Consider the following 569,811-nt stretch of genomic DNA (forward strand, 5'->3'; position numbering starts at 1 on the left):
TTGCTTATCACGGAAGGAGAAGGGGTGACAATGTTTGGTGATGGAAATTTCCACCCTCTACATCTCTCTGAGCTTTTTCTCTGTTTTCTTCTCCCACCCTCCCCCATCAGCCTCTCCTGCTCTCTGCCCTTCCGCACACCCCACCCACCCCCGCCCCCACTCTCAGGTCACAGTTACAGGGGGACTCTGGGGAGCAGGCCCGGATTCAGACCTACAGGGAGCACCTGTGCCCTCTGTCACCACCTCCCCCTCCCCTCCCAGCCCCTCCCCCGCCACCCCCTGGGCTGGAAGAGATTCCAGAGAAGAGAGCTTCACAGTTACACTTGGTATTCAAAGATTATTTTCCTTTTGTTTCCTTTCCCCCCTTATTATTGTTATTCTTGTTTATTTTTATTTTTTACAAAACAGGAGAAAAGAGTGAACTGGGTTGGGGGGAGGCGACACATTTCTCCACAAAGGTACAAAATTGCCTCTAGAAAGTCCACCTCAGAGCGCCAACCCAGGCTTGCCAAGACGAGGCATCCCTGGGCATCCCTTCTCTCGCCAGACGTCCTTCGGATGCGGTCGGGAACCCACTGTGGGAGTGGTCCCCCAACGTGGGGAGGGGAGGCCTCCCTCAGCCCTTGCCCAGGAGGGTTAAGAGCAAGCAATTAAGACTATACAAAGAGCAGGGGGCACATCCTGTGGGACACAGGCAGGGAGCGCGTCCTGTGGGACACAGGCAGGGGACATCCAAGCAGAGGCCCCTGGGCCTCTGGGCACACTGACAATGAAGGAGATGGGAGGCTCTGGCCAGAGTCCTTCCTGTTCCTTGGAGATGCCCTGCAGAATGTCAGCAGACAGGCCCCACAAGGGAAGGGCAGCTCTTTGGAGCCCACAGGAGCAGCCCCTGGAGCTGAGAACCCCATCTGTCTTGGTCCAGCTGCCAGGCCTCAAGCATGCGGTCCATGTCACTTTCCTGGCAGGGCATCTGGCCCAGATTGCTTCCCTTTGGGTAAAAAGTAGTCCTAGTTATTCCTCTACTGCTGCGAGCGGCTGAGCTTCAGGAATTTTGCAGCAATGGTGGTGACAGCATTTCCCCTTCTGAAGACCTGGACAGCTTCCTTCCTGGGTTCCAGGGCAGGACAAGGGGCGCAGACACCACGCGGACGGAGGGGGTGCTCCAGCCCCAGAAAGCCCAGGCTGGAAGGAGAGCCCGCCCACCCACTCCCTGCCTGGGCTGACCAGTGCCAAGGTGGGCTGCTAGTCCGGCTGCCAACAGGAGGACAGCAAGAGCCAGGATGGCTATGAGCCCAGGTCGGTCCCCTAAGGCTCTGTGGCAAGGAGTGGCCTCTTTAGTCCTGGTCCATACACATGCCAACTGGGTGTGGGCATCAGCAAAGGCCACTTGCAGGCAGGCCCAGTACTCTGTGGCCTGAAGGAGGCGGGTGATGTTGTAGCTGTGGGTGCCCCTCGGCAGGCGGGCCAGAGTAGGAGCCCCCTGACCCCGGGAGGAGGCGCTGGACCAGGTGAGGTTGGTAGAGACTGTGTTGGGTGGGGGGACCCAAGACAGTAGGATGTGATAAGGGTGGGTCTCCTGTACCCGGAGCTCCAGCCCCCATCCCTTGTCCTGGCCCGGCTGCAGGGGAGCCTGGCCCACAGCCACACTAACCGTCTTACTGTCAGCCCCCACCAGGTTCTGAGCCACACAGGTGTACAGCCCGGCCTCTTTTGCCGTCACCCTCCGCAGCTCTAGGGTCCCCTCGGGGTACACCCGGTACTTCCTGCCCGCTCGGGCAGCTGTGAGTCGAACCCCGGCCGGGGTGACCCAGTAGATCTCGGGTTCTGGTTCGGCCAGTGCCCGGCAGTGGAGCGCCAGGCTGTCTCCACTGGCCACCTGCAGGCTGGGAGGGAAGCTGCGGGGGGAGATGAGGGGCAGGCAGTGGTCCGTCATCTCCCGGAAGGGTACCTCACGGACGGGGCGGCGCTGGAGGTCTGGCGGCTCAGCGCACAGGGTGGACTGCGGCTCAATGAAGCGAACGCGGGTGCCCGTGGCATTGGCCCAGCGGATGACACAATCACAGCGGATCGGGTTGCCATGGAGACCCACCTCCTGCAGGTTGGGCAGGGACTCCACCGTCTGCTGGTGCAAGGCACTGAGAGCATTGTTGTTGAGCATGAGGGTCTCCATCTGTGGCAGGTGGTGGAAGGCGCGGGGGTGGATGAAGGACAGCCGGGGGTTGTTGGTGATGTCCAGTTTGGTCAGCTCGGGGAGGTTGACCAGGGCGAACTTGTCAATGGAAACCAGCTCTTCCATGTTGTTCAGCCCCAGCTCCTTGAGGTGCAGCATGTTGGCAAAGTCCCCGGGCCCCACCCGCTGGAGCGGGTTCTTGTTCAGGTCGAGGAACTTGAGCCCGGGCACCTGCTCCAGGGCCCGCCGGGGCACCCGGGCCAGCTGGTTGTCATAGAAGGAGAGGCTCTCCAGGCTCTGCAAGCCCTCCAGGGCATAGTCGGAGATCTCCCGAAGGTTCATGCCTGCTAGCACCAGGCTACGCAAATTGGCCAGGGGCCGGAAGTTCATGTCCAGGATGGCGTCTACCTTGTTGCCACCGATCATGAGGATCTCGAGGTTGGGCAGCATCTCAAACCAGCGGCTGTCAATGGCCCTCAGCAGGTTGGAGTTGAGGTGCAGCCGCAGCAGGTTGCCGAGGCCGGCGAAGGCCCGGGGGGCGATGCGGTAGAGCTGGTTGTGGTTGAGATAGAGTTCCTGCAGGCTGGCCAGCCCCGCGAAGCTGTGGTCCTCCAGCCGGGTCAGCTGGTTCTCCTCCAGGTGCAGGCTCAGCAGCTGGGGCAGGGCACGGAAATCACAGTCTCGAGCGTCCGAAAAGCTGTTCTGGGACAGGTCCAGCTCCGTGAGATTGGCCAGGTAGTTGAGCTCACTCTGGTCCACACGGATGATGCTGTTGCTCTGCAGCAGCAAAGTCTGTGTGCCCGCGGGCAGCCCAGGGGGCACGGCTGTCAGGAACAGATCGTTGCAGTCCACGGTGGTGGCCTCACGGTAGGACGATCGGGGCGTATACCAGGGCCGGATCTGGCAGGCACACTGAGGAGGGCAGGGCACTCGCCAGGGGACCACGGGCACGGCGGCGGTGGCACTGGCCACCCAAGCTAGCAAGAGGGGGGCCACGAGGAGCCTCATGATGGAGCCGCAGGAGGAGTCTGGAGTCCTTCCACTCTTAGCAGTTCACAGGCTGAGGGTCAGCAGCCCTGCCAGGGCCTGGGGAACCACCCTCCCAGGATAGTCATTCTACGTGGGGATGGGTGGGCACCGCTTCTTACCCTCCTGGGCATGGCTTTCCATCCTTGTCCGCTGGGGCTGGGCCAGCTCATTCATTGCCACGCCCCATCAGGGCAGCCCTGGAAGAAGAGGATGCAGAGTCAGGAGGTGGCAGAGAATGAGAAACTACTCCCTCTGCCCGTGTCACCCCTGTTTGACTTCAGAGGGCAAAGGGGCTGAGAGAGTTGGACCAGGCCACAGCCAGGGCTCCCGGGTTCTGTCCTCCAGCCTTGAGGCCTTAGTGTCCTTTTCTACCGTCTTTTGGGGCAGTGAGAAACTGTGAGTCTTTGGGGAAGGAGGGAGAGACCGAACCAAGAAGCTTCCAGGATAACTCAGGAAGGGAGGGGTGTGCGTGCGTGCGTGCATGTCTGTGGAGAAGAGGGCATGCAGGAGTCCTGTCATCTCCACAGTCCTTCTGAGCCGAGATGTGTGGAACAGATTCTCCTACCTTTCTCACATCTCCCCCCTCCCTCCTTGGCTCCCTGGGTAAATGGAAAATGAAGTGAGAGTTTCCAGGCATCCCTCTGAGCAGTGTGGGTATTACCAGGGCTGGTGGAAATGGTACACATTCTGGATTCCAGGGTGGGCTCTCGGGACTCTGGAAGTAGGAAGGCAGTGGTCCCTGAGCCCACACCCAGACCAGCCAGGGAAGTGGCTGGTCCTCCTGGGGTCTGCTTGGGCTCTCCTCATGGATGGCTTCCCCCCTGGAGGTGGGGCTTTCCCCTTCCCAACAGCCTGACTGAGCTCCCCAGAAAGAGGTGGGGGTGTAAGATGCCTGGGTGTGAGCTCCTCAGCCCTGCAGGTGAGGTACATGACTCGGTTTTTCTTGCTATTCTCCAGCTTACCCACCATGCACCACACTTTCCAGTGGAAGGTAACCTGACACGCCCACCCCCTTCCCATAGCTCCTTCTCACTGTCTCCTAGACAAGCCCGACTTTTTCTTTGAGCCTCAACTTAAGGTCACCTCTTACAGAAGCTTCTCCCAAAGCTTCTCCCCTGGCTGGCCAAGGAGCCCACCTTATGTTCCTATAGCGCCGCATGCTCCTAACCTGGATCACATCTCCTGGAAATGGCTCCCCAGCTGGGAGACTGTCCTGGTCATCGCTGCAGTTGGAGCATACAGCAGGTGCCCAGTGAATATTTACTGTATGAATCAATTGCTGTAGCTCCAGGATCCCATCCCCCAGGATGTCTCACCCTCACCCCCAGTCCAGAATCTAAGCCACTGCTCTTTCCCACTCCCTAAGTATGGGTAATCCAGGCTCTCCCACAGAGCCTAAGGCCAGGTAGCATCACCCTGGAGGCAAGTCCAGCCTTGGCCTACCACCAACATGGAGGAAGAGCCAGGAGGCCTTGCTGGGCCCAGTCCCCCCTGGACCAGAGGTCCCATTCGGGTAGTCTTCCAAATGCAGGTATCAGGGAAGCAAACCGGCACTTACTGAGCACCTGAAATTTGCCAGGACCCTTCAAAGACTCTTATTTTATGTAACCATCATATTGGGTCAACAGGATAAGCATTAATACCCCCAGTTTGCAGATGAAGAAATTGAGGTTTAATGAGCCTCTTTAAATGAGGTTAAAGAATTTGGTGCAAGACACATAGGTGGTCAGCGGCAGAAGATGGGAACCCATCCAAGTCCAGGGGTTGTGGGTTGACACCAGCCCCTTTGTACCTAGGCCGGGCTGTGGCTGCGGCAGGCTGCCTGCCCGTCCTTGTCCCCTGGGGCAACGTCTGCTACCACCTTCTAGACAGGTGTCTCTCTGCTGGCCAGAGGGGCTCTGTGCCCACCTTGCCCTGCTTCCAGGATGCTGGGGCCAGGGAGGGGAGCAGCTGGAGGCGGGGTACCCTCTGTGAGCAGGAGAGTGCTACGCCTATTTACATTTGACGACTTCCCACCTTCCTCTGCAGCTATTTCTGAAGGTGGGAAAACAATCGTGGCTGAAAATGCACAGAGGTTTTGCGTGGGGTGTGTGTGTGTGTGTGTGTGTGTGTGTGTGCTGACACATAAAACTCAGAGCAAACAAACACACGTGTACACATGCATGCATGCCTGCAGACGTGCATGGAGGGGAGCCCAGGGAACTTGGCTACCTGAGCCAGGCACTGGTAGGCGGGAAGAGGCTAGGGGACTCTGTAGTGTACTGTGAGGGTGGAGAAGCAGCAGGAACCAGGGATAGCCCTGTCATGGGGCTGGACCTAGGCAAGTGGTCCTGCCCCACATCCGTACCAGAGGTCCCTGCCTCCTGCCTGCACCTGGCATGGGGGAGCAGAAGCCACCAGCAAAGTGATCTTACTTCTCAGAGCATCTGCTCCTTCTGTCTAAAAATGAGGTTGTCATTAGGATGACGGGAGCTGAGGGTGGCACACACACACACAGAGCTCGGTAAGTGTCAGTTCTCTTCCAGCTCCGGTCATCCCCCAGGGCTGGGAGACTCGCCAGCTACACGACTTCTCAGGAGGAACAGAAATTGGATCCTGTGGCTCAACAAGTCCCTACTGAGCTTGCCCACTGTGGCCCAGCCTTGCCTCAGGGTGGCACGGGGAGCAATGGGCAGAGCTAGATCACACCTTTGCAGAGTGACACACTGTGGCAAGACTAAATAAATGCAAAATGATCAGAAGTGCCCAGGATAGTTCCAAAGGGCAGAGAAGCCTGCAAGGGGTGGAGGGGGCTCTTCGGCTGGGCCTGAGCATCCATTCTCCTGGCTTCAGACACTGACTGAGCCACAGGCATCTCTCCTCCAACATCACCTTTGTCCTAACACCTTTGTCCTACAGATGCTCAGCTGTGTGCAAGGGAGGAAGGAACCACTTAAAACATAACCGAAAGCCTCCTGAGACACCTTTCCCTCCACCCTGGGCAGCACCCTCCTCCTCAGCCAGGAGCCCAGGGCTGGTGTTCAGTGCCCAGAGAGAGGCAATGGCTTGATGACTCACATTTGGCCGCACCCCTGATCCCAAGGCTTGGCAAAGGCCCAGACAAGTCCTTCCTCTTGCTGCTGAGCATGCAGCCCCTTCCAGGGAGGAGCACTGAGCTGCCCACTACCTGCCATCACTGGTTCTGGCCGTCTTGCACATGCCCACTCATGCCCACTCACGCCAGCTGATTAGCAATTTCTGCTGGGAGCTGCAGAGAAAGCTAATTGTCTTTTATCTATAATCTCTGGGGTGAGCAGGAGTTCAGATGATAGTGTGGACATTCTCCCCAACTGGATTTCAAGCTCCTTGCGGCAGAGGCCATGTCGTACATGATTTTGTGCCCCCGCAAACAGTGCAGGGCTGAGCGCACAGAGGGTATTTGTAAATGACACCAGGGGGGAAACGGATGATCCTCCCATCAACCCAAGCGTAGGCAGAGAAGGGATTATTTAGTCTGGTCCTGCAGGGGAAGCAACTGAGGCATGATGTGACTTGTTAGAGGTTGTACAGTTTCCACGTGGCCAGGTCAGGGTTCAAACCTAGGTCTCGGATTCTAGAACCTGAGCCACCAGCCCAGCCAACGCTTGCTGCCTGGTGGATCCCAGCCCGTCTCATAGGAGCAGAGCGCAGGGCTGGCCCGGAATGTTTGCCTCAGATGTAAATTCCTTCAGAGTTGACCTGGGTCCTCACCACCTCCTCCCCCACGGCCACTTGGTGGGCCCTGTGGATACCACTCCTTAATTTTGGGCTAGAGTGACACCCCTCCCTCCCCCACTTACGGGATAGCACAGGGAAGGCACCGTCTCTGAGTGTGGCTGGCCCTGGCACCACAGGGACAAACAGAGCCAGCAGGCCGCACACAGACCTCAGCCTGCCTTCTGATTGGGGGCTGGAGGCTGCTGGCCAGCCTTGGCCTTCAGTGATGGAAGACTGAAAGCCCTGGGGCTGCAGTCAGGGAAGCAGGGCTGTCCACTCCAGGGGCAAAATTTCCAGGGCAAGAGCTGGCACTGCAAGCTACGTGGGACCCGCCTCCTCCAGGCAGCTGCTCTGGATCTAGCATAAAGTGTGGAATGGTCCGTTACACTCAGATCCTTGGCAAAGAGCTGAATGAAGAGTGTGGGAGAAGCTGTTGTCAAAGGCTGCTCCTTCTCCCACCCTGCCCCGCCCCGGCTCAGTCCCTGGCACTCCGGGGGCGGGGCGGGTGGTGACAGTCCCACTCCTCCAGGTGGTTGGTGGCTGGTATGTGGAGGCTCTCTCTCTCTCCTCCCTTCTCTCCCCTTCTGGGGGCAGCCCCCACCCAGCCTCCCAGAGTCAGAGCCAAGGGTCCAGAGGGAGGAGCGGTGGTGCTGATCGATGGCCTGGCCTTCGCTGCGTCAGTGCCAGGTGCCCCCTGAGCTGCAGAGACAGATGGGCAGCAGAATTGAGTGTAGCGTTGATAAACTCCGGCCTCCTCACCAGCAGATAAGCGCTGGGTGGGAGGGCTGCTGGGGGAGGGGGACAGCCCTCCCTCTGTGCACCTGGCCTTCTGCTTCTCCAGGGAGGTGAGCCGGGCTCCTCACTCCCACCTCTCATTGAATCCCAGACAAGCAGGTCCTCAGAGGGAGGCGAGCCAAGCGTTTATCTAGCCTTGCAGAGTCTGAATTCCATAAATAACTTATGTAAAGGAGGAGCGGTGGAGCGGAAGGAGCCTGGGCTTTGCCATCAGAGTCTGAGCCTGGCTCCACCACTTGCTGTGTGACCTTGGGCCAAGCAGGCAGCCTTCTGAGCCTCAGATGCCTGAGCTGGGACGTGGGGGTAGCACCCTCCTGCCAGAACCTGGGGAGGCGCACTGGAGGTCAGGGGTATGAAGTGCTGCTCCTTCCCTTTCATGCCCACCCCATCCCCAGCTGCCTCTCATCCCTTCTTACCACCTACTTCTCAGCTCTCACTTTTTGTGATAAATTAAAAAAAAAATAGGGCAGCCCTGGTGGCGCAGCAGTTTAGCGCCGCCTGCAGCCCAGGGCGTGATCCTGGAGACCCTGGATCGAGTCCCACGTCAGGCTCTCTGCATGGAGCCTGCTTCTCCCTCTGCCTATGTCTCTGCCTCTCTCTCTGTGTCTCTCATGAATAAATAAAATCTTTAAATATATATGTTGAAGTGTAACACATGTACAGGAACGTGTATACATGGCACTCATCCCAGGTGCACAGCTCCATGAATTTTCCCACCAGTAGGTACCTGGGCAGCCACCAACCAGAACAAGATGTAAAGACTTGCAGCACTCCAGCAAGCTCCCAGGTGGCCCTCCCGGGCGACACCCACCGCACGTAACCATTGTCCTGGCTTCCATCACCATCAGTCAGTTTCATCTTTAAGCCCAGAATTCCCCTTCCTTCTCCATCACGACTGGGGACTGGGGTCTTTGGAAATGGTTGACTCTGACTTTAGGGAACTCCAGAACTTCAGACTTGAAATTCTCTTATGTCATCTTCCTGCTTCCAAGTGGGCTACACTTCTCATGGTCTCACCCCCCTCCTATTTTTTTTAGATTGAGAAAGAGAGTGAGCATGTATGAGCGAGTAGTGGGAGGGACACAGGGAGAGGGAGAGGGAGGGGGAGAGGGAGAGGGAGAGGGAGAGAGAGAATCCCAGGCAGGCTCCACATCCAGTGCAGAGCCTGATATGGGGCCAGGGTCTCACACTTAATCAGGCAGGGATGCTGGTTCCTCTTATTCTCCTTTCTTGTTCTACAACTTCCAAATCTGGAAATTGCTCTATACCTGAACAACACCCCCCACCCCAGCCCGCTCCAGTTGAGTCCTCACGGCTGGGCCTGTGAGTGCCATGTGCCCGAGACAAGAAGATGCCAGGAGGATGTCTTGCCCCCCACACCACTGGTCTCTCCTCCAGCCTCCCTTCCCCAAGGCCCTGTAGGGGCACCTCCTGGGGCAGTGCTGTTGCCTCTTTTCCGCCCCACCCCTAGGTCTTCTCGTTATAGAGTGTAGGGCACAGGCATGTGGACAAATATGGGGGTGGCCAGGAAGCAGAGGCCCAGACTCACGGCTCAGTGTCCCCGGCTCTCTCCACCCAGCTGTGTCAGAGGCTCTTACACTCCACTTGCCCCACATGCAACATCTCCCACCAAGCCTGTTCTTGCTTCTGCCATCCAACAGTCTCCAAGACCCAACATCTCCGCCACCTTGACCTGTCCCTTTCTCATCTCCCGCCCCTGCCACAGTTGCTTGCACTTAGCACCCCATCTATGATAGGCTCCTCTGGGGCCTCCTGCTCAGCTCTCAGCGGCCCTCTTGTTCCCAGACACCCCTGCTCCTGCGAAACTAGACTTGCTATTTCCTTTCACACCTGGGGGCCCTTCACTCTGCAAAGCCCCTTCCAACTTCAACTGTCGGGTCCTCTTCAGCCAGACAAGCCCGTCCCAAATGCCACCGCCTCTGTGACACTTTCCTAGGGTTCCATTCCCTCCAAAAAGGGTGGTCTCTCCCACCACATCACAGTCCCCAAGACTCTTGGGACAGACCTCCTCCCTAGTAGCACCCTCCTTATTGTCAGACCTTGGGTCTGTCTTCCCAACCAGGCTGTGAGCTCATGGAGGAAAAGGTGCTTTGTTACTGATTCATGTGTCCTCAGAGCCCAGTGCCGGGCACACTTTCCCTGTGGGGGTCGGAGGTATTCTACTGTATGAACTGCGGATCTCAACACACGTAGGGGGGCATGAAAACAATTTAAAGTGAGTCACAATCTGCATTTTAAAAAAACGAAATACTACTCTCCATTCCCTGTCTCCTGGCTGGCCAGGACAGAGGGTGCTGGAGTTCTGGTGTCTGGAAGGGAGGCTGCCTCTCTCTTTCTTAATTAGCAGCGGAGGGTGCCAGGAGCGAGCACGCCAGGCCATTGCTGCTGGTTGCACTGCAGGGCAGGAGGCTGTAGGGAGTGGGGAGTAGGCTGGACCTGCCGCCACCCGGGGCTGCCAGGTGCTGCTGATCATCTGTCCACCCTCGGGACGCCTTCCCTGACCCTTGGCCCTTCTCCTGGCTCCCCCAGTGCCCCAGCAGCCCTCCACCATGAACTGCTGGTTCCTTGTTGGTCTGCCTCCCCCACTGGACTGTGAGCCCCTCGGGAGAAGGGGCTGTGCCTGGACTTGCCAGCTCCTTCCATAGTCTGGCACCTCGTAGGAACCCAGGCAGCATCTGCAGGAGAACAGTAGGATGGAGGGCAGGAGGGACAGAAAGGCAAGGAAGGGCAGGTGAGGAGGAGCAGGTGTAGGGGGTGATGCTTGTGTCGGTGCCCTGGAGACCAGGCTCGTCTGGTCTGTGCTCAGGCTCTTTTGCCTCCTTTCCTGCCACCTGGAAGGAGACCACACGGCTCCTGGGGTCTGCACTCCTTAGTATGCACCCTGGCTCCCCTCCCCTGGCTTGAGCCTTTTCTCTGCCTCAGGCTTCTGCCTCTTGATTCCACATAATCCTACGATGATCCTCGCCCTGCTGGAACTCTTCTAGGCTCTCCCTTGGGAAATCCTGTGGACTCCACCAACCCCTCTGAGAGCTTAGCCTGGTGATTCAGGGGTGGGTTTTCCAGGCAGCTCTGCACTTGAATCCTGGTGCTGGCTGTGTGACCTTGAGCATCCTCACTGGAGTTCTTGCTCTGGGCATGGGGAGAGAGCTTACCTCATAGGGAGCCTGAGAACAACGATGTCTGTAAAGTGCCTGGTGCTCAATAGAGCCCCCTTCCTGTTCTACCCACCTCTGTGTGTATGAAGCCCAGTCTCTGGCTTCTAGACCATCTTTGCGCCCAAGCAGCACCAGGCTGGCCCTGTGGCTTCTAAGGCAGGCACCCTCTCCTAGGCACCCTAGGTTGCTACTCCTTCCCTGTGCAGCTAGCTGCCCTCCCAGGGGCCTCCAACTGGGGTCCTGTTTCTAGTCTCCAGGACTGCTCTGGGACTCAGTTCATTGATAGGTCCCTGAGGTCTGACACAAGTCTCACCCAATAAACTGCGTGGCTCCTCCTGGCTTAGGTGAGCCACGCATCCATCTGTTTCCCCCAGATGCTCCCTGGACGCTGGGAGAGGGCACCTCCTAGCAGCAGAGTTCTAGATGTCCCAGCCTGATGGCAGCCCATAATCATTCCACACTGGCTGTGGATTCTCACAAGTCAGAGGGGCGGCCAAGCCTGGCTGCTGACCCATGAGCTGCTCCAGCCTCCCTCCCTGTAGCTCCTCGTGACCCTCCTACAATCAAGTGGGAGTGCTGGGCAGATCCTGCATTATTCTGGAAGGGCTCTCTCCCCCTCCACCACCCTCCACAGCCAGGGCCCCAGGACATCTCTCCACATGCAGCAGACCCCTAGGAGCTAGGTGCAAGGGCAGCAGGCAGTGAGAGAAAATTTTGGAGAGATTCAAGCCATATGCTTTCCTGCCCCTGGAGCCTTTGCCCAAGCAGGGGCCTTGCCCAGAATGCCTCACTTGTGCATATTGGGACTTCCTTCCCACCCTTGAAGTTATCCCTGACTGTGGCCTCTCCTACAGATTAATCAATACCTTGCTCCTTCTCCCATCCCCTGAGAACCCCAACCTGATAAGATATTGGCCTCCTGTCTCAGACTGTGAACTGTCCCAGCTCTGAGGCTCCATGGCCCCGGAAAGAACAGAGAGCATCAGCATTGTCCAAGGTGAATGGGGAGCTAGATGAGGGAGTTCCTCTCTCCATAGTATTGGGGTACAGAGGGAGGGATCCCAGGGCACACAGGGGTGAGGAGGTCAGGGGGGAGGAGCTTGGAACCCAAAGAAAAGGAGGCAGAGTGAATAGGGAGCAGACCAGTCAAACAAGGAGAAAGGCCAAACCTCTTCTAACGGAAAAGGAAAACGAAATCAAAATGAAAATTGATGAGGCGGAGAGAAAAGGAGACTCATTTCATCAGCAGGTTTGCCAGATGAAGCTCGGAGATAAATCATGCGGCAGAAGGAGTCTTGGTGCCTGCGTGGGGCTCTGGCCTGCTCCTCACACCTGTCTGGGCAGCCTTGGGATAAGTGGCTGTGGCCGAGGCCCTGCTGGGGGGCTATTTGCTCCCCTAACTGCTGTGGGAATGGCCTGTCGCTCCTCAGCACCTCCTTCAGGCCTGCCCTTCCATTCCTTCACTGGGTTCCCCGGGTCCCCTCACCAGGACCCCCGGCCTCTGCCTCAGCAGTGTGGGTCAGGCCTGTAATGAGCGCTTCTCAGAAGCTCCATCCAGTCTTCTCTGCCCCTCGCCCAGGTTCCCTGAGGCCAGGAGTGGGGGAAGCAGAGAACATAGGGTGGGATCGGGCTGGGTTCGAGTCTCGGCTTGGGGACACACATTGGGACATGGCCTCTCACTTCTCTAGGTCCTTGGCTCCTCATCTATGCAGTGAGGTGGTTGGGCTCCTGGAGCATGGCTCTCAAACTTCGGTCGCCAGACCAGCCATGGCAGCATCACTTGGGAACTTGTTAGGAATGCAGGTCCCAGGGACGCCTGGGTGGCTCAGTGGTTGAGCATCTGCCTTTGGCTCAGGTCGTGAACCCGGGGTTCTGGGATCGTGTCCCGTATCAGGCTCCTCCTACAGGGAGCCTGCTTCTCCCTCTATGTTTCTACCTTTCTCTATCTCTCATGAATACATAAATAAAATCTTAAGAAAAAAAAAAAAAAGGAATGTGAGTCCTGTACCCTACCCCAAGGACAGCTACAGCATCAGGCGCTCAGAGGGTGGGACCTGGCAACAAGGGCGGAACCAGCCCTCTGCCAGGTGGTTCCACCGGATGCTCCTGTTCAAGAGGCACTGGACCAGATCATCTCAGAGGCCCCTCCAGCTGAGATCAGAGCTCTGCAAACAGGACCAGCGCCAGCCAGGAACGCTCAGCTACAGCCACGTGGATGACGAGCTGCTTACCACTCTGCTGGCTGTAAAGACTTGGGTGTTGCAGACCCTCTTGCCCTTTCTTCCTGGCTGCAAGGAAACTCTTTACCCATCGAGCATTACTAGGCCCCCGACTGTGTGCTGGCACGGCGAGGGGGCAGAGACGCAAGGTGGTGGGAAGAGCAGGCAGGGAGTCACAGATTTAAAAAATCCCATCTACTAACATTTGATAAAAGTGATCATAAAAGTATATTCTGAGGGCAGCAGGCGCACAGCCTGGAGGAGGTAACAGGATTCTGCTGCATGTGGCAAGGTGGGCAGATTTACTAAAAGTCACGGAATTGTACACTAAAAATGGGTGGATTTGATGGTACGTGAGTTGTATTTGACAGAGCTGGTTAAAGAAGATTCACAGAAGACGTGTTACCTGCATCCACAGGTCAGTAGGCGCACAGAAGGTGGGAGGCATTCTATGCATATTGGGGGCACCAGGAGCAAAGGTCCTGGGATAATAACATGGAGGTAATTCCAAGAACTGAGTGGTACCCCCTTAGGGCCTGAGAATGTGGGTGATGTGGCGAAGAGGCTGGAGCAGCCGGCTGGGGCCAGAATGGCCCAGACATGATAGAGCAGAGAGTGTGGCCAGAGGGGCATCCAGGCAGAGGCTGCTACAGCCACCAGTAATGGCCTGCAAGGGCCACGTGCACCTTGCGATGTAAATTCTTCAATATCTGTGATCCTATGTGATTCTCATGATAGTCCTGGAAGATCATAGGTGTCCTTACCTCATTTTTTGAAAAGATCTTATTTATTTATTTTAGAGAGAAAGAGGGGAGGGGCACACAGAGAGGGAGAGAATCCCAGGCAGACTCCCTGCTAAGCATGAAGCCCAAAATGGGGCTCAATCCCACGACCCTGAGATCATGACCTGAGCTGAAATCGAGTTGGAAGCTTCACCGACTGAGCCCCTGGGGGGCCCAGAGTCATTACTCCATTTTAAGGGAAAGGATACTAAATGAGTAGCCCAACGAACGAGTATGGGAGCCCGGGTTAGAATACAGCGTGCTTCCAAGGCGGGTCCTTATTTTCTCAGTGGGACAGCAGTGCTGCTACTGGCAGCTACTGATTGAAGAGTAATGGTGAGCCCAGCCTCAGGCCAGCGGCCTGACATGAATGTGCACTGAATGCTCAGAGGCACACTATGAGGAGGTAATAGCCCCATTTCACAGATGTGAGAAGCAAGGTACCATGATCGAGAACATCCAGCTGGTAGAGACAGGACTCAGACAAGGTTCTGGCTGGTGCCAAAGCCTAAACACTGCCCTAAAACCTATGCTCTAGACCCCGACCCCACATCCTCCTCCTCCACCCCTTCCCCCAGTCAGTTCTCTTAGGACCCAGGATGCAATGAGGGAGATTTCCAGTGACCTCTTACTCAACTTCCTTTGGCCTCAGCCAACACAAGAAAAAGAAACTGCCCCAGGCCTCTGCTGAGCAGCCCTCCTTCCTTGGAAAGGGAAGGCCCTGTCCAGTCTGCCAGAGGCACCCTCTCTCCTCCGAGCCTGTCCATGCCTTCTGAGCCCAGTGCATCTGCTGGGGGACCGAGGGCTCCCAGAGGCCACAGAGCCCAGTGGATGGAAATGCTTCCATCCGTGATCAATAACAGGCATAATTCAGTGACTGCGGCAAGTACAAAGGAGTGTAGGTTAAATCAATATTTAGAAGCCTCAAAATTAAACTAATTAAGAACAAGTCTTAATGATTTTTACTGTCTGGGAATAAAAAAGATAAAAAGCCCACCTATATTTCACGATTCTACCTTAGTAGCTTGTAATACTTTGGGAAGAGCAGAAGATGAAGCGTGCCCCCAGCCAGCGCTGCTTCTGCACTGCAGGAGAAGCAGCACCTGGTCCTTCGTGGCACGTGGGGAAGAGAGAGGGGGAGGGGCGAGCACAGGTTGCCAACAGCATGTTGTAGAAGGCCACTGGCTTGGGGTGAGGACTGTTATGGGGGGAACTATGACCTCCCACCCCCAAAAGGCATATTTAAGTCCTAATTCCCGGTACCTGTGAATGTGACCTTAATCTCGAAATTGGGTCCTTGCAGGTGTCATCACGTGAAGATAAGGGTGGTCCCTCCTCCAGTGACTGGTGTACTTATTATAAGAGGGAAGTTTGGATGCAAAGAGGCGCAGGGAGGATCCCAAGAGATGACACAGACAGAGACCGAAGTCCTGCTGCTGTGCGCAGAGGACCACCGACAGCAGCCGGACAGCATCCGAGCTGGGAGGAGGCGAGCCAGGAGCCTGCCGGGGGTGTTTCAGAGGAAGCCTGGCTTTGCCTGCCGCACCTCGACTCCAGACTTCTGGCCTCCAGAACTGAGACAGTACAGTTCTGTTGTTTTGAAGCACCCCCCCCCCCCCCCCGCCCCAGTTTGTGGGACTGTGAGATGGCAGCCTCAGCAAAGTGATACAGGGTTTGGATCCTAGTGCTCGCTCTGCCATTTGCTAGCTGTGGGAGCCTGGCAAGACGCTTCACCTCTACGAGCCTCTGTTTTCTCCCCTGAAAAACAGGGATAAGACTAGTACCTCCTGTTTTTGCACAGAGACGCGGTACTCAGGAGACGGGGAACATGAATGTGAAATGTGCACTTGGAGCGTCTGTGCTACACAAATGTCACGTAGGCTCAGCGCTGGCCTAAAGAATCTGGGAAGGGGCCCAAGCGCCGTCAGATGGGCAGGAAGCTCCTGCCAGCACTGGCCTGGCCTAAACACCCGGGCAGCCCCCAGGTGTGAGATGTCTGCATTGTTAGAGATATATCCATGAATGGTATTTTTATCGTCTTTCTCAACAGTATTTTATTTGCTGCCCACTTGGCCCTGGTTTTCTCATCTGTAAAATGAAAGTGTTGGACAACATTATTTTATAGGTATTTTTCAGCATTATTTTCTGGGCTTATTTAAGTATATATTTTAAAAGGATAGTATGCCTTAGTAGCCCGACCTCGTTCTCGTCCTTAAACACTTCTCTGAAACCCAGCAGCCCAGGACAGTCCCGATGGGCGCCAGCTATGGGCCGTAGCCAGAGATCAGGAGTGTTCTGGGGCTTTATGCCCCGCTGCCCCTACTGCCTGGGCTAATGGAGGGGGACCCAAAGCACTTTTCCTCTGTCCTCCTTTGAGGGTTCCAGGCATGAAAGAACAGGAAACCACGTAGGCAGCAAATAAAATCTGTATTGATCATGAGATGGCTGGCATCCCAATCTGGCTGGCTCCCAGGACTGTTCGTCTTAAATAAACGTTCCTAATGATCCACTCGTACTCAATACAGGAGCCGTGTCTTGTTAAAGTGCGGTGGAACAGGGCGGCTGAGCATGGAGTTGCTGCCACTCTGTCGGGACCTCTTCCAGGTCTCTGGGGGCAGATAAGGTTCTCAGGTAGCTTCTCTGGGTCCTGGAAGGAGCTGTACCTTGCTGCAGGTTCTCAAACAGGGAGGCCAACCTTCCGGCCACGTGACAACCAACACTCTTCCCAGCCGGTATGAGTGTGGAGAATGAGCATCTGTTTGCACACTGCCCTCATAAGACAGGTGACGCCAGCAGCATCACCATGGTAACGGTCACCACGGTGCCATCGTGGTGGCTGCCCCACCTGCAGCCTACCATCTCCATCAGTAGCACCAGCCCCATTGTGCCACCCTGGCTGTCATCACCATACCTGATCACCCCCACCATCTATCTCCACGTCGTAAGTGTCCTACTCATCATACGAAAATTTGTATGGTTTCATCACTGTGACTTGTACAGAATCTGAAACAGATACAGATTTTGCCCCTGGAAATACACATTAGATGGCAAGACCCCTATAATGCTAACATGAGAATGACTGAACACACATGTCCACAGAGGTCCCCCAAAAGAAGCATGAACATGGTTGTATGATGTACACATGGAGAGCACCGGGGGAAGGGAAGTAGACAGGGGACCTCCACATTCTGCGTGGGGGAAATACAAACGACAATCTGTTGCTTCTTATTATTTCTGCATTTTTCAACTCTGACTACACCATCAAATCATATAAGGATCTTTTATTTATTTATATATATATTTAAAGTAGCTCGATGCTGGGGAGTTCCCAAATGTGGGGGACTCACAACCCTGAGATTGAGGCCTGAGCTGAGACCAAGTGTCAGATGCTTAACCAGCTAAGCCGCCCAGGCGCCCCCATATATAGGGATCTTTTAAAATATTCTGATGCCTGCATTCCACTCCAGTCCAATGAAATCAGTCTCTGGGGATATGATGAAGGCATGGTATTAAAAGAAAAAAAAAAATCTCTCTAGGATTTCTTTGTATTTAAATCTTACATCAAAAGAAAATTAAAAACCCTGTAAAACAAAATTGAACTCCATTGTCATTGATGCTGAAATATTTAGGGAGAAGTGTACTGATGTCTGCAATTTACTTTGCAATGCACCAAAAATAAGATGGATTGATGGATAGATGGCAGAGGGAGCTGAGAGCAAGTCTAGGAATAGGTTAAAGGTAGAACCTAGATGGTGGGCTGTTCACTGTAAAATTCCAACTTTGCAGTATATTTCAAATTTTTCATAATAAAAAATTCCCAAGTGGTTTAAATATGAAGCCAGGATGGAGAACCACTGCATCTGATGGAAAAATCCATAAGCATGTGTGTTTTTCTTTCCTTCACCCTCCTTGTGTGAAAGAACATTACCCCCCCACAACCCTGCCCATCCCTCCGGTTCTCATCAAACCAATCAGAATCTCCCCCAGGACCTTCCAGCCCTTCCTAGGTCGGGGCACACACAGGAAGTATATTTGTGCGGTGCAGCTGGGGCAGCAGAGGTGGCTGCCTGCAGCAGGGGTGAGCAGCCCAGGACAGGCCTCACGGGGCCACCCTGAGGGCCCAGGGCTGTGCCTGGGACCCACCATGGGCCTGCCAGTCGGCTGGCTCTGCTCTGCTCATATCCCCCCCGAGTGTCCCCTTCCTAAAGCCCTGGCTCAGCATTCTTAGCAAGGATTCAATGTTTTCCCAAAAAAAAAAAAAACAGAGTAGAGGCTATTGCAGCATGTGTGTGTGTGCGTGTGTGTGTGCGCGCGCGCGCGCGCTCGCACCCGCAGTGGGGAGGACACTGCAGGCAGGAGCTGACCCACCTCATCTGCATGCTCCTCCACAGCCCACCGCCCTGTGGCCTGTCCCCTGTCGGGGGAGTGCCATGGCAACACCGTGCCCTTTAAACACCGGAGTCTGGGCTGCCATAGCACAGCAGCATCAGGCAATTTAATTAAGGGGCTGGCAGCAGACAAACTTTGTGAGTTAAAGGCATTTTATTAAATCCCATTGTATTATGCAGCTCAGATCCCCCAGGAGCTGCAGAGCTGGGGGAGGACAGAGAATTTGCTGGGGTTTTCTTTTCTCTTCTTTGCTTTTTCTGGCCTCCCTTCTGCTTGGTGAAAGCACTCACCCAGTGTAGGGGCCCAGCCGTGACCGCCACTCCTGCCTGGCGTGGGCCTTGGCCTAGGTCTGCAGGCAGCAGTCGGGGCCCATGATCAGCAGCACTGACCCCACGTGTCGCCATTCACAGAGCACCTTCACCAGCAGTACCTTGGGGCCAGGCCCCTGATCCTGTTCAGCATCCATCACACACACCTCATGCTGCCTGCACCAAGGTCTGTGCTTCCCAGGCATTATCTCCCTGAATCCTCCCCACACCCCTGGAGTAGGACTGCTGGCATTCCCCTTTTGTAGCAAGAGAAACTGAGGCTTACAGATGCTAAGTAGATTGCCCATGATCTTGTAAGTATAATATGTGGCAGAGAAGCCAGCCCAGACAGGCTAACCAGAGGCCATGGCTCAAAATGTGATCCCCTGCTACCTCCCAAGTCAGGGGATCTTTTCCTCTGTCACCCTGCAGAATGGGTTCCACCAGCCACCCAGCCAGGGGAACCATTCCAGGGTGAAGCTGGTGGGAGTGGGGGTTCCAGGACCCTGACCCCCTCACCCATCAGGCCTAGATTGTGTGAAGGTATCTCATGAAAGGTTACACCCAGGCCCTGGGAACTTGCTGACATGCTCAGAGGGTCCAACCACTCTTCCTGGCCACTCATGTCCATCTAGGACCCAAGATGAAGAACCCGAGGACACAGGTAAGAAACAGGGGGGAACGGAGAAGGTGTGACTTGCCCAGAAACCACAGGATACCCAATCTGCCCAAAGTGGAGCATGGCTTTGGGCCTGTCTATGGGGGCCTGACACCAAGCTCCTGCTCCTGGGATAGGGAAGGGTCCTCTGGGGTTCTGTGAGCCCCCTGAAAGACCCCATCCTGACAAAACTCTTCTCTGGTGGGCCTCCTCAGCCCCTCACCTTTGGGAGCCCCTCCTGTGTGAGCAAGCATGGGGAGTCCAACATGACCGCCAGGCAGCTCAGGAGAGGCCCATTGTCCACTAGGGCTCCAGTAGGCCTCTGGCCACCAATACCTCCTTACCCTCCCGAGTTGGTCAACCAGGTCTGAGGGAAGAGCCCAGGCTTAGGAGCTGTGCCAGCAAGGAGGAAAAAAACACCTCTCCCTGTGCAGACATTCCCTGCTCCCCACCCTGGGCATGGCACCAATGATGAGTGAGACAGGATGTCTGCCCTCCAGATCTGTCCTGGGGGGACAGTCTTCTTGAGCTGTGTCCTCAATTCTAAAATGGGTTCAGTGACATACACCCTGTACAGCTAAAGCAGATGCCAAAAACCTAGCTAATTTCACTAAGGCCCCAAAGGCCTGGCCCCTCATCTCTTACTCCTCATAATAACTCTATTATCCCCATTCTGCAGATGGCAAGGCTGAGACTAAAAGAAGTTAAGCCTCTTTCTCAAGGTCATAGAGTTAGTAAAGGGCAAGACCCAGTGCTCTTAACAACATACATGTATATCAACCATGCACAGTGTATGTATGTGTACATCTACATACACGTATTACATGATGTATTTTAATCACAGCTTTGAGATATAATTCATACACTATAAACCCACAATCACATTTTATCTGGAAAGTAAATTTGGATTTGCCACCAGACTTAAAGATATGTTCTTGTCTGAAAGGAAGGCACAGGTTTTGCGAATGTGGGCCGTGTCGTCCTGGAAGGGGCTCCCGGGAGCTGTAGCGAGGCCTGGGCCCTCTGCCCCTCCCCGACTCTTGCTCTTCCTCCAGCACTGTCCTCTCCCTGCCCCTGCCAGACCTTAGGTTTCAACTCAGCTCCGGGGCCTCCTCTGTCTGTCCCCACTGTCTCACTCCACCTTAGCAGAGACGGAGCCAAGGCTGTGGGTGCTGGTCCTGGTGACCGCTTTGAGAAGTCCCTGGAGGGGTGGCTGTGTGTGTGTGCAGGGCCTGCCTGGGAGGACGGAACTGGCTGCAGGGGAGGACCAAAGGGTTAGTTCAATGGGTGCCACAGTCCCAGGAGGGCTGTCTCCCAGGAAAAAATCAGCCTCCAAAGAGTTTGGCAGTAAGAGATCTGGTCTGGGTGGCAATTCAGAGGTTCTCATCCCAGCTCTAACACTTACTGACTTTGGGACAGTCTCACTGAACCCTGTTTCTTCTCATCTATAAAATGGGGACAAGAATGTCTGTCTTGAATTTCAATAGGTACCATTTATTGAATGCTTACCATGTGCTGGGCCTTTTTTCTTATTTAGTCGACACAGAACCCCACCCCACCCCCCACCCCCCTGTAAGAGTGAAAGGGAAGTGGTGGCTCAGAGAAGTTAAGCAACCTGCCAAGGATCACACAGCTGGTACATGTAGAAGCTGTGATTCAAATCCGGCACCGTGTGATGCTGAAGCCCTCAACTGGGAGGGAGCCTATGGAATGATGTGCGGGAAAGTGCTTGTGAACAGAAATCTCCAGAACAATGAAAGCAGGGGATCTTCCTGCAGACCTTCACATAGCTCTGCTACATAGAGCTTTACCAGCTTTCATCCAGTGAGTGAGAACGAGTATTCTAGGGGCTCCTCACCCTTCCCTCTGCCGGAGCAGCGTGGGCTGTATACACGTGTATGTGTGTATGTGTGAACATGAGTGTATCTTGCACAAGTGCACGTGAATGTTGGGGAAGGCAGTGAGCAGAGAGGCACATGCCCAGCTCGGTGAACCAGCTTGCAGGGGGTGAGTTTGAGGCTGTACTTTGCCAGTGCTTGCTCTCCTGGGCACGAGGCCTGGGGAGTGACAACTTGTTTTCATAGCCATTTTCCCAGGGAATTAACAGGGGAACATTCTCCTCTGTAATATGGATAAAAATAATAATAATTAACACAGCTATAGCTTGAATTTCTCCAGTGCCTCTCTCCCCAGACCTTGAAACTCTGGGCAGACAGCAAATCTGCTGGCTTTATAGCCACACCCCAGGACCCAGGAAGCCTCAGCATTGCCTCCACTGACTCCTCCAGCTGGGAGGCCAGCTCCCGTGCACATGAGACTGACCTGTCCCAGGAGGAGCCCTTTGAGTGCCATGGCAGAGCTGGGAAATGCCCTGGGCCTCCCGCTGCATCCCCAGGTTCTGGGATGCCCTCTGTGCCCAGAAGTAGGAGAGAGGGTAAGGGAGGGAGGGAGGTGTCCGCGATCTTTGCCCAACCTCCGAAAGCACCCCCATCAATCCCCGACTCCCCCACACAACCTGTTCTGCCTCGCGGAAGGCTGCCTTCCTGCTCCTACAGCCAGTGGGGACACGTCCAGCAGGTCTGGTCCCTGCAGAGGACAGCTGCTGGCTTCTCTGGTCGAAGCCAGGAGTCATTACACACCACATGTCTAGTTTAAACAGGTGATAAGGCAGCTTTATTAAGAGCACACATGCTTCCAGCCAGGGAGGGATGGGAGCTTCCAGGGGTGGCTGGGGTGGGGGGTGGGGGGGCCTTGCCTCCATGGGCTCTTCTCCATAGCATTTTCCAGTGAATTCAATGCAGGGTGGCGCTCCAGGGCTCCGAGTGGCGTGGCGGGAGCCTGACAGAGTTCCAGGGGCCGCTGCCTGAGTTCCAGCCACCCCCTTCCTGACTGACTCAAGCAATTTAAATATGCAGAGACCCCAAAGCTCTCACTAGGCCAGTGGCTTCAACCTCCCCTTACACACTCTTTCAAGCAATTACTGGACCTGAGTACCATTTCCTTTGCTTTCTTCAAATACTGCAGGACAAAGGAGGGGCCAGAAGGGGAGACACGGTTAGAAACTACGTTTATCATGAATGTGTTCCCTCAGCATCTCCAGAGAGAAAGGAACTGGATCTCTTGAGTCCACAGATGGGCTGAAGAAGTACTTACAACTGTGTGCAAACACATGTGTGTGCGTATGCACATGCACGCAGGGGTGATTTTTCCTGGAGAGAAGGGCCAACACTTGCATCAGATTCTCGGGGGGTGGTGGTGTCTAAGACCCCCATATATTAAGAAGCGCTGCTCTCTTCCTCCGTCAGTTCTGACAGTGATGGGCTGGCCAACTTTTCCATAAAGGTGACTTCCTCTTTCGGAATCCAGCACTGGATTTTGAGGGCTGGATTCCACCTGCTTGAAAGGGGGGCCTACGATGAGTTTGAGGATGCAACGGAAGCAGAAAGATGACAGCGTCTTTTGCCAGGCAGAGCGGTGGCAGCCTCTAAGCCAGAGGCAGTGATGAAGTGCCTTCCCCCTCACCTCGTTTTTCTCATTGTGACAGCTCCGTATCTACTGTTCCCTGTCACCCCTGTGACAGCCTTCTAATGATGAAGGCAGCATCAATGTCATATAAATTCCTCCAGAACCCCGGGGCTAAAAGCAGATCAGGTTCAGGAAGCCGGGAACCAAACGCTCTGCACGGCAGAGTGGAAAGAACAAAGGCTTTAGAATATGAAAGACCTGAGTTCGTATCCTACTTCTGTCTCTTATGAGTTGTGTGACTGCGAACAAATTATTTAACCTCCCTGTCCGTTTCTGTATCTGTAAAATGGGAATAATACCTCATGAGGTTATCTTGAAGATTCAAGGAGGCAATGCTGCCGATCTGGCATAGTGCAGGCATGCAGAAGGAGCTCAACAAATGAGTTCCCTTCCCCAGCAGGCACAGGTGGGCACCCACACACCTCCATCCGTCTGCTGCATCACTGTAATATCAGAGGAAGGGGGCCCTGGGGGCCTGGCTGCTTGGTACCATGTGGATGGCAATTAGAGGCCACTTTCCCCATATTGACCCAAATCTTCTGATCCTTCATGGCTCCCTGGGGCCCCTCCTTCTCCACGAAGTGTCCCTCACAGTACTCTGTCTTGACATCCCACAACTGCCATCTGTGTGTTCTGTCTGTATCGCACTCTCCTTTCCATCTCTTTCCCTGTCATGAGAGAGGTCACTGCTCCCCTTGATCAAAGGGCAGACCCCTTGGCTACTCCAGCAGTAGCTGTACCCCCAGGCCCTCCCCTCCTCTTCTCTTTCCCCAGACTCTAGAGGGACTGGCTGTTCTCTTTCTGCTTTCAGGTCTTTGAACTTGTTGTTCTGGAATGTCCCTCCATTCTCTGCTTAATTATCCTCCAAGTTCCAGTTCAATTGTCATCTCCTTTGTGAAACATTCTCTCCCACCTCTTGTTCCCACAGCACCTACCCCAGTTTAGCAGGAGCCATGGAGTGGACATCGACCTCCATAGTCTGGGCTTCTTCAGAGCATGGGCTGGGCCTGTTCCATCCTGGCTCCCCTTCACCTTGCATAGAGTCTGGCAAGCGGTCTGTAGTCAATAAATGTGGGCAGCGGTAAAATAACAAATGGTGTGCTTGTCTATGGGTGGCAGTGGGGCCCCCTTAACCAGAGGCTTCCTGTGAAGGTGGCAGTCCCCACTCAAGGGTGGCTAGCTTGGGTCCTGCTGAACTAGGGCCTAACCCCATGTCCAGATTAGATACCTAGTCAGGTGACAATTAGAGGCTGACATGTGCATCCCATTTGGATTCCACACTTGGCTACTCTAAGCCATGAGGCAAGGGCAGAGGAACCCTGGAACCTTCTCTACCTCACACCTGCACAGGAGAGGGAGAGGATGGCAAGGGGATGAGGAAGGGGGTTGACAATCGTGAACACTGGCAGTGTTTCAAGTCTAGTTCTGAGACTGGCCTCCTTGACTCATCTCACAGATAAAGACACTGAGTGAGGCTTAGAGGTGGCTTCCTTGCCTAGAGCCATGCATGACATGGCACAGAGCTAAAATCAGAGCCAGGTTGGTTAAGCTCCAGAGTGAATGTTCTTTTCTTTACAAGACGCTGTCTTCTGCAGAAATCATCACATAGCACCCAGGCGAAACAGGACTGGGGGGAAAGGCTCACACTGAAAAACTGTGTGTGCATGTGTGTGTGTGCACATATACCCATGTCGTGTTTCTTCTTCACCGATGACAAAGACAAAGAGAATGGCTGGGGGATGGTTTGAATCAGTTGCCAAAGTGGTTTTGGACAGATCAACACGTCTGGAAGTGGGTCAGAGGATTTCACACTGTCTACAAGGTAAAGCTCTAAACAAGTATCCCTGTCTCCATGAGGTACAGCTATTTTAGCTTAGTGTCTTTTTTAATTTTTATTATTTTAAAGACTTATTTACTTATTTTAGAGAGAGAGAGAGCACCATGGGGGGTTGGGGCAGAGAGAGAGACTCTCCAGCAGACTCCCTACTAAGCACAGAATCCCATGCAGGGCTTGATCTCATGACTCTAAGATTATGACCCGAGCCAAAACCAACGCTTAACTGACTGAGCCACCCAGGCGCCCAGCATAGCGATTTCTTCCTCTAACTCCCTGACAGCCCTGAAACCTTTATCCTGCCCATTTCTAACCTACCATGTTTGTTTACTTGCACTACTTGGCCAAAGCCTCAACGCCCAAAACGTGAAGAGGAAGTGCAGGGATGGGGGCGGGGGGAGTAAGCCCTCCAGAGTGAGAAAAGTGGGAGAACTCCAGACACAAGGGTGAAACGGGGGAAAGAGCCAGAGGAGGCTGCTTGGACTGAACCAGCCCATCTCATTAGGAACTTGAGTTGCCTTTATTTTTTATTAGAAATATGTGATTGGAAAAAATATGTGACTTACTTTATGCTTTTTGAGGTTTTCTCCTCCTATGTGTATTATTATATTTTTCTCTTTTTTTAAGATTTTATTTATTTATTCATGAGAGAGAGAGAGAGAGAGAGAGAGAGAGAGAGAGAGAGGCAGAGACACAGGCCAAGGGAGAAACAGGCTCCATGCAGGGAGCCTGACGTGGGACTGGATCCTGGGTCTCCAGGATCACACCCTGGACTGAAGGCGGCACTAGACCACTGAGCCACCCAGGCTGCCCCATATTTTTAGTTTTTAGTGAGCGTTCCTTTCCAAAAACCTAAACTAGTTTCCATTGAAACTGAGAGAATGTAGGGACCATAGGTGCCTGGATTAGTGCACGGCTGGGGAGCAGTAGAGCCCCTTGGGGAGAGGGTGCAGGCAAGCTCCAGAGGGCTGGAGGAGTGGGGCAGGGTAGAAGGGAGAGGGGGAAGGGACAAAGGACCAGCTGCCTAAAGAGGCTGGATGTCCTCCCGGCTTCAGGATCCAGGTGAGATTCCTGGGCAACCCCCAGCACCTGGATTCAGAGCCAGGGCCCTGCAGCGGGTGCAGATTTGACAACTTCCTGTAGGAGTGCCAACGAGGGTGGCTGGCTTGACTCCTGCCGATGTGGGAAAGGAGGTGCCTGAGAGGGTGGCCTACAGTAGCTGGAAGATTCTGCCTCCAGGTGGGACAGGAGGCTGGAAAGGAAAGGCGAAAGAAGCCCTCAAGGAGCCAGGGGTGGCGAGGTTAACAGATTCCTTCCTTCTGGAGAGATTTCGTGCCATGTTGAATAAATAGAATACGACGCAATTGCAAAAGACACATTCTACAGTGTATTAGATGCCACCACACCGTTACCGTCTGTCAGCCGCCATCAGGGTGACTGATGACTTATCAAAGGCCACTCTGACATTTCCAAATGAGATGTTGTGATAGAGGTGCCATTCAACAGAGCCCAAAATGCCAGAGAGAACCTGAATGTAAATGAGGAACATTTGTCACCTTTGTCTCACCTATTTAAAGGTTTCTTGTCTGACAACAAGGCCTTCTCCAGGGGAGAGCTCAGGAGGGAGAGGGGAAGAGAGCAGGCGAGAGGGAAGGAGGGAAGGGAAGAGCAGATCCCCATAGAGCCCACAGGAAGGGAGGGGCTGCTCCCTGAGGAAAGGTAGCGGAAGCCAGGGGAGATGGCTCCCAACTTTGTGCTGAGTCACCCTGTCCCATATGGTGGCCCCCATGTGGTCACCTGGCACTGGGGAATTGGCCAAACTGACACACGCCGTACCTGCAAATGCGCACCAGTTTGAGATTTAGTCTCTCAGCAAAGAATGCAAAATGCCTCATTAGTAAGTTATGCTGATTAAATTTTGAAATGATAATTTTGGGCGATATATTGGGTTAAATAATGGGATTAATTTTACTTGTTACTTTTTCATGTGGCTGTGAGAATATTAAAATCACACACGTGGTTTGCATTAGAGTTCTACTGAACAGCGCTAGCCTTTGACCTCTCCAAGTCCCAACTTCCTCATGTTGTCACACGTGAAATTGTGGTAGCGTGTTCTTGTGAGGACTGAATCATGTGGCATGTGGAAACCACCCGGCCTGACACCAGCTACACAGGCACAGGTGCCCCCCACCCCGTTCCTGGGGGCCAGGACTGGATGCCCTTCTAGCCTCATCACCCATTAGCAGCACACTTAGTTAGCTCTTCCCCTCTCTGTGAGAATCTGGAAAACTACGACCCTTTGTAGACCTCAGTTTTTCTCTCAGCTGTAAAAGGAAAGGATTGGGGCATGTCACTTGGGTCCTCCCCAAAGTTAGACCCTTCATATGAACTACCTGACCTCTGTAGGCCTCTTTCCTCACCTGGATCATTCTGAGGGGCAAGCAGCTGTAGTGGCTGGGTGGGAGGGGGTGCAGCATTGGTGCTCCTATGTAAATGGAGCACCCTATGTGTCCTAGGGTGACATGATGTGCTTGTGCCTTACGGCAAAGACACCACTACCCTCTGGGTTGGGGTCTGAAACCAGCCAGGGGCTGTGCTAAAGCTTCCATAGCATCTGTATGTGATGCCTGGGGCTGTGACCAGCTGAGTGAGCCCAGGTGAGGAATTCAAAGTGCTCTGATCACAGGGTATGTCTACAGAAGATGAGAGAGGCCTTAAAACCTTTAGTCAGGGACACGACAGCATTGCCTTATCCCTGGGGAAAGAAATATCCTTCCTATGGAGATCTCTCTGCTCCCAGCTGCCACCCCCAGGCAGCTCCTCCCCCGTCCTGTGGTTCTGACTCCTCAACCAGTGCACTGGGGATGCAGGTCAGGATCACCAGGGGCGATGAGGCAGGATGCAAGTGCTGACAACAATCTGAAAATCCAGGGTCAGCCAGTCCTTGAGGCCTCTGACAAGGCCAGAGCTGGGAGCTGATGGATTCTCTCTCTGATCCTAAATGCTAAAGCCTTAAATAGCAAGAGACAAGACCTCTGCTTGGTGGACCCAGACCAAGTTGCAGAGGGTGGTCCATGGTGCCCCTGAGCCACAGCCATCCAGCCAGAGTGCCCGTTAATCATGAAGATTCCTGGAATCTACCCAGACTCCCAGCATTGGACTCTCTGAGGTCAGACCCAGAAACCTCTGTGCCTAACACACTCTGTAGGTGGTCTCTGATAGCCACAGAGGGAGAGGCCAGGTCTACTGACTCTGAGGAGGACAGGACCCTTGCCTCCCATCCCCAGTGGGACACCCACTTCTCCATGAGGCCAGCTTCCTCACCATTGACCCCCTCAGCAGCTGGGCTTGAGATGTTTGAGCAGAAGTGAAAGACCAGGTATGTATTATGAGGGGAGGGAAAGCTGAGGGTGGTGACTGCAATGCTTGGATGCTTGGGGGTAACAGCTCACGCTGCAGCAACAGGCGTTACCATAACCATAACGTCCCACCAGGAGGAGGTAACTGCACTGGAGTGGCTGGTTTCTCTTCCTTAGAGACAAGGGACAGGTAAATGATGATGGGTTCTAAGCTCCCTCTGAGGGGACCAGGTGGACCCAACCTCCCAGCACTCTTCCCTCGGGCCAGGCCAAGGAGGGGTGGGAGGGAGGGAGGTGCTGCCACTGTGGCAGGTGTAGAGGCAGCGCAGGGAGGGGAGGAATTCGAGGCAGGTAGCCCAGCTAAAAGCACTAGAGGCTTGACAAGCAGTGGGGGAGAAAAGGGAGCCCGAACTGGATGGGTGGGGAACTAGGGTTGTAAGAGAGGAGGGGAAAGGGGATGCAGAGAATGCAAAGCGGAGGAGAATGTTGGAGAAGAACAGCTTTCCCCCTGGAGACAACAAGAGGGGCCTGGGCTGGACACAAAGCCGCAAGCTCTCCTAGGCCACCCTCCCTGTTGGAGGAGTCTGCACTGTGGGGTTGGACATGTCAGGGCTGGTGGAGTGAGACACAGCCCCATCCAGTGGCCCTAGGAAGCTGAGGATGAGAGAGGGGAAAGCCCTTCCTCTCCCAATTCCCAGTTGTGTGTGCTTTCTACCTCCCCACCTGCCTCCACTGGGTTGAAGGGTGGTACCCAAGAGGCAGGAGGGACCACCAGACACACCACCACCACCTTCCCATGTGCGATGGCAGGGTTCAGTCACGGGGTCACGTGGGCACTCAGGACTTGTCTGCTGTTTTGCAAACACTTTGACCTGCATGGAGTTGTCATGGCACAACACAGTTTTGTCACCACCTCCCCCACTTTGCAGATGAGGAACAGGAGGCCCAGGGACTCCAGGCTACCTGGTGGTGGCGGCAGACTGGACTGGACCTCCACTAGCATGTGAGACCGGGAGGAGGTTTTGCCAGAGTCACAGAATCCAGAGGTGGAAGCTACACAGCCCAAGGCCCTGGCTTTGGGATGGGGAAGGCCAGGGAAGGAACGTATGTGAGGCCATGAAGCAAAGTAACGAGAAAGCAGGGACAAGACCTCAGCATTCTCAATTCCAAACTTATAAGCCTCAGCCACTCAGAGATGTGGGGGAGCTGAGGGTTGCCCCCCAGCCTGGGGCAGAAGTCAGGAGCTAGGGCTGATTCCCTTACCTGCTGCTGCTCAGGACCTGGGGTCAGTTCTCCCTGAAGAGCGATCTACTGAGGGTGTGGGGCCCAGGGCTGAACCCCCAGACTGTGAAGTCCTTGAGGGCAGGCCGGGTCTTACTTGTCTCTGTATCCCCGCACCTGGTATGGCTCCTGTCACACCGCTACAGGCGTGAACAAGGGATGATGGGCAAATGAATGAATCAAAGCAGCCTAACCAGAGTGGAAGCTCCGTAGAGAGAGAAGTGTGATATAAGGACACAGACTAGGACTTGGGACTTTTTATTCTTCTTTCTTGCACCTGCACTAAGCCAGGCATTGTGCTGAGTGCCAAGCCTGGGGCATTAGAGGAAAGATGTATCTGGGGAGGGAGGACAGAATTCAGTAAGAATAGCAAAGCATGACAGATCTCTGTGTGACCTAAAGCAAGTCCCTTCCGTCTCTAGGCCTTAGCCTGCTTAGTGGGAGTCGGCGTTAGACCACCCACCAGACCCCCATGACTAGCAGATGGCAGGCCCTCAAGCCCCCTCCAGCTGCAGAGAATCACTGCCTCACTACACCAGAGCAGTGGGGTGCGTGGGGAAGAGCATGGCAGAGGTGCCCTGGCCCAGGGGAGGCAGCCGGACGCTCTCGGAAGCGGGTCCCCAGAGACTGCGCAGCCAGAGTTAACTGGCTGTGACAGAGGAGCAAGCCAGTAGTCAATTCTGTTCAATAAAACTTTGATTGCCTAGGAGCCTTGTAAACAGGCAGCTCCCCTGTGGGCCGGAGGCACTCTCCCTCCCTCCCTCCCTCCTGCCAGCACTTGCTTTCCCCTGCTCAGTGCAGCCACAGCCCAGTGCCAGCCTGAAAACGTCCCTCAGCCACTGGTGTAAGGTGGGCAGCTGAGGGTTAAATGCCCCCTGGCAGGTGAAGAAGGCCCAGGGCCACAGGGCAGTGGTGGGGAGGAGGAAGCCGGAATCACTTAGCCCTCATTAGTCCAAATTAAAATCAGGAGTGAGATGACAATTACAATTTGCAGTGGGCTAATTGTTTTCCCTCTGAAGCTGATCGTTTTGCAGATTGGGGAAATTAATTGTTTGAAGTCCCAGGTGGATTGGCTTTGAACCCAGCTGAGGCCTGGCAATCTCTGCCTCCTCTTGGACCGGTCCTCCATCCCTTCACCATCCTCAGGGCAGCCACCCAGCGTCAAGCTTCTGCCTTTTGGGATCCTCAGGCAGGGAGAGACTGAAGGGTCTGGGGGTCCGGGATGGAAGGAGGGGAGAACACGTGGGAAAGGCAAAGGCAGGACGGGGGAAGCAGCTGGTCAGAAGGTCCAGTTTCTCCGAAGCCAGCAGAGCTCAGGGCTTCCAGCCCAGATGCCAGGAGAGGGTGCTCTAGCCTTCAGGTGTCTCTCTGCCTAACTGCACGCAATCTGACCAGCTGAGGGATGGGCTCCGGGAAGCCTCCTGAGACTTGCCAGAAGTTCTCACTTCTGAGCATTCAACAAACACCAATGGCCCACTATGTGCCAGGTGCTGTTTAAGGAGGATTAGGGACATTGTAGTGAACAGCAGAGACACGGTCCCTTGTCTCATGAAGCTTATGATAGTGGAGGAGGATGGACAATGAATGGAGACTCAACATGTAAGTGAACATGACATCGGGTCCCAAGGGCTCTGAGGGAACACGGGCAGCAGACTGGCTCTGCAAAGACATCTAGACCCCCATCCCTGGAACCTGTTCAATTTGTTAGCTCTACACAGCAAAGGGAATAGTGCAGATATAATTAAGGTTGAAGACCTCAAGATTAGGGAGAGTATCCTGGAGTATCTGCATGGGAGAAACCCAATCACATGAGTCCTGAAAAGTAGAGACCTTTCTCCAGGGGGGAGCGGAAGAGGGGTTCCAAACATTCAAGCATTTCATGTCCTATTTGCTGGTTCTGAGATGTCCACCCAGGGACCAAAGAAAGGCATCTAGGAGTTGACAGGTGGCAAGGACAGAGGGACCTCAGTCCTACAACCTCAGAGGACAGGATTCCACCAGCCACTTGAGTGAACTCGGAAGGAGACTCCAGAGCTGACATCTGATTTTGGCCTTTTGAAACCTGGAGCAGAGAAACTAGCCAAGCTAACCCAGATGGACTTCTAACCTACAGAACCATGAGACACCACATCAGTGTTGTTTTTAAGCTGCTAAATTTACGGTAAATTTGTGGCAGCAACAGAAAATGAGTTTGGGAACCAAACCCGGACTGAGGGTAGAGTGGCTCCTCTGAGGAGCCAGGGAAGGCCTCCTGGAAGAGGGGACATGTGGGCTGAGACCTGAATGGGGAGGGGGCAGGGTAGGGTGACTGATTCATCCCCATTTCCTGGCATTAGCATTTAAATCCTGAATCCCCCACAGGCCCCATCCATCCTGGGGAAGCCAAATGGTCAGTCACTATAAGGCAGAGGGAACAGCAGAAAAGGCTCTGAGGTGGGGGCCTCTCAGCTGGGCCACCCCAGAGAAAGCCTCCTTCCTGACAGAGGTGTGAGGGTGCAGTCGAATCCAGGAGCAGGTGACTGGTCTGATGGGGAATCCCACTCAGAACACTCTTTAGAAGGGGGGCCAGGCAGCTCTGGCTAAGGTGTAGGGGGTGGGGGGCAGGCAAGGACTCCTGGCACCTCCCTCCTCCCAAATTCTGGGCTGCTGAACGCCCACACCTCTGGGTCCCAGCTCAGGGCTGCTTCCTCTCCCCACCTGCCTTCCGCAGCTGGCCTCCGCAGCTCCCAGGTGTCCCCGGGGCCAGGGAACCAGGTGCCTTCCCGCCTTCCCGACAGGAGCGCTGCCAGCCGCTCACAGCAGGGGGAAGGATTCCAGGCATCTTCAATTAGGCCGACAATGGGAGGCCGGGAAGGAGGGAAGATGAAGGTTGTGGCCGCCTCCTGCCCTGTCAAAACAGCACCTAGAAGCCTGAGAAATGCCCAAGAGATGGAGGGACAGGGAAGAGATGGGCAGTGGGCCTCCAGCGCCGCCTGCTCCTGCTCCCCCGAAGCACAATGGCTCTGCCTTCCCACATACCCACCCCCTCCCACCTGTTCAGCTGGTCACCTCCAAACCCTGGAGGCAGGCGAGAAGCAGCTGTTGAGGTGCTCAACAAGGAGCCAAGGTTGGTTAGTGGAAGAGCAAAGGAGGACTGGAGTTAAAAAATTTTTGGCTCTCTGTCTGGTTAGCTGCGTGGCGTCTGGGCAAGTTAATTGCTCTGGGTCTCAGTTTTCTCTTCTGCACAATTACAGTAATAATACCTACTTTACAGGGTGGTTGTTGTAAAGATTAGAGATGTCAAAAAGTGCCCCTCATGGAGCAGGTACTGGATAAATGATAGTTATTTAGATTATGAGCACTGAAACTCCTCTCCCAAATCCCAACCCCCCTTAATCCAACATTTCTCAAATCAACATACCCCAGGATCACCTGGAGTGTTTGTGAACATGCAAATAACCACCCCACTCCTCTGCTCCCTGACCCCAGAAACCTGCAGACTGAACCAATTCTCAAGCAGGTGAATCTGATGCAGGCAGCTAGGTGCACACTTAGGGTCCCGGGCCAGTGTCTGCCTCCCGGGGGAGAAACTGGCCTAGGCTGTTCTGCGCATTTCAGAAGCGGCTGGCGCAGATGGAAAGAGCTAGCTGGGAGGTGGAGCCTTCCCCCCGATCCTCTACCCTCACCTGGAGGTCTGTGCCGTGAGCGGCTTCCACACCTAAGCAAAGTGAGGTGGTCCTCTACCTCCCGGGATGTTTTAGCACCTCAGAAGGTCAGAGCTGGAAGGCACCTGCACATCTACCTCATCTAGCTTCCTTGTTTTGCAATAGGAGAAACTGAGGCCCAGAGCAGGAAAGTGACTTGTACAAGGTCACACACTGGAACTCTGGGCTTCTGGTTCTGATATGCAAGATGAAAGTGCCACATGAAAGCTAGTCCCTCTCAACTCTGAAGTTCCATGTTGGAGGTATTATCTATTCTAGGAGTTGGCTCCTCTGGCTCCAGGTTGGGGAACCCTGAGGGAACCCCAAGGCTGGTCACTTTCCTTGATCACTAGCTGACCTGATTTCTCAGCCAGAAGTTCTATAGAAATTTTATGGCATCCCAACCCCAGGTCTCATTCAGTTTATGGTCTACTTTGATGGGGGTTTTCTCTTTCCTATTTTTCTTTCTTCCTCCTCCCTCCCTCTCTCTCTACATCCACCGAAGCACAGATTCTGTACCTGTTCTCTGCCAGGCGCTGGGGATAAACAAGATGAACAATATCCAGCTCTGTTCTGGGGAGCTCTCAGCCCCTAGCAGCACAGATAGACACTCACAGATCTGACACAGCCCAGGAGCTGTGAGATGTGTTAGGGGAGCCAGTGGTGCAGGGTAATGGCAGTTAGAGCAGCCTGCTGGCCCCCAGACCACCACCTTTCTCCTGTACTGCTCCTGCCTTGGGCTCTCTGTATGTTACAGGCCAACAAATATACAGTAATTTAGGTACAATACAGCACTACTATTAAAAATTAGGAAATATGGAAAAACATATGGAGAAAATGTAAAGTCTCTTGTTTTTGAGAGAGCAAAGGTGAGGGGAGGCAAGAAGGCAGAAAGAGTATCTTAAGTGGGCTCCATGCCCAGTGCAGAGCCTGATGCAGGACTCGATTTCATGACCCTGAGATCATGACCTGAGCTGAAATCAAGAGTCAGCTTCTCAATGGACTGAGCCACCCAGGCGCCCACACAACCACCACAATCTCCTTTTCCACCTCCTCATGCTAACCACTGCTATGATGGTGTATATCCGTCCATGTTTCCTCCTATGGTGGTAAATATTCTGTCTCTCTTCCTGGGTTTCAGGTCATCTTTCTTATTTTGGTGCAGCACATCTTTTAGCTACTTTTGAAAAAGAAGTAAGTTACTTGAAAATTTGCATGTTTGAAAGTACCTTTAATTGTTCTCCATAATTAATTGACAGGTTGACTAGAAATACAATTTTAGATTAAAAATAACTTGCCCTCGCAGGTTTGAAAGCATTTTTCGATTATCTCCTTGCTTCCAGGGTACTGGGGAGAAGTCTGCTATCCTAAGGCCTCTTTCTTTCTAGATAGTTGTAGAATCTTCTCTTTATCCTCGATGTTTTGAAATTTCGAAACGTATCTCTGTGTGGGTCTTTTTTCATTACTTATGCTGGGCACCTAGTGGGTCCTTGCAATTTGGAAAGTAATCATTTTCACTTAAGGAAGAGGAATATATATGTTCAATTTATGAGAGCTCATTCTTGTTCTCTGCATTTTCCTTAAAAAACAAAAATTACCCCAAAGTCCATCAAGTGATAAATGGATGATTAAATGTTTAATACCCATACAATGCAGTATTATTCAGCCACGAAAAGGGAATGAAGTCTGATCCATGCCACAACATGAATGAAACTTGAAACATTATGCCAAGTGAAAGCAGCTAGTCACAAAGGTCACATGTTGTACCCTGCCACTTATGAAACGTCTAGGCAAAGGTAGGTTTGTGGTTGCCAGGGGATGGGAGAGGAAAGAATGGGGAGTGACTGTTTACAGGTATGAGGTTTCTTTGGGGGATAATTAAAATGTTCTGGAATTACGTAGTGGTGATAGGTGTACAGCCTTGTATATAGACAGAAAACCACTAAATTGTATATTTTAAAAGGGCAAATTTTATGGTACGTAAGTTCTCACATTTTTTAAAAAGGCCCCTTGAATGTACTGTGGGGCACAAAATCCTCTCCTCTGAGGATGTCCAAGGTGGTGGTGGCAGTGGTGGTGGTGATGAAGGTGATGATGATGGTGATAATAGTGATGGTAGTGATGGTAATGGCAGTGGTGGTGGTGGTGGTGTTTATGTTTTCTCTGGCTCCACATAGTACCTGCTTTTTCAAGTTGTTTTCTGTTTACTTTGGTTTATGGTTTTTAAATATTTGATGCTTTCCTCAAAAATCTAATAATCCTTGGTTGCTGGTTCATATTTACTAGTGAGGCATTTTGAAGCTGTCTGGAAGCTCTACTTGCGTGGCCAGAGCTTGTTAACTGCTGGTCTCCCCCCAGGGGCAGGGGAGTATCAGTGGAGCCCCCAGATGTGGCCATCTGCCCAGCCACCAGCATTTCTAAAGCCAGCAGGAGGAAATGCAAGGGGCTCTGCCACTGGCTTGCAAACTTGCAGCAAACCCCCATTTTTCAAAATATTGTCCCATCTCTGCCCATGTCCCCATATCCCCAAGCCAACACTTGCTGGGGTCAGTCTCCCTGATGAATAAAGTTCTCTCCAAGATGCCGTCAGGGTAAAGCAGGGATAGCTCTGTCGTGAAATGGGGGTGAGGAATCACTCTGGAGGATTACTCCCCTGGTTTTGACCCTACTCTATACCCTATCTTCAGATGTTACCAATTTCTAAGCCTTTCTGTGGTTCTAGGGCAAAAATCTGCCCCTTTCTCATTGGTTCCTCCATTTGGGTCTCCAGGTTTCTCCCTATCTACACAGGTCAGTTAGCTTCTCAACTCCCAAAATGGCATAGCCGTTGCTGATTGGCTGTGTTCTCCTTCCCTTGACCTTGTGGCCTTGCATCTTTTTGACTCCTTTGCTCTTACTTGGGTGTGGCAGCAGACAGGAACACGAAGGTGCTCTGTCTACCATGTTTAATCAAAGTCCTTCTTTGCTTTGTTGTTTGAAAAACAGCAGACAGTTGGCGCTATCAGGTTTCTGATGAGACGATTTCTCCTGTACCAGGCAAATCCTACCTGACCTGAAATAGTGCAGTGCTGAGCTGCATGGGCCGAGAGCCTGATCCGGCTCGGGAAAGTGTCCGGGAAAGTGTCCAGGTACAGGGCTGAGTTCGATGACTTTGCCTGGGCTCGCCATCCTCTCTGCAGCTCTGTCCTACTCAGCTGCATTATATGGGGAGAATTACATGGCAGTCTCTACTCCATGGATCCATGAAGGGCTATGATGGATCCCTCGAGATGTCAAGGGTCTAGTATACCTCAATTGCTATGGAAACTAGTTCCCTGGTGACAGTCGGGCTTAGTGATATCCACAATGGTGTGATGTAAATGGATTCTGGCTCTGGCAATGGGCAGAGAGCAGTCCTTACAGAGAGGGTCATGCTTACCCTAAGGGGCCAGCCATCACCTTCAGGACATCTCTGGGTCTCTCCCTGAGCACCTAACGTGGGGTCTGGCTTGGAGCACCTCAGCTCAGAAGATAAGGACAAGAACCAGGAAGGAGACAGTGAGCCTGTTTGGCCCAAGATCTGGAATCACTCAGTGCCTCTGGAGCTGCTTCCCAATTAGCCCCCCAGGACTTCGGTTTCATGTTCACCCAAGCGAGGGAGAGTGGGTCCAGAGCTCTTTCGGTGGCCAGCCTTCGCAGCGTGTGCTGGGGTGGGCAGGAGATAGTTCAAAAGTCGCTTGTGTTTGGCTTTGAAATTTACCAGTATCCCCCTTCTCCTACATATTTACTATGCAAATGAGATAATACAAATTAAGTGCTTAAAACAGCCTGGCTCATGGTAAGTGCCTTATAAGTGTTTGCTATTATTATTATTATTATTACCAAGATTGTATTTAGCTTGGATCAGTATGAAAACAAATTTGCACGCCCTCCCTCTCTGCAACTCCCTGGACTTAGAAAATGCATGAGATAGAGACCCAGAGATTGAGAACTCCTGGGTTTTTGACTCCTCTTTACACGACAGGGAATACACTCCCGTACAAATATTTTGCTTATTGATTCTCCCCATTCACTAGATCCTGGAGCTCCTTGTCACTTCACCAAGAACCAATCAGCTGCTTGTGAGGTCTCCCCCTCCAGGCTGCCCTCAGGATAGTCCCTCCCCGGTGGAGGGGTGAGATGCCCAGCTGCTCCTCCTTCCTGCTCTTCCTCCCTGCTTTGTCCCTACTGCTCCAGAACATCCCTGGTCTTGAAATGGCCTTGGCTTGCTTGGGTTGGGGGTGGGGGTGGAGGTGGGGGCGGGGGCGGGGGCGGGGGGGGGGCAGGGTGCACTCTCCTTTCCAGCTGTGGGCACCCACCGGCTCTCCTGACACCCTCCAGCTGCTCCTCCTCACTTTCTCTCATGGCTCCCTCTCTCCAGCCTTCTCTGTCCTCCTCATGCCTCCTTTTCTCTCTTTCCCCTGAGCGGGGAGCCCCTTAAGGGCAAACTGTCAGTCTTTGTAGCCTGAACATCCAGCACAGGGCCTGGTACATGGTAGATGCTCAAAATATCTGTTTCCCTTCTTTTTGGAATGACAGAGCCCTCCTGTGTTGTCTCATCTCTGTATTTGCTTCGTGTCCTCTTCCTGTCCCCCCTCCACCCCCCACACGCTTGGGCTGCTGCCCCACCTGGCGGGTGTGAAGGGGACGGGGTTTCCCAGGTGCTGGGAAGCCTGTCTGACCTTGGCTGCAGGGATGACCTGAGGGGGTGCTCCGCTCAGCGTGTCAGGACTGCTACCTCCTGATGAGGAGTAGGCTTGTTCTATGCAATTTCCATCTCATTTGTCTTTTCATTTGTACCTTAAATTGGCCACTTTCATCTGGAATGTGCTTAACTCTCTGGCAGTCCACGCACAACAAATGAGTGGCCCCAGCAACTGACAGACCGGCAGGGGAATGGGTGCCGGTCCCCCGCGGCAGCAGGATAATGGGTACTGAACCCCCAGAAGCACTAATGCTTGAAGGCCAGTGACCAAAAGTGATCCCCACAAGGCTCGAGGAAGGGAGGACAGAGGGGAAGCTGCAACCAGAGGGGTTTATGGTTAGGACCTGGAAAAATCTATTTTCTTTCTTTTTTAATTTATTCCTATCTATCTGCCTGCCTACGCACCTATCAGGGGAAGTGCAGGGAATGGGAGAGAAGTTGTTTGGGTTTTTAGAAGTAGGCAGTATGAGATAACACTGAGTGAAAGAAGCCAAGAACTCCAATCTTACGAAATTCAGAAACAGTAAAACTAATCTATGTCGCTGGAATGCTGATTAGTGGCCACCCCTTCAGGTGTTACCTGAGCATAAGGGTGTGCGAGGGAGCCTTGGTGGGGGCTACAAGTGTTCTGTGACCTCATCTGGGCTGTGGTCACATGGTGGGTATTATAAAGACTGTGTACAAATGCATCTAGTTGCACACTTAATGATTTGTGTGTGTATGAGTTCCACCTCAATAGAAATGAGGCAAAAAAAGACAACAATGGTTTCCAGACTTTACAGTGCATAAGAATCACATGGGAACTTACTTACAATGCAGTGTTTAGTTGGTCTGGAGTGCTGTCTGGGAATGCGCACTGTTAACATCCTCCCCTCCCCAAGGGTGATTTCTGAGATAGGTGGTCCACAGACAAGACTACACAGTGGCCTGGCCATCTGCCCAGTCAAATGGCCTAAGTGCCATCCTGCTGGGAGCCCTGAGGGCTGGCTGGTTAAGGATTCCCAGACGCCATTGGCAGGGAGGGTAAGAGGTTGGCCACACTGCAGCATAAAGGAAACAGTAGTGGGAAATGGGTGCAGTTCTCTGGGCTAAGAAGGATTGGGACAGGGGCACCTAGGTGGCTCAGTCAAGCATCTGCCTTTGGTTCAGGTCATCATGCTAGAGTCCTGGGATGGAGCCCCACATGGGCTCCCTGCTCAATACGGAGTCTGCTTCTCCCTTTCTCCCTGCTTGTTTTCTCTTGCTTGCTTGCTTTCTCTTGCTTGCTTGCTTGTTCACTTGCTCTCTCTATAATAAAATCTTTAAAAAAAAAAAAAAAAAGGATCAGAACAGGGATGTGTCTCCTCATCAGGGAAAAGCATTATTTTGAGCAAGGGGCCCTCTCCAGTACTCCTGCCCCCTGGGCACCATGGCCCAGGACGGCTGGGCATTCATCATGGAGAACCTGCTGCTCAGAAGCTGCAGTGGCTAGGGAAGCAGAGGTAGAGCGCCATGGAATGGCCCACTGACTCTACGGGGACTGGGGACTCGGTATGAACAGTCGTGCATTTCTCAGCAAGCACCTGCTGCCGGACAGGAAGGAGGGATCCAAGCCTGAAGACTCATGGCTAAAGAGGAGACCCTGGGGAGAGTGCAGACAGGGTGGTATTGCCACAGCCGAATGCCAGGACAGGCCGAATGTCTGTAAATGTATGCAAAGGATGTCTGCTGAGCTGACCTTGACTTGAAGGCCTGGGAGGGCTGAGATACAGGGATGGGAGCAATGTCTGAGGAGCATTTACCATATGCCTGACCATTTACAAACACCATGGCATCTGGCTTTCATGATAATTTCCTGGCCTGGCTTACTTATGTCCACCTTACAGAAGATGAAATCAAGACAAAGACACATTCACCAACTCTTCCAAGCCACAGATTCCCAGACAGCTGGACTGTGAACTCACTCAGGTCCATAGGACTCAAGCCCCTCGGTCTTTCCCTGCCCCCTGCTACCTCTCCCTCTCAACCTCTAAGGGTGACAGCACATTTAGGAATTTGCAAAAATGCTTTCTCACACATTATCTTATTTGATTCTTGCAAACATCTTGTGTTAGACAGGTATGGATGAAAAATTGACCATCAGGTAAGGAATAATCTGTTCAAGGTCAAACAACTGATAACTTGCTGGGAACAAGGCCTTAGGCACGGGTCAGATGGCTAGAAATGTGCCTCGTCTGGACACTGAGAAACAGAGCCCAGCCCTGTCATAAGTCATCTGGGAGGATCTGGGGATGCTACTGCCTAGGGCACAGCTTGGTTTCATGATGACTGGAAATTGGTTTTACTAACCTCCCCCATCTAGGGACTGAGATGGGAAGCTGGCCTCAGCAGGGACAGAGGCCGGGAAAGCTCTGGTGAGCTGCTTAAGATTATACAGGACACTGAGGTAGGAGCTGAGATCAGAACCTATGTTTGGTCAACTGGATCATTTCCAGAGGCCTTTTGGGATATTCTTTCGATCTCAGGTGCTTTGCCTCAAAGGCCCTCCCCTTCATCCTTCATTTGGAAAATGAACTAGCTGATGCCAAAGGTGCAAAGGAAGCATCAGCCAATGTTGGGGGTTGGGGGGAGAGGGCACGACAGTAGCCCCTGGGAGTCTTCACAGTTCCTCTGGCAAAGAGCATCCAGGGGCATCAGCTCATGGACCTGGGGGCATGTCAGCAAGGTGCAAGTAGGGACTGGGATGTCACACTGGATCGCTGCCCTGACCCCACCCCTAAGGGATTTCCCTAGGCATTTTCACAGGTGAACACGGCCATTAAAGGGATCGACATACAACAGGTGAGGAACACATTGATTAGAAAGCTGTGTTCTGGGGTGACCTGCCAGCATCTGGACTGCTCTGGCTTGTCAAGTGGCAGCCACCATGGACCTTCCATTCTGCTCACATGTGCGCTGGAGGATTATTCCCTTGGTGGCTTCCTTCCAGCAAACATTCTTTGCCCATCCTGGTTTCTTCTCACTGTCTACTTTGGGAAATGAAACCAGTGTTCTCCAAGTCAGATCTAATTAGACCAGCAAGTCGGTGGCACAAGGCTCATCAAAGCACACACCAAGCACGAGTGGAAACACTGTTTGGATTATCCTGCAAACCACTCCTTTGCCTATTTGTCTCCTTGGATTATCCATTCTCTGTTTCCCGCCTTCCATCACCTCCCTAATGGAGAAGCAGGACGCAGTCCCCACAGGCTGGCATTCATCTTCCCAGCCTGACCCTCTTGCAGGCTATTAAGCTGCAGCTGCAAGATCGTGGAGGGGAGAAATATGAGAGCAGTGCAGAGAGAGCAGTGGAGGGCAAATGGGACTCTTTTAGAACCGGGTCCATTGGTAAGTCAGGCCAGGAAGAAACGGTCTCAAGCTCTGGGAAGTGGAACGCTCCCCAGATGGCAAGGCCAAGAGAACGGACCTCCTCGCTGGGTTGTTCACAGGAGGCCAGGCCAGGAGGGTCTCTCTGCAGAAGGCTGGGCAGCGTGGGAAACAGGCCAGGGCTGTCCCTGCCTCCATGAGAAATTTAGCAGTTCTCCCCGCCCCTGGTCCTCTCCTCCCAGAGCACTGCAGGAGGAAGTACGGAAGCCGGCAGCCCAGCCCTATTATAGATTCAGGATTCCAGCTTCGCCCGCCCTCTCTGCTGCAATCCTTCCATTCCTCTCCCACTGCCGCCCTGGCACACTCTGCAGAGCCCTCTTCTACATCTGCTGCTCTCCGTGCTCCCATCGGCACCCTGTCCTCCGCGAAGCCGAGCTGGTGGGCTCATGGGGCCTGCGCGCGGGGCAGGCCTGACCTCCTTTGCCCACCCCCTCGCTGCCCACTCCCTCTTGCTTCCCTCGGACTTGGGAGACAGGTTTCCTCCCTGAAACACCACCCACTTCCCCTCCTCTCCTTGGGCAAACCTAGTCCTTCACCCCCCCTCTCCCAACGTGTTCCTCACCTGTTGTACGCCCTCTCCCAGACCTTTGAAAACCACCATCAAAATGCTCCTTCTGCCCGTTACTCCCTCTAAACACAGCGCTTCACGCAGATGCTCCGTGAGCCGCTTCTCAATCTCCCAGCTCTGCTCCATTCAGCAGCATTTCTCAGCGGTGGCTCCGGAGCTCTGGCCAGAATCACCCCGCAAGGCTAAAACCCTTCCTTCTGGGGGTGCTCTCCCCGGCACCTGTGCTTCCAGTGCTCACCCTCCCTCTGGGACCAGCCCCTCCTTACAGGCCTCAGCCTCATAGAGCCTCCGATCCCCCTGGCCCCACTTTCTGACCTGCCCTTCCTCCCAGCACACCCTCTACTTCCCCTGCTGCCCCTGCCCATCACTGTGGTTTACTTTTCTTTGGCTCCTCCTCTGAAGTGCCTCTGACAACACACAGTGGTGTGCACCCCCAGGGGTCTGAGGACATCGTCCCAGATGACCTGCCCAAAGGTCAAAATTCCTCTGAAGTCCTGTTTTATGCCACTTTGTGAGCTTCCCCTTGGCTATTTGCTTCTGTCTCCAGTCCCTCCCCAAGTCTGAGTCACTGGGGGGGCGGGGGGCACGGCTGGGAAGCATGTTCCCAGGCTTATTCTTCAGCTGGGGCCTGTGTCTCCCATCCTCCAGGACACCTTCTCCAATTAACATGGTCTCTTGTTTTCCCCAACTACCACTGGCTTTAGGGCCTGTACAATGTAGTTTGGCATTTAATTATTTCTTAATTGCCCTCAAGGAAGTGCTAATGGGTCGACCTAAGGACCTACCCCTTTTTATCTGTCCTCTGAGGTGTGACCCTGGGTAAAGCCTTGACTGGAATAAAACCACAGGTTCCCTTGGAGGCCCTGGGACACGTTTCCCCAATATCTTCTGTGAGTCCCACCCTGGAGACCGCACTTATCTCCAATGTGTTGCTGGAGGCTGGGGCAGGCTCCCTGTCACCTTGCCCCTCCCAACAGGGGGAAGGCAGAGATGTGTACACAAACCCATCTCCTGGGCGCCATGCCCAGGAGAGACTGGTCTGACTTGTGGTTCCTTTCCAATCACTTAATCGCATTTGGCTCTCCACACCTGAGGTTGAGGACTTCCAGCAGCTCCACAAATCCTCCTTAATTAAACCTCCGGAGGCCCCTGCGGAGTGGCAATAACTCGGCTCTTCTACAGGCACAAACAGCCTGGCGGACTTTTCAGCTTCGGGTGGGCACGTTCGGGACCCAACCGGTTGTTTCTGTGGGCTGAACCAGCGCAACACGACCCAGAAGCAGCATAGCCTGACCTGGGAACAGCTGAGAGGGCAGTGGCGACAAGAAGCAGGAGCCCGAGGATTTCTCTGCATCATGCTAAAATGAGCAACCTGCAAATTAGATGCAAAATACCATGCGAATATGGCATATATTAATTTGGAACCAATAGCTCTGGGCATTTTAGGCAATTAAGTGCCAGCCCTGTGTGTGATCATATTTACTGCCCCAATTTTCCTTTTCTGATATTCCAAGAAAACCCTAAAGTACAGTTATGTAAGATATTGAGAGGGACCTATATTCTCTCACAAATGTCCAGGCACAGGGATAAGTTAGATGTGGCTGCTACCTAAGTGGATGTAAGATACCATCTCATCCACATCCTTACTGGCAAGCCTCTACTGAGCACCTACTCAGTGCAAAACACCAGAGAGGAACGTGAAGTGTCCTCAAAGAGTTGAGCTTGGTACAATAGACAACTATTGGGTGCCTACTACCAAACATAAATTAAGTGCCACTTACTCACTGTGTAACCCTGGACAAATTTGTTGTCTCCCTTGAAATGGGGTAACGCCAATGTGTTGTGTGCATGAATAGTTAAACTGCAGGACATCCCTATCACAGGATACCACTCAGCAACACAGAGGAGCAAACTACCAATATAGGCAACAACCTGGATGAACCTCAAGGAAATTATGCTGATAGAAAAAGAAAAGCCAATAACAAAAGATTATAGACTGTATGCTTCCATTTATGTAACATTTGTGAGCTAACATAATCCTAGACATGGAGGGCAGAGGAGTGGCTGTCAGAGTTCAGGGATGGGGTGTGTGTGGCTCTAAAGGTTGGCACAGGGAGCCCGGTGATGGTACAGGTAAATAACCTTGATTGTGGTGGTGGTTACACAAAGCTACACACACACACACAAATGCATATATGACTGGTGAAATTTGGATGAGCTCTATGACTTACATCAATGTCAGCTTCCTGGTTTTGGTATTGCACTAACCTGTGTATGCCGTTAATATGGGAAGGGCTGGATGAAGGGTACTCAGGACTCCCTTATACATTTCTTTGCAGTTCTAGTGAACCTGTGCATATTTACAAAGTTTTTTTTAAAATAGGATATAGTACCTACAGCATAAGGCTATTTTTGAGATCTGATGAGTTAATACCAAGCACGTAACATAGCATGTAGCACATCATAAGCCTTCGTTATATATTGTTGTTGTTACTACAACACACCAGGCACTGGAGTGCTAACGTGAATAAGGCTCAGTCAGTGTCCTTGAGGAGCTTCCTATCCAGCAGAAGAGGGAGACACAGCAAAGAGAGATTTTTAATAGGATATGCTGAGTGTGCCCACTATATGGGAGGAGTTCTGTAGGTTTGGGGGAAGGTTTCCTGGAAGAGATGTCATTAGAGCCAAGTATTGAAGCATGGCAAGAGTCACCCAGGCAGAAGGAACAGTTCGAGCAAAACTTAGAAGTATGAGCAGCATGGGATGGCTGAGGAACCAGGGACAGTTGGTCTTACTTGGCCATTTGGGAGGCGAAGAGCGGCAGGGGAAGAGGTTGGCTCAGTAGGCATAAGTCAAGCCAGGAAGGCTGTGTATGTTTCAAGAGTCCAGATTTATTTATTTATTTTAAAGATTTTATGTATTTATTCATAGACACAGAGAGAGAGGCAGAGACACAGGCAGAGGGAGAGAAGCAGGCTCCATGCAGGGAGCCCGATGTGGGACTCGATGCAAACTGCATGTCACATTCCAGACCCACCTTCTTCCCACCTGACATGGGTTTCTGGATTTTTGTGGACTGTTCTGGTACCACTCCTCCTCCCTCTACTGTGGATAATCCAGTCCCTCTTTTCTACAAGCCTGTGTATGGAGCAGCACAGAGAGTGCATAGAAGCAGGGCCACAAGCACCAACCCCAACCTATGGGAAAGCCACTAAGCCTTCCCGAGCTGTAGGTTCCCCTACTGTGAAACAAGGGTTCATAAGACACCAGAAGCTGGGGTGTGGCTCAAGGGACACAGCAAAATCCAACACCATAATGTACGTGAAAGAGCTCTGTAGGTTGTAAGGAAGTGTTCAGATATCAGAGATTATTATTATTGCTCCTGAAAGAGCTATTGGTTCATTCAACCTGCACCTCTGGTTGGAAAATCAGAGTAAACCCCCTTTGAATCTAGGCAAAGTCTTTAGTTAGGAACAGACAGAGAAAGGAAAGGAAAAGAGAGAGGAACAGGGGCCAGGCAGTGGTTATCTGGTCTACCAATGCCATACTCAGGGGCAGCTTTTCCCATGAGATCCTTTTGGTATCTAAAGGTCTTTCACTAGGAGAGAAAATGAGTATGAAAAATCAGAGAAGGTGACAGAACATGAGAGACTCCTAACTCTGGGAAACAAACGAGGAGTAGTGGAAGGGGAGGTGGGCGGGGGAATGGGGTGACTGGGTGACGGGCACTGAGTGGGGCACTTGACGGGATGAGCACTGGATGTTTTTTTTTTTAAAGATTTTATTTATTTATTCATAGATACAGGGAGAGAGAGAGGCAGAGACACAGGCAGAGGGAGAAGTAGGCATCATACCGAGAGCCTGGCACGGACATGATCCAGGGCCTCCAGGATCACGCTCTGGACTGCAGGCGACGCCAAACCGCTGCGCCACTGGGGCTGCCCGAACACTGGATGTTATACTATATGTTGGCAGATCAAAGTCCAATAAAAAGAAAATATACAAAAAAAAAAAAAAAAAGGTCTTTCACTAATGAATTCACTCCCTAAATGTTTTTTGAACGCCTAATAGGTGCCAGGCACCAGTGCCATAATGGTGAACTAAACAGATAGGGCCCTTGCTCTCATGGGGTCACAGTCTACTGGCAAAGACAGACATTTATCTAATAAACACCCAATTATATAATTAGATATCATGATGCATCTTATGGGAAGGAAGCGTAACGGGACATTGTAAGAGTGTCTACCATGGACCTGATAAGACTCTGGAGGTACCCTCCAGAAAGAAAGGGCTATTTGGACAAGAAAAGGAGGCTTTTCAAAGGAAGGGTTATTTGGACTGAGATCTGAAAGATCAAGGGAATCTAGGGAGGACACGTATGGGCGGAAAGAGTGACTAAGGGTCAGGAAACAGCGTGCGTCAAGGCCATGAGGCCAAAAAGAGCCTAGCAGTCAAAGAACTGGAAGAAGCCAATGTGCGGAGTGCAGCATAGGGGAGGGCACAGGGAACCACGTGTTTTAAGAGTACAAGAAATGGTGACCGCATCAGACTTGTGTCTTTAAAGGTCATTCTGGCGGCTATTTGGAGACGGGGCTTGAAGTGCAAGGGTAGATGCATGTATACCAGTCACATGGTGACCCCAGCACAGAAGGCTGGGGTAAAGTGGAGGCTGTGGAGACGGGGAGGGATGGCTGGTTCTTGGTGCTATCCAGGGATCAGACAGGCACCAGTGAGGGACCAGATGCAGGGGGGTGAGGAGAAGTGTGGACAGTCACTCCCAGCATACACAACTGGCCAGAGGAGGTGCCATTCACAAACACAGGCAACACTGGAGGGGGATGTGGCAAGGGGTAGGAAGGCAGCGAGGGATTTAGGAGGAGAATCATGGCTGTCTTTAGATACACCAAGTCCGAGGTTTCCTGAGACTTCCAACTGAGTCAACTGGGCAGGTGGATGTAAGGATATGGATGGAGATGAAAAGACGCAGGCTAGAAGTGTATTTTTGAATGTCAACTGCACGTGGCTGATAACAGAAACCTTTCATGAGATGGCCTAGGGACAAGTGTCTAGTTGAGAAGAGAATGTCTTGAACCAGACCAGATAGAACGCCAACGCTTAGAGACAGAGAAGGGAAGGATGAGTCAGCAAGATGACTTGGGAGTGAGCAGAAAAGCCAGGAATATGGGGCCAGAGAAGCCAAGGGAAAGGAAAGTGTCAGAAAGGAGTGAAAAATGCTTCTGAGAACTAAAATAGGCTTATGGAGAGCTGTTTCGGGAAAGTGATGGGGGAGGAAGCCAGGCCCGTGTGGGGCATAGGAAGAAGTGGGGGGGGGGCAGACGTGAGGAGCGCTTGGTCAACTCTTCCAAGAGACGTGGCTCAGAAGGAGAAAGGACACAAGGTACGAGCAGGGAGTGGAGCTAGGCTTGAGGAAGGCTTTTGCTTTTGTTGAAAAAAATCTTTTGTTGAAGATGGGAGAAGCTTGAGCACAGCAGGAAGGATGTTCTTGAGGAGCCCAGAGGAGGGGATCAAGAGCACAGATTGGCGGAGAAGTGGACTGGGATGGAAACGTGGCGTCCTCTGCTGAAGCAGGACGGGGGAGGGAGGACTGGCACACAGGCAGGTGTGTGTGTGTGGGCAGGGGGTTGGCGTGATGAGTTGAGGGGTCCCACCTGATGACTTGTATTTCTCTGGCAAGTGGGAGGTGAGGTCCTCTGCTGAGAGTGACGTGTAGGTCGAGGTCTGGGGAAGAAGGTGGGAATCAGGAGAGAGACAGCCAGGGGGGTAATGTGGTGGGAACACCAGGTATTTCTGAAGAATAAGGTGGGTTAGTGACGGTGAATTTCTGGAAATACCGATCTGCCTCATTTTGTGTCTTTTCTAAGCGAGTGGAGTTATCCAGATGCAGGCGGAAAGCAGCAGATAGTGATTAATCCAGAACTGGGGATCTGGCAGACTGGGGCAATAAAATGACAGTGGGTCAAGAGAACTTGGGAATTTTGGAGGGGGTGGTTCTTAAAACGATGGGACATGGGATGTATCTGGACTCAGAGAAGGGAAGGCAGAAGGAGGCAATTGGTGGCAAGAGACAAGAGGAGCCAAGGGTGCCAGGGGACCAAAGATCCCAAAGAGCCCACAGAATGGTTGGGTGGGAGCCACTGGACAAGCAAGCTTGGTGGCCAGGGGGAGGTGGTGACCAGAAAGCAGAATGCTCTACCAGGTGATCTTTGGGTGATGGCAGATTTTCAGATGACTGGCTGAGGTGGGAAGGTGCTAATGGGTCTGGGGGTAGTAACAGTGACCCATGGAGTCACTAGTCTCACCCAGGACAGTGCGTGGACTGGGAAAGGGAAGAATGTCTATGGGCAGATGACAAAGGCTTCACTGCAGCACGAGAAGAGTGGCTGGTGATGATGGGGAGGATGCAGCCTGATTTTATGAGATTTGGAGAACAACAGTGTTCTAGAGAAGAAATTATATTCCCTTGCATCTGAAGTACATTCTCCACAGTGAAAGTTCAGGAAAGAAAATGGAAGGAGTCTTAAGAGGTAATAGACACAGCACAGGGTCAGAAGTTAGGATACTCATACGTAGTCCTGATGAGACTTTCATACTGCGTGACCTTGGGCAAGTCTTTTCCCCTGCTTGAGTCTCAGATTGCTCATCAATAAAAACAGTTAGGGGGTTGGCTAAGCTAAACCTTTCCAACTGATGTTAGGGAGTCATGAATAGGTTCAGGTGTGCTGAGATATTAACACCCAGCCCCCCCACAGCCCTTGGATCAGAGTCCCTGAGTCGTCATCACTGTTTACATGTGCTATAACGCAAGAAGGTGGGGGAAGCGTGGGCCAGACACTCTCCAGGGCCCCAGCCATGTCTGACGTTCCGTTTTGCGCATCTCTGCTGCTCAGTCTTGGAGGGGGCAATGGGGAGGCTGTAGAAGAACAGACAGTCTCCTGCTGCAGGCACAGGACCATGTGCTGGCAGAGATGGAAGCCAGGTCTCCTAGCTGCCCCCTGCTGCTCTCGCCTCTCTCCCAGCACCAGCCGAGGGAGCCGTGACGTGCTCAGGTGCCCAGGTGAGGGTAGGTGCATCTGCCTCTCTTCTGTCTGGTGGCTGGCTGGTCCCTGATGGCCCCCTCAAGCTTCAGCAGTGGCTTACAAAAGTGGAGGAGCAGCCTCCCACTGGCTCCTTCACCCACTTTCCAGTTGCAAAAAGACTCACTGTTTCTGAGGAGTCAGGCAGCAGGTCTCTGCACAGGCCCAGACAGAGCCTTCACAATGTATACCTTTCTCCTGGGGCCAGCCACTTCTCAGAAATCCATGGATGGTCCACTTCTGTGGTTGACTTTGGACTACCCTCTCTCTCCTTCCATCTCCTGCCAGGTGCGCTATGCTTAGAGAAGGTATACACAGCCTAATTCCACCCTAATCATAAAATATCAGGAAAGACCCAGTGCTTGACCTAGCACTTTGTACACAGTAGATAATAAATATTTACTGAATAAATGAAGACTATTCTCAAATATTTAAAAAAAAGAAAACCCTACCAAGCCCAATGGAATTTTCTAAAATTATTGATCACATTGCTCCTACTTATTTGTGTAGATAAAAGATCACTTTTAAAATTCTTCAGTATTTACTGGTGCTTACTAGATGCCATGCATTTTACAAGTCGGAGCTGATTTCCTTTCCACAATCTGTGAGATGGGTGTGTTAACCCCACTTTACAGATAAGCACTCCAAGGCTCACAATGAGGTTAAGAAACCTGTCCGAGGTCATAGAGCTGGCAAGCAGTGGCCACGGGATCCTAACCCAACTTTAAAAACCGTGAGCTTTGCGGCGCACCGGGCTGCCTCTAAGGATACACAGAACAGAGTGGAGAGAGACAGAACTAAAGGGGGAGGCAGAGAAGTGTGCAGGACGGCGGTAGCAGCGCAGTCGGGGCTCCCTACCGCCTTAGCCCCGGGAACTGCTTTTGAGGTTGGGATAAGTTTTGCTGAAGAAAAGTGAAAAGTGTCAGGCCCTCGCTCATCTCGCCCCCTTTGATTGCTGGGCCGGTCTACCTGTGCAATCTGGCGTTTCATTCGGCGCTGCCGGGCTTGCGTCTCTGTCCTGGCAACCAACCTTCCCTGCTTCCCTCCCCGAAGGCAGTGACTAGGGGCCCAGGGAGCAGGCAGGGGAGCGTCAGGAAACCCGAGCGCTCTCACCTGCCAGGGATGAACTCGGCTGTTGCCTGCCCCCCACGCCTGTCCGCCACTGCCTGACAGGTGAGCAGCTGTGCTCTACATCTGTCTGTACATCTGTCTCCCTCTCAGGGGCCCGGAGAGAGCTGATGCTCCCGAGACAGGAGGCCCTGGATCTCCCTTACTCCAGAGATTAATCGGCAGGAACTAGAAAGGGTGGGGCGGGACGAAGTGTGCCTCTTTCTCCACCCAAACCCCACCTCCCGCCACCCCCCACCTCACCAGCTCCCCCAGCTCTGCCTGCCAAGCTCTGCAAATTACCACACATGCCAATAAGTCATTAGAAACCAGAACGGCAAATGCAGGGTTGCCATGGCGACCGATACCAGGCGCCGGCAGCCCTGGCCGACCCGTGGCTCAGGTGTGCTGTGGGGAGAGCCGGGAGGGCCCACAGGCCTGATGGAGGCAAGGGAAGGTGCTCTGCTCTCAGGGTGCGGATTCTGGGCCCTTCCCTCCCGGGGCCAGCCCTGCTGCCTGCCGAGAGCTGGGGTGAAAGCGTGGCAGGGCTGCGGGAGGGCACAGGGAGGGCAGGTGCGCCGGGCCAGGGGCCCAGCCGGCGCTCCGGGGGAGGAGGGCGGGTGACAAGGCCCAGCTGGGGTGGGCCTGGGGCCCGGGGACAGCCTGGGTTTGGAGGAAGCAGCTCAGGGGCAGGCTGAGGGCAGGACCAGCACTCACACGACACTCTCCCATTTTCCTGGGCTCAGAACTCACTCTTGCTTCCGCCCCGCGCTTAGCGCAGCACCAGGCCTTTGTAGGTAAAGACACACATGTAACGTTTGTTGAAAATGGATGAGCGGATGAGTGAAGGCTTGTAAGCACCCGAGATTTCAGACAAGACGGGAGCAGCCCCCGCTCTTTCACTAGCTCAATGTGGTCTCCGACACAGCCCCTTCTCTTGGGCCTCAGTTCCATTATCTGGAAAATAACTGGATCACGCTTCACACATAGCGTATTTCCAAGCACACTCCCCAGAGCTGGCGAGTCGCGGAGGGGTGCCTCTGAAGTTATGGGCCAGGAGGAGGCCGAAGCCGTGGGGTTCCGGTCCACTGGCTCGGCTCTACCTGCAGCAGCTTTATTATCAATCCCCTGCTGCTGCTGCAACGTCTTACCACAAAATTAGTGGCTTCGGACAACCAATTTGTTATCTCACGGTTCAGAAGCCAGAAGTCCAAAATGGGTCTCACTGGGCTAAAACCAGAGTGTCCGTAGATCTGTGCTCCTCCTGGAGGCTCTAAGGGGAGAATCCGCTTCCTTGTCTTTCCCAGCACTCTAGAGCTGCCCACATTCCTTGGCTCACAGCCCCTTCCAAGTCTTTCTCACGTCTCATTGCTCTAACAATGCCTTCTGCCTCCCTCTTCCACATTGAAAGGACCCTTGTGATTGATTGCATTGGACCTACCTGGATAATTCAGGATAATCCACTTGAAGGGCAGCTGACTAGCAACCTTAATTCCTCTCATCTGCAACCTTAATACCCTTTGTCATGTAACAATCATAAGTTCTGGGGATTCACAGGCAAACATCTTTGGGAGGCCATTAATCTGCCGACCACACGTTATACAGTTGACCTTTAGACAACACAGAGTGCAATGCACTGACCCTCCCCCCCCATCCTCAGTTAAAAGTCCGTGTATAATTTTTGACTTCCCAAAATCTTAAACACTGAGCTACTAATAGCCTATCGCTGACCTTCCAGAAGCCTTTCTGATACCATAAAGTGTTGATTAACACATACTTTGCACATTATATGCATTATATACCGTATTCTTAAAGTAAGCTAGAGAAAAGATGTTAAGAAAGTCAAAAGGGAGGGATGCCTGGGTGGCTTAGTCAGTTAAGCATCTGATTCTTGATTTCAGGATCATGAGTTCAAGCCCTGTGTTGGGCTCCATGCTGGGTGTGAAGCCTACTTTAAAAAAGTCAAAAGGAAGAAAGAATACATTTACAGCACTGTGCTGTATTTATTGATATCATAATTTAAGTCCTCTGTTTAGAAGATAAATCATCTGTCAGAACCTATATTGATACTGTCTTACATGATACAGAGAGTTGTAGGTGTTATATGTGTTACTAACGCTGGACATGAAAAAATGAAAATGATGTGACAAAGAAATTCATACTTATTTACAAAAGGGTTTTTCCAATATATTTATTGACAAACATCCATGTACAAGCAGACCTGCACAGCTCAAATCTATGCTGCGCAAGGGTCAGCTGTATACTTATTTTGAAAAAATGGATCAATTTCTCTAAATGTTTGAAAGCCACATGACCAGAAGACTCTCAGTTGCCATCAGTTTTAGAGTGTTATGACCTGGATGCCTTCTTTTCTCCCTAGGGGGATCCTGGAGAGGAAATTCAGAGGAACCTTGCAGACTGCCCCTTGAGTGTGAATGTTGGCAGGCTTGGGCTCTCCTGATGGGGGCTGCAGAGAGATGGGTCTCTACGTCCACCAGAAAAGGGGGACCCAGGGAGGAAAGCATGAGGGACATTTTGGGGAATTTGGGGAACCCACCTCTTTCAGCTCTCTCCTCACCATTCCACATGCACCCCTGTATTCAGACTCCTCTGCTGTCATTTGTTCTTATTTTTATTTCTAGGTAACATCAGATGGAACTGTGTGTGCATGTGTGTCCACACATGCATGTGCATAGTGGCTCCCATCACACTGAAATGTGTGTGATTCTCTGTGGCCACGACCTTGTTCGTTGTTGCTTGTTACCCACCCCCACCTCTTGGCACTGCAGCTGGTACAAAAGGGATACTGATTTCATAGTTATAAATTTGAGATGGCACCCTTCCTTCCCACACCCTGACCTTCAATATGGTCTGTCCTCCTCCTAGGTGTATCCAGAGGAGTCCCCAGATTATTTCTAGCCAACTCCGGAAACAGTACCGGGTTCAGAAGGCATAGGTCTTAGAATCTTCCTGTGAGCACCTTCCAAAGCCCATACTGATTACCTCTAGCGTTTGCAGGTGGGACACGCCCTGACTTGCCCCTGGGGGACCCAGTGGCCTCCCATTCTCGTCCCATACAACATTGCCTCTGTTCTTACCTCTGCAAGATACCCTGTGTTGACCGCCTGGGGCCCGGTACGGCTTGACAGCAAAACTCAAAACTGGGCATCAATCACAGGCCTGGTGTTTAAAGATTTTATGCAAATTCCTCACCCTCTCTCAGCCTTATTTTTACCCTTGGTATAAGCCGACAGCTCATTCTCGTGGCTCCTCTGTCATATGTCCCAGGGGATGCTGGAAAAGAAATGTGATGTGGTAGGGAAAGCTATTCTTTGGAGGAGCGGCCCTGGGGACATGGAGGAGAAAAGGAACTCACATTTATTGAGCCTCTACTTTGTAGCAGGCACTTTACACAGATTAGCGGTGGTTGAGAACCAGGGCTCTGGAGTCAGGAAGGTTTGGGGCTGCATCTGTCACTTGCTGGCCGTGTGTGGCCTCCGGCAAGTTACCTACTGTTTCCCAGCTTGGTTTCCTCAGTTGCAAAGTGGGGGAAAATCGTATCTACTTCACAGCATTCTGTGGATTAAATGAGATAAATGAGGTAAAGCTTTCAGCACCTCCTGGGCACCCACAGATGTTAGCTCTTGGCATTAACGACCCCATGAAGTGGGCACCATTAATCTGGATTCACCGGTGAGGAAACGGAGGCTCAGGGAGGTTAGGTCAAACGCCCAAGGGCCTATGCTTAGAGAAGGGGCTCTAGCCCAACCCTGATTCTGGCCCCTCTGGGCTGTGAGCCACAAGGAAGAGAGGAGCCTCAGCCTGCGTCTTCCTGGTGGTTATGCCAGGAGCCTCCGTGGTAGAGCTGGTGGGCTCTCCTTTCTCAGGCTGCCCAAGGCCCAGAGGAGCAGGAGAAGGCTGTGCTGCAAAGCCTCCGGCTTTGCCCTCGTGACCCTTGGTTCCTGCTCTTTGGCCCTCAGCCGGGGAGGGGAGGGTCCGCCTGTGTGGGCAAGGGCACTACCAACGGATCCTGTTCCACTCCAGAGCAATCTCTCTCCACGTAATGGGAGTGAGCCCAACCGCCAAGACCCAGGCAGCCTCTCTCCAGGGTGAGGACAGACTCACCCTCCATGGGGGAACGCTTGCTCCTTTCAGCACAACTTTACTTCTAGTCCACCCTAAGTGAATGTAACTGGAATAACCTACCCAATTGGGAGTAACCTACCCAATAGGAGCCCAGGCAGTGAGGGGAAGGGAGAAAGGAACCTGGCTGCAGACCGGGTGAAAACTGGAGCTCATGGGAATTCCAGACAAAGCAGTCCAGACACCAGGCAGGGGTGGAGGGGTTGGGGAGGGGTTGGGGGTGTTGCTGGTGGCTGGCAGTAGACCAGGAGGGTACAGAGTATGAAAACACCTGGAGAGCTGTCAGCAGGACCTGCTTAAAGCAACATGGCTCCACGGGACAGAGATGGCTGGCTCTCCAAAGGGAGGAGCACCAGGCTCATTCTCATTCTCTAAAGGGCTGCTCTTCTGTCCCAGGATGTTGAGGAAAGGACTGCACCAGGGACTGATCCTTGGATGCTTGTATACTGGCTGCCTTACCCCCACGGGTGCCCTCTCAACCCCCGCGTTGGTCACACGTCTCCACCTCCTGCTCCCTGGGCTGGAAGCTTCCCTGAGGGAGAGCCATCCGCTCTGCAGAGCCACACCACACCCCCTTCCCAGGTCCAAGTCAGCGGCACCTCCCTGAGGAAGCGTTCCTATATACTCCCACACAGAGCTCGTAGTTCTGATAACATTTATAGTCTAAATCACACAGTTTAGCACTTGGTTTTAAATAACTGTCTGGTATTATTCACTTGTTATTTCTTGTGAATATAAGTTTTGCCTTCCCAGCTGACTGGTAGGTAGGTTTCCTTACCAGTAAAGACTGTGTCTCATGCTTCTTTACCTTCTCCCCTACCCCAGAGCCCACACTGCCTGGGAGACAGTACCCAGGGAAAGGGCACTTAGTGGGTAAATACTGATGGACTACACTGGCTTTGATGGCTGAAGAACCGCCTGACCAGCCACCCAGTGAAATACTGAAATGGATGGGCTGGAACCTCAGGTTTTAAAAGGTTGGGTCATGTCACCACTGCCCTAACCCCTGCAAAGGCTCCCCATCTGGCTCTGAGGAAAACTCTTCACTCCAACTCCAGCATTCTCCAAGATCTAGCCTCCTAATATCCCTCAAATCCAGCAGGCACAGCCCTGCCCCTGAGCCCCTGCACCAGCTGTTCCCTCTGCCTGAGGCCCCTTTCCCATCTTGCCTCCTGCTTAATTCTTTTTTCTTTTTTTTTTTTTTAAAGATTTTATTTATTTATTCATGAGAGACACATGGCAGAGGGAGAAGCAGGCTCCATGCAGGGAGCCCAACATGGGACTTGATCCCAGGACTCCAGGATCATGCCCTGGGCTGAAGGCAGGAGCTCAACCGCTGAGCCACCCAGGGATCCCCCAACCTCCTGCTTAATTCTTACCCACACGTCATCTTCTCAGCAAGGTCTCCCCAGGCCACCCTGTACAGAATTACAAACTCTCCTCTTCCTTGTTAGGACTCTCCCATCACCACCCCCTCCTTGCTTTATTATTCTTTTTCTAGCACTTGCCACTCTCAAGCACACCATTCATTTTACTGTATTTCCCAAACCATAAAGTATAAGCTCCACAAGGGCAGAGATGTCTGGTTGCTTACTCCCATCGTCTGTACCCCCAATGCCTGGCACAGATGCTTAGTAAATACTTGCTGGATGAAGAGACCCCAGTCCCACGCTGTGTCTGAGATGGCTCAGGTACAGTTGTGCTCAGAGATGGGCAATGGGCAAGAAAATTGTGGAAGTCCCCTCTAGAAGTGAGATTCCAGCATTCCACTCCTGGGCCAACTCTGGGGAAGCACCTCCCCAGAGGTGCTGGGGAAGAGACTGGGGAAGTCTGGAGCTGTGTGAGCCCCAGTTACCTTCATCCCACTAGGAGGTCCATCCAGAAGTAGAAGTGGGGGTACTGCCAGGGAAGGTCAAGTGTCAAGTTCCCCCTCCGCCTACTTACAGCTGCCCAGAAGCTGCCCCTCTGTGGTCACTCCCTCTGCTGGACATCATACCTATGTACTCCCAGGCCAGAGACAGACCCTTTCATCACCTGCCTTTGAATGTTCATTTTGAGAACACTTTATAGAGGAACATAACCTTTTCCACCTTTCTTCTTTCCTCCTCCTTCATCTTTAAAAAGAAAGGTTCAGGTAAGATAGATCCACTTTTCCTGGGAGACCCATACTGGCTGTCTAACACTGCTGCCCCTTCTTACATATGTTTTTTTCCTGAATGATCCACCCTGTGACATGTTTGTAAATATGAATGATTGTACTTGTACCTCCCAAGACACATGAGCCTCCCTTGTTAGAGACACTCCACTGACAGCACTAATTCCAAACCAACCCCACCTAATCTGCCTAATCTGGGGTCTGTGCCCCATCCTCATGTCTCCCAGAAGTCACCTTCATATTGGTTCTTGGCACTGTGGCTGTGGGGACTGGATCTTAGGGTCCCCCTTCACTGAGGCCACTGGCTCCCTGTGGCCCCAGAGAGGCTTAGCTGAAACAGAAGGAAACAACGCTGGCTCTCGAAGAACTGTGACCTACAGGAGCAAGAAGAGGGGAGACCCTCTCTGAAGGTCCCCCAAAGGGGACAGGTAGTTCCCAGCTTGCTCAAGACTTGGGAACTTTTCAACCTAGGGAGGAAGGGGAATGGGCAGGATGCCCCCAGAGAATGCTGCAGGTCCAAGGGGCACTGGATTCTGGGAGTGGTTAAGGAGCAGGAGCCCTGGGGTCAGAGAGATTGTTTACTCTGTTTTTTTTTCTAGTTGTGCTCCTTGAGCAAGTTACTGAACCTGAGTCTTGGTTTCCTTGCATTTAAATTGGAGATAATAAAAGTACCTACCTGATAGAGGTGTTCTGGAAGATTTAATGGGATAACATAGGTAAAGCACTTGGCACAGCACTGGGCACCTACTAAGTGCTCAATAAACGCCAGCTGCTATAGTGAGTGCTGTGTTGGGGTGAGAGGCAGAGGCTGTGACATGGATGTTGCCCCAGAAACCCTCTGCCTGTTCTTCAACTCAGGACTCACTTCAAGTCCATCAAATGCTGATCCGCAGGGAAAGAGTGGGTGGAAGAAATATACAGAGAGAAGCCGAGCTCTAAACCAAACCTGGTTGAGCTCACCTCCTAAAAGGCAGCTCCTTTAGCCCATCTGAACATCTGAGAGGCCGTGGTCGTGAGACCAATCCCAGCAGGGATGCACCAGATCCTTCGGCCAAAGGCCAATGATTTTAGGCTGAAAAATGTGGGGATGTCCCGGGCAACCTGCCAGCCCCACTGGAAGCTCAGCTCTGAGCATGGAAACAGAGGCCAACGTGGGACATGGTCAAGGTGTTCCTGACAGCCCTAGAAGTCAACGCACATACAGCATGGCACCTCTTCATCCATGACTCCAGGGCCCCAGACACCCTCGGCACCATGGTCCCCAGACCCACCATCTGTGCCTGGCTGACTCCTTTTCAAGCCTTGCCTCAGGTCCTTTGAGAGCCACTTCCTCACCTGTGGACAGGGCCAGTCACCTCTCTATCTGCCCATCCCTATATTATAGCACTTGCTTCATTATTGTAAGACTGATCCCCATTTAATAATAATGGTAGTCACATAGCACTTACTATGCCAGGCACTGTTCTGAGCTTGCTACATGTAGTAACTCATTTAATCATCATAGCGAGTCTCTGAAGTAGATACTATAATTATCCCATTTAGATATAAGGAAACCGAAGTACAGAGAAGTTAGGTGACATGTCCAACGCCACCCAGCTAGAAGTGGAGCTCCACCCAGATGGAGCCTGGATCTGAACCCTAGCTGTGTGGCTCCAGACTCTACACTCTTACGGTGTTCCTGGAAAGCAGGGGCAACATCTGATGGGTCACTGTCCCTAGCATCCAGCATGGGGCTATGCACACAGTAGGTGCTTAGAAAACATGGGCTGACTGCATAAGCAAATGCCTGTCTAAGGCTACCTTGGTGAATATTTCAGCCTCTGAGCTGCAGGATGGAGAAACCAAGCCTCTCAGGGAAGTATAAGATAAAGGCGCCCTTGTTATCCACTCTCTTAGCCATCCCACCGCACACGGTTGCCTGCCCTGTCTGCTTCTGCCTCGTCTCTTGCCTTCTACTTTTGTTGTTTCTCAGTTTATCTTTGGCCTTTGTGCTCCTCCCCTTTTGTTTCTTGGTCACTTTCCCACTTTCCTGCTCCATCCAGCCCCTACCCTACCCATTGTCCTTCCCAGTAGGTCTTGCACACTTCAAAGCCTCCCCCCACCACCACCCCGACCCTCCCCCACCGACCCCCCCCCTCCCCCCCCCCCCCCCCCCCCCCCCCCCCGTTCTTGGCCTTGGAGTTTTGAGAGTCCAGGCTTGCCCAAGGAGGCTGAGAACAGCAATGATATTGACTCATTACACTGGCCATGGACCAAGCTTCTACACCCTGATCCTGAAGGAAAACAGCAATATCCCATCAATTCTACCTGGATGCAGAGTGGGGGTGTGGGCAGGGGGTGGTACCTGCCTATAGCTTGTCCCTAATCTGTGTGGGATGAGGAAGATCCACTGCCCTCCCTGCCTCCTCTCTCAGGCTCCCAGCTCCTCCAAAAAGCCCTCCCATAGCACTTGAGAAAGCTTATTCATACAACCACGCAGCAAATCCTTTTATTTTCTAATACTCTGAGTAGAAGAGGTACCCTTCTGAAAAATTCAGTCACAATGTAACTTCGGGCCGCAGTGCAAGTGGCCACCTGTCACAGGCATCGGGAGGCCAAAAGAACTGCAGATAATCAGTTACTGCAAAACAGAAACCAATGTGACCTGGGGCAAGTAGTTTATTCTCTCTGGTACTCAATATCCTAGCTATCAAGAAGGGGATGAAGATCTAGACTTTAGGTTGTCAGGAGCATTGAATGAGATAATTTTTGTAAAGCTCAGGACAGACTGGTGCTTAGTAGGTGCTAAAAAACCCATCTGTTTCTCCGTTCTCTGTCTAAAACACTGGCTGTCTACTCCACCTCTCAGACAAATAGTGTGATACAAAAGGTCCAGCTTTTCAGATCAGAAATACCTAAAGGACAGGATGACCCTCGGTCTCCAAGCTCTGTGGTAAGTGTAATAAGGAACTGGGCCCATCATGCTAGAGGTCACTCACTGCAGTGATGATGTCAATTCACTAGGATTGTCCACATTACCCTCCCCTACCCCCAAGCAGTGGGTCTTTGAAAGAGTCTGGAGGGCACAGAACTAATCAGCTAGGGAAGTCCAAATGCAACTTCATTTCTCCCTTGGGACATGGAGGTTTGTTTAATTGCTATATCTTCGGCTCTTAAAATAGTACATAGTAGGTGCTCAATAAATTGCTAAATGATTTTTTTTTTTTTTAAGCAATGGACTTTCTTTTTCTTTCAAATAAAAAGATGGGTGGGGATGGGTTAGGACGTAAATGGCAGGGTACCGGGGGCATGGCAGGGAAATGCAGCTGCCAGGCCCGCCAGCCCAGGCTCCTCCCCTGCAAAGGGGATACAGCAAAGCCAACAGTGCTTGTGTCCCCACCTTCAGGATGTTCGGGAACCAAGCTCACATGCCTGGCTTGAGGTTTATGCTGCAGTTTTCAGAAGAGAATGGGGGGGGGGCAAAGGTGGAGACAGAGATAGGAAGGGAAGGAGGGAGAGATCTTGGAGAGCGGTGTGAGAGGGAGATAAGGAGATGCCGTGGAAGAAAGAGAGTGAGGGGAGGACAGAAAGAGGAAGGAGGAAGGAGGCACAGGGAGAAAAGAACGGAAGTGGGGAGCAATCCTGGACAGTTACACAGGAAGCCTGCTGTCTCAGCCTGCTGGGGCATTCATCTCAGCAGACCCCTGAGTTCCCACTGCCTTGGCTGTCTCTTAGGGGTTAGGCTGTGCCAGGGGGAAGGTGTGATCTGGGGGTGCTCCTAGATACCAGGTGTCTGCCAGACCCTGGGCAGGTCTCAGTCCCTGAAGCACCGTGGCCCTAGTTGTATCCCATCTAGGTCCAGGGGACCCCCTAGGCAGGAGACTAGGAGGAGACTCAGTGAACCAGCCTGAAAAGGCCCTGGAAGGCCCAGACCCCTAGCTGTGCCATTCTTTTTCCACCCTCTCCATACAAGGACACCTGGCCAGCCGGGAAAGTGGGTCAGGCCACCTACATCTGACTTTTTTTCTGAAAACACGCAAGGGAGCCTCAAGGCCCTATACGCAGCCTTTGCCCACCCCATGCCCAGTGATCTTTGTTGGTGGGACCTTTTAAGAAGCAGTGGGCAGTGGGAACGGATCCTGGCCTTCTCACTCAGGAAGAAGACACCCGCCAGAGCCCATCCCAGGCTGGTGGGGAAGAGGGAGTCTGCAGCTGGACACGGAAAGACCCAAATCTCAACGACGGTGACGGCGCTGCTGGGGAGCCGCCTCTACTCCCCTGACCCCGGGAGCCTGTTCTCTCTACCACCCCAGCCCCTGGGGTCTTCGGCCTGCGCACTGACCCGTCCATCTCTGGCAACTGCGCGCGGTGCCCGGCCCACCCCATCCCGACCCTGCCGGTCGCCCAATTAGAAGCTGCGTTGGCTCCAACAGATGGGAGCTGCGGCAGCCTGAGGAACAGAGCACAAAGCCCAGCTGACATTTTCCTTCCTGTTCTTTCGGCGGGGGAGGAAGAACAGGGACGGGCGGGGGGTGCCCAGCAACACCCCTAGTGCCCACCCCCAGCGCCCAGGTCTCCTGCCAGGCTTTAGCTGCTCAGCGCAGCCCTAAGTGGGGGGCAGTCCCCCCTCACCCAGCGGTTCCTCGCTGGCTGGGCAGCCACAGCCTGCGCCGCCCTTCGCCTGCAGGACAGACAGACCACCTGTGGCTGGCCAAGCCCTCCCGTCTCCCGGGCTCTGCGGGGGCCCAGAGCTGTCCTTCCACGAGCCCCGGGGCTGGGCCCAAGGCCGGCCCCTCCCCCACCCCAATGTCCCAGCCCGGGCTGCGGACAGACCCCAGCCGGCCCGGCAGAGATCCGGCTCCTGGTTCCAGATACTTCGGGCGCACACCAAGGCCACCTTGTCCCTCCGCACGGACGCCCGAGCTCCAAGCAACGGGCGGTCCCCGCGGCCCCGGGAGCGTCCACTCCGCCAGTCCGCCTCCGGCCCGCCCTCCCCATCGCCTGGGCCCCCTCTCGGCTCCCCGACATCTCTGGGCGCCGCTGTACCCAGCAACAGTTTGGGGCGCCTCGGTCCTCCCCGGGGAGGGGGCCGGGGGTCACGGCCCAGCCGCCCCCTCCCCCGCGGCCTCGGGCGCAGTCCGCGCGGTCGGCCGCGCTCTCCCTTCTCCAGCCCCGCCTCCGTCCGCCCCGGCGGCCGCCTCCCTCCCCGGCCCCCCCGGCCCCCCCGGCCCCCCGGCTCCTCCCCCGGCCCCCCGGCCCCCGCGGCCGCCCCTCCCCCAGCCCCCGGCCCGGCGGCCGAAACCGCGCGGGGGGGACCTGGGCCAGCCGCTCCCCCCGCGTCCCCCCCTCCTCCCCCGGGCCCGCGCCGCCCAGGGCTCGGCCCGGGGCCGCACACTCACCCGCGGGCGCCGTCCGGGCTCCCGGGGCCGCCGTCCGCCGCCCGCGCCGCCGCGCCCCTCTCGGCTCCGGCTCCGGCTCCGGCTCCGGCCCGGGCTGGGGGAGGCCGGGCGCGCCCTCCCTCCGCGCCGCGGGCGCAGGCCGGGAGGGTCTCGGGCGCCTCCGCCGCCGCCGCCGCCAGTCGTCCGGGGAGCGCTCCGGGGCCCCAGCCGGCGAGCGCGGCCGCAGCACCGCGGTTCTCGCCGCCCCCGCCCCCGCCCGCGCCCGCGCCCGCGCCCGCGTCCGCGCCCCGGTGCCGCGCAGCCCTGCGCGTCGTGGCCGGAGGCTGGCGGGCGGCAGGCGGGCGCTCCCTCCGCGCACCCGGCGGCAAGCGCCCCCGGCAGGCCCGCGCCCCCCGCGCCCCGCGCCCCGCGCCCCGCGCCCCTCCCGGCGCGCGCCCAGCCTGCCCGCCGCTCGCCGCCTCTCCCAACCTCCGCGGCCCGCTCCGGTCGCCGCCTCCGCGTCTGCACGCCCCGCCACCCCCCTCCGGTCCCGCTGCCGGTTTAACTCCTGAGTGGCCGGAGGCCCCCCCTCCCCATCGCGCACACGCACCCGGGAGGGAGGGGAGCCGGGTGGGGCCGGCGCCAAGGCCGGAGCTGCTGGGGCCGAGGGGGCCCAGGGGTGGTCCCGCGGCTTCGAGCGCAGGTCTCGGAGGAGAGGGGAAAGGGGATGGCGCTCCTGATACTGCCTCGGCCTCTTGCAGAGGCCAGGAGGACAGAGGGGGAATTCGGCAGCTTTTAGCGGACAGGTGCATCTCGCAGGCGGAGCACGCTCCGAAGACCACATCTGTGCTACCCTCCCGAAGTTAACAGCGGACTGAGTGGGTTTAGAACTTGTTCCTGGGCACAGACACCCCTCATCCTAAAGAATGAAGTGGCCAACCCCCCCACCCCCACCCCCACCCCCACCCCCACCCCCACCGGTCCTCATGCCCTTCCAGCATTGCTCTCTGACCCGGCAGCTCTGGCATCCTGGAAGACCCAATCATGACCCTAAGTGAAGGACGTCAAGCTACAGAGGTGTTAGGCAGGAACTGGCCAGTCCGCCCAGGGGCTTGGCTTTGGGGGATGTCCGTTCAGCGGGCTATGCTGTAAACGCCGAGATAGGAGAACAGGAGTGATCCATGCAGAGGGAGGGGGCTGGGCTGCTGCCGGGTGCCTTAGAAAAGCTGGGCCACTACCACTGATTGGGGCTTAGGAGAGTGGGTCTCCTGCTGGAAGCAACCGCTTAAGGCCCGCGCCTTGGTGGGGCCCTCAGCCTGGATGGATCGCTCCCAGTGCACTAATGCACGCAAGCTCAGCTCCATGAAAGGCCACACCCCGATGATGGGTTTTGAACAGAGGCAGCAGAATCAATCATAGGGGAGTGGGCCAGGGGGAGCCCAAGGTCTTGTCGGGAGTGGCACCTATCCAGTCTGTCTTCCTTCTTTCATGGCTTGAGCTCAATGCGTCCTGTGAGCTGAGCTCCAGACAGAACCCTGACAGGGCTTTCTGGTTCTGTCTTTTCCAAGGGCACAGCCAGTGGTAACTCCATGCCTGGAGGCTTTTATAAAGTCGGCTTGAAAGTCTGTGTGTTCTGTATGCACAGAGGGGGTTCTCACCTTCATATATCCAGTAAGCACGTATTAATTTCCCATTGTACCTCCTAAACCACCACCACCACCACCCCCTGTTCCCTCCACCCTCCACCCCTGCTGTGGGGCATAATGGTCTCAAGGAGCTTAGAAGGATGAGTTGGAGGTATATGAAACAAATTTTAACATTTCAAGGCAATGGAAGTGCCATAGAAATGCAGAATGAAAAAGCCATTATTGGCTAGGGTTTATTCATGGAAAGTTTTACGGAGGAGTTGAGATTCAAGCTGAGTCCAGATGGTAGGATAGGATTTGAAGTGACGGAGGAAACAGGGACCGGCAAAGGCAGGATAGTGGAGACAAGCAGAGTAGAATGGGTGGTTGTGTGGAGAGTAGGGGGCAAGAGGCAATGTATAGAACTACTATTAGATACCAGTCCTTTTCACATATTTCTCCCATTTTCTTCTCTGAGTTGGTGCTTACCCCATTTAATAGGAGAATGGAGGCTCGAAGAGTTTAAAATCTACAGGCAAAATCTGAACCCTCTTCTTGAAACACACGATGCCCCTGCTGTAACACCATATTGGAGCTATGCATGCAAAGTGGGGGCAGCCAATGAGCCTGAATTGCCAGGCTGAGCGGTTTGGCAGTGACCCAGAGTACAAGCAATTTGGGGTGAAAGAGGCAGGAACATGGGAGACCAGAGAGGAGGCTGTGGTCAGAGCAATGAGGAGAGAGCCGTGAGCATAGAGAGTACATGCGGTGGGCCATTGTCAGAAAGTCCCAACAGAACTCTAACCCTGACTATTCTAGAGAGGGAGGTCAAAACTTGGCTCCAGGCTTTTAAGCATGAGTGTTTAGGTCCTGTGTTAATTCAGTGGTGCCACCTCGCCCTCTTGAGGGCCAAGTCCAGCGTATTCACAGACTGATCCTGAAAATAGGGAGATATTATCAGTCCTTTACCCTCCCAATGACCTGAGCACTCAATCCAGTGTTTGTCCCCCACCCCCACAATATCTGTGCAGGCTGCCATGTGTGTCTCAGCTCCGGAGCAGACTGTGCACTTCTGGGGGGCTGAGACTGTCCCATACAGCATCAGGTCAAGACTAGTACCTTACAGCAGATGCTCCGTAACCAACCGCTGAAGGACAGATGGGGCAAAGACAAGTAATGTTTGCCAAGTGGCTGGGTCCCAATTGACAGACCCTATAAGACACACAATGGGTAAAGGATAAGGAAATCACATTCCCCGTGGGGAGAGAATGAGGCAACGTTCTCTTGAGCCGACTCTTAATTTCACATAACCCAATGGACAGAGGAAAGACCATAGGTTTTCGAGCCAGAGATTTGAAACTATCACTTACTTTGTGTTGCTCCAGAAAAAGTCTTAACTTCTCTAAGCTCTAATTCTTGCCTATGTAAAAATATTAATTTGAGTAATCTCAATTAATTCTTGTTGAATACCAACATGTAAGGCACAATGCTAAACTCATTTATGCATCAGCTTTTTGAAAAGTCCATCAACGCTAGGACCCTGGAGGTAGGGGGGAGGAATGTTTCACATTTGTGTAACCTGTGATAACAGAGCTGAAATCTAAACCCAGGGCTCTCTGATGGCCAAGGCCAAGCACTGAACTGCTACCTGGCAACACTTCTTCAAGATGAGGGTAGCAATAAGGGTATTCATTCATCCTCACAGGACTGTTGTGAGATGTAACAGAGGTTGCACATGTCTGGCAGTGAGCACTGTGTCTGACACGTAGTGCACCTCAGTAAATGGGTGTCTCTCTCTCTCTCTCCCACTCTCCCTCTCCCTCTCCCTCTCTCTCTCCCTCTCCCTCTCCCCTCTTTCTCTCCTTCTCCCACTCTCTCTTTCTCAATCTGGCTCCCATGGCAGCCACTCCAAGCCAGATACTTTGCTGGGAAAAGATGAAGGCTCAGTTCAGTCTTTTGGAAGCTCTTAGGTAATTACCAGAGGACTTAATGGCCCTGTTAATGACCTTTCACCCTGTCCGTTTAAGCTCTAGGCTTAGCCATGCATAACTCCCTGCCAGGAAGGTGGGGACTCTGTGACACCAGAGTGTCTTTGGAGAGAGATGCTGGGTACACTGTGCCCCTATGAGTATTCCTCAGGTCAGCTCACTGGGCTCTTAATGTAGGGGTCAGATACTGAGCTAGTAGGCATGCTGTTTGTGTGGTGGGGCAGTGAGGAGAGGAGGGTTCCTCCTGGAGCCTGGCAGAGAAGCCAAGTCAAGGAAGGAAGGCTGGGGACATGGGACCACCTCCTCCTCTGGGCACTCCACTGCTATAGACAGCCTCTGCCCAGCCCTCACCTCAGGAGGCCCTGGTGGGGTCTTTGGAATCACCAAGGGCTGTTGCCTGACCAGTGCCCCTAGTAGGTAGGGAATATGGCTCAGAGCAGTGGTCCTTAGGCATAAGCCTCACCAGAGCATGTGTAAAAATGCAGACCCACTGGTCTTCCTGAGAGTCAGATTCTGCAGTTCTCTGAATCTGTGTTTTGGCAAATTCTCTAGGTGATTCTGATTCAGGTCAGTGAATTAACCCTGTTTTGAGACACACTGGCCTGAGGTACCCATTGCTCTCTGACTTCTCCCTTCTTGGGCTCAGCTCCCAACTGGCTGTTGGAAAACAGTGAAAGGTGAACTCAGGGTCCCTACCAGAAGCGGGTTTGTGGGAAAGCTGATGAAGCTTAAACTTTAGGGTTGCTCACCTGTGGGATGAGGGGAGAAATCTGGGAGTTGTAGAGTGTTCTAGGTGGGGAGAGGAGGCCATTTTGCAAATAGGGAGCATTTTTATGTAAGTATTTCTGGTCAACTTAACAAAGAGACGTCAGAAGAAAGGGATCGGGGTTTCCAAAGCTTGTGTACATTGCTGTGATCTCTCTAGTTCTAAAGAAATAGTGAGGGAGTGGTAGTGACCATCGGACTGAATTTTGTATTTGTTCTTTTTCTTGAGAGACTCCCACAAAACCTGGCTCTTTCCTGGCCTGACCTCAGGAAGCTCCAAGGATCCACAGATATCCTTGGAACACAGAGAACCAGAAGGGCAGGAGGACATTGCAGATGGCAGAGCTGTGTGGAGCAGCAGGGAGTCTTCAGATTCCTGGAAAAGGCACTGCAGGTAAAAATGATGGAGGTTGAATCTGTTTTTGCCCAGAAACAATGTGATAATGGAAATTACACTCCTCACCAAGGTCCTGGTGCCCAGCTTCTTATAGGAAGAAGCATATATACCGTAAACACCATATTTAATCAACTGTAAATGATCTACCTGTGCTCTGTTAAATTGAATCTGAGGATACAAAACAGCTAAACTGGGCAATATGGTAACCAAATTCCATTCTGTTTAATTTAATGTATTCAAAAGATTCCCAGGAGAACTGCTTTTTGGGAGGGTGGGCAAGAGGGAGACCCTCAGAGGCCCAGAGCACAACTGAAAAGAGACCATCAGGCAGCATCATTTGTGGGTGCACCTGGCTGATTGTGAAGTGCACCTCTGTAAGTCAAGCACTGCCTACACACACACACACCAGGAATGGGGGATATTTTAGAGGGCTTGGGGTACTTGAAATTGGATACGGCTGGTCTAGAATGATCTTTCTGGAGGAGTACATTTTTGAGAAGATACTTGAAGGCAGAACCAGAAAATAGTTAGGTTTTCTGAGAGATGAGCACCAGGGTTGCACAGGTCATATTCATTTGACTTTTGCCCCACCTCACTGAAACCAACAGGCTGTCAAGAAGACTTGGTCCCTAAGTGTTCAATTGCCACCTTGCACCTACTTCAGTGTTTTTCAAACTGCAGGTGGAGACCCATTAGCAGGTTACAATAAGAACTTGTTTTTAAGAATAAAATGGAGGGCGCCTGGATGGTTCAGTCGGTTAAACATCTACCTTTGGCTCAGGTCATGACCCAGAGTTCTGGGATAAGGTTCTGCATTGGGCTCCCTGCTCAGTGGGGAATCTGCTTCTCCCCCTGCTCTTCTCCTCCGGCTTGTGATCTCTCTCTCTCTCTCAAATAAATAAATAAAATCTTTAAAAATAAATAAATAGACTAGGAAAAAAATACTTCATTAATACTTTTGTTCAGTTTCATGGAAACGTGTGTACTGAGTCATGGTGTTAGGTGTGTTTCTTTACATGGGTCTTTATCAAACCTTGATTATGTATTCCCAAAGCCTGCAAATAAGATACACGTGGGGTATCTCACGTGTTAAGAATAAAGAATTTATTCAAATCCAGCCTTTTTCCTTGGCATTACTTTTGTTGGTTGTCTTCTTTTCCAATCAGACTCTATTCATCACTGAACATTTCATTTCAGAAATGGTTCACAGGGCAAAGAAACTGGGACTCCATGTATCCAGATCCTGTACTTTCCTCTTTGTACTATCTCTGACTTCTCTTATTTTCCTTCTTATTTTCCCTCAGAGAAGGAAGTCTTTATGATCTTACTTCCAATATTTGGATTAATTCCAACATAGATCTTAGAGCTCACAGGGTTCTCCAAAAAATCATTCCTGAGGTCTGTCCCAGCAGCCACCACCTGGGTCTATTTTTGCTTTCTACACTCATGCTTCTGAAGCTGTGCGTGCAAAAGAACCACCCGAGGAATTGATTAAAACATGATTTCTTGGATCCCACCTAATGCTGAGGTGAGGCTCCTGAACTGCAATTTTGACTAGCTTCCCCGAGTGGTTCTGAGGACCACACTTTGAAGAACACTATTAATAAACCATGGCGAAACCTCCACTCTTTCCAGGAAGCTCTCCCCCGTTCACTCCTGATTCTGATCACTCCACTCTGCAGGAATAGTCTCAGTTTATGCCACTTTATGTTTATGTGCAATCATTTGCACTTTGTCCGAGAAGTTACCTTATCTGGGTATCCTGCTTACTACTTAAATTATAAACTCCCCCAAGGAACTGTATTGTTCATTACTATTTCCCCAGAGTACCCAGCAGAAGACCTTGCTCCTGGCAGACTTCCCATAAGCTCTCTGTGCACAGGACAGAATCCTCCCATATATTCCTCCTGCCCTTCCTGGCCCCTAACCTCTGGGTCCGGGTTCTCATCCAGGAGTTTTTAGGGCAGGGATAAGCATCTGAGTTGTTCCCTGTATCAAACAGTACTATTTATTGGGTGATTTTGGCTCTGTCTGACTTTGTCCTTTTCATCTCACCTCCATGGGTTTAGAGAGAAGTGAATTGGTTAAAAACTAATGAGTCCAGATAACCCTCCTGGGATTGTAGCTTCATCAAGGGCTGTTATATTCTTCAGTTCTAGAAACACATCGAACAGCAAAGACGGAGAGCTGAACAGCAAGGCAAAAACAAGAATGAGGCAAGCTAGTGTCTAGGGCACAAAATTTTTGGAAGCAGTCACTCTCAGGAGCTGGTCCTGTACTTGCAGGACCCTGAGAGTGCGGGCCTTTTCACATTTTGGGCTCTAGGTGTTTCCCTGCCTCACCTTAGTCCCAGACCAGTCCCAGCCTAATTGCAGCCTAAAGCCAGGACCCAGGCCCTAAGTTCTGACTGTCAGGCCTCACAATGGACCAATGGAGAGAGGGCTGAGGATGAATGGTTCTTCAGGCAGAGGTCAGCTTGGTCCATTTTCCTGCTCTGAGGAGCTGTCCTGCATGATAAGCAGCTTGGGTAAAATTGACACTGAGCCCCTGATTCTGTGCCAGGAATGTTCCCGGCATTGTCTCACTTAGTCTCTATGAGGCTCGTGGAGGCTGGGCTCCCAGCTAGGAGGAGGCTTCAAGTCCTCTGGTGGAAGTCCACTGGATTTGTTTGTTGATTTGTTTGTTTTTTTCCCTTTCTTCTCCCTCCATAGCTCCCCTGCCTCTTATGAAAAAAAGATCCCACAATCCTTAAGAGCCACCTGTCAAAGGGATTAAAACTTTCACTTTTAGAAGCCTCATCTTTATGTTTTATCCCTATTGTACCTTCTGCCACAAATCACATTTCTGCCCATTTTACCCCCAGAGGAGATGATGAACAGCCTGTCACTGGGACCAGGCTCTCTCTGAGAGGACCCCGGGATCTTTTGGTTTATGAAGTCTTTTTTGTGTTTTTTTTCTTCAGGCACTACAAACTCATCTCCTCTGTTGGGGGTTTTCTTTTCTTCTTCTGGAAGAGGAAAAATTATAAGGAGAGGAAAAAGCAACACCCTTTTTGAACTCGGCCACAGTAAGTTCTTGCAAGATACATCTAGGAAGGCAAAAGAAACAAAAGCAAAAATGAACTATTGGGACTTCATCAAGATAAGAAGCTTTTGCACAGCAAAGGATACAGTCAACAAAACTAAAAGACAACCTACAGAATGGGAGAAGATATTTGCAAATGACGTATCAGATAAAGGGCTAGTTTCCAAGATCTATAAAGAACTTATTAAACTCAACACCAAAGAAACAAACAATCCAATCATGAAATGGGCAAAAGACATGAACAGAAATCTCACAGAGGAAGACATGGACATGGCCAACATGCACATGAGAAAATGCTCTGCATCACTTGCCATCAGGGAAACACAAATCAAAACCACAATGAGATCCCACCTCACACCAGTGAGAATGGGGAAAATTAACAAGGCAGGAAACCACAAATGTTGGAGAGGATGCGGAGAAAAGGGAACCCTCTTACACTGTTGGTGGGAATGTGAACTGGTGCAGCCACTCTGGAAAACTGTGTGAAGGTTCCTCAAAGAGTTAAAAATAGACCTGCCCTACGACCCAGCAATTGCACTGTTGGGGATTTACCCCAAAGATTCAGATGCAATGAAATGTCGGGACACCTGCACCCCGATGTTTATGGCAGCAATGTCCACAATAGCCAAACTGTGGAAGGAGCCTTGGTGTCCATCGAAAGATGAATGGATAAAGAAGCTGTGGTTTATGTATACAATGGAATATTCCTCAGCCATTAGAAACGACAAATACCCACCATTTGCTTCAACGTGGATGGAACTGGAGGGTATTATGCTGAGTGAAATGAGTCAATTGGAGAAGGACAAACATTATATATGTTCTCATTCATTTGGGGAATATAAATAATAGTGAAAGGGAATAGAAGGGAAGGGAGAAGAAATGTGTGGGAAATATCAGAAAGGGAGACAGAACATGAAGACTCCTAACTCTGGGAAACGAACTAGGGGTGGTGGAAGGGGAGGAGGGCGGGGGATGGGGGTGACTGGGTGACGGGCACTGAGGGGGGCACTTGACGGGATGAGCCCTGGGTGTTATTCTGTATGTTGGCAAATTGAACACCAATAAAAAATAAATTTATTATTAAAAAAATAAATAAACTGAAATTAAAAAAAAAATAAGGAGAGGAAAAAGAAAAGCGGAGGAAGAAGAGAGTTGAGGACACAAATTCTTGCCCTGTCTCCCTGAGCTGAGGGCAACCAATCTGCTGAAGGCAGGACATGGGGGGGTGGCCCCTGTAAATATTTCGCTCCTTACAGGCCAGGACCTACAGCAGGGAATCCAGGATCTTGGACCACTTCAGTGTACTTATGCACAAGTAGCTCATGGTCCAAATCCCTTCACGGACCCCAGGCCCCTGCCCCTATTGGGTGGGTCTCACCCTGGATGCCTGGGTCACAGAGAAGTGGAACTTTCAGCCTCCACATGGGAAAACAGAAAAGCTGAGGACCGGGGCCAGGCACCCAGCCCCTCTCCTTCCCTGCATCCCCTGCAATCTCAGGGATGGTCTCCCCACACACTCGGTGACTTGAGTGGCTAGAGTAGATGACTAATGCATGTCATTTTCAAGATGCTCTCTCTGCACAGAAAAGCATATTCAGATCCAGGTTTTAATTGTGTGTGGTTTTAGCTGAGATGGCGTTAATTTATTTCCTTTGCTACTTCAGCGGTTCTTCATCACGGTGAAATTATCTGGAATGTATCTTTTCTCTCTCTCTCTCTCTCTCTCTCTCTCTCTTAAGGACAAAGAGAAGAAGCTGATCTTGTTCCTTTTCCACTGATTGAGGTCTAGAACATTCTACGGGCTGCCAGATGCTGTTTAGGGAGTGCTTCAGGTTGGAGACCCTCTCATCTCTCATCTTTCACTACCTAGTCTCCCCACCTTCCCACTGCCCTATTTCCCAAACGGAATGCTTCATGTGGCAGGACCTTAACCTCCCAGACAGACTCTGACAAATTCACCAAGAGAGCGGATTTTTCAGGTAGGGCCAGCTCCAGTCAGTTTCCAGAATGAGAGAAATGCTTTCTTGCTTGGACAACCTTTAGAGAAAAGGGGAAAAAACTTGACATCTACAAAGGGCTTCTTGGAGGAAAGGGACGATGTTAATCAAAGAAAGATGGGGCAGGAGGCACTGAAGACCCCCGACTGGTATTCCAAAGCTCTTGCTTTGTGACTTTGGTTGAGAGACAGTCTATCATGTAAGAAAGTGTTTAGGGCCAGTGTGAATATGATAACTCCCTCGAGCAACATTGTGGGGTGGTTTTTTTTTTCACCCAAAGTCTCTTTGTGATGAGCATAAAAATAGCACACACACTTTCAGAGATGCTGCTGCGTCTTGCCCCGGAACTTTGCCCTCCTTGAGAATGATCATTTCCTGTGGATCTGCACTAGCTAAGACCCTTTTATCAAGCCTGACTTACTCTAGTTTTTTACTCTAAAAGTAAAAGAATATTTATTTTCCAAATGTAGAAGCTTAGTTTCATTTTGAATATGCTTTTCAATCTCTGTTTAAGTTCTAAATTGGAGGTTAAACAGCCCCACCCCTCCCAGTAGGAGAATCACTGAATCATCGCCCAAATATCCAGCACCGGAAATTGGAAAAGCATTGACTCTGCCAGACTGGGACTATTCTAGGACACTTTCATCTCTTGTCATTCTCCCTAGCCCTTGAAATCAGTGTCTTCTTTGGTATTTCTGGCACATAGTGGGAAATTTGGTAAGTACCTGCTGCACAACTCTCATAGTATTACATTATTATCAAGTACTTGCCACAGTCGTGGTGCCAGACAAGGTGTTCCGTGAGTGTCAGCCATGGTTCCTAAGATCCCTCATCCATAAGTCCTAGAGTCTGCCTTTCTTAAGAAGCTCCAGCTAGTGGAGATGCTTATATTCTTTTTTTTAAGAGAAAGATGCTTTTTTTTTTTTAAAGATTTTATTTATTCATTCATGAGAGACAGACAGAGAGAGAGAGAAAGAGGCAGAGACACAGGCAGAGGGAGAAGCAGGCTCCATGCAGGGAGTCCGATGTGGGACTCGATCCCGGGACTCCAGGATCACACCCTAGGCCGAAGGCAGGTGCTAAACCACTGAGCCACCCAGGGATCCCCTATTTTTTAATTTTTAAAAAATTTTTAGAGAAAGAGAGAACGAGTGGTGGGGGCAGAAGGAGAGGGAGAGAGAGAATCTTAAGCAGGCTCCACACACAGTACAAAGCCCAATGCAGGGCTCGATTCCAAGACCTTGAGATCACTATCTGAGCTACAGTCAAGAAGTCAGATGCCTAACTGACTAAGCCAACCACACCCATCTCCAAAGAGATGCTTATACTCTTAAGGTGCCCTGGGACAGCTAACATGCGTTGAGGGAGAGAGTGAAGGGTCCGGGGCTCTGCCCTGGCCACCCCTCTGGTCAGGAGAGGCTGGAGCTGGACCACACAGCTCCTTGGTGAACAATTAAGGCTCCCTGATTGTGCATTTTATGCACAGGGCCCTGACTTACCAGCCCATGATCGTGGCTTCAAAATCATTCTGGTCAGCCCATCGTTCCAGCATGGTTAGGGGTTTATTGGAAGCCAGTATCACCCTGCTGTTCACCATTTGTCCCTGATTTCTCCCTATCCCTTTGAATAGCTTTGGAGCTCAGATAGCTCTTCCCTCCAGTTGCCTTTGGTCATTTCCTGGCCATGTCCCCTTGCAGTCTTAGTCTTTATAAGGCAATACGTGTACGTTTCCTTCCCAGCCTGTTGTTCCCAGACGTGTCTATCTGTTCATTTGCCTCCCCCCTCACCCCCAACTGCTATTTCTTAAAAACTAAGCATATACTTACTATATGTGATTCTGCACTCCCCTTCCTAGGCATGTGTCTCAGCAAAATGAAAACTTATGTCCAGATAAATTCTGTACATAAATGCTCATAGTAGTTTCATTTGTAATAGCTCCAAATTGGAAATAGCCGAAATGTCCTTCAGTGGATGAAAGGTTAGACAAACTGTGGTACATCCATGCCACAGATTATGAGCCAGCAACAGAAAAAGGGATGAACTACTGATACATGCAACAGTCTGGATGGATCTCCAGGGCATTATGTTGAGTGAAAAAAGCCAATTTCAAAAGGTCACATACTGCATGATTCCATTTATATGACATTCTCAAAGTGACAAAATTATATAGATGGAGAACAGATTAGCGGTTGCCAGAGTTTGGGGTGGTTAAAAAGGAGAAGTGGGGTATGACGTGACTATAAAGGGATAGCATGAGGGATCTTTGTTCTGTATCTTGAGTATAGTCATGGTTACATGAATTGACACGTGCTAAAATTGCAAGGAGCCACACGCATGTGTGTGCATACAAGTACATGTGAAACCTGTGTGATCTACATAAGGTCCATAGGTTGTACCAATGTCCATTTCCTGGTTTTGTTTTTGTTTTACAAAAAAAAGAAACTTAGCTTTTGTTACTATTGTCTGTCAGCCCCTGGTCTCCCTTTGATCTTGGGCGTGATGCTCAGAATAGATTTGGAAGGTCCAGATTCTCCTGGCATTCTCAAATATTAAAAGTATAGCTAAAATATTTTAGTTCTTCTAACCTACAATGAATCCATTTTCCCAGAATCATTATAATCTCATCTGGGAGTTCTGTGTGTCTCTAGCCTCCTCTTGGGGTATTGTATTCTAAGTGGATTATCTACCTGTGAAGTAGGACTATAAACTTATTTTTGTTTATTTGATTATCCTAAGCTTAATCAGCTTCACCTTCAAGTTTAAGGAAGATCCTGAATTCAGTTACAATGGGACTTGGTTGTGTTTCTGTTTTATTTGGGGACCAAGTCTCTGAACCCATGGTAGGCTCCTAGTGATCTGGGACCTTATCCTGTGGTTGTCGTGGGGTACATATTGCTGCCTGCCCAAGGGGACATCCAGGGTAGGGGATCTGAAAGAACCATTCTAAGACTTGATTCATTTAACCACCCTCCCCAAATGAACAATCACAGGAGCTCTGCTCTCTCTCCCCTCCTAAACCTCTGGAAGGGAAATCTAGTGCTTTGCCTTGCTCTGATTATACTTCATCTCCCTACCTTTGGCATCCTGATCTTCTGGGGGGTCCCAGGATGGTGGACAATCAGCTGGGAGAGCTTCTTACCTCCTTTCCTCTATCCTTAGAAACACACTAGACTTGCCTAGTCTCTTGCCTAGACAGAGCCCCTCATTTTGGGGGTGAAGACCCTGAGACCCTGCAGTGGTTAATGGCAGAGCTGATCTACAGCCCAACATGGTACTTCACATAGCCTCTCTGGGAGAACGAGTTCCATACATTTATTTCTGGTTGGCAGTCCTGGTTTGTTAATTGCGGTGGGGGGGGGGGGGGAATGTTTGGTGACAATAGATGTAGGACTTCAGGACTTCATCTGAGCGGCTCTGGCAGTAACTTAGAGCCAGCTCTGCTCTGTGCCCCTACCCACTATTTCCCCAGATCCTCAAAAGGGGCCGATGGGGTGGGGAAAGATCAGGAAGAGAAGATGCTTCTGCCTCTTCTGGGGGCTCCTTTGCTTTTTTGGTGCTCTGGCTTTTTGGAGCACCAGGCTTACACTCTGAAGGAGCAGCCCCTTCCAAGGAGGAAGGTTGAGCATCTGAGGGTGTGGGTAGGTGGAGGGATGCTGGAGTACTGTGGGCAGACTGGACAGCCTCCATCAATTTTTAAACACCATCCTCAACACACACTAACCATGCACGCATGGACACACACACATAACAGGGGACTTGAGCATACCTCTGTCTGACTTCCAGTATGGTGAATGAGTGAGGATGCAAAGGTGAAGACCCAGATGACCTGGTGTGAATCTCGAGTCAGTCACTTCCTGGCCATGTGACTCAGGCGAGTTTTGTAAATAGCCTTAGACTCCATTGCTTCATCTTTAAATAGGAGTAATTAAATAGCTACAAGTATTAGAGGAGAACATATGTAAAGTATCCAATCTAGTCCCTGGTACTTAGTGAGGATTCAATAAATGTAAGTAATTTTGACAATGGTGATCATGATGATAGTGAATATGAATGTTTTAAAATTATTCCTTATTTGTGCCTCTCATGTATCAGCTTAGATACCACTTTCTATAGAAAACTTTGCCTGGGGACACCTGAGTGGCTCAGCAGTTGAGCGTCTGCCTTTGGCTCAGGGTGTGATCCCAGGATCCGGGATTGAGTCCCACATCAGGCATCTTGCGAAGAGCCTGCTTCTCCTTCTGCCTGTGTCTCTGCCTCTCTCTCTCTCTGAGTCTGTGTGTGTGTGTGTGTGTGTGTCTCATGAAGAAATAAATAAAATCTTAAAAAAAAGAAAAGAAAAGAAAAAGAAAACCTTGCCTGGCCCCACAAGAATGGATGAGGGGCTACTCCTCTGGCTCCTCTAGCACCCTATACTTGTCTACCTTAATACTTTTACCTTGCCTAGTCCGTCTTGCCAACCAGACTGAGTGATGTGAGCATGGTGTCCACACCTTGCTCATCTCTCTGCCTCCAGGGTTTAGCACAATGCCTGGCAAATAGCAGGTGCTCAAGAAAGATACTTTGAGTGAATGGATGAATAAAGAGATGAATGGGGGATCCCTGGGTGGTGCAGCGGTTTAGCGCCTGCCTTTGGCCCAGGGCGTGATCCTGGAGACCCGGGATCGAATCCCACGTTGGGCTCCCAGTGCATGGAGCCTGCTTCTCCCTCTGCCTATATCTCTGCCTCTCTCTCTCTCTCTCTCTCTGTGACTATCATAAATAAATAAAAATTAAAAAAAAAGATGAATGGGTGAATGCAAAGATGATACAAAAAGGTGGAACTCAGGTGTCTTCTCCATAGTGAGACTAGTCTTACCTCTGGGGCTTTCTACCTTCTGGAAAGTCTCTCCCTATCTTTTCGGGTTTTTTCTAACATTCTCATCCTTCACAGCCCATCTGGACTCCCTGCCACCTCTGAGAAGTCTTCCCTGATCATTTCAACCTGCTGTGACCCCTCCTGGGTTGGAAGTCACATGCCATTACTTGGCATTGATTTGACTGTCAGTTACCTTTTTATGTTTATGTCCCTCTACCCAAACTCTAAGTTTCTAGAGGGCAAGAATTTCACCTTATTCTCTCTGTCTTCAGTGTACTTTGTAAACCTCAGAAGTTCAATAAATGTGTGTGGCTGGGAATCAGAGGAACTGGATATGAGGCAGAGGGGCCAGGAGAGCTACAGGCAGGACCGCAGGATGGGTCACCCAGTGGTGCTTCTCCCACCCATTCCCCAGGCAACCTGGGACAAGTAACTAATTTTCTTGGAATGTCATTTTCTTCAACTGTACTGAAAAGCCAAAGTGCTTACTCAGAGGGCGGATGGGAGAAAGCACATGTGGTGTCCTTGCCACAGTCATGTTACGATGTCATTACTGAAGAAGATGCCTTCTTCTTCGGGACATGCCCCTCCCCACCCCCACACACTGCCATCTAATAAATTCATTCCATTGGCCTGCACTTTACATCATCTTACTCTGACCTTTATGACCTGGGAAGCAACGCATTGGTCCCCTTGTTTGAAACATGAATAAACTAAGATTCAGACATATTTGGTAACTTTTCAAAGGTCACATGGCTAGGAAATGGCAGAACCAGGACTGAAGCCCTGGTCTGTCTGATACCAAATCTGGACATATTATAATTCTGGGGAACAAAGCATGAAAGTCTAGCCCTTGCTCTGCCACTGGCTTGCTCTGTGGCCTTTCCCAGCTTCCTTACTATGATGTGATTGGGCTATGCGACTTTTGACATTACTCCTGACTCTAATGCCAGGATTTTCTATTTGACTTGTGCTCCTTAAGGGCTGAGTCGAGAAATCAGTAAAGGCTCCCTCCCCATCAACTACCCCTCTGCCCACATGGAGGAGGCCCCCACTGCCTGTGGAATGACCGAGTAGCCGACTAGCCGTGGGGGTGGATGGGAAGGTGGGGCTGGTTAAGAGTAAGTGGTATGACGGAGGGACATGGCAACCACGTGCAGTTGCCCCAGTGGAGGGCAGCCTGACCTGGGCAAGAGGGACACGGAGGAGGGTTTCTGTGGTCTGTCTGTGTCTAGATTAAAGAATGTGGACCAGGATGTCGCTTAGGCTGGCAGTTCTACAGGGGGGACTTCTGACTGGATCTAGGTGAGCTTGTGGTTTGAGTAGCTGTGGAGAGAGGGTGGTCCTGACTCAGAGCTGTGGCTGGAGCTGGTTATCTGTGCTGAACCAGAGCAAACAGGATTCAACAACTGAGTTACCATGATCCACCCAGCTTTCCACAGCTGTCTCTTCTCCTGCTGCCAGAAAACTCGGCCTTCAACATTCAGCTCTGTTGACATGCTCCTGGATGCCCGGGGAGAGGCAATCCCTCTTCTCTGTGCTCCTGTGTGTGATTAATGAGAGGCCGTGCCTTGACATTTCTCACTGCAGAAGAGGCCATTTGAGGACCTCAACATCTAACCAAACACTTGATGTGTTTGAGGCCCAGCAGAGAGGAGTGGCTGTCAGAAATAGAGTCCAGTGGGAGGGTCCAGAATGGCTACCAACTCTGCCCTGGGGATCCCTTACATTGGCCACTCAGCCACCTCCTTCATATGTTCTTGCCTCCTTTCTCTCCCAGAATGATGCTGTCTCATCCCTCATATATGTATCCATCCATCCCCTGCTTGCCACGGGCCGTGGCCAGAAGTGACAAGAGGTGGGCCACAAAGCTGTCTAGGGTATCATTTTATAGAAGACGCTATTCCCCATGAGGGAACAGCACCGTATAATCAAGTGCTAGTCTGGAGGCCATCTGTTATGGCCATGAGGGCTGTGGGCAGGCAGAGAGATGGCTGGGCTGTGTCCTGGGGATAGCATGGAGCCTTGGGGTAATGACATTACCACCGCCTTTTTTCTGCCAAACATCACCCTTGGCCCTGGTCCTCTTGGCACCATGGAGAAGCTGGCCAGGTAGCCACATAAAGGGCTGGAGAGCAGGTTCCAAGTATGCTCAGCCAGGAGGCAGGAAGACTAGGGCATGTCCTTGTTTCTCCGAGAGGGTGGGTGGGGGGCTGGGGAGCTAGCTCTCCACTGAGGTGTTCCCATGGGGGGGGAGACCCAGCTTTGGTTTTCCCACCAACCTCCTCCAGTGCATCTCCCGCCCTATTCTGGCCCCAAGGGAGTCACTTTGGAGGGTCTGTCACAGAAGACATTGGCTCTTCAGCCTGTTAGACAGGGGCCCTGACACAGCAGATAGTCTGGGAAGGGACAGGCACAGGGGAGACATTGTTCCTCTGGCTACTTTATTTCTTTGGTTTGTGGCTGTTTGACAACAGCAGTAAAAACAGCTTATAAATTAGGTGCCGGGCTGTAAACTGCAGAAACAGCGGTGGTGCAGGCAGCAGAAGAGCCCTCCTCCGCATCTCCCCGCACTCCCCCAGCCTGCAGCACCCCATCTGCTGCCAGCACCCCCGGGCCCGGGGGCAAGCAGGGCCAGCAGGGATGGCATCTTGACCTCCAGCGCTTTCCCTGAGCTCAGAGTGGCCAGGATGCCACTGTTGGTTCCTCAGGGGGCTCTTCAAACAGAGAGATGTTTATATCTTTTCCGTGCGGTCCAAATTACAAGCAGGAAACTGGAGCCTGGGGAACATAAACCAGGGGATACAAGGTAGGGAGTTTTTTTTATAAAGCTTGATTTAAATCAAACACCAGAAGATCTCAAATGAGGCCAGTGGGGAGGAAGAGCTGTAAGCAGGCAAGAAGGCCAGGCAGTCCGTTGAGTGTGACCTGATGATCATGTCCTATATGTCTCTTCCTTTGTGCAGTGGCTTCTCCCTCCCAGCTTGTTCAGAAGGCCAGTTATTGTCATGGAGCACCCCCCAGAATGGAGGAGGGGTGCTGGTGCAGCTCTGGTTGGGCCAGGACAGGTCTGGCTTTCTGGCTGCCTTCTCTGGCCCCAGGAAGTGGCAGGCCAGCCCTCTGCAGAAGCACCTTCTGTCTATCCCTTGCAGGGGACAGTGTCTGGCTTCTTGCCACTTCACCTTCCTCCTCCAGACTCAAAAGGAGCCTCAGGACCTGGATCAGAGCCTGTGGGGGTCTCAGCCCAGAGAGTGCTTACCCCCCTCCAGGCAGTGCTCACTGCAGGCACCCAGGCAGTGCTCACTGCAGACCATTTGTGGAGGGGCCTCAGGACTTACATATCAACCAGAGCTCAGCCTGAGAGTCAGTTCCTGAACACAGAACACAGCTGTTTGGACCCAGCACTCCCTGGGGGATGCTTCTCTCCTCATTCCATCCACCCCCTGGGTGGCTGTGTGAGGCTCCTGCAGCTGGCTGAGTCTTCTGCATTTGTTTGTTTGCTTTACCCATGTCAAGTCATTGTGTATGTGTATCCTGCCCACATGAGCAGAGCTTGGAGAGCAGGAAGGAAGGCTTCTCCTCCCTTCCAGATTGAAGATTCTGCTCTGGGAGCAGGTCTGGCCACAAGGATGCCAATAGGCAGGGAGAGGACATCCAGGACACCCAGGGAGAGGACACCTAGGTGATGTGAGTGTGTGCAAATAAATTGACATTGAGGTGCAGGTCACAGGTCTTGTGGGGGCTGCCTTTTTTCAGGCATTTTAGTCTTTCATTTATTGTCTCATCTTGTAGGGCGGCTGCCCATGCATCCCACCCTGGCCCAAGCCCAGAAGGTCTTACAGGGCAAGTTCTCTGGGCTGTATTAGACCAATGTTAGACCTGGTGTATGTTAGACCAATGAGCCACAAAGCAATGTGCCATCTCTTTTTGAAGAGGAAGACATTTCCGACCCACTGGAAACATCAAATGTCAGTTTTTATTTTTATTTTGTAGGTTTTATTTATTTACTTGACAGAGAGAGAGAGAGAGAGAGAGAGAGCACAAGTAGGCAGAGTGGCAGAGGGAGAGGGAGAAACAGGCTCCCCGCCGAGCAGGGAGCCCCATGCAGGGCTCCATCCCAGAGCCCTGGGATCATGACTAATGCTGCAGGCAGCCCGTTAACCGACTGAGCCACCCAGGTGCCCCCAAATGTCAAATCTAATAAGCTGTGTGATCTTAGGCAAGTCACTTAGCCTCTCTGCGTTCAGAGCTTGGGAGTTAGGAAAGTGATCCTTGTGAAACTGCTATGAGGATCAAGGGAGATAATAGACGAGAAAGAGCTCTGAAAAGTCAAAGTGCTCTAAAATGTCACAACAACTGCTGTGATCAGTAGGTATAAACTGGTGAGTACCAGGAGAAGCAGAGGACTCCATAGGCCTTACTGAGTCTGTGTGCACACAGCACCTGTGCTTGCTGGCTGGGTCCTGTCTCTTCTCTCTTTGCATGGTGTGTGTGATCCTGTCATTTCACAAACAGACATACACATACGCATACACACACACGTGCAGTTCTACTTGCTGCTGATTGATCATTGACAGTCCAATCCCAGGCACTTGGGGGATCCAGAATCCATATTTCCCCAAGCATGGGGCCCTGGACTAGGGGTAAAGGCTCTTGGGGCAACAGTCCCACTCCTCCCCATCCACAGCCCACATTCTAGGATCCAGGAGACAGGAGCTTTATATCCAGGAGCCTGAATGATGCTGGATATAAATCTGGATCCATTTGGGGGATCTCAGGGGACAAAAGTTCTTTGGATAGGGGTTCGGGGGATATCCTGGGACACTCTGGCTACCCTGTGCCTAATGTGGCTATCCCTAGGTGGGGAGGAGCTCCTCGGTCGGGAGTTGCATTCTGAAGACAAGTAAGGGTCTGTGAGTCTCAGGAAATGTGCTTATGGGCCGTTAGTAACAGCTCCGATCTCACTCGGTGGGTTTACAACTAAAGAGCATTTCTAGTTTAGCAAGATGGGAATCTTTCTTCTTATTATTATTACTGAACTTCAGTTTCGGTTCTGGAGAAAGTCTTCCCGACCGACGTGTCTATACCAGCCATTCAGGCCAACCCACGTCCTGCCTCCCAGCCCTAAGTCTTGGACCATCCAGCACACAGGCCTGGCACAGGTATTCCAGCATCACTAGGAGCCCCAGAGCAGGGACCCAGGCCTCCTCCCTGCTTCCTTGGCACATCAGTATATGACTCTGCTCATGGGGGCTTTGGGGTGGTTTCAACAAATACAGAACACAGAGGATTTCTGTGGGGCTGGGCCCAAGGTGAACCACGCATAGGAAAGCTCCAGTGTCCCCATGGATCTAGAGTCACAATGAGCAGGACACACAAGTGGGGGCTGGGCTGGGGCCCCTCTCCTTCCCTGTCCTGCCATCAGGGAAGGACAAGGCTGGGTTGGGGTGCAGGCTGTGAGAGCCAGGGGTGCGTGACCTTCATCCCTGTGATAATGCCTCTCAGGATCTCTGCTCTGGTTCTACTGTGGCAGGAAGCAAAGAGCCTACCGCTAAAGCCTTCCTCCCTGCTGTCCCCAGTGCGGTATTTTTCCACCTACTCCTCTGGCTTCCCTATCGATTTAAATAGAGAAGGCAGGTGGGGGTGGGGTGGGGGGAGAGGACCCGGGGAACCAGAGGCAGACAGAAGCAGAGAAAGGAAGAGGAAGAGGGGAGAAAAGCTCGGTGGGCGGGCAGAGGGGCAGGGCAGGCAGGAAAGAAGGGAAGAGCTGCAAAGGAAGTCGCAGAGGATAGAGAATCCAGGGAATAGGAAGGGAGGGAGCCAAGGTTGTGTGTGTGGGGGGGTGGAAACACAGCTTCCCTGGTGGTTGGTGGGAAGGGAAGGCCTGGATGCCCAGGCCTCCCCTCCCCCAGCCACCTGGAGGGATCCACCCTCCTGGGATCCTGGGATTCATCACCTGGAGCCCAGCACCCCATCCCAGGGAGAATGCGGCAGGGCCGGCCTCACCGGGGACCCGGGCCTGGCAGTGAGCCCCTGTGGCTTTGTAGGGTATACTCGAGCAGATTTGGGCCACCCTCTGTGCTCTCCTGCCCCGAAACCTCTCCCCTGCCCCACCCCGCCCCACCCGCACCCCCACGTCGGTCCGGTGTGTAAACCGTGTGCATAATCATTAGGTCCATTTCTATTCGATGAAGGCGCTTTGCACTGGGGCTTTCCTGTGTCTGCTCCAAGGGGAGCGGTAACCTCTGAGAGGAGCCCCGCATTCCTGCCCGTGGGTGTGGGGGGAGCCCTGGGTCCCTGTGCAGGGCCTAGCCACGCTGGATGCAGGCTCTTTGGGGGTGATCCCCATACCCTGGGCTCTGTTGTCCCCCTTCCTTTCTGTCCTGGGGCTTTGGCTTAGAAAAAGACTCATACACAGTGGTGTTTACGGGCATAGTTGGATTTGTCTGTGTCACCATGACAACAGTGAGGGCTGCCCCTGCTCTCTCTCCACCCCATACTCTGGTCCTTTCACAGGCTAAAAACTCTTTCTGTCTCTGTCTCTCCATCTTTCTCAATTTCCCTTCCCCCCACCATTATTCCTAATTTCCAGGGGACTTAAATCTCTGTCCCCTGTCTCTGTCTCTGGAAGGACTAAGGCCGTGCCCCTTTCTTCCTCAGTCGTTCTAAGATTGTAGGTTCCTGAGAGCTGGTCCCAACCACTGATGGGGGTGATGTCCTGTTGTGACAGGGAGGAGAGGGGCAGAGGACCTGGGCCAGGTCTGTGGGAATGATACAGAGCCTTAGGTCTCCGGGTACTCCTGCAATGTACCCCATCCCTACCCCCCAGGCATCTGAAAGGAGCCCTCAGGCTCCTCTGTGCCCCCAAGACCTCTGATTTCCAACTCCCAGGCAAGATTCACCACCCTTATATGTGTTCCCTGTTTAACTCCACCTGACCTCAAGTGTCAGGATCCTTCCCAGCATTTAAGTGCTCTCTGGGGTATTGATCTGCACTTGCTTCTGACTTATGTGTCCACAGCTACGTTCTAGGCTGGATGGGTCCAGCCTCCTTGGCAGCCTGGGGCAGTATCTTTGTGCGTCCAGCACAACTTGCCCCCCTTCCCGCACCCCCCTACCAGAACTCTTTCCTATGGCAAACCCATTCTGTATAGACCCGTCCAGCCAGCCAGCCTGCCCCTCCTTCACTCTGCTTGATCGGCCCAAGATGGGGGGCACCTGGCGAGGCCCTTCTCTGAGATCTGATATCAGGATATGGACTCTTCCTCTGGACTGTGAAGTGTGGGGCACTTTAGCTTTGGGCTTCCAGGGGCACCTCTCCCATCACATGCAAAGGGATCAGTAAATGGCTAGAAGCAGTCATGACTAAAATATTTACCCATCATTCTGGGAACTTCTTGAGGGCAAGGGATGTGTCACCTCTACCAGATTAGAGTTCCCTGGGGGCAGGAGCTGGGCTTCCCCCATCAAATTGGGAGCTCCTCAGAGCAGGCATGTTTCTTAAGCAGATGAGCACCCCGGCCATTTAATTGGTAAAATATCAAGCATTTAGGGCTTGTCCTCCAGGGCTACATTCCTTATTCAGATAACTACAAAAAGTGCATCTGAGTGTAACCACCACCTGGGTAGCACCTCTCTTGTTCACCAAAGTGCTGAGTCTAAAGAGAGAGAAAGGCAGGGTGATCTTTGTCCTTGGGGATTTTGAAGAACTTGTATGGTCTCTGACATGTGCACAGGGGGTCCATCAGGGGACACCAGGAGAAACAGCCATGCCACGTGAGGACAGGTCTGGCATGGGCGTTGGTCATCTGGGCTGGTAAAGAATGGTGTCGCAGACTGAGGTAGCAGCCTTGGCAGAGACAGGAGGGGGGAACCAGCCTTCGGGCTCCGGAGCTGCAGGTGGGTGCAAGGTGTGGCCAAGAGAGTGAGACCGGACTTGCCCTGGTACTCAGGGCGTCGTCCCTATCGCACCTCTCCTCGCCCCTCCCCAGCAGCAGGCCTTTGGGGAAGCCTCTTCAGCTGCTGGCATCTGCCAGCCTTCAGGACAGGGCAGGGTGGACACTGGGTCACATGCCACGCGGCCAGTGACCACCTTCCTTCACCCTTGTCCTCAAGTTACCATTAGGCAGAACTCATCGTCACAAGTCCCAGGAACCAACCCTCTCTATCAGAAGCATATATAAAATATGAAATTATCGAAAGATAACCCGTGTGATGTGCTTTACCAGTTCAGGATACAAATCAGGCCACAGATGTTTTTGATACCTGAGTTCATCCTTTCAGCACCCACCTGCCAGATTTAGTGAGGAGCCTGGGATCCCTTTTTCGGACGTTCCTGTCTTCGTCCCCAACTCTTGTCCCTTGTACTTGTTAGAAAAGTGCTTGTGGGGCAGCCCCGGTGGCTCAGTGATTTAGTGCCGCCTTCAGCCCAAGGCCTGATCCTGAAGTCCTGGGATCGAGTCCCACATCAGGCTCCCTGCATGGAGCCTGCTTCTCCCTCTGCCTGTGTCTCTGCCTCTCTCTCTGTCTCTCATGAATTAAATAAATAAAATCAAAAAGAAGGAAAGAAAGAAAGAAAGAAAGAAAGAAAGAAAGAAAGAAAGAAGAAAGAAAGAAGAAAAAGAAAGAAAGAAAGAAAGAAAGAAAGAAAGAAAGAAAGAAGAAGAAGAAGAAGAAAGAAAGAAAGAAAAGAAAGAAAGAGAAAGAAAGAAAGAAAGAAAGAAAGAAAGAAAAGTGCTTGTGCAGTAGGAAGAGACCTGGGAGTAGATCATTGGAGGGCCCAACCATCCCATGCTTCTGTCCCTGCTAACGAAACTATAGTGAACATTGGGTTCACACAGTCCCCTGGGCTTTCTGTTGCTGATCAGATCCCTGCACAGACCCACCCAGTCTCAGAACCCTGACGCACTGCAGGTGAATGTCTACTCACCGGCTCAGCCATTGTCCCCAAAGATCGCCAGCTAAGTAGCCAGGTCCAGGAGAGTTCCCAGCCATAGCCATGCTCTGTCAGAACCAGCCACTGGCACCAAGATACTCTAGACTCTAGTATGAAGGCCAGCTAGTCTAGATCAGTGTGTCCCAAATTTTACTGTGTGTTACAATCACTTGGAGAGCTTGTTCGAGCATAGATTTGAGGGTCACACCTTTAGAGATTCTGATGGAGCAGGTTTGGGGTGGGGCCTAACAACGTGCACTTTTAACCAGTCCCTACACAATGCTGATGCAGCCAGTCCCGGGACCACAATGCAGAGCCCGGTCTAATTTCTCCTTTCCCTCGGGGATCCTTGGTGTCCATTCCCACCCACCATGGATGTTCAAGGTCACCATCTTAGTCTGTCAGGATTTACTGGTTCTGAGTAAATAAGAGATCAATGTCATGGCCCTCCTCCTTTCAAGAGGCATCTCAGGCCCTACGAAAATGTGTTCCTTCCTTCTCTGGCTACTTTGAAGCCACCTTTACCAGTGGTCCTCAAAGTGGGGCTCCCACTTACGCTGCCGGATTAGCAGCATAAGCATCACCTGGATTCAGATTCTCATGGGGCACCTGGCTGGCTCAGTAGGTTAAGTGGTTGCCTTTGGCTCAGGTCATGATCCCAGGGTCCTGGGATCGAGCCCTATATCTTCAGGCTCCCTGCTCAGTGAGGAACTTGCTTCTCTGCCACCCTCTCTGTGACTTCCCCTTCTTGTGCTCTCTCACTCTCATTCTCTCTCAAATAAATTTAAAAAATAAAAATAAAAAAAAAAAGAAATTCAAATCTTGGGCCTTACCCCACAGCTATACTAGCTATACTATACCATGTTCTTTTACATGGTGGTAGGATGCAGCCACAAGAAGAGATACAAGAGAGGCTAAGGAAAAAAAAGTTTATTATACTTACAGATTCCAGAAACAGGAAGCACACCATACATGGCCATGTGGGGCCATACCAGTGCTGTCTGGAGGTGGGAGGAGCAGGAACAAAGAGGGAGGAGCCTGGTCCACAGCCTTTATTGGGGTTTCTGAGGGGAAGGCAAGGCAAGGCAGAGCAAACAGGTTATGATTGCCTAGTTCAAATAATTTTGGTGGGCTTTAAGTGGTAGGAGTGATCCCCAATTGCCAAGTACCTAGTCCTGGGATGGTTAAGGCAGAGGAGTATTGCCTCCCAGGGTATATGGGGCCAGGTACAGGAGGTGTGGCTCAGGGTTAGTTTGCATATCAAAGGCATGCTCCTCCTGAAGGCTTCCCTATCTCTAAGAATTGGTTAGTTCTAGAAGGGGCAGTCTCTCTCCCCAACCAGAAAGGTTTTTTGTTTGTTTTTAAAGACTTTATTTAGTTGAGAGAGAGTGTGCACACATAAGCCGGGGGGAGGAGCAGAGGGAGAGCGACAAGCAGACTCCATGCTCAGCACATAGGACAGACGTGGGGCTCAATCTCACGACCCTGAGATCATCATGACCTGAGCCAAAATCAAGAGTTGGTCGCTTAACCAACTAAGCCAACCAGGTGTCCCCAGAAAGATTTTAAAGATGTCAAAACATCATATACAGAAAGTAAAAATATAAACACAGGGCAGCCCGGGTAGCTCAGTGGTTTAGCGCCTGCCTTAGGCCCAGGGCCTGATCCTGGAGTCCCAGGATTGAGTCCCACGTCGGGCTACCTGCATGGAGCCTGCTTCTCCCTCTGCCTGTGTCTCTGCCTCTCTCTCTGTCTCTCATGAATAAACAAATAAAAATCTTTAAAATATATTTATATAAACACAATACCTACTGATTCAGAAACTCCAGGGAGGGGCTCAGTGTTCTATTTGAACACCCCCTGCATGCGATTCTGTGCTCATGGAAGTGCGAGAACCATTGCTCTATACCAAGAGATATTAGGAAGGCAGTCATTGTGGAGGCATAGAACAGTCCCATCAGATGTTTCCACCAAGGAGCCCCCTCCCCAAGCGTCACCTAAGCAGGGGCCATTCACCTGCCTTCCCTCAGGTGACCTGCCCTGTCAGCCTGCAGCTGTCAGCCACACAGCCTGAGGGAAAGAGCACCAGGCTGCTGGGTGCGGCCTGCTGTGTGTCTTTGGGCTCGTCACCCACTTCTTTATGTCTCCCCAGTAGAGTGCGGAGACGGAACCTGATGCTCCAGAAAGTTCCTTCCGGGCCTGCCTAGGCTTGCTTCTCCTTATCACCCCTCCGAGTCCTTATCTGAAACAGAGATAATGCCCACCCCTGGGATTGCAGAGACGAGGGAATGGGGTGATGTGTGGGCAAGCACCCAACATGTGGTCGAGGCCTGATAAACGTTTGCGGATTCTTAAATCACTCTCTCGTCCTCCTGGTTTTGACAAAACCTCTTCTGCCTGCTGTCCCTCTGCTTTTGTCAGGCCTCGGGGGACCTCTCTTCTCTTTACAGAATTAGCATCTTTATACCTCATAAATAGTGGGGTGGGGAGGAGAGGAGCCCCCTGTATACTGCCTCAAGAATTGAGTGATAAAGGGAAGAATGGGGTCACCCCGTAGATGGAAGGCCTCGGGCGCATGACTGAGCGGGCCTGCTCCAGCCCTCCGCTCTGTGGCTGTCTGCAAGACCCAAATTCCTCTTCTTCTTTTGGGCCTCGCCAAGCACCCCTGAGCAGCAGCTCAGAGTATCTGAGCCCCAAGCCCTGAGCCTGGAGGATACCCCTGAGTTTCTTCCCTGCCCGTCACCACCCCGCTGTCTCCTCCTCCGCCTCCGCCCCTCTCTGCCAGGGTGCCTCTGCCAACGGCTGGTTATATATATCCCTGAGCAGCTGCTGACAGACAGCTGGGAGCTAGGAGATGGCTGACAAGGATGAGCTGGGCAGAGATGACAGGGTGGTGGGCGGTGCTGTCACTCTCTGCAGGACGCCTGGGCAGAGCCTCCTCCCCTTCACCTAGGAGGTGAGCCTGAGGGAGGGCTGGCAGGGGCATCTGGGGTGGGGGGCACCTGCAAGGCAGCAATGACTATGAACCTTGGGAGAGGGGAGGGAAGAACTTTATCCCAGTTGACCTCTTTTAGAGGAGAGGATTGGCTCTGGCTTCCTTATCTGGGACCTTGCCCTGGCACCTGTGCTCACAAGCTGGATGACCTTGGGCAAGTCACTTCCCTACTCGGGGTGAAGGGAGGCAGTTGAAGAAGATGCTCTCTAAGTTCTCTCGAGCCATGTTAGGGTGGAGGTTACAGACATAAACCCTTGAGTTCAAATCTTGGCTCTGCCACTTGCTTGCTGAGTGGCCTTGGACAATTTCCTTAACCATTTTGTGCCTCTATTTCCCTTTCTGTAAAATGGGGGCTTTTAATAGCATCTACATCAAAGGCTTTCTTTTTTTAAAATTTTATTTGAATTTAATTTGCCAGCATATAGTATAACACCCAGTGCTCACCTCATCATATGCCCTCCTCAGTGCCTGTCACCTAGTCACCCCAACCCCCTGCCCACCTCCCCTTCTGCAACCCTTTGTTCGTTTCCCAGAGTTAGGAGTCTGTCATGGTTTGTCTTCCTCTCTAATTTTCCTACTCAGTTTCCCTTCCTTCCCTATGGCCCTTTTCACTATTTCTTATATTTTACATATGAGTGAAACCATATGATAATTGTCTTTCTCCGATTGACTTTCACTCAGCATAATACTCTCCAGTTCCATCCACGTCAATGTAAATGGTGGGTATTTGTCCTTTCTGATGGCTAATATTCCATTGCATATATAGACCAAATCTTTTTCCCTTCATCTGTCAAAGCACATCGTCATCAAAGGCTTTCTGTAGGGGTGAAATGTGTTAATTAATACAGGTGATATCATGAGAGCAGTGTCTGGAACACAGTCATCTAATCTAAACAGAACCTCAAGTCTATGGTTCTTTGGATCTGTCTCCTTGCTCTAAGAAGGTAACTATATTGGAAAATATTAAGAGAAGAGGGGGGCCCTTTATATATATAGTGTGGGGGATGGGGCAGGGGTGTGAAGGGTGGTTTGGGTTCCTACACCTTGTGCCATCAAGGGGTAACCTACACACTGGCAAATGTTTGGGTTAAGGCTACATTGGTTCTGAGCCTGACCTGTCTTCTGTTACTCCACCTGTGTGACCTCTGGGGACTGTCATTTGCTCAAAATAGAATAAGGGGCAAAAGTCTATTGTGCTCTTTTTCCAGCTCTGTCATTCTTCCTAGAGGTCTTTGCCTCTCCCCAGCTCCTGTCTTCCTTCCAATCCCTTGCCATCCCTTCTATTTTATTTTATTTTATTTTATTTTATTTTATTTTATTTTATTTTATTTTATTATTTTCTACCCCTTCTATTTTAAAAACTAATACCTGGTCTTGGAGCGAACAGAATCCCAAGTGTGTAATTAAGTCCCTGGGCACAGCTGTGCCTACAGCACCACCTGGCTGTCAGGGTGGGGCGGGGGCTGAACAGGGATGGTGGGGTGGGGGGGTGACCTTGGAGCAGGGAGCCCATCCATCCATCTAGCAGCCTGAGTCTGGCTGCAGGCAGACAGGCCCACAGGCGTTCACAGCAACACCTCGTTGGCTGTGGTGTCTGGGAGCAGTGGAGGCTGGTGTATGACAATGGTCTCGTCTCTCTGTCTCTCTGTTTGTCTGTCTCTCTCCCTCCCTCTCAATAATCCTGGCCCTCTTGGTGAGAAAAGGAGTCTCTCCATAACAGAGGAGGGGGAGAGAGCAAAGCGAAGGAAGCCGATCGGTTACCATGGCAACCAGCTGAACACAAACTCTTAGCTTCAGCTAATACTTGACTTGCAGAACTCCTTCCATAACCACAACTTAAAAGAAAACACACACACACATGGCCCTGTGAAAGAGGAGCAATTGTTGACGCATTCTTCTCTAATCACAGCAATTAGTTGCTAATGTTGGGGTCCAGATGAGACGTGAGACGAGATGAATGTGTTCCTTTCAGACAAGCCCTGCGTCCTTCACCCTCTTCTTGGAAACGGGAGGCTTCGGTTCCAACCCTCCTCACGTTGCCCAGGAGTCACGTATGGAGGATTACGTCCCCCAAATCCCTTAATCCTTTGCTGAGTCATGCGGGTTGTAGACCGTAGTTAAGATTCCTGGTTTCAAAAAGTCTCTTGCCTTTGGCCCATGCCACAGCACCAGGGAGGAAGGGATGGTCAGAAATGGTTGGTTATTCAAGAAACCTTTCCTGATCTCCCACCATGTGCCAAATGCCAGGAATTAGAAGCGATAATAGACATAATAAAAATCTGGTCCTTGTCATCAAGGAGCTCCTAACCCAGGCAGTCAGAGGTCTATAACCCAAATTACCTGTTACTACTGATAAGGGATTCACATTTGCAAATGGGTTTTATACGTGCACAAATGTGCTTTCAAGGTGACCCCATGATGCATGCTCTCTTCAGGGGAGAAAGTGGGAATTGGGAGGGAAAGGGTGAGAGCTGGATCTAAGACCGTGGTCCCTAACACCCCGTAGGTCTTTACCTCCTCCAGCTTTGCTCCCACAGCCCCTGCAGCATTCAGGCCAGCTGCCTGTGGCTGCCAAGTCCCTCCCTCTCAGAGCAAACATCTTCTCAACTACAACAAAGCTACCTCCTTTTGCAGGGAGTCAACCTGTGTCCTACTGGTAGCAATATAGTGGCTGGAAGGGCCACACTGGAAGAATCTTTCAATTGAGCATACTACCCTCATGTTTGCTTGTTTGTTTGTTTATTCATGAGAGACACGGAGGGTGGGGGGCAGAGGCACAGGCAGAGGAAGAGGCAGACTCCCTGCAGGGAACCCAATGTGAGACTTGGTCCCAGGACCCCAGGATCACGCCCTGAGCCGCAGGCAGATGCTCAACCGCTGAGTCACCCCAGCGCCCCACGGCCGGACATTTAACCTCCATGTGCTTGTACGTGGTGTCTCATGTAATCACCAACCAGCCCTCCAGATCTCATCTCACAGGTGTGTTGCTGGGCTTCTGAGAGGTCAGTTGTGCACAGGGTTTAGGGGAGATCCCAAGACTCCCGTTTAAACACTTTCAGCCCTTTGGACAAACGGGAGAAGAGCCAGGTGGCCGGGTGGAGTCAGGCCTGGACAGCCAGCTCATGTTTGGCAGAGCTGTGCCCAAATGTCCCTGTACCAGAACCCTTCCCTGGCTACATTCTCCAAACTGCATCTTCCCTACCGCTCTGTAGTCCCTTCATCCTGGGTTTTCTTCTCAATGCTCCTCACCACCTGATCTGATATATCCGTCTGTGTCCTGTCTATGTCCTCATTAGATCAAAAGCACATGTCTAATTTGTTTACTGTTCTAATCACTGTACCTAGAATATTGCCTGGCACACAGCAGGCACTCAACTTGTTTGTTGAATGAGTCAATGAATGAGAAAATGGAAGCTCAAACAGAACCTCTCTGCCTCCTGCTCTGCCCACTTTGGGGAAGACACTGAGGGCCAACAGGACATGGCATTTGAAGATCCTGGATCATCCCCAGTGCAGTGAGCTGGCCCCCTCCTATGGACCCTGGAAGCACAGACGCCTTGGCCAAGGCTGCCTGTAACAGTGACAGGAGTTTCCCAACAACCCCTGCTCAGAGATAAGATAACAAATGCGACTGTTTGGGGTTTAGGGTTTGGAGTTTGGCACAGCTTCCCACTCCCCCCACCCCTGCCGCCACGCATCATCACACCTGCACACCCCCTCAGGCTGCAGAGGGGCCTGTTCTCCTGCTGTTTCTGCTCCCATTCCCAGAACCAACTTCCTCCCGCCCCACACTGACGCTCCCAGAGCTCATCTGGAACCTTCTGATTTGCATCTCCAAAGAAATAAAATAAATTCCACTAAATGCTGTTTATTTTCCTTCTGTTTGCCCCGAGGCCGGCCTATTGTGGCTCGTAGGATCTGGAGTGGGTAATCAAGGTGACTTCCGTGGTTCGGGGAGCCGGGGACCTCAAGGGCTTTCATAGAAAAAAAAATGGGAACTGCAAACTTCAGTCTGAAGTGAGAGGGGACCGCAGAGAGACTCGGTGGTGGGGGGGCGGGGAGGAGGAAAGATAAAAGGTCAACAAAACCTGCCTGACACAATTACAGCCACATTTGCATAACAGAGACTGAGAGCTCTCTTAGAAGGAGTGGTAATTAGATTCTCCGGTGATTAGGGACACTTTCCAAAAGTGGGGAGAGGAGATGGAAATGCAACCTTGAAGTGGAAAAAGAATGAGCAGAATACAGGATGGCTAGCAGGTGGCGGCCCAGGAGGGACTACAGACCAGGAAACTAAGGGACTCCAGGCCTCCCCCTGCCCGCAGGTAAAGATTTCCGACACAGATCTTCCATCTGTCCGGACCCAGGGTGGGGGAGGTGTTCAATATGGGGGAGATGTTCAAGACCCAAAAACCTGTTCTCTGGGGAAAAATTTCCCAGGTGAAGAGAAGGGTTTCCGGCACAGGCTCTGCTGGAACATGTCTGGGCCTTCAGGAACAGCGAGGAGCCCTGTGGCTAGAGAGCGGGGAGCAAGAGGAGGGTGAGGGGAGAGATCAGAGCTCACGGAGGCCTTTGGCATCCTCTACGGGTCTTGAGTTTTACTCTGAGTGAGAGGGAGGCCATTGAAGGGCTTGGGAAGAGCAGTGACATGGCTCAATTTTTCATAAGGACAATTTCACTGCTGTTTGGCAGATTGGCCAGCGCAAAGCCAGAAGCAGGAAACCCAGCTCAGAAGGCAGACGCGATAGTCAGAGGGTCTCGGTGGTAGCAACGTACGTGGTAGGAAGTGTCTCAGAGCCAACAGAGCGGTTGCTGGATTAGATGTAGAATATGAGACAAAGACGGATTCAGGGATGGTGGCCCTGGTTTTAGCCTGGGCCGTTGGAACTTACCTTGGACGAGATGGGAAAGAATGCAGATGAAAGTCAAGATAAGGAGAAAAGTTCTGTTTTGGAGATGTTAGGTTTGAGATGCCTGTTAGGTATCCAGGTGGAGATGTCAAGAATAGAGTTGTAAACTGGGAGCTGGAGTTCAGAAGAGGTCTGGGCTGGAGCTACACGGACACCCCATTTACAATCAGGAGAACAGAGGAGATCCTCGGGAGTGCGCGTGTGGGTGGTTAAGGAGAGGTCTGAGAATGAGCCCTGAGGCAGAGCGGTGTAGAGGGGCTTTCCTGCAGCTGAGTGCAATCAGAGAGGTAAACTGGGTAAGCTGAGGCCCACGTTTCAAGCATCCTACCCTCTCCACCCCCAGTCTTGCAAAACTTTCAAGGCCTCAGGTCCTGGAGATGTGAGCGGATGCCTCAGCAGTGACCCAGTGTCACTGCAGGGGAAATAGAGACAGGACAGAGCTAATTGTTACCTGGAGGAGTCCCTTCCCCTCCCCCGGCCTCAGTTTGCTCCCCTGTAAGAGGAGGGGTTGGCGCTTGGGCTCCAAAGGCCTTTCCAGCCACCTCCAGGAAGTCTAGGGCACTCAGGAAACAGCACTGACCTCAGGAACTGTTGGTCTGATACCTTGTTTCTCTTATCTGGCTTTTATTATCTACATAGAATTGATCCTTGTTGTCTGGGGATTCTGTATTTGCAAATTTGTTTATTCACTAAAACTTACTCCTAATACTAAAATCAACATAGTATTTGGTATCAAATTTAGTATTTGGTATTGAGTATCAAATACTAAATTCAGGGACGCCCGGATGGCTCAGCGGTTGGGCGTCTGCCTTTGGCTCAGGACATGATCTCGCGGTGCCGGATTGAGTCCCCCATTGGGCTCCCTGCAGGGAGCCTTCTTCTCCCTCTGCCTCTGTCTCTGCCTCTGCCTTTCTCTGTGCGTCTCTCATGGATGAATAAATAAAATCTTTTTTTTTTTAATTTTTATTTATTTATTATAGTCACAGAGAGATAGAGAGAGGCAGAGACACAACATAGGCAGAGGGAGAAGCAGGCTCCATGCACCGGGAGCCCGACGTGGGATTCGATCTTGGGTCTCCAGGATCGCGCCCTGGGCCAAAGGCAGGCGCCAAACCGCTGCGCCACCCAGGGATCCCAATAAATAAAATCTTAAAAAAAAAAAAAAAAAAAACTAAATTCTGGGTGCTTGGGCGGTCATTCACAGAAATATGCAGAATGGTGAAAAATCTGAGTTGCCCAAGGCGGGGCTGTTCCCGGATGGGGCCAAAGGAGGATCCCCTGCCTTATTGTCTCTGCTCTCAGGCTGTCAATAAGTGCCTGTTTCAGGGTCTATTTAGTGCCACATTTTCCATACCTTTGTGTTTTTTGGTGGTTATTTCACTGTATAAAATGGCCCCAAGTGTAGTGCTGAAGTCCTGTCTGGTGTTTCTAACCTCGAGAAAGCTGTGATGTGTCTTATGGAGAAAATAGGTATTTAGATAAGCCTCATTCAGGCATGAGTTCTCGTTGGCTGTGAGTTCAACGTTAACGAATCAATAATATGTACGAAATTAGGTGTCTACCCAGAAACACATGTAAACGTGGTTCTGGGTTGATTGATTGAGGAAAACATTGTGACAGGGGCTCACAGGAATTTCACTCTGTATTTCTCTTAGGAGCAATGGTTCAGTATTTGCTAATTCAGTGTTTGCAGAGATTCATAGACCGTAAATACTTTGAATAAGGAGAATCGACTATATTTAGTTGTCTGTTAAGCCCTAGTATGCACACATATGACATAGTTTCAGAACTGCTAACCCATACCCCTGTGAGAAGCAAATTTACTAACTAGACTCCAGAAACTGCAGACAGTTCTTTTTGTCTTTAGCCTTAGAGAGTCCAGACAAAACTGTTTTCGAAAATTTCTTGGTTCTCTTCTTTCCTTCCCCTTCAGGGTGGGTAACATGATTCATTTATAATGTAGTTTGGTATATCTCTTGGTTTCTATTCCTTTGTAGGCTCCCCCAACATTCTGGTTATTTTAAAATAGTTGCATGCAGTGAAATTCACTCTTGGGGGTATATGAGGTAACAGGTCTTGACAAATGCAGAGTCATAGATCCATCACTACGGACATAGAACAATTCCGTTACTCCAAACATTCCCTTCTCCCGCTCCTTTGTAAATAGCTTCTCTCCTCATCTCTAACCCTGGCAACCAGGAGTCTCATGAGCCTTTTCCAGAATGTCTTATAAGTGGAATCATACAGTTCTAGCCATCTAGATCCATCTAGATCTGACTTCCTTCACTTAGGAAGATGTACTGAAGACTCGTCCACCTTGTGTGTCAATCAGTAGTGTGTTCCTGCCTACTGCTGAGGAGTATTCCACTCTGAGGAGGCATCACACGTGGCTTATCCATTAGCTTGTTAAAGAACATGTGGGCTGTTCCAGCTTTTGGTGGTTTTGGATAAAGTTGCTAGAAACACTCATGAAAAGGTTTTGTGTGATCATGAGGTTCTGTTTTTCTTAAGCAAAGAAAAGTGGGAATATTGGGTCGTGTGGTAGACGTATGTTTAACTTTACATGGAGCCACCAAACTGTTTTCCAAAGTAGCCATTCCATCAGTAGTCTCACTGGAAGAGTGGAGGAGCTTCTCTTGTTCTACAGTCTTCCCAAGACTTGGTTTTGTCTGAGTTTTTTTTTTTTTTAATGTTAGTCATTCTAATAGGTTCATAGTGGTATTCACTGTGGCTTTAATATGACAATTCTCTAACGACTACTGATGTTGACCTCTTTTCACATGCTCTTTACCATTCTCTGTATCTTCTTTGGAGAACTGCCTATTCTAATTTTTTTGCCAATTTTCTTACTGAAAGTTTGCTTTCTTATTATTGAGTTTTGAGGCTTTTTTTATATAGCGTGGATACAAGTCCTTTGTCAAAAATGTAATTTGCAAATATTTTCTCCCCATCTGTGGCTTGTATTTCTATTCTCTTAATGGTGATTCAAAAGTTTTGAATTTTAGGGGATCCCTGGGTGGCTCAGCGGTTTAGCGCCTGCCTTTGGCCCAGGGCGCGATCCTGGAGTCCTGGGATCAAGTCCCGCATCGGGCTCCCTGCATGGAGCCTGCTTCTCCCTCTGCCTGTGTCTCCTGCCTCTCTCTCTCTATCATAAATAAATAAATAAATAAATAAAATCTAAAAAAAAAGTTTTGAATTTTAATATATCTAATTCATCATTTTTCCTTTTAAGAATCATGCTTTTGGTGTTATATCTAAAAACTCCTTACTTAATCAAGGTCACAAAGATTTTCTTCCACGCTTTCTTCTCGAAGTTTTACAGTTCTGTTTTATGTACCACCCATATGAAAAATGATCCTATGATTCATTTTAAACTAATTTTGAGTTAATTTTTGTATGAGTTGTGAAGTATAGGTTGCAATTCATTTTTTGGTTATGTTTGTCCCATTGTTCTAGCATCACTGTTGAAAAGACTAACTTTTGAGTAGTCTTTCTTATTTTTTAATTTATTTTTTATTTTCTTAATTTAAATTCAACTAATTAACATATAATGTATTATTAGTTTCAGAGGTAGAGTTCAGTGATTCATCAGTCTTATATAAGACCCAGTGCTCATTATATCACATACGCTCCCCAATTCCATCACCTAGTTACCCCACCCATCCCCTACCTACCTCCCTTCCAGCAAATCCTAATTTATTTCCTATGATTGAGTCCCTTACTGTTTGTCTCCCCCTCTGATTTCATCTTGTTTTTTTCCCTCTCTTCCCCTATGATTGTCTGTTTTGTTTCTTGAAGTCCACATATGAGTGAAATCATATGATAATTGTCTTTTTGTGATTGACTTACTTCATTTAGCATAATACCTCTAGGTTCATCCACTAGTTTCATCCACTTAAGTAGTCTTTTTTAGTCAATTGAGGAAAAAACTGAGTTTCCCACTGGGTTGAAATTGTCCAATTTTGACACCAGTCCCTAAGGTTTTTTTTCAACACCATCAAGTAATTAACCTGATAATGACCCTGTCCACCTGGAAATAGCATCAGATCCCACACATTAAGGGTCAGTCCCACAAGGCTGCCCTACATTCTGCCTTCAGGTGCCAATCGTAAGTCCAGACTGTTACCTGTGCATCTGACTGACTGGTTATAAATCAGAGGTTCCCATGACCCCCTCCTTCGGTTCCATTCATTTGCTGGGGCAGTTCATAAAACTGGAAGTTATAAAACATCACCCAGGAAATTATAGAAAGGCTTTGGACTTTGCACAAGTCATTATGGTGGGGAAGCAACCTCAGGCGGCCCTTCTAGGGAAGGGTGAGAGAGAGCCTAGCTGATGTCCAAGCACCCTCAGCAGTGACATGCATTTCTCTCCCACGTTATGGCTCAGACAGCATGGACGGGTGAGGTAGATGCTGCAGCCTGGGCTGGAAGCCAGGTTGACTCATTAGCCCAGGGTGAGTGTCTAGGGGAAAGCGTGTTTTGTTTGCTCTCGCGGAGAGTCCCATTGCAATAACAGCACCAAGGTGTTCCTGTGCTTTGCTCCCTCCCTGGACTCCTAATGGAGATTGACAGAATCTAGCATCCCGGGTAATACTATTGTCAGCTTCAGCAGCCTCCTGTACCTCATTAGACAAAGGCAGAGAGAGATGGGCAAAGAAGGAATGTCAGCTCCAGAGCAGAGGGGGCCTGTTTGAGCTTTCAAGAGATGACAAGGTAGTAAGGAAAATATCTGGGCCTTCCAACCAGCCCCTATAGGCTCTGGGTGGGAATCTGGGACATTTGTGAAGAAGATCTGGAAGGGAGAACCAGTGTAGACTGTTCAGTTTCAGCCATAGGCTCTGCTCACTGAGGGACAGATGAGAGGAGTCTACGAAAGACTGCCTTCTGGATTGTCCAGCCCTTAGATCAGTGGCTCCTCCTGGTAGTGGGACCCATTAGGGAGGTGTCCCTGGGTGGCTTGGGTATGAGTGGATGAAGTTGGGTGTCAAAGCCTTATGTGATATACTTGGACCTCTAGGCTTTCACTCAGGATGGATAAATGGTAACAGACCATGGGAGAGAGAATCCTCAGCCTATAGGAAAATAAGAATCCCGAGATTGTCCCCAGCCCTGGACAGAAGCACAACCAGACTTACGCAGATGCACACATAACATGCCAGCACTCACACATAGAACCTCATGCACAGGTATGTACAACACTCACCCATGTACTCAGACACATCTTTAAGCACATAGAACATTAGACCAGATATGTACGCCAATGGCAAGTATAGACAACACACACAGATTCCTGCTGAAAGCATTTATCTGCAAAGTTTTTGTCTGTGGCTTATGGCATCAGCCTCTCTGCCATCTATTTACATCTTGGATGTGTGCAGCTCACACACACATTCACACCACCCACCATTCTCACAACACACAGCACGCACTCAAACGCCAATGCCACAAACACAGTCACATGCACACAAACATACGTGCCTCTTCCATTTTCCCCTTGCATGAAAGCTCCTGCCCAGACCTGGCCATTCTGATGCCAGGCTCATACTCCATGTATGTACACCTAGGTACTCACACTCCTGCAGGCTCTCACCAGGCTGGACCCGTGTACACGTGGACCAGCAGAGCAGGGAGCATTTTCCACCTCCCTGCTCTCATTGACATGCAGTACCTGTCCTGTCTGTAGTTCTTTGCACTCGGCTTCAACTGGGTTGAATGCCAGAGTCTGCTGGCACAGAGCCCAGAGCCGCAGCCCAGCAGCAATTGTCCTGAGGGAATGAGCCTCCATGAGCCCAGGATGCGTGCATGCCAACTTTGGGAGAGCCATCAAGGGAAGAGGCCCCAGTAGGCCACCCCCACTCCTCACCAGTGCTGTGGAGAGCCACAGGGTGAGTCAGCACATGGTAGCCTCTTCATCCCTCCATTCTCCTCCTCAAAATCTGAGACATTTTGGGTATTCCAGGCCTTTTGCAGAAGAAGGAATGAGACCTGAAAGAGATACCAGCCTAGACAATCCAGAGTCAGATTCTGGGCAATTGCATTTTCCATAAGTTTTTGCTTGTGCATCCCAATAGCCCCTAATCTAGAACATGCCTGGAACTACGAATCTTAACTGGAAAAATAGGAATGTCTCTTAGCCTGTGATATAGGAACAACACTGCTTTGTCTCTCAGGCTCTCTGTATATTATGGGGAGAAAGGCAAATATGAGGAATTTTTGCTATTATTGTGACTGACACCAGAGAGTAAATCATTTTCTTCCCCAGTTCTCATGTTTCTGGCTCTAACCACTCAGGGCACCTTGTACTATCTATAACACCCTAAGTATACTAGTCACCATTATTTGAACATCTGGTATGCTCCAGGTATTATACTAAGTACTTTATAAACACCTCATTTAATCTTCACATCCTTGTTAAATGTTACTGTCCCATTTTACAGTCAGGGAATCCAAGGTTTTAAGAGGCTGAGTAACTTGCCCAAGATCACAGAGCTAATGAACAGTTAAGATAGGACTTAAGTCTGTTTCTCAAGCCCATGACTTCCCTCAGCAAGTGGACATGTAAGATCGCCAGTCAGAGAGTACAAATTCTCTTCATATGCCACAGCCCAAATTCTCTTCATAAGCCCAAACCCCTTTCTATGTCCATCTCTCAGTCTTTTTTTTTTTTTTAAGATTTATTTATGTATTTGAGAGAGAGAAGAAGAATGTACATGAGCAGGTTGAGGGACAGAAGGAGACAGAGAATCTCAAGCAGACTCCCCACTGAGCCTGGAGCCTGATGTGGGGCTCTATCTCACAACCCTGAGATTATGACCTGAGCCTAAATGAAGAATCAGACACCTAATCAACTGAGCCACCCAGGCGCCTATCTCTGTCTTTTTTTTTTTTAATATTTTGTTTATTCACAAGAGACACACACACACAGAGGCACAGAAATAGGTAGAGTGAGAAGCAGGTTCCCTGCAGGACTCGATCCCAGGACCCCAGGATCATGCATGACCTGAGCCAAAGGCGGACACTCAACCACTGAGCCACCCAGGTGTCCCTATCTCTCAGTCTTGAAGTGTAAGCCAGACTACACACTTCAGGAACCACATTAATTGAATTTATTTAATAGTGTCCAACATACTTCCAGGAAAATATAGTAATAGATAGTAGTATAGTAAATATATTATTTTTCTTTTTTTTTTAATTTTTATTTATTTATGATAGTTACACAGAGAGAGAGAGAGAGAGAGAGAGAGGCAGAGACACAGGCAGAGGGAGAAGCAGGCTCCATGCACCGGGAGCCCGACGTGGGATTCGATCCCGGTTCTCCAGGATCGTGCCCTGGGCCAAAGGCAGGCGCCAAAGCGCTGTGCCACCCAGGGATCCCAGATTATTTTTCTTAATAAAGATTTCATTTATTTACTTGACAGAGAGAGAGTGTATGTGTGCATAAGTAGGGAGAGTGGCAGGCAGAGGGAGAGAGAGAGGAAGAAGCAGGGTCCCTGCAGAGCAGGGAACCTGATGTGGGGCTTGATTCCAGGACCCTAGGATCATGACCTGACCCCAAGACAGACACTTAACTGACTGAGCCACGCAGGCGCCCCTAAAAGATTACTTTCATTAAAAAAAAAAAAAAAAAAGCAACGGCTTCTGTAAAATTTAAATTGTGTCTGGAGTCAAGAGACCAAGTTCTAGCTTGTTCTTAGAAAAGAACCAACTTCAGAGTCATCTGGGTTTAAATCCAACACTGCCACTTACTAGCAACATACCTTTGCTCTTATTTCCTCATCTGTGAAATGAAGTCCCAAATGCAATGATCTCTTGAGTTCCTTCCTAATGTGACTTTCTAGGAGCCTACTGTGTCATATGCTACACAATGGAAGTGATGACTAACATTTTGTGTACTTACCAACCAGACTGCTTCAGGAATGCATCCCGCCCCTTCTATGCATCTTCTCTGTTGGTCTGCCCCTGAAGGAATACAAGAAGTCATGATGGGAAAAAATTATGACTTTGTAAGGTGACAGGTGTTAAGTAGCCTTGTTGTGCTGATCATTTTGCAATGCATACAAATATTGAATTGTTATGTTGTTGTACACTCAGCACTAATGTCATGTCAGTTACACCTCAATGAAAAAGTTACAATCTAGAAAATAAACAAACAAATAAATGGGAAAATAAGAAGCAAGTGAAGATGTAAAGCCCTTTTGTTGGAAAACAGACACCCCTTGACAGCTTGCCTGACAAGACAGCTACCAGGAGCTTCTTAAAGCCACAGTCAAGTCACCCCACCTGTGTGTCAAACATTCATGTGCTGAACATCCCCATGCTCTTAATGAGCCTGTGTTGGGGGGGTGGGCAGCGGGAATAGTTCCAGGAGATGACTGAGGGGTCAGGAGGAGAGGAAGAGGGCTTTGGGGTGAGTTGAGGATGCAGTTGGTCAGGCTATCCAGGACTGGCAATGAAGCTTCCAGACACCTGCTGACAGAAGGGGAGGAAGCCGATTCTCACTGATGTGAAGATAGTAGTTTGCAGGTCCACCCCACGCACCCATTTCCTGCCGTCAGCAGGTGGTCAGAAAAGTGACATCACTGCCCTGCAAAGAGCTAGTCTGAGAGAAGGAGTCAGGGTTCTGCAGCAATGGCTGACTCCTGGCAAGCATTCACCTCTTTGAGCATCAGTGTCCCCCATGCAGCCAGGTTCTTTCTGGCCTCACCATTCTGGGGTATAACAAAAAAAATTATGGATCACAATAATGGCTGCCAACACTAAGGCTCTAGGGTGCTTTAGGAAAAGCACTGGAGCCTTAGTCCCCAAATAATCTGGTTCAAAGTCTTCCTGGAACAAGAAAAAAGTGGCTATGACACTCCTTTTCTTCTATACTCAGAATGTCTGCCCTCTATCCTCTGTCAATCTTCACTCACTTGCTCAATCTCTTCCTTGCGAGTCTCCTGTGACTGGAAGCTCTGGTCCCTGCACTGTGTAGGCAAGTGTTTAACCACCAACTTTGAAGTGAGGCCAATGCCTGATTTGTAGGGCTTGCCAATTGCCAAGGTGTAAACTCCCATTCTAGCCAAGTTCAAGATTCCAAATGTGATGTGACTGAATGTGAAGCAGCCAGGAGAGTCACAGAGGAACATGTTATGTTGTATTTTCAACACACAGATAAAACAGACATATAAAACCCTCAAGAGCAGAGGTGATAAAACTTAGTGAAATAATTAGGAAGTGATGTATTTTGAGTATTTGTTACCCTTGCTTTTATAATTTATTTAATTGTAACTTCATGTAATTTCCTTTTTAATAATAGCTGTGTTTAGATAAAAACAGAGAGAGAGGCAAACCGTAGGAGACTCTTAATTGTAGCGAACAAACAGGGTCGCTGGAGGGGAAGTAGATGGGGGGACGGAGTCACTGTGTGATGGGCATTAAGGAGGGCACTTCATGTAATGAGCACTGGATGTTATATGCAACTGATGAATCACTAAATTCTACCCCTGAAACTAATAAAGAACTCTATGTTAACTAAATTGAACTTAAATAAAAAGTAAAAAAGATAATGACTGTGTTTTAACAGCTGTCTCAGAATTCCTGAAAAATACATGGTCTTCCCCATTCAGTTCTTCTCAGGCAGGACTGTATATGACAAAATTTGCAGAGCTACGTAGTTGAGGCTCCTGCTGTGGGAGCCTTGTGGGTAAAGTGGAGGCATTGATTTCTGCATGCCCATACGTCTCATTTATTTATTTATTTTTAATTTTAATTTTTAAAAATAGGTCCCACTCTGGGCTTGAACTCACAACCCTGAGATCAAGACCTGAGCCATCCAGGTGCCCCTTGTCTCCCTTTTTATTTTATTTTTATTTATTTATTTATTTATTTATTTAGTCTCCCTTTTTAAACCTCAGTTTTGCCATCTATCATATAAGACATTCCATCCAGATTCTCCCTCCTTTACAGGGATGATATTGAGAAATAAGATCAGGGCAGTAGTAATAACAAGTAATAACCTTGCATCTTATGGAAACTTACAATTTACTAAGCCCAGATTCTCATATTAATTCTTATAGCAACTCTGTGAAGTAAGGTTGATGAAGCAGTGAAGTTAGTGGATGGGCCATTTCACACTGGGTCAGCACACTTTTTCTGTAAAGATCTAGAAAGTAGAGAGTTTGGGCTTTCTAGGCCATGTAGTCTCATTGCAACTATCCAACTCTGTGTCTACAGGTTGAAAGCAGCTTTAGACAATGCATAAGAGTGGCTTTGTCAGTAAACTTGACTCATGGACAATGAAATTTGAATTTTATATAATTTTCACGTGTCACAAAATGTTATTCTTCTTGTGATTTTTTTAAACATTTGAAAATGTAAAAATCATTCTCAACTTGTACAACATATTTTGAAAAGCTGCAGACAGATTCTGACTACAGGTAATAGTATAGGGATCTTTTTTTTAGAGAGAGAGAGAGCACGTGCATGTGTGCATGAGATTGGCAAGGAATGGCAGAGGGAGAGAGAAAGAGAATCTTAAGCAGGTTCCATGCCCAGAGTAGAGTCCTTTGAGGGACTCAATCAATGACCCTGAGATCATGACCTGAGCCAAAATCAAGAGACAGTCACTTAACCAACTGAACCACCCAGGCACCCTGATAGTTTAACAATCTTGACAGAAGAGAAGAGCAATATGACTTGTTAAGGTTGATATAAATGGATGGAGTTGGGATTGGCTTGGTTCCTGGTCCATAGAACCTTCCACTAAATCGATATGTTACTGAAAGGAGCCCCTCCTGCTCTTGAATACACTTCAAGGGGCTCAAAGGTAAATTCTCCACTGTGAGATCCTCTGTACCCCCTTGAGCCTTGTGTGTCCCCCTCCCCTCTGGCCATTTCTCACTCTTTAACTGTAGTGAGCCTTCCAGTGCAGTCAACTCAAACAGAAGAGTTTTTTTGACAATGTATAGTCACAAGCAATTTGTAATCCTGTTCCCCTTCAACTAAGGCAGAAAATAAAGAGCCCACTGTCATTACAACTTGATTTTATGACTCTTATTTTTTCCCAGGTAGCCTAAATTTTCACAAAGCAGGGACTGCCTCTCTCTTTATTATTCTGTATTCCCAAGTGTCTAGTCCAGAACTCTACCTTAGAAAGAATGCAGTTAGTAATGTCTAAGCTCCCTTGAACCATGGTGATGTGCAGCAGGAAGTGAGGGTGACTCACCTATGCTATTTATTTTCCCTCTATGAAAATAAATAAATAGTATGAAAAACTTAAATACCCAGAAAAGTTTAAAGAATTGCATGGTGGACACCTATATGCTCACCACTTGGATTTCCATAACTAATATTTTGCTATATTTGCTTTATCACATGTCTGTCCATCTATCCATCCATTAGTCCATATTAAGTGTTTGACACATTTTAGCATAAGTTGCAGACAGTGGTGCAATTAACCTCTCAACCCTTGTCATTCGTTAGAGCCCAGTATTTGTTCATGCCTCTTATTTATTTATTTTTTGACCTGGTATAAATTTGAGAGGCTCTGGAAGTTGCCTCCAGAAAATAGCTCCCCATGACCCTGACCCCAAAAGACTTTACTTGGGCATTTCTTTCTTTGGCCTTTCCACAGCTTTGATAATGCAAATTCCTTTGGTGGAGAGAACTCAGCTCCACTCAGTGGTGGCTGGTGCAGTAGACAAAGCCTCTGGTCAGGCCTAGGTTTGAGTCCTGGTTCCATCACTTCATAGCTGTGTGTCTTTAGACAAAATTTTTTTTGAAGATTTTATTTTTAGTCATTTTGTTTTAAGAGAGAGAGAGAGCGTGTGCACATGAGTGGAGGGGCAGAGAGAGAGAGGGAGAGAGAGAGAATCTCAAGCAGACTCTGCCCTCAACGTGGAGCCCTACATGGGGCTCGATGGACCTGAGCTGAAATCAAGAGTCACATACCTAATACCTAACCAGCTGAGGCACCCAGGCACCCTAACAAATTTTTGTTTTTAATTTCTTTGAGCCTCTTCATATATCAAATGTGGTTAATAATAACTGTCTTGAGATATTCGTAGTGAGGATCCCAGATTGTGCAGGTGAACTACCTGGTGAATGGCAGTGTGGCAGCATAATCAGACTGAGACATTAGCTCCACTCTGGGAAGGGCATCCAAGCACTGAGCACTGAGATTTAGGCTCTCATCACTCCTGGAAGGGGGTTAATAGCATCTTTGTGTTTCCACTTTAATTTTAAGAAAAACAACAACAAAACAAAAACCAACTTTCCCAAAGCCTTCTCTGAGGCAGAGTTGGGTCCATGGGGAGGCTGCTGCTCGGGCAGGAACCAGGGCTGGTTTAAACCCAGGGGACAATGAGGAACGAGGGAAAGGGCAGGTTCTCTGAGTTGTAGGCACTAGCCTGCCACACCTGTACAGCTTCCTAGGACCAGAGGGGACGTCTTATGGAGTCTCAGGGCTCCTGGCCAAGTCATTATGGAAGGATTGGACTCTTCAAGCAGCCTCCACCTCCTTGAAGGGATCCTACAGGTTCTAACAAAGGGTGGAAGTCCTTCCCCAACCAAGCTTTCCGAATCAACTAACTATCCCAAACACTCAAACCACCTCAGAGAGGGGAAAAGGTTATTCCAAGCATAGTGGGATGTCCCACCAGCCAAGTAGGTGGCATTTCAGTCACAATTACTTTAGAAAATTAACAATCCATCCTTGGAGTGTTCCCTCCTTTCTTGCCCCTCCAAAAGTCAGTGTCTTAAGAGATGTGCCAATCGGAGCTGGCCACAGCGTAGAGAGCTAGTGAGGGGCTCTAGCGAGGTTTTTCCCTTTCTGGCAGGTTTCTGGTCAGAGACATACCTGAGAGCTACCGAGGAGGGATATGTGGCTCAAGAGTTTCCACCTCCCATGTGTGGGGAAAGAGAGCCTGGGGAAGGAGCCATGGGGAGCTGAGGGGGAGCAAGACAGAAACCTGGCACCTGGAACCTTCTCTTCCAGACCCGAGGACAGATTCTTCTGCTCCCATTTACCTCCCAGCCTGCCTTTTCCTGTAGTGTGTCTACTGGAGAGTAAAAAACAAATGGAGCATGAAAAAAATTCAGCAAAAATAAATACAGGTTACAACAAATCAATTGGAGCTGTGTAAATAGCTTCGGGCAGGTCGCCGAGTCAGGGTTCTTCAGCTTAACACCCACGTGGCAGCTCCAGTGTGAGTCCAGGCATCAGGGACTGGGAAGGCCCCCCGGTTGTGATGTCTGGGGACTGGATGCGAGTCACTGAAAGGAGCCCCTCCTGCTGTTGAACACACCTGTCCTGCCTGGCTGTGCACATTCAGGTGATGGACTCCACCCTCCCTACTGTCGTTCCCCTCTCTATACTGAGATAATAATAATTCTATTTATTCAGTATCTGTCATGGTTGTTGAGAGAGACAAATCTCAAAGGACACAGTAGATGCAAACTGCTTTTGAAACTGTATGGTGCTAGCCCAACGGATCATCCTATTTCCTGCTGTCTCTTACATTGATCCCCTTCTCTCTATCAGCTCCCACCATCCCTTGTCTGATCTGCTGCAATAACTACTGGCCTGCATCTGCTCTGGACCCAGTTCTGATCTCTTCAGTGGGCTTGCTACCAGCATGATCTTCCAAAATCCGAAGTCTGATCCTATACCCTACCCTGGGTTGTCTAATCCCTGAGAACTGGAGGGGAAAGCGGGATTGAGGGCTGGAGGTAGAGAGAAAGAAAGCTGTAAAGAAGGGTGGAGACAGGTTTATACAATTCAGCAACTACTCACTGAATGTGCTTGCTTGGCATTGTGAGGAGATATAAGGGGGTCTGTTGTACTGTCCTGCCCTCGTGTTGTTTAACAAACTACAGGGGAAGACAGAGTTTGCAAGCATGAAACAAACAGAGTGCAATTAAACGCAAAGTTGTCTTCTTCTTCTTCTTCTTTTTTTTTTTAAAAGATTTTATTTATTTATTCATGAGAGACACACAGAGAAGAGAGAGAGGCAGAGACACAGGCAGAGGGAGAAGCAGGCTCCATGCAGAGAGCCTGATGTGGGACACGATCCCGGGTCTCCAGGATCAGGCCCTGGGCTGAAGGCAGCGCTAAACCGCTGAGCCACCGGGGCTGCCCGTCCTCATCATCGTCTTCTTCCTCTTCCTCTTCTTCTTCTTCTTCTTCTTCTTCTTCTTCTTCTTCTTCTTCTTCTTCCTTCTTCTTCTTTCTTCTTTCTTCTCCAAGATTTTATTTATTTACCCTCGAGAGACACAGAGAGAGGCAGAGATATAGGCAGAGGGAGAAGCAGGCTCTCTGCAGGAAGCCTGTTGAGGGACTCGATCCCAGGACCTGGAATCACAACCTGAGCCAAAGACAGACAGACACTCAACCACTGAGCCACCCAGGCACTCCAAGTCATGTGCTTCTAATTGTAAAATATTTCTGTCTGTTGTAGAAGCCCAGGGAAGCTCATGACAAAGACTGAGTTTAAGACGGGACCATGAAGAGCAGTCTAGATTACAATGAAGAGGAAAGGATGGGCTTCTGGACAGGGAATTAGACAAAGCTAAGACTTCAGAGCCAGGGGATAGCGGTGTGGGGAATATGTGGTGGGGAGAAGGGGTCCGGCATAAGAATGTGCTGGCTGGACTCCACCGGGCAGCTGACTGGGTAATGGAGTCAGGTGAAGCAGGACTTCAAAGTCTAGCCCGGGGCAATGAGATCTAATTTAGACTAAATGTGGATAATCTGATGAATTATTGATTTGCTCAATGGATAATTTCATAGCTCAGAAGTGGAGGAAGCAAGGAAGAAATGCACTGCACTGGACTTAACTCTGACCAGTCTCAGGGAACACTTGTTGGCAGTGAAGTGGCTGGGGACCCTTGGAGAAAGTGACTGTGTTGACCTAGGGTGGCCACAGCAGGTGAGCCACCTGGCATGGCAGGCATTAGTGCTAAGCTCGAGGAAAGGGCATTTGAAAAGCTCTGCTTGGGAGAACAGAGAGGCTTGTCCCCTGGACTGAGACTCAGGAACGGGGGTGGTGGTGCAAAGAGGGGTGGCCGCGGTGCTGGAGGTGGGGGCTTGGGAAGTGGAAATCTGCAGTACTGTAACAATGCTAAGGAGAGAAGGCACTGCTGCTCCCCACCATCTCTCTCTCTCTCTCTCTCTCTCTCTCTCACACACACACACACACACACACTTGCACACATGCACACACTCTCTGCACCCCATGTCTGTCGTTAAGCATTCAGGCAGTTAATTCTCCCAGACATGCTGCTGAGAGCACCAGGAGCTTTGTGGAGTTGACAATGGGATAGGTTGCAAGGCTCATTACAGAACCCCGGAGGGAGTCTATAAAGACAGGGTTTCCCCTCCCTGGGCGTCTGCAGGGGGTTCCATGCCTTTCTATGTCAACTCTAGCCCACCCTGGTAGGCCCAGTGCCTCTGCTGGCCCCTCACCCTGAGCTCCCAGCCCTCCTCTGACCCTATCCCAGATCTCTGGCCATGTCCACCCTCTCGCCATCCCACTTCAGGTTCCTGATCTGAGGAAGGTCCCATGCCATGGTCCCGGAGAGCATGAGCGCTGGCGGGGGGAGGTGAGGCAGTGGGGGAGCCTAGTGAGAGGCAACCATTTGACCCTTCACCAGCCTTAAATAGACACAGCCCCCAGGATGTACTGCACACCATTATAAAGGGTCTTGCTGCCCATAACAGGCAGCACCTGGCACAAGGTAGGCATTCCAGCATTGAATGAATGGGTGGATGTTTGAAGGACTTACTGCGCAGTTGCCTTGTGCCACCCGGTATTCCAGGCACTCGGGATACGTCAGCAAACCAAAACAACAGGAGTTCCTGCCCACTGCAGCTTACACTCAAGGGAGGGCAGAAGGGCAATAAGCAACCAACATTACAAGCAAGTAAGTTATGTCTGCTAGGAGGACTAGGTGTTGCAGAGAAACACTCCTTAACGATCACTCCACTCAACACTCTGTCCCGTACCCCCTAACACTATCCAGCACATTATGTATTTGTATCATCTGATCCCTAAGAAAGGACATAAGCTTCCTGAAGGCAGGATATTTCACTATGTGTTCACCACTCAAGCACATTAATAAAGACACCCAGGGCCTGGTGCATAGTAGATGTCCCATCATGGGTAAGTGCCAAATGTCAGAACTGTTAGCAAATGTGAAAAGGATATGTTGCCTCCTTCACCAGAGACTCCTGAGTGTTGCAAAGCAGTTCTTCATCCCCTAGATTGATGGAAACATTTCTGACTTAGGTTGATTATTGTCATCATGGGAGAAGTCCATCGTGGTGTCTGTCACAGGGCTCTTTCTTTGGCTTTGATTGGCTGAGGGCAGGGGTGAACAGTGCAGAGTTCCCCTAATAGGGTTGTCCTTAGATCTTCCTCAGAGACAGCAGATATTTTACATTCATTTGTTGAACAAATATTTGCTGAGTGGGGAGGCTGGAATGATGCCACCTAGCCCTACGCAGGACCCCCAGGGCCGGCCTTTATTGTGCAAATGGGTGGAGTATGCCAAGTGCATGCTGGGCCCTTGGCATACAAGGATCGATCAAGCCACTGACAATATAGTAGATGTGAGATACATGTAAACAAACATCTGCAAAATGTACTGTGACGAGTATAATGGCGACGTATGTGGGGGACTCACACAGGAGCGGTGCCTGCGTTGAACTAGAAGTTGAGTGATGTGTCCCCTGTGGTCAGGTTTGAAGTGCTCCCAGATTCTGGAATGAGGAATTCAGTCATATGGGTCAAGCAGTGTCTTCTCCCTATGTTCCTTGGACATAACTGCTATTCCCAAGAGAGTAGCTAACACATTACACAACTCATAAGGTGACCTTCCTACATGGAAGAGACCAGGCACCACATGAGAGGGGCTCACAGAACATGTAAGGGCGCCTCTCCCACTTCTCCACCCCCCTCCACTTTTAGTAGCCTCCATTTGCAGGTGTCAAGGCTTTCAGGATGTCTGCGGAATTTTCTCTAATCTTACAGGGAAAGATGTGACAAGCACATTAATAAACACACCAAAAGGCTCATGATCTGGGATGTCCTCACATCTCTGTTTTCTTCCCTTCTTGAGGGCATCTCCTGGGGCAATTAAAAGTTCTATCTCCATACAGCCAGGTGTGGCTTCCTGAACCCCTTGCTTACCCCTGCCTCTGAGGCCAGCCCTCTCCTGCCATGTCTTAGACACAGATAGGGACCTGATGAATGTGGGGTTTCTTGGTTTTAGCAGGAACTGGATAAAGGCTCTTGTGACTATCTTTGTGAACAAACTAGAGGAATAAGTTGGATGGTAGCTTATTGGAAGCCTTGTTGCCATAACAGCCAGAAGGAGTGCTGATTCTTGTTGTCACAGAGGTATATAGTAGGCTTTTTCATTGGCCTTGACTTTTCTAATATTTTAATCAGTGGCATGGATCAGGACTAAAGGACACAAAGCTTAAAGAAAAAAATAATACAAAACTTGGCATAATTAGATAGCTAAAGACTAGATGAGGACAGACAAACCAGACTGTCTGCTGGATGACACTGGAGGCTCTCCCTGGGGCAGCCCAGCAAAATACAGGCTCTAGAGGAGAGCTTCAGGAACTCAGGTTGGAACTGATGATGATGTGCAAAGCCCTCACATGACTTGTATTGGGGAACAGCATATTTCTCATGCCAATAAGGTTGTAACCCAGATTGCAAAGCTCAGGGTCTATCTCCTCTATCAGTGTTCAGTATTTGTGATATTATAGTCATCCAAATGTAATTCATTGTGGATCTAGGGGATACAATAAAACTATTTCATTTTTATTTTTTATTTTACTTTCCCAACTTCATTATGAAGATGCAATGCAATGTGGCCAAGCATGTCTCTTCGTAGGACTGCAAGGGTCTGGGAGGACTGTGTCTGTCTTGCCGGCCATGTGCCTGAGAACCTCTGTTTTGAGTCTGCATTGTTTGTCACCTGTAGTGTTTATCTTTGTCCCTGGCTCCATACATGAGGTAAAACAAGATTAAGAAAACAAAACAGGGTAAAATGTTATATAAGCAAATAGGCTCCATGTAGGTTAAAAAAAGGAATTATGTTAAGTCCACAAATGGGGACACTTAGCATTACAGCTTGAGAGAGAACCCTGAGTTTAGTGGATTCAGAATGAGTGAGAGGAATGATCTGGTGGCTGCTAAACCTGTGTGGTCTATAGCTTTCTTAGTAGACACAGCATCCAGATTTCAGAAGAGGACACTGTGCCCATCATTCCAGCCAACTCCTGCCCAACTGTGCTTAGTGCTGCTTTCTCTAGGCTCAGGGAAAGCACAGGGACCAAGGGCTATGCCAAATATTTACAGGCCAAAAGAACCAGACTGGAGCAGACTAATTGGCTGAGGCTGACAGAGTCAAGCTGGCCCATGCTCATATCCAGGATTCTAAAGCAGAAGGGAGGATCAACAGAGTAGGGAATAGACCTGGATGGCTGCAAGAGGACCAGGTGGAGAAGTCAAAGCAAACCATCCTGAAGCAAACAGGAGCAGGTGGTCAGGAGTGCAGTCAATTACCGAGGAGGGAAGCTGATGAGGGCCGAAGTCAAGGAAGTGTAAGTTGACGTGCTATAGCTCCAGGAGGTCTTCTGGAAAGTCCGGTTGCTTTGAGGAAGCTATGGTACCACCTAATGCATGAGTATAGGTTTTATAAAATTAAATGGCACCACTACATCTACAATGAAAAATTGTCATCCTCTGCCCTACTTATTTGACTTCCTGCTTCCTAGAACAAACTGCTTTCAACTCTCTTCTCTGTTTCTTCTTTCCACCACCATCCCTTATTTCTAAGTAGTAGGATTATACTGCTATTTTTCAGCTTTTCCGTTTTAGATTTTGGTCCTTATGTGGAAGATGAGAACTGTGTTCTCTTATACCAATCTTTCTCACACTCCTGCCACCCAATATATTTATTCAATCCCTCCTTCCCGTCCTGCCATTATAGTATTGTTACCTTATAGGTGAAACCAATGTTCAGTGTTTACTATGTTATGGTCATGAAAATGCTGGTCTAGGGGATACAATAAACCAGTTTTATGTTTTACCTGGAGTTAACAGTTGCCTCAATGTTTGCTTGCTTAGTTTTCCATGTATCTATCACAAATTCATTTCCAATTCCTGGCAAAACAATAAAAATTACTTTAATACGTACAAATACGTTGGGAAGTCTGTTTCTTATGTTTCCTTGTCTCCTCCTCAAGGATTCCCCTCCTGGTGCCCTTTGTCTCTGTCATATCTAACTCGCAGCTCTCTAAACTTGCGGCACAACTGTCATAAGCCTCCCTTCATCATAATCTGAGAATTCCTTTCACCTCTCTCTATGTTAAATTTCTTGTTTTTTTGATTCCATGTTTTCCTCTTTCTTAGCTTATTCATTCTTTTTGGTAGAATACATCTGTAGTAGCTTCTTGTGAAAAGATAAGTGGGAGGTTAATTTTCTGAAGACTTGCATATCTCTAAATGTCTTTATGTACTTTTTACAGCTTTATTGAGATATATTTCATAAACCATAAAATGCACCCACTTAAGTGTACAGTTCAGTCATTTTTGGTATTTCCACAGAATTGTACAAACACCACAAGTCAATGTTGAAACACTTTCAACATCCCAAAAAAAAAAAAAAAAAAAAAAAAAACCCTACACACATTAGCTCACATTCAGTATTTCTGCTCACCTCTCTTTGCCCAAATCCCTGCCCTAATCTTAGGCAGCCACTAATTTACTTTCTGTACCCATGGATTTGCCCATTCTGGACATTTCACATAAGTAGAATTATAGAACATATGGTCTTTTGTGACTAACCTCTTCAATGTGGTATAATCTTTTCAAGGTTCATTCATATTTTGGTATGTATCAGTACCTCAAGTTCTAAACTGTTGAATAATATTCTGGTGTATGAATATATCACATTTTCTTTGTCTATTCTTCAGTTGATGGATATTTAGGTTATTTCCACTTTTGGTTGTTTTGCAAAATGCTGCTGTGAACATTCATGTACAATTTTTTGTGTGGGCATATATTTTATTTCTTTAAGGTAAATACCTAGGAGTAAAATTGTTAGGTCATATGATAACTGTATGTTTAGCATTTTGAAAAACTGCCAAACTATTTTCCAAAGTGCACCATTTTACATTCCCACCAGTATTAGATGAGTGTTCCAATTTCTCTACATCCTCACCAACATTTGTTATTGTCTTTCTCATTTTAGCCATCCTAGTGAGTGTGAAGTGGTATCACATTGTGATTGAGTATACTTTTTCCCAATGACTAATGACGGCTAAATATTTTTCATGTGTTGATTAATCACTTCTTTTTCTTTTTCTTTTGAGAAATGTCTGTTTAAATCATTTACCAATTTTTAATTAATTAATTAGTTAATTTTTTAATGAGAGAGTGAGGGTGGGGAGGGGCAAAGGGAGAGAGAGAGAGAGAGAAAATCCCAAGCAGGCTCCCAGCATGGAGCCCAAAGTGAAGCTCAATCTCATTACCCTGAGATCATAACCCAAGTGGAAATCAAGAGTCAGATGTTCAACCGACTGAGTCACCCAGGTGCCCCTCATTTGCCAATTTTTAAAATGACTTACTTGAGTTTTATTTTTGAATAGTAAGAATTTTTTATATATCCTGGATATGTATGATTTGCAGATATTTATCATTCTATCAATTAGTTTTCACTTTTTTTTTTTTAAGACTTTATTTATTCATGAGAGACAGAGAGAGAGAGAGGCAGAGACACAGGCAGAGGGAGAAGCAGGCTCCATGCAGGGAGCCCAACATGGGACTCGATCCCAGGTCTCCAGGATCACGCCCTAGGCTGAAGGCGGCACTAAACCGCTGAGCCACCAGGGCTGCCCGGTTTTCACTTTCTTGCTAGTATCCTTTGACACACAATGGTTTTAAAATTTGATAAAAGTATAATTTATCTATTTTTCCTTTTGTCACTTGTTTTTAGTGTTGTATCTAAGAAACCATTGTGTACTCAAAGATCACAAAAATTTACTCCATTTCTTCTTCTAGGAGATTTATAGTTTTAGCTCTTACATTTGAGTCTATAATCCATTTTGAGTTCATTTTGTATATAATGTGAGGTAGGAGTCTAACTCCATTCTTTTGCATATAGATATCTTGGTTTCTCTGACCATTTGTTGAAAAAAAAAAAAAAAGGCCCTATCTTTCCCCTCATTGAATTGTATTGGCACCATTGTTGAAAATCCATTGACCACAAATGAGAGGGGTTGTTTTTTGTACTCTCAATTCTATTCCATTGATCTATATGTCGGTCATTATGCCAGTACTACATTGTCTTAATTAATGTAGCTTTGTAGTAGATTTTGACCTGGGAAGTATAAGTCCTCCAACTTTGCTCTTTTTCAAAATTGTTTTGGCAACTCTGGATCTCTTGTATTTCCACATAGAGTTTAGAATTAGCTTGTCGATTTCTGCAAAAAGGAATCTGGAATTTTGATAGTAATTGCATTGAATCTGTAAATCAATTTGGGGACCATTGCCATCTTGAAAATGTTAAATCTGCCAACCTATGAACATGGGATTTCCTTTCCATTTCTTTAGATCTTTAATTTCTTTTGAAAATGTTTTGTGCTTTTTGGTGTTCGAGCCTTGCACTTCTTTAGTTATATTTATTCCTGGCCATTTTCTTACTTTCGTTGTGATTTTAAATGGGATTGTTTTAATAATGTCTTAATATTTTGACTGTTCATTGTTAGTGTATAGAAATATAATTGGTTTTTTAAATTGACCTTGCATCCTGCCACCTTAATAAACTCACTTATTAATTCTACTAGTTTTTACTGCATTCCTTAGAAGTTTCTATATGCCAGATGATGTCATCCACCAACATAGTTGTATTTCTTCCTTTCTAACATGTAGCACTTCAATCCCTTCTGTTGATAATTGGCCTGGCTAAACCTTTCAGTATAATGTTGAATAAAAGTGATGAGAGGAAACTTCCTTGTCTTATTCCTGATCTTGAGGGGAAAGCATTCAGTCTTTCACCATTGAGTATGATGTCAACTGTGGGTTTTTCATAAGTGCTTTTTATCAGATTGAGGGAATCCCCTTCTATTTCTAGGTTGTTGAGTGTTTTTATCATGAAAGAGTGTTGAATTTGTCAAATGCCTTTTCTTTGTCATTTCTTTGAGATGATCCTGTGCTTTTTACTCTTTATTAATATGTTATTAATGATTGATTTAATAGGTTAAATCAACCTTGTATTCCTAGAATAAATTTTATTTGCTCACAGTTTATAATCCTTCATATATATTGCTGAATTTGGTTTCTAGTATTTATTGAGTATTTTTGCATTTATATTCATAGCAGATATTGGTCTGTTTTCTAGTGATATCTTTGGTTTGATATCAAGGTAATACTGGTTTCACAGAATGAGTTGAGAAGTGTGTTTTATGTCTTCATATGGTTGTTTAATAATTTGGTTAACTAACAAACATATAAAAGAGCACATAATAAATATTTTAGATTTTAGGGACCACACATAGTCTCTGTCACATATTCTTTGCTTTTGTTTTGTGTGTTTGTTTCTATAACTCTAACATTTTAAAAAACATTCTTAGTTCAAGTGTCACAGAAAAACAGGCTATAACTGGATTTGGCCCACAGGCCATAGTTAGCCAACTTCTGTTTTAAAAATTTCAAAAGCATTGCTCCATCATTTGCAGTCTCTTTCCTCATCCTTTTATGCCATCTTTGTTTGTGGTTTGTTTTTTCCCTGAAAGGATATATATTCTATTTATCTCTGATTTCTGGAAGTTTCTCAAGGATGCATTCTGGTGTAGGTCTTTTTTATTTATTATACTGAGAAAACTGTCAATATGAAAACGTTTAACATGGAAATATATATTCCTTTAGTTCTGGAAAATGTTTTTAGTATTATTTCTTTGCTAATTTCTTTCCCATTTTGATGGGAAAGAACTCTCCTTCCTGAACTTCTATTATTCTTGATTGATCTTCTAGTTTTTTAATGCTTCTCTGTTGTCCCCTCCCTCCATCTTTTTTTTTTTTTTTAAGATTTTATTTTATTTATTCATAGAGACAGAGAGAGAGAGAGAGAGAGGCAGAGACACAGGCAGAGGGAGAAGCAGGCACCACACAGAGAGCCTGACGTGGGACTCGATCCTGAGTCTCCAGGATCACGCCCTGGGCTGCAGGCGGCGCTAAACCGCTGTGCCACCGGGGCTGCCCCTCCCTCCCTCCATCCATCCTTAATTCATCTTTTTATTCTGACTTACAGAAGAGTTCCTCAACTTAATTTTTCAACCTTTTTTGGAATTTTGAAATGTCCACCTCTCTTTCTTTCTTTATATATATATACATACATACATATAAGTATATAAGTATTTATATATAAATATATTTTTATATAATATATTTAATTCCAAGAACTTTTATTCTCTGAATGTTCTTTTTTTTTAGAATCCTGTTTTTGTTTCATAGACGTAATATATTCTACATCTCTATTTTTTATTTTATTTTTTAAAGATTTTATTTATTTATTCATGAGAGACACACAGAGAGAGAGGGGGGCAGAGACACAGGCAGAGGGAGAAACAGGCTCCATGCCGGGAGCCCGACCCGATCCTGGGTCTCCAGGATCAGGCCCTGGGCTGAAGGCGACGCTAAACCACTGAGCCACCCGGGCTGCCCTACATCTCTATTTTAAAAATGTCTTAAATGTTATATTGCTTTTTTCATTGTAGTCTTCCTTATCTTTTTTTCTCTGTGTTTTTTTCTTTGGGAAAAGCATGACTCGTCTAAATGTTTTCCTCGTTTGTGAATTCTTGGCTAGTCATTTGAATTTAAGAGTGAGAGAATTAAATCTGATTAGAAACTAAGCTAGGCTTCTTAGCTAGTGTGCTTCACTAGTGATTAAACAGGGATCCTGCCTTTTTGTGGGGAAAGAGGAGAAGATCAAATATAAATTTCTTTTTTTCTCTCTGTTTTCCAACACAAACAATTCTTGAATCTCCTGCTTAGGGGTTGGGAGGTAGGTGTAGGATTATCTGCCAATATTCTGGGAGCCAAATGGGAGAAGAGGAAGACTAGATAGGCAAGGGACTCATATTTTGGGATATAAACTTTGATTAAATTCCCCTTTACTCACCCTTGGCTCATCTATGTTGGTAATCCTAAGTACAGAGCCTGTTCAGTCTCTTTGGAGAAGAAAACTCCATCATTTGCCAGGGTAGAACTGAGGTAGGTACATAGTAACACAGTAGAGGATTTGATCTGTGGAATCTAAATACTTCTCATAATGACCTTCAATCAATCCTCCTATGTCAGCCCCACCTCACAGCTCCCACTTCAGAGACTCCAGATGCTTTCAATACTAAAACCTTTACAAGGCTCTGGGGTGCTAATTGGCTTCCTCTTGATGGCTTTCCTAAGGTTCAGTTTTTCTGGTCTGCTAAGTCAGTTATCATTTGCACACCAACTTTTCAAGTTCTAAAAAAATTTTTAAACATGTCTCTTTTATCTTTAACTCTTATCCTCTTTGAATTTGAGGAGTTATGATTTTAAACTATTTTACTCTAACTTCAGTCAGGTATTGGAAAAAAGACCAGGTAAGTGTGTATAATCAATCTGCCATGTTTTAAAGGAAATTATTGGGCAGCCCCGGTGGCGCAGCGGTTTAGCGCCGCCTGCAGCCCAGGGCGTGATCCTGGAGACCCGGAATCGAGTCCCACGTCAGGCTCTCTGTGTGGTGCCTGCTCCTCCCTCTGCCTCTCTCTCTGTCTCTATGAATAAATAAAATAAAATCTTTTAAAAAAATAAAGGAAATTATTACCTCCCTTTTAAAGAAGATGATTCACATCCTTTGGAAGTATCCTCACCAAGGTGGAGTCAGTACCCCCTACCCCACATCCTGTGGATAATTGGGGCCCCTAGTGCCAGTTCTTAGAGGCTGTGAACTCCCAACAAAATAATTCTCAAACCAGTAATCTAAGTTCTCACCCCAAAAACCGAGGAAAAGAGAAGTAAAATAAACCGAAGCAAGCAAGAGAAAGGAAATAATGAAGATAACAGTATAAATTAATAAAATTGAAAACAGTAACAATAGAGAAAATCAATGAGTAGGTTCTTTGAAAAGATCGGTAAAATTGACAAACCTCTAGCAAGACTGACAAGAAAAGAGGACACAAATTATCAATATCAGGAATGAAGCAGAAGATACCCCTGAAAACCCTGCAGACATCAAAAGGATAAGAGGGGAATGCTACAAACAACTCTGTACACATACATTTGACAACTTAGATAAAACAGATCACTTCTTGGAATACACAAACAAACTACCACAATTCACCCAATATGAAAAAGATAATTTGAATAGCTCCATGTTAAAGAAATTGAACTCATTTAAAAAAAAAAAAAGAAGAAGAAGAAAAAGAAAGAAAGAAAGAAAGAAAGAAAGAAAGAAAAGAAATTGAACTAGTAATTAAAACATTCTTCCAAAAGAAATCTCCAGGCCCTATATCCTTGCTGATTTTTGTGTAATTATTCTATCAATTGTTAAGAGAGAAATGTTGACATCTTCAACTATAATTACACTTCTATCAGGTTTTGCCTTACATATTTTGCAGCTCTGTTGTTTGATAAGTGCACATTTAGAATCACTGTGTCTTCCTGATGGACTGATATTTTGTTGTTAATGTAAAGTCCCTGTTTGTCTCTGGTAATTTTATCTGCTATTAATACAGCCACATCAGCTTTCCTTTGATTAATGTTTCCATTATACATGTTTTCTCAACTTTTTACCTTCCACCTGACTAAGTTTTTAAGTTTGCAGGTTTTTTGGGTAATTTTTAAAATTTCCTTATGTAATCTTTACACCCATCCTGGAGCTTGAACTCACAACCCTGAGAGCAAGAGTCACATACTCTACCAACTGAGTCAGCCAGGTGCCATGGTCATGTTTTTCAACCCACTTTGACAATCTCTGTCTTTTAATTGACATATTTAGACCATTTACATTAAATGTAATTATTGATATGGTAGGGCTTAAATCTGACATTTTATTTCCATTTTCTGTTTGGTCTCTCTGTTTTTATTTCTTTATATTAGTTTTCCTGACTTTCTGTGTACTCCTCAAACACTTCAGAACACCATTTTGATTTAGTAATAGTGTTTTTGAATGTATCCCTTTGTAAAGCATTTTCAGTGATTGTTCTAGGCATTACATTATATACAATAACTTATCACAGTCCATTGGTGCCATCATTTTATCAGTTAGAGGATAGAATAGAAACTTTACTATCTTTTATGTCCCTTTACCCTCCCTATTTGCAATGTAATTTTCTTATATATTTCATCTACATTTAGAACTATATCAGACTATGTCATAATTTTCCATTCAACTGTCAAATATAATTTAGAAAACTCAAAAAGGAAATCTTATTATATTTACCCATATTTTTAATCTTTCAATTGTTCTTTTTCCTTCCTGATATTCCAAGACTCCTTTAAAAAAATTTTTTTTCTGTTCAAAAAATGTCCTTTAGCCATTTTTTTTTTTTTTTTCCTTTAGCCATTCTTTTAGGGTAGATCTGCTGGGACAAATTCTCTAGTTTTTCTTCATCTGAGAATATCTCAACTTATCTTCATTCTTGGTGAATATTTTCACTGGCTATACAATTCTTTTTCTTTCACTTCTTGAAAAATATTGTCAATTTACTTTGGCCTCCATGGTTTTTGTTTTGTTTTGTTTTTTAAAAGATTTTATTTATTTATGCATGACAGACACAGATAGAGAGGGACAGAGACATAGGCAGAGAGAGAAGCAAGCCCCATGCAGGGAACCCAACTTGGGACTCAATCTCAGGACCCCAAAATCATGCCCTGGGCCAAAGGCAGACACTCAACCACTGAGCCACCCAGGTGTCCCTGGCCTTCATAGTTTTTGATGAGGAATCCACTGTCATTGAAGTTATTTTTCTCCTATAGGTAGTGCCATTTTTCTCTGAACTGTATCTAGATTTTTCTCTTTAGTTTTCAGAAGTTTAATTATGATGTATTTTGCTATGTATATATATGTATATTTTTGGCATACTTTGTGGTTCACTCTGATTCTTGAATCTGTAAGTTTATTTCCTTTGTCAAATTTGGGGAATTTTCAGTTTAATTCCTTGAATACTTTTTTAGCCCCACATTCTTTTTCTTCTTCTGGGACTCTGATGACATGGATACCAGAGCTTTTGTTACAGTCCCACAGATTCCGGAGTCTCTGTTAATTTGTTTTCAGTCTATTTTCCCTCAGTTATTTAAATTTGGTAATTTCTGGGGCACCTAGATGGTTCAGTTGGTTAAGCATCTGCCTTCTGCTCAGGTCATGATCCCAGGGTCCTGGGATGAAGTCCTGTGTCAGGGAGCCTGCTTTTCTCTCTCCCTCTGCTGTTTCCCCTTCTTGTGTACTCTCTCTCTCAAATAAATAAAATCTTTTAAAAATACAAAAGTAAATTTGGTGATGCCTATTGTATCTTCAAATACATGGATTCTTTTTTCTGTCCCTTTCATTCTATTGTTGAACCCATCCACTGAGCTTTTTATTTTAAGTACTGTATTGTTAAGTTATAAAATTTCCACTTGGTTCTCATTTATATTTTCTATTTCTTTGCTGACATTTCTCCTCACTTGTTTCAATTGTGTCCATAATTGCTTGGTTTGCTTGTTGAAGCATTTTATCCTGGGCACTTTATTTTTATTTTTTTAAATATTTTATTTATTCATGATAGACACAGAGAGAGAGGGAGGCAGAGACACAGACAGAGGGAGAAGCAGGCTCCATGCAGGGAGCCCGACGTGGGACTCGATCCAGTGACTCCAGGATCATGCCCTGGGTGCTTAAACGGCTGAGCCACCCAGGCTGCCCTATCCTGGGCACTTTAAGATCTTTGTCAGATAATTGTAACATCTTTGCCATCTTGGTTTTGGCATCTATTGATTGTCTTTTTATTTTCATTTACTTTGAGATCTTCCTGTATTTTTTTTAAAGACATTTATTTATTTATTCGTGATAGACACAGGGAGAGGGGGACAGAGACACAAGAAGAGGGAGAAGCAGGATCCCACAAGGAGCCCAATGTGGGACTCGATCCCGGAACCCGGGATCATGTCCCGAGCTGAAGGTAGATGCTCAACCACTGAGCCACTCAGGTGTCCCTGAGATCTTCTTGTTCTTGATATGACAAATTAGTTATTGAAAGTTGGATACTTTTTTATTATGTTATGAAACTCCACATCTTATTTAAATCTTCTATTTTATCTGGCTTTCTCAAAGCTTTGGCAGGGGAATAGGGTGGGCATGGGGTAACCACCCTGTTATTGCCAGGTAAAGAGAGAAGTCTTGTTTTCCACTCAGCTGCTGTTGACAGCCAAGGGAGAAAGATTTCTCATTGTTACTGATCAGGGGTGGGAATTCCACCTTCACACCTGGGCTCTTATGTGGAGAACAAAAGCAAAAGAAATGTAGAGGGAAAAAAAAAAGAAAAAAAAATGAAATGTAGATAAAATTAAATTTCCATACAACTTGTAGCCCATTGACAAGTATTTGAGACAGGTAGTGACCTTCCTCAAGGAACTCACATCTGCCTTATTGTTAATGCTTTGCTAGAGGCAAAAAGCAACTTTAGCTTGACATTAACCAGACCTCCAGGATCCTGTAAGTCTCCTTCAATATATAAAAACCCCTTTGGAAACCTCCTGTATCTCTATCCCTGCCAAGATATATGTTAGCAATCATCCTTCAAACATATGGCCCACTGATATACATCTGAAGGGTCTCATGACTAATGTTTTACTCGACAATAGTAAATATCTTATCATAATAGCAACGATCCCTTCAAGGTCCTGGAAGCCTTGCTTCCAAATTCCTCAAAGACTTACACTATCCCCAACCCCCACTAACTTAGAAGCATATAATCGATTGCTCCTCACAATCCCAGTGCAGCTCTTTCTGCCCACAGGTCCTGTCCCTATGCTTTAATAAAACCACCTTTTTGCACCAAAAACATGTCAAGAGTTCTTTTTTGACCATTTGCTCCCAGACACCAACATTACATCAGTCTCCTCTGACACAGCAGCAAGGAGGTTTTTTACCCCTCGTTGATGTGAAAGTCCTGACTTTTACTAGGTTTCCAACACCTCTCCAGTGTAGAAGAGAAAGGGAACCTCATTACTACTAGGTGAGGGTGGAAGTCCAGGCTTCCCATGTGATCTCCACTAACACCATGGTGGGTGGTATCCTGTTATCAGACATTAAGGATGAAAGCCCCATCTCCCTATTTGGCCTTCTCTGCCAACATCCTAGCAGGTATGTTAGAAACCTCTATAGGGGCACATGGATGGCTCAGGTGGTTGAGCATCTACCTTCAGCTTAGATCATGATCTCAGGGTCCTGATATTGAGCCCCACGCAATGCGGGCTCCCAGCTCAGCGTAGAGTCTGCTTGTTTCTCTTGCTCTGCCCCATCCCCCTGCTTGTGCTCTCTCTCAAATCAATAAATCAATCAATCACAATGCTGTTAAAAAAAAAAAGAAAGAAAGAAACCTCATTATAGTTTTGTGAGGGTGGAAGTCTCAGCTTCCCATTTCATCTTTGCTGGTATGGGTGGAATGGGACCATGGTTTTCTCTGTGGGGATTAGCTGGAGTGGAAGTTATTGTCTTAAAATTCTCTATCTTACTAAACTTCCCCTTTCTTGATCCTTTGACTTAATTAGGCTTTTGCTAAGGCTTGTTTTTTTTTTTGTTTGTTTGTTTGTTTTTAAATGGATTTTCTGAGCTGCGGCTTCTTTTGAGTCTGGGATGAATGAATAAGGCAAAAAGAAAACCCCAGGACCTCACTACCTTGTCATTCCACAGGCCCCAGAGGTCCTTAGCTAGTCCCTAGCCTTTAGGTCTCTATCTTTCAGAGTTTTCTTAAATTTGTATTATATGTAATGTCTAGTATTTTTAGATGTGCTTAACAGGCATAATAGGGGAAAGTATGCCTATTCCATCCTCCCAGAAGCAGAAGTCCCCAATATATATTTTTCATTTCATAAGTGAGGAAACAGACTTATTTATGTGTGTCCAAAATCATAAAATTCAGAGCAGGATACAGACTAAAATTACCACGCAGCCTCACCTTCTACCCAGAATCTGTAAGAGCCAGCAGTGGGGGCCCCAACCATCTGCAGGATCACAAATCACACAGGAGGTAAATAGCAGAACTGGAATGTAATCTCACATCTCTGTCACTCTATAACTGGTCCTCCTCTCCTGTGCCACACGGCCTATGCATAGGTCCAAATACAAGAGTGGTCACATGAGATAAGGATTAGACTTGCTGAGCTGTGCAGAGAGCAGAGCCATCCACTGAAGATGCTGTTAAATAGGGTCTCTGAAGGGATGGTCCATGGACCACCTGCATAAGAATGTTATACATGTCTGTTAGAAATGCAGATACTGAGGTGATTTTGTGTGTACGTGACCCTGTAGATTGTTAATCACGGATAGAAAGAAAAAAAGGTAAGAATTCCATGACCTCCTGTAGCTCTTCAAACCAAGACTCTATGATTCTCCTGAGGAAATTGCCCCAGTCTTCCTGTATGAGTGGCTGCCCATGCTGCTCTTTCAATTTCTGGTAAAACTAGCCTGGTGAACAAGACCAACCCAATCCTTGTTAACAGGAACATGCCATAAGCCTCAGGCATCAGGGAGCTTCCTCCAGGGAAAGGAAGACTGAGAGGAGAGGGAGGGACCTAGTTAGAAGTGGCAGACAGTAGAAGACTAATGGGATTAATACTTGAGATTCATTAGCCAAGGATTCTGGAACCTTGCCAGCCCTCTCTAGCAAAAGGCCCAAACTGCCCCTTTAATAGCATTAAGTGAAATTACAAAGCAGACACTGGCTGATCAATCTCCTTGGGGTTTCTCTGCAGACATTGTGCAGTGAGGGTGGGGACAGTCCTTCAGTGGGGTTGCCACTGTTTCTCTGCTAGCAGCTGCAAAACTTGGTCCACTTGATCAGTTTTCCTCGCTCCTGGTAGGAGGGAAAGAGCCAAACAAGCAGGGTGGATCATGGTCCAAGCTTATTTCTTATCCCATCTCACCTTACTCCCCCACAAAGTACAAAGCCACCTTTCAAAGGAAGCCAGGTAGAGGCAAAATGCTCTGTTCAAGAAATTTCCATGGCCGCAAAATTTAGATTGTAGTAGTGTCCTGGGCAGAGAGGCCATTGTGGAACGGTGCCAGGAGGGACTTTCTTTACCTCAACACAGTCTGATCCTAGGATCTTTGAGAATCCCCGAGGCTTCAGATTGAGAAGAGGTGGTCCTTGCCCACCGGGTACCACTTCTTCTAAGGAGGGCAGCTCTGGGGGCAGGGAACCTACTCTGAAGTCCCTTTGGGGGTTAGATACTTAAAGGTTTGGAGATACAAGTTAGTTCCCATCTCTTTTAACATGTGCTTCATCACAGCTCTTGACTCTGCCTGATAGAAAGTTCTTGAAATCTCCAACATCAGCCTTCTGACTTGTCAGACCACTTGTTCACATTCTCCACTGTGGCCTTGGCCCAGCTGATGGGGTTTAATGGTGATCTATCATCTTGTTCTCCTCATGATTACTCCACCACTCACATCTGTCATTTCTTTAGCAAGAGGGAAGATAACCAAGCCATGTCAGAGAGGGCAGACGGTTTAGCAGTGGGGGCTCCTGTGGAATGGCTAAGCCCCCAAGGGGACCAGGGCTGGTGTGCCAGATGGGGAGCACCTCAGCTTTCAGGATACTTCTGTGTTGGCAACAACCATAAACTCTGCCTGTTTGAATCTCATTGGCCAGGCCTTGTCTCCTGCCAGGAACAGTCTTTGCCCCTCACTGAGACCAATCAGCAGCACAGTCAGCAGCAGGGTAAGCCAAAAGCAATTTCTTCATGACGTTTCCAAGGGAGGGTGGGATTCAGCACATATTGTGCATTTCTCTGAGCTCCCTAAGGGTATGATGGCATCCAAACCTATAGCCAGCCAGCGCCATAGGGAGGGGTGTGTGTGCATGTGTGTGTGTGTAGATCCAACTGAGGCTGTCCACAAACAGTTTTGCATGTAAGAGTAAGCACAGGTGTTTCAAGGTACCCAGTGAATAATCTTGCCTATACTACATCAATTCTGGTAATTACCCTATTTCCTAGATTCTAATATGCCATTGATTATAAGATGCACCATTGATTTAATAGCTGCTTCAAAAAAGAAAGAAACTTCACAATAAACATGCGTATCTATTTTTAAGACACATCTCTATTTCAGAAATGTTCAAATGTGTATAGGGGAAGCAGGGAAATAGATGCATATTACAATTAAGAGAAAATGGTAATTGGGAGATAGTCAAACAAATTGCCTGATTGAACTCATCAGTAAATGCAGTCAGTATGATTTATTGGTCTGTACTGTGAGAGAGAACCTTATTGGGTGAGGGGTTTTTGTGTGTTAGGAGGGGCACCCTAGCCTATGACCCAACAGCCGTGAGTTCAATTATTGTACCCCATTCTTTGCCAATTCTTAAGGGCTCTTTCCCAAAGAGTATCTCCTCATATTCACTGTCATGACAGGCATGTGATTCTAACTAGGTGATTTCCAGAATTAAAGGCAAGAGGATACCCTCATCCCTTTCATCTGACATTGTCTTCTGAGCTCAGCTCCTCCCCTCAGCCCCCAGGGATTCAGATCTCCTATGGTGTCTCCATCCTGAAAGGCCCACACCTCAAGGCTGTATCAGAAAGGGATGAGCATTCTCCTCCTGCACATTGTCCAGGTGAGGCTGAGTGAGACTATTACCATTTGCTTTCGGCCTGTCTCTCCCAGCTTCTCTCCCAGTACACTCTAAAGCCTACTGCCAAACTGTCTGTCACTCTCTATCACTCCAGGCTTCCTCCTGACACAGGCCTTTGTTGACATTGTTCTCCTAACCTGGAGGGTCTTGGATGCCCCTGATTGAGGCAATAAGATTGGGCTTTATACACATACTAGATTGTATGGTGGCCCAAACAACAAGCCAGCAGGATATCAGGAAGGTCTGAGGTCTGAGGTTGAAAGTGGTGGGGGGAGAAACATCTTGGAGACAATGAAAATAAAAAAATTTTGGTCCACACTGGAGAGCGGGAGGGACTGGTTACGGGCTGAGCAAACAAGGGGGATAGAGAAGTCCAAGGAAAGATAGTCAACAAAAAGACTTAAGAGGTGGATGTGTGGGTGGTTCAGTCGGTTAAGCATCTGCCTTTGGCTCAGGTCAGGTTCATGGTCCCAGGGTCCTGGGATTGAGCCACACATGGGGCTCCTTGCTCAGAGGGGAGTCTGCTTCTCCCTCTTCCTCTGTAATCTCTCATTCTTCCTGTCTTTCAAATAAATAAGTAAAATCTCAAAAAAAAAAAAAAAAAGACTTAAGAGGGAGAGTCTTTACAAAGGTTCTAGAGAAGAATCTTGCTATCAAGAAGGCAGGGTCATTTTCAAGGATCCTGGTAAACTCCTCTAGATCTGCACAGATCTGTAATTCTCCTTTCACCTGGCTTTTCAACTTTTCACTCAATAATTCTCAACCTGGAGATTAGGGTACTGCCCTGCCCAGGGGTGTTTGGAAGTGTCTGGGGGAGTTTTGTTTGTCACAATAACTGGAACTCTACTGCCATTCAATAAGCAGGGCCAGAAATGCTGACAATTCTGAAGTTTTGGAATAGTCTTGCACATGAAAGAATTACCTATTTAAATAACCAAGATACTCAGATTATGAAACATTAATTAACCCCTGAACTAACTCACCTGGCTTCTAGGGGTGCTCTTTCTCCCCACTAGGCTGGCCTACATTTGCCCTAATTGCCTGCAGTTCCCTATCAGACAAAGTCTGATTTGGAATTTTCCAATGGAACTTTCTTAAGCAACTAAGAGAGGACAGATGGAAAATTATCGAGGAAAGCAACAAAGCATAAAAACAGATGAGCATCAACAGACTTCTGAATCTAAGGAAGATCAAATCTATTCAGCCTCGTCACAGGAACACTTTATTTTTTTTTAATTCACACTTTTTACTGATTGAAACAATTTTCTAGGTACAGAGGCCTCATTTCTCTCTTTCCTCCAAGGACACTATAGCCATTCAGGCTCCAGGCTGGCCTGGCTGCTCTGCTGTGTAAGCTTTCTAGAAGCCGGTCCCTCAACCTCTCTCTGAGTATGACCCAGACAAACAGGGAGCCCAAATCCACTCCAGCCTCAAGCTGCCTTGGCCTTCTGGGCTCTTCTTGATCTCTAGTTTCTCACACTAGGCCCAAGCATTAGGTCTGTCGGAGCAAGGTGTGATCTTCTCATTTGCCTTTCAGGGTAAGGATAAGGTAATGCTAGCAGCCATAATGGAGTATTCATAAACTCCCATGACTTAACACAATGAAAGTTTGTTTTTCACTCACTTCAAGACTAAAACAGGTGTTCTTGGTTGGTAGCAATTCCCCCCCAAGTGGTAATTCTGGGCTCAGGCTCCTGCCATCTGGTGGTTCTTCCATCTTTGATATGGGTTTCTAAGGCCACCCTCTTGTCTTCATCAAGCCTGAAGAAGAGCAAAGAGCATGAAGGATTGCATGTGGGTGGTTTCAATGGGCCAGACCTGGAATCGCCACACATACTTCTGGTCATATTCTACCAGTAGGAATACAGACAAAGGGCCTTACCAGGCTCTAAGAGAGACTGGGAACTGTAGTCTAGCTGTGTGTCCAGGAAGACAAAGAATTAGGTTTGATTATCAGCCAAGAGCATCTGCCCAAATCCTCCCTGTATAGGATTTTAGAGTCCTGTTGTTATTTTTCTCTACCATTTTTGGCTGGCATGCAGCATTTCCTGGTTAAGAATAAATGGCTGTAAAAAAAAAAAAAAAAAGAATAAATGGCTGATTTTTCAAAAAGTGAAACATAGCATTAGTATAGCATATGACCCTGCAGTTCCACTCTTTGGTGTAGACCAAAGCATTTAAAACAATACTCCAGGGATCCCTGGGTAGTGCAGCGGTTTAGCACCTGCCTTTGGCCCAGGGCACAATCCTGGAGACCCGGGATTGAATCCGATGTCGGGCTCCCGGTGCATGGAGCCTGCTTCTCCCTCTGCCTATGTCTCTGCCTCTCTCTCTCTCTCTCTCTGTGTGACTATCATAAATAAATAAAAATTATAAATAAATAAATAAATAAATAAATAAATAAATAAAACAGTACTCCAACAAATACTTATACATGTATAATCATAGCAGTACTGTTCATAGGAGCTAAAAAAAAGGTGGGGAAAGAACCCCAAACATCCATTGATGGAATGAATGGATAAACAAATTGTACTGTATACATACAATAGGGTATTAGCCATAAAAGGAATGAAGTACTTCTATATGTTGCCATGTGGGTGACCTTCAAAACCATTATGCTAAATAAAAGAAACCAGACATAAAAGGTCACATAATACATGGCTCCATCTATGTGAAATGTCCACATAGAAAAGTCCATAGAGATAAAAAAACAGATTAGTGGCTGTCAAGGAACAGGGGGACAGAGCAGAGAGTGACTGCTTATGTGCACAGGGTCTCCTTTGGGAGATGAAAACAGTTTGGAAATAGAGGAGGTAGGTGGTGGTTGTACAACATTGTGAATGTACTAAATGCTTGTACATTGTAAATGTACAAAATGCCACTGAATTGTTGGCTTTAAAATGGTTAATTATATGTTATGTGGATTTTATCTCATTAAAAAAATGTCTTGATTCTAAAAAAACGGAGTAATTGTAGGTTTTAAATTTTTGGTTTTTATTGAGACTCATCTTTTACCCATTATTCTTTGTTAATTCTTCTGGTCGTATGACATAATTCTTCTGGTCCATATAACATAAGATGCTGCATATCATTTTGGTCTGACCCAGCAACCTACATAATCCCATACACCCTTTTACCCCTTTAAGATATAGGGAAATTAACTGGCTTATTTTTCCTTAACTCCTTGGACTCCTTCCTTGGTTTTAGTTTCCAATAATACAAAATATATTTCTAAGGTATAAAGTGATCCTCTCTCAGAGAGTTCATTTGCTGAACCATGATGATTGACATTAACACCATGGGTTGATTACTTTTACTTAGTTAATACTCTCACTTCCGGAACCTTCTCAACCTCCTTCCCACCATACCTGTCCTCATCCACTAACTGCTTGATCACCCCTGTCCTCTGGGTTCTGTCCAGCAGCTTGAGATGTAGGCATTTTCAAGGTTTCCTAGGACCCAGTTCCCATCCTTTCTGCATGCATGATTCTAGTCAAATAATTCCTACAATAGTAAAAATAATTTTTTTAAAAGATTTTATTTATTTATTCATGAGAGACAGAGAGAGAGAGAGGTAGAGACACAGGCAGAGGAAGAAGCAGGCTCCATGCAAGGAGCCTGATGTGGGACTCCATCCCAGGTCCCCAGGATCACGCCCTGGACTAAAGGCAGCACTAAACCATTGAGCCACCTGGGCTGCCCTAGTAGAAATAATTTTTAAAAATTATTCAGACCTTGCTTCTGCTTCAAATAAAATAGCACTTACTAGGTTGCTTTGTACTCTTTTTTTTTTTTTTTTTTTTTTTGATATAGGACTTTTTATTCCTCTAAACTGTAAGCCCTTTGATGGTAAGAACTATGTCTTTAATTGCTTCTATATTCTTAGCATAACATAGTGCCTGGTATATAGTACTGCTCAATAAAAATGACTTAAGTGAATGAACAAATTGTAATAACATACAGATAAGAGAAAGGTTGTTTTCCTGTAGAAATAAACAACTTGATTGAAGCCATTCTCTTGTAGAAAGAACAGTTTTTACCTGAAATCAATGGATTGTTCATTCCTAGAGACTAGCACAAAAGAACCATTGTCTAGGGCTGGCACAAATTTCAAGCAGGCAGGCTCAAGGAAAGAAATAAAATGTGTTATAAATGGTAGCCTAGAACTCGGGAAACAGTAGAAAGGGGCATACCAGGAATGGTCAGAATGGAAAAACCAGGGGTGCCTGGGCGGCTTAGTCAGTTGAGTGTTTGACTCATGATTTCAGCTCAGGTCATGATCTCATGGGTGACAGGATGGAGCCCCAGGTCAGGCTCTGCACTCAGCAGGGAGTCTGCTTGGGATTCTCTCTCTCTACCCCTCCTCCTGCTCATGCTCTCTCTATATATCAAGTAAATAAATAAATCTTGAAAAAAAAAAAAAAAAAGGAAAGAAAAAATAAGAAAAACCAGTTCTACTCACTGGAGGAGGGTGAACAGGCCCTGCTGTAGGCAGTAGGGGAAATCTAGCCAGGCACTGCACTCTGAGTACATGGGAATGTGCATAAATGATGGCGTGGATCGTGGTCTTGGGGCAGCCTTCAAAGGTAAAAAGAAAGAACTCCAGCAGTGTAAGGGGTGGGGGATTGCTATGAGCAGGAACCATGAGAGAGCTAAAAGAGTCCGAAGTCAGTGTCAGGGGGAACTGATAGTAGGCTGGGCAATGGGCAAGATTCTTTGAAAGAATGATGGGATTGAAAATCCTGGGAAGATGTATGGGAATAAGTCTGGGTCTTGGTTTTGGAAGACCTGGGCCTTGCCAAGTTTTCTAGGTAGATATTGGGGCCCAGAGAAGGCCCAAAAGCAAGGTTAGAGCAGGACTGGGTGATATATGCTTGACCTCCTGGACTAGGTAGGGCTCTTTAAACTTGTTATGACTGAGGTCAGAGTAAGTCCCCAAGGTTGAGGTAGGGTGGAGCATGTAGATGGAACTCAAGTGTTAGAGTCTAGGGTCTAGGTCTCCTGCAGTCCCCACTAGAGAGTGGGGAAGGGAAGCCTGTAGGGAGCAAGGAGCCATTAAAAGTTAAACCTGCACAAATGAAACTTATATGGTTGCTAAGCTGATTCAATGATCAAGCTGGGTACCTATAAATTACTCCACTGGATTTAATGTGTATATGTTTTAAAGATTTTCTTTCCCCATAGCAAAGTAGATTTACAGTCTGAATGACTGAGCTTATTAATTCTAATAACCTTCTCTAGAATAGAGGTATCTGAGAACACAGGAAGGAAGGGCTTATGTCCTGAGGTCCAAGAAGTAAGAGGAGCCCTCCTCGATACCTACAGCTATGGTGAATCAGGATGTCTTCTGGTGACTATGACCTTGGTGATTTCTCATGCCTTACCTATCCAGCTGGCATGCATCCTTCCCTGAGGATCCAGACCAATAGAACTGTCCTCTTACTCAATGGTTAGATTCTTCAACTCTTCCCGAATGTGTTCACCAAAGCTCTCAGTACAGCATCCCCAGGACAGTACCTGGGAGACCTTTAATAAATTCTAAATGGAGAACTGGCTTGGCTGAATGAAGTCTGGTTGTCTTCTTTCCTGCTAGTTTGGAGCCTGATTCACCCTTTTTCTCAGCAGTGTTTGAAATGAATTATCTAGTGTTTCTTCAATAAATCTCCTTTTCAAATTATTTCAGTCTAAGCGAGTCCTGATATTTATAATCAAGAACCCTAACAAATACAGAGATTGGTGTCTTAAGTGGTGGCAGGAAACAGACCTTCAGAGAAACAAGGGGTGTTAGAATTTGTTATCTGCCTCGATCGGAGCTGAAGGCAGTGGAAATCCAGCCAGGAACTTAAGGGACATGTGGCTCAAGTACCAAAACAACTACTTAAGTTATCACCCATTGTCTCTAACATGAAGCGCCCACTGCAGGCAAGGATATGGAGGCTCCCTAGCAGATGTTCTTGGTGCCTGCGGCACATCCCTGCACTCCGGATTTCAGTGCAGATGTGGGATCGCCACAGTCAAGCGAGTGCCAGTGTCTCCCTGTTTTCTTCCTCGAGGCTTTCGGCAAAGCCACAGAAGAGCACTCAGCCAATAATCAGTGCAGCTAGCCCCCAGTGTAGGGGAAATTAACCTTCCTGAAGGCAAATCCCAAAGAGGGATGAGAACTGGTGAATAAGCAGTCCCATTCCTTTCCTTCTGAGGACAATGTGAAGGCACCTTCAACAATGTGCTTCAGAAGCCTCTATGAAGGGAGCCCACCACATTTTAGCAGCTCCACTTGGCCCCCTTGGTTGATTTTTCTCCCTTTCCCATCTCACTCTCCCTGCTTCCTTATGGAAATTCCAGATAACCTATGTGCACCCAAGTCTGAGTCTTGAGCCTGCTTTCAGGAGAGCCCAAATTAATAGGCAAGGGACAGTGGGAAGAGGAAAGGAATGAAAGGACCAGAAGCATGGGGGAGGCAAAAGGGGGTGGCTGTAGGCTTGATCTGTCAGCACTGGGAAGCTTAAGGAGGGAGAGAAAACTTAAATTCATATATTTCAGAGACTCCTGGGTGGCTCAGCGGTTGAGCATCTGCTTTCTGCTCAGGGCGTGGGCATGAACCCGGGTTCTGGGGATGGAGTCCTGCATCCCGCTCCCCATGGGGAGTCTGCTTCTCCCTCTGCCTATGTCTCTGCCTCTCTTTCTCTGTGTCACTCATGAATAAATAACATCTTTTTAAAAATTCATATATTTCAGCCCAAGGAATGGACAGAAACCCACAGACTTTCAATGACCTTACTAAAAGTCTTTCTTCCAGCTCAGTTGCAGGAGCAATCATAGCACTTTATCCTATAGGTGGTCAAATAATAAACGTAGTTAAAAATCACAGCTCTTCTACATTTCTAATGTGAAAGATAGGGCTTAGACCAGAAAAAAAGTGGGGCCCCAACAGCTGGAATGAGGATACCTGGAAAGATTTGGGGAACTCAATGTAGTACCCTGAACCTCTCACCCCTACTAAATCTTGCCAGAAGAGTAGCTCCTCCCCTCTCTCTGATGCAGCTGTTCCTGCCTTGTTTGGTAACCCTATGTGGACCTCTTTATTTGGTTACTTTGCAAGGGGAGGAGTTATTCTCCTTATTACCTCTAGATTGAAAAAAAAAAATGATTAGGGACAGACCCCACCACGCTAGGGGCAGCAGTAGTAGTTAGTTCCATTGTAGTTAATTCCATAGTCAAACTCTGGAGGAGAAAGTGTACACACCAAAAGTATGGGTGGTATTTTTAATTTGAATCACCAGAACGTCTGGGCATTCACATAGAATGAATTATGAGAAAATAAGACTAAGAAGAAAAGAATACTGTATGAAATTGTCTGAATTTGTAGGTTCTTGATTAAATGTCACTACTTCTATGTTCTAATTCTGTGTTTGGTTGACTGAAGCGTGGACTCCACACTGGTTTCCATCAAATGGAAGTTGAAGAGGCTGAAATTCTTGGGACATAAGGAAGGAATGCATAGAATTTAGGGGATAGAAATGTGGAAATGGCGCTTTTTTTTTTTTTTTCCTGGAAATGGCTTTATGTGAGACCCAATCAACTTACTCTGAGAAGACCCAGAAAACATTTATTTCTCTCACTGTCTCAAGAAATATATATTTTCCAAGATGTTTAATGGGACATGTCCTGTCATCCTAGAGTTATGGTTAAGACCAAAGGTTAAAATAGAAGATGCTAAGTATAACACTCTAAATCCATAGTCATCAGTCACCTCTGTGTAGGACATACTGAGACATAGCATCACCACCAACACCCTGCCTGCCCCCATAGTACGTAGTGATCCCTGAGAGAGATCTGCTAGCTTTCTACAGAGGGGGGCAGTGTAATGTTCATGATGAGAAGCTAGTCCTTCCCTTACACCCTATGGGCAAGGTAAGAAGAGGGGGTGCTCTAAGAGAATCACTTGTAAAGAAAGAAGTAGAGAAGAGAAGACTCATTTGCATCCTGGTTTGGATGTCCAGCTGATCTGAGCAAGGGGAAGGAGGCCTGGGCAAAATGGGGGGCAGGAATGAGGTGTGTGTATTGAGGGAGAGGGTAGTATAGTTAGCCTATACTTCTACCATTTTGCATGGTGAAGACCCATGAGTTTCTGAATAGTTGGTTGGGCATAGCAGAAGGAACCTAGTCTTGAGTTGTCAGTGCTCTACCCAAGGGCTGCAAACCCACCAAGGTCATCCCAGCAGCTGGAGGCTGAGTGTTGAGTATATTTGGCTAGAGCTGAAGGGTGGTGGGGAAATAAGGCAAGCCAGAGTCAGTCTCCTGGTCAGGGAAATGTACAGCTCATGTCTCCACAGAGTCTCTTCTCTTTCCCCCCACACAGAGCTCAGAGATAGGACAGAGCCCAGCATTCAAAGCCTGCCCTACAAGGAGCTTGGTGACCTACTGGAGAAACAGCAACAGAAGAAATGAAGGCCGTAACCTCTCCCAGTGGAGAAGAGAGATGTTTACCCTGTTCCTTTAAGTTCCTTTTTGCCTAGTGGTATAACTGCCAAAAACTCTAGGAGAGACCTGATTTAAGCTATAATGGAGGATGGTTGACCCCTCCACCCATTCCTTTTCCTACATCCATTCATAGACATGGAGACTCTTGAACGAAGAGAAGGTCAAGTACTCTTGAGGGAAGGTCCTGCAATAACACTAAAAGGATGCAGTATGACTGTTAGCCTTCCCCTAAAGGATCTGTGGCCACTCACCAGGGTAACCAGGTGTTGATTAAGGTACTTGGATTACCAGACCTTTTAAGGACTATTGGGTACTGAATCTTGTATAATATTAATTCTTGGGGACCCAGAACACTATTTCATCCATTGATCAATGTGAGCCTTTTGAGGGCCAGCTGACAAATGGAGTTTTTCCTGAGTCAGTCTCATGGTAGAACCAGTGCACCTCTTAGACTGTCCCATGGTTATTTTCTCAGTTCTTGACTAAACACTTAGAATAAATGGCCTTAGCAACAGACAGAATCCCTGCCCTGGCTCCTGAAGGCTCCTGCCATAGGAAGGACCAAGCGGAAGTCTCCAGAGTCCTCCCACTGCCACGAGCGAGTTGCAGAAATTAATGCAGACATCAACAGTGCCCAGCTTTGAGAGGGGCCAAGAGCCAGAGCAGTTTCTGATGTGGGTCCAGGTCGCAATGTAAGCGCCTGCGTCCTACGCTTGCCATGACCCGACAGATAGGTGCAATGATACACATTGTGTATGGAGCTCGGGATTCTGCGTGGAGCCGCTGAAGAACACCAGAGAGTCACAGTGAGGGCCTCGGAGGTTTTGGAAAAATGATCTCATCTCTTTGCGCAGTAAGTGTTCATGTGAGAAACAGCTCTCGACTTTCTACTAGACCTCCCAGACCGAACCCCAGAGCGTGGGATTCCAGGCGACCATGCAGCCCACATTGCCCGTCATGAACTTGATATGATCTGATCAATAAGCCAAGAAGGGTGTGCCCAGCGCCACTGTATCATTATTTAAGCCTGGGTCAGGCAGGGTCTGGAGATACAAGCAAGTTGCATGTGGCTCACGCTCCGAACACACTTGCTCCTGTTATGCTGCCACCCCACTCTCAGCACACACATGTGACCTCATGGAGAGTTCCCTATGACCTGTTGTCTACAGGAGGAGAAACGGGCGCCTGATCTACAAGTGGCTCTGTACAATATGCTGGCAGCACACGGTAAGGGCCTGCTGTGGCGTTAGAGCTGCCCTTATAACCAGCCTTGAAGGACGGCAGAGTAGTCAAATCCTCCCAGGGACAGAACATTCAGCTGTATGTTTGACCATTCTTCTCAAGAGAAGAGAGGGCCTAAGGTGAGCATCTGAAGTGATTCATAAGCAGCAGTGAATGGTTTGGCCTGATGACTGGGGATTTGAAAGGAAACCAGATAGAATTAGTGACAAAGGGGTTTTGAGAAGGGATCTGTGAAAGGATGACCACCCAACATAACAAAACCCTCTCACCTCCAATATGCTCCCACCTTTGTCTTCCAAGTGACCTTGCAGCAAGCTAATCTGATCATGTCTTTATCTTGATGGGAAGTTGAACCACTCCCTATTGCTTACAAGATAAACTATAAACTCTTCACATAGCCTATCTCTTGCCTGTTTGTCCAGTCTCACCTCTTACATTCCTTCACTAACACTTGCCGCTCTAACCTGATTCCCCCAAAGCATGCCTTTCTTTCTTAGGCTTCTGTCCCTCAGACTCCATGTTTTTCCCTTTATCAGGAAGGATTCTGCTCTAGTTATCCCCCAGGTCCCAACTCAGAGGCCACCTCCTGCCCAGGTGTCCCCAAGCAGATCAGGCCAGCTACTATAACAGACTCTGGAGCCACATTTCTTGGGCTTTGATCCTAGCTCTGTCGCTCAACCTCCGGCATGTTACTTAACCATTCTATGCTTCAATTTCCTCACCTGTAAAGTAGGCAAGACTATATTAATCAATATGTAAGTAGTAGTAATAATAAGATGTTTATGTTTATAAATAATAAAACAGAAATAAATAATACAGAAGCAGAAATATAAAAGTAGAATTGGGCCCGGCAGAGTGAATGCTCACCATTTGCAACTTAATTACTGCTATTAGATGCTCTTTGCCCTCTGTTCCCTAGTACTGTGTGCACATGCCCAGGCAGACAGGACAAAGACACTCTCCCCTCTTTGCAGGCAGCAAGGGCCTGACATATAGCAGGCTTACAATAAATAAATATTCATGGGATGAGGGGCGCCTGGGCAGGGCAGTTGGTTAAGCATCAGACTCCTGGTTTTGTCTCAGGTTTGATCTCAGGGTGTTGAGATGGAGCCCTGTAGCCAGCTTCTGGCTCAGTGGGGAACCCACCTAAGATTTTCTCTCTTCTTCTCCCTCTGCCCCTCCCCCATGCATGCATGAGCATGCTCTCTGTTTCTCAAATAAATAAAGTCTTAAAAAAAAAAAACCACTCATTGAATAAATAAACAATGTCTGGAATCAGAAGCAGAGATATAGGAATCAGAGATAGAAGACCCCATTCTGCTGTTTACTAAGAAACCTTGGACAAGTCACACAGTGAGTAAAAGTCTCAGTTTGCTCATCAGCAAAATAAAGATGACAGCACACATTATAAGCCAAACCACAGGAAAGTGCCATTTTGTAGGTCAAAAACAATTGAATATCAGCAATTTCATATGCTTCAACATAATTCTCACACCTTAGGACTAAAGGGAGGCCCAGATGAGGTAATGGCTACGAGAATGATTTACAAGCTGTAAAGTGCCTTACAAATGTCACTGTTGGTTATTATCTGATATGTGTGGCAAGTTAGACTCAGTGTGTTTGAGTAGAAGAATCATTTCATTTAATTCTGTTTGTATAATAAATAGCAATTTGAAGAAACACATTAAAATGTCAAATTCACATGACAGGGGATGTCAATGCTGGATTTGAACTCAGGACTCTGAGTGGAAGGGCCATGGGCTTGGGTGGGCCCCCAGCTTGGGTGAAGACGCCAAGGGATGTCTTGCAGACAGAGTGCTGTGGGTCTGAGAGAGTGGTGGCCAGCCAGTCTTCCGGCCTGCATGCGTTTAGCATTCTGTGGCTCTTGGAAGCCCCTAGGGGAATTCTTTGGTGCTCTGGTTCCTCCAAGAGCACACACTGTATTTGTTCACCCTCACTACACTTCTCCCAGACTCCCAAGGTGACATCCTCCCCAGAATCCCTGATGCAATAGAAGATTTCCTGGTGAATGTCAATACACACAGGTCCATGGGAGCCCATAGCTTCCAGTCTAAACAACCTCTTCTGCCCTCAGTGCCTCTGATGAAAGTGATCTGTTTATAGACTAGAGCTTCAACCATCAAATGTCCTTCCTGCTATGATTTCACTGGCTCAGAATGGTGACTATGTCAGATAGGATATGATGAGGGGGATGGGCTTGATGATGCCTGGGATCCAGGCAAGCCAGATAGTCAGTGTCTAGCAGAATTAACACCAAGTTTGCCATTAAATCAGAGCCTTTCACTTGCTTCCTTGGTGTACCTGTTTGCCCTCTTTACTTTTCTATATAAAAAGGACTTTTGATCACCTAAACTTACTACAAGTTTAAGTCATAGAATCATCTACCATAAGAGCCAGCAGGGTCCCCAGAGATCACTCACAATTTACAGCTGAGGAAACTGAGACCAGAGCTCAGAAGCTCAATCAGAAACTAGGCCTGTGGAATCCCCAGTTAGCACTCTTATTGTCATGTGACATGTTTTGAACAAAGGGCTGTCGTTGATAAGAATACCTTTATATGGCCAAAGATAGTCCTGGGTTCTTCTAAATCTGCCTCTTACTGGGTGTGTGACCTTGGGAACATCACCTGACCTCTCTGAACAAAACATCATCTGTAACCTCTCAGTGTTGCAGACTCAAATAACATACAGAGTGTGCATCATACACAGAGTGCTTATTACAGTTGGTTTCATTTCACTGTGGAATAAAAGACAAACTTTGTAGAAGGGTCAATAAGCAAGTAAAAGATTTGGGGCAGTACCGGTCATGGGGAGGAGGGAAGGGTAATGAAACCTGGTATATCTGATGTCACACTATTTTACCCTGCTTTTGTACAGGACTGGCATTTTCCCCCCAATTTGATTAAATTCAGGAAACATTTATTGAACACTTATTATGTGCCAGACAAGGTTAAGTTCTGTGGATATAGACTATTCTAAGACAGTGTTCTTACACTGTGGGAGGTAACCTTCTAGCTTGGGAGACAGGTAAACAAGTAACTGATGTTGTTCTGCTTAAGAGGTGTGCTAACAGAGGAGAACACCAGGAAAAGGGCATTTCAGGCAGAAGGAACAGTTTGAACAAGTGCCCAGAGGCATGAAAATCAATTTGGAGAATGTATCAGGTAGGCATCGGCTTGGCAGCTGACAATAGAAAACTCAAAATAGCAGGGGCTGAAGCAAGCCTGAGGTTTATTTCTCTCTCACGTAAAAGCTGTGCAGAGCCAGGCAATCCAGGGCTGGTGTGGCAGCTCCATGGTCATTAGGAACCCGGGCAGTGTCAGCCAGATGCTTAGAGCATGGACTCCTGAGTCATACTGTCTGGGTTTTAATTCCTTTTCAGACCAAGAGACCATGAGGAGGTTACCTCTTTTCTTATTTTCTCAGCTGTAAAATAAGGATAATAAAAGGACCCATCTCATAGAATTGCTATGAGGATTAGATGGTTTCAGTTGGAAATGTGTTTTGAACAGAACCGATGCATATGTTTTAATATTCTATTTTTCTGTGCCACCATCCTTAGTGCTTGGCTTTCATTCTCAAGGTCACCTCAAGGTTCATAATAGCTGCTGGTGCTCCAGCAATCACATCCCAGTTATAGGCAGCTGAAATAAGAAAGGGGAGGAGGACAAAGGCCTCTCCCTCCAGCTGGGTCAGCTTCCTTTAAATAGCTTTCCAGAATTCCCAACACATCATGTATGCTTATACGTCACTGGCCTGAACCTAGTCACTTGGCCTAATAGAGTTGCAAGAGAGGCTTGGAACCATGGTCTTTTAGCTGGGTTCTATTAGAAAAGATAGGAAATTTGGATTGTTTTTTAAAAAGATTTTATTTATTCAGGACAGACAGAGAGGCAGAGACACAGGCTGAGGGAGAAGCAGGCTTTATGCAGGGAACCTGATGTGGGACTCGATCCCAGGACCCCAGGATCACACCCTGAGCCGAAGGGAGACACACTTAACCACTGAGCCACCCAGGTGTCCCGGATATATAGATTTTGGTTGGCATGTGTGGAGGCCGAGAAAAATTAAGGCCATCCCACCTAAAGTTTAGCATTAGCACAAGTACAGCCATCTTAGGTCCCTGTGAATAAGAGCTGAACTTTATGGGAAAAACTGCAGAATGTCCTCAATGTCCTCGGCAGGGAATCCCATATCAGAAAGACAACAGAGCCCACGCCCGTGGTAGAAAGTCCCATCTTAGAATGAGAACAGAGCTCAATGCCCTTGAAAGCCCCATATCAAAATGTAAACAGAACTTGAGAAATTCTTCCAGCCCTTCTGAAAATCCCCCAGACCAGCCTATGAAAAACCCAGCTGTAACCCACTTCGGGGTCCAAGTCCCTGCTCCGCTGTGTCGGGTGTACTTGGCCCCAAGCTCGAGCTTGTAAATAAACCCTCGTGTGTTTGCATCGGTGTCGGCTCCTTGGTGGTTTCTCGGATTCGCAATCTTGGGCACAACAGCATGATATTGTGATTTGTGAAAAGAAATACATATTGGGTGTCCTTTTTGGGTACAGAGCTCCTAAAACCCTTGGAATTTCCTGTGATAAGAATGATAAAGTTGTCTTCGTTATGATAATGAGGTGATTTCCAGAATGCCCTCAGGCAACAGAGGCTGAGTGTTGATGGGGGTCAGGGAGAGGGAACCAACTACGTGATTAGAAGTTGATTAGGTCAGAATTTTCATTCCCACCCTTTGACCTCCATGAAGAGAAGAAGGGCTGGAGACTGAGTTTAACTGAAGGCCAACAATTCAATCAATCATGCCTATGTAAGAAAGCCTCCATAAAGACTCAAAGGGGGTTCAGAGAGCTGTGTTGGGGCACACATGGAGGTGTGGGGAGTGTAGGGTGCTCACAGAGAATGCGGAAGCTCCCTCCCTCAAGATATGCATCTCTTCCATCTGGCTGTGACTGAGTTAAAACTTTTTATAATAAACCACAGCCTAGTAAGTTAAATGTGGTTTTGGGGGGATTTTTGTGAGTTCTGTGAGCCACTCTAGCAAATTAAATTAACCTAAATTGGGGGTTGTTGGAACCTCCAATCTATAGGTGACAACCTGGACTACGAGTTGGCACATGAAGTGCGCTGGGGGGGTAGTCTTGTAGGATTGAACCCTGAGTTTATGGGATCAAAGAGTATCAAGACTGACTTGAATTGTAGAACAACCTGCTGGTGTTGAAGTATTACTTGGTGATGTGGGTCCCCCACCCCCACCACTCACATAATGGAAATGGGTCCAGAACCCTTTAAACCACCAACTTGTGAAGTTTTTTTTTTTTGAAGTGGTGTTGGTGACATTGTTGAGGCCCGGAGCAGCCCATCAAGAAAGAATTCCTGAGACTTCTTTGTTGCAAAATGGTGGTTTTATTAAAGTATGAGGACAGGAACTGTGAGTAGAAATTGCTGCTGGCTGCTGCCGGCTGCTGCCCCAGAATAGAGGAGCAAGTGATTACATACCTTGGGTTTGGGAGAAGTGAAATTAAGGGAAGTCCCAAAAGGGCTTTCATATGCTAAAGAAGACACAGGACCCGGAAGAATGTTATAATCTGCCTATCTCAAGTATTTGTCAATGGGCTTCAGGTTATAAGGAACTTAATTTTATCTACATTTCCTTCTGCCTCTGTTTCTCAAATCATTTGCAGTCTCTGCCACAAGGAATAATAGATAAGCACCAATACAGGAGTTTAGAGTTAGGTTGTAGGAATGAGGCTCAGACCAAACAGTGGACAGCCTTGACTGCCATCAATTGCTGGTTGTGATGTGGGAAACAGAGGAGAAGGAAATGTAGATAAAATTAAATGTCCGTACAACCTGCAGTCCGTTGACAAATACTTGAGGCAGGTAGAGTATAATGTTCCTCCAGGAGGCTCCCAGCAGTCTTAATGCCTTGCTAGAATTATTTCTTGGCCATCGGTCCAGATCCCACAGAACCTCACCTATATCCCAAAATTACATCAGTTAGATGCATGGGATCTGTACCTCAGGGCATCCTGGGCTCAGGGTATCTTCTGGGAGTTATCAGAACACAGGTGGAGTGCTGGGGGAATGGGACAAGTCAAGTGAGATAAGGGATGAGGAAAGTGGTGTATTCAGTTTCCCACCGCAGCGGGTCCTTACCCCGGGATGAGGATGGTGAAGGGCGAGTGTGTAAGAACGTAGCGCCATTTGACCAGTGTCTCTCCATACCTCATCTCGTGGTGCGGTGTTCACACTGCTTTCTCTTCTAACCAACTGCCATCAGTCTGTGATCATGACACAGCATATGACCTTGAAAAATGAACAGAGTCACTTTTTAGGAATGTGCTCGCCCTCACCCACCCCCATCACCACCCATTGCAGATGGAAGCCTGGAGAACACCACCATCTAGGGAGAGGAAGAGGAAGAAGAAGCCATGTGCCTGGTCAGGACCCTGAACACCCAGCTTACTGGTTACCTTCACTAAACAAACCTCTACTCTGTCTACATAAATGAGTTTGCCAAGACTGGGGGTGGAGTGGGCCAGGGTTATTTCTCAAATGAAGAGAGAGTGACACAAATATGGGTGTCCCAGTGTTCATCCCAACTGTGGTTGGTGGCAGAGCAGTCACCATCAATCAGAGACCCTTCTGGAAACCAGACCTGCTCTAGAAGCTCTACTTTTATGTTCTGGGTCTCAGGACCTTCCCGAACCTCCTTTGAGAAAACGGGGACAAAAGGTTGGGCCAGCTTTGCTCCAGGAGCCAAAATTCTTTGTCCTCAGGGTACTCCTCCTGACCTGCCAGCCCCTGCTGCCCTCACCTGGGTCAGCTGACAGAGTGGCCAGGATCGTGAAAGCAGGGTGTCCACACTACATTTAACTTCAGGGAGATGGGGTGTGTGTGCCATCCTTTGCTGCACATCTATTTACCCTAAAGCATAACCTTTTTAAGTCTTAATACCATAATAAAAACAAAAATAATAAATTCAGTTTCTCTGGATCAGGAATCTGGGAGAGACTAGGCCAGGCAGTTGAGGTTGCTATCAAGTCACTGGTTGGGGCCGCAGTCATCTGAAGATTTGACTGGAATTGGAGGGGCCATTCCAAGGCAGCTCCTCCCACCCCCACCCTCATATGACTAGCAAGATGGTAATAGCCTTTGGCAAGAAGCCTCCATTTCTCTCCTTGTAGACTTCTTCTAAGGGATGCTTGACTGTCCTCATGGGGGCAGCCGGCGTGCCCCAGAGTGAGAGAGCCAGGGGAAAGAGCCAGGTCGAAGCTACTTTTGGACGACCTAGCCTCCAGATCAGCAAATTTCCACCATATTCTATTCTTTAGAATTGACTTACACGGTCAAGGGGTAGAGTTTCAAAGAATTAGTGAAAATATTTTACAACCACAACATAGAACTTATGTCTTGTGGGTCCTGGGGTGAAGGAAGCCAGAGGTGGAATTGGAGGGATTGTATGAGTCTCATCCTCAAGCCTCCTGGAATTGAAAGGTAACAGTGGAAAATCATATTGGGTGAGGTTGTCACTGGAGGGTCCTATGATCTAATATAGAAATCTCCTAATGCCAGGTGGCTCTAATGTTGTCTCAGAAATGTCTCTACTTAAGCAGTACTGATGCCCAGGAGGTCCCAAACTACAAGTCACTCTTGCTGTCAAGGTTTGTAGCCTCCTCACTAGAAAGCACCTTCCTTTGGTATGGAAAGGGAAACTGAGGCCAGAAGACGTTGAGCAATTTGACTTCCAGTCCCCTAGTGAGGCACAGATAGTGGCGGGAAAGATTCTAGAAAGGTCTGGCCTGTATAGCCGCTTCTCCACACTGTAGCATCTCCCTCCTGATGTTCTAGGCAGCAGGCATATATGAGAAACTTCAACAAGCCAGCAGTGTGCTAAGCGTTTCTATGTCTCTCTGCCCACCCCCTCACTCATGATTTCTCTCTCTCTCTCAAATAAATAAATAAAATCTTAAAAAATATATTATGTAAACTGATGATGTAGATAGCTCCTCCCATCTACAATGAAGTCTTGGAGTTTGATGATGGCACCCCAGCTACCATGTCCCAGGGAGCCAAGGACATGTGTGCCTTCCTGCCCTGGGCATCTGAGCCAGAGCACGACCATCGCAAACACATGGGGCTCAAGATGTTGATGACGATGAGCTTACTATTTCCCCTGAGCTACACCATGAAGTGGCATAAGTGGCATAAGTGAAGAGCCGAAAGCTGGCATATCAGCCACCAAAGTGACTCTGCCCAATGTCTGCTCGTTGTCTTGTCTGATTGGGCCCTCGAACCAAGGAGCTACCCTGGACCTGTTCAGGCCTCAGCTGGCCCTCTTGGCCAAGCCCCTCTTTCTTTGCTTAAAGACGGGAGGGGGCAGGAGATCAGGTTCTAGCTCCAGATCCTTCGATGTCCCCATATGGAAATTGTTTCGCAACAACAACAAAGAGTTGTTTCTATAAAAATTAACTTGAATACTTTGGAAAGAGCCCATAAAGGCAACTTGAAAGGAAGGGAGGAAGGAAAGAGGGAAGGAAGGAAGGAAGGAAGGAAGGAAGGAAGAAAGGAAGGAAGGAAGGAAAAAGCTTTCTAGATGTGGTTGACTTCTCTAAAAAATTAGCAAGGGTGGGGCTAGGGAAGAGGAATTATAAAAATCCCAAGGAATTATGAAAATCTCTGCATTCAGATTGCTATACACTGTTTTCAGGTCCTTGGGTAGGATAGAAATCTTTGCTGATGACTTACAGATGTGACTCATGGAAGAACGACAAAGAGGAACAAAAGAGTGGATCTATACTTACACAAAAGATCAGTTTTACATCAAAAAAATTAGCAAATGTCCATTTACAATTTTTACAGAAATAGTGTTTCAGGTAGGAAATCATTTGGCTACATCCCCACTGGAAGGAGTATCTCACCCAGTGTGAGCAGCAGCCTGTGCTTCCAGAGCCTCACTGGGGAAGAGGCCACAGCACACCCCAAAGGCTAATTAGAAAATCAATGCATCTAGGCCTAATTGACAATGCTAATCATCTTTCTGAACTAAAGTGTCCTAGCTGCATTAGAATCATTAGCACCTGTCAGTGAGAGATAAGGTCTTCAGATTTCCACAAGGAAGCAGAGTTTTTTAATCAGCAGACCCGGACTTAATCAATACTTCCAATATCATGACCCATAACCTCAGTCCACTTAACAAATGCTTACACTTCCTGAGAAGCATCATTTTCCAGCGGCTCTCCCTGCCGTGAAGCTGTCTCCTGTCGGGTCCCTCACCACACACGTCCATCTCTGTGCATGGAAATGTGCTCCCCCTGAGCAGCGAGATGTTGTTGGAGGAAAACCTTACCACTGAGCCTGCTTTTACTTTACTTTACTTTCCTGACTTCATCCTTCAAATTGGCACAATTCTGCCCAGCAATTCCACTTTGTTTCTTTTCTGGGGAAAACTTTCCCATTGCAGGAGATGTCATTTGGCACAGGTTCTCCCCTGAAGCCTCTCATCCCAGCTCCTTCACCTCTCCACTGGGAGAACAGAAACCATCTGACGTGCACTCCCTCATCTCTCCCAGTCCTCCCCTTTTCCTGCCCTCTGGGTAAAATCAAGAAAGCTCCATGAGGGCAGGGGGCTGTCTGGTCCTCAGCACCTTGTACAGTGCCTGCCTCATACCAGGCTCTCAAAATTGCTGATGAATGAATGGATGAATGAATGAATGAATGAATGAATCCTCCACCCTTTCCCTCTTTATGAGGTCATGTTCATTGTTTACAACCTTCTGGAGTTGGAGGGAGGAAGATCTCATCCAATTGCCTTAGGCATCTGAGAAAATAGGTAAAAATGAAATCCTTACTGTCTCCATCTTTTATAGATGCTGTACCAAGACCACCTTTCCAGGCTCACCTCAGTTGTATTTCCATCTGTCATTTGCATTTGTGTGTACTTCTCCCAGAAGGTTATACTTTGCATGTTTAAATTCTTGGTGTGTGGTAGCAGACTGCTTGACACATAGGTAGGGCTCAATGAAAGAGTGATGAATTGTTGAGTGTTCCAGACCTAAAAGTCACTCAGGATTCCTCCCTTTCCTGCCCTTTTCACATCCAATCCACTAGCAGACTCCTTTAGTTTTTACCTCTATGGCAGAGAACAGCAAAATTTTCTGTAAAGGCTCAGATAGCAAATAGTGTACATGGATGGGTCACATGGCCTCTATGATAACTACTCATTCTACCATTATGGTATGAAAGCAGCCATAGACACTATGTAAATGAATGGGAATGGCTGTGTTACAATAAAGTTTTATTGGCAAAAATAGGTGTGGATAGGATTTGGCTTAGTTTGCAGAACTATGCTCTATAGCATACCCCAAATTGGTTCTTACCAAAGAAAATAATGCTGGGAAAAAGAGCCATCTTCAGTGCCTTCTACCCTCTTCCAGAAGTAATTCTGGGAAGAGGTGGTATAGCCTTCTGTGGTCGTGTGCATGTGTTTATATACAGAGGTGAGCCTCTTTTCACCAGATCAGCTAAGCTTTTTTCCTGGCCCTTAAATAGGTCTCTTACTTCACCTTTCTTTCCTGACAGGCTTATGTATTCGAGACAGAAGCTGGTGCCCAGCACTGGCACTCATTAACTGGGTGACCTCTTCCTGGTTACTGAACCATTAAGAACGTCTCTTGTCTCATTTCAAAACTGGAGGAATATTGCTACTCTTCCATGGCATTGTCCTGAGGCTTAAACATGATCATGTGGGATGCCTGGGTGGCTCAGCAGTTGAACGTCTGCCTTTTGCTCAGGACATGATCCTGGGTCCAGGGATGGAGTCCCACATTGGGCTTCCTACATGGAGCCTGCTTCTCCCTCTGCCTGTGTCTCTGCCTCTGTGTGTGTGTGTGTGTGTTTCTCTCATGAATAAATAAATAAAATCTTTAAAAAAATGTGATCATGTATCTGAAATGCTTGGTACAGTTCCTGGCATATAGCAAGTGCTCAGGAGCTGTTACTACTGTTAGTGTTGATATTATTATCATTACATCCTGATATGTATCTCCATATATAAATGCAGCTGAGGCTCCTGTGTGAGAATGAGGGCACCTGAGTCCATCTGCCAAGGTTTAAATCCAGCTCCTCCACTTACTGTGGGACCTTGGGGAAGTGCCTCAGTTGGCCTAATTTATAAGGCTGTCATGAGGATTAAGTGAGTTATATACAGAGTTTAGAAGGGTGCTAGGCAAATAGTGAGCGCTGCAGAAGTGTGTGCTAGCAGCATCGTCATTATTAGGACCAGGACAGAGTCCTGGAATCCTCTGGACTTTGGCATCCCTGATGTCCAGGTACCACATTAGTGCTCAATCCGTGGTACCCCAGCATAAGAGAGAAGTGAGCCTTCCCCACTGCTTTGGCAGAGTCTGAACCCCCACCCCTTGCAGAGCAGGCTTCAAAAGCTTCTGCCATTCTTCTTTTCATCCCCTCAAAACATATTCTCCTTTCTAGCCTGCTTTAAACCAGTGAGTGAAGCCCTTCTCTCCCTATACTCCTCTTCTCCAAACCCCTTCTCCTTGGGGATATTTGTGTCCCTAGTACTTATTTAGCTCCCATCATCAGGCTGCTTATGCTGTGGTGATTGGAGTCATGCAAACAGGGTAAGAATAGAATTCATGGTCATTAGCTCCCTTAGAGACCTCATTAACTGCCACAGCTCATGGCTGGGCAGGTGGGCAGGGTGGGAGGGCAGGGTTGGGGTTCATCCCTCTCCTGAACTCTTCCAGCATCTGTTGAAAGAGCTCACTTCCCTCTTAGCATTAAGCAGACAGAAATCTGCTTCCTTTCCCCTTGTTTATGCTAAACGGACTCCACTATTACTGACTCCATTGTGATATCTGTGGTATTCCTACCATTCAAGGGGGCAAAGTATCTTTAAAGGCAAGTAGATGCTCTTTGATTCCCACAGAGTCATAGAGACTGACCTCCATATGATCTGTGTTGCCTGATAAAGTTGAGCACTGGATCAGTGGTTCGACCGCTTTGGGCAGGGCTGAGAGAGAAAAGAACATAACACTGGATACATTCTCTTGTTTTCCATTTTAAAACATGTATTTAATTAGCTAGTGGTGTGGCAACTGTTTTAGAAGCTATGAAACACCCCAGTTAGAGAAGAGTTAAAAGAAACAAAACCTCCCCAGTACAAATTGAATGCTTTATCATTAACAAAATTGTTATGAATTCCCTTTCTCTGAACATTTGCTTGTTTGTCTTTTTTCCTACCTCCAGGCAGCCTCAGGCCTTTTCACAGACCTGATACAGCTTGCACACAGTTTCTGCTTAGATCACCAATGGTAATTATCTCCTCAGCACCTCTGCCTCTTTGTTCAGAGCTCCAAGCTTCAGAATTTGGCTCCATTTTCAACTCCCCCCCCCCCCGCCCCCCCGCCCAAGTTGCTCTGAACTTCTTTTTAAAAGAGATACTCTTGCCAGTGTCTTCCGTTGGCTCATTCTAATTTGCTCACTCAGATTCTTTCCTTCCAATGAGAGAAGTCTTCATTTTATCATCTGACTTCTAAGAGAATTGGGCCTTTATTCCTTCTGAACAGCCACCAAACAAAACAGAACATGAATTAAGTGAGCCTCTTCCCATACTGAAGAAAGAGCTGTGCATTGTAATTTTTATATAAAACTTTAAAATATAAAACTTGAAAGAAAAATTTAAAACATAGCTGAGTTCAGAGTTAAGGGAGAGAAATCCCTAATACTGGATTAACAAAGAGGAAACCCAAAGTCAGGGTGGTTAACAGCTGCCAAATCATAATGGCTCATGGAATTATAAAATCAGCTGAGGGCTGGTATTATGATATCTGTCTGGAGAGAGGAGCCTAAGCTACAGGTCCCATGTAATAGAATTGAGCTGTCATATTGGTAGGAATTATGAAGAGTTGGTCAATCCATGAAGTGGGATAAGGAAACTTCTCCAGGCATCTTGGAAATTGATGAGGAAAGCTTGATGTCCACTCTGGCTATGGGTGTACAAAGAGTTATTCTTAAGAAATTGGCATCCTAAACCAATTTGAAAGGTTTTTTTGTTTTTTTTAGATTCTATTTATTTATTCATGAAAGACACAAAGAGAGAGGCATAGACACAGGCAAAGAGAGAAGTGGAGAGCCTGATGCAGGACTTGATCCTGGGACCCCTGAGCCGAAGGCAGACACTCAAACACTGAGCCACCCAAGTGCCTGACAGGTTTGTGTTCTAAGCTCCCAGTAGTCACACAATATAGGGACCCTCATGTGAGATATTAACATGAAAACCAGCCAGAAACTGAAGCCCTTGTGATGCCTTGTGAGAAGGGACACCAGACCAGGGGCCCCTGGGAATCCCATGGGAAGTGATCCCTGCTGAAGAGATGCTCACAGTCAAATATCACAATCACAAAAGAAAAACTATCTAAGGGATAGTTAGCAGACACCTCAAGTCAAAGAATTTGAACCTCAATATCTGGGTATAATAAAACAATTAGAAAGAAACTTTAATAAGTAACCTTAACATTAAAAAGTATTAAAGATGGAATAAACATCAAGAGGATATGCATACGACCATATAACAAAAAATGTATTTGTCAAAAGAACATATGGAAGTCTAGAAATAAAAGTATAATAGGCAAAACTTAACAAGTCAACTAAAGCTTGAATAGTAGCCTTTTTAAGGCCAAAAAGAGAATTAGTAAATTTTTAAAAAGCTGGATCTGAGGTGATTACTGAGAATGCAGTTCAGAGAGATAAAGATATGAAAACCAGTCTAAGAGGTAAACAGGAGATTGAACATGCATTTAACAAGAATCATGAAAAGAGGGAGAGAGGGAAAGACAAGATGTTTAGGATAAGGAACTTGTCAACCTAGACTTCTATACCCAGTTCAACTGTCATACAAGAAGGAATGTGAAATAAAAATGCTTTTAGACCTTTAGAGACTGAGTTTTCTACTCATAGACCTACATGGGGGAAAAAAAAACTTTTAATGAAACTGAACATAAAGAAGTGGGTCTCAACAACCAATAGTAATATTGAAACAACTCTGTTGTGTGTATGACTCTAATGGAACCCTCAGGCTGAGACCCTTAGATTCAGTCCCAACCCTTAATTTTACTTAAGTGAAAACAGATTCTGAGAAGTAAAAATGTCTTAGCCAAGGTCAAATCCAGACAAACTATGTGCATCAAATACTGTTCAAACTGTGGGAGAGAGGCAGAGATGTTCTTATATAATTTTCTGACCATATGTCACAGAGATTTTTTTAGCTTGGATGAAGAGGCCTCAAACCAAAGCAAGTATATAAAGAAAAGTAAGAAGACAAGATGTGCTGCTTTAGCACAGATTTGTTTAGTTCTGTCTGGTATGGTATTTATTGGGCTATTTCTGTACAGTGTTTTGTGATTAAATAAATAAATTCTATATTAAAAAAAACTAATAGTGAGTACGGAAATTGGTTTATATGTTGGTAAAGTGGCAAATATTTTAAATATCTAATTTGGGGGAGTTTAAATATAAGATGTAACAAAAACACAGTTTTACTGAAAACATTGTTGCATGAATTATTATTTTTATAGGCTAATAGTTAAATATTGACAGTTTGATGTACCTCAACTTGATAGGTAGCAGTAGCTTGAAAAATGGGAGGAGAAAGCAGATGTATAGCATTGTAAAGACCTTGTACAGCTCAGGAGAAAGGTAGAGATAAATCATGTTAGACTTTGTTGAGTACACATATTAAAATGTTAAAGATATAAAATTCAATATAAAAGTACATTAAAAATTAAGTGTGATTTCTAAAAGTAAAAAAATTAAAATGTATTAACTGCCTAACCAGTCAAAGAAAAATAGAAATACAAATTTAAAAATCCTCGATCCAATGGTAGGCAGGAAAGGAGAAAAAAAGGTGACAAAGAATAGGCATAGTAAATGGGTTTTTAAATTTGATTAGACACTTGAGTTCAAAACTTGGCCTTGCCAATTCCTGGCTTTGTGGCCAATGTCACAGGCAAGTGACTTACCTTCCTTCCTCAGCTTCATTTAGGCCTCAGCTAAAAAAAATGGAGCAACAAAATCTTTGCAGGGTGGTTGTGAGCATTACATGAGGTAACACATAGGAGGTGGATGGCTGTGGCATACAGTAGGTGCTCATTGATTGTCAGCCATGCTCTCCCCTTTGTCCCGCACTGCCTTCACCTTCACCAGTGTGTTAACCTGCAGCCCTTGGTGGTGGTGTTCAAGTCCAATGTTTTCATCCTGTACTCGGTGAGGATGGTAGTAGCCAAGACACTGTATGATAGGCTGGCCTAGAGCTCTTTGTCAAAGGACCCGTCATGTCTCTGTTACTTATTAGCTGCATGATATTGGGAAAATGTTGAATAAATCTATGAATCTCAATTTTTTTCATGTTTAAAGTTCGTTAACAAGTGTGATGTCTAGATTAAGGTTTTTTCATCAGGATTCAAAAGGGAAGAGTGATGAAAACTTTGCAAACTACAAAGTGCTATATATCACTACAGGAGAACGTGACCCCATTGGAAGCCTTTGAACTCATTTCCAGGCCCAATGAACCCTGGGTCTCATTTCAGTCACCTCTGCCACTTTCTGGCTCATGGAAAATGAGCCTTTTCCCCCAACATACATTCGGTTATGCATTCAGTCTTTCAACACATTTTTGCTGAGTGCCTACAATTTGCTAGGTGTAGAGGGGGGTCATTGCCTTCAAAGAGCACATATGGTTTTTAACACTACAGGGCATAGGAATTATTCTGAGTAGCTTGCTAAAAAAAGTGATGCCAGTTCCCCCAAAGATTCAGATTCAGTGTCTAGAGTCCAGGAATATGCCCTTGTAAATTAGCAAGCCAAGTTATTCTGATAGGAAAGTTTATTGGCTCACTCTTTAAGAAAAGCTAGCCTAGTTCTTCCAGGGAATTAGAGGGGCTCACCACTGATACCCTCTGTGCCTGCCAAGGTCTTTACCCTGTCCGGGCTTTCTATTAAAACTTCAGAGCCAAGAGGGGGTGGTATGCAGGGCGTTTGGTGGTCTCATCTTCAGAAATGTACACCTCCTTTACCTTCCACCGTCTTCCTCAGAGGAATTCAACCTAACAGCAAAACCCCTTAGCCTTGACAGACCCTGGGTGAAGGGCCAAGTCATTAGGACAAGTGCCTATGAAGGGTGTGCTTGTAAGGAGTCACCCCAAGACTTCCTGCAGGGTGACCAGGCACTTGTCTTTGAGCCTGTTTCAGCCACTTGTACTTATAGACTCTGATTAGCATTTCTACCCCACTCACCTTTAGTGTCTCCAGCCATGTTAACTCAGCATCTGGCCCTGGACTGCCTAGGTTGTGATGCTCTGTGTTCACTATCTTCAGAACTGATCAATAATTCTGCATCTTGGTCTCACTGAATTCAGAAAGAGGAAGCAGCCAGTCTCTCCCGGTACAGGAAACTCCACTGGAGCATATGTACAAGCACATAATGTGTCCTCCTGTTTGCAGGGAGATGAGCACCAGTGCGATGCACAAGTAGCCTGAAATCCAGTGCTGAGGCTTGCAGGTTCCCAGCCCCTTCTCAGGAGTTTCCCTCAGTCTTGCTACTTTTTTGCAGTAGACAGTGCATTCTTCGTTCTGGCCTGACCCTTTCTCACAAGGGAGAAGTTCAACTTGCTTGGAAGTTCAAATCCTTTCTCTCCTCCACACATTTTCCTCCTCTTAAATGTCTTCCTCACTCCCCTACACCCACCTGGTCCTTGGCTTTTCACAGACAGGGCCCACAACATGTAAGTTTCTCTTTTGGAAGACAGTTTTCAATCCATTGACTGTTAAACTGTAAAGGGCTTTAGAAATCATCTAAAAGAGGGAGCACCCTACCTCTACCACCCTCTCTCCATTTTATAGTTGTAAAAAGGGATGTGAGGAGAAAAAATGACTCCTTGTGTTCATTCGGGTCACAGACATTAATGTGCACCTCATCCTCGATACCAGGTAGACCCGAGGCAGACATGCACAAGGTAACAACACACAGCCAATTGCACACAGGGGCAGAACTCTAGGGACATGAGGATGCAACCTCAGAAATTTGCAGACAGGGCAGCCCTGGTGGCGCAGCGGTTTAGCACTGCCTGCAGCCCAAGGTGTGATCCTGGAGACCCGGGATCGAATCCCATGTCGGGTTCCCTGCATGGAGCCTGCTTCTCCCTCTGCCTGTGTCTCTGCCTCTCTCTCTCTCTCTCTCTCTCTCTGTGTCTCTATGAATAAATAAATAAAATCTTAAAAAAAAAAAAAAAAGAAATTTGCAGACAGCCTGTGTCCCAGGTCACTAAGAGTGACTTAATTGTCATTAGTGCTCCTGTTTCTAAAAAAGTATAGGGTGTCTTTCTTTCCATACTGTTGCATTCACTTTCAGAATTGTCTTGGAATTCAGAGGGGTCTGGATAATTCTCCCCTCTTGCGTATCTGCAGGGGAAATTAGCATGCAGGTGAGAACTCTCTTGATTTGCCCATGGCTGTAATGGCCAGGACTTTTAACCCAGGCTCCTGACTGCCTGCTCCTTGCTCTGTATCCCTGGGTGCTCTCCTGTGAAAAGCCATTTTGTCAGCCCAGAAGGGCAATGCCCTTCCCTTTGGGGAAGAAGCAGGGAGCAAAAGGCACATCCCCTTTGGTAGGACCTTTCTTCCAAGGTGGGGGCGTCTCCTGATTTTGTCCCCATGGCAGATGCCAGAGATCTGGCAGAGAGTGTCAGGGCAATGGCGAGATTGCCACCACTGGAGAAGAATGGCTCTTGGCCTCCTCCAAGGAGTGCTGCCTGGGCTCTGCCCACGTGCTGGGGACCTGCCACTTTTCATCCCACACACAGGACATTGGAGGGATAACCCTCACCAGTCTGTCTACTCTTCCCAGTCCACTGAGCTTTTTCATTACAATATGACCCCTGCATTGAGTTTTCTTATCCTTTTTTTTTCCCTCAAGATCCATGAAAATGTCATCTTCTTCCCATTATCTACCCTAAGAAAATACCCTGGAATAGAAACTAAATAAACAGAGAACACTTGAAGGGGTTTGTGTCCTAGTCTGCTACCACCCTCTCTGCATTTCAGTTATTCCAACTGTTCAGTGAAAATAACAAAACATGCCCTTGCCATCGCCAAGGGTCAATGTAAGACTCAAATGTGAGCATAAATATGAAAGAGGCATGAAAATGTGGCATGCCATACAAACATGAGCATCACAGCTTACCAGGTATGGTCTGTACAATGGTAAATCCTCAATGGTAATCCTCCCAGAAACTCTACTAACCAGAATTCCTACAGGACTCTTCCAGAAGGCAAATGATGGCAAATCAAGCTGATATCAAGAAGTTATTTTTTGATAAAGTAGCTTCTGTCCTGTGCAGTTCATTCAGCCCCCATCACTTTCCCTTTCTTTATCTACATTATCACCTTGAGACTTGGTCTTCTGGAAAAAATCACCTTGAGGGCCCTTAAAATCCCTGTTCATCAAAGAAAGCATCAACCATGCTCACGAAGCTGCACTTACAGTGGGGAGAAAGTAGAAGCAGACATTTCAGAAAGATATTGAACAGTAGTTTTCAGAATAAGACTTAGTTACTCAGAAAGCTCAATTTACCAGAACAATTCGTTTCATGAATGTTCATGAAGGCTCTGCTCAGTCAGTTATGCTGCATTGTTACCTCCAAAAGCTCTCCAACAAATGTTTGTTGAGTTGGATTGAACTCTACAAACCCTGTCTTCTCACTCAGTAAGGATGTAGAAAGATGAAAAATGGAACCCGACCAGGGTTCTCCAGCCTGTGCTCCTTGTAGCCAGCTGGAGGTTCCTCTCTGCTACTGGCAAGGTCCTGGTGGGTGGCTCTCTAGAGCCATCCCTTATGAAGCTCTGAGAAAAACAGTAATCTTGGGGGATAGCAACAGCCCAATTTCTTCTTGGTAACTGAAACCAAACACCTTAGCTAGTTATGGAAACTCCTCTGCCTGTTGGTTCAATGACAAGAGAAGCCCCATATGACCACGGTGGGGGGGTGGCAGTGAGTGTCAGCTTCCAATGTAATGGAACCATGGCTGTGTATCTTCCCTTGTGGAAGTGTTCCTCCCTTGGGAACTAGGGCCTAAGAATCTGCCAAGAGAATGTGCACATCAAGAAAAAATTTTATAAATGTATTTTTCGATGTAATCATGAGAAGTATCTTTTCTGCCTCTTTGATTTGAATTTTGGACTTTCATATTTTGGTTTTGAGAGAAAAGGCATCATCATTTGGTCACAGGTTTAAAGTATATGTGATATCTTTTTTTATATGTATATGTAAAATTTTATTTATTTATTTATTTATTTATTTATTTGAGAGAGAGTACAAGGATGAGAGAGAAAGAGCACAAAGGGAGAAAGAAAGCGCAGAGGGAGAAGGAGAAGCAGGCTCCCTGCTGAGCAGAGAGCCTGATGTGTTGCTCAATCTCAGGACGCCAAGATCATGACCTGAGCTGAAAGCAGATGCTTAATCGACTGAGCCACCCAGGCTCCTTGCACATGTGAAATCTTATCAGATAAGACCTCAATCTCTCAAGATGTTGTTCCCCAGCTAGAATCATAAATGGGCCTCTCTTGGCCATGCCACTCTTTTATTAGACCTGTTGCCTCCAGTTGATGAGGTACATGGTAGGATCAATGCATGCCATAGGCATGAGCCAACACTGCACAATTTTTGTATTTATATGAGTCCCTTTGTCAGAGGCAATGTTGTATAAAATACCAAGACCATGAATAAGTGATTTTGTGGGTCCCCTAATGATAGTATTGGCAGATGAGTTTCAGGCAAAGAAGGTAAATCTGTATAGAGGCTGTATCTATTCCCATAAAGTCAAATCATTGCCCCCTTCAAGGTGGAAGGAATTCAATAAAATTAGTGATTGGTTGGTTCCCAAAGGATTAGAACCTTTCCAGGACTTGGTGTTGTCCTGTGCTGATGGCAAGATAGGCACTCACAGTCCTGGTCTTCAAGGTACTTGTAGTGAGGGGAAATCCCTGTTGTGATCAGTTTTGCCACTATGGCCATTCTATACATGGGCCCATGGAATGAGCAGCAAGGTGCCTGGGAAGGAAGTTGACTACAGCCACAAGGTGGGTCATTTTGTCTACCTTAATTTTGGAAGCTTTCTCTGCAGTAAGTGGTCTCTGGTGATTGTTCCCTTGGGTCATAAATATATTCACAGTCTTCATTCAATCCAAGAGTTTCATCCACCTCTTTCTTCCTCAGCTCTCTTTATCATATTAGTTTTTTACTCATAGTCTTTCCAAGTCCCTGACTAATCAAACCAAAGTGTCAGCCACTGTCCGTGAGACTATAGATTTGTACTTCAGCCCATTTTCCTTCCAAGGAAATTAGACATTTTGTCCAAGTTTCTGAGAGAATTTTCTTTATCACAGTCTTTCAGAGCCATCCTCGTAATGCATCAGACATCCACTTCTGGCTGGTGCCAGTGTACAAACAGACTTATCTATAAACCAGGCCTACAGTTTTTCCTTCTTTTGTTAACAGGGGGATGTTCCCATGAGACCATTTATGCAGGTTGAGGAAGAGATGGTAAGACGGGAGGAGTAGATGCCATGGGAGTCTCCATTTACCTGTGCCTACACAAGTCTCCACCACCTCCATAAAATCATGGAATGATGCCGCAGATGCCTAACTTTATGATTTGGTGGATAACACTCAATTCATAATGAACAGCTAAGGTCACATCATTGCTTGGTATCCTTTGGTTAAGAGTTCAGGTACTTCAAGTGTCATTGAGATTTCTGGGTCAGAAGGCCTAAGTGGCAGAGCCATTTGTAATTCAGCCTAGGCTTATACACAGTTCTCTGTTGCTCTGAGACTCATCCTAAAATGGCAGCCTTATGAGTTGCTAAGCAAATGGGTCAGCTTAAAACATCCAAATGATGTTTTTTAAACTCCAAAAAGACCCACCAAACACTGGGCCTTTTTCTTTGTGGTGTATAGCACAAAGTGGAGAGATTTGACTTTAACTTTGGAAGGGCTACTCCAAGATATTTTAGACCGCTGGATCCTTAGGCATTTCATCAGTGTGTCAGGTTTCTAAATTCTCTGAGGTTTTTCTTCCTATCCTCTGTCATGCCTGTATCTTATAGAGGCTTCAAGCTCCTTGCTGCAGCCTGCTTACCAGGTTCAACTGACATAATGTCATCAATATAATGGACCAGTATGAAATACTGTGAGGTATCAAAGCTCCTTTGGCTTATACGGAAGCAGGAGAGTTGACATAATCCTGAAGACCATGAGTGTATACCAACTGTGCCAGCCAGGTGAAAGCAGCCTGCTGCTGATTATCCTTACTAATTAAGATAGAGAAAAAAGTAATCTGTCAAGTCACCAGCTACATAGCGGGTGTCATTGCTCTATAGATACTACATCCAGAATAACAGCTGCAATCAGTAACAACTACCCAGTCGAGTATAGAACAATCCATAGTCATTGTCTACAACCTATATGGTATTTTCCCTGAACAAATAGGTATTAAGCAGAGATTTGATTAAAAGCATCATCTCTCCATCTTTCACAGCTTAGATGGTAACTCTAATCACTGCTGTACCCCTGAGAATGTGGTATTGCTTTTGGTTCAGTCTTCTGGAAGCCATTAGGATGGGTGCTGTTGGCTTTTTAGAGGCTTCCTCCTGGCTTTGCTCACCTACTGGTTCTCATTCCATAGATCAGGAAACCAATGTGGGGATTCTTCCAGTTGCCATTTATGTCTATTACATGGGTCTCTTGGAGCCATTGTAAGATGGCTCAAGCCCAGATTTTGCTCATCACCAGACCTCCATAAGTCCTCACTCTGGCTAGTGGACCATGGTGGTTTTGGGGTCCTCAGAAATTAGCATCATTTCAGAGCTATTATGCAAGGGCTGTGTGTTTTTTTTCTCTTTTGTTCAGTGGTCCCAGCAAATGGCCCCTTAGGAATTTCTCAGGAAGCCTTGAAGAAATGCGTAGGATATACTCATGGTCACATTTCAGGCTTCTTCTGTAAAGAGATCTGGCCTCTTCCTCAGTTAAAGGATTCTGAGTTCGAGCACTACCTTATTTCAGCAAACTTGGTAGAAAGTAAAAAATATCGCTATGGCTGCTCGAATCAGGTATCTACCTGCCACAACAATAATTTTCTCAATTATAGATCACTTGATCACTTAGGGTCACTTCACCCTAAGCTTTGGATTTTCTCAATTATAGAGATCTATGCTATCTAATGTGGTAGCTGCTAGTCACATGTGGTTATTAAGCACTTGAAATGTGGCTAAATCCTGATTGAGCTATACAGACATGAGAAATACACTCCGGATTTCAAAGACAGTACCAAAAAGTGTAAAAATAACCTCAGTAATGCTTTATATTGATAACATGTTAAAGTGATAACACTTTGGATATGAGTTAAATCAAATATTTAAAATTGTTATCATGGTTTCTTTTTGTTTAATATTTTATTTATTTATTCATGAAAGGCACAGAGACACAGAGACATAGGCAGAAGAAGCAGGTTCCCTGCCAGGAGCCCCATGCAGGACTCAATCCCAGGACCCTGGGATCATGACCTGAGCCAAAGGCAGATGCTCAACCACTGAGCCACCCAGTGCCCTATCATGGTTTCTTTTTACTTTTTAAATACATGGCTACTAGCAAATTTAAAATTACATTATATTTATATTGGATCTTGGCTAATATGGAGTAAGCAATATCATAGTAAGTTATACATCTATTTTTTTCCTTTCAACCCTATAATAATTAGCCACCACCATAAACCCACATGGAGCAATCTGATTATCCTTCTATCCTATGGATTATTAGAGTAATTGAGCCCACCTTGTCTCTGAGAGTCTGTCACTGGAGATTCCAATTTTTACAGTTAGTATTGGAGATCTCAATTTAATGGCAGCATCATCCACTGACATCTCTGACCTATAGAGAAAAGCCACACAGAGTTTCTCAAGGATGCAGGTGTTCTTACTAATGAAATTTTTAATGCTTTTGTGAGGGGAGTAGCCTCTGAGCCTTTAGAAAAGGGATTAAATAGGTTACACATATAATAGATATATTTCAATTTCCCATCACCCTAAGCTTTGGATTTCTTCTAAAATGCTAGAAAGTTCTCACATTCTCAGCCTCATTAGATATAAGACACTAAAAAAAAAAAAAAAGATATAAGACACTATTAAACCCAGAATTTAATTACTCGTCCAAGCAAACAATTAGAGCCACTTCCGATGCTTGAGCTACCAAGTCACATCTTGAATCCCAGGTGAATTCATCCATATTGACCAATTTGATCCAACCCAATTATATTTCATCTTCCTTGGCCTAATACTCTTGGAGTCTATTTGCATATACAGGTTCCTGAGATTTTTGACACTGTAAATGAAAAGATATTGCAATTCCTTTGCTGTATAAATGTCTCCTCCTGGAGAAGAGCTTTGACATTTTTCTTTGGGCTATGGTGAGATGTAACTCCCATTATGAGCCTTCAGCCAATAAGATAAAGTGGGGCTAGGTCTAAGGGACAATAGGTACACCTCTTGTGAGGCAACTGCCCTGTGTGACACTGTAGCAAGTCTTTATGCAAGGGACCATTGTCTCTAGCAAGAGAGATTCAGGGGGCCTAGGGGTTAATCAATCTCAGTTTCATTTACATCACTCCAAATGTCCTTATCCCAACCTTAGCATCCAACTCCTTCACAATCAGTACCCTAATATTAGCATAGAAACTTGGTAAGGTTGTATATCTAATAGGCCTTGCAAACCTTCAACCCACACGACTAGACTTTAGGCTTAATGCACAGCTATGTCTTTTCAGAGGCAGCATGCAATAAGGAATTCTTTTAAGATCTCCATAGAAAATTTCTGTTCTACACTCATGTCTTGAGTTTTAAGTTCAAAGCTCAAAGCTCCTCTCTCTCTCTCTCTCTCTTACACACAAACACACACACACACTCACCCTCACACACTCTCTAGCAGTTAAATGTTTTCAGCAGTTCTTGTAATTACTACAGTTGCCATAGCAATCAAGTGCTGTGGTCACTTGATCACTTAAAAACTTGTCTTCCACTGGGTCTCCATCCTACATCACTATCAGTGATAATTTGAATAATCTCAATGATACTTCATGCCACAGATTACCAGTGCCTCATTTCCCCCAGCAATAAGGCCATTTATGCCTTCATTAAATAAATCAGAAACCTAGTCCCAGAATTTCACTTTGAACATTGTTTCCTGGAACCATTCCTATTACCAACTATTGTATTAGTCAGGGTCTGAGCAGGAAACAGCATCTATGCTCAGCGGTATGGAGAGGTATGAAAGAGATATGAGCAGGGTTAAGGGACCAGATGAGGGATGCTAAGGAATTCAAGACATAGCAATAGTGGAAAGCCATCCCTATCCAGGGCTGAAGAGGCAATGGAAACACATAACGTCACCAAAAGAAAAAATGAGAGGTGGAGTCATGGAAGAGGGGACATGTGGAGGAAACTGCAGTCCATGGAGGGTCACACCCACTGCCAGAGATGTGATAGAAGCTCAGAGAAGGGGCAGGTAAGAAACACTCCAACCCCACGGTCAAACACAATTGGAAGCCAGAGGACAAAGGAGCCCAGGATGATGAATATCCTAGGTCTCAAGCTGAGTAAAGGAGGGCTGACAATGGATTTGAGAGAGGAGGACCAACCCTCCAAGTGTTGCCTTTACCTGAACAATATCCTTTTAACCTAGCATCAGTAAGATATGTACTATTATCTCCATTTTACAGGTGATGAAGCAGGCTTGCTCAAGATTACATAAATGGTAAGTGGTGGGGCTGCAGCTCTAACCTGGGCAAGTTGAACTGGAGTTTCCATATCTGTAAGTGCCGACAGCTATCACATCTGCCCCTGCCATGCATTTTCAAGCCCTGTTAGAATTAGGAAACCCATTTATCTTTGCTTCCTCTTCTATGTAGCCTGAGTCAGATAGTCAGCCTTGAAGAACCTGCATAGTGCTCCTGTGTGTGGTTGACATGGGTTGGTTGGGCCTCCTGTTACTCATTTTCTTTCGTGGACTAATTCTCCTGCCACATTGCTTTGGGGGAACCTTCCTGCCACTCCTCCCAGTGCATGTGTTTTGGGTTGAGGTCCTAAGCAAGCTAGCATATTTGCCTTTCCTCGGTGGCCATGACCCAATGACCCAAATCCAACTAAAAGGAACCAACAAAAGTCAGTTCTTGGAATTTTGTTAGAGGAATAACAGCCTGAGAGGAATAGGAGGTACTGCTAGATTTCTACAAATGGAGCCAAGACCAAAGCCAACATAAAGGAAGGCAAACAGAGATGATCCAAAGCATGCCCCTGTGACAGGTGTGACCTCTGAATCCAACCATAGCCACAGCCGGCCCATCCTTGGACTTTTTGTTACATAAGCCATAAATTATCATAAGAGAAATATGGCAAGGTGAGGAGCTGGCCCTACCTTCTCCAGAAAGTGCTTCAACCTTTGGTGCTTATCCCACAGGTTTTAGGAGCCTAGGGAGTGGCACCCAAGATGGAAGAGGCTTGTGTGAAGGCAGAGGGCGAGAATGCCTGGGGCAGCAGAATATATCCTCTGGGATCAAAGACAAGATAAATGGTTGAGTCAACACACACCCCCACAGAGGTATATTTAGTAAACTTTTTTCCTCACAGGGCTTGAAACATCAAAATTGCTTTTTAAAAAATAATAAAAGGAAACAGCCACTGTGGTTTCTTTTGACACTAGCCCAATTTCTTGGCTGTCACAATACTTCCAAATAACATGTGTAAGACTTCACTGGGCTGTCTCTTTTTCCCTAAAACCCAAGGCAAAAAATGTCAACAAAAGCCTGCAGTTCCAGCTGCATGATAATGTTTGGTCAGAGGCTTCCTGAGATCTTGAACACTCCTGGATGGCTTATAGGACCTGATGTTTCCCCTGCGACTGTGAAATGGCTTTATGCAAAGATAATATGGGCCAAGGTGTAAACCCAGACTCACAGCCTGACCTCCTGGGTTCACTATGTATTCCTATGGATCATCCTTGAAACCCACCTGGCCAACCTTTACGACTATAAAATATACCTGGGGCGCCTGGGTGGCTCAGCCAATTAGGTGTCTGAGTCTTGATTTCAGCTCAGGTCATGAAGTCAGAGTCATGAGATCAAGCCCTGTGTTGGATCTGCTTGTGATTCTCTCTCTCTCTCTCTCTCTCTCGTCCTCCTCCTCCTGCTCACTGTCTCTCTCTCTTAAATAAATAACACCAGCCATCATAGTCTTCCTTGTGGGAGATAAAGAAAGCTTTGGGGCTGTTGAAGTTACAAGGTTATGTTCCACTATGGCACTAAGAGACTTCTCACTCCCTCCAACCTCAAATCTCTCTGTTCTGCATGTCACATTCTTTCTTTCAGGTATAGCTTAGAAGAAAAAGTCTGTCTTGTTTTGTTCAAGATTAGCTCTTCCCTCTATTGTTATTTTTTTCCCTCTATTGTTTTGATCCCATTTTATGCTGAGGACTTGGTCTCCAGTTAGTCTCTCTTCCATGTGAAAAAAAAAAATTGTTTTATCAGCTTTACTCAAGTATAATTTACATACAGCAAAATGCAACCATTTTTTAAAAAATGCAACCATTTTAATGAATGGATGAGTTTTGACAAATGAGTACACTACGTAAGCATTAGTACCACAATCAAGCACAATAAAGGTATAGAACATTTCCATCACCCTCAAAAGCTGCTTCCTGCAGTCAGTTCACCCTCAAATCCACCTCCCTCCCCAGCTACCACTGCTGAGTTGTGGCAGATTTGCTTTCTGTCACTGTGGATTAATTTGGGCTGTAATAGGATTTCATATAAATGGAATCATACAGTATACACTTGTTCTGACTTCTTCTGCTCAGGATAATGCTTCTGGGATTCATCATGGTTTGGTGCAAATCAGGAGTTCACCTGTTGTATTGATGAGTAGTATTTTACTGTGTAGATAGAAATACTGCTAGTATTTATCCATGTGCCTGCTAATGAACATTTGGGGTGTTTTCAGTGTAGGGCTATTACGAATAAAATTGTTACAAACATATGTATACAAGCTTTGTTTGAACATGTTTTCACATCTCTTGGGGAAACACCTGGAAGTGGAATTTTAAATTGCATGTTAAGTGTATGTTTACCTTGTAAGAAACTGCCAAATTGTTTCCCAAAGTGGCTATACAATTCTGTACTCCTGCTGGGCATATGTGAAAGGTCTACTGGCTTTCTATCCTTACGAATACTTGGTGTTGTCAGCCTTTTTAATTTTTGTCATTTTAGTGGGTGTGTAGTGGTGCCTTGTTGTGGTTTTAATTTTCACTCCTCTGATGACTAAAGATGTTGAGCATCTTTCAAGTAGTGCTTGTCGGCTATCTGTATCTTCATTTTTAAAATTTTTATTTTTAAATTTATTTTATTTTATTTTTTTTATTTACTCATGAGAGACACACACAGAGAGGCAGAGACATAGGCAGAGGGAGAAGCAGGCTCCATGCAGGGAGCCTGATGTGGGACTCGATCCTGGGTCTCCAGGATCATGCCTTGGACTGAAGGCGGTGCCAAACCGCCGAGCCACCCGGGCTGCCCCTATCTGTGTCTTCTTTTGTGAACTGTCCATTCAAATTTTTTGCCCATTTTTTTTGTTCTCTTACTATTGACTGTAACACTCTTCTAACTCCTAGATACATAAGTATATCTTTATATGAAACTATTATATATATCCATATATATATTTGTCTTTTCATTTTCTTAACAGTGTCTTTCAAAGAGCACAAATTTTATACTTTGATGGAGTCTAGTTTATCTCTCCTATAATTTCAATCTCTGATGGCTCCTTCCTTTTAACATATAAACAGGCTTAAAGTGTCTCAGTCGGCTAAGCCTTCTGCTCAGGTCATGATCCCAGGGTCATGGGATCGAGCCCTGCATGGAAGTCCCTGCTCAGCTGGGAACCTGCTTCTCCCTCTGCCTGGCCCCCAGCTCTCCCTCCCTCAAATAAATAAATAAAATATTAAAAAAAATAAACATGCATAAGTCTCTCCAATAACTACAAAAACCAGCTAAACAAAAATAGGACAATAACCACTTCAAACTACTATGTGGTAGTACTCTGTATCCTTCCCTCTTTTCACAGACAAGCACTTCCAAACAACAGTCTTCTTTTACTCTATCTTCCCAAACCGGTCACCTCTTTAGCACACTCTCATCACTGCACTGAGAAATCCCTGGCAGAGTTATGAACCCTGAGGCACCGCCAGGTACTAACATCTTGGGAACCAAGAGCATACAAATGTACCACCTCTGGTTTGCAAGGGCAGAGCTGGAGAGCCATGTCTGGATGGTGGTGGGGACTGGGAAGCCCTTTGACAACTTTCTCCTGGTGTTTCAAAGCCCTGCTTCTTGTTTCCTCTATTGTCTTTGGGTTACTATCCAAATAATCATCACAACACATTACCTAAAAAAATGATTGACAGGGAGTTTACCTGTGGAGGGTTCTTATTGAGACTGTCCTTTTCAGCCCGGGTAGTTCAGCGGTTTAGCGCCACCTTCGGCCCAGTGTGTGATCCTGGAGACCCGGGGTCGAGTCCCACGTCAGGCTCCCTGCATGGAGCCTGCTTCTCCCTCTGCCTGTGTCTCTGCCTCTCTCTCTCTCTCTCTCTCTGTCTCATAAATAAATAAATGAAATCTTAAAAAAAAAAAATTCCACAGACTGGGTGCTGTAAACAACAAAAATCCTTTTAAAAAAGGGAAAAAAAAGACTGCCCTTTAACTGGCTTCCACTCTGAGCGGCACTACTTCCTCCAGCCCAGCCCTGTTTTTCTGCACCACACCACTCTTTCCTGATGGGCTCCAGCAAGTGGGCTCCTGGGGCTTATTTTTCCTGATCAGCACCAACATTCTTTTTCTCCTACTTGTTGCCTATCTAGCTTAGCAAATACATTCTGAGTTATATGAGTATGTGTGATAGAACTCAACCACAAGTACTGATTTAGCTCATGGTCTAGCTGGGGGGACCAGCTGAGTCATCTATCACCACAGTTTGACTTGTGAGTACAGAGGAGTAACACCCAAGGCAGTTTAGGGATATTAGGGCAGGTATAGGAGCTCCAAGCTCTGTGATTGCACCTGCAAAGGAGCGTGAATGCATGTTTAAGCTGTGTGAGGTGTGGAAGAGCAAGACATTTACAGCAAACAGGTCAGTTGGGAGAAGCTTAAGGAAACTGTGGGAAATATCACAGGATGTAAGCATCATAGGATACATTGCCTAAGTCCCTAGCTGTTCACCAAAATCCATTGTCTCTAACAGAAATGGGGTGGTTGCCTAGGGTATGGCTGGACTACCTTTCCCAGCCTTCCTTGGTGTCAGGTGGGGACACGTGACAAAGTTATCACCAATGGACTGTGAGCAGAAGGGTGTGTCCCCTTTGAGCTGAGGCTTTTGAAGAGTGGTTGTGTCTCCTTCACATGATTTTTCCCTCTTTGAGAACTGGATAGAGCTCTAATGAGGCCCTGAGGAGATAGTGGACCCACATAATGGGAGGAGTTTTGGTCTTTGAATGACTTGTGGAGGCAGAGCTGCCCTGCCATCTTGGATAATCAGCCAAGATAGTGTAATAAGCAACAAATAAACTTATAATGTGTCACTCCATGGCAAATTTTGAATAATTTTATTGCTGCAGTATAACCAATCCTACATAATACATTCTGATAATGGTGCACTTATGAAAGCTTTCTAAAATATACATACATGTAGGGGGAAAATGGAATGAAGTATACCAAGGTGTTAATAATGGTGGTTGTCTTTGGGTGGTGGAGTTATGGGTGAATTTCATTTTCTCTGTAATTTTCTGGCTTCTCCAAATTCACTACAATGAGCATGTTATCTTATAGTCATGACAAATAGAAATTCTCTAAATTCAGGTAGTTGCAGAGATAATAACAAGTTGAGGAAGAACCTCATTAGCCGGAGGCATGTAGAAAGTCTATTCCAGTAGTATAAGTCGAGAGTGGGAAAAAAGCAGAGGAAAAGAAAAAAAAAATTAATTCCACATTTATTGAGGATCTGGTCATGTAAAGGGGAAGAGTAGGGCACAACAGAGGAAAGCCCAGTACAGGCCTCTCCTGTATTCTTACCCCCTGCCCAGAACCTCAGTCCAACCCCTGCATGGCGGGTGCTTCTGAGGGAGGGGGCTGCGTAACTTTGTTTTATATCTTCCTTCATGTAGTTGAGGGAGGCCGAGGCTCTCCATGAAGCTGTTGGACAGAGGTTCCAGCACCAGAAGATGGGAAAAGGAAATTTGGATGTTCACAAAGGGGGCACAAGTGGCATGTAGATTACACACATATTTCCTGTTCCTCCAAATCCCTTCCTGAAACTTATCCCTCCTTTGGCTTCCATGAGAACCTAAATTTCTAATTTTCTTTCTATGTCTCTGGCCCCTCTGACCGCAGGTACTTTTCTCTGCCCATCTTTTTGGTTTCTCAAGGGTCCACTCTTGGTGTTCATACTATACTCCCTTCTGAAGTAGGCTCATCCTCTCCAATGTCACCCCAAGGCTACTCTCTAGTGTAGCTCCAAACCCAGATGGACAACTGCCTCTGAGCTCTCTTTGTTGACCGCCACCACTTCCCATTTCCCTCTAGGGACTCAACTCACTGCTGTCCAGCTGGAGAAACCTGGGTGTTAGCCTCATTTCTCATGCTCAGCCTACTTCTTTAATACCTGTACAATGCATCTAGTTCCCTTCATCACTGCTGCTATGGCTTCTGTTCAAGCTATTTGATCTCTTCCATATTTCTGTATCATTCCCTAATTCACATCCAGAAACTCAGGACCCTTCATTTTCCACACAGCCCCAAGAATGTATTTTTTCCAACTTAAAAAAAACTGTGGGGCAGCCCAAGTGGCTCAGTGGTTTAGCGCCGCCTTCAGCCCAGGGTGTAATCCTGGAGACCCAGGATCAAGTCCCACATCAGGCTCCCTGCATGGAGCCTGCTTCTCCCTCTGCCTCTGCCTGTGTATGTTCCTCTCTCTCTCTCTCTCTCTCTCTCTGTGTCTCCCATGAATAAATAAATAAAATCTTAAAAAAACCCACAAAACTATGAGGGGCACCTGGCTGGCTCAGTCAGAAGAGCATGTGACTCTTGATCTTGGGGTCATGGGCTCAAGCCCCACATTGGGTACAGAGTTTACTATTTAAGTAATAGTAATTTTATTTATTCAAAAATAAGTAAATCAATTTATAAAATACTTGTTACATTCAGAAAAGGACATTGGGAATTCATAATAACCATAAATATCTGTATTACCCACCTCCCATCCAGGATTAACTGATGAGAACATTTCCTTACTATTTTCTCAAAGATAAGTATTTCTAAAATGGAGATTTAAGGGTGCCTGTGTAGTGCAGTTGGTTAAGCATCCACCTCTTGCTCTCAGATCAGGTCATGATCTCAGCGTCACAAGATCGAGCCCCAGTTCAGCGTGGAATCTGTTTGAGGTTCTCTCTCCCTCTGCCTCTCCAGCTCTTGCTCACTCATTCTCTCTCTCTCTGAAATAAATAAATAAAGCTTAAAAAAAAAAAAACCTGTAGAGATTTAAAATCTTTACAATGTTACTTTCTTTTTTTTACAATGTTACTTTCTTGATTAAAAATTCTCAGTAGATCTAAATAGCACTCAATATAACTTCCAAATTCTTGATCAGTCTTCTGAGACTGTCCAGTGGTTAAGAGCAAGGGCTGTGGAGTCTACCACTCACCAGCTTATACAAGTAGCTTATCAGTTATTTAACTTCTCTGAGCCTGTTTCCATGAGGCGATAGTGTTGTGGGGCTGCTTGGGGCTTACCTGAGACATGCGAATTTCCTAGCACAGTACTTGGCACATAATATACACGTCAGATGTCTAACTCTTCTGCCCTGAATTTCAAGCAAGAGAGAAAAGTGGAAGCAAGAAGAGGGAGGGAACTCTCTCAAAGGAAGGGAGAGGAAAGGAAAGAGAAAAGGATCAATTGAGTTTAAGCAAAGAGTTGGATAAGAAAGAAGTGAGAGGTGCCTTGGTGGCTCAGTCGGTTAAGCATTGGATTCTTGATTTTGGCTCAAGTCATGATCTCAGGGTGATAGGATCAAGTCCCCCTCACCCCACAGTCGAACCCTGAGAGGCTCCAGCTCAGAGGGGATCCGCTTGAGACTCTCCCCTCCCCTTCCCATGCTCATGCCCATGCTTGAATTCTCTCTCTCTAAAAGAAATTTTTAAAAAAAATTTTTTAAAGAGAGAGAAGAGAGGGACTGAGAAGATGAGAGGAGAGACATCTAAATAGAGAAACAAAAATAATGAAGGAAAAATGCCAAAGGAGGAAGAACCTTCCCAGGATGAAAGAGGACTTTGGTGTCTGGGAGGATTGGGAATGAAATCAAGGGCTACAGAGCCAGGGTTCGTTGGCAGGAGGGCTCTGCGGGCATGGGTCCTGCAGCATCTCCACCGGGGCAGGGTGGAGCCCTCGCTCCCTTTGCCTATAATTCACCTCCTCCCCAGAGGTGATGCAAGGGAAACACGGATTCAGTTGATGCCAAGTCGCTTGGATAGATTCTGCTACTTGTTATTTGAGGGATAGGACAGGTATCAAGCTTTCTGGAGATTAATTTTTGATTTATTGGTGGTAACAATGATTTATTCTGATACACCCCCAGGGCAAAGAAAGGGCTGTAAATATTTTAAATGCTGTTAGCCAGTGACAAGAAACATTGCTGGTCGGGGAGCAGGGCAGATGGGAATTTCAAATGCCTTCTCTAAATTACTTAAAGGCAAACTGTTAATACTTGCTAGCTTGTTTAAGACAGAGGCTGGGGGTAGGAGAGAGAAGCATATTAAATTGTTATCTTATTAACTCAGACAACATCTTATGCTTTCTCCGTAGAGTCCATTTGCTTTTCCTACAGACCGGATTGGCTTGGCTTTCACAGCCTGCTAAGGCAACACAGAGACATCTTTCAGGCTCCTGGAGAGGGACTGTCGGGGACAGGAGCCCCCTGGCCCATGTTCTCCAATAGGAGCCGAGGAGCCCAGGTCCTGAGGCAGGGTGGGGTGGTAGGGAAAGCCTTGGACCAAGAGCCTACGCCAGTTGTGTGACCCCAGGTGAGACATTCTGACTTTGTTTTTTTTGTTTTGTTTTGTTTTGTTTTTTGTTTTTGACACTCTGACTTTGAATCTCAGTCCCCCACCCTGTAAACAGGATATTAATCCCGGCTGGTGTGGCAAGGTGGAGACTGTGAAGTCTGGGAGCACTTGGTATAATCATTGGCGAAAATAGCTCCATGGGATTTGCTTTCCCAGCCTCCTCTCCCCTTGGTTCTGGTATCAGCCCTGATTGTCAGGCCAAGGAGAGAAGGCTATTCCCTCTCACATGATAAGGAAAAGGGCTGAGCAGTGGACCAGGCAGAGAGCCAGGAGTGGAGTGAGTGTCAGGCCCTCTGGAAGCTGGGACTAGGGGGAGGTGAACAAGGCACTCACCTCTGGCCTGCAGGATTTCAGGGGTCACCAAAAACTCAGTAATCAAGATGAATAATATTTTAATGCAATATTTAAAAAAATCAAAATTAATGCAGAATTCCACAATGAACAAAATACCTCATTTGAATTTTTAAAAAGATTTTATTTATTCACGAGAGACACAGAGGGAAAGTCAGAGACATAGGCAGAGGGAGAGAAGCAAGCTCCCTGCCGGGACCCCAGGATCACGACCTGAGCGAAAGGCAGACACTCAACCACTGAGCCACCCAGGTACCCCAAAATATCTCATTTTTAAATAAAGACAAAGTCAATCAATCCTCATCTTGGAAAACAAGCTCACTCTTCCTGCTGAGCAGAGAGGCAGAGACTCCCCAAAGTGGAGGAAATACTGGGACTCCGCATTAGGACTTTTGTTCTTCTTGGTCTCTCAGCTCAGGGTATGACTCCTTTCCTTTTCTGACTGCCAGCTGGCCCCCTAGAGGCAGGCAAGACTTATTTCAGGTCCTGCTCTATTATTTACTAGCTATGGGGTGTTGGACTAGTTGCTTCACATTTGATAAGCCTCAACTTCCTATCTGTAAACCTGTTTTCTCATCTGTGCCTGCCTTGTTGGATTATTGCGAGATCAAGTGTGAGATAATGTGGGGAAAGCACTTAACGGGGGGGCCTGGTCCATCTTAAGTGCTCGATAAACATGAGTTATTATTTTTATCTGCAGAACGGGTATCACATCCCCAGTCCCAAAGTGAGACAATTGTATGCTAAAGAGACATCATAAAATCTGGAAGAAAGGAGAAAAAATCCAAGCACAGTGCTCCATTCCATTCCTGGAAGCCATCAGAAAGACTACACTCTCTGCTCATCCCTCCAGCTCCTGGAACAATACTGGGCATGGCAGGGGCATCTCAGCCAGCACCCCCAAGGGAGGTTGTGCCAGAACCCCAACCCGCTGCATCATCTGCCCCAGTGAGGCTGCTAATCCCAACCACATGCTGCCTGGGGCAGGTGCTGGGGCCCAGAGACAGGTCACCGTGGGAAACCGGACCTCAGGGTGGCTAAGCTCTGAGGGTCTGGGTGATGCAAAGCTCCCCCCAATACTACAACTAGTCCTGCTTCCCTTTTTAAGTTGGCTACCAAGAGCATGGAGCTAAATTTATGGCTCATCTTTAGCCAGCACATATAATACTTCATTTTCTACATTTGGTTACAAACCTCCATCTAAAATGCACACTCTTATGTTCCCTTTGTCTCATTTCCCTTCACTTGTTTTAATTTACTTTAAGCTGCCTTAAATCCATTTTGAAACAAGGTAAGGATAAATAAATACATCCTATCTGTATTTAAACAGCTTCCCATTGTATATGTATATATTCTTGTGTATCTCTTTTCCAAAAATTACTGCCTGCTGCTTCTTGCAAATGGCTGTGTTTGTGCGTGCTAATTGTGTAACTGGCTGCATTTAACACTGAGAGCTATGATGAGTACTCAGGAAGGAAGGAAACAGTGTTTTAGTTTTCAGTATAAAAGGCAGGGTCGGGCCCAGGTGTCTGCCCCCAGGAAGAGTCCGTTGAAGGCGCTGGTTCTCAACAGGGGCGGATTTTGCCTTCTGAGGAGGCATCTAGCAACATCTGGTGGCATTTTTGGATGTCACAACTGGAGGCCAGGGGCGGAGTGGGCGTCTGGCACTGCTACTGGCATCTGGTGGGTCGAGGCCATAGAAGCTGCTAGACATCCTACAAAGCAGCCCCACAACAAGAACGATCTAGTCCCAAATGTCAACAGTGCTCAGCTTGTGAAATCCTGACTTAAGGGTAGGCTGGTTCTAGAAGGCGGAGCAGAGGCTTGTAGATACCCAGAGTGAAAACAGGGGGCCAGCCTTCCTGAACCCCTCTGGGAAGAAGGAGCAGCTGAGACGGCCTGTCTCCTCAATTACCAGAAGAAACTGGGTCTCCCACTGGGGGCACAGGAGGAGGAAGGCCACCTTGGGAAAGAAAAAGACCTGGCCAGTGTCCCCAAGGAGGGATCAGTTCTGGGTTAGCTGGGGCGGGGTGAGCCTCTTCATTCAGCACAGGACTCCTTCCAGTGACCCCTCTGCCTTTCTTTACTGAGATTTCTGTCCCATGAAGCTTCCAGTGGTGCTTGGCCAATGGGAGAGGGCAGAGGGGCAGGAAGCAAGGGAAGCACAAAGAAGGGAAATTGGTCCCAGCTGCTCCCTGTGGGCCTGCCTCAACCAGTCACAGCTCTCTCCAGACAGCACCCTCACACCAGTCCCTCCTTCCAGGTTCTGCTAACAACCTGCAGATTGTCCCCTTTTGACCCCTCCAGGCTAGGGGGTGTCCGAGCCCCGCTGGGGGACCATGTCATGTCTTGCGGTCTCTCCACAGCCTGCTATATGTTTGTAAATACCCCCTCTACTCAACCCTCCTCAATTTCTCCTAGTTTGAGTGTTGAGCTTGTCTCCTGTTTCCTTCAGGGAGCTTAGCCATCACAGCGCCCCATTTGTTTATTAAATGTTCATTGAACACCTCCTATGTACGGAGACACTGTTCTAGGTGTTTGGGCTACCCAGGTAGACACCCTGCCACCCACTGTCTTTGTACCTTCCAGCTTGCTCTGAGGAGCACCTAGAGGAGACACACTCCTGGTTGGACAGTGTCAAGGTGTCCGGCTCCACTTCACGTCTGCAATGTGGTAGGGCCTGAGTGAGGGCTGCTCTGGGGGATGGCCAGCTTCCTGAGACTGAACTCCTCAGGTAGGAGGCAGCGGGCTGCCACCCTGATGGCCGCAGCTCTGCCACCAGTCAACTTACACACCTGCGCAGGTCACCAGTCCCTCTGGTGTTCCCCTTCCTCACTGGCAACTCCTCATCTGGTAAGGGGCCGGACCAGATGGCCAATCTGTAGGTTTTCCATATTTGGAATGAAAATACCCTGGCCCGATTGATGCCCACATCCTGGGTTGGGGGCAGCAGAAGCAGGCATCCTGTGACAACTGTATACATGCCAGGCCTTCCAGAAGGAGCCCTGGTGAGGGCCAGAGAGGGCTGGGACTCCAGGTCCTCCTGTTGGCTGTCCTGCTTACCTTCTGGGAGTATGGAGGTGGGGTGAGCTCCTCCAGGTCCTCTGAGGCCCCCTAACTCCCTCACACCTCCCCTGCCAACCACTCTTACTCTCAGGCTTGTAACTGTGCCAGGGCCAGACACTGCAGGCCAGGAAGCCCTGGGTCCCTCGGCACACCCAGGGTGTCCCTGTTGGCTCCAGCTGGCAGGCCTGGCAGCTTCCTAGGCAAACATTCAGAAAGCTTTCTGGATGCTACAAGTTGGCAGGGCCCGCCAGAGGCCAAGGAGTACCCTGTGCCTCAAGGCAATGTTGCATCTGGCAGCCTAGACTTCCGGGCGTCTCTCCTGCTCTGACAGACGTCCAGGGCTAGACCCCAGCAACCTGGCTTCACAAAGTCGGCAGAGCTTGAAGGATGGGCAGTGGGGCCACAGGCAGTGAGCAGTGCCCATGCTGGACCTGAATAAACAAACATTTGCTGCCGTCTATGTGGAGCACAGTGCTTGTGCCAGGCATCGTCACGCAGAGCATCTCTGGGGGGGGGGGTGTTTGTTTGTTTTTTAAAAGATTTTATTTATTCATGAGAGACACAGAGAGAGGTAGAGACACAGGCAGAGGGAGAAGCAGGCTCCCTGTGGGGACCCTGATGCGGGACTCGATCCCAGGACGCTGGGATCACACCCTGAGCTGAAGGCAGACGCTCAACCACTGAGCCCCTCAGGCGCCCCGAGAGCATGTCTGCTAACTTCACAACTCCTTGGAGAGGTGTAACCATACAGCCGTTTATTGATGAAAAGGGTTTAGAGAGGGAAGTGACTGTCCTGAGGTCACATGGCTGGCAAATGGAAGAGCGAGGATTTGAAACCAGGACTATGGGCTCTAAACCCTGAGAGCTTCCCGTTACAACACATGCTTCCTGCCTTCAGAGACCAGCCTCCCCCCAGCTGCCCCCCAACCACCCCCTGCAGGATTTGGTCTCCAGGGTCACCTCTTGGCTCGAAGGGAAAAGGTGGGGCCGCGGGGGAGCTGTCGGGTGCCAGCACCCAGTCTGTTGGGGCCTCCAGCCAGTTACTTGGAGAGGGCGGAGAGTGCCAGGATGCAGGGAGGCCACTCCAGGAGAGCAAGACCGCTGAGCTGCCAGCCTGGGCACACAGCTTTCCGGCCAGGGCTCACCCCTTCCGATGCTGGGCAGATCGGTGTCCTGTGGGCATCTTTCCAGGACATTTTCCAGCGGGGAGAGGGGAAGACTACAGGAGCCAGGGTCTAAGGAGTCTCCCACCAGCCTGTCCCAGCCTGGGCTGCAGCCATATAGGAAGCAAATTTTGTTAACCCATCTACTGGGGGTCAAAGCATCATTTTCCCCCTTGAGCCTAGAAGAGAGCAAAGGGGAGAAAATGCCCCTTTTTTCTCCATGAAACTTTCTTTCTTGACTGGCATGAAGAATTCCTCCCTCCCTTTCTTCTGCCTTCCCCTTTCCCTTCCACCCACTTCCCACCTCTTTCCCCCAATACAGACTCAGTTATCAACCTCCTCGTGCTTCTAAAATCTAGTGTGTACCTTTGCACAGCCTTGGTATGTGGCATCACACTTGCTTCTGCCTCCCTGGCCTCTTTGAGCTCATAACCCTGCCCTGGCCCAGTGCCTGGCCAGGGAGAGGTCCCCTACAGAGGGCTCTTGGGAGAACCCAGCACCTCCATTTGCTTTCTTCCACGGGTGTCTGCACTGCCTGCGAGTGCCCAGCTCTGGGCTTGAGGCTGGGTGAGCTGTTCAGAAACCAGGAGCCTCATCCCTGCCTTCAAGGCTCCTGGACTGTATGTAAGGAGAACAAGACAGTGCATCATGAAGCAGGGACTGGACAGCAACCTCAAAAATATTTTTAAGGCTTTTCAAAGATGAGCACTGGGTGTTATACTATATGTTGGCAAATTGAATTCAAATAAAGTACTTCAAAAAAGACTTCAGAGGCAGACATAAGGACTAAAATTATCAGAGAAGTCACCAAGGAAAAGGTGAGACCCTGAAGGATGTCAGAACTGGATCCATGGAGAAGTGGAGATAGGCTGTGCCAGGTGGGGGCAGGGGAGGGCAAAGTGAGGACAGGTTACATGGAGGAGACAGCCCTGGCCACATCAGAGGGTCAGCATGGGGATAGATGTGAGAGGATGTAAGGTCCATTCCTGTTCAGTCCCTGTTTGCTGAGCACCTACGATGCACCACACACTGAGGCACCTCACATGCATGCTCCTCCTTACTCCTTACAACAGCCCTATGGGGAAGGCAGGACAACTTCTCGCTCCATTTTGCAGGTCAACAGCATGGCATGTGGAAAGCCCCAGAGGTGCAGCAAACTGTTCAAAGTCAAAAGACAAAGGGGTGGGATCCATTTACAACAGTGCCTTTTGGTTCTAAAGTAGGGGCTGCTCAATGGATGGTGGCCATGGCAGGGCAGGACTTGGGTGCTCATTCATTAGTTCAACAGGTATTTCTTGAACACCTAAGGCTGGATGTTGGGGTCACGCCAGTGAGGAAAGCAGACACAGTGTCTGCCTTCATGGAGCCTGCAGACTAGTCAGGAAATGGATTTTTAATGTTTTTTAAAAAATCGTGTAAATGTTTATAGGCATGTAATTAAAAATATGTATTTTACTTTAAAAATAAACTTCATTTTGGGGATCCCTGGGTGGCTCAGCAGTTTAGCGCCTGCCTTTGGCCCAAGGTGGGTCATCCTGGAGTCCCAGGATTGAGTCCCACATCAGGCTCCCTGTGTGGAGCCTGCTTCTCCCTCTGCCTATGTCTCTGCCTCTCTCTCTCTCTCTCTCTCTCTCTCCGTGTGTGTGTGTGTCTGTCTCTCATGAATAAATAAATAAAATCTTTTAAAAAATAATAAACTTCATTTTAACACATATATATGAATTTTGGACAAAAAGTGCAAGGTGCTATGAGAATAGGTAACAGTGTGCTAGTAGGTTCAGATTTCTTCAAAGAAGGTAATCAAGGTTGATCATCAGGAATTTCTCTTAAAGTTTTGTTGGACTTAATTCTTGGATGCAGTGGGTGCCGGTCAGTGGCTAACAACAGGCTGGGGGTGGGCTGCCCTGATTCGTTGTGATGCGATGTCCTCAGAGTGAATATGCCCACCACGGTCAGTTTCATGCTACCAGCAGGATGTCACAGAAGGCAGACCTAAGAAGAGGTGCAAACAGTGGGCTCTCATGAGCTCATGCCAGTGGCTCTAGCACACCACTGAATTTTGCTTATGTGGGGTAGGGGCTTTGAAGGAGTAGATGGGGCTCTAAAGTACCCCAAGTCACCCCTTCGTTCTCCCCTGGAATGTCCTACTCTGGGGAGAGAGGAGAGGATTGCTCCTGGCCTCCTATCTGGGCCACGCTTGGGCACTGCCTACAGGGTACCTACTGACCACTGTGCACATGACTCACAGTGCCCCCAGCCCATCTTCAAAGCACCCCGTGCCCCAGGTGGCCAGGATGAGCAGCATGTCCCCTGCAGACAGGATGGCGACATGGCCAAAGTCTGTGCCCTAAAGGGTTGATTGGGCAGGTAGTCGCATCACAGAGAAAAGAGCCATGGTCTTGGAGCCAAGAACTTGAACTGGAGTCGCAGCCGTGTGGCTTATGCATGAGCCACATCACCATTCTAGGCCTCATTCTCCTCCTCAGTGAGGTGAGAAAGGGTTGGGCCGGCCCTCTGGGGTGGTGGAGGACCAGAAGGCCTCTGTGAAAGGTGGCATTCAGGGCTGGAATCCTGGGCCTTCATGTGTAATTCGCTTAACCACAGTGACCATTTATAGTCTACGGAATCATGGAAGCTGGGCCTGGGGTGGGCAGAGGGAGTTGTAGATTTCTCCTTCTGCTCTGGTGAAAACTCCCCTTGCAGAATCCCTGGTGGTGGCCATCCCGTCTCTGCGTGGTCCCGTCTAGATGCCCAAGTTCAACACATGTTGGAGCCCTGGGCAGTCCTCAGGGTTGGGACATTGTTCCTTTCACTGACCTGAAATCTGCCCACTCTGTGTCTATCAGCAGACCCTACCCTGCATGCACACATACACTCTGACGCACGTCAGCAGGAACATACATATTTATGACACGTAGCTGATGCAGTTGGCTTGTAGGATTTCCAATGCTTCAGATGGAAGCTTTTTGCACAAGAAGACTTCTATCTGGGGAGGGGTCCTGGATAGGGAGTGGAGGATTCGGGTAGTTGCGAGGAGCCTCTTGGCCTCTCTGAGTGTTCTGGAAGCTTGCCCTTCACTGCAGCAGCCCTAGGATCTAAATATGAAGGAAGGTCAGATGGCAGCTGCCACCTTGGGCTTTGAGCATTGACAATCCATCAGCCTTTGAAGGCGTTTACGCAAGAAGCCCCTTCCTAGCTCTGCTGGGCCAGGCCTCAAGATGAATGGTCCCTATTCAGAGGAGTCTAAAGCACTCCTCAGCTGGTTGCCCTGAGGTTGAGCCTTTAAGAGGGCAGAGCAGAGGGTTCTTACTCCCACCCCCCACTGGCTTCCAGATTTCCTCCAGAGCTGAGTCCAGGGGTGACTACCTAGATGACTGCCTCTAACCTCCAAAAGACCCCTGATAAAGTCACCTCTCAACATCCCCAGCACATAGCCCACATGTCAGGAGATGCAAAGACTTCAAAGACTTCAAATGGGGTAGCCAAGAGCTCATATACATGTGGGTTCCTCCTATGGCTGGCCAGCTAATGCCTTCAGTGTGGTGGTACTTCTGAGCATCCTGGGACTGAAGGTATATCATGCTCTGGACTCTGAGGGGCATTGTGAGGTGTGGTGGGCAAAGGAGTGAGAGAGAGGGGCAGGGGAATAGTCAGCTTAGGCCTAGAATGCACCTGCTCCCTGGGAGCAGCCTGGGAGCATCCACAGGGGGCAGAGCCTGCTCTTGAGAGGAGAGGAGAGTGTTCCCTGGAAGGCAGTAGGATAAATCCCAGAAGGACCCTTGATGAGGCAAGATGTAATCACCCAGAGGCTACTTGCAACCCCTTCCAAGCATGCATTCCAAGGCTCTATTTCTCCAAGCAGTGTCTTAGACTCTACACCACTCACCTACCACCAACATCTCACCTCCCTCCATGTGACCCATTGACAACACTGGTTTCCTTTCCCCTACTTTGGGCAGCTCCTCTGCTGGGGAAGAAAGGGAGACAGGGTGATAGAGGGTACCAAGGATAAGAACAGGATTAGCTGTAAAAGCTGGGCTGGGCACCCCAGACTCCTATGTATCAGTAAGGCTAAGCCATAGAAGCTTTTCCACCAGGAAACTGTCCCTCATTCCACTCACCCCCTGCGACCAGGGTAACTGCCTCCCTGTGTGTCCTTGTAACACCCTGGGCAGATATCTCCCTATCACTGTGCTAACAACATTATGTTCATTTTGCTCATATGACTATTTTCCCCCAAAGACTGTAAGCTCCTTGAGAGCAGAACTTGTGTATTGTTCATCTATCTTTGAATTCGGGATGCCCACCACAGTGCCCGACACATAATAGGTGTTTCATAGATATTTGGTGACGGTTTCCCAAGCTTGTGAAATTCACCAAAGAAAATGTAAGCTTCAGGACACACCTATCAATGGTCAAGGCAGGGGTGGAGTTGAAGTGCAGTCACAAAAACCTGACTGCATTTGCACATGTTTTCCAGAGTGCTGGGAGGATGGAGCCCAGGACCATGACAGCGATGAAGAGAGAAGCTGCAGGGTCTGACCCCCCAGGGCTGAGGCCAGCTGCAGGCGGCCCCTCTGCTGGTTTGCTATATCCACAGCAGGAAAGGTCCACAGTCCTTGCAGCATAGGAAGGGACCTTTCCTCCAGCCGCTCAGGACCAGGTGCTGACAAGTTGGGGGAGGAGTAAAGACAGCTGTGATCTATGTGGAAATTCTATTTCAGATCCTACAGATCTTGCTTTATTACTTTTGATGGCTTCATAGCATTCCATTGCACGCATGTGACAAAGTAGTTTAACCAGATCTATGTTAATGCACAGTTATTTTCCTTTTTTTTTTTGCTATTGTAACAAATATTTAAATAATATTCCTGAATATATATAACTTTATACATGTTTATCTAAAGGAACAGCTAGGTCAAGGAATATGTACATTTTAAATTTGACAGATAATACTCATAGTCCACCACAGAGTACCATTGCATGAGAGTATCTGTTTCCTTCTCACAGCAATATTAAACTTACTAGATCTTTGCCAACCTAAATAATGGTATCTTATCATAGTACTAATTTGCATTCTGTGTGAATTAAGTTAAACATACTTTTACATGTTTAAAAGGCATCTTATTTGCATTTCTTTTGCTATGTAATGTTTAAAACCTTTCTCCATTTTTTCCTATTAAATTCTTGCTTTTTTTTCTTATTGATTTATAAGAATGCTTTATTTATTAAGGTAATCTCTTGTTTATGATGTTGCAAATATTTCCCCATCTGTCATTTGTCTTTTTACCTTTTTTATAGTGTTTTTTTTGGGGGGGGGTCATAGAAACATGGCGTTTATTTGTCTGAGCTTATCAGTACTTTCTTTAATGGCTTCTAAGTTTGGGGCATGCTTAGGTCTTATACACTTCAAAATTAGAAAAATTTGCTCCCATATTTTCTTCTGGCACTTGTAGAGTTTCCATTTTATATTTATTTATGTAGTTATATTTTTTTTATTTAAAGATTTTATTTTTAAGTAATCTCTACACTCAACATGGGGCTCGAGCCCAAAACTCCAAGATCAAGAGTCACACACTCTACCAACTGAGCCAGTCAGGTCCCCTCATTTTATTTGTAAATATTTGATTGATGACCCAGAGCAAATTTTGATGTTAGGAATGGCTTTGCAAGAAAAAAAAAAAAAAAAAAAGGAATGGCTTTGCTTTTCTCATATAGCTTGGATCTCATCCTTACCAGCATATGAAAATCATCTCATTCTTTTTTTACGTGCATAGTTATTCTATCATATAGTTTTATTATAATTTAGTAATTACTTTCCCAAATTATAGATTACCAAATTATTTCTATATAATGTGCCATTTAAAAGATAATTAATGAGCAACCCCTTCAAAGACATTCTAAAATGTTTGTTTGTTTGTTTGTTTTTTAAGATTTTGTTTATTCATGAGAGACACAGAGAGAGCAGAGACAGAGGCAGGAGGAGAAGCAGGCTCCACGCAGGGAGTCTGACCCGAGACTCGATCTCTGGACATTCTAAAATGTTTAATGCTTCTGAAACTATCATGTGCTTATGAATCACATGGGGATCTTGTTAAGATATGGGTTCTGGGCAGCCCCAGTGGCTCAGCAGTTTAGCGCTGCCTTCAGCCCAGGCTGTGATCCTGGAGACCCGGGATTGAGTCCCACATCAGGCTCCCTGCACGGAGCCTGCTTCTCCCTCTATGTGTGTGTGTGTGTGTGTGTGTGTGTGTGTCTTTCTCATGAATAAATAAATAAAATCTTTTTAAAAAAAAAGATGCAGGTTCTGATTTAGTAAGTCTGGGTGGGGCCTGAGAGCCTGCATTTCTAACATGGCCACAGGAGATACTGTGATGCTGGTCTGTGGACCTCACATGGAGTAGCAAGGCTTAGCCAACTGCTTGTAGAGTTCTTAAATTCTCTGTATGCATCCTGTTCCCTAGGGAGGAAGAAACACGATTGAGCCATCTCATTACATCTTTGAATGGCTCCGGTTGACACTCTTCTTCATATTAAGTCAAATCTGTATTTCTTGGCTCTAGTTTTATTTCCTGGATCTAGATGGATCAAGTTGGAACTGTCACTCACATGGCAGCCCTTCACATTCTTGCTAGACAGTTTTCTCGCATGTATCCTTTATTCCGGGCTAGATGGGCTCCTCTTCCTTACCTGCTCCCCACAGGCCAGAGTGGGGGTGGGGAGGCGATCAGGAAGTGGGCTGCCCTGTTCCAGCTTCCTCCTTTTAAATTCCAGTCTCTGTTGTAAGCTCTCCTCATCTGCCTGTCCCGGTAAGGTCATCAAGTCTTCCCAGCGTGAGAAAGGTCAAAGCCAGGTCTTGCACTGCATCTTGTACAGCCTGTGGTGGGAGGGTCTGGATAGGGTGGGGTGAGGGGTGGGCAGCGATGTGCTGGTAAATGTGTAACAACTGGCTTTCTGAGAGGAGGAGATTCTTCCTTGATTCACAGCGTTTGCTGATTTTCGTGATGTAAAGCTCCCGCTGTGGCCTTGCAGACTAGCAATGTGATGTCACCGAGTTGTAAAACGTTACCTTGCAGGATACACGCAAGTAGCCTGAAGAATATATGTAATAGATGGCATTATCACAGTTAGAAAGTGATGTGGTTTTAGTGTTTATTACTTTTATTTATTTTATTCTTTTGTTTTTTTTACTTTTATTTTGTTTTTTTAATTTTTATTTATTTATGATAGTCACACACAGAGAGAGAGAGAGGCAGAGACACAGGCAGAGGGAGAAGCAGGCTCCATGCACCGGGAGCCCGACGTGGGATTCGATCCCGGGTCTCCAGGATCGTGCCCTGGGCCAAAGGCAGGCGCCAAACCGCTGCGCCACCCAGGGATCCCTTACTTTTATTTTGAATGTAACTTATTTCGTTCTAAGTTTTGAAAGATGGCTGTGTTTAACAACAGGCTTGGGGGATGAGCACTGGGTGTTATTCTATATGTTGGCAAATTGAACACCAATAAAAAATAAATTTATAAAAAAATTAGATCATGAAATGATTAATGCTAGCATGCTTATCTTACACGAGCTAATAGTTCAAAACAACAACAACAACAACAACAAAACACAACAGGCTTGGAAACGTTTTGAGAATTTAACCATCGGCTCTTGTGAGCCTGTCAGAGCCAGCTCCGGCACACCCCGGCACACCCCCGGTGGGCATCTATCTTGCAAGTCTGAGGCCTCTGGGAGGGAGCAAGCAAGGGCGCTCTTCCCTGCGACCTCGGGTCCGCAGTCTGGAAAGCAGACCCCACGTCTCCAACATCAGTGTTCTGCTGCCCCTTCGTGTCAGCTCCTGCCCTCTGCGGCCCCTGGGAGCTTTCTCCCCGCAGGACCCACCAGCAACGTGGCAGGATCAGAGGCTACCCGGCCAGTTGAGCAATCTCCCCCTCCCACTCCAGCCTCCTGGAGCCCAAGGGGGAGCCGGGCCAGAGCACCCACGGTCTCCAGCCCTGCTGTGCCCGCTCCATCCCGGATTCGTGGTTTCCCACTGCCCTCTGCAGTTCTCTCGGGGTATTGATAAGCAGAGCAGCCGGGTCTTTACCTGGCACTGGAGCTCCACCCAGTGCCCCCGCCAGGTCAGTGGCATACGCACCTGCATTGGTCAGCCCCATACAGGGGGCATCCCTGAGAAGAGCTGCTCTAAGAGAATTCTGACTTAAGAGATGTGGTTTGTTGTTGTTTTTGCTTTGGGGCCCCATGAGAAACTCACCAGTCACCTGCGTCAGAGCGGGGCTTCCTGTCATCTCAGAGCAGCTGAGCAGAGGCCAGCACAGCACCAACACTTCCTCCAATGGTGGGGTCAGTAGCCTCACCAACAGTCTGGCCACTAATAGTCCCAAGTAGAACTTAAAGCTCCAGCTTGGGAGAACCTTAGGATCCCCGAAGGCAATGGTCCTCACACCATATTGATAAAGGCCCTCAGTAAGAAGTGTTTTACAACGTAACAACTGCTGACATTTCCACGATTCCCAATTCTGCCTTTTCCATTAAAAACAAAAACAAAACAAGTTTGCTGCAACTTAATAAGTAAGAATTCGCAGCTCATCACTGGGTTATCACCTGCAGTTTGCAAAACACTGGCTTAGGTCAACCCCTCATTTCAGAGAAAAAAAAAACAAGGCAAAGAAAGAATGAGCTTGCATATTAGCAAATCAGGGGCAGGTCCAGGTCTCGAATTCAGCTCTCTGAGCTCTTCTGCCATCATGCCAGGGCCTCCCCTGGGCTCTGTCCCAGGGCTTCCTTTGCAACGAAACGTAGAGGCCTCACTGTCTATGATGCTGATCCAGTGACGATGGACTATCATCAGGATCTGACCTTCTGGCCCCTGAAATCGGGTTGTCTCGTGAGAGCTCACGCCTCCCAGATGAACTTCCCCTGTGCCAACACAAGGCGGCAGCAAAGAGAAGCAAACAGCCTTGCTGGTGGGAAGGGGAAAGGGCGTGGCAGGCGCCGGACAGGTGCTTTCACCTAGGAGGTAACGAATACCATCAGCACTGTCACTTGAGGTCAGAGGCTTAAAGGCAGTGGCTTTTTTTTTTTAAAGGCAGTGTTGTACCAAAGACCTTTGGGATTTACTCACTCTAAAGAGATCCAAATGCATGAGGATATGCTTACAACCAAATAATGCCGGGTGCAATGTTTGTTGAATGAACTCTGATGGAAGTATACATCTGTGCAATCTTCCTGAAAAGTACCTTGTCACTATGTTTCAATGGTTTTTGATATTCAAGCCAGAAACTCCACCAGTAGGAGTTTAACGCAAGGTGCTAATTATATATACAAAGATGTTTGCTACCAAATTAGAAATCTTTAATGGAGAGTATTAAATAATGTCAATATGGAATTCATTTTTAAATTCTGCTACAACAAAAAAATGTATACTCTGCAACCATTAGGTATAGTGATGTAGAATGTAAAAAGGGAGTGTACAAAGTAGTACATGTGCAATGAGCCATTTGTGTTGTGTCCAGGGATTCTCTTTGTAGTGGGGTGAAGGTGAGGTGCCTCCCTAAAGAGGGTGGTCACCTGGGGAGTCTTTCAAACCACACAGCCATCCCCAACCTCTTGCCCCAGTAAACTGTGATGTGGCCCCCTGGGAGAGACAGCTTCCTTTTGAGAATCATTGCCAGGGGTGGGGGGCATACACCTATTTGCACATGGGATGTGTGCACATCTGGGATGTTAGTGGAGTGTCACTAGCATGTAACAGGAGTTGTTGTTTCTGGGTGGTGAGATTTCTAAATGATTTTTCAATAATAAAACAATAATTTGAATAATTATGATAAAAATACAGTTTGTTTAATCATTCACCTGGTGAAGGCATCTGGGCTGTTTTTTCTTTCTTCCTTCTTTTCTTTCTTTCTTTCTTTTCTTTTTGTTATTACAAATAAAGTTTCTGTGAATGTTCACATACAGGTTTTTGTGAGAGCATGCTATTGTTTCTCTAACATAAATTCCCAAGAGTGCAATTGAAACTTGTTTTATGGCCTAGCATATGGTCTATCCTGGAGAATGCTCTGTGTGCACTTGAGAAGAAAGTATATGCCATTGTTGGCTAGAGTGTTCCATAGGTGTATGTTAGATCTAGTCGGTTTACAGTTTGTTAAAGTTTTCTGTATGCTAGTCAATTTTGGAAAGTGAGGTATGGAGGTCTCGAACTATTATTGTTGAATTGTCTGTTTCTGTCAGATTTCGCTTTATGTATTTGGTGCTCTGTCATTAGGTGCGTATATGTTTATAATTGCTATATCTTCCTGATGGATTGACCCTTTTGTCGTTATGAAATATCCTACTTTATATCTGGTAACATGTTTTATTTTATTTTATTTTATTTTTAAAGATTTCATTTATTTATTCATGATAGACATAGAGAGAGAGGCAGAGACACAGGCAGAGGGAGAAGCAGGCTCCATGCCAGGAGCCCAATGTGGGACTTGATCCCGGGACTCCAGGATCACGCCCTGGGCCAAAGGCAGGCGCTAAACCGCTGAGCCACCCAGGGATCCCCCAACATATTTTATTTTAACATCTGTTTTGTCTGCTATCACTCTGGCCATTCTAGGTTTCTTGTGGTTGCTGTTTGCATGATATATCTGTTTCCATCCTGCCACCTTTAGGGTGTTTGTATCTTTTGATATGAAATGGGTCTCCTGTAGTTGGATTGTGTGTGTGTGGGGGGGTGGATTTTGTGTGTTTTTAACCCATTCTGACTATCTCCACTTTATTTGGATTGTCCGATCTACTCATGTTTAATGTTTCATTGATATTTTTGGATTTATTTTTCTTGTTTTGCCATATATATATATATATATATATCTCATATCTTTTTTATTTCTCTGTTCCTCCTTTACTGTTCTCTTTTGCATTAAGGGAATGTAATGTTTTAATCTTTTAGTGATTTTTTCACTTTTTTAAGCTATTATTTTAATGGTTGCTCTAGGCCTTACCACATACATCTTAACTAATCAGAATCAGCTTCAGACATAGACATGGCCAACAAACACATGAGAAAATGCTCCGCATCACTTGCCATCAGGGAAATACAGATCAAAACCACAATGAGATACCACCTCACACCAGTGAGAATGGTGAAAATTAAAAAGACAGGAAACAACAAATGTTGGAGAGGATGCGGGGAAAGGGGAACCCTCTTGCACTGTGGTGCGAATGTGAACTGTTACAGCCACTCTGGAAAACTGTGTGGAGGTTCCTCAAAGAGTTAAAAATACAACTGCCCTACAACCCAGCAATTGCACTGCTGCGGATTTACCCCAAAAATACAGATGCAGTGGAACACCAGGACACCTGCACCCCAATGTGTATAGCAGCAATGTCCACAATAGCCAAACTGTGGAAGGAGCCTCAGTGTCTATCGAAAGATGAATGGATAAAGAAGATGTGGTCTACGTATACAATGGAATATTACTCAGCCATTAGAAATGACAAATACCCACCATTTGCTTCAACGTGGATGGAACTGGAGGGTATTATGCTGAGTGAAGTAAGTCAATCAGAGGACAAACATTTATGGTCTCATTCATTTGGGGAATATAAAAAATAGTGAAAGGGAATAAAGGGGAAAGGAGCGAAAATGAGTGGGAAATATCAGAGAGGGTGACAGAAGATGAGAGACTCCTAACTCTGGGAAACGAACAAGGGGTGGTGGAGGGGAAGTGGGTGGGGGGATGGGGTGACTGGGTGATGGGCACTGAGGAGGGCACTTGACGGGATGAGCACTGGGTGTTATACTATATGTTGGCAAATCAAACTCCAATAAAAAATTAAAAAAAAAAAGAATCAGCTTCGGATTTATGCTAGCTTAATTCCAGTGAGATAAAGAAATGTTGCTCCTATATAGCTCTATTTCATCCCTTTTCCTTCTTTCCCTCTTATTATGGTATTATTGTTGTATAAGGAGCTTTTTTAAAAAAAAGATTTTATTTATTTATTTGAGAGAGAGAGAGAGAGAGAGAGAGAGAGAGAGAGCATGGTGCCCCAAGGAGCTTTTTTTTAAAGTACAGACTTCTGGGATGCCTGGGTGACTCAGTGGTTAAGCGCCTGCCTTCTGCCCAGGGCGTGATCCTGGAGTCCCAGGATCAAGTCCTACATTGGGATCCCTGCATGGAGCCTGCTTCTCCCTCTGCCTGTGTCTCTGCCTCTCTCTCTGTGTGTCTGTCATGAATAAATAAAATCTTTAAAATAAATAAATAAATAAAGTACAGATTTCTACATCAAACTAAAAAGATTTTGTCCAGCAAAGGAAATCATCAACAAAATGAAAAGATAACTTAAAGAAAATATTTGCAAATCACATATCTGATAAGGGATTAATATCCAAAAATATATAAAGAACTCGTACAACTCAATAGCAAAAAACCAAACAATTTGATTTAAAAATGAGCATAGGATCTTCCAGACAGTTTTCCAAAAGATATATAGATGGCCAACAGGTACATGTGCACAGAGGTAGCAACAGTCAGCCGCACAAGGAATAAGAAGCTTGTGCGCGGAGCCTGGGTCTCACAACTCCCACCCAAAGCTCTCCCCTACCCACGCTGCCGCTTCCCCAGCTGACCCTCTCAGTTTCTCTCAGTTTCCTGCTCTTGGCTCCTGCTAGCTTTTCAGACAAGGAAAGGAATAAAATGTTTTGTAAATCATTGGGTCTTCATGGAAAAGTTGGGAACCTTGCACAGATTCATCCAAGATGACCGACCAAGAATTGGTTGTGACTCATTCCAGGAAGAGCTCTACTAACCCTTGTGTTACCCATGAGGAAATAATCTGGGAGAAGAAAGGACATTTCATCGATTCATTTAACATTTATTTAGTGTCTAGTGTGTGCCAGGAATTGGGGTAGGCATTAAGATAAAACACCACTCATGTTCTCAGGTTGCTTATGAACCGTGTAAAGAATACATGGAAAAGGTTAAATCTGCTCAGAAAGTTTTATGAAATGAACCTTTTTCATAATTTATATGGTAGTAACCCTAATTTAACCTGAAATCATTTGGTAGCAAAACCTGACCTGAATTATCATAAGGCAATGAATTACAGCCTTATTCATCTTGCTTAGTGTGACTATTCATACATTTCACTGCAGAAGTATTAATGTGTCTGATTTACAGAGTGCTGCCCCAGACATCACTGAGATTATTACATAATATACAGTATCTACATCAAATTATCTTTCTAAAATTGAAACAGTTCTGAATTCTAAAATACATCTGGCCTAAGGAGTTTTACTCTCCCTAGGGGATATACCTGTGTTTCTTTAAGTCCTTTTGGCCAGGAGAAATTCTGGAGATTTGAAGTTCGTGTCCATGGTGAAGCCAGAATTTCCCCATAAAGAGCCTCTGAATGACCACTAAGATAAAATGTAAGAGCACTAGTATTTTTATGTGAGTCAGTCAGGCTATGGCTCTTTGAACTTCTCCTGTTGCAGAGCATTGGACCCAGCCTGGCTAGGGAAACTTCCAGAGCATCACAACATAACCCAGGATATGGTATGACCAGTTTTGACAATGGTGGCCAAAGGGGACAATCAAACTGCATGGACCCACAGAGGTAGGGCAGTCCCTGCTGCAATTGCTAGACAGTGACCCTGGGTCAGTGGTCAGTGCTTGAGTAAGGTGAGGGTCTGGCAGGAGCGAGCAATTCTCCAACCAGTTGGGGACAACCCAGTGATGGGAGATCCAGGGTGAGGACATGTAGAGTACAGGCCAAGAGGTGGACAGCAAAGTCCAAACCCTAGACAGGGGGTTCAGAGCAGGGCCCCAGTCCCAGAGAAAGGCATAGGAAAAAATCAAGCACAGCCTCAGTCTGAGAAGCTTTTGGAGCAAGAGCTCGTTGATGGAGAAAGCACAGAACACCAGGTACTGCCTGGGATGCAGATAGGGACTGGGTCTCAGTAGCAAGACTACCTGATTGCTGAGTTGCAGATAAGGATCTAAGGTAACCTAAGTCTCTCCCTACTACGGTCGGCTTTGGCCTCTGAAACTGGATGTGGACCAGAATCTAGAAATGTTCCTTCTGCAGGCAGAGCACAGCACCAAGATTTAAAAGTCCATAGAGGGGCAGCCCTGGTGGCTCAGCGGTTTAGCGCCCCCTTCAGCCCAGGGTGTGATCCTGGAGACCCAGGATGAGTCCCACGTCAGGCTCCCTGCATGGAGCTTGCTTCTCCCTCTGCCTGTGTCTCTGCCTCTCTCTCTGTCTCTCTCATGAATAAATAAATAAAATCTTTTAAAAAAATAAAAACATAAAAGTCCATAGGGAAGAGAGATTAGGGATCCCTCCAGTCCTAGATACCATAGTGACTTGGGTTGGTCCCTGTGCCGTAAAGTATTAACCTTGCCCAAGGAAAGATTTGGTCCTTGCCCAGCTCCTGGGAGATACCTCTAAAGCCTTGGAATAGCCTACCTGACAAGGGTGTCTTTGTTTACCGAGAGGCTGTGGGTCACACCAGATTGTCTATGCCCATAATGTGATATATGCTGCAGGCCTTCGCCAAACAGCATCAACTTGCCTTTTGGAAGTGCTGTACACCAAGGTCAGCCGTCCTACATGACTGACCCCACTAAAGAACCTTGGACAGCAAGGCTTTGGGTAAGCTTCCCTGGCTGGCAGTACTCTCTACATGTTGCCACTGGGAAAAGTAAGTACTGTCCTCATGTCTGTAGTAGAAGAGGACCACTGGAGGTTTGCTCCTGCTCTCTCCTGGGTCCTGCCCTATGCAGCTATCTCCTCTGCTGATTTATTTTATTTTTTAAAGATTTTATTTATTTATTCATGAGAGACACAGACAGAAAGAGAGAGGCAGAGACACAGGCAGAGAAGCAGGCTCCATGCAGGGAGTCCAACGTGGGACTCGATCCCAGGTCGCCAGGTTCACACCCTGGGCCGAAGGTGGCACTAAACTGCTGAGCCACTGGGGCTGCCCTCCTCTGCTGATTTTAATCTATTTCCTTCCACTATGATAAACTGTAACCATGAGTACAATAGCTTTTCTGAGTTCTGTGAGTCCTTCTACTAAATCACTGAACCTGCAGGTGGTCTTTTTTTTTTTTTTTTTTTAAGATTTTAATTATCTATTCATGAGAGACACACAGAGAGAGGCAGAGACATAGGGAGAGGGAGAAGCAGGCTCCCTGCAGGGACCCCTGGATCACAACCTGAGTGAAAGGTAGACAGACCAAAGGCTCAACCACTGAGCTACCCAGGTTCCCCTGCAGGTAGGTGGTCTTGAGGATCTCCAAAACTGCAGTCCCAGCTTCCTCCCTACATCAGACTTGAAATCAACCCTGAAAGCCAAGCCCTTTTGTACCATTCTCACTCTTCAACATGTCCCTCCTCCTGAATCTTCAGTGACAGCTGGATGTCCTCTGCAGATCAACGTGCAGTGGCTGCTAGTTTAATTTCATCCCCAAGGTCAGGGCCCATAGAAGTCAGTACAGCAACCTGAGCTTCCTATTGGCACCAGTCAGAGAATTCCACTTCCATTTGTCACCCCCCTTTCTGGCTTCTGGACCACTTCCCTACCACAAGTCCAATCTGGGGACTAAGTATGTGTTTTGGAGGTAACAGTTTATTAGCAATGACTTCATAAGATCCTATATAAACAATTACCCTGAACTCCACCCCATGGGGGAGCTGTGTAGCAACAGTGAGACCTCCAACAACTTACTTCCTTTCTCCAGGCTTCAGTTCCCTAGGTTTGGGGAGCAACCACCAATAACCTACAGTGTCTATAAGTGCTGCAAGCTTCAGGAAGGACATTTTCCCAGCGTTCTGTCCTTACTAGCCCTGGGCAGAAGTAAAAATTTTTGTATATGCTTCCCCAGTCTCTACTTTGCTTAGAAAAGAAAGCTTTTATTGTTATCAAATAAAAAACTTGAGGAAAGTTTGAAAAATAGAATTTAATGCTCCACATTATGTGTCATTGGGGAAATGCAAATTAACTCACCAATGAGATATCACCACCTACCTATAAGAGTAACCAAAATCCAGAGCACTGACACCAGATCACTAAACCCCAAATGCTGGGGAGGATGTGGAACAATGGAGACTCATTCACAGCTGATGGGAATGAAAAATGGTGCAGCCACTTTGCAAGACAGTTGGCAGTTTCTTAAAAAACTGAACATACTCTTATCATATGATCCAACAATTGTTCTTCTTGATATTTGCCCGAAGGAGTTGAAGTTTGTCCATATGAAAAATTCTACACAGATGCTTATAGCAGACTTATTCATAATTGCCAAAACTTGGAAGCAACCAAGTTGTCCTTCAGTAGGTGAATGGACAAACTGGGGTGCATCCACACGATGGAATGTTATTCCACACTAAAAAGAAATGAGCTATCCAGCCATGAAAAGACATGAAGGAAAATTAAATGCGTGTTACTAAGTGAAGAAGGCCAATCTGAAAAGCCTAAATACTATATGGTTCCAACTATAGAACATTCTGGAAAAGGCAAAACTATGGAGATGGTAAAAAGATCCGTGGTTGCCAGGGGGTGGAGTGAGGAGGGGTGGGCTAAATTGGTGGACCACAGAGGATGTTTAGGACAGTGAAAACACTTTGTAGGATGTCGTAATGATGGATACATGTGACTATATGTTTATTTAAATCCATACAATGTACAACAGCTGGAGCAGAGCTGAAATATAAACTGTAGCCTTTGTGTGATAATGCTGGGTAGGTTCATCAATTGTAACAAATGCACCCTGCTGATGGGGATGGTGATAGTAGGGGAGGCTGTGTGTGCGTGCAGGCCTGGAGGATATGGGAAATCTCTGTACTTTCCCCTCAATTTTGAACTTAAAATTACTCTAAAAATAGTCTTAATTAAAAGAAAAATAGAATGTAGAGCAGGGGAACACATTCATTCACACTTTTATGAGTTTTCTGCCCCTATTTTTTTATAAGCATGTTTTTAATTGGCTATAACATAGAGAAATGTCTTTTCCCCTCCACATTAAACATAGCCCTCTCCTCTCCTTTTCACCAAAACAAGTCAGCCTTGACCCAAGGTTCCACTTTCACTGTGATCCCTGCCCTTCCCCCATCGTTCTACCCCCCGCCCGGGTGTCCCTTTCTGTGGTTGCCCAGCTGATCCCTGCACAGCACAGACATAGCACTCTTTTTGGTGGAGGGTTTTCCCAGAACGACCATAGCCCACCTTGTGAGATAGACCATGTGGTGACTCCTGCAGGTGCCCCAACCTGATCCCCCGCCCCCAACATCCTAATGAGCTGGAAAACAGAGGTAAATTAACTTCATGAATATGCAAATGAAACTCCCAGGATCAGAGTGTGTTCTTATTCCTTCCCAAGACATCCTCAATCCCTCCTCCATTTGTTTGGTCATCTTGTTTCCCACTGAGCAGAATAGAGACCAGAAGGATGAAAAAGCCTTTGTACCTACTACCCTAAGGTCATAGCAGAGTGACCATATCCCTACCCCACCCCACCCTTAGGAAAAGAAGTAGTTCACAAATAGCTAAAAACCTAAAGTTTTAGAAGCAACTTTTGCTTTCTACTTTAAAACAAATCTCCCTTTTCTTGAAGACATCTACTTTTGGTTAAAGGCACAGGCTCTCCAGCTATAGCACATGGGTTTGGATCTGGCTTTTCAGTTTGACAGCTGGGAAACCTTGGACAAGGTACTTTACCTCCATTTTCAACCTTGTTTCCCTCATAGCCTTGATGTAGTGATTCAGTGTGTTTAATAGATATCAAGTTCTGGGGCACCTGGTAGCTCAGTCCTTTAAGCATCCAACTCTTGATCTCAGCTCAGGTCTTGATCTCAGGGTCATGAGTTCAAGCCCTACTTTGGGCTTCACACCAGGCATGGAGCCTACTTAAAAAAATAGATAAGTTCTTAGACTGGGGACAGGTACCCAATAAGCACTATCTATGTTAGCCATTATGACTTTAACATGAAAATGTATAAAATTACTTAATAGCAAATTACTAACTTTCCCCATCCCATCACTGTCCCCATCAGATCTGAGTGAAAGAATTATGATCCCTGGAGATATACCATGTCCTAGAACCCTTCATACTGTACTGATGACCCCATGTTACAAAGCATGGAGGTAGAGAAAAGTTGACCCCTGAACAACTCCAGCCCAAATCCCAGTAGCTGGGTATTTGGTGCCAACTGGCCCCATTCCCTTTCATACCGAAGCTAAAACCCTTTTGCCTGGCACCAAAGCCCAAACCAATCTTGCTTGATCATGGATTTCTATCATGGTTTCTCACTGCTCCTGAACACCCTAAACCTTGACTAATCATTAAAGGAAACTTCCCCAAAATTGATATTTTGAAACATCACTTCTATATCCTAGGGCAATTCACCATAGGAAAATGGGGATTTTCTTTTCTTTTGTAAGGTGAGAAGTGGACTATTTTGAATACAAGCCCTTCTCAAACAATTCTAAGAAAGTGCAAATATAGAATTTGAGGACCCAGAGACCAGTTCCCTTAAAATTACTCTTGTGCACATACTTCTTGAAAAAGTCTCCTGCTGCCTTTTGGGTAGATATACCCCATTTTGAAAACCACTGATCTAGTGTACAGTGCCCCAAATGCACTAGGCACTTGCTACATTTAAATTTGTCTTGAAGAAGAAACAATAGAATCAAAAGCACAGAGACAAGAAACCCAGGGCAGGTTTGAGGAACAGAAGGCAGTCTGCTTGGGCTGAAGTCACGGGTGGAAGTAGAGAGAATCCTAGGAAGCAAGGCCAGAAGGGAAGATTGGAGGCAGAGCACTAGGGCCTTGAATGCCTCACTCAGGTGTTTGGGCTTCAGCTTCATTCTAGAGTCACTGAGGAGTCTTAAAGTAGAAGCAGCAGCTATGGGATGACAGCAAGAACACTTTCTTGGGAATCAGAAGTCCTGAGTTCGTTTTGCTCTGGGAAATCAGAAAGTCAGGGAAGTCTCTCTGAGGCTTTATGTCTTTGGTCAAGTTCTCTAGAAGTAGAGCCTGAGACAGGAATTCAGATGCATATGGCACATGGAGGGAGGGCCTTCAGAGAAAGGGAATGTGGGGAGCATGCCAAAGAGGAAGCTGCCAAGCCAGGCTGTGTTTCAGGTGAAGACTGGGCCTTGAGCAGCCCAGGTGGCTCAGCGGTTTAGTGCCGCCTTCAGCCCAGGGCCTGATCCTGGAGACCTGGGATCAAGTCCCATGTCAGGCTCCCTGCATGGAGCCTGCTTCTCCCTCTGCCTGTATCTCTGCCTCTCTCTGTGTGTGTGTCTCTCATGAATAAATAAATAAATAAAATCTTTTTTTTTTTAATTATTATTTTATTTTTATTTTTATTTTTTTTAATAAAATCTTTTTTTAAAAAAAACAAACTTGTTTAAGACTGGGCCTCATTCACAGCTGCTCTGGGTGTAATTCATACCACAGCAGAGTCCTCCTGAGCAAAGGGCCAGGCTTTGGACCCTACGTGAGCTGTTGGCCATTGTGACCTGCAGGCATCTCAGAGAAAGGCACTCCCGTCAGCCTGAGCTGGCTCCCAGAGGCCACAGGCATGAGCCTTCCTCATTTTTGCCACACTCACGGAGGCTGGGGTGGGAGCACCAGCCACTAAGGTGGGTATGCACAGTTAGTACCACCGTCTAACACATCTGGCTTCCTCTTCTGTAAAACAGGCTAACATACTGACCTCACTGAGGTTGCTGTGGGAGCCAGGAAATAGGAACTCTAAGCTGGGAAGTGGCAACAGTGAGGACACAAATGTGTGGCTGAGTGGCCTCAGGGTGGAAGCCAGAGCCAGCCTGTGGCAGTTCATAAGGGCCCATTGCTAAATCTTTTTTTTTTTTTTTCAGACAAAAATATCTTTTATTCTCAATTAAACAAAATCAAAACTCCAAACAAGTAGTACTTAAAAGATCCACTGACTTTATACTTTAAATTGTGTAAAAGTTTTCTCTAAACCAGAATTACCTCAAATATGTCAGTATATCTTCTTTTAAAAATCTTTACTAAGACCAGTTACAACCACAATAGCACTTGGTAGAATAGTGATGTCTGAGAATCCCTGCACAATGGACAGCATCCAGTTAAAATATCAGTGTAGCTTTCATTCATCAAAAAAATATTTTATTCAAGCTCCCAAAAGAAATTTGAGGAGTTAAGTTGGGTTTGAATTGAAGAACAAGGCCAAGTTAAATACGGAAACCAAGTCTTCATTTGGTGAAGTTGAAATCCGTGTATACATTCTAATCAAAGACCAGTCCCGTGTAGGATTTTTCAGGTGTTTAAGAGTCTACCAAGCCAAACCCTTCGCTGCTTTTGCTGCTTTGGCTTTGCTTTTCCCCTTCCCTTTTTCTCGCTTTGCCTTTAGCCTTTTCCTTTGCCTCTGGTTCATCCATATGGGGTACTATAAGGCTCTTTCTGTTTCTCTTAATTTCAGTCTCCATTTTCATGTCATCTTTTTCATCTTGTACTACACACTGAGTTTGCTCTTGACAATGTTTGGGTACCACCACAGTGGCTATCCCTTGAACATCTTTCATTAAAACATCACTATCCATTTGAAGAATACTCTTAAGTCTGCTGAGTTCCTTTGGGGCATTCTTTTTTCTCTTTTCCACACTCATCTTCCTTTTCCACTTATTCCGTAAGCTTTTAGCCATGTTACCTGGAAAGCGGGACACTCGGAGGCCGGTCACCGCGCGCAGGGCCACGCCGACCGGAAGCCCCATTGCTAAATTTTTAAGAACTTTGCAAGCTGGTTGTGAAACGCAGCCATTAGGAAAAATTAAATTATGTAATAGAATTAAATAATTCTATTAAACACATAGTAAGAAATAGTTCAAAACTCATCATTTCCTAATTTTTCAGGTGCATTTTAAAGTGCTCTCTATGATCTTGAGGTTATTTACATCTATTGTATTGATATGGTGGAAATATTATATAATGGTGAGTTGCGGCACATCTTTTCCCAACTCCCTGCTCAATAACCTCCTCGTGTTGGCACCTTGAAATTTTTTATTTGTTTATTTATTTATTTATTTATTTAGGCACCTTGAAATTGACCGTAGTGGGAGAATTTACACCACAGAAACTGGAAAATGTTACAAATCAGGGCTTCTCTTTTTTCTTAGTGAACCAATTATTAAAAATTTACCAGCACATCACTGCTTCATGCCAACTCATTCTCCCCCAACACACAAAAAATGCACACAATGGTCACATGCCTGTTTAAAAGAAGGTTCTTTCTGGACAAGGAGAGGGGTGGTGTTTGTTTTGGATTTGTTTTAAAGATTTTATTTAATCATTTAGAGACAGAGTATGTGCACAAACATAGGGAGCAACAGAAGGAGAGGGAGAGAGGGATCCCTGGGTGGCTCAGCGGTTCAGTGCCTGCCTTTGGCCCAGGGCATGATCCTGGAGTCCCGGGATCGAGTCCCGCGTCAGGCTCCCCATGTGGAGCCTGCTTCTCCCTCTGCCTGTGTCTCTGCCTCTCTCTCTCTCTCTCTCTGTCTATTATGAATAAATAAATAAAATCTTAAAGAAAAGAAGGAGAGGGAGAGAGAGAATCTTCAGCAGACTTCCCACCTAGTGCAGAGCTTGATATAGGGTTCAGTCCCAGAAGGCTGAGATCATGACCTGAGCCAAAATCAGCAGTCAGACACTAAACTGACAGCCACTCAGGTGCCCCTTGGATTTTTTTTTTTTTTTTTTTTTTTTTTAGATTTTAGTTTTAAGTAATCTTTATGCTCAACATGACGCTCAAACCTACAATCCCGAGATCAGAGTTGCGTGCTCCACTGACTGAGCAGCCAGGCACCCAGTTGGTTCTTGGAATTTTTTTATTTTTTTATTTTTATTTTTTTGGTTCTTGGAATTTTTAAAGCAGGGTGTTAGTGAGGGCGGAAACACTGTGGGGCAGAGGGATAGGGAGTGGAGTGGGGGGTGTCTTCTCTTCTACCAAACACACATCTTTGCAGGTAAGACCTACCTGGTTGGTCATGGTACTTTGTCTCTATGAAACAAAAAAGAGCCCATGGCCCATGAAAACTTCTCAGGTGCTTGGAATAATGTTAAATTATGGCCATTTATCCATTCATTCATAATGCACTCTTGTGTCTGAAAGCGTGTGGCACTGCTTATTTTAGGCCCCAACCTCAAAGACAAAGTGAATGATAAGACTCTTTCCGAGCCAGGAACTTCCCTAGCAGGAAGATGGCCTTTTCTCCAGCTCCTAACACTTAAGAACTTGAAGAAGTTAGTCCATTTGAAGTCTTTAGAGGAAGATTTAATTACTAAGGCTATTGTATTTACAAAGCCATTGTTATTTGTTAGACAAATTCTTTGTCATAAGTAAACTCTTAGAGGGCGCCTACTCAGAAGCCTGCACAAACACTGGTGAAGTTGTGACAAATCTTGTATTGAGAAGCACACACTGTCTCACCTGCCCAGTCAGATCTGCTCTCCTGGGGCCACCCACCCGGAGGAGGTGGGAGGCAGAAGACCACCCATCTCGGGCCTGGCTGAGCATGGAGCTCAGGTGTAAAGCTTGCAGACAGGAAATGCAGATGCTTATTTAAAACGCCCTCCTGCTCACCTCCCAGGGGTTCTGTGCTAATAAATTGGCATTAATAAGATAAATTAATTGAGGGTGGCCTGGCTCACAGGCCAGGTTCTCAGCTGCTACCTCCTGGCTCCCAGCACTGGCAGCCAGCAGGAATTGTGCTGGGGGTGAGGAGCGGGGTGGGGGATGGGGCAGAGACAGAGGAACCCAGGGTCTGGAGTACAGGGCCCTTGGCTTGCTATAAACTACAGGTGAAGCCTCGTCTGTTTCTCCCCGGCCTGCTGAATCTGGTCTGGTACAGAAGGGAATACTTTTAACCATTCAGATGTATAGTTCCCTTGGCAGAGTAAAATTATAGCCCATAGGAGATGGACAGGATGGAGAGACACAGAAACCACATTTTCCTGTTAGAAAACGGAGACACATGGTCACCGGACATTTATACATTTGCAGTGTATAGAGGTAGAGCCTGAAAGATAGTTTGGAGGTTGAAATGTTGCAGTAGATGGGACATTGCAATGGTTTATGGAAACAACATGGAAGACCACTGTAAATCTTACCTTGCCCAGAAAATCAGTGGCTGCCACCTTAGTGAGATTTTATGTTTGCTACATGAAGACAAATATTTTCTTTGGCTATGTTTCCATAGCCAACATGGTTATTTCTGGCTACTATGTGTATTTCTCTAAGAAATAATTCTAGAAAAATAAGGTCTATTTCAAACATAAGTAGGGAAACACACTAGTTTTCAGGCTGTAAGGATGGCCAGGTTCTTTATATTTTTTTTTCCTTTGGTCTGTTCAGTTTTTATATATTTGACAACCTGATCATAATCTGTTTACTTCATTTAACCCATATTTATTCAAGGAAGCATTCTTTATAGTGTGCTTCTATTTTTTAAAAAAGATTTTATTTATTTATTCATGAGACAGAGAGAGAGAGAGAGAGAGAGAGAGAGAGAGGCAGAGACACAGGCAGGGGGAGAAGCAGGCTCCATGCAGGGAGCCTGACATGGGACTCGATCGAGGGACCCCAGGATCAGGCCCTGGGCTGAGGGTGGCGCTAAACCGCTGAGCTACCCGGGCTGCCCTATGGTGTGCTTCTAGATGGTCTCATGCCTGTCTTGGACTATAAATGTCTGTGTAATTATTTGACCAGCAAGTAGCACAGCACCGCCTGTAGGAAGGTACTTTGAATGACCCATTTTGAACAATTTTTTATTTTAGTTAATTTAAATTTAAATAGCCACATGTGGCTACTGGCTACCATCACTACACACTATGTTCACAACTACATTACAATCTATGTTCACAACTCTGTTAAAAAAAAAAAAAGATTACTAATTTGAGACAGAGTCTGTGCTCCAGAGCATGCATGGGGTGGGAGGCAGAGTGAAAGAATCTCAAGCAGGCTCCCCCACTGAATGCAGAGCCTGCCGCAGAGCTCAAACCCAGATCCCGAGATCAAACCCAAGCCAAAATCAAGAGTCGGATGACTAACCACGGAACCCCCAGGCACCTCCACAACAGTTCTGCCCCAGTTCTGCTTTTATCCGTACATTTATTCACCCATTCAACAAATATTTTTGGAGCTTCAGCACTAGGCTCTGTGGATATAGGATTCCCTGCTCTCAGGAAACTTCCAGGCTAGCAGGGGAGGCACACCTATAAGGAAACATGGTGTGATGAGCGCAGGGAAGGAGCATTTATTGTGTGCACTGCTGTCCAGAGGAGAGGCTGGTTCTGGCAGGAGAGAATTTTTTCCACAGGAGTTATGTTTAAGCTGGGTCTTAAAATAGTAGTATACCACAAAGTTAAAATGATTGAGAGCATTCAGGAAAAGAAGTTGTTTAATATATTTTAACCATTTGATCATAATGGCATGGATGCCTTTGTGGTTAGCAGTGTATAATCACTCTGAAGATTACTCATACAAATAGGTTTGCAAGGCAACTACAAAAGAAAAAGCTCTTTAAAATTTTTAAAGTTTTATTTATTAGCGAATCTGTACACCCAATGTGGGGCTCAAACTCATGACCCCAACATCAAGAGTTACATGCTCTTCGGATTGAGCCAGCCAGGCATCCCCTTTTAAAATTTTAATTGTAATTTTTTTCATTTTAAGATAAAGCTATTTTGACAAGGGTTTTCTGAATGTCAGGATTTTCCAGCTGAGGAGGGATTGCGTTCATTCCAGTTGTTTGGAGACTGGGTCAGAAAGCAACTTGCTGGAAAATCAGCCCTTACAGGCCTCCGGAAAACCAAAGTTTCATATATAGAGTGAAAGAGTCTGAAGCTGAGCTTGTCTTCTTGCCAGCTGGCTGATGGGAAGTAGGAGAGAAATATCCGATTTCCCTACTATTACTGGTAAACAGGTGGGGAGCCTTCTACTGCAGTAGAGAACAGCTCTAAAAATCCTTCTCCCTCTAATGCATTGATGCGGATGAAATTTGCCCCCAAATGATCATTGCAGATAGTTTTAAAGGGAGAAATGTGCCCTGTGTAAAAGTAGGCACCAGGGTGGCTCCATTGCTTCAATCTTGGAGCAGGGACTGGGCTAAGACACGTGCCTAGTCTCGGGGCTGGCTACTTGCTATTCTGAGGTCTCTCCTCCTCTCTACCTACCTCCTTGTTTACTGCCCAGTCTACTGGGAATAGAATTTTGCCTGCCTAGGGTAGAAGACTAATTCCACATACTTGGGGGAGGCTCTGCATCTGGGAGCCAACAGTTTGGTGACCGGAAGCTCAGTTCTGCCCTCAGCAGTGCTGGACAGGAGGCTAATCCAAAGCAGAGTTTATTTTTTATTTTTTTTTAATCCCAAAGCAGAAAGTGGGAAAGCAAGTGGAAAGACACTCTCCAGCTGGATGGGGGCAGAAAAGGCTAAGTACCTAGGAATGTGCTGAATGTAGGGGCAATGGGGGATTGTGGGAAACATGAGGTCTCCATATGTGTGCTGCTGCTGCTGACCACCAGCACCGTGGTGTGGCCAAATGGGAAAAGGATCAAGGCCAGTCTCTCTTTCCCTCAATTCTATATATAAATTGAAATGTGATCCTCCCTCTTGGCCTATAGGGAGCAGGGAGGAGATGCTGAGGCATACAAGAGGAGAGTCTTGTCTATATCATGGCTTCTAGCTTCTTGGAAGATCTATAAGGGACCAGGGCTCCCTGGTTGCTTCCCCCATCAGCTTTTTTCTGCACCTGCTTTCCTGCCTTCCTACATTGTGAGGGACACAGATTCCAGGAACTTTCTGAAATTTGCTCCTTCTATTTTCCTTTTTAAAGATTTTTTTATTTATTCATTTGAGAAAAACAGAGAGAGCCAGCAAGAGCACGACTAGGGAGGAGGGGCAGAGTAAGAAGGAGAGAGAAAAGCAGACTCTCCAACCCAGGGCTCAATCCCAGGACCCCAGGATCATGACCTGAGCTGAAGGCAGGCACTTAATCAACTGAGCCACCCAGGTACCCCTCCTATTTTCCCTTCGAGCATGCTATTCAGTTTGCTTTCCTATATTCTCATCCGACCCCCTTGCTGTCACTGGTGTGGTCATCACACTGTTCTGGCTCTTCCTCTTGGTGCTAGAATGTCTTCTCTTCAGCACTTGTCCAACGTGGGTCAGTGTAAAAGAGTGTGGTGAACTGGGAGGAGGGCACACTCTGGAGTCTCTGAGATCTTTGTGCAAATTCCAATTCTACCCTTTGCTATCTTCAGTTAGCAGCAGCCTCCAAGACCACCCTCACTTCTGACATTACTTGAAATTTGGGCATTCCCAAGACAACTCTTGACCTCTAATCTGCTAGTAGAATACACAGAACTCACTGGAAGCCACAATACCCATAGTTCTGTTTTATTACAGCAAAAGGATACAGATTCAGGTTAGCCCGGAGAAGAGGCACATGAAGCAGAGTTCAGGAGAGCTCCATCTGCAGAGCTTCCAGTTGTCCTCTCCCCATGGAGACATGGAGACAGGACTGCACTCCAGTAGCAATGTCTGATGGTGTGCACAGAGTGTTGCCCACCATGGAAGCTCGCCCAAGCCATAGTGTCCAGAGTCTTTATGAGGCTCAGTCATATAGACGTGGCTGACCACCCACGTAGCTAACCTTCCTTTCCAGCCTCTCCGGAGGTTGAGCTGATGCATGCCCGAAGCCCCCACTGTAAATCCCTTTGTTAGCATAGACTACCTAGTGTGGCCTCAGGCCCCCAGGTAAAGACACTCTCGTCAGGCGGAATATCCCTAGGGTTCAGAGATGACCTCCCGGAAGCCAAGGACAAGGCCAGGCTTCTCTTTGGGCAAGGTTAATCCTTTAGCACATCTCATCTGTGTGATGTTGAGATTTTATAGCCTCACTGGGCCTCTCTTTCCTCATTAGCACACTTGACATAATGACCACCGATCTTACTGGGTTTTTGTGACAACTAAGTGATATGACAGATGTAAAGGACCTTGTATGTGAAAGGCTTCAATGAAAATTAGGTCTTACCTGATATCCTCCAGGCGATTGGTTCTAGTCTCCTAAACTGGCCCAGGACATCATCTTCTCTTTCCTCTTCTTCACACCCCTTACACCAACTGATTTTCCACTGGAAAAGGGTAATATCCCACATGTTATTTTTTTTTTAATCCCACATGTTATTAAGCTGTTCTTCTTTTGAAAAGATATATGTGATTTATTTATTTATTTTTAAATTTATTTATTTTTTGAGTGGGCTCCATACCTCTTCATTGCACAAATCAAGACAACATGTCAGATCATTGCCCTCTGGATGGGCTACAGTGAACATCCCTATGCAGATACATCTTTGTGACTTGTGCAGTGTTTCTACAGTCTGGATTCTTAGAGGTGGCACTGATGGGGTAATATGACCATTCAGAGTCCTGATGGTACTGCCAAACACTCTCCCTAAAGCCTGCATCAAGTTAAATCTCTATCCAAAATGCATGGAACAGCCTATTGCCCCATACCTTCTGGGGACCATGTACAAGAGGGTGGCTTGGAGGGCATAACAGATACACTGAAGCCCGGCCCTGTCCCTCAGTTTCCACCAACCCTGTGCATGCCCAGAGTCCTACTGCATCTGAGACTCAGTGCATGGAGGCTTTCTCTTCGCCTGAGCCCAGGATTAGGCAGGGCTTGTGCCATCGATTGGGGGCAATGAGATGCTAGGGGATGTGAAAGTCATTGGTGTCTTGCCATTCACCAGGAGACAGGACACAGTGAGTGCAGTTTCAGGTCCAGGGTCAAAAGAGTCCATGCCCGCTGGGGTTTCAGCCAGAACTTGAAATACAAACTCAGGGAAGTAGAGGAAGCAGGAAGGCCAGATGAATGTCTGGAAAGAAAAAAGCAAGCACTGTCTGTTGTTGGCACTGAGAGGTTCTATTCCTGACATGCTAGCAGAACAGCCTGTACCAGATCCAGGCCTGTCTTCATCCTGGGCATCCATCGCCAGCAGGTGATGTACCCTGCTCAGGGCAGGCCAGTGGCTGGGGACACCGAGGCCTAGGAAACATCTACCTCCACTGCATCTGGGCATCTGGGGGCCTCACACTCCCGTCAGGCCTGTACTTTACTTCTTTACACTGAGGCCATGAAATATGAGCTCTAGTTCAGTTTGAACCACCAAATCATTGCATGATTTCTATCTGTGTGATCTTCTCTCTAGGACTTGGTTTTCTCAGATGTTTAAAAAAAATGAACGAAAGAAAGAGAAGTTTGGGTAGTAACTAACATTTGTGCAGGGCACAAAGTGTCTTATCTCCTTGGTTCTCGCTTTATCCCCACTTTACAAATGGGAAAAATAAGTCAAAGAGGGGAGATCCCTGGGTGGCTCAGTGGTTTAGCACCTGCCTTTGGCCCAGGGCGTGATCCTGGAGTCCCAGGATCGAGTCCCATATCAGGCTCCCTGCATGCAACCTGCTTCTCCCTCTGCCTGTGTCTCTGCCTCTCTCTGTGTGTCCCTGATGAATATATAAATAAAATCTTAAAAAAAAAAAAGTCATAGAGGGGTTAGGTGATCTGCCCACATTCATCCTGCTGGTCAGCCAGGACTTTCTTGGAAAATCCTGTGTTTCTCCAACTTGACCATATTGGAAGATTCTAACATCATAAATCTAAGACTTTTAGGGCCCATTCTAAAATAATGAAGGGATTTTATGTAGGAGTTTTCAGACACATCTGCTTTGAAACATTACTTGGGCAGGTTACTTGTGCTTTGGTTTTCTCCTCTCAAATAAAATAAGGCAATATTTATTGAATCTTTATTACATGACAAACACTGTGCTACATGAATTATTTTGCTTATCCTCACAACAACTCTATGAGGTAACATAATTATCCCTATTTTATGGATGAAGAAATTGAGCTTGACAAGGTCAATAACAGTGTTCTGGGCACAGGGAAACCAACAGAGATTGGAACCTGTCAAAAAGCTCCAGAGAGAATCTTCAAGGAGATAAAATTGATAGAATCTCTGATAGTTCTGAACATAGGGATAGAGACAATTGATGGAGAATTTAGAGTTGAATTATAATTACTGTACATAAAACAAGTAAACAAAACATGATAATTATTAAGTCCCAAAAAACCGAAAAAGTTTGCAGGAAATGAAAAGGTCAGTTGTGAGTGGGATTTAAGTTATCATAATAAACTTTCTTTGATATAACCAATATCGAGTGATGTGACTAAATTGGGAGGTAGGGAAGGGGACAGGAAGGTGCGAGATGAAGGTAGAGCTGAAGGAGTCTTCTCTAGGGTTTTCACTATTCATCAAGAGATAATGCTTGAACCAGAAGCAAGAAGTAGCAATTTAGCATGTTATTTAGAGATAGGAAGGAAAAGAGCCAAAGAAACAGCTCAAAAGAGTTGAAAGTGATGGCTTCTGGGGAGGGCGGAGCATGAGGGAAATATATTTTATAAGAAAACTCATAGGATGATTTGACTCTGATTCTGCTACATGCTTGTGTGACTTTAATGATATTTTTTAAAGAAATAAAAGAAAAACAAGTAAATTGCCCAAGTCGACCCAGACCTGATGTGGTGGAGGTGGGATTTGGACACCAGCAGTCTGCCTCTAGAGCTGATGCCACAGCCACTGTGCAATATGGTCTATAAAATATCTACCTCCTAAAGCTGTAAAAGGCAAGTGACTGGTGCATTCAAGAAACCCAGTGGCTGACATACAATAAGTGCTTAGAAAAGGAAAATTATTTTCTTTTTCCCACTGAGCCAGCTACATGGACACTTCTGGTAAGGAAGAGAGGGGGGTCCTGCCCTGGGTCTAGTAGGCCTGAGGGGCCCTGGTGCTTTGAAGCACCTTCCTCTAAGGTCTCTAAGTGACCCCCCCCCCCCCAGTGCTTGGGACCCCCTGGGATCAGTCGTGTCATCTGGATGGGGCTCCCCTGTTTCCAGATTTTCCCCTTCAGAGAATTTGTCAACCATGTACATTCCCTCCTGCCTCTCCCCAAAGAGGTTGACCAGACACCCCCAGAAGTGCCAGGACTGACTGATACATCACAGGGCCTCTAGGAGGGTGCACTATTTCATTCACAGGATTGTGTGAGGTTAGGCTGCTGGAATCCTGCTGAGAAAAGATTTTGGGTGAAATCAGATTGTTTATATAGACAGGGATCCTATAGAAACTTTTGCCCACGGTCCCTGACGTCCACAGGCAGCTATGCTTTCAGGCCCTGCCATATGGACCTTTCCATTTCCCATGACATAGTCTTTATCCCATAGCTCCGACTGCAGCCAAGGGAAGAGCGGAACATTTTGTCAGTTACCCGGAGGATTCTGTATACCGTTTGCAGTCACTCCTCCCTCCAGCAAGTATTTATGGAGCTCCTACTCTGTGCTAGGGCTGGGAGAGCATGGGGGCAAGACGCATTCCGGCTCTCGCACAACCCACAGGCTGGAAGGGAGACAGGCGGGCAGCGGGTTACAGTTCAGGGAAGATAGTGACGGCAGGAACCGTGGGAACAGAGAAGACAGCGGAATGTGGCCTTGAATAAGACTTCAGAAGCAAGTGTGCAGGGAACTGTGGTTCGGGATGAGGGGTCAGACGAGAAGCTCCCAGGTGTAAGGTTTTTTGATTCCTCAATTCAAATCTTTCCACTGATTCGGCTGATAACTATAGTTAGATCTCTGTGTGTTTGCAGGACCCGATGTATTCTCCCTGTGGAGCTAGAAGGGGGGTGAAGGGATCATCCAATCAACTTGTCTGTCTTCAGTGGAGGACGCTCGTGAGAGACTTAGCACCAGGTCTAGCACAGATCTGCGGCCTCCCAGTCTTTGGACGTCTTCACCCTCTCTCAGGTCTGGGACAGGACCTGAGGCCACACAGGGCAGAACGAGATCTCCCCCTTTTTTTTTGTTTATTTTTTTAAATTTTTATGTATTTATGATAGTCACACACAGAGAGAGAGAGGCAGAGACACAGGCAGAGGGAGAAGCAGGCTCCATGCACCGGGAGCCCGACGTGGGATTCGATCCCGGGTCTCCAGGATCGCGCCCTGGGCCAAAGGCAGGCGCTAAACTGCAGCGCCACCTAGGGATCCCGAGATCTCCCCTTTTTAAACCACCACGCTAGGGCAGCAGGAATCGCAACTTTCTTCCATCCCCAATTCCGGATCCGACACTTCTTCAGTCAACAAGCGTCCCTGGGAACGCAAGCTCTCCGACGCATTTCTGTCTCCAGGAAGTCACAGCCCGATGGTGCAGGGGCCTACGCGGGACGAAACGTGACCCCGTGGGCCTTCACTTTGGCCCATTTTCACCGCCCCCGGGCGGCCGGGAGGAGGGAGCGGGAGCGTCTCCCCCGCGCAGGCCCCGCGAGCCGCTCCCCGACGCGCCGGGCGGGCGGCGCCCGAGCATCCTCCCGCTCCTCGCCCGGGTCCCTCTCGGCGCGCGGAGGGAGGGGCGCGGGGGCGCGCACGCAGGGGCGGGGGCGCGCGGAGGGAGGGGCGCGGGGGCGCGCACGCAGGGGCGGGGGCGCGCCGGCCGCCCGGGGACGCGCACGGGCCGGTCTCTGCCCTAATGCGGCGGCTGGCTGCGAGCGGCGCTGCGGGGGCGGCGGGGGCAGCGGCGGCGCCGGCGGCGGACAGCACCGACTGCGCCCAGGGCCGGAGCCCGCGCCCTCGCAGGTAGGCGAGCGCGGATACCGGGGAGATGCGGCGCGGCCGGGGGGGGGGGGGGGGGGCAGGTCACGGAGACCCATCTAGCGACACCTCCTTGTTCCCGCCCCGCTCCGCCCGTCTCCATCCCCGACCTGTCCCCATCCCCCTCCGCCCACATCCGCGTCCCTTCTCGTCTCCACACCGGCACCTGCTCCGAATCCATCCTGTTGTGTGGACATCCGGGCCCAGCCCCGTTCGGCTCCCACCCCCCTGCCTACCCCAACACCTTTTCCGTCTCTTTGGCCGCATCCCCTCCCCCTTCCTGCATCCTCGACCTCTTCCCCTTGCCTTCTGTCCCTGCCTCCTCCACAGCCCTGCCCCTATACCTGTTTACCTCCTCACCCTACTTTGAATGACTCCATCCCTTCCATCTCTCCTACCCCACACATCAGCCCCTCTCCTTGGCCTCCCCTGTCCTGGTCGCCACCTTACATCCCCATCACTCCCTGTGGCCGTCTCTGCTCCCTCAGTTTCTGTCCTCCCCAGGTCCCCCTTACACATTCTGTCCCAGGCCCTTCCCAGCTGCCTCTTGGTTTCCTCCTGAACCATAGTCTCTCTCAAGAACCCCGTCTTCCCCTCCTTGGCTGTTAGCTGGCCCACCACCCATCACCTTTCCCACTTGCCCTTCCTGGTGCTCTGTGTAGCTACAGGGCTTGTACAGAGCCCCATCACCTGCCACAGGGCCCTCCTTCCCTGTCTGTGGAGGCCTAGGGCTCTGAAGGCCCAATGTACTCGTGGTTGCAGAATCCACTCATACCCCTTTCTGCATGTTTGATCCAATTCATAGCTTGAGGATGCAAGGTGCTGGGGGTCAGCAGGCCTCTTATGTGCCTCCTCGGCCACCCTCTTCCCCTAGCTGTTCAGGTTTGTTTCCTAGATGGACTGGGGGAGGGGATGCTAAGCACAGGCAAACTAGGTTGGGCAGGAGTCAAGGTCCAAGGGAATGGCTGAGGACCTCTTCCTGGTCTTGCTCTGAGCCCTGCGATGCAAAGGCCTGGATATGGATCCCCACTGGAGGGTTGGAGAATTTTGGATTTTAGAGAGAATTCTTCCTCAGCCTCCAAGTCAGCACTTTGGCATCAGGAGCTGTCATGAGTGTGGCCCATGGGCTGGGCTGAGAGCAGGCAGAGTGCTGAATCACTTAGACTCTGGTCCCCATGGCAGCCCCTCTCCGACCCTGAGCCAGGTTCTGCTCCTGATTCCTTCCTTGGCACTTGGCAGTGGGTTGTGTGTGTGTGTGCGCGTGTTGGTCAGAGATGCCTCTTCCCTCAGTCTGGAGGATTGGATGATAGTGCCCCTTTCCAGCCTGCCTGGGATGAGGGCCTGGTGTTTCTTATCTACCCTTGGAACTGTGGTGAGCCCTGCTGGGGCCCGATCAAATCTCCAGCAAGGGCAGACTGCAGGCCTTTGAGACATGGTTGGGCCGGAGTTGAATTATTTGTATGGGGCCAGAGCCTGGCAGGTTCAGAATGCACCAAACTTGAGGCATAAGTAGGAGAAGCCCAGGGGAAATGTGTGTGGCAAGTGGAATCCCCTGGGGATGGGGGCCATATGAGCTGTGGGAGTGGGCAGCAGGGAGAAGAAGGAAGGCAGAGGCTTCTTCTCCCCTCTGGTTTGGGGATGATTGGATCCCGTTGAATTGTACTGCAGGAAGAATTGAAGGAAATTGGGGGGGGTGTCATTCTAATCTTTTGTCTTGACTGAGTTGACATTTCTTTGTGTGTGTGTGTGTGTGGAGGAAACTGATGGGTTTTCTTTTTTCTTTTTTTTTTGGTCACGCTCCTGAGGGATTAATATCTTTCCTTTTGGATTCACCTGAAAGTGTGTGTGTGTGTGTGTGTGTGTGTGTGTGTTGTGTATGTGTATAGATAAAGAATGAGAATAACACAAATGAAGAAAGAGACTCGTTCACATTTAACCCCATAAATTGTGTTTTCCCCTCAAACAGGGAATGGCAGCCCAATTCCTGTCTTGGAAACCTCAGCTAAATCCCCAGGGCTTAAACTGAAGGTTAGCGTACATTGCTGATGGGTTCTGTCCCATTTCTGTAAGGATCCCTCACTTTAGAAATCCAAGTGTTTGGACTCCAGCTCTTGTGTGACAACCCTAAAGGGGACTTAGATACTGCCTGGCCTGGGGGCAAGGTGGGGGAACGGGGAGGGGTGCACTTGCATCTAGGGGGATAGCTATCTTCTGCTTTGTCATCTTTCTTTGCCCCCTCCCATCATTGGGGGTGGGGCGGGAAGCTTCCCGAGGCACTTCCTGGTTCCAAGAGGAGGCAACACCTGGAGGGCTGCTTGGATTAAGGTTCTGCTGTTGAAATGCATGATTGGGGCTTGGTTTCAGTGGGGGATTCTGATAACAATGTACATATTTGCCAGTTTTGTGCAATGAATCTCACCCCACATCCCTTGTTTGGCATTATAAAGGCTAGGCAGGGATAAACCAAGGCACATATAAAGAGGAGCTGGCTCCCCCGGGAGAGCTGGAGTAAGATGTAGCTAGCTCCCTATGGGTCAAAGCAGATTGGCTTCCAGGGCTGCTTCTTTCAGGGGCACATTGAGGAGGTGGCTGATGTCTGGGGGTGGGGGAGAGTTCGGGTTTGCATATCTGAGGAGGAGGTACAGAGGAGGGTTCTTTTGCTGCAGTGACTGAGAGACAGAATTCCAAGGCTCCCATCATTCCGTTGTTCCCTTCCCTTGGCACCACTGTCCTCCAAGACCATCCAAGAACTGGGATGTGAGGATCATCACTTAGTCTTTAGAAAAAAGAAATCCTTAGGAAACCAGAAAGGAAGAAGCAGAGAAGTTCAGTCCTCAGTCTGGTTGGCCTGGAGGACATGGGGAGAGGGAAGTGGGAAGAATTTAAGGCCAACTACATACTTTTTTATTTAGTGAATACTAAGGAACCCCTGCAATGTGCTGCTCTGCTCTGTGTCGGGATTGTAGAGATGAAAAGCGAGACAGTGTCTAGTCTCTCAGAGCTTCCAGGGTCATGGAAAAGAGAGACAAGTAAACAGACAAATACCATAGATAAGCTTGAGTGAGAACATCTGGACAAGGATGTTGAGCAGTGGATCTCTCTTTCCAGTCGTATCAGCCCCCTCTCCTCCAGAACCAGGAAGAGGGCTGGGTGATGCTATCCAGAATGGTAGGTCAGAGCTGGCCCTGAAGTTGACTAAGGAAAAGGGTGGAGGAGAAGGAGGTGAGATACAAGATTTTTTTTTTTTTAAGATTTATTTATTCCTTCATGAGAGATACAGACTGAGAGAGAGAGGGGGAAGAGACACAGGCAGAGGGAGAAGCAGGCTCCTCACAGGGAGCCCGATGTGGGACCCGATCCCGGATCCCAGGATCATGACCTGAGCTGAAGGCAGGCACCCAACTGCTAAGCCACCCAGGTGTCCCAAGAGATGCAAGATTTTGCCAAATCCCTGGCTTCAAGGGGAAGGGACATGTTTCTTGCACAGCTGAACCTCACTGGGTGCTGCTTTAGCTTGATGGGGGCAGGGCACCTCTAAGGAACTCTGGGGCAAGATCAAGGCTACTCAACTCTCCCATATATGCCTCCTAAGCCCTTGTATTTTAGGGGCAAATTGTGGTCTGGGTGTACTTAGAATGTTAGAGTCAAAGGAAAAGAAGCCCAAGGTCTGCCCTCCCGGAGCTAACTATCTGATAGGAAAGTAGCAAGTACATGCATAGATGCATGCTCAAAAATAAGATCAATAGGAAAATTACAAGCTCTGATATGTGGGGAAGAGTCTTGGAGTTCTGGGGAGGTTGGAGTCAGGTGGGAGCCATCAGAGAAGTCCAGATGGAGGAGGGGAGGTTGATGGTGGGCAGGGGAGGTTTTTGAAGTTATACTCAAACTTCAAACACAAACAGGTCACCATGAACATCCATATTTGACCTGGGAAAGAATGCAAGGATAGAGACACTCAGCCTTATCTATCTGAGGACCACCCTTCTTCCCCACACACTTATTTTAGTTCATTTCATTAGTGTGTCCCGAGTCTTTGAATATATCCCAGGAAATGTGCTCAATGTTGGGTGTATGAGTGAGTTGGAGAGACAAAAATGAAAACAAATTAAAATTCAGTACAAGAAATGCTATAAGAGAGGGTGGATGAGTTCCTGACACTGTAGGAGCATGACTGAGGGGTCATGGTGGGCAGTAGGACCTGGAGTGATTGTACCACACTGTTTAGGTAGACCCTGTTTTGGCCAGAGCAGCTTGATGTCAAGCTTTTGAGCATTTACTCAGAATGTCTGCTAGAGCCCACACCTAGCTGCAAGAGCAGATGTTCGATGTATATGGCCTGGTCCTTGGGACTGTAGGGAAGGGCCCTGAGAGCTAACTGCTATGCTGGGTGCTTGAGTAGGCACTTCTAAAGCTTTGCTGACTTACGGCACCAGTCAGATTGTGCCAGTCAACTCAAGAACTCTTTTCCTTAGATTTTGAGGCAGACCAAGAAAAATAGAAGTGTCGTGCTATAATAGTCATCATTATAGATTGTTTGCTATGTTCTAGGCACTCTACTATGTGCTTTATATGCATCATTTCATTTAATCTTCATAAAGGTTAACCCTACAAAAAGAAGTATTGATAAGATTGTGGTTTTATAGATAAGGAAGCAGACTCAGAAAGGTTGTTATTTAAGATTGTAGAACAGGTAAGTTGCAGAGCTAGAATTTAAACCTATATTTGTTTGACATCAAAGCCTATGCACCGGGGATCCCTGGGTGGCTCAGTGGTTTGGCGCCTGCCTTCTGCCCAGGACGTGATCCTGGAGACTCGGGATCGAGTCCCGCGTCAGGCTCCCTGCATGGAGCCTGCTTCTCCCTCTGCCTGTGTCTCTGCCTCTCCTCTCTCTCTGTGTGTGTCTCTCATGAATAAATAAATAATTTAAAAAAAATCTTAAAAAAAAAAAACCTATGCGACTCTCCTCTATATTATAAGAGAGGAAAAATAAAAGCCTGAGATGTTTTATCCAGTGGTCCAAGGCTCTCCAGGAAAATCTGTTAGAAAGGCTTAGTTAGCATGCATATTTGAGTACCTACTATGTCCTGAAGGATACAGAAGTATGGTTCCTGTTTTCAAATGGGGGAAATAAATAGAAACGTGACAATTCTTAGGAATCATATAAAACAGTATGTAATTAAGTCTTCAGACCCTGGAGAGTAGAACTTCAAAGGAAGGAGTGATCCCTCAATATGACTGTTGGAGTCAAGGGAAGTGATATGCATAGTAGAAACTACTCAGCCTTTGAGGTCAGACAGATTTACATCAAACCTTGGTTCTTCCATTTACTAGCTGAGGAGCTACAGCTTTTCCATCTGTAATTTGGAGATATTAATATGAACCTCCCAGAGATGTTGTAAGGATTAAATGTGATAAGGCAGTGAAGGCCCCAGCAGAATACCTGGCTGATAATAAATGCTCATCAAATGCTAGCTGCTTTTCACAGAGGAGATGAGAATGGAGTTGAGCCTTGAAGAATTGGTAAAATTGGTAGAAGAGGAGAGTATTCTAGATGAGGGAACCCATGAGGTGTATAAATAAAAACCTGATGGGTTCAGGTTCTCTGAGAAAGAAGTGACCTGTTTCATCGAGCCTGCTCACTCCAGGTCCTTGCAGTAACATCCTACAGGAAAAGGACACCACCATGAAAAGCATGAGGGGCTTATGTTTTACTTCTGGCCCCCTCATTAACAGAGCTTAATTTTGTTTCTCTCCCTGTAAAACTACAAGATTGCTCAATGTCTCTTGTCTCAGAAGCTCATGTCTCTGGAATTTATATCATTGATTAATTTCTTGTCCCGTCCTTCTTCCCCCAAATGTCATGCCTTGAGAAAGTTAGAGTGCTTGGGTTTGGTGGACTCATCCCCTCGGGCTGTTATCATCCCCTCCTGGCTCCTGCAGCTTCCTTCTCTGGGAAGCAGCTGCCTGAGCATCTGCCTTCTCCTTCACCTGCTCCTCCTCACTCATCCCCTCCCAGGCTGGTCCAGCCCCTCCTGAAAGGCCTCCCTGGCAGCCCCTCTCCCTGTCATTATGATGCTAATCGTGTTGTTAATTTTTCTGAGATGCAGAAAGAAAGCCCCAATCTGTTCTAATGAATTTAATTAGAGAGGGGTTTGGAGGGCTTCAGAACCTCTTACCAGGATCACAATAAACAGAGTTAACGAGATAAACAGCCTGGGATCAGCGGCTCAGGGGTAGGAAGGGAGGATTTCCCATTCAGTCCTAGATAGAATGAGGAAAGCCCAGGTACCCAGAGTTGGAGGAAGGCTATGTGAGCTGTTGTCCACCATGTGGGCTCCCTTTAGGGCTGTTTCCATTGGCCTCTATTTCTGTCCTTCAGTGGCAGATGTGCTTTCAGAGAAGGTCCTATCATTGTCATCATCATTACCAAATATTTGTTGATCACCTCCTGTGTGCATAAGGAGTATTGCACCAACTTCTGGAGGCTCATGAGACCCTGTCTCCTCCCTAAATAGGAAAGAAAAGATACATTCAAATATAACAAACAATTGCTAATTCCAGACAGTAAGTGCTAGAAAGTTGGCAAGAGATTATGTTGGGCTTGGGTGATCTGGAAAAGCCTCTTGTGAGACGAAATACTTGAGATCTTGAGACAGCAAAACTTGAAGACTTAAATCAGAACTCCTGGAGTAAGAGCAGGGATGTGCGGCGGGGCGGGGGGTGGGGGGGGTGGGGGGGGTGGGGGGGCGGTCTTTGAGTCAGGATGAATAAATGGTATGGCTTGGGTGTAGGTGCATGTAATACGGAGATGTAATTGGAGAGGACCCTGAATGCTGGGGTCTTTACTCTTCTAATCTGGCTGTGCTGGAGTCTTCCTGCTTTCCTTTTCTGGAAACTTAGCATGGCCAGCTTGGGGAAGGGCCTAAAACAGGATGGTTTATGTGCTGAGCTCACTGTCCTGGACCTAGTTTAGGCCAACGGGGGTGGATTGACCAGATGCTAAGTTTTATTCTCTGATCTTGTGATTTTCTGGGATGAGAGTGAATGGCTGGCAGAGCAATTCCAAGGACTTTTCCCGGTGAGAGTTCCTTCCTTCTTTACTGATGCTGGCCAATTTGCTTTGGCAGTAGCATTTTTTGCAGATATTCAGTGGAATCTTCCAGTTCCAGGGTCAGTGAGTTTCATAACTTGTCTCTTTATATTAATAAGAGTACTCTGAGTATGTGTATGTGTGCCTGTGCTTGTGTGTGCATGTTGCCTATGTTAGTGAAATTATTCTAACTAGATTCTAATTCTAGTTTGATCTTTATTTGCAACACAATGGTTGTTAAACATTTCTGGGCCTTAATGTCTCCATGTGCAAAAGAGAAAAAGTCATCCTTATTTCTTTTTGTGTGTAGGTCTGTAAACTGAATGCTTTGAGAGTAGGGTTTTATTTTATTTTTTTAATTTTTTAAATTATTTTTATTTATTCATGATAGACAGAGAGAGAGAGAGAGAGAGAGAGGCAGAGACACAGGCAGAGGGAGGAACATGCTCCATGCAGGGAGTCTGACATGGGACTTGATCCTGGAACTCCAGGATCATGCCCTGGGCGGAAGGCAGGTGCTTAAACCGCTGAGCCACCCAGGCTGCCCAAGAGTAGGGTTTTAAACACAAGGAGGTATTATAACTATGATTTTGACAGGAAGTGTAATATTGAGCTGAAATTTTAAGTCAGTTCTCTGTCCCCTTGGAACTTCTACCTGTGAGACTAGCCAAAGTTTTATTTTGGGGCTTCACCAAATCTTTCACCAAAGATTATGCATTTTGTTATTTTCCAGAGCCTATCTGGACTTATACATAATAAATGAGAAGTTAACACTGCTGTCAGATGTTGGACACTGTTGTAATACCCATTGTGCAGGGGATCCCTGGGTGGCTCAGCGGTTTAGCGCCTGCCTTCGGCCCAGGACGTGATCCTGGAGTCCCGGGATCAAGTCCCGCATCCGGCTCCCTGCATGGAGCCTGCTTCTCTCTCTGCCTGTGTCTCTGCCTCTCTCTCCCTCCCTCTCTCTCTCTCTCTCTGTCTCTCATGAATAAATAAATAAAATCTTAAAAAAAATACCCATTGTGTGGTATATTTCCAAACATTGATGGCGACATGTTCTTTATGAAGCAAAATGCCTTTGAGGCCATAGGCAATTTTCCTATGCTGATGTAGGTGAGGACAGGAACTCGATCTCTTTCTGATCATTATCATACATTGGGTGGAATAGAAGGCTTTGGGACTCATGTTGGGAACTATATCAGGGTTCTCTGACTGACCTAAGCTCTGCGCTAGGCCTTGTAGGCATATATATATACACATATATATATAATATATATATATATATAGAGAGAGAGAGAGAGAGAGAGAGAGAGGGGGGGGGGCCTTGTAGGTATATATCCAAAGGGATATATATATATATATATATCTGCCTGTATAGGTATTAGGCCTTGTAGGTATATATATATATATATATATATATATATATATATATATATATACACACACACACACACACACACACACACCTGCATATATATGCAACACATATATATTATATATATAATATGTGTTGCACCTGCAGCCAGTCTTCAAAGGCTCTACTATTTCCATGGCACATTTCTAGGTGGCTTCTTGTTTTGAAAGAATCCTCAATCTCATAGAATGTTGGAGATGTTCTAATCCAAGATCATTATTTTACTGATCAAGAAACAAATTCAAAAGGGCTACATATATTGCACATGGATGCATGGCTAGTTGCTGGCAGAGGTAGTTCTTCCACATACTAAACTACCGGGAACTTTAAAAACTGCATATAAAGCTAGTAATTGTGCAAGAGAATAAGTAAATATTCTTTTTTTTTAAAGATTTATTTATTTATTTATTTATTTATTTATTCATGATAAACACACAGAGAGAGAGAGAGAGAGAGGCAGAGACACAGGCAGAGGGAGCAGGCTCCATGCCCGGAGCCTGATGTGGGACTTGATCCCGGGACTCCAGGATCGCGCCCTGGGCCAAAGGCAGGCGCCAAACCGCTGAGCCACCCAGGGATCCCCGAGAATAAGTAAATATTCTTTTTTTTAAAGATTTATTTATTTATTTACTCATGATAGACATAGAGAGAGGGGGAGAGAGAGGCAGAGACACAGGAGGAGGGAGAAGCAGGCTCCATGCCCAGAGCCCGACGCGGGACTCAATCCCGGGACTCCAGGATTGCACCTTGGGCCGGAGGCAGGCGCTAAACCGCTGAGCCACCCAGGGATCCCCATAAGTAAATATTCTTATACTAAAGTTCCCTAAAGCACTATCTAGACCAATAATACTTTGGGATATCAGAGAAGAGAGGAAGTTCATGTAGACTAAAGTCCTTTGGGAAAGTTTTGAAAAGAAGCAGGGACTGGTTTGGGGCTCTGGGTATAGGTAGGATTTGAATAGGTAGAGGTGAGGAAATGGGCCTTTCTGGTGGGGTAAGAGAACATAATCAAAGGTTTATAAGAGGGAAGCTGTGGTCAGGCATTGCACTGGCCAGGCTGGAGCAGTGGAAGATATAATTGGAGGGAATGGCTGGGGTCGGACTACAGAGAATCTTGACCCTGACTGCGTAGTTGGTCAGGAGCATTTGAAGCATCTTGACTGAGCTCGTTCCCTGTCTGAGGTGGTGTTTGAAAGGTAGTTACTTCTGAAGAGGTATTTGGGGAAACTTTTTCTTGGGTGCTGGCAGGGAGCTTGCTGCTGTCCAGGGTGCTGACCTGACTCTGAAAGCTTTTTCGTTCCAATGATGCCAGGTTAGAAGGTGAAGCCAGAGAATGTTTAGAGCAATTCAAAGGGATCTAGAAAACAATTCTGGCTGGGACTAGGTAGTGCGTGGGCTTTCTGGCATCAGCCTAGTTTACAGCATCTGATTTTGCAGTCTTTGTAATGAAAGCAAAAGTATGGATTGGGGGAACTAGTAAATGGCTCTTTTAAGGAGAAAACACATGTGTGCACATAGGCATGCTAAAATGACCCAATTTGAAGCCTTGTAAATTTTGCCTTAGAGTCTTTGTATTTATATGAGAATCTCAGCACATTTTTCTTTCATTCTGAAAACGCACTCCCTAGGGCAGCCCCGGTGGCTTAGCAGTTTGGCACTGCCTTCGGCCCAGGGTGTGATCCTGGAGACCCGGGATCGGGTCCTGCATTGGGCTCCCTGCATGGAGACTGCTTCTCCCTCTGCCTGTGTCTCTGCCTCTCTCTCTCTCCCTCTCTCTCTCTGTGTCTTTAATGAGTAGGTAAAATCTTAAAAAAAGAAAAGAAAAAAAGAAAGAAAACACCCTCTACTCAACATTTTGGAGTATCTAAAACCTCTCTAGGGGGTGCCTGGTGGCTCAGTCCATTAAGTATCTGACCCTTGGTTTTTGCCCAGGCCTCGAGATTAATCTCTGTTTTGGGCTTGTGCTCCTCCTTCCCTTCTGTTTCTCCCCCCGCTCGAGTTCTTTCTTTCTCTCTCTCTAAAATAAATAAATAAAATACTTAAAAAAAAAAAAAAACTTCTCTAGCAAACATGGAGAGAGCAACAGAATTTCCTAGAATACCATACTCATTAGGGTATTTTATAAGGGTATTAGGGTAATCCTACTCATTAGTTCAAATGAAGCACTTCAAAGTTCAGTAGTAGTGCTGTTCGATGGAGCTTTCTGTGATGATAGAAATGTTCTATATCTGTACTGTCCAACATGGCAGCACTAGGCACATGTGGCTTCTGAGCACTTGAAATGGGGCTCATGTGAGAATTGAATTTTTAATTTAATTTAATTTAATTTAAATAGCCATGTGTGACTAGTGGCCACTGTATTGGACGGCATAGCTCTATAGTCAGAACTCTCGATGTTTGCCACTTACTCTTGTATATTGGCCTATCATACCTAGACCTCTTTGACATAGAGCAAAGTGGACTTTTGAATAGGGATGAGTTTGGCACAATGCTGGGAAAGCCCCATGCTAAATTTGACTGGAAATCTGCTTCTGGCTATGAGTTTTGCCCTTGCTTTTTTATTATCATGGTGAGAACAACCATACATGATGTACTGTGGTTTTCCTTTTAAGGTCAGAGAGTATGCTCCTTGAATTCTGGCTGGGGTCCTAGGGACCTGATCCAAGACTTTTTAGAGCCTTGAATGGGCAAGCAATGCACTGTGTATGGACCAAGAAACTTGGCATTGGGGTGAAGTGGCAGATAGATGATGTGCTGTTGTGTTGGATGTTTGTGGGCATCTAGCAGAGAAAAGTTTCTGGTCTTGATCCATCTCCCCTTCTAGCTCTAGGTATATTTAAGTCCTGTTTATCTGGTATAGTGGACATGGCCCAGGATGGGGAGTCTGGGTGAGTAGTAGAGGTACTAGAGGGAAAAAATACTTAAAAATGCCAATCAATAAGTAAGAAATGACCTGTCAGAAGACTGGAGTAGAAAATTTCCATTGTGTTGGTATATGCCAGTGTACGTAGGTGTGCCTAACCTTATCACAAACATAACTTGATTTCCTTGGGTCTCTGGCCTTAGGCTTGGTACATTGAAATCTGATTTCCTAAAACAGAGGCCATGCTTTTTGAAGATGTGCCTTATAGTTTCTTATTTCCTCCTATAGAATCTCAGTGTGCTGATGGTAATCCTTAATAAATGCCTGCTAGTGAGTAAGTAGCTCTTTGTTAGCCTGGAGCTATGAGTTTGACTTCAAGAAAATGTGTGCACATGAATACAAATAATATTTATTGAGCCCCTGCTGGGTGTAAGTCTCTGTACTTAGTACTGTGGGCAGTGACAAAGGAGGAGCAAGGATGGTTGCTCTCAGTCTAATGAGAGAGCAAAGGCAGGCATGTGTGAAAACAACACACACATACAACTGAGAGACAGAAACAAAGACAGAACTGGTAGCAGGGATAAAGAGCTGGGAGTGGGTTGCAGGATGCTGGCAGGGGCCAGATTTTCTGTGTGTCTCTGTCTGGCCTTCTCTCGAGGATTCCCTTCTTCATGAGGCATAGCTGGTACCAGCCACCTCCATGCCTGCAAGGACAGTGCTGCCTTTATGGTTGGTAGGGCAACTCGATGTCTCACTGGGGCTGGGCGGTGCTGTCCTGAGTTTGCCTCTTTCTCAAAGAGCACTCAGGAAGGGGGAGAAGAGTGTGTGGAAGGGGAAGAAACTTCTTTTTCTTCTGGTCACTGAAATGGTGACAGGGTCTAGCTCTCAAACTTCCTTCTAGCCACAGAAGGGATTTGTTGGGACTCCAGCAGCTCCTGTACATGGAGTCCCATGATGCAGGCCCAGATGCAGCTCTGGGGGAGACAAGAAAAGTAGAGCTTGGTGGCATGGCTCCCTACAGTCACGTGATCCCCACCTCAAGGAGTATGCGCTGCCTAGTGGGGATCAGGTGGGCTATATCTATGTCCCAGCTGGGGCTAGGTGGGGGACTTCTTTGGTTGACTCACAGGAAGGAGCCTGCCCTTTCCCATCTTCTGTGTGCACACAAGTCAGCAAGGATCTTGTTAAAGTGTAAAGGCAGAATGATGAAGTCTGCGTTGGGCCCGAGTTTCTGCGTTCCTTACCAGCCTCCACGTGATGTCAATACTGCTTGGCAGCAAACCATACTCTGATTGGTAAGGCCCTATATGTGGGTTCTTAACCTGGAAACATGTTAGTCTCACCCGGGGAGATTTTAAAAATCTACAGATGCTGGGGCCCACTCTACAACCAAATAACTCATAATCTCAGAGTTGAGTCAAGGCACTAGAATGTTTTAAAAGCCCCTCAATGATTCTGATGTACAGCCCAGGCTGAAAATCACTGGTTCTCTGGATGGCTTTTCTCTTCCCTCTGATGCACTTTTTATCTGGCTGTGTCTTCCTTACCCCTAAGAACCTGTAAGGTGCCTCAAGGGCACTGAATGTCTTATGTCAGATTACCAGTCATACCCTGCAGTCATCCTCAGTCAGCCTGTGGGTGGTAGGCTCAGCTGGTTACAGCATGATGTGTCACCATCTATCTCTCTGGCCACTGCTTGCATGCACATACCATCAGCCATGAGGGATCAAAGAATGTGACTGGCTTAGAGGAGGCCAGTTCTACTCTTGGAACAAGTCAGAGTGGGCATCCAGTGCCTAGAACCATGCCTGGAATCTAGTAAACTTTCAGGAAGTCTATATTGAATGGATGATGATTCCAGGGTGGGGTGGCAGAAAGGGCACTAGATTAAGGATCTGAAAACCAGAGGGATTAGGGGATCTAAAAGAGTAGGGAAAATTATTTGACATTCTTTAGCTTTAATTTTCTCAGTTGCAAAATGAGAATAATAATGCCTAGCTAACAGGGCTATATAAATAGAAAATAATGTAGGAAAAGGGGCTCTGTAAATGTTAGTGTTATGCAGACAAGAGATTGTGTAAGAATTTATTTTTACTTTTATTTTTTTAAAAGATTTTATTTATTTATTCATTAGAGACAGAGAGACAGAGAGAGAGAGAGAGAGAGAGAGAGGCAGAGACACACACAGGCAGAGGGAGAAGCAGACTCCATGCAGGGAGCCTGATGTGGGACTTGATCCCCCATCTCCAGGATCCGCCCCTGGGCCAAAGGTGGCGCTAAATCGCTGAGCCACTGGGGCTGCCCAGAATTTATTTTTATCTTTTTTTTTATTATTATTATTTTTTTTTATTATAGTCACAGAGAGAGAGAGAGAGAGAGAGAGAGAGAGGCAGAGACACAGGCAGAGGGAGAAGCAGGCTCCATGCACCGGGAGCCTGACGTGGGATTCGATCCCGGGTCTCCAGGATCGCGCCCTGGGCCAAAGGCAGGCGCCAAACCGCTGCGCCACCCAGGGATCCCCCAGAATTTATTTTTAAAGTGGTGGGCTATACTAGAGGCTTGGCTTTTGTCATCTCATTGATTCATCACAACCCTTGGACTGGGTGTTATGATCCTGATTACACTGAGAAAATGGGGGCTCAGAATGGGAACCAACTTGCCTAAGGTAGGACAGCTCCAAGTGGCAGAGCTGGGATTGTATCTGATTCCAGAGTCTCCTAATCCTGGCACATTACCCAACAGGCAGCCCTGGCTTCCAGCATGGGCTGGTGGTCCCTTGGTTTGAGAAGCTTCCTTGTCTTGGGGCGGTCACTTGTTTTGAAGAGTGAGATAAGAGTCTGAGTATCTCAGAAACACCAGTCATTAGGGAATGTTAGAGTCTTGGCCAAAACTGCACCGTAAGGTCACTGCTCAGGCTTCCTCAGGCTTCAAGACAGAGGCTGTGACACCTTTCCCTATAGAAGAATCACCATCTGTCCCCATGGTCCCCTCCCTGCTTGCAGAGCCACTGACTGAGCCAGCTCTCATCTCTTTTGCCTATCTAGGTTTTCCTTTCATTCTTGTAAAAAAAAAAAAAAAGGAAACACAAAGGAGGCAATCCCATGAGCCTCTCCTATCCAAAGGTGTAACATCAATAGGATTTTTTCATTACCTTGTGCTCGTGCTCCCCTTCTAGGGCGATGCAGGGGAGGGGCCCATCTCCTCCAATAGCTTCAGCACAGAGAGGAGGTCCCAGTGTCTGCTGTCCTCCTGCCCACCTCTCTGGCTTTGGCAATGCTGTCAAGATAGTAAGGACACATTGTGGCAGAAGTCAGTCTGGCTAAGTTGTTCAAAAAAGAGGAAAGAGGGCTGATTTTTGCATGGTTTGACCAATTCCAGAGGGATCTACCTGGGAGAGTTCTTTAACTCAGGGCCTTGTTGGGTATTGGCTGAGACTAACTGAATCCACACTGAGAAAGAGAACTAGACAGGAAACTCAAGTGACTTCACAGGCACTACAAATATCCCATGGTGGGCTTTGGATATAAATATCTAACTATCTTCACTGAGATGTGACTAACTGTCTATTCCTATGTGGTCCACATTCATCTTTTTCTGTGTTCTAATTTGGCTGATTTTTCTCTTATGTAGTCCATGAATTCTGTGCTGAGATATTACTTTCCTGTATCAGGGCCAGGATTGCTGCATCCAGAACCTTCTTTGGCTTTATGAATTGCCCAGAGTTGACTTTTAAATACAGAGGGTTTATCCATTGTGTTGCCTTAGTATTTCCTCTGCTAAATCCTCATTTATTTTTTTAAGCCATTTTGGCTTTTTTCCTCTCTCTTTTCTCTTTGAGTATCCCTAGGGTTTTCTCTGTCTGAGAACTCTGCTTCCTGTCTGTGGTTCTGCATGGTCAGCATGCTGCATCTCTGGTAGAAATAGATGCCCAGTTAGGCCCAGTCTGCAAATGAATCCCCTGTTGCTTGGAAGACTGGCTGCCCATGACCCCTTGCGCTAACACCATGCAATACCCCATCCAACTACAGGTGTCTGGAGTCTAAGTGCATCATCTCTCCACTCCCAAGGACACGTGGCTATTCCAGCACAACCTGTTCTGAGTATCTTAGCAATCACCATGAAACCTATTAGGCTTCTGGAGCTGGAATAGGTTTGGCTGGAGGGCCGGCCCCTAGGCCTCTGACCCTCTTCTTTCTCCATCTGGCTGCCCTCAGATGTGCAGGCGAGGGAGGAGCCGAGGTCAAAGGAAATGTTGCAAAAGACTAAGAATGGTGTGGAGCTAAGTCCAGCTGGAAGGTTCTGGAAGGCTGGTGTGAGGAGAGGATCAGGGTCTGAATAAGGCATTGGCCCCATTCTTAGACAGATTGGGAAACCCTCTCTGAACACATTTCCCAGATTGTTTGTGTTCTTATACCTTGAGAAATAAAGAGAGAGCTTTTAGATAGCACCCCCAAAAAGTTGCAGCTGGGGCTTCTGAGAGCAAGAATGCTTTGTTTCTCAAAAGGCTGGTGACATGATCTGGTATCTACCCAGATGCTGGCATGTCAGGAACAGACCAAAAGGCCAAGGGCTACTCAGAGGTGGCTAAAGCTATTCTGCTAGCTTGGAGTGTGTTTGCTCCAGATCAGTTGTCAGCCTTCAAACCTTTCTTCCTAACCCAGGTTTGTTTTTTTCCAGTTTCCATTGTAGAAAGCCCAAGGGCATGCATCTCGTCTTGGAAGGGGAAACTAGCACTAGAGGAAGAGCCTGGGTTCAAGTCTGGCTCTACATTCACCAGTTGTGTGATCTTTGGCAAATTACTTAAATCTCCCCTACTTTTCATCTGTAAACTGGGTTGTTAAGTGATGCTCACCCCACATGGAATTGTTAGAATGAAATTAGATAATACACATGAACCCCTTTGCATAGCGCCTACCAGGTAAGAAGTGGCCCATGGTAGTGAGCTCTTGATACTTCCTAACCCCCTTCCTTATAGTAGCTTCATGCCCTACCTTATCTGCTAATGACTTTGGTGAGCAACAGATAATATATTTTTTTTAATTTTTATTTATTTACAATAGTCACACACACACACACACAGAGAGAGAGGCAGAGACATAGGCAGAGGGAGAAGCAGGCTCCATGCACCGGGAGCCCGACGTGGGATTCGATCCCGGGTCTCCAGGATCGTGCCCTGAGCCAAAGGCAGGCGCCAAACCACTGCGCCACCCAGGGATCCCCAGATAATATTTTTGAACCTCAAAAAGGTGCTCAGTTGTGTGTAGGTACTATCAGAATTACAGCAGGAAGTAGGGGCAGTCTCTTCTGGTAACGTAGCTGTACCTGGTACTCTAGGTGACAAAGCACACCAGGCACCTGTGCGTAGTGAAGGTCACTAACTACACAAAGTAATAAAGGATAGATGCAAATGGCTGGTTCAGACCACAGAGCTCATGCAGTTTAGCAGAGAGAGTACATATAATCTATTAACCTGGAAGACTTCAAGGAGATTTACAGTGGAACCTTTAAAGATGGAGCTCTTGCTCTTTCTGTGCTCCAGCAAGCTCGTTAGGGAGTGTCTCTAAAAGGGAGGGGGCAGAAATTAGGAAGAAATGGGCAGTCTGATTATCCTCAAGATAAAATTTCCTAATTTCACGCTGGCCACACTCACAGGGAAAAAAGATGGCAGGGAGGAAGGGTGACTTTTCCGAGGTTCAGAGATGGTGAAGTCAATATAAGGTCAATTAGCAAAACAGAAATTGATGTGAGATGCACATCTCAGGACTGGGAATGAGAGTCCATTTCTCATAATAAACCATTTTGGTCCCCTTGTCTTGTCTTGGTTCCTCTGATCTAACTGTATCCTTATCATACCCCTGACCACACCGAGTTAATATATCACTTTTAGATAATATTTCATTTCCAGGTGAGGAAATCAAAGCACAGAGAATTGAGTGGCCAGATGAAGAAGTGGCATGAATCAAGGCAGAACCAAGGCTGGGTCTCCACCTCCTGACTCTAGGCCTATGGATTCCTATTCTAGCTCTCTCCTGAGCATCTCCTGTGATTCAGGTCTCAGCTGATATCTAGCATAAGGCAGCCCTGGATCTCTAGGTGGGGGATGGAGAGCAATCCACCCAATACAAGACCTCTTCCAGTTCAAGCAGTTCTGGTCCAGAATACCATGTGACCATCACTGTGCCCTCTCAGCTTTGGCTGAGTTTCAAGTCCTGGTCTCAACAGCCACGGGACTTGGTGGCCAGGCCTGGGAAGAACCCATTGTCTTCTTGCATCATCACTGGTTGTGTGGCTGCTGGCTAGCTTGCTTGTTCATTTTCTATTTGTTTTGTGTAGGCTGCTCTGAGCTCTATATTCAGGCACAGCTGGGTAGCTGGCACCTCCTCAACCTTTGCCCCAGTCTATCCTAGAATTCTCCATGTAAGACTGCTGGCTCTCTATGTATGTGTATGCATGCATAAGAGACAAGGGGGAGAGGAATATGTAAAGCTTCCTGAATAGTAAGAGATCTCTTTTTCCAGTGAGGCTTGGTTCTGGGTTGAGAGATCTAGGAGCCCCTGTGCTTTTCTTCTTGCAGATGTGTGTAAATTGACCGTGGTTATCAGCCTGATTAGCTGTGGGAGGACAGGAGGTATGCTGTATTTAGGCATGAGTGGCCCATAACCTTTCCCATCCCTGATTATTGTCATAGCAGCAGTAGTAGTAATAAGAGCAAGGTTAGAATAATGGCAGTCACCAGATATCCACAGTTTACTATGTGCTAGGTAACGTGCTAAGGGCTTTTGATAGATATCATCTCACTCCACACTTCACTTATGATGTATTTTCAGTAGCCTTGTTTTACAGGAAAGCAAAACCCAGATACTTGAGCAACATTTTCCTGAGGTCTCAGCTACTAAACTGTGCAGTTGGGGCTTCAAATCAGATCCATCTGGTTCCAATCTGATTTCATCTGATTGAGCTCCATGCTACTGTGAATGCTGAAAGCCTCTTACCAGCCACAAAGTTCAGTGTAACTCTAGGCAGAGACCCTATTCCTCCTGCTGGAGTAAGAAACACACAGGTCTGAGCAGCTGATAGGTTCTTTGGTTATGTTAGTATCTCGTGTCTGAGCTTGGGGAGATTTTGGGACTAGTGTCAAGTCCTCCATTTTGCACAGGGGGGAGTGAAGGTCCAGGAAGTGTCTCACTTAAAGCTGTGCATCAACCCCAAGGCAAAGCCAGGAACAGAACCCACCCTCCCAACTGGTAGCCAGAATTTTCTCACCAGCTGTCTATTTGTAGAATACCTTTGCTGCCCCACACCCCTCCACCCACTTACCCAAGATGCCATTGTGAGACGGGAGGGAGGCAGGAGGACCAGGCCAAATTATCTTTTTCCCATGGGGCTGCTGACTTGCTTTGGGCTGCATAGGCTGGGAGGGTGTCCCAGCTGGCCCTTTCCCCCCAAATCCAGCAGCCTCCTTTCCTTTATGTCTCTTCACTCACTGATGCTCTTGGGAAGTCCGGGGTTTATAGAGGACTTGACTCCCTCCTGCCACTCCCCACCCACTGTGACTCATTCTTTCTAGAAAATTCTGCAAACCCAGGAGATTGAGTGACTCCTCCTGACTCCATGTTGGATGCACCTCCATCTCCACTTGAAGGCAGGCCACTTTATATTTTGCTTCTTTCCCTATGAGCAGTGGACATGAGGAACAAGGAGTGGTGGCAGTTTGTCAGGTTTGTCTGTCTGTCCTTTTCCAAGGTGTAAGCTCATAGGATCTCTGGGGGCAGAGGAATTCAACTGCATTAGTTACAGTTATGATGCTTGTTTCTTAGACTTGCATTTGGGCCTATGAAGAAGGCTCAGAGGGCCACAGCCACTGAGTGAGAAGATATGGCCTTATTCCTGGGCTGGTTGGCCTCAACCATTTGTGTCTGAGCCTTCCTACTGAGATCTGTGGGGTGTGGAATTATTTGTTGTAAGGTGCTCAAAGGAGTGTTTGGTGCTGCAAAAAGTCAGCAAGTGTTTGTTGTTGCCATCATCATGAAGATCACCATCATCTCCTTATGCAGGCTGGGCTGGAAACTGTGGAGCTGCAGAGGACCTGAAAGGCAGGCTAGTCTGTGATGCTCAGACTTTAGCCTGATCACAGTTCCTGGAGGGCTTGTCAGAACACAGGTTGCTAGGCATCCCCCCCCCCCCGCCACACACACACAGCTTCTGAGTCAGGAGGTCTGGGGTGGGCCTAAGAATATGCATTCTGACAAGGTTCCAGGTGATGCTGCTCTTGCTGGGTCAGGGACCACACTTGGAGAACCACTGAATAAACTCTTCCATTATCGCAAGCAGATGTCTGCTATGGCCTGAATGTTTATATCCCCCCCAAATTTATATTCCCAAGGTGATGATACTAGAAGGTGAAGCCTTTGGGAGGTGAGTAGGTCATGTGGATGGAGCCCTCATACATGGGATAATTACAATTATAGAGAACACCCTAGAGAGCCAGGTCACCCCTTCCACCAAGTGAGGACACAGTGAGGAGTCAGCAGTCTGCAGCCCAGAAGAAAGCCCTTGCAAAACCTGATTATGCTGGCACCCTGATCTTGGCCTTTCAGCCTCCAGAACCATGAGAAGTAAATTTCTCTTGTTTACTAGCCACTTAGTCTGGCATTTTGGTATAACAGTCCGAAAAGATGAAGACAGGGCCTGAGTGAAAACAGTAATGGTCTTAATACTACTTGGTTCCAGAGCTAGGATCAAACCCAGGTCTTCTGATTCTCAGTGTAGTGCTCCAAACATATTATCGATGTCCTGGTCACCTATCCCCTTGGGGCTGTCAGCAGCTGGGTGGTGAGGGATGGTTTTCCTGACAAATTAGAAATGGTCCTAACTTTATGGAGGGGGATAAGAGCTGGCACTGCATGACTGGGTTGGGAGTGGGGGGCACCAGGAGCACAAATCTTGACCCTGCTGCAATTTCATCCATTTATTTATCTGATAAACATTTGCCATGTGTCTCCTGTGGGGAAAGAGCTGGGCCTGGCACTGGACGGGGTAACCAGGCAAATAGGACATAGTCCGAGGGCTGAGGCTCTATTTCTTACCTCATTCTTTCTGATCCCTTGACACTGCCGTACCCTCTAATGGTCTTCTGGGTCCACAGTGAGGGGAGAGCACTTAGGCCCCTGGACACCAACCTTTGCTTCTTTCTGGTATATCAGGTGAACTCCACGTTCTCCCTAGGCCTCAATTTCTTCATTAGAAAATTCAGTGTGGCCCCGAGTGAGGTAATGGTTAAACAAGACTCCTTTCTCAGCCTGTGCTTCTAAAGCTCTAGGGGTTCTTCAAGGGCTAAAGCGGCATCTGACTTGAGTTCCATTTATTAATATCTTGATTCCATTTTTCCCTCCTGAAGCAGATTGGGGCTGTCCTGGGGTATGAGGTATGAGGAGTTCCAGGAGATCCGGTGGTATGTTACATACGAAACACTGCCGACTGACTGCAGGTCTGGCTTTGGCCTCTTGGTTTTAATTTACTCTTTCTTCCTAGCCATCTATTGTTTAGTTTATCCATAATGAGCCATGAATGGAGAAGGGAGACATATGGAACTTCATAGAGTTAACGAGGAACACAATGAGAATAATAATAATTCTGCCAATTTGCCTGAACATCATGGTTACCAGATTGTATTCATTGGACCAGAATTTTTATATAGCACATCAAGATGTTTCTAGTATTCAAAAAAGTGATCTTTATACTTAAAGTGGATTTTCATTCACTGGAAATAAACACCATCCACACCTGTAACAGAGAAGTCCACATTAATCACTCTGAAGGCTTCTCTGTTTTAGAAAGAAAATTTAAAGCTGACAAAGTCCAAGGATAAGAATTTCCAACTTCAGAGTATGAGAGCAGTTTTTGACTATTTTTATACCTTAGCATTTGATTAAATTACTTTAATGGAATTTGGTCCCTGGGGCTGACATGATATAATATGACATCTACAAATGTGTAAACAAATCATGCTATTTCTTCTCTACTTAATCTGAACTAAATGGGACAATATGTGTCATTTGCCAAATGAGGGGGAAGTTGAATTTATGCACGTGATAACCATTGATAAAGATTGTATTAAAACTACACTTGATAAAAATTATAATAACAAGCTGACCTAAGATGGCATATTTTTAAACTTAAAAACATGAAAAAATAACCAAATTATGTTACATTCCCTTAGAGTGCTTACAAGATAAAGGATGGAAAGGATTAGCAAGAACGATCTCTGAGATTCCTTCTGGCTGTGACACACTGGGATTCTCGAATGGTGCGGGGTCTGAAAACCACGATGAAGAACAGAAGACTATAATAGTTTGGCTGAGGGTAGGGAACATGGGGTGCCCCATTCCCCACAGAGTGTTTTTGGAAATGGGGTGAGACACATTCTTTCAAAGTCCAGATGTCAGAACTATAGTCAGAGAGCAGCTCTCTGTTCAATTTACCCAAGAACTGTTAGAATCATCAGGTCATAGAGTAGGAAGGGATATTAGACATCATCTGATCTATTAGAGCTGCCCCCAAATAGAAAGGGAAGTGAGAATCCCCCAAGGACTGAATCCTGTGTCTTAGGTGTGTTCACACAGAGGACGTTGACCCGACGGCTGGGGCGGTGGCCTGCTCTGTTGGCCTTCTGGCTGGAACCTGCCAGTGGGGCTCAGAAGCCAGTGCAGCCAAATGGACAGTACATTCTCCTTTCCTCTCCCATCAGCTAAAAGTTGTCTTTGCTAAAGGTGGATCCATTCATCCATGAATGGATGCATTTTTGGCCCAGTCCTAGGGCTCCAGGGAACACGGCTGTGGCACCCTGGGAACTGTCACCAGCCTTGTCTGGTGAGCTAGCTCTTACATGGCTTCATAATTTTAGTTACGTGTTTGTGAAGGAGGGGGCAGCAACATGGCCTGGTTTGGAGGAAATGCCCTTGAACTTGGGTTGGGGATGCACCTGTGGCCTCTCCTAGGCCAGAGCGTTCTCTGCTCTGTCAATGGACACTGTCTTTGTATCACTTTCCTTGCAGCCTGGCTTGCTGCTTTTATGACCCCCTTAACAGATGGGAAGCAGTACTACAGAAAGCCCTAGCCCCAGATGATCTCCAACCTACATTTGGCTTAGGAGCAATCTATTGGATGTCATTCACTTTTACACAGATTAACCTTCCTTGTTTGTCTTTTGTTGAGGCTGAAAACAAATGCTTTTATATACGTGGAATCCATGTCAGAAGTGGGTAGCTTGGAATGCGCTCAGGCTCAGGCTCAGAAGTAAGCTGTCCTCAGCTGAACATTTGCTGTAGATAACTGATTGCTTTTAGTTGCCCATAATCACATTAGCTTATATTTTTATGTTAATCCTTTTCAACTTTGGTCATTTCCTCTCTCTCTCTCTCTCTCTCTGTCCCATTTACTCTATTTACACTTGACTGACCTCCCAGAGCCCCCGCAGAGACCTTTCTGCATCTCTCTATAGCAGGGCTCAGTAACTGGCTCCCCTGACATTTTGGGGTGCTTTAGGATACCAGCTGAACCGCAGGTATATAACCCTGGGCCACTCCTTTGTATTATGTTTCTGTCAAGGGGAGTAATTTGCTGTGTATGTACATGTCCCGAATCCAGCTGTCCACTCAGCCCATAACCTCCTGGTATTGTGTCAAACCCATGCCAGCCCCTCCATATTTCACAGACAAGTAGAGAGAAGTCTCTGATGCTCCTGGCTTGCCCACCTGGAGAGTGAAATGGGGGAAGGGAATCCCCTGTGGTGAGGGTGTGAATGAGTTTCTCAGCTGGGCTTCTCAGGACATACCCTCTCTACCTGCTACTCCCACCATTAGGGTCTGGTAGGCACACTCGTGGATCTCTGCTGGCAGGGAGATCTCCCCGGAGCAATGGGAGAAGGGCTAGAGAGAGACAGACTGTAGGAAAGCTGATTGGCTTCTTTTCTGCTCTTTCTTCTAAGAGGGTCCAGGCAAGCTTCCTGGCTATCGCTCAAACTTGGACTTGACCGTGAGCATAATCTTGCAACTAGATTGTTCACACTGATTGACCATTTCCTACTCCCACCCTATAGCCCTTCTGAGTCTTCATAGACCCAGCAAAAGCCAGAATCCTTACGAGCTCTCTGTTGTTCTTTCTGTTCTTGGGCGGGGGACCGTCCAGGGAACCTGTGCATGGGAACTTGTGTGTGGGTAGCTTTACCTTCCATTTTCCCCACACCAGGCTCCTTCAGTTTTTGGCTGACTCTCAATAGATGGATGCCTGTCTTGGGGGAAGGGGCCAACTCTGCTGGTGAGCTGACTGAGTCACTGGAGCTGTGCGGGTGCCGCCTCCCACCCTCCTGACCTGGGAAATCCTCTAAGCTGACCTAATTACCTGCAGTGAGGGACAGCGGACTGAGTCCCTGCAGATGTTGCTGTTTGAGGAGGGAGGGGATCCCTGGACAGGTGGGTGTGTGCCACTCTGGGATTAACCCTCTGGTCACTCCTCCTTAGGACGATTGTCTGTGTCTGCTTTCACTTTGCCATCTTTCAGTGTTCTTCCAGGCCAGCCAGCCCTCCCCTAGGGATTCATTTATCTCAGTGACATAAGGGATCACAATCCCAGTTTAGCACAAATCTGCCTGATTCAGGGGCATTTCTGCTCCTCTCTCTTGCCAAGGTATCATCAGGAGATGGTGTGTTTAGTCAGAAGCCCTAATCTTTGCTCCTCCAGGGTCCCCTCCCAACCCTGTCTGAGCAGGAGCCATTCAGTCCCCTGATAAGTCATTGGACTTTGAGAAGCTGTTTTCCACTGAAGCCTCTCTGGACCTCACCTGGCTGCCAGCTGTTCTTTAGACCCACCACCTTCAGAGAAGCTGGAGTCCTGGAGGGTGGTTGCAAGGCACATTCACCCAGCTCATCAACCAGTTACTGAGTGTGTGCTTTACCAGTATGTGTTACATTGTCTCATGCTTTGTAGTGTGCGGGGCTCTTTGACCTGCAGGGCCTGGCTGAGCTTCTGTACAGCACCATGGGAACTCTGACAGGGAGCCTGGATGAAGACCGCTCAGGCTCCTTCAGTGAATGAAGGATGGGGCTAGGATGTGCTCAGTCCAATTGACTCCAGCAGTGGGCTTTTCCCACTGCTCCAGCTCAGTGTGAGCCCTTGGCAGGTAGAGCATGTGTATGAGACTGAGTCTCTTCCTCAAGTTGATAATCTCAATGTGGGAGTAAGATTTACACATGCAAGAAAGACTTAAGAATGCATTCCATGCTCAAACATGACTGAGGATGACTGGAAGCTGATGGGTGACAATGGGATGAGGAAGGAGAAAGGCCGTTACTGACGAGAGTCTTTGGGGAAGGCTATGTGGGAAAGGCAGGCTTTGGGGTGGGCCTTAAAAGATCGCTATTTTGAGGGGTACCTGGGTGGCTCAGTAGTTAAGCATCTGCCTTTGGCTCAGGTCGTGATCCTGGGTCCTGGGATCCAACCTTGTGTAGGGCTCCCTGCTCAAAGAGGAGTCTGCTTATCTGTCTCTGCCCCTCCCTGCCTTGTATGTGTGTGTACACGCTCTCTCTCTCTCCCTCCCTCAAATAAATGGTTAAAATCTTTAAAATAAATAAATAATCAATATTTTGACACATGGAGAAAAAGGAGAGAGGTCTTTAGGAATAAGGAGGCATAGGGAGGAGGAATGGTAAGGAGACCTCTCACTGCAAGGCTTGGGTCTCTGTTGTGTAGGGGGAGACAGAGTGAAACCTCATTTGTGGGGGGGTTGAATTCCAAGCTGAAAACCAATCCCAATTACACTCAAGAACTGGAAGGGGAGAGGCCAGGGCAGCTCCAAAGAGTGCTTGGAAGAGAGATAGGGTTCCAACCAAGCCTCACTCTTGAGCACAGCCTCGACCTCATCCTCCAGCCTATGCTGCCTAGGCCCCCAGCCCCACCCTAGTGAGATCTGGAACCTCTGCTTGTTGCAGTGACTGGCCACATAGCAGATATGGTGGGACCATCAGGTGAGGTGGCTAAAATGGAAACTGTACCTGAGATTGGCCTTGAACACATTTTAGGGAGAGAGAAGAAGAAGGAAAATATTTATTAAAGGCCATTTTCTGTTGGGCCTTTCGTGTATGTTTGTCTTGTTAACCTTCACAAGGACATGACAAAGTAACTATAATCATTGTTCTCTGTTTGAGTTGGGAGGTGCAGGATGCTCAGAGAGATTCAAGTACCTTGCCCTTGGTTGCATAGCCAGTGAGTGGCGCTGGTTTGTTTGGCTATAATAGTGCTTTGGCCAACCCCTCGTAGTAAAAGTGAAAAGTTGTAGCCTTTACCTTCAAGGACTATAGTCCAGTTGGAAGAATCAGATAAAATGCCCAAGAAAATCTCCCAAGAGTGTTGGGCAACAAAGGGGGAAAAAAGTGAACACACAGACAGAAAATGTTAGCAGTGGGGAGTCAAGGTGGGAGAGCTACCCTGAACTGTTGCAGACAGAGCTTCACAGGGGAAGCTGGGTGTTGAGGATGTCAGTGAGGGTGTAGACAGGAAGGAGGGTGGTCCTGACAGGGATGACCACAAAAGTGCCAAGGAGAGATGCAGAAAGATATGTGTTTGTGTGTGTGTGTGTGTGTAAATGTCTGTCAAACATACACAAAGGCAGAGAGACTAGACTGATCTCCCATATACCTACAGTTTAACTTAAAAAAATAATTGAAGAGCAATTTTCATAAGATTAACAATTTTAAAGTGAATAGTTCAGTGACATTTGGTATTCACAATGTTGTGTCACCATCACCTCCTTCTAGTCTCAAAACTTGTTCGTCACCCCTAGAATACCCCATATCCATTGGCTCACCACTCCCCATTTCCCCTTCCCCTGGCCCCTGGCAACCACTAATCTGCTGTGTGTATGGATATGCTTGTTCTGGACATTTTGTATTAAAGAAATCATACACTATGGAGCCTTTTGTGTCTGGCTTCTTTCATTTAGTTTTCACTAATCCATGTTGTAGCATGTATCAGGACTTTGTTTCTTTTTATGGCCGTATAATATTCCATTGTATGGATAGACTACAATTTGTTTATCTGTTCATCCACTGATGGGCTTTTGGCTATCTTTTGGCTATTGTGAATAGTGCTGCTATGAAGATGTGTGCGTTTGTGTGTGTGTGCTTGAGTCCTGTTTCCAATCTTTTGAGTGCATACCTAGGAGTAGAATTGCAAGGCCATAGAGTAATTCTGTGTTTAACTTGTGGAGGAATTGCCAAACTGTTTTCCTTCACAGCTGCGTCATTTTACATCCCCACCAGTGATGAACGAAGGTCCCAGTTTCTCTACATCCTTCCCCAGTGCTTATCTTATGACTTAAAGATCTCCCCTCACTTTTACATACTGGGTCAGTATAATATCCAGTATCCCTGGATATTGTATAAGTATCCCTGTGTCCATGTCTGGGTCCAAATCTTTTTTCTTCATAAGAACACCAGTGATATTGGATTTGGGCCAACGTAATGACCTCACCATAATTATCTCTTTAAAATGCCCCATCTCCAAACTCAGTCACATTCTGAAGTCCTGGGAGTTAGGACTTTGGCATATGAGTTGGGATGGGGGGCCCCGTTCCAGCCTCTTTCTCAAAATAGGCCCTGAAATCCACCCACGTTGGGCCAGGGGCCTTGGCTGCTTCTAGCACTTTCCATTCCATGTCTCACACTGATCCAGCCATCGTGCAGTGGTGGGTTCTCTTAGGGTAGAGATCAGACTCTGAGAAGTTGGACAAGTGTGCTCTAGTCATCCTGAGTGGAGGAACCCAGGACCAGTTTCCTGCACCGCCTGCCCCTGATTTCCCAGCTCCAGGCCTGCTGGCTGGTTTCTGGCTGAGCTGTCCTATCTCTCCCCAGCCCTGCCCACCGGCTCCAGGCCTCTGAAGCCCATTGTGTGAACACCAGTGACCTCAAGGTTCTCTGACCCTGCTGCTGAGATAATGTGTTCAATCCATTTGGGCACCCCAAAACAACAGCTGGCTTTAAGAAGGTCCTACTGGTGGTGTATTAATTAGGCTGCTAGGGCTGCCATAACAAAGGACCACAGACTGGGTGGCTTAAATAAACAAATTTATTTCTGCACAGTTCTTGAGCCTGGAAGTCCCAAGATCAAAGTATCAGCAGGGTTGGCTTCTTCTGAAACTTCTCTCCTTAGCTGGTAGATGGTTGTCTTATCCCTGTGTCCATGTCTGTGTCCAAATCTTCTCTCTTCAGAAGAACACCAGTGATATTGGATTCGGGCCAACCTAATGACCTCCCTTACCTTAATTATCTCTTTAAAATGCCCTGTCCCCAAACTCAGTCATATTCTGAAGTCCTGGGAGTTAAGACTGGCATATGAGTTGCCATAGCAGGAGGAGCAGAGCAGCAGGGGTGCATAATGGCCAGGGAGGCAGAGAGGGGGTGAGGAAAGGGGATTGGGGGCTGAGGGGAACTGATGATTCTTTTGGGCCCCTGTTGGGTTTCAGAGAGACTAGCTTCCAGGCAAATACAGAAGAGGTGGAGGAGGGGAGAGATGGTGGCGGGGAAGAGGGCACTGGGGGTTTCGGGAAGGCAGGAAAGCAGTGTCCGTGATCAATAATTTATTCCTGGATGGCACGCAGGAGGGCGTCGTCATGGCAACGGGTGGGCTGCTGGTGGTCAGGGCCTGACAGTTGCCTCTCAGAGCTGCCTGTTCTCCCCAGCTCCTCTCTCCCTCCCCCTCCTTTTCTTGTATGCCTCTCAGGAGGTTTTTTGTGGCCTGCATCTTGCCTGCGCCTGGGGCGCCCTGGTGTGTCTGCTCTGGGGTGGGACCCTGGACTCTCAACAGCTGTAGCGGCTCCTCCCTCCAGCCCCGTGTGGCCCTGGGCAGGTGACAGGGAGAAGCCTGATTCCTTCCAGGGGTCATCCCCCTGGCTTCCCTGCCACAAGGCCTCTTGCCGCAGGCGCTCAGAGCGCTGCTGCTTCTGGCAGCCTGTTTCACCCTGTCGCTCCTCCTCACTCCTCCGCTAGCAGGTGGAATGCATTGTCTTCTCAGCGCTGTCACTGCACTGGGTGTCTCAGTCCCCGCAGAGATCCACCCCAGCAGGGCAGCTGGGCAGGGCCTTTCCCAGCCTTAGTCCCCTACACTCCAGCACCCCCACCCCATGGGTCATTCTTGGCTCTGCCATCGTTGGCTACAGCAGCTGACCCTTCACTTCCTCCTGGCTTCAGTGGGCAGAAGATGCCAGGAGCATGCAGCTAACCTGCAAGTCTGTCCTCCCTACCATATAATAAGCTCCAAAGTGCCACATAGTAGGTGCTTGGGAAATATTTTTGCTTCATTGTGAATGAATGAAAGAGAAGTCTGAAGGAGGCCTGTGAATCTGGAGCAGGGTCTTACACTGGGCAGGCTTCCTCTGGGTTCTCTCTCCCAGCCTTTCCCAAAGACGGGCTCTTAGGTTCAACAGCTAGTTGTACAGAGCCTCAGTGATTGAGACCTTTGAATTTTTAAAGTTATTTTTCATATGCATTACAATTCACTGCTCCCCTGATTCACTGGCTGTCATGACTAATAAGGGATCTGGGTTTGTAATAACCATCTAAGACTTAATGTTATTAGTCTTGTAATTGCTGCTAAGAGTCTTCTCTGTTCTCTGAATTTGTAAATCCTCATGCACAAAGATTAGGAAAACATACCCCTAAGCTGGAAGCTGCCAAAGGGGCTGGGTGGTTGGAGACCAGCCTCAGCTGCCTGGCTGGGGTGTGAGTTTCCCTGACAAAGCCTGGAGCCAGAGATGCAGATATGCCTGGGGAGCATCTGTGAGCCTTCTTGGGGAATTGGGGAAGGAGGGGCGGTGCCCTGCAGGAGAGCTTGGCCTGGGTTGCCCTCATGACAAGCAGCTGCTGGTGGAGAGAAGCGCCTTATCTCCAGGGAAAGGACACTCCTTTCCTGCCCCCTCCCCATCCCAGAGGCTCACAGCCCTGATGGCCCAGAAGAGATGGCGGTGATGTCCTAATCAGATGGTCAGGATGCTGTAGGCAGAGATTAGAATCGACGGGAAAACCAGCTGTATTAGAAATGTTCTCCCCTGGCTTGATCTCCGGAACAGTTGCTGCCTCTCCCCATAGGGGATCTTTTCCCACGAATGGCTCTCTTGAGTCCTCGTTGAGAAGGGTTTATCATGGGTTTGATAATACTGCTGTGGTGAAGGGCTAGGGCACATGACTGATTGTCACTGGTTTGTGGGCCAGTGTCCCTACACTACCCTCCTGCTCTTCTATCTCTGAAGGCCTCAACACTGCTGCCTGTGAGTATTCCCACCCAGGGCCAGCACCCTTACCCTCCACATACCACTTTCCTGCTACCAATTAGCGTGGAAACTCTGCTCACTGCTTTCTCCTTCTTTTTTTGTGATGAAACACACATAAAGTTTACCTTTTTAATCATTTTAACGTGTATAATTCAGTGGCATTCAGTACATTCACAATGTTGTGCACCATCATCACTGCCTGTTTCCAGAGCATTTTCATCACCCCAAAAAGAAACTCCCTACCAATTAAGCAGTGACTCCCCATTCTCCCTCACCCACCCTCCCAGCCCCTAACAACCACTAATCTCTTCTGCTGTATCTCTACCAACTTGCTTGTTCTGGATATTTCATATAAATGGAATTATGTAGTGTGTGGGCTTTTCATTTATCCATCATCTCTGAATGGATATTTGGGTTGTTTCTTGTGAATAGTATTGTTACGAACAACACTTTGAGCACCTGTCTTCAGTTCTTTTAGGTAGATACCTAGGAATGGAGTTTTTGGGTCACATGATAATTCAATGTTTAACACATAGAGAAACCACCAGACATCACCAACTTCTTTGCATGTGCCACACTCTGTCTTCTTTTTTTTTTCCTCTGTCTTCTTTTTTTAAAAAAAATTCTTTTTATTTGAGTAGGAAGGGGCAGAGGGTGAGGGAGAGAGAATGTTAAGCAGACTCCATGCTGAGTGTGCAGCCCAATATGGGGCTCCATTTCATGACCCTGAGATCACAACCTGAGCTGAAACCAAGAGTCAGACACTTAACCAACTACCCCACCCAGACACCCCTTCCCTCTTTTTTTTTTTTTTTTTCCCCAGACTCTGCCTTCTTTTGAGATAGGGGGCAGCTTGTTCCTTATGCCCATTCCAGGCTATGACATTTGGCAGCCACTTTTGGAAAGTTTCTGGTTCCTAGCCCCTGGTCAAGACACAGTGACATGAGTGGATGCAACAAAGGAATCTAGTGTTGCCAATGGAGTGATTTCTAACTGCTTTTAAGGATGTTGCCAGATTTTGCATACCCACACATGTGCTGTCCTCCAGAGCCGTTTGGGGGCTACACATTGTTCCTGCAGGGGAGCCAGCACTCAGAACCTTGTTTCATCCTCCCCAGTAACAGTCTTCAGAGATCTTTCTTTGATAATCATTCTTTGCTTTTGACATGAAACGGTATTCCCAACTGTATCACCGACCATGTTTTTCATTCTTGGCCCGATCTTTGAACTTAAGGAAAAAAACTCAAATCTACCCTCATAGGATAGAAATTTGCCACCATGGGGGCCCACCAAAAGTATATGCTATAGGTTTTGAAAGCACTTCCAAAGGAGAAGCTTCAGAAATGTTCTAAGCATGGGCAGGTGCGTTGTTAGAATATGGATGTAGCCTCCCGAGGGGACAGCTTTGAAAGAGGTGATGCTCATTTAAATGTATAAATTCTGGTGTGTTCATTTAAATGATCAGTCAGACGGCTTTATGGGCATCTTTATTACAATAAAAAAGAGGATGTGAATGGTTATTGAATTATGTACACCTCTAGAAAATCAAAGAAAGTTACACATTTTAGGAATTTTAAGAAGATGAAGTTCAAATTCCTAGCCCAAGACTGTAGTGGGATGGTTAACACAAAATAGTGTTGCCCAGCTGCTGCGGAGGAGAGAGGTCAGTGGGGGAACCCAAAGGCTTAGAATGGCATCCCCATCTTCATAAGAGTTAGAAGACAGGTTATTACAGCCATCAGTCTGGCTAGGAGGGGGCCATTCTCCATCTTCCGGGACAATGAGAGGGTAGGCTGGTGAGAAGTACAGGTGAAATGCTACCTTGGTGAATTGAGTTTTAAAATTTTTTATTTCTAATTTTTAAAAAATATTTTATTTATTTATTTGACAGAGAGAGCACAAGATGGGGGGAGTGGCAGAGGGAGAGGGAGAAGCAGGCTCCTTGCTGGACAGGGAAACCAACATGGGACTTGATCCCAGGACCCCAGGATCATGACCTGAGCTGAAGGCAGATGCTTCACCGACTGAGCCACCTAGGCACCCCAAGTTTAAAAATTTTTTTAAATAGCCTATCTCTTGCTCTAGCCTGCACCACTAGGGCTTCCCTTTGATGTTTAAATATTGTATCCAGCTTTGGAAGTTTGACAGAGAAGCTTTGGGCAAAGCCAAAGGCTAAGCCAATGTCTTGGGTCTATTTGACCTACTGGGTAGTGGTGTTTTTCCTCCCTGTTCAGAAAGCTCAAGTCAGCAGCGAAAGGAGTGGGACCAAAGACATCTAGAGAGGCCTGGAGGGAAGATGGGGACTCAAAGCAGCTAGTCTGGCTCTTAGAAGATTTCAGAGTTATGTTGGAGCCTGCTGTATATTATATGACATCCATATACCTAACCTATAGGTATAGGCTATACCCTAGCCTGGGAAGTGGATGACAAGGTCAGTGGAATTTCAGAGCCAAGAATAGATCCTCTCTCACTCATTACCTCAGTAACTCACTTCAAGATTTGAAGAATATCCCCCTCTAGGAAAGTGGTACTTCTGAAACCTGTTTCACATCTTTGTCTCATTAATCCCCATAATCATTTATTTAGAATCAGATATTGATGAATTTGACAGCAAAGTAGAGAAGGATGCTGCAGTGACTTTAAAAAACTTTATTACAGAAAATATATACTTTTTATATTTTTATGTATCATATATTTATATATTTTTTATGTATATATGTATAATTTGCCATTTGAACAATTTTAAATGTACAATTAAGTGGTATTTAGTATATTCACAATGTTATCTAATCATCACTGCAATCTATTTCCAAACTTTTCCATCACCCCAAATAGCAACTCTGTAGCTATTAAACCCAACTCAAAAAGAAAAAAAAAAAAAACCAACTCCATATTCTGTGTTCCCCAGCCCTGGGTAACCTCTCATTTACTTTCTATCTCTATGAATTTGACTATACCAGGTACCTCCTATAAGTGGAATCATACAGAACTTATCCCTTTGTGTCTGGCTTATTTCACATAGCATAATGTTTTCAAGATTCATCAATATTGGAGTATGTATCAGTACACCATTGCTTTTTATGGCCGGATAATATTCTATTGAATGGATATACCACCTTTTGTTTAGCCAATCATCCATCCATAGACATGTGGATTGTTTTCAGCTTTTGGCTATTATGAATAATGCCGTGATGAACGTTTGTCTATAAGCATGTGTTTGCATTCCTGTTTTCTATTCTTTTGAGTGTATACCAAGGAGCAGAATTGCTGGCTCGTATGGTAGTTTTATGTTTAACTTTTTGAGGAACTGCATGTTGGCCATTTGTGTATCTTATTTGGAGAAATGTCTGTTCAAGTCCTTAGCCCATTTATAAATTGGGTTGTTTATATTTTTGTTATTGAGTTTTAGGAATTCTTTATATATCCTGGATATTAAATGCTTACCAGACATACAATTTGCAAATATTTTCTTCCATTCTTCAGGCTGTCTGTCCATTGTCTTGATAATGTCCTTTAATGTACAGTTTTAAATTTTGATGAAGTCCCATTTATCTATTTTTTCTCTTGTTGCTTATGCTTTTGGTGTCACATATATAAGAATCAATTGTCAAATCCAAGGTCATAAAAATTTACCTCTCATTTTCTTCTAAGAGTTTTATGGTTTAGCTCTTCTTGTTAGGTTGTTGATTGATCCATTTTGACTTAATTTTTTTACATGGTGTGAGGTAGGGGTCCAAATTCATTCTTTTGCATGTATAAATCCAGCTGTCCCAGCGCCATTTATTAAAGAAACCATTCTTTCCCCATTGAGTGCTCTTGTCAAAAATCAATTGGTCGTAGATGTATGGGTTCTATTTTACTGGTCTTTATGTCTATCCATATGCTAGTACCACACTGATTTGACTACTATAGTTTCATAGTAAGTTTTGAAATCAGAAAATGTGAGTCTCTGATTTGAGAGTCTCAGGATTGTTTTGGCTAGTTAGGGCCTCTTGCAATTCTGCATGTGTTTGAGTATAATCTGTTTTGGCCATATCTTTTCATGAATGTATAAGTACTGATTTCTTTTGGGTGAATACCCAGAGATACTGCTATGCCATACAATATAAGTATGTCTAGCTTTAGTACACTGTCTGTTTCACAAAGTGGTTGTGCCAGTTTATTCTTCTACCAACAATTATGGGAGTTCCAGTTGTACCAGGTCTTTCACCAACATTTGGTAGTCTCAACTCTTTTGCAAAGTTTTTACCTTTTTGAGTAGATTGCCCCCAAATTATGAGTCAAACATTACTGTATTTTTCTTTTTTTTTAATTTTTTAAATTTATTTATGATAGTCACACACACACACACACACAGAGAGAGAGAGAGAGAGAGAGAGAGAGGCAGAGACACAGGCAGAGGGAGAAGCAGGCTCCATGCACCAGGAGCCCGACATAGGATTCGATCCCGGGTCTCCAGGATCGCGCTCTGGGCCAAAGGCAGGTGCCAAACTGCTGTGCCACCAAAGGATCCCCTACTGTATTTTTCAAAGGCAGTGTAATCATCCATGTCTTTGTTCAGGTGATCTTTCTCTTGGCATCAGGTCTTGGAAAGTGCTGCTTGCTCCATGCCCCATCACCAGCAGCCAGGGTCTTGGTCAACTCCAGAGGCTGGAGATCTGGCTGGTGAGCTGCATCTTTAAAGCACAAAAGCTCAGCCTTTTGTGATTTGGAGTGTGCCTGTAAAGTTGCTAGAGGAAAATCGATAACTGGACTCTGTCCTGCCTGCAGCAGTCAGCCATATGAACACCATTGTGGATGAGGCTTTTAGAGCTGTGCCTAGACCCTGAGAGGAGAGATCGGTTCTTAGGTAACTGCTTCACAAGAATGAGGAAGCTAGCAGAGCTGTCCTATTTGACTTTGAGCATTTGCTCCTAGAAGAGGCTCCTTCAGAAACAGAGCCTGAGTCCAGGAAGGGTAAGTGGCTTCTCCTAGCCCTATAGCACACTAGGGCTGGAGAGTCTTAGATCTGTTTTTTGTACTTGTCCAGGACAGCGACTGCTCTTTTCTACTTTCAGCTTGCTGGTTAGCCAAACTCAAGTTATATAGTTCAGTGAACATTTACTGTAGGCCTCTGTGTACCAGACATGGAACCAGGGACCTTAAGAACTGCAAAAGTCAGGATGAAGTCACTATGTGTTGTTCATCATTCTACTGTAGGGGAGGAAATACTTGCACACATCTTTGCAATGAAAGGAGGATGAAGTCTGTGCTTAGTGAGGGATATACATAATGTGCTTTGAAAGTCAGAAGCCAGAATGTTCCTATCCAGCCAAAGGGCGGAATTGGCTTCCTGGAGGAGGTGGCATTGGCACTGGCCCTTAAAGGATGAGCAAGATTTTGTTGAGCAAAAATGGAATAAGGGAACTCCAGAAAAAGAATCATGAAAAGCAGGGTAGAGGTGGGCTGTTCCAAGCATTTGGAAAAAAAGCAAGTGTAGTCAGATTACTGGATGCTGACAAGGAGTTTCCTAGATGTCAGCAGGGGAGATGGATTTTATTCTGCAGGAGGAGGGAGCCCCTGCAGGGTTTGCATGAGGATCAGTCCTTTAGTGTTGTGCCTGACTAGAGAGCATTCTGATAATGCAGGGAGACCACGGGATTGCCCCAGCCTCTCCTGTCTCTGCTTCTGCACACATAGTATCCACACATAAGAAAAGCACAGACATAGGACACACGTCAAGGAAGATGTACATATTTACAAACATACCTATAGGAACCAGGACAGACACATGCATGGAGACCAAGAGACCCACACATCACACATCAAACACACCAGTATGTAAGAACTTATTGAATATGCACACACACAGATTCACACTCACATGTACGTACAGAGTGATCCATCCTGTAAGCTGAAGGAGACATGCAGCCAGTGCCACATCCATGGACTAGAACACCTATAGATAACCGTAAGACAGGTACCCACACATACTGAGACACACTAATAACATAAGTCATGCATATAAGACAGAAATTATGGGACACACCTACGCATATGCCTACCAAACCAGCCAGGAAAACATATACATACCCTAAACACTTTCTCTCTCTCTCTCACACACACACACACACATACACACACACATACACACACACGTGCACATACACACAGAGCCAAGCAGAGTGCTCACACTCACGGAGCCACACATTTGGGAACTGAAACTCTTCCCAAGGATGCACAGGTACATGCTTTCATGCACACTCATGAATACATGCTCACATGTAGACACAACCCCAAGCGCACCCATGAGGCAGTTGCACCACAGCTGAGGCAGACATATGTTCCAGTGGGTGCTGACTCAGGCCGTGCTGCTGGTGGGAGCAGGGAGACTCCTCACATTTTCCTCCTGGGTCCCCTTTGAATGGCTTCTTTCTTGATGGTGCCGCAGGCCCTGTGTGATCCTGGGGTCTCAGCGCTGGATGAGCCCTCAAAGGTGCTCTCCGCCTCCGTGCTTGGCTTTCTACAGCTCCTCTGACAGGAGCCACCCACAGTTCTACTTAAATCCTTCAGACAAAATACTGCAGGTTTCCTGTTACAATAGAATTCACTTTCCATCCCTGGAAGTGAGGATTATGCACCCAGAGAGGAAAAAGACTTTTAGCCAGGAGAACCAGGGTCATTTAACAACTGCAGTTTGAGGGCCTCAGGCTCACCCAGCCCCACGCTGTCCCCTCCTTTCCTGTAGGCAGTCACTTGGCCACACTCTGGCAAGGTCAACCGTCCCCCAGATCACTGCATTGCTTATCTCTTCTGGTATGGGAGAGTGGGTAGGCGGGGCTTGGCACACCGGGCCTCTAGGGGGAGGGCAGTGGGTAGCAGGGGGGTGAGCCTGCAGGGGCGGGGGTGGGGAGCCCTGCCTAGGACCTGGGTCAAGCTGGAGCTCTCCCACAGGCACGCCAGCTGTTTTCACAGCCACGGCCATCCTGTACTGCTGTGGGCTGTCCTCTGCGAATGTGACCCACATTGAGGCCAGCCAGCCCCAGCAGGTCTCCCTGCTCCCTATTGCATTCCTCCCCTCTGGCTACCAATCCTTCCCAACCCCCTGTTCTGCACTGGGGCAGTCTCCCTCACTCAAGAAGGAAGCTGTGACACAGCTGGCTCTGGGGGATTGACCTGTATGGCTGCCTTAAAAGAAACCTCCAGAAGGCAGTAGACCACCAAAGCAGTGGGGCAGCCCTGCTCTCTGGGGACACCGCCGCCCCCATCTGAATGCTTGCCTGATTTTCTCAGAATCTAACCTCCTTGGGCACCTAGGTGGCTCAGATGGTTAAGTGCCTTTGTCTGAGGTCATGATCTCCAGGTCCGGGGATCGAGCCCCACATTGGGCTCCCCACTCAGGGTGAAGTCTGCTTCTTCCTATGCCTCTCACTCTGCTTGTGCCCTCTCTAATAAATTTTTTAAAAAATCTAAATAATAATAATAATAAAAGAATCTGGGGCACCTGGGTGGCTCAGTAGATGAGCATCTGCCTTTGGCTCAGGTCATGATCCTGGGGTCCTGGGATCGAGTCCTGCATCAGGCTCTCCACAGGGAGTCTGCTTCTCCCTCTGCCGTGTCTCTGCCTTTCTCTCTGTGTCTCTCATGAATAAATAAATAAAATCTTAAAAAAATAATCTAACCTCCTTTTATTCCTTTCAATGTGGGTTATATCTGGTTTCTCTCCTAACCCCTCTCTTACCGTGCTGATGTGGGAAATGGGCTCCCTTTGCCCCCACCTGGGGTGTACCCTTCTATTCTGGCTCTGAACCACAGGACCGACACCCTCCACTCTGGTGTGCCTTACTCAAGTATCCTTCCTACATTCTTAGAAACTCTACTAGCGAGTGTTCATTATAAACAAGAGAAATGGCTCGACAGTAGCCCCTGGGAGAAAGCCAGGCTGGGAGCAAGGTGTAGGGCAGGAGGGAGCCAGGGCCAGGGGGCTGCGATGTTGACTTGAAGCTCAATAAGAGCAAGCCACGTGATGTTATGATGGTCAGAGAGGCAGTGCAAGCTGAGCTTTCCCAGAGGAAGGGCAGCATCTGGAACCAGGGCTGGTGTGTGTTCTGTGCTGGGGATCATACCACACTGTTACAGATACCTTTTCTTATGAATAAAAGGAGTTTATGTTCTTTGACGAACATTTAGAAAATATATATAAGCGCAAAGGAAAAAATGCAGATTATCCATAATTTTACCACCCAAAGAGACGCCATTCTTACTCTTTTTGTAATTTGCTATCTTCACTGAATAATTTTTCGTATCATTAAAATATGATTTCATCATTTTAATAATTATATAACATTTAATGGCTTATGATAGTAATAAGAATCCAATCTTTTTTTTGTTATTTACCATATGTGTTGGGCATTATCATTCATTGAATTTTGTAACTTGAGATTAATACTATTATTACCTTAATTATACAAATGAAGAGAATGGGGTACAGAGAGGCTGAATAACTTGCCCAAGGTACACAGCCAGTAAATGGCAGAGCCAGATTTTGAACCCACATCATCTGGCTCCAGAATCCTTATTTTCATTTTTTAAAAAAAGATTTTATTTATTTATTCATGAGAGACACACAGAGAGACAGAGACACAGGCAGAGAGAGAAGCAGGCTCCACGCAGGGAGCCTGACGTGGGACTCCACCCCGGGTCTCCAGGATCATGCCCTGGGCTGAAGGCAGTGCTAAACCACTGAGCCACCGGGGCTGCCCCAGAATCCTTATTTTCAGACACTACTTCCTGTCACACCATGGACATGGCATAGTTTATCATTTCCCCTAATGATGGCCCTTTAGATTGTTTCTAACTTTTTACTATTATAAACAATATTCTGATGAACATTTGTGTGAATTACATATTTTAGTTATCCTTGATTATTTACCTAAGATCTACCCTCAGAAGTAGAATTTATGAAACAAAGCATAAACTTTTTAAAAAGATTTTTTAAAAAGATTTTTTATTTATTCATGAGAGACACACAGAGAGACAGAGACACAGGCAGAAGGAGAAGCAGGTTCCCTGCAGGGACTCAATCCCAGGACCCCAGGATCACGACCTGAGCCAAAGGCGGACGCTCAATTACTGAGCTACTCAGGTGCCTCAGCATAAACATTTTTAAAGAAGATTTTGTTTAGGGCAGCCTGGGTGGCTCAGCAGTTTAGCGCCGCCTTCAGCCCAGAGCCTGATCCTGGAGACCTGGGATCGAATCCCATGTCAGGCTCCCTGCGTGGAGCCTGCTTCTCCCTCTGCCTGTGTCTCTGCCTCTGTGTGTGTGTGTGTGTGTGTGTGTGTGTGTGTGTGTGTGTCATGAATAAATAGATAAAACTTAAAATATTTTGCTTATATATTAAAGAGAGCGAGAAAGCATGAGCGGGGGTGGGGGAGGGGCAGAGGCAGAAGGAGAGAGAATCTCAAGCATACTCCCTGCTGAGCATGGAGCCTGACAGCAGTTCAATCCCACAATCCCAAAATCATCATGACCTGAGCTGAAATCAAGAGTCAGATGCTTAACAGACTGAGCCACTCAGGCACCCCAGGGCATAAACATTTTTAAGACTTTCATTTATTTTTTTTAAGATTTTATTTATTTATTATTTATGAGAGACACACAGAGAGAGGCAGAGACAGAGAGGGAGACACAGGCTCCCCACAGGGAGCCCAATGCGAGACTCAATCCTTGGACCCGGGATCATGCCCAGAGCCGAAGGCAAATGCTCAATTACCAAGCCACCCAGATGTCCCATTTTTAAGACCTTTAGATGCATTTTCAGATTTCCCTCCAGAGGAATGTTAGCAAAGTCCATTCTTACCAGCAATACAGGAGGGCTGGGCTGTACACTTTAAGAGGAAGCCTGACCCTCAGAATTTTGGCCATTGCAGGGGGAACAGGTTGGTACAGGATATGGAAGTAGTTGCATGCAAGGCAACGGGACTGGAGATACATAGTCTGGCGAGGACTTAGTTGCTAGACAGAAGGCGAGGGTACACTCGTGGCCACAGTCACATGTGTGATGGGCTATTGAGTGGAAGAGAGAGAGGTTTGTCCTGAGGCTTTAGAGGAGAAGTGGGCCAGTGAGCTGTAGTTGACACTGTGAGCCCTCGTCCTTTGTGGGGCTTTGGATTGGGCGGGGAGGGTGTTGAATAAGTGTTACATGACCCGCTGCCATCCTGGCTTGGGTTCGGGTAGGGATGCGTATGGGGGAGGCCAATACCACCCACAGAACATTACATCTTCTGGTCTTAAGTGGGGGGTCTGCTCCTCCTTCCACCCCTGCCTTGGGGAGCCTGGCCCAGCCTGGTACTTCTCTCCGTCTATTCCTTCAGAGGCTGAGCAGCACAGCCTGGCTTGTGTCATGGGCCACATAACTCTTCCATTATGCATGAGGGAGACCCAGTGGTGAGCAAATGAGCAAGCTGGGGTGGGGGGGTGGGGGGCTGAATGGTTATTAATAAACAAGTGTATTGTGTGGGATTCCATTCACAGCACTTTGAGAGGACGTGGTGGGCTTGAGATAATAAAGCCCTGTTTATGTCACCAAGGGCTGGGGAGGTGGCAAGTGGGAGGTGGCAAGGAACAGGGAAACCAGGAATTATTTTGATTCCACCCGGAGCAGGGCTGCTGTGTTTGCTCTGAGGCCAGCATCCAGGGGGGGAAGATCTAGCTGGGATTTTGCTCAGGCTTCTGCACATTGGAATAGCCTGGGTCCTGAGAAATGCCTAGCTTTCCATCCCCATCTGTCCCCACGGAGGGAGGCTGAGAAGACGCTGGATGAACTGGAGCAGAACTTGTTCAGGAGAGAGGTGGAGTGGTCAACTCTACCCCACTCCTGGCCTCCTGTCCCTGCCCCATTCCTTCTGGGTGAGTCCTTCTGCTTTGGCCTTCTAAGATCCAAAGTGGCCTGTGTTAGGATTGTGCCTCATTTCCTGAAGATGCTGGAGTTGTGTGTATGTGCAAGGTCTGCAAGAAGCTTCCTAGCCAGTGAGAGGACCGGTTTGGTATTAGGGTGTGAAACATGAAGGAAGCAGGCCAGAAGGGAGAGAAGTGATAAGGAGGGATTAGCTTCAATTTTGGAGGAAGCGCAGCAAGGGACGAGGCTCCCAAGCCCTGGCAAGGAGAGCCTCGTAGGGGAGCTGTGGTCTGAAGGGTGTCTGGGAAAGAGAGGCTGAGGAGCATTTGGCAGAGGAGGATCTCAGGCTGTGCACCGGATTGCAAAGCCCGTATTAATAACTCTGTGACTTATCCCTCTGGGTTAGCCCTCCCGAGCTCCTCCCTGTCTCTCCCTCAGCCCTTGGCTCTGGGCCCCACCATCCCAAAACAGCCCCCTTCAGCTCATCCTGTCCCATTCAGTCCTGGCATCTCTGGATCTCAGGCCAGGAATGCAGAAGCTGCTGGTTGGGAAGAAGTGAGAATAGACCATTTTGCTCTCCGCTGGCTTCTAGGGATGCAGAGCAGGTTTTGATTCAGGGTGTTTTGATTCTCTTTCACTTTGAGTTGAACCAATATAGGAGGGAAGCCAGGGCACAGGCAGGCCTGGGTCAACTGGCTCTGTTAGGAGCTAATGGTACTCCCTTTGGCCATGGCGAGTGGCTCTGGCCTGGAGCTCCCCTGATCCAGGAAACGTTTCCATCTCAAGCCAGCTCTAAGAAGCCGTGCGCTGGTTTGCTTATAAGTTGGGGGTGAGAAGGAGGTCGGTGCAGGGACTGTCTCTCCTGCCTTCCTTGTGGGTTACATGGCTCCCTGCAGCAGGGCTTGGACTCAGTGACTTGAACTTTTTGTTCGGATTGAGGATTACGTGACCCTACTTAACCCAGGAAGGTTTGAGGCTGTATTAGAGCCAGAATGGGCTGATTCTAGGTTATTGGAGGCTCAAATCAGAAGGGGCGATCTCCCCAAAGGCAAGCCAGACTTTTCCCTAGGGCAGTGTCAATGTCAATGTCTCGGAGCTATGCAGGCTACCCCCTTACCTGAATGCACAAAGCAAACAATGCAGGTTCCTTGAGTACGCTGCACCCCTGGATGGCCCACCCTGGTCCTAGTCGCAGAGCAGTGGGATGAGGAGGTGGCCCTGCAGAGAACGGTAGCTCTTCCTCAGGCTTTCCACTCCTACAGATGCTGTGGGCACTCATTTCCCTTCCCTTCCCACAGTCAGAAGAGGTGGTGACTATTTTTAGAAGCATCTGCATGCTCCTCGGAGCACTGTTCCTATGATTTATGTGTCAGGCTGGGTACTCTTCTACTAACAGAGGGCACCAGAGCTGGCAAAACAGCGGGAGGTCAGGAGTAGGGATGTGTGTGATTAACCCAACTGCAGTCTGCCTGCCTAGGCACCTAGCCTGGAGGAATGACCCAGCGTCTTCCACCAAAATTTTCGGGGATTCCTACTGACTATTTTATGGTTGTCAGTTGGTGTGGGAGGTTCCTAGAAGGTCCAAGAACAGAGACAAGGGCCTTCCTCATAGAGGCAGGCAGGCTGAGTCGTGCCATGGGCCCTCCCCTCTCAAGAAGACAAGCCCAGCGTGTACCAGGAGGGATAGGCAAGATGGCCTTTCTCAGGGATGGGAAAGCCATCACAACTATAACTCTAACAGGCAACTGCTCACTGAGAGTCTATCCTGGGATGGGCTCTTCTCCAAGCACTTGGTGTCTGGTTATCTCCTGTAACAGGTGCTACTGTTCTTTTAGAATGGAGGAAACAGAGAAGATAAGCATGTTGCCTAGGGTCACACCATCCGTGACCAAGCCAGTTGTCCTCCCCAGCCCAAGACCCTGCTCTCTTGAGACTGTACTGGGCTGTCTCCCAGTAGAAGGCAACAGCATGCTTTGTTTTGGAGGTAGGCCATAAGGAGGACTGAGGTCAGATGCAAAGAAGGACTTCTTGACAGTAAGAGGGGCCAGGTGAAATCTTCCTTGGAGATCTTTGGGAAGTATCTAGTGCTTCAGGAGGAGGCCTTCGCACAGGCCGGACTCTGGATTAATGGCCACTTGGAGATCTTATGTCAGTAAGCTGTCCATGAGAGATGCAGGACCATGCATCAGTTGCACAGCAGCCTCTGAGCATGCCACGGATCCAACTGAGATTTGGGGTCTAGAAAAAAAGGCCGGCATGGGGAGGGGAGTGTCTGCTGAGGGCCCAATAGAGAGAGGAAGCCAGGAGAGGGAAGCCGCCCCAGGGAGCTCTGGAGCAGCCTGAGGGTTAATAGGTTTTTCATTTGAGCCTTCCAGTCAGACGTGCCCAGAAAGAGATCCCTGGCTTTGCTGGGGCTCCATTCCTGGAACCACCCCCTCCCATATGATGCAAGCATCTGTAGTTCATGTGAGCTTAGGGACCACTGCTGGGGGCTGTCCATGCTGAGGTGGGATTGGTGAGCCATTTGGGGAAGATGGTGACTCCTCTAGCCAGGCAGCCCCAGGGCTACCCTCCCCATTTCATGCCCTCGGTCCCCTGATCTATACCATGGCAGCAGCCTCAGAGTAGAATATGCAGGGTGGGAGAATGCTGTCTCTTCTCCCTTGATTTGCTGCAGTGAGGAATGGGTGTAGGCTGCCCGGGTTTCTGGCCAAGTTCTACCCCTAGCTGGCTGACCTCCTGGTTCCCTCAGCTGTCAAGTATGACATTAACAGCACCTGTCTCTTGGGACTTCATGAAGATAGATGAACTAATCCACAACGTCACTTAGCCCAGGAGAAAGAAGGAAGACCCCTCTGTCCAGGGCCTCCACGCAGCCACTTCAGTCTCTCTCCCACACCACCCCACTCTGTCTCCCACTGGGGCCCAGGTCTGTGTTGGGCAAGTGGCCTCACCAAGTGCCAGAAGCTCTATCCTCTGCTTCTCACCTTGGTTCAGGTTAAATAGTCCAGTAGTCTCCTGGCTGCATCCTGCTGCTGCTCCCTTTAGCTGCAGGAGCCAGTGTGAGGCCAGATGCTCAAGGTCCAGGACTTCTGCTCCATGAGCTGCCTGCAGCCCCATTTATTTTGGGTCTATAGAGGTAAGAGTCCACTTCTGGTTTATCCCATGTGTCTGACTTGGCGAGTCTTCCTCATAGCTCAGTGTTACCCACTGTTTGAGGGCCTAGAGTTGAATCAGGGCTCTCTTCTGCCCCTTTCTGCCCTGTGACAGGCTCTCCACATTCCAGCTGCTGCACCTCCAACCGACCATCCTGCATCCATTTCCTTCTCCCCACCTTTCTGGCTTTCTGTCCTGACTGCCTCTGCCCCAGGTCCCTCCCTTTCTCTACCAGCACCCTTCTCTTTTGACCAGCCCTGCCTTGTCCCTGGGCTGAACATCGTCCAGTTTATACTTCTCAGGGATACAGGGACACTTTGCATGCCTAAAGCAAGTATCTGTTGACATTTAGAAGTACCGAAGGACCCACATTTTCATTTCTGTATGAATGTCACATATTCTCCTTCTGGTATAGGAAGCTTAAAGCTGGGCCCTGTGATAGCCCCACATTGATGATCATTTTTTAAAAGGACAGGTAACTTTCCACTTGGCTCCAGACTAAGCAGGGTCAGAATGAGGGGGTTGAGTGGACAATGGTGACATAATGCTTTCTGGCTGTCCCCAGTCACTGCCCTATCCTTTTGATTCAGTTCTTTCCATAACTTGATGAGTCAAATACCACAGTCCCCATTCTATCTGTAGAAGGGGAAACAGGTTAAGTGACTTGCCTAAGGTCACACAGTGATTAAGTGGGAAAATCAGAATTTGAAAGTGGTTCTGTTTTGGGTCTGCAGACACCTCTGGAAGCTGGATTTCTGACTCTGAACAAATCCAAGTGTCCTATTCATGTTCCTTCCTCCTAACCCTACATTCCCTGGTGGTGAATCTCTGAAGGTGAGAGAGGAGACCTCCACCTTGGGCCACTGTCTGTCAGCCTCCAGGGTGGGCCAGCAGTCAGCCATACTGCTCAGCATGTCAGAGAACAGACTATATTTAACTGGAAGAAAGGGAATAAAAAACAGAATGAGGAATCTGGAAGTGCCTGAATAATACAGTATTAGAAAGTGAAAATGCTTCTCCTCCCAGAGTGCCTGGGCAGCTCAGTCAGTCTGCTCTTGATTTCAGCTCTGGTCATGATCTCAGGGTCCTGGGATTGAGCCCTGCATTGGGCTCCCTGCTCAGCGGGTAGCCTGCTTTCCCTCTCCCTCTGCCACTCTCCCTGCTTCTGTGTTCTCTCTCTCTCTCTCCTCCCTCCCCCCAAATAAATAGATATTTTAAAAATAAATAAGTAAAGTGCTTCTCCTCCCTAAAAACAGTCTGTGAAGGAACATTCTGCAAAATGTTTGCAGATGGACCAGAGGCCTTAGAGCCAGAAACCTGTACAATCTGTAGGAGTAACTGCTCCCAATCACCAGGCTTGAGCTGTTCTCAGGGCTTTCTCTCTCTCCAGTGCCCCTCAGCTCCCCTGCTGGGGGCTCTTTGTAGGGGAGTGACATGGTAATGGGCCTAAGCACACACCAAGAGCCAATGGTAGGTACCAGCCACCCTATTCCCCCCCCCCCCCCCCCCACAAATCCCCAACCAAGACAGGATGTGATTAACTAGTTCTGAAGAGCATTTGGAACTCAACTTCCAGCGGCTTGAGGAGAGGTCTGATGGAGTCTTTGTTTGCCTAACTCTGAAATTCTGAGGTTGTGGGAGAGGTGGAGGGAGGAGGGCTCTGCAGGCCCTTTAGATTCAGCCAAGAATCGTCTGGTAAATATACAGTCATTTGGAATGTATTGTCTTGCTTCTTAAGCCTTTAAGATCTGCCTTCTAAATTACTACTAAAGCACACGAGTCTCTAGTGTTCATAGTGTTTTTATCTTTTCACTTTTAAAATCAACTGTATTGGAGTATAATTTACATTCAATAAAATGTACTCATTTTAAAAGTGTAGTCAGATGAGATTTGACATATGTAATCACCACTCCAATCAAGTTATAGATTATTTCATCACCCCTGAAAATGCCCTCATTCTATCTGCAGGCATTCTCCCCCCAGCCCCTGGCCCCAGGCAAGCACAGAGCAACTTTTGGTCACTGTAGATTGATTTGCACATTCTGGATATCTATGTGTGTGCAGTATGGTTTTTGTGTCACTGCTAGGGCTTGATAAGCTTCAGGGGAGAATAAATTATTTGAGATTCCTGCACGGGCATGGCCCCTGCCGGCATCTCTGCACCCTCTCTGTTCTTCCCGAGCCCTTCAGCCTACTCTCACCTGGTGTGTGGACATGGTATTCCTTGAGTCTGTGGCAGGAGAAAGATTCCTCCCTTCCCTTTGCTTTGGCACTAGGTCTAGGGAAATGGTAGGGAGAGGAGGTTTGGGGAAAAGCAAGATGTGAGGAATGACTCTCAACCATGAGAAATGGCTGTGAGGTTCCAGGTGATGGAGTCTGCATAATGTGGAGGTGGACAGGCAACTGAGCTGGCTTCTCTCCTGCTGCTGGCTTGTTACCACTACTGCTGCTATTCTTTGCATTGAGGTGAGTATGAAAGCTCCTATCCTAGAATTCAGGGGTTCTTTTGAATGAATTGAGGGGCATGGAAGGAGAGGAAGCAGACTTTAGGTCCAGCCTGTGGGGTGTGTATCCTGCCTGGCAGGGATGTGTTGGAGGACAAGCAGCAGGGAGCTTGGCTTATTGGCCATCTTGTGACTAGAGCTGACCATGCCACAGTCTTCTCTTTGTGCTCAGGTCTGCAGCTTCTCATCTTCTTGGGCAGGATGGAAAGGCAGCACATGTAAGCACTGATTCTTACATGGTGGCAATGATCCTGAGTGTCAATCTGGACAGAGAAGGACACAGTGCTAAAGATTTGCTGCAATTTGCATAACCTTTCTGGGATCCTGTTGACCTATCTCCACAAGTGGGCATATTTGAAGGATTTTTTTTTTATTTGAAGGATATTTTAAAGGTGCTTTCATTTCTTGGGGAAAAGGAATACAAACTAAAATCAAGATGCTGTCATTATGGTATTTTTTTTTCTTTTGTTTTATCATCATCATCATCATTATTTCATTGTGGTAAAATATACTGTTGGGGAGGAAGAAATTTTTCTATATCTTTCAAGATTCCTCTAGCTACATTGAAAATTAAGTCAATTAAGTTGACGTGAAATAGAGTAACAAGAGAAAATTCGAGCTTAATTTCATACATACCGGGAATCTACACAGACATGACAATCCAAAGACATTCAGACAAAATGAGGTATATATGTCATCCTGAATTAGGGAGAAGAGGTAGCATCTGTGACTTCAAAGGAAAGGAATGCAATTCACAGAAGAATGAAAAAGTGTCAGCATTTGGTAAACAAATGTTGTTGAACCACTCAGAAACGGTGGGACCTAGAGGACTTTGATCAGTCAGGCTCTACTAGGTACCTCTCAGCCTACTCTCCCTAGTTTATAGCATAATGTAGTTATTTGTGGTGATAGCTCCCTTTTTGGAGCAGGTCCTCTATCTAAAATTTTTTAGGCAGTTGGTATGTGTAGAAGGCAGAGGTCAAAGTTTTTTCCTGAGTCTTTTGGGTCTTGATTTTTTTTATCTTAATAATATTTTTATAAACTGCATGCCAGTATGGTACACCTTGAGGCAGCCTGCCCTTGGCTCTTGCAATACACAACATAAAATTTTAACTATTTTGAATTATACTGTTCATGGTACCAGACACATTTACATTAGGTGCAACCATTACCACCATCCATCTCCAGAACTTTTTATCTTCCCAAACTGAAATTCCATATCCATTAAACATTAACTCCCTATTCCCTCTTCCCCCGGCACCTGGTAACCTTCATTCTACTTTCTGTCTCTATGAATTCCATTAATCTCGGTATTTCATATAAGCAGAATCATGCACTGTTTGTATGTGACTTATATCACTTAGCATAATGTCTTCCAAATTCATCCCTGTTGTAGCAAATATCAGAATTCCATTCCTTTTTAAAGCTGAATTAACATTTGATTGTATAGGTATACCACATTTTGTTTATCCATTCATCTGCCAGTGGACATCTGAGTTGTTTCTGCCTTTTGGCTGTTGTGAATAATGCTGCTATTATGAACATTTGTATACAAATATCTGTTTGAGCCATTATGGTATTTAAATGCTCAGCAGCCCCTCCTAGCAGCAGTTCCTGCTTAAATTTACTGCTGTCCAAGGCCCAGAGTGATGTGCATTCCTGCTCCTCTAGCCTGGCACCCTGTCTTCTCCAAGTTGGTGCCTGTGGCAAATGGTATGCTTCCAATACTTCAGTCTTTGATAAGTACTGGGGACTTAGGAGTTTTGAGTTCTTTCTCTAGAAGCTTCTTTTTGGTGTGTTTTAGCTACTCTTGGCCACCAGCTGACTTTTGGAGTTTGATTCCATTAAGCTTCTTAATATCAGAATATAACAGACCATCTTTGGTTCATCAAGGAAAGAAAAACCAAATTTTATCAATTATCTATTATGTGCTATCAGGAACCTGTGCTATTCGGTATATTCACGTACTACTAACTTCACATCCTTTTATAGGGCTGTCCTGTGAGATAGGGACCCATCCTGAGTTTTAAAGGTAATGAAGCTGAGGAGAGGTTCAGGGAAGTTAAGTCACTTGCCCAAGCTCATGGAGGCCAACATTCTATACACTACCTAAATACCTCCCTGGTCTTTCAGATGCAAATGAGCCAGAGAAATTTTCTGGACCTTTTCTTTTACAATGGAAATCCAAGCCTGGAGTTCCCCCCCTATGATTTGAAGAGAATAATCCTTTGGGCTTCCTTGCCCTAGTTTTGGTAAAATATGGAATTATTAATTAAGGCTTTGCTTTGTTTTTCTGAATATACAAAAGTAGAGAATAGTATCATGAATCCCCACGTACTCATCACCCAGCTTCAATAATTATGGACTGTTGGTCTGTCTTGTTTCATCAGTCAGGTTCTTCTTTTTGATCCATGGGGTCCTCCCAAGTGATATGGCAGCAGTTGGTGTTTTCTAGAAGAGAGGAGGGGAATAAGCAGATCTGGAAATCGTGGAGCTAAATTTCTTCCCAGCTGGAAGAGTGTTAATTGCCACCGGTTGGAATTCCCTCTGATGGTTCATTATTCAGCTGGTTACTGAACACCATCCAGGAGGCAGGGGAAGGAGGGCAAATCTTTTGAGAGGCCTGGCAGGACCTGGCAGGGTGGTATGCAGAGAGGCTTCCCTTTCTTAGAGCATTTTCTTCCTACTGTTTGATTTTATTGGAATTCTTCTGAGTGGCAAGAGAGAAGGTTATGTGAGGATAACTGTCCCCTTAGGAGAACAACACTAAGCCAAAGCAGTCTTGAGGTAGAACAAGGACTGGTGGGAAAAAAGCCTATAGCCTATTCCACTAGATTTATTTAACAAACATTTTCACTTTTATTTTGTTATGAATATCCACAGTGGGCCAGGACTGAGCAATGTAGTAGACAGATCCAACTATGACACATTGGTATCTGCTCTCAAAAAGTTTGTGGTCCACAAAAATAATAGCTAAATAACAACTAACATTTGTGTGTGCCAGAGACTGCCAGAGTACTTTATGTACGTTGTCTCCTTTATAACCCCTACTCCCCCCGAAACAATCTGCAAGAATTATGTCCATTTTATAAACAAGGAAAGTGGGGCTTCCTGTTGCCCTGTCTGTGCAGAATGAGTGTCAGATGGGGAGGACCAAGGGTCAGGAGAGCGCCCAGGAGACGGGGACCTTCTCTCAGGCTGCAGGAATGTACTTCTGTAAAACCCAGGCAGATGTGCTTTCTCATAGAATTGAGGGTAGCCAAATGGCACATTTTTTCCTTGGGACTTTATTGAGGACCATGGGACTGATTTTTATTTAAAAGATAAGGCAGTTCTTTTGGGAGGAGGAGAGGAGTAAAGACTGGAACTTGAGAAAGAGCACTTTTCTGAGGCTGCAGGAAGGGATGGACTGTTTGGATTTTATTTAAAAGAAGATTTGGGAGGCGCTGGGTGGCTCAGGTCATGATCCCAGGGTCCTGGGATCGAGTCCTGCACCAGGCTCCCTGCTTAGCAGGGAGCTTGCTTCTCCATCTCCCTCTACCGCTGCCCCTGCTTGTGTATGCTCTCTCGCTCTTACTCTCTCTGTCAAATAAATAAATAAAATCTTTAAAATAAAAAAATAAAAGAAGATTTGGTGTCTTTCAAGCTGGTGAGACTGAAAAGAGATAGTTTTAAGGACAAGGAAGGAGCAATTTCTGATCCAGGCTGATTCTTTCCAGGATCAGGTGGTTTGGGGTTTCTGTGGCAGTTGCAGGAGCAGCTGGTGGTACCATCCTTGTCCTTCTGGGGTGAGGCCGGCTCCATGGGCCCAGTTTCTGCATGGAAGACTGCTTTGTGCATTTGAACATATTTTCTACAATTGTCTCGGCTAATGTGTCTAGCAGGGGGCAGCAAGTCATTTATTTTAAAAGACAACCCATGAACCTCTTTCCACGCACCGTGGGCATCCCCTCATCCCTTGCTGTGTGTAAGTCATAACTTGCAGTGTTAAGGTAGATTTAGAAGGCTCACTCCCCCTTTCCCCAAAAGGATGTGAAACGTTGAAATGAGAGTCCCAACGGCATGGCTCTCCTTTAAGAAACCGAAAGAAAAGGAAAGTGTTTATTATATTAGCATTCTGATTTTTAAATTTTTAATTAAAAAAAAATAAAGAGGTTTTTCTACCAGGAGATGAGGTGTGGGGTGCCATCTGGATCAGAAGCAGGAAGAAGAAACAGCTCAAGGTTCTTTCCAACTATGTCATTCTCTTGTTGTTTCCCATTCTGGGCTCCCAGATAATTTAAAAGCAGGATTGCATACAGGATTAGCTTCATATAGAACCCTAGAGAAAATCCTGCCTTCAAATCAATGCATTGCCTCCATTTGGACCTTGCTGACAGAGAGAGGAAACATGAAAGTGGATGAGGACACCTCTTTCAGAAACGGAGGGCGTCCCAAACTGGCTAGACAAAATGCATGTGGCCTTTCAGAACAAGCCAGAGTCCGGGCAGGCTGCCTGCTCTCCTGGGACTACAACTCAGAGATGACGGTTGCTATGGATACGGGCAACTGGGGCTCCCCTGAGGCAGCAGGGAGTTGAAGGCATGAAGCTGTTTGTTGCAGTGATGTGAAGGCTGGTGTCTGTACTTTCCTCACTGTGGAGCCACATTGTGAGGGACAGAAGACCAGCCTGGCCTAAGTGGTGCCTGGGCCTGGAGGACCCCAGGTGGCCCACCCTGGGGTGCCTGTGTATGTGAGATGGGTCACACCACCCGTGCAGAGTCACTGGGCTTTAGGTGACACATGGAGGACCTGTCCCATCAGTGCTGGATGCACAGTTCTCTCCTCTTTTCTCCTAATTTTGGAGGCCGGCAGTGCTAATTGCTCCCCAGACCCAGGAGTGCATTTCTGGATTGGAGGCGCTACCCAGTGAAACTTTACTGTGAGTGGGGCTCCATCCTGGAAGCTGCAGGAAGGGTGTTAAAAGGTAGGGGGAACATAGTTTGTGCCACCAGGGCACCCCTGGTGTGAGGGGAGAGACACAGCCCCTGCCATCCATGAGCGCCCAGTCTGATACAGACAGCCAGAGGTACATCTGGGGTAATGGACAGAGACAGGATAGAAAAAGCCATCACTTCACACTTCCCATGAAGTCAGACACATCCGTGGTGTACCTCTAGGCTCAGCATTGCTACTCTTTCCCCAAGCTCCCTCCACTCCTGCCATGCCAGGGCCTGGGCTCTTCCATTGGGTTCTTTAGATGGTACAGTGGGGGCCCTTCCTTGCTGTTCCCTTGGTTTGGGGCTGTTTTCTCCATCACCTCCCAGCTCCCTCACTATTTCACCATATTTATTCAGACCTCTGTTTTGGTGTCATTTCCTGACCACCCTGTGGCAAGCAGCCCTTCCTGGCTTCCCAAACCTCTCTCTTAGCCACTCTGCCTGCTTTATTTTTCTCCATGACACTTGTACTATTTACTAGTCTACTGTTTGATCATCTGCCTCCCCATTGGACAGTCAGCTCCTCCAGTGCTGAGACAATGCCTTGCTTACCACCGAGCCCCATTGCTAAGAGGATCACCTGGCACCTGGGAGGTGCTCAATAAATATTGGATGAGTGAGTGACAAACTGTGTAGCTCATGGTTCACAATGCTTTAATATTAGTCCACCATTTGTAAAGATAAAACTTCTCACTTGCAATTCTAATATGTGACTGAAGGACGTTTTTCTTAAAATTAGGTTTTGGTTTCCTAAGACGGTATCTGTCACACAAGGGTATACAGACTTGGGGAGATTCTTAGATATGATCATGGCAGTTTGGGGATTTGTGTTACCTTTGGAAGATGGGTCTGTGTATTAGTCAAGTTTGGAGGACCCATATGTAGTTATTGGAAATCTGGTACATAAAACTTTTGAGGTAGGGTGCATTGGAGGTGGCCTCACAACTTTCTGGAGAGCAGATCTTGAGCAGCAAGTAGAAAGAAAGGGGAAGGTCTTTTGACAAGACAGAAAGCCATTGGATGACTTGCTATCAAGGTCTGGTTTGTAATGTAAGGGGCCATATGGAGCAAGCCCCCATGGGCCATCAGGTCCCAGCATACCTACTTGGCTAAAGTGGAGTCTGAACTTAGATAGAGCAAGGTGAAGCAGTTAAGTTGAGAGCATTTCCTGCTCTGGAAACCTGCATTTGAGTGACAGCCGTGCAGGGCTGGGACTGCTCTGGAGCGGTGACCCATAAACTCTGCTCTCTGGCCCACTCCCCATCACTTATGTCTCACTGTGGTCTTGTTGGCATGACGGCCCCCCCAGGGGGGGCACCGGCCCACCTGCCATGGCCTGTGCAGCTGGGGCGTGGAATGTGTGCAGGAGTCAGCTGGCAGGTGGAAGATGACCCAGCCCTGGGAGGATGGTCCCCAGCTCACCAGCTTGCAGTCCTTTGTCTAACTGGGAATCAACCAGGCCAGAGGTCAGCGTTTTCCTTGGAAGACTGTCGGAGCCTGCCTATGGTTGAGGGGGTAGCAGGGTCAAGTTTCCAGGAAGTGGGTCAGGACAAAGCTCTATCTCCCGAATCAGCTCTCCACTGTCTGCAACCTGGCAGGTGCCAGCAGCATGCAATTGGCAAGTTGGCCTCTGGTCACTGAGCTGTAGACCCGGGCCACTGGGAGGCCCTTTACAAACCACACAGTGACCTCTCTGTTATAGGGATGACGTGCCCAGAGTTACTGCAGAGCTGGGACCCAGACCAGCTCATTGCTCTTTCTGCCACCTCCTGTTTGGAATGGGGGCCCAAGTGAGCAGTGAGATAGGTGCCACAATGCTGTGCACCTCAGTTTCTGCACTTCTCTCAGCAGTATTAAGGTCTGCTTTGGGAGATTAAAAGTATGCCGCTCTCTGCTGGTTTGGCAGTTGTCCTTGGACACATGGCTGTGATGTGGCTTCCTCACCCTGCTGGGGGTGGCAGGAGGCACACACTTAAGCGCTGTGCCTAGGGGACTTTCAGCCCTGGGGATGAAGTGTGTGTAGTGAGTAGCCCTGAAATGGAAGGGAGGGCCCCATGCCTGGCGAGGCCCTACCCTTCTCTGTCTGTTGGCTTCCTTTCCACCTGCCCTAATGCTTCCATGGAGGTGGTTCCTGAAATCACCTCGGGGTTTTGAGGTCCCTTCCTCCTGCCCCCTCCCCGCCCTGGAGGGTGGGATCATCCAGAGGCCAGCAGAAGGGGCTGGGGCAGGGAATGGGGCCTGACCTAGAGGATAAACTGAAGGCCAGTTCTAACACCTCCATTTGGGATCTTGAGCTTGGGAGTGAGTCTGAGTATTAAGGGCTCTGGTTTTGGAGCCTGGGAGACTGAGATTTGCACCCAAACCCCTCTCCCTGACCTTGAGCAGCTACTTAACCTTTCTGAGTCTCGATTTCCTCATCTAAAAAGTAGAGTTATTTTTTTTAAAGATTTTATTTATTTATTCATGAGACACACACACACACACAGAGAGAGAGAGAGAGAGAGGCAGAGACACAGGCAGAGGGAGAAGCAGGCTCCATGCAGGGAGCCTGATGTGGGACTTGATCCCAGGACTTCAGGATCACACTCTGGGCCGAAGGCAGGCGTTAAACCGTTGAGCCACCCAGGAATCCCTAAAAAGTAGAGTTAAAAGCACCTTGCACACAGCACTGTGATGAGGACTCTCTGAAATAATACATATATCAATAGAGCACTCATCCGAATGCCCAGCCCCTAGTAGACATACGTGATAACATAACTTAGCATTGACATCATCACCATGTGACAGCTCAGTGCCTACACTGTGCCTGCTCAACACTGTGCTGGATGTTATAGAAGATAAAGGGAATTTCTGTACCAGCCATTGGGCATTGGTCTGAGGACAGAGAATGACATATAAAAGAGAAGACATACACAAAAAGATAAAATGGGGGGATTTCAACTAAAATGGTATTGGGAAGGAATCCATAAGGGAAGAAGGCGACTTGAGCATGGGACTAAGAAAAAGCTTGATATATATTCAAAATAATATTCTACTTTTAGTATCTCTCCCCACCTTCCTCTCCCTAAGTGAACACTTGAGAATAACACTGTGAGGTTCAAGGAGGAAGTCCTTAGCCTGGTGGCCAGTAGCGCAGGGAATAAAACCCTCCATCTCCACATTTGCCTTGTCCTCCTGGGGGCAGAGACCACCAGGAGCCTCCTTCTCAAAGACCAGAGTGTCTGCATGGCCCGATGAAGGAAGAATCTTCCACCTTCTTTGCTCTTGCTGGACTCTGTGGGAAGCTAGAAATATTTTTCAACCCACCGAAGGAGAAAGAACTGACCAGGGCTGGTGCCAAAATATTCAGTAAATTCAAAAAGAGTCTTTTGTTCTATGAAGAAAGTGGCTGGCCTGGAGCCTCCTCTTCTGATTTGACATCACAGCCTGATGGGTGGGGCCTTCCATTCTTGTCCAGCCCCCACTCCCAGGTTGAAAGGCAGCTAGCCTACTCAGGATTCTTTAGGAAAGCTCATTTGTGAGTCCACCTGTTTGTTTGACAGCCTGAGACAAATCTTTGGGCCCCTCTGGCCTTAGTTGCTTCACCTGTGAAATGGCCATGCTGGTTCCTCTCCCTCTGTTGGACCAGTTCTGACCTGGTGGTCTCTTGCTCCACCTGCAGCTCTCGGGTGCAGGTGGGCTTGGATAATGTGTCGCCCCTTTTCCAGATGGGCACTCCAGGATGTCGAATATACAGTTCTGCCGTTATCCGAAACACATTTGAGTTCTGCTTTGGAATTTGCCTTTGAGCTTGGGCACATTCTTTCAATATTCTCAGTGACAAACAGTCTTCTTCCTTTTAGAGAGAAGTTGATTTCCTAATGGGGGCAGTAAGTCATGTCGTATATATGTGTCATGACAATAAGGATATGATCAAACTGCGTGAAGATGCTTTTAGTTCCAAACAAATGAGGCTGATTTTGTTCTGCTTTAAACCAACTCAGAAGTCAGTACCAAGTAAAATTTTAAGAACGTTTTGAGCAAGAAATGCAGCCTGAGAACACAGGTGGTAGACTCTTGCAATTTTAAGGACAGCGCTCATTTGGATACATTAGTTCTGATTTTAAGAAAATGAATTTGCTGCTTTATGTTTCCGCCTCATGTTTTAAAAAAGTGACTGTCCTCTTCATTCCTGTTCATTTCCTAATGCATTTGTTTTATGTTTGGGTGTTTGTGCTTTTTATTTTCTTGACAGTGTGGCTTGCCCTGATTGTTATTAGTTATAAAAACATAAAAAGTCCTGTCTCAGTGGTTCTCAACCCTATCTCAGCTCGTTGAAACCCAGACTTCTGGGCTCATGCATACTTTCTGATTTAGGAAGTCTAGGAAGGCTTTGTAATTTGCATTTTAATATATTCCTAGGTTATGCTGCTGCCCAGGACCATATTTTGAGAACCGTTGGCCTAACTGGAAGGGGTTTTGGTGATTAAAGCCAACCCCCTTATTGTACAGACTGGTAAACTGAGGTACAGGGGGAAGTGCCTCCCTTGCTAAATGGTCTATAACTAGTTTAGTGACAACACTGGCAGTAGAACCCAGGCATCCTATACGCCCCAAACTCATGCTTCTTGGTTAGAGACTAGTTAACAGGGGATTTTGCAAAACCTTCTTAATTTCAAATAATCTGGCCTGTTATCCCCTTTAGTATGACCAAACCACGATTTTCATCTCACTAGAGAAATAGCTCTTTTTAATTTGCTCTTTTTATCATGATAACATATCTGCGACCTAAAATTTACCTTTCTCGCCATTTTTCAGCGTGCAGTTAATGCTGTAGCATGAAGCACATTGACATTGTGGTGCAGCCATCAACACCATCCATCTCCAAAACTCTCTCATCTTCCCCAGCTGAAGCTCTGTGCTGGTAGCCACCGCCTCCAATCCCCCGTGACTCCCATGCTACTTTCTATCTCTGGAAGTAACCACTCCAGACACGTCATCTAAGTGGACTCAGGCAGTACTGGTCCTTTGATAACTAACTCATTTCACTGAGCATAATAAGGCCTTCCAGTTTCATCCACGTTGCACCACGAATCAGAATCTCTTTCCTTTTTAAACAATAATATTCTGTTGCAGGAATATACTACATTTTGCTTATCCATTCATCTGTTGATGGGCACTTGGGCAATCTTCACATTTGGGTTATTGTGAATAATACTGCTGTGAACATGAGTCTGTAAATATCTATTTGAGTCCCTACCTTCAATTCTTTTGGGTATATGCCCAGAAGTGGAATTGCTGGGTCAAATAGCAATTCTGTGTTTAATTTTCTTTCTTTTTAAAATATTTTATTTATTTACTTGAGAGAGAGCAAGTGCAAGAGAGAGAGAGACAGAGACAGAGGCAGAGAGACAGAGAGAAGAGTAAGCACACAGAGGGAGAAGGGGAAGCAGACTCCCCACTGAGCAAAAAAAGCATAATGCGGGGGGGCTTGATCCCAGGACCTAGAGATCATGACCTGAGCCAAAAGCAGACACTTAACTGACTGAGCCACCTAGGTGCCCACCCCCCTTTTCTTTAAGGTTTATTTATTTATTAGAGAGAGAGAGCTCTTGAGCACAGGGAGGGGCAAAAGAAGAGGGAGAGAGAATCTCACTGAGCATGCCACTTGATCTCACAACCCGAGATCATGACCTGAGCTGAAACTCAGAATGAGACACTTAACTGACTGAACCACCCAGGAGCCCCTGGGTTTAATTTTCTGGGGAAACTGCTTTGCTTTTGATTCCAGAAGCTTAAGAATCTGCCAGAAACAAATGTGTGGATAACAGAGTCTGAAGAGTCCCTGGCTCTTACCCCTCTGGTTGCCCATTTTGGGAGGTGAGTCGGCTGCCCTGAGGCCTTGTGATAGAGTGACCCTATTCTTCCCAGTTTACTACCAGCAACTATATAGATAGTCTTCCAGGTTTTCTCTCTTCTCCTCCTTGACTCTGCTTTGACTGTGCTGTCACCAGTCTCCACTCATATTTGTCTTTGGGCATTTATGTGTTTCCATTCCTGTCCATCAAATCTCACTAGTCCCAGAATGCTCCCACTGCATTGCAGAATGAAGTCTGGAATGAATGGGGTGAATCCCATCACACTGCACCTTCCATTCTCTGGGTGGAATATGACTGTCCTTCCAGGAAGGCAGCATGCCAGGGGCTGAGTGGGAGGACCTCAAATATAGGGGAGAGTAAGAAATACTTACAGCATTAATGAATGAATGGGACAAAAAGACAGTCTAGAATGCTGTCAGGCAGGGTTCTCGGGCTGGGCATTTTGCAAGAAATAGCCAACTACTTGGCTTGGCTTTTGCCACCACCCGGCATCTCTGGGGCCGCACCACCTCCAGGAAGCCTTGTGCTGCCCTGGGAATAGAGAGGGCAGTTGGTAAGTCTGGTGTCTTCTGCTTCTGAATGGGCGCCAGCCTGAGGGTTGGAGCAGAGTCTTCCTTGGGATCACCCTCATGTGGGGGCATCTAGAGCAGTGACTTCTGGAATTAACAGAGCACTGTGGAGTGAAGAAGAAGGAAGAATGGGCTCTAGACTTGTCAACTTGATTCCAACCCAAGACTGCAAAGTCCCAAATATCTTTTCAGCGGATTCAAGAGAATATTGTGAAATTTCAAAACCAAAATGACTGTACTTTTAAGTTTAAGGAAAATCGAGACTACCTAGCATTCTCTTTCTGGCTGATTTGCAAAATTATTTAACCAATGAAGCAATAGCAAGCAAGTGTGGAATTCCTTAAACTGAGTCAATATCACTTTTTCACCCTTCCCAGGGTCACTTAACAGAGTGGCTAGGTCACCTAAAATTTTTTAAAAAGCAACAAGATGCCTATTATTGATGTCATCATAAATTACTCTTTTGGTCTAGTCCTCATGCCCATTAACCAAATTAACAGAGGGAAAAAGTGAAGCAGATGTGCTAGTTAATCCACGGAATCCTTGTTGGCTAAGAATAGCATCCTTTTTATTGATTTTGTATCAGCAGATGATACTGCCTTTCTGTATAGAGAGTGCTCTCTGGCTGACAGTTCACTTTTACTGACATGTCTCTACACATTGCTAAATGGCTTGTCAGATACAGGACTTTTTGTTTCCCTTCCTTCAGGCCATCTTCTTGGAAGGAGGTAGTCCAGACTCCTCCCCCTAACCCCCAAGTGTGTTTTATCCTTGTGTCCTTCCCTCTAGTTGGAATGGAGGCTTCTAAGAGTTCCCAGACCCTAGGAACAATCAGGAAACGTGAATGTCCTGAGTGGTAGTTGGTGATATCTGTCCGGCTGCTGGGACCCGTCATCAGGTCTTCAGAGGACAAATTTGTAGAATCCATTAACATCAATGCTTGCTGCTAATGGTAACCAGACCCCGCCTAATCTCAGCATCTTGCTGCTTGCTACTTTAAAAGGGCAATTCCCCTCTGGGAGCTGACTCCCCTTTCCTGCTGCTCTATGTGTAAAAATGAGAGGTTGTTTATTTGCTTGAGGCTGTAACAGAGTCTTCAGATGAGACCAGCAGTCTTTATGGGCCTCCCCAGTCTCTGAGAGCTGTCTCCCTACATCTGCTTAAGGTGAGGCAGAGCACACCAGCAGATGTGGCTGACTTGCCAGGTATTAGACCTCTGGGAAGAGTTATTCAGGGCCTTAAATCCCCTGAGATGAAGGCCATATGATGCTTCCTTGGTATCATCCATCTCTTCTAATATCCATTCTTTCAGGTAGCATTTGCTGAGTGTTCAGGTACTTGTGCTAGGAGCAGCCCAGCAGCCAGACCCAGCACGTGCCATTATCAGAGCCTCCAGTATGCTGGAGGAAACCAAACTGCTCACGGCAGGAAAATGTAGGCAGAGATACAGGGCAGGCCTTGGGCCAACAACCCATCGTGGTCTATAACAAAGAGCATGTGAAACTTAAGCTCTTGCTCTTAAACAAGACATGAAGTAATACCAGGAGTGGGGGAGAAGTAAAGTGTTTCAAGTATCTTAAGTAAAAAGTACTTGAGAGAAATGGTGTCTGTATCTTTCAAAAGTGGGGACCCTTTTCCAAGAAGTGATTTTAGGGGGAGTGACAGTGGATGCATTTCCTGGTGGTTGCCCAGTGGGCTGGTACCATGGTAGAGGGCAAGGCTTTCTTGAGCAACCATAGTGGGATGGGCAGAGAAGGTATTACCTCAGCTGAGAGCCAAAGAAATTCAGGTCTCCATTGAGGCAGTTGGACATAAGGTGCCTTGAGTCATATTTGAGGGTAGAATGTAAAGATCTCCTCCCAGACAGGATCCTTAATAACTTAGCATCTGGGCCTGGAGCCCCTAGAACATAGAGCCTAAGGTAAGGGCTTTTGTGCTACAGCTTAGGGAGCACAATCTCAGAGAACAAAAGCAAAGGAAAAGGTGAGAGATACAGGGAACAGGGAAACAGGGCGAGGATGTGAGAATACTTTATTGCTCTGGTCATCTCTTGGTATCAAGCCCAACCAATGGCTCAGACTTTCAGAATTATAACACTGATTGCTCCTTAGGACAGTCAATCAGGAGAGGGAAGGCTACCCTTTACCAATGATGAAGAGCTCATCCCACTGGGCATCCATTCCCCTGCCTCTCTGGGTGGCATGTGGCTTGGCTCCCTCAGTTGCCTTGCATTTTCTCAAGCCCCAGTGCCTATAGGAAGCCCAAGGAGTGGAAGCAAGAGGTACAGGAAATAGGAACTCATCTAGCCACTGCTGGTAATGCCCACATGAAGTGGGTAGCTCTCACAGCTGGTCACTACAGTAGGGTCCAGGATTAGAAGAAAAAGCTAAAGACCCTGGGGACAGATGTGGCTGAAAGGCACTTGACCACATACCTGCACACCACAATGGACAGGTGGCAAGAGAAATTTTCTTTCAGTATTGGCATGGCAACAAAAGTATGGGGTGTAGAGTGGGGTGGAGGTTGGGGGAGTGGGGCAGGGGTAGCCCAAGAAGCATTATTGATTTTCCCAAGGAAGATGGAAATGAAGAGGAAGATGCCCAGGTAAGCAGTAACAGCTGCCACTTAGTCTGCTGCAGCCAGATCTCTAGTCAGACTAACCTAGTCCACAGGGAAACCACTTTCTTCTCCATTCCTGGCCTCCGTGGAACCCTGTGCCTAACCCAGCCCAGGGACAAAGATTCTGGGTGCCTCTCTGTTAATACTGAGCACCAGCATGTGCCTTGTATTGGTATAGGGAAGTCATGCTGGGTTTTTTAATTTGAGTTCGTCAGTGAGCCCCATAGTAAGCAATATATGAGCATAAGAAGGCAGCTCAGGGTTGGTAAAAATTGAAATGTTTTGAAAAAAGTGAGTTCTCTGCCACCTACTACACCTAGAGAGGTTGCTTTTGCTAGGCTACACTCATCTTTCTTTACCCTCTTGAAGAGTTAACCCCTTCTGTTCTTGAACTCTTAAGACTTAGTTCTTCAGTAGAAGTAGCAGCACTGCCTACAATTGTGTCTGTTACCTACTGCCGCATAACAGGTGACCCCCAGACTTAAAACAACAACCATACCATTCATTCACGATTCTGTGGGTCAGCAATTTCAGCAGACTCAGTTGAGATGTTCTTCTGATGGTCATGCCTGGAGTCACTCATGTGTCTACAGTCACCTGGTGGCCCAAATGGGGAGGATGATCTAAGATAGACTCACATGGCTGGCATGTGCCTCTGTTAGCTGATTGATCTGGGGCTATGCTATTCAATATGGCAGCAATTAGATGCATGAGGCCATTGAGCACCTGGAATGTGGCTGGCCTGATCTGAATGCGCTGTAAATGTAAACTACATACACAGTGGATTTTGGAGAGTTCATAACTGTCTACTATAAGACATCTTATTTAACATTTTTATATATTCAGTACATGTTGAAATAATATTTTGGATATTGAGTTAATAAAGTATATTAAAATTAATGTTACCTGTTTCTGTTAGAGTGGTTTTTAGTTTTTTAATACAACTTAGAAAATTAAAAATTATGTATGTGGCTTGTGCTGTTATATTTCTGTTGGACTGTGTTACACCATATGAAGTAAATGTGTAGTTGCATGACATGTGGATCTAGGATATACGTTTCCCGGGTTACACATGTAACTGATAAAATAGATATATATTCCAGCCTTTCACCACTTGCCCATATATTTCACTTTTGGTGGAAGAAGGATCCAGAATCACTTACACTTGGGGAGCCTGGGCTAGGATGCAGAGCCTTGTTTTGCAACACCTCTGCTTTGTGAAGAAGGGAAACAAAATCCCAGAGAGGGAAATGACTTGGTAAGGACTAGAATCCAGGATTCCTGCCATCCAGGCCTGTCTAGGCTGCCTATGCCCTTTAATGACATTTGTTGAATCCCCAGCCTTCTCCATGGATCATCTGCTTCTCCAGCTTAGGTACTTTCCTCTTTCTAGTCAACCCAAAACCCTTTCCTAACCTGATTACATGTCATGCCTTTATGCCACAGGCAGCCTTGGAATTGTATATTCAATCCCAAGCACCAGAAGCAGATGTAGTAGCTCAGAGTCCTGCAGTTTGACATTCTGCTGTAATCAGCTGTTGTTCACTCACCTAACCTATGCAGGTGGAACAAGACTGAAAGCAGGGTCCCCAAGTCAACCTGGAACCCAGAATGAAAAGTAGAGACTATGGTTACTGACTATCACTGAGCTGGGTGGGCTACAGCACATCCACCTAGCCTTTTGACCCAAATGCCCTGAGGTCCTTAAGGGAGTTCATAGCTTCTGTGGGTACAGCAAAGCAGAACTCTGCCACACACTTTGCAGAAACTCAAACACAAATATGGTTAGGCAGCAAGAAAATAATTATGTGTTCTAGTGATCTGGTTGAGACTTGAACTAAAAGCACAGCAGTAAGCATGAATAGGAAGGGACAGAGTAATTAGATACGTAGGAGCTAAAATTGATAGGAATTGGGTATGGCAGGTTGGAGAGAGAGAATTCTGGTTCTCAAGCCTAGCTGGTTCATCAACCTACTGGATGATAATGTCCTTCATTGATAATGCCTCTGAGAAAAAGAAGGAGGTTTGATAGAGAAGATCATAGGTCTGGTTTAATTATGTCGTTTTAAGGTACCTGTGGGAGATCCCAATGGAGAAGATCAGTAAATAACTAGAAACACAGATCTAATTGTAGGAGCAAAGGAAAGACATCAGAAATGGTTATTGAGTAGCATCAGGGTGATTGCAACTATTGGTGGAGGTAAGCTTCTTCAGGGTGGGTGTGGAGACTAAGAAGACAACATGACTGAGAGTGAGACCCTGGGAAATAGGCATGTTTCCAGTGCAGGGAAAGAAAATAGGACCTTTGAAGAAGACCAAGAAGTGATCTAGCATTGGGGCCTGGGACTTCATCTATAATTGCTCACAGAAAGGAGAAAGAGATTCCTGGAATGTAGTGAGCCATGTGTTGTTTGTCTTTTTATTCCCCAAAGGGCTTTTAGAAGACACACAATTAATGTTCGTTAAACTGAATTAGGTTGCATCATAGTGCACTGCACTGATGTGAGCTGAATTGAGTTTACGATTTCCTGAGTTGCTCTAGTAGTTTAGACTTTTCTCCTGCTCTGTCCAGATCCTCCCTTTTTCCTTTCTCTCGTTCACTAAATCCAAGACACAGCAAGAACTTTCTTGCCCAACTAAACACTATGGGTCTTGGAAAGAGCTACAGATTATTTTACCATTACCATTTGCCTACTTTCAGGTGATTGTGAGCACAATGCCCAGGTAACAGAGGCTTAAATAAAAGGACATGGAACCACCTCTCCTAATAAACAGTCTGAAATGTTGGCGGGGCAAGACTTTGGTTGTAAAGGACCTGTTCTGTTTTTTGTTTTGTTTTGTTTTTAAATCTTTCCACTTTGGTATCTTTACTTTGTCAGCTCTCAGTTCCTACATTTGTCACCTCATGGTTTTGAGACAGCTCCATAATTCCAAGCATCAGGTCCTAAAATAGTCAAGTTCTTGGTCGGAATAAAATGCCAGGCCTCTGCTGTATCTTTGATGGAGATAAAAATCTTCATCAGAAATTTCCCCAGCTAACTTCCTGCTATGCCTCATCAGCCAAGTTTGCCATATGTCCATCCCCAAGCCAACTACTAGCAAAGGGGAATGGTATCACCATGCGGTAGCTTTAACCAAATCATGGTTCATCCTTTGGAGCTGGAGGAAGATCCACCTTCCCTGGGCATGGTACCACCAGAAAAAACAAAAAACAAAAAACTGGGGCCCCATAAACTAGGGAAGGAGGGCATGACTGTGGGAAGGAAATCTGTGGTGTCTTCCTTTCCCATATGTTTGGTTCTTGTGACTTAGGTTTGCAAACATTCAACATTTATTGAGGACTACTATGTATCATGAATAGTTATCTCACCACTGAGACAGCTAACAGGTCAGATTTTAAAATCTGAGTAGATTCTTCTGCCTACCACTTTTCATTGGGCTCTGTTACTTTGGAGGACTTTTCTGCTTGGGATCCTGAACCAACCATCTAGGTTCTGCTCAGTTCTAAACTGATACTGCAGCTAGTTCCCTCACCATCTTGGTTGGTGCTACCCCTGACTTTCAAAACCCTGGATTACCATCACCTTCATTGCATTTGTGCTGTGTTTATCCTCTATACTCCTGGTCTCCTCCCTCTTTAAAATATTCTCCTACCAATTCTTCTATATGTCTCTGGTCAGTCTCCCTTAGAATCTATTTCCATCTGTCAACCTCAGTGTCGCCTTCTAGCTGGTGTGCTCACTCCCCTTTTCTTCCTACCCCATTCACTCTCCTCCACCTCTGCCTTGTACCACACTCTTCCTCAGAAGTCACCTGCTGACCTCTGCTCTGCTGACTCTTTCTGATTTGGACAGTTTCTGGCTTAGATAGTTCCTATGAGTCCCCATTGACTTACATGAAGTCTGAAATCTGATAAAAAGATAGATACCTAGCCAATGCCAGTGTTGCCTTTGTAGAGGGGACTTGGGTGAGGGGACTTGAGTTCCTTAACATCATCTGTATTACTTGAGACTCTTACTGCAGGAAAGTATTTTGTGTGACTTGCATAATTAAAAAACAAAACGAAAAACCTCTAGCCCAGCATTCTGAGCTTTCCATATTCTTTCCATATTCCAGATCCTCTCCCACTAGTCTTCTATGTGAACTTTCCTCTCCATTCAGATTGGCATCCTTCCTCCCCTAGAGACCAACCTTGAACTGTTGCTCAAGATACAACCCATTATCAAATGACCTATGCCCTGCCCTTCTGACTTAATCTTCTCAAGCTTCCTCAAGCTTCCAAGACCTAGACTAAGCAAGATTAACGCCTTGCCTGGCAGCCCCCATCTTACCTCCTGTCAGCCCCTCTCTCTCCCCATAAGCCTTTCTCAATCTCTTCCTTGTCTGCATGCTCCATGAGCTTGCTGTTGTATATCAGGGACCAGAATACGGCAACTCCTGTGTCACTGGGCTCTGCTCTTTGGATGCTGCCTGATATCACATGCACTCCTGCTGCCTTTATTTATTCATTGTGATTTTTGCTGGTGACACTGAATATGGCTGGCGTGGCTGAGCCAGAATGCCAGCTGACAGTAGTGGGTTTAAGATGTGGTCTCCCAAAATGCACTATGAACTGAAACACTTGCTCTATTCATTTGGCTTTTAGATGTGTACTTCCTGGTTATACTTCTAATATTGTAGCCTTGAGGCATTTCTTAAATGGCACATTGTTATCCACGACTTCCTATATATCTTATCCCCCCATAACAAGATTGTAAGTGGCATAAAGGACAGTCTCCTATCTTATTTATTTATTTTATTTATTTCTTTTTCTTATTTATTTCTTTTACTGACCCCCAAGCCTCTTTCTCAGTAAATATTTATCATTTTTATTTTAATCCAGTTTCCTTACATTTTCTTCATAGCTCTATTTTCAAACCAGCACTCCTAGACTTACCATTTTTTTAAATACTTAAGACCCCACATTTGAATTTGAGGGTTGATGTTTCCAACCTCCTTTATGTAAGTGACCCTTCTAACCCCATAATCACCAACTTGGAGGTTCAGAGCCTTGAAGAGCCTACCCTGGGTTTCTACTTTACTCCCTGATCCATGGGAGGTTGAGAATGAAGGGAATTGGTTCTGCAAATAGGATGAGTTGCCTGGAAATGGCCTGACCCACTAGCTCCCTTGAGATTTTATTGTGTAGAAGCTTCTGAACTGCACACAGCTCTGCCCACTCTCTGGCCTGAAGGAGACAGCAAGGAGTGGGTCAAAAGGAAGAAAATGGGGGTGGGGGAACTGCAGTGGTGTAATCAGAAAACTGAATGCAGAGAACTGAGGCCCATTGCCTAAGATTCCTGCAAAATTGGTAGGAGGGGGAGTATTGCAGCCCCCCTCCTGCCCGGCTGGTGCTCCATGACTTTAATAATTGTATTCTGAGTAGCATTTAGACTGGCATTTAGTCAGGCCCAGAATGTGAATTCTTGCAGAGGAGGCAGCCAGCACAATCCTGCTTTGTTCTAGTTCTTTGAGGACTAAGGAAATAATTTTTAAAACAATACCCTCCTTCCTGGGCTGTCACTTGTTTGTTTGCTCTGAGGATTTCTCAGTAACTCTTTGGTCTCTGTTGTTTGTGTTTAAACTCCATACTCCTAACCACAAGTAGGAATTGGTAGAAAGGAAGGTTTGGGTTTATATGAAAGGTTGGCAATGTATTAATTGTGCCATTCTACGTATGTTGGACACTCGTAAAGGGCCATAGACCAGGGTCTCTTTCCTTTTTTCCTTTAGGCATCCCTTCAACAATTTGCAGGCCTTGGTTTTGTGTCCAGGACCATTCTAGGAATGATTTGGAGGTGGAAAAGAAGCAAAAGACATACTGTAGAATATTATTATAAATGGCTGACACTACATATTGAATTTCTTTTGCTCTGAACAGTAACTAGGCTAGTAACATTATAGATATCACTAAGTGTAATTGTAATTGTCAAACATGTCTTGAGTACTTTTTATCCAGACACGATCCTAGGGGCTGGGGAGGGAATTTAGGCTAGCAGAAAAGATGGCTAGCATTAAACAAGTAATTATAGGTGTGTATGGGGGCCTTGCCACTCTTAAGGGTGCTCTTCCCAGCTGCATCGGGTCACCTGGAGCTTGTTAGTAGAATATAGCCCCAGATATGCTGCATTTTAACAACATCACTGGGTGATTCATTTGTATGTGCAAAGAAAGCACTGCCAGCAGACTGGGATTTAGCTTGCTCCAGAATAGCAGATCAAAGAAGACTCTCGGAAGAGTGTTAAGCTAAGAAATGATGAGGGCCCATCAAGAAAGAAGGTAACAGATGGAAGGTGAGTTGGAGCAAGCTTTAGGCAGAGGGAGAAGCCCGTATGTGCATTCTGGGGCTGTGATGTGCACTATATAGCAGGCCTAAGGAGTAGACACAGGCCAGCCAGAGGAATGCCTTGTAAACTAGGGTAAAGAATTTAGATCCACCGTGAATGGATTGAAGAGAAATACTGTCCTCAATTTACAGATGAGGAAACAAACCAGAGCTCAGACAGGTTGAATAATTGGCCCAAGGCTACACAGTTAGAAACTCATTGGTAAACTAATAAGAGCTGGAATGTATGTCTAGGTCTCTAATTTCAAAGCCTATTTTTTGAACTCCTCCATGATTTTGTCTTCTCGGGTCATTAAGAAGACGAAATATGATAATTTTTAGTGCATGTCTGTAGTATTTAGGATTTGAATGATATTTAAGTGGCTTCAGTAAGGCAAGATGATTACGTTTGGAATAAAATAATAAAACTAATGATATCAGAAGAGATATAAATTCCTTTTGAGCACAGATTTCCCCTTCTCCCCCTTAGGAGTGGGAAGGTACAGTATAAGTTTCTTAGGAGACAGTATAAAAGGAGACACTATACATCATATAGATAACTCGTATCTAAAGAAATAGAGGACTCCCTCAAAAAGAATCTTTTTATTTTTCTTACCATAAAGTGTGAGAGGAAGCATAAAGTGGTGAATTGTGAGGGTAAAGCACAACATGATTCAACTAGGGTTGTTTCCTTCCCTTGTGCTGCTGGGCTGAGTGAGACCTAACCTCCCTCTGTTCTGTCGGTTCACGGTGGAGCAGTGCTTTTGTGGCCAGAAGGCAAGAGGGAGCAGAGAGAGCAGGCACAGCCTGAGTGCTCCACAGTCCAGATGTGTGAGACTTGGCATTGGCACCAGCTCAGAGAAGCTCTTCTCAGGAGACCCAGCAGGTCTCAAGTGGCTCACTGATTTCTAGGAGGTCATATTGGCCAACTCAGCCACTGCAGGGAAAGATTGAAAGCAGACCCCTGTCCTTGGTGTGGGAAGGGTTAAAAGAGGAAATAGGAGCCCTGGAACTCAGAGGTTTCCAAAGCTATTGCGAAGTATGACCTTTAACCTTCAGGAACTTCCAGTCTAATAGGAGAGGCACAGTCCATGACTTTGGAGAGCCGCAAGTGTGATGGGGGAGGCACAGCTCCTGTCTTCATGAAGTCCAGACTGAAGGAAGGAAACAGACCTGTCCCAGGGAGCCTCCAGGCTGATGGGAGACATAGCAAGCAGCGCAATTATCAAGGTTGCCAAACTGTAAAAATTTAAAAAGTTTAAAAAATTAAAAAGCACCAGCATTCCTGACTCCACATGGACATCAGGACTGAAATATGACAGTTTGCTTCTTCTTGCTATTTCCTGGCCAGCTGCAAAATCAACAAGTGCTCATCACATGGGCAAAAGTAGGAGCCAATGAAGATAGTAATGTCCCAGATCATGCTCCTCTTAATTAAATGGGTTCTCTCTGCCCAGGGTTTATTTTAGGTTGTTACTTATAACCCAGCAGAAGAGAAGGAGGTGCTCTTGAGGCTGAGACAGGTAGCTGGGCAACACTCGGGCCATCTCTCCCACTTCCCCCTCATCTGAATACCAGCTTACTCACAGTTCACACTCCCCTGCACAGCCAAGGCCCATGGCACCAGCAGTGGGTGACACATTTGCCAGTTCCCACCTCTAAGGAATGCCTGTGCCTTCCAGCTGATGCTCTAGAACACTGTCTAACATGTGGTATATTTTTCTGGCCTTGGCAGAAAAGGATCCTTCTGTTTCCTTGCCCTTCCTCCCCAACACCTCTTCTGGAGACCGTGACTGCTGACAGCAGGCAATCAAGAAGAAGGGCTTGAGTTTACTGAACGAGAAGAGGTTCTTGCTTTTGTCCCATGACCGACTTATATGTCACCTTGAGCAAGTTCTCTTCCATTCCTTTATTCTGCTACCAGGACCACTATTTTCCCATTAGTTTTAAACTAAGGAAGCATGGTGGACACGCAAGACCACATGATCTGAAATCATGAGACCCAGTTCAATTCCTAGTTTTACTACTCCAAGTTGCATGACCTTGGATAGGTGATCCTATTTGTCCTCAGATAAAGGGTTTTTAAAAATCATTTGAGTTTAGTTTTCTTACCCATAGGAAGGGAATGATAATGATAATACCTACCATACTGAGTGGTTATGATGATCAATTGCAGTGAATATATTGAAGTGCTCTGAACATTTTAAAACATTTAATAACTAGATAATCTATGAAGACAGAAAGTTCATTAAAATATAAGAGATTAATGTAGCTGAAATAAATACTGAGTTCACTCGAGCCTGAGAGCCTGAGTAGTAGGAACAGCTAATTCACGATCAATACTGTGCCAGCACTGATGGGGAGAAAGGATAAGTGGGACACCAGGTCTCAGGTTCAGAGAAACTCAGAGCTTAGTAGGAGAAAAAAGACTAAGAACATGGCAGTAATACATAATATTAACTGCTGTATTTCATACTTGAAAGGCTGGGAAGGACAAATAAATCCAGGAAGCCTGCATGGAAGAAACCCTTTTTATTATAGCTGCATGTATAAATGTACTCATTCATTAAACAAATATTTTTTTGAGCCACTTCTGTGGGCTGGGCACTGTTCTAGGAAGTCACAGATGTAGCAGGAAATAGATGAAATCCTTGCATTTCAAGGGCTTACATTTTAATGGGGAAAGACAGGTAATAAACAAGGAAAATAAAATAAGTGTACATTAGGAGGTAGTAAGTGCGAATGAGTTATAAAATAAAGCAGGTATAGAGGGGATAGGGAGTATCGGGGCAATGTGGTCTGCAATTTCAGACAGTGTGACTAGATGGTTCATACCTGAGAAAGAGACAATGGAACAAAGACCTGAGGTAGAAAAAGAAGATAGCAGGCAAGAATGGTGGTGTGGACCAGGGGCATAGATGGAATGGAAGTGAGGACAGAACAGATTCCTTTCAAGGCAAGAGGCAGTAGGATTTGCTGATGGCTCAGGTGTGAGGTGAGAGGGAGGGAGAGGAGTCACAGAGGACTCTGAGGGTTTGTCATGAGCACTTGGAAGGAATTACCATGAACTCAAATGGCATGTTGGTGGGAAAAGTGAAAGAAGATACAGGGAGAGATGCCAGGTAGGCAGAAGGGTCCAAAGTTCAGTGGAAGGGTTCTGGGCTAGAGATGTAAAATTGAGAATTCCCAGCATATAGATGATATTTAAGGCTGTGAGACCACATGAGGTCACCAAGGCAGAGAGTGTTAGAGAAGAGATCCTAGGACATGGCCCACTGACAGAAGTTGGGAAAAAGAGGAGAAACCACCATAGGAGACTGATGATAAGGCAAAAGTAAGGAGGGGACTGTAGAGATTGTGGTATTACAGGTGCCAAGGGAAGGAAGTATTTCCAGGAGGATGGAGTGGTTACTTGAGTTCGATCAAGAAAGATGAGAACTAGAAATTTATTTGCCATTAGGCTTGTATTGTGGAGGTGACCTTGATAAGACCAGCTTGGGTTGAGTTGGAGAGGGAGGGAAAATCTTGATTGGAATGGGTTTAAAAGAAGTTTGGAGAAGAGAAATTGGAGGCCCTAAATGTGAGCAGGACTTGTAAGGATTTTTCTCATAAATGGTAGAGAACCAGGGCAGTTGCCAGAGAGGAGGGCGGGGCTAAGGGAAGGCTCTTTCAGTTGGTAGAAATCATAGCATGTTTCTGAGCTGGTGGGGAAGATTCAGTGGACAAGGAAAATTCGATGAGGCAGGAGGAAGAGAAGAATTGCTAGAGCATTGTCACCAAGTAGGTGAGAGGCAATGGGGTCCTGAGCCCAGATAGTTCATCCTAGGAGTGGGAAAGAGGGTGGAACTTATGAGCACAGAAGCAAGGAGGTGATCCCTGGGGGATAGCACCTGTGGAAATTCCCTTCATTGCTTCTATTTTCTATCAAAGAATAAACATGGCCATCAGCCAAAAACAAAAGGATGGGGAAGCATTTTTTCTTTAAAAAGTAAAGTGTAAAAAAAAATAATAAAGCGTAAGGGAAAAAAGAGAGATGGAACAGATAGATTAAAAGAGATGTAATATATATAAGAACTAATGTTATTAGGACATTATTTGGATTCTGATTCAAACAGAAAAAACAATAACAAAAACAAAAACTAGACGTTTGTGAGACCATTGGAAATCTGGGCACTGAATGGATATTTGAATAAAAAATTATTGTTAATTTTGGAGTTGTGATGTTATTTAGATTGTGTTTTGTGTAAGGGTCATTTTTTAGAGATAGATGCTGAAGTATTATAAATGAAATTGTGCAATGACAGGGTTTGCTTCAAAATAATCCAGCACAGACATGGGGTAGGGTGTATAGATGGGGTATGGTTGGCCTGGGGTCAGTAACTGTTGAGGTTGGCTGGTGTGCACATGGAGTTTTATTATACTTCATAATAAAAATTAAAAGAAAAAGGAACAGGGAAGGAGAGGTGGGGGTTAAAGAAGAAAGGGTAAGGTATGAATTACCATCTGGGAGGGTGGCGGGGGTTTGGGGGAGAGATGCATTTGATTGTCAGATGCCATTAAGGGCCCATTGGAGATTAGAGAACTTGAATCTGAAGTGAGGCCAGATGGCATTGAGGTGCGTATTTCCTCAGCCATGTTCATTACACATGTACAGGCACAGAGTAGGCAGAGAGCTAGAGTTTACCAGGGTTGTGGGTTTAGCCAACTATGTAAAAGGGATTGAGAGTATCATTCACCCATCATGTTGATGAAGTCTTGGAGGACCAGGGAGGTGTCATTTCTTCCATGACTTCACAGCTAATTTGACTAGCTGATTCCCCAGTCCACCCACAGGTTTTGACTAAATTTAATACTTTATCACAAGTACTTAAAAATTATTTATTTGGAAGTTTTAAGGACAGAGGGGAAATGGAGATTTATTGCTGAATGGATACGGAGTTATAGTTTGGACCTGGTAGGGGTGGTTGTACAACAATGTGAGCGTACTTAATGCCACAGGACTGTAAAATGGTTAGAATGGTAAATTTTGTTTACCGTATATTTTACCACAGTCTTTTTTTTTTTTTTTAAAAAAGATCATACCTGGTTGCATCTACAAGAAGAAATAAAGTGGGAATAGAAGTGATTCCAACTGAATGCAAACTGGTGAAGCCACTCTGGAAAACAGTATGGTGGTTCCTCAAAAAGTTAAAAATAGAACTACCCTACAACCCAGCAATTGCACTATCAGGTGTTTACCCCAAAGGATAAACATAGTGATCTAAAGGGGCACCTGCACCCCAATGCTTATAGAAGCAATGTCCACAATAGCCAAACTATGGAAGGAGGCCAAATGTCCATTGACAGATGAATGGATAAATAGGATGTGGTTTATATATACAATGGATTACTGCTCAGCCATCAAAAAAGATGAAATCTTGCCATTTGCAAGAGGGTTACAGGGGAAGAGAGGGAAAAATAAGATGAAATCAGAGAGGGAGACAAACTATAACAGACTCTTAACTATAGGAAACAAACAGGGTTGCTGGAGGGGAAGTGGGTGGGGGGATGGGGTCACCGGGTGATGGGCATTAAAGAGGTCACATGATGTAATGTGCACTGAATGTTATATGCAACTGATGAATCACTAAACTACCTCTGAAATTAATAATACACTATATATTAATTAATTAAATTTAAATTTAAAAAAGAAGTGGTTCCAAGCTTGTTCTATGGAGGGTGTCATTGTGGGTCAGTTGGGAAGCAAAGCAACCCACATTCCTGATTATGGCTCATCTCTTGTAGGTTGTTCCTCTTATCTCCTCCTGTCTAACAGTTTCCCAAGACTTCCATCTGAAGCAGGAGTTCTCTTTCACTGCAGCATTTCTTTGTAGGTCCTAGTCACAGGACGACTGGAGGCCCAGTTTCTATGGCTTACTGCCTTTCTGGAGAAGAGATGTTTCATAATCCAAGATATTTCTCTGGCAAGGTCATGTGATCAGTACAAATTTGTCTATGATTCATGCATGGTATACTTTAAAACCAAGACATACTGAATATCTAAATCAATTTTAGCTACTCCTCTTATTTTCCCTTGGGAGTAACAGTAATTTTCTGGGATAATCACAAAGAAGACATTTTAAAGAAATCTTTAGTTTTGTGTAGTTTGCTTGTCTTTGTGTCTTCTACAGGGTCATTTGCAAAGTAGTGGTTGACATTTTGTTGTATGTCTAGGAGGTAGATTTTAGCTTGACATCAAAGAGCATGGGGCAATGGGGACACCAATGTGGGTTGGAGTTTTCACTCTACTACTCACCAGCTGAGAACCCCTAGAAGAGGTATTTATATCACCAGGCTTCAGGTTTCTAATGTGTAAATCCAGGGTAATAATGCCTTCCTTAGAGGAATTTGTAAGGACTAAAAGAGAGGGTTGCCCTAGGAGTGAATGTTCTTAACCTTCCTTCATTGCTGCTGCTTTTTTTGGCAAATGTAACTGTGAAAGAATTAGAATGTAGATATCTGCGTGACCTTAGATCACTGAACATCTCTGAGCTTTGGTGGCTGAATAATATTCCATTGGATGTGTATGCCACATTTTGTTTATCCACTCATCCATCCACAGACAATTGGGTTAGTTCCACCTTTTGGCTATTGTAAATAATGCTGAGATGAACATGGATTTACAAATACCTCTTGGAGACTCTGCTTCCAATTCTGTTGGGTATATACCTAGAAGTGGGATTGCTGAATCATATGGTAATTCTATTTTTAATTTTTTGAGGAACTGCAATACTGTTTTCCATAGAAGCTGCCCCATTTTACATTCCTACCAGCAATGTAGGAGGGCTCCGTTTTCCACATCCTCACCGATGCTTGTTATTTTCTGGTTTTCTTAGTGATAGCTATCCTAATGGATGTGAGGTAATATCTCATGGTAGTTTTGATTTACATTTCCCTAATGATGTGACATCAAACATCTTTTCATGTGCTTGTTGGCCATTTGTGTATCTTTGGAGAAATGTCTTCTCAGGCCCTTTGCCCATTTTAGAGTCAGATTGTTAGTTTTGTTGTGAACTGTAGCAACAATCATCATCTTGGATCTAGTTTCTCTTATTCCCTATTTGCTTATTATATAGTTTTATTGCATAGCACTCTAACTCACTTATTTCACCTGCTGTGTAATATTTCATTGTTTGACTCTGCCACAGTTCAATGACTTTATCCATTTCTCTGTTGATGAGCTTTTGGGCTTCTTCTAGGTTTTTGTTATGGTGAATAGGGCTGCAAGAAACATTTTTGTGCAGGTACAAGAGGAGTGTTTCATGGGTATATATCCAAGAGTATATTGCTAAATCATAGTTTGTGAATGTTCAATTTTAGGAGGGAATGTAAAACTTTTTCCAAAAGTGGTTGTACCCTTAGCAGTGTATAAGAAATCTTCAACCTCTTTAAACACTTGATATGATTAGACTTATTAATTTTTGCTGATTGAGTATAAATTGGCATCTCATTATAATCTTGATTTGCATTTTCCAGATCACCAGTATGTTTATTAGCCACATATATTCCAGTTTGTCTCCTGCCTTTATTTCTGTTGGTTATCCTCTTATTTGCTTGTAGAAGCTCTTTGTATATATTCTTGATGGTAATCTTTTGTCAAGTGCATGCATACCCAGTATCTCCTCCTAGGTTTTAACTGGTCTTTTCATGTACCATAAGATTTCTTTTTTCCAAGTCAAATTTATTAAAGTATTACTTATATAGAATAAAATTCACCTATGTTAGTTGTAGAGCCCTATGAATTTTACAAACACATATGGTTATGTAACCACCACCTAATCAAGATACAGAGCCTCTCCATCATTCCAAGAAGTCCTCATGTACCCCTTTTTGGTTAGTCCTCTCCTACTGACCCTCACCCTTATTGGGTCCCTAAAGTTTGCATTTTCTAGAATGTCATATAAACAAAACCATACAGTATATAGCCTTTTGGGACTGACTTCTTTTAGAAGGCTTCTTTTGAAATGACTTTAACTTGCTACATGTATCAGTAGATCATTTCTTTTTATTGATAAGTATGGTTCCATTGTATTATGTACCTGTTTATTTATCCACTCACCTGTCAACAGACATTTGGCTTGTGTCTAGTTTTTGGCAATTATGAATAAACTTATCATAAATATCCACATATAGGTTTCTGTGTGGACATATATTTTCATTCCTCTTGGATAAATACCTAAGGGTAGGATTACTAGGTCATATATTAACTGGACCTTTAACTTCCTAAACAACTGCCAAACTGTTTTCCAAAGTGATGTAACCATTTTTTATTCCCATCAGCAATGTATTTGAGTCCCATTTGCTTTACATGCTCACCAGGACTTGGTACTTTTTGGTTTTTTGAGCTCTAACAGGTATATAATCATATCTCATTACAGTTTTAGTTTGCATTTCCCTATTGACTAAAGATGATGAGTATCTCTTTGTGTGTTTATTTGCCAAAAATGTATCTTCTTTGGGAAAGTGTTTACATCATTTGCTTGTTTTTATTGGGTTGTTTTTTCCCATCCAAGTACTAACCAGGCCCAACCCTGCTTAGTCCAGAGATTGGATGAGATCAGGCACATTCAGGCTGGTATGGCCACAGACTGGGTTATTTGTTTTCTTATTATCAGTTGAGAATTCTTGGTATATTCTTTGGCCCTTTATCAGATTTGTGCTTTTCAAACATTTTTCCCCAGTTTGTGGCTTGTCCTTCATTCTCTTAGCAGTATCTTTCAAATGGCCATGCAGGGACCTGGTCATTCTCCCACTGACTGGGGCAGGCATAGCTGCAGAGGCACACTTGTTGCTGGATTCCCCCTATCACCAGCAATCACCTGGGGTACCTTTTGAAGATACTGATTCTTCAAATTGTTTACTGTTCTGTTTGGACTGGTCTACTTTTGCTGGATCTATGGGCAAGACTGTTCACGTTGATCTTGAACTTTCCAAATGCCCATCTTCCTTACAGTTAGAGAATCTCTTTTGGCATCAGAACACAGGTCCAGCTGTACTGAAATAACAGTGTCCAATTTTAGCTGGATTTTTTGCACCTTTGGAATGTGAGATCCACTCAGTGAAGCAAGTTATCAAGGAAAGTTAATCTCTTTTCTTGGAAATGTCATTATTGAACACTTATGATGCTCAGCACTGGGCAACTTATTTTGAGGAAAAATAGCTTTTAAATACATCTGGCAAAGTGTTTTTGTTTTTAGAAATACTGTCAAAATTCTGTAATCATGCTAGCCCGTAATGAGAATATGTTAAAAAAATTATTTCCATCCAGTTTGTATTATTTTATGTAGTAGCAGATTTTTCTTCCTAAATTGTTTTGCATTTGTTTTTGTATCTTAAATTTAATCTGCTGAGAGAAAGAAATGAGGTATAAAAATTGGAAAGGAAGAGATGTTATATTTACATAGAATACAGAGAATCAAATGAAAACTATTTTTAATTAAACTTTTTATTTTGAAACGATTATAGGTTCATTGGCAGTTATAGTAAATAATACAAATAGATCCTTTATATACTTTTCCCAGCTTCCCCAGTAGTAGCTTGCAAAAGCATAGCTCAGCTGGTTAAACAACTGACTCTTGATTTCAGCTCAGGTCATGATCTCAGGTCTTGAGATCAAGCTCCCCCCCCCCCGCCCCATCAGGCTGCACACTGAGCATGGAGCCTGCTTAAGATTCTCTCTCTCCCTCTGACCCTCGCTCTTTCTGTCTCTCTCTAAATAAATTAGTAAATATCAAACCTTAAATTAAAAAACAAACTAGAGCACAACCTAGTAGCCAGAATATTGGTAATAGACTGTCAAGATCAAAACCATTTCCATCACAGCAAGGATCCCTCTTTGACATTTTTTTTCAAAGATGTTATTTATTTACTTATTTGAGAGAAAGAGAGAGAGAGAATGCAGAAGGGAGAGGGAGGGAATTTGAAGCAGACTCCAGGCTGACAGGAGAGCCTCATGTGGGACTTGATCCCATGACTTGAGACCAAGAATTGAACCATACCTAAGAGTCAGATGCGTCACATACTGAGCCCTCCAGGAGCTCCTCCTCTTGTTGACATTTTTTAAAAAGATTTTATTTATTTATTCATGAGAGACACAGAGAGAGAGAGGCAGAGACATAGGCAGAGGGAGAAGCAGACTTCATGCAGGGAGCCTGATGTGGGACTTGATCCCGGGTCTCCAGGATCACATCCCAAGCTGAAGGTGGCGGTAAACCGCTGAGCCACCGGGGCTGCCCCTCCTCTTGTTGACATTTTTTTAAAGATTTATTTATTTATTTATTTATTTATTTATTTATTTGAGAGAGAGAGAGAGAGAGAGAGAGAGGCAAAGACACAAGAAGAAGGAGAAGCAGGCTCCATGCCGGGAGCCCAACGTGGGACTCGATCCCAGGGCTCCAGGATCACACCCTGGGCAAAGGCAGGCGCTAAACCACTGCGCCACCCAGGGATCCCCCTCTTGTTGACATTTTAAAGCCATACCCATCTTCCTTAATCTGTGGCAACCCTAATCTGTTCTTCCTTTCTATAATTTCATCATTTCTAGAATGTTATATAATAAAATCATGATCTATTAATTTTAGGGGATTGGCTTCTTTTAGTCAGCATAAATCTCTGGAGATCTAAGTTACCACATGTATCAATAATTTTTCCCTTTTTGTTGCCGCTGTAATATCCCACTATACTATACCACAGTGTAACCGTTCACCCATTGAAGGATACTTGGTTGTTTCCTTTTGGGGGCTATTATAAAGCTGCTATAAACATTCCTGTACAGGTTTTTGTGCAGACATAAGTCCTTACTTCTCTAGGATAAATGCCCAGAAGTGCATTTGCTGGGTCATGTTATAGTTACATGTTTAATTTCTTAGTTGTATTAAGAAATTAAACTAGAGTGTAACCTGGCTGTATTTTATTGTTCCTGTATTGTAACCTGGCTATACCCTTTTATGTTTCTACTAGCAATGCATGAGTGATTTAGTTTTTCTACATCTTGCCAGTGTTTGGTGATGTCGTTATTTTTTATTTTAGCCATTCTGATAGGTGTGTAGTGATAACTCATTGTGATGTTGAACTTCTTTTCAAGTGCTGATTTGCCATCTGAATATCTGGTTTAGTGAGATGTCTTCTGGCCATATTCTAATTGGATTGTTTGCATCTTTGCTGCTGAGTTTTGGAAATTCTTTATATATTCTAAACTAGTTCTTTCTCATATGTCTAATTTCTCCCACTCTTCATCCTCTTTTGCAGAACAGAGTTTTTAATTTTGATGAAATCCACTTTATCAGTTTTTTTCTTTATGGATGGTGCTTTTGGCATCAAACCTAAGAACTGTTTGCCTACCCCTAGATCTCAAAGATTTTCTCCTGTTTTACTTCCACAAGTTTTCTAAGTTACATTTTACATTTAAGTCCACCATCCATTTTGGGTCCATTTTGTATAAGGACTTCGGTTGAGATTAATTTATTTTTTTCACCATGGATTTCCAGTTGCACCAGCACCATTTGTTGAAAAGGCTGTCTTTTCCTCTATTGCCTCATTGCTTCTGCATATTTGACAAAATTAGTTGAGCATATTTGTGGGAGTCTACCTCTGGATTTTCTATGCTGTTCCATTGGTCTATGTGGCTGTTCCTTTACCAGTACCACACATTTTTTATTACTGGAGTTTTTTTCATTTGGGTAGACTGCTCCCTTCTGTGTTTTACTTCTTTTTCTAGCTATTCTAGATCCTTTGTATTTCCATATAAATTTTAGAATAATCTGAAGATCCTGCTGGGATTTTGATATCTGAGATTGCATTGAGCCAGTATATCAATTTGGGGAGAATTCACATCTTTACTGTGTTGAGTCTTCCAATCCATGAATGCAATGTGTCTCTCTGTTTGTTTAGATCCTTGATTTCTTTTATAGGCATAGCATAGTTTTCTGCATACAGGTCCTATACATGTTTTGTTCATTTTACACCTAAGTATTTCATTTTTTAAGGGATTATAAATGGTATTGTATTTTTAATTTTTCCATGTGCTCATTGCTTATATATAGAAATACAGTTGATTTTCAAATGCTTACCTTGCATTTTGAAATCTTGATGATTTCATTTATGAATTCCAGACAGGTTTTTGTTTTTGTAGATTCCTTGGGATTTTCTACATAGCCCACCATGTTATCTGCAAATAGAAAGAGTTTTATTTCTTCCCTTCTGTCCTGTATGCCCTGGACTTCCTTTTCTTACTTTATTCCACTGGCTGGGACTTCAAGCTTCAAGTAAGATTAGTGAAAGTGGACATCCTTGCCTTGTCTCCAAATTTAAGGGTAAAGCATTCAGTCTTTCGCCATTAAGTATAATGTGTTAGCTGTGGATGTTTTGTAGATTTTTAAAAATCAGGTTGAGGAAGTTTCTCTCAATTTTTTTCTGAGAGTTTTTTATTTCAATCATGAATGGGTATTGAATTTTGTTAAATGCTTTTTCTACCTTGATTGATAGGATCATGTGATTTTTCTTCCTTAGCTTGTTAATATGGTGGATTACCTTGATGATTTCAAAATATTAAACCAGACTTGCATCCTTGGAATGAACCTACTTCGTCATAGTGTACAATTCTTCTTATATATTCTATTTGCTAATATATTTTTAAAGATTTTCATATCTATATTCATCAGAGGTATAGTTTTCTTTTTTTTTTTTTTAGAGGTATAGTTTTCTATGTTTTGTCAGATATTTAGTTTTCTTTTTCTTTTTTTTTCTGTATTTGTCTGATTTTGGTATCAGAGTCACAGCTTCATAAAATGAATTGGGAAGTGTTCTCTTCTACAGTATGGAAAAGATTTTCTTTTTCTTTTTTTTTAAGATTTTATTTATTTATTCATGATAGAGAGAGAGAGAGAGACAGAGACATAGGCAGAGGGAGAAGCAGGCTTCATGCAGGAAGCCTGATGTGGGACTTGATCCCAGAGTCCTGGGATTATGCCTTGAGCCAAAGGCAGACACACTCAACCACTGAACCACCCAAGCATCCCTGGAAGAGACTTTCTAAAATTGGTGTTGATTCTTCTTTAAAAGTTTGTTAAAATTCTTCAGTGAAACAGTCTAGGCCTAAAAATGCCTTTTCTGGGAGCTTTTAAATTATGAATTAGATTTCTTTAATAATTATGAAGCCATTCCAATTATCTGTTGCATATTAGGAGTTGCAGTTGTTTGTATTTTTGGATACAAGAATTGGTCCATTTTGAGTAAGCTTTTAAACTTATGTGTTGAGTTGTTTGTAGTGTTTTCTTATTATCCTTTTGATGTCTGGAGGATCTTTAATGACATCTGCTTTTTCATTCCTGATATTGGCAATTGTGTCATCTCTTTTTTTCTTTTTCAGTTTTGCTAGTTTGTCGATTGTATTGCTCTTTTTTTTTTTTTCTTAAGATTTTACTTATTTGACAGAGAGAGAGAGAGAATGAGAGCACGAGCAGGGGGGCAGCAGGCAGAGGGAGAGGGAGAAGCAGGCTCCTCACTCAGCAGAGAACCTGACCTGAGGCTCAATCCCTGGACCCTGGGATCATGACCCACGCCAAAGGCAGACGCTTAACCCACTGTGCCACCCAAGTGCCCCTGTATTGATCTTTTCAAAGAATTAGCTCATGTTAAAAAAAAGAAAGAACTAGCTCATTTCATTAATCTTTTTATATTGATTTTGCTTTCTAGTTCATTGATTTCTGCTTTCTTGTTTCCTTCCTTCTGCTTGGTTTGGGTTTATTTGGTCCTCTCTGCTAACTGGCTTTCTTTCTTTCTTTCTTTCTTTCTTTCTTTCTTTCTTTCTTTCTCTTTTAAGATTTTATTTATTTATTTGAGAGAGAGAGAGAAAGAGAACAAGAGCAGGAAGAGGGGCAGAGGGAGAAGCAGGATCCCCTGTGAGCAGGGAGCCTGACCCAGAGTTGCATCCCAGGACACCGAGATCATGACCTGAGCTGAAAGCAGACACTTAACCAACCAAGCCACCCAGGTGCCCCTCCTCTCTGCTTTCTTGAAGTGGGACCTCATATTATCGATTTAAGACGTTTCTTCTTTTCTAATATATGTATTTAGTACACAGATAAGTTCAGGATGAAAATAATGATGTGGAAAAAATTTCAAGCTCCTTATTAACTCTTTATAGTTAATTTTCCTAGTAAGTAAAGAGTTACTTCAAACTGATAAGGCTAAACTAGCTACCCAGTAGAGAAATGCACAAAGCATAGAACAGTTAAAGAAAAGGAAAATACTCAAATTCATTTATAAGTGAACCACAAAAGGCAATTAGAAAAAAAAAAAGCAATTAGCTTGTCAAAGGGGAAAAAAAAACACTAGTAATACAGCATATTGGAAAAGTGGGAAACGGAAACTCAAATATTGCTGGTGGGAGTATAAATTATCACAGCCTTCACAGTGTGCAATTTGGCCACATTCCCTTTGACCCAGAAATTCTGCATCCAAGAATTTATCCTAAAAATAGTCTTACAAGTGTGAGAAATCACATATATCCAAGGATGTGTAGTTGCAACAATTTTCTGCATCTAATGATTACAAACATTCTAAATGTCTAAGAATAGAGGATTGAGCACATAAATATGACATGTTCATCCAATGGAATACTATGCAGCTACTAAAAGCAGTTTTACCTGAGCTAAGATAGATATCTAAGATGTTTGTTAACTGAGGAAAGCAAGGTAGGTGAAAAATATGTATACTATAATTTTTTTTTAAATGTGTATCTAGGTATACACAGCCACCCTCTGAAAGGATACACAAGAGACTGGTAACAGTGGCTGGCCAGGAGCAGGGGCTGAATGGAACTGGCTTCGAAGCTAGGGGATGGAGTTGGGGGGGAATTTACTTACATATATTTATATATACTCATATACTTGTGTATACCTTTTTTGAAGATTTTATTTATTTAATCATGAGAGACACACAGAGAGAGGCAGATACACAGGCAGAGAGAGTAGCAGGCTCCCTGCAGGAAGCCCAATGTGGGACTTGATCTCAAAACCCCAGGATCATGACCTGAGCCAAAGGCAGATGCTCAACCAGTGAGCCACCCAGGTGTCCCTGTATATACTTTTTAAATATACCTTTATTGTATACTCTTTTGCATCTTCTGAATTTCATATCATGTGAAGGAATTACCGATTCAAAAAAAGTAAAATAATTTTTTCAATGCTTAGCTTAAGTAAAAACCTCCAGAAAGAAGTAGAGACAGAAAAAAAAAAAAGTCTTTGTTTCCTGTGCACAGATTAGATATCCAGGGGGAGGAGGGACATGAACCAGGACTCAGGAGAATTTTAATTTTGTATGTCCTCAGAAATACACACATATAGAATCCTAGAATTCCAAGGCAAGAGGGTGTTGGAGATTCCCCCAGCCCCATGTTTATTCTGTGACCAAGGGCAGGACAATCTGAGAATAAACATTTGCTAAGAAGAAATCTGTAAACTCTCCCCACGCAGACATTGAGATAGGAACGCCAAGGGATAGCAGTTTGGGAGCCAGTGAGCCACCCCACATATTCCCTCCAGTCACTAGTTGGACATGCTTTGCCTGCCCCTTATTGCTGGGGGCATATTCCACTGCCCACTGTGCCCCCCTGAACCCAGGCCTCGTTCATAGGAACCCAGCGGGTGTCTGGCCTTCTAGTATATGGAGGCGGTACCTCAGGTGCCCAGCACCCTGGGAGTGGTCCCCACGCATCTGTGACTGAGAGTCTCTCTTCTTGCAGCCTGTGGGATATTGGATCTCTTTCTTGATCACAGTTCCTACCCAGAGTATCAGGTATCCTTCCTGGATCTTTTTATCCCTGGATCAGGTGGAGAGTCTCTACCATGGATTCTAAGTCTCCCTTCCCACTTAACCTTGAAGTCCTATGAGCAATGATGATAAAAACATTGGGGGTAGTTATAACCTCCTCATCTTTAAGGTTCTCTGGCTGGCTGGCTTTTTGTCTGTCCATCTCTCTTCAAATCACAGCTCTCATTTGATACTCACAGCAACTTCTTAGGGCAGATCTAATCCCCAATTTTCAAATGACAGTACAAGGATTTGTTTTTCAAGTGTTTTCCTGTACATTATCTCATTGTAGACCCCCCAATGCCCTCATATAGGCAAGGAAAGTTTTATTAACCCAGATATACAAATGGGGAGATTAAAGAAGCAGCTGTGGAATAGTGGGTCTTTGGGATAAGAATCTTTGGGTTTGAATACTGACTCAATGGGTTTATTACACCTGTTTCCTCCAGTGTGAAATGGGAATAATAATATCTGCATCCTTTGTCATCAGACTGGATTGTTGTTAGGATCAAATAACTATGGTCCGGGATCCCTGGGTGGTACAGCGGTTTGGCGCCTGCCTTTGGCCCAGGGCGCGATCCTGGAGACCTGGGATCGAATCCCACGTTGGGCTCCCGGTGCATGGAGCCTGCTTCTCCCTCTCCCTATGTCTCTGCCTCTCTCTCTCACTGTGTGCCTATCATAAATAAATTTTTAAAAAAATTAAAAAAAAAAAACAACAAATAACTATGGTTCAAAAGTGTTTCAAGAATTAGCATTCTAAAAAAAAAGAATTAGCATTCTAATAATTTCTTGTTTCTCAGTCTGTTCTATCATTTAAAATTGTATTTTGAAAATGTTTTGCAAAGGAGAAGATTATGTAACAAACCTGATGTGCCAATCATTGTCTGCAAAAATCATTAGTACAAAGCCAGTCTTGCCTCAACTATACCCTTCCCACCTTTTCTTCTTTTGCTTTACTGACTCGTTTTCAAAATTATGAAGTATTTCCCTAACATCCTTAAAATGGATTATTTGGAGTTGCAAAAGATATTCTTAGGGATTCATAACATACTTGTTATGTTTCAATCTGCTGCAGTTATGATCCTTGTTGATGTCCAGTTTGACCAAGGAAACCTTATTCTGGTTGGCTTTTGAGTTCTTTTGGCATGACTCTTCTAGTTTTTGACAATGCGTTTGATCTTTTAGTTTGGTGAGATGTTCTAGGTTTATCTTGTACAATTGGTGTCTCAGACATTTCTCCAAGGAAGCCTGATTCCTTTGAGGGGGATGGTATTTAGAGTTCATAAACTGATTGCCAGAGGTGCTCAATTCTCCTGGGATGATCCTTGTTTCTAGGTCTTAGTGAACAGGGCTCAAGAGAGTGTGTGTGTATGTGTGTGTGCATACATGTGTGTGCATGCATGCATGTGTGTGGAAGATAAAACCTGAAATTCATCCTGATACTCCAGTTAACAATCAGGACTACAGACTTTTTACCTGATCTCGTCAATTTTACATCTGTATCACCTTTCAGGAAGAAAATCTTTTTTTTTTTTTTTTTTAGCAACATCAGTATTATTATTCATTTGACTTATTCCACAATACACTACAAAAGTCTCAGAATAATAGTAAGAAGAATATAACAGTACCATTGATAATATGATTATTGAAAACAGTTTAGGATTGGAGGGGCACCAGGAATGGGGCAGTTCCTTTTATTCTTAACTATATCCTTTCAAGGATATATATTCAAATTACTATGTTTTAGTTTCTCTATAAACTCATTTGCTGTATTTTAATTTTAGGCATTTCTTTTAAAAATATTAATTGTGCTTTTATAATTATGTCAGATATTTACATGTTCCAAAGCAAATTCACAAAATAAGGTCTATTTAAAACCCAGCTTCTATCCCAGTCCCATCCACTTCATTCCTCTCCCTCTCTGTAGGTCTTTAAATTTTTATTTTTTTAAGACTTATTTATTTATTTGAGAGAGAGAGAGCATGCAGGGTGGAGGGACAGAGGGAAAGGGAGAAAGAGTCTCCAGCAAACTCCTTGCTGAGCATGGAGCCTGATACAGGGCTCAATCTTAGGACCCTGAGATCACAACCTGAGCCAAAACCAAGGGTCAGATGCATAACTGACCATAACTGCCACTCAGTAGCTCTTAAATTTTATTTTATGCTTTATCCTTTTATTATATTTTTTTAAAAAAATAAGCAAATACATATTTATCTTTGCATTTCTCTCCCTTTCTTAAATAAATGATAGCATATTAAACACACTTTTTTCCTACCATGTTTGTTGTACTTAACTGTAGAGATCACAGTATAGACACATAGTATATCTTTCAAACATACTCCTAGAACTGGGATTGCAGGTCAAAGAGCAGAAGAAACTCAGACACATGCAGGGAAGCGATACACCCTAAATGACATAACAAACTAGAACTTCAAATCCATGTTCCCTGACCCTAAAATTAGTTCTCCTCTCAATATGCTATAGATTTCTTTGTGGGGAACTCTGTAGATGGGGAAGAAAAACATAATAGTTCTCCTAAGTTAAGACAAGTAATGAGGTAATTATGAGTAAATTCCCCCACGGGTATAGGAGAAATTCTCCGAGATAGGGCTTAACTCCTTTAAGTGAACAGGGAATCAGCAATTAGATTATGATATCAGGGCACTAATAATGATCTTATGGAGGAAAGAGACCGCCAGCATCCAACATGTTTAGGCACCTTGCAGAATCACTCTCATTTCTTGCACGGTGTCTTGAATTCTTTAAACAAAGGTATCATTATGCTAAGCAAAACTTTCCAAAGGGGTGTGGACAAAGATGTAATTTCCCAGTGAATGGACAGGCTGCAGACCACAAAGCCTTTTCTCTTTCTTTCCTAGAGTGACCCCAGGGCTCTTTGTGCTTGCTTTGTGACAGGTTGATTGACTTATGTGCACTTTGGGATACTGGCGTTTCCTCCCCTGCTGCAGGCTGGAAGAGAGCCTCTGGTATTGCAAGAAGGAGGCTGAATGAGGCAGAGACGGTGAGTGGGGCGAGTGGGGGAGTGGGGCTTGGCTGGTGCACATGACTCTGAGCAGGGGGGTGGGGGGAGATTCTTGCCTCTCCTCTTCTCTTTGATGAGCCAAGGTTCTTTGGCTTCCCCAGTTTTGTAAAAGGACATCTCCTTCTCCCTAGAGCAGGCCACAGAACCAGACCTCCAGGCTCTCCTTTGCAAGGAGGCTGGCACTGGGGAGACTTTTGCTTCTTTCCTCCAGCAGATGCAGTCAGTAACATTTGTCTCGTCATTGTCCCGACTGTCCACCTGAATTGAAAAATGGGGAAACAGCTTTGTGACCCACACCCCCCACCACCCCTCCCTGCCATAGCATGGCCTCCACACCCTGAGAGCCTCCTGAATGACAGCCTCAGCATATGGGGGGCAGTCTGGAGAACCCCTCCTCTGAGGGGTGCATGGGGGCCCAGCAGATGGACCAGTAAGCAACCCAAGGCCCGCATCCCTAAAGCAGACTCTGTGTGTACGGTCTGCATTATTCCATTCTCAGCTAGAATTTCCTGCTGCCTGCCTCTCCTGTTTTAGTCTCAGACTGGAGTGGCAGGGGAGGAAATGTGGGCAATGAAGGCTGCTATTTTAACCGAGGAGTCACTGGTGACAGATCATTAGCTAACAGCCTGGAGGCCTGAACAAAGAGAAGTTTCCTTATTCTTGATTTGGGCACCTCTGCCTCGTGGCATTCGGTCTTTCTCTCTCCAGCCCCTTTTTCCTGTTCTCCCAGAAGTTGGAGATGGGGCTGTGGGGTGGGGGGTGGTACAGGGAGGGGGTTGAAAGGTGGGAGCAGAGCATGCTGATGACATGTATTCAGGATCTGGACAAAATCCAGCTCTACTTGCTTGGCGACTTTAGGAGTGTTTTTGACTGCTCCTGGCCTGCGTATCCTGGTTTATACGATGGGGATACTAGTGGACATCTGGTAAAGATTTAAGATTAAATGTATAAAGAGTGCTGCACAGTGCCTGACATGGAGCAGGTGTTCAGTAAATGAAAGTTGTTATTATTTATCCTATGAACAGAGCTCAGATATACTTGTCTCATCAAGGTAGATTCTGTGTGGGCTCTTTTAGGGCTACAGCTTGCTTTTAAAACTGTCAGATTTCAGGGACCCCTTGGGAAATCCATCTGAGTCTCTGAATCATTGTTACTAATATTGAACTGGAACACACTGCCTGACCTTGAGGGTGGGAGGCACCATTCTTTTGTTCTGCTGTTTTTGGAGGACTCTCATCGCAAAAGTGGTATGCCAGGCTATTTTCATGGACATGCAAAGATAGTAAAATGGCATGGGAACAGACCCCCCGGGTCTGTGACAGAATCAGGGGGTGATCAGCTTTGTGTTACCTTGCCCCTACTTTTGGCACTTTTTCATGTACCCTCCCTCCTGTCAATCCCTTACCCTCCAAAGCCCCTCACTGCCCTCCCTGGGCACAAGTACTATGGGTTGCCTCCCCAGACCCCCCGCCTGAGGACCCTTCCCTTCTCAGACGATAGCAGCACCACAGCGCAGCGGCACATCTGGCTGATACAGCAGCACATCCGGCTGATGCCAAGCAAACTTGTGCTGGGTCGCACCTCCAAACCCTTCCAATCTAACTAACAATCCCTAGTAGTGGCTCAGAACTTGATTTTTATAGTGTGTCCATTTCAATATGTCATTTGACTTTCATGATAATTCTGTGGTGTGAGCAAGGCTAGTGTCTTCATTCCACTTGATTGAGGACTAAACCGAGGCTCAAGAAATTATTTCTCCAACATTCACAAAATTTATTGGCAACAGAGCCTGTACTAGAGCTGAGATGCCCTGTTTTTCTTGCCATGACACTGCGCTGCTTCCTCCAGTCTCAGGCACACACCATGAGGGGTCAAAGGGTCAAAGGAATTTCAGACACACAGAGAAACCTTTAAAAAAAAAAAGAGTGCAGAGAGTACACATGAGCAGGCACCTATGGCTATTGATGAAACAAGAAGTTCAGGGAGAAGGGAGCTATCATTCTTATAATAATCAACATTTTGAATGCTCCCTGTATGCACCAGGAGCTGTGCTCTGGACTTGACGTGACTTTCCCATTTAATCCTCACAACAAACCTATGAAACAGGACCCGTTATTGCTCACAGTCTACTGGTGACCGAGATATGGAAAGATTCAGGCATGTGCCCAAAGCTCCACATCTCAGAAAGGGCCTGTGCTTGAATCTGAATCCCAGCAGTCCAGCCCCAGGACCCGCATGGCTGGGTTTGGGGTGGCCGGTTCCAAGTCTTATTGGAAACTCTGGGTAGCCTTCTCCCAGCCCACCTGCAGCCAGGTTCCAGGTGGGAATCAGATTTCGGAAGCCTCATGGGGCAAGTCATCTGTTTCTGGGTCCTCCTTCCCTCTGACTCCTCTCCTTTTGTTCTGAGGCAGCTGCCATCTGGAGCTGCCCCAGGCATCTGCTCTCTGCACACTCCTCCCTCCCCACATGAGGCACCTTCCCCACTCAGACTAATCTGTCACCCTCCCTCCACTCCCCCAGCCCAGCACTTCAGCTCCTGGTCCTCACCAGGCACTCGGAGCAGACACCTGCCCTCTGACACAAGGCAGAGAAACCTCCCAGTTCCCCAGACCTTCAGTTTCCCAGATGGATCTATTTGGTTCATTGCACTCACGCTCCTAAGGCCTTCTGCCTGTTGCAGAGAAGCCGGGCCTCCTCTCTCCAGAAACATTACAACAGGCCACCTTGGTTGACATGGGCTCAGGACACAGGACTGTGGGTTGATGGAGAGGGGCGGGGAAGCTTCATTGGGAGCTGTTTTGCATCTCTCCCCCTTCCGCCAAGACTGACTGATTGATTCCAGGGCCCTTAGGCAGCACCTGTGGTTAGCCACCTTCTCCTGGGGGCACAGAGATCTGCAGGCTAGGTGTGGGGACATGTTAGCAGCAGTGAAGTCCGGGAAAGCTGGTCCCCTAACAGCTATCTACCTCCTTCCTCCTGAAGTGATGCAGCCTCTTTTCCACCCCTCAGCCTTTTCTGCCACCCTGCTAAACCCACCTTTTAAAGCAGAAGATGGGCTGTTGAGTTTGAGACGGCAAGTCGCCTCTGAGCTTCTATTTCTAACAAGAGGACTGCATCTCTAGCAAAGACAGATGCTGTTCTACTTGCTGATACATGCACTTCTCAGGGCATAAGACACACAGCTTTCCTCTGCACCCCTGGAACCGGTCTTTGGTGTAAGCGCTATAGCTGCCAGCACTTTGCATCAGACTCCCAGACACACGGCTCATCCTTTAACACACGCGGCAGCCCTCCCTGTCTGCACCGTCTCCCCTCCTCCAGGCTCCTGTGTTTTCACACCCGCAGCCTGCAGAAGCCTGCGGAGATGCCAGTTGGATCCAAACTGATGTCTGTCTAGGATGTAAATGGAGGGGGCCAGGGGGAGGGGGGGGGAACTGCCACTCCCTCCTGCTGTCTTAGTTCCTTCCCTTAATCCTGTACCCCTTTATCAGTCCGGCAGGAATTTAAAAAATGCTGCTGGGGCTATGCTATCCTCAGAATATCAGCGGCCACAGCAATATGGAGAGCAGGATGGAAGTTACCTCCAAAGAACTGACACCGCTCCCTCTCCAGGGCTGACTCCAGCTAGAGGCAGTTGACATCATAGGTCATGGGGCGTCAGTGGAGGAAGCTGACATGAACAAAGGGTAGGGGTCTCCAACAGTGTGAGGTGCTTGATTGAGTTAAGGAGACCCTGGCAGAACAGGAAAGGGAGGAGCCCAAACTGCTTTGGCTGGTCTGGGATCTTGCAGGAACCCCCTTTCTCTCTGGTCTGAAGTAGACAATGCCTGTGCAAATAACCATAGTTGGTTTTAAGAGGGAATAATAACTCCTTGGCCACAGAGCCCATGTTAGGTTATTTGCACAGGCATTGTGCACTTTGTAGATCTATAAAGTAGACTTGTAGATTCGAAAGCCCAGCTCGTCCAAAGCCGTGGAACATTGCAGTATACCAGCTGTAACTTGGGGAATAGGAGAAAGGACCAGCGGTTTTTGAATGCCAAGTTTGTGCCAGGCCTTGGGTCAGATGCTGTACATATACTTTAGCTCACTAATTAACTTAAAATTAATTGATTTAAAACCAGTCATTTAATTAATAATCATTGCAACGGGGGCGCCTGGGTGGCTCAGTCGGTTAAGTGTCTGCCTTCAGCTCAGATCCTGATCCTGAAGTCTTGGAATCAAGCCCTGCATCAGGCTTCCTGCTCGGCAGGGAGCCTGCTTCTCCCTCTGCCTCTGCCCCTACTCATGTTCTCTCTCTCTCTCTCTCTCTCTCATTCTCTCTCTCTCAAATAAATAAAATCTTTTTAAAAATCATCACAACAACCTTTTAATAAGTGTCTTCACCCCACTTTTGGAGACAAGAAAACTGAGGCTCTAAGAGAGAATAAATACATTGTTGAAGACCACACAGCAGGTAAATGGCCAAGGGGGCATTGAAGCCCAGATGTGTGGCTCCAAGTTCATGCCTTTTCCACATGCCAGAGGAATTCTATATCACTTCCCCTTGAAGCCACATCTCTGAATCCATGTCTGATGTGTTTCCCCTGGTCTCTATGGTTTCCTAGCTAGTTCACTGTTCACCTTTATTGATTTTAAGCCCAGCCCTGTTCTGCTTTGAACAAATAAACTCTTGTTCCTGTGAAGGACACAGGAAAGAGGTAGAAGCCACTGCCCTCACTCTCAGGAAGCTCACAGTCCTCTCTCTTTCCTGTACTCCAAGCAAAACTATCATCTTATCCCTCTTTTTTCTCTACTTAAGCTCATTCTGTGGTTTTCAAATGGCTTCAGGACCTTGGTCTGTTGAAACCAGGCATAGAACCCCACAGAGGACAGAGTAAGCAGCTTAACATGAGTGACATTGTGAAGAGATGGATCCAGATGGTAGGTCCTTCAGTGATCAGTAGCCTGGACTCCAAATGGGGCACCCCACTAAGGGAACCTGGGAGCCCATTGGTCAGTGCCTAGTGTAGGCAGCTGCATATGAAAGAAAGATGGCTAGGGCTTAGATGTACAGTGGTCTTCCTTTAGGGAAGCTTCTGAGAGGGATTGAGTTTCCTACCTGTTCTCTCTGCAGCATGCCCTCTATACAGCATTTTGCAATTTACTATGGGGTGAGGGACAAAACTATAACTTGCCAAAGGTAGCAGACAAGAACTTAGCCCTCCATCTTTTGTTTTTCATCAATATCCAGTATATTAAAGTTCTAAGTCCCCAAACCAAATTCTTCCTTAAACTTTTCAACTGACAAATTTTACAATTCTCTTCATAAATCTCATAAATTTTGACAAGCATTCGTTTGATTCCATTAAGAAACAGTTCAAAAATAAATAAATGAATCTAAAAGAGAGAGAGAGAGAGAGAGAAACTTAGTTCAGTGGGGTGCCTAGATGGCCAGTTGAGCTCTTGGTTTCAGCTCGGGTCATGATCTCAGGGTCCTCTGCTTGAAGATTCTCTCCTTCTACCCCTCCTCCCGCCTGCTGTTACATTCACGTGCCCCCCCCTTAAATAAATAAATCTTTAAAAAAGAAACCTAGTCCATTAAATCCCTTTCACCATTTGAAACTATATTTGTAAATTTTATCATTCACTTTCCTTTTTGAAACATCAGTTTTCTAACAAAGCCTTCCCATTCCTTATGTAGTTCTTTTTTTCTTATTGATTATTTAAGTAATCACTTTATTGAGATGTAATTCCCATAACATACAATTCAACTATTTAAAGTATACAGCTTAATGATTTCTAACATATTCACAGAGTTGGGCATTCATCACCACAATTAATTTTAGAACATTTTCATTGCCTTTACCCTCCAACCCCCCAAAACCCTATACCCACCAGGGATTCCTTCCCTTTATCCCACTCTGGTATTCCTAGCCCTAGACAACACTGATCTGCTTGCTACTTCTATCAATATACCAACTCTGCATTTAATATTAATGGGATTATACAACATGTAGTCTTCTACAACTGGCTTCTCAAGGCACGTCCATGTAGTACCATGTCTCCGTACCTCATTCCTTTTATAGCTGAATGATATTGCATTACATGAATGTACCACATTTTATTTATCCATCCATCAGGTGATGGACATTTGAGCCACTCCACTTTCCGGCAATTGTCAGTTATGTTGCCATGAACATTCCTGAGCAGATTTTCATTTCTCCTCGGTACAGACCCAGGAATGCATTGCTGGGTCATATGGTCACTCTGTGTCACCTTCTGAAGGGCCCTGGGTCTTTTCATACTAAATGCAAGCCTCTCTTTCTGGCCTTCTACCTTCCATGTCCATCTTTTCTTCCTCCTAGGTCCCTCCTTCTTACCCTACCCAAATCTTGGGCCCCACCCTTGGAGACCTGTTACATAGGATTATGATTGTGACCTCTCCAGCCTTCTGCTGAGCCACTTTCCTTTAATGACAGGCCTGAGAAGACAGCTGCTGCTACCCTGGATGTCTCCCCCACCCCCTTGGAGAGGAGGTGGGGGCCTCACAACCCTCTCTCTCCAGCTGTGAAGAAAGATGTGCGCCTAATTGCTGTGAAACTTTCTCCCGGAGGGTAGAAGACGGGAACCAGACAGTGCTGAGTTGTAGAGAGGCGGGGGCTCCTTTCTCCTTCCTGGAGGTGCCGGAATTCCTCCCCAGGGGGTTGCCCTACTGCCCTCACAGACCACCTTGCCTGGTGTCAGTTTGGTTTATACTGATACCTCCGGGGTGGGGGCTGTCCATACACCCTACATGTTAACTTCTGTTTCCTTTACAATCTGCTTTACCTGCTAATCTTTATACAGATGCAGACTGGTCAGAACTCATTTAAGCACAAGCAGGGCCAGTGCATGGAGCCTGAAACATGGAAAGTCATAGATAGCCACAAACGTTATTTAAGCCAGCCCCTGCACTGCAGGTCAGACCAGTAGTCTTCAGCTCCACTAACGACATTGGAGAGCCTGGCCCATTCCATGTGTTTCCTAGTCCTGCCTCCTGGAGGATGAACAAATAAGCAGTAATGATAGGGAGAGAAGAGGCATAGTCCCAAAGAACTTCAGAAAGTCAGCTGGATTATAGCACCGTCCGAGTCCTTCCCAGTGTGGCCGGCAACCATTGGCCCATATGGGAGCTATCAGCAGGGCCGGGCTATGGACCAGGCAACCAGTGTACTTCGGGCTTCCGTGCCAGGCCAGGCTAAGATGTGCCAGGATCCCCCAGGCCTGGAGTCAAAGAGGTGAAATGATACAGCAACCCCACTTACTCCACGCATCAAGCTATATGTACACAATGTTCATTGTGGCATTGTTGTAATGAAGAAAAAATAAGGAAGAACAATCTAAAAGGTCTTCTACAAATAGCTGGTTAAAAGCTGTGCGGTAGACCCTCACGATGCAGTGAGGAAGGAGAACGCGATGGCAGGCCTCCGTGTCCAAGCCTCATGGCTTGATGACCCAACCTCTTATGCCATGGCAAGCACCCCGCCCCCAATCCTGGAAGTGGCTACTCTTGGTGGATGCAGCCTTCTAGTGGGGCCCCAGCCTGCCTGGTGGCTTATGAGTACCAGGTGCCCTATAAGTGCTTTGTGCTCCTATAGAAACTGGTGTGAAAACTGGATACTCACTAGATATTCATGGAGGTCACCTTGAGAAAAGAGCCTCCTCCCCCTTTCTTCTTTCCCATTCTCTCCCGCCCTTGCCCCCAACTTAATAAATAGTCAAGTGGTTCAGGTTGCAACCTATAATTAGTTCTGGGTGTTGAGCAGGAGACAGCTGTTTTCAGCCAAATCCCTGATCTTAAACCGAGGTGTCTCCTCAGCTCCCTCCCCAGGTGGGCAGCAAAGGCCACCTGACACTGTTGTTCCCCACCCCCCACTCCTGCTGAGCCCGGTGGTCTCCGTGAACTTAGCTGAGGCAGGAAGAGGAAAGGCTGGGTCTGCTAGGTGCCCCTGCCACTGCCACCAAGTGGATCACTATCAACAGTTAAACACAGCCCCTTACTCCTCCTCCCAGATCTCTCCCCGTGACAATGAAAGGGAGCCAAGGCTGTAACAGCCACTGAGCAGATGGAGACCACCCCCCTCCAACCCTGAGAAGGGAGGTGGGGGAAGGGGAGAGTCGAATCCCATATACTGGGTTTCCTTGGCTATTGGAAAAATCCTACGAGACAACTGGTTCAACCCCACGCAGGCAAGGAAGCTGGGTCTCTCTCCTCCTGGGCATGGGGAGAGGCCAGCGTCTAGAAGCAGGCTGGTGAGTGATTTCTTAGGCTTTCAAGCCCTGGTGCCCCCAGAGGGTGTGCTGTAGTTACAGATAGCACTTCAGAGTGGGAGGTGTGTGGATTGTGTGGGCAGACACTTTCTTAAAGATGCTGAGACATGCGGTCATTCCGTGGGAGTGAGTAGGGGGATGTGGGGAGATACTGTAATCTTTTGGCAAATGCTCCCAGAAGAGGAAGCCAAGGACTCCTCCTTGCTGCTTCCCTTTCTACTCTTGTCTTCTTCCAGAGATCCTTCTGTCTTTCTCCTCTTTGCTTGACACTCTGTCTCTCTGGGACAGGCTGATGATTGTCAGTAGGGGGCATTTCTAGTTTCCTAGGAAACCCACCCCCTGCCCTTCAGATGCCTGTGAGCAGAGGGAGTGGAGCAGGCTCAGGTCACCATCTGTTGCATCGTTTATTCCTTGGCATGAGAGAGATAGAAGGGAGGTGGCGGTGGGGAACAGAGGGCAGGAGCAGGAATGGGGAGGAGGATCCTCTGTAGCACCCAGGGCAGTCCTGTGCTGCAGGTGGACTTCAGAACCCAGGACAGCTACACCGAAGCCCTCGGGATGCGGGAGCAGGCAGGCTGGGAATGGAGAGGATAGCAGTTCCAGGACTAGTGCCTGACACAGCTGAGCCCCTAGGTTCTGAGACCTATCTGGGGGACAGAGAAAACAGGGTAGCCCTGAGAGAGCGTACAGAAAGCTCCGAGAAAGGGGATGGGGAGAGGATTTCAGAAAAAAGGAGATGAGAGTGTCTGCTGAGAGGATACTGGATAGATGTTCCTATTAGGTTATTGTTGTTCTTTTCATGACTCAGGCTTCTACTGTAACAATGGCTTTGTCATATGTGATATTAACCAAGGATTTATAATATACTGATTCGCTAATGGGATAAATATCTCCCAGTAATAGGAATTATCTGATCAGATGGCTGTTCACCCATCTCACATATATATATATTTTAAAGGTTTTATTTATTTATTTGAGAGAGAGAGAGAGATAGAGAGAGAGAGAGAGAGAACAAGAGCAGGGGGAGGGAGAAGCAGACTCCAGCTGAGCAGGGAGCCCAACATGGGGCTCAGTACGAGGACACTGGGATCATGACCTGAGCCAAAGACAGAATCTTTTTTTTTTTTTAAGATTTTATTTATTTATTCATGGGAGATACAGAGAGAAAGAGAGGCAGAGACACAGGCAGTGGGAGAAGCAGGCTCCGTGCAGGGAGCCTGATGTGGGACTCAATCCTGGGACTCTAGAGTCACGCTCTGGGCCGAAGGCAGCGCTAAACTGCTGAGCCACCCGGGCCGCCCCAAAGGCAGAATCTTAACAACCGAGCCACCCAGGTGCCCCCCACACATATTTTTTGTATTGTCACTACAGAGGGAAGCAAGACATGGACTCTGAGCTCAAGAAGTTCAGAGTTTGATGCAGGAGACAGACATGGGAATCCCAAGGGCAGGAAGAAATGACATGCAGGGGAATACAAGGGAAATGTAGTCTACATTTAGGGGGAGAGCAGGGTTTGGTGAAGAAGGGAATCTGCACTGGAGAGAAGTAAGCAAATTGCATTTTTGGCCAAGGCAAAGCAGGAGCAAAGGTGGCCAAAAGTACAGAAAACACTTGTCCTGTTAGGGGAGCAGCATGGGCCCCAGTGCTGGACCGGCTCCTAACGGAAGAGAGACTGCATGGGGCAGGAGCCAGATCATAGGGACTTGAGTGCTTTCCACAGAGTGTAGATTTTGTCTCTTAGGCCGGCTCCACGACCACTTTCTCTGCCCAGACAGATAGGATAGAGGATAGAGGATGACCACAGGCCGGGCGTACACTAGCTCTTTGTCTCTTCTACTAGAAAGAAAACAGGAAGTGAGAATGTGGTTATTATAGTGGGAACCCAAGCCATTGAATTTATTTATTTGTTTATTTATTTATTTATTTATTTGAGAGAGGGAGAGCTTGCAAGCTCAGGGTAGGGGGGGAAGGAGGGGCAGAGGAAGATAGAGAATCTCAAGCAGACTCCCCATTGAGTGCAGAGCCTGGAAGCAGGGCTCTGTTTGATGATGCTGAGATTATAACCTGAGCCTATATCAAGCAAGAGTCAGATACTTAACTGACTGAGCTGCCCAGGTGCCTCCCCCAACAGCCACTGATTTATATTTATGTAAAAATCATTTTCAGCTGTTACTTGTTTGTATTGGGCACAAATCAACTGAGCAATACCTTAGCTCCGAGTCCTGGGTTCCCGCTAACAGAGGCACCTGCCTACTGGCATAAACCCTTCAGCCTAGGGTGGGACACCTCTGAGCTCTTTCAGCTCCCACACAGCTGGCCCTGCCCCTTTTCTTGTTTTGAGGTCCCTTTGTTTCCTCTTGTCATTCAGCTCCCCTCTCTGATTTCTAAACAGGTTGCTTCCGGATGGTTATAGAAAATAAGCCCTGCTGCTTTTTTTTTTTTAATTTAATGCAGAATGGTGGAGTTTTATGTAGGCTCCGTTGGGCTTTTATTATCTTTCTGTTCCCTCACAATATCCTGTGGCAGTGACGTGTGAGAATGTATTCCTTAGTTGGTTTTTGTAGTACTATTCTAGTCATTTCATTATTTATTCTGAGAACTAATTCCTGGCATGTGGCCTCATGGCACTAATCTGTTAGTATATCCCTAGGCATTATTAATTCAGAAGCACAGGCAGCCTCCAAGTACCTGCAGAACTGCTTTGTTCATGGCTCTGAGGCATCAAACCGAACATACTCAGTTCCAAGCTCATGCTCTCCCTGCATCCCAACACTAATAGATTCATTCACCTTTCTGTATTTTTGGTACCAATCATTAGCATCTTCCCAATCCAGTTTTCTAACCTAGAAACCTTGATGCCAGTCCTTTTTCTCACTGTCTACTACCAATCAATCATCCGTTTCTGGTGATTCTAACTCAGAAAATATCCTCACATCTCAGGGGTCCTTGGATACTATAAGCCATCCGCCTGTTGTACGCACACTCTCTCACACTGTGTGCAGAGGCACCTGTGCCACTTGGAATCCGGGAGAAGGTGAGTGGAGTAACAAGGAGAGGAGATGATCTCTGAGGAACCTCACCCTGGGGATTCTCTCCCAGAGCAGGAGAATGCTGTAGGGCAGGCAATGGCCTGCAGCTAAGCCCACATGATGGGCAGGTCACAGGCCCTCTCTTAGACTTAGGTTTACCCAATATTCAAAGAAAAGTCTTGGGGTTCCTAGATGGCACAGTAAGTTAAGCATCCAACTCTTGGTTCCAGCTCAGGTTGTGATCTCAGGGCGGTGAGATCGAGCCCTGCATCAGACTACATGCTCATTGCGGAGTCTGTTTGAGAATCTGTCTCCCTCTGCCCCTCCCACTGGTGTTTTCTCTCTTTCTCTCTCTCTCTCTCTCTCTCTCTCTAAAATAGATAAGTAAATAAATCTTTTTTTTTTAAAAAAAGACAAGTCTTGTGTGGAGTGGAGTCACTTGAGGTCATTAGGAAGAAGCACAATAAGAATAATAAAAGCAGCTTAATTGGTGTTGTTCACTTTCCTATGTTTTATCCACTTGGTTCTCCAACAACAACCATTGGAAGCAGGAATATTTACTTCCAGTTTTGAAAATTTTAAAAAGGCTTGGGAAATAAGTAATTTACAAAAAGGTGGCAGAACTGAGGCTTTTACTTGGATCTTCCATTCCATAAATATTCCCCAATAGGCACCATGCCGGGCACTGGGACGCAGAATGATCGGGGCTCATGATCTCTTTCTCTCTATCTCCTTCACTCAAAAAAAAAAAAAATTTCACAGAGAGGGAAGAAAGGTTGAGCCAGTGACAAGCAAACTGCAGCCATCAGGTCAAATCCAGCCCACTGCCTGTTTTTGTAAGTAAAGTTTTATTGGGCCATAGCTATGCCCATTCACTCCCTTATTGTCCATGATGGCTCTCTCACTGCAGTAATAAAGTTCAGTAATTGTGACAGAGACTGAATGTCTCACAAAGCCTAAAATACTTACGATCTAGACCTTTACAGAAAAGGTCTCCAATCCTTTAGTTTAAACATATATAGATTTACCAGTGTGCTAAGTGCCCCAGAGAGGCAGATGTAAGGTAGAATAGAGATGGACACCCCCAGCTCTGCTGGGGCGGGGGCGGGAGGCACAAAGAATTAGTCACAAAGCAGAAGATGCCTGAGAAGATGTCTGATGTTGCATACCGAGTAGGAATTAATCACATGACAAGGAGGGAAGGCCTTTCTGGGGACAGAGGATGGCAGGTATAAAGTGTGGGGGTTGTAAATGGTGTGGCATGGTTAGAAGATGGCATGTCACTTAGTCAAGGGAGCATTTAGCATTTGGGTGGGGTCCCAGAGCCTTGCAGGAGCCTGATCTCCCAGAGCCTTGCTATACTCAGGAGTTTGGATCTGATCATATATACTGATTGGAGTGATATGAAAGGGTTTTCAGGGAAGCACTGACAGGATCAGACAGGGCTTTAGAAAAATCACTGTCATAGCAACATGAAAAATGGATTAGACAGAGACCAGTTGGGAGGTTATTGCGGTTGTCCATGAGACATGATGTGTGTCAAAGGAAGAGGGAACATGGAGAAGGGAGTGGGGGCAAGAGACACCAGGAGGGCACAGTCCAATAGTCTTGGTGTTTGGTGTGAGGTGTGAGAGGAGCTGAGATTTCAGAGTGATTCCCAGGTGTCTGGCTTGGGTGACTTGGGTGGATGCCACCAACACAGACAGGGAATAGAGATAGAGGGACAGGACCCCAGTGGAGACACAGAGAACATCAGGCAGAAGGAGAGGATCCAGCAGTGTGATCAGTGCCCCCAAGGAGCTTTGAAGGGCCAGAGAGAAGAGAAGCTCTGGAGTGGTGTTTCAGAGGAAGAAGAATGTGAGGAGGGATGGATGGAGTAGTTAAGGATTGCTGATGCCTCCAAGAGGTCTAGCAAGATAAAGACTGAGAACTCTGGAGTCAGCCATCAAGAGGCCAACAGGAGGTCTGAAGAGAGAGTTCCAGAGTTTGATTGGAGGAGTGAAAAAGAACTCAGTAAGTAAAGGCAGAAGCCACATGAGAAGAGATATTGGGGAGAAAAAAATTCAGGTATATGTAGGGAAGCTGTGGGATCCAGAGAAGATTCCTTTGGTTTTGTTATGAGAGAAAGTTGAAGGTATTTCTCTGCTGAGGCCTGGAGCCAGTTGAGAAGAGTTTGGAAATTGAGGAGCATGCTAAGGGGATTGCTGATGGTCAGGGGCAGGTCTCTGCAGGAGAATGGGGCTGGGTCCAGCAGAGGCAGGAGGAGGGAGGGACACTTTTTATACAGAAAGTGGAGGCCATGGGAAGCTTATGCATTCAACCAACATTCCAGGGGCATTTCTGATTCTGGCAGCGCAGTCAGTTACTAGTGATAGAAGACGCTCCTGCAACTAGCTTAAACATTAAAGGGAATTTTTAATGTAAACATATCTGCAATTTAAAAATCCACAGTTAGGGCTTGCTTCAGGAAACGCTCCATCAGCAACACAAACAGTGGCATGAAGAATCATATCTTCCTACATCTTCCTTCTGCCTTCTGCAGCATTTGATTATCCTCACATTACACGTGGAGACACGCCACCACTCACAGCCACCTGTGGTATTGGGTGGGGGTTGTGAAGCTGTCCGGAGAAGCCCTCTGGGCCCGGAGAGCACCCCAGGCCTCAAGGCAAAAATGCTAGTCCTGGGAAACCAGACGGTTTCCAGGTCTGGCAATGCAGCCCCAGTCTGGTATGTTCTTCCTGGCATGTGTGCCTGGCTCTTGTGCCCCTACACTATTGTTGGGTGCGCTATAGTTGTTGGGTGCAAGACATTTGGAAAGTTAGAAGGTTCAAGGATTTTCAGTTCTTTGTTTTACTAATAGAGTCCTTTCTTCAAATAAAACCTTATGCAAAACCCAGTGTAGAAAACAGGGACTCTGAAGCGGCCCTGGTGAGAGTGAAGTGGGGGTGGGCGGCTGAGCTGCACCTTTTTCTCCTCCCCAAATGCCCTCCCACCTTAGGAAAGGTCCCCAGAGGCTGCAGAGCCTTCTAAAGGGTCTCTGTGCCTCCAACTATTGCCCTCCACAGAGCAGCTAGAGTGGTCTTTGTGAACAAATTTCATCAGATACCCTACCACTTAAAACCCTGTACTAATCTCCTGACATGCTTCGAATATAATATAAATTCCTCGCAGTGGCCTTCAGAGCCCTCCATGAGTGTGCCCTTGGGTGACTTCCCCATGTGCCCTCAAGGCTCTGGCCACACTGGTTTCTTTCAGTTCTTGCACCTACCCATCTGCTTTTTGCCACCGGGTCTTTGCACAAGCAGTTCCCCTGGCCTGGGATTTTTTTCTGACCCATCTTTACAAAATTGGTTCCTCCTTGCCATTTAGATCTTGATCAAATGTCGCCTTCTCACAGAGGAGGCCTTCCTTGACCATTCACTTCTCTTTCCCACATCAACCTATTGTGGTTTCTTTTCCTTTCTTTTTTATTAATAAGCTTTATTTTTTAGAACACTTGTAGATTCATAGCAAAATTAAGTGGGAGGTACAGAGATTTCCCATATACCCCTTACCTCCCCCACCCCCCAACATGCAGCCTCACTCATTATCACCATCCCCACCAGAGGGGTGCCCATGAACCAACACTGACACGTTATCATCACCCACAGTCCATGGTTGACATGAGGGCTCACTCCTAGTGGTGTCCATTCTGTGGGTTTGGACAAACGGTAATGACGTGGGTCCATCATTATAGTCTCATACAGAGTTTCACTGCCCCAAAAATTCTGTGTTCCACCTATGCATCCCCCCATCCCACCCCACTACCAACCTCTGGCAATCTCTAATCTTTTTATGGTCTTACCTTTTCCAGAATGTCACTCAGCTGGCTGACTTTCCCTTAGTGATAGGCATTTAAGTTCCTCCATGCCTTTTCATGGCTTGATAGCTCATTTCTTTCTAGTGCTGAATAATGATCCATTGTGTGGATGAACTACAGTCTATGTATCTCTTCACCCGCTGAAGGATGGAGGACATCTTGGTCACTCCGCATTCTGGCGATTACAGCTGAGACAGCTCTAAACCCCTGTACGGGTTGGATTGTGTTTTCTTCATTGTGGTTATTGCTACCCGATTTTTGTTCAGCATTTATTTCCTGTCCTCCCCACTAGAAAGAAGTGTCCACAAGAGCAGAGAAACCTTGCCTCTAGAGCTTATGTATATTCTCTAAAGCAATACCTGCTGCCAGGTCTATGAAAGGAATGAATGGCCTGCTAACTGCCACCCACAAGTCCCAGGTGGGCTCTGCTCTCCGAGACTCGGAGCTGCCAGCTGAGCCATGTTTCAGCACTGCCAGTCTTTTCTCCCATCATCACAGATGTGTTGTGACCACTGGTGCAGCCCGCCCAGAACGGGGCTGCGGGAATGTGGGGGGCTCCCGATGATGACAGCTTGCTGGAACCATGGGCCTCTCCTCCATCTGCCAGGGACAGCTTGTGGTACCACCACCAGGGGCCCCCCAGTCTGGGGAAATAAAGCAAACCGAGATCCAGAGAGAAAGAAAAAATAGGAAAGCAGACTGATTCTGGGTGGATAATTATTACTACTTGCCACTATTCCTAGTCACTTCCTGTATGTAACCAGGATGCTTCTTCCTTCATCCCTTTGAGGCCAGAACCTGCTCGGTGGCAATAACTAACACTGAGATTTGCACTGCACCCCACACTTTGCCAAGTGCTTTATATAGGAGATGTGCATTAAGTCATCCCAGAAGCCCTTTGGAATGTTATTGTGTGCATTTTTCAGATGACAAGACAAGGCTCTGAAGATTCAGTACTTAGCCATGATCCCCACCTTATAAGTGGGCAGCAGCTTCAGACCAGACAGTCCATGCTTTCAAACTTGACCAAGGGAGGCTGTCACGTCACGCCCAGCGGTCCCCACTGCTGACCATCACTCAACAAACATACCCACCATGGGGTGGTCTCAGACATCTTGAGTCTGAATCTCCCACAAGGCTTGCACATTTAAAGTTCAACTGAAACTTGAAAGCTTCAGTTCAGGGAGGTTGCATAAGTGAATGAAGCATCCCTGTGTAAGATCATAGGGCATTTGAATTCAAAACACGTTTGTTTTTTTTAAAAAAAAAAAACCTGCAGGCCTGACTTGGCCCCTGCCTGGAGGTTTGACGGTCCAGGGACCCGTGTGTTTAAATAGCACCTAGGAGATCCTGATGAGCATCCAGTTTCCTTTCTGTGTGGGCACATTATCATCACAGCACCTGACCAAATGGTATTTGGATTCTTTATGAAACAGTGAACTCAGTACTTCACATAGCAGAACATTTCATGTGAGGGCGACTCTGTTTCTCTCTCTCTCTCTCTCTCTCTCTCTCTCTCTCTCTCTCTCACCTTCTCTTTTCACACAGGGATTGTGGAGTGCGGGGGGGACTTCAGATATCCAAGAATTGAATTAATCCTCTTCTCCAGTTCACAGTACACCATCAGTCCACACAATATTTCTCTTTCGGGTTTGTTTATTTTTGTTCATTTCCTCACTTGCCCCCCTTGCAATAGCCCTCCCTTTAATGTCCTTCGCATTCTTACAATCCACCTCTTACGTGTTTGATTTGATACAAAAGGATCTTTCAAACACATCATAGTGGTCGTGTGTGCAGGTAGAGCATTTACTATCATGGATGGTATTGTAGAATGGCTGTATTTATTAGGTTGCTCCTCCTTGCATCTCAGAGAAGTAGTTGCCTCTCTAGAACTCTCTCCCATTTGGTTCTACTTTTGCCCTCATGGAGCTAAACAGAATAATTCCACACCCTCCTCCACATTCCAAGACAGTCATCTTTGCCTCTCCTCTGCAGCCCCCATATGCCTTCTTACGGGACATGGGATGTTACTCATTCCTCCCCAGGATGCTCTGTGGTTAGATGGCATTCCCCTTGAAGGGTCATGACTATTCCACCCACCCCCTGCACCTGCATCTGGATGATGTACTCCTCTACTTCTAGTGGGAGAGGAACCTGAGATATTATGTGCCTGGGCCATACAGCAAGATAGTGTAAGAAGTAAGATTTAGTTAGAAGGGTGCATTTAACTGCTTTCAATTAGACATCCCTGCTCTTGGCCTCTTCTACCTGGTTATCAGGATAGGGAAACGGTAAGCCTCGGTGATGTGGGGGTACCTTCAGGCAGGGCATCTCCCTCCTCACTCCACGTTGGGTTCTTTGAGAACAGCACTAAAATCCCCATGCCAAGACACCAGTTGACATTCTCCTTCCTTAGATGGATGGAAAGTTCTTCAGAAGGTACTGGAAGGATTGAAAGCCATGTGCCTATCTTCCTGAGTGGACTGGACTCAGAGATTTGAGGGTGCCTGTATCCCCAGGTAGAATAACCTGCCCTCCTCATCCTTGGCTGTTTTATCCTTATAAGCACATTGTAGACACCAGTGCTTACATTTCTTTGTTACTGAGATAAAATTGACATACCACAAAGTTAAACAATGTTAGTGGACAATTCAGTGCATTCAGTGTGTGCAACCATCACCTTGATCAAGTATTGCTTATTACACTCCAGTGAAATCCCTTTCTCACCCCAATATTATCATCACCCCAAAAGGAAACCCCCTACTCATTAAGCCATTCCCCCTTCCTCTCTGCCTCTGGTAAGCACCAATCTATGTTCTGTCTGTATGGATTTACCTGTTTTGGATCTCTGATATAAGTGAGATCCTTCTATTTGTGACTTTTGTATCTTGCTTCTCTCATTGAGCATAACCCTTATGGGCTTCATATTACATCATAGCATGTGTCAGCACTTCATTACCTTCTATGACTGAATAATATTTCACAGAATGTACATACAACCATTTTGCTTATTTATTCATCTCTTGATGGACATTTAGGCTGCTTCCACCTTCTGATTGTTGTGAATAATGCTCCAATGAACATGTGTGCATGTGTACTTGTTTGATGACTGGTTTTTAATTTTGGGGGGACCTATATCTAGAGATGGAAATATAGGGTCGTAAGATAATTGTATATAATTTTTAAAGGAAGCTATACATTTATTTTTTTTAAGTAGCAACTTTACTCTGGAACTTTCCTGCATATGGAGAGACAAGGAAAGTGAGTGAGGAGTAGGAGATCTAGGTTCTTTTCCTGGCTTTACCACTAATCATCTGAGTGACCTTGAGCAAACTATTTCCCCCTTCTGGGCTCTTGTTTCCTCATTTGAAAAGTAAGGGGATTGCATAAAGCTGTGATCTTTCAATTCTCTTTTAAGATTTTGTTGGAAAAATTGGGTTCTAGAGAGAAGAGAGAGAATTGTCAAACAGCTAAAAGTAATTATCTCTATGTGCCTTCTCTACTGTGTTTTTAAATTGTGAGTTGAAAGCACCCCCAAATAATTGGGCTTTTTTCCCTTGCCTATGTGTTTTCTAGTTAATAAATAGCTTCTGACTTCCTATTTCCATCAAGATTCCCAGAGCAAGATATCCTTTTCTTGCCCATCACTTCCTACTATTTGGCAGCTCCTGAACAAAACATGGCAGTCATGAAGCCAAGAAGCCATTCCATCCCCCACTGTCCTCCATGGGGAAATGCTGAGCCTCACCCCCTACCTCTCTCAGCTAAACTAAACTGAGTCTCGTTTTTGGAGATGTCAAATCCAAGGAGAAGAGTGAGCAGACTCTTCCTGAGTCCATGTAAAGACCATCTTAAAAGGTTAGGAGAAAGAACCAAAGACCTCCTGTGATAATGTCCAGCCAGAAGATTTTCCTCCTTGGGGGATTTCTACTCTAAGCTTCTTTCAGCTGATTGATTTCCTGGCCCGAGTGCAGTGCCTAGATTGGGAGGGAGATTTTCCTCCACTAATTGGTAGCCTCCACAGCCATCCAAGTCCAAAGCATGTGTTCTTCTGAGTTGCCTGCTGGTTTTCTGGGGGAAACACAAAGTTTTTTAAAAATGTGATCCAAGTGGTTTATTTCATTCAGTCAGCTATTTATTTGCTCATTTTCATCCACCCATCACATATTTGTGAATGCTTGCTGTGTTTTCGGCAGCATATTAAATTCTAGGAATAAAAATGAGGCACCTGCCCTATGGAGTCTTCCTCTTTTAATAGGAGATATAGAACATGTAGCTTTTGGAATGAATACAAAGTGACAAGTGCTGGGGTGCCTGGGTGGCTCAGTCGGTTAAGCATCTGACTCTTGATTTCGGCTCAGGTCAGGATCTCAGGGTTGTGAGATTGAACCTCATGTCAGGCTCCAAGCTCAGCAGGGAGTCTGCTTGAGATTCTCTCTCCCTCTTCCTCTGCCCCTCACCCTGCTCATGTACTCCCTCTCTGTGTCCAAAATAAACTTTAAAAAAAAAGTGATAGGTGCTATATAATGGGAGGGTGGCATAAATGGTGTTCAGGAGTACAGACAGGGTACACATGAATCATACTTGGCAAATCCTCATGAGAAGGCAGATTCAAAGCGTGTTCTAGACGGAAACTAATCTGCACAGCAGTCACAGAGCAGGACCCAAGAAGGGGTAGGTGACCAATATTGGCTGGAACACAGAACACAGAGGAACAGTGCTGGGAGGGGAGATGCAGAGAGGGCTGCCCTGGGGAGGACATCTGAAACACGTCAAAAGATTTGGCTCTCTGGCAGCTGTGAGCTAGTGAATCTGACTGGGGAGTGGCGTATTTGTATCTGTGCTTTAGAGAAGAGCAAGTCTGGTAATGGTGGAGAATGAGTCTGAGGGGTAAGAGTAGAAGTGGGGAGGGGCGCCCAGCTGTCTCGGTCAGTGGAACGTGCGATTCTTGATCTTGGGGTTGTGGGGTCAAGCCCTACATTGGGTGTAGAGATGACTTAAAAATAAAATCCTTAAAAAAAAAAAAAGAGTAGAAATGAGAAGAGCACTCAGGAAGCTGTTGTGGTCACTGTCGTGAAACAGTGATGACCAGAACCAAGGTAGAAGCTGTGGGAAAGAAGGTAAGTGGATGGAGTCCGGAAATATACGTGAGGCTGGAGGTGGGGAAGGCTGCTGTTGGGCCCAGCTTCCAGGAAGGAAACTGCTGAAATCGGAATCTGAATCCTTTAGCTTGACCCATGTCCTGGCCCAGAGGAGGTGCTTCATCTTCCAGGTCTTAAGCAGAGTAACCTTGTCTCCCAGGAGCCAGCGCTGGAGCTGTGCTCCTTTCACCAGTAGGAAATGGATAGATGGGAGATGGTGGTGGGGTACAGGTAAGAGAATAATTCTGGAAGAACCTTCTGCTGCCATCTTCATTGACTGTTCCCCATGGCGGAACAGCAGACTACACCCAGTTTGAAGACAGACCCTATGGCACTCTTAAAGCACTATACCTCACGCCATCCCTGGGCCACTCTTCCTTTTTCAAGTAGAATGAACATACAGTGTTGTATTCATTTCAGGTGTACGATATAGTGAGTCAGCAATTCTATACATTACTCAGTGCTAATGGGAATAAGTGTACTCTTAATTCATTAATCGATTTCACTCACCCCACACCACCTTCCTTAGGCCATTCTGTCTCAGGAGGAGGAGAAAAGGGTTTATCTCTTAAAGACTCATTCCAGGCCCCTTGGACAGTCATTTTTAATCATTCCCCTCGTAGGGCCTGAAATGACTTGTTATGCTTAAAGATGTGAACATTGGGCTGTCATAATATTCCTCATTCTACCAATCCTCTGGAATCCCCTTCTTCTGGGTCGTAATCTCAACATTGCCATTATCTCTAAAGGAACAACATCAGGTACCGCCATATCTTTGCTGCACAAAATATCTGCAGAAATCCATTAAAAAAGAAGTCCTCTGAGCAACCAGATTTCACCTAACTCCACCCAACACATAGGGGGTCAGAGAAGCTCTGAGATTGGTGTATTTCTTACTGCCCAGTGCATGCAGGTGTTGGACCTGTGAGACAGTGTTTGTTTTCGTGATTCTTACATGTAGAGTTGCCCTTCCTTCTACAACAGTGATTCTTAACTGGGCATGGTTTTGTCTTCCAGGGGACAGTTGGCAATGTCTATAGATATTTTTGATTGGGGGCAGGAATGGGCTTTACTGGCATCCAGTGGATAGAGGCCAGGGATGCTGGTAAGCATCCTGTAATACCCAAGATCATTCCCCAAACAAAGTATTGTGGGTCCCAAATGTCAATAGTACAAGGTTAAGAAACCCTATTTCAGAACATGGGTCTGTGACCAAACCCTTGAGTTCTTCAGGCCCTGTAGGATTGCTAGAAGAAACCACAAGTTCAAGAAAAACTCACTTGGCATTATATTTCTTTCCACAGCTGAGCTCTGTCCAGGAGGCCCAGTTAGAGCGGCTGGAGGCAGCAAGACCCGGCAGGCTGGGGAGCGGGGAACGGGGCCCAGTGCTGAGGATGGCCAGGCAACCGCCGCCGCCCTCGGTCCATGCAGCCATCCTGCTCTGCCTCCTCAGCCTCAGTGGGGCCATCGAGATTCCCATGGATCGTGAGTCCTGCTCCATCTCCTTCTTTGATTCTCCTGATTTGGGGCAGAGGAGCTGGAGGGAAGGGATGGTCAGGGGGAAGTTAAGACCAGCTTTCGAAGAGGCAGAGAGAGGAGAAGCAGTGGATTCTGGATGCAGAGCTGGGTTTCCCTCCAAAGAATTGACGCAAGCAGGCTTGTGTTTGGGAATGTGAGTCTAATTGTGTAGCATGATCTCTGAGGACTCTGGCCGAGCCTATACTTGGGCTGCCGGGAGCCTGCTGAGCAGAATTTTCAGGTCTGTGTGTCACTCAGGAGTTCTTGTCTCCACTCTACTCCCACGGCCTTCTGTGGTCTTGACCTGTCCATCAAAGTGGAGCTTCCAAGGACCAAGTGTAGTGGACATTTATTTGCCTTTCTAATATCTGAGCTGGACCCTTAGGCCGTCCTGGCTGGACTGACTAATCAGGGCAGATGGCCTAGGGAGGGTTGGGAAAGGAATTATTTCACAGAAGACTGGGGCTAAATGAAACATTAAAATAGAGCTCTGTTATAATGCTGCTGTGAGAAAACCAGAAGGCGCTGCTTCCTTCTGTCTCTTTTCACCTCTCCCATGGCAAAGTTGGAAAGTAAAATCCATGGCATTCTGTTTCCCAAGGTGGCGGCATTACTTGGCCGTCAGAATCGTCAAGTAAGGGGCTTAGGGTGCTGATCCTACAGCCACGTCTCTAGCAGCCATATCCATTGTTACATTCATAAGTGGCCCATTGACTGGCAGCTATGCTCCTTGGCCCTGCATTTAGATGTGTTCCACCTGTGCCACAATTATGGCACTTCCATCAGAATGTCTTGGCATTCCAGTGCTCTGATGTGAGCATACCACCTTGTCCCCTGTTTTCTGCTTCCAGAAATAGATGGGACCAACATGATGCCAACCCTGACTTGGGCTCTGTCCAGGTGACAGATGTCTGGGGAGGGTTGGGAGAGTGATACAGCCTCCAAGGAGTGCCCACTGAGCTCTCCAAAGCCAGGCCCTGGGGCCTGGAGTTAGCACAGCTTGGAGAAGAGTTGCACATACTTCAGCACCCTCCCACCCAATCCTACCAATAATAGCTGCCCAGAGGAGTGGGCACTTCTGGGTAAGAGAAGACCAGCAGAAACTATAAGTTGGACCCAGAAGCAAAGGACAAGGCCCTTGCTGCCCTCCTAATAACCCCAAGTGTGTGTGTGTGTGTGTGTGTGTGTGTGTGTGTGTGTGTGTGCGCGCGCGCGCGCGCGTGCATGTGTGTATGTATTCGGGGTGGGGGGTGTCATGGAAGGAACTGTTCCCTTGGAGACCATCTATACTGCTAACTCAAGGTAGAGAGAAGGCCATGTCCCTGGAGAGGAGAGGGGCGCAGAGGAGATTGAGTTATCAAGGAAGTGGTGAAGGCTCATTTCTGCTGTTTCTCCTCACTCATTTACCTGCCACTTTGATCCCTGGGGCTAGTGGGTGAGGGGTTCCTCCAAGATGAACTTATAAATAGATGGCTTTGACATCTATATTGGGAATCTGAATTTCTAAAGCTCTACTGGAGCCGTGGGCAGGTGACCCAGCAGTGGATGTCTCCAAAGTACCATGTGTGGGGCAGAGAGCTGCAAGTGCCCTGACCTCCCCACATCCATCTCTCTGTCTCCTCAGTGTCCATGAGGAGCGTCCCCACTTCTGGAATTGTATTCAAGGAAGCACAGATCTTCCTTGCTCTGAGTCACACAGTGAATGGGTGCTGGATTCATGAATAGAGCCCAGGTCTCTTGCCCTCCCATGAGGTTGGCTTTCAGCACAACTCACCCCTACCTCTGGTAATCCCACCTTCTTTCAGTTCTTGGATCTCACCAGAGTAGTAGCTTCCATGCACCCTGCCGAGAGCTAAGTGCTTTCTAAGAGCCTTCTCTGATTCTCACAGCTCATCCTTTGGGGATAGGTTAGAAAACTAAGGAGCCGTTCTCTCCAGCTCATACATAGCAGGGCCAGCACCTCTCTGAATGAGGATGTGAATCCTTTTGTAACACCATGCCTGGTACCCCAGCTGTGTCACAGCAGGAAACTCACAATACCTTCCGGGAGCAAGTGTGCCTCCTGCACACTGGACCTCCCAGTGGCTGCAGGCACAGCGGCTATGGTGACATCTCCAGAATGAGTCTACTCAAGCTGAATGCAAGGTGAGAAAAGGCCAGCCAGCCCTTCAGAGGGGACCCAGTTGCCCCAGGAAGAGCTCCTGTTTAGCCAGGTTTTCCTCTCCTGCTGGGCCAAGCATGACAGACACCCCAGCCCAAGATACCTGAGCCCAATCCTTCCCTCTTACCCTGGGCTGAGGCCCAGTGGGATGGGCTGGGGAAAGATCACACATTCTTTTTCCTCCTCCCCCCGCCAGAGTATTTATTGATATACAACATATGTAAGTTTAAGGTATACAACTTGATGATTTGCTCCGTGTATGTATTATGAAATGATTGCCCCATGGGTTAGTTTATACATCCATCCCCTCACCTTATTACCTTTTGTGTGCATGTGTAGTGATAACTTTGAAGAGCTACTCTCGAAACAACTCCCAGGTACATAATATGTACACTCAGCCCCTGGAACATATCCATCTTATAGCTGGAGATTTGTATCCCTTGACCAGCATCTCTCCACTTCTCCCACCCTTGGCTCCTGACAACTACCATTCTACTCTGTTTCTTTGAATTTGACTTTTTTTAGATTCTACATATACTGAACAAATGCCAGATCTTTCTCTGACTTAAGGTCCTCAAGGCCTATCCATGTTGTCACAAAAGGCAAGGGAGATACCTGCAGCCTCTGATTACTGTGGCATCATTCACAATAGCCCAGATGTGGGGCAAGTGAAGATCAGGGCTCCGAACTTTCTCTGTGTGTTGCCTGGGAGTGGCTAAGGGGGCTCAAACAGGAGGTGGCCCTGTCAGGTATGCCCTTCCGCTCGCTTGCCCCTTTGGGGGGCAGTATCTGTACCGTGAGGACCCGATATTGCTTCTACTCTGGGGCGTTTGGGCCCAGCAGGCTTCCTGGAACAGCCCGGGGCTGCGACACAATCCCTCATTGAAGCACCGGCCTCCAGCCCCTGCTGCTCTGCCAACAGAGTCACACGCACCCACCTCCCCCCTCACCAGCCCCAAGGAGAACAGCGTGACCTTTGAAGAAAGCAAAGGGTCGCCTCATCAACAAGAGTGGGTTTGCCAAAAAGTGAGTCTGCTGGCAGCTCACCCCTCCGTTCTCCTCCCCACATCAAGGGACTTGGCATATTTCTCCTAGGAACTCACAGAGGATACAATGAGGTGGGAGAAACATTTTCTCCTTACTGTCATCCCAAATAGTGCTGCAAGATGACCTCAGCACATATCACACACGCGCACACTTGCACGTGCACACACACGCATTGACACACACTGCATCCTCCAGGAATTGATGCCAGGGCATGTAGATACCAGCCAGGGAAGGAGAAGAAGTGCAAGGATAAAGAAACCTTGCAGGCCAGCAGGCTTCTGCTTTACCCCCTGCAGAGCTTGTTGGGAGATTTCCCCTCCCCCTCGTAAGCCAAAAGAGCAAACTCATTTTCCACTTGACAGTTACCAGTAAGTTTTGTAGATGGAGAGAAGGGCAGGTGGCATGACATGGGGTCTGGGGGGTGAGGATCACAGGACTATGTACGTTGTCCTTATCCCCAGGCAGCCGGTCCTCCCTGTCCTCTCCCTGTGCTGGCTTGTCTTCTGGGTTGGTTCTGTCTCTGTAATAAATTCCTTGGTGGCATATGGTAGTTGCAGATGTCATTACCTCTCAAGAGGCCCCTGGCCTGCGGACAGCATCCAGCCTCTCCCCTACTCACTTTTGTCAGAATATCAAGGAGAAGAGAGCACTGGGGCCCCACCTGACCAACCCACGTCTCTGGCCAAGGATGGATTTGCAAAAAGAGCTTTGGATCAGACTACAGGAGAGCTGGTTTCTCATTCCAGTTCTGCAGCAAATTTCCTATGTGACCTTAACCGAGTGGCTTCCCTTCTAAGAATCTGAGATTCCCTGGATAATGCCTAGGGCTTTTTCCATTGAGCCAGCCCTTGATTTTATAAAAGAGAGGCTTGAACGCCATGTGGGCCAAGCAGAGCCTCTGCCAGGGCAAGGACAGAGCCCTCCACTGTGTGTGGAGACCGAAGAGACATCAACTGTGTCTTGAGATGAAGAAACTGCTGGCCTGGTGGTCAAAAGGAGTAGATCCAGTGTCCACCCTACTTACCTGGAAATGGCCCCTTCTCCCCACCTGTCCTACATGCCTCACCATACTGGCTTTCCAGAATTGCCTTTCTTGGGCCCCTGGTAGGAAACTCTTATATGGATGAAGATGCCACCATGGGGAGCTCCAGGGAGCATGTGTTAAAAAACCACAGGTTTCTGCTTTTCCCCAGGACTTGTCATTTCTTTCTATTTCCTGCCATGGCTGTACCCAGGCAAATGGTAAAGCAGATAAAATTTCACTTCAATGCCCCAGCAGGCCACACGATCCTGGCCCATGTGAAAGAATTATTCTGAACCCTTTCATGGATCTTTCTCAAGACTTCCGCTTACTGACAGTGTGTATAGCAGAGCACTCATTCCTGCCCCAGTCAGGCTTTCCTCTTTAATGTCTGTCTTCTCTCTCGTGACTCTTGTGGCACTTGGGTCCTGCCTTCACTCTGCCTTCTCCACGGTGTCCCCTTTCTGGGCCCCTAAACCCCTCTTCTTGCGGTGGCTGGGTCAGAAAGTGTCGAGGTCACCTTGGCTCACCAGCAGCCTCAGCTTCCCAGAAAGCAGCCACTCCGAACAAATCAGCCCGCAACACCAACACTTATCTGACATCTGCACTTGGTGTGAAATAAGATGGGCGTATTACCTCATTCTAGAATCATAAAGAAAAGGCCTCTTACAAAGTGGCAGAGACACATGTTCTCTTTTCTGCAAATTTTAACCAGGACCTTCTCCCCCAGAAAGTGTATCACCGTTGAAAGTGTTGCTGTTTGAAGCGTGGTACCCAGTTCACCAGTGTCAACACCACTTGGCTGCTTGTCGAAATGTAGGATCTGCTCAGTCAGAACGTGCATTTTAACCAGACCCAGCTTCCCTCCCTTCCCCCACCAGCTGATTTATATTCTTGTCAGAGTTTGAGAAGCCCGACCTCAAACATGCACATACCTGTACACAGGCATGAGCATGTCTCAGACGAGGGCTAGGGAAGATTTGGGCTACCTACCTCTTTATCCCTTCCGTAAAAAGCACAGAAAAGAGTGGTGGACTCCGCTTCATCCCTGTAGTTGTTTGGAAGAAGGATTTCCATAGGACAATGTACTTCTGCCATGAGCAGGGCGACAGTGATTCATCGATCTCTAGAATTTTCTGATGGATAGGCAGGAAGGTGCTTGCATGTGTGACAGAGAAGAAGGTACAGAGGGAGGAATGAAGCCTGTGGGCCCTTGAGGCTTTGCCCTGGAGCCCTGGTTCAGATCAGCTGCTGCCCAGACTTCTCAGCCCCACACGCCGCGGGCCAGGAAGCCAGCTTTCCTCAATGGCATCTAGACAGGATAGGCAATGTCTTCAGAGCCCGGCCTCTTTTAAGCAGGTCTGTCACTTGCAATATTTGGACTTCCATGGTGACAACATTTGGTCAGAGGCTGGTCTTTCTGCTCAGCTGTATGGTTTGCGCTCCCTGTGGAGGTGCTCTCCACACAGGGCTCCCTGGGTCTGTCCACACCTCCGTGTGGCTGTCCCACTGAGCTCTACAGCTGGGAGCAGAGAGCTCAGGCGCTGCGCCCTGCCCAGGCCGACCTCCGTGCTCCCTGCAGGCTGGGGCGTGAGCAACCCGCGGCAGGTGGTCACATGCGATAACCTATAACCGATGTCTTCTTCTCTCCCCTCACAATGCTAACCCATCGGAACTAACAGCAAGCATTCAGAATGAGCGTAAGTCCCCTCTGCCCAGCACTTCTCTGCTCTTGAGCCTCTGGGAGGTAGGAAGCCCGCAAGAAGCAGGGGAGAAGGCCAAGTGAGGAGTTACGGCTGGCGGGCTGGCTGGGGGGGCGGGGGAGCGGGGGGGCGTGTTTCTCCATCACTCCACCCTGCCTGCTGGGGCTTTTTGACACCAGAGTCCCTGTAGTGCGGCCCCTGCCACACAGGAAGGGAAGGGGCTCACCCAGGGCATCCCATTGCTGGAAAAGGCAGAGGGGTAGGTTGTACAAAGAGCCGCTGCTCTCTATCCCCTGCTGGCTGGCATAGGAGCGCCATGAGGAGCACTGGGGGTGGACACCAGGAGTGAGAGGAGCTAGCAGACAAGTGCCCAGGAACTGAAGCCTCTGAGCTCCAGCCTCACCACAGTCTGGCCATGAACCATCATGGCCACTGTGCTCTGGAAAGCTAGCTGCTTTATGTTCCTTTATTCATTCAGCAAATATATGTCAAGAAGTCTCATGCAAAAAGCATTGTCTGAGTGTTGAGATATAAGAATAGGTAAAACAGAAGTGTCTCATAGGAATGCTGTGAGGTCTTAAAGGGATTTTTCTTATGCTCAGTCCTTGATGTGACCCCCCTTTCCTGCGGTCCTGTTTAAAGAGCTGGGTCCCTGGAATGGGGCACTGCCCACCCCCTGCTTGCCTGCTTGTCATGTGGCTCCCGAAGCTCTTATTTTCAGCCATTCCCCAAGCCAGGGCCCCGGGCAGGTCCCCAAAGCCCTGACCACCCCCTGTCTGTGCTCTTGCAGTATCCCAGCCCCCAACCATCACCAAGCAGTCAGTGAAGGACCACATCGTGGATCCCCGTGATAACATCCTGATTGAGTGTGAAGCAAAGGGGAACCCTGCCCCCAGGTGAGTGCACTGGCAGGTCAATCCAAGGGCCCCCCCCCACACACACACACACAGACAAAGAGGAATTGAAACCACACTCTTGCCTTGGCCCTGATGATGATTGAAGAAGCTGAAAAATTCAGAGCAGAGATGACAGGACCCCATGCAGGATGTTTGTCAGGAGAAACCAGGGAGGGCAGGACCTCGAGTGTATGGCAGCCTTCTTCCGCCACATCCCCTGCCCGGTTTGCAGGAGCCCGAGCACAAATAGGGCCTCTCTCACCCAAGGTGGAAGAAGCAGGGCCACCTGGAGAGGTGAGGCCTTCTGAAGTTTGGTCTTCCCATCATCTTCTCTCTGCAGGGACAATGATTCTGTGACCCTGAGCAGCCACTACTGTCCTTGTCACCTTTTAAGCTTATATCCTGGGTGGCTGCAGATGCACATGCCCACCCCCAGAAGCATAGGGAGAGTCTAGTGTCTTCACCTCTGGGATCAGTTTTATGAAGGCTACGGGTCCCTTCAAAGCTGCCCCTCCTGGGCTATAATGTGTGGCCCTGCTTTAGACTCTGTGCCAACTGAGCAGGGCACAGATGCCCAGGGCCATTATTGGGCTTTGGTTTTAGAGTCGGTTATCAAACAAGGAGACAGGAGAAGCAGAGTTAGCTACCTAATGTGCTTGGCTCGGGTCAAATATGAATTCAGGTTTGCATTCGTAATCGGAGGTTGGGATGTCCTGGGGTGGAAGCATCTGCTGACTCTGGATTTAAAAAAAAATCAAAGTCCCTGCCCACTCCTGCAAAGAGCATAATCCCCCAGTGGCGACCTGGGTATCTATCGCTGACAGCCGTACCCAGCCTTGGCTGGTTAGAAGCACTAATGTCAGGAACCTGTCCCCAGAGATTCACTTGGCTGTTACCTGGGACTCTGCATTTTATCAGGCTTCCCAGCCTGTTCTGCCACTTAGCCAAGGTGGGGACGCACTAGTGTGGAGGTGTGATTACGGGACCAGGTCAAGGACCAGGGCCCTGAGGTTCTCCCTGGAGCCCAGCACCCACCTGTTTCCTCTTCATTGCCCCTACTGCTCTCTCCACCCCCTCTGTCCACAGCTTCCACTGGACTCGAAACAGCAGGTTCTTCAACATCGCCAAGGACCCCCGGGTGTCAATGAGGAGAAAGTCTGGGACCCTGGTGATCGACTTCCGTAGTGGTGGGCGGCCCGAAGAATATGAAGGGGAATACCAGTGCTTCGCCCGCAACAAATTTGGCACGGCCCTGTCCAATAGGATCCGCCTGCAGGTGTCCAGTGAGTAGCATGGGGTGGGACTGGTATGCCTTGCTCCCGAGTGAATGGTGGGGTGGGGAGCATAAAGGATCATTCTAGAAGGGTCACCCTTGGCCAGTTGGTGCCTTGGCACCCTGCATGTCCTACTTGCTGTTCTACCTCTGAGCAGGAGCACATGTGCCTCTCACTACTCAGAAAGATTCCTTAGAAAGGAGGCTTCCAAAGCAGAGTCTCAACCTCACCAGCACTCCGGACACGAGAGGAGAAGACGGAGAGGTGCTTTTAGAGAGAGCTTCTATAGACAGAATGCCTCTCCTCTCTTTTTTTTAATTTTTTTAATTTTTTTTTAAAATTTATTTATGATAGTCACAGAGAGAGAGAGAGGGGCAGAGACATAGGCAGAGGGAGAAGCAGGCTCCATGCACTGGGAGCCCGACGTGGGATTCGATCCCAGGTCTCCAGGATTGCGCCCTGGGCCAAAGGCAGGCGCTAAACCGCCGCGCCACCCAGGGATCCCGGCCTCTCCTCTCTTGCTGCACCTCGCCTAGACTCACAGGCCCTCTCTTCTCCCTCGTTCTCCCATTTGCCTTTCTGCTTCCTCCTTATATGCCTGCCTTGAACCGTGCTCCTTACCCTGGCCCCAGCCATCACCTTCATTTCATGCTCCTCTGTCTGATTCTCCCCAGAGTCTCCCCTGTGGCCCAAGGAGAACCTAGACCCGGTCGTGGTTCAAGAAGGTGCTCCCTTGACACTCCAGTGCAACCCTCCACCCGGACTTCCATCCCCGGTCATCTTCTGGATGAGCAGCTGTAAGTCTTGGGGGCCTGGTGTTTGGTTTCTACTTTCATCTTAGGGAGTCGGTTGGGTGTGTTAAATAGGAGGGGTTTGCCCAAGGTTGGAAGACCTTGACACATGAGAAGCAGGTGTAAGGGGCCATGTGGCTGAGAACACATCGAAGCTGCTTGGGCTCCTTTCCCAACCCAGCAGCTGTTGGCTGTGTGATCAAAAGCAAGTTGCTTAACATCTCCGGAGGCCTCAGTTTGCTCTTATAACAGAACCAGATGCTCAGTAAGTGCTCAGTAATATTTGTGATGATGAAGAGGAAAAGCAAGAGAAAAGGAAAGGAGGAGGAAGAGGAGAAACTGTTTGTTAACAGGCCAATTAAAGGTGGGTTGACAGCAATTGCACTGCTGGGGATTTACCCCAAAAATACGGATGCAATGAAACACCGGGACACCTGCACCCCGATGTTTCTAGCAGCAATGTCCACAATAGCCAAACTGTGGAAGGAGCCTCGGTGTCCATAGAAAGATGAATGGATAAAGAAGCTGTGGTCTATGTATACAATGGAATATTACTCAGCCATTAGAAACGACAAATACCCACCATTTGCTTCGATGTGGATGGAACTGGAGGGTATTATGCTGAGTGAAATGAGTCAATCGGAGAAGGACAAACATTATATGGTCTCATTCATTTGGGGAATATAAATAATAGTGAAAGAGAATAAAGGGGAAAGGAGGAAAAATAAATGGGAAATATCAGAAAGGGAGACAAAACATGGAAGACTCCTAACTCTGGGAAACAAACTAGGGGTGGTGGAAGGGGAGGAGGGGCGGGGGGTGGGGGTGACTGGGTGGTGGGCACCGAGGTGGGCACTTGATGGGATGAGCACTGGGTGTTATTCTGTATGTTGGCAAATTGAACACCAATAAAAAAAATAAATTTATTATTAAAAAAAAAAAAAGGCGGGTTGGCACCAAGCCTCCTTTCAATCTCTGATCAGTGTGAATTTGCTAAGTGCTGCCCTCATAGGACAGAGGGAGCTATAGGAATGAAACCTTTGATAAAGAAGAGATGGAGAGACAGGATGTTTGCAGCCAGCGGACAGAGTATCATCACTGAGAGCTTATCCTGTTTCATTTTGGATGGAGACTCATTTAACCACTCAGGACCTCAGTTTCTTCCCATGTTCAATCAGAATAAGTGGGGGTGTGTTATAAAGGTACCTGGAGCATTGCCAGCTGTGTCTTCCTAGCTTCCCCTCCCCCTTCTCCATACCTGCTCCCCATCTGTCCACCCATCAGTCAGTCTACAGATCTGCCTGCCTGCCTGCCTGCCTGTTTAGCATCCATCAACCGTCCATCCCTGAAGGAGGCAGTGTTGTGAGCTGTTTGGCAGTGCGAGTATGGCTTTGTGTTCACCCATTGTCTCTTTCTTCATCATTTTGGTGCATATGCATGGGGAAGACTGCCTGGCCACAGGCTGGAGAGTTGGTTGGTTCGCTAACTATTCAGACTCTCTTGTCCCCTGCATCACGCCTGTCACCAGCTTATGTCTGTGCTGCCTCCTGAGCAGATCTCATTACCCTTCTTTTTCCATCATCACTAGCATCTCCCCAGTGCAGGCCACCATCAGCTTTTCCCTGGCTGCAGTAATCATCAGTAACCACCTCCCTGATCTTTCTAAAAACATATATCTGATAGTTTCATTCATATGCTCCAGGCCCTTCACTGGCTCCTCCATCACCTCGGACAAAGTCCAGACATCTTTCCCTTCCTGATCTGGTTCCCTCTGCCTCCCCGGCCCCTCTCCTACCCCCTACTCCGGCTGTGTGCTCTTACCTTTAGCACCCATCTGTTCCTGCTGCTTAGAAACCTCTTAGGGCCCCTGTCTCTTCTGCCTAATGTCATGCAGCCTCCAAGTCTGAACTCAGGGCAGGAACTCTGTGCTCTTCCTCTCCGCTCATCCTCTTCTTACCCAGGCTTCCCACTCACCATACTGTATAGTGATGATTTCTTTACCCACCACCTCTTCTACTAAGCCGCAGGCTCCTTGAGGGCAGGAACTGTCTTACTCATCTCTCTTTCACCAATACTAGGCACAGTGTCTGGCACACAGTAGGCCTGCAGTATATCTTTGATAAGCCATTTGAAGACCAGCCCATCATTGGAAAGTTGACATCATTAACCTGTGCTTTAAGAAATGGTGACTTAATAAACAGTTGTGGGGAATAGGAAAGAGTTAGCTACAAATAGTCAACCTGACAAGTATGCTTTTACAAACCAAATAACCTGGGCACCTGGTCATTTGAAATGACATCTGATGCTTCAAAAATCATAGGTAATGTAGTGCTTATCCTCAGCCACTCCCGTGATGTCATTAATTCTGAAAAGCATCATTTTCATATTTTAACATGCCTAAAATTAGAAAGCATCCTAAAACTGATGGTGTGCATTAGTGATTAGTATGTATCTTACAATTATAATTGGTAGTGCTTTTCTCTTTCCTGGTGGGAGTGAGAGCTTAAAAAGGAAAACAAGTGTAATCCATGGGACGCCTCAGTGGCTCAGTGGTTGAGCATCCGCCTTTGACTCAGGTTGTGATCCTGGGGTCCCAGGATAGAGTCCCACATCAAGGTCCCCACAGGGAGCCTGCTTCTCCTGCCTGTCTCTGCCTCTCTCTGTATCTCTCATGAATAAAAAAATAAAATCTTCAAAAAAAAAAAAAAAAAAAGAAAAGAAAAACAAGTGAATTTGACTCCTGATTTGGAAAGCTATGATCCCAAATCAGGAGTCAAAGATCTGAAGGGCTATGATCCCTCCCTCTCATTCAGGACCAGAGCTTTCGTGACATGAACAGGAGCCAGAAAAGTATGGGCATGGTGGGTAGACAGGTCTAAATCTAAATCCTCCTCTTCCCACACTGTTTTTGCAACCCAGGACACTTTAAATTCACTGCTTTCTTATTTGTCAAATGGAAATAAGCCCTACCTTAGAGTTGAGAGGAGGAGACCAAATAATGAACTCCTGCCCCCACCCCACCCCGGGGCTCTGTAGGTGCTCCATCACCTGACCTATCACGATGATCACTTCTGTTACCATGACTGCTCACCCCATTCCAAACCTCTGCTTCCTTACAGCCATGGAGCCCATCACTCAGGACAAGCGTGTCTCTCAGGGCCACAACGGTGACCTGTATTTCTCCAACGTGATGCTTCAGGATATGCAGACAGACTACAGCTGCAACGCGCGCTTCCACTTCACCCACACCATCCAGCAGAAGAACGCGTTCACCCTCAAGGTCCTCACCAGTAAGTGCGGGTCCCTGCCCAGGCCTGGGAGCCAGGGGCAGAAGCCCGCTGAGCCCAAGGAGCCCCAGGAACCTGGGGCTGAGAGAAGCCTTGTCCCTAAGGCTGACCCAGAAATCCTTCCAGCTTATTGTCCCCGAGCTACTTCAGCAGCTCTTAATCAACCTCTCTTGATATTGAAGGCTTGAGTTTGAATTGGTCCTCCTCTTGCTCAGTGCTTCTCAGGCTCCAGGGTCAGGCTGAACCACCCGGCCCACTTGGCCGCTGTCCCAGGCCTGTCGAGCCTGCCTCCACGGTCCTGCCTCCGTGTCCTCCGGTAGCTCACCAGGTGCTCCGGACACACACCAGCACGGGAGAAGCGCAGCGTTCAGTGTGGTCATCCGGCATCTCTTCCGTGCACACAGCTGGAGGATTTCTTTTCTATCTAGTCACCATTTGGTTGTTTGTACGTCTAGCAAAATGCCACAGTACAGAATGTCCAAATCAGCAGGGACCCCTCCCCCCCACAATGTGAACTGCGTTTGATTCCGTGATATGTACATGCCGGACCCCTTGGAATAACAACATTTTCAAGCTGCAGATTTATGTTCTAGTTGTATGTGCTTTCATTTTTTATTTCCTGATTCTGTTTGGCTGGTCCCAAAGGGAGTCAGCATTTCCTGACCCCGCATAGCATGGGTACCAGGCCCTCTGCAGAAGAGAGAACTGAGTTGTCAGTTCACAGACCCGCAGTTGGGGATCTGCTGGCTTGAAGCTCTGGCTGCAAATCCTTAGCCAGCCTAGGACACTGAATTCAGAGTGGCTGTGTTAGTTTGCACCGTGGATTTGTAAGAGGGCTTCTAGAGAGTGCTTCCCCTGCCCCAAAGACCTTAGTCTGTCTGACTCAGCTGTGAATGCTGTATTCCACACAAGGGACAGTAGTGGTGGGAGAGGCCACGCAAAGGAAGAGGCCATGCAAAGGCCACACTGGCAGCTGCCCCAAGTTAGAGAAGAAAGCCTGAACCCCGGCTTCCCCAAGCCCACATGCCTCTCTGGGGGAATGGGGGAGAGGCACAGGGAGCTGGCTTTTCCCTCAGGACAGCTGGTGGCCTGGTCTTCTTTCCTCAGCAGCCCCTGCCAGTGATGGAAGCTGTTGGTGCCGAGAACCCCAGCCCCCACTCTGTTTCCACCCAGCATCAAGGCAGAGCCACAAGAAGCAGTTTCCTTCTCATTTCTTCTCCCTGTGAGAGTTTTTTCTCTTCTTTTCATTGTCTTCCCTTTGCTTTCTCACTTCCTTCCTATTTCCCTCCATCCTTCTTCCTTTCTTCTTTCCACCTTTCATTTTCTCTCTTCTTGAGCCCTATCTGCTTGCCTCCAGCACTCTCAGCAGCTCTGCAGCTCCCCCACACATTGTCTGGAGTTGGGGTTAGGCAGCCCGCAGTTTCCTAACCAGCGGGATAGCCAGAAACCCCAGGGTAAGCCCCACGTGCTCCTGGCAGTGGACCCAGCTTTGGTCTCTGCCGCCCCCTCGCTGGCCTTCTTATTCCAGACCCAGGCCCAGAAGGAACCCCTGGAGGAGAAAGTCGGTTGTCCGAAGTGTCTAGTGCACGTCAGCAACCTGCCAGCTGGCTGAGCTGGGGAGGACAGTGTGGTCTGCCTAGGACCTCAGAGTGGCCTGCGGGGCCAGGACGGGGCTGGCAGTGTTGGGCAGTGAGGGAGACAGGAGCATCAAGCAAGATGCTCACTGAGCTGATCCCCCAGACAGCCTTAGTGTCATCACCTGGATTCCTCTCTGCCTACCTAGTGTGATGCACCTGTTTGGGGACTGAGTCAGGTGACCTTCCACAGTCCTGGACGAAGGCCCTCCAGGTCACACAGGCTAGAGGCAGGGAGATGGAGGTGGCAAAGAGCCTTCCTCTGTGGAACTAGGCAGTAGAGATTATCGACATTTAGAAGTTGGACTTTCCAGAAACACCTTTTTCTCTACCAGAGGAGGTAAGGGCTGTTTGTTTCTTCTTTATTTCTGGGTCCCCTTACTCCACTGAAAACTCCTCCAAATGCCAAGAACCTCCCCCCACCCCCTCCCAGGTGATGGGAACAGAGCCCTGTCTACTTCCTGGAGTTCTCCCAGGGGCAGCTTTGGCCAGGAGCAAGTTCTGGGCATCTGAGCCAGCCCAGAATTGGGCACAGTTGCTTAAAATAGCACAGTTGTGCTCTCTCTGCTTTCCTGCCTGGAAAGGACACAGGCTCTTTCTTGTACCTTCAGAACCAGGTCTGGGGATGGGAGGCAAAACAGCCATGCTGGGATAGCTTCAAAGTCTCTCCTCACCACGGGTTTCCATCACAGTTTGCTCCTTGGGGGAAGAAACCAATCTCATCATGGCTGATTTTGCATTACCTACATTTAAGGAAGGGCGGGGGGCGGGGGGGAGGTATCTAATACAAAACACTGGGCCATCTGAAACCATTTTTAAAATTTGTTCTGGGATGCAAAGACAATAGTGGAGTCAGGCCAACAGAGATGTACTTGTCCCACTTTGTCCACACCAGAACAGGCCCCTTTGGGTGCCTTCTGCCACAATAAGAGGTGACCATGGTGAGGGAGAAGGATTCTCTCCTGAGCCAGACACAGGAGCACTAACCCTGCTTCCTCCTAATGTCTGCTGTCTAAGTGACACTCTTAGGAGTCAGAAAGTCTCCCTGAATTTCTCAGATGTGCTGGAGGATCCACAAGCTGTGAGATCACTTCTAAGCTTGGATCACTTCTCTGCAAAGAGAGCAGTTCTGTTTCACCTGGTGGCACGCGAGCTGCGGAGTATGAAGCCAAAGGGCCCATTTAGCTGTGTGCCCTTGTTCTCCCCCAAGAGAGAGGAATGTCCCCTCCTCGAGTGCATCCTCATTCCCTCCTCCCCTCTGCCACCCTGCCTCTTTATTCCACTGCAGGTTGGTTCCCACCCATTGCTCCAGATGAACCCAGGCTGACTTCTCAAACAGGCTCCGTCTTTCCACAGACCGCATCTTAAGGGGGTAGTTCTGGATAATGCAGATCTCCCTACTGGGCGTTAAGCACTTTTGGGAACCCGTACACTATGGGTCCCAGCAAAGAGTGCCGGTCCCAGCAAAAAGTGAGCACAGCCTCTGCAATCAATTGTAACAGTTGATCTGTCTTCAAATATGCAAATATTCCGGCACAGCGCGTCTCCTCCCTCGAGCGTTTGGACCAAGCCTGGCTTCCCTGGGCTGTCTGCTTGGCTTCCAGTCGGCTGTACCCGCCCCTCACCCCCTTGGGGACCGTCAAAACTTGAACCCAGTAGCCAGACAGGGATGGCGGTAGAATGAAAAGCCTAGTCTTGGCAGGCTTAAGTGCCTTATTCCAAACTGTCTTTCACCAAGGATTAAATGCCCAGGGGTCTTAATTACCTAACACTGGAATCAAAGCCACCAGTCTGCTCCTGAAGAACCCAAGCCAGTCTAGGAGCTCTGAATCTCCAGCTTACTCAGAGGGCCTTTCCCATCCAAGTGTTGGACTTCTAGTCCATTATACGCTCTCTCCTGCCCAGGCTCCCTTTCTCTTCCAAAAATCTGAACCGCAGCCTGGTTCTCTCTGCCTCCCGAGAAATTCTGGCCTCCTCAAAAGAAGGCCTTTCTGCCACTGGAGGCATCTCAGAGACCAGGATAGTGCCCATTGGTCAGGTGGGGGAGGGCTGCTTGCTGCTGGTTAGCACATGATCGCTGGGCACGGCCGAGAGTCCCTCTGTCCTTCTCTCTCAAATTATGAACTGTATTTCTTGGACTGTCTTCTCTCCCTGGCCTCCCACCTTTGCATCTTAGTTTCTGCCCAAGGAGGGCTTTGCTCTTTTCCTCAGGGATCACTCACATTCCTTTCTCTTTAGCTACCCAGGAGCTGGCCTGATCCAGAGTCCTGGGAACTGAGGATTTTGATGGGAAGTTGTTCAAAAGACTACTACAGGATGCCACTAATCCTTATCTCATTTGTTTGAAACACAGTAGGATCAAGCCATTAAAGGTCAAGCCTAATTTCTTTCATTAAAAAGAAATTTCGTTTATTATTGCCTTCTTTTGCAGGATTTAACCTTTTCTTCCCTTTTTTGGGTTGTTTTATGTTGCTTATTCTTCACCAAGCACATTTCCTTTCCAAATATGCCGTGTCTTTCCTTTGCAAAAACACCAGTTGTTTTCGTGGCTTTGCATTTCTGTTGTTTGCCCCCTGTTTATGCCTCCACAAGCGCTCTGTGGCCTCCTGTTTGCTCACCCTCTTTTGTTTATTGCAGACAACCCCTATAATGACTCGTCCTTAAGAAACCACCCTGACATGTACAGTGGTGAGTCGCCGTGGTAACCTTGGGAGTAACCTTGCCTGTCCTAACCCCAGTTCTCCTAACCTGACTGATACCGTGTCATTAACTCACTCGGGGTGTCAGGACTGACCGTTGCCCAGACCAGGGTGCTGAGGTGGCCCCTTCCAGACACTGCTCTCCCGGAGGACAGTGGCCAGTTTGGGAGTTTGAGGTAGCTCATGTAGTGGTTTCCCAGCACATGCAAGCCTCTAGTCACTGAGATCTGGACAGGTTGGTCAGACCAGGGCAAGACTTCAAAAGAGCTTCTTGGCAAGTTCAGTAGAAACACAGGAATCATAGGACCCAGTGGTGGATGGATGGAGAGTATCTGAGGATAGATGAGTCTGCACAGTGAGGGGGGGAAAAGGAAGGAGGAGGTTTAGAGTACACGAAGGAAGCTTTGTGATATATCTAGTTAACTCTTAAGTGTCTGGATGTGAACTGCCTGCCTTGTAATCTTGCCTCAGTTACCGGGGGCACCCCTTCACAAGCCCCATGTCTCTTTAAAATCCCTTTGGAAAATATGAATAAGAGTCCAGCCCTGAGTTCTCTTTTGAGGTAAGTATAAATGAAGATGAGCCATGCCTGGCCTCTGTGGCCTGAGTTGCTTCTCTGCTCTGGCAGTGTGTGCAAATCCAGTGCCCACCAGTCCACACACCTGCAAGTTGTGGAACAGTTTCCATGAGGCTTATTTATTTATTTTAGTCAGAGAGAGAGAGAGAGGCAGAGACAGGCAGAGGGAGAAGCAGGCTCCATGCACCGGGAGCCCGACGTGGGATTTGATCCCGGGTCTCCAGGATTGTGCCCTGGGCCAAAGGCAGGCACCAAACCGCTGCGCCACCCAGGGATCCCCCATGAGGCATATTTCTAACTCATCACACAACTGGTTGCTCAGGCTGAGTAGTAGAGTAATTAGCTATTTCCACACCTGAGCCACCCCTGCCTCCCACACACTCCCCCGCCCCCCCTCCCCCCCCCCCCCCCCCCCGCCCACTCCAACCCCCCCATGGCTCAAGAATGTCTTGTTTTCCTTGAGCAGCCAGAGGGAACGTCATTTGCTGGCTTTGGTGAGGCAGCTGGCCCCCATCATCACTTATGCCTCAGAAGCTGAGGCAGCAGGTCCCCAGGGGTGTCATTGTGGGCTCAAATAGATAGGAAGTGTCTGCACTGAGATGTGCTAATATAAACAATGATCGTAGTCTGGAGCGGGGGATGGGAAGAGAGTGAGAGTGAGAGCCCCGGAAAGAGGCAAAAGGCTCTAACTTGACATCAGGCGGCTACAGCCACACTGAGACTCTGCCAGAGAGATTTACTGCCCAAGGAAGCAGGGGACCTTTGTTGGATTCGAGGCATTGTTTGTTTTCAAAATAATGGGGCCCAACCACCATTGTGTCAAGAGCGGCCAGAATATTGGTGTGGAATGTGCCTCTCTCTAAATTGGATTTCAGGTAATCTATTATGGAAGTATTCTTGAAGCTAGAGCATGTCAGAGCCAGAAGGTCCCTTAGAGACCATCTGATCCAAGCACCTCACTTTGTATCAGATAAACCATTCAGGGGAACATGCATGTAGAATTGTTTTATCAATGTGATAAGTCTGAGTGATTCCAGCCACTTAAACTTTGTGACCAGTTATAGATGTGACTATAAGTGAAGGAGTGGGAGTTCTAAGAAACATCCAGGGCTGTGAAACCAAGCAAACTGTGCAAGAACTCACGTGGAGATCGACCCGTTCTCAATCCAGGGTAGGATGAATGAAGCTGACCTAAGCATGAAGCCAGCTGGAAAGGATATAAAGTCAAAGTGAGACATATGCTGAACAAAGCACACCAAGGTGAATGCTTCTAGAAAGAAAGAGAAAGTGGAAAGGAAGGAAGATAAATAAGGTCCTTCCTAAGTGCAGGGCTGGACATAGAGACATAACACAGTGAAAAACGCCCAGTGATCTGTCTGCTTGGCCTTGAAATACGGCATGTCTCTTATAGCGGTAGGGCCACCCCATAACTACATTTTATTCTAGTGATTTCTACAGTGGTTTGATATCCTTTAAACATATGCCAGATGTCCCCTGACCTGCTGAGTGGCAGGGGGAAGCTGGTCTGAGATTGTAGCTTACCAAGTAGAATTCAGCCAGCAAGGAGACAAGGAAGAGAGGAGTGGGCATTCTGAGGTAGACAGCCTGGAATTAAATGCAGGCTACAGGAGGTGCCACTGAGTGGCCTTGGGCAAGTCATTTAGTGTGTGAAAACTTTAATCTCCTCATCTGTAAAATAGGTAGATGACCCACCCCAAAGTATTGTCATGAAGATTAACCAGGATAACGTGCATCTGATTAGTACGTGTTAACACATTATTGGAACTATTGGCATTGAAGGGAATACTTTAGTGTTGAGTGAAGTAAAGATGGACACAGAGAACTTGAAGAGAAGCTTGCTTGTTTAGCAAGCACAATTATAGGAAGGAAGTACTGTGGAGGGAGAAATTTTAGGGCAGGCTAGAAAAATGAAAGCTATTCAGATCATCAGCTATGCTGAGAACTGGATCAGAAAAAAAAAGTTCCAACTATTGGATAAGGGATTTGGGTCAGACTTATGGAAGAGACTTCCTGACAGTGGAAGGTATCAAATGTTGCTAGACAGAGAGTTTTTCTCGTCTTCTGGGATTGTTTGGTCAGCCATTCCTGGAGCCAGAGAGATGGATGAGATGCCACAGATCCAGCCCCATGAGTTCTTAATTATGAGACTTGAAAGCAGCAAATGGGGGATTCACCTGCCCCTAAAAGCCGTTTTTGGCAGAGGTTCTCAGATATACCTGATACGTTGGACTCTCTTCTGCTAACCCAGAGTACTTAACAGATGGGAGCAACTCAGGTTTTCAGCAATCTTGACCTTTCCTCTTGCAGGAGTCAAGCAAGACGTTTTCTCATCACCTTTAAAGCTGGGGTGGTTGAGGCAGTGTCATCTCTTGATGTCTCCCTACTAATCAGATTCCCTAGAAATCCATGATCCCACTCTTGAGCCACAGCTTAGGAGAGCCAGAAAGGACAGATTGTCCTTGGTTTGAGATCAGAGGGGCCCATGGTTGGAAGCTCTTCCTGAATACACCGATGCTTTGGCATCTGGGTTTGGAGGTTGATCAGCTATTAGGTCTATCCCTAGCCCTGGAGATCGGGGAGAATGAGAGAAGCATCATCAGGCTGGACAGGCTGAGTCCCCACCTCTTAGGAGGGTATGTAAGATCACACCCTAGGAGACTGTCATCCTCCACAGTCTCCTTGAAAGAATCTTGGAGATTCTTTCTGGGTCACCTCCTGGGAAAGAAATTAGCCACCTTCCCTTGGGAACAGTGGCCCCCAAAGCCACCAGCTGGATTATCCTTCATAAATGTTTATATAAATACCTTGTGCTGCAGCTGACCACATTTCTTCATAACCTCCCCATTTGGGTCCAGCTTCTCATCCCTTAATGATACCACATGTCACCCTGACTCCTCTTCAGGCTTTCCATGGCCTTAAGAATCCATGGAAATGGATTCTTGGATGCCTTGGGAATCTCTTAATTCCCAGCCCAGCTTCTTTCTCTAGCATGGGGCTGAGTTTATTTGATAGCCATCAAGGAGGGATAGAATCTTAGCTGAGTGGAAGAGGCTCACCAGAGTGGCTCACTAAGACGCTAAGTCTTTCTCTTTTGCCTCTTTTGCCCTTGGATTTTGGTTTTCTTTGGTTTGATACTCCCAGAGCTGGCTGTCAGGAGGGACAGATGGGGTATTCATCTTTAACGAGGCGATATAGTATAGCTATCAGAGCACACACTTTGGTGCCAAATGGCCCACAATCCAAAACATAGCGACATAGCAGGCTGATGACCTTGCCAAGTCTGTGGATTTCTTTGAGCCTCAGTTCTCTCTGCTGAAAATGGAGGTAGTACCCCCCACATATACCAGGTTTGTTGTAAAGATTGAGCATGACTATGATGTCTAGAGAGAGCTGTTAGCATGGGCCCAACCCATTATGAATGCTCACCAAGTGGTAGCCCTGATTATTATTTCTGACTTTTAGGATGTTCTTCCCTATATTTTTGAACTTTGGCTTGTTTCCCAGTAGCTTCTCTTCCTTTGGGATAATTCTATGGTTGCTAGCCCACATCCTACAAATGAAGTACTGCTGTAACCTTTTTATGGTCACAGCTACAGCACGTCAAGGCACTCGCAGCGAGACTCAGCTCGCTTCTCCTCCTTCCCGTACTTCATGCTTTGCTGGTCAAGTGTGCTTATGGTGCTGCATGCTATGGTGTGAATTAAATGTCCACAGGGTGGCAGATTGGTTTCTGCAGATTCTGTTCCTGTGTGGAAGGAGTATGCCAACTGGGCTAGGTCCTCTTTCACATGGTCCCAGGGCTCCCAGCCCTCGAAAGAGTCACCAACCTGACACCAGAGTCTCCTGCCCTGAAATATCCTTCTCATAGTTCCCTTGACCTTGTGTTATCTTGACTGTTTTGGTGATTCCATGATAATGGGTGGGACGAAGCTGCTGCTTTGGTGTCAAGCTTCCTTGGTACTGAGAGCTGGCTGCTTCAAGAGTCCTAGATGGTAACCGATTAACCACATAATGGATTAACCTGTTCAGTAGCCGCTGTTGTATATGTGTGTGCTGGTGGGACACATGAGGACATCTTACAGGAAGAAAAATAACACATGGGGTAAACTGTTGCCTTCTTTTTTGTTCCCGTCTTCCCTTGAATTCATTCATCCCACAAACACTTACTGAACGCTTGCTATGTGCCACATATTGTGCCAGCCACCTCATGTGTATATGTCTCGTCATTTTTTCCCCTCACAAAAGCATAAAGTAGACACCAACTCTGTGACACGAACTCCCCAATACCTAATGGAGAGACGCTGAGTGCCTCTAAGACAGGAGCTTTGCTGATCCAGCCAGGCACCAGCCTGTCCAACAAGCTCCTTTAGGAGTCACTGGTGTCACAGAGACAAGAGTTCCCCTGCCACTCTGTCCTCACTGCCAGGACCCGTTAAACAGCCCCCAGCCAAGAAGATGCCTTTGTTCCCACTCCAGGCATCTCTGACCACTCCCAGCTCCTGGCAGCTCTGCCTGCCTTCCTCCTCTCACTTCTCCAACCAAGTCTAAGACCCACTGCACCCATGGGTAGGCTCAGCTTCTACCTTTAACTCTTCTTGTTTATGACCCTACGCCTTGGGGCAGGGGTGCCTCCTCTGGCTTCCCTTTGCTTTGGAGTTCCTGGTTGGAAAACCCTCGCTCTTCTCCCTTCCGTCTTACCCATTTCCATAGAACTGTGCAAAAAGCTCCCCGGGAGAGGTGAGGCGCAGGTAAGGTGGGGTCCACCGTACTGGGGGTGTGCCCAGACTTGCATGACGCCGTCCACGGCCAAACAGCCATCCTGGCCATGTGGATCTCTGTGAGCCACCTGGCCATCAAACCCTGCATGCATGTCACTGATTGCTGACGTGGCTGCTCCAGCCTAGTTGAATTGTAGATCACCTCCTCCATCTTGGCTGCCACTTCCCTCTTCCCCTCCCTTCCCCCTCCCCCAGTCTCTCACATCCAATTAACACTCTCCTCCCAGCCCCATTCTAGAGTCATTAGTGAGGAAGCAGAATGGTCTTGGCCCCAGAGTGATTTCCTGTCATCTCTGCTCATTCATTCTTTCCATGTCTCCACTAAACCATTAATAATGCTGCTTGCATCTCTGACTGTTCATCTGGGTCTCCGTGGCTTCATCCCAGCTCCTTGCCTCCAGGGTCCCAAAGAGCAGGTTATCTGTCCTGTGGCCCCAGTATGTGCCTTCTCGTTCATCCACACTGCTGCTGAGACGGCCTTCCAGGGGGGCCACCACATTGGTCTCTAGGGTCCCAACACAGGATGCTCAGGGGGTAAACCACTCGCTGCTCAGGCAACCTCCTCCTCCTTTCCCAGGAAGGAAGGGTTTACTGAAACGGGGAGGAAGCTGGACTCTTCTTAGCAGATCCTTTCAGAATTTAGAGCTGCTCAAAAAAGAAAAAAAAAAAATTTAGAGCTGCTCACACACATGTGCCAGTGGGGCCAGGGAGCCCCACGCTTCCTAACACACCTCTCTTAATGTTGCCCCGGCCCTTTGGGGGGGGAGGTTCAGCTGGGAGGGTCTGGGGCTTGGCGCCTCTAAGGGTAAGGGGCGTGATGACACTTCTTTCTAGCCTGACCGCTTTGGCCTAGCTGGGTCAGCCCTGGGCAGGAGGCTCATGAGAGCATCTTCTGTCCTATTTCAGCACGAGGAGTTGCAGAAAGGACACCCAGCTTCATGTATCCCCAGGGCACAGCGAGCAGTCAGATGGTGCTGCGTGGCATGGATCTTCTGCTGGAGTGCATCGCCTCTGGGGTGTATGTACAGCCCACACCCCCACTCTAGTCACTCTCCAGGAGGAGGGGAGTAGGAATTTGCACATGTTCGCTCCTTGCCACAGTTTGGGGGGCAGAGTCAGAAACAGGCCCTAGCAAGGCCTCTGCAAAACATCATCATTTCCCTCCCATTCTGGCTGTCTCTTTTATGGGTAACAAGGAAAGGAGGTGGGTAGGTGTCTGGCATGTGCTAGAACCCCGGGTGACTTTGCATTAGTCCCTCAGTGCTGTGTGGCCTAGCATCCCCTCTGTACAAGAAAGATCTGCTGTCAGAGGGCATGCATCCTTCTGGGCCCCAAGTACACTTCAAGGACACCTGGGTGCCTCCAGCTCTGTAGAAGAACAGCAGGGTCGCAGCTGGTGATATGTCCCCATTTCCCACTTGGCCCCCCTCCCAGCCCCACGCCAGACATCGCATGGTACAAGAAAGGTGGGGACCTCCCATCTGACAAGGCCAAGTTTGAGAACTTTAACAAGGCTCTGCGTATCACCAACGTCTCCGAGGAAGACTCTGGGGAGTATTTCTGCCTGGCCTCCAACAAGATGGGCAGTATCCGGCACACGATCTCGGTGAGAGTAAAGGGTACGTTGTGTGTATTTCTCATTATGATGATTTTGCCAACCCTACACACCACAACCACCTTTCACTCTGCAGGGGGATGTGGGGGGGGGGGGCAGGGTGAGTACGGGAGACCCAATAACACACTGGTTAGTGGCAATAGTGATCTGCCAGGGATAGCATCACCCCCCTGCCGTGTGTGTGTGTGTGTGTGTGTGTGTGTGTGTGTGTGTGTGAGCGTGCGCGCACACATGCTCGCTGGGTATGAGGGGCAGGAGATCCATCCTGACTATCCCCCAATTTTTTGCTGTGCCTGGGGCTCCCTCCGCAGGTGAATTTACCCCAATGGGCCATTCGTATTTCACACCATGCCTTTCTTTCATTTTGCATTCCAGTTCACGGTGTGTCGTCTTAGCCCTGTGCTGTGTACTTGTGCATGGTTCTTTCTTTAAAATGGGAGGTTATCATGGCACAAATTATTTTTTAAAAAATCACCTCACTCCCTTCCAAAGCTCCCATCTGAGCTGTTGCAGGCAGTAGAGCACGTGCCTTTACGTGTCCCAGCCACAGGTGGTGGGGTACACCAGTCACTTCTCAGCCTGGGGCTGACAGGATGATTGGGACAGATAAGGTCTAATACCAATGGTGCAAGAACTTTTGAAACACACGCTCTGTTAATTTTATGACTTTGGTTTCAGTACTACACTCAAACCAGGAGTTCTTTTTTTATTTTTTTTAAGATTTTATTTATTTGGGCAGCCCCGGTGACGCAGCGGTTTGGCGCCGCCTGCAGCCCGGGGTGTGATCCTGGAGACCCGGGATCGAGTCCCGCATCGGGCTTCCTGCGTGGAGCCTGCTTCTCCCTCTGCCTCTCTCTCACTCTCTCTGAATGAATAAATAAATAAATCTTAAAAAAAGATTTTATTTATTTATTCATGAGAGACACAGAGAGAGAGAGAGAGAGGCAGAGACACAGGCAGAGGGAGAAGCAGGCTCCATGCAGGGAGCCCGATGTGGGACCCGATCCCGGGTCTCCAGGATCAGGCCCTGGGCTGAAGGCGGCGCTAAACCGCTGAGCCACCTGGGCTGCCAAACCAGGGGTTCTGAACCGTTTTGGGGGTGTCAAGATGTTTGAGAATCTGATCCAAAGGAACTTCTCAGGGAAAAAAATCCACATATCCACATATTCACAATTGGAAGGGATAGCCAGCTCTACCCAAAGCCCAGTGCCTAAGAATGAATATGAGGCCTTTTCTAAATGGTCTGATCTCACAGCAATAGCAACAGATTCCACACAGGCCAACCCCGGGCGCACTTTACCACCTGCGTGGCTGGAGCCCTTGAGTGTACATCGTGAATACCCATGGGGTTCTAAAAGCGTCCTCTGTCCAAGCCTCCCCTGAGAATTCTGATTTAGTAGGTCTAAGATAGGCCCCAGTGTCCATGATTGTTAAAAGCTCTTCAGAGGATTCTAACGAGCAGCCCTAGTTTAAAACTATTGTTCTGTGAACTCAAAATAGAGCGGGCAGCATGTGGTGCCACGTCAGCCACAGGCAGGCAGGGCTGAGTCATCCCATGAGGAGGAGCCCTGGGCAGGTGGTGAGGCCTTGGAGCTGGCACTCAGGGGCTCCTGCCTTCCTAGTGGGAGCCGGTCTGGTGTCTCCTGCCTGCCCCACGCCATCTAACTCTGCTTGCCTTCCAGCTGCTCCCTACTGGCTGGACGAACCCAAGAACCTTATCCTGGCTCCCGGTGAGGACGGGAGACTGGTGTGTCGAGCCAATGGGAACCCCAAGCCCACTGTCCAGTGGATGGTAAATGGGGAACCGCTGCAATGTAAGTAACAAGTCATGGTCCCACCTGGCTCTGCTGTGTCTCCTATCAGAGGCTCCAGATCCCCATCCCTGTGGGCCAGCCCCAGGTGTACCAGAATGAGGTTCAAGAATAACCCCTTGGCTCCTGCTTCTGGAGCATCTCAGATCTTTGGACATCAAGAGGCAAGAAAACTGCCTCATCTGTGTGTGAGAGAACGGAAACCTGTGGTTAAGTTCCCATATTTAGGGAGCATAAAACTCCCTTGGGTTTTTCTTGAATCTTGCATTCTGCCTTAAACAACCGCACAGCCCAGTTGAAGGTCTGGAGACTGGGTCTGCATCTGCGGAGAGCCAGCCTCTGAGTAGTGATGGGGCTTGGAAGGTAGAGCAGAGCCCAGTAACCCACTACCGTTAGTGACCCAGGCCTCACTCTCTGTGGAGGACAAAATGAGAGCCAGGTCAGATATGAGGAAGAACTTCCCCACGAGAACAAAGGTGAATGGATGCAGTTAAGGGGTATGCCCAGATTTGGGGAAACTGAGTCCTACCCAATGGCTGGAGTAGGTGCCTCCAGGGCCCCTTCCAGCCAGGGCTCTTGGTCAGGTTTTCCCATCGTGTCGTGTATAGTTGCATTTACTTTCTAACATGTCCTGGCGGGTCTCTGTAAGAATGCAGCACACTGCACCCTCTACTGAGCACAAAGCTCCCTCCCAGCCAGTGTCCTTCCCCTGGGCACAAGCAGAGCTCCGGACATTGCCTGCCCTCTGCTGTTCTCCCCGTCCTGACAGCACTCTGAGAACAAGGCAGACTGAGGCAGCAAACTTCACGGCACCATTGAATAAATGCAGAGCCTGGGACCCGCAACTAAGTGGTGGCCCTGGAAAGGTCACCTGTCAGTCAAGGGGGGGGGGGTGGCTGAGAAGAAAGTTTGGTCTCTGAGAATTGCCAGAGGAAGGAGGCATTGAAGTTGCTGGTGTGGACTCCTTCGTGCCTTTTTTGCTGATTGGGGACTTGGGGACGGGCGATAAGGATGCTGACTTCATCTTCACTTACTTCTTGCTGACTCCCCAGTCCCGGGCTCAGACGTGGTATCTGTGGCATGGCGCCTCGGGGGCCAGACCCCAGGTTGGTTTTTTGCCCACTGCTGCCATAGGTCTGGGTGATCTTGGGTGAGTTCACGACGATCCAAGCCAAGTCACCTGGCTTAGTCCAGAAACTTTAGAGAGGAAAGTCACCTTCTAGTGAAAGATGAAAGAAGTGGGGGTTATTTACATTTCTAGAAAACTTTATTTGTATAGCTTATTGTCATTCTTTTAATAACGCTCCTCGGAGTGAGGAAGGATGGGAGTAAATCTCCCCTACTTGACAGAGAAGGGAAATGAGGCCTAGAATTTATTGATTTGTCCCAGCTCCAGATAGACATGTGAGTGGGACTGAGACCCCACAGCCACTCCCCAGCATCTGCTCTCTGCACCCCAAGCCAGCCATACTTGAAGAGTTGCGGGGGGAAAGGTCCTCTGTCCGTTTAGGATATATTTCTTGGGACAATCGGGTAGCTTTGGCAAATTTAAGGACTCATTCGGTTTCAACAGGCATTGGCTTATTGGTTGAACTCTGAATGTTTGCACAATGCTCTGTTCAGAGGATGGGAAGTTGGTAGACTCCATCGAGTTGACATTTCTTTGTCCTTTTCAAAACATTTATGTATATGCACAATAGATTAAAATAATTAACAGCAACAATAATCAGTGGGTGCATTCCGGGCCTCTGCCAATGACTTGAGACATGCATTAAAATCTCAGGTTTTCCCCTTACCTGAGGTGATGTGTCATCTCCTTTCTGCACACAGGAGGCTGGAACTTAGAGGAGCTGAATGATGCTGACAAATCATATGGTTGGAATTCAAACACATTTCTGCTTCCACACCTTATGCTGTCAGCCACATCTGCCCAGGTGTTACATAGGTCCAGCAGGGATTCACAGTCCCACTGAACAGACTGAGAAACAGACTCCAGTAGGTTTGACAATGGACCCAAAGTCACAAAGCTAAGGAGCAGTGGAACTGGAGGCTGGGTCTTCTGGGAGCCACCCCGGGCTGCTGCTTCCACAGCACCCAGTCATCTTAGGGAGTCCTGGCCAGAGCCCCAAGTGCCCTCCATCCTGCCCCATTTCTCACAAGGAGCATCTTTCCTGTCTGTAGCGGCACCACCCAACCCAAACCGTGAGGTGGCCGGGGACACCATCATCTTCCGGGACACCCAGATCAGCAGCAGAGCTGTGTACCAGTGCAACACCTCCAACGAGCATGGCTACCTACTGGCCAACGCCTTCGTCAGCGTGCTGGGTGAGTGCACCCCTCCACCTGGTGGAGCCTCCCTGGGGCTTGTTCCTGTCGTGGGGCCCACTTTCTTCTCCAGAGGTCAGCCAGGCTGGGTGGGGTAGGAGAGCAGTGGGGTGGAGGAAGCATGGAGACTGAAGATGGATTTTCCGGGGAGGATGGAGGACTTGAGATCTGGGTGTGCAGATTGTTAATTCCATATGAGGCTCCTATCTCCAGATGAGGGGGGGGGGCCTGTCTCACCCCCTCCCCGTATCCACGCCAACTCTGTGTTCTCGGTGGCCTCAGGGTGGCCTCTGAGTACTAGTGTCACTTCTAGATCCAGGAGAGGGCAGGGGCAGCTCAGAGATACCTTGGGGTTGTGAAGGGGCAGGTTCCTGTTATTTAGCGGCACCACCCAACCCAAACTGTGAGGGTTTGGAATCTAGTGGATAATCTGGGAGACCCTTTGCAAAAGCTGGATTGGGTGGAAGGTAGGTTGAGGGCAGATAGATGAGCTCCCTCCTCCCCAACCCTGGGAGGTTTCTTAAAGGAGGGAGGTTGCAGGGGATCCCTGGGTGGCTCAGCAGTTTAGCACCTGCCTTTGGCCCAGGGCGCGATCCTGGAGTCCCGGGATCGAGTCCCGCGTCGGGCTCCCGGCATGGAGCCTGCTTCTCCCTCCTCCTGTGTCTCTGCCTCTCTCTCTCTCTCTCTCTCTCTCTCTCTTTCTCTATCATAAATAAATAAAAATAAATAAATCTTAAAAAAAAAAAAGGAGGGAGGTTGTGGTGGGGGGTGAGGAACAGGGGTGCTTGGAAAGCTGCTGTGCTGCCAGAGCACATGGAAGACCCGGGGGAGGGGAACTGGAGGAGCTAACCCCCCCAGCTCCCCAGCCAAGGTCCATTCTCTGGAAATTGTAGACGTGCCACCCCGGATGCTGTCACCCCGGAACCAGCTCATTAGGGTGATCCTGTACAACCGGACACGGCTGGACTGCCCATTCTTTGGGTCTCCCATCCCCACACTCCGATGGTAAGTTCCAGACCAGGTCTCACCCCCGGGGGGTGGGGATTCCTCTGGTTTATAGCACTCATTACCCTCCTGGCCCAAAGTAGGTATTCAGTGAGACCAGTGAACCTTGTAGGGTGGAAGCTGGGAGAAAGCTGATCAATCATCGACGTCAGCCCCATCCCTATGCAGAGAAGAAAACCGAGGCCTAGAAAGGGCCAGAGACTTGCCAGGGCTGCCCAGCAGTGGGAGGCAGAGCATCGGGGGCTCGGGGCTGCACACTGCTCTCTCAGTGTGCTGTGTGTCCCGCTGTTCTGTTGTGAGGTTTAAGAACGGTCAGGGGAGTAACCTGGATGGTGGTAACTACCACGTCTACGAGAATGGCAGTCTGGAAATCAAGATGATCCGCAAAGAGGACCAAGGCATCTACACCTGTGTCGCCACCAACATCCTGGGCAAAGCTGAGAACCAGGTCCGCCTGGAGGTCAAAGGTAAAGGAGAGGTTGGTAGGTAGAGGCGGGGTGGGGCAGGCAAGGAAGCCATCTCCTCCAAGTGGTTCCCATGCGCCATTCCCTTTGAAAACACCACACATCACGTCAGATCCCCCATGGGGCCCTCCCGCTGGGCTTCTGTGTCCTCACAGGGCTTCTGGCTGGCCTGGGGGCCGGGAACACAGAGTTCTGCTCAGCTCAGTCCCCGTGGGACTATGAAGAGAAGTTGGAGACCCCTACCAGCACCCTGCTACCCCCCCAGGAAGTGCATCGTAGATTCCCCAGCCAGAGAGAAAGGACATGGGGATTGTTTCCTCTTTGGAATGGCCCATACTAGCCCCACCACCACCATTCATACACCTGAAGGTTCTTTCTGCCTCCTCCCGCGGTCCCTCTAATCTTGAGGCCACATGTGTTTCACTGCGTGGCCACGCGGGGTGGGGGGCAGAGGCCTTGCCGATGACAAGCTCCCTTGGCTTCTGCACAGACCCCACCAGGATCTACCGGATGCCTGAGGACCAGGTGGCCAAAAGGGGCACGACGGTGCAGCTGGAGTGTCGGGTGAAGCACGACCCCTCCCTGAAGCTCACGGTCTCCTGGCTGAAGGATGATGAGCCTCTCTACATAGGAAACAGGTTTCTCTGCTCCTTCCTTCTCTCTTCCTGGTGTGAGTCCGGGCCATCTTCTTCCTCCTTGCTCTCGGTGACACACGGAGGAACCCAGGGACAGAGAACCTGTGGCATCGTGTCCCCCAGGAACTGCCACGGAGGGGGTGGCAGCATCAGTACCTCCCCCTCTCTCACCAGTTCTCCCCCTCTCCTCTTTCTCACTCTTTTCTCTCTTCCCTTCTCTCCCCTCACCCCTTTGCCTCCCTGCTGCCTCCCTCTTCTCTGGGAGCACCCCCATCCTCAGCCCTACTCGCAGTGCCCCTGGTGTCCAGCAGAGGGCAGGGCTGGCCCAACCGCCTGCCACCAGGGTGTTAGTGGGGTGCCTCAGCCCATCGCTTAGGGTGCTTTTACTAGACCTCACTGGCCTCCTATGTCCAGATTTAAGTGGCATGGTGGGAGGGGAGGCATTGAGAGTGTCCAAAAGTCCCGGCAGATATCTCTGATGTGCAGTCAGTGATGGAGGGGGATGGAGAGCCCTCCACGGGGCTCTTTGTTGTCCCCCCACATCTCGGAGGGTGGTTGTGCAGGGCCCTGAGGTTGGCCATAGGGAATGACTGTTTCCACAATCGTCTGGCTTTTCCCAGGGTGTGCTCTGCAGGCAGGCACAGGCTTTGTGCACTCCCAGCTTTCCCGGCCCACCCTGCTCTGTGGTGTCCACCTCCCTCCTCAGGAGACAGTTCAGAGGAGCGCAGGACAGCTGGCCTGAGCCTGGGTGCACAGACTGGTGTGGGCTGAAGGGAGAGCTGGAAGTAGGGGAGGAGGAGGGCTACCAGCCTGCCTTTTGGGGGGTGGACCTAACCGTGCCCTGATTTGGGGGGGAAGAGCACAGCATAAGAAAGGCAGCAAGGAATAGATAATAGGCAATCTGAGGACAGTGAATGTGAGTCTGAATGTGATCAGGGCCACTTCTGCTTCACCCACTTTCCTTTTCCCTTCCATCAAGCACCTAAGTGCTCCAGGTAGTGGTGAAGACCATGACCCTCTCAAATCATTGGGAGGGAGCCTCATGTCCCCTGCGAGGGGCTGTGGCTACCCTGCCTAGCCTGTGATGCTTCCCTCTCACTCACCATCCCTACTCCAGGGAGAAAGCAGGTAGTGCCCAGAGCTCCCCTGCACCACTCACTGTCTACCCACTCGCCCTCCTCCCAACCACTCCCTGGTGCCCCTGCAGGATGAAGAAGGAAGACGACTCCCTGACCATCTTTGGTGTGGCTGAGCGGGACCAGGGCAGTTACACATGTGTTGCCAGCACTGAGCTGGACCAGGACCTGGCCAAGGCCTACCTCACCGTGCTAGGTAACTGCCACTGCTCATACATGCTCTGACCGCCTCCCATCCCACCCCTTCCCGAGGTCAGAGAAGCAGTGAGCCCCACACAGGTCCTGTGGTCAGCCAGCTGGTCAGGGGTGGTGATCTCCTGCCCTTTGATCTAAGAGTTAGGAAGCTGCTCCTTTCAGAACAAGCTGTGCTGGACACCTTGCCTCCTGAGTAGAATCATTAACTCACCCAAATCCTCAACTCATGGGTGCCTGAACTAGAGGGGGAAGGTAGACGAGGGATTCTTCTTGTGATAATCCATACCAACTTTACAGCTACCTCTGTACCACTACGTCAGTTAAAACAGTTCATCATTGAAGCAAGACTGAATTTTGAGTCTGTCCTGCCAACACCCTCTACTAGCCTCCCTCCCCCTCCCACCCTGCTCCTGTTTCCTTAATGGGATTTTATAGGGCACTCTGCACTTAGCAAACCGATTTCATCTTTTCTTGCCCTGTGTCCAAGTTAGACTGTAAATACTAAACCATCCCAACCCCAGGGGAAGATAGCCTTTCCCATCCAGGGAAGAACATCCCCTGGTGTCCCCTCATCACCTCTGTCCTCTCTCTGGGCATCCTATTGCCATTACTGTTGGTACACTCTGTCCCCTCTGTGGCGGCAATGCACAGTCGCTGAGGATGGTGGTCCCAGGCACATAGTGGCATTGGGATGGGAAGCACTCAGTCCCCTCCACACTGTCAGCCATGGAGGAAGCACAGGGGTGTCTCCATGGAAGCAAAGGTGAGGGTGTGCCTAGAACACCTCAGCCCAGGGCAGCCATTCAAACCTCAGCCACCTATTCCCATCCTACTAAAACACCTGTAATCCTGGATAATGTGCTAACCTGAATAACCCGTCTTACCTTTGCAGCTGATCAGGCCACTCCAACTAACCGTTTGGCTGCCCTGCCCAAAGGTAATTTGTACTAATCACAGGACCCCTTCCAAAGCCCTCTCTAGGTAGCTGGGAGGGTGGAGTCCGAGGAGGAAGGTGCTACCAGACAGGAGGTACCACGTATAGGCAAGTGGGTCACACTCTCCACTCGCTGCCAAGTCTGATTCCTTTCAAAGGTCCTGCCCCTTACCTCCCAACCCTGCCACAGCCCTGCTCCCAGCTTCCTCGGAAGTCCTTGGCTGCTCACCCATCCCTTCCTTGTGGTAACCTGTTCTCTCCCTGCCCGCTTTCTCTCTCCCTACACACTTCTCAGGAAAGCCCACGTGCTCCAAATTACCTGTAGGCCCATCTCGTTTGCAGCCTCCCCACCTCTGCTGCTGCACACCCGTTCACAATCTGTATTCACATGTGTGCATGCATACACGAATGTGGGTTCATGTGACCCACCTTCCAGATCCTCCCAGTTACCAGCCAGAGTTCAGAAATAACTGGCTCAAGCAGCCAGGATGGGGAAACATCACATGTACCCCATCAGTCAGTAGTGAGGTAGCTTTACCCCCAGGCCAAGATGGCGCTTAGGAAATCCAGTGAGACAGGAGCCCCCAGTCCTGTTTGGACGCTTGCTGATGCTCTTCTGTCCTCCTCTCCATCACTGAAACTCTGGATTAAGTCCCTATTTCCTCCCTGGCCTGGTCCTCAGCCTTTGTCCCTCCCACACTCCTAACCCAGCTGCCTTGTTCAGCCCTCCAAACACCCCCTGAGCTCCTGTAACCTCAAAGCCTCGGTACACAGAGTAGAAGGTAATTATCCCGAGAAAATGAGACCAAATCCCACACTTCCTTGCCAGCTTCCCTAAAGGTTGCAAGCACGGGTCTCATGAAAAGGGCATCATTTTCCAAATGCTCACACCCTAAGAATACCCACAGAAATGGGGTGGGTCGGTCCCAGTTCTCCCTACACCCTATATCCTTTGGTGCTCTTTTGGGGTGCTGAAATTTTAAGTCTCCCCTTTGTTCTTCCTCAGCCCCCTGAGGGAAGGGGGTAGTCCCTGTGCTGACCTTTCCAGGCAGGCCAGGGCTGTTTTCCACTGGTGGTGACCTCAGCCCCTCAGGGGCCCATCACAGGCCAGAGTCCAGGGCTGGGGCCAGCGCAGGACAGGCTGGCTCTAATTCGGGAGTCCCGTGTGGTGTCTTCTTCCTCTGCTGCCAGGACGGCCAGACCGACCCCGGGACTTGGAGCTCACTGACCTGGCTGAGAGGAGTGTGAGGCTGACCTGGATCCCAGGGGATGATAACAACAGCCCCATCACAGGTCAGCCAGGGGCCCCACGCTCCAATCCAGGAAAGAGGGATGGATGGCGGCCTGGTTTCTGGGAGCAGCCAGGGGCCTTGCCCTGGTTTCTGGTCCCGCTTCTGCCTCCCTTGGCGCGTGCCCTGGGCTGTTCACACAGCACACAGAGGCCTTGGGTCCCCTCAGTGTCTCGGGAGGAATTGTCCCTGGGTCTTTGTCTACCCAAGGCAGAATGTTAAGACTAGTGGCAACTGCGAGGGAGTACCTCACAGAACTCTGTCAACTCAGCTCCCAACCAGCACTGTCTTCCTTGCCCACTCAGACTACGTCGTCCAGTTTGAAGAGGACCAGTTCCAGCCAGGGGTCTGGCATGACCATTCCAAGTTCCCAGGCAGTGTCAACTCTGCCATCCTCCAGTTGTCCCCATATGTCAACTACCAGTTCCGGGTCATTGCCATCAACGAGGTGGGCAGCAGCCATCCCAGCCTCCCCTCTGAGCGCTACCGGACCAGCGGGGCGCGTGAGTACCTGAGGGCCGATGGCCCCCAGTTCCTGGCCCATGGAACGTGGGTGGGTCACCTAACTTCTCCAAGGTTGGACTTTCTCAGCTGTGAAACAGGGTATAATGACAACACCGCCTCCATCACGGGGCTGTGGGGAGGCTTTTGTCTGAAAATGCGGGTTGGGTACCTACCCTGATGCCTGGTGTGTAGCTAAGTGCACAGTGAATGCTAACTGTGATTATTATTATTAATATCCTTAATAATTCTTGATGATCTGCTTTAAAGGGAAGTGCTATGGCAAAGATCGGCAGGAGAAAAATATAATCTGGTGTTATGTCAGATTTCTTTTTCCTATCATGCTTGGGTAATGTTTAGATTTCTGAAAATATGCCAGCTCATTGAGAGTGGAGCTGCTTCCCCAAAATGTTAAATGCCAGGGATAAACCAGTCTGATATTAAATTGATTTAGTGGATAATCCATGGAGGGGATAATCCACATTGAATTGGCTGTCGGGACCATCCAAAGTATGGGAAGCCTTATGATAAATGCTGTCTGGTGAGGGATTAAAATTCAAAAGAAATTAGCCCTCCTTGGGGGGGGAGAGTGGGGGTGAAGTCTTAGTTAGGGAAGCATATCATACACCTGAGAAAACAGCAGAGCAAGTTTGGTTGCCTGTGGGACTGAGGGCGCAGAGAGATGCTGGGGAAAGATGGGGCTGGTCGGCTGGGAGGGAGAGAGGTTGCTCACTGCCCCTGGTGGCACAAATTGGACTTGACCTTTGCATCCACTTGGGTTCTAGCCCCTGAGTCCAATCCCGCTGACGTAAAGGGAGAAGGGACCAGAAAGAACAACATGGAGATCACTTGGACGGTAAGGGTCCCACTGTCCCCCCTGATGGGCCCACTGTCTTGGCCTTGAGTACCTGGGAGCCCTTGCTCTTTATGCCCCTGAGACCCCAAGGCCTCTGGACCTCCAGAGACTAAACTGAAGCATGTCTAAGAGCAAGAGTTAAGACAGGAGATAGGAGCAGAGGTGACCAAAGAACGTAGCTAGTTTGGCAAAATCAGAGAGAGTACAAGCAAACTAAAATGGTCTTCTCTCGGAGAGGGAGGGGTATAGGTGGGCCTCTAGGAAAGATTTGGCCTAAACATCTAGACCTAGTTTGGGTGTGTTCTGGGGTCCTCCCACTGGAGATGGCTGGGGGTAGAGGGGAGACCAGACCCGAGCTGCTTTCCCTGCAGGCTTTCTTTTAGTACAGGAATGAAGATGATGCAAAAGCTTCCCTACAGGCCAAGATTGAAAAAAAAAAATCTCATCTTTATCTTGGCTCAAAAGTCATTTTGAGACCACATATCCCAATTTTGGTTTGGAAAATATAGTCAAACCAAAATTGGGATATGTGGTCTCAAAATGACTTTTTTCCAAACCACTTCCAAGTCTGAGAAATGCACATTTAGCCACTGAAATATTAACATTTCTGTGCTGTCACCATGGGTAAGAGAAGCAGGGAGAGACAGCATGTGGGATCATGGCTATCCCCATCCTTCTGAGGGCTTGATCTCACAGCAGCCTGGGCAGCTGGGCTAAGCCCAGGTTCAAGACACTGGGGCTCATCTTTAGGACCTTGCAAGGACCAGCTCTTGGTCTACAGCTCTGTAGGGTGGGCTCCCATGGGACAGCTTCCTGGACCAGGCCCTTAGGGAAGAAAGAACAGAGTCATACACACCCCTTAGGTACTGGGAAGGACAGTATAGTCACACATGGATTCGGTAGAACCCAAGTCAGTTCTGGAATTCTGAGTTCACTGGTAGTGGGCATGCTGTGGCTGGCTAACCCAAAACTCATCCCTCTCCAACTTCAGAGAATATTCTATTATTTTCTTGTTTTGTTCTTCCTACTGATGCATCACAGGAGAGTCCTGTTGGACATACAGCTTTGGCTCCCTATGGACTTGCAAATGTGGGTGGCTCTGGGAGTCAGAGTGACTAGGTTCTTGAGTGTGAAGCTCATGTCACAGAAGAGCTACATGCTGCTGAATTCATAAGACTCTGGGCATTGGGGGACTCAGTGTGAGGGTGGCATGCTCTTCCAATGCTGGGCAGATCGGGGCAGAATGGCTGGCACAGAAGGAGGGTGCAGGCTGTGGGTGGGCCTGGGTTCCACCCCTGCCCTCCATCTCTCCCTGCTCAGCCCATGAACGCCACCTCTGCCTTTGGCCCCAACCTGCGCTACATCGTCAAGTGGCGGCGGAGAGAAACTCGAGAGACGTGGAACAACGCCACAGTGTGGGGCTCCCGCTACGTGGTGGGCCAGACCCCTGTCTACGTGCCCTATGAGATCCGAGTCCAGGCCGAAAATGACTTTGGGAAGGGCCCTGAGCCAGACACTGTCATCGGTTACTCCGGGGAAGACTGTGAGTACCCTCCCCTGCCCCAGCAAGGACCCACACAGCTGGGCTGCACAAAGCCAGCCTCACAGACCAGGGACCTCAGGGTGGGTCACAGGACTTCCAAGAACATCTTGGGAGGACAGCCGATTTCCAGGAAAGAGAAATTCCCTAGAGTGACCTGGGACAAACAGGCCCCTGATGTCAGGAGCAGAAATGTCATCACCTGAACTCTAGTTGGAATTACTGAACATCATCACCTGCTCCAATATTCCCATTTTATGGATGTGAAAACTCAGGCCCTAGGAGGGAAAGCTCTTGCCAGTACTATACAATGGCAAATGTCAGGCTTGAAAATAGAAGCCGGGCCTTCTAAGCTACCTTCCTCCAAGCCTTGCTAGGGCCAAGACTTCAAGATTCTCCCTCCCAAAGAGCCATAATTAGATTCCTCCACAGGAAACAGGGCCACAGGCCAGATTCTTGCCTGGCTCCCCGGGGGAGACCTCGAGAAATAGAAAAGGCCTCCAGAGCCCCAGACTGGAATGATCCAGATCAGCTACCAGCTGGCATCCCAGTGTTGCTCTTAACCTTTGGAATTGGGCATGCAAAGTAAAGTTTTTGGGAAGCTAGCCTTTGTACATGATTCTGGGCATATAGGTGGAAGTATGCACCTGGCTTTTAAGATGGCAGTGGTCTCCCTCTCCCAAACACATCAGTGGAATAGGCTGCTGAGCAGCCCCTCCTGGTCAAGGTGATCCAAGGAAAGATCATGTAGATGGATACGGTGACCAGAAGGAAGGGAGGAGGAACATCTTGGGGGAATTGCAAGGGCCAGTGCTAGGGATTAAGAATAGGGTCTGTGTTGTGCTGAGTCAGGTGGGAAGAAGTGGGCCCCAGGTACCACGTTTCTGGAGGTGATTATGGATTGGACCCACTCTGTAATAAGTGGGTAGTACCAGCCGACTCTGTCCATCCTGCTCCTTGTCTCGTGGTGCAGGCACTTCCAGACAGGGGACTGGCGGGCATTACTGGCTGGTGAGTACAGAATGGGTAGTGTCTAGTGGACTTCGTGAACCCGCCCCCAGCTTCCATGGCACCTGCCCACCCCCTCAGCCTGTGCTCTGTTGGGCAGAGTGCAGAAAAAGGAGGTACAAATCAGCTCCAGCAGAGGGAAGGGGTCTGTCTCTCCACATAGTCAGGATCAGAATCCCCTCCTGAAGGAGGTTGGGACATCTTCAGTATGTAGCTGATGTTTCCTGCAGGGTGCTGGTGGAAAATGAGTGTCATTCAAAGGGGGCTATCTCTAATGTGAGGACAGGGTTTGATGGAAACTAGCAAGGTATCAGAAACGACCCAGAGGGGTAGCGACAGCAGGACCCTGCTATGACATTCTGAGCCTCAAAGGGCCAGGGGACCAAGTGCCCACCCTCCCTCTCCTCCTGCCCTGGGGTCTCCTGTTGACCTTTCCTATTGAGCAAACCCGTCTGGTAGCCTGTGAATAGCAGGACCCACTGACACAGTCCAAAGAAGGGCAGCCTGCTGGGACACAGAGCAGGTGGAGAAAGGTAGTGCATTGGGATGCAGGGGCAAACGGAGGCTACCCAGCATGGGAGGATAGCAAATAATTGCCCTCCAAACATGTAGGCAGATCCATCCCACCCGATAGCCGCCCTTTTGTGCTGGCTTTTTCCCACTCCCCCAAGTGCAATCTTGTGGAACAGTCATAGCCCTTGCCTGCATGGAGTACCCAGTGTCCAGAGGAGGTGGAGGCCCCAGCAGAGAATAAGTCCGAGAGGACCCTAGAGTCCAGGGGCCAGCCCCGCTCGCATAACCAGTTCTCTGTCCCAAAACATTGCAGATCCCAGGGCTGCACCCACTGATGTTAAAATCCGAGTCCTGAACAGCACAGCCATCAGTCTCCAGTGGAACCGCGTTTACCCTGACACAGTCCAGGGCCAGCTCAGAGAGTACCGAGTGAGGACACCAGCTCTCAGCCCCGCCTAACCACCCAGCTTGCTAACCAGGGCAAGGGTGTAGCAGATGCAGGCCATGAGATACCTGGAAGGGGTCCTAGGGGTAGTTGTTGGATCCAGAGTTAATTCAAGAAGATGGTGTTGGCTGTTCAAAAATACACCTGGAAAAAATTTTTTATCTATATCTATATCTATATGTATCCAGGTGTGTCCTGCAACAGATATGCTGAGATTCTGCTCAGCAGAAGATCACATGAAGAGTGGTGGGTTTGGGTTGATGCTGCATATCGCTCATCATGCTCATAATACATGTGTGAGCAGACACACATGTATCTTAGGAGCAGTGTTGAGGCAGCACTGAGCTACACCCCTCTCCTAATGGCCCCTGCTGGACTGCTTGCCTCACCCAGTCTGGTTTCATGAAGCCCTCACTAACAAGGCAGAGCCACCAAGACATTATAAACACTTTCCCTGTTGTCGCAGCCAACTCCAGATTCTCCAGCATGTGGATTATCAGGGCCCTTGGCTTCTCCTGATCTCCCTGCCTATGGGCAGTTTCTGCTCACATGTCTCTCCTCTTTGCAAGGGTGGGCTGAGGCGGGGAAAAGAGGGAGAAAACCAGGCTATGCCAGGCTCTCCCTTACACATAGCTTTATTTAAAAGTTGCCTGGGAAGTGACAGAGGCTGTAGGCATGGGATGCTGCAGGTTCTGTGACTTACAGGTCATTGAGAGTTGGCTGATGGACAGCTGGGGACAGAATGGAAGGGATCGGTCTCTTTTTAGGACATCAATTCAGTAGGACACTAATAAGGAAGACAAGACAATGTGTACACTTAATGAGCTCTTCCCCAGCACTCGACTCGCACCCTTAACCTACTTGCCTGGAGATCATTCCAGCTAAAGCTCCCCTTGGGTCCCCTTCTCAAGTGTGGATCTCCTCCTCTTCCTTTGCCATCGGAGGCCCAGGTAATGGTGACACGGTAGCCCGACCTGGGCCTTCGTACCTAGTGCTAACCCTACCTTATGTCCCAGACCTCTTGACTCTATCCTTAACACTATCACCTTCTCAAGGCCATCCCATCCAGGATCTTGCCACCGGGCAGCCTGGTGTCCACTGACTTGGACTTGTGTCTATCGCATTCTAAAGGTCTTCAAACAATATTAAAAGAAACCGCTTGACTTCAAAGGATTAAATCAACTCTCATATTCAGACTTGTGGGGGTAACCTGTTACTTTTCAACTCCTGCTTCCTGCCAACCTAAAACCATACTAATCCAACTCAAGGGGATGTGGCCTTTGAGCACAGAAGAGAGCTCTCCGTGCCTGCACCCTGGGCTTATCATTTGTGGTTCCAGCATGAACTCCATGAGCATCTTGTTCCCGGGACTGGAATTAAGTGTCATGATGGAAGTAAGCACCAGCTCCATCAGTAACTTTGGCCAACTTGCCTACTTCTGAGAGAGGCAGTGTGGCTCAGAAAATGATTGAACCCCAAGCCCCCATGTCCTGTTTGACATCAGTTCACACTCACTAGGGGCTAATGAATGGGGCCTCTAAGGCCACTGCCCCAGCCCAGGCGGGGCTACCCAGGGCATTCGGGATTTGGAGCCTGTGGCAAGCAGAGGGCAAATTGTCACTACCACTGGCACTAACTACTAACCCGGCTCCACCTGACCACCCCTCACCGGCCTGCCTCTGTCCTGAAGGCCTACTACTGGAGGGAGAGCAGCTTGCTGAAGAACCTGTGGGTGTCTCAGAAGAGACAGCAAGCCAGCTTCCCTGGTGACCGCCCCCGCGGCGTGGTGTCCCGCCTCTTCCCCTACAGTAACTACAAGCTGGAGATGGTCGTGGTCAATGGGAGAGGCGATGGGCCTCGCAGTGAAACCAAGGAGTTCACCACCCCGGAAGGAGGTAGGTCTGCCCTGAGACTCTGCAGGGTGGGGCAGGACAAGGGCAGCACGTCCAGGTGGGCCTCGAGCAGCCCCAGCATACATTGGCCAGACAGCACAAGGTGACCTCTGCTGCGACCCCCAAGGCACCTACGTCCTGCAAGCTGAGCCGCTCCTGCCATCCCCCGAGTGCTGCATGACCGGCTGGCCTGCCCTGACAGGACTGTGTATCTCAGGAGAAGACCTGTATTGCCTGCTGACAGAATTCCAGAAGGGCTAGCGGACTGACCTTCCCCCCTACAAGGGTGCTGCGGGAGCCCTGGCTACCCCCTGACTCCGGAGGTCGAAGCACAGTCTCCCTGACCACCAGAAGCACCCGGCTTATTCCCCAGCACTCAGGACCTTCAGAGTTCACTCAGCACTGGGATCCAGAAGCTTCTGTCTGGACAGGTGGCCCGGCAGGGGGCGCCCTGCCTGCTGCTGGTTCCAGGTCCCCCTGGCCCTGGGAGGCAGATTCCTGCAAAGCTCACTACTGTTTATCAGCTCGACATTTGCCGATTTCTCTTCTCTTTCTCCTCCCTCCTTCCTTAATGGCTTCCCCCATATTCTTCTTCTCTTCCTCCTTCTCTATTCTTCCCTCTTGCTTTCTTTATTCCTCTCTTTCCTGCCCCACCCCCCATTTTGCTTTCCATCTCCAGCCTCCCCATCGCCCCCGCTCCTGGTGCCCTGTCCCTGAGTCCCATCCTGGGTTTCTTTCTCCTCGCCCCTGAACCCACATTCTCAGCTCGGAGACTGAGAATCCTCGCCTGAGGACTGGGAACTGCGGCCTCTGCATACACAGCTGTGGTTGGGTCCCTGAACAGCTCGAAGGCATCTTTGCAAGGGAACAGCCTAACGTATGCCCAAACCACCGTCGTTGCTAAAGGAAAACCTGACTTCTTCCCCATTTTAAACAGAGTCTGACCCGTGTGTGTCGTAAACGGGAGGGATACAGCATCCTGGCTGGGGCTGAGGGCTGTGCCCCCTCACCCCCATGGTCCTCCTGGGTTCTGACGTGGCAGCCAACCAGCGTGGGGGTTGCCCAAAGGTCCATGCCTTCATACTTGTGCTTTGTTTTTTTTTGTGTTTCCTCATCCTGCCTCTACCCACCCCTTCTCTTCCCCTGCCCTCTCCTCCTTCCCCAAGTACCCAGTGCCCCCAGACGTTTCCGAGTCCGGCAGCCCAACCTGGAGACAATCAACCTGGAATGGGATCATCCGGAACACCCCAATGGGATCCTGATCGGATACACTCTCAAATATGTGGCTTGTACGTTCCATCCTTCTTTCTCTTCATCTGGGATTCAGAAACCCCATTCTCACCATTTCACTAAGGAATCGAAGTAGAAAGCCTATGGGTGCAGAGAACAGTGCAAAGGGATGGAAGCGCCAAGGAGAAAGTTCCCCGGGGTGTTAGGTGAGGCAGGTGAGAGCCAGCCCTCTGCTCGCCTGACAGCTCCTTTTGCAGGAATCTTCTAGTTGGCCAGGGAGAAAAAGGGAACTTCTGATCTAATGAGGAACTCAACCTCGGCCCCTCAGGGATCTTAGAGTCTCCAACACCTACAAGTTGTGCACTTCATCCAATGAGGTAGATTGCATACAAGAGAATCCACACAATACTCGGGGACAGTAAACAAAGTGTCACGTATGGTAAGGCAGCTGTATCTTGAGTGACTCAGTCAGGAACGTGGGCAGGGAAGACCTCACCAAAAGAGCTTAGTGTCACCGCTGGAGGACAGGAGTGTCATTATATTTGAAAAACCTCTAAAGTAGGTGATGTCGTACCTCATTGGGAAGCTCAAAGGGCCAGGTGTTGTGTTGTTGACGATTTTAATAGCCGACTGTGTGCTTGTACGCTGCTCTGAATCCACCTCTGGACCTGACCATTCCCCTTTGAGCTATACTGAATAGGCCTTTTACAAAGGAGGCATTAATGATCAAAAGCTCTAGTGGTTCTGCCCTAGTTTTGTTTGAAAGGAAGAAAGGAACTCAAAAGTTTTGTCCTCGTTAAAAAGGCCTGGGGATTATAAACTAAATCTTTCAGAATCAGCCACATAACTTTATAGTGAGCTGGAGATAATGAGATCAGTGAAAAAGTCTTAACCCCTGGTTTGTCACTGAAGAGCCAGAAAGTTCTTGCCCAGCAGTCTGCCCTTGAACCCAAATCTCCCATCCCCAGGGTCGGGGATCAGGCCCCACTTGTTCCCCTTGCCGCAGAGTCGGGAAGGCTTTCTCCTTCCAGCTGCAGAGTATATAACCCACCATGGCCAATGTTACTGAAGTTGAATTCACTTACCTATTTCTTCCCAGTTAATGGAACCAAATTAGGAAAGCAGATAGTGGAAAACTTCTCTCCCAATCAGACCAAGTTCACGATGCAAAGAGCAGACCCCGTGTCGCGCTACCGCTTTACCCTCAGTGCCAGGACGCAGGTGGGCTCTGGGGAAGCAGTCACAGAGGAGTCACCAGCACCCCCAAATGAAGGTAAGTGCATTGCAGCAGTTTTGGGGTGAAAGATCCCGGCTAATCCAGATGCCTAGAGAAACACCCTGGCCTGGCCTTCTGGCTGGCCGGCCTTCTGGGATGGAGAGAAGACAAGGCTGCAGGTCCTCCAGCCCCCAATAGAATACAAGAGAACCCATCTCCTATGCTGAGAGGTAGATGCTGGTGATGTATCTGGAAAACTCAGATCTTCTTAGATGGCTGCAGTCAGACCTGATCCCCACTTTGTCTTGACTTGCTCTGTTACTTAACATCTATCATCTGTCCTCCTGGGGCGGGGACGGGGGTAGGTATAAGGAAGCAAGCCTGAGTCCACAGTGGAGATGACCTGAGGAAAAGCACATGGAAAGTAAACTTGCTAATGAACTTCAGAGAACTGTGGAAGTGTTCGCCTATCGAGAGGGGCAGCACTGTTACTAAGGTTGCCTGGGGAGGGCTCTGGGACACCCCTTCTCCCAAAGGCACGTGGGCCAAAGAGGGAGGGAGGCCTTGATTGAGGCTATTTGCCAGGATAATGAGCTGAACAGGAGGTGTAGTCTGAGCTGGGTGGGATGTCAGGCCATGGGGAGGGGGTGTTGGGGAACAGCCACTGGCCAAGCCAGCTTCCCCAGAGCGAATGCACTCAGCTCTTGGCTCCTGGCATCTTCCACCCCGCGGAGCATCCCCCAGAATGCACCTGCCTGTGAAGGCCACTAGAGGGGGCTCCAGGCTCACTTGTACCCAGGCTGGTGCTCAGAACCTGCAGCGAAGGGGGGAGGTCAGGTTTATAGAAGCCCGGATATTGGCAGCCCCCCTCCAGAAGGAGGGGACTCCCTGCCTCTCCAGAGGTACAGTGGTGTATTCAACAGCCATTTCCTGAGTACCCACAACATGAGGTGCCAGACCCTGTGCCAAAAGCAAGGAACACAGTCTAGAAGGGGAGACATCCACAGGAATATCTAATTGCTGTTCAACATGAGGAACGTTACATTTAGCACAGGCTGTGCAGAGGAGGGCTCGGTTCTACAAAGGAAGAGACAGTGTGAACAGGGATTCTTAAGGGAGATGACAGGTTACTCTGTGCAGTGCTTGCCCAAGAAGGCTGAGGGGCGACCCCCTGCCCCTGGCCTAGATTGGCCCTCCCAAACACCGCCTCCCCACCCCAGGAGAGCCTCGGTGCTCCTTCACTGGGGCTGCCAGGCCTGCTGCCAGGGCTCCCAGGTCAGCTTCAGAGCAGCCCTGCCTCCCTCCCCAATCTGCAACCCCCCTTACCCGGCCAGCAGACCAGTGCTGGGACAAGCTGGAGAGGAGATAGGCAGAAGCTGGAGAAAGGCCGACTGGGTCATTCTCTGGTCTTGTAAGCCAGGCCTGAGCCACGCAATAAGCTCTCCTCCCTCATCAACCCCCCCGCCCCGGCACTTGGGCAATTTATTATGGCGGGGGGACTTTGTGGCTAATAATATGCCTCTTACCAAAAGCCTGGCCAGACAGGGGATAGTGCACTATCCTGATGACTCAATTCTATATGGAGAGACATAAAGAGAGTCCCTTGTCCCTCCCCATCTCCGGCCCAATACAGAATATCAGATCAACAAAGCCCCATTGTCCAGCCTTAGTGACCACCCTGGGATACGTTCTGGGGCCCCAGGGGACAAGAACACAAAGGGAAACTTTCTTCTCAATTTAGAGTTGCAGTAAATTCAGGAATTTCTTTTAGGGTTCCCAATCCACAGTTGGGTTTCTTATTTCATAAAGTACAGCTGGTGGGAAAGAACTGGGGCAGCAGACCCTCGGGACAGGGGCCTCAGGGCTGCAGTCTGTGGCAGTTCCTAGGCCTTCCAGGGCTGAGATGGTGTGGGAGAGGAGTCATGAAATATGCTCACCCCTCCTCCATCCACTGCAACACTCTTTACCATCTTCCCACAAAGATACAGGAACCATCCTTTTGACTAGGGTAGATGTCCTCCTATGCCACCTACACCTTATGGTATCTTGGGTGGTTCTTGGCATCGTGGGTGGTTACCCAGCCTTCTTCATAAAGATCAGCCTGGCCAAGGAAAGGACACACCCTTGGGGAAAGACCTGGAAACAGAGCACTCTAGGTAGACTGTCCCTACTAGCACCCCTTAGATGATAGTCCTTGAGTGGAAGTAGAATCAGAAAGGTCTCCAAGATCCTGGTGGACAGTTTTCTGGAGGAACATACCAGACCCCCATGGAGTTGAACATGGACACCAGTTGGCATCCTCAGGGAAGTAGCCAGCACCTGGCCACACTGTCTGGGTCAGGTTTGAGCCAGACAGTCCTCTACTTGCTTGTCCTGTGGTTTCACCTGTGCTCTCTTTTGTCTTCCCTCTCTCATCCTTTCTCCCTCTCTCTGGCCATCTTGGGCGCTGTGTTCTGAAGCTACTCCAACAGCAGGTACCGTACCAGCAGCAGAGGTAATGGACATGGCATGGGACAATGCAGGTGGAGCCCAGCCCAGCCAGGGTGGAGAAGGAGGGAGAGGCTCGGGACAAAAGCATGCTCCAGACTCACTCTTTCAGGGGTTGGGAAGCCGGACTGTCAAGAAGGATGTGTGTGTGTGGAGGATGGGATCAGAGGAGGTCAAACCCCTCCCCTCTTCCCTTCCCTTACTCTTGGCCCCCTAGGATGGCTTAGGAGTGGCCACCCCACATGCACAGGGGCTCCAGACCTAGTCTCTGCACCTGCAGCTTTCTTAGAAGCTGAGTGATTACTTCCCCTTACTGACCTGGGCCCTTGCCTGGTTTTGACGTCTCAGATCACAGAGAGAGGGTCCATAGCCCTTGGGTGGCCAGCTGTGCCCCTTAAAGGAATGCTCTACCATGAATGCAGGCAGCTGGCTCCTGGCTTCTGGTCAGGCTGCCATCTCCTGGAAGGGTGACCAACGGGTGAGCACGCTGTGCATGCTGACCATGCATGCTGCATGGGGCCCTGGCGCCAGCTCTGCCATCTACCGTGGGTTCTGGTCAGTGACAATGAGTGAGCTTGTCCTTGGATAGGGCCAGGGGCTCCAGGACTTGGACTCTTAGTGGGCACCGTGGGATGATTGTTCCCTCGCTCCTTAGAAACCCAGCTTCTCAGAATCTTCAGCATTAAGAACAGCCTCCACTCTCAGGGTCTGGGAGGTAAATGGATAGCAGACATGAGGAGTGGGCAAGCAGGCCCGGCTTAGGCAATGACCTGCTGACCACAGTCCTCCTCTCAAGCCCTCATGTTGTGGGTTCAAGGGCACCAAAGGGCGTGTCACCGTAGAAGGCCTATCCTCAAGCTGGAGATGCTTAGGTAGGGGATCCCGGGGTTCCTCCCCCTGTCTTCCTCTGAAGCTGACAACAAGGCTCACCCTGGCAGAGGCTGGGGGGCAGGGGATCACTAGAGCCTCCTAAAGCTCTAGGCAGTGGAGAGGACTGAGAAGCAGGTGAGGAAGCCAAGGGTTAGCTTATGATCTGGGTTCCTCCCTCCCCCTTTTTAGGTTGATTCTATTTCCGTTGCACACCCTGCTTCCTTCAGTTTGTTTGTTTTGCCAGATCTGTGGGTGGTGCATAGCTATCATCCTTCCCTCCCCCCAACCCCTTCCCCCTCCACATCATCACCCAGGCTGGTGGGTCCCAGTGCGTCCCCACAGGGCCTAAACACCTCCACTGGGATATGAGGTAGAATAGAGAGGTGTCCTGGGCCTAGGGACCATGGAGAAAGCCATCCTTGTACCCTGGGGGCTGCCCTGACTTTCTGACTCAACTTTGCACAAAGGTCTCTTCTGGAACTATTCTAGCAGGTGCTCAGGGTAGCCTAAGCAGACTTAGTGAACATAGAAGGAGAGACACAAGACCTCAAGTGAATCAGCTTGAAGTTCATTGGTCAAGCAGGTCCCAGCCCGCCTCCCCCTTTCTGGGGCCCAAGGCAGCTCCACCTGGCAGCAGGGAGCCTGCCCTGCTCAGGGAGCGTCCGTGCCAAGCCTGGCTGCCCCTCTCATGAGTGACCTTTCCAAACTCCCCACTTTCTGCTCCCCATTTAGAGAACATCCAAGCCTATCACGTATGCACAATGAGTGCAGGTCTCTGAGCCTCAATCAAATGTGCCTCCTAGGCTTCAGCTTCCCTATGACACGGCAGTAGAGGCCATGACACTGCACATCTTTGGAAATGAGATGTGCTGGTGGCATTTGCTGTTCTCAGCTGTCAATGCCCAAGAACCTCCTTCGCAATTTGCAGAAGCCAAGCTGTGGAACCCAGGTTCGACATTTTTGATATCGGTCTGTTGTCCAGCCCATGGCTCCCTTCCCTCTCATCTTCCCTAAACCTGGATGTCCCCCTCCCCCTGCCACACTGATCTGTTCCTATCTTCCCCAGTGAAAATAATCCCTCTCATGCTCCCATGTCTGTAGCCTCTCAGGATTGCTGCCCATCTGTCCTGGACATCTGTGGTTTGGCCAGGGTAGTCCGTGTGCCAGGTGGACATTTTTGGATGGACCTTCCACCTTGGAGTGTCTGGGGAATGTCCTCCACTGTAACTCAGATCTGCACATGTTTGGTGGGCAGCTCCATGGCAGGTTCTGAAAATGGAGGGGTCAGAAAGAGTCCCCTCTCACTTTTCTCCAAAAAATGTGGTGTTCCCCAAAACTCTGGTGGAAAACCCTCAGCCGTGGCATTCAGTGTCTTCCAATGTGCATGAGGTCACCCATTAGGCTGACGTGGCCCTGAGGGAGGGGTGCCGTATTTCCAGTTCTAGACCCACCCTGGACACCCACACACACACACACACCTCATTCTCCATTGCCAGGCTGGTGGTCTCCACCCATCATTGACAAGGGTAGTGGTTCTCCAGCCCATAATTCCTGCTTTCACTGGAGATGACATCCTGGCTCAACAACATGCCTGGCCAGCCTATGGGCCACTCCATCTCCAAGCCCCTTATCCCGTTCTGCTCTCTCTCTCTCCACCCCAGGGGATGGAATCCTCTGAATCCCCTTTGACTTGAGCCCTGGACCGTTTCTGTGTGAAAACTTGCCTTCCCCGCTCACCTCTATAAGCCTCCAACTCAGCCCGAGGTTTTCCTTCTTGCCTCTGCTCTCCTGGTCTCCCTGTCCATCTGGCCCTGTCCAACCATGGGACAATAGACGCAGCTAATAAGTGGGTCAAAGAGAACACTGATTTGCCAGCTGGGACCTCAGCCAGCCGAGGCTGCCTCCTCCATGGTGACTCCAATGAGGAGTCCTTGGGGAGGACATTTGGGAAGCCACTCCTTGCCTCTTGTTCCCCTCTAACTGATACCCAGAGACTGTTAACCACTGAGCTGAAAGAAAGGCAATTAGGTGGCTGTCATCAGAAGGGCTTCCTTCTTGTCGCACTTGGTAGAGGGACCTTTGCAGGGGAGGGACTAGACCTTGAAGCATCCTCAGAGTCATTTCCCATCCTTATTTCTGAACAGCAGGACCAGGGGGAATATCTCTCCCCAACCTAGCCTCTCTTAGCATCTGTTTCTAGGGCTAATTACTGGAGCGCCCAGGGAAGCAGGTGCAAGCCTAACTGTGGGCCTGTGGGAGTGTAGCGTGTGTTTCTGCTTTATGAGAACTAAGGGGCATGTGAGAGTATGTATAGCTTTTGGGGGGAAATGACACTGATTCTGGGGGCCCAGGAAATGTACAACACTGCTCAGGTCTGTGCTACACAGAGTGGGATGGTCTTAACTCAAAAGGAATTTCTCCCCAAAGCTTTTTGATGGTGCCTTTTAAATAGTTCTAGAAAAGGAGGGCTCTGTGAACATTGTACTTGCCAGAAATTATTAGAAAATACATACCGATACAAGGAACCAAGTCAGAGCAGATCCTGCCCAGATGGGCAAGATAATCTCTCCAGATTCCTCCCCGCAGCACAGAGTAGCCAGAAAAGCCCATGTGTGTCCGTGGCCACAGGAGCTGCAAGGAGCCGGGCCTGGGAGAGAGCCGACCTTTAGCTTGTGGGTCTCTCGGGCTTCTCTGTCCTTTTGTCTGTCTGTCCATCTGTCTGTCTTGGTGAGTGGGATAGGTGAATTCTATCATGCTGAGCCATAGAGCACTGAGCTCTCCAGGCCTGGAGCCACCTTGAACTAATAGATCTTTGGACAGTGACTTTGACAGGGAGGGCTATCCCCTCCTCACACCTCCCTGACCTCTCAGTTGACTGGAGTCCAGGGAATCTAGCAGTCTGCTTTGACCCTGTCCAGGAATCTTTGGAATGCATGGGACATAGTTGGCCACCCAGTGTGACTTCTGATCTTACACATAGGGGAGTGGTTGGGATCCCAGAACAGTCCTTCTTTCTCTGTGGGGACTTGTAATATCAGAGACCTAGAGGAATGAAAGGGCTTTTGTTGGTCAGGCTCTTGTTGAAAAGGTCTGGGGTCTCTTCATTCTCCCCTGAGAAAAGCTCTCAGGCAGTTGTCTCTCTGGTTCCCTCCCTGTCCTGGCTCCCCTTCTGGGCAGTGGGGATATTATCTTCCTAAACTTCTGGAGCTTTGGGCTGGGATGTGGCTATTCCTCAGGGGTTACGAGTATCTTCTTATGTCTTAACGCCCTGCCTTCTGCCCCAGAAGTGGACTGTGATCAGATTACAAGAGATGGCAAGGGGGAGAGTTGGCCCTGCCTCTCTCTGATTTGCCCCCACCATTCTCATACTCTCAGCTTTCGTAATATTGGAACTAGAGAGTTGTAGGGCAGTCCTCAGTTAGCTTCCACGACCCCTCTGTAGAAGGAAAGAGGGCCTACGGAAATGATGTCATATTGTCATATTGGTAGACAGCCCCCCCCCCCCGCCCCCGCCCAGGGCTGACTGATGTCAAGCATAGCTTTGGACGGGAGATAAGATTGTGAAAGTAGGCACAGATTTGAACCAGTCCCCCTGAAAATATATGTAAAAAAGAAGCCCACAAATGTATCTCACTTGCATCCTGGGATTTCTCCATCTACTGAGCACAGACTATACGGTGACCCCAATAGCACCCATCCCACATCCTAGTGTAAAAGGAAAGGGCTTGTGGCACCTGGAGCCCGAATGTCCTTGGAAGAGAGGAGTCACTACAAGTTACTGCAAGGTGGAGCAGGGTCATTGCAGGAAGGACCGTCACCGGGCAGAGAAGAAGGGAGGAGAGGCAGGGCTATGGACAAGAGCCAGAGCCTGGGGACAGCCTGAGACCACGCTGGGAGGCTGACCCACAGAGTGGGGATTGTTCTCTCTCTGTCGTTGGGTTTGAGGGTGTTAGAACTCAAGCAGCCATGAGAAGGGGCACCTTTGGAGTGAATGGCTGGAATGGGAGTCTTCCCAGTGCTCCTACAGGACACAGCCAGCCACCTGCCCCCCTCCAAGGCCGGAGCTCCAGGGCTGGACCCAAGTGCTGCTAACTGGCCTGTGTCTGGGTGGCGCTGGCCAGGGACCCCATGCCATCTCTGGGGCCTGAGCGATTCGGTGTGGGTCCTTTACTATCCTCATCCTCACTCTCAGCCGGGTGCATGCTGGGTGCTTCGAGCCACACAGACCATGAGAAGAAAATGAAACACACACGGGGCTTCATTCTCTTCCTGGCCCATGGCTGTGTTCTCTCACTGTGATCCGTCCGACCTGGTCCGTCACGCTGGGGGAGGCTTCTGGTTCCTGAGCTCCATCTCCTCCCCGGGGCTGCCTGCCTTGCACGCGGGGCCACGAGTCCAGGCTGGGGACCCCCAGACCAACCAGACGCAGCTGTTTTACATTTCCCTCTCAGCTCCTCCCACGTTGCCCCTGACCACGGTGAGTGTGACGGGCGTTGTGAGCAGTACAGACGCTACTGCCACCGCTGCCACCACCGAAGCCACAACAGTCCCCACCATCCCAAGTGTTGCACCTACCACCATGGCCACCACCACCGTCGCCACAACTACAACCACTGCCGCCACCACCATGGAGAGGCCTCCCACCACCACCTCCGAGACTAAGATGCCCGAATCCGGTACTACCCACTGTCCCTGCGCCCCATCCCTCTGCCAGAGGCCCCCCCGCGTAGGAGGGCGGGTCTGGGATGCCGTTGGCCAACACCTCCCTTTGTTTTCTACCTGGAGAGCACATGGGGATTCTCAGTCTGGTACCCTGGGGCACAGAGCACCACCTCCCCTCGCCCCCCGCCCGGTGCAGGCCTTGGGTGGCTCTCCACTCTTCACACCCCCATTCTGGCCTCAGATCCTTGTTACTGGAGTGTCACCCTCCCCAGGCACCACCTCTGCGTTCTGAATGGGAGAGTTGCCTCTACCTCCATGCTGAGCAGCAGCTCAGGGCTGAGTACCCTGGAAGGGAATGAGTGTGAGCAAGGACCAGGGCCTAACACTGGATAGTCGGCCGGAGAGGGCTTCCGGCCCGGGCCGTGTCACACCCAGACCTGCAACATAGAGGGCCGAGCAGTGGGGAGTGGCCGGCTCTGCTGAGCAGCTCTGTTCCCAGAACCCTGCTCTTCCCTTGCCCTTCTCCCAACAAACCACATTTACGGCCTTTTTTTTTTTTTTAAAGAAGAACTTGTAGGAAAGGGCATTGCTAGGGAGCCCCGTAATGCCCGAGGGTGCTGTGTTGCTCTTTCCACTCACATTCCCACACTCCCAGATGCACACATGGAGGGACAATCACAACCTTTCTAGGGGCCCCTGGTAAGAAATGACTCCAGGGCTGGCCTGCTAAACCCAGAAAATGTGCTGTTCCTCCATCATGCAGCCAGGCACAGAAGCTCTGTATTTCTGCCATGAGGAGACCACTCCCCCTCAGGAATCCAGCCATATGTCTGAGAACCAAGCATCAAATACTCTTGAGGGCCTCTAGCTTGCAGAGCCCATAGGCCATCTGTAAAGTCAGCGTGATGCAGCTGGCAGGGCAGGCAGGAAGCACCCAGAACCTTCTTCCACCAGCAGCTATGGGATTGTAGGCTCTCCTGTGTCCTAGGCAAGTAAGTCCCTTTACCTTCTGGGGCCTCACTTCTGAGCACCTGAATGAGGATGGTGGCTTAATGCACGTGTGAGTATTGTCTTTAATTCCATTATGTGGACTTATGTGAGCCATAAGGGGACAAGTGATACATAACTGACATTATGTTCTTCAGGCCTTGGAAACACCGATTTGCTTTAAAGGTACAATATCTAGAATTTAAACAATATGGACTTTAGGAAGATGTTGGTGGAGGAAAAAAACTGGGAGGCTCTTAGAAGCTGCCACCAATAGTCTGGTGATGGGTGTTCTTTGGGGCCACAGGGAGGCATCTTTGCCTTATAGCAGGGCTCAGTGTCCCCATGAATGCTGTGGGGTCACAGAGGAGATACGCAAAGGATGAAGGGACTGGATCTTGCTCCCCAGCAGAGTTACTTGTCCTCTGGAAAGATTGTCCTTGCTGCCCCCTAGGACTAGCCCAGTGGACTCTCACATGTGAGTCCTAACTGCCCAAGACTGTGCAGAAGACCTGCCTGTGCCCCTGAACTTATCCTTAAAACCAGGGACACCCTTCAAATATTCTCTTTTCCCTAATGAAGCAGAGTGGCTCTGCCATCCTTTTTTTTTTTTTTTTTTTTTTAGCGATCTTTCATCTTTATCCTGTCTTATGTCTTGGGACCAAATGTTTCCTAAGTTTACTTTTTTCAAGGTGAAATGGGACTTTTTATTTGTCCTTAACTTGTCTCTTTCAGATTTCAAAGGATACCCTCTAATTCTCCCATTCCAGGACTCGGTCTGCTGATACATACTTCCTCTCACAGTTTCTGGTTTTATAGTAACTGATAGCTGTCCTTCCTGATCTTACTCTTTGCACATCTTCTTTAGCAGTCAGATCCAGGTCTCTCTGTACGGCCTGCCTTCCCCCACCTCCCACCTCTAAGTTGTTTTTGCTTTTCCCCATCACTTCATCTTTTCTAGTGGTGCCCTAATCTCCACTACCTTTGAGACTGTCAGATTTGGGTCGATACTGTATTGGTGGCCAAACTGTTTAAACCCAAATTCTCTGGCTATTTCCAGGCCCCAGAGCTGAGGAGGAAGAAGCTCAAGTTCCCAAATCATGAGTTCTCCTAGTTCATTCCCACTAGCAAGAGCCATGAGATTCCAAGGAGCTGGGATTTGGGGTGGCTTAAAGCCACCAGTACAATGGAAACACCTGGCAGATAAGTAAAGCAGCCTGTCTTCTGCCCTCCCCACAGAGAATGCCCCATGGTGCCGTCAGTGGAGTCTCTTTCTTGGCCCCTCACCTCACATGAATCATACTCACCTGGGGGCAACTGGGCAACTGACAAGGTTGTAGTAGGGAAGGCGCTTCTTTGAAGTGAAGACCAGGAGATCTTTTATCACTTCCCCAGCCCTGCACACTCAGTCACATGTCAAATAGATAATGAATAAATGCATCACCAACGTACTCTATTCATTTATTTTTGACAAGTGAGTTGGTGACAGTGCCCCCTTACATGCTAATAAAATATACAGGAGCCACACTTGTAAAGTCTTTGAAATACAAGGCTTCACGCTAGTACTCCACTATTAAATCTTTGCTGGGAAATGGGGTAATCAGACTGCTGGGACTCGTGAAAAATGATTACGTTTGAAGATTAGTGCCACTCGCCTGTCCACAGGCTATGGTTTCAGATGGTGCAGTGGCTTTGATAAAGTAGCTCCCCGCTCATAGGCACTAGATAATTAATGTCTTCCGTATTGTGTGGAGATCAAGCCTCAGAGACAATTTAGTGTGCTGAGAAACCAAAAGAACTGGATTCTTCTGGTGTCTGAACCTCTGAGAATTGGGTGTCAAGAAGGAGTTGTCTTCTTGGGGTCCCAGCTAGCCCAGGAGATGGTGAGGTGGGACCTCTGGGGTTATAGACACCCCCCCCCCCAGTCCCCTTGGACAATCTGAGGCCCTGTTCTACATAATCCGACATCTTGCTGACCAACATGGTCACGGAGTCTGGAGTCACCCATCTGGGTTACTATTCTCTTCCAGTCTCAGGCTGGAAGGCTTTCCCACGTTTGGTCCTGTCCTTCCTACACATCATGACTCTCAAGGGGCTTCGAAAGATCCCATTCTCCTTTCTGTAGAATATCTGTGGTTGAAAGGAACAACCCCTGTTGGGCTATACACTGGCCAGTGGGGCTTTCTCCAGGTTCCTTCTGCCGCCCCATCCCAATCCATGATGATCTAAAAAGGGAAAGAGCCCAGGTTTGAGCCTCCAGTGGCATGGATCGAAACCCACTCTTTCATTCCTGCCCCTCCCTGTGTGGACACACAGACCATTTCTAGCTCTCCCTGACACACAGATCCTCCTGACCGCACCCGCTCATACCTGGATGGCGACTTCTGGCCTGGCCACCAAGGCTGCAGCTTGGAGCTCTGTCGGGCCCTGTGCACAGCACAGCCTCTCCTGAGTCTTCCCTCCGAGCCACGCACGTGTGTGTGTGTGTGTGTGTGTGTGCACGCATGTGTGTCTCCAGAGCTGCCTCCCTCCCAGAACTAACCCCTCTTCTAACCTACCCACCAGCCCCCGACAGGCAGTCCATATGGAACGTCACGGTGCTCCCCAACAGTAAATGGGCCAACATCACCTGGAGACACAATCTCGGGCCCGGAACTGCCTTTGTGGTTGAGTACATCGACAGTAAGCATTGCTGAGCGGGGCGGCGGCGGCAGCGGGTAGCGTGGATGCCATTAAGAGATCCTGTGAGCTCCCCCAGGCTCCGAGGGGCCTGGTATCCCAGCTGAGTGATGACTTAATGAAATCGATACGTGCCCAGGCGGCAGTGGGGTGGGAAGAGCAGCCGCAGGGGAAGGAAGAGGCTTCTGCAGCCATCAGTAGAGGTCTCAGGGCGCATGTGCCGGGGAGGACCTGGGTAAGGGGGCCCTTCGCCTATTTCCTGCCCAGGAAGAAGGTTCCGGATGGCGCCCCACGTGAGCCCAGGCTCACTTCTGCTTGGATTTCCTTAACTCAGAATCCATGTTTCTGGTGTCTCCACTAGACCGGCTAGGCCAGTTCAGACGTTTGGGTACAACTGCATTGTACTCACGGAGGAATGCCAGCAGCCTAGCATCTGAGGCACAGACCAGGGTGACTTGTCTCAGAGAGCAGGTGGCTTGAGCTAGCTGTTCACTCTTTATTGGCTCTTGGGATCAAGGGTACATCATTATTACACTGTAGAGTGTAGTCAGGATATCCGCCTTCTTTGAGTGAAGGCCCCTGCCCCCAAAGACTCAGACCCACCATGTTTTTATCCTTGGCAATTAAACCAGCTCACCCAGCCAGAAGGTCCACCTGGGCTAGCTGCTCGAAGGCCCCTAAGGAAAGAGCACAGCCAGCTCTTAGTTCTCTGTGGCTGGAGGGGGTCACATCCATAGAATCGGCATCCTGAGGGTGGTCCCTGCCATTTCAGCTTCCTACACCCACCATTCGCCCTCCACTTCACATGCAAGTGCACTCGCTTCTCCTGATGTGTGACTTCTCCACGTGGTGAGAAATGAGAAGTGAGACCGGAGTGAGAGCCAAGAAGTAGAATCCTGCCTCACCTCTGTTTACCAAGTGGGATGCTAACTGGCTCTCTGACCCTCACCGGGAAGCTCCCCACCCCCAGGAAGTTTGTCACCTCCAAGATGACAACACTGGCTGACACACTGCCAGTGTTAGGACGTAGGTCATGCTGTTTAGTGCTGAGCCTGTAGAGAGGAAGGAAGGAAAGCTTGAGGAGGAAGAAGAGGGCCCTTGGCGGAAGGGCTGCTGGGTAGGAGAGTCAGCATCGCGTGGAAGGGCTGGTGGAGCTGCCTGGTCACTTTGTGGCCTGAGCCATGGCCCAGTCCTTTGCCCCATGCTTCTGCCTTTGACAGGTGATCGGGAACCTAAGCACTGCCTCTCCAGCTCCTGGCGCCTGGCCCCAGGCTGACTGAGGTTTCTGTTCCCCAGGCAACCATACGAAAAAAACTGTCCCTGTTAAGAGCCAGGTCCAGCCCGTACAGCTGACAGACCTCTATCCCGGGATGACATACACGTTGCGCGTTTATTCCCGGGACAAGGAGGGCATCAGCAGTACCGTCATCACCTTTATGACCAGTACAGGTGAGAGGGGGTCCGGCTCAGCCACCCCTGCAAGCATGGGGCATTTCATTCCATCTTCGGCTTCCTGCTTGTCTCTTCTCCTTGGAAAGAAGACTCATCCCACCCATTCCCCACCTTGCATGGCGTGTCTCGGCTCTTAGTATGTATCAGTCCACAGCTCCCAGGAAGCCAAGAGGAGCCAGAGTGCATGTGCAGTGCAGGGGAAGCGCCCTTCCCACCCTGAGGCAAGTGTGTGGTGTCCAAAGGAACTAGGGCTGTAGGATGAGGATGGAGGAGGCCGCCTGGCCCCCCTGACTGTGCGTGGAACCAAAGGGCTTGGGCCCTGTGCATGGGGCCGGGGGCTGGCAGATGCCGAGCAGCCTGCCCCATATGCACAGGACCCTGCTCCCTGCATGTAGAATTAAGAGATAGGGCCATCCAAGGGTCTTGACCCAAAAATCTTCCCAGGGTCATCACATATGTCACTGCCTTGTTACTCTCATCTGAAAAAAAAAAAAAAATCTAAAGCGTGCGATGCACGTTGTTTGGGGCTTGATCTTGGCTTCATTTTTGTCCCAAACTTTCCACGGCTTCAAAGTAGTTGATCTTCCGCTGTGCCAGGGAAGAAGAAGAAGCTCTCTAGTAGGAGAATAGTTCTGGCTCAAAAGGGACTTCAGCTATAGCTACAGAAGCTACCTCAGTGCACCAAAGGACTGGGCTGGCAGGGGCTCAGTACAAGGTAGAAGGTCAGGGTGGGCAGGCAGTTTGGAGACTTGAGGGCACCTGCTCATGTGCTTGGGTGTATCTTCACAGTCGGCTAGGTGGGTGGCCATGCTAAGCCCTGAGGCGAAGGGTGAAGGTTGGGGAATGAGCTACAGAGAGAAGAGGACCAGTCCCTGTCCCCAGGGTGTCCTAATCAGCTGCAGGTTAGTAGACACAAGCATAGAAACAAAACAATCACACACAATGATTTATATGACATTCTGACTGTTGACTGAAATATTCATTACTCTTCCTAAGCCGGGCCAGGCTCATCCTGGCAGCCTGCATCTTGAGAGTCACCACCCATCTGTATAAATGTCTCATTCCACCCCTCTGGCCTTGTCCCTCCTGGTCTGGACATCCTGTCCTACGCCCCGTGCCTCTGCCTATCCTGCCCATGTCTAGGCCATCAAGACTCAGGGAGTCTGTGAGTCCAGCTGTCTGTTAAGGCCAGCCCAGCCAACTCCAGCAAGATGTCTGACCAAGTGGCCAGACCAGCTTGGGAGCCAGGCAAGGGAACTGGACCGCTGACTGAGCAGAGCAGGTGGCTGGACTCCATCTGACCCAGTCGGGATCCCAAGCTGTTGCTCATCTGTGTGTGCATTTGATTTTGCTTCATTATCAACCTGAGTCCAGCACAGAGGCGGGAAGCACAGATAAGGTTCCAGGCTAGAGCCCCCTCCTAGGGAATGCTACAAAAGCTGGTGCCACCTGCTTCCAGAGGCTTCTCTCAGCACTAAGTCCTGGGGCTGTGAGTGAGGGGTGGGGAGAAAGGGCCAGAGAGGGAAGCACCAGTCCCCATCCTCAGGGATGTCCCAGTCTGCTACATATCAAACATGTGGTACAGAAGAAAAAAAAAAAAAGACGATTGATAGTATACTTCTGAACATTGGCTCAATTTTCTTCTCTCTTTTCCTGTGGTTGGTCTGGAGAGACTCTTCCTGATAAATTGCTTTCAGAGTGAGTGAGTTTTCCCAGATTCCTCTCCATTCAGGTTGGGGTGAGCAGGTTTGCGACCCTAGCGCTGAGTACACATTGTTCACTTACTACGTCACTGGCTGGCTAGAAATTACTATGTGCAAACCACATAGGGGAGGGAAATATTTTTGCTTTCTGAAGTTTGTGTGTTTCTGGATTCTTGGAAAATGCACACTGTGTATCCTGTGGGTGGACTCCGGAGCCAAGTTCACATGATCCTCTAGGTCCAGGGTCTCCTCAAAGCAAGGGTTTATGAGCATCTCTGGATCCAACCACTGGTCATTTAGGTGACCACAGGCCATCACTTTAGTCCACAGACTCAAACATGTGGCAGTCGTTCAGGGAGGATATGGAAGAAAACCACTAGGAATGCTAACCGCCTCCCTGACCTTTACTAGAAAGATCCCACATGGAAAGTTAATCACCTCTTTGAAGCTTTTGAAGCCAAAGAGACCCAAGGGGCCGCAAACATGTAACTCTGGACTCCAGGGGGGTGGGGGGCAGCACTCGTCAGCTCTTCTGTCCTGGGGTGGGTGGGATGGGGCGAGGTGGCAGCAGGCAGGTGCTGATGGTGGGCCAGTGGGCCAGCCCTTGGGACAGTGGGAGGAGGGACACGGGGGACGTCACTGTAGTCAGCTTCTTTCAGCTGTTTGGAAGAAACCCAGAATGGGGCATGGTGGTGATGCGGAGGCGGCAGATGGTGCTTAAGGAAGAGCAGCTAAGCCCAAATACATCTGAAGGAAGTCTACCCCTGTGATATTTGTTCATCTATCCCTATTTCTGAAATTCTGCAGACTTTGAGTGACTGCCTGCTTTGCAGATGAATGGCCCATTTTTGAGCAGTGTTACAGAGTGTGTGGTATGTGGAAGGCACACAAAATATGGCCTCTGGTCTAGAGGAAGAGGCATTTGGACCTGAGTTTGCCGGGTTTTGTGGACCAGAGGAGCAGGTGCTTTTCTGGTTCCTGTTCCAGTGGAAGTTGGGGAGCGTAAATGCATCCTGGTCTTTGAATGTTGTCATTACTGTGTCCATTAGGAATCTTGAAACACATTGAACAGATCGATTAAGAGTGATGTTGGCAGCCAAATGTAATGCTCTGAAGCCTCACTACAATACCTTCCATCTCAGAGTCCACCGTGTCGGGTCACGTTGTGAGTGAGATCATCTTGTCCTAAATTGTTTTTGGTTCATGAGAAATTAAATCATTTTGATGGAGTCTGGTTGAGCCCACCTCATCCCGGATCCCATTTGGTTTTGGTTCTGGTTTTTATTGACATATCATGGACACGTAACATTATATTAGTTTCAGGCGTACAATGTATGATTTGATATGTGTATATATTGCCAAGTGACGGCCACAATAAGTTTAGTTAACATCCAGCACCACACATAGGTACAAAACCCACTTGGATTTTGGGTCCAGCTTTCTGGGTTCAGAACATTCTTTGAACTTTTTTGGTAAGGACTGAAGGTAACATTGGAACTTGAGGTGTCATCAGGTGCTATCAGGAATGGGAAGCTACATTTGCTTTCCAGATTGCCCATATGGCCACTCTCCCTGGAATTGTGACTTTCTCTCCCAAGAGAAAGGGAGTCCCAGGGAGATGGCTTGTCAGGGCCTATCAGAACAAGCATCAGGAAGATGGCAGCAGAGCAAACAAGTCACTGCAGACCTACAAGCCAACTGCTCTGCAGAAGGTGGGAACCACCATCCAAATTCAAGGCATGGTGCATGGCCAGGCCAATGTCCCTGTGACCCCAGCAAGTGTCCCAAATTAACCATATTAAATTAGGATTAAACTGATCTTTACTAAGGAGTCACTGCCTGCTTGCTATGTGACCAGTATCCTGCTAAGCACTAGGTGGCCCAAAGACTCTCCTGTTCTCAAGCCTTTGATAGTATAATTAAAAATTTGGATCCAGGAAAACAGAGCAATTGAATGTTACATTTCGCAGAGTCAACAGGGGTGAAATCGGACTTTTGAGATTAGTGTGAGCTGGAGGAGTGGGAGATTCAGGAAAGAGGGGGTGGAGTGTAGAAAGGTGGAGAACAAGAAGGGTGGCAGGCAAGGCTCTCGAGCATGGTGGGAAAGTTGCAGGGAGGGGAAGTGCAGAGCAAGGAATGATGGGAGGTGTCCCGGGAGCATAACAACACGATGTGTCATTGTATCCTTGGGATCTGATAGACCTAGGGTGAGGAGCTCTAGACTGGAGCAATGAGGCAAACATGAGAGACCTTGGAAGGAGAAATGATAACCCTTAGGGATGGCAGGAATGGTGAAGCTGCTGGAGAGAGTGGGGAGCAGCGAGGGCAGGAAGACATGGGTTGCATTTCAAGCAGACAGACCATCCAAGGAGATGTTCAGAGGATGTCACCCGGGACACAGGGCTGACAGCTACAGAACTGGCTGGACGGACCATGCAAGAGGAGTAAAGGGATTGCCGGTTGGAAAGTCAGTAAAGGGAAGGTAGGAGCCAAGGATGTAGGGGCAGTTTTGGTAAAGACCCACTCCAGTTGAAACACTGAGTAGTGGGCAGCCCCTGTGGCACAGTGGTTTAGCGCCGCCTGCAGCCCGGGGTGTGATCCTGGAGACCTGGGATTGAGTCCCATGTCATGCTCCCTGCTTGGAGCCTGCTTCTCCCTCTGCCTGTGTCTCTGCCTCGCCGCCGCCCCCACCCCCACCTTGTCTCTATGAATAAATAAAATCTTAAAAAAAAAAAAAAAAGAAGAAAGAAAGAAAAGAAAAGAAAAGCAGATTACAGAAGAATGAGTTATATGAAATCTTTTCTGTCTCAATATCTATACGAATATTGTATTATCATACAGCATGTGCATGCTGTATGAAAAGAAAAGAAAAAAACACTGAGTAGAGAGGGTCTTGAGGTTGGCCTGACAGGGTTGGAGGAAGGAATTGATGGGAACTGGAGACCATGGAAGATGAAGGAGTTTATCTGAGCCAGGGCTGAAAAGTCTGGCCGGTTCTTTTAGGGTTTTTGCTTTAAGATACAGGAAGCTTCAATGTGTTTAACAGCAGAAGGAAGGAGAGAGCAAAGAGGGTGGAGGGCTGGAAGATTTGAGAGCCTTCTAGGACTGAGCCCCCCTGGGAAGGGAGAGCTGCTACCATTGCCACAGAGGCAGGGACAGCTGTGGAGGCTGTGAGGTTTCAGTGGTCAGCCGAGCAGAGTGGGTGATATTGCCAACACAGAAAGAGGATAGCATGGAGCAGTGGGATAGGGAGAAGCAGTCTGGGGGGACAGGCAGAGGGGAGTGGAGGGATCCAGGCAGCAACAAACGTCCAGCTGAAGTGCACATAGCTTATGAGCAAATCACAACCTCAAGACCCTCTCTGTGCCTCAGTTTTCTCATCTGTAAAATAGGGATAATGAAGCCTACCTGGTGGGGTTGTGAAGACTGAATTGGATGATGAGTGGAGAAGTACTCAGAGCAGTGACTAGCCCCCAGGACGTGCTTCCGAGTGTGCACTGTGATGAGTACCGCATCAGATGGAAACAAGTGCTAGGAAAAAGAGGAATGAGAGCCCTCAGGGAGTGGCTGGTTGGGAGAGAGGGCTTTGGCATTAGCTGAGAAGGTCTGGAAGGGGCTTTCTAAGAGGAAATGACACTTTCGGAGGCAGCCATCTGAAGAAAGCAGCACATGTAAAGGCCCTGAGATTGGAGATCAAGTGGCCAGTATGGCTGGAGGAGAGAGGGTGGGAGATAGGACGAGTGCTCAGTGTCTGAGACCAGCCTGGGTGGGGCCAGGACAGGGTAGGAATGTAGGTTTCTCCCCAGTAGCAATGGGAAGCATTAGAGGGTTGAAGGAAGGAAGCGAGTTGCTCCTACGTGGGGTGCTGGGAGGATGTCTGTGGCCCCGCACAAGGAACGGCCTGCGGGAACAGGAGTGGGAGGGATGGGACTTTACCCTCACAGACACAGATCGAGTAATCACAGCCCGGGGCAGCCCGAGCATGAAAGCGCTTGCTTATCAGTCTTCCCCATTTGTCCAGACCCTTCCTGGTACAGTGCCCTTGTCTGGGCACAGAGGAGGCTATAAAGACGGTTTCTCTGTCCAAAAAGAGCAAAGGGTAGGAGTGCACCCAGGCACCTGCCCCACAAAGCAGCATGTGGTAAAGACCCCGGGGCATGGGAGCCCCCTCTGTTCCTTATGTTCTTCCCGGGAGGAGGCCCAGGGCTTGGCTTGGGGCCTGTGGGCTCTCTGGGACCCTGCTGTTGACTGCTCTGAGATGCCCCTCAGCTCACTCGGCTGGCTCCAGATTACTTTGGGTCTGCTTGGTCGCTTGGATCCTGCCTCTCCTCCCAAGTCTTGGTTTCCATGGCAGGCTGGGTTTCACCAGGGGGTTGTTCTCTAGCCCACTGAAAGAAGAGCGAGTGGGTCCTGCCCACTCTAGATCCCCTCCCAAACCCTAATTCCAGCCGTTGGGTCATTCAGGACACCATCACATGACACCTGAGCGCCTGTCCTCTACGCCTACCCATGTGTCCTTTGAATTGTGAAGGGGTCTGCCCAGGTTGAGATGTCTTCATGCACTCCAGGCAGGGATAGAGAGGGACTCATCACAGGACAGTGTGTGTGTGTGGGTCCTCTACATCTGGAAGTGGCATGGGGTGTGCTGAAGGTGTGGCCCCAGCCCCAGCCTCACCACCAGCCCACCCGGGAGTACCTGCGCAGGGATCGTCTCCGCTGTCAGGGAGCACACAATCCAGTTGGGGGGACGTGAAAAAGTCTCGGGCATCCTGAAACTACCCTGCCCAGAACCCACTGCCAGGAAACCTGGTTGGCTTCAGGGCCTTATTGGTGGGGAACTTGCTGTTCTTTGCCCACACAGGCCCTCCAAAGGTATTCTTATAACAGGTTTTGCAGGGTAACCACGGCCTCCGTTCCCCAGTGGGTAGCAGAGTCCCATTTCCTCACCCCAGGTGCATTCATGGGGGAATCGTACCTCCTTAACCAATCCCTGGCCTTCCCTCAATTCCCCACCAGGCTGTGACCAGCCATGCAGTTTGCAAGAATGCCATGCCCCATCCTTAGGAAACTTCCCCTACAAGGACCTGTTCACACTTCTGCTGCTTATTCTGCTCCTTGTACCCTTTACCAGTGCCTCTTTTCTGACCTTTTGACCTTGGCTCTTTAATTGTTTTCTCTTTGTACCTGTAGCAGGGTGGTTGGGCCAGAGGGCTGCTAGGTGGTAGCATAAGGCTCCAGGAGGAACAGCGACATGACATAGCCATCCTTCCCCCTCATCTCCCTCTTCACCTCCCCCATGGGAAATCACTCGTGTGTTTGCTTCTGGCCCTCCCCCACCAGCTTACACCAATAACCAGGCAGACATCGCCACCCAGGGCTGGTTCATTGGGCTCATGTGTGCCATCGCCCTCCTGGTGCTGATCCTGCTCATCGTCTGCTTCATCAAGAGGAGTCGAGGTGGCAAATACCCAGGTAAGATGTATCGGAGGAGTGGTCGTGGGGGAATGGGCCTGCAAGCTTTCTGGGAGCCAGCAGGTCTCTGAGGAGCCAGATCCAGAGGCTCTGTTCTCCCAGTGAGCCCAATCCTGGCCCAACTTGGACATATAGTCCTCTTGCTGAGTGTCCATGCGTCCTAGAGCTGCCAGAAAGCATCTGAGTTAGTTAAGTCCCCCTGAGGTGGGTGGATGGCAAGGTCCAGGCAGCTCCAAAGAGGGGGTGGAAGGAGCCCTGGCTCCTATTAAGAATGACCTTCCCTCCCCTTGACTCACCATCCATCTGCTCAGTAAATGGGCTTTTTTCAGCCTGAATCTCATTAGGATCCTGTGTCCCAAGGAAGGAGGAAGGAAGAAAGGCATTTTCTCTCACCATGAGAGAGAGAACAGAGAGGGGAGGGTCTGGATGGAGGAAGTGCACCCATGAGAGAGGCTCTCGGTGACCGGGCTGTAATGATAGATATCCCAACAGAGGGTCAGGAGCTCCTTGCATGCAGAGGCTGAGGGGAGGCTGGCGTTGATACAGACCCCATCGGTAAAGAGCTGTGGGCTTCCCTAGAGTCCCAAAGAGCCATTTCTCTTCTGGGGGCCCCAAGATCCACGAGCCCAGACAAACCAAGGTCAAGAACAAGGACCTCTGGCATTCTTGCTTCTGGAAATATTGATTGTTTTTCAAAGAGGGGCAACAAAGCCATCTGTCTGTGATGGGGTGGCTAGAATGACAGAAGACAGGCTAATGGATGACCCAGTGAGTGAAAATCCTGCTGGGCTGCAGAATGAAACTGCTCCCTGCTCCCCAAAGCTCCATCGACAAGCACAGCCTGTGCTCCCCAAATGCCTGCCTCTCCCCACCTCTAAACAAGTCCTCCTCCAGGGTTCCCCCTAAAAAACTCAACTCAGAAGATTCTGTTTTATTCCCTTCCCCTGCCCGCATACCCTCAGACCCTAGGATTCTAAAGAGTTCTGCCTCTGTGTTAAGTGAGGGAGATGTCTGTGAGGGAGAGCAGGAAATTATCATTCTTCATTGGCAAAGGGCTTTTTTTTTTTCACTTTGTTGTGCTGTGTTGGGATTGTTTTTCTCATATAAAAGAGAAAGCAGTCAGGGAGAAGAGCATCCTTACTGAGCTCATCCCCACCCTAACTCATCAGATAACCTTTGAGCCTCGCTTTGCCCATTTAGAAAGTGTTCCTCTCCAGAAAGTTCTTCTCACAGCTTATCGTGCTAGTGTGCTAGAAAGATGAGCAAACCATGAGGCCCAGGCTCTTGCCTTCACGCTAGACTTTATTCGGTTACTAATGAGTTATGTGACATGTTCTTCACCTCTGAAGGGCTCAGTCTCCCTCTCCTAAAATGGGGGAGATGATCCTGCCCTGTACCTCAGAAAGGATACGTAGTCATGTGCGTACATATTCCTGTGTGTCAGGCTCTGTGCTGGGTGCTAAGGGCACTAGAAGGAAAGGTGATCTCTCCATCAAGACACTGCAGCCGGCATAGCAGGAAGATCACAACCCAACCAGACAGGCCCTTGGGTGGGTGTGTGCAAACCACAGAGGAGGAGGTGTGGGAAAAGAGAGTCACACATGCTAGTGAGATCACAGACGTGAGAGCCTTTTCCATTCCAGAGATGGAGTGTCCTCTCTGCCCAGGGCACTCTGCTGGGGGCCTTGTACAAACTGTGCATAAACAGTTATCCTACAGAGCAGAATAAGACAGGTGCCAGAGAGGGTCACATCCATTCAGTGTTTAGGGGTGACCCCATGGAGAGGTGGGGGGAGGAGATTTCAGTTGTCAACAGAGATGTGCAGAAGCACTGGGGATGAGGTGTCAGCTTGACAGCTGGTTAAATGTGGGAAACAAGAAGGAGGGAGGCATCGATGGTACCTCGTCGTGACACTGACTCCACGGTCGGGGCCCTGTGGAGCAGGAGCATAATCACCATATCTGTGTCTTTGCTTCTCTCCTTGGCCAAGTGCGAGAAAAGAAGGATGTTCCTCTTGGTCCCGAAGACCCCAAGGAAGAGGATGGCTCCTTTGACTACAGGTGGGTGATCCGTTTGGCCCATGGTCCCCATCCCACCATGCATCCAGTTGTCACCTCTGCCTCTCTGACAGCTCCTCCTTGTCCTGAGTGTACTAGACAGGGCTGCATCCCCACAGGAAGGACATTCCTGGCACACTTACATGGATTTGAGGGACAGGTTCCTCTCATTCAACAGCACAGCTCAAATTTATTGAGTTCCTTAGATGTGTGTTTCACCTCTTTCCTCTGAAAGCAGACACTGGCAATGCTATTGCTGTGAAATGAGCTGTTGGCTTCCTCTCTGTGCCCACACCCCACCCTCACCCTAAAGATAGTGACCCGGAGAAACTGTATTGTCTTGAAACCTCAATTCAGTGAGGGATGAGTGATGGTAGTGGCCATGAGGGTGAGGCGTTCTAGACCTTTTCCTCATGAACTTGAACAGTTCTTAGAGAGGCAGCTGGTTGGGGCCTATCACAAATCAGAGGACTGAGGCCCAGACAAGGAAGTGACCTGGTTACAATTCCCCTGCACACCTGCTGCCCAGTGAGCTTATGGCAGAGCTGGAGAAGCCAAGGCCCAACTTCCAGCTCTGTGGTCCTGCAACATCATGATCCCTCTTAGATCTGGATGGGCCTTTGTGGCTGGCGTCACAAAGTTGTCATCTCCCATTTTTATGGCAAGTGTATTCTGAGTTAAGGAATGATGCGCAGTGGGTCACGGAAGCCTCATTCCCAGACCAAGGTGGATGGGAGGAAATGCTCTGATTAGAGCCCTACTTCCCCACCTCTACCCTGTTACTCTCTAGGGCAAGACCACCCTGTCTTCCCCTGACTTCTCCTTATCCTATCCTCAGCCTCCACCACTCTGCTCATCAGCAGCCTGGTGGGCAGATGCTGCCCAGAGCCCCTGCCCACCCAGGAGCCCATCTGGAGGCTTATGTACCACATATATCTTACAGTCCCAATATCTCCTAAAAGGGCAACGAGGAGAGAGGCCCCTCCCCTGGCTGTCCCCAGCATCCCTGGCAGGGCCCATCTTCCCCTTGGCCTGAGACCTACTCCCTAGCCACCAGTTCCAAAGAACACGGGGTTTCCCTCCTATAAGCCCTCCGTGCAACAGAGAAGGGGTGAGGCCCTCCTGTGCTAAGAGAAGCTGCTTCCTCAGGCACCTCTCCTCCCCCAGACGCCGAAGCTGTTGGGCAAAAATATCTGCCTTCTTCCCACCCACTCCCCTGTGCCACCCACACTGAGGCTGGATATACATACACAGGTGCACCCATGAGCCCACACGCCGCGGATGCACACGCACATGCACACACACGCACACACACACACACACGCCTCAGTGTGAGCTCCGCAGCCAAGCACCTCTCTGGTGGGTCTCTCTGCTTCTCTCTCCCTTGTCTCTCCACCTGTTTCTCCAAGGCGCTAATAGCTGTCCTTGTACTAACGCCCAGCTTGGCCTCTGGCTCTAGGTCCTCCCCTGACAGCTGTCCCTGCCCAGCACTACTGTCAGAAGCCAACATGCACTGCCCACTATAATGGCAACTCAGCCACTTGTCCTCCCCCCCATACACACACACACCCAGGAAGGACTCAGTGTGGCCTGGGAGCCAGGGAGGGGACATTGTGTGGCACTGCAGTGGCCTCACCTGCTGGGACCCAGACTCACACTGCTGGCCTTGCTGCCTCCTGCCTACGGGCTCCCTCCCCTCTGAAGTGCAGCCAGCAGCACCTGGACCCCCTTCTGAGTCAAAAGACCAAGAGTCTTGCAGCCAGGGGAAGGGATGTGGTGCCTGAGCAGACACCAGCTGCTGGGGGGTCTCACCTCTCGGGGCGCTGCACACATCCCAGCAGGTAGATGCTGCTTTGACCACCAGCCTGCCAGCTCTCCTTGCACAGGAAGGGTGGAAGGGCTGGGCCTGAGGGCCTCTGAGGAGAATCCTTGGAGCCTTGCTGGGCTTTGTCTCAAGCTGCTGGCCTGCACAGTCCTATGTATGCCCCTCCCCTTGCCCCACTCTCGCTCACTTGAGGCCCCAAACATCTGTTGGTTGATAAATCAGAGAGCAACAGAAACCACAGCAAGGTGAGAAGGGGAGAGGCAGGAGTGAGGTTTGTTTTCCCAGGACCTGGACCTATTGCTTTTCATCAAGGACAGAGCCTTTTGACACAGGGCCACACAGATCACAGAGAGTCAAAGCTGGTTCAGCCCCTCCTGACAGATGAAGGCCCAGTGAACCCTTGGAAAGGCTTTCCCAAGACCACAGAACCACACAGTGACACGCGGGAGACTAGCATCCCAGCTCCTTGACCCATCCCGCCTGCCCGGCCTCACAGGCTGCTGACTCTTCTTGCTGTGGGGTGGCTGTCCTCTGTCCACTCCCACCCCAGAGAACAGCCCAGCCTCATGAAGGGGACCCCAGAGCAGGAGCCCAGAAGTGTAGGCCCAGCTCTGTGCCGCCTTACCACCTCACCTGGGAGAAGATGCTGATCCTCTCCAGGCCTTGGGTTTCCTTCTGTCATCCAGCCAGACGGGGGAGGTCAGGGAGTAGGGCAGGGTGGGGCAGCTGACCAGTGACCTCAGAGCTTCCCTCTCTGAGCAGTGTAGCACCCATGCTTGGCAAGAGACTAGTGGCCCCGTTCTGTCCCACCTGGGTTTCAGCAACACTGGACTGGGCCAGGCCCTTGATTCTCTGTCTCTCTCTGGCCAGTGACGAGGACAACAAGCCCCTGCAGGGCAGCCAGACGTCCCTCGATGGCACCATCAAGCAGCAAGAGAGCGACGACAGCCTGGTGGACTATGGCGAGGGTGGCGAGGGGCAGTTCAATGAGGATGGGTCCTTCATCGGCCAGTACACGGTCAAAAAGGACAAAGAGGAGACAGAGGGCAATGAAAGCTCAGAGGCCACATCGCCTGTCAACGCCATCTATTCTCTGGCCTAACGGAGCCCTCCTGCTGCCCAGGGCGCAGCCTCTACTTTGCAAGTGGGAGGAAGGGAGAGGGGGAGACGAAGCCACCGCAGACCTACCACACAGCCTCCACCGCCTTCAGGGACCAGGGTACAACACGGGGGTCTGCCGAGCTGTGAGGACCAGTGACCACCCAGCCAACCGCAGGCCCCCTCCCGATGACCCCCTGCACCCTCCGAGGTGCCACCATGTGGGAGAGCTAGCGTCCTGGCTAAGCTCAGCCGGAGAGAGTCCAGCCCTTTGCTCAGCCTCACAGCCACCTTGAGCCTTCCACCCCCACTGCCCACCCTTGACCTCGGCACACACACTCACCCGTTTCTGTTGGTCATGGCCCTTCACGTTATCTTTATATTTGCTTTGTGGGTCCTCCCCATCCAGACCCAGCAACTCCATTTTCTTTTCCTTTTGAAGAAATGTCCCTGGACAAAGAAAAAATGGGTGGATTCTCCCCCAGAGAGGCAAAAGGATTGACCTGTAAAAGAACTACCTAGAAAAGCTGTTAGTATTCAAACCGCCACTGGGCCAGTGTATTTCCGAAGGATGCCTTTCTCGCCAGATGCCTCCCGTGCCCCCAACCCATTCGCCTTGGCCTTGTCCGTTGCTGAGCTGGGCTTGGCTCCTTTCTGGAAAAATGACAGTATTTTTGGCAGGGAGACAGCAGGCAGGTCCCCTTGCCTCGCCCTGGTTCAGTCGGGAGGTGGGCCTACCTCTTGCTCCTTGCTCTCACCCTGCCACTTCCTCCAGAGTGCCCAAGACAAGAGCTGCGCCGGCTCTGCAGAAGGAGTCTGAGGAAGAGGTGTGGGCGCTGATGGGGAAGGGCCGTGTCCCACCCGCAGTGGCTGTGTACCTCCAGCAGAAGGAGACCAGCCGTCTGGTCCCTGGGGAGCTGTGCTCACCTCAGAAGAGAAGGAAAGAGTTGGGTTTGGACTTCCTTCCTCCCCGTCGGTGAACCCAGGATGTGGGAGCAAGGACCATGCCTGCTGCCTCCAGGGTAGAGGGTTTCCCCGACCTGGTCAGGGATCTGCACAGCTACCCTCGTGGAGATGGAACCATGCAATGCAGAAGCTCTGCTGGTGTGTTTGGGGGTGTAAGGTGCTGCTCCCCCTTTCATCTCTAGCAGAGAGCATCTCCTTGGGCAGTTCTGTAAGGCGCTGATACTTGTGTTTTACAGTGTGTGGATTGGGGCTCTGCCACCCCTCCCCCCCAGGACTAAACCAGTGTGTCCCCTCCTCTGGGTATTCACATATCAGGAGAGCCCGTGGGAACACCACACCGACCGCGCTGTGGAGCCTGGCCTGGGGACCCCGTGCCCTCCGTATGCCTTATGCAGCTCTGATCTGGCCCTGCAGCTTCCCAGGTTCCCAGCCCCTGCCTGCAAGCCTCGAAGCCTCCAGCGACGTCTGTCTCAAGGAGAGGGAGGTGGCCCACTCAAGTGTCCCTGCAGGACCAGAGCAGCCACTGGACACGTGCCCTGCAACCCATTGTCCCAGACGGAGACCTTCACAGACTGCAGCTCTCAGAGACCCAAGGCGCGGGCTTCATCCTCCCCACCTAATCCATTTTTGAAACCAAAGGTACCTAGCCTCAGAGAGATCTTGAGCCGAAGAGCAACCCGATAGCTGTTGCTGCGGCTAGAGTCGGTTTCGGGAGGGTGAAGCTGACCCCTGGTAACGGACTGCCTGCCACAGGCCCAGCCTCTGATTGGAGCCTCGAGCTACTTGCCGGGGAGCCTGGGCAGGAACAGGGCTGTGTCCTTCAGAGACTCGATTAAAGCATCATTTGCCACACGTTTAAGCCACAAAGGTATTAGCAATGCTTGCATCACTCAATAATCAGTCAATTGAAGGCAAGCCCATAGACACGTGTGCTCGGTCTGCAGGTAAGAAACCATAGTCCAGAGCTGAGCCAATTATGTTGTTTGAACCTGAGAGCAGGTAACTATCCTTAGGCCCAGGCCAGGCCAGGCTGGCAGCCTGCAGGCCCGAGGGGCAGCTCTCTCATGGTGAAAGGGGACAGGGTGAATAACGGGGGGCTAGGAGAGAGCTCAGGGGTCCCCCACCCTGGCTCTCCTCTGACACCTGCTTGGATACAGCTGGGAATTCCTGCAGCCTATGCCCAGCATCCCTCAAGGAAATGTCAGGGAAGTGTGCCTGTAAACTGAATTAAAGGACCGGACTTTCCAGGAAACACATCTAAGCAGAGCAGTCAGTGTCCCAGGCCCTCACCCCATGCTACACCATACACACTAGTGAACTCCTTGCACCACATATGGGCTCAGAGGGTGAGAGGACTGTGCGCCGTCATGGTACCCATGCCCCTGCCACCCAACCAAGGACCGCAGAAGGGGCTTCTGCTACTGTGGGGTCTTGGGGGAAGCGATTCCTCAGCCCGTGTGCTCCTCGTTTGTGTCCTGCCAGCTCTGAGCCACCCCGCTCCGTGTAAAAAGGCAGTGCCAGTAGCCACGTGGAGAGGCTGTGGTGCTGAGAACACTGAGCCCACCCCCCAACCCCCGGCCCCCGCATCACAGCCCTCCCGGCAAGCAAGAGCCAACGGAGCCTAGAGAACCAGTTTTCCCCCAAGCAGAGAGGCTTAGAGAGCTGTGTGGATTGCAGGGTTAGGGAGCAGCCCTTCCAGGAAGAGGAAGCCCGTTTCCCATGAGCCCCTGCCAGAGCCCACACAACACAGCTTAGCAGGAAAGCAGTATTGTCCCGCACTCCCTGCCAGCTGGGGCTCTTCAGCAGCCACCGGAAAACACACCAACCCTGGTGCCAGGAGACGGTGACACTGTTGGTGCTTCTGCCTGCCTGGCTCTTTGTGGGGGGGAGGGGGATGTGGGTCATCTTGGAGTGACCCTAGACATCCCACTTGCCATGCTCAGCCCCAAGAGCTGTGGCTTCCTGTGCTCCCGTTTGTCCATTCATGGGCCAGGAGATACTCTTGAACACCGAGTCTGAGCCATAGTCAGGTGCAGCCCTGCCCTCCCAGGGCTGGCAGTCCTGGAGCTGAGAGTCGGGATACAGTGGACATCGATTAGGAGCACCCTGCGTGCTTAAGCCCTCAGTGGCTCCAGGCGCAAAGGGAGAAGCTTCAGGGAGCATGTGTGGTCCACAAAGCTGAGCGAGGCGGGGTGGTCAGAGCCTGCAGCTGGGGCTGAGGACCAGTCCTGCTTCCTGAGCCTCTTTGCTCTGCCCCTTGGGGCAAGTTGCTTAACCTGTCTGTATGTTGGTACCTCTGCCTCCCTGATGTAGTCTCTCCTTTGACTACCTCTCCCCACAGAGGGGCAAGAGCCCACCCAAAGGAGCAGGGAGGCCAATCTCTGAGGACAGTACCGCAGGGCCCAGGGGCAGCTGCCTCCCACCTTGCCTGGCTTTTGGTGAATGGAATCATTCCCTGAGGTTCAGTTTAAGGGCAAACCAGGTCTTTCCTTTGTCCATTGCCTCTGCCCTGGGAGGTGGGAGGCATCTGGTCCACCTCCTTCCTGGCAAGTCCCAAGGTCTGGAGAAGTGCCCGCCTGTCCGAGAGGCAGCCAGTGCCAACACTGCTCACCCTGCTAGGAGTATCTGCAACCTGGGCCAGATACTGCTTTCATAGTTTCCCCGAACACAGCCTTAGAAAAGGGTTGAGGATATGTGTGGGCTTTCCAGTGAAGGGGCTGTCTCCCCTGCCCACACCCAGCACCCACGCATGGCCATATCCACACGAGCGCACACACAGCACAGAGGGTGCTTTCAGGGGGGCACAATACAGATTATGACATTGCCTTAGGGTGAATTCATGCCCTGACCTGCTTGAGATGAGATGTGAAGGGCTGCATGGGGTGCAGTGTGCCATTTGGGGTTGGAGGGCAAACAGGCTGCCCAGGTTGGACCCCATTTGGGTGATTCGTGCAGACAGGTCTGAGAGAGGGTCTAATCTGAAAGAGAGGGAACCTTCCCCAGGAACAGCCGTAGGACGGAAGGAGTAAGCATTTAACACACTTTGCCTCAGTCTTATTAGGCTGCATCACCTAACACTGAAGTAGGGGGGCACCTCAGGCTGTCATGGGAGGGCAGCACGTTCCTTGGATGCTGGCACAGAGCATGCTCCCCATCCATGACACCTTGGTCACCACTCCTGCAGCCCCTGCCAAACACACACACTGGTCTGCTAGGAAGAACCCCCTGGGGGATCCTGGTTGAACTTCGCACAGTGGCTTAGAAGTAGCATGTAGGAGGTCCCTGATTTAAAAAAAAAAAAAAATCAGAGGAGTCACATGAATGAAACAAAAAGCTTGACATGTCAGAAGGTGACAGTGTCCTAGGCAGAGCCCAACTCCTGGCAGCCCCATCCCCTAAACCAGGCAGGGGCCAGTCCACAGGAGTTCAAACCAACCTTGCCATTGTCGCCAGCCCACCCCGCCCACGCCAGGCAGCATCCTTCCTTCTCTCCCCTGTTGGGAACAGCCCTCCAGAGATAGGTTCAGAGAAGGACAACCACCCAGGGAAGACACGAGACCCCACCAAGCAGTGTCTCGAGCCACACCCCAGGGCAGGGCACCTCTATCGACTTAGTAGTATTACACAGCAGTCCTGGGATGCTGCTGGGGGAAATGAGCTCAGCACCAGGGTGTCGCTCTGGGCAGCTTCAGATTGCAGCCCGCGGAGGGATCACAGAGCTCATCTCACGGACCTGACTCTTTATACACACAAGGACACTGACATCCAGGGAGGGGTCACTCGGCTGGTAAATCAGGGTGAGGGGAGGGCTGAACCTGGGCCTTCGGACTCCTGGTCCCCGGCTCTCCACCCCCTGCAGGTGCCTCCTTGGCAATAGAGGTGTGACTTCACATGTGTCCTGCTGGCTCGCCCTCTGTACCTCCTATCACTCCTCCCTGCCCCCACCCCCATCTGCCTCCCCAAAATGAAAGACACAGGATTTTTCTGAGGCCGAGACCAGTCTGCTGCAGCCCGTGGCCAAGCCAGTGGTGCCAGGCAGACCCCGGGCCAGGAGAGTGAGGAGCGGACCGGTGTTTGTCACTGTGAAGTCTCGACTGTACTCTAGAGTGGCGTCTCTTGTTTCATGACACTTGGGGCCCTCGGTCGTGGGGTCGTGGGGTGCCAAGCGGGGCAGCAGGGCCGCCGACGCTCTGTCAGCCCCAGGAGTTCGCTGGGCTGGAGTTCAGCACACATAAAGAGTTCAGTGAAGCAATAAACACAAAAATCTGGGAGAAGAAATCCAGAATTTTGTGCCCTACACTGTTTGGTTTTGTTTTGTTTTGTTTTGTTTTGTTTTGTTTTGTTTTGTTTTTCAAAAACGATGCCGATCGATGACCCGTCCCTGTTCTTTTTCTCTGCTCCCCATCCCCCGGTTGGTTGTCCTTGGTCAGTGTTGCCCCTGCCCAGCCCCCAGCTCTTTGCCAACCTCACTCTGCTCCTGAGCTGAGCATCAGAGGCCAGAAACGTGGCCTTCTGCCCGGGGGGCACCGCAGCCCGCGCCAGCCCCAGGACCTCCTGTCCCGCCTGCCCGGCACCCGCCCGCCCAGCCCCGCCGCCAGCGTGCGAATGTTCCTTCCAGGGGAGATTTTTTTTTTTCCCAACGTCTCTGCCCTCCCGCACACCCGCACACCCGCACACCCGCACACCCACAAAGCAGTCTGATCTTTTTTCCATCGGTTAAAGACTTAACTCTCCATGGCAGGCCTTCTTTTAACCCCTCTCACATCATGTTCTTTCCTCTTGGCGAGTTATTTTGCATTAACCAACACTGTCAGCGACAGACGCATATCTGAGGGGTCAGCAGGACCTTCAGCAGGGAAGACTTCCGGGCCGCGGAGGATCATCTAATACGTGGACTTATAAACTGACTGCATGAGCAATGAAAAGGCCAAATTATTCAGAATTTTTTTTTTGGAGTCACTGTAAAAAAAAAAAAAAAAACAACACAAACACCACAAACTGATTTCTTTTGTATAGAGAACACTAAACGTATAATAAAAGTTGTTCAAAATGGACTCTGGCCAAGTGATCTGCTCATTTCCTTAGTTCATGGAAAGAGGGAGAGGGGTGTCATGATTAAGAACACAGGGAATCAAAAAAAAAAAAGTTTCTCAGGGATCCCTGGGCGGCTCAACAGCTTAGCACCCGCCTTCAGCCCAGGGCGCAATCCTGGAGACCCAGGATCGAGTCCCACGTCAGGCTCCCTGCATGGAGCCTGCTTCCCCCTCTGCCCGTGTCTCTGTGCCTCTCTATCTGTGTCTCTCATGAATAAATAAATGTTTTTTAAAAAAGGGTTTCTCACGGACACCAGCTGGCACCCACTTAGGGAATTCTGCAATACCAGCCCCCATCTCGAAGTTAGTCTTACCCTGGAAGCCTCATTGGCATAATTTACATTTTGGCTGTGCGGTGACCGACAGGGAGATGTGGACCCCGATTCAGCACGACTGCATGTGTGCTTGTGCACCATGTAGGAAGTGCCGTGTGGGGACACTGGGAGGGGGAGTGTGCAATGAACCCCTGCGTCCTATTCCCTCTTTCTGCTCCCCTGCCTTAGATGAGAGAACACCAGCACGTTTCATGTTGTTGAAAGAATGAGTAATACTGCCTGCAACAAACCAAAACCCCCTCTCAGGAGACTCAAAGGAGTCTCAACCAACAAGAAAATAGGGGAGGGAAAGAGGCAGAGAGGGCTGTTTGGGTGGGGGCTGGGGGGCACAGATCCACAGTGACACCTCCTTTCTTGATTTGTCAGCCTGGAGTTGGGCTAATTCTTATGGGGCCGTCACCCAGGCAGGATGAATGGCGAGGGACCCCCCCCCCACGCACACATTGTCACTCCCCTCCCTCTGCTCAGGGTGGTGTGGGGGCTAAAGAGTGGGAGGTTGCTCTGCTCACTTAAAAGTAACACACAGTTATCTAACTGATGGTTTACAGGCAGAAATAGGTGATAAGGACAAAGAATTCCCCTGAAAATGCAGGCCCAACTCTCCAGGATAAAGGACCACCAGGTCCTTTCCAGCCCACCTGTGTTTACTCTCCCTTCAAAAGTCCTCAGAACACACACACACTCTGTGTGTGTGTGTGTGTGTGTGTCTATCATAAATAAATAAACAAATAAATAAATAAATAAATCTTAAAAAAAAAAAAAAATGTCCTCAGAACAGTTTGGGACCTGAGGCCTTATTTCCGGATCTGGCTCCTCCTGAATTTTTGGGTACCTCATTGGGTATGCCACACAACACCCCTGAACCTCCCTATTCACTCCTTGGAATACAAGAAAGATCTTTTTCTCATCACTCTCAAGTTCACAATCTGTCTTTGAAATTTGCCCTCCACCCCACCTGTAGTCCAAGCCCCCATCCCAAATTCATGGTGTCCTTACCTCTCCTGTTACCTACTTCCCACTCAAAACTGCAGCCAAAGGATCTTATAAAATGTGATCGTGTCACTTCTTAAACTTTCAAGTTTGCTACAATACCTTCAGCCGACTACAGTAGAATAAAATCTTAATGCCTTGGCTTGGCATGTTAGGCCTTTTGTGACCTGACCCCTCCTTCCACAGCCCTGTTTTTCACCACTCCTCCACATATACCCTAAATTGTAGCCATTCCAATCTGTTTCCTGCTCCCCTTGACATGCAGTGATTTCTCACATTTCTCAGCTTTGGCAATTCAATTCCACCTAAAAGAACTTATTAATAACCTACTCTGTGCTAACTAATGCTGTAAGATAAGCAGGATGGAGCTCTAGTCCTCAGGAAGCTCTAGTCCTCAGACTGTCATGAGAAACAGTCAAGTAATCAAAAGCACTGGTATAGGGTCCCTGCCTGGCTCAGTCGATAAAGCATGCAAGTCTTGATCTCAGGGCCACATGCCATGTTAGGACTAGAGTTTTCTTTCAAAAAATTAAATGTTATTGTATTCAGGGCAAAGGGCTCAATAAATGTGGGTTCAATAAATGAATGAATGATGGCCCAAAGGTAGGTCTGCTTGGTACACCCTCCTCCTGGCCTTCCACACGCCCCTTCTAGAAAGCCATAATCACTGTAGTTGGTGCTCACAATCAGCCCCTTCACCACCTGATTCCTGATTCCACCCCCTTTCCTTGCTCCTACTCCAAACCCCTCCAATCTCCTTTCTTCTTATAGATCATCTCTCCAGCGGCATCTGTGCTGGGTCACAAAATCCTGATCTTTAACAATTAGCTCAGGTGATACTGAGCCCAGGAAGTCATCCCCCTACCTGATATAACACACACACACACACACACACACACACACACACACACACATCACAAACTGGGCTGAATTCTCTGGTTCAGACCCCTCGCTCCACCCCCAGCACATCCATGTTATGTCTGCCCCCAGAGGGTCTGCCTACATGTATTGCCTATTTCCTTCCCTAAATTGTGAACATCCTGAGTATGAGAGACTTTTTATCTGTGTGCCACAGGCCAGCAGCCAGTGCACAGCAAGGACAAAATGAATGAATATGAATGGGTGAACAGATGAATGATGGCACAGTCGTTCCTTTGAAGGAAGTGACTAGGTGAATTCAAGACTTCTGTGTCATCTTCCTTGGATGTTGGACTTGGATATGACTTTTCTGGGGGCCACGGGCAGTCCACGGGCCCACTTTTAGAGCGGGAGCCCCTCCCTCCCACTCAAGGAGACAGAAATGGCTTATTTGAAGAAAGCCATCCTCAATTCAACGGAGGCCAAACAAAGCCGTCTCTTCAGGGCCCAAGGGATTCCCAGAATATGTCATCCCTCATCCCTGTCTCCTGAAGGCTGCGCCTCCCAGCCCATTAGAAATGCTAATCTCCAGCATGGAGCTGGATTAACGGACCCAGTGGGAGGGGACGAGTCATCTTCCAATCTTCATTAAGAGTGAAGGCTCTACCCCATCTTGCCCAGCTGCCCCCAACGGGATGGGATCTGGGAATTCATTATAGCGCCTCTCATCAAGGCAGCCACTATGCTCAAAACCATATTAGGTGGAGGAAGGTAGGGGAGGCCCATTGTAGCCTCCCCTCCCCACTTAATGCATCAGAGCCCATTTGTTTGATGTCAGTTCCTGCTGGAGCATGGACCAGGCTGTGGGCCTCAGAGCAATTTGGAGCCACAGCTGAGGCCCAACAGCCTGGCTCCCAAGCTCCACTTTCACACCTCCGCCCCCCCCCCCCCCCCCCCCCCGCCCCTGAACTTGCTGCTGATTAGCCCCAAACCCCAGGGCAGAGAAGCGGGGCATTGTGTAGACAGAGGGACAGTCACTCTGAAGCAAACAAGCGAAATTACTTAGCACTTAGCATATATTTAAAATCACAATTGCCCTCTAACAAAGCTGAATCCTATTCAGTGGAGGGTCTGGGACTGACCTGGGTAGGAAGTTTGCAGATAGGCAGCAGGAGAGTCCTGAGGTATTAGAGAGGGGAGCTTTTAGAACTCCAGGGCAAGAAATGGGGGGCAGACGAGGAGCAGAGACAGGCAGAAGGAAGATTCACACTTCTGTGAGTAGAGTCCCTCCACCAGCAGCATGAAGATCTCCCGGGAATTATAGAAATGCACATTCTTAGGCCCTACCCTGATCAACTGCATCAGAAACTCTGGAATGTTTTAGCAACCCCTGCAGGTGATTGTGATGCAGGCTAATGTTTGAGGACCACTAGATCAGAGGGACTGGGAGAAGACAGGGTACTCCGGGATGAGTCCCCTCCCCGTGCCCCCTGAAGTGCCAGTGTACCCAAAGAATTTGCATCATGTGAGCGGATCTTTCATAGAAACTGGCAAAGCTGGTGAAGTCTACACACAAATGGATGCAGGGTGAAGCACAGACCACAGGAGAATGCAGGGCTCGGAACACAAACCCCCAGGATTTAGCAAATGTTCTGGGGTAGTCTTCGACTTTCACAGAGCATGGAATTGGCGGGGAACTGATCCATTTTCATCCATGTCAAAGAGGCAAGAGGGCACCAGATGGTATTTGGGTCACAAAACATTTACATTAAGTGACTTCAGAGAAGAGTCACTAATGACGTTGCCGCCAGCCGCCAGCCGTCTGCGTGGGGAGAGTGATGTGCGCTTTATGCAAATCCTCTCCTGTGACCCTCAGGCCAGCCAGGCCTGCAAGGCAGGTAGGTTATATCCTGTCGTGCGGGAGGAAGCTGCAGCTGCACATGCTGAGTAATTTGCCCGGGCAACGACAACTCACGGCCAGGTCTGTCTGACGCTAGAACCCCGTGCTTTCCGGAGCACTTGGGTGTGTACGGGTGTGCATCTCTGTAAAGCACTGGGCCTGGCACTCTGTGCTTCAAGGCATCGAGTCAGAGCAGCCCCTGTCAGCTCTTCCGACGGCCCAGCCGGCAACAGTTTGCCCCATACTACTCTGCTCTGCTGGGGGGGCACATGCAGGCTCCCGACCCCACCCCAGGAGAGCCCAGGAGGGAGGGTAATGGGTGCAGTGCCACTCAGTGGTCACGTGATGACGGGGCTGGTAAAGCCATAGGCGCTCATCCTGCTCCAGGTCTGCCTTGAGTACCAGGAAAAGAAGAGTCAGGGCTTGGAAGATAAGTTGGGCACTAGCTGTGTGACCTCAGGCAAGTTACATACCCTCTCCTTGCCTTAGTTTCTTCACCCATAAAACAAGGACTGTAACTAGCTCTCTCATATGTTGGTGTGAGGATGAAATCAGTTAAAACGTGGAAAGTTCTAAGAAGAGTGCCTGGTGCATGGTACGTATTATATAATAATTTGTTAAATGAATCCCCTTAGGCTTTGCCTTTCTTCTGCATACTAGAATGGTCTCCCTAGCCTCTACTTCTTCCTTCAAAAGTCTTCCCCATCCTTCTAGGCAGGCTCAAATCCCACCTTTCGTGACCAGTTTAGCTGCCAGGGCTGTTTCTTTCCAAGGGGCTGCTCTTGAGCTTCCCCCTCCCCCAACCCTCCCCCCTTGGCCTTGCTACTATTGCAGGGACTTTTGTCTCTTCTATGCCTGGCCAGTCTATGAACTCTCAAGGACAGGACCAGTACTCATGCCTGCTTGTATCTTTGTGGCATCCAGCCCTGCCCTTCCCTCGCGGTGAATAGTCCCTTGATCTTTGGGACCTGGTGGTCTCCACCCAGTAAGCAGACCTCATTTGTATTCCAGCCCACTGCATTACTGTATTTACTGCCCAGCCAGCGGTTTAGTCTGTGTGCTATTGACCATGGCGCATGGTGGCGGGCGGGGGTGGGGGTGGGGGGCAGGCAGCATATTTGTCTTCCTAAGAGCAAGTTTACCAGGTTCCAAGTGCCTGGATGTGAGGGCCCGTGATGAGTATTGAAAGCTAGAGGTTCATTCTACAGCCCCATTAATTAACTTCCCCAAAGTCCCCTAAGTGCTCTTGTCTGTCTTTAAAGCCTAGGAACCCACTCTCATTTATCGGAAAGAAATGCCCATATTCCACTTCCCTCCCTCCAGCTCCTTCTCCCTCCTTCTTGCTCCCGCCTGGCTGTTGAGCCACAGCCCCGCCCTTGGGCCACAGGCCCTCCATTAGGTGGAAGAGGATGAGGCCCAGGTTTGTTGAAAGAGAATGACAGGCCTCAGCCAGTGCCCCCACCCTGAGTTTGCACAGCCCTGATCCCCATGGGAGCAGGTCAGGGAGGAAGTCACCTCCACCTCCCACGGTGCATTTTCCCCAGGGATTCAGGAGCCAAACTCCCAAGCCTCAGACAGAAGAAAGCACCTCCTCCAGGCCACAAGGCTCCTTCCTCCTCAACACCCAACAGCAATTCTCTCCAGGGAAGGGGAGTTTGGCAAAGACCTTCATCCTTGCAATCCTCTCAGAGGCTCAGAAGGGCTAAAAATCTGCCATCCTTCTCCACCCCCAGGCCCACAGCAATGTCCATGAAAAACAAAAAACAAAACAGAAAGTCCTTCCTTACAGCCACCTGGGCCTCCTTCCCACGTTTTCCACAGCATGAAGCCCTGTGTAGCCGGGATAGTCACGGCTGCAAGCTAATCCCTGGGCAGAGAACATGCTCTGGACCCCCGGAGTACAGGGGCCATAGGGACAGTCGTTGGTCAGCAGACTCCCTGGAGAAAGCCCAGTCCCTCCTGCTCCGTGCACACGTCTCAGACCTATAGAGCTACTGTGAGCCCTGGTCCATCCTCACTCCATAGATTCCCCAAATCAAAGGCTAAATCCCAGACTGGCTCCCCCCTCCCCATCCCCACCCCAGCAGACCTCGCCACCCAGGGAACCGCCCCTCCCTCCCACAGTAGCTAAGCTCCCTGGGGAAAGCAGGTGCCCGTTTCAGATCATGGCCAACCAGACTGCATCTGAGAGCACTGAGAGTTTTTCCTGGGGGGTTGGGGGGAAATACACAAACTTCCAAATACACTTATTCCACCAAAGCCAACGGAGAGAGTCTGAGATCTTCAGCCGCTCTGGACTCTCCCTGGCCCTCTAGCACCCCCTCCCCAAAGCAGAGAGCTAGGAGCGGGTCAGAACCGGCAGTAGGGTCATTCTCTCGAATCTCACCGTATCCTAAACGGAGGAACATGAAGAGCAACCTTAGTTCCCAGACACGGACAGACGGTAGACTGGGGTGGTGGGGAGCCTCTCCACCACCTCTCCTCCCTCCCTCCAGCCCTGACATCCATTTCCAATCCTCCCGCCCCGCTCTCAGGGCTGCAGGCACCCTCTGGTGGGTCCATCAGTGGATTTTAACGGAGCCCCCGCCCCCGCTTTCATCCTATTAGTGAGCTGGGAGTAATTACGACTTCATTAGCCAAATAGATTCTTGGTTCAGAGATCTCCCCCACCCCACAAAACAAAACACACACCCGCTTCCCTCCATCTGAAGTCTGTCCCCTGGGGCGCCAGCTAACAATGTAGCAGGCTCGGGGACAGCAGCAAGGAAGGGGAAAGAAGCCAGGATTGGCTGGCCAATGGGGAGGAGGCCAGCACCCCACCTCCTCCGAGGCGCATCTGTCAGCTGGCTGCCCCCCCTCCCCCCTCCCCCCCCCCCCCCCCCCCCGCCAGATCTTTGACAGGGAGAAGGATGGCACTCCAGCAAATGAGGGGCGTGACCCCTGGCATCTGTCTGGGGTCCCCACTCACGCTTCCAGTCACGGCTGGCCATCAGTTGATGGCCAGCTCACTTCCCAGATGGACAGGGCAGGCTTTCCCGGGGAGGGGGGATGTGGGGGAGCTCTCTGAACCAGTGCCCCGGAGGGCCTCTAGAATGTTGGGAGTCCCCAGCTTTCCTGCCCTCAGCCCCCCAACTGCACTTCAGCTGCTGCAGCTCCAGACAAGGAAGAAGAGGGTCTGCCAAGCAAGCACAGAGCTGTGCCCCAGGACCATCTGGCTGGGGGAGCGTTAGCCAGCCCAGGCCACCAGACCAGGCAGGCAGGTCCCTGACACCTCGGAAAGATTCCACAGCTTCCCTGTCACTTAACTGGCACCCCATTTCTCAGCCTTAGAAAGAGTTTCCTTTGGGTCTAAATTAGCTCCACGTTACGATAAAAACCATCCCCGCTTGGGAAATTGCTTATTGTTCTTCTCTTTTACTGTTCTTTTAATAGGTTTTAGGAGCGTGGAATCCAAGCCTCCTGCCTCTGACCCATCCTACGAGCCTTCCTTAGTTACTGTGAGCCACACAGCGCTAATCACAGCCTCCTGCCCCCCATCCCCCTGCCGCCAGGCAGGCCAGGGGAGCAGCAGAGCTAAGGCCACACCAGCTCCAGGGACCAGCCGCTCCCACTGCCTACGCTCCACCAGGAGAAGGCACCGACTCCCTGCAGACCCTCGGACACATGCCTCTTTGTCCATGGAGTTTCAGAGAGAGCTGGCTGCTTCTTCTGGGGGCTTTGCAAGTAACAGCTGGTGAATTCTCATTCCTGCTGAGGGCCCCTCTGCTTGGATCCTCAGCTGGCAGGATGCCATCTGCTGGGGCTGGACCTAGAGGCAGGAGGATAGATGAGATGACCTCCAGACAGCCCTGCCACTTCCCAGACTCCAGGCTATGTGCAGTCTGGCCCTGGCCCTGGCCCTGGCTCTCACCTGACCCTGGTCTGCCCCCAGGCCTGACAGCTCTGCCTCTGCCCACCTTCCCCAACCCATGAGCAGCCCAGAGGCCAGGCAAGAGGACCCCTGTTCCCTGCCCTTCAAAAAAGGGGAGTCCCCAGAGGCCAGCCCAGCTGTACACACTGCGTTCCTGCTTGTGTTCCCTGAAAGCTACCCTCCTTTGTTAATTCTGCAATTTCCCAAAGTGCCAGGAGCATCTCATTTGACAGTCACTGCATCTGTTCCTGTCACTCTCCAGAAGGTCGGGTGGGAGCAGTGCCAGCCCCTTCCCTGAGGCTACCGACACCTCACGCTTCTTCCGTCAGCTTGGGCACCCTGCTCACCTGGTCTCCTGGGAATACCTCCAGGTCCTCTCGTGTCCCTGGCCCCTGGCACCCCTCCCTCTGGCCTTGTCTGGCAGCCTCGGTAACCATCTCCCCTTCCAGGACTAAGCTCACCTGCCTGAGTAGATGAGCACCAGTCCTATGCCTCAGGGGACTTTAGGGAAGGAGCTAGTCCTCCATTTGAGGGATGTCTGGGGCCCTAACAGGTATGGCAGCTTCAAGGTACCAAGGAAAGGAAGCCTCTTGCTTGGTCCTTCTCGTTGCACACCCCTGACCCCCAACACACACACACACACACACACACACACACACACACACCGTACACATAGTCTTTGGGCTGCTCGGTTGCAAGGCAGTGAAAGTGCCGGCGGGCTCCTCAGTCTAGAAGGCCTACCGGGAATCTGCTATGCCTGCGTCCTGAGCTGCCACATGGTGGTCCCAACACCCTTACTGCTGACATTGGGGCTATGTAATTCCTGGGAGCAGGGGCTGCCCTGTGCATTATAGGACGTTCAGCAGCATCTCTGACCTCCCCATAGATGTTAACAGCACACATTCTGCCCCACACGCACCCCTCACAAGCCAAAAATGTCTCCAGACGCTGCCAGAGGTCCCCTGGTTGAGAACCAATGAGCTAAAGCAAAAAAGAGACCCGAAACTCGAGTGTCGGTGACCAGCACCTCCCCAGGCTCCAGAAGACCGAGGGATGGCTTAGCTAGGCTTTGGCAGGCCTCTCCTGTGAAGGTCCAGATAGTAAATATTTTCAGCTTTGGAAGCACGGTCTCTTTTGTCACAGCCTGACCCCGGTGTGGCATGAAGGCAGCCAGACGAGACGTAAATGAATAAGCATGGCTGTGTTCCAATAAATCTTTATGAACACTGAAATCTGAATTTTTTATTATTTTCACGTGTCATGAAATCATCTTATTTTTCATGTTTTCAGCCATTTAAAAATGTAAAACGCACTTATTCTTAGCACATGGACCATGTTCCTGGCTTCGAGGATCTCAGAGGAATTGAAATACCACGGTTCCTGCTGACCTCCCCCTACAGAATTAACGAAGTCAGGGGCAGAAGTTGTGAATCGGGTCCTGGTCCTCTGAGGAGGTTGAGGGAGCCTGTCACCCCTAGTCCCTTTGCTTTTGTTTTTTTGTTAAGATTTTATTTATTATTCATGAGAGACACAGAAAGAGAGGCAAAGACACAGGCAGAGGGAGAAGCAGACTCCCTGCGGGGAACCAGATGTGGGACTTGATCCCAGGACCCCGGGATGATGACCTGAGCCGAAGGCAGACACTCAACCACTGAGCCCCCAGGCACCTCACCCCCAGTTCCTTTGGCCCAATAACTCCAGGTACTGTGTCTAGTGGGGCCACCCCACTCACCTAAGCAGGACTGGCTGCATAATTTGTAAAGCCTGATGCAAAATGAGAATGCTAGGCCCTTCTTCAAAAATCATTAATAATTCCAAGACTCAGCAGAAGTGCATGAAATAAGCAGGGGCATTCTGAGCACAGAACCTGTGTGGTTACAGGGGCTGCACACCCACCAAGGCCACCCCGGATCTGTCTTCTCCCAGAAGGTCTGCAACCACCTCACAGCCTTTGCCAGGCAGAGGAACTGGCACATTAAGCTGGTTCTCTGACCCTGGGGGGCAGCTTCTCCCACAGGCCTTCAGGCTAGATCAGCACATATGACTGTGCCCTGCACAATGACATCTGGCTGAGGTAGTGACTGAGGCTTCAACATAGCCCACACTCCCCTTGCAAGCCGGGTGCCCCAGGGCAAGAGCTCGCACTAAATGGGCTGGTAGTTGTTCCATCTCCTGGGTGCACCAAGGGTTGGTTGAGCAAGAAGTAGTCAACTGCACCCCAACATGGTCTCCTCCCCCCTATCCTGAGCCGCAGAGGAATGAATGTCCCGATCATAGATTGCACACCAATGTTCTCTGCCGAGAGCACAAAGCTAGGAGATCCAGGGCGGAGACATCCGTCCCAGACAGATCAGTGGGAGGCGTGCCCAAGAAGGAACAAGGCTGCCCAGTGCCTAAGAGAGAACCAGTGACCACCAGGCCGGTTCTTGAGGGCGTGGAGGATGCAGGCACGTATACCCAAGGAAGAAAGACAACAGTTCCAAACCAGAAACAGCCCTAGGAGGGTGAAATGAGAGAGTTTAGCCCCTTCCAAAAAGGGCAAGCTGGTCAACGTGGTAGGAGTGAGCTGGGGCAAGGCAAGAGCAAAGGGCAAAGCTAAAGAGGAGGCAGATCTGAAAATCTCCTGTGTTGCAGGATGGAGCCTGGCACCAACCTGGAGACAAGAGAAGCTGAAGAATTTTTAGCAGGAGAGTGACAGGCTCTGATTTGCATTTTAGGGAGCTCACTCTGACTGCAATCTGGAGGGTGGATAGGAGGGGCTGAGACTGGAAATGAAGGCTGGTGAGGACAAGATGGTCAGAATTCAGATGAAGCCTGTGAGGGTCAGAGCCAAGACCGTGGGGCACGCGGAGGAGAGGCCTCTGAGGAGCACAGCAGTGGGGCTGAGCGGTTGGCAGGACACAGTGGCAGAGGGGAGGATGTGAAGGTCTCGAGGGTGTCATCCTTGGGGACAGGGAACCCAAGAGGAGCAGCAGGTGGACAGGACAAGGTGTATGAATTAAGATTCTCTGGAGAAACAAGACAGGCCGTATGTGTGTGTGTGCACAGGACACAGGTGTCATATATGTGTGTGTATACACATATACAGACAGGTGCATATATAGGATTCGTTTCAAGGAATCGACTTGTACAATCGTGGGGGCTGGCTCTGTCTTCTGTAGATGATCAGGAAGGCTGGAAAGTCGGGCAAGTGCTGATGCTGCAGGTTGAGGACAGAATTTCTTCTTCCTCAAGAAAATCTCAGATATGTTTCTAAGACCCTTCAACTGATTGGATGAGGCCCACTCACATTCTGGAGGGTAATCTCTTTAAAGTCAACTGATTGTAGATATTACCCACATCTACAAAATACTTTCACAACAATACCTAGATGGGTGTTTGATTAAACTACTGTAGCCTAGCCCAGCTGACACATGAAATTGACCATCAAGGGGAATAGGGTGGGGGATTGGGATGTGAGAGGCCCACAGGTATTCGAGTGAAGGCTTCCTGCTGGCCAGTGTAGGTGAAATTCCCAAGGATCCTTCTAGGTCCTCCTCACCTCTTCTTTGACCATGCCTGACTAGCTGGCCTCCCCGCCTCCAGGTCTGCCTCTGTTCTGTGCATTCTACACCCGCCGCCGCAGAGTGGACTTCCCAAAGTACATGTCTCAGCCGGCCTCTCGCTGGCTCAGACTCCTCCTATTGCGCTTGATTGCTCTTGGATAAAGCCTCTGTAGGGCCCATAAGGCTCTTCATGAACTGGACTGGCCTACCCTTCCAGCCTCCTTCCCTCCCTCCCCAAGCTCTGCACGTTCTGCTGCTGCCTCTGCCCGAGCTCTTGCTACTTCCTGGAGTCACACTCTCCCAACCTCCTCCCAGCCTGTGCCACCTCCACCCAGTGAGTTCAGAGACGTCCTGCCAGACCCAGTTAAAATATTTTCTCTGTTCTTGAGCCTCACCAGGCCAAGACGTACCCCTCCACGACATTTTATGCAAACTGAGGTGACAGCTCTTACTGGACTCACGTATCATCCCACCATTACACTATGAGCATCTTGAGAGGATGTATCATGTCTTATTGTTCCCAGTATCCCCAGCAATGGATATAGGGCTTAGTACAAAGGTGCTCAAAATTTACTTGTTGGATGGATGGATGGATGGACAGACAGATGGGTGGGTGGATGATGGATATAATTTTCTAACAATTTCTGGCTATCAATTGTGGATGTTTCTCTTATTCCAGGCACTGTACTAGGAGCTTTATTTTTTTTTAATTTTTATTTATTTATGATAGTTACACAGAGAGAGAGAGAGAGAGAGAGGCAGAGACACAGGCAGAGGGAGAAGCAGGCTCCATGCACCGGGAGTCCGACATGGGATTCGATCTCGGGTCTCCAGGATCGCGCCCTGGGCCAAAGGCAGGCGCCAAACCACTGCGCCACCCAGGGATCCCGTACTAGGAGCTTTAAATCCCAAATCAATCCAGGCTCTCTGGACTGATCAAATCAATCCCTGCCATCCAGTTGCAGGCAGCAGATGCAGACTTTGGACATCACAAGCAGAAAAGAACTTCAGTTATCACGTAGATCACAGAATCAATGGCTACAGAAGACAATGCAGAATGGGCAGAAGCCGAGAGAGGCTAGCCAGCAGAGACTCATTGAGGTCACATCTCAGGAATGGCCTGATCAGGACACCATCTTTGGCATCACCCACCCTGGACACTCCCTGTGAGGGTGCTAGAACCTTGAGAATGCCACCGTCCCCTCTCCTGCTGTCCAACACCATTCATGTCACTTCATCTAATTTGTACAACCCTTTAAGGCAGATGGTCTCGCCTCCATTTTACAGGTGAGAACACTGAGGCTTAGGGAACCTAAGGTAGCACAGCCAATCAGTAGAGCAGCTGGAACTGAAATCAATGTTTGTCTGACTCTAAAAGCCATTTGCTTCTGCTCTGCTGTGAACTGTGTCCTACCAGGGGGCACATGTCACCGGTCTTGTGAAAATGCAGTCCCCTGGGTAGAGCACCACTGCCCAGACACCACAGCCTCAGAATTCTGATATACCGTCTTTTGTGTAACTATAGCTTTGGGGTATGTTTCTGGCCAAACCAGATTATGGTGGGGAGTATGGAGATAGCAAAGTTGGCACAGGTAGGCTAAGTAGTTAGAGAGGGTCTCTCCCGACATGGGTTAGAGAGGGTCTATGCCCCAGCATAGGTCACCTAAAGCTGCTTGCAAGAGGCATCAGGAATCCAGGAATCCTGGAAAACAGGGGTCTGGCCCGAGGCTCTAGGAGGCCTGCAGAGTCCAGCCAAGGCACCCCAGTGTCCTCACCTGTCCCAGCTCCCATGTTACATGGCTGCCCATTAGCTGCCCCGGGCCGGCATAGTAAACCAGTCACGGGCCACTGCCCTGCAGCCCAGCCCATGTCGTGGTTGCCCTCAGCCAAACACAGTCTGGTCTTGCCAAGATCAAATGCTGCCCTCACCAAGTATGTCCTTCTCAGACCCCAATGAACCAGTGGAATTATGGGCAGAGATCCACGCAGGGAGCCCAAGCACCCACTCTTAGTCCTGGCTCCACCTCCACCGCTCTGTGACCTTGGCCCAATTATCTTACCTCTCTGTCCTTTACTCTCCCCATGACTCAGCCTCTTTCCACTGCCCCTGCCCCCCATCACCACCCCCCCGAATTGGCCATATTGTTCCATTAAAAAAAAAAGAACTCAGGGTTCCTTGAACTCTTTGGAGAGACCACATAAATGCAGGGCATTATTAGCATCATTACTATTAAATATTAATAAGGACATTAGCATTGTCTATTATAAGACTGAAAAAAGAAGCTCCAAGAGCCCTGGGTCGAAATGGCTAAAAGAATAATTAGGCCCCTCCAGGCCACAGACCCCTTCTGGCCCTCAAGCAGAATTAGGAAGGCAAGTGTAGACAGACCATTGAGACTCCCCTTCCAGCTCTGCTGCTCAGTCGCCAGCAGCTCCTCCTGGCCCCCCACCACCCCCAGCTAGGAAGATACTCCTCACCTCCTCTGTCTACCCAGGCCCAATCCCAGAGGCACACATTCACCCCCTCCCGGGACCCTCCCTCTGCACCTTCCCCCGCCCACCTGCCCGGCTGACCCGGGATGCAGTTACTCTGTACTCGCAAACGCAACCCAGCCTGCAAGTTATTCACAGAGCCTGCCCTCTGCACTTGAGCAGTGTCCTGGGGGGAGGCGGGTGGCAAAGGGAGACATTCAGGAGATAAGCCCTACCTCGAGACACAGCACAATCCAGGGAACAATGATCAGTATTTAGTATGGTGCTTGGCACACAAGGAGCACTTTTAAAAATCATTGTGTTTAGGGGGGCACCCTGGGTGGCTCAGTAGGTTAAGTGGCCGACTCTTGATTTCAGTTCAGGTCAGGATCCTGAGGTCCTGGGATGGAGCCCCTGTGTCAGGCTGTGCGCTCAGTGAAGAATCTGCTTGAGGATTTCTCTCCCTCCTTCTCTGCCCCCTCCCTCTCCCCACTCAATCTCTCTCTTTCTCTAAAATAAGTCAATAAATCTTTAAAAATTTTATTGTGTTTAATCCACATGTCCTCACAACCATCCTAAGTAGGAATAGGATTATTCCCATTTTTACTGATGGGGAAGTGGGTTCTCAGAGCAATTAAGTGTCCTTCAACAATCAGCCCAGTGCCATCAGGCTAAGAGTGACAGAACTGAGACCCAGTCCAGTTCTTCTGAGTGCCAACCCAGAGCCGCCCCAACCATTGCTGCAGAGAAAGGCTCAGCTTCATAGAGGAACACCCTCGTGTTACAGATGGGGAGGCTGAGTCCCCAAGAGGCCCAAAGGGAGGTAATGACGTTTATTGAGCACCTACTATGTGCTTGGCACCATGCTAGGTACCTCATCCATGAGTCAATGTTCATGTCAACTCAGTGAGGCTTATGTCTTAAGCCCCATTTTCCAGATGAGGAGCCTGGGGCTCTGAGGTGGTAAGTGGCTTGCCCTGGACCACAGAGCTCATAAGTAGCAGGACTACATGTCAAGCCACTCTGGTTGCAGAGCTTTGTCTGAGCTGCCTTGTCATCCTCCCTGAGAGCTGGGAAGGGTCGTGTCTGTCACCACTATCTGACTGCCTCCAGGAAAGTTACAGGTGCATTAAAGACAGACCAATCCTATGGCTCTTGAACCCCCACTGCTAAAGCAGAGATGCTGCTCCATAAACACACGAGAGCTCTAGGAAAGGGTCTGAAACCAGTGGTAGAGATGCCTGCGGCTGGAGAGGCCAGGCAACCTAAGTGAGGTTTGGACTGATGAAGGAAGAGACCTATGCCTTCAGAACCCTGGGGCCCTGGCGGGGTCCCGGCTCCCTCCCTTCTTGTCCCCTAGGGCTGAGCCCCCAGCCCTTCCTTCCTTGACCATTTGGAGATACACTGGACTCCACTATTGATCCAGTGGAGGCATAAAGGGAAGGAGCAGATGGTCTAGGAAAGGTTGGGTGGCCCTCAAGATGCCTTCTGGGGGCTCCCCTTCCAGTGGCCACCATGTGTTTACAGGCAAATTAGTGACTCATTTGATTAGCCACCTGATCATCTTTGGCTGGCCCTGCTCTGCCCCGTCTGGGGGTCCGTGGGGACGCAACTGGGGGATACGGTGTCCTGCTCTGGACTCCATGGAGACATATTGATTAGCCACAGATGCGAGATCTGCCCCCTACAGTCAACTGTAGGGAGGATTCCAGGATCCAGCAGACACTAAAAAAGAAGACACTGTCCTGTCACTGACTTTGCCCCCCAGCCCCAAAAGAAGGGGAGTAGCTGGTGGCCGGAGCACATGGCATAGTGATTGAACTACGGATGCTGGAAGCAGACCAGCAGCCTCTGCTTCTCCGCTTGTTCACTGTCTACTTTGAGCAGGTTCCTTAACCTCTCTGAGCATCATATGGGAAACGGGAACCATGATAGTAACACCTACCCCTTGAGGGGATAAGTCAGATGGAGCACTTAGCACACAGCTCCTGGCACATTGGAGACAATTGAACTATTGTTAAGACTGTATATAATAATCATGATACTGTGAAATACTTAAGTTATTACTAGACAAATTGATATCACCGGCAAAACTCGGCCTGGACCCCCAAATGTCTACCTTACTGTCTCCTCAGGAACAGGCGCACCTGAGAAGCTGGCAGTAAGATCCCCAGTAAGTCCCCAAATCCGTCAGTACCAGGCTCAGCTGAGAGCTTCAGACAGGCAAGGAGATGACTCTTTGGGAACTGTCTCCCCACATCTAGATCTTGGCTTAGTGAGGCCTCTTGCTTTAAGCACTTAGTTAAGTGCTCTTGCTGTGGCTGCCAGAGCCCCCTTGGGGTGGGGCAGGCGGGTGGCAGAGGAATCACGGAATTTGAGATCTGAGTCACCTGGGCTCATCTGATCGGGAGGGAACCGTGTCCTTTCCAAGCACCCAGCCCCCACGGCAAGGGCAGCAGCTGTCCTAAAATAGAGTCACAAAGACAGCTGTCTCAATCTAAAGCAATCACTGCGAACATTTCCAAACCCTCGGCCCCTGAGTCAGCCTGTCCCCTGGCCTGTCAGCCCCGTGGCCGCAGATGCTCCATCTCCTCTCTTGGTTGCTGCTTGGAGAGAAATTGAAGCCCTCCCTTCAGAGCCCAAGCTGACCTGCATGGCTTCAGAGGGCAAGGATCATCTGAGAAGCTTGGGGCTGACAGGCCAGCCCTAGGGAGACAGACAGACAGACAGACAAGGACAGTGCGAGCAGAGGCAAGAAAGGGAAAGATGTCCCAGAAGGAAAGGGATGCTCGGGAGCATCCTGAGTTCCCCAAAAACTGTCATCAGCACCATCAGATGTCTCTCCATCAGGAAAAAAGAGGACCCTGAGCTGGGAAAGCCCCTCAGAGTGGAGCTGAAGGACGGGAGGCCAGAGCAGATGGGCCCTGGGCAGGCATTCTGGCCTCGGAGTCTGGACAGCAGAAGCTTACCCCCTCCCGGGTCCTCTCCTTTTCCAGGACCCCTCCCTCAGCCCAGGTCTGTCTCTAACCCGCGGCGCCCCTCTCCACTCAGGAACACAGCACAGAGCTGGGCTCCAGGCCCGACAGGTATAACCATCTCCAACTCCGAAGCTGGCCTGGCCCTGCCAGCTGCTTCAGCATCTGGACCACTCACGAGCCTTGCCTATGTGAGCTGGACAGCAGGTGGAGCAGAGGGGAGCGAGACACAGTGACAGCCTGACAGGGCTGACTGCTGCTGCAGTGGCTGTCCCTCCACTTCCAGGCCCCAGCCTTCCTGGGCACACCCCCGCCCGCACGTGATAGGAACAGCAGAAGAGATGTGCCACTGACCTGGATGAGCACCGAGCATCTCAGAGCTGGCAGGAAACTTGGCCGTCTTTAACCCCTTCAGATTACCAGTGAGGCTCAGAGAGGGTAGGACACTTAGCCAAACACACACAGACAATCAGTAGCGGAGCCCAGACTACCCTTCCAGACATTCAGACCCTCAATCTAGTGAGCTCTTCATGACATCACACTGCTGGCTGATTAAAAATGGGCTTGGATCCATAAGTACTAATGTGGAAATCTGTCCAAGACCTATTACGTAGTTTAAAAATATTTTGCAAATCATGCTGTATTGTGGGATCTCGTTTTCGTAAAATAGTACTAGTAACCCACAAAATTATATACATGAAAATAATAAACCTGGGGGCACGTAAGTCAGATTTGTGAAGGGACTTTCACTGTATTTTTAAATTTCCTCTAGTGTGTGGATATTTTGACAGAGCCCAGTTACTTTTACAAGCTGGGGAAACAATAAAGGTGAACATGTGGCCCGGGCATAGGGGGTGCCCCTCCATCCCTCTTGCCCCGCACAGCAAGCTGGAGGTTTCCTGGAGCGAGGGACCTCTGGGGGGCAGATGGGGGGAGAGGAGTTTGCCTCCGTGGATGTCCAGGGTTTGAGGAGCAAGAGCCACTTTCCTCTCCCTCCCCAGCAGCTCCGGGCTGGGCGGCCGGGGGGTAGGGGCGGGCAGGCCAGACAGCGCCCTGCGGCCCAGCGGCCCATGCATCATGGAAGACGCGGGCGCCCCGGCTCGCTCCCTGGTCCTTAAATGACAGCAAATGAGGTGAAGCCAGAAGGGTGGGGACGGGAAGGGGTGGGAGGGGGGCAGAAGGAAGCCATCTCGGCCCGAGCGTTGGCTGAGGACCGGAGCCAGCCAGTGAGCGGAGCCTGGGAGAGGGAGGAGCACATCTTGATGCAGAGATGCTGCAGTGGCTCCGGGCGCGCACACACACAAGCGCCCTCGCCCGCCACCGCCACCGCCACCGCCACCACGGCCGCCACCGCCGCACCGGGCCAGCGGCGAGCGGCTGAGGCGAGCTGGGCAGGACGGGAGGGCGCCCCGCGGGCCGGCGGCCGGGCCGGCTCTGGCTCACCGCCTAGGGCGACGTCCACCTGCCCCAGCCACCACCCTTCCTTCACCCCAGGTAGGTGCCCGCGGCTTTTGTCCGCGGCCGGAGGGAGCCTGCGGGCGCTGCCGGGGCAGGGGCTCCGGCTCAGTCGCCCCGCAGCTCCGGAGGGGACAGGCGGGCGCAGGCCCGGAGCCCCGCGGCTGCGGCCAGTCCGACTCCTCAGCCAGCCCCTCGCTGGCCGCTGGCCGGACCAGGTCCCCTCCTCCCGGCCTACGGGGGTGGGTCCTGCAGGCCCGGCCGCAGACCCCCGCCTTCCCCGCGGTGTCCGGGAATTCCTGCCGCGGCACCTGCCTGCGGGGAGGGCGGCAGCTCCCAGGCCTGCCCGCGCCCAGGGCCAGCCGGTCCGCGCCCCACACTCTGGCCGGCCCCCCAGGAGCCCCGGGTGGAATCAAGGCGGACTGTCCAGACTTGAGGTGGCCCTGAGTCTGTCTCTGCAGGGTGACCTCTTTTGCAAAGTCTTGCTTCAGTTAGGCAGAGAGGAAGCTGGGGAAGAGAGGGGAGAGTGGACCTCAAGTTTGGGCAAAGGCAGTCCAGAAGCAGGGACCTAAGGAGGAGACACTGAGGCAAGTCACATCCCAAAGGGTGAGAAATGGGGACCACCAGGGCTAAAATTCCTATTCTTCCCTTCTCGCCCCGCTCCCCGCCTCGCCTTCTCCTCAGATCCCTCCCTCCTCCGCCCTGGTGGGAGGGAAGGACTGGCATCAAGTTTGGCCGGCACCAGAAGAAAGGGGTCCCGATAGAAGGCGCAGGGCTCCATTTAGGGGGTCCAGAGAGAGAGAGAGAGAGAGAGCGATCCTCCTGCCCAACACCATGGGGCTCCCATCACCCACCCGAGAGATGGGGGAAGCAGCCCCAGCCCAAGTCCAGAGCCGAGTCCTGTTGCCTTCTCCAGGAGGGATTCCCAGGTGTGGGAAGCAAGAGACAGGGTGGGATGACACAGTGTCTGTGGAAGGGCACAATCCCGGGCCACATGGGGACAAAGCCGGGACCCTTCAGCCACACAAGCCTGGGACCTCGGGGGAGGGGGTGGGGGGGAAGTTGTCAGTCAAGGCTCCCTGGAGGTTTGGGAATCCAGGTGTACCAGAGTGGGGTGCCCTGTGAGAAGGACAGGTCCGCTGATCCCCAAGTACCTGCCCTCAACGTTCCCGGTCTCCACAACCAGCCTGTGACTGTCAGACCCTATTGCCCTTCCTTTCAGCCAGGATTCCCTGGGCACCACCCCCAACTCGCTTCCCCTCTGTCCAGAGCGGGGCAGAGGAGGAACAGCCCACATGGCCCAGGCCCTCGGGGAGCTCCTGATCTTCCCCTGGGTCGCAGCCTGGGGCTCATCTGCCCACTGTCCAGCCAGAGAGACGTTCTGTCCCCTTAGCCTCCTGTTGTGCCTCAGAGGGACCAGGTGAGCCAGTGGAGATGCAGGGCAGCAAAGAGTGGACCACCTGTAGGAGATGCAGGGGAGGGGGACCCCCAGCTCCTGAGGGTGGAGCAGGGAAATGGTGCCCTGACTCCTGGCCTGGGGAGGAGGACTGCTGCCCCCAACCTGAGAGAGACAGAAAGCATCCAAGCCCCTCCCCCGGGTGCCCCACCAGTTAACCCCTTTATAGCCTGGCAGTGGAACCAGTCAAGCAAGCTTTTTGATACAAGGTCAAAGTTACTTCTAATTTCCCCTGGGATCTAGAGGGCAAGAGAGAGGCAGGAGGTGAGACAGATGGGAAGGGGGCATCAGAGTCATGTAAGGTTCCCCTGTCCTTCTGGAGCTCCCCAGCAGGGAGGGAAGCAGAGACCCCCAGGTGGATGGGTGCCTGGAGATGGGTGCCCTGCTCTCTTGACTCTCTTACTCTCCCTTCTCATTTATCTTCTACTCCTCATCTGGCCAAGCTCTGCCTTCACACTCCCTGCCCCACCAGCCTTAGCCCTCAACCTCCCTCCACACCATCACCCCTGCCAGATTTCACTCCTTATGCAACTCCATTCCAGCACCTTCTCTGCCAGCAGTTGTTCAAATAGAGACACGTGTAGGATGGGCCTGTGTTCAACGGGATGGTGGTACATATTGTCTCTGACTGACTGAATTCAGTTCTCAGGAGAGAGCTCACAGAAGGTGGTATCCCCAGGGCACCCTCTCTGACCCTCAGGCCAGGAGGGGAGTGCACGTTGGGGGTGCACTGGAGGATGTATGGGTCCTATCCCTGCCCCCTGCACCCACAAGCCAAATGCTTGTGAGAAAGCATCTCTCCAACATGAGAGTGGGTGGTATTTGTAATCTGGGGGAGATTCCTAGGGCAGAACCAGGGGGCTGAGCAAGAGGCAGGCAATACACAAGGAAAGAAGAACCAGAGCAAAGGAAATCCCAGGGAAGCAGGAGGGATTGAAGTTACAAACACTTCCTAACCCAGAAGATGAGCCATGAGGAGGTGGGGCAATCTCCTCTCTGGTGACACTTCTTTTTTTTTCTTCTTTTTTTTAAAGATTTAATTAATTTATTTGAGAGATAGAACAGGAGCAGGGGGGAGAGGCAGGCTCCCCGCTGAGTAGGGAGCCTGGTGTGGGGCTCCATTCTGGGACTCCAGGATCATGTCCTGAGCTGAAGGCAGGTGCTAAACCAACTGAGCCACCCAGGCACCTCTCTCCAGTGACTCTTTTTTTTTTTTTTTTTAAGATTTTATTTATTTATTTATTTATTTATTTATTTATTTATTTATTCATGAGAGACACAGAGGGAGAAGCAGGCTCCTCACAGGGAACCCGATGTGGGACTCAATCCCCGGACTCAGGATAACACCCTCTCCAGTGACTCTTAAGAGGGTCTGAGAACTGGGATCTGGTCCATGGCCAGACAGCCCTGTCTGGAGGCAGAGGTGGGGTGGGCCGCCCAGTAAATTCCTTTTAGCCTCAGGTTATGCTCTTTCAAAAGGGGGTGACTCACAAGAAGACATTCTTTTCATTCCCTCCTGCAGACCAGCCACCTCTCATTTTTCTGAACCCTCGAATCTAGGCCAACCTCCCTGACTTGCCTCACAGGGGGTTTTGCTAACCTGGAACATTCATGGGAACTTCCATGGGGTCTGTGCCCTGGTGGTGACCATCTTGGAGTAGAGAAGTCCTTTCTTTGGTTTAATCAGTTCTCTTGCTATGAAATGAACCCATGTTTCCATGTTTACTAGAAGAAGATGCGAAGGAGTAATGCTCTCACCCAAACTGAGCACCCTCTGCCCCAGGACAGGTGCAGACCCAAGTGCACCTCAGCACCCTTCGCATCTAAGGAGCCTCACCCCTGCCCTGCAGCCATCCAGAGAACATGCTGGATCTCCTCCAGACCTGGCCCACATCCTCTCAATATCTGCTGGCCTCCTAGACCAAGAGGCCCCCATCCTGTGTTTGGTGAGAGGACAGCCATCCTGCAGTGCAGTCCAAGAGACACAGTTAATCTTGGCCCTCAAGCAGAGACTGGCCTGAGGGGCGGAACAGGTTCAACACCCACCCCCAGGCTTGGCTCTGAGCCAGCCTACAGGAAACCATCCGGGAGGTGAGGGGAGTCTCCCCTCTGCAGAGATTAGGGGACATATAGATATTGGTCCATTAACTTTATCCTAATGTGGTTCTTTAGAGCTGAGTTAAAACAATCGTCCTTACTCCTGGCCTCTCAAAAAGACACGGTCCCTCCAAAGCCCTCACTCAACCTGTCTGGCTCCATACTGACAGTCGAGTAGGGAAAATTTGGGTTGGGGTGGAGGTTGCCCCTTATGCCGAGCTCCTCCCAGGAGGACACAAGCCTCCCTCTTCTCCCACTCCCCACTTTGAGGGGTCTTTCCAGAGGAGAAGGCCAGGGCAGGAAAGTCAGAGACTCCAGGCTGCAGATGATGGGCCAGACTCCTCTGGTGCTAAAAGCTCAGACAAATGTGTGAGTGTGGGGGTCACAGCTCTCCCCACAGGCCACAGTAGTACCACGGGTGGTGCCTCAGAATCAGCTGCCAGTACAAAGAACCTGCAGAGAACACTGGAGGGAGGGAGCATACAGAGCAGGCTGGGGAGAGACCCAGCTGTGCAGCACCCCCCCACACACCCCCACACCCCCGCCCCCGTCCTGACCCAGTCCTTGTCCCCCACTGGGGACTCACAAGGTCCCTATGCCACCCAAATCTGTCCTAATGACCTCCTCCATCTCAGGGCACCAGCTTTTCCCACTGAGTCCCTTCCACCACAGCTCCCTTCCCCCACCAGCTCCTACCCTGCCTGGCCTGGGGCCCAACCAGGCCACTGCAGACCCCTATCCTTCCAGAGAGGGTGGAGTGACTCAGACCTTCCTGAAGGACAATGATCCTATCCCAGGTGGCAATTCCTTTCCTAGGCAAGGTCTCCCTCCTATCCTGGACCCTGCGGGCATGAAGTGGGGGTGCGTGAGGAGAGGGGCCTGATGGGAGCACCCATGTGCTCATCCTCACCAGAGTCTCTCCTTTTTTTTTTTTAAGATTTGTTTATTTATTTATTCATGAAAGACACAGAGAGAGGGAGAGACACAGGCAGAGGGAGAAGCAGACTCCCTGCAGGGAGCCCAATATGGGACTCAATCCAAGAACACTGGGATCACGCCCTGAGCTAAAGGCAGACACTCAAACACTGAGCCCCCCAGGTGTCCTGAACACATGCCTTCTGGGTGTGACTCTGCGTGTTCCTGCACCTTTGTCCGGGGTGGCGTGCTTGCTGGTGCTGCCCTGGGCCTGCTGTGCATGTGGGGCATGGGGGAGGAAGGCACCTGCTCAGGGAGACTGTGGGAATCTCAGGGTCCTAACCATCTGTAAGTGCAGCCTGAATGCCATGACTGTGTGACAGTGAGTCCGACTTGGGCAATGCCTGTGGGCACACATGTGTGTGAGTCCCTCGGTGTGCTGGAGCCTCTGCAAGGCCTCTCAATAGTAAGATCTGATCTTTTCTGAGTGCACACCATGGGCCAGGCATGCTGCTGACCTTTCAAGGGTCCGTTCTCCTCCCCGTTTTGCAGGTGGAAGACTGAGGCTGCGGGAGGGTGAGTAAGGAATGTAAGAGCTAGGGTTATGCTAGTTAGTCACGGACTAGCGTTACTCTAGTCAGTAAGGGCCAGGCTGGTTGGCACAAGAGCCCACTGTTAACCACTGTGCCGCGCTGCAGGAGGGAGGATGGCGGATACCTCAAAGGCTCCTGCAAGGCTTCTGGGCTTATAATAAGCCACTTCGTCTCTGCCCTCAACTGGGCTCCAAACTCCCCCCTTGTCCTACCACCACCCATCTGAAAGTCGCCAAAGCCCTCAATACTCAAATCTCTGTCATCCAGAGGAAAGAGTGACTGAGTCAGGGCCGGGAGCTGGGTGTCCCAAGTGGCAGCATCCAGGGAGAGTGCATCTGTCCATTCCTGCCTGGTTCTGTGCGGGGGTGGGTGGGTGGGGGGGTTGGGGGGGTGGTCCTCAGCCCAGAAACCCCTCCCGTGTGCTGGAGCCCGGCTCACAGCTTTCCACTCGGCAGCTGTCCCCCAAGCCCTTTGTTTCCTATGCCCAACGATTCAGCCCACTACCCCTGGCACCCCTGAACCCCCAGGCAGCCCATCCCCCCACGTGCTGGTGCTGCACAGGACCAGCCCCTGATGGTGCCAGCCTGCAGCCACCAGTGCCAGCCTGCAGCCACCCGTGCCAGCCTGCGCCCCTGCTCCAGGGCAGCTGGCCTGGGCCAGGCTTGGCTGGCTCAGGGCTCGGAGGGCCAGCTCTGGGCCTGGCCTGGCTCCACTTTTGCCTTGCTCCCAACAAAAAGGCCTCCTCTGTCCTGGATATTCTAGAATGTGTCATGGAGCAGATGGCATAGGGAAATGACCGGGCCACACTTAGCTGGTCGGGAAGCTCTGCAAGGGCAGTGCTTTCATCGCCATCTCCCCAGTGCTCAGCACAATGCCTGGCACCTGGTGATAAGCACTGTAAGGGAGAGGGATGTGGGGCAACACTGGATGCCAGTGATGGATGCCTCACCTTCAGGGAGATGATAAGCTCAAACTATGACCCAGGCAGCATGTGTGAGTGTGTGTGTGTATGTGTTCACACAAGGCTTTGGCACACAGTGGAGTCCATGTGCATCTGATTGGGCTGACTGGTCTCTGATACTCTCCAAAGGCAACCCCAGGAGCTCCTCGACTCCAGCCCCGCCCCAATCCGTGTCCCTTCTGAGGCAAGTCTCAGCCCCCAGGGGGTGCCCGGGGCCCCTGGGCCCAGGTGATGTGGGATTATATCATTCATGACATGTGGTATGTCCTGGTAAAATGGTATGTCGACGGTAAGAGCTACAGGTCATTCTGACCACAGTGGGTGAGAAGTGCTCCAGGGTGAATGATCCTCCTGGTGGATCACAGAGAAGCAAGGCAGGAACTGGGTTGTCATGCCCTGTGCGGGGACATACCACACACACACACACACACACACACACACATGCAGACTCACACACAAACACCAGACATACCCCCACACAGACATAAACACATGCGTATCCACAGAGGTACAAAGACCAGACCACACGTATACACAGGGACATACGGACACAGCACATAGAGGCAAATAAACATTGCATACCTGTGAATGCACGCACATGCCGGTTCACACACACGCACACACCCCCGCTCTCGCCAGCACTGCTAAGTGGGCAGCAGCAGACTCCTGCCCGGAGGCCCGGCCCCAGCCCCCTTGGTCATCTGTTTCTGCTTTGCTCTGGCACACTCGGCGCCCCCTTGGTCATCTGTTTCTGCTTTGCTCTGGCACACCCGCGCCCGCGCCCTGCCCCCTCGCTGAGCTCCCAGGACTGGCAGACAAAGGGCAGGAAGCAAACGGTGATCGAGCACCTTCTCTGTGCCCGACTCCAGGGCGTGCTGCACCAGCCCCGAGGGGCGTTTTCAAACTTTCTGGAGCTGCGACACCCTTTGTTCAAAGGGAACTTGTGGAGGTAAAGCAGATACAGGAGGACCTGCTCTGGCTGAGTGGGGAGAGGATCAGGACCCGCATCCTCTCTCCATTCCCCCACCTGAACCGTGACCCCCAGGCAAGTGCAAACAGCCCCGGACTTCCTGAAGGGCTCTCCATTACCTCATTTCCCAGTCAGAACTGCTCTGTAAAGTAAGTGTGACCATGTCCACCTCGTAGATGAGAAAACCGAGCTTCACCGGGAGGCATAACGTGTCCAGGCTCACGAAGCTGTGAGGAGATGAAGCATGTCACTGCCTCCTGTCTGTGGATTCCCAAGCCTGCATGGTTAGCAGTGTCTCTGTGGCTCCCTATCAGGAGGACGGCTCCCTGTGTTTGTATAGCATCCAGGACCATCCTTCTAGATTCTTCCATGACTAGCCACCCTGAGACCTGAGTGTGTGTGTGTGTGTGTGTGTGTGTGTGTGTGTGTGAAAAGGTGTGTGAGTGTGCATGTGAAGGTGTGTGGGGAGGAGAGTGGGAATATGTGTGAAAGTGTGTAAAATGGCTGAGAAAGCATGTGAGATGGAGGCAGAGTGTTGGTGTACATGTATGTGAGAGTGTGTACAAGAGAGTTTGTGCCTGTGAGTATATGAGAGAGTGTGTGAGAGTGTGCTCAAGTTGGCCCTGGGGCAGCCTTAGAGCTGAATCAGCTCTACAGTGAGTGGGGGAGTGTGACAGTGTGTGTCCACTGGCTGCTGGAGGATCTGGCCACAGCTGCTCTCCAGCAGTTAAATGTGACACAGGAGTCACACCTGTTGGTCCCAGGGCACTTTGTGAGGCACCGTGATGCCAAGATTAAGGAGCCAGTCTCTGCCCTCGGGGAGCTCACAAGCTTCCAGGGGAGGCAGATGCACCCCCAGGGGCAGGTGCTAGGGGTCTAGTCAAGAACAGAGCTGAAGTCTAACTTTGTGCCTGTGGGGGCATCTGAGGGGCTTCCTGGCAGGTGTGGAATTTCTGGATTCAAGTCTAGAAAGTGGCAAGGATAGAGAGGGATGATGCATGGTCGTGGAGAGGCAGCACCCGGGCCCCTTCCTGACAAAGGGAAGTGGCTATGAGGCCAGGGTAGGGCCAGAGGAGGGAGTGCCATGTGGTCAACACCACTCCCCCACCCTCACCCCCACTGACACCCAGCTTCTCAGCCCACAGCCTCCATGACCACCCTGGAGCCAGTCCTCCCCCTCCCTCCCACACCTCCTTCAGGTGCCAGCATGGCTGTTTAGGAGGCAGAGAAAGGTTGTGGGTGGCCAGATGTTGAGGTCTAAAAGGGTTTGGGAGCCCTTTCTTTCCAAAGGAATAGAGCACGAAGGGAGATGGGGAGATCTTGGGCTTGCATTGGTCTTCAAACCCTGCCCTGGCCCTGATGGCAGACTCTTAAGTCATCTGCAGCCTGCCACCCCCCACTCCCCCTATCCAGGGGACAGCATTCCCAGGCCCTCAGCCACCCTGCACTTTCTGGGAGCACTGCAGTCTTAGAGCTGGAAGGGACCTTAGAGCACCCATTTTACAGATAAGGAGACTCGGACCGGGAGATGGTGTGGGTCTTGCCACCAGGTAGTTGAAGAGCCCCCAGCCAGGCTTTTTCCCCAGTCTCAGCCCCTTCCCCCTTTTCAGGCCTCTGGAAAGGTGCAGGGCAGAGAAGCAGAATCTGCATCTGGGTTGGCAGCTCTGACAGGAAGCCTTAGGAGACCTAGTGACCCAGACTCCCTCTAAAACCCAAAAGCAGACCCCTGAGATTCCACACTACCCCCAGAACTCTTCCTGGCCCTGCTCGCCCCTCTCAGGATGAGGCCCATCCCTCCTCCTCCTTGTGTGGGGGGAGCTCTGATTGCTCTGGGTACCCCCACCCAGGGAACAGATTGTCCAGAGCTCCAGGGTTTAACCATGTCTCTGTATGAGAGGAAAGCTCCTCTGGGAGCCATGTTAACCCTTTGATCCTAGAAGGTCCTCCCAGCTGGGGAGCATTGCTGATGGGGTCAAGGCTATGGCTTCACAATGCACAGCACATAAGGGCCTCACCTGGGGACCCAGGTGAGAGGGTATGAATGAACCAGTGAGACTCCTCCTCCCTGCTAGAAAACCGAGGAAGACACTGAGACACTTAATGGGCTCCCAGAGGGGCTTACAGTGCCCCACCCAGGCCGCTGTGGGGGAGGGGCCGGGGACATTGGGCCCCAAGCACTGGTGGAGGAAGATGTTCCCCACATGCAAGTATGGCCCTGCTCTCTTCTGAACCCCACAGCAAGAGCTATTACCCAGTGAGGGGCAGGTGGGTTCTTGCCTCCCAATTAGCCACTGCTCTCACTTCCTGAGCAAACCCCTGCTGGCTGCAGGGGAGGGGGGGCGCAGCCCGTGCAGGGGAGAGCCAGACTCCCAGGGGGCCCCTAGTAGGCACTCAGCCGGGAAGAGCTCCTCGGTAACAGCCAAGCCCCTTCCCCTGGGCAGGATGAGTGCAGAGCAAGGAGCAATTCTGGCCTCTCCCCAGGCTGGAGTAAAAGCACTGCCTGCCCGGGAGGGAGCCGGGAGGGAGTAGGGAGGGGCGCTCCTCACTCCTCGGCTCAGAGTCTTCCCCATCCTCTGCTTCCCTAGGTCCTTCTCAGCCTCCAGCTGGACTCTCACCACGCTGGGCTGAGCCGCCTCTCCTCTGCTCCCCATCACTGCCCAGAACGCCCACCATGGGGACACCTACCAGGAGGAAGGCACACCTGCTGCTGCTGGTCGCTGTGGTCCTTGTCTCCTCTCCAGGTAAGGCGGTTCGTCTGGGCTCCAAAGCCCAGCAGGATGATTATATTGCTCTATCACTGCTATTATTTTAGTGATGACTTCAGAAATCATGGACTCTGCATTGCTGTGGCACTTAGATTTCTGAGGCCATTTCCTTGCTAAAATTTCCCCATTTGTGGATCATACCTTCCCTTCGGGGTTAGAAGGAATGAGGCTCCACCATACTATCACATGAAAGAAGCATGATCCAGAGAGGGTGTGTGGCTTGCCTCGGGTCACACAGCAAGATTATGGCACAATCGAATGTCCGTGATGCTGGCCTTGAGCTGCAGCCCCTGGAGCTGTGCTGTCCAGTACGGCACCCAATAGCCACATGGGATGATTAAAACTGAGATTAAATTGAATTTTAAAATTAATTCTTCAGTTGTAAAAGCCACATTTCAAGGGCTAATCACTACATTGGGTAGCACAGATTACAGGACATTTCCATCATCACAGAAAGTTCTATTGGATCATACTGCTGTAGCAACCTCCGACATGAGGAGACAGAGGTCAGTACCACAAAACTCCAGGGCTCCCAGGGGCCATGCTGTGGCCTGGCAAACAGACCAAGTGCAGGACCTGAGAAGAGATGAGAAAGAGGCAGGTGGCTGAGGCAGAAGGCCAGAGGGACCAAGCAAAAGTTCTCATGCCAGGAGTGCCTCGAGGTAGGGAGAGCGGAGGAGGGAGACAGAAGGGGGGTGGGGAGCAGCCCAGGCCCATACCTGGGCTGGCGGCCTCTGCAGAGCGAGCCAGGAAGGAGGTGCCTGGAGCCCCAGCCCGCTCAAGCGCTGCGGGAGGTCCCCCGCTGCCTGCTGCTGCTCTGAGGGGCCCCTTGGGACCACAGCATGGCCTCTCTGCCCTGACCCCCAGCCCAGACCAATAGACACTACTTTTCTCCTTAAAGATCTCCATGGGAGAAAGAGCACCCATCCACCACCACCCTTCCCGAGTTCCAGCCACCTCTCCTCCACTTCCCCTCCACCCACCCCCTGCAAGGCCGCAGCCCGCTGGGCACATTTTAGGTTCTCCATCCTTCTAACCGTCTAACCGTCTCACCCGGGGAGGACTCCACTGGCATGCTTTCCGATGCTCTCATTACCTCCCAACTGCCTCTCCATCCTGCACCCAAATCAGTGAGGCTGCCCGGAAATGGGGCTGACCCAGAGGCCTGCCCGAGCCTCCTGGCTCCCCCACCCCCAGGCCTGGCTACCTGTGTCAGGGCCCGGCAGGCCAGCAGAGCCCCAGCTGCACACAGCCGCCCCACAGAGAGCATGCAGAGGCACCTCCGCAGGACCTCAGACCAGGACCACATCATCTGAGGCAGGCGGTGTGGGCAGGAGCAGGGCTCTTAGACCCAGAGATGCAGGAAGGCCCAGGGAGAGGGGACCTGGTTGGCCACATTCCTGAGTTCCAGAGACACAAGTGGAACCGCCCACCACTTGTTCTTATCCCCACACCCCCCACCAGAAAGGTGTTTCAGCTCTGGGCTCACCTCACTAACCTACCCTGGAGAAGCAGCCTAGGGTCCCTGCCACCCAGGCAAGGAAAGGCAGCGAGGGTGCTCCTCCACATTCTCGTCTCTCTAGCCCCTTCCTCTGAAGCCTCCAGCTGCCCATGGTTAGAGAATCAGAGTTGCCAGAACAGGGGGTCAGAATCAGAGAGGATGTAGGACAGGGGCAGCAAGGAGGGGTGGCCTTGCTCAGGAGCTCATGCGTGTGTGTGTGTGTGTGTGTGTGTGTGTGTGTGTGTGTTCAGTGGGCATGACTGTAGCCTCAGAGGAAGGTGTGGGGTGAATGTGAGTGTGTTTGTGGATGTTTAAGAGGGTGGCAATGCCAGCGAGTTGTTGCGTGGATCGGGTGCTACATGCGGGGGGATGACAGATGTGCACGGAAAGCCTTCCAGCAAGAGCGATGGCTCCTGGCCCCAGCTGCCCTTGGGGGTGCCCACGCGGCATCCTGATGCACCACCTCTAGGGTGCGGTGGGGGCCTCTGGTGGCTCTGGCGGGAACCCAGGCGAAGAATCGTGGCCACTGTGGCTGAGGACACTGGCTATGGGTGAGGCTGGCCAGGGTCCAGATCCTTCAATCTGCTTCTCCCCATGCTGTGATTTGAGGCAAGTTATTGAACTTTCCTACATCTCAGTTTCCACATTAGGGAAATGAGGGAATGGCGGTGCCTTCCTGTAAAGAGGTTAGGAGAAGAGGTATGGAGCCTGGCATCCGACAAAGAGTAAGTGCTCAATAAATAGCACCTGTTTTATTAGGATGACTGCGTGAATGTGTATAAGCACATGCGGACATTTGTAGCTGAATGTGCATGGGAACAGATGTGTGCATAAATGTGTATCTGACTACAGGAGTAGCTTATGGGGGGGATGTGTGCGTAAAGGAAGCATGTGTAGGTGAGGGTATGGATATTGCACTGAGGGCGCCTACGTGGCTGAGAGCAGAGGACAAAGCTTCTGCAGGAAGCAAACCAGTCCAGTCGTAGAGGCTCTGTGTGCCCCAGGCCCACTCCCCTGCCCCCCACCCTCCCCACAGAGTTACTGGAAGCGGCTATTATATAAGGTGGTTCCCAGCAGCCTGGCTGCCCCCACCCCACCCCCCTCCAGTCCTGGCAGTCCCAGCTGGGGCAGGAGTCCCTACCCTCCACCACTATCATTAACTTGGGATTAAGCAGGGCTCTCCAGCCGAGATGATGCTGGCGCCATCCATCGCCACCTCTGAGGCCTGGGGCGGCAGCGAGGGCTAGTGATGGGTAGTGGGGAGGGCGATGGGGGATGCCATTTCAGGGAGTCCTGCCTCCTTCCTCATTCTAAGAGATGCTTAACAGCTGCCCTCGTTCCCCGGGGTCCAGGGCTGGGCCTCAGCTGTGATGTGTACCTCCCACCCCTGGAACAGGGCTGACAGCTGGATGCGTTGGGAGAGGAGGCACAAACTGGTTAATGGGGACCCCACCTCCCACAACCCACCAAGGAGGGCCTGAAATCAGCTGCATTGAGGGGTAGGAGCCAATTAGGGGTGGCCCTGCTCCTGACTGCCACCACAAAGGCAAAACCTGACCGGCCCTGTGCATCAGTGAACAGAGACTCCTCCCTATCCCTGTGGGAAAGCCAGGTGTGAAACACTTCCCTCTGTGCCTCAGTGTCCCCTGCCCTGGTGAGACTGAACAATGGTGCATGGAGGAAGAGGCTTCCACCCTGGGAGGGGGCCTGACATGAAAACTCCATTTGCACAAGTAATACCCATTTGCTCAGCAAACTTAGGAGATCTTGGTCTAGGCCTGCGTGTGCCACAGACTTGCCTGGTGACCACGAGCAATGTCATTCCATTTCCTGGGCCTCTCTTTCTCAACCTGTCACACTGGAATTGTACACAAATGCCCCTAAAGCAACTTGCACACCCTCCCCCCACCATCAAGCCTTCCCTCTTCCCCTACCCTCCACCCCACCCCATACTTGGGTCCCACAGAGATTCTCAGATCATATGCCCTGTGCCAGACTGAACCCTCCTACAGAGCCTGGGAGATGAGCTCATAGTCTTTCCATTTCACAGGTGAAGATGTTGAGGCTCAGAAGGGCTCTGTTGTAACAGCTATTAAAGGGACAAAGGCTGAAGTGCTTGCTGTCAGCCCAGAAGGAGCATCAGGTCCCCGGGACACACGTCCTCTCTCCGCCTCTTTAGCCCGTGACTTCCCAGGCCTCTCACACCCTGCAGATGGGCTGCTTCCACCCCGAGGGCCCCTGCCTCTATAACTTCAGCTGCTTTTACAGCTCTCACCACCTTGTCCTGTCCCTCCCTGGACTGCAGGCCCCTTGAGGAAGAAGGACCGTGTCTCATTCATTTTTGCAACACAGTCTAGCCCAGTGCCAGGTGTACTGCACTGGGTGCTCAGGTGCTCAGTACCTGAGTGTAGGATGGGTGATTGACTCAACTAACCTTGGCCACCCGGGGCCTACCCCACCTGCTGAAATTCAAGTTCTAATCAATAAAAATTAGATAAAATTTAAACTTGGGTTCCTCAGTTGCACTCGCCACACTTCAAGGCCTTGAGAGCACGTGGCTCGCGGCTACAGTATCGGTCAGCGCAGAGAACGGAATCTTTCCATCAGGGCAGAGCGTTCGCTTCGATGGCACGGCCCTCCTGGGGCCTGGACCCTGAGGCCTCTGCTCTTACCCCCATCCACAGCTCGCAGTTCACCCCGGGGATCCCCAACCACCTTTGGGCCGGTCTTTGAAGATCAGCCCCTTGGTCTGCTGTTCCCAGAGGAATCCACCGAGGAGAAGGTGACACTGGCATGCCGCGCCCGGGCCAGCCCTCCAGCTACCTACAGGTGAGAGCCCCGTGACGGGTGCCGTGGTGGGTGCCGGAGGCCCTGGGCAGCCCCTCGTCACAGCGGCCTGTCCCCAGGCCGGGTGCAGCCAAGCGGGACTCAGGAGTTCCCCTCCTCCACCCCCCGCTGCAGGTGGAAAATGAACGGCACGGAGATGAAGCTGGCACCAGGTTCTCGCCACCAGCTGGTGGGGGGCAACCTGGTCATCCTGAACCCCAGCAAGGCGCAGGACGCCGGCGTCTACCAGTGCCTGGCCTCCAACCCCGTGGGCACTGTTGTCAGCAGGGAGGCTGTCCTCCGCTTCGGCTGTGAGACCCATGGAGGGGCGGGGGGGGGGGGGGGGGGGGGGCAGGATGCTTCAGGGAGGGGCACAGGGCCTGGGAAAGGTATCCGGCAAGGGCAGGGGATCACTCCCGTGTCGGCTAAACTGGGGAGCGCCCCCCTGCTTGGAGGGCTGTGCCCGAGCCCTCGTCCTTCCCTCCAGTTCTGCAGGAGTTCTCCAAGGAGGAACGAGACCCTGTGAAAACCCACGAAGGCTGGGGCGTGATGTTGCCCTGTAACCCGCCCGCCCACTACCCAGGTACACAGGGCACAGGCCGGCCGGTCCCTCGGGGATGGAGTCAAGGGCTGCGGGCAAGCCCAGGTCCCCCAGGACTCCCCAGGTCCCCAGCTCAGTTTGTGTTTCCTTGGTGGGCCTGTCATTCTGTGGCTGTGCCCTGCTCCGCCTTCAGGCCCGGAGCTCTGTCCCCCACCCCCACCCGAGGGTGGAAGGAAAGACACGTCTTTCTTCTCAGTCTCCCCTCAGCACCAGATCAGAGCCCAGGACTCCGGGGACCAGGTCTAGAGACCCCCCCAGCACCCTGAGGGGCCTGCACACAGTCGCCCTGTGGGCCCAGCACCCCGTGGTTCCCTCAGACGCCCCACATCTTCTAGGCCTGTCCTACCGCTGGCTCCTCAACGAGTTCCCCAACTTCATCCCGACGGACGGGCGTCACTTCGTGTCCCAGACCACAGGGAACCTGTACATCGCCCGGACCAACGCCTCGGACCTGGGCAACTACTCCTGCCTGGCCACCAGCCACATGGACTTCTCCACCAAAAGCGTCTTCAGCAAGTTCGCTCAGCTCAACCTGGCTGCCGAAGGTCAGGGTCTGGTCTGGGGACGCGAAGGGGAGGAGAGAGTTGAGAGGGTCACAGGACACTGGGAAAAGACGGTTCCCCCTGGAAGTTGTGAAGAGCGGCTTGTGGAGCCCAGGCTCTGGGGCTTGGACCCCTGGATCCTCTGGCCGCAGGGCCCCAGAACCTCGCCCAGGTCCCCCGGGGGGAACAGGGATCTGGAAAGAGTCTGCTCTGAGCTGTGCCAAGATCCTAAGCACTGGAGCACCCGGCCTGCAATCATTTGCATCTGATCTTCAAAATCCCTCTCCCCAGATACCAGGCTCTTCGCACCCAGCATCAAGGCTCGATTTCCAGCAGAGACCTATGCGCTGGTAGGGCAGCAGGTCACCCTGGAGTGCTTCGCCTTTGGGAAGTGAGTGGTGGAGGTGGGAGGGGCAGGCCAGGGCACAGCCTGTCAGAGCCTCTCAGGGGCACAGGTGACCCCAGGGAGAGGGCAGGCAGGGTCTAGCAGAGTGCTGGACCCACAGAGGGTAGTGAGCACTGCTCACTGAGCATTGTCTCTCTGAGTGAAGCATCGTGCACGCCAGCGGCCTGACACATACTGGGTGCTCCCAGCAATGCAGGACAGGCTCAGGCAATTTATGCAACACCTCAGGCTGGAGGCAGGTAGTGCCATGCACGAGCCCCAACCCGGCCTGCCTGGTTCAAATCCCAGTTCTGTCACTGGCTGCCTGCCATGGTGAAGCCATGGGTGAACTACGTAACCTCTGTGTGGCTCTGCGTCCTTATTTGTACATGGTAATAACCATACATAGTACCTGCATCATAGGATTGTTATGAGGATTAAGTGGGTTAATACATGTGATGTGCCTAGAATGGTGCCTGGCATTTATTAAGTGTTTTATGCATACTAACAGTTCTTTTAAAAAAAAAAAAACTCAATTGAAATCCTGCTCTCCCAGAGAAAGACTCGTTGGAACAGGGCTAAGCAACTAGCAGGTGCTCAGCAAATGTCTGTAGGACAATATGATTTGTACATCAGTCCCCTCTTCCCTCATATCTCCTGCAGTTACCCAGGAGATCCCTCTGCCTTGTGAAAAGTTATTGGGCTTCCAGAAAATTCATATTTAAACCATATGGTGGGGGGTTGCCTGGGTAGCTCAGTCTATTAAGAGCCCAACTCTTGATCTCAGCTCAGGTCTTGATCTTGGGGTCCTGGGTTTGAGTCCCATGTTGGGCTCCATGCTGGGCATAGAGCCTTTTATTTTATTTTTTTAATGAAAGCACATGGAAAGTTAATATGTTGACCCTTTCAGACTCACTGATAACTTAGTCCATTTTAGTACACAAATTACTAATAACTAGAGCCCTTTTGAAAAGTAAAGGCGAGGAGGCCCTGATGGGGAAGAGGGGGAGGGGAACCCATATAGCCCCAGGTCACAGGCCACTGCTGGGGAGTGCAGTCCCAGAAGAGGCATGGTGGCCAGTGCAGGGTGGGGGCCAGGAGGGCCAGCCAGCTTCAGGGTACAGACACCAGGGAAGTTCACTGATGTCACAAGTATTGCAGGGAGAGGGAAGTGAGGAACCCTACCTCTTGCCTCTTCCCTGCCCGTGCTCTGAGCCTACTTGGGAGAGACCTGCTCTCCTCTCTTTCCTCTCTCCCTCTGTCCCCTCCCAGACCCTGAGTCAGAGTCCCCGCCCTCCTCCCCATCCCCACCTGCCCCACAAGTCTGGAGGGCGGCATGATTCCGTGTGCAGGGGTGCCGCAGGTGCAGGGGTGTCTGCCTACCGCAGCCCACCTGCTCTGGCTTTGTTTCCTCTGCCAGCCCCGTCCCCCAGATCAAGTGGCGCAAAGTGGACGGCTCCTTGTCCCCCCAGTGGGCCACAGCGGAGCCCACCCTGCAGATACCCAGCATCAGCTTCGAGGACGAAGGCACCTATGAGTGTGAGGCAGAGAACTCCAAGGGCCGCGACACTGTCCAGGGCCGCATCATCGTGCAGGGTATGGAGTTGGGACACCCCTCACCCTGCTTCACCCTGGTCCCTGAGGAAGCAGATCCAGAAGTCAGGGAGGGCACTGGGTGGCCCCTTGCTTAGGATTTCTTGCTCAGGATTGCACTGGGGATGGGAACAGAGGAGGCGAGCGCCGTGGCCAGCTTGGGGCTTCCCTCGGGGCTGCAGAAAGCACGTGGAAGGCTTTGGGATGATTTAATTTGCTAAAACAGCCGCTGGCACAGACCGACACAAAGTGCCAACTTTCTCCAGCCTGCGGCTCCCCCCACTCCCCCCACCCCGACCCTTTCCAGGAATGCCGATGGCGCCCTCTGCTGGCCGCCGCAGGAACGGTAGCCCTGCAATCCTGGTGCGTGGGCAGCGGGCGGCTCCCCCCAGCTCATCCCCGGCCTTTCTCTCCCTTGCTCCCCAAGCTCAGCCCGAGTGGCTCAAGGTGATCTCAGACATGGAGGCTGACATCGGTTCCAACCTGCGCTGGGGCTGTGCAGCAGCGGGCAAGCCCCGGCCCACAGTGCGCTGGCTGCGAAACGGGGAGCCTCTGACCTCCCAGGTAGGAGATCTGGGGCTTCCCACACATCAGCTGTCCTCTGCTCACCTGGTTCCCCCACCTTCCAGACTTCCTCACGACGCCGTACCATTGGCAGCCTCTCTGGGACCATGAGGGCTCCATGGGGTGGTAGGTTCTAGGTGCATCTTTCCACCCCAGATTCTCCTGACCACAGGCTGGTCGCCTGGATAAGTTCTGGCTGGAGATTCCAGAGGCCTGGGTCCAGGCACAACTCAGTCACAAAACCACTGTGTGGTCCTGAGTAGGGACCCTGTTCCTCGGGCTTCAGTGTGCTGACACGCAGGGGCCTGGGAAACTTGAGTCCTAGGATTCCAGGAGGTCAGAGATGGGACTGGGCACATGAGCACCCTCCATGGAGGAAAGGCACCCCAGAATCTCCACTGGCCCCACCCTTCCAGCACTCCTTGCGCCCCTCCCCTGCTCTCTTCTGCACAGTCTCGCGTAGAGGTGCTGGCTGGGGATCTGCGGTTCTCTAAGCTGAGCCTGGAGGACTCTGGCATGTACCAGTGTGTGGCAGAGAACAAACACGGCACCATCTACGCCAGCGCTGAGCTGGCCGTGCAAGGTACGGGCCCAGGGTGGCAGGGGCATCCGCAAGAACATGCAGTGAGAGGCTTTAAGAGTTCTGAACTGCAGCGTTTCCAAACACACGGATGGCTTCCCTTAGTTTTCCAGTGGCTTCTGAGTAGAACAGAGGGATTTCAGAAAGGAGAGGAGACACTAGATTGAAAGCTTCCAGAAGACGGGGTCTCTGGCTTGTACCAAGTCTGGCATGATTAAAGTGTTTGCTGCAGTGAACACGAGGGGGCTAGTGTCATTGGAAACCAAATCAACTAGATTTGTGTTTAAACCAGCCCCTTCAGCTATGTGACCTTTGGCAATTTGATCTCTTTGTGTCTCAGTTTCTTGATTTATAAAATGTGGGCAACAATAGTCCTGCCCTTGTGCTGCTGTTTGGAAGAATAAATGAGGTGGAGGTAAAGCATGGAGGATCTGCTCATCACTGAACAGGTGCCCAGTAAATGTGAGCTGATGCTAGTGTTCTTAGTTATGTGGCTTGAGCTCATGGGGCCTTGGTTTTCTCATCTGTAAAATGGCTGTATTGGCACCTACCTCATCAAGTTGTAGTGAGCTTAACTACGACTCATTTATTCATCCATTCAAACGGTATTTACTCAGCACCTCCTACAGAGTGAACATGACAGATAAGGTCTCTGTCTTCAAGTATCTTACAATCCAGGGTGGGGGAAGAGGGACAATCACAAAAACAATAATTAAATAATTTTGGACAATAATAAGAAAATATAAAGAAAATCCAGCAGAGTGGTAGGAAGGTGGGCAGGGGAGATCTCTTTGAGGAAGTCACATCTGGAGTGTGACCTGAGTGTTAACAAGGAGCCAGCCATGTAAAGATCTGAGGGATTTTTTAAGCGAAATGTATGGCAGGTGCAAAGGCCCTGAGGCAGGAAAAACCTTGGTATTCTCAAAGGACAGAAAATGGCTCAAGTGATTGGAGCATAATAAATGAAGGAGAGTGGCATGAGTGGCGAGTGGAGAGGTGGGGTTGTATTTGTGAGCATTTGTGAAGAGTTGGACTTTGTCCTGAGTGTGTGGTTAAGGTTCTTAAAAGTTATGCCAGGCTGCTGGGTGGAGGAGATTGTAGAAAGTGCAAAAACAGAAAGACTGAGTAGGGTGTTTTTTTCCATTGTTCTGCAGGAGATTTGGTGGCCTAGACCACCATGGTGGCAGCTGGGTCGGGGGTGGTGGGAAGGGGCTGGGCTCTGGGTGTGTGGTGGCAGTGGTGCTGCTGGACGGCACTCACAGACTGGCCTGGGAGGGTGTGTCAAGTGTGTGGCATGGAGCCAGGTGCTATCTTCACTAAGGGCAAGGGGCACCGTTAGGACTCCCTGGGTGACAGCAGGGCACTCCCCTTTCCTTCCAGCACTGGCCCCCGACTTCAGGCTGAACCCTGTAAAGCGCCTGATCCCTGCGGCCCGCGGGGGAGAGATCGCTATCCCCTGCCAGCCCCGGGCAGCTCCGAAGGCCGTGGTGCTCTGGAGCAAAGGCACTGAGATTTTGGTCAACAGCAGCAGGTACAAACCCCGACTCCACCCGGAGCAGTCCCCACTCCTCATCCACCATGAAGGCGAGTCCCCTTCCCCTGATGACAACAGTGTGACCCTCGGTTGGCCAGACCTGCTTTCTCCTTGCTGCAGAGTGACTGTAACTCCAGATGGCACCTTGATCATAAGAAACATCAGTCGGTCAGATGAAGGCAAATACACCTGCTTTGCTGAGAATTTCATGGGGAAAGCCAATAGCACGGGCATCCTGTCTGTGCGAGGTGAGGGGCTTGGCTTGGTGGAGGGCAGGTGGCTCAGCCACCACAGGGTGCCGGTCCCTCATTGTACCCCTGCTCTTGGTTCCCACTTTCCCCCTAGTCTTGTTTTTTTTCCTAAAGATTTTTATTTGTTTATTCATGAGAGACATAGAGAGAGGCAGAGACACAGGCAGAGGGAGAAGCAGGCTCCCTGGGTGGAGCCCGCTGTGGGACTTGATCCCGGAACTCAGGGATCACGCCTTCAGCTGAAAGCAGACGCCCAACCCCTGAGCCACCCAGGCATCCCTCCTAGTCTGGCTTTGAGGCTACTCCAGGACTGGACTTTGTTTGGGACCACCTCCTTACCACCCTCCAGAATCTACTCCTGCCTCCCTCTCACACACTCGTGAGGCTGCTGGGAGGTCAAGATCCTGTTGGCCATCCACCTTATTCTCTTTCCTGGGGCTTAGGACAAACCCTCTCACCCTGCCCCGCTGCCCCTGCCTGGGCCTCTCACCTCCCCCATCCACCCAGGGATGTTGTTTTCCTTGGCAGATGCAACCAAGATCACTCTAGCCCCCTCCAGTGCGGACATCAACTTGGGAGATAGCCTGACCCTGCAGTGCCACGCCTCCCACGACCCCACCATGGACCTCACCTTCATCTGGACCCTGGATGACTTCCCCATCGACTTTGATAAGCCTGGGGGTCACTACCGAAGGGCCAGCGCGGTAAGGCCTAAAGCCAGACAACCCATGGCCCCTCCCTTCTTCTGGACAGACAGGGGACCCAAGACATCCTTAACCATTACTACCCCAGAGCCCTTCCCCATCCCTCAGGAATGCCACATATGCCAAGCACATCCTTGGATTTAGAACACCCTCCCTTAGACAGGCAGCTCCCTGGCTTCCCCCTGAAGACCACGCATTTAGGAGAGGGTTAGGGACAAACCCCGAATGCCAGGTGCCCAGGAAGACTCCCTCCCCACTGCTGTTCTTGCATCCTGACCTCAATGCAAATGATATCAACAACTCGTACCATGGGGGCTGTCTTCCATGACAAAGTCCCACGGTACTAAGTTGGGGGGGGTAGCTGATTCCCCCCACTAAACAGATAGAAGCACCAAGATGTTGAGGGCTCCATGGACATAATGGAGCAGGGGACTCCGGGCCCTGCCTCGTGTCTCATGGCTCGCTGCACCAGCCAGGGCCCCTTCCACTGACCTGCCCCCCACCTCCTGTCCCCCATGTGCAGAAGGAGACAGTTGGGGATCTAACCATCCTGAATGCCCAGCTGCGCCACGGCGGGAAGTACACATGCATGGCCCAGACAGTGGTGGACAGTGCATCCAAGGAGGCCACAGTCCTGGTCCGAGGTGATGGGGTTTCCTACCCCACCCCTGTCCCAACTCCATCAGAGGCCAGCTGGCCTAATCTGGCCTTTGCTCCCTAACTCCCTTCTGGGGAAGGACTTCTGAGAGAGAAGGGCCTCTAAGTACCAGAGCCCAACTTATCCTGTGGTTTTTTGAAGGTCCTAAATGAATAGAATATTCCTCCCCCAAAGCCATAATTTTAAAAATCTACTTCCCAAGATGGGAGAACTCTGCTGGGGCCAGAAGGTTTCAAAGCCTGGTGCTGGGAAATCTATACACATCTCTACGTGAAGGCCTCTGTGAGCCCCTCCAACCTTAGACACATCTCTCTGACCTCCCAACCCACCTGCCCCATGCCTGGCCTCCCACCCCATGAGTGTTTACTGTGCCCTCAGCTGCCCTCTGGGTACTGCAGCAGCCCATGCCAGCCTGGAGGAGATTGGCTCAAATTTCAGCTGCCCCATTCTGACTCACTGTGCTCTGACCCCCTGGTGCAGGTCCCCCAGGTCCCCCAGGAGGCGTAGTGGTGAGGAACATTGGCGACACCACCGTCCAACTCAGCTGGAGCCGAGGCTTCGACAACCACAGCCCCATTGCCAAGTACACCCTGCAAGCCCGCACTCCACCTGCAGGGAAGTGGAAGCAGGTTCGGACCAGTAAGTGTGAGGCTCCACCCAGGTCAGTGCTGATAAGGCCTGGCTGAGCCTGGAGCTTCAAAGAGGGGCAAGTTTAGGTCCTCTGCCTGCAGGGAGCTCCCTGGCCATCCATCGGGGAAGGTGGTCACATGGACAACAAGAGTAGAAAAAGAGCTGGAGAAAGAAGCACTCAGTCCGTGCCCTGGGAGATTGACAGACCATTTCTGGGGCCCCCACTGATGCACTGAGCATCAACAGAGGCCCCCGGGCAGGAAAGTCTACTAGTTTCCCCGTCATTCTAAAAGGTGTTGAGCACTGAGTATGTAGCAGGTACCGCCCTGAGGGCTGGATGCACCAGGTGAGTCAGGCCCAGCCCCGCCCGTATCTAGACTAACGCGTGCCAGCGCACCCACTCCAGGTCCCTTGCAGATCCCGCCAACATCGAGGGCAACGCCGAGACTGCCCAGGTGCTGGGCCTCACGCCCTGGATGGACTATGAGTTCCGGGTCGTAGCCAGCAACATCCTGGGCACCGGGGAGCCCAGTGGGCCCTCTAGCAAAATCCGGACCAAGGAAGCAGGTCAGAGTCCTGGGAGTCCCACAGAGAATAACTATCAGGGCACAGACCCCAGCCATCCTGAAAGGGAACCCTAGAGGAGGAACCCCAATTATGGGAGTCCCAACCCTGCCCACCAGGTTTCAGACTCTAACAAAACAGATGAGAAAGGGACAGAGGCAGGGCAGGGCCACTGCACCACACAATACACTGCGCTGGGCCACAGCTTGGGCCTGTCAAGGCTGGAAGAACCATCTAGTCCAAAAGCCGCATTTAAAGAAAAATGGGCTAACTTTACAACTGCACGTGACTGTATGATTATCTCAAAATAAAACTTTTTTATTTTTTAATGGAAAAATCAAAGTCTGGAGAAGAGAAGGGTCATACTGGCAGAGCCTGGCCTTGAACCCAGGACCGTGGGGTGATGGGCAGATATCCTCCCTGGTAGTGCCTGAGCTCCTGAAATCAGTTAATGAGGAAGGGGTGAGTTTGTGCAGGGAAACAGTCAGTGTCTCTAAATCCAAGATAGTTTCTTTTTTTTTTTTTTAAATAACATCTTTCCTGCTTTTTTTTTTTTTTAAGATGTTATTTATTCATGAGAGACACACACAGAGAGAGAGAGAGAGAGAGAGAGAGAGAGAGGCAGAGACACAGGCAGAGGGAGAAGCAGGCCCCATGCAGGGAGCCAATGTGGGACTCGATCCCGGGACTCCAGGATCACACCCTGGGGTGAAGGCAGTGCTAAACCGCAGGGCCACCTGGGCTGCCCAAGATAGTTTCTCTGAGAGCAGGTGGAATGGACGGTCTCCCCACAGGCCTGCCTGAGAGGCAGATAGGTGTCACACACCCTGAGTGGGGAAGGATGGGGACAGAAGCCAGGAGAGGCACCTGCTCACCCTGGGAGATTCACAGCTGAAGGTCCAGAACGGGAGCTGTGGGGTCCTGAGAAGGGCAACTGGATGGACTCAGGACCCCCATCCCCCCTTCCCCCCCCATGGGCTTGCCCCTCTGGATGTGTAGTAAAGGGCCGCCTTCCCATGCCATGGTTTGGGAACATGGTTTCCCATATGCTCCAGGCCAACTCTCCAGTCAGTCAATATTTTTAACCAATACCTCTCCCGGGTAAGGAATTCCAGAAAGAGCAGTCTGTGGTTGAACTTCTTAAGAGAGACAAATGAGGGGTGGGGAGCAGCCTCTTTCATTCTGGTGTCCGTGGAGTTGGTGAGCAAAAGACAGCTGTGATGCAGAAGAAAGATGACGGGCTCTGAAATCGGAAGAGTTGAGTTCAAATTCGAACGGTATCATTTACCAGCTGTGTGACCTTAGGCAAGTCACTTAACTGCTCTGGGCCTTGGTCTTTCCACTTGACAAGGGTGATAGGAATGCCCACCTCTCGGGATCACATGGGCAATATGGTTAAGCACCCCTAGCACTACAAGGCCCTCAACTACTGGCATCAGTATCACGTGGTGAGTTTCCCATCGCTGGATTCTCTGTAGAACTATTTTGATCTTCAGCCAAGTTACCCCCTGCCAGATTCATGATCTAATTAAATAGTCTTGTTTTAATATCAGCCTTGCTGAACATAGAGATAATTAGGAAATTAAATCTGCTACAATAAGAAAAATAATAATAAACCCCCTGCAACCTAAAAGAAATGTTTTTTGCGTTAACTGCAATTCCAGATTACTTATTCCCCTCATTTTAGAGCAAACTGGAGTTGGTCTGTGTTATTTAAACTGACAGGAGAGAAGAAGACAAAGATCATGTAGGGAGCATGTATGATCACAGAGCAGGGACCGGCACATGAGCCAGGCACCGTCGTGTTTGACCTTATTCTTGCAGCCCTTTGAGAGAAACATTATCACGCTCCTCTTACAGAGAGGGGAATTAGGCTCAGAGAGGTGACGCAACTTGCCCAGGGACACACAGCTAGTAAGTGGCAGAGGTGGGCTCCATGTCAGATCTTGACTCCAGAGCCCACATCCGGAGGGCGGCTGCAGGACAGAAGTAGGACCAGTTTGAAGGGGTGTCCCCGGCCTAGTCTGCTGCCCGGTAACAGGCTGCTGCCCTGCCATGCCCCTCACAAGCCACATCTGTGTCCCTTGGCCCTGACAGCCCCCTCAGTGGCGCCCTCAGGACTCAGCGGAGGGGGTGGAGCCCCTGGAGAGCTCATCCTCAACTGGACGGTAAGCTGCCTCTAGGTCTCGGGAGGGACAAGTCCTGGCCCCACATGTCCAGGCTCACCTCCAGGTTTGCCCAGCGCGTAGAGAGGACTGAGAGAGCAGCTGTGGGCTGACTGCGGGGCAGGGTGGGGGCGGCATTCACTCCTCCCCACTGCAGGGTGAAAGCAGCCGAGGCACCCCCCATCCCCCCCAGGGGCTGACCTCCCCCAGCTCCGCCCCCCCGCGGCTGCCCCCCCAGCGCCCCCCTCCTCCCCCAGCTCCCCCCCCCAGGGCTGCCCTCCCCCAGCGCCCCCCTCCTCCCCCAGCTCCCCCCTCCTCCCCCAGCTCCCCCCCCCCGGGGCTGCCCTCCCCCAGCGCCCCCCTCCTCCCCCAGCTCGCCCCCACCCCGGGGCTGCCCTCCCCCAGCGCCCCCTCCTCCCCCAGCTCCCCCCCCCCCGGCTGCCTCCCCCAGCGCCCCCCTCCTCCCCCAGCTCGCCCCCACCCCGGGGCTGCCCTCCCCCAGCGCCCCCTCCTCCCCCAGCTCCCCCCCCCCCGGCTGCCTCCCCCAGCGCCCCCCTCCTCCCCCAGCTCCCCCACCCCCGGGGCTGCCCTCCCCCAGCGCCCCCCTCCTCCCCCAGCTCGCCCCCCGGGGCTGCCCTCCCCCAGCACCCCCCTCCTCCCCCAGCGCCCCCCTCCTCCCCCAGCTCGCCCCCCCCGGGGCTGCCCTCCCCCAGCACCCCCCTCCTCCCCCAGCTCCCCCCCCCCCCGGCTGCCTCCCCCAGCGCCCCCCTCCTCCCCCAGCTCCCCCCCCGGCTGCCCCCCCCAGCGCCCCCCTCCTCCCCCAGCTCCCCCCCCCCCCCGCTGCCTCCCCCAGCGCCCCCCTCCTCCCCCAGCTCCCCCACCCCCGGGGCTGCCCTCCCCCAGCACCCCCCTCCTCCCCCAGCGCCCCCCTCCCCTCCAGCTCCCGGGCGGGGGGGGGGGGGGGGGGGCTGGGGGAGGCCCACGCGGGGCGGGCAGGGCTCGGCCGCCCGCCCACGCCTCGCTCTCGCCCGCAGCCCGTGCCGCGGGAGTACCAGAACGGAGACGGCTTCGGCTACCTGCTGTCCTTCCGCAGGCAGGGCCGCGCCGGCTGGCAGACCGCCCGGGTGCCCGGCGCCGACGCCCAGCACTTCGTCTACAGCAACGACAGCGTGCGGCCCTACACGCCCTTCGAGGTCAAGATCCGCAGCTACAACCGCCGCGGGGACGGGCCCGAGAGCCTCACGGCGCTGGTGTACTCGGCGGAGGAAGGTGGGCCGCCCCGACCGCCCCGGGGGTGGGGGTGGGTGCGCAGGGCCGAGGGGTCGAGAGGGCGCCGGCCTTGGCCCTGGCCCTGGCTCCCCGGGGCAGGCCGGAGGGAGGCTCCCGGGAAGAGAAAAGAAAGGAGCCTGGGGATGTTGTGGGAGCCCCAAAAGGACCTTCATCCTGGGCCCTGGGCTCTTGAAATTCCTAAGCAAGGGGTGCCTGCGAGGCTCAGTCCCTTGTCTGCCTTGCGCCAGGGTCACTATCAGGGCTCCCTGCTCAGCGGGGGTGTGCTCCTCCCCCCACTTGTGTTCTCTCTCCCTCGCTCGCTCTCAAATAAATAAGTAAAATCTTTAAAAGATAGAAAAGAAAAGAAAAATCCTAAGGAAGGGAGGTCCCAGTTGGTGGCTTCTCTGCAGGACACAGGGAGGCCCAGGGAACCCAAACCCATTCTGTTATTGGTCCCCAGAGCCCAGGGTGGCCCCTACCAAGGTCTGGGCCAAGGGGGTGTCATCCTCGGAGATGAACGTGACCTGGGAACCCGTGCAGCAGGACATGAATGGCATCCTCCTGGGGTATGAGGTGAGCACTGACCTGGGACCTGGGCAAGGAAGGGGGGCAGGGGACACCTCACAGGTCACTTGTCATTCCTCCTGGGATCATTCACTGACATGGGCAACTCCCGCCATCCATGCAGCCCGCCATCCACCTAGAGCCAGCCCTGGATGCTGTGGGAGCCCCGGGGCAGGAGGAGCGGGGTCCGGAAAGGACACAGCCTGCCCCTTTCAGGCCAAAGTGCAGGCAGCCTGGCAGCCTGAGCCCCCAGAGGAAAGCAGGGCCCCCTTTTTGCACTTGTTGGCCATCCTATCCCTGGGAACACAGGCCCAGGGGTTTCCGGGCTGAGCTCTGAGCCCCCAGGCATTCCAGATGGAGTGGGCAGAGAGCCATAGGAAGGGAGAGCAAGAGAGGTCACTGGTAAGGGAGAAGCATCAGGGGGGCGTGCAAGTGACGCGGTGCGTTCCATTCCAGGATCGTTAGCTCTGGGGCTGAGCCCAGGGGGCAGCCAAGCCCCCCTGTCAGATAACACCAAGCTGCCCTTGGGCTGGACGCATAGTTAACAGGCCTTAGTGGGATGATGGTTTGTGTATTTATTGGGCTGCCCGCATGAGCATGGCTCACATCCTTCAGCACCGCCCTCACTCCTCGCCCGGATTCCCTGAGAGGATTACATCGGGTTGGGGTCCTGGGGTCCGTGCCCAACCCTGCCCACGCACTACCTCATTTCTACTCAAGTCCTGAGCGCGTCCCTCAGATGGGGCTTGTTGCTAGACGCCAATAAAGCAGCCGCAGCTCACTCTGTCCCCTCTGGGAGCTTGTGACCTGGTGTCTGGGTTCTGAGACCAGACAGGGAGTCACAAAGACCAGAGCGAGCAAGAGAGGGACAGAATGTGGGGGGCCAGGGCCAGGGCTACCCTGAGGTGTGACCTTGGCTGCTGACCCTAGGCTCCCCCCTACCCCCTTCAGATCCGCTACTGGAAGGCTGGGGACAAAGAAGCAGCCGCTGACCGAGTGAGGACAGCAGGGCTAGACACCAGTGCCCGAGTCACTGGCCTACACCCCGACACTAAGTACCATGTGACCATCCGGGCCTACAACCGGGCGGGCACTGGGCCTACCAGCCCTTCTGCCAATGCCACCACCATGAAGCCCCGTGAGTCTGTCTGCCGGGGGTGGGAGCAACTCTGGGACCACTATTCCACCCCCACCCCCCCACCCCCGGCAATGAGACAAACATCCTAGCCCACAAGCCCCGGGCTGGACAGAAACAGGGCAGCCAGGCTAATGAAAATGGGGAGTAGAAGTCGTGGCCTCTGGAGCACCTCCCCCTTCTCTAGCCTTTGGATTTTCATGTGCTTTGTTTCTTAGGTAGCTGTGTTAGAATGCTCTGGGTGTAACTGCTGTAGGCGGACACCTTGATAAAGACCAGCTAAGGCAAGGGGGGTGGCTGGTGAGGAACATTTGAAATATTTCCCAATTTTCTCCCTTCTCCCGCAGCTCCACAGCGACCTCCTGACAACATCTCCTGGACTTTCTCAAGCTCCACACTTAGTATCAAGTGGGATCCTGTGGTTCCTTTCCGAAATGAGTCTGCAGTCACTGGCTATAAGGTGAGGAAGGGATCCCCGAGGCAGTGAAGGGTAGGGCACAGCTGATCTCTTGCCAGTGGACACAGGGAGCTGCCGTGCAGAGCAAGAGTGCTCTGAGTCAGACGTAAGCAGAGCTGGTGATGGTTGGAGCCACAAAATCCGTGGACGGCTCTCGAGGTAGCTTGTAGCAGAGACATGAGAATGGGGGCAGAAGGTAGGGCTGCGGTGAGGCGGGGCTCGAGGGGGCGGTGCTGGACTAGCTGGTAGTCTGAGGGTCCTTGCAGCCTAAGGAGTCTGCAGAGATGGTCCAGCTGCTTGCAAGCTTTCCTCCCATCAATGAGGAGCTTGTTCAAGAGCCTGGCCCTGGGCAGCAGGCAACAGGAAAGGTAAGGACCCGCAGCAGATGCACACCTACCAGCACCCAGAGCTGGGGAAGGGAGAACAACCAGCAGGTGTAAGTGGACTCGACCTCGGCCAACCTCCTCCCCACAGATGCTATACCAGAATGACTTACACCCGACTCCCACACTGCACCTGACCAGCAGGAACTGGATAGACATCGCAGTTCCTGAAGACATTGGCCATGCCCTGGTGCAGATCCGGACCACAGGGCCTGGAGGGGACGGCATCCCAGCAGAAGTCCACATCGTGAGGAATGGAGGTGCTGTCTCTCCCCGACCTTATCCCCCAGGAGCATCAGGGTCCATCCAGATGCTGCCTGGAGGAGCTATTCCCACCCAAACCAACCTCAACTGAGCCAGACCCCCAGGGGGAAGGGGAAGGTAGGCAGGAACCACGTGTAACTAGTCCTGGGACTGCCCTTGCCGCCACCCCCTGCACAGCCCCCAAACGTCCTCAAGGGCCGGGCAGAGGGGGCTGCTCCTTTCACGGGGTGCAAGGTCAGTCTCAAGACCGCAGAAGCAAAGGTCTTACAAAATGCTATAGGAGCAGGGCGGAGAACACCTCCCAGCCTTGAAGCCGCGCTCCCAGGTCTCCTCAGCCAAGGTCTGGGTCTTGTCCTGAGGGTGGGGTGGTGGCAGGCCCCAAGCCCAGCAGACACAGCCTCACTTTTGCACCTGCCGCTTTCAGGCACGAGCATGATGGTGGAGAACTCCGCAGTCAGCCCAGCCCCGCACCCCAGCGCCATCCTCTCCCTGCCGGTGGTGATGCTGCTCCTCGTGGGCTACCTGGGGCTCTGACCTCGGCGCCCCTCCCTCCCTGCCGCCACCAGACACCCGCCTCTAATGGACACAGCCAGCTGGCCCTGGTCCCTTCCTGACGCCAAGGTGGCCCCACACCTGCCTGAGAATGGCTGGCTTCCAGTACCTGTTGCAAACAGTGCCCTTTTGTAGGAGGTAGGATATTTCATATTCTGCCACAGGATAGAACCCACGCAAGGAAATTTTTTTCTTCTTTAAATCAAAGGACGCCAGGCGGTAACTTCCATGATGATACTGAACCCTATGCCTGGGGCCTCTAGGCCGCCTGAACGGGGAAGAGGGAATGTGACCCGTGTCTGCACGGAGGTGGCGCTCCGGGACTGCAGATGGCCTCTGGCCCAAGAGCAGAGTGCCCGCCCCGTGGGAACATGGGCACCAGTGAGCTGCAGCAGGACAAAGCAGACATGTCAGCATCCCTCAGTCTGAGGATAGGGCCACACCCAAGAGCAAGAACTCCTCCGCACAGCTGGACCCTGACACTATCCTCCATAACTCCCCAAGGCCCGTGCCACCGACCCAGGTGGCTGAAAACCGGTGCCCCTATGTCCGAGGTCAGGAGCCTGAGCCCCTCCAACTTTGGGGGATGATAACCCCAGACTGCTGAGGGCAGGAACTCAAAGGGGTTGCGAAGCTGGGACCCCTACTAGGAAGGGGCACCAGACTTGGCCTGAGGCACAGTCCCAATGGGGGGACGCTGCCCTCTTAGCCAACACTGCCAACCTGACCCTGTCGCCCCCAGAGTGACAGAAGCCACCACCGGTGGCTGCGTGACTAAAGGGCTTATCTTGGGGAGGCCCCCCACCCCACCAAGATCCGTCCTGCACTGTCCCTCCAGGGTGTGGGCAGGAGACAGGAGGCGAGGCTCACGGGCCCATGCTCTTCCTGCAGCTCAGCCTGCAGGCCCCGGACCGCCATCCAGCACGAACGCGCTCAAGCCGGGGACATAAGGCGGCATCATCTGTGCGTTCTGGGGTCGGGAGTCTTCCTTGAAGGGCTCTGTGTGGCCCTGCCTGCTCCCAGGAATACCCTGGGCCGCCGGGCAAGACCTGACCCCCGGCTGCCCTGGCCATTTTGCATTTCCCCAGGAGAAAAAGGCATTAACAAACCACGCGCTCTGGGCCCATCACCAGTCCCGGGGTGTGAGAGCTAGAGGAGGCTTCCGAGCTCAACTCGCCCCAGCCCCTCACTTTACGGATGAGGAAATGGAGGGGTGAGGGACTTCCCAAGGCCGCACAGCCCGTCCTACCTTCCTATTCCGGGCTGTGTCCAGAGGAAGGGGGAGGTGCTGAAATGGCCGCAGCCTGGTTAAGAAGGTCTTAAGAAGGGCAGTGGGCCATGAAAACTCTGCTTTAAGAAGTTCAGGTGGGTGGTCATGGGGTGATGGGCGTGGCTGGGTCCCAGCCCAAGATGTGAGCCAATGCCAGGAGATGCTGGGCCTTGGCCTTCTAAGCCTACAGCTTCTGCTGGGTCCTCTAAACGCGGTGCTGGCTTGAAGCCCCCTGCTGCCTCTACCCTTGCTCCAAGATAAGGAGCTAACACAGGGACAGGGATTCCCCAAATCCAGGCAGCAGTGGTGGCACAACCAGGACACCCCAAAGCCTGTGCTCTGACGTGGAGCCATTCACAGATGGGAGCAGCTGGACAGGCATCTTGTAAGAGACAGGCCCGCGGAGGATCCCAGAGCCTGGCTTCTGTAGTTTACAGTTAGAGCTCTATTTTGTTACAGGTTTTTAACTTTTCAGTCCTGCTCTATTTTCCTGGGCAGGTTTATGTTGATGTTTACCCGCTACAATTTTTTTAAAATGTCAGCTCACACCACTTCTCTGGGCCACTGCTGCACCCACCACTCTGCTCCTGTCCCGGGACTGCCTCCCTGGGACCACTTACCACACCCTCCTCACCTGTTCCTAGCCGTCCCTCCGTGCGAGGTGCTGGGGGCTCAGCTAAGTGACCACACTGTGGACACAGAGACTCCCAAAGGGTCTAGCACCTTTCCTGGCACGCCCCGTGGCTGGGATCCAGCCAGTCCCCACCTCTATCAGAAAGGGGATGCTGAGGGGGAAAACAAAACAAGGAAAAACCCCTTCTTCCAAGGGTTAGCCGAGTCTTTCTTCATTGCCTTGGGCTGCAGCAGGGGAGGCAAGAGGACAGGTGTCTGGGTGCTGGGGCTGGAAGGATGACCCGGTGCGGCACAGGACCTAACTGGTGGGGACCTAACCCGTGCGGCTGGAGGCTGAGGAATCTAAGCTTGCTTGAGGCGAAAGGTGCTCATGACTAAGGATCTTAGTTCCAATGAGGCCCCTTGGCAAAGGGGAGGCAGGCAGACCCTCTGTGGAAAACCTACAAGGGCTTTCAACTAGGAGCACTCAGCCCGGGAAAACCTAACCAGAACTTGTCTGGGGGACGCAGAGCTATAGGAAAACTCATGCTCCTGCAGCCTACGACCTCGGGCAGAGGGCCGATTAAGGTTTAGCGAGACAGTGGGTGACTGGAGGACACGCAGGCGTCTGCAACAGAGTAGCTTCTGGTTGAGGTGGCTTGTGCAGGAGCTTGCCTGCAGGCCGGAGACCCCCTTCCCGGGGCCTCCGATTCTCACCCCTGCTGTGGCCAGTACTCAATTCTGGATCTCTCCTCTCATACACCGAGCCCCTGGGGAGGTAACAAGGGGAACACCCACAGCTTAGTGGCCAGCAAGTGCCTTGAGGGCTAGGTAGGGAGACAGCCCGCAGACACCGCCTCAGGGCCAAGGGCCACCATGGCTGTGTTCATTTGGGTACAGTTGGGCTCGGCCTACAGGGCCCTCTGCCTACCCGCCCCCCCCCCCCCCCCCCCCCCCGCCCCGGGCTTGGCTACTTGGTCCTAGTCACTCTAACAGTCTCAATGTATACCTCGCCCTCAGGGAGACAGGAGTGCCCTCCAGACGGGGGTCTCTCGGGGTCGAGCAAGGTCAGGTTATCCACTTCCATCCAGGCTGTCGAGATGGGCCAGGGAACAGAAAGGCTGTGAGGAGAGGCCCTTTTTCTTTGGATAAAATAACAGAATCTGAGGTCAGACATCAGGAAGAACTTCTGTGATGAGAACCCAGGACGAGTGACTGAGAGGCTGCTTTTCTAGGGACCTCTGGGGAATTCTGACTCAAGCTGTTGGTCTGGGGTCTAGGCTCGGGGAAGTCTGGAGGGGTGCGGAGACACCGTGGAGTGTCCTTCCAGGGCTGCGACTGTGATCGGCACGGAAGAGTCTTGGAGCTCTTTCCACTGTGGCCCTTTTCTGCAGGGGTAGTGACCACAGTCACTGTCACAAAGGGGAAGGCTCGCCTCAGGCATTCTTTCGGGGCAGGCACTGCCTCTGGGCAGCACCAGGGGCCACGGAGGCTCCTCTGGGCCAGAACCCAAGGATGGGCTAAGGATGTTTCACTCTTTTCAACTCCTCCCCACCTAGAGGACTCTTTTCTCTTCCTGGCTCAGAATGTGACTGCCAACGGGAGGGCTAGTGGTATCCTCAAACCTATTTCCCCAGCTCAGACCCAAGCTGGGCTTCGTCCTGGGATGAAAGAGGTGGCCCGAGAGGCTCCTGGAGTGGTGTGAGGGATTGGGTGGCATTTTTAAGGGACTTCTAAAAGCTCCATGGAAAGAGGTGCCTGGTAGCTGTATATATGGTCCTAGGCTTTGGGAAGGCAGAATAATGAAAGTGGAAAGGGGGGAAATAGGCCAGGTAACTTTGCCCAGAGCCCCAGATAGCCTAGCACCCTTCGATGGGGTGCACCCTGCCTTGGGCCCAAGACTCCTACTTACCCAACCCCATCCAGGGTCTGCAGAGCTCAGGCTCGCGGCCGGGCAAGGGCTAGGGCTCCATCAAACCCCTGACTTGACCCTCTTTTTGTTGAAATGGAACCACTCCCACTGGCCTATTGTTCGTCTCTCTTGTACTTCTTGTAATGGTAGTTATTTATTGACTCTGGTAGCAGGCAGTTCTTAAATAAAGTTGATTTCTCGACAAGCTGGGGCAGCTGGCACCTGCTGTGGGTGTTTTCTTCAGGCTAGATCGCACGTCCTGTCCTGTTCCCTAACCCAAGCTTGTCACCAATGTTCCCAGCCCCCCTTCACACGGTCAGCTAGAAAGAAGGCACAGCACACAGTCCCTACTGCCTGGTGCAGGTCTGGGAGGGGGAAGAATGAGGCTGAGAGACTTTAAGGCAGGCCTAAGCAGAGCACAAGCAGGCAGCTTACTATCCTCCGTGGGCTTTACCCAACACAGCGGTGTCAACAGTGCTGCTGCCATGGGACTGCTCTGGGCTTCCCTGGTTTTTAAGGTATGTGACAGCAGTGAGTCAGCGGTACCCAAAGGAAGCCTTCCCCTTGCAGGGACACAATGACCCCCACCTAGCAAGAAGGTGCTTCTCTGCAGCCAAGAGGATGTGAATTCCTGCTGGCATTCGGCAGCTGCAGGGCTCTCTCCTGTATTCAGACACTCAAGCTTCCCTTGCATCTGAGTGACACACCTGCACAGCCCTGCAAATGGTCCAGCCTTTTGGCGCAACGCAGGCAGGGCTCCGTGCCAAATAGGCTGCACGGCCTGTCGGGGGAGGGAGCCGACGCAAGCGGAAGTGCTGCCCCTTGTGCTCAGCAGCCACCACTGGCAGATAGCGAGTCCCCAGGAGGCGGACAGTAGTGGGCTGATCCCTACCACCTGGCACCTAATGGGGCTGCTGGGAGCACTGGGCAGTCCAGAACCCAAATTTCAGTCAGTGAGCATGTCCTTGACCCTCCCTGCAGGGGCAGATTACATGCATTGAACTGAATTCCTGTAGGAGGGCTTTGGGGGGGGGGGGGGTGCGTATTCTCTTCCTTGTTCAATCCTTCCACATCCTAAGTGTCCAAACTTAACAGCCCAAAGCCCAGAGGCTGGGAGCCTAGAGCTGCCCAGTACCCCACCCCAGGCTTCACCACTGGCTGGCACTAGATGCTGGACAAGCCGCTGGGCTCTCCCTGGGTCTGGTGCTCCTGCCCTGAGATGGGGAACGGCCCCCTTCAAGCCTCCTCCCTCCTGGGCTGCAACACACTGAGTTCATCAGACCTGAGATGCTGTTTTAGGGTCTTTCCAAGACTAGCAAGCGCCTCCCTTGGTTTAGGGTCTTTCCAAGACTAGCAAGCGCCCTCCTCTGAGTGCTCAAGCACACAATCTATGTTTCCTCGGGGACCTTCTCTTGCTCCCCTGCAGTAGTTCCCAACACACAGTGCCACACACGCAGGACGGCACTCACCCGGCCCTCCCACTCCGCAGGCCAGTCTGCTTGCTCCACTAGTCAGCAGCAGAACCGGGACCAGAACCCGGGTCTTCTGAAACCCATCCCCTCTGAGATACAGAGAATGGTGAAGGGGGTGGGAAGAGTGTGGAAATTTAAGATCTTTTCAAAATAGGAGCAAACTGCAAACTGTGTGGGCTGAGGCCAGGGGTCCTCAATCTTTGCTTGATAGCAGAATTACCTATAAAACTTCTGAAAACCAGAGACACTTTAAACTCATGATTGATGTGTATCTGGGACATCAGAAGGGCCTAAGAGCAAGGACTCCCCCATGGCAGTGAGCATGTTTAGCACCCAGACGTTGGCTTCTAAATACTATTCCCCCACTCTGAAAGGGAACTAGAATTCCTTGGAGAAACAATAGGTTCGGTTTTGGAAAAAACAGTCCAAAAGTGGATCTGAGGCATCTTGTTCGAGAACGCAAGGACATGCTCTAAGTCAAAAGGGACCACAACAGAAGGATGAAAAGACGGGGCTTGAAGAGACTCCTACTGGCCAAAACTGGGGACAACTTAAACATCAAAAATAGGATAACAGTCATGGATTATATATAATTCACTGAAAAACAGAATCCACAGAGAACTCAAAAATAAAAAAGAGTAGCTCTTTTTAGAAAGATGCAAGCTAATAAATATAGCAAAGGCACATACAGAGTCACCATTCTGCAGTCCCTGGCAGGTAATAAGCAAGGATCATGAATTCTAACACATTCTAAGGCATTAATAGTTATTAGAAAATCACAGAGTATCCCCCCCCTCCAAATTACTAAATACAAGAAGAAAAAATATACATCTTTGGAGAGACCTGGCAATCACCACAACCAAATTACCACACTTACCAGTAGTGAGTCACTCTGACACTGTGTTCCTCTGGCGATGCAGTGAGCAAGGGAGCACACATCGTTTGTGTAGGGTGTGGTCAAAATGAGGAAGATCTGTTCCTCAGGAATGTAATCATGAGGCGAACATGACAAACCTGGATGGTGGGTCACTACCAAGACAACCAGCTTGACTCATCAATAAAATGGATGTCATGATACACAACAAAAATGTCATAAAGTAAGACTTATGAGAAACAAATGTAGCATGTGAACCTTCACTTGATCCCGGATCAAATATTACAAGGCTCTAGTATTTTAGAAGCCAGGAAGACAAAGTATCAGCCATATGTAAGATTAAAGAACTGTTAATTTTCTCAGGTGTGATGAAGACCTTGTAGTCGTACAGAACGCCTTTATTAGCAGATGCATACATGATTTAGAAGTAAAGGGTCACAATATCTGTGACTAACTCACAAGTGGTTCAGTAAAATCAGCATCGATTTAGAAAGATAAATGTAGAAAAACATTCAAAATTGGTGAGTCTAAGTAGAGGACCTATGGTTGTCCTCAAACTTTCCTTTTTACTTTCTATGGGGTTGAAACTATTTTAACTTTTTAAAGTAAGCTCTATGTCCAACATTAGGCTTGAACTCACAACCTGAGACTGAGTCACACACTCCACTGATTGAGCCAGCCAGGCGCCCCTGAAATTACTTTTAACAGCAAAATAATAGCCAAAACTTAAGTTTAGCCAAAATTTAAGGAGCTATTAGCATCCTCAGGGTTGGGGCTCAGGAATCTCCTTCAAAAGCTCATCCAGGTGATTCAGATACACAGCTAGAGAAGAGAACCACTAGTCTAAGTCTTCATATCTGCTATCACGTGTGCAGCTGGAAAAAAATGAGGGGAAGACTCCTATCCTCTCTGGATTAGCTCAGCTAGCAGCCAAGAGCCTTTTCCCCGACCATTCCTGCAAGCCAATTATCTCACAGTCTGAATCGCCTGAGGATCTCAGGATTGATTCCCTACGGAGGTAGGAAAATCTTAGTCCTTCCTTGGGTGGCCTTGGCTGCTGCAAGAAACCCACACACTTGACCTTCCCAGGAACACACACTTCAGGGCACTGAAAGAGTGAGGAGGACAGGAAGAGAGAGCAAGCCAAGGAAACCTACCAGACGAAGAATCTAGTGTTTCACCAGGCATCAATTTAACAGTGATCACAGAGTTTGCCCAGGGAGCACAGAAGGGACAATTTATTAACATTTAGTGACTGTTAACATACCAGGTCAGATGTCATTACTAACACCCTCAGCCCTGCCACACATGGGCATATGCCTCCTACAAAGCATGTGTTGTCTATTCTAAGAAATTGGAGAAAAAGGAAAGCTGGACTTATTATGGGACAATTTATACAAATGCAAGAGACTTTTATCTAAAGAGCAGAGAAGGTGTCCATGCAGCTACTATGAATTATTTTTATTGAAGAAGGAAAAAAGGTTTCCACTAGAAAAGTTACTAACATATCCTTCTACTTGTTTATACTGCTCAGAAGAGACAGAGGTCTGGAGAGGCAACAAGTTCTAAGAGATAGTGAATGCAAGCTTGGAAGACAGAACTCTTCTCAGGCGCAGGGACAGTACCTCCAAGTTAGGAGCTTCCTGGGTGCCTCGTGGCAGGGAAGATTAGAAAGAGATCCACCACGATGTTGCCCCTCTCCATGTGCCCCATTCACTCCTTCAGCGGGGGGAGCCCTCCCTCCTAGTCAGGCCACAGCCAGCCAGCCAGATACTCTTAAAAAGTTAGCTCGGCTTCCTGAACAGCCGGTCCAGGTTCCGGGGCAGCCAGCCTTTCAGGAGGAGGGCTTTTAAGGACTCAAGGCCGGCACCACCATTGATCTTCCTCAGCCCACTGCCCAGGGCGATGATCACCAACACAGCACCAACCATTCCACTGGCCATCCCTATTCCCACAGCTACAGCCACCGTCTTCTTCCACGGGTGGTAAGGCTTAGAACCGTTGTCCAGATTCACTTCCAGACCCTTATCTACTAATTTCTGGTTCTCGGTGAGGGACTGATGAAAATTCAGATTCACCAAGTTAGAGGGAAGGACCCGCAGCCCAAAATAGAGCCTCTTGACAAATCTGAAGTTTTTTAACAGCTGTACGTCACACCGGTATGTCCCAGCGTCATACTCCTGAACAGACTCAAACCTCACAAAGTGGGAATCAACTTGGAAGGGTTTGAAGATTTCATCATCAGTTGAGATGATACCACGGGCAAATCTCCAGGTGAACCGGAAAGCTTCCTTTCCCACCGCCAGGATGTCTGAGCTCAGACAGCTCAGCTGGAATTTCCTCCCTATGACAACGGTGAAATGGAGCATACCACAGATCCAGTTGGTGAGACATTCCAAGCGCTGAAACGTACACTTCCTCCTCACACCGTCGGGGCCCACCTCGCAGACGGTCTCTTCCTTATACCCAAGGCCACAGGTGACCGTGCAGGTTGTGGTATGGACAATAACCCTCCCCACAGCTTGCTGCAGTCTCTTTGGGATGGCTAGTGTTTTCAGGGTCGCCACCACCAAAGGCAGACAGAAGGCCAACGCCAGGCTCCCAAGGAGGAAGCCAGTGGCCGAATTCCTCATGTCTCACCACGGGCAGCTGGAACCCCCAGGCATCCCAGGCGAATCCTCTACGGTATCATCACTTCATTCTTTTCACACAAGATAGCCTTCAACATGAAAAGATAGGACGAACCTGTTGTCACTGAAACACAAGTCCCTCCCACAAAGCAGGAGAAAAGTCACCACGTTGCGGCTTTACTAGCTCTCGTTGGTGACTACCTCTCCAGTCTTTGTTCTGTCCACGCCCTTGTAATGAATGTAAACCCACCCTCTGGGGAAGACAAAGATGAAGAGACTTCAGCTTCTGAGGTGAATTTCCAAGTTACTTCAAAGGCATAGCAGGAAGCTACTCTTCCTCTCTTCTGCCCCTCCTGTCCAAATTGTGGGATCCAAATTACAGGGCTTCGAAATCCCAGTTAAATGTGACCAAGTAAGAAAGCAAATACCACATTTAAAAAAAATAAATAAGAGGGATTACATTGCATTAAATTGTTATTCTTTAAAGTCTCCTAAATCTTCTGTACTAAAGGATTAAGAATTCTTGGACCGGGAGGAAAGGGACTGATCATTCTTGAATTTCTATTTTCTCCTTTGTAAATTAAGACCTCCTTGCCTACTTCAGGAGGGTTACTTTGGACATCAAATGATAAACGGTACATGAAAACACTTTGCCAAGTGTGTAACACTGTTCACGGGTAAGGAATTTTAAATAGAAATGAAAATTCATGAAGACAAGGGCTGAGCCGCCCTTTTAGGATCCAAATGTTTATCAGCAAGAGGGGCGATACTCAATACAGCCCCTCTCCCCATTCTAGACACTCTTTCTTCCCAAGGGCACTGAAAGTATGTACGGGGCGAAGGATACATACATCTTCCTGCCTACCCCTTGGCCTATTCCCTTAAGTCTACAGAACAGAGGAGTGCATCATTCACTTAGGTCAAGGTTGCTATGAAACAGCTATGATGTCAAAGATGGATTCTAAGTCCCAGAACAAAAAAAATTAGTGGTAGACACCCAGATCTGACAATGATTAAAACCAAAGACATAAACAGACTGGAGTTTGAAAGCTGTTTCAGTGAGTTTGAAAGCAATTTAGCCTAGGGGGGAAAAGGTCAAAGAGGAATTTAACAATACTTACACTTTGAGAAAGATCCTTGGAAGGGACAAATGCCCCTCACATGTGTTTTATAACATCCAGAATATCCCCCTGCACCATGGCCTCTACCAAGTACTTACACTTACGGAGTTAAAGAATTTGAAGAGAGATGATTCCTAGATGATCTTTGTGATTTAACACCAACTCTTTGCTTCAATCATTTATTTATAATCTTCCCTGGAGGCAGAACTCTAAACTCCCCAACCACCCCCTACTCCTCCCAGGTCCACATCTCCACACAGAAAGAGCTAACATCAGTATAGTAAACTGTATTTCCTGTCATACAAATCAAAGGGGCTAGTGAGTTTCAGAAGCAGTGTCCACAAACATCCACACCTGTTCTTTAATAAACATCCAATTTTATTTACAAAGCATTAAAGCTTCAGCAAGAAGTAACCCAAGGCTAAGTCTCATCTTGTACAAAACTATGGAACATTAAAAAACGAAATGGCAGGGGTGAGGTGGGGGAAAGGAATGACAAAAGAGAAGAGAATGTGCATATGTTGTACAGATTGAGAAAATCAAACTGGATAGAGTTTCAGGAGCTGAAAAAAAATCCCAAAAGCATAAATAATTATTAGGAACTGCTGCCAGAGACCAAATGACAGGGCTGAAGCCAATTTTCTCAGTAGCCAGTTTAGGAGGCAGGCATAACCTGAACATCCCAATGCAGAGGCAGAGGACATCAAGCTACCTTGCCCACTGAAGTAAGGCAGAGACCTTGGGCATCACACAGTTTGCTGCAAGATCCAGACCATGGTGCAGGTACACAGAGAAATGGAATGGAAACAATGTTGGCAAAACAAAAAACAAGCCCAGTGAGCCACCTGCCAATTTCAACCACTGGTCTGATGTGAAACAGGAAATGAAATTCACAAAATGAGCATTTGAGGAAAAAAGTGGTGGCATCTAAAAATACAGGCATTTTGGAAATGACTCAGGGGGAGCTCTTACTTCAACTACCAAGTATTTTGGTTCCAAAAGATGGAGCAGGAGAAAGAGGCTCTTCCTGACGTAAGTCTACTTTGATTGCTATCCTAAAATCCCAAAGATAATCAACCTGTGTGGCTGCCCGCAGGAGCAACCCAGCTGCTGATAGAATTCACAATAAGAATAAGCACAGCGCTGAAACTCTGCTTTGAGAATACAGTGAGGACGAGGACAACCCAGCTCAAGCACTTCCAGTCAGCCAAAGGCTTGCCATACCCGGGGACTCTGGGTTCTCAGAGAATCTCAAACACCTTGTGTACAGATCCATCCAATCTGCTACTTTTTATATAAAGAACAAAAAATGCAAGAAGCAGAAAGTAAAAAAAAATTTTTTTTAAAAGCTAAGCAACCTTTCACAGAAAGGAAGAGACTGAGAACACGCCGGATGGAGGAGGTGCAGGCTACGGGAAGGGAACAATGTTGTGACTGAAGGGGAGAGACAGAGATCCACATGCAATGATAGAAAAACAAATTTTTCCTTGATCTTTGATTTGAACTGTGTTGCTGCTGCTTTGATTTCGGATGGTTTTACATTAGTCCTTTGCATAGATTCCCCCACCCCAATCAAAAAGAGACACCGTGTTTGTTTCCCTCTCTGGACGCCAGCACAGGTGAAGCAATACGTACTACTGATGATTCTTTGCTGAAGATGGATAAAACAAGCTATCTTCAAAAACCATGATTAATGAGAATGTACCAGTACCGGAGGAAAACATGCAATGAAAGGAAAACAAGGAAAAACCTTGACCCTCTTACAGCCCAGCTTCTGGAGCAAAATGGGGTATGTTAAGAAGAGGGGGCCTTTATCTTTCTTCCCTTTCTGAAAACTTGAAAGCTTTCGAGCACTTTCTTTCCTGCCCATCCTCTGTTGTACACCCTATGGAAATACAGGAGGTATCTGGTGAGAAGAGTTAAGTTTTAAAATGGAAGACAGAATATGCAACAAGTTTTTCTAGGTTACCGGCAGCAAAATTTCAGATAAGAGTAAGTCACTCGAGGACATGCACTGAGGATGGAAGGCAAATAGGATAGGAAATGTCAGGTGAAAATGATCCTGGGTACAACAGATGAGCAAAACTGGTCTCTTTTCTCCAGCAATATAACTAAGCACTGAAGTTTGAATGAGTCAAAACTTCTGTTTGATGTCTTCACAAATCCTCATTCCTGAGAGCCTATTTGGACTTATGCTTGAAAGGAAAGGGCCGTATACTCTTCTTCCATAATTCACTTCTTCATTCAAACATATGATTCACTCCTTCTGCCTCTGGGTCGGAGGCAAAGGCCTTTGTTTTAAATTAAAGTCAATCTCAAGTGACTGACCAGTGTCCAGAGGCCACATGATGGCAAAGTGAGAAAGAACGAAGGACTTCAAGTGTCTTCATAAAAGTTCTGAGATTGCTCCCCCTGCTAAAGAGATCAAACACAAAAAGACATCTTTTAGCATCAACTTAGACCAGTAGCTTGCAAGAAAAGAAATACTGACGGATGCTGGATGATACCTGAAGAGCGCACATGGGTTAAGAATTCCCCCTTTCAATTAAAACCAACTCTAACTCCCATTTACTCTTCACTGAAGCAACAAATAATCCAAATCCCCAACCTCTACCCTAATACTTTCCTTAGTACTGCCCCAAAAGGGGGGAGGGGGGGGGAATGATCGGAGTTCTACACATTTTCTAAGCTGCTAGCCATTCCCTGACATGTTAACAAATGCTTAATAAAGTGCATTAAGTAGAGGAAAGGAAAATCTTTCATATATTAGTTACTAAATAGTTAACAATGAGCAACAGAACCCTTTCCAAGCACCCCTGTGCCTTAACTGACATTCTCCTCACCTTAGTGTCCCAATATGATGAAATGTTAATGAAATCTACTGCTGGCATTTCTATGCACCAACAACTGATCAATTAAAAAAATCCTAAATGGTAAAGTCAAATGAACACTTCCCTGATTATTCCATAGAAGCTGTTCAAACATCTGAGGGACATCCTTAAATGGGCTGCTGTGAAATATTAACTAGGAAGTGTAAGAAGAGAACAAGGTGAAGAAAATCCTCCCAGATGTCATCTGGAATGGGGGGGTGAGAGGTCACATGCCACTTGAAGGTATAAAATGGTTAAAAAATAACTGTCCCAAGTTATGAAAGAAAAGTACCCCATTTATAAACTTTGCTTTTAACCTGATTTTTAAAGTAAAAGTTCAAGCACAGATGAAAACTGGCAATAAAAATAGATTTCCATTTGCCTGAGAACAGATGAGAAGTTATGAGATACAAACTCTTCTGGATGCTACACTGTTAAAAATCAATTTTAAACTTTATACAGTTAAGTAAGAGAAGAAATTTCTTTAGCCATTTTTCAGATCTGTCAACATAAAACATAACAATATCTTGAATTGATTTTTTAAAAAAATCCTTGAGGTAGAGGAATCCCCTCCACTGCTGCAATACCATGCCTTTATTGCATTAAGGCTGGTCTCACTGGCTGTTCCCCACAGGTACCCTGACCAATCTTCTTTTAGCCGTTTAAAAATGAGCACACCATTAAAGTTTTGAACCCAAATCACAATAGGAAAAACTGGTTTGATCACAAATCAATAGTAATAATAATAAGCACTCAAGATGACTCAGGAGGTACATTATACTGATTATCTGCGGTCACTTAATGTTTCTGTATTGTCCTCATTCATGTGGACAGCTGGGAAGAAAAAAAAAAAAAAGAGCCTTGTCCAGGCATCAGGTAACAAATCAAAACCAACAGCAAGCAGTAACACTATGAGCAAGATAAAATACAGAGCAACAGCAACATGAGAAGAGCTCCAGGCTACTTAAAAATCTGCCCCAAGGATCTGTATTATTTTGCTGTAACATAAAAGAAATCGCCAGTAACATACGAAAAACTGAGCTCATGATGAAGAGCTGTTACTGGTACCTCCGGACGGCAGCCAAAGTGAAGAAGGCCCAAGGAAACAATGGATATTAACTTTCAAATATTACCTTAGTCCACTAATTAGATCACAAAGAATGAAAAAGAAGATCTCAACTAGCTGATTTTTAGCAGGAGTTCATAAATTAAGTCTTTGAAAGATTGCTCATTTAAAAAAAAAAAGAGAGAGAGAGAGAGAGAAGAGGTGGAGAAAGTATCCAGTCCCCACCAAGTATTCAGAACAAAGGGATTCAGGAGGTGGCTCAGAGGCCTGGGGTGGCAGGCTGGCACCAGGACAGCAATGACGTGGCCCCACTCAGGGCAACTCGCCTGGTGTCCATGTGCCCCCAGAAGTTGCACCTCTGCTGTCTCTGCCCTTTGTCACCCGCAAGAGACCCAGGTATATACCAACTTCTTCATGCCTACCACCCCAAGAGCTCTTCAGACCATGCGTGTAATGGGCCACAACTTGCCCCACTTGCTAGAAGCCCAAGTCCCTGGGAAATCCCTGAGCCATCCCAGGACAATGAGGACCGTGGTGGTTCGGCCCAATCTCAAGTCCCTGTTCTGAGGACTGTACTCTGGAGAGAATCTAGTAAGAAAATTGAGGGGAATCCCACAGATGGTGCCAATGATGTTGATCTGGCCTTTTGCAAAGTCCTAAGCTCGGGGCTACCCCCACTAAGTAAGCTTCACTGATGGGTCCTCCTCATCAGAGAAAGTGTGTCTTCGTGGATGTAGGTCCAATAAGGCTAGCTAACACTGATGATCAAGAAGAATTTTCTGTAGCCCCAGACTCCAGATGGCCAGATTATTTCTATAGAGGTCAGGTGTCTTCCAATCTTCCCGTGAAGACTGCCATCATCTCCTGTGGCAACACGCAACAGACCCCATCAGCTTTGTTGGGGGGACAGTGAGGCCTTACTCACTAGCTCCTTCCATAACTGCTCAGCAGCAGATTTCAACCAACAGTCACCACAGTTATCTAACCTGAGCAGCGGCACAGGCTGCACACCTATGATCCCTTCAAACAGTTTGGGTCTAATGGAAAAGTAGGGCACTGGGGCAGAGGCGAGGTCCACAAAGCCTTGAATCTATCAACACAACCTACAGACCATCAATTTTTGAAGACGCTTCAAACTCAGGCACTTTGGGTCAAGTTTCGTTTCTTAATATCCCCTGGAAAATCTACAATGAGCGCACATAATGCTTTTTATAGAAAATCTGAGGTATGGAAGAGTACAAAATTCAAATGCCAAAGAGATTTTACCTCAGCGGCCTCTGCAGTGAAGTGTAGCGGGAGAACCAAGGGAATTCAACAGCATGTGCCAGCCAGCCTTCACCTGCCCCGGACCCTCCAGGCTGACCACGGTATTGGAGGAGGTCCCAGTTTTGCCCAAAGAATCCCACATAAAAGCTATGATCGGTTGTCTTGAAATTCAGACATCTGAGGAGTTCTCAGACACCCAGTTTCACCCTATGCGATGTACAGCCTCCTCCACAAGCTCCAAACCACACAGCAGCCAGTCCATGAAACTCGATGCAGCCCTTCTGAGGAAGTTGTGGAAGCAAACCACAACGCACCTCCCACCCTTCGATTTTTTTTTTTTTTTAAAGATCCTGCTCCTCAGCACCCTCTGGTTTAATCTGGCCATTGCAGTTATGGAGATTTCCATTTAGGAAAAGGTTAACTAACAGGGCCAGAGGAGAAAATGGGAGGAAGGAACTATAATTTACATGGGGAAATTTGCACTGCACAGTCATGACAAGCTGGTGAGATGTGTGCATTATCCTTGCAGTTGTTCTGTGTGTGTGTGTGTGTGTGTTGTCAGAAAAGGTACCATTCCCCCTGGTCTGATACACTGAAGTCTCTAGACCCTTTAAAGGATGAAGCTGTTAAAACAGCTGCCTCCCTCTAAGGCTCATCAACTCACACACCTAATAAAAACAAAGCAGAAAATAAAAGTCCAGTTTAAGCACCCTGCTCTTCCAAGATAGAGGTTCTAGCTTTACTGAGGTCAGTACCTCATTTAACCTTGTCAGCAAAGTGAGTAGGAATAAACTCCTAACAGGACCTAGAGACTGGTATCCACTCTTGCTAGGAGCTTAAAACACTGACTTCTAATACTGACGTATCTATTTTTACATACAGTTCAAAATCTCACTGCAAACTATTCAGTGTTTTGAGAATTTTAGGAAATAAAAATGACTGAGTCGGGATCCCTGGGTGGCGCAGCGGTTTGGCGCCTGCCTTTGGCCCAGGGCGCGATCCTGGAGACCCGGGATCGAATCCCACGTCGGCTCCCGGTGCATGGAGCCTGCTTCTCCCTCTGCCTGTCTCTCTCTCTCTCTCTCTCTCTCTCTCTCTCTGTGACTATCATAAATAAATAAAAATTTAAAAAAAAATTTAAAAATGACTGAGTAAACTTTCTGACATTTGATTTTGACTCTCATTTAGACAAGTTTGAAGTACAGCTGAGAGACATCACTGCTACTGTAAAATCTAACAGCTGTAAAATCTAACAACAGTTCATGGTGTCTCTGACAGAAACCCAAGTGGGCCAGAGATAATTACTTAACTGCTAGTGATCACATCAACTATAACTAAAAGTTGATTAAAGAGAGAAACGTTCATTTTCAAAAACTTTTAAATGATTTACATGGCATACACGTACTATGACACGTACAAACTTGTCTAAAGCAAATGATTAATTACTGGCAGGTTCTGAAGAAGCTAGTAGACTATGTCCTAGAGTATTTGAATTAATTCAAGATGTCTGGCCATACTTAATTTTTAAATTTTTTTTCTGGCCACATTTTATTTATATTTATCTTAAGTAGGCCTCACACTCAGCGTGGAGCCTGATGCAGGGCTTGAACTCTCCACCCTGAGACAAGACCTGAGCTGAGATCAGGAGTCGGACGCTTAACCAACTGAGCCACCCAGGCACCCCTGTGGCCACATTTTAAATCACCCTGAAGCATTTCAGCTCTTCAAGCCAGAAAAATCTATTTAAACTTAAGCCGTGCTTTTCTCTAGTGGCATCAGCTTATACAAGAAGTAGGTTATAGAGGGATCGCTTTTATTTACATTAATCAATTACTGACCTGCCATCTTTGCTGGCAATGGCCATGTAACTTTTCCCAGCTATTTAAAAATATATATAGAAAGTGAAGCCTTGAGTGGATTGAATGTGGAAGTGCTGATTCTCATTGGAACACCATAAATACTACTGTTGGGGAGAAAACATTGGTGTTCAGTGTTCTGTGTTGGCTGTAAAAACCTACAATCTAAGTCTAACACGTATGAGGTGGGATATGAATGAGTCTGCTTTAGCTTCCCTATGGAAGGGAATTCAGGTTCATACGAATGACAGCAGGTCAACCTCCAACAAGGATCTGTCACACACCGCAGTCATGTGTCCCCATCAGCACAGATGGGGTCACACGCTGAAGTTGAAATTTTAAAGCAAGAGGGAAAAAAACCTGCAAACAACCACTGGTGTCTCTGAGTCTATTGACCTAGCTGCAGGAAATCCAGAGCACTGTATTCACTAAAGCAGTGCTCACATATAGACCATTTTCCAAAAGTCAACAATGAATAGAATTGGACTCAATTTGATCACTATTTTCCAAACAAGAGACCATCTGGCCTATACCCACAAGTATTTGACAGGAAATTAAAACTGTTCTGTCCCCCAATAAACTCCCTCAATCATAAAAACGTGACAAATAATCTCCTATCTGGAAAAACATCTCACCTTCTTCCTTAACATGATGGTACTACTGACAATTTTTTAATTATTACTTCTAGACTACTGACTACTGACTGACAGGGGGAGAACCACCACCTCTGGAATTAGAACAAATAAAGACAAGACGCTACAAACAGGACTGTATAAAGCAAGCTTGTATTTCTGGTTATCTGTCTGGCTCTCTAATTTGAGGCAAAATAAAACAAACCTAGAAGCAAATATAGGCAAAGAAATTAATTAAACCAGGGGTTCTTATCCTTTTTGGAGGTCACAGACCTCTACAGGAATCTGCTGAAAGCTATGGGCATCCTCCCCACAAAAACATTCATATAGTATTTTGCATATACATGGATTCCCTGAAACCTCTTCATGGGTCCAACGTTAAAAGCCACCGAATTAAGCCAAATTCTGGTGTAGTTAGCCCATGGCAGCAGCCTAACACTGAGAAAAGTCGGCCAGTGGGAAAAGGAGGGAAAGAAGGAAAGGGTACTGCAGTTACACGGAGTCAGGGGCTGTACAGAGCAAGGCCGCGAAGCAAGCCAGACAGTGCTCCCAATGTGTCCTTACCTGCCAACGGCTGGCTGAGCTCCGCCTGCACTTTACCCTTCGCTGATCCTTCCAGAGGTAAACCTCTGTCCCCTTTGTAGAGTTTCGGTTTAAATGGAGAATCTTTCTCTTTACCTTTTGATCCTTTAGGCCGGCCTGCTTGCTTCTTCTTGGATTTGCCATCCCCCTTCACACCCAGTAGTGGATGGACTTCTGTAAAAGGACAGAGAGGCACGGGAAGGGATCCACATACCGCCCACCCCAGCACCCCAACTAGGCACAGGACACATACCATTACTCCCTGGGAGCATAATGCTGCCCTCATGTCCCAGACTCATTAAAACCAGGAGAAAAGTATGCGCTTACTAATTATAAAACTTGAAAAGAATGGCCCTTGAATGAGAAATAGTTGCTTGGTCAAAGGGCACGAGTGGCCTGTACGGTTCATATTATAGCAGCTCTAAACCAAAACAGAAGCTGAGAGACACACTGGCAACATAGTAACATATCCAAGCCAGACCAGGAATGCACACACGCATTGTGTGTGTGTGGTGGGTGAGAGTAGAAAGGAAATGGGGCTTTGCATCCAAGCCAACCAGGGTAACAATCCTGACTCCCCCATTTCCCGAGACCTTGGGCAAGTCACTGGACCTCTCAAAGCCTAAATTTTCTCCTTTGTAAAGCAGAGATAATAAAACAACTGTGGAGCCGATGTAAAACTCACCAGTGACACATAAAGAATAGTGCCTGAAACAATACAGGCACACTATCAAATGACATCAAGGAAATGCATAATTAAGTAACTATGGGGGATCCCTGGGTGGCGCAGCGGTTTGGCGCCTGCCTTTGGCCCAGGGCGTGATCCTGGCGACCCGGGATCGAATCCCACATCGGGCTCCTGGTGCATGGAGCCTGCTTCTCCCTCTGCCTATGTCTCTGCCTCTCTCTCTCTGTGACTATCATAAAAAAAAAAAAAAAAAATTAAGTAACTATGGTCAGCTAAAGGGAGAGAAGGATGTTCAACAGTAAATATACACACATACATACACTCCCAGACTTATCCCCAAGAAGTAATGAATGATAAAGGCTTCCAGAGTCAGACTGTAAAAGCAAGTAGGAAGAATCAAAAGATTATCCAAGTCTGACTGGTACTTCACCACTTGATAAAACCACTCCACTCTACAGAAAAAAAAAAGAATGGTATAATGAAACACACTCTGAGCCAGAAGTCAGAGGGTGTCACGTTGTCATTTAGGCAAGTACTAGAAGGCACAATTTCTCCAATTTAAAAGAGAAAGCAGATGAAATTACATTACAAACTTGTAAGGCACTATTAAAAACAACAACAACAACAACTCAGGAAATTTCCTTCAAGGTAAAATCACTCAAATGGGAAATTACCAGACAGTGCCGGAGAGTAAAAAGTGGTATCTATCAGGCAACAGGGAAAAGACACAGCCCTTACCATCATTAGGTACTCCTTGAAGTTCTATATTGGTTGTTTTGGGCTTCTTCTTCGGTGGCTGGGACCCATCTGCTGAAGACTGCCTCTTCTTCTCTGAACTAGCCCCTTCATCCATCAGGGAGGTTTGGACCGCATCCGGTGGGGGGCCATAAGGATTTTCTTCTGGATCTTCTACCTCAGGGGCAATGGGTAAATATAATAGAGCCTTTGAATCTTCCAGCTCTTCATCACTATTTGGATCAGGATCAGGCAAGGGATTGGAAAAAAGAGGAGACAGTTGCTTAAACCATGAACCCTTCCTCTAGGGCAGAATCACCTATATTAACCCATAAGCAACAAGTATGGATCTAGAACTTTAAGAAAGCCAAAATGAGTAAAAGGAAATCAGACAATGAATAACAAAGCCATAGTAAAAATAAATGGTATAAATGAATTATTTCAGTTTTTCTTAAGATTTTCTATCAGGGGAAAAGAGAAGGGACATCTGGTATACCAAAGGAATTATTTATCACTTTGAACTAATGAATGGAGGACAGCCAGGGGAGGTGAGCAGTACATCACAGCTGGAGGAGGAGGAGGAGGAGTAGCAGCAGCAGCAGCACCCCGCAGCCATGCCTACAGAGGGGACTCACCTGCTACAGAAGGCAGCAATAGGGTCCACACTGGTGACATCCACTTCCTCATCCTCTGCAGCATCAGCCCCTGCAGGGCAGAAACGCAGCACAGGTGTGAGATAAAGGAAAAGACGGCTTTTTTACTTGCAGCCTAATGATTTCTCTAAACTGAAATTCCAGAGAAACAAAGGAGGAAAACCAAACTCAATCATTGCAAAAGTCTGTGCTGACTCTCCAACCCATGCTGGGCACTGGGGATACAGCGACAACCCAGAAAGCCACATGCAGTTCTTCAGTAAAAACTCTACACCCTAACCAGGAAGACAGATATCAACAAGTAATTTCAATTCCATACGCTGTGATGTGCTGAGGAGGAGAAATAACTTAGGTGAGTTTAGAAAGGTTTCACCCAACACAATCCAGCAACATCAATATAATCCAGAACAGGCTGCTTCCCTGATGACCTGCCTAGAACACAGGGGGCATATATGTTATCTAACATCACACACGTGAGGACCAGCACTTTCAATCTGGAAGAACCAACCTCAATCCCAATTCCCTAATTCCTGGCACCGTCCCATGGTCCAGCAGGCCATGACCTGTGGCATTAATTACTTAGCGAGTAATTAATTCATAACCAGGAATACTAAGGATTCATACACATGAACCCCTTTAGATATAAAGCCCTGTGTTAGGGCAGCCCAGGGTGTGATCCTGGAGACCCTGGATAAAGTCCCACATCAGGCTCTCTGTATGGTGCCTGCTTTTCCCTCTGCCTGTGTCTCTGCCTCTCTCTCTCTCTCTCTCTCTCTCTCTCTGTGTCTCTATGAATAAATAAATAAAACCTTTAAAAATAAATAACTAAAGCCCTGTGTTAGACAACCATGGGGATTGAAAAGCCAAATCTTTATTCTAAAGGAGCTTCCTATCTAAATCGTTCAGAAAACAAGATTTAAAAATAACAATGAGGGGGCACCTGGATGGCCTAGTTGGTAGAGCAGGTGACTCTTGATCTTGGGGTCATGAGTTCGAGCCCCACTATTGGCACAGAGTTTACTTAAAAATCAAATAAACAATGATCATTATCACACTCATAATCAAAAATAACATTTGAATGCTTACCCTGGCCTAGGCACTACACTGAGAGCCTTACAGGAATTCTCTCATTTATTCCCCACCACCTTATTTTACAGATAAGGAAAATCAGGTTTGGAGAATAAGCATTTTGCCCAAGGCAGTTGGACTCCAGAGCTGTGCTGTTTACCTTCATCGTACTGTCATACCTGATATAGGCTGAGCACCCAGCACGGCCAGCTGACCATCTACAATTCATCAGGAAACACGGAGAAATGGCAAAAGAGCTGCTGAACCCTAGTAAAAATGCCCACTGTATGCAGAGACTCTCAGAACACTGTCAAAACCATGTAGGCTTGAAGAAAAGAAACTGCAGTCCAGAAATATTACCTGTCTGCTCAGGCTCACTCTTATCTTCATCTTCAATATCAAACTCTGATTCCCTTTCCTCATATTCCACATTTTCATCCAGCTCCTTGAAATCTGGTGCAAACGCACTCCAATTTTCCTATGCCACAAATGAAACATACTACTTAACCATATGAGAAACAACAGTGTGTAAGCTAGCCGTCACTGATTTAAATGACAGATCAGAGCACTGAAGACTCAACTCTGAGGTTTTATTTGGCAAATAATAAAAATCAGGTACCTATAGGTTTTACTGTCTTAAAGTATTTAGATATTAAATGTTCCAAGTTATTAACTATAGTTGTTTCATGAGAACTGCCATCTTTAATCTTTTTAAGATGTACTTATCAGGTAAAATGTTATCTTAGGGGTACACGATTATGATCATGATTAAAGGTGTTCAAAATAAAAATAAGATCTAAAACAGAGATGAGCTGAAAATAAGAAAAGCAAAAGAAAACTCTCTCAGGGAACAGAAAAATATAACAAAGTACCCCAGACTTTCTCCCTGAAGACGGAGGTAGCAAATCAAGCTTTGGACCAAGATCTTCCCATCAAAATAAAGCAAAACTGAATCAATTTAATTAGGTTACAAGAATCACATGCAAAAGAAATTAAACAGATCATTTTTAGCTTACTATCTATAAGGCTCTCCGCTATAAACAGAGGATATTTACCTTCTAAGCCAGTTAAACCAGAAAAATACTTACTACTTGATTTTGTGCCCAGATAGATACCACTCCACTTGAAATGGATGCTATGATGGGTCGAACAGGATGCCACTAAATGCAAGGAAGGAAAGAAAAATCAGCTCTAAGAATGGATCCGAGATTACATGTTTCACATCAGTCACAAGGGCAACCTCTCCTACTTACAGCTACATCCAAGAGAAGTTCTCCTCTTGTCCCATGGAGAATCTTCACCAGGTTGCCAATGCTCTTCTCCCAGATGTACAAGGCATGCTGCCGAGCTGAACCAGCCACGATATATTCCCCATCCCCAGAGAAACAACATTTCTTCCATGGGGTCCTAAAGGACAAAGAGAGGACCCAAGGAGAACCAGAAGCTGAGTTCAGCTCATGAACTCCCCTGCATTCTCCTAGGTGGTGATACATACCTATTTACCAAATCCTGTAACTTCTGCATGGGTTCAGGCTCTCCATCTCTTCCACAAGTTAAGATTTCTCTGCCATCATAAACTCGGATTATTCGATCTGCTGTGTTAATTAAAAAGCAACTAGAGGAGGGATAAAGACATTAACACAAGAGGTCAGAAATCAGTTTCTGTTAACATTTTCTACCTGTTATTTAGAACAGTACCACAGAACTAACTACTCCACTGAGAAGACTCAGTGACAGGCTAGCTTACTTATGTATTTACTTGTCACCTTCCAAAGCGAAATAGAAGCTAAAGTGAAAACATGTTCTATACTTTCTGTGTATCCCTGAACCCTATATACACAAACTGATCTTCAGTATTTTTTTAATCTTTAGTATTTGATTGAAATTCAAGATCTCCGGGGATCCCTGGGTGGCGCAGCGGTTTGGCGCCTGCCTTTGGCCCAGGGCGCGATCCTGGAGACCCAGGATCGAATCCCACGTCAGGCTCCCAGTGCATGGAGCCTGCTTCTCCCTCTGCCTATGTCACTGCCTTGTCTCTGCCTCTCTCTCTCTCTGTATGACTATCATAAATAAGTAATAATAATAAAAAAGCAATTTAAAAAAAAAAAAAAAAGAAAAAAAAGAAATTCAAGATCTCCAAAATGAAACCAGCTTGCTGAATTCACAAACTTACGTAGTAAGACGTACAGTGAGTACTTCATTTCTTTGGCCCATTTTATACGTGACATATTCTTTCTAACAAGTTGATAAACTAAATATGTCATTTTAAAATGTTAAACTTTCTACTGTTACATTGGAAATCTGTCCAAAATGTTAAGTTATTTCACTACCTTCCTACAGACTTCACTAGGCTTTTCTTAATTCAAGAGAACTTTGAACATGAATGTCCTCTAAGTACACGTGGGTGCTCCTATACAAGATAAGAGGACTGTTACCTGCCTTCCTGACACTGACAACTTAATTCTTCTCATTTCTGTTGACCTATCTACTTCTAGCTGGGCAACCATACTTATCAGAAAAACATCTGAAAGCAAGAGAGTACATACGTTTTGTGTAAATAGAGTGTATGTTTAATTATGTGAATTCTGTGACCTCAGTTCTGATTACTAAAATAGCTCATCTTTACCCAGTACATATATATGCCAGACATTTTATTTCTAAGCACATACCACCCAGATATCTTTTCTGTAAAGGAACTGCCTAGTAATTGCCAGAAAAGAGGATGTGATTGCTGGTTCAACGCAATAAAATTGTATTAATTTAAGACTTAAGAATCAAATACTGACAGTTTCTAGTTATTTTTAAGTAAACTTTCTTAAAGATTTAAGTATAATATACACAAAAACTGTGAATCTCAATGTATTTTTGCATTCTACTCACTTTTAAAACTGTCCCTAAAAAGACAAGGTCTCACCTCCCCTTCCGTGCAAATTCTATGGACTTAATAGCTGTGGTATTGCTTGTTCCAGTTGTTACTCTGAAGGAAGCAACAAGATCCTGAGAATCTGTTTTTAGGACCAAAATCTAAAGTTCAAAGGAAAAAAAAAAAATTAAGTATTTTGATAACTTACAGTAATTAGATCTGGCTTCCATTTCTAAAGCTGAGCAGAGACTGGGTAAAAATATAAACACCTCATATATTCAACCTGATTAATTGATTCAACCTGATTAATTACCTTTTAATTCTTCAAATAAAGGATCATCTCTTTATTCTAAAAATACAACATTAGGAGTGGTTGGGTAGTTCAGTCAGTTAAGCATCTGCCTTTGGCTCAGGTCATGATCCCAAAGACCTGCATCAGGCTCCCCACTCAGAGGGAAGTCTTCTTTCCAGATGTCCTCAGCCCCTGCTTATGGTCACTTGTGCACTCTATCGCTCTCTCAAATAAATAAAATCTTAAAAAAAACTACAACGTTTAGTGTTATTCACAATAGTCAAAATGTGGAAGCAACCCAAGTACCATCAACAGATGAGTGGATAAAAGGGGGTAAATGACTACAGTGGAATATATTCAGCTGTGAAAAGGAGGGAAATTCTGGCACATGCTGTGCATGAAGGAATCTTCAGGACATCAGGCTAAGTGACATAAACCAGTCACAAAAAGATATTGTAGGAGTCCACTTACATGAAGTACCTAGGGTAGCCAAATTTATACACACAGAAAGAATGCTGGTTGCCGCCAAGAGGTAGGAAGGAGCAAGGAATAGGAGGTTCCCTCTTAACAAGTACAGAGTTTTAGTTTCATAAGATGAAAACAATTCTGGAGACACATGGTAGTGATAGGTACACAATGTGAATGTACTCAATACTACTAAACTATGCACTTAAGAATGCTTAAGACGGGGTGCCTGGGTGGCTCAGTTGGTTAAGCATCTGCTTTTGGCTCAGATCATGATCCCAGGGACCTGGGATGGAGCCCGGCATCAGGCTCCCTGCTCCATGGGAAGGCTGCCCTCTGCCCCTCCCCCTGCTTGTCCTCTCTCTCTCTCTCTCACAGTCTCCCTCACTCTCTCTCAAGTAAATAAAATCTTAAAAAGAAAAAGATGGGGGATCCCTGGGTGGCTCAGCGGTTTAGCACCTGCCTTCGGCCCAGGGCGTGATCCTGGAGTCCCAGGATCGAGTACCACATCGAGCTCCCTGCATGGAGCCTGCTTCTCCCTCTGCCTGTGTCTCTGCCTCTCTGTGTCTCTCATGAATAAATAAATAAAATCTTAAAAAAAAAAAAAAAAAAGAAAAGAAAAGAAAAGAAAAAGAAAAAGATGGTTAAGACCATAGACTTTTTGTTGTGTATTTTACCACAATTTCCAAAAATGGCCACTTTCTAAGATAGCCATGCAATTATACTAGCCTATATGCTCCAATCATCATTAAAAAAAAAAAAAAAAAAATCAAACTGCCTAATGGAACTACAAACTCTAAGCTTAAAAGGGACCTTAGAAGAGTACCTGAGTAGCTCAGCTGGCTAAGTGTACAACTCTTGGTTTCAGCTCAGGTCATGATCTCAAAGTCCTGAGATAATGCCCAGCGTCGATTCCCACACTCAGCAGAGTCTGCTTTACTCCCTTTCTCACGCTCTCCTTCTCCCCCTGGCCCTACCACCCCATCTGACCCCTCGGCTTGCACATGCACATATACTCTCCCTAAAATAAATAAGTAAATCTTTAAAAAAAATCAAAGCAAAATAGGGACCTGAGAGCTCAGCTAACCTAACTTCTTACTCTACAAGACTACAGGTTAAGCTGGCCTGAATTTTAAATATTTACAGAACTAGGCATTAAGACATTCTGATCAGATGTGTTCCATTTTATACTATGACTTTTAAATTTTATAAATGAGTAATGGCCCTTCCTTATTAGCAAAAGGCCCCTCCACCCTTTCTAAGCCAAGTAGTCTCTGATCACTCTAAATAAAAACAACAGGGTGGCTCAGTGGGTGAGCATCTGCCTTTGGTTCAGGGAGTGATCCTGGGGTCTGGGATCAAGTCCCGCATCAGGCTCCTTGCGGGAAGCCTGTATGTCTCTGCCTCTCTCTCACTGTCTCTCTCATGAATAAATTAAATCTTTAAAAAAAAAAAAAAAAAGAACAGGGCGCCTGGGTGGCTCAGTCGGTTAAGCATCTGTCTTTAGCTCAGGTCATGATCCCAGAGTCCCATGGCCGGCTCACTGCTTGGCGGGGGGGGAGCCTGTTTCTCCCTCTCCCTCTCCCATTGCTTGTGCATGCTGTCAAATAAAATCTTTAAGAAAAAATTTTTTTAATAAATCAATCAAAAAAACTATTATGAAGGCATGTGAGAAAAAATAGGTCACATTTGCCACAGGTAGGAGACAGGCTTAGTCCAGGGATAAAAGATATTTCAAAGAAAGCAGAACAAGTAAACACAAAATAAGTCACTGCACAGGATGACTGATGCCTATTGCTTTGCTTGCAGGCTTACCTTGCCTTTTGCATTTCCTGTATAGATATATTCCCCTCTTCTATCAAAAGATGCAACCACGTTCAAATCGGAGTCGTCATCTACCGGCAGAACAACATGCTTGGAATCTGAAAGGGTCAACATGACAGGAGCAGATTTCATGGGACACACGAGAACCTTGTTCCTGTTTAAAAATATGAATAATACATTGGCTGTTGCTTTGGTATCAAAAGGCTGATTCTCTTGCCCTTTTCCCTGATCTGTTGCTATCTCCATCACCTATCCCGGCCCAAGCAAACTTAAAACAGTAGAAAGCCTAAAATCCAAATGTTTAATAACAGGGAAACAACTGAATATAGCTACCGAATCCTAGCTTAACAAAACAAAATGTAATCATAAAAAATAAATACGAAGAAGTAGCAAGCCAGTAGAAATATGTATGCAATAAAGTAAAAAGGCAAAATGCTAACTAAAATGATGTAAAGGGATGCCTGGGTGGCTCAGTGATTGAGCATCCCGGGATCGAGTCCCACATTGGGCTCCCAGCATGCCTGTGTCTCTGCCTCGCTCTGTCTCTCATGAATAAATAAAATCTTTAAAATAAAATAAAATGATGCAAAAATACATTACTTATGTACATCTCATATGTATATAATGTGCTTTATGAACTATAAAGCACTAGATAATAAACATTATGCTTAAAGAGAGCGTGACTACTAAAGAGCCAAGAGAAATGAAGACAGTTATGTCTGGGTAATGGAATGGTGTGTAACTCTTTCTCTTAAATGTGGTTTTAAATGTAGCTGTATTTATTTCTTTATTTAAATGAGTTTTAATATTGAACTATTTCCCTCTAAAGAAATTCAAATAACTGGGGAGGTGGAGCAGGCAAAAAGCTCCAGGTCAAGGACCAGTTATTATTCTCATTCCTATCTCTGCCCACTTCCAAAGTCTTAATATTGCCCAGTTTTTAATTATATAATAACACTCTCCTTAAAATCTATTCAGTAAAGCCAACTTAAAGAGAAACATTATTTTAGGTAGAAGAGTTGAAGAGATGTGTGCTTTTGCCTCCTAAACCTTACACTGAACTTGTCATGAGCCTGGAGCTAGGCCACAAAGAATCAGACCCTGCCCCAGGAAAGAACAGTGCCAGTGAAACATACTGATCTCGTGGATGGTACTGGACTTTTAGGATGGGTGAAGGGAACCGAAACCTCTGGTCGCAGTCGCCTGAAAGAACATCCCACTGTGACACTATGTTATCAGTGGAAGCACTCACGAGCTTATGACCATCTCGACTCCAGCTGAAAAAAAAAAAAGAGAAATTAGTACATATCCTAAGTTAAAGTACACTGTACCACTCTTATGGATAAAAATACATGAGTTGCACATCCTGCCCTTGTTGCAGGTATCAACACTATTTCTTTCTTTCTTTTTTTTTTTTTTTTACATATACTCAAATCCACAAGCTTTTCCAACTAAACAGTAAAAGAATGTTTTCATGACATTTTTGTATGTAGTAATAAAAGCTCTTAATAGTTAAGATAATACTACAAGTGGCCCCAGGAATAAAAGATTCAAACATTAAGAGTCTACAATCCAAAAAAAAAAAAAAAAAAAGTCTACAATCTGCTAGCCCTTAAATGTTGAAATGTTGATGCAACAACTGGGGTCGGCAGGCAGTATCTGAGCTTTCTGAAGGTTGTCCCAGAAATAGCACCATCACAATGTAAAAAAAAAAAACAATAAAAATTAGTACTTGTTATTTAAAATAACTAAAAAAGGAGGGGGATCCCTGGGTGGCTCAGCGGTTTAGCGCCTGCCTTCGGCTCAGGGCATGATCCTGGAGTGCCGGGATCGAGTCCCGCATCAGGATCCCTGCATGGAGCCTGCTTTTCTCCCTCTGCCTGTGCCTCTCTCTGTGTGTGTCTCTCATGAATAAATAAATAAATAAAATCTTTAAAAACAAAGCAAAACAAATAAAATAACTAAGAAAGGAATTAATTCCTCCTGCTAATAAGTACAGCTAAAGACTCTGGACAACATACATAAACACAAAAAAAACTCTGGAGGGCAGAGCAAGGACAGACTGGCTAGAGATTACAGGATATGAGGAATGACACAGGATTTTCTTTATGCCTTATACATCCCAGACTGAATGATGGAGAAGCCAACAGTCCAGTTACACCAACAGGCTCACAGAAATAAAGCCTCAAGACAAGCCTGCTTTCACTAGCCACAGGATCAGGAAAGGACAGCTCACAGAGACAGAAAACTTTTAGGCAATAATTACTATACTCTAGCAACCAATGTGGAAAAAAGTGTAGTTCCACCTTCATCCCAATCAACAAAGTCTAAATAGAGTCTAGAACTTCACTATTGCCTATTTACAGAAAGGCACCTTTCCCCACTAATTGCACTATTGTCAAAGAAAGCTCAGTGGCAGCCAGATGTTCATACCCACCAGTCTGTAATGAGGACTCCCACTGCTGTGTTAGTGGAGCCCACATGGAGAACAGGAACAAGGCACTTCTACCCTTCCAGCCAGGATGGTATCAGCCTAGGCGGTCAGTGGGGAGCCTGAACTTCCAACCCCACCTAACATATTGAAGCCAAGTAAGAAGCCTGGACTTTCCACCCATCTGGCAATTAACAAGATGGCACCCTCTCTTCTTTGCTGGCAAGAGGAGGCCAGCTAAAACACAAGATTTAAAAAAGCCCCACAGTCTCACAGCACAACACCCAAAATGTTAGTTTTCAAAAGAAAATCACTGTCAATCCAAAACAAGTGTTGTATTTTTTTTTTTTTTTTTTTTTTTAAGATTTTATTTATTGGGCAGCCCGGGTGGCTCAGCGGTTTAGCGCCGCCTTTAGTCAGGGCCTGATCCTGGAGACCTAGGACGAGTCCCACATCGGGCTCCCTGCCTGGAGCCTGCTTCTCCCTCTGCCTCTCTCTCTCTCTGTGTGGGTCTCTCATGAATAAATGAATAAAATCTTAAAACAACAACAACAAAAAAGATTTTATTTATTTAGTCATGAGAGAGACACAGAGAGAGGCAGAGACACAGGCAGAGGGAGAAGCAGGATCCATTCAGGGAGCCTGATGCGGGACTCAATCCCGGGACTCCAGGATCATGCCCCAAGCTGAAGGCAGGCGCCCAACCGCTGAGCCACTCAGGTATCCCAGAAAAGAAGTTTCAAAAGAAAATCCCTATCAATCCAAAACTAGAAGACAAACCATGAGAGACTCCTAACTTTGGGAAACAAAGGGTTGCTGAAGGGGAGGTGGATGGGGAATGGGGTAACTGAGTAACAGGCATTAAGGGTGGCAAATGATGAGATGAACACTGGGTGTTATAGTGTATGTTGGCAAACTGAATTTATATTAAAAAAAAAATTCAAGAACGAAAATCATTGCAACTTGAAAGAGAAAAGAGAGATAACATTGATGTTAGAATTATTTGACAAGGATTTTAATGCAGTCATCATAAATATGTTTCCATAAGCAATTATGAAAATGCTTGAAATAAGTGAAAAATAAACAAAAAGTCTTAGCAAAGAAATAAAAGATACAGAGAAGACCAGAAATGGGAATTTTAGAAATGAAACACAGAACTAAAATAAGAAACCCAATAAACAGGTTCAGCAGCCAATGAAGAAAAAAGAGGAAAGAATCAGTGAACTGGAAGATGGAATAACTCAAATTCTATGATCAGCAAAAATATCCTTCAGGTATAAAAAAGTGAATCAAGACATTTGGCCAGAAGATCTACCCTCAAAAACTGATTCAAGGAAGTTCTCTAAATGGAAAGGAAATGATAAAAGGAAGAATCTTAGAACATTAGGGAAAAAGAACAATGAAAAGAATAAAAATATAGGAAGATAAGATCAGGGGTTTTTTCCCTTTAGTTTTGACACTTAAACCAAAAATTAGAACACTGTCTTACATGGTGGGTCTGAGTGTATACAGAGGAAATATCTAAGACAATTATATACGAAGGAGAATAAATGGAGGTAAGGTTTCTACACTTCACTTGAATTGGTAAGATTCAACACTTGTAGACTGCAATTAGTTAAGTGTTATAGAATAGAATACCTCATAACCACTGAAAAGTTATACAAATACCCTCAAAAATACAATACAGTAGCTCTCTTATCCATGGGGGATACTAGGACCCCCCAATGGATTCCTAAAGCCACCATAGTATCGAATGCCATGTAGACTGTGTTTTCCTGTAGCTAACATACCTATTATAAAGTTTAATTTACGTTAGGCATAAATTAACAATGAGTGGTAATAAAACAGAATTATAACAAATACTGTAATCAAAGTTATGTGAATGTGGTCTCCCTCTCAAAATCTTTCAGTGCACTCACTCCTCTTGTGATAGTACAAGATGATAAAATCCCTATGTTGAGGACAAGAAGCATGGGGAAAGACGTAGGTATCATGACACAGCATTAAGCTACTACTGGCCTTCTGACAGTATGTCAGAATCATCTGCTGCCTAACTGTGGTTGACCACAGGTAACTGAAACCACAAAAAGGGAAACCACAGATAAGGGGGACTATTACAGATAAAGTGAAATTCTAAAAAATGTTCAAGAAAGCCACATGAAGGCGGGGGGGGGGGGACAAAAATAAATAAATAAAATTTTAAAAAGAAAAAAGAAAAACATGGGGCAGCTCCAGTGGCGCAGTGGTTTAGCGTCGCCTGTAGCCCGGGGTGTGATCCTGGAGACCTGGGATCAAGTCCCACATCAGGCTCCCTGCATAGAGCCTGCTTCTCCCTCTGCCTGTGTCTCTGCCTCTCTCTCTCTTGTGTCTCTATGAATAAATAAATAAAATATTAAAAAAAAAAAAAAAAGAAAAAAGAAAAACAGAAGGGAGGAGGAAACCCACAACCAGTATTTACTCAAATTTTACAATGAAGCGAAGTTGCTACTGAGGAACTTAGCTGGTAGTATATCTCCATGGTTAAGAAGGTAGGATCAAGAGTCAGACTTATGCTGAAGCCTAGACATTACCACCTTTTATCTGTGAGATCCTGGGCAAGTTATACACCCTTCCGAGCTTCAATTTCCTCACCTACAACATAGGAGCAATAATATTACCTACCCAGCAGAAGACTATTGACAGAATTAAGATCAGTATATATAAAACTCCTAGTCAATGCCTGATACATCATGAGTGCTCAAAAAACATTAACAATTATTTGTGTCAGAGACAAGATGAATGTATTTCCAGACTTGGAATTCAAGGAGCAAAAGCAAGAGTAAAATAAGGAAGCGAATATAAAGGGATGAAGTTCAAGTCTGCATACCAAAGAACTCTGGAACCTCTCTCATACTGCAAGAACACTTGCAGTCATGCTTATCCCTCAGGATCCTTCTAGAGAATGTGAATCTAATAAGAGATGAGGCATAAAGATGCCCTTCTGTTAGGATTCACAACAAAAAGCCAGAGATCCACCCATTTCAGCAAATGATAGGAGAGTAACAGGGTGAGCTAACACTTGCATACACTGTAACAGTATGTATCATAAGTAGCAAAATTAACAAACCAAAAAAGTAACATATACATGTTGTTTAGATATATGAAAATAATTATCAGGACAAAAAAAATGAAAGCACACAGGGAACCAGACCATACTGGGAGTGGGGACAAACAAAGGAGAGCTTTTTTCTTTCTTTCTTTTTTTTTTTAAGATTTTATTTATTTGAGAGAGAGAGAGAGAGAGAGAGAGAAAGAGAGGCTGCTGAGTGTGCATAAGAAGGGCTGGGTAGAGGAGCAGAGGGAGAAGCATATGACTACTGAACAGAATGTTACCTATCATTCCATTTTGTTCTTTCAACTGAACAGAATGTTACCTATCATTCCATTTTGTTCTTTGAACCATCTTGTGCTATAATATCCTTTTCTCTTTTTCCCATAGCAAGCTTGCATTTCTGTTAAAATAGAAGAGAATCGGGATCCCTGGGTGGCGCAGTGGTTTGGCGCCTGCCTTTGGCCCAGGGCGCGATCCTGGAGACCCGGGATCAAATCCCACGTCGGGCTCCTGGTGCATGGAGCCTGCTTCTCCCTCTGCCTATGCCTCTGCTTCTCTCTCTCTCTCTCTCTCTGTGACTATCACAAATAAATAAAAATTAAAAAAAAAAAAACTCTTAAGAAATAAAAATTAAAAAATAAAATAAAATAAAGAATAAAATAGAGAAGAGAAGAGAAGAGAAGAGAAGAGAAGAGAAGAGAAGAGAAGAGAAGAGAAGAGAAGAGAAGAGAGAGAATTGAATTGAATCTATGGGGTGCCTGGGTGGCTCAGTCAGTTAAAGCCGGATTGGGCTCCCTGCTTAGTGAGGAGTCGGCTTCTGCCTCTGCCCCTCCCTTCACTCATGCTCTCTCTCTGGTTCTCTCTCTCTCTCAAATAAATAAATTTTTTTTTTAAGATTTTATTTATTTACTCATGAGAGACATAGAGAGAAAGAGAGAGAGAGGCAGAGACACAGGCAGAGGGAGAAGCAGGCTCCATGTAGGGAGCCTGATGTGGGACTCGATCCCTGGTCTCCAGAATCATGCCCTAGGCTGAAAGCAGGTGAAACCGCTGAGCCACCCAGGGACCCCCCAAAATAAACAAAATCCTTAAAAAAAAAAAAAAAAAAGAATCTAATTTTTTAAGTGAAATAAGTGAAAACTAAGAGGAGTTCTCCCGCTGAAAAAATATAACAATATACCCAACAATTCCAAACTAAATGAGCAGGCACAAATTAGAAGCTGGGGAAAAAACAAACACAAATACAAGAACTAGAGGCTGAGAATATAGCAGGAAAGCGGCAAAGTTCATAAATCAGCACTTACCGTCTCACAAGGAAGATACTCCTAAAACAAATTTTTGTAACAGAATAAGATGCAACCATGATCTCAAACTTACCATTTCCCCCTCAAGTTTGTATCAGTATCTTCATCCAACCCAGAAATCTGAGGATCATCATAACTTCTGCACTTTGCTCAGACTCCTTATCTGACTAATGACCAGGACTCTTATTTCTCTACCCTCTCTCCTATCTGTACTGCTCAGCCCCATTCTTGCTGCAACTGTGCTCATCATCTCTAGCGGAGATCTCTGCATTTCCCTTATCTTCATTCCGTCTCCTTCAATCTCTTTTCCACATGCTGTTCTAAAGGTTTTTAAAAAAAAAATTAAAAGCTCATCACCTTCCATGAGGATCTCAGTTCACTGACTCTTGCCATATCACATCTCCTACACCACAATCCATCTATCTTGAACTACCTGCAGTTCCCCATCTGATCGTGCTGGTCTTAAAGCTGATGTACCTGTGCCTGCGCAGTGTCCTCTGTGTAGAATACAATTGGTAAACATCTACATACACGTTTGAGGTTAGAAATTATCTCACCTACAAAGCCTTTCCATACTACTGTTCTCCAGTACATGAATCATCACCTCCACTAAATCTAAAAACACAGTTCTTGTACAGGAACCATAAAGCTTCAGTACTTGCACCTACTATGTAATTCATGTTTGCTGAAATGAATGAATATATAAGTTTATGCACAAAGATATTCATTAAACATGTAGCAGAGAAACTAGCATAAACTGTTAAGTAAATGATGGTTCATCTATGAGAAGATAAAGAGCCATAAAGTTTTAGAGGTTATGCAAGCAGGGGGTGTCTAGTGGCTCAGTCAGTTAGGTGTCTGCCTTTGGCTCAGGTCATGATCTCTGGGTCCTGGGATCGAGCCCCAATTCAGGCTCCCTGTTCAGCATTCGTGCTCTCTCTCTCACTCTCTGTTCTCTCAAATAAATAAAATCTTAAAAAAAAAAAAAAAAAAGACGCTAGGTAAACAGGAAACTATCCAGTGTTAGGGAGAAAAAAAGCAAACTATAAAGCAGAAAAGGGATCCCTGGGTGGCGCAGCGGTTTGGCGCCTGCCTTTGGCCCAGGGTGCGATCCTGGCGACCCGGGATCAAATCCCACATCGGGCTCCCAGTGCATAGAGCCTGCTTCTCCCTCTGCCTGTGTCTCTGCCTCTCTCTCTCTCTCTCTCTCTCTGTGACAATCATAAATAAATAAATTTTTAAAAAAAACTTTTTAATAAAAAAATAAAATAAAACCGAATAAAGGGGCACCTGGATGGCTCAGTTGGTTAAGCGGTTAAGCGTCTGCCTCCAGCTTGGGTTGCAATCTTGGGGTCCTGGGTTCAAACCCTGAGTTGGCCTCCCTGCTCAGCAGGGAGTGTGCTTCTCTCTCTACCTCTTCCCCTCCCTTTGCTCTCTCAATGAATAAAATCTTTAAAAAAATAAAATAGAGCACAATTACAAATTCTGCTCTTTAAAAACTATATATAGAAACATACTAAAATCTTTACAGTAATAATACTTGGGTAGTGGGATTATGGGAGATACCAGTTGTTCTTTCTGCTTTGGTGTATTTTCCATAATATTCTAAATGATTACATATTATTTAACAATAAAAATAAATTGTGTATTTTTAACAGGTAGGAATATTAAGATTGTGATGAGGTTGCACAACTCTAAACATATAAAAACCAGTGAACTATACACTGAGTGAATTGTATAGTATGTGAATTACATATATTTTAATAAAGCTATCAAAAACATACAGGTTTATTTAAATCTTTACTGCTAGAACAGTTTAAAAAAAAAAAAGCAAAGGAGATGGAAAAACCCTAAGGGATCTTCCAGGCTGGTACTCTCATATTAGGGACAAGTTTTGGCCAAAGAGAGTTCATTAGCAGCCAAACCTACTGGGATTCAGGCCTCCTCCCAATCTACAATAGCTGCCATTACAATATAGCTGCCATTTCCATTTACACAAAAGGAAATATATTAGTTTCATAAATCCAGATCAGATTATGGGGCGCCTGGGAGACTCAGTCAGTTGAGCATCTTACTATTGATTTCGGCTCCCGTCATGATCTCGAGGTCATGAGATCAAGCCCTACATCAGATTCATGCTCGTCCCGAGTCTGCAGAGTCTGCTTGTCCCTCTCTCCCTACAGTGCTCCTTCCCCAGTTCACACACTTGCACACTTGCTCGCTCACTCTAAAATAAACATATAAATAAAATCTTTTTTTTTTTCTTTTTTTTAAAGATTTTATTTATTTAGTCATGAGAGACAGAGAGAGAGAGAGAGGCAGAGACAGGCAGAGGGAGAAGCAGGCTCCTCGCAGGGAGCCTGATGTGGGACTCGATCCCAGGACTCCACGATCACACCCTGGGCCAAAGGCAGGCGCTAAACCACTGAGCCACCCAGGGATCCCCCTCTTTTTTTCTTTTTAACCTAAATTTGATTAGGTCCTTTTTTTGGCCCCAAGTTCATTTAGAAGAAAAGGTGTCCTAAAATTTCTGAAGTAAATACAGCAGTCCCAGAGAGAAAGAAATCAATGGGAATTTATGTTAAACTAGATTTTAGCTCAATTTATTTGATAAAAAGCCTCAACTATAATTCAGTGAAGGAACAGACATACTCATGATCATTAAAACTGCTGGAATTCAGGAACCTGGACAAAGCTGAAGTAGAAGACTTCCAAGCTTCCCTTCCAAGCTAATTAGGGATTAGCTTCCCTAATCAAGATTTTCTTTTCTAAATGAAAAGTCAATATCACAAATACTACTACAGCAGCAATCTGTAAATATCTCATTTCAGTACTGCAATATTCTCAGAGCCTGATATAAATCTACAAGTACACTCAATTTCTCCCCCACAAAGGTACTTCAAGGATAACATGGATTCAAGGTCTACATATGCTATGAGAAATTGTACAACTAAAGACTCAACACTTAAAACTCTAAGTATTAAAATCTAGTACAATGAGATTGGCAATTATAGAGTCACCATTCATCCCCCTGATTCAACTCATATTAAACATATTAATGTTAAAATTCCTTACCATAAAGAACAAACTGGATGGATGTGTGCACTAATTATTTTAGCAATGCCTCTTGTCAAGAAATCCCAGATGACAATTCGGCCATCATTACAGCCAACTGCAAGCAGCGTGCCCCACCTGTTAAAGGTGCAAGTCAGGGCCATGCTGATACAATCCAAAGTTCCATCGGCCTCCTAAAAATTAAAATGAATACGAGAATATAGACAATAATATCAAGATATCCAAATTATTTCTCAAAGGTTCTCTATCATCTATGACACTTTTGTTTAATTTAAATTATGATGTGTACCAAAAGAAACTCTATTGTGTTTTTACACCTATTAAACTAGCCAAAACGAGGAAATAGTTATAAAAGCTAATTTCTGGAAACAGATGTGATTAATCCCATACATTACTAGTATAACTGTACTCGATGTAGAGGGCAATTAGGCAAAATATAACAAAATTCATTAAGAGTCATCCCACTGACCCGGTAATCATAGTCTTGGGATTTATTATGAGAAAAATAATTTATAACAAAACCCCTAGAACAACCTGTATGTGCAACATTAGGAACCCATGTCAAGCCATTTAAAATAACCATAATGGTTACACCAACAAATATTTCAAGTATTACAAGATATTTTTACAGTTAAAAAGTAATGCACATTTAGAGCATACACATTATTACTATGCAAAAACACTGACTAAAGCTAGAAAAACACACAGGAAAAAAAATCTATGTACAGGTGATGGTACTGTTTGTGAAAGATTCTTCAGAGTATTTTTTTTAAGATTTACAACCTTATGGTGAGATTTTCCACCAATATTGTCTATCTATATCCTCTCTCCTCAAAATTCAATACTGAATTCCATATTATAGCAAAAGAGGTATCATCATACTTAAAGCTCCTGTTGTCAAAGGAGGGGGGGAATCAAACAACATTTTCCATTCAAACACAAAAACTATCAAGTTACCATACTCCTAAATTCACAATAATACTATACTCTTACCTCTGGATAATTCTGCCCAAAGGACTCTGCAACAAAGCAAAGAAAGAATTCATGGAGCATGTGCAACATACCAAGGATCCTCCAGCTCATAATTGGTGGATGCAGTGGTCTGCAAAGTGTGGATGGGGAACTGCTTGGTAGCAGGGGGTAGCTCTGGGACTTGGGGGCGGGGGGCACACCTATTTCATTATCATTTCAAGATGGCATCTGCCTCTTTACTCTCCTACCTCCTAAGTTTACAGATGAGTTCTCCTGAGGCCACATCAGCAGTGATATTGTAACAGAGTGCATGCAAAAGTAGATGCAAGAACTCTGCCAACTTAAAAAGACAACTCATAAAACAATGCTCTCCTTCCCACTCTTTTTGTTTTAGAGAAGTTATTTTTCATAAAAATGTTACTTACATAAACAGGTAACGGGGCTATGCTGGTTATTCTGAATTACAAACTTTTAAAAATCCAATCTGTCAAACTATCTTAAGTCAGATGAACTCTCTGAAACCTTCATTAGCAGCAGCCAACCAGCCGTGGTCATCTACCTTCCTATTAATGACATGTGCATTGTCACATCATCTGGTAGTTGATTACTGATGCAATTCTCTAGATTAATTTCTTAAGCAAATGACAGTTGGTGGTCAACACGCCTAAATGCTTTTCCTATATGAAATGTGGTGTTCACACAGAAGTCACAAACATTTCAAGCTGCAGATGATGGCATGATGATACCGCCCACTTCTCAGAACTGTCACATCAGCAGCAACACTATATTTGTCAGGATTTACTTATAACATTACCTAAGTATTTTACTACAGTGGTCTTTATACTGAAAACTGCAGGTCCATGAAAGCTGTTTCACACATAAGGCACCCAAATCAGATTTCATTTAAAAAAAAAAAAAAAGTCTAGGGATCCCTGGGTGGCTCAGCAGTTTAGCACCTGCCTTTGGCCCAGGGTGTGATCCTGGAGTTTCGGGATCGAGTCCTGCATCAGGCTCCCTGCATGGAGACTGTTTCTCCCTCTGCCTGTCTCTCTGCCTGCCTCTCTGTCTCTCATGAATAAATAAATTAAATCTTAAAAAAAAAAAAAAAAAGTCTACTTAAAAGAAAAAAAAAGTCTGCAAACCAGTTTTATGTGACATTCTGTCCTTTATAAAAATTAATTGAAAACTAAAGAGTGAAGGATGCCTGGCTGACTCACTTGGAAGACCAGGCAACTCCTGATCTCGGGGTTGGGAGTTTGAGCCCCTTGTTGGGTGTAGAGATTACTTAAAACGAAAGGAAGAAAAAAAGAAAAGCCACAGTGAAAACAGAAGTAATCAAAAAGCACCAGCCCTACAGTAAAGAACACTAAAAGAGAGATGAAACTAAAGGTAAATGTCCCCAAAAGGTAATTATCTTGATTTATCTAATGTGAACCAGACTTAGAGTGGCTGACTGCATTCAATTATGAAAGAAGGACCTGAAATGCTGAAACCAGATCAAGAAAGGTTTTTTGGGGACGCTTGGATGCCTCAGCGGTGGAGTGTCTGCCTTTGGCTCAGGGTCCTGGGATTGAGTTCGGCTTCGGGCTCCCCCGCAGGGAGCCTGCTTTTCCCTCTGCCTGTGTCTCTGAGCCTCTCCCTGTGTCTCTCATGAATAAATAAATAAAATCTTAAAAAAAAAAAAAAAAGGTTTTTGAAAGAACTTTTGTCAAGTTACTGAAGTAATACATGTAATACAGAAATGTGTAATTAAAAAATTGTTTCCTCTGTGCAACCCACTCACCAAGGTTAAATATTCCATATATTTCTATACGCCTATTTGTATAAGCAAATATAGAAGCATGTATTTATTTAAGCATTCATATATTTACAGTTGTATTTTTTTTAAGATTTTATTTATATATTAGAGAGACAGGCGGAGGGAGAAGCAGGCTCCATCCCGGTCTCCAGGACCACGTCCAGGGCCGAAGGTGGCGCTACACCACTAAGCCACATTACGCATACAATGTGACTTGTATCATCAGTAATTTGGCTTACACATCTTTCCAAATCAGTAAGACAGATCTATATTCACACGATTAAGGAACAAACAAACAAAAAGCATTTATCCAAAAATTTTAAAAACAAAAAAAACACAATGTGAAAATATAAAATACTGGGAAAGGAGCACAGTGTGATATGCTGTGTTGAAATAAGTAAAGCCACGTAGAAGATTCTGAGCTAGTCCAGAATCCATGGACCATTTAAATGTATGACTACCTCTCAACACAGACTATCCCTTGTATTTCTGATTTATGTTTTTATGATGGGCTTTTCTTTTTTGCGAGTTAATCATGCTAGTTAATAGAATTACAATAAGGTGCTTAAAGGAGAACAAAGAGAAAGTGAAATATAAAAAAGACTAGGCTAGGGGATGCCTGGGTGGCTCAGCGGTTTAGTACCTGCTTTTTGCCCAGGGCATGATCCTGGAGTCCCAGGATGGAGTCCCGTGTCTGGCTCCCTGCATGGAGCCTGCTTCTCCCTCTGCCTCTGTGTGTGTGTGTGTGTGTGTGTGTGTGTGTGTGAATAAATAAATAAAATCTTAAAAAAAAAAAAACAGAGTAGGCTAATCTAGAACAGTTTTGTTGGAGGGCCTGAGCAAGATTGCCGTCAAGCAAGATTACAAAACACAAGGCCCTTTCCTCAGAAAATGTTCAAAATCATTTATATTCTCCATCTTGCTACCATCTACCATTTTCTGTGACAATTAGATTTCTGAGATTTTAAAAACCATACAGGGGGAAAGAAAAGAACCCCAAAAATGTGGATGCCAAAGAGACATAAAACCCTGGTCAGAAATTTCACTTCATGATACACCTGATACAAAAAACATCAGTGACTTCTATAGCAAAACAACTTTTCCAAAACTGATTACAAAAGAAAAATCCTTGACTGGATCAATCAGTAAAAAACACATGGAATGGTTGTTAATGACAAACCATTAAAAGAGGGGGAGGGGAATAGGCCCATAAAGATTTTGTGAGCAGTTTCTCCTAAGATTCAATCTCCTTGAGATTCAAGCAGCAATTACTATGTTATTCAAGCTCTTCTGAGCAGAAAAAAAATAGTTTCTTATAAAGCCAACATAACTGACACCAAAACATCAGAGACAACACAAAAAAGAAAATAAGAATTTTCTTAACATAAACTGTACATGACATTTTACCCTTACATTCTACAGACTTGAAAAGTAACTTTTTTTTTTTTTTTTAAGATTTTTACTTATTTATTCATTCAGAGAGAGCGAGAGAGAGGCAGAAACACAGGCAGAGGGAGAAGCAGGCTCCATGCAGGAAGCCCGATGTGGGACTCGATCCCAGGTCTCCAATATCACACCCCGGGCTGCAGGCGGCACCAAACCGCTGCGCCACCGGGGCTGCCCTGAAAAGTAACTTCTAACAATATATATAATTATACCCAATTTCTAAACACAAAGCATCTGGATTTTGTTATTGTACCATGTAAGAAGGCATTACAGTATAGCAGAAAAAACAAAGAGCATGGTTATGGCAAGGGCACTCCTAACATACCTTCATGGCACAATGTACATCCTTAGTCAAGAATGTTTGTAACAGCCACAATCCTATCAGCAGATGCTAAAAACACATTTACTAAAACTCCATAATCATTTCTAATAAAAGGAACAGAAGACTACAATAAATGATACATTCTAACAAAAACACGATTATCATTCCAAAAGGTGAAATATTAAAACCATTACTTTTTTTTTTTAAGATTTTATATATTTATTCATGAGAGACACAGAGACAGACAGGCAGAGACACACAGGCAGAGGGAGAAGCAGGCTCCATGTAGGGAGCAAGATGCGGGACTCCCAGGTCTCCAGGATCATACCCTGGGCTGAAGGCGGCGCTAAACCTCTGAGCCACGTGGGCTGCCCGTTAAAACCATTTCAATTAAGACCATTAATTAATGGTTTTAATATTAAGCAACGAGGAAGACTTTATATATGTCATATATAATATATATTAACCAATAAATATTAGTTAATACCATCTTGGTGGCTCCAGCCAATGGAATAATAAAATCATAGCTGGTTTAACCATTGAATATAAAGAGATAAACCAATTACTCTTTTGCTATCATTGAATACCCAGAAAACACAAGAGGCTCTAATAAGAAAATTACTTAAATTAATAAGAAAATAGGAAAGGGGCTCCTGGCTGACTCAGTCAGGAGAGCGTGCAACTCTTGATCTCAGTGTCATGAGTTCCAGCCACATGTTGGGTGCAGGGATTACTTTAGCAATTAGTATCCAAAAATAGAAATACAAGGAAAAACTCCATTCACAATGGCTAAAAACATATAAAATATTTAAGGAAAAAGCTAATAAGGAGGACAAAAGACATGTATGAAGAAAACTATAAAATCTTAGCTAAGGCCATAAAATCTAAACAAATGAAAAGATAATCTACATTCTGGGATGGGAAAACTTGATGTGCACACACATACACACACAAGTATATATATAAGCATAGAGAAAAATATGGGAGGAAATATGCGGGATTATCAACAAAAAGGAGAAGAAGAAAAAAAGATCACTTTTTAAAAAAAGCATATACATTTTAAAAATGTTAAAATTATATATAATGAATGTGTATCTACATGAATGCATTAAAATCTACCATCTATTATTATCTAATGTGTAGGAATAACATCCTATAGTGTTAAGTGAAGAAAGCAAGTTTCAAGTAATGTGTATAAAAAGGTTCTATTTCTGGAAAAAAGCAAAAACAAAGCCCTAATAAACTGGTTTAAATGCTTGCGTGAGCAAGGAATAAAAAGGATAAACTCTAGACGGTACCTTTTGGGGGAACAGGAGAAAGTTTTTATCTGTATGCATGTGAACTGTTTGCACTGCTGTGATAAATACGTGCTATATTTGTTCTTTGAAAAGCAAGAAATGAAAGAACCACAATGAGCTTTCCAGACTCAATCTCAAGTGGGCTCACCACTTCTCTGAAGTGCGCAAACCTGCATTTATGATTAGCTACTTACTGAGAGTTTATGTGTCAGACTCTGTACGAAGGTCTTTTCTATAGAATTCTCATTCAGTCCTCTCACTTCACTATTCAGTGACCACTGCTGTCACCCGCTAGACCCCAAGACCTGATCTCTACTGCCCACCTGCTTGTACTCACCAATCTTTGTCCCACATTTTTCCTTAAGCTCTTTTCTTTCCCCTTTGATCTCTTCACTCAGGCAAATGGATACTGAAACCACCCCTCAAACAACAGGGTCCAGACCACCCAACCCGGACCAGTTTAAGCGTAACCCTAGACTCCAGCTTGTGCACAGGAACCTCAGAGGGACCTCCTAATACCTTTACCTCATTATAATACTAAAATCTCCTGCCTAAGGAGGAGCACAAACCTTATTTACATAACAATATATGGATAAAAGCATGTTTCCTTAAGGCGCATGTGTGGCCTGGAGCTCACCTATAGCTGTGAGGACAAGGCCTCCCAACTAAATATTCATCCTAACCCTAAATAGAAGGAATCCATTCACACTCACTCAGAGAGACAGCTTTGGAAGTTACTTCCCATGATCGTATATGCTGCAAATAAAGTTTCCTTTGTGCACCAACTACCTGGTGGATCTGTGACTCATCAAGGGGCAAACACCCATTGGCTCAGTGACACTATTACAACCCATTTCACAGATAAACAAAGTTAGGCTACAAAGTCACTTCCAAAGGAGGGAACTGCTCACACAGTTAAAAAGTGGCAAAACTGGAACCTGATCCAGATACCACACTCTTAACTATAACGACACTAAAAAGCCTCCAGAATCTTGCTGGAATTTGACCTCAAGGTTATCTGTAAAACATCACACACCCTTTACTGAAAATCAAAATGTGTCCATCTGTTTTCCTTCAGTACATCTTCCTTTCTCTCTCTGAATCTCAAGGCCGAGAAATATAAGTCAATCAAAAGAAGAAAATAAATAAATAAATAAATAAATAAATAAATAAATAAATTTGAATTAAATTAAATTAAATTAAAAAAAGGAGTAAGTGACCTAGAATCTCTACCTACTGAGGCGTTTTCTTGGCAACAACCAGTGTTCACTTTATTTGTTCCAAAAAAACCATCCCTTCTCTCAGAGAAGATGAAAGAAAAATTAGAAGTCAAGCATCCCGCCGCCTCTTTGCCTCTTTGCCTATAAAGCCTACCGTAGGCCCACAAAAGGTATTTGCTGAGTGCTAAATGAATAAATTTGGTATTGCACCATTCAGTCCAATCAAGCAGGAAACTTTTTTACTCTTCACATTCCACATAGTGTTACAAACACTTTCTAGTGGACTCATTTTTACAATCTTGGCTTTATTACGTATTTCATTACATTACATTACCTTTCCTGACACCATTCTTAAAACACTGTGCCCCACCCCCACCCCCTTAGCTGCGCACCATGGGCCGTGTGCCCCCCGCCCCTTCAGCCATCCAAGCCTTTTCTATCTAGCCTTCTTCCTCCTGCTCTCATGACCTGGAATAATGTCTATTCTCTACACTGCTGAACATCCACCTCCTTGAAGACCTGATCATCATAAGCTCTCAAACCACAGCACAGATCTTTTCCCCAATGGCCCTGTTATTTTCGATTCCAACCAACTCTTCCCTGTTGTAATGGTTAGGTGCAGAGCAGCAGTTTCCATTCTGTTTCCTCAATCTAACAAGTGAAGACACAGTCGGTGGCATTTCTTTTAGAGAAATGCAACTTGCAGGTGTCTAGATGATAGATCCCACCCTCATCCAATGCCTTCACTATCATAATTACTACAGGTCCTGGACTCCGGTCTCGCTTCCCTCACAAAACTGCCACAGCCAACTTTCTAGGACCTGACTGTCACCTCTCACTTAACTGCTTAAAAATCTTCCTCACCCAACAATATACCAAACTTCTAAGTATAATTTTATAAAGTGATTTCATTCTGGCCCCAAGCAGTATTTTCCACTGCACATTTGGCTAACTTCCCATCAGCACCTACTTTAGAACCTCACATAACCCACCCTGAGCACCAGCTGTAGACTACTAACCATTTCTTGAACATACCACACTGTCATGCCTCAGAACATTTGTCCCAACTATTATCTGCACTGCTAAGTACCTCCCCTGACTTGACCCTCTGGAAAAAACCCTACTTTAACTGTACTGTCTGGGTTAAATGACACTTCCTCTGTAAAATTATCCCTAAATTCTACTGCCAACCTCAACGATGCAGAATAAATTGCTTTCAGCTGAACTCCCATAATGTATTCACTTATTATGGGTCTGTATTATACACAATTATTTATGCCTCACTCCTCTTAGTTCTACGTATTTATTCAGGGCAAAGGCTGTATCTTATTTTGGTGTTTTTCAAACAGTAGGGTCCAATCCACCATAAATAGATAAATCAATTTAGTGAGCCACAAGTTTTTTAATAGATTAGAAGACATCAGAGGACATTGAGCATAACAGGGATTAAGTATAATTTTGAAAAACTTAGTTATATATATCTGTATATATGATGGGTTGTGATTGAAAATAGATTTCTTGGGATGCCTGGGTGGCTCAGCAGTTGAGTGTCTGCTTTCGGCTCAGGGGTCATGCGCTCAGGGCGTGACCACGGAGTCCCACATCAGGTTCCCTGCAAGAAGCCTGCCTCTCCCTTTGCCTGTGTCTGTCTCTGCCCCTCTCTCTGTGTCTCTCGTGAGTAAATAAATAAATCTTTAAAAAGAAGGAAAATAGATTTCTTAGGCAACTTGGGTGGCTCAGTCAGCTGAGCATCCAATTCCTGATTTCAGTTCAGGTCACAATCTCATGGTGAGCTGTGGGCTGGGCTCACAATCCAATGAAGCAGGAAACTTTTTTACTCTTCACATTCCACATAGTGTTACAAACACTTTCTAGTGAACTCATTTTTACAATCTTGGCTGGGCTCAGCACTGGGCAAAGGAGCCTAAGATTCTCTCTGCCCCCCTCCTCTCTCCTTCTGTCTCTCTCCCTCTCTAAAGAAAAAGGAAAATAAAAAAGACTTCTTACTGTGAGTTGTAGTAAAAATAGTTTTGAAAAACTTCCTTAACTTTGTATCTCAGATGCATACTGTCAGATACACAGCAAGGGCTTAAAGGTGACTGCTTGAGTGTTCACATTAAGAACACATTATCATTCCTTTCCTTTATCCAGCCAGATATCCTTTCGTGTGCATGCTCCCACAATCACATCATTTCTGTTCCTTCATGCTTTTTATCTGCAATTAACCTTCTCCTTTAAAACTCAGTCACTTCCATAAAAATGCAGATCTCCTGGGTCCAGCCTTCTTTTAAATTGTCTAACTTTCCTGGGGCGCGCCTCGGTAGTTCAGTCGCCTCTAGTTCAGTCGCCTCGGTAGTTCAGTCAGTTAAGTATCCGACTCTTGGGCAGCCCCGGTGGCTCAGCAGTTTGGGGCCGCCTGCAGCCTGGGGTGTGATCCTGGAGACCTGGGATCGAGTCCCACATCGGGCTCCCTGCATAGAGCCTGCTTCTCCCTCTGTCTGTGTCTCTGCCTCTCTCTTTCTGTGTCTATGAATAAATAAATAAAATTTTTAAAAAAATAAGTTCAAATCTGGAATGCCTGGGGGGCTCAGCGGTTAAACCTCTGCCTTTGGCTCAGGGCGTGATCCCAGTTCCAGGATGGAGTCCCACATCAGGCTCCCTGTGAGGAGCCTGCTTCTCCCTCTGCCTATGTCTGTGCCTCTCTCTGTCTCTCATGAATAAATAAATAAACTCTTAAAAAAAAAAAAAAGTATCTGACTCTTGATTTTGGTTCAGGTCATGATCTCAGGATGGAGGGATCAAGCCCCCAAGTCAGGCTCCATACTCAGTGTAGTCTGTGTGTTCTTCCTCCTTCTGCCCCTCCCCCACTCACAGGGGCACACACGCTCGCGCGCGCTCTCAAATAATATCTTTAAAAATATACATAAATTGTCTAACTTTCCAATGATAAATATTCCTAAGTTTCACCCTCAAGAATCTTCTGTGTCATTCAAGAAAAACCTTTCCCATAACTATTTCTTTCAATGTACTGGCCTATCTATCACCTTTCCTCCATCCTGAAGGGTGGACCTTTGGCCTCCACTCTGCCTCTAGCTTCCGCTCAAGTCACCAAGGGGTGCCAAGCTGCCTAAGGACTATACAGAGCAGCCCTTTGTCAGCTCTCAGCCTCCAGTGCTCTACAACTGGCTTCTGAGAGCACATCGTGTATCCTCCTCCACTTCTATGTAGGTAAATACATGGAACCTTTCAAAAATATGCCTAGCTCATAAGTACTATGTAACTCCTAATTTATTATCATTTATTCCTCCTCTTAACCCCTAAATATAGGTAACTAACTGTCCAAGATTCTGCCCTCAGCAGTCTTCCCTTTCTGCCCCACCCACTCTCTCCCTTGGCCTTGTCATCCACTCAGCAATGTTTCAACAAGCCCACCTGCAGTAAAAGTACCCATCACTCTCACAAATCTAAAGCTATCCCCTGAATCCCAGATCCACACTCAACATGCCCAAAGCTGTCTTTGACCAATTTCCTTAAATGTTTACCAGTAATACCACCATTGGCTCCCATCATTTTCATTTCACTGTTCCTCCCCACCCCCACCACATGCAACCAATTCTCAAATTCTGTCTCAACTCTTACCTCCTCGGTGCCTCTTCGTTCCATTTCCTAGCTCAGGCCTTCTCTATCACTCATTTACTCTAGCCCTCCAAAGTGGTTTCACACCACCCAAGACTCAACAACATGCTGCTGGCGGATAAATCTTAAAACTAGAGCTGTGATGAAGTTACTCACCAGGTCAAAACCCTTCACTGGATCTGCCCTACCTTCCTTAAAAAGCACAAACTTTTCAGCTAGGCATTCAAGAGCCTCCACAGAACAGATGGCAGCAACCTCATCTCTTGGCCTTCTCTTTACTCAGTACCCACAACCTGGCCAAGCGGGAACATTCTTTCTCACTGATGTCTCAGCTCCAATATTCCTAATAAGCCCACTTCTCCTTGTATCTTCACACTTCAATCTCTTTTTCACCAATCCTCAACGCCCACTCAAAACTTCAACTCCTCCATAGGTTTTGTTGTTGTTGTTCCTGGTTATCCTTCCTCCCGCACCTCAAAGACATTCCACTCCCTCTTCTCAAGGTTCTTAGCGTTTGGTCATGACCCTTAAAGGCCTATGTTCTGCAATACAGTATGACTATTTAGATAATCACCTTACTCTCCTTGCTTAACAAAAAGCTCCTTACAGTTAAGGACCGTTTCTTCAAAATCTTCGAAACCCTTTAAACATTCAGTACAACTTCTGAGTTGTTTTTTTTTTTGTTGTTGTTGTTATTCGTGGTTGTTTGTTTTTAGAGAAAACTTTACAGCAAGTCATTTAGGAATTCTGGAAAACCTCAGCCATTCTCTAGGCTATCCTGATCAACACCTAATGAAAACCTAAAAGAAAGGATCTACAGTTTTTTTTTTTTAACAACTTGGGTAAGAGGGAGGAAATGACTCAGAGAGAGACAAAAAGCTGCTGCTTCTGTAGTTCCCAGTGTTTTACGCACCGTCCCTGGTGGTTATGGAGCTTAAACAGGAACTCGAGGTACCTGGATTCCAGTGTCAACGATACCATTAACTCGCTTAGCGCCTCCCCGTCCCTGCCCACGGAGGAATTTCAACTAAGATCTGCACGTTCCCCTCCTTAGGCATCCCGTGTTTCTACAAAACAATCTAAATTCTCCAGGTCCCCAAGCCCCTGCCAAGTCTTCAGAGCTTCACCTCAAGCCTCCCATCCTCAGACTCCTCTATCTCCAAAAACCCTGGTCCTGCTGCTCTGGGAGACTTGAGCACCTTCAATCAAATCCAAGTCACAAACTGTCGGTCCCCACCGCCCCACAAGCGGCCTGGAAGCGGCCTCGGGAAGGCCATGCATGCTGCTCCGGCAGCAGCCAGGCTCGTTCCCCCCGCTGCTGCTCCGTAACAGCAGCGCCCAGTGACCCGCAGCACGGCTGTGGCCCTGAGGGTGCAGCCCAGACCCCCCCGCCCGCCCGCCCGCCCGGGTCCCCTCGCCTCCCGCACCAAGCACAGCGCTCCTCACCCAGCAACTCGAGGTTCATCCCTGAGGACTCCGGCCGCCGGGTCTCCGCTCCAGGAACGACGCCTTCTCCCCCGCCTGCTCCCGAGACCTGCGTGCAAGTGGGGGGGGGGGGGGGGGCGCCGCCGAGAGCTCGGCGCAGGCTCCGGACACTTTCTGGTTTACAAGACCCCGTGGCTTCCGCTTTCTTCCCCCGCCTTCCTTGTTCGTTTCAAATGGGCCGTCCGCAGAGATGCCTGATCAAAAAGGGGCACAAACTCGCGCGGAGTCACTTGAGGACGCCACTGACTAAGGGACAAAAACGTCATCGTCGCCTGGTACTGGAAAAGGGGCAAACATCGGAGGCCGTTTTCGCCCGAATCGTGGACGCGAGCCAGAAGTTTCAGGCATGTGGCTAGACTACTAGCTCCCAGGCCTCGCCGTGCAGTGCGCTCCGCGGCGGCGTCCCGGCGGCTGCGCGCGGGGCTGCAGGAAAGGTTCCGCGCGGAGCCGACGGCCCCCGGAGAGCGGGAGGGGGCGGGGCTCCGCAGCCCCCGAGGCGCCGACTCTTCGCGCTGCAGGCTGCGCTCCCCGTGCCTGTTTCAGCCTCGGGGCAGTCACCTCCTTCGCGTACAGATAGGCCACTGGTCGCACGCAGCGTGCGCGAGCCCTGGTCGGGCCTCGGAGCCTGACGGACGGGGCGCCGAGGACCCAGCGGAAGGCCGGCGGAGCGCCCCGCGGCTCGGTCGGGCGGGACTGCGGTGGGACACGGAGCCCTGAGGCCGGGCCAGCTGCTGCTTGCTCGCGAAGAGCAGATTCCCTAGAAGCTGGATTCCGCTGTGGGGTCTGTGGGCTGTCAGACGAAGGAAAAGAATGGGCCAGGCTTGCGGTGGCTCAGTGTGGAGCGCCCGCCGTCGGCCCTGGGCGTGACCCCGGGGTCCCGGGATCGAGTCCCGCATCCGGCTCCCCGCAGGGAGCCTCTTCTCCCTCTGCCTGTGTGTCTCATGAATAGATAAGTAAAATCTTTAAGGAAAAAGAGAAAAAGAATGGCATAGGCTTTCTATTTTGAAAAGGGGGGGGGCTGGAGCTAGATCCCTGTATGTAGATTTAAATTTTTTTTTAATTTTTTTATTTATTTATGATAGTCACAGAGAGAGAGAGAGGCAGAGACACAGGCAGAGGGAGAAGCAGGCTCCATGCACCGGGAACCCGACGTGGGATTCGATCCCGGGTCTGGGCCAAAGGCAGGCGCCAAACCGCTGCGCCACCCAGGGATCCCCCCTGTATGTAGATTTAAAGCCTGCAATCCCAGCTCCATCCCTTACCAACCCGACCTGTTGCGGGTGGGGAGGGGGGCGGGGGAGGGTCTTGCACGTGAAAATGAGGGTGTTGATAAGAGTACCTGCAGGATTATTGTGCAGGGTAGATGAGCTAACACGTAGGAAGTGCTTGGAACAGCAAGCGTCCTGCACAACCTTAGCTGTTTTTTTTACACTTTTCAAAAGATTTTATTTATTCATGAAACACAGTCAGAGACACAGGCAGAGGGAGAAGCAGGCTCCCTGGAGGGAGCCGCAAGCGGGACTTGATCCTGGGACCTCGGGATCACGACCTGAGCCAAAGGCAGACGCTCAACCACTGAGCCACCCAGGCGCCCTAAACCTCAGCTATTATTATTTACAAATTACTTTACCCAGAATTATTCCATTCACTTGAGGCCACGGAGGTGGCTATCCGCCCCATGTGAACAAGTGCGTTCGTTCGTACGCATGACCACAACGTGGGGAGAACTTCATCCAAAATTTTTGTCCTGAGACGCCTGCGTGGCTCAGAGGTTGAGCCTTTTTCTCTTCTGGGAGGTGGCCTGTTGGAGCACTTTGCCTGTATTTTGGATGCAGTGTTTGCCTTGTAGGATACTTAAGGGAGGAATAATATCAGATCCATGTTTAGGAAGGAAAACAAGGACAGTGTGGAGTAGGATTGATGAGAGGAGTGGAAAACAGGTAGGAAGACACTGCAGTAATCCTATGGAGAGATGAGGGAGACCTGACCCAAAGTCTGGGCAGAGGGAAAGAGGAAGGCAATGCATTCAGGAGAGGGGTAGGAGACAGAACTGATACAGTGGGAGAGGTCTCTTGCATGTGGAAAGCAAAGAAGGTCAGGAGACTGGCTCAACTTCCATGCTTCTGCTTTGACAGGGGACTCGGTTTGATAGGGCAGAGTATGCAGGAAAAGGAACAGCTTTGGCAAGGTAGATGGAGAGTCCAGAGTGGGACCTGTTAGGTTTCTTTTTTCTTTCTTTCTTTCTTTCTTTTTTTTTTTTTTTTTTAAGAACTATGCCTCTTTTTCTATTAAAAAAAATTTTTTTTTTTTTTTATTTGAGAGAGAGAGAGCACAAGCAGGGGGACGGGAGGGGGAGAAGGAGAAGCAGGCTCCCTGATGAGCAAGAAGCCTGATGCGGGACTCCATGCCAAGACCCTGGAATCATGACCTGAGCCAAAGGCAGACACTTAACCGACTGAGCCACCCAGGCACCGCATGGGACATGTTAGATTTAAAGAGTCTATGAGAAATTCAAGTGACCATACTAACCTGGGGTTCAAAGAAGAGGTTTAGTCTAAAGATCTACTATACTTCAATTCTAATATGTACATTTCCCTACATGTAAAAATCTCTTATATTTAATTGTATCTCTATTTAGCAGTGAGGTTTTTTTTTCTTAGTGTTGCATAAGATAACTGTCTTATAAGTCGTAGTATCTTTGATTTGATGAAAAATAGTATAATTAGTAGAGTCTGTGTTACAAGTGTTAGTTGGAGCTTATTAATACTGCCACTACAAACTAAGGTACCCCAATCTGTGTGTTGAAGGGGAGAAAAGGAAATTTTGAACATCCTTTCTTCCTGGCCTGAAGCAACTTGTCACTGTTATTCAGATTCTGTGAGACAAAAAACTTATTTCTTGTCTGGGTTGAACTTACATCTCATTAAAGACTTCATTCATTCATTCATTCATTCATTCACGAGAAACACAGAGAGAGAGGGGCAGAGACACAGGCAGAGGGAGAAGCAGGCTCCTCTCAGGAGCCCGATGTGGGACTCGATCCTGGATCCTGGGATCACAACCTGAGCCGAAGGCACCTGCCCAACCACTGAACCACCCAGGTGCCCCTCGTTAAAGACCTTTACCTCTCCCTAAATTAAGCCACTGGTACTTACCTCTCCTCCAGGTAAAAGTCAGGAATTCCCTTAGTGGACTATGTCCCAGTCACCCAATATACAGTCTGGCAGCTGGTTCAAATCACAGGGAATATAGTAAGGGCCAGGAGATTTTTGTCACATTTCAAGGATTTAACCCAGTGGTTCTCAACCTTATCTGTACGTTGGAATTTCTACAGCACCTTAGAATAATACAGGTGCCTGAGTCCCACACCCAAAGATTCTGCGTTAATTGCAGAACCTACCTAGAGCATTCCTAAGCATTGATATATTTAAAAAGTTCTTAGTGATTGTCATGTTCAGTCAAGGTTGAGAACCATTACTGTAGTACAAGACTGGGGGTGTCACTCAAATTATTGGCCTAGTGAGGGAGCAAAGACTTTCTGAAAAAATGTACTCATGACCACCACTCATGCTTACTGTCAGAGATTACAGACTTCAAAGCAGAGCTAAGAAAGAAAGCATGAAAGAGACCGTAACATCAACACCGTTCTCAGTTCTTGTTGAGAAGGATTGGAAGGAAAGAAAGATATGTGTGTATATATGTATCTGTGACATTCACTTGAAGATACACTCCAACAATGGGAAAAAGGCTCATACATAAGGTTATTCATTGCAGTAGTATTTGTAACTGCAATATTTTAGAAACAATCTAAGTGCACATTTATGATAAATTATACAATGGCACTCAGCAGCTGTTTAAAAAAAAATGAGGAAGAACTCTGTAAACTGATGTAAAGTGTTGCCAAGACACATTTCTAAGTGAAAAATGCAAAGCACGAATGCTGCCCCAAGAAAGAAGGGAATATAAGAAAATACGCTGTATTTGTCCGTTTGTGCAAGAGACATGCTGTGCAAGAAAGATAAGTCAGAAAATAAGGAGATTTGTTTCCTGTAGGGGATAGGTGGGAAAAAGATGGGAAAGTGGGGTAAATGAGAATGGGGTAGCAGGCGTGAGGGGGTTGTGATGCTCAGAGTACATATTTGTGTAGTTTTGACTCTGAACAATGGTAATGTTTCCCATGCCCCCAAAATAAATAAATAACTAAAACCAACTGGGACATGGAGAGAGCCCAAATGGAATAAAAAATACTAAAAAGCGAACCTACTTAAGTAAAAAAAAAAAAAAAAAAAAAAAGCTATACTAAAAAGGATGGGAAGAACTAACATGAGCCGTAGGTTGGATACCACAAGCCTAGAGACAAAAACAGAACTGCAGAAAATACCTCCATTAGCTAGACACTAGTGCTTGTTGCACACAAGCTCCACTGATGAGTGCAAAAAATAAGTGGACAGAAGTGTGAAGAGAAGCAGAAGTTGAGTAGATATCTGCTGCAATATACCTATTAACTACAAAGGAAAAGGGTAGTTTTACAGTGAGAAATCTGGCAGAAGCCACCTTGATCAGGTGATAAAGGTCAACATCACCAGTAACAAGACAAAGTAATATCATGAACCTGATAGGATACACGGAGGACACAGTGTCACCAGTAATATTAAGCCTAATCATAAGAAAATGTCAGACAAACCCAAATTGTGGGACATTTGACAAAATAACTGGTCAGTACTCTTCAAAAAAGTCAGTCTGGAAAGACAACGTCACAGGAGTTTTTACAGACTACATGATACTAAGAGAAATAACTACATGCTGTGTGGGATCCAGTCAAGAGCCTAGAATAAGAAAACGACACTAGCAAAAAAGCTGGTAAAATTCAAGAAAAGTGTTTAGTTAGTAAAAGTTTTGTAACATTAATCTTTTTGGTTCTGGGATCCCTGGGTGGCGCAGCGGTTTGGCGCCTGCCTTTGGCCCAGGGCGCGATCCTGGAGACCCGGGATCGAATCCCACATCGGGCTCCCGGTGCATGGAGCCTGCTTCTCCCTCTGCCTGTGTCTCTGCCTCTCTCTCTCTCTCTGTGACTATCATAAATAAATAAAAATTAAAAATAAAAAAAAAATCTTTTTGGTTCTGACAATTGTACTAGAGTTATGTAAGATGTTAACATTAAGGGGATCCCTGGGTGGCTCAGCAGTTTAGCGCCTGCTTTCGGCCCAGGGCGTGATCCTGGAGTCCCGGGATCAAGTCCCACGTCGGGCTCCCTGCATGGAGCCTGCTTCTCCCTCTGCCTGTGTCTCTGCCTCTCTGTCTCTCTCTCTTTCTGTGTCTCTCAATAAATAAATAAAATCTAAAAAAAAAAAAAAAAGATGTTAACATTAAGAGAAGATTTGAGACAGATACATGAAAACTATTTTTGCTACTTTTCTGTAAGTCTAAAATAATTCCAGGTAAAGTTTTTTTTTTAAGGGCATTAACTGGGGCACCTGGGTGGCTCAGTGGTTGAGCGTCTGCCTTTGGTTCAGGTCATGATCCCAGGGTCCTGGGATCCAGTCCCACATCAGGCTCCCCAGAGGGAGCCTGCTTCTCCCTCTGCCTGTGTCTGTGCCTCTCGCTCTCTCTGTCTGTGTCTCTCATGAATAAATAAATAAAATCTTAAAAAAAACAAAAACAATAAAAAGGACATTAACTGCTTCTTCATCAACTCTTATGAGGACAACTGACCCAAGCCAGATGCATACTTTGTACAACCTTCCAGAAGATCATTGCCTAATAATAGAAAGGAAGAGACAGAAGACTTAAAAATACAACTTATTCACACTCAAGCAATTCCACATAAAGTTACTGAATCTGAGGAGGACATAAGGAAGTGAAGGGGGGAAGGTAGAAAGCATAATGCTCAAAGTTACAAATTTCAAAAACAAGAGTCACTGGTTCCAAGTTTTGACATATGAGGTCTAGAAATTTATTTTGGGGACTCTTCCTCCAGGTGCAGAGCATTGGAGCAGCCTCTTGTGCGAGACCTGTGTAGTCATCCAGAGCCCTACACTTAGAAGGGCCCCCACCCTTGGTTTAATGTTCTGCTGTTGCAATCTTGAAATCTTTGATAATTTTTGAACAAGGGAGCCCTAGTTTTCATTTTGCATAGGGCCCCAAAAATTAGGTAGTTAATTCAGTCTGCCTCCACTTGCCAACCATAATTTAGCAGAAAAAGAAGCTTCATTCACATGGTGCACCCTGTCCCGCCAGGCTGCAGTTGATTGCTCTGTGGATAAGCCTCTGACCCAAGCTGAACCCAATTAGATTCCTTTCCAAGAATTTGGAATGTGGACTAAGTGGCCCCCATCATCTGGCATGTCTGTTGAAGAGAACGGATATGAATGGCAGGGCTACTGGCGTCTAACAGATGGAAGCCATGGTAGTTGGCTTCTGATTGAGCAATAAAGCAGAGATTCAGAAGCAAATCGAAGTAATACTTTCTGTATCCAATCTGTTCCCAAGAACATCCTCTTATTCTGTTAAATATCCTTGGGCCTTTATAAAAGATAACCTTTTTGCTTGTGCTAGTACAAAACCTGTTTTGCTGATTACAAAAGTCTTAACTCATTCTGCTCCCCAACGATGCAGAATGCTCAAACCCCACTTCTGTTGGGAGGGAAGAGGGAAGGGAGTATCATTTCAAACCTAAAAGATTTACAAAACCATTTCTAAAACCAAAACAACCATTCAAAGTTGCTTTATTTTTTTTTTAAGATTGTATTTATTTATTTGATAGAAGACAGCACAAGCAGAGGGAGCAGCAGAAAGAGAGGGAGAAGCAGGCTCTCTGCTGAGCAGGGAGTCCAATGCAGGGCTCAATCCCAGGACCCTGAAATCATGACCTGAGCCAAAGGCAGACGCTTAACCAACTGAGCCACCCAGGTGCCCCCAAAGTTAAGTTAAAGTTAAGTTTCTTTACTTAAAGAAAACCCACAGTTGCTCCTTTCCAAAAACAAAGGAAAACATTGCATAAAGGAAAAAGCAACAACGACAAAAACATTATATGAAGACAGCACATTGTTTTTCTCTCAATTCTCTGAGTCTCCAATCCAATGTAATCATTTCAATCATCTTTACTGCACTGGATGCTAATATACTTGGTGAAATTCAAACCCTTTAAAAAAACATTAGATAAGACCCCTGATATACGGTTTTCAGTGTAGTTTTTTTCCCATTTACCTACTTTTCCTTCTATACTCCCTATTTTTGCCCTTTTTCTTTTATAAAAATATTTTTTTTAGGATTTTATTTATTTATTCCTGAGAGACACACAGAGAAAGAGAGGCAGAGACACAGGGAGAGGGAGAAGGAGACTCTCTGCAGGAAGCCTGATATGGAACTCGATCCCAGGACCCCGGGATCACGACCTGAGCCAAAAGCAGACGCTCAACCACTGAGCCACCTGGATGCCCCTTACCTTTTTCTTTTTTTTTAAGAAAGCTTATGTAACTTGTTATACAAGTCAGACTTCAAGCTACAGGCACTTCAAGGAAAGAGAACAACTGTCATGTTTGGCAATAAGTCCGTAGAGGAGGAAGGAAGAGGAGTTTATTCCTCAGTGTCCCTCACCTTCAGTGATCTATAACCAGAATCTGAAGTCTATCTCATCCCAGGCCAGAATCCAAGTACTGACAGTGTTCATCTGCTAGGAGGCACAGAGACTTCTGATGCGGTTCTCCCAGAAACTGGAAGGTTCTCTTGGAGAGGCTTTTTCAACCAGAAAATATTCAGAATATATAAAGAAACACAGGGGTGCTAGGGTGGCTTCAGTCAGTTTGGCGTCCGACTCTTGATTTTGGCTCAGGTCATGATTTCTGGGTCTTGAGATAGGTCTATATAGTTTTTCTAGTATCTTTATCAGATTTTGCTATTGATACCACATTAGCATCATCAAATGAGTTGAAAAGTTAGCATTTTTTTATTCCTAGTTCAAATAGTTTTTTTTAGTCAAAAGTGAGTATCTTTTTTTTAAGATTTATTTATTTATTTATTTCAGGGAGAGAGAGAGAGAAAGAGAGAGAGAGCATGAGTAGGGGGCAGGGAGAGGGAGAAGCAGATTCCCCACTGAGCAGAGAGCCTGACACAGGGCTCCATCCTAGGACCCAGGTATCGTGACTCAAGCTGAAGGAAGATGCTTGACTGATTGGGCCACCCAGGCACACCTCAGATGTCTTTATTTTTTAATACATTTTATTTTTTTAGAGCAGTTTTAGGTAGTCAGCAATACTGAGCAGAAGATGCAGAGATTTCCCATACATCACCTACCCCCACACATACATAGCCCCCCCATTATCAACATCCCCCACCAGAGTGGTACTTTTGTTACATTTGATGACCATAACAACAAATGACACATCATTATCACCCTAAGTCCTTAGTTTACATTAGGGTTCGCTGTTGCTGTTGTATATTCTATGGATTTTGACAAATATATGACATGTATCCACCATTATAGTGTCATACAGTGTAATTTTACTGCCCTAAAAATCCTTCCAGGCTCTGCCAACTTACTCTGCTGTACCCACACCCCCTGGCATCCAGTGATCCTTTTACGATCTCCATAGGTTTTTTTTTTTTTTTTTTTTTTTTTTTTTGCCTTTTAGAGAACATCATATAGTTGGAGTCATACAATATGTAGCCTCTTCAGATTGGCTTCTTTTACTTAGCAGTATGCATTTAAATTTCCTCGATGTCTTTCCATGGCTTGATGGCTTTTTTTTTAGTATCAAATAATATTCCATTGTCTGGATGTACCAATGTTTATTTTATCCATTCATCTACTGAAGGATATCTTGGTTGCTTTTAAGTTTGGCACTTAGGAATAAAGCTGCCAAAAACATCCATGTGTAGGTTTTGTGTGGACACACTTTTCACTCCCTTTGGATAAATACCAATAAGTATGATCACTGGTTCGTGTGGTAAGAATATGTTTAGTTTTATAAGAAACCACCAAACTGTCTTCCAAAGTGACTACCAGTCTGCATTCCCACCAACAATGACAAGTTGCTACATCCTCATCAACATAAGGTATTGTCCGTTTTCTGGATTTTGGCCATTCTAATAGGTGTGTAGTGGTATCTCTTATTTTAATTTGCACTTTGCTGGTGACATGTGGTGTGGGGCATCTTTTCATATGCTTATTTGCCATCTATATATCTTCTCTGGTGAGTTGTCTGTTTAGATCTTCCGCCCATTTTTAAATGAGGTCATTTTCTATTTGTTGAGTATTAAGAATTCTTTGTATATTTTGGATAACTGTCCTTTATCAAATGTGTCTTTTGCAAACATTTCCTCCCAGTCTGTGACTTCTATCTTCATTCTCTTAACAGCATCTTTCACAGAACAGAGCATTATAATTTTGATGAAGTCCCGTTTATCAATTCTTTCTTTCATAGATCCTGCCTAGTGTTGTATTTAAAAGTTACTCCAATGTGCAAGGTCTTCTACATTTGTCCTATTTTAACTTCTAGAAACTTTGTATTTCTGCATTTTACATTTATTTTATTTATTTATTTGAGAGAGAGAGTGGGGGAAAGGGCAGGGAGAGGGACCAGCAGACTATGCTGAGCATGGAGCCCAATGTGGGGCTCAATCCCACGACCCTGAGATCATGACCTGAGCCAAAATCAAGAACCAGCTGCTGAACCAAATGAGCCACCCAGGCGCCCCACATTTAGTTTTGTGATCCATTTTGGGTTAACTTTTGAAAAAGGTATAAGGTGTTTGTGTCTAGATTCAGTTTCATTTCAATAAGCTCTATGCCCATTGTGGGGCTTGGACTCACAAACTGAAGATCAAGAGTTGCATGCTCTACTGACTTAGCCACCCAGGTGCTCCTGGATTCTTTTTTTTTGTCCAATTACTGTAGTACCATTTGTTGAAAAGAAAGAAAGTCTTTCTCCACTGTGTTGATTAGAGTAGCTTTATAGCAAGTCACATAAGTGTCAATCCTCTGACCTCGTTCTTTTCCTTTAATACTGTGCTGGCTCTTCTGTTTTTTTTTTTTTTTTAAGATTTATTTATTTATTTATTTATTTATTTATTTATGATAGACATAGAGAGAGAGAGAGAGAGAGAGAGAGAGAGAGGCAGAGACACAGGAGGAGGGAGAAGCAGGCTCCATGCCGGGAGCCTGAGGTGGGACTCGATCCTGGGACTCCAGGATCGCGCCCTGGGCCAAAGGCAGGCGCTAAACCGCTGCGCCACCCAGGGATCCCCTGTTTTTTTTTTTTCTAAGATTTTATTTATTTATGGGAGACACACAGAGAGAGGCAGAGACACAGGCAGAGGGAGAAGCAGGCTCCACACAGGGAGCCCGACGTGGGACTCTATCTCAGGTCTCCAGGATCACACTCTGGGCTACAGGCGGTGCTAAACCGCTGCGCCACCAGGGCTGCCCTATATTACTGGATTTAATTTGCTAGTACTTTGTTGAGGATTTTTACATCTGGTTCATGAGAAATATTAATCTGCAGTTCTTTTTCTGTAATGTCTTTGTCTGGTTTGGGTATCAGCGAAATGCTGCCCCGGTAAAGCGAGTTAGGAAGTATCTCTCTGTTTGTTTTAGAAAGATTGTAAATAACTGGTATGATTTCTTCCTTAACTGTATAGAATTCACCAGTGAACCAACTGGGCTTGGTGCTTTCTATTTTGAAAGGTTATTATTGATTTGATTTCTTTAATATGTGTAGGCCCATTCAGATTGTCTGTTTCTTCTTGTGTGAGTTTTGGCAAAGTATATCTTTTAAATAATTGTTTCATTTCATCTAGGTTATCAAATTTGTGGGAACAGAGTTGTTCATAATATTCTTTTATTATCCTTTTAACATCCACATGTCCTCCAGTCATGTCCCTACTTCCATTTCTGATGTTAGTAATATACTTCTATATTACTGATCTCTCTTAGCTTAGCTGGAAGCTTATCAATTTTATTGATGTTTTCAAAGAACCAGCTTTTGGATTTGTTGATTTCTTGTTTTCAATGTAATTGATTTGTGATGTAATATGACTTTTTATTATTTCTTTTTTCTGCTTACTTTGGATTTAATCTGCTCTTTTTCTAGTTTTTTAAGGTGGAAACCTAGATGATTGGTTTTAGAGCTTTAGTTTTTTCTAATATATGCATTCAAAGGTGTCTGGGAAGCATCCAACTGTTGATTTCCACTCAGTCGTGGGCTCTGAGCTGGGCATGGAGTCTACTGAAGATTCTCTCTCTCCCGCAGCCCTGGTGGCTCAGCAGTTTAGCGCCACCTACAGCCCAGGGCATGATCCTGGAGACCCAGGATCCAATCCCATGTCAGGCTCCCTGCATGGAGCCTGCTTCTCCCTCTGCCTGTGTCTCTGCCTCTCTCTCCTCTCTGTGCATTCTCATGAATAAATAACTAAAATCTTTAAAAAAAAAAAAAGATTCTCTCTCCCTAAATAAATAAATAAATAAATAGAAATAATATATGCATTCAGTGCTATGAATTTCCCTCTAAGTGCTGCTTAGTCAGGGTTCTCCAGAGAAATGGAGTGTGTGTGTGTGTAATATATATGAGAGATTCTATGTATTGTCTCACATGATTATAAACGCTAAGAAGTCCCATGATATGCCTTTTGCAAGCTGGAGAACCAGGAAAACTGGTGATGTAATTCAGTCTGAGTCCAAAAGCCTGAGAACCAGAAGTTCTAATCCCAGGGCAAGAGAAATGGATGGCCCAGCCCAAACAGAGAGAGTAAATTTTTTTTTAAGAGATTTTATTTCCTCATGAGAGACACAGAGAGAGAGAGAGAGAGAGAACCAGAGACACAGGCAGAGGGAGAAGCAGGCTCCACACAGGGAGCCTGACATGGGACTCAATCCCAGGTCTCCAGGATCACACCCTTGGCTCAAGGTGGTGCCAAACCGCTGAGCCACCTGGGCTGCCCCAGAGAGAGTAAATTCACCCTTCCTCTGCTCTCCATGGATTCATGATACTTGCCTACACTAAGGGATGGCTGTCTGCTTTACTCAATTCACCAATTCAAATGCTAATCTGTTTCAGAAACACCAGCCTCAAAGGCTCACTGATGGCCCCAGTCCTTAGTATGGACAGAGCACCACCACTCCACCACTGCCCCCACCCCCACCCCCACCCCCCGCCTCAGGAAGCCTGCCATCCCTCAACAGATACAGTCCTTAAATGTACTGGAGTGGGGCCTGATAAAGATTCTTTGCCTGATCAGAAATTAGTCAGACTCCTGAACCTCATCCTAGGCCCATCTGTGTACTTCCTTGTGAAACCTAGTTTTAGCAGGAACTCTGCTAAGTCAGTTTAACCAGAACCCCCAGCTTCAATATCTGATCAGGTTCCTCATCCTCCACTACACCCAGGTGATGTTGGATCACCCCCGTCCGTCTTCAGCAAGAGTCCTGTTAGCCTGAATCCCTCTGACCTCCTGGTTTTCTCTTACTAACATTCTATCCACTGACCATACTCCTTGGCCGTAAATTCCCATTTGCCCTTGTTGTGCTTAAAGTTGAGCTCATTCTATCTTCTCCACTGTAAAACCTCCCTGCAGTGTTCCCTCTGCCTTTCACAATGGTCCAGAATAAAGTCTGCTGGACCAGACCATCTTCCACAGATGTCAGTGATTTTTTTTAACAGGTCCATCATTATAGGGTTTCGGCTCCTTGAAGCCAACCCCTTCTTGGGTATAGGCATCAAAATGCAGCAGATTGTCAACCTACACCACCCTTCCTTCTTGTGATTTTTCTTCTCCCTCTACTTTGGCTTCCTAAAGATCACTTGAAGCAGAAGGAGTGAGAGAAGAGAGGTGAACAAAAGGAAGAGAGTGAAGAAGGGAAGAGTGAGGAGGGTAAAAGGTGAGGAGGACCAGCCACAAGCTTGGTGGATCTCTCTCCTGGTCCAGGGGAAAGAGTACAGCATTAGTGCTTGAGTTCTTTGTCACCTGTGGCCAGGACTGGGTTAGGCACAGGGTGGAGCATCTCTGTGCCTCCACCTTCTTGTCCCACCAAGCCTCCTGAGAATTAGCTTCTTGATCTCTCTACTTAACACCACTCCTCCCCTGCCTGTCTGCTCCTGCCCACCTTGTCAGCCCTCTGTCCCCTGTGCTCTTGGCCTTCCACTGTGTGAGTGGTCTGGCCTCTCTGCCTACCAGGTTCACAGTCTAGGGAGGGGCAGAGGTAGTGATCACTCAAACTTGCCCCTTAATCTTGGCAGTACCTCAGTCACTCTCCTCTCCCCCTACCTTGTCCTTGAACATGAGGATCTGGGTTCCTGTTTTCAAAGGACAGAATGGTATGCTTCATGGTCAGGCATACAAGTCTGGACAGAGCACATGTCCAAGAGGGAAGGATGGAAAGGCAGTCCGGCTTGACCAGCAGGTTCACACCTCCCCCAAACCCCTTCCCCACAGGGATCCAGCACCAGGGACAGCATCCACCTACACACTCCATTTTGACTTCTCTATCTGAATGCCAATGTGAAAATCTTTGTCCCTCTCCTCCAGTAGCTTGGCCAATGGGACAGGCCTGTGACTTACTGATCCTTCTGTATTACTTAGAAACAACTTCTAGGGCCACACCCGAGGGGCAGCACACAGAGCTCTGCTGAACACAAGCTCAAGAAATCCAGACCTTGCCACCATCAACTGACAATTGAAAGCCACAAGTGGCACAAATCTTCTACCTCCTTGGGCCAGGCCTTACCTTCTAAGATTTAATCTCTTAGCTCCCGCGCCAAAGACCAATGGAAACTTTCTTAAGCTGCCCAGAGCCCTCATTCTCTGCTCTACCAGACCCTTCTTTTTCTGCTGTGGTGGCTCTTCTGGATCCAGCGTATGGGGTGTTCCAGCCAAAGGCCCTCCTCCTCTGTGTCTGGGGATAGAGCAGTTACCCCTTAAAGAAACCCCAGGCCAGCTGGTGACCCCCCTCAACTCTACAACTGGTGGGCCCTTGGCATCATCGGCAGGCTGCCTCTCTGCTCACCTGCCCAGACTGTCACCCCTCACCTCCATTTCTGGCACAGAAAGCTCTTTTTCCAAAGTTGTTCTTGCATTTCAGGGCTACACACTCCTCCTTAATTCCTGAAATTGGATGGGGATGCCATATAGAGACTGCCAGACCCCATGGCTGGAAGGGAAATGAAGAAACACATCGGCCAGCCTACTCTTCCCCACTGAGCAGGGTGCCCGAGGCAGGGCTTAATCCCAGGACTCAGGAATCACGACCTGAGCTGAAGGCAGATGCTTAACCGACTGAGCCAGATGCCCCAGAAATAAAATCTTAAAAAAAAAAAAAAAAGCTGTAGTTGCAGGAGAGCCATCAGACAGAGCTCTATGACCTTCAGAGGAAGGTGAGCTAGGGTGAAAGATTCCCCAACATTTCTCCCACCACTCTCCAAACTCCCACGTGTGCAGCTGAACCCCACTGGAAGCACAGAGCAAAAGATGGGGTGCACAGGGGCCAGGGAGCTGAGTGGAGAGGGGAAAGAGTGGAGGCGGAGGGGCAGAGAGCATTCAGCACGATCCCTGCTGTGTGCCAGACACTGAGCAAAACAGAAGAGCATTTGCCATCATGCTGTTCACAATCTCAAAGAGGACACTGGACTTTCAGCAATGAACCATAAAAAAAGTAATGAATATACCCATTATTTTCAGGAACACATAAAATGCTTATAAAGATTTACCACAAGCTAGCCTGCAGAGCAAGTTCCAACAGATTTATAAAAAACAGGCATCCTACAAACCGCATTCTCTGCCCACAATGTCTTATTATAAATCATTGACAAAAACACCAAGAAATTCTTCCTCACATTTGGAAATTTAAAAACATACCCATGTAAAACTTAGGGCAGAGAAAACATTATAACAGCAAATAGAAAATACTGAAACTGAACTATAACAAGCATGTTTCATAGTAAAGCTTGTAGGATGCGAGCAGCCTGGGTGGCTCAGCGCCACCTTCAGCCCAGGGCCTGATCCTGGAGACCAGAGATCGAGTCCCATGTCGGGCTCCCTGCATGGAGCCTGCTTCTCCCTCTGCCTGTGTCTCTGCCTGTCTCTCTGTGTCTCTCATGAATAAATGAATAAAATCTTTAAAAACAAAAACAAAAACTTGTAGGATGCAACAGTTGTAATCCAAGGGAAATCCTAAACGTCATTGTTTGTGTGAGGAAGGAAGCAACTTGAAAATTCATGAGCTAAGCATCCAGCTTAGGAAGATGGGGCAGGGGTCCTGGGTGGCTCAGTGGTTAAGTGTCTCCCTTTGGGTCAGGTCATGATCCCAGGGTCCTGGGATCCAGCCCTGCCTTGGGCTCCCTGTTCAGTGGGGAGCCTGCTTCTCCCTCTCCCTCTGCCCCTCCCCCCAGATCATGACGTTTCTTTCTCACAAATAAATACATTAATAAATAAATAAAAACTTTTAAAAAGAAGAAGGAAAACAGTGGGCCATGGACTCACCCTTAAAGAGAGAACCAAGATGATAAATAAGAGAAGGAATTTGTGAGCTAGGAAACAGAGGTGCAGTGAGAGAAAGAAGCAAACCAAAAGTTGGTTCTCTGAGAAAGAAGAGGATGGCCACGTCGCTGGCCACGTCGCAGTACATTCACACATGAGAATAATCTCTCGTGTTGAGAATAAGTGTACTGCAGTGACAGCCAATTAGCTTGGAGAAAAGGCAGACGTGATGAGTGAAGAGGAAACAGTCATAGAAGATGAAATACAAATAATACCATTTTCTTAAAGGTTTTATTTATTTGAGAGAGAGCACGAGCGGGGAGTGGGGGGGGGGTGCAGAAGGAGATGCAGACACCCCACTGAGCGGAGAGCCCAATGTGGGGGCTCCATGCCAGGACCCTGGGACCATGACCTGAGCCGAAGGCAGATGCTTACCTGACTCAGCCACCCAGTGCCCTGGTAATACCATTTTTAAAGCTCAAGAACATGCAAACCCAAACTATATACCACTTAAAACACATGTATATTTGGAAAAGCTTTTTGCTTTTAAAGCAAGAGAATGACAAGCACAATAGTAACCCGGGGTGGGAGAAAGACACGGGACTGTCATCTGGAAGAGCACACAGAGGCATCAACTCAGTGGTAATGTTCTGATCCACAAATTATATGGTAAGTTCACAGTTTTAAAATTATCGTGTTGCATAATTTTCAAGGATGATACATATATATTTTTAGCAGGTATCAAATAGAAGTAGCAGTTTTTAGAAACTGTGAGCAAATCCTGCTCAGTAAGAGGTCTCAGACTAGCCACCGTTTCTGCATGTTCCCAGCCTGGAACCCTGGGAAGCTTAATCTCAGAGCCTGTGGCTTCACTCGGAGGCTGGTGTTTGCCCCATCCTTCTACCTTTTCCACTCCTGAATTCTACACATAGAAAAGCTGTCATTTAGCACATTCTTAGATGCTTGACCATCTTTGATCTCATTAGGATGCCCTGCTGAGACAACAAGGAAGACAGAAAGGAAAGAGACTCAAGAGGGTCTTCTTTTGAATGTCCTTCCCAGAGACCCAGCTGTGACTCCTCCAAGCCTGGGCTTCAATATGCAAATCTACCTTCACCACCTTGCCTCTCAGTAGTGCCAGAGGGTGGGGCCAGATGTGCAGCAGCCCAAGACATGAAGTGCACTGGACATACGTCATCTGAGCCTGTCCTAAATGTGGGTCCCTTTTCTAACAAGTCTTTGATTACCTTTCAGGAATTACATCTTCTCCACTGAACACAGTTTTGATGGGCAGACAGCTGTAGGTCCCTGCCACCTGCATGGAACCTGGAGGGGACAGAGCCTTCCAGCTGTGAGCCAATACAGCTGCAAGATGGGTCTGGGGCCTGTGCCAAGTCAAGTCAGAAGATTCTTCGGCTGCCGCCTCATGAGGGAGTGAAGGTGGCTCCTCACAGCCCTAGCCAGGCACTCGGCAGTTGCCTGCAGGTCTACTGTGGTTTCTACCTAGTGATTCTGTGGGCCTGTAATATCTTTCCAATACCTACTTCCTTCCTCTTGAATTAGCCATTCCATTCATTTTCTTTTTTTAAATTTATTTTTCTTTTTTTTAATTTTTATTTATTTATGATAGTCACACAGAGAGAGAAAGAGAGAGAGGCAGAGACATAGGCAGAGGGAGAAGCAGGCTCCATGCACCGGGAGCCCGACGTGGGATTCGATCCCAGGTCTCCAGGATCACGCCCTGGGCCAAAGGCAGGGGCCAAACCGCTGCGCCACCCAGGGTCCCTCCATTCATTTTCTTAAGTAGCAAGAAAAATAGATATTCACAGTAGATAACAATAGAATAACAGAAATGCGATACACTGGAGTTAGAGTTCTCTCCCTAGGAAAACCACTGTTAAGTATGATATGTATCAAATTGACACATATTACAAACCTTTTTCTAGTCATATACAGAGAGAGAGGAACTAGATTTCTAGAGAAATTGGGGTTATGGGAGAAGGGATTATTATTCAAAAAAGGGATCATATGAAATATACACTTATATACTTTTCCACTCAATGACCTAGTATAAACATCCTTGTCAGTGCATAGAGAGCTGTGTCATTCCTTTTAATGGCTGCATAGAATTCCACCGCACAATTTAATCCTAATCTGTTGCCAGACATGAACATCGCCTCCAACTTTCTAGTATTACAAATAATGATGCACTGAATACCCTTATACTTACATGATTTTGCATACCAGTGAAAATATTTTTGTAGGTAATGACTACATAGAAATCACTTCTGGAGCAAAGGACATATACATTTAAAATTTTTATAATAGGTACAGCCAAATTGTCCTTCTGCAGCTACACCCACTTCCCAACAACAGGGAAGTGTTCATCCCCCACAGTTATGAATAGTTTTTAAAGGTTTTTAGTAATTTGATAGATGGAAATATCTTTCTCATATGGATTTCCCTATTGATGAGGATGCACATCTTTCTCAAAAATGTATTATCTAATTTGCTTGTAGATTTTTTCTTATTGCTTGATTTCTTCATATATTAGAAATATGAACATTTTATCAGTTATATATTGCAATTATTCTCTCAAAATTACTGACTTGTCTTAAATTTTCAGTGTCTTTGGCTGCATATACATTCTTTATAATTTCATTTTTTTCAAGATTTATTTTAGAAAGAGAGAGAGCAGGGTAAAGGGGCAGAGGGAGAGAGTCCTAAGCAGACTCTGCGGTGAGTGCAGAGCCCAACACAGGGCTCGATCTCACAACCTGAGCTGAAACCAAGAGTCAAACACTCAGCCAACTGCGCCACCCAGGTGCCCCTACATTCTTTGTAAGTTCTGTAATTTTTCTCTTTATGGCTTTTGGGTTCCTAACCACCCTCAAGAAAGTTCTCCCTGCCCCTAAGCTATACATGAACATATTTACATACATTTTCCCCCAGAGGCAGCATGGTGTAATGGTTAGTTGTAGAAGCAGAAATTCTAGAGCTGCACTTCTTAGGTTCAAATCCTAGCTCTGGCCATTTGTCAGTTGCAGGACCCTGGTTCATCTCTCTATGCCTTTTCTCATAGGTAACATGGGGTTGTGGTGGTGGGGATTGAGTTAATATATGTAAAGCATTTCGAATAGTGCCTAGCATAAAGAAAACTCCTTCATTGTTTCATTTTTTTACATTTAGATTTCTACCTTCTCTTTTGCATGATCTTCTCCTTGGGTGGATAACCAGTTTCATAAAATAGTCTGACTTGAGGAAGCTACTCTAATAAAAGACTGAGGAGCAGGCCATCTCTAGGAGGGCCCTGGGAGGCTCAGCCAGTGAACAGCCACCCCGGGCACCCACATTTGAAAGGAGGCTATTCGGTCAGTACTTTGTGGCCTCTTTGGAATCCTGCTAAAGGCAGACATTTTGAAATTGAATTTAATAATGTTCAGAAACTCGGTGGCTCTCCCCTCTGAGCCCCACCCAAACACAGGACCAGGAAGGCCACCCCAGTTGTCCCAGTTCCCTTGCTACTCAAGGGAAAGCCTGCTGAGGGAGGTGTTCTTGGGAAAGCATGCCCAGTCTAAAAATGTGTTACCACCAGCTATTTTTTCCAAAGTAATCCTGGTAAGAGAGGAAGTGAAGCGAACTGTCATGCTGAACTTTACACTAGAACAGAGTATGTGCGTCTAAGATGGGGTACATTTAGCTGTGAAGGGTCGCTGGAGCTGGTCAAAGTTTCTCCAGGGTAAGAGGCTTATCTGCAGGAAACGTCCACGTGTAGGGGCTAAGAACCACTCTGGTTCGCCTGCAGCTTTTTTTCTGAAAGACTGTCACAAACACGTCAACTGCTTGAGGTGTGCTGCCACCCCCTGGCCAAACTTGTGTTGCAGTCAGAGCACAAGCCAAGTAGCAAAAAGTGATGTGGTGAGCTGCCTGCTGACATTCCCTGGGGGGGCACTTGGCTGCCTTGAGGGCAGATGGTGGTGCCCATCAGGCAATGCCAAGCAAGCAGATCCAAACAGTGGGGGTGAACCCAAATAGAAAATGCAGATAAAAAAAAGAAAAGAAAAGAAAAGAAAAGAAAATGCAGATATCCCAAATGCAGACAGGCCAGCATGTAGATTCCATCCTCGGATTCTCTCAAAATGAAATAGAGTAGCCAGGCTCATGCAAGTCCGTGCTGGAGAGAAGGTGCAGCAAAAGGCGTGACCCCAGGATAAACTGCTATCACCCTACTTTGCCTTCCTCCCATTCTCTTTCCCACCCTTTGGCAGCGGTAACGTCAAGTACCCAGAAATCAGAGTAGTGTATGGCGGGAGTAGGACGTTCCAGCATTCTCCAAGGCAAGCTGAAAGACTTCTGACTGCAGAGGTCCCATAGAAGTGGGAGGCATCCTTCCAACCCAGGGAGGGGAGGGAAACAAAGTCAAAGAGAGATAAACTTGAAATGTTAATGTGATCTTTATTCTACAGCACATGTGGTATGTGTGCATCCCCACAAGGATACAGAATATTCTATAAAACCAAAGCCAACCATTCAAAAGGACACTAGATGAGGGCTGAACCCATAGTCATGTCTCTTGAAAACACAACACGGTCCTGGTTGCCATATAATGGAAAGAGTACAAGGAGGGAAAGCGAAAGACTGAGGTTCGTGCCAAGGTAACTTCCTCTTGTCATTGCACTTTTATTCTACACACTTAGTATGTTACACCTTTATTAACACTGTAATAGACATTAGTCCTTTAAAACAAACAAAAATATTACATTAAGATAAAAGGCAACAAGCTGTCCAGACCAATTTTCTCTTCAACCCTCTGAGTCAGGTGGCCTCCCCCAATGCCGAGTGTTTGCATAGTCTCTGTGCACATCTCGACTGGCCTGGCTGTTAACAGAGCAGATGAAGTTAAAAATAAAACCCTTTTAAGAACAGTAGTGCTACTTGCAACACCCAAAGGAGTTTGCAATACAAGTTTCTGAAGGTTACTCCCTCCTCACCCACTTTAACCCGGCACTAGCCCTAACTACTCCCCTCATTATTTAGAAGGAAAAAATCCACCTTTTTTTTCTTTTAAAGAAAAAGTGGGTCATTTGATCCAGCAAATCCAAAAATCAAACTTTGAAAACTCAAAGAAAGTGACTACTCTTTTGGCGAAGGACCATTTATCCCGCTCTGAGGCAGTATGGACTTTGGAGTTTCCCTGATTAGCCAGATGGAATACCAACCATGCCTTCTCTCCAAAGCAAGGCCAGAGGGAGCCTCTGAGCCCCCAGGGCTACTGTAATCACCAATCCCTCTTGGCTTTTCAGTGCTAAATAATAAGCCAAAAATTAAAAAAAAAATAAAGTGTCATTCAGTGCAGTTATTATTTTGGGGCCCTGCCATCCTCAAACCCCTTCTCTCATCAGGAAAAAACTTCCAACCCCTCTTTGACAGCTCAGCAAAGGTGCTTCAAGATGCACAGGAGAGCTGACAGGTACTAGTGGGGAGTCCTACCATTCCTCGTTTCCATCTGTGGTAGCAATATATCCTTTCCTTCACCATTTCCTTGAGTTTTAGTGTTAAAAATGAGGAGAAGCTGCTGCCTAGGCTCTGTTCCCTTGAAACTGATGGGAGTCACAAGTGATTCTCTTTGGTCTGGGAAGAACCAGCACAGCCCTCCTTCCTAGAGAAGTGGAAGACTTGCTCCATGAGCCACTCTCTACAGAGGATCAAGGAAGTAGGGTATGCCTGTGGAAGCCTCACCCAAACGAGCACTCCTTGACTCACGCCAGGCTGCCAGCTTCCTAGGCACAGGGTCAGCCCCTCTGGGGCCCCAGGCTCCATTTCTTGATTGCTCTGCAAGAAGGTCCCTCACTCAGTTCTGAAGTCACATAAGTGACTAGACTTCAAGCATGTTAAAAATGGCCAGGCGATCATTTTCAGGCTGGGATAAACTGCCCTCATGAAGTTGATTAGAAGGATAGAATGCAGTAAGGGTAATCCATTCCGTCCTTCCTCCTCCCCCAGCCACAATCTCACCTCACCACTTGGGAGCACATACAACCAAAGCTAGGAGGTAAAATCTTTAGGACTTTGGTCTTGTTGAGCCTACTACAGCCCAAGTGCCCCCAGACTTCTTTGAATACCTAGTGTCTTCCCAAGTAATATACAGTACAGTACATTTCATGGCATTCCATCACTTTAATAATAATGGGTGCCAAGGAACAAAGAATCCAAAATTAGCTGACAATGTTATCAAACAAAAGCAAAGTATGTGCATGTTATATATATGTATTCCTGCACTCAGCCCGCTGAGTGTTCAAATAACACTTCCAAATATCTCTACATGGACTTTGGCTGACCTGGCGAGCTTCAGGAGTATCTTGCACCTTTTCTCAAAATACCTTTTTTGTAATGAATTGTTAACACAGCTACTGTCTTACTTAGCATCTAGGCCCTCCTCAGTCAGGCAAACAAATGGAATCTGCTAGGGAACTGGTGTCTGAGGAGCAGACTAAGCTGCAGGGAAAGAGAACCCTAGGTACAGGAAAACCTACCCGTCCCGCCCCTGTGTGAATAGGGGTCGCTGCTAAGGCTCTGGAAGAATGTAAGGAATGTGGCTTCCACGCCGGAAGCCAGGCTCCTGATTCCAGCTGGAGTCAAGGAAGACTCTCTGGAAAAGGGAATTACAGAAGACCTTTCTTGAAATTTCATACAGAACAGACACTTAGACTGATTTTCTGGCCAGTAGACACTACTCACCTCTTCTTTTTAAACTTGAAAATCTGGCTTCCTTGGAAGCCCCATCATAGTTCTCTGGAGGACAAATGAGTTAATGCAGACAAGAACAGAGTGACTTGAAAAAGTAAATCTATAAATGGGTATTAACAATTTTAAGAGATTTACTGAACATTCTACCAAAACAAGCCTGGAACCCATAGAACCCAAAGACACTGGTTTAGTCACTTTTATTGTTTGCAAGTGAAAAGCACTATATGAAGTTTCTGAAGGGCTCCAAGTGCTTGGAGGCTTACTATGCTCAAAAGTATCATAATCAGAGCCCAGTGCATCCAAAGGGTTAAAACTCAACTTTAAAAGTTATATGAGAAATTTCTTGTAGACGCCATTTATACTCTGTTAATGTTTAAGAGATGGTCACTCTCTCAGAAACAACGCTACAAAATTCCAGCAGCAAATCTGCCCTTTTTCTTACACACCTACTCAGGGACCTGCTTCACAGAATTGGGGCCACGCACAGGGCAGGGACCACAGTGCTTGGAGTTAGGCAGATGGATGGAGGCTGTTCACCTCCACTGTCTACTCCTTCACCCACCTGGTATTCTAAATCTAATGGACCATTTTGGTTGAGTGAGGCTTTAAGTCAACATCTGAGATGCACTGATGTTTAAATCATTCCCCTTCAGAATTTCCCTTATTATACACCCTTCCTGACAAACTCTCTAATAGACATTATTAAGCCCACCCCTGCACCTCCCAACTGCAAGGGAGAACCATCCCAGATGCTAACACAGAGGTGAGAGGCACATACACAGAGCTATGAAAAGCATTTCTTCTCTTTCATCTGGTGCTTTTCTTCTTACGCTACATTCTAAGTAAAAAGAAGGGACAAGTTGCAAAAGAAATTTTGGTTAAAAAGCTCATGGACAGAGTTTAAAAACATCAGTGTGTTAGATTCAAACACAAAAACAGGAATTTTTGATTCTTCTAAGTTTAGAAACAGCCTAGTATCTTTTTCATAGGTTGCATGGAAACCCATGCTTCCAGATCACTGCCCACTTCTCAGACCTCACCAGATATTCCACACCCATCAGTTTTACTCAGACACTCATCCCCAGATACCATGTTAACTGGAGTTTTCCCATCTTGAGACTAAAAAGGAGAAAATAAAAAATCAAGACAAAGAGAAGAAGAGATTCTATCTTGGAGTTAGCAGTAACTCAGAATCCAATCGCATATGTATATATATACATACGTGTACGTACACATTTTTTTTCTTTTTGTGGCCTCTTGGTGATGTAACCATGAAACCCTTCCCCAGAAGTCAGGGATATTCAGTCCTATAAATGTAAACATGCTGGCACTGTAAGGAACTGACAGCTCTGTTTCTAGCTCCCTCACTGGGGCCTCTGCTGTTACAACCTGAGATCTCTGGTTGCAGGCAGCAGGAAGTTATTTTTTTTGCTCCTATGTTCTCACAATCCCAGAACTAAGTTCAAATTTTCTAAGGGTCCTGATGACTGGATAGAACCAAACTGCTTCTAGCTAGAGACAAAATTATGAAAATTATAGTTTTTAATACTATTGCCACTGCAGTGCCCCACCTGTCTTAGCAACATACAGTGAACAGACAATGGTACATTTGCCTCCTTTTCAGTTCTGAGCCTGGAACATTGCATTCTTCAGCATTTACACATCCTAGACAATCTTTTACTAATGGGATGGCTTGGGACATCAGTGAGCTGCTGAATGTGCCCCAACAGCCAGCCAACTCTTCACTATCCGGGAGGCAACTCTGCCTGGAAAGGTCTCAAGCTGCTCAACAAGCATCAGTTCCCTCGGGAGCTCTCTGAATAAATGTCAAATTCTTCCCATGACCAAAAGGTGAGGGGAAGGAAAGAAATAGTAAAAGAGAAAGGTCTCTGCTTTCAAGTAGAATCATCTAGTCCTCTGTTTGGCCGCTCAGAATTTGACTTGCATAGCCGCTCCATGATGCCCTGGAGCATGGGCTGGACGATGCCCAAGAGAGGTCTCTGAGATGGGTCACCATCCCAGCAGGCTTCCATCAACTGCCAGCATTCTTCGTCAAACACAGGAAGACGTTCTGGCCGGGCCCCTGAAAAAGGCACATGGAAACAAGGTCAGAGTCAGTGAGAGGGCCCGTGCAACTATAAGACCTGACCAGCTCACAGACTGATCACCCAGGCGGGGCTCAGGAGTTCTGGCTTCAACAGCAAACACCGCAATTAGAACCTAAGAATAACGTTGACAAAAATTGGAATGCACTAGCATAGGAAGTTGAAAAACTGGAAATTTTCAAGAAAAAAAGCTTTCTTAAAAAAAAGAAAAAAGAAAAAAGCTTTCTTGAAACCACTGAGTACAATACTGCCTGAAAGCAAAGGCTGGACTTCAGTGCCCTTCCTGGTTTCCATGATGGGGTGTGGTCCTGCAGTGGGGTGGCCGGAGCAGGTGACACGAAGCCCCCTCCAGTGCCTGCTCTCAGCCTGCTCTCAACAGGGGGAGTCAGGACAAGGTAGGGTTCGTGGCTCTTACCTCTCCGCACGTTGTTCCAGAGATGGTCTTTGCTGGCACACCTCTCAAACGCTTCAGGGAGCTTGACAGAGCCTGAGCAGATATACCAGAAGAGAATGCCGAAGGCATAGACATCAACCGAATTATCGTACTTTCCTGCAGTGAGAAAGGGTGACAGCAGTGAGCCAGGGACAGGGAGTGGCTACATCCATCCCCCATCTGCAGGGGCCTCCACGTGTTTTCTAGAGCTTTTAACATCCACTGTCTCCCCTAACAACCCAGGCAGGCAGGACTGTTTATAATGCCTTTTTTATTATACCCAAAACCATAGCCCTGAGAAAGCAGTGCTAGATGGCAGGACAGCCAAGGCTAGAGCCTGACAAAGGAGGAGGACAAGCCTTTGATTTTGATAGAACAGCCAAGAAGATTCATCCTGAAAGGTCAGATTGGGAAATAAGGTTAGGAAACAGGTGGGTGGGGAGACTAGAACTGGAATATAAAGATCTTTAAAAGTTAGAAAAGTCTGGAGTCAATGGACAGCAAGAAGTCCTTTATGTTTTAAGGCAAGAGGTGACACAAAGAACGTATTCTATTTTATTTTTTAAAAATTTTATTTATTTGACAGAGAGAGGATGAGCACGGAGGAGAGGGAGAAGCAGACTCCCCAATGAGCCGGGAGCCTGACACAGGACTCGATCCAAGGTCCCCAGGATCATGACCTGAGCTGAAGGCAGATGCTTAACTAACTAAGCCACACAGGCACCCTGAGAAAGATTCTTCTGACAGCAATAGGACTGCAGAGAAACAATCAAGGGAAGTGAAATATGAAGTAGCCAAAACAAAACAAGAGCAGTAGGAATAGAAATTCTTTAAGAAGTAAATCTAGACAAAGAAAAACAATGAGCATGTGCTTAGCTGTATGGGTCCAACTAACCCCTAACCCTCACATGCCCAGCTCCGAGAAGGGCTGGGGGCAGACTTGTGCGTGAGGCTAGTGAGAGGAGGTTGCACAGATCGCTGATTCTAACTTTTCCCCACACTGACGAGGGGTCCGCTGAGGCCTTCCGATCTGCCTCAGCAATGCCCCCTAACCATCCCCCGCCCTCTCAGGCTCAAGCCCTTGGGTCCTTGTCCAGTCCTTCTTTGCTGTCTGTCCTCAATGTCCAGTTAGTCACAGGATCCCGCCCACTCCTCCCCTGAGCTGATCTTGCACCTGGCACGCTTATTTTGTTTCAGTGCTACTAGCAGCCTGACCCTGGAGACAAGTACCACTGCTCCGCCTACCTTGGTTCCTGCCACTTGAACCCCCTCCACCTTCCGCTGCTAAGTGAACCTTCCATGAAGATGTTTTCATCCCTCACCTGCGCAAAAGTTCAAGTTCCTTACTGCTTCCACATCAAGCCTTCACTCCTCTGGGCGGATTTCGTCTCCAAACTTGTTTGCTGTTATTCCCAATGTAGATTTCTTTCCTGTTGTGCTTATTTTTATGCTGCAATTTTCCTCATATTTCCCTTTCCCCACCCTCCAGAATGTTCTCTCTCCTTCATGACACATGGTTAGATTCTAGAGCCAGAAAAACCTAGATTCCAATCCCAGCTCCATCATCTCTAGCTCAGGGTTTTGGGGTGGTTTTCTTTTTTCTTTTTTTTTGGGGGGGGGTGGTTTTCTGACATTCACCAATCTGGACTTGACATTACACTGTGACGTAGGCATAAGAATGCATCACCATCACCACAGAAGTGCTGTGAAAAAGCATGCTCATACTGCCCAGTTCAAAGACCACACTTCATATGAGTTCCTTTCCCAAAGACCAATTTTTCCAGACCTGACTCAAGCTCTACCCAACATCTCACTTCTACCACAAAACTGTCAAACGTTTCAGCCTTCATGTATCGCTTGTCTGAATACCGACATCATGTTAGGTGACGCCTGTCTTAGCACCTCGTCACAGGCTGCCTTATGGCTGCTTCCTGATTACTTTACCTCCCTCAATGTATCTCTGTCGTCTACAGGTTCCTTAATGATCAGGACCAACTCCTTGCATATGGAAGTCATTCAATCAGTACTTTATGATCAATTGGTTGATTATGGCAATTATGGTACAAACAGCTCAGAGAAACATCCAAAAGAAGACCTGGTGACTCCCGTGTGTGCTCTTCATTCTCCCCACTCTCCCTTTTTTACTTTTCCCCCTACACCTATCTTAGGTTTCCCTCCTCTGCTTGTCCCCTACCTGCCCCAGACCTGTTGGTAGTACTTGTGGATACAACTTAGGCCAAAGGGTAGCACTCAGGGTTAAAGTACGGAGCCCCACTGAAGCCCACTCCCTGCCCTGAGCTTACCTGTGAAAAGTTCAGGGGCCATATGGATTGGCGTCCCCACAATGCTGCCTGACATCATGGCCTCTGGCTTGCAGAATCCCAAGTCGGTGATCTTGGCACGGTTCTGCTTGTCCAGCTGCCAACAAAGCAGGGTGAGTCAACCTGCATCTGATCCTACACACAGCACTCAGTTTCATACACAAGCTCAGAAGCAGGCCTCCCTGTCTCCGGATTCATTCCCACTACCTATCTTCTCCCCAGACTGTAAGCAACCTGATGGCAGGGGCTGTCTTTTTCATCTTTGTATATCTCACACTTAGCGTAGTGCCTGGCACATCACAGAAGCTTAGTAAGTCTTGGAAGAATGAATATGTGAAGGACATAGAGTAAAGTATTTAAGTTCCTGATTATTCTCCTCTGACCTCCAGAACCTAGAGCAGAAAGTTGCTATGGAAAAAACTGAGGACCTCTGGTCAGCTGAAGGAAGCTGCCTGAACTTCCTGCAGTCTCCTTTCCTAAAGGACCAAGAGAATAAATTTGTGCCTCATTTGACGACTGATAAGCCTCTCAGGTTTCAGCCTATGATTTTAGGACCATCTTCCCCTTCCCCCACACCATTGTCAGGGAATTGCCAGAGACACCTCGATGATAATCCAATACAGTTCCAAGAGGAGTACATCGGAAGATTCTTCAGAATTGAGATACCAGGGCTGGTGGGTTCGTGACTACTTTCCCCTTTATGGTGCACTTACCCATCACAGCCCCCATCCAGCACCTCTGATCAAACCCTAAACAACAACCTGACCTGACCTGGAATCCTCAAAAATATCAACGTCACAAAAGCAAAAAAAAAAAAAGGGTGGAAGGACTATTCTAAAGGACAGGTAAACATGACAACAAAGTACACTCTCTGATCCCTCGAGTGAACCCTGGATCGAAAAAGCAAACACATGAGCTGTGTCTGGGTAACTTGAAAATGTTAATATAAACTGTTAATATAAAAATTAATAGCATCATTATCAGTGTTATATTTCTTTGGTGCGATAATAGCATTTAATTACCCAGAAAAATGCCGTTTTTAGGAAATAGAAGCCCAAGTATTTAATGTGCTAACTGTAACTTACTTTCTATAGTTGAGTAAAAGAATGTGTGTGTATGTAAGATAGAGAGAGAGAGAGAGAGAGAGAGAGAGAGAGAGACAAACCCAGGAGAAAGAGAACGTGAATCTGGATGAATGATAAGTATATAGGTCCATTGGACTACTCTGTTCCATAAGTTTACATTTTCCCAACAGTGTTGGGAAAAAAACCTTTAAGCAACATAAGCTCAGTCTATGACATGGCTTGATACTCTCCAAGCTTTACATCCAAGACGCCATCAATCCACTCCACTATCAACTCTGCTGCGTTCCTGGCAGGTATTTCCTGTGATCCAGCTCACATTTGGCAGACCCTGCAAAGGCCACTTAACCTACAGAGACAGGGTGTTATCTCAGGGAAACAGCTCTACTTACCAGGACATTTTTTAGCTTGATATCACGGTGGACAAGTCCCTGGCTGTGCAGGAAGCGGATCCCCTCCACCACATCTAGAGCTATCTGCAGACGGGTCTCCAGCGTCAGCCCAGCCTTAGGGAGAAAAAAGGGCTCACTCATCACTAACAGGACAACTCCTCAGCCCAACGTGCTTAAAGCAGCTAAGAGTTCCTTCTGCAGGGCACCGAGGGACAGTCTGCACTAGGGCACTCAGAGGACAAAGACAGAGAAGCAGGGGGAAGAAGGGAAGAGGACAGCAGTTAGGAGAAGGAAGCCGAGGTAAAGTGAGGAAGGACAAGCTGTGAGGCCAGATAACGCCTCTTCAGTGTTGCACTCAGGACAGCCGATGACACCCAAACATGACTAGAAGAGCTGCAGTCCAACAACTGAAGGCATGAGCTCATTTCCAATCCTGGAATAAACCGTGGAACTACTCTTGAGGCTCAAAGTAGTTCTAGGTCTTGGGTTGGGTTGTCTGGCTGGATCAGTCAGTAAAGCATGTGACTCTTGATCTCAGGGTTGTGAGTTTGAGCCCCATGTTGGGTGTAGAGATTACTTAAAAAAATTTTTTTTAATTAAAAAAGAAAAAAAAAAAAGGATTCTAGGTCTCGAGCAGATTGACTTCCGCTGCGTTTTAAGCCTGGTTAGCCAAGGTGTGGTTTTACAGATTCAAATATCAAAGTCACTCATCTTACTTTCACCATGCCTTCAACTTAGGTCCTCTTGAATTCCAGAAAACTACTTCACTCATCCAAAGCTTAGCCCACTCATGGGAAAGCATCAGAAGGTGCTGAGCTTAACTCTTCTGAAATGAAGAGCTACTGGGAGAGTAATTTCCTCCAACCTATTAATTTCTCATGGCTCTTGCAATCATTTCTAGGGTTCCTGCCTTTTTTTTAAAATAAAGATTTTATTTATTTATTCATGAGAGACACAGGCAGAGGGAGAAGCAGGCTCCCATGCAGGGAACCCGATGTGGGACTCGATCCTGGGTCTCCAGGATCACACCTCGGGCTGCAGGCAGCGCTAAACCGCTGCGCCACTGGGGCTGCCCGGGTTCCTGTCTTGTATCAGGAAGCTTCCATGTAAACTGGTATAAGACACATCAGTGAGAAGGGGCCTACCCAGATACTCTGGGGTTAGTTTCCCCAGCCCCAATCAGCTGCAGTGGAGGGACCAGACAAAGGAACATCTCCATGTCCCTAATGGTGGTTGCTATGGGTAAGGGAAACTCAACATCCCACTGAGGGTACTTCACTCAAAATCTTTCATGCATTTCAGCATTTCATGGTCTACAACAAAATCTGAATATGGAAATTCTTCATTTTGGTGTTCTAGAATTTGTTCTCAACATTTCCCTGCACATCATGCTCCCCTATTCCCAGACAGCTGCTCCAACAGGACTAGTATTCTTCAAATGCACTGGGCATTATGCTATTCCTTCCCCCCCTGCTATGGTCTCTTCCTTCTACTTGCCCAAATTTTACCCATCAAGGTGGATTTATCAAACTCAAATATCAAATCTTCACAAAATAGTCACTGACTGCATGTCTCTTAAAAGTTTCTGGTGAATACATTTTCTTTAAAGTAAGCTCTATGCACAACATGGGGCCTGATCTCATGACCCCGAGATCAAGGGTTGCATGCTCTACAAACCAAGCCAGCCAGGGACCTCTGGCAATCACACTTTTTGATATCCCCTTACAGTGCTTTACACAGGGTCTTATACAAAGTAGTCACTAATAAACATTTATTGACTAAACAAAAACTGGCTTTATCCATCAAGAGCAAAAAAAGAAAGAATAGCAAAGTTACAGAACTCATTTCTGCTCTTCTGAGTAGTCTAGATTTTTACTACCACCACAAGAATTTGTGTAAGTGGTGAACTGGCAGTATTCTGGATGTAAACTGGAGCTAAAAATAGATTCTGAGAAATTTTTAAGGTTTTTTTGGAAAGTAGAGTAATAAGGCTTGATTTTTTCCAACACGGTCTTGTGAAAGCTAGAAGGTCTGGATAAACAAGAAAGGATGACAGGCCAGAGAGGAGCCTGTGGATCCGGCTGCTGGCTGCGCCTCGGCCCCTTGCCCCACCTCACCTTCAGCCCCGTGTAGAGGTCCCGGTGTAGCCGCTCCATGATGAGCAGCACGGCGATGCTTGAGCCGCCGCCATAGTTGTAGTCTATGACCGAGCCGTGCAGATCCACCAAGCGCTCGTGCTTCGGCAGAGACCTGGTGGCAACCAGAGAGGCCCAGCTGCAACACTCTGGCTCCAGCGTGCACAGCGCGCCACCATGTGGGCGGGAGTTACCTGGAGCACACTCGGCCCAGGCCCAGAGGGAGGGCAAAGAGAATGGCCTCCCCAGCAAGGACGGAGAATTACGGAATCTAGAAATTGACAGCTCTTCTGGGCTAAGGAAGAAGTCCAATGGAAGTTTGAGTCTGAGAAATGAGGAGAGGGGAGAGGACAGCACAGACAGGGAAGGCCTGCAGGAGAGCACATTCCTGGGACCAACACAGAAGGATTGTCTACGACATCTTGGGACACAGGAATGGAGACATGAGGTGTGGTAGCTCTCTGTACAAAATTCCTACCAGGCTTCTGGCTTCTTCTCTGGATCTTTTCCCACAGAGATGAAGGACAAGAGAACCTACCTCATGTAGTGAAACTCCAAAGCCAGGTCATTCCAGTGCTTCTCATCTGGGGGGACGACTGACTTGAGGGCACAAGGGAAGTGTCCTCCCCAGTTGTCACACAGGTATACCACACCGTACTGGCCCCGGCCCAGCTCCTGCCCTAGTTTCGGTTTACCTATAAAGTATGAAGACAGAGATAAGGCAGGAGGAATGCGAACTTGCTGGGCAACCTCCCTAAGATTCTCAGACACACGGGGAGTCTGGCTGCCTTGGTCAGTGGAACATGTGACTCTTTATCTTGGGGTTGTGGGTTCGAGCCCCATGCTGGGTGTAGAGATGACTTAAAAATAAAATCTTGAAGACTGCATGTGAAAAATATACATAAAATGTCGTTTAAAAAAAAAAAAGATTCTTAGACGTGGACCTAGGAGTAGAAAGTCATATTACGCAAGGGGCAGAAATTCTGATGCTACTGGAAAGGAGTAGGAAGTAACCTAACTGGGACGCCTGGGTGGCTCAGTAGTTGAGCGTCTGCCTTTGGTTCAGGGTATGATCCCAGGGTCCTGGGATTGAGTCCCAATCGGGCTCCCTGTGAGGAGCCTGCTTCTCCCTCTGTCTATGTCTCTGCCTCTTTTTCTGTGTCTCTCATGAAGAACTAAAAAAATCTTTAAAAAAATTAACCTAACTGATCTGATTTAAATAAACATCAGTCATGTTGTCCGAACTGTGTAATTAACAGGACCAAATAGACTTTAGGGATTCAAAAACACATGAGGGGATGCTGAGGCAGCTTTGCAAGGAAGCAGCTTTAGCCACTGGGATTCTCCAAGGTGAACATGAGAATGTCAGGTATCTAGAACCTTCTTCCCATTTACTTGGGAAAAACAAAGACTCACGATGTAGCAAGACATCCTGTAAAGAACGGCTTTCCAGAGAAAGGCGAGCCAGGCGTGGAGCGTGATCTTTCCGAACCTTCAACCACAGATCTTCTGTTTTCTCCAACCGACCTGAGTGGCCAGCTTCTAGCTGGGAGGGAAACAAAAAAAAGTCATGTGATTTATCAAGTCCCCAGTTTGGCTTCCTCACCTATTATATGAAGTAATAACAGCTGCTTCCTAAGGGTAACCGTGAGAGTTACACAAGATGTCCTAACATGGCTCAGAGACTGGTACACAGTTGAGATCTCAGGAAATAATAGCTGTTTGTCCTGGATGTAGAACCATTATCTCCACACCCTCCCCTCTACATATGTACACACATACACACCTGCACACACATACACCGAGGGGACAAGCAGATGTCACATAGTTGCTAATCTAGTATGAAAGTTGCAAAATCATCCCTTCCTTTGACTCATTCTTAAAATACTAAGCAACTTAAATAAAATTCCTACCCCTTTATTTTCATTCCGCACTCAGTGAAATGGGGACAAATTAACTGAGTTTCCCTCCATGTTCCCTGGAGGTAGAAAATCTCCACATGAAAATGTATTTTTCTTTAAAGATTTTATTTATTTATTTGAGAGAGAGAGAGCATGTGCACACAAGCAGCGGGAGCAGCAGGCAGAAGGAGAGGGAAAAGCAGGCTCTCTGTGGAGCAGGGAACACAATGCAGGGCTGTATCCCAGGACCCTGGGATCATGACCTGAGCTGAAGGCAGATGCTTAATCGACTGAGCCACCCAGGTGCCCTGAAAAATGTACTGATGAAACTTTTTGTAACATAATATTATCATTTAACAGACAGGAAGAAAATATACTGATGATTTTATAGAAATTATCAAGAGCAGTGGGCAAAATATTCCCCACCGAATAGGTTCTTCTCTCTCTTCCCACATACCCACCTGCCTCAAGGAGGCTGCAAAAGCCTCGTGAGAACTGTTGAGCCGAGTTCGGAACTGGCTGCAGATGCTCTTGGCTAACTTGGAGGCACTAAGGCTCTCGATGGCTTCTTGGGCTACCTTCCTCTTCCACTCCAGCGTGATGGCAGGTGGGCTTACCCACGTGATGCGCTGGATGATCTGCAGGATGAAGTCAGGGAAAACACTCATGGGTGGGAGACAGGAGCCACCAAAAAGAACCAACACCCTTCCTTGAGGGGCTAGCCACATATTAGGAGTAGGCCATTAAGAAAGGAGCCACGTGAAGGCCAAGACTCATCATTCAGGGCTCAGGCCAAGGGAAAGCATCAAAGAACACTAGGCCTAGTCTACATGCTCACAAACCCTCATGACTACGGTCAGTGCCGGGGCGGGGGGGGTGTGTGTGTGTGTGCTGATAATTCCCTTTCTGAACTCAGCATGGAATAAGAGTCACATCAAATTCCAGAAAAGAAACCACACAAATGGCCTCTGGCAACAACGCCTGGTTCTGAGAAAACATTTAGGTTGGGGAAAAGAAAGACTATGAAGAAGCTAGTGAAGGAGGGTCTTATGGCTGCATAAAATTTCATTTAAATGCATCACTTTAATCATTAAAGGGGCAGTGTTCCTAATTATTTCAGAACAGGCATAACCAGAACTCTCCTAAGAAGCAAAACCAGGACAAATGGCTACCCTACACCAACCGAATGTCCTACACACCAGTCGTTATTGGAGTGACCAAGGTTCATGTAAGCCAAGTGGGGGCAGAAAATGTCTAATAAGCTCCACCTGTTTGATTTGCTCCCACAGCATCCTTGTAACCGAGGACCCTGAGTGAAATGTAACTTCAACGTGATAGGCGGCATTTAAGATCTGAAAGACAACATACAAAAGAAAATCAGTATGCCCTGGGTAGAATGGCCGATTAAAAAATCTGATAAATAATATTTACTTAAAGCACAGAGCCCAGTTTCAAGGTTGCCAAATACATCCTTCCATAAATGTGCAGAGTCAATGCAGGTTGATCATCCATTTTGTCTCTTTGGGCCCCTTTATTCGATCTGCACCATCCTGCATATTGCCTTAACTGCAATTTTGCAGTTCACCAGCACCTGTGACAGGCAGTCGTCATGCGATGGGAAAACCAAATAAAATTCAAACTCAGTGGGCAAAAAGGTGGAAGGGAAATTCCTGGCTAAACTGGGGTTGGGCTTACGTGCGGGTTCTATTTCATGTGCTATCTGTGACATGGTGTCTTAGCCAGTCTTCCAGTACCTGTTTGAGATAATTACTGGTGATGTGAATGGAGACATCCTGGGACTTCTCCAGGCTCTGCAGACAGCGTTCCAGGGTGCCCACGAAGCTCTCGCGCAGGTAATCCACCGAGCTGATCAGCTTGTTGGCCACAGCCTGATTGAGCCGAGAGATGATGAGCTCCTGGATCTGCCGGATGCAGCACTTGAGTTCTCTGGTGCCCACTGCCTCTCCGTTCTCAGGGACGATGACATCTACGGGGGCAAAGAAAGAAGCCAGTGGGCTGTGAGGGGAAGGAAGGGCAGGCACTCAGAATAAAGGCCTCTCCCAATCAAAGCCAAGGAGCCACCATGATGATGGCTATAAACACAGAGCTGGCTGACAAATGCTGACCCTCAGCGTGATCGGGGGCCACATGGTCCTCTACTACTCAGGGCATCTAAGAGTACTGAGAAGGAACAGCTGCATCTAGAATGAGCCTATTGATTTTGTCAGCTTTTATGTCACAGTTATAGCACGGTAGGAACATTTATTGAGTGCAGACTATTAGAAAGGCACCATAATAATTTCATGTATGTAATCAAATTTAATCCTCACAACATTGTCAGATGGGGGTTACTGGTCATATTTCATAGGTCAGGAAACAGCCTCAAAGAGAGGACAGAGGGGGCACTGGGAAGGAGATGGTATAGTTAGGAAGTAATACAACTAGCATTTGAACCCAAAGCCATGGACTGCAGAGCCTTGGATCTTTGTAACATTTCACACTATGGAAAAATTCAAGAGTCAGGGATTCAATGCCAATCAATTATTAAATAAAAAGTAAAACTGAAATGTCATTACCACCCTGCTACCTCCAAGAATTAGAAATCTGTTCTGCAAGTCAAAGGACAGAACTAAGGGAAGACCAATTACCTGCAAAAACCCCACTTCGAGAAAGGCACTCTCATGTCTACTGTGGGAATTTAAATTAGTGCTGCCTCTTTGTAGGAAATCTCATAATATCTATCAAAAAAAATTTTGTTTAATCAAACAACTAACAAAAATATCTACATACTCTTTGACCTAACTATTCTGCTTCTAAGAATTGTTTTTCTAGAAATATACCTGCACAAGTCCCAAAGATATGTATGTAAATGATAATGCAGTAGAGTTTGTAATAGCAAAAAAGAAAAAAGAAAGAGCCTAAATGTACATCAATAGGGGTATAGTTAAATAAAACCAGGTGCATCTATTAGAAGATAAATCCATATGTACATTTTTGGGAAGATCTCTAACCTATGAGTTCAGTGAAAAAGCAAAGGGCAGATAAGCATATGAAGGAAAACTAAGTGGCTGGAGGACAGTATCTTTATACCTCTAAGTGAAGTACTATGTATGTAGATATTATCTTTTAAAAAATGCATTTTCTAGAGTATATATGTAATATAGCTGGCATGCACACATTACCTTTAAGATTTGTATTTATTTATTTGAGAGAGAGAGAGGGAATGTGCACACACATGCATGCAAGCACAGGAGCAGGGGGAGGGGCAGAGGGAGAGGGATAACCAGACTCACTGCCAAGCGGGGAACCTGCCATGGGGCTCTATCCCAGAACCCTGAGATCACAACCTGAACTGAAGTCAGACACTTAACCAATTGAGACACGCAGGAGCCCCCAGCATTACCTTTATTTTAAAACAAAAACCAGGGACACCTGTGTGGCTCAGTAGGCTAAGCATCTGCCTTTGGCTCAGGTCATGATCCTGGAGTCCTGGGATGAAGACCCATATTGGGCGCCCTGTTTAACGGGGAGTCTGCTTCTCCCTCTGCTCCTCACCTGACTCATGCTCTCTCTCTCTTTCTCCCCCTCAAATAAATAAATACAATCTTTTAAAAAATAGTAAAACAAAAACCAGTACCAGAAATCTGGCTTCTTAGGCTATGTGGTAGCTCTCTTCTAAATCTACTTGTCATTGCCTCAAGGATCCCCAGAGAGAACTTAGAACAAGGTGAAGAAGCAGACATGGAAGTCCTAATACACAGCTAAGTAGGAAAGTGACTTTGCAAATCCACCATGTAGTTAACCGGGCCAGACGTTTGATCTATTTGTTCTCAGCTCCCCCCCAACACATCTGTGAAACTAACTACTGCATCCCAGGCCCCAGACATGGTACACCTGGTACATAATAAACTACCAAATATTACACAGTCTGTCCAACCTACCTGCTGGCCCACCCTTTATCACATGCACTGTGATGCCGGCGCTGGTGCTCCAGCATCTTAAGTTGGTCAGAAGGCTTCTTAGATCACTGCAAGTCTTCCCCACAGTGGGAATTCACCAAAGAGTTCTCTCTGCTCATCTTTAGAAAGACCTCTAAGAAATAAGGCATCCTGTGCCTGCTCAAGTGGACTCTGCTTCCTCTGTGACGCTGCCATACACCATCATTCACACGCTCATTCACACTCCAAAGAGGTGGTGTACAGAAACTCTCTGTTACCTGTTCTGAGAAGATGATAAACCAGATCCTGTTCTCCTACATCTCCAGGATTTTATTTTATTTTTTTAAGATTTTATTTATTTATTTATTTATTTATTTATTTATTTATTTATTTATTTATTTATGATAGAGAGAGAGAGAGGGGGGCAGAGACACAGGCAGAGGGAGAAGCAGGCTCCATCTTGGGAGCCCGACGCGGAACTTGATCCCGGGACTCCAGGATGGCGCACTGGGCCAAAGGCAGGCGCTAAACCGCTGAGCCACCCAGGGATCCCGATCTCCAGGATTTTAGATGCCAGTCAGAAGAACATAAATAATTGTAATAAAAGAAAATGAAATACGCCAGAAATTTCAGGTATGCGTGAAATGTGGTGGGAGTTCAGACAGATGCGATCACTATTAGCTAAGAAAACTAAAGACACCTTCAGGAAAAATGCTATTTAGAAGAGGCCTTGAAGGGTAGGAGAATTTAGAAATTCACAAATAAAAGACCTTTTGGGTTTAGAGCAGGACAGGAGCAAGCAGCTGGAGGACAGCAAGCAGTCCAGAGCTACTGAAATCGGAATTTGCGGAAGGTGCCCAGGGGGAAACAGGACTGGGAAAGCTGCGCAGGGCTAGGCTGTGGAAGATCTGTAACACTAGGCTAAGAAGTCCCAACTTAGTCTACAGGAACAGGGAGCCAATGCAGAGGAGGTGGAGAAAGGAGAGAAAGATGTCTGGGAGAGCAATACATAATAGCAGGTCAGGCTGACCAAAGAGGAGAGGGGACCAGAATAGCAAAGGCAGAAATGAAATATGAAAGACAATGCATATCGGCTGCTGACGGGATGCGGGCACAAGGGACAGCTAAGAGTCGGAGACCACACTGAAGTGCTGAAACTGGTTACCAGGAGGATGGTAGTGGCAGTGCCTGGGAACACAGTCAGAGGCAATAAAGCACGGAAATTCAGAGTCTGGGCTCAGGATCAGACCGTTAGTTTCAAACTCTCCTTTACTTTTCAGTAGCTGTGACCTTGAGCAAATTACTTAACCTGCCTAAGCCTCAGTTCTCTCATCAAGAAGACGGCAATATGCAGAATCCACATAGGGGACTGAAGAAAAAACTGATGCTAGATCCCATGTGAGAAATTGTGACTAATCGGTCTGGAGTGCTTCGGGGGGTGATCGCAAACATCTCAATTTTCAAAGCCTCCCAGGAGATTTGGATGTACAGCCATGAGTGAGAACCTCAAGGGTAACTTGCAAACCACCACATCACTTTAATTAATAGGTGGTAGGGCTAATGTTCCTGCAGGGAGGTTTATAGAGCAATCAGTATACAAAGTCAGCTGCATCTAAACTTCAGCCCTAAAAGACCCGACTAATCATTTTGGCCCAGTTTTGTTAATAGCCATTCATAAGGGGTGCCTGGATGGCTCAGTCAGTTGGGACCTGCCTTCATCTCAGGTCATGATCCCATGGTCCTGGGATCGAACCTTGTGTCGGGCTCCCTACTCTGTGGGGAGCCTGCTTCTCCCTCTCCCTCTGCCTACCACTCTGCCTGCTTGTGCTCTCTCTCTAGTCAAATGAATAAGATCTTAAAAACAAAAACAAAAAAACAGCCATTCATGAAGAATGGGACTGAAAAGATGACTTTGGGAAATACTCCTAAGCTGGGTTTCAGGAGCAGCCTAAAAAAAAGAACCATCACACACACAGAAAAAGAACCAATAAGGAAGCATGGGCCATGCCAAAGGTTAAAGCCAAGGTTAAAGCATGACTTAGTAACATTTTCCAGCTCCATGAAGTTCAAGGGGATACAGATACAAACTAGAGATTAAAGACCGCTATTAGGATGAACTTACCAGAAGTTGGACTACCAACCCCAGGAAGGAACAACAGTGGAATCTTCCAGGAAGGCCTCTGGCTAAGTGATTTAAGGTTGGGCTCCTACTAATGAAGTTAGGCTTATGAGATTCTCCTGAGTTTCCTTCAGAATTAATGAGACTCGATTTCCAGCTAGAAAAGGGTTAAAGAATCCTGTGGTCCGAGCAGCCCACACCAAGCTCTCTGGGACCTACCTTTAAATTCCATGTTGGCAGCATCATCCAGAAGTTCCTCCTTCATGGTGTTAAGTGTCTCAACAATCATGTCCTTCATTTCCTCCTGCTTTCGGTTGGCAATATTCATCAATGATTCATACAATTCATTTTCCTTTTTTCGAGTATACTCCAGACGTTTGGGAGTGATCTGCAGGTCCCGCTGCATGTCAAAGGCCTGGTTAATAAAGATGTCGAGGCAGTGGCAGTGCACCCGGTTCAGGGCCTTGGCTGCGTCCACCAGATGAGTCTGTAGCACCTGGTGAGAAAATGTGCTCAAGTGTCTCAGTTTCTCACCCTGCTCCACCAACATGCTCTGAGCTTTAGTGTCTTGGCCAGGGACCCCACAGTTGCAGTGACTGCTGCTCAGATAGCCCAGGTCCATCAGCTGGTGATGGAGGGGTGATCTTTCATTCTCTGTTCTTCTGGTAGATGAGGCAATGATCTCCGAGCCCAGCTTCGGCACTTTGAAAAAGAATATGGGAAAGGAGAAATACTTTCGGATTTCCTGAAGTTCTTGCTCATCTCTCTCAGACAGTTCATCTTTGTGGAGTGCATAGGTTATCACAGGCAAGAAATCATTCACCAAGTCACCCAGAACATCCACTGCAGGCCGGAGGCCTTGGCACGGTGCTACCACAATGTCCACATCCTGGAAGGGGAAGGGAGGTTCATATCAGCACTTCCAGGTCAGAACCAATCCAGGGCCTCCCCAAAGTCCCACACTGAGACCAAAATCCAGATCTGTGACTAGGCAGTGGGGCTTCAGTTTGCCCCAATCACTTGTTGCCTCCTTCCTGGGTTCCCAACACTCCCTGCTGCAGCCTAAGAGGCAGACACTCATCTAGAGAGAGTGAGAAAAAAGTCCGTAGAAAGGATGGCAGTCTCTTTAGTCATTTCAGATAAAAAGACTTGAGTCCCAGGCTTCCTTTGTGTTTGGGAACGCACTGATGCCCTCAGATGAAGGGGTAAGACAAACAATGGAATGAGAAAGAATGGATGTGGGAATGATCAGATCGGGATTGAGGCTGCTTGGAACATTCCTCCCATTCTCATCTTTGCTCATACTCCCAGCCACATTTCTAAGGTGGCTAATTCCCAAGCAATCTTCCAATCTCCCTGTGTACACTTGTCACACCCTTAGTCTTTCCTAGTACACAATCTCAAGCACTTTCTATTTCTCCTTTCCTTAATGTTCAACACATTTAGGGATGCCTGGGTGGCTCAGCGGTTGAGCATCCGCCTTCAGCTCAGGGCATGATCCTGGAGTCCCTGGACTGAATCCCACGTCGGGCTCCCTGCATGGAGCCTGTCTCTCTCTCTCTCTCTCTCTCTCATGAATAAACGAAAACTTTTAAAAAATGTTCAACACATTTATAAAATTATTTAAAACCCATTTTTCAGGGCGCCTAGGCAGCTCAGTTAACCAGACACTGGTTAAGTGTCTGCCTTTGGCTCAGGTCATGATCCTGGGGTCCTGGGACGGAGTCCCAGGTTGGGTTCCCTGCTTGGCGGGGAGCCTGCTTCTCCCTCTCCCTCTGCCTGCTTGTGCTGTCTCTCTTTCCCTCTCATTCTCTGTCAAATAAATAAAATCTTTTAATAAATGAACAGACAAATAAATAAATAGTCATTTTTTCCCCAATACCCTGTCAATGCTTTTGAGGGCAGGGACCATGTCTACCTTATTAACTGTGGTAAACTCCAGTGCTTAACACACAGTCCTCAATATTGTTGAATCAATCAAGCAACAAACTAAGCCAGGTTTGCCAAACATTATTACCGTCCTATTCTAAAGGTTTGAAGGTATCCCAAAGTCTTAGCCACCTAAGTCTTGGTAATATAATACCTTTATTTTCATGATCACTTGGTATGACAGAGACTTAGGTTTGCCCATCCAATACTTAGCCTCTGCATTATCAGGAAGGCAATGGCCTTTACAGACCAGGCTGAAAATAAGTTGGGCTTTCAGGAAAGCCTTTTCTCTTTTCTTTCTTTCTTTTTTTTTTTTTAAGATTGTATTTATTTATTTGACAGACAGAGCATGCACAAGCTGGGGGTAGTGGGTAGAGCCAGAGGGAGAGGGAAAAGAAAGAAGGCTCCTGGCTGAGCAAGGAGCCTGACTGCAGGGCTTGATCAGTGGACCCCCAGAGCTACTTCACTATCCTAGCTTCAGACTTCTTTCATGTGTGGGGGGGTGGGGGGTGGAATTAACTTCTATCTTGTTTAAGCAAGCCCACTTTTCTGATTGTCTGTTACATATGACCAAACCCAATCATAACTGTTATAGCCAAGATCCTAAAGTGAGTTTCAAGTATGATTTTTGGTTTAGAAACAAACCTCTACAGGTCATTTTATAGCCAATAGTTTTTACTTTGTGTTCTACTTCTTTCCTGAGGATCTTGAGGCACTTAAAGAGCATATGGTTCTATCCACTGCATAGGTTGTTCATCTATATCTTTGAAATAGTCTACTCTGCCTAGCATTCCAGACCTAAAGGTCAATTTGGAAACTCATGCCTGTATCACCATTGTATGCACACCAAGTGGGATGTCTTTAGGGATCTACAAACTCAAAATCAATCCTCCACAGAATTCAAGCACATTTTACAGAGCTATAAAAGAATTTAACACAAACTGTCAAAATTGTGTCCTTAACATTTATCAGATGTTGAAAATGTACTTATTTAAAATGTAAAACATATGCAATTATTTCTTTTCTTTCAGACTCATATTGTTTTCATTCTTTATTTAGTATTTTTTATGAAAAAAAATTTATTTTATTTTTTTTAAAGATTTATTTTTTTTTTTATTTATGATAGACATAGAGAGAGAGAGAGAGGCAGAGACACAGGAGGAGGGAGAAGCAGGCTCCATGCCGGGAGCCCGATGCGGGACTCGATCCCAGGACTCCAGGATCGCGCCCCGGGCCAAAGGCAGGCGCTAAACCGCTGAGCCACCCAGGGATCCCCCCCAAAAAAAATTTAAATAAAAACCTAGGACCTTTTCCTTTTTGATCTCCTTCCCTAGATAAGTAAGAAAGGCTGGGAAATGCCAGCCTATTGTTTCATGTACCGTGTGTGTGTGTGTGTGTGTGTGTGTGTGTGAGAGAGAGAGAGAGAGAGAGAGAGAGAGAGAGAGAGTCTCCCATCCCCAAAAAAGCTTTAGAAAGATCTCTTTTTCCCCAATAAAGAACCAGTAAGTTTAATTCTAAGGTAGATCACTTGTTATTTAGCTGGCCACTCTGAACTTCCCAAAGCTAAAAGTGCTTTTAGGATCTGATCATCTCTAATTTGAGCTAAAGATCCAGCTACTTTCCATCCAAGATTAGGCCAAGAAGAAATCTGCTGTTTCATCTAAGCCTTGAATTGCATGAAATGTTTTCTGGTTGGTAGACAAGTCTGACACTCATCCCACTGTTCAAAACAAACCTCCTTTCACTACCCTGAGTCACACTGCTAGAGTATGAATCACTTCATGAGGCATATTCAAAAAGTGGGTAAGAACTTTTAAGGCTTAGAGTAGAACACGCAATTGCCTAAATTCCAATGTTACAATACATATAATAATTTGATAAAGACTAGGAGAGAATCCTAAAAAATGAAACATTACAGTAAGGTAGAGAACTATAGGTGAAAATGTTTTTTAAAATATTTATTTTAAAGTTGCAAACCAGGGCACTTGGATGGCTCAGTTGATTAAGCCTCTGCCTTCAGTTTAGTTCATAATCTCAGGGTCCTGGGATCAAGCCCCGCACTGGGGCTCCGTCTGCTTCTTTCTTTCCCTCTGCCTCCTCCTTACAACTCATGCGCGCAAGCTCTCTCTCTCTCTCAAATAAAATCTTTAAAAACAAAAATAAATAAGTAAAGTTACAAACCATTTTTAAAGATATAAACCGGGACGCCTGGGTGGCTCAGTGGTTGAACGTCTGCCTTTGGCTCAGGGCATGATCCCAGGGGTCCAGGGATTGAGTCCCCATCGGCCTCCCAGTGAGAAGCCTGCTTCTCCCTTTGCCTATGTCTCTGCCTCTGTGTGTCTCTCATGAATAAATAAAGAAAAACTTAAAAAATACATATATAAATCAATCTAATTTATTACAGGAATATCAAGAGAAGAAAGCCTAAATAAGCAAACCAAAATAAGAGGTATTTTCTAAATAGAAAATTTTCAGGAATAATTTTGTTTGCTTGTTTATAACAGATTTCCTTAAAATTCTTTGTTTAATGTTTTATTTATTTATTTGAAACAGAGAGTGAGAGAGAAAAAGCAGGAGTCAGGGGGCAGAAGGAGAAGGAGAAGCAGGCTCCTCACTGATCAGAGAGCCTGAAGTGAGGCTCAATCCCAGGACCTCGGGATCACGACCTGAGCTGAAGACAGACAATCAACTGAACCACCCAGGCACCTCAATTTTCTTAAAATTCTAAAATAAATTTCTAGGTTTTCTTCAAAGAACCATTTTGTGTGCACAAACACCAAAAGCTGTGGGGTCCACTTGCAGAACCAATATCCTTCCTAGGAGACTGCTGCTTTATTTGCTCACAGGTACAAATTCACTTAAGAAAGGAACAGGAAGCGCCTGGGTGGCTCAGCCAGTTAAGTGTCTGCTTTTGGATCAGATTATGATCCTGGGGTCCTGGGATCAAGCCTTGCACTGGGCGCCAGCCTTGCACTAGGCTCCCTGCTCAGTGGGGAGTCTGCTTCTCCCTCTTCCTCTATTGCTCCCCATTTGCGCTCCCTTGCTCCCTCTGTCAAATAAGTAAATTAAAATCTTTAAAATAAATAAATTAAAAATGGATTGAGGGCTTTCTAATGGTAGGTACTGTTCGATATACTGGCACCTAGAAAGAACTTGTCCACTCCTAAATGTATCTTGTACTAAACAAAAATGGATAGAAAACAATACCACGCTTGTTCTTCTCCATTCCCCAGTGAATTAATGTGTGCAGTTGGTCTCACCGTGCTGATGACCGTGAGCACTGGGAGCCAGGCAGAAAGAGCCTCCTGCCTGACATCCTGGCAGCAGTACAAACCAGACTGGAATGTGCTATGTGATTCAGTGACACTTGGGGTGAAGGATGACTCATCCCTGACAGTTATAAACAAAAAGGGAAGCCAGCACTGTCTCCTGGAGACAAGGAGTGAAAAAGTAACAATTAATATAGAGAGGATGAGCCAGGCCTGTTCTGGGCCCTATTATGGCCACCTGAGAGGGAGGCCTGACCTTGGACGGTTTTGTAAAAGACTATTGGCCATCGTAGCACCTAGAATGGTGCTTGGCACTGTGTAAGCATCCAAGAAATACGTGTGGAATGAATGGATGAATAAATGACACCTTCACTACCTGCTCAAAACCATTTTCAATACTCATATGTAAAACTTCCTATCTTTCAACCCATATCCCACACACTTAGCTACAACTGCTGTTTGCCTCCTCCTCCAAGAATAAAGTGGTGAATAAGCATTTTGCTCCTAACTGACTCAGGGAAAAAGAATCTCAGGGAATAAGAGTATCCCCAGAATTCCCAGTGGGAGTCACAGTGAACTCCTAAAGAGATTTCTCTCATAGAATGCATTCTGCACAAATCTATGGAATCTACAGAGGTTGGTGTGTCAATCATCAATTTTCTCAGAAAAGATTAAGAGAATGAACAGAAAGGAGATTGTTACTCTGCAAACACTAGAACTGCCCTCTTAGGTTTTGTCTTTGATATAAAATGACATTGCCAAGAAGAAATCGCTTGATCGCTGAAGAAGCCTGACCACTTCCTAAAACACTGGCTCTTATGGCTCATGGCACGCCCCTGAAATTCAGTTCTGGCCAAGGACAAGTATATAAACTGATGGTTAAACATACGACTGCCAGGAGATCAGGCAGGTCACAAAGGTCTTTACTTACTCTACAGTTCTGAAGCCTTGGGTTGACAACACACAGAAAAGAAGTACACAACTACATAATATAGCCGTGCCCTTGCTCAGCAACTGACCACGTCGCACATGACCTCAATCCCTGTCCTCTAGTCTACCTACCTTTACTGTCCATTCTCCTCCCGTGTCATTCTCATGGGGCAGTTGAGATGTTTTTCCTGTTTGTTTTTACACAGGTTGATTTTTCTTCATTTTTACATGGTTCCCAGAAGGATTACTCTCAAGTACTAATTACATATGAAGGAAAATATGTCTCTGTTCTTGTTATTTCTGTAGAAAATACTTGGCTCACTACATATTGAATAGCCGCTATGTGATCTACCTTGTGGGTATTCGAACATCCAGTACACAGAGATACAGATGAAAGCAGGAATCTGAAGCTTTATTCTTGTCACTTACTAGATTCATCAAAGCAGAGACAAAGTGGTAAATGGAGAAGAGAGAAGGAGGAAGGGAAAACTTTACCTTTTAACCATATGACTTTTGTCTTATTTACCTTTTAATAACATCTTTCTCTTCTTTCATTACAAAGAACTTCATAATGAATGACGAAGAACTTTGACTCTAACTAGAGCAGAACAGTAATGATAGCTAAGTTGGAACCAGAAGGACTTAGGACTGACGAAAGGAAGGGATGGCTAACCATCCTAACCCCCATGGCTGTTAGGGAAGGGATGGGTGACTGAGAGAGGGATAAATTCTCTTCTCAAGGATGCTGATTAATACAGTCAAAGGGTGGAGGGAGTGGCACCTGGGTGGCTCAGTCATTTAAGAGTCTGCCTTCTGCTCGGGTCATGATCCAAGGGTCCTGGAATCGAATCCCGCATCAGGCTCCTGACTCAGCAGGAAGTCTGTTTTTCCCTCTCCCTTTGCCTACAGCTCCCCCTGCTTGTGTACTCTCTCTGTCTCAGATAAATAAAATCTTTTTTAAAAACGGGGGGGGGGGGTGAGGAGGAAGCTGGCTTATTCTGTGACAGACACTGTGCTACATCCTCACACACACCCTCATACTGCGGCCTCACACCAGTCCTAGAAGATATGGATTGCCCCCCCACCTTGCAAAAGAGGGAAACAGCCCAGTCACACCGTCAGTTAAATGACAAGCCAGGATGTACATCCAGGTCCACTAGACTATAAAGAGATGTTTTAACAGTTACTGAAGGTCCATGTGTGTCAAGAATTGTCTGGGTTGATGTTAGGCAGGTTCTGAAAGATTGAATAAAGGAAGGACAAGATGACTTTAGGGATCCTGACGATCCTAGTATTCTAGATGAAGAAATATATCCTACAAAGGAAAGGCTCTGCCATGAGGCAATCCTGCAGGGACTGATTGAGATACCATGAAAGAAGTCCAAAAGAGAACAATAGCCCAAACAACAGTTTCTGCCTGTTGACAGTATTTTCAGGCCCTGAGTCTCTGAATTCCCTACCCCTACCATCCTTGATTCAAGGTGAAACACACACAGATCTTTGAGGTGGTGAAAACAGGGAAGCCTCTGGGTGTAAGAAAGAGATAGATGGGACCCCAGAAACAACACAAGAGAGGAAGATTAAGACTATAACCTCTGCCAGATTTTCTCCCCAAGAGCTAACCTTGGGAGGCCACAAATGAATCACTGGTGGTAAACTGAAAAAACACAGCCTCAGATTCAAGCTGTCCTTTTTTTTTTTTTTTTTAAGATTATATATTTTTTTATTCATGAGAGACAGCGAAAGGCAGAGACATAGGCAGAGGGAGAAGCAGGTCCCCTGCAGGGAGCTGACATGGGACTGGATCCCAGGTCTCCAAGTTCACACCCTGCGCTGAAGGCGGTGCTAAACCAGCTAAATCACTGAGCAACCCAGGCTGCCCCAAGCTGTTCTTTTTTACTTTTATTTTAGTGAGCAGACGGATTTAAAACAACAACAACAAAACTTGCCTCTAAACCACCAACCTCCTTAATAGAGAAATTAACCTGCAACATACGCAGATACGCAGGATGCTTATATTCTACTACATCTGTTAGTATGTGTTCAGGGAGAGCCAAGAGAGATGTTAAATATGAAGGGTACAGGCTCACTGCCTAGAAGGAATTTATAATTTCGCATTTGCCTGAACTTCCAATACCCTTTTTTAACATAACACTTTAGCTCCCCTTTCTCTTTGCCCCGTATAATCACAGTTTCTTTACTGTAATTGTATTTCAAGAGTGCCATTCTCCATCATATACATATTACCCCAACTCTGGGTCTTTTCCCTTGGAAGGGCCATTTTTTTACCCAATTCCATATACTATCTCCTCTTAAAGGTTATCTTCTTGCCCCAAGGACCTTCACACAGCCTTCTTTCCGCCTTTTTACCAATCAACTGTTATCTTTCAATCTAGAGACATTCAAGATAAGATATGGTATCTAACTAAGGTGAACAACACACAACAGATTTAGTTTTATAGGCACCATCATAAATGCCAATGAATAGATAAAAATTGAGAGAGGCTAGTTTTCTAGCAACAATGTTGAGTGAATTTGGGGGTTAAAGTCTTGCATAAACCTTTGTCATTTTTAAGTAAAATCCTTTATAACAATTTTGGGTTGTGAAAGTATTAATGGCTGAGAACTTAGAAGTACCAATGTCTGTATGATATTAAAAATAGATTATTTCCATTGCCAGTTATTGACTGACTGAGGGTACTAGGGTTATAATGTAATTTTTTTTAAGATTTTATTTATTCATGAGAGACACACAGAGAGAGAAGCAGGCTCCATGCAGGGAGCCTGACACGGTACTCGATCCCGGGTCTCCAGGATCATGCCCCTGGCTAAAGGTGGCGCTAAACCGCTGAGCCACCTTGGCTGCCCAGTACTGAGGGTTATAAAGAGAAAACTTTACTATTCCAACTAGTTAGAGTTAAAAATAAAATTTACTTGCAAGTCACCAGACTGACTTGCAAACATGACAGTCTACCTCAGTTTTCTCAAAGATACCCCATCAGACATCATTCTGAGCAAAGAGTCATGTCAGCATGTGGCAGTCTGGCTGCCAGGTGACATGTACATCTGTCCAAAGGGTGGAGATAAACAGGCCAGCAGAACAACTGACAGCTCTGTAAGTTAACACAAGTGAAACACCACAGGCAGGCTACAGGAGTGCCCCCTCATACTGCGAACGTTTCATCATCTTAGCTCCTTGATACTCCCTTTTCTTATGGGTGTTCATGGGAAAAATACACACACACACATATCAAACTGAGGCAACTTAAAGCAGACACTCGTGTTCCACTGGACTCCTAAGAAGGGGTGGTAGTAAACATGCCAGGTAGGGGGTAGGGGAAGTATATATATGTGGAGACAGACCTAGTAAGTCTGGTCAATGGTGAAATGTGCTGCCAGTTGGAAAATTACTATGTTTCCACATGAAATGAGGTTACAGAAACTAACAGTGTGATGGTGTTCCTCTGCCGTTGAATTATGAACTGAAAATCTCAGGAGACCCAGAGCTAAAAAGCTGGGAATACCGAGCACTGTGGGTCCACATGGGTTAGCCTATTCTGGAACACACTGAAACTGGCTAATTTATGAGGACTTTAAAGCACCGTATGAGAAGAATGACCATTGTATAAGGGGGTAGTGGGAAACTCTGCTTTGATAATCTGACAGTTGAAAATGAACATCTCATTTCCCCTAATTCAGTCTTGGTTTCCTTGAGCTAAGTTTTCCTTTCTTTACCACCCTCTTTGCAAACCAAATGCAATGTCTGTTTAGAGCTATCTCACTGGTCCTAAATATAGCTGGAATTAAACAAAAAGATCTTTTTCACTGACACAAAAATCTTCAAAATTAGCTAGGAAGAGCCCCTGGCTATGAGCCCCCAGCACTGAGGCCCATGAGTGTAATGAAGACAGGAGCCCGACTGTAGTGGGAGAGCAGGGCCTGAGCTCCACAAAGGCTACTCAGGCTTCCCTGAGGCCTGGCATCAAGGGGTTCCAAACTTAGAACCGTTGGGGCCCGTTGCTATTTCTACATCAAAACCACTGGAGAATAAAGCAGATGCAGAGAAATATTGGCTAAGGAAGTCTCAAAAACCACATGAAACAGAACATAAGAGGCTAGAGAATTCCTCAAGACAAGAGAAGAATATTCCTCAAGAAAGAAAATATGTATTTCAGCTGTACAGAGAGAAAGCTGATCTGGTATACTGACTTCCCAACCAAGTAGCCTCCTCAACCAGGAGCTCAGTGCAGTGCTTCACACACTTCAGGAGCAGGCCAGGGGAGCTCTCCCCGGTGAGCTGTGTGCTCAGATGTGCGCCTGGGGAACGGCTCTCCTTCTCCTGCCTTGCACTTGCTCCAATTGCCTCAATTCATGGAACAAAAGTAAATGAGCATTAAAAATTAAAACCAATAAAATGAAGGGACCCAGAGAAATCAATCAAGTGATGTGCTTCTCCTGCACATGGCTTTGTTCACATTCCAAGATTGTTTTTTAAAAGGCAAGAAAAGGAAGAACCACCACCCAACCTATAGCAAGCAGTCAGGAAAGCTACTAACAGTGTTTTTTAAGCAGTAACACAGAATGTAGCAGCTACGATCATTTTTTTAAAATGAAATCAAATAAAATAGACAATAGTGTGTTTTATAAAAAGTAAAAGTATTGTTTCATGAAATGTTATTTTTTTTTAATTTTTATTTATTTATGATAGTCACACACACAGAGAGAGGCAGAGACATAGGCAGAGGGAGAAGCAGGCTCCATGCACCAGGAGCCCGACGTGGGATTCGATCCCAGGTCTCCAGGATCGCACCCTGGGCCAAAGACAGGCGCCAAACCGCTGCGCCACCCAGGGATCCCTGAAATGTTATTTTAATGTGTATTGTATATTGTATATACGTACTAGATCCTGTTAGAAAATATTATTTCTTACACTGAATGAAATCATACGTGCATATACATACATACATACATATATATATATATATAAATACACACACACACATATACATATAAATTTTTTAGAGTAAACTCTACACCCAATGTGGGGCTCAAACTTACAACTCCAAGATCAAGATCATGCTCTACCAACTGAGCCAGCCAGGTGACCCCAGTGAAAGAAACTCTAGAAAAGTCTGGAAAGCCATTGGAACCTGAAGGAACCAGATTGGACCAGTATGTCAGAGAGATTGTGTATGGCTTAAATACTTATGAACTACAAAGAAGTTCATAGCCAAGCCAGCAGCCTCAGTCAAAAAACAAGGATTACTGTCAGAGCTATTTGTCAGCGTTATGCAAGAACCCTCTCAGCATCCTGGACTTAAGGAGTACAAGCTCTCACTCTGAAAATGGAGGAAAGTACCACTGAAACTCTGCTCCAAGAAAATGCTGGCTTGTGTACATAGCCCCTCTAGCATTTATCAAGATAAAGGAAATCTGGTCTCTGGAAGGAAAGGAGATGACAGTTTCTAGCTCTAGAGTGTCAGAGGCCGTGGCCACAACCAAAGGACTCATTCATTGACTGGGAGATCAGGCTTTTTAGAACAGGGGTAGGTGCAGAGGTTGTAAGAAAGAAGAAACAAAACTTCCTAGTCCTGTTAACCTAGCCCTTCCTTCCTGGCACGGCTAATCAAGGTGATGGGACTCTGTTCTGAGCAGGTCTGCATTCTTTTCATCTTACCCACTCCTGACCCCTGTTATAGTCACATTCTTTGCTGATCCCCACTCAGTCTAATCACATAGCCCGACCCCAGCTGTAGAGGAGAGGAAGCCTAGCACAAGAGTTGAATCCTTCGTAAGTAGAGATATGAATACCAGATAATAGTCGATATGATCTCTTAGAAGACACCACAAGAGCTGTGCTCTCTCTTAGAGGAGTTTACTTCAAGAGAGAAGTCAAGAAGATATCCTTTAAGATGATAGGATCTCCCTATCTCCTTACACTGAGCCAGATCTGTCCCCAGGTTCTCCAATTCCTTAGGAAGTCGGAGATATGATCTGTCCCACTTAGTAAATAATGGCTAGATCTAAGGAAAAACTCACAGAATTCTTTATTTGGTCTCAACTTGATTAGGAGCATGAATAATCCACCATCTTACCATTCCTTTCAGACAGGGATGGCTGTAGACAATTCTAGCAATGCCTTCCTGCTGAGAAATGAAAAAGGATTTCTGGCCCTGATCATAATTACTCTGTAAAAGCCTGTCGAGATGCAAGCAGCACATTCCTTCTATTGTAGAAAGGGAGATAAGGGGGCAAGGAGATAAGTGAATAGCTTAGGGTCCTGCTGCGTTCAGGCCTTGTCTGTTTTTCAACTTCCTAGATTATGTGCTCCATCAGCTAATGCTCAGAGCCCAGACTATATATTGCCAAATCACTCTGTGAGAAAGCTCAAATCAGGAAAAGCTGGTACATATGTGAGCAATTGTTGTATAATTCCGAGACTGGTACCTGTAAGAGAGCGTGGTGCATCGTCACCTCCAGTTCAGCTAAAACATGGGCAGCGTCCTCACTGTCCTCTTGGACCTCCAAATCCTCCTCAGGGATGGTGTCCCAGTTGCCCTGGTGAGCAACTAACGTGTGAACTAGTTCATACTGGCCAGGGAGTGCCAGGCTGACCCGAGTCTGAGTCCCATAGGTGAAGCGGAGGCGTCGAAGCTTACAGTTCTCCTCACTGCCCAGCCTGGTGGTGGGAAGCACCTGCACCCCCAACAGCAGGTTCAACAGCTGGCACTTGACATTACAATCCTGGCCGAGGATCAAGATGCAGGGAAGGCAGTCCACAATCTGCTGGAGGTACTTCTCTTCCTTAGGTGGGAAGGCAATGCAGCTCAGCTGGCCTGGTTGGGGAAGGGGAGGATGGAGAAGGAAAAAGGAGTACAGAGAGACAGTGAGGAGGGGTAGACGGAGACTCTCCCAGAGACCCAGTCAGGATGGCAGGGCCCCAGGTTAGAAATTTCTAGAGAGCTCTTGGTTGGAGGAGACATCAGGAAAACATCTTGGTCAGAAAAGACTCCTCAAATATCAAACAGAAGTCCCCTTCCTGACTTGTCCCCAGAGCAACTGTCTCTACCTAGAAAGGTGTCAGTGACCTGATCCCTCCCCGCTCCTTTTTCATCCAGTGAATGACCAGCCCACATACACAAGGACTCCATTACAATCATAAGGTCCTTAAACAGACAGGGCCACTAAAGACTCCACTAACTAGGACATGAATCCAAGAAGAAACCATATCTAAAGATGTCAAAATGAAAACCTTCGTGACAGAAGACCTAACACTTGAACATAGAAGGCTCCTTTATATGTCTCTACCATCTGCAGTTTTAGCTGCTTACTTTCCTCATTTATGACATCTTTTATAACTAAATGTGTGAGCTAATCTTTCCTAGGTATGTGTGTGAAAACAAATCTTTACATATACATACATCAAGATACAATGTTACTTGAGTTTGCATTATTTCCAGAATCTTTTCCAGTTCATATCTCTAATAGCTGGTGACAGCATCCCAGCTGCCATGTCTGACTGAGTTAAGACAAAGGGAGGAACTGCCTGTTAGGGGAAAATCCAGGTAAATCGAGGAAGAACATGATCTAGCTCAGAAACATCCACTTAGGGTAACCAAGCTCATCTAAATGGTGAGCTTCCACAAACACATTAAATGGTGTTCAAGAGAGAAGGCAAAGCCTCCTAAAGTAGGAGAAACTGCTGTCTGGGAAAAGGAACCAGGAATGCATTGACCTGAAAGTGTCAGATTCTGAATGCAATCATTTGGTTCAGAGGCACTTATTTGGTTCAGGGGCCACTCCTTTGTGTGATTCAGGCAACCCCTGTGTTTATTCATGAAGACACAGACACAGGGTTCTTAGGCTGTAAGAAGCCTGATCTCTGGGCCAAATAGAACCTTACTGAAACTTGGTGTAGCACCAACTGAAAAGTATTCATTTTCATCACTTTGCCCTGAGCTGTTAAACTATCCATACCCTATTTGTGAAAGGGAGGTCTGATTTAATTAAGAGGCTCTTCTACTTCAGTTTGTATCTATCTATCCTGTTACAAATCGTCAAACACCTCCTTCTTTTCCACAAATGGCACCACCAAAAGGTTTCAAGAAGGTTTTGCTTTCACCCAAACCCCTCCATGCATTACATTAAGCCTGTCCTTTCATGTCTGTCTGTAAGTCCATCACCTGGCCTGCTTATGTACATCAGGATACCAAGACAAGGAAATCGATTCTTCTGGGAAAGAGACCAGTTCCTTTGAAAAGGCAAGGAATGGTAACAGAGAGCCTAACTGTATTCAAGGCATTTACCAACCACAAGAGTAACACACCGGACCACTGGTCTAATCTTTGACCCACAATCTAAAACCAAGGGAACAGGGATCCCTGGGTGGCTCAGCGGTTTGGTGCCTGCCTTTGGCCCGGGGCGCGATCCTGGAGTCCCGGGATCAAGTCCTGCATCAGGCTCCTGGCATGGAGCCTGCTTCTCCCCCCTCCTGTGTCTCTGCCTCTCTCTCTCTCTAAATAAAAAAAATAAAATAAAATAAAACCAAGGAGACAGGGGTGTCTGGCTGGCTCAGTCAGCAGAGCATGCAACCCTTGATCTTGGGGTTGTGAGTTCAAACCCTATATTCAGTGCATAGTTTACTTAAATAAAATCTCTAAAATAAATAAATAAAAGCAAGGGGATGTAGCCAATTGCTTGTGTGGCCACTGAGCAAGTAGCAATGGGCTAGTCCTGAGTCCCTTCATATCTTGTTCACAACTAAACAACACTTACCAGAGTCTATTCTAGTTATCCATTTATAATGATCGAAAGCAGGAAGAACCATCATACTTTTCTCTGTATCCTCAACACCTAACACAGTGACTGACACTTAGTAAGTACTCAAGTTATGCACTTGTTTGCTCTATGTAAGAACCCGTTTACTGTGGAGAATGATCTATTGAAAGCTATAAGTAGTTCCACTAAGTACTCAGAAAGGTCCAGGGGCAATGGTCATTCCCAAAAACCTTCATCTCAACACAGAATGGACGTGGACAACAGAATAGGACCTCTCAGTTCACCTCAAAGAATTTAACTACAATGGTGTCAGCGTGAGCTGTGAGCAAGGTAGATTCACCAGACAGAATCACTTTCAGCCATCCTTTCTTATCCCTTCCTCTTTTTCCAGTGCCGCTCAGATGCTCAGAGAGGCGCCCAGGTATAATAAGCCCACACTGACAACCTTCATAACTCCTACAACATAAGTTGATATATAATTTTAAAAAGAAGCTAAAATGAACGTGAAGAGTGGGTAACATAGAACTAACACCAGCTCATCATTTTACAGGACCAGAGGGTGAGATCACAAAACCTCTGGGACAAAATGTCAACTATAGGAAAGCTAGTAAAACATGCTGCATCAGCCAAAACCAGAGGAGACACACCCCATTAATAATCATCTGACCCAAATGATCACCCTCCCCCTCCATCTGTCGTGACAAAAACAGCTACTACAACTAAACCACCATAGACCAGGGCCATGGGAGAGGGGGCTGGTGCTGAGCCCAGTTTTAATTTTCATTTCCATGCATTCCACTGGGGTTCTTCATGCAAATAGTGGACTGAAGAAAATCTGCAATATGGGTATTGCCATCATTTTTCAGTACGTCACTATTCAAGCTCTTTGCTTCCACCACTAATCGTTAGCTTTTCCACTTTTAGATCTCTGGCATAGGTCTACCAGATTTGAATAAGGGCACAAACAGAAATAGTCAACACTAGATCGTTTCCCTCCCTGCCTCTCCCAGGCAAATGGTCCAGGAGGGAGGAGCAAAGCATGCAAGAGAAAAAGCATGAGGAAGAAGGGCAGATTGTGAATCCCAGGCTCCACTGCTCACTAGCTCTGTGACTTTGCCAATTCATTTGAGTTTTCTTGGCCTTGGATTTCTCATCCGTGAACTCAGGGAGGTGCATGACATCATCTTTAACATCCTTTCCAGTTCTAAAATTCCAGGACGCCATCAGGTTTTAACTGGTGCAAGAAAAACCATTGAGGGGGACGGATGGTTGGGCTGGTTGTTTTTATCTTAAATTATCTGTGAATTTAATCATGCTAGCTCTCCCTGGACTACTATAACAACAGATCAAAAAGTTGACTGAACTAACCAAGGGCTCTGAGGACCTACGGAGAAGTGCAGTTTCAGCAGCTCTATAAAGAAGAGATTCCAAACTCTGGCCTGACAGTAGGAGGGAGGAAGAAAACCTGCTTCAGAGCTGGAGCAGCTGCCTCACAGATAGTTTAAGGACTTCTGAGTTAATCGGGTTTTCTTTTGTAATTAATATAACAGCATCTGCATCTGGGGCTGCCAGAAGGGACCAGCAGGGCTTCTCAGCTGGAGCACATTAACCCTGCCAGCTCTAGCTGCAGGAAAATTCAACTCAAGTTGTCTAACGTGCAAGCCAAGGCTCTTTTTTTTTTTTCCTTGATGCTTCTTAAATACAGATCATTTTGATCAGGGTTACTTCTAAACAGAGGTTTCTAACTAGAAGGGGGAGGAGAAAATCAACTATAGCAGCAACCCGTTTTATTTCTTTTTAATCACAAAGGGGAGCAATATATACCACCCCAAGATAAGTCTCTTTGGCACATCATTTTAAGCTGGTTGTTTTTAAACGAACAGCAGACACAGATGAAACTCTGAAAACTGAGCACAAGTTACCCTGTTACACTTACAGTAGTAAACTGAGGACTCTCCATTGCAAGAGTGTCTCCCTTTCTGTACCAGGAAGAGAAAGACGAGTCTAAATCTCTAGAGACCCTTATCTTAACTCATAACGTTTACCCTTTTCACAGTGTTCCTCCTGGTAACCTCCCATAACTGACCCCCGCCCAGCCTCAATATCTTTGTCTTTAGCTGGAAATGTTTAAGGTGGTGGCATAGGGTCTTTTTGGAATTTCTCCTGGAGGAAAAACAGGCATACAGGAGGTATACACATTATTAAACTTGTTTTTCTCCTGTGAATGTGTCTTTTTATCACAGGGGTGTCTTGGCCGAGAACCAAGAAGGGCAAAGGAAAACGTACTCCCCTCCCCCCAGTAACATTTACTAAGTCATTTCTAGTAACAGTCTCTAATTTGCCTCATCTCATTTAATGCAATTCTACCAGACAAGGACTATTATTATCCCCATTTACAGATGAGGAGCCAGTAGTTTAAAAAACAAAACGAAACAGAGCCCATGTTTCTCATTTATCGAGGCAGATAAGAGACTGGAGCACAGGACGGTATAAGCGCTGGACCTAGGTGTTAGGGGCCAGCTCAATACGTGTTGGTCGGGCAGCGCGGATGGCTCAGCGGTTTAGCACTGCCTTCAGCCCAGGGCGTGATCCCGGATACCTGGCATCAAGTCCCACATTGGGCTCCCTGCGTGGAGCCTGCTTCTCCCTCTGCCTCTGCCTCTCTCTCTGCGTCTCTCATGAATAAATAAATAAAATATTTTAAAAATAAAAATACATGGTGGTCAACAGTGGCCATGAAGGTTGACCCAAAGGCTCACTTGACACACAGCATTGTAAGAAGAGCCCTCTGACTTCCCCTTTTTCTTCCTGAAAGCAGGAGATAAAACCCCCATCGGATGATGAACTCCCTACACTAGAAGGAAAGCAACATTCTTATCTACAGAGACCTGGAGTCGAGGCCAAGAAAAATCAGAACAAATAAGTCTTGTTAAACTAACCCTTATCTTCCTAGTTACTTTTCCACCACTAACTGCCCTAGCCCAACCCACTGTGTCTTGTCACATTTTCATAATTTACTTCTCTTTGTCCAATTCAGTTTGCAGGGGCCCCTGGGTGGTTGAGCATCTGCCTCTGGCTCAGGGTGTGATCCTTGGGTCCTGAGATCCAGTCCCACATGGGGCTCCCTGCAGGTAGCCTGCTTCTCGCTCTGCCTGTGTCTCTGCCTCTCTCTGTGTCTCTGTGTCTCTGATGAATAAATATACAAAATCTAAAAAAAATAAAATCTAAAATAAAATTCATTATGTAAATGTTCAGCTCTGCTTCTTTGAGTCTTCATCTCTTGTGGGGACTCCATGTACATGTAAAACGTAATAAAACATGTATGCTTTTCTCTTGTGTACCCGCTTACATCAGTTTAATTCTTAGGCCCGGCTGGAGACTCCAGAAAGACAGAGAAACTTTTCCTCCCCTACACTCACTACCACATTTTTCCTAATTAGGAAACAAATATAATTTGGTGATTGCAGGACACCAATTTATTTTTTTTTTTTTTGAGATTTATTTATTTGAGAGTGTGTACTGCCACCCAGGTGCCCCAGGAACCCAATCTAAAGCAGACTGATAGAGGTGCCTGGGTGGCTCAGTTGGTTAAGTATATGTCTTCTGCCTGGGCTGTAATCTTGGGGTCCTGGGATTGAGCTGGGCAGGGAGTCTGCCTCTTCCTCTCCCCCTGTCCTTCCCTCGCATTCTCTCTTGCTCTGCTATCTCTCTCTCAAACAAGTATATGAAACCTTTAAAATAAATAAATAAATAAATAAAGCAGGCTGGCAGTCTCTATGAAAACGGTCAAGTTTCATACAGACCCTCTCAAGGGCACTGGGTGGCTCAGTGGTTGAGCGGCTGCCTTCGGCTCAGGACACGATCCTAAGGTCCTGGGATTGAGTCCAGCATCAGGCTCCCCACGGGAAGACTGCTTCTCCCTCTGCCTGTGTTTCTGCCTCCTCTCTCTGTGTGTCTCTCATAAATAAATAAATAAAATCTCAAAAAAAAAAAAAAAAAAAGCTCTTAAAATCACGAGGAATAAATAAAGCCTGGGGGGATAAAGCACACTAGCTGGTGCACATTTTTAAACAAAGTTGTTATTCTGCCTAAGATCTCTAAAGTCCCTTTTCTAAAAAAAAAAAAAAAAAAAAAAAAAAAAAAAAAAAAGGAGGGGGGTGGGGCACTTGGGTGGTTTGGTCAGTTGAGCATCAATTCTTGATTTCAGCTTAGGTCATGATCTCAGGGTCATGGGATCAAGCCACATTTTGGGCTCCACACTCAACACAGGGTCTGCTTGAGATTCCCCCTCTCAGGCTCCCTTTGCCCCTCCCATCACTGTATACTTGCTCTAAAATAATAGTAAATCTTTATTTTTTTTTTAAGATTTTATTTATTTATCCATGAGAGACACACAGAGACAGGCAGAGACACAGGCAGAGGGAGAAGCAGGCTCCATGCAAGGAGCCTGATGTGGGACTCGATCCTGGAACTCCAGGATCACTCCCTGAGCCAAAGGCAGATGCTCAACCACTGAGCCACCCAGGTATCCCTAAAATAATAGTAAATCTCTAAAAAAATAAAAATAAAAATATATTTTCAGAGAAATTTTTCATGCTTCTCTTTATCCTTTGCATTTGAGGTTAAGACTATTATAAACAGGAAGAACTGGAGGGAAGAAATGCTAATGACCTTTTGATGTCTCTAGTGACCCATTAGGATAGGTACTTTATTTAAATTGTTTTTGGAGTGGGGACACCTGGGTGGCTCAGTGGTTGAATGTCTGCCTTCAGCTCAGAGCGTGATCCTGGAGTTCCAGGATCAAGTCCCACATTGGGCTTCCTGCAAGGAGCCTGCTTCTCCCTCTGCCTGTGTCTCTGCCTCTCTCTGTGTGTCTCTCATGAATAAATAAAATCTTTAAATAAAATAAGTTGGTTTTGGAGTAATGGCAATGGATCCATGTCAATGCATGCTCCTTGCCTGTTTTCCATTCCCATCACTAATACACACTGGAGAGGTGAGGGCCAGGGTGGGTGCAATCCATGGCCAAGGTAGGGAAGGCCTGACATGGAGTAGGTGAATGGGACTCTACCTTGGTCTTCTCATACTATGACCACTCACAGGCAGTTCGGGTCCCAATAGTTACTTCTGCCAGCCTTGTTCCTGGCACCTGAAGATTTCCCTCCACTGGGTCCAGTTTGTTTACCTTGCTTTTAACAGTGAACTTGTAGTCCTCTCGGAAAGGGAGTAACATATACAGGGTTTTATGGGAGAATTTAATAATTCGCTCAAGTAATCAGTGACACAAATATGCATTTCCACAAATAAGCAGTGAGACATTTTTATTTCTTACGAACTACATGTGCCAAGAGTAAAGAAAAGGACAAACTCCTAAATTGAGAAATGAATGTCATACAATTTTTCTACTACCATCAATTCTACTACAAGCTTCAAAGTACTGAGCTACAAAAATCCCGGGAGCTGCGAGAACGGACTCTGCCACGAAACATTTATTTATCATTCCCAAGCAAGCTCTGACCGTCAGCCCAATTTACAAGATTCTGAATTACGGAGGAGACATTAGGAGCCCAGGAGAATTTAAGGAAAACATACCCAAATAGTCTGGTTTTCAGGATCCTCAGATCCAAGCAGTACAAGGACATTGTGGTAGAAGGGAATGGTTTTTGGAGGTTAGAGATTGAGATGTTCTCAAGTAGCCTAAGCTCTTGGTGAAAGCTGAAAAGTCAAGCTGGCAGAAATGTCAGTAAGTTTTCCTACCTGGAGGCCATGTAAAGGTCTCTAAGAGTTTTTAAGAAGTAGATTGTCCTGGAATCTGGAAGAGAGAGATGGCCACCGCCCCCAGAAGCTTATATACCATGGTAGCCCTGAAATGAAGAGCTCACACTCAGCAGCCTGCTGACAAGTTCCCTTCTGGGCAAAACTCAGCTACAGAGGGAACAGAAAGGCAGCGGGCAGCTGTAGCTTATGGGATGCAGAGATGGAAGCAGCTCCTCTAAGGAAGCCAACCCCAAGCTTCACAGAGGGCTTACTTAGCGTCTGTCATTTGGTAGGTAGCCTCTGATACCTAGTAACCATTACGAATGATTCCATGATGGGAATGGGTCAAAAGGACACAGGAACCAGCTCAGAGTGGGGCTCACTGACCAAATCAGGGACAATTAGGCATAAACATTCTCTTAAATGATAGCAAGGGATTATAATTCACTGAAAAAAATTCGTAAGTCCACACTGGTATAAACTGCTAAGCAAAAAAGGAAAGTGTGGGCGTAGGCACCTGGGTTGCTCAGTTGGTAAAGCATCTGCTTCAATTCAGGTCATGATCTCAGGGTTCTGGGATCAACCCATGCATCCATCAGGCTCCCTGCTCAACCGAGAGTCTGCTTCTCCCTCTCCCTCTGCCCCTCCCCCCACCACTTGTGTGCTTTTTCAAATAAATAAATAAATAAATAAAATCTTTAAAAACAAAAAAGGGAAAAGGAAAACCCTTCCTTACCATAGAATACCAATTAAGAAATACAGAAGGGACAATGGATAAGAAAATCTCACTAAGCCAAGTGGGAGTTGTCAATGGGTGCTAAGGTCTAGTGGAAGGAGTTGTTTTCAGGAACAGGATTCTTAGTGAAATCTTAGAACACCTCCCACAAAAGACTAATCAACTGCAAAGGGGAAAAAAAAAAAAAGGTGACTTTAAGGTGGAGAGACCTAGAGGACACTAACACGACCAGTGATCAAGCTTAACACCTCCAGGGATGTTACAATCTTCAAGGACTAAGCGGTACAGACGAACTCTTAGCTCCAATGCTAAAAGTTACCTATAACCATCCAGTTCATTGAACAAGAAACCACCAGAAGCAGCATGACTTCACACTGCTTGCAGAGGTCCCTTCTGATCACTCAGCAGTAGGAAACATATCTCCACCTCTTCTGAAGGACAAGCCTCCTTACTATCTAACTACTTGTATCCTATAGTTTCCAAGGATGGAAAGGAAAACATGTTTCCAAGTTGAGGTAGCAGAACTCCTCCATTTCTTTCCATGGAATAAGAGGCAGCAGAACAAGCCAATCACTCCCTCAGGAGAAACTGAAACAGGTTCCCCCAGTGGGGTCTCATATGCCCAAAGAGTAAATTACTTTTCTCCTACTGGCTGTTTCCCCTCTACATTCCCCCCTGCACCTATATATCTCCATAATATTATAAGTTAAGGCTAGGGCTGCCTGGGTCGCTCAAGAGGTTGCACACACCTGGCTCTTGGTTTTGGGTCAGGTCATGATCTCAGGGTCATGGGATTGAGCCCTCCCATAGGGCTTCATTCTCAGCAGGGAGTCTGCTAGAGATTCTCTCTTCCTTTCCCCCTGCCCCTCCCCCTGGCTCTCTAAGTAAATAAAACTTTTAAAAAGGTTGGGTGGGGGGCCTGGGTGACTCAACCAGTTGAACCTCCTACTCTCAGTTTCTGCTCGGTCATGATCTCAAGAGTCCTAGGATCCAGTCCCTTCAGGCTCTGTGCCTCAGTGGGGGAGCCTGCTGAGGATTCTCTCTCTCAAATAAATTAATCTTTTTTTTTCCAAATAAATTAATCTTTAAAAAGTTAAGGCTACAGTATGTTGTACAGAATATATTAAAAAATACACTCCATATTGGCTCAGACACTGTCCCTCTAATTTAAATAGTGAGCTTTTATTCATTTTTAAAAATATTTTTTAAAATATTTTATTTATTCATTCATGAGAGACAAGGAGAGAGGCAGAGACATAGGCAGGGGGAGAAGCAGAGTTCCCCAAGGGGAGCCCAATGCAGGACTTGATCCCAGGACCCCAGGATTATGACCTGAGCCGAAGGCAGATGGCTCAACCACTGAGCCACCCAGGTGCCTGTGAGCTTTTATTCAAATCAGTCTTGAATCTAGCTGCATTTATGACAGGCCCTTAGTCTTTGCTTTGGAAAGTTTGGCTTGATTAAAAAAAAAAAAAAAAAAAATCCTGGGAAATGTAATTCTCTCCCTATCACATCAACTGGAAAGGGTAAAAACACCATAAAATATGTCCAGCATAAATAAGGCACTAGAGTTCTTAATCTGATGAAGCCAAAGTTGGACTTGGGTTTGTCTGGGTTTTTTTTAAATCTAAATAAAGAATGGGATAAAAGCATTTTTAAAAAACAAGTGTTGAGTTTTGTGTATGTGTTTTTAATCAAAAGCTTTTATGAAAACATAACCTATCATCATTCTTTGGGATAGTTTTGAGGCATTATTAGTTAGACAAGTGAAAAGCAAAACAATCCTCAAGTCCTACTTCCCATCTTCCTGCCCAGAGAACACCACCCCAGGGAACGGAAGCACATTACAAAGCCCAACTCCAAAGAGAATTGTGGTCAAAAGGTTCCCACAGCAGCATGGCACAAGGCTGGGGAATACGGCCAACCCCTAAAGAAGACACAGAAAGGCACTGCACGTGATGGGCACTCCAACCAGGGGCCCACAGACGATAATAAGGAGTCTCCATGCTCTGATCAACTTTCTTTTAGAGAGTTCTGGTTTAGGCTTTGGAAGAGTAGCACTTCTAAGGGGACTTTCTCAGAGAGGCTGGCTGATGGCTCTAAGCAAGGGGCACGGATCTCCACCACGGCTTCAGCTGTTCTCTGTTCAGGTATTAGATTCCACGATCCTCCTCTGGGAAAGAACTGAATCTGTTTTCAAGCAAGGAGTAGCCTAGACTTAGACTGGACTAAGTCCTATGAGGGACTCCAGGCAGACCTTTTGGAGAGCCAAGAAAGAAAACCTGCATCTCCCACGTGAACTCACCCTCTCCACCCTTGCTAGATACACCACCACCAGACTCCCTGCATGGTGTAGGAAGCAAAACCCTTCGTCCCTAGAGGTGAACTATTTTCCTACAAAACGTAAGAAGCAAACTCACCTTAGGTCTTAACACTGTTAGGAAGAAAACCATACATACCCACACACTCATGTTCTTCATGCCAGCTTCCCTCTGAGTAAGCTCTGAGAAAAGATATGAAGATGGAAGCCGCTCTAACCTTCGTGAATGCTTTCTGCTTTTGAGCCATACAAACAAGGCAATTACAATTACTCCATCAAAGACGGATGGGGGCTAATTTTCCTGAACTCTGTCAGAAAGTTAGTACTCAATTCCTTTTCCTGTCAATGTCATTTCATCTGACAACTTCCCATATGCCTATCTCATGCCCTCAAAGACAGCTAATAGTTAAGTAAATAATCAATTTGTAAAAAAAAATCCTCTAGAGGGAACATGACAAAACACTAATCCTTCCCTCCGTAACATCAACTTGAAATATTATCAGTTAGTAGGACAGTGGTTCACCACTGTGTATCCTGGCCCCAGTACTGAATTAGGCATTAATAAAGATCTGTTGAGTGAATGAATATTAAGGATTTAACTTCCCATATCACAGAGAAGCTCTGGCACACTGGAATCACATGTAACTTATTCTTTGGGGCATGAAAATCATTTGGGTATCTGCACAGAATGCAACCCAGCCTAATCAGTCATCTCTCAAATGCATCACTGTTCTTTTTTAGAGGTCCAGCTAGTAAAAGGCAGGTAAATCTACAAAAATCCCTATTTTATATGGGGAGGAAATGTCCTTCTGAAGTGGAAAAAAACATCACCCCCAATATCTACCAGCAATGGAAATAATTTAACAGGTATTTATTTACCTACTAAATATAAAGCTCTATGTAGGCAGGCATTGCAGGGGATACAAAGATGAATAAAAGAGTCTTTACTCTTAGGGGTTCACAATCTAGTAGGCAGGATAAAACAAATATATGCATTGCATTCATACAAACGAAACAACATACAGAACCTACAGGAATTGAACAAAAGGTTCAAGGTGAAATTCGTATTTCCCTTTACCTTGATGGCATATTTTTTGAGGTTTTATTTTCAAGAGACTGTTTTTGAGAAGTACATTTAATGTAGGAAGTGAGATGGAGAACAGAAGCATACAGAAATAAAAGGAGGTGTTGGAAAGTGGACAAAGCAAAACAAAATTTAAAGACCAGAGTGGATTTTTGTTTAAATCCATGCTTTTGGGCAGCCCGGGTGGCTCAGCGGTTTAGCACTGCCTTCAGCCCAGGGTGTGATCCTGGAGACCAGGGATCTGGTCCCACGTCAGGTTTCCAGCAGGGAGCCTGCTTCTCCCTCTGCCTGTGTCTCTGCCTCTCTCTTTCTTTCTCTCTCTCTCTGCCTCTCATGAATAAATAAATAAAATCTTTAAAAAAAAATCCATGCTTTCCTTAAAACCACTTGAAGGCTGAAAAACTATGTATTGAAATCAGTGATGGGGATCCCTGGGTGGCGCAGCGGTTTAGCGCCTGCCTTTGGCCCAGGGCATGATCTTGGAGACCCGGGATCGAATCCCACGTCGGGCTCCCGGTGCATGGAGCCTGCTTCTCCCTCTGCCTTATGTCTCTGCCTCTCTCTCTCTCTCTGTGACTATCATAAAAAAAAAAAAAAAAAAAAATTAAAAAAAAAAAAAAGAAATCAGTGATGACATTTCAGACTAAACTACACATATGGCAAATCTTTTTTTTTTTTAAGATTTTATTTATTTATTAATGAGATACATACAGAGAGAGGCAGAGACACAGGCAGAGGGAGAAGCAGGCTCCATGCATGGAGCCCGACGTGGGACTCGATCCTGGGATTCCAGGATCAGGCCCTGGGCTGAAGGTGGCACAACCGCTGAGCCACCCGGGGCCGCCCATATATGGCAAATCTTTTTTTTTTTTTTTTTTCATATATGGCAAATCTTAAAGGTAATTATGTCTTTTCTTTCCTATTTTTTTTCCTCAGGCCCGGGGGCGAAGGCAGGTGCTGAGCCACCCAGGCTTCTGAGTCTTTTCTTTTAAAGGCATGCAGAATTATCCAAGCCTTTTCATAGTGGGCTGCCCTGGGCCACGGAAACAGATTATCCCTAGAAGGGATGATTAGGAAGGGAGAGGCTATAAAGGGGAAAGGTGCAAAGAGCCACTGTGTTTGGGGGAGGCCACTTCCTCCCAGACTCTTAGCAGGGAAGGGGAGGTAGCAAAATCTGCAAAGAGGGGCCGGGTGCCTTAAATGTCAGGGACTGGAAATTGGAATAGGAGGCTAGGGTAGGTGGTGTCACATTATACTCAATTCAATCAGATAATGATGTCTCCCACTGAAGTCAATTACGGCTCCATGGCAAGCTACGGAGCCTGGGCTACGACTCATTCGTAACAAAATCTCTTCACTGCCAGGGTGCATTTTATATTCTCATGGCCAGGTCAGAAATGAACAAGGAAGGAGTCACAAAAGCAGGACCAGATGGGGAGTTTAGAGACGTGGGACTGAATCTGGCTCCAGCTCAAAGCTGTTCTGTCCCACATTCCCTCTTTCTGATCCCCTTATTCTTCCACCAACCCAACATGCTCCAACCTCCTAATCTAGTGCTCACCAACTACATACATACACACAAACAGCTGCATATACTGAGCACTCACTACATGGCTGCGTTAAGTGCTTAAAGTAGATCATCCCTAAAAGTCACAACAACTTTGGGAGATAGACATTAGCACTCTCATTTTATGTAAGTATGTATGTATTTAGATACAATTCACCCTTTTAAAGTGTGTAATTCAGTCTTTTTTAGCATATTCACAAAGTGGTGCACCCATCACCACAATCTAGTTCCGGAACATTTTTATTCTCCGAAAAGAAATCCCACACCCATTAGCAGTCACTCCGCATTTTCCTCTCTCTTCATCTGCTGGCAATCACTAACATGCCTTCTATCTTTATGAACTTGCCTATTCTGGGTATTTCACACAGATGGAATCAAACAATATACAGCATGTCATATCACTACCATTTCACATAGGAGAAATCCAAGGCTCAACTAGATTGAGCAACTTGCCCAAGTCACAAAGTGAATAAGAGGCTAAACTACAACAGGAAACCCAGGTTTGATTCCAAAGCTTGTGCTCGCTTTTTGACCACTATTGTTGCTTCCATACATGAAGAAAATTGAGAGAGAAAGCAAAAGTTTTCAATATGCTTGAGATAATAAAAATAATACATAAGAACCAGTTATAGCACCATCCCTGCAGAGATTATATTGAAGGGCAAGAACAGACCAGGATGAACTACTGGAGAGCACGCTGGTTGCAGGCTCCTGCTGTTTCACCCTGCACACCGACTTCCCACCACAGAGCCCCCAAAGAAGGCAGCCACATGAAACCAGGCTGTAAATAATCTCCGCTCTCCCAATTTTCTGTCTCTTCCCCAGACGCCACTCTGCCACTTAACTCCCTATTCCGATTTCCATCTAAGGAGTCCAAGAAAAATGTCTACTTCCAATAGCTGCACTAGTGCTTTTCCTCTTCTTTTAAATTCTGGCAGCCAGTTTATACTAGGTGTGAAAAAGAGAGGGTAAAGAATGTTAGAGACACAAATCTGTTCACTAACCAAAGGCAAAGGGCTATAAAAACCTAAGAACTGTAACTCCCATGAAATGCCTATAACCTACCGTACCTTACTTAGCTCTCGGCCATTTTTCTGCTTTAGGTGCTGCCTATATATAGGGCTGCAGTTAGACTGGACCTTTCTAGAGGACTGACTTCAGGTCTTCCTAGTCCTTTGGATCCCTTCTCCAACAGAAACAACTAATTCATGCACTGGAATGATGATAATTGTAATTCTTTTTGCTTTCCTAGGAGAAAAGTATAGAAGGGAAAGACCGATTCCCACTAACCAAAGGCCAATGTCTTTTTTGACTCTCTGTTCCCTATACCAGATACTTAAATGTTTACTGAATAACTATGGAATTACACGACCTACCTATAATACTTACACAGCGCGGTAGCAGGCATTACACTAAAGCACACACATTAAAGTATATCAACTCCCAACAACCCTAGGGGCAAGACTACTGTTATAATCCCGGGTTCCAGATGAGGAAACTGGCACAGCACAGTTGTGATGTGCCCAAGGTCATCTAGTTACTAAGGACTGGAAACAGGATGGAAGGAATGCAGCACAGCAGAGAGCATTCCAACTAGACACATTTGATCATTCCAATGTCTTCATTTCAAATGTTTATGATGCCTTGCAACAATTAAGGATCTGTTGGATCACAAAACAAGAAAAATACTTTTCCCTTTGCTACTTTGTAGCACTCCATTCTGCCTTTTTTCAAAGAAGTTTTCAAAGCCTTTATCTCATTACTTCTGAAAGGAAAATTAACAGATAAAGGGGCTCTCATACCCTGTAGTTAAACTAGTGAAAAGGCCAATGATTTGAGCAGCAGAGGAGGAATGGAATTAAAGAAATTTCATTTGTAATTCATTCTGCTTTGTACAGGCCAGGCTGCTCTTATTTTAAGAGTTTGATTGCAAATCTACTTTTTAGCTCCTAAAACATCATATACATTATATACTCTCTAAACTGCCTCCAACACGAAACTGTCAAAATTAAGAAGAAAACATTATTTGGGGGCCCTTCCCATCTCCTTTGTGGCTAAAAGTAAAATAATAAAAATTTGGAGTTAATGATTTTCAGTTGCTCAAATACACTACATCCAAACTAGAAGCACACTTCCACTCTGACATGACGATTAAAACTTTCTAGAGACACTTCGGTGGTTCCGTTGGTTAAGCATCTGCTTTTGGCTCAGGTCATGGTCCCAGGGTTCTGGGATCCTGAGTGCCGTATGTTCGTTCATGTCTTATCTTCTGGCTCCCTGCTCAACCAGGAGCCTGTTTCTCCCTCTCCTCTCTGCTCATGTTGTCTTTCACTATCTCTGTCTCTCTCTCTTAAAAAAATAAAATCTTTTTTTAAAAAACACACAACTTTCTAGAGGTTTGTTAGGTTAGGAATTGACTGTTCCTTTCACTCGTGTGGAATTGAAGAAACAAAAGAAAAAGAGACAAAACAGAACTAGTGTTTGCCAGAGAGGAGGCAGGTGGGGGGGGTTGGGCTGAAATAAAGGGAATTATTATTATTATTATTATTATTATTATTTTAGATAAAGGGAATTTAAAAAAATTTTTGAGCGTTCTCTTAGAGTTCTTATTCAGAAATAAACATTCACAAAAGAAAGTTGAGACAGGCTCTGAGTGAACTTGACTTTGCACATACAGCCTGTAAAATGGTAAAACAAGAGCTAGTTGTCAGTTAAGGAGTGGCTTCGACTTTCTAACAGTTACCTAAACAACTGGAAACATGGCATTCCCAAAATATACACAGTAAGTGACACCTCACTAATTTTCCCTAATGCTCATTTTCACCTCCAAAGACAAAACTCTCCATACTGAAAGGAATGGAAGCATTTTATGGAAAAAAAATCAAATTGTTCCTAGTCCAGTCATCTGCACTCTACCCTAGTTTTTATTTCAGATGGACAGGCTCCAGAGGGTGAAAAGAGTTAGTTAAATACAATATGCAAAGATTAGTTCATGATGCAGTCAACTAGAAAAGCCAATGAGGCAAAATACAAAGGGTACCTTTGTGTTTCTTAACTTGGCTTTTAAGGAATAAAAACAAGAGCGTGTCCAGGTGCCTTGATAACCTCCATCTCTCTGTTTTTGTTTTTTTTCAGTAGTGATTCTAAAATAAATAGTTGTTATAAAGTAACAGCAATAAAAGACTCTTTCAGGTAAGTTTTAAGAAAAACTTGGGAGCAGGGAAGCTGCTGGAAAGCTTTTGCTAAGGTGAAAGTACACATTCTGAGGATCATCTCTGAAAACATTAGCCCTTCTTGCCAGTTCTCTGACAGCCTCCATAGTTCCATTTTCAGAGCAGCAAATCTCTGCGCATATGATGTCAAAACCACAAGTCCACAAAAGCTATCAGGCCTTTCTTCCCATGTTTATTATACCCAAGCCAACTAAATGGGATAATGTAATTTAAGATAATATCAGAATCTTACTATCTTATGTTTATCACCATTTCTGGTGTCTCGGACAAATTTAGGATATCAAACATGCAACTTTGGAAACACAGGACCCAACGTGAAACTTGGAACAGTTCAACAATTGATTCTGTTCTGGGCTTCACGTTCAAATGTGCTATTAGCATCTAAATTTGTTTCCCAGAGTGTGTTTGCAAACCACTTGCAAGAGAATCCCCAGCAGCATTTTATGTGTAGATTCTCAGGATCCACCCACAAAACCTACTCTATCTGTAAGAGCTAAAAGACATTTTTAATGCTAATTTCATTCTAGTGCACACTTACGTTTGAGAATCACTAAATTAAACCCACTGACCTGTTTGCTATGTCGGCCCCAGGGCACCTGTCTACATGGGATGCCAGTCCCCTCTCCCTTCCAATCTAAGTTATTTCCTAATTAGACGCAGTACTTAACAAACCCTCGGGTTCCCCGCCAATAGCAGTTGAAGCAGCAGCAAGACATTAGGAAAGATCAAAGTCCCTGCACGATTTTAAGTGCTTCAGAGGGATCCCTGGGCGGCGCAGCGGTTTGGCGCCTGCCTTTGGCCCAGGGCGCGATCCTGGAGACCCGGGATCGAGTCCCACATCAGGCTCCCTGCATGGAGCCTGCTTCTCCCTCTGCCTGTGTCTCTGCCTCTCTCTATCATAAATAAATAAAAAAATTAAAAAAAAAAAACTTTAAGTGCTTTAGAGACTCCAGCACATCCCAGAGAGATTCAAGGCAAGAAGTCTCAGCACCAAAATAAATAAATAAATAACAGCCCAAAAATCTCCCCTACTGTATGTTCCCTAACTTTTTCAGCAGAAGCACAAGCAACCGCTCAGGCAACTCCCTGGCGTCCAGAGATGCGCCTCAGCGACCCCAGCCCCACCTGGGCTACGTTCCTACTTGGCGGTAGGTGCAACAGCATCGCACGGGGTCCCCCACGCGGGTTCCCCGGCCTCCTCGGGCTCGGCCGCCCTGCCCGCCGCCCTGCCCGCCGCCCTGCCCGCGTCCGTCCACTCCTCCGTCCCCAAGCGGGGGGCGACCCCAACGCCCCCCACCGAGGGCCTCCCGCTGCTCCCCGGGAGGAGCCCTGGGCACCGCCGTCTGACCCGGGGCGCCCGCCCCGCTCGCGGAGCCCCGGCGGCCCCCGGGCGCCCCTCGCCCGCCCCCGCCCCCGCCCCAGGGATGCCCGCCCACGGCCGCGCCGCCCCGCTCCCGCTCCCGCTCCGTGTCCCTTCGCCGCTCGTTCTGCGGGGACAGGGGCGCGGCCTGGCCCCCCGCCGGCCTCCGGCCCGTCCGCGCCGCCGCTGCCCTCCTTACCCGCCTGCAGCCCGGTGTCGGCGACGTCGCCGGCAGGGCCGCGCTCGGGCCCGCCGCCGCCGCCGCCGCCGCCGCCCGGGGGGGAGGGACAGCCGTGGCTGTGCGAGCACTTGATGTCGCGGAAGAACTTCTGGGTTTCGCGCAGGTTCTGTCGCAGGCGGCCCAGGTAGCGGCGGTAGCGGCCGAAGCCCCGGCACAGCTCGCGGATCGTTCCGCCGCCGCCGCCGGGGCCGGGACCCGACACGCGCTCGCTCCTCCGCGGCAGCGCGTCGCCCTCCATCTCGCGGCCGGCTCCGTGCGCGCGGCTGGGTCCCCGGCCCGCCGGCCCCGCTGCCCTCCTGCCCGCCCCCGCCCCCCCCCGAGTGCTCGGGGAGGACGAATCCGCCTCCCGACGCTCCGACGCCCCCGCCTGCAGTCTGCCGGGCGTCTAACCTCCGTCACCGCCGTTGAAAACAAACCAACCCGCAGTGCGCCGCCAACGGAACCTTTGTCTCCGCTCCCCCGGAGAGTGACGGAAGGATCACTAGAGCGCGCCGTCCCCTGCGGGGTCTCCTGGGACTTGTAGTCTGCGCGGGGCCGGCTCCGAAAGCGGGAGACGGAGGCTGGGGCCATTTCCCCTTGGAACCTCACCCGCTCTGCTGCTCGTACTCTCTCTACTTTAAAACGCGTCCCCGCGCCCTGCACAGAGACTAGAGAGAAAGAGAGGAGGCTGCGGGATCCGGCGGCCGCAGAAGTGAGGTGTCTTACTGAAATCACAGCAAAGATTTCAATAGCAAAGAAAAGGAAGGAAACGAGTCCGAGGCCAGTAGTATCTCTATGGTTAAATGGGTCTCACTTTCCGGATACAGGAGATACTGGGGAATCTGCTGAAAATGCCCTAGACATAGGGAAGCCGCCCCCGTTTGTATTACGTCCTCTTTTTTTTTTTTTTTTTTTTTTTTTCTTGACATTCCTTCTCCAGGTGTGGAAAAGGGGGGATGTGAAAGGGTCGTTAAAGAGCTCGAACCTGAAGTTCTTTGGTTTCTGGAAGTCAACAGACTGGGCTGGGTTAGGGGAAGTTGAGGTTTTCAGCTTTCCACACCAGTTCTGATTATCTTAACTTGGCTTCTGCTAATAGAGAATTTTGTTGACACAGACTGCCACGGAGCCTGGACACAATTATGGAGGAGACAAAATAATCACCTCTTTTTCGCCTCCTGCTTGCTCCTCTTCCCTCCTGTCTTTCTTGCTATGGAAAGACATCTTTCATCTTTCATCCGGGCCAGACCTCTGCTCCAACAGGCTGGATTGTGTCCTGCAACTGAATTCAAGAAGAGACATGGAGTTTGAGCCTGAATTCCTCCAATGTCTTGTCTTGGACATAGGAAGTAAGGGTCTGGACTAATTGATCTTCAAGCCCTTTTGGATCTAAAATTTTGTGAGTCTTGCTTCAAAATGTTTGCTTCTGTTTCCCAACCTCTCACCCCTTGAATGCAAGTGCTTTTAGCAAAGTGATGTCATGATAAGTGGGTGAATTCAATGTGAAATGTGAAGGCTTTATATTTACAAGGACTTGCAGGAGTTTATAAAAGGGGTCCCTGATTCACAAGAATCTCTGCTCAGTGTGTGCCTGTGAAAGACTATATGTCAGGAGGGGAGCCTCAAACTCTTTCTCATGTACTCTCTCCCTTTTACTGGCTCACATATTCTCCACTGGCCACTCCTCATTTTGTAAGACCCCCCATGCAACCCCTTAAAGGCTCAGTAAAACACAAACAAAAATATAAGATGGAAAGTTTAATACAAGATGGTTGTATTTAAAAGAAGCAGCGGGATCCCTGGGTGGCGCAGCGGTTTGGCGCCTGCCTTTGGCCCAGGGCGCGATCCTGGAGACCCGGGATCGAATCCCACATCAGGCTCCCGGTGCATGGAGCCTGCTTCTCCCTCTCCCTCTGCCTGTGTCTCTGCCTCTCTCTCTCTCTCTCTCTCTCTCTCTCTCTCTGTGACTATCATAATTAAATAAAAATAAATAAATAAAAGAAGCAGCAAGCAGCAGGGGCACCTAGGTGGCATAGTCGGTTGAGCATCCAACTCTTGGTTTCGACTCCGGTCATGATCTTAGGGTCCTGGAATTTAGCCCCACATCCGGCTCTGCACTCCACAGAGTCTGCTTGAGATTCTCTCTCTCCCTGCCCCTCTGCCCTTCCCACTTGTGTTTTCTCTCTCTCTCTCTAAAATCTTACAAAAGAAAAGAAAAGCAGCAGCAGTATGGTAGCAAATTAGTGTGTGACAATTTTACCGCACACAATCATTTCTAACAAAGGAGATCAGGTGAGGGAGTACTTGAGCTGGAGCTGTCCAGAAAGGGATTTGGGAATTAACATCCATCTTGAAGAAGTAACTTTTGGAAAGGTGGATGTCATCAAGAGAGAGCATTAGGTCAGATAAAGGCCATGGAGCTCATTCTTTTATTTATTATTATTTTTTAAGTAGGCTCCATGCCCAGCACAGAGCCCCACGTGGGGCCAGAACTCAGGAGATTCAGACCTGAGCTGAGAAAGAGTCAGACACTCAATTCACTGAGCCAACCAGGCGCTCCTGCTCATTCTTTAAAAAACCATTTGCCAGTATTTTATTTTTTAAAAAAGTGATATAGGGGGGCAGCCTGGGTGGCTCAGCGGTTTAGCGCCAACTTTAGTCCAGGTCCTGATCCTGGAGACCAGGGATCGAGTCCCATGTGGAGCTCCCTGCATGGAGCCTGCTTCTCCCTCTGTGTCTCTGCCTCTCTCTCTCTCTCTCTCTCTGTCTCTGTCTCTGTCTCATGAATAAATAAATAAAATCTTTTAAAAAAAGTGATATAGGGACACCTGGATGGCTCAGCAGTTAAGCTCTGCTTTCGGCTCAGGGCATGATCCTGAGGTTCAGGAATCGAGTCCCACATCGGGCTCCCTGCATGGAGCCTGCTTCTCCCTCTGCCTGTGTCTCTGCCTCTCTCTGTGTCTCTCACGAATAAGTAAATTAAATCTTTTTTAAAAATAATAAAAGTAGTAATATAAAGCTGTAGTATAAAATGCACGTGCTACAAAGGTTATACAAGGGAAAAACTAAGTCTTCTACTTCCTGTCTCCCAGTCACCTAGTTCCCCTCCCAGGAGGTAACCCTGTTGCAGAAATAGATACGTATCTTTAAATGGAGATGATAGCGCATACTTTACTTACTCTATTCTGCCTTACAGACTCTTTCATACCAGAGCATAAAGATCTGCCTCATTCTTTTTAACTGTATAATATGCTACCACGTGGATTGGTATGTTTTATTTAACAAGTCCTCTATTGATGGGCCTGTAGGTTTTTTGCAGTCCTTTGCCATTACAAACAATGCTGCCATAAGGATCCCTCTACATACATAATTTAAAAATTTGAAAAAAAAATTGAATATGTGTATGTCTCATCTCTATTAATGCTTTGCTGAGGAAAGAGATAATTTCCTCTTATCAGATAATTACTTATCTTAGCAGATAATTACTGCTACTTAAAATCTTAAATATGTAAATGACAGTGAATTCTTCCTAAATCACAATCCCTTACACATAAAAATAAATATTTTTTCAAGTACCTAAGGACAAATGGAGGAGAATAAGGATTTGAATAGCATCAAGAGAGAATTTAAATTAGGGTAGGGGCAGCCCTGGTGGCTTAGTGGTTTAGAGCCGCCTTCAGCCCAGGGTGTGGGTGGCTTAGTGGTTTAGAGCTGCCTTCAGCCCAGGGTGTGATCCTGGAGATCCAGGATCGAGTCCCATGTCAGGCTCCCTGCATGGAGCCTGCTTCTCCCTCTGCCTGTGTCTCTGCCTCTCTGTCTCTAATAAATAAATAAAATCTTTTAAAAAATAAAAATAAATAAACTAGGGTAGGAAAATGTTCCTCAAAAGTGATGAGAGTTAAGCAGTTAATGAGGATAAATACACAGATCTACTTTTGTTCCCTCCTATGACACTACAAATATGACTATAATGGGATTTTTTTAAGCACAAACCCACAATAATGAGAGAAGCCAGTAGGAAAAACAAAAGTAAAAAATTCCCAGAAAAAAAAAAAAGTAAAAAAGTAGAAGCCAGAAAGCAAACAGACAAGTGTTAACTAAGTTAACCTGGAGAAACCTGAACCCTAAAAAAATGGAAAAAGCTGACACCCAACCTGGATTGATTGATTGATTGATTGATTGATTGATTTTATTTAAGAGAAAGAGAAAGAGAGGGACAACAAGTCTGGGGGTAGGGGCAGAGAGAGAGGGAGAAGCAGATTCCCCACTGAGAAGGGAGCCCCAGGTGGGGCTCGATGTGGGGCCCAACATGGGGTTCAATCCCAGGACTCTGGGATCATGACCTGAGTAGAAGGCAGACGCTTAACTGACTGAGCCACCGAGGCAGTCCCCAACCTGATTTATACCTGCTGAATACCTCAAGTCTCCAGAGTTGGTGGCAGTGATTCCCTCCCTGCTGCCCACCATGGAGATATAGGACAACAGGGCTACCACATACAGGTTGTATCCTGGGCAGGGATTAAAATAAGAATTTTGAAAGCTGTTTAAAATCTCCAGGTTAGGGGTGCCTGGATTTTTTTTCTGGCTTGTTCACTGTTCTCTCTTCAGCACCTAGAACAGTGCCTGTCAGTAGGTGTTCCTTAGATACTTGTTGAATGAATGAATGTTCACTGTAGTTTTTTTTTTTTTTTTACTGTAGATATTTTTAAATATTCAGGAAAGCACAAAGGAGAACATAAAAACTACTCATATTTTTACTATCCAGTAAGAACAAGTTCCTCTTGGAACTATGACAAGTTCCTCTTAGTTAGATGATTTGATTTCTAGAGAAATTCTGAAGTCTTTTAAGTTTATTTATTTTTATAGTTTTAATTTTTCTTTCTTTTTTGTTTAATATTGTAGCTATTTATTCATGAGAGACACACAGAGAGAAGCAAAGACATAGGCAGAAGGAGAAGCAGGCTCCCTGTGGGGAGCCTGATGTGAGACGCTATCCCAGGACCCCGGGTCACACCCTGAGCCAAGGGCAGACGCTCAACCACTTGAGTCACTCAGGTGCCCTACTTTTCATTTTTCTTAAGTAGGCTCCAAATCCAATGCAGGGCTTGAAATTATGACTCTGAGATCAAGAGATCAGCTCCAGCAACTGAGCCAGCCAGGTACCCCAGAATTCTGGAATTTTGATCCTCATGTTCCTATAGGTGGAAATCAGGTGCTTTTTGTGGAATCCCAAAAGACAGGAACATTTGTTTCTGTAGCGTGAATTAGGAACTAGTTTACTAAGACAAAGAATAACTGTTCTCTGTTATGCAACATAAAATCACAATCACAAATCCAAGAATTTAGGGGGGGGGCCTGTCTGGTTTACTTGGTAGGGCAAGTGACTCTTGATCTTGGGTTTGTGAGTATGAGCTCCACATTGGGTGTAGAGCTTTCTTAAAAATCAAATCTTTAAAGAAAAAAATCTGAGAATTTAAAAACCTACAAATTAAAGGAAAAAATACAACGAACAACATTTCTAGTTTTCCATAGATATTTCTTTAGTACTGTTCAATTGTCATCTTTTTTTTAAGATTTCCTTTTTTTTTAAGATTTTATGTATTTATTCATAGAGACACACACAGAGAGAGAGAGGCAGAGACACAGGCAGAGGGAGAAGCAGGCTCCATGCAGGGAACCCGATATGGGACTTGATCCTGGGTCCCCAGGATCACACCCCGGGCCGCAGGCAGTGCCAAACCGCTGCGCCCCGGGGCTGCCCTTGTTGTTATCTTCTGAAGTTATTAACAGGCAAATGATATTCAGCTCCAAAGGAGAGAAAATGATGGAAGAAAAGACAAGAAAATATGATTCATTGATTTAATTTGATCTACGAATTTGGAAAAGTTTACCGTTATCAGGTTTAGCAGCAGAACATAGCTTCCTCCAGCTCAAAACTGATTTCCAAGGGGAAATGCTTAAGAATCTCCATATCTGACAATCTGGCTTCTCTTCTCTGTTTTTTGCTGGTGGTACTGCAGAGCAGTGCTTCTCAAAATTTAATGGACACAAGAATCATGCGGGAATTGTCAAAATACACTTCGGATTCAGTAGGTATGGGGCATGGCTTGGAGTTCTACATGTTTTTTTTTTTTTTTTTTTTTTAAGTTCTACATGTTTAACAAGTTCCCAGGTGATGCCAATGCTGCTGGTCTAGGGACCATGCTTTGGGTAGCAAGAGGGTACAGAGACAGAATAGGAATGAGCAAAGCCTCATGGTTAAGGACATAGGTCTTAGAATCAAAGAGACCTGCACTCATTTTTTAAGATTTTATTTTATTTTGTTGTTTTTTTTTTAAGATTTTATTTTTAAGTAATCTCTACACCTGACATAGAGCTCAAACTCACAACCCCAAGATCAAGAGCAAGCATTGCATGCTCCCTGACTGAGCCAACCAGGCTCCTGGGAGACCTGCATTCAAATCCTAACTCTACCCTTTCCCATTTGTATGCCTTGGAGACATTAATTTATTTCCTATAAATCTTAGCTCTTATCTGAAAAGTTGGGAGCATTAAAAGAGCAATGCCAGAGGCCTGGCTGGCTTAGTCGGTACAGCATGCAATTCTTGCTCTCAGGATTGTAAGTTCGAGCCCCACATTCGGTGTAGAGATTACTTAAAAATAAAATTTCTAATGGGGTGGCTCAGTTGGTTAAATGTCGGCCTTCAGCTCAGGTCATGATCCAGGGGTCCTGGGATTGAGTCCCTGCTGGGTGGGGACCCTGCTTCTCCCTCTTGCTCTGCCACTCTCCCTGCTTGTGCTTGCTCTTGCTCTCTCTCTTTCTGTCAAATGAATAAATAAAATCTTTTAAATAAATAAATACATAAATAAATACATAAATACATAAATAAAATATTTAAGAGAAGAGTGATGCCAGTTGTAAACCTCAGAGGATATTGGGGGAAAAAACTGAAGCAATATCTAACACATGACAAAAGCTCAATGAGTGGCAACTGCTTTTATCAATTACGTTATCATTATTACAAACTTGAATTCTAGTTCTTACTTGCTACTATATAAAGTAGGGCAAGAGGTTGGCCCTTCTGGGTCTTGGTTTTCTCATCCATCAAATGGGATAATAATAGTGCCCACCTCAAAATGTTATTGTGAAGATTAAAATGGAAAAAAAGTATAAAAAAAGTACTTAGCACAGAGCGTACCACATAGAAGGCACTCAATAGAAAGCCACTGAAGTCACAATTGCTATAAGCCTTGGTTCTGCCCCGGCTCTGTGACTTCTGATAAAAGAGAGAATCCTAAGATTCCGTTCAATATCACTGTGTTGGTGGGAGGGTGGAATGAATTATAGTAAATGAAAGTGTTTTGGAAATGAACTCTTGTAGAAATTTAAGGAAAAGCACGAGGGTCAGAATCTTCCCTGACTTCCAGCCCTGGATGTGCAAATATGTTACTTTGTGATCTTAAGCAAATGACTAAACTACTTGGAGCCTCAGTTATTTTATCTGTATAGTGGGGCTAATAATACCTGCCTCACAGGATCATGAGGATTAAATGAAATACTGTGTAAAGCATTTAGTACCTTGCCTGGTATATAAAAGTACTTGATAAATGTTTCCTATTCCATGTATAGTAATTATGTTCAAGATTATGTATTTTTCCAAAGAGGATAGTATTTCCAAAAATATTTTGGTTTTGTTTGTGAGATTCTTCCATGAAGATTTATTAACCTGAAGATTAAAGGTCTATAAAACTGAACTTCTAATGTATTCTATTTAATTATACATCAAATACCATTCCAATGCTGAATATTTCATCAGTAGCATCCCTGCTGTTGGAAGGCAGAGCATTTGGGAGGGAAAACGATTAAAAAGAATTTGGTATAACCCTAAATAGAGATCATCTTTGTTTTACTGCCAAGTAGAACAAAGTTTCCAGAAATTTTTTAGGGTAACTAAACTAACTGACCCAAAGCTTTCCAGAAGAAGGCCTAAACATACTTTTGGGCCACAATTCATTTATCATTAGTAAGAGAGGATTGCTCCTGCTTTTTCAAGTCTAAGTGGTTTCCATCCTTTCCACACCATGTTGCCTGACACTTCAGAAGAATCCATTTCCTTACTTGCCCAGAATAAAACCTTGCAACAAGTTATATTCTCGTCTCTCTCTGCTGATCTTGGTTGAAGATGGATAGATGAAAATCTACCAAAAATACCCTTTTCTATGTCAACATTATCCTGATAGAGGTTTCCTAGAAGATTTTGAAGGTTGTGTTCTAAACATATTCCACCTTAGTATGTATCAATATGTGCCATACACAATGTCTGATATGAAGAGGGCGAGTGCTATATATTAGCAAAAAGAAAATATTTCTTTCATACTACCCTGTTGCTAACCCCTTGTTCATGAATTTAGCTCTGCAGGGAATTAATGGAGCAAGGGGTAGCATTCTGAAGCAAAGGTGGATGGAAGGCATCCTGGTCATGAGAACTTTCCCCACCCCCAAATTGTAGAGAGAGAGAGGCCTCTCTCTAATAAGCATCACATAAACATCTAAATGCTTGGAAAGCAAGCCCTGGAACTTAGCTGAGCCAATTTTCTGTATGTCAGTGTTTGGGGTTCCTATCACTTTCCTAGAGATGATTCCACATGCATGGATATAAGACCCTTCTCTGAATAGGGCTTGGCTTAGTGATCCATTTAAGCAAGTTTCCTGATGACATGTGCACGCACTTCCTACATAGGGAGGATGCAATTTTTTAACGGCGTGGAGGAAGAAAGGAGGAAAATAGTACTACATTTAAAACATCAGGGCAGCCCCGGTGGTGCAGTGGTTTGGCGCCGCCTGCAGCCCAGGGAAAGATCCTGGAGACCCAGGATCAAGTCCCATGTCAGGCTCCCTGCATGGAGCCTGCTTCTCCCTCTGCCTGTGTCTCTGCCTCTCTCTGTCTCTCTCTGTGTTGCACATGAATAAATAAATAAATAATTTAAAAAATAAAACATCATAAAAATAAGTATTTTCCAAATAAAATTTTCAGTGGGCCTATATCCCAGCATAAAACTTACAATTATTGCTTAGTTCTCCCTTCCAATCTTTATCCATGGTTTATATCATCTGTAGTTCTCGAAATGACCCTGGAAAGATCGGTATTTCATCTTTGTTTTATAAATGTGGAATCAAGACTCAGGTTAAGTGATTGCAGCTAATAGCACATGTTTGTCTGACTCCTTATTCTAGCTCAAAACAATTTGGCATTCCAATGCTTTCATTTTGTTACTTAAAGAGGGCTTTTTTTGTTTCCATATACTTATCATACGAATCTCTTCAATAGCAGCTAACATTCCATTGCATTCTTAAACCATTGTTACTCACCCACTTCCTATTCTTGGGCATGTAGGTCGTTTCAGGTTTTCCACTGCTGTGAACAATGCTGCTTTATATATTTTTTGTTGTGTTGCTGCTTTGTTTTCTTCTTTTGAATTATTTCCCAGGAGGGTATCACTGGGTAAAAGGGTATAGACATTTATATATTTCTAGCTATTTATATTACTGAATTGTACTAAGTCATTGCATCTTGAAAGAGAATATTTTGTACTTTCACCAGTACCCTGTGAGAGGCATAAGGCAAGCCTGGGTGGATTCACCAGTGAAAACAGCCCTTTGTGCCTCTATCTGCTTGGGGATGTCCTGGGGCCACATGAGACTCCCTGAAAATGATTTATGACATAATCCAGAATAAGATTTCACATGGGATAGTGTGATCCCCTTCTTCCCAGGAAAGGCTCCCTTAATTAAATTGTCTTTTTCTTTTTGCAGTCACAAGATCAGCAGGTTTTTCAAGCAACTGACACTTCCTTCTTGATTTAGACTGTAGCTCTCCATTCCTGTGTTGGGAAAAGGTGTAGCAGCTGTGAGAAAAGCCTACACTCCACCTCTTGGGTTTACTGTTCCAAACTAGGTGCAAAAGGGTCAGAATATATTCCACCAGGAAAGGAAGTCCTGATGGAGCCGAAAAAGGTTTTAGAAGGCAGTCAAGAGGAAGTAAAATCGAGAAAGTCCTACCAGAATAAGAAAGCCCTTTTTCGACTGGTAGAAGGTAATTTTGAGAGATATACTAATATCTCTGCATCTTATCTTCTGTGGCAAAGTACCATTTGAACTTATTGAAAGGTTTAAGCTGAAATTATATGGTACATAAAAGGTACTCAGATGACAGCTGTTGTTATTAGTAGTAGTAGTAAGCATGTAGCCACAGCCTAGCCTAGCCTGAGCAACAGTGCAGTTGGCATTGTGGGAGAAGGCACTGAAGACAAGCAGAACTGGTTGGGCTAGCTTTTCCTAGTTCAGGTGACCTCAGGCAAGTTTTAATCCTCTTTGAGGCTCAGTTTCCCCTCTGTGAAAAGGAGGTTATGAACTTACCTACAAATTTTGTCTTATAGCCCAGATGGGAGTTTGTGGCAGGCAAATAGTAAGTGCTCATTAAACAGGAGATATTATTTTGTTTAACCCTGTTACAGTTTTTTTGTTGTTGTTGTTTGTTTTTTAAGTAGATTCCACACCCAGGGTGGAGTCCAATGTAGGACTTGAACTCACGACCCTGAGATCAAAACCTGAGCTGAGATGGGAGAGTTGGATGCTTAACCAACTGAGCCTCCCAGGAGCCCTGGAGATATTATATTATTAATTCACAAATCTATCAATAAATGTGATCAACAGTACTCATTTCTGCAGCACATATACTAATTAATACTGGAACGATACAGAGAGGATCAGCACGGCCCCTACCCAAGGGTGACATGCAAATTTATGAAGCGTCCTATATTTCTCTGATTTAAAATAAATCTACATGTTTAGTAAATTAAAAAAATAATAATAAAAGTGATCAATTAAGTCTTCCCCTACATTGAGGGTGGTTCTCAAACTTCGATGTGTATAAGAATCACCTAGGATCCTTGTTTTAAATGCAGGTTTTCAGGCTCCCCCCAGAAATTCTGTTTCCATCCCTTTGGTATAGCTGGGGATCTGAATATATAACTAAATTCCAAGGTGTTTTATGTTGTGGGTGATCCATGAATCATACTTTTTGAGAAACACTGTCCTATGGTCTCAGAGAATAAAAAGAAAAAAAATTTTTCCCATCATGAATACACCATTAAAACTCTATAATATGCAGATGTAAAATTAAAGAGATCCGAATACTGACTGATTCTATTTTCAAGAATGGGTGGCTCAGGTCCCTATCTCAGGATCCTGGGATGGAGCCTCCGTGACAGGCTCCCTGCTCAGTGGGGAATCAGTTTCTTCTTCTCTCTCTGTCCCCCTTCTCTCCCCCCACTTGTATGTGTATTCTCTCAAATAAATAAAAAAATCTTAGAAAAAAAGATGACATATAGTCCTTACCTACTTAAAGGCTTCTGAATCATCCTAAAGCAACATTTTATTCTTTTAACACTCATGATATAGATGCATGTGTGTAAACAATTCCTTCTCAGAGTCATTTCAGTCCCTTGTAGATACCTCTCTCCCCTCTGTACTGGGGGACTTAATCATCTCCCCCTTGGAATGTTGACACACATTACCATTTCAATCTTTTGTTATTTTATATTTTGTTTGCGCTATTTATTTATTTATTTTTAAAGATTTTATTTATTTATTTGAGGGAGAAAGAGAGCATGAGCAGGGAGTGGGGGGTGGGGATGGGAACAGAGGCAAGCGGAGAAGCAGGCTGAGATGTAGGCTCCTCAACGAGCAGGGAACCCAGTTCAGGGCTTGATTCAAGGCTCAATTTGGGACTCAATCTCAGAACCCCAGGATCATGACCCAAGCGGAAGGCAGATACTTAACCCACTGAGCCACCCAGATACCCGTTTGTGCCTTTTATTTCCCCACCTGGGCTTTAAGTCCAAAGGTAGGGACCAATGTCTGTTCTGGTTCTCTATCTCCCATAGGCATCTTGTAAAGCCTTTGTACATGATATGTGTTTCATAAGTATGTTTGAATGAACGCAGATATACTTAACCATAGACTAATACTCATTGATAAGTTCTCTACCACAGGAGTGGTGCAGAATAATAGTTCCTGTGAAGGGTAAACTATTAGGCTTTTTTCATGTTTAGAGTCAGAGCAGGGTGCAGATCTCAGGCCTATGAAAGAAAGTGCTAGAATCCCTCTGAGCCTGTTTTCTCATTTGTACAGTGGGAATAACATTTACCTTGCAGAGCTGTTGTGGGGATTAAGAGAGTGTTCACAAGGTTCCCAGAAAAATGCACAACACCTGTGTTCTTCTTCAATGGTAACTGCTTGCTCTTAATATCATATCTAAAAGTACCACACAGAATAATAGATACAACTGCCATATATATCTGACTTCAGATGTAAAATAATAAACAACTGATTCTCTCTGAGCTGAGCTGATATTTTCTTTTTTCTCTTCTTTCATTTTTTTTTTTTTAAGGTCTAGCCTTTTCAGCTTTAAGTAACAGACTGTCCAGAGGTTTTCTATGGATTCCCTATAGAGATGGAAAAGGACACAAAGCAGCCATTTTACCAGTCCTAGGCTTTCACACAGAGCAGTACAATCAGGGTTTAAGTTTACACTTCACAAACCTCCTCTGTTCATAAGCCATGATTATTGCAACTTTTCTCCCATACTAAGGAACAACAAGCACCCAGAAGGAAGAATATGCATCCTACCTGAAATGAAATGCAGAAACTTCCAGCTTTTTCTACTACAGAGAGGAGATTTACCAGACCCAGGAAGGAGCCGGACATTGGGCTCTCCTATGCAGGTCTCAGGGATACTGTGAGAAAAAGGGACACAAGAATGGCCATCTCTTTGGTTTTACTTTTTTTAAACATTGCCATTTAGGTATCAGATTCTGTGCTATGGAGGAACTAACACACACAATTTTGAATAAAAATAGTAATTACCATTTTATTCCTAAAGGCAAAAAATTGAAACAACTAAATCTCTAAGAATAAGGTAGATAGTGGGTAAATAAACCATGATATATTCACTTGATAGAATGGTAAGTAGTCACTTAAAATATTTACTTAGACCTATTTCCATATGGAATAACATGGAAGATGTAATTAATAATATATGGATAATGATTCTGAATACATTTTAAGTAAGAAACAATAAAATTTAGTATAGACTCAGAGCTTTCTCCAACTGACGAGTGATGCAGACAGAGCCTTCCCAGTCCTGTCTGCCTCTTAGGAGAGCCAATAAAAAGCCTGTATTTAGGTGGTGGGATGGTGATGTCATCAACAATCCGGCCAATCTCCCTGATGATTATTTGCATAGTTTACTTCTCCTAATCCAACAGAACTCAATTTTTTTTTTTTAAGGGGAGCATTGAGTGGAAGTGGAAATCTCTAAAAGAAAGGGAGGAAAATCACATTAACATAGGAATATTTATAATGATGTTGGTATCAAAATACAGGGATGGAAATTATTACATCTGATCTCAGTAGAGAGCTCTTTTACCTTCTAAGCAAATCACCTTTCTTAGTATGTTAAATTTTACAATAGCTGACCACTATTACCCATTTGATGTTTAAAATGGTTTTTAAGGAATTTCTACAGAGTAGGAAACAATTTTCTTGGATAATCTGCAAATTTCTTGCTAATGGCATAAAGAGAAGCCTTTTGAAAAAAAGAAAAAAACCCTATGCTTACCTGTTGATCTTGGCACTTTATCCTCTATAATTAAAGCCTCTTCAGTTTATCAAGCTAATTGAACTGGCTGTTGACAGGGAACAGGATTCCATAACCCTGATCTTTATCATTCTTGCTTGTACACTTACTGGTTTAGTAAATTTGATACTACCAAGAATGCCCCCCTTTCATTATCCTAACTGGGATTTCCTTTCACAAAAAGCAATAAGCTTAGTGGCACAATTCTACTTTTTTCATGTGGCAGACTAGGGGCTTAAATATGTTCATTAATTATTTTTGTTTCATTCAGATTTACTGAGCACATCTATGTGTCAAATATTTTCAAACACATTATCTACTTTTATCCTTAGGATAACTTAGATATTATTAGTGCCTGTTCATAGATGAGAAAACCAAGGTTGAGGGAAGTTAAGTGATTTGGTTGCCTGAGAACATACAGGGAGTAATTGAAATGAAATTCTTACATGGATGGTCTAACACCCTTCTTCTTCTGACAATACCATGTCATTTATTTGTAATTAACTGGCGGTGTCAAAGCAGAATGGAAAATGCTACTCTTACATGCCAAATATAATCTCTTGCATTGTGAATCTGTACATTTTTGTCTTATCTTGAGCATCAGAACATACTATGTGCCTGTGTTTTTCCAAAGAAGCCTAGAACAATAAAATGATTCATCTTTTAAACAGGATTTAATCAAAGTCCTTTCCGGTTCTATTTATCTTAGGTACTCAAGAATTTACTGTGGTTAAGGAAAAAAAAATTTTTTTAAAGATTTTTCATTTATTTATTCATGAGAGACACAGAGAGAGAGGCCGAGACACAAGTAGCGGAGAGGCAGGCTCCCTGCAGGAAGCCCGACGAGGTGGGACTTGATCCTAAGTCTCCAGGATCATACCCCAGGCTGAAGGGGATGCTAAACCGCTGAGCCACCAGGGCTGCCCTGTGGCTAAGGAAAATTTGCCATCAACTTCAAACTGGCAGCTGTAAGTCACACAGGTCTCTTTATAGACTTCCCACCCAAACTTCTTTGGCAGTAGTGTATTCATTCTATAATATGACCTCAGAGAAAGATGAGATGGATGAGAAACATTTGAATTCTCAAGGTTAGAATCCTTGAAGTGTAATGTGTAGCACTTCTTTGTGTGTGTGTGTGTGTGTGTGTGTGTGTATGTGTAGCACTTTTGAAACTGGATGACATCTCTGATAATAGCTATGGCCCTCAGTCTGTGCCAGACAATGTCTAAATGCTTTACATTTACTACCCAACCCTGTATAAAATAGGTACTGTCATTATCCTCACTTCCAAATTAGGAAACTGGGGCATAAAGAGGCTAGATAACTTGGCCCCAGTCACATGGTGAGTGGAGAGCTGAGCCAGGATTTGTCCTCAAGCAGTCTGGCCATAGAGTCTGAGCTCTTTTTTTTAATTAAATTTTTTTTAAGATTTTACTTATTCATTCATGAGAGACACACACAGAGAGAGAGGGGCAGAGACACAGGTAGGGAGAGGCAGGCTCCATGCAAGGAGCCCGACGTGGGAATCAACCCTGGTCTCCAGGATCACGTCCTGGGCTGAAGGCGGCGCTAAACTGCTAAGCCACCTGGGCTGCCCAGAGTCTGAACTCTTAAAACTGCTATGCTACACTGCCTCTCCAAATTGGAATATATAGCATTAGCTGATTTCATGAAATGTACCACAGGCTTTTTTTGTTTACCTGCATTATATCTTGCTAAATATGGCTAAAATAGGAAATTTGACACTCATGCTATGTATATATGATAATATAAAAATTAAATTTAAGGCCAACTTCGCATAGAAATGGGGCATAATTCAAATGATAATGGTCTCTGCTTTCTTAAAACCTTACAATGACTCCCTCCACTTTTTTTTCTCTTGCTTCCAGTCAGGTCATGAACTTGTGCTCACCATGTGTCCGAGGCTACCACTTACCTCCCAGCCTAAGACTTGCTGAGGATCCGTAGGGGTCCCTATACTTCTCTAGGGTGAGTCAGGAGTCAAGTAGGGGGCAGCAGACTATCCTGCCTGACATTCCGCACACGGGAATCTGCTCCCACTGGTTCTGCCTGGTCCTACCACGGTCTCCACTGGCATTCTGTCTTTCCCTCATCATTGAAAATACTAACAGGGAGCGCCAGGGGAGCTTTGTGTTTCCGCGTTGTGCCTGATATTGTGTAGTGGATGTAGGGGGTGGTTCCGCGTTCCCAGCCCATCCTAAATTCCTATCTTCTAAAAATGGAGCTGCCTAGTTTAGAAAGTAGCTGCCTGACTGAAGTAAATTCTTAACAATTTAGGCTCTTCTAGGATACACATTAAAATGAGTGGTTGGAATGGGAAAAAGGACAGAACAGAGTCAGGAAACGCATAGCCTGGTTAGGACCCAAGCAAGGCTAGCTAGCATGGCATGATAGGCGTAAAAGCGATTGGTAAACTGTAAAACACTTTAGGGATCATCACTGTGACTCACAGACTGAGTGGCCCCTTCACTAAGAGCCTGAGCCAATGAATGTGACTCAGATGATGGCTTGCATCAGAATTACCTGGAGGGCTTATTAAAACAGACTTCTGGGGGCACCTGGGTGGCTCAGTCGGTTAAGCTTTGGCCTCTCCATTTCCAATCCGATTGTGATCTCAGAGTCCTGAGATTCAGCCCTGCCTAGGGCTCCAAGCTTGGGGTTCTCTCTCTCCCTCTCCCTCTACCCCTCCTCCCTGCTCTCTCAAATCAATCAATCAATCAATTTTTTAAAAAAACTAAAACCTCCAGACTTCTGGGCTCTCTATTTCTGATTCTGTAGGTCTTGCTGGGGTCCAAGAATTTGTATTTCTGTTAAGTTTCCAGGTGATACTGATGCTGCTGAGTTCCAGGACCATTCTTTGAGAACCAATGGTCTAGGCTGCTGGATGGGCAAAAAGCATCCTGTCCGTAGTAAGCATACGGTAGACACTCAGATGGAGTTTACTCTGCTCCATATCTTGGTAGCCCCATTATTTACAGTTGTCTGCCTCCAGATTACTAGCACAGTTTGGCTGAGATTTATGTTAAAAAAAAAAAAAGAGAGAGAGA

At 47.6% G+C, this 569,811-nt stretch overlaps 6 protein-coding genes, 1 non-coding gene and 1 pseudogene across 55 annotated transcripts; 3 read left to right on the forward strand and 5 right to left on the reverse strand.

Annotated features, from left to right (window-relative positions):
• Positions 1–323: 323 nt before the first annotated feature.
• Positions 324–62,371, reverse strand: LRRN2 (leucine rich repeat neuronal 2). Of its 2 annotated transcripts, none has more exons than XM_072759418.1 (2): positions 62,106–62,371; positions 324–3,396 (listed from the first exon to the last, which is right to left on the reverse strand). In XM_072759418.1, exon 2 carries the CDS (start codon positions 3,176–3,178, stop codon positions 1,043–1,045), a length of 2,136 nt encoding a protein of 711 aa, XP_072615519.1. In that variant the 5' UTR covers positions 3,179–3,396; positions 62,106–62,371; the 3' UTR covers positions 324–1,042. The 2 variants fall into 2 exon arrangements, with proteins under 2 accessions (XP_072615519.1, XP_072615518.1); XM_072759417.1 differs by lacking the exon at positions 62,106–62,371 and adding an exon at positions 61,517–61,701.
• Positions 62,372–193,562: 131,191 nt separating this feature from the next.
• Positions 193,563–194,275, reverse strand: LOC112914542 (protein LLP homolog pseudogene; annotated as a pseudogene).
• A 10,830-nt stretch (positions 194,276–205,105) lies between these two features.
• Positions 205,106–386,435, forward strand: NFASC (neurofascin). 44 transcript variants are annotated; one of them, XM_072759386.1, is made up of 34 exons: positions 205,179–205,259; positions 224,209–224,359; positions 290,655–290,760; positions 312,410–312,590; positions 318,535–318,552; positions 319,346–319,451; positions 320,538–320,734; positions 321,400–321,522; positions 324,636–324,806; positions 329,075–329,125; positions 335,419–335,530; positions 335,947–336,131; positions 337,810–337,941; positions 340,120–340,263; positions 341,157–341,268; positions 341,569–341,735; positions 342,223–342,370; positions 343,575–343,699; positions 344,591–344,635; positions 345,824–345,925; positions 346,227–346,424; positions 347,208–347,278; positions 348,599–348,821; positions 350,653–350,768; positions 352,475–352,679; positions 353,843–353,965; positions 355,006–355,179; positions 357,582–357,596; positions 362,931–363,155; positions 366,694–366,810; positions 368,104–368,256; positions 375,303–375,434; positions 377,426–377,495; positions 380,188–386,435. In XM_072759386.1, the coding sequence occupies exons 2-34, from the start codon at positions 224,328–224,330 to the stop codon at positions 380,417–380,419; spliced, it is 4,311 nt and encodes a 1,436-aa protein (XP_072615487.1). In that variant the 5' UTR covers positions 205,179–205,259; positions 224,209–224,327; the 3' UTR covers positions 380,420–386,435. The 44 variants fall into 44 exon arrangements, 37 of the variants coding, with proteins under 37 accessions (XP_072615481.1, XP_072615483.1, XP_072615482.1 ...); XM_072759380.1 differs by lacking the exon at positions 224,209–224,359 and having other exon boundaries at positions 205,106–205,259; XM_025991403.2 differs by lacking the exons at positions 205,179–205,259; positions 224,209–224,359 and adding an exon at positions 245,619–245,848.
• An 18,250-nt stretch (positions 386,436–404,685) lies between these two features.
• Positions 404,686–438,392, forward strand: CNTN2 (contactin 2). Of its 4 annotated transcripts, none has more exons than XM_025991397.2 (24): positions 404,866–404,953; positions 412,083–412,190; positions 414,492–414,647; positions 418,857–419,001; positions 419,134–419,309; positions 419,486–419,581; positions 419,935–420,144; positions 420,433–420,532; positions 421,947–422,122; positions 422,547–422,683; positions 423,137–423,266; positions 424,644–424,794; positions 424,918–425,045; positions 425,577–425,752; positions 426,276–426,396; positions 426,891–427,049; positions 427,458–427,607; positions 429,702–429,772; positions 430,804–431,038; positions 431,499–431,611; positions 432,554–432,740; positions 433,085–433,197; positions 433,669–433,837; positions 434,266–438,392. In XM_025991397.2, the coding sequence occupies exons 2-24, from the start codon at positions 412,151–412,153 to the stop codon at positions 434,373–434,375; spliced, it is 3,249 nt and encodes a 1,082-aa protein (XP_025847182.2). In that variant the 5' UTR covers positions 404,866–404,953; positions 412,083–412,150; the 3' UTR covers positions 434,376–438,392. The 4 variants fall into 4 exon arrangements, 3 of the variants coding, with proteins under 3 accessions (XP_025847181.2, XP_025847182.2, XP_072615520.1); XM_072759419.1 differs by lacking the exon at positions 404,866–404,953 and adding an exon at positions 411,921–411,981; XR_003233859.2 differs by lacking the exon at positions 412,083–412,190 and having other exon boundaries at positions 404,686–404,953; positions 430,863–431,038.
• Positions 438,393–441,979: 3,587 nt separating this feature from the next.
• TMEM81 (transmembrane protein 81) lies at positions 441,980–443,166 on the reverse strand. Its single transcript, XM_072759422.1, has one exon. It carries the CDS (start codon positions 443,164–443,166, stop codon positions 442,318–442,320), a length of 849 nt encoding a protein of 282 aa, XP_072615523.1. The 3' UTR covers positions 441,980–442,317.
• Positions 443,167–444,644: 1,478 nt separating this feature from the next.
• RBBP5 (RB binding protein 5, histone lysine methyltransferase complex subunit) lies at positions 444,645–484,161 on the reverse strand. Of its 2 annotated transcripts, none has more exons than XM_072759420.1 (14): positions 483,184–484,161; positions 472,039–472,064; positions 471,046–471,218; positions 462,281–462,421; positions 461,136–461,298; positions 458,615–458,724; positions 457,196–457,315; positions 456,954–457,107; positions 456,789–456,860; positions 456,061–456,178; positions 454,615–454,684; positions 453,983–454,212; positions 452,539–452,730; positions 444,645–446,699 (listed from the first exon to the last, which is right to left on the reverse strand). In XM_072759420.1, the coding sequence occupies exons 1-14, from the start codon at positions 483,200–483,202 to the stop codon at positions 446,671–446,673; spliced, it is 1,617 nt and encodes a 538-aa protein (XP_072615521.1). In that variant the 5' UTR covers positions 483,203–484,161; the 3' UTR covers positions 444,645–446,670. The 2 variants fall into 2 exon arrangements, with proteins under 2 accessions (XP_072615521.1, XP_072615522.1); XM_072759421.1 differs by having other exon boundaries at positions 452,653–452,730; positions 483,184–484,114.
• An 18,964-nt stretch (positions 484,162–503,125) lies between these two features.
• Positions 503,126–553,426, reverse strand: DSTYK (dual serine/threonine and tyrosine protein kinase). The gene is made up of 13 exons (XM_072759423.1): positions 553,026–553,426; positions 534,439–534,827; positions 522,083–522,752; positions 517,561–517,793; positions 517,075–517,158; positions 516,268–516,444; positions 515,322–515,451; positions 514,444–514,600; positions 513,888–514,020; positions 511,771–511,884; positions 510,279–510,393; positions 507,958–508,092; positions 503,126–507,520 (listed from the first exon to the last, which is right to left on the reverse strand). The coding sequence occupies exons 1-13, from the start codon at positions 553,303–553,305 to the stop codon at positions 507,333–507,335; spliced, it is 2,805 nt and encodes a 934-aa protein (XP_072615524.1). The 5' UTR covers positions 553,306–553,426; the 3' UTR covers positions 503,126–507,332.
• A 10,338-nt stretch (positions 553,427–563,764) lies between these two features.
• LOC112914616 (U6 spliceosomal RNA) lies at positions 563,765–563,867 on the forward strand. The gene has a single exon (XR_003233892.1). It is a non-coding gene; the product is annotated as a U6 spliceosomal RNA (small nuclear RNA).
• Positions 563,868–569,811: the final 5,944 nt, after the last annotated feature.

This window comes from Vulpes vulpes, chromosome 5, assembly GCF_048418805.1.
Source record: "Vulpes vulpes isolate BD-2025 chromosome 5, VulVul3, whole genome shotgun sequence".
Taxonomy (NCBI): Eukaryota; Metazoa; Chordata; class Mammalia; order Carnivora; family Canidae; genus Vulpes; species Vulpes vulpes.

Coding starts and splice junctions, on each gene's coding strand:
- LRRN2 (XM_072759418.1), bottom strand. CDS start 3,178: ATGAGGCTCCTCGTGGCCCCCCTCTTGCTAGCTTGGGTGGCCAGTGCC.
- NFASC (XM_072759380.1), top strand. CDS start 205,153: ATGCGGCGGCTGGCTGCGAGCGGCGCTGCGGGGGCGGCGGGGGCAGCG. Junction 340,264..341,156: donor CGCCTTCGTCAGCGTGCTGG/GTGAGTGCACCC, acceptor TGGAAATTGTAG/ACGTGCCACCCCGGATGCTG. Junction 353,966..355,005: donor CACTCTCAAATATGTGGCTT/GTACGTTCCATC, acceptor ATTTCTTCCCAG/TTAATGGAACCAAATTAGGA.
- CNTN2 (XM_025991396.2), top strand. CDS start 404,722: ATGCAGAGATGCTGCAGTGGCTCCGGGCGCGCACACACACAAGCGCCC. Junction 414,648..418,856: donor GGTCCTTGTCTCCTCTCCAG/GTAAGGCGGTTC, acceptor CCCCATCCACAG/CTCGCAGTTCACCCCGGGGA. Junction 419,582..419,934: donor CCCGCCCGCCCACTACCCAG/GTACACAGGGCA, acceptor CACATCTTCTAG/GCCTGTCCTACCGCTGGCTC.
- TMEM81 (XM_072759422.1), bottom strand. CDS start 443,166: ATGAGGAATTCGGCCACTGGCTTCCTCCTTGGGAGCCTGGCGTTGGCC.
- RBBP5 (XM_072759420.1), bottom strand. Junction 456,179..456,788: donor TCTGGGCACAAAATCAAGTA/GTAAGTATTTTT, acceptor TTTGTGGCATAG/GAAAATTGGAGTGCGTTTGC. Junction 454,685..456,060: donor GAGTGAGCCTGAGCAGACAG/GTAATATTTCTG, acceptor TCTGCCCTGCAG/GGGCTGATGCTGCAGAGGAT.
- DSTYK (XM_072759423.1), bottom strand. CDS start 553,305: ATGGAGGGCGACGCGCTGCCGCGGAGGAGCGAGCGCGTGTCGGGTCCC. Junction 510,394..511,770: donor TCAAGCTAAAAAATGTCCTG/GTAAGTAGAGCT, acceptor CTTTGTTGGCAG/CTGGACAAGCAGAACCGTGC. Junction 507,521..507,957: donor CTGGAACAACGTGCGGAGAG/GTAAGAGCCACG, acceptor TGCCTTTTTCAG/GGGCCCGGCCAGAACGTCTT.